Here is a 576,716-nt window from a genome sequence, read left to right as displayed (position 1 = left end):
ACATAGAGAAAATCATTAAAATCCTATACATGTATTTGCTGAAATGAAAGGCTAATAGAGAGTAACTGGCTACATTAAATTTGCATATTGTTAGAGAAACTTTTCCTATCTCGAAAGAAAGTAGGCATAACATCCCTTACGTACAATTTTTCAGATGTTACGCCATTAATTAACTCTAACAGAAATCAACTGATCCAAATAAATTTAATTATGGATAAATGGAGTTTGGATAATTTGAGTTCTACTGTCTTTGCTTATTAGAACAGTAGTTAGTTAGTTTCTTTAATTTTTCTAATCGGCAGAGCTGTAGTTACCAACAAATACTTAATTATTACTTTTCTTGCCTGTAACTTTAGTTAGTCTGTTAATCTTTAAATACCTAACTGGTGCAACTCGCTAAAAAGAAATTCATTATACACTGCTGGCCCCGCAAATTGCAACACCAAGAAAGACAAGAGATATCACAACAAATTTTATTTAGTAGATAAAATGTTGACCAAGTATCAAATGATTAAATTTATAGACTTCTGAGAAGTGTGGTTCCTTCCAGAATCAGTAGCCAGTGTAGTCGCCATTGTTGGAGATCACCGCTGCCACACGCCTCGGCATTAATTCAAAGAGACTTTGGATGTGTTCTTGGGGTACAACAGACCAAGCAGCTTCCACACTTTGCCAAAGTTGATCTGGTGTGGCAGCTTGGGATGTAATCTGGGTCAATCGTTCAGCAGCCATGGACCACATGTTTTCTATCAGCGAAAGATCCGGAGAGCGAGCCGGCCAGGAAAGCAATTCAATCTCGCGATTGACGAAGAACCCTTGGACAATGCGTGCAACGTGTGATCGCGCATTATCCTGTTGAAATATGGCTGTGGGCAAGCCCTGAAGGTAAGGAAGGACAACTGGCTCCAACACCTCGGAGCTGTAGCGCTGGCTGTTTAAAGTACTGGCAATGCGTATTAGAGGAGTGCGAGAGTAATATCCAATACCGCCCCATACCATAATACCCGGTGCAGGACCAGTGTGGGGGTGCATAACGAAGCTGTTCAGCATCCTCTCTCCACGGTGTCTCCAGACTCGAATCCGACCATCGTGGTGTTGCAGACAGAAGCGTGACTCGTCAGTAAAGACAATTCCATTCCATTCTACCGTCCACATCCTTCTTTCATCACACCATTGGCGGCGGAGACGTCTGTGGTTATGCGTCAAGGGTAGTACGAAGCAATGTACGTCTTGCGGACAGACCACTCTGCTGTAAACGACATCAAATGGTACGCGTAGACACTAGAAGATGCGTTACAGACTGAATGTGCTGTGCTATGGTTCGTGATGTGACTCAGCGATCCGTCACTGCCATGCGCACAATGTTCCTGTCATCACGTGAAGTGGTGCACTGAGGTGGATGCGATCGAACACGTCGTACCCTCCTGCATCCAACGGTCACATATCCGCATTACAGTTGTTTGGTTTCGTCCAATGCGACTACCGATTTTCCTGAAAGACAATCCACACTCTCGGTAGGCCACTATCCTTCCTCTGTCGAACTCGGATACTTGATCAAACGATGATCGCTGTTTACTACGAGGCATAATTGATCGTTTTTTTGAAAAAAAAAACACAAGATAAACACAATTGCCGGACTTGAAATCGTCGAAAACTCCAAGCCTTAAATAGCGCTTTGAAGTAGCCCCACAGGCGCGCGTGATGTGCGTCTGCGCTGAAATTCTAATCATTTGCATATCTTACCTCCGCTAATGCATGTTGTAAATTTCATGTTATTTGCATGCTTACTTCAGGGTGTTGCATTTAGGGTGGCCAACAGTGTAATACACTAGCTGAATAGCAAATTAAAAGACCTAAGAATATATTAAGCTTTTTTTTTACTTATCGCTGTTCCAAAAAATCAGTTTAATTTTCTCAATAATTGACAAATAAACAGGGCAACTTAGGGTTATCAGAAAGGATTTACATCTGAAACAAAATGTTCCTTAATAATCTGCATAAACGCTTGAATGAGCCAACGAAATTCAATAAATATTTTTTTCTATAAACACATTCTCTTGTTCTTCTTGTCTATACAAAATATAAAAATTTCTTAAAGTAAACTTCATTGTAAACTTTCCTAAGTTCCGATGATATAAAGCTTTATAAACCCAAACATGAGATTGCAAGGTTTTGTAAAATAGACACTGAAAGCATTTCACATAGTGAAAGCATAAAGTAATGAACGACTTGAAACATTTCACATAAAAGTAATTCACAGATCTCATGGTGGCGATTAGTTTGCTTGAGGCAAATTCAGGTTTTCTAGAGGTCTTGTGGTCCCAAAGACTTTTCTTAATGAACGATGTTTATTAATCGATTATTGAAGTTTGTTGATCTACAGGTGACTACATTGAAAGTGACGCTATTCAGTTATGTTGGCAAGAATATATATTTTAAACTGGTTTATGTTAAACATCTCTATAATGTTTTAGTAAGGAAGTGCGCCAACCCCTTTGCATAACTAATATATATCGCCATGTAAGTATGAGTAGAGGTAATTTCAAAATTTAATTCACGATTTAACTAATTCCATAAACGTACACTACAATGACTGCATCTCTATTCATGGAGATCATACGTCATAAGAAATATTTTTATCCAAGGTAAGGAGATATTACGCCTCTTTGTAATTACGCTGATATGTCATCTACTAATGTCAGTACTAAACTCTACAAATAATAGTACGTATTAAAGTTTATATAAAATGCAAAGCTTTTTTGTTTTAAAATAGTACAAGTAACTCAATGTTTTCTCGGTTGCCTCCTAATTTTGCATTCCATTGTAATATCTTTATTGTTCTAAACTGTCTTTCTTCTTTTTTTTTTATATTACAAATGAAGTAGAATTTATGCAGAATTTTAAATCATTTCTAAGTAAATAGCTTATTACATATACTTAGCGTATATGTAAATTAAAAATGGTTTCAAAATTACTAAAATATATAAAATGGTGCTTTAATTTAAAAAATTCTATTGATGAAGTAAAATGATATTCTTATACTTTTTCAGTTGTTTCTTCTGAAGCAAGTTTTTACCAGTTTCCTAAAGTAAAGCACGTGGTGATGAAATTAGCAAAATGGAAGATTAAACAATTTATTAACATCAAACTGCGCATGAAAGTAGCAGTTATGTTTATGCATGACAGAAAACCAGCATTATGACCAAATATAAAAACAATATTTAATTTTTGCAAATTATGATGACGTCACATTTGAATTATTAGAAAATCGATATTTAAATCTGAAAACAACTAAACAAAACGTACGTTAAACAAGGTAGGTGACCACCCCAGATCTTTACCTAAACTTTACAGCGATTACCAATGCTCTCAATGGAGGATAAACGATCGCAAACGATAACTATGGTCATTCCTTCATTAGGACAGTGTCTAAATGTCTCAGACTTGCTGGAGGAGGTAAACGTGCACAGACAGCACGCCCGACAGCGTCTTAAAAATTTTAAAAGAAATTAAGGCCAGGGGAATACGGTGGCCATTACATACGAGAAATGCCATCAATCTCCAGTTATTTGTAAACGGTGTTGGCTTGAAGAAGACAGACATTGTCATCCATAAAGGCCCGTCTACACGTACCGATTTTCTCGGCCGACAATATCTGAGATAGCTCGCCTGTTCACATGGAACGATTTTCTCGTTAGCACAGGAATTCACTCAGCCAATCACTGTGAAAGGAAGTGTTTAGCCCTCTATTCGTCACACTGTCTACGATTTGTACAAAGCTTACGGTGTTGTCAAATAGTCAAAATAATGGATGACTATTTTCAATTGCTACTATAGATACAGCTGCAATTTTGAACTTAGCTATTGCTACAGAAGAAGGGGGGAAATGCGTTTGGACCAGAAATTGGGTCAAACCACGAGAAATTCATAGTGCTTTCGTAATACCCTGCTCCGGGAGTTGCGTACTGAAGACGGTACAATTCGGAAAGTATTTACGGATGATGCCGCGTGATTTTGATTTTTTGCTAAATTTAGTTTGCAAGAAAATTTTTAAAAAATATATGCTTTTCCTTTGTGTACTGAGTACACGGATTACTCCTTATTTTATTTTATTTATTTATTTTTAAATTTCACTTTCCGGCACTCTTATTTGTGCATTTAAATCTTGAAATAATAAAATAACCATGCTTCAGAAAAAATAACTAACTACTGTGTTTAAAATCAAAACCTTTATTAATGAATAAATAGACAATAATGTCATGAATATCAAACCAATATGAGTAAAAAGTAGTAATAAAGAATAAAGATTGCTACATTACAATGCAACAGTGTAATTTCAGTGAAAAAATTTTAAATAAGAAATATCACAAAGGCGCAGTAGTATATTTATTGAACATTAAAAAAATAATATCAGCATAATTAAATAACTAATACAATCTGAAAACTACGATCATATGACTCTATCAGTTAATCAGCGAATAAAATTTAGCAATATTGTATTAAATTGGGCTGTAATTCGCTTTCGCAAAAACTCAATTAACACAAAACTGAGTTTGTGACTTGTGACTTTCTCTTGACCAGTAGATCTAAAACCCGTGCCAACGCCCATTCGAAAAATAAAAAGAAAGACGTTAAAATTCAATAAACACCCCACCCAAAAAATAAAACGTGACTTTTAAGTCATGCAGTTCGAATTTAGAGATGGAGAAACGAAATTAAAAAGTTCTTTCAGGTGCAGAAAGTCCAAAAAGGTGGATAATCGAACCCACGGTATCTATGTACAGAGAAAAACCTACTAGTCTACTCTTGACCACTGGGTTATGATCGCTCGCGTAGAAAATGTCGGAAAAGCTATATGTACTTCGTCACCTGATTAACTCCCATTTTCGGCGAAGCCAATTGAGTCTCTGCGCTGCTTTATTCTCGACTGGAGATTCAAAAAGCAAAATCAATTTCAATAAGTGCGACCACAGTTTCAAGTAGTTTCTGAATATTTTCATCTAGTACCCATGACATGGCATCATTAATAGTTTTTGGAACTTTTCTTGGGGGAGTTGAACTAATTTTTACCCTGAATAGAAAATATTTGAATATATAAAGTAATGGGGAAGACAAAGCTTACCAAAATAAGTGAATCCCTTCATTTTTAAAATTTACATTACTCGTATCCCACAACACAACATTTTCTCTATAGAAATCTCTTAGTTGAATTTCGCTCCAACGAAATGCAGCCGTGTTTATTATTCCAAATGAGGAGAAAAGCACGTGATCACTCAAAGCAATGTTATAGGCTAGAGACTCTGATTTTATTGTACGCTAGTGAGCAGTGAACACCAGTTTTAAAATCGCGGCAGAGAACATGATAGATTTTTGGCGCATGCGCAGATTCTTAAAATTGTTGCTCTACGAGAAAGTCGGCCGAGAAAATCGCTTCGTGTAGACGGTCCTTAACAGGAAATTAGGACAAACTGCTGCAGCGCAGTGTCTCACGTTGGAGAGTAGAACTTCATCCGTATACAGCACAGCCGTCAGAGAACCGTCTTTAAAGGCGTTTTTCAAAAGTGCGATACCCCACTGAAATTGAAGCATGATGCTGATACCTCCGAATGCGTAATGATCGATAATGTTTTACGCCTGATCGTTCTTTCCAAACTCTGACTGACATGCTTATCATCTGATTTCGAGCAAACATGGACACGTCTGTGATCAGAAAGTTTCGCCATCTCAGACCTTGCAATTGTGATACTGACGACGCCATTTTAATATTGACACTCTAGATTGAGCGGTTAGTGGAAAACAAAAACTGGAGGCACAGTTCCTATATGTGAAGCCTTGGCGCACACTACTTCCAGATGTTGTCTTACAAAGTGATGCTGTAAACGTGGATGTGATGGTAACTCGTCGATTTTGCTTAGCTACTAATGCAATATATCGATCCTCAGAAGGGGTGGTAATCTTTCCTCGACTGGGCACAGATCTTTGGATAACTGTTTGCATTGTTTCTACATCCGAGAAATAAAGAAAATAAAGAAGTTCTGCCGAACGATGTAAAATGAAACAGCTACTTAGTATTTGACTGACTGTTCTGCTTCAGTACATTAAGTAAATGTCTTATATCGGCTAACGAACACGGATATCATCAAAAATTATTCTACGAAAGTTGTAAACGGCAGAACTGTATCAGTATTTAAATGATACTCTTGTCAAACTCTTTCGAAGGATGGCGTTTCCAGCTACTGCCTAATTAGCATATGTTAGAACAGTCAATCGTAAATTTCTATAATATACGATATCTGCATGCTGCTATTTGCATTTGCAACGACTTTCAGCTACTCAAATTCAACTATATTTACAAAAATTGCTAATTTTCATTGGATGCTTAACTTTTGGTACCAGTGTAATAATATTTTTAATTATTTGTAAAATTTTTGCCATTACACCATTTTGAGCCAGTTCGGACGTTATGTATTTTCATAAAACTTAATACCATGACTTATATAACGATTTTATTTATTTATTTTTATTTATTTACTCGGTTTAAAAATCTTCATGTCAGCATAATAGTTTCTGTTTATCATAAAAGCGAAACAATAAAGAATTTTAAACAGAAAATTCGTCCATAGAAATTGAAACCAAATCATCTTGACTGCTATTAAATACTTTAACAGTTTGATTGTTCAAAGTCATTGCTATCAAAGGTTTTAACATAATTAGGAATAAGGAATTAGGAATTAAATTTAGGTCAGGATTGCTTTCCTATACTATAAAAATCAAACAGCAGTAAAAGTTTATTTATTTAAGGATAAATGTGTAATAAAGTTTAAAAATGAGATACACATTAAAAAAATTGAATACATGCAAAATGTAGATATGGCTGCAGTTTTAAATTGAGTTTTCCTGTCTTTTAAGCGTAATTTAAAGATATTTAAAATTAAAGTAGATGGAAAAGGAATGTGAAGAATTATAGAGGATTTGCAACTGATTATCTTACATATTTCCATTGATAAACTAAACTAATAAAAAACTGACATCTAAGATTAAGGGTTTTAAACTCCTGACAATTTAACAACTGAAAGTAGAATATTCAAAGGAAAATTTTAATTGTTTATTCATGACCGATTACCAGGACATGATGAAGCGAGGCGATGAAAATACACATCTTTAAAACTGATTGTCTTTGAAAATGGCTTTATGCATTTCAGATATTAAATAATAAAAAATAAATTAGGGTTAATTTTTATACGTATGCGAAATTCAAGTTATGCAAATAAGGTGATATTAAATACCCAAAGAAAACTTCATGTTAATGAAATAATTAATTATCTTTTCTTAAGAAGGTATACTAATTCGAAGCCCAAAACAATTCTATGAAGCAAACTCGCTTGCAAATTTGGTGTTTCAGCAAGTAGTGATATGAAATAGCACACACTACTTGCTGAACTGTTACTGCTGTGTTTGCTAATGCTGTGTTTAAAAGATTAGTTTAATGCATTTTCCAGGCAGTGAAATTTTAATAAAGGTTTGTTTTAATTTCTGTTGTTACAGCTGATAAAACAAGTAAAAGCCTTTCATCATTGTAAACTATAATTTAAACTAATATTACTTGTTTTCCAGGAAACTGAAGCCTATTCGCAATCATAATACCGATGCGAAAAACAATGGAAATAATCAAAAACCTCTATAGAATATTACATTTTTTCTGTCACTGAACCTTCCAAGCGTGTACACAGTCATTAAGGATACTAGTGATTAGCATATTTTTATTTTAACGATACGATCGAAATAATTAACGCTTGAAAAAGTAAGCAACTCAAGATATCGCATTCTTTATATTTCTTTTCGAACCTCGTAAAATGTGTTTTTAATACATTTTATTTTGTCTCAAATAAGAATACTGAATACCGAATAAATCAAAACTGCACAGTGTCCTTCATACTTTGATACACATTTGTTATATTAGACTACAGCTAAAAACTCATTCTAATGTAACTCAATGAAATTCTTTAAGAATATAAGAATGAGAAATTTGTTAATTTGGATTACCTAAAGCAACAAGAAAGCTGTGACTCGAAGGATGAAGGAACAGAGGAAGTACAGGACAAAGTTTACTGTACTACAAGGTTTGCTCTTGGGTGATGTCACTGATTTCTAATCTGCTGAGAGGCAAATACTCCTTCATGTCTTTTTCTCTGACTTGCGTACGTAATGAGTGATATCAGATTTGGGAAGAGCCTAACTTTTTTGTCTACTGACGTTAGTACAGATTATAATTTAGTAGATTTAGTATTGAAGAATTGAGCGGGTAATAGTGTTAATAAGGAAGTGGTGAGGCCTCTGATCAGGTGTGAACATATTGTCTGTCGTCTAGTAGTATCTTGTAATCGAGATTATGTTAGAAGTTGACCGTCCAACTTTCCTGAAGGACATTTCATTTATCTAAATAAAGATAATTTTCATTTCACAAAGATGTTTCAGCGTAAGCTCTAAATTTCTGCTAAATTTCTTACGAAGTACGGTGCTCTCATGTAACTCAAACTGGTTTTAGAGCCCTTGAAGTGACTGAATTCTATTCATGGTATTTTGACATTTGATTTTTGTACAACTTAAAAATAAACTAATTTTTTGTAGAAAAATACTTTGTTTGAACATGTCAAGAATCTCCTTAGGCAATAATGCTCCTTTTACTAAGCGAAAGAAAACCCTAACAACATTAGAACTCTAACAACTTTGTTGGTAGAGATTATTGCAGTAATTATAACATGAAATGGCATGTTCTAGCAATAAATATGAAAACAAAAGTATTTGGTTAGAATTCTGTGTTGTAACATTCATTTCTAAAGAGCAATAAATGGCAAAATATTTTGAGACTGCAATACGTTAAATCCATTAACATTAAATCAATCATTACCTTAAATCAATGAAAATTGAACACTTTTGAAGATTGTGCTAACAATAAATTTTATTTCAAAATATAAACTTCAAAGACTTATGAAACTTAGAACTGAGGCTGTTATTACAGTTTTAAATAAAATATATTGATAAAATAAATTAGGTTTTTAATCCAGAAAATAAGATTTAATAAAATAGACATTTAATAAAATATATTCAGTATTTTAGAGTTGTTATATTATTAATTCTTTAACAATATTAGTTCCATGGTGGAGGAGAACATTCAGCACCATATTAGAAAACATATTTTTTATGAACTTCTGCTGAACAGAATTACTATATGGTATCCAAACCGAAAATATTTTGTAACCACACGGTAAGATAGCCTCCCTGCAAGGCGGATTTAGGATTGCTAGAAAATGGCAAGGGAAGGCAGAGTTGCCATATTTGGCGAGAAATCGCCCATTTGACGACAAATTGGGACATGTCACAGACGGATGGAGAACTTTCTAGAACGAATTCTTACCGGTTTGGCCCAGAATGTTTCCGAAGGCTAGCCAAAAGCTATATAAACCCTACTGGTACGCGAAGCAGACAGTATCTCGTCAGAGTCTCTTAGTCGATCGCGAGTCTAGTAAGTGTCTCATCTAGACAATTGATCGTCAGAGTCTTAGTGCGCAAGTTAGAGCACCGTCAAGTTTTATCTTAGAAAATATTGAGCTCCGAGAACGACAGCAGAGTTCGGGAGTCCAGTGTATCGTCGCGAGTTGTTGCGTGGAGAGTCTCGAGAGTACGCTGAGTTCCGAGAACGACCGAACCGAGTCGGGAGCTGTACTCTTGTGCTTTGCCGTGAAGCTATCTTCACCGTTAGGTTGATTGGCTATGTTGTTGATTGTTTCGGCGAGTTTACAGTTGTTTTTCGACGACTGTAAACGTGATTCCGTCGCGTTGTTCGTTCGCGCTGTTCGTCCGCGCAAAACGCAATAATATCTTCTTTTTACAGATGAAATAAGCGTTGTTCGTTCGTTTTAATAAGGCCTCGTTCATCAACTTTCTTTATTATTTATTTCAAGCTTATCTAAATTATCTAGTTCGCACTCAACGTAATATTAAGCTGTGATATGCTTTGATTTTTTAAGAAATTAGTTAGTAAAACAAATTTTCATTGACGCGAAAGAAAAGCTGAAATGGCATGATTTTTAACATTCTTACCTAAAAGCATTCTGCAGAAAGATAGAAAAAAAATGTGAAGTGACTTCATTTTTGTTGCCACTTCCAGAAGGTTTTAAGTAAGAAAAGCTGAAATGGAGTATCATGAAAATAGTCGAATGCCACCCCAAGTAAAACCACCCAAGATTCCGCATTCCTGCGAGAGTTGTGACAAACGTAAAGGCTATTCTGGATCAGTGTTCAAGTTCTTCCCAATAAATATATACATGGAAGGAAACGTACGTTGAAAATGTAATACTGCGGCAATGTGTTATAGTGAAATCTGGGAATTAGTTTGAGGGAAAATATTTGCCTTCTTACATAGCAGTTTCAATATGAATGCAGAGAGAAACTGCGAAGAATTTGATGGCATTGCCCTATGAATGCCGCTAGAAATCAAAACCTGTTTCATCCATGCGCTGACATCGAAAATGTATTTAACACTGAAAGGCGGCGAAAGGTTATTAATGTATTATCTGCTACGCGTGTAACAGAAAATGTTAGTCTCTTACGGATATATGTTAAAGAATTTTTACCAAAGCAAAATTTTAACATACTTCTCCTGTTTATGAAATCAGAATATCATTTAAACCTTTTACCTGACGTCTTAATCACACCTGCGTTTATTTAAGTCTCAGACTGTGTACTGCATTGTCCTTCTAAACACTCCGAACCTCATCCTTACCATTACATTCATAAAGCTTGCTTTCCTTTTAGCATCAACAGCCTCGCCTGAAATTCAACCACAGTCGAGGAAGACTATCACTCGAGTTAATCACACACTTCATTGTTTACCGCTTTAACCCTTTCCTCCCTTAAAGCGTTTTCCTATTGCATCCGGGCAGCCGCCATCCTTAATTTATGCGTTGCGCATTACCAAGTAGCCATTTAAGCGCATTTACTGGCTCGGGGCATGAGTATTTACGTGCTTTTAACATATTGACTGCGAAAGCCTGGACTATACTTGGGCACGCACAGTGTTTATTTACTTAGCCTGTTTATGTCACCTGATTTAGCACCAAAATGTAATTTGCAGCAAGGTATATTTGTATCAAGATGTTTAATATGTCATCCATCTTTGCTAACAACTGTCCATAAATATGAAATACCTAAAATATTAACAAATTATTTGGTATTTTTCAGATGAATTATTTTCATATATAATTTTTTACCAGTAATAACACATTATTAAAACATTTAGTGGAATATTATTAATTTGCGTGATATTTTAGATCATATAAACTAAAACTACATACGAAATAATTTGAAAAGTATACTTACTTCTTTGCAAAGTTAGTGCAATAAATGTGAAGTGACTCAATTGTATTCAAACTGGTAACACTTTTACTTTTGAAACAATTCTTGTACCCTCCAATTTCAAGTATTTTTGTTTAAAATTAAAAAAAAAAGTAATAAAATTGTTTTAGTGGAGTACTTAGCAATCATGCGTTTTAGAGGAAATAGTAAAATATTTCAGATAAATCAAAATGTTATCTCTACGGAAATAGGATAAACTTTGCTTATAGACTTTCTAATGTAAGAATTAAATTGCATTCCATATGAAAATATTATGAAATGAGCCAATGTTATGTTCAATTTTTCTAAATACTCTCCATTAATGTGAATTTATTTAATATATAATCGAAGTGCTGAAAATTATGTTAATTACATAGATTTTCATTTAAAATGCAAAATCTTAACTTTTCTTTTATAAAACGGAAATACTCTAAATCATTTCTCATTGCACAGCGATTATTTTTTTCATTTACTTCATGCTTCACCAGTGGCTGAGTGGTCAAGACCAGTAACCATTGACAACTCCGTAATCTGAGTTCCGAATCTGGCGAGTAGGCTTTGGTTGCATCGGTGATTTTGTGACTTCTTTATATATGACGTAAAGAAAAGCAAGTTTTCCTTGGGAAATCCTCAATAGAGATACTCTTATCTTAGGCAAATAGCCCTTGTGTGCTTTGCTTTAATCAAGAATTTAACTAACAATTTACTGAATGTTATGGATCATTTTTGTAAAGTTTAAAATTGTTGCTTGGTTTGATTTTCGGTCTTTAGATCATCAATTACTATTAGCAGTCAGTCGTTGAGCCTCTCTGTTAGATGTAATAAATATAAATAAAACCACAGAAAATCTCTTTAATATAATCCATGCTGCACAAAAAATATATTGTTTTGTGATTACATCTGCAATATAAGGTTACTCAAATTATACCTCAAAATATTAAATACAACACGAAGTCGGTAAGCGCTTTTCGGAGCCCCATGGAGGATGGAACAGAAATAAATAAAATAATTAACAAAGTAGTAAAGTAATTAATAATTAAAATTATAAAAATCTAATAAATTATTAAATTAGTGATAAATAATGAAGTAATAAAATAAAATAGTGGGACTCATCTTATTTTGTGTTCCTGCTCGAATGACAATTTCTCTCAAAAACTAAGAAATAGCTCAGTCGGTCTCCAAAGATTCTTTTCCCAAAGCACCAATGAAATACGTTGAAATGGCTAAAGCTTTGCTGTTGAGAACAGAGAGAGTATTATAAGCAGTAACAGAATATTAAGGAAAATTTAACGGAGGAAATTAGATATGAAAACAAAGAGAGACGTGTACAACCCTTTCTGATCATGATCTCCTTCCCAAATTAACTCTAGATGTTAAGCAGAACGTGATAAGGGAAAAACATCTCCTAGGTTTGCCTCAGAACAAATTCACATGTGACAAAATTCGTCTTCTCTTCTTTAGTTATATCAGTCCAAAAGGTCTTCAGGTGCTATCTTCCGCGGAAAGACGCTAGGGTTGGAATGAAACATTTACCGCTGTCATAAAGTCATTGCACTTCCTGGAGAATAAAGCTTTGACATATGGGTGGGGTTTTTCTTTCTTTAAAAGTTGCAACCTCCGTCTAAGGATTTGTTACCCAGAGAAAAAATGCGTGTATTCAGAAGTCAAAATAAGTTTTTAAAATTAACTTTACTATTGTAATAAAACTTTCCTGATCAAAATAATGTTCCGTTGAAATTGGGGTTCAGTTTACGGAGCCCTCTTTTTTAGGACGTCGGTGCGTTCTTGTTAAATTTATCATTTATTTCAAAAATTGAGAAGCACTGTGTACCTGGCTCCGGTGATGTCCAGTGCACTTCTGGTTACTCTCCCAAATCTGAGATGCTGAATGGCCAAGCCAAACTGTCAAAGCACGAAATCAGACAGTTTGGTACTATCTACCGAAATACAATCATATGTGTGCTACTTGTCGTTGTCCCATCCTGTTAGAACCAGTCTGTGTTCACTAACTGTGTTGCCTACAACCTGGCCGATCATCATTATTCCGCAGCAATATCCGCTCAGAGTCTGTGACAAGACTATTTGAATGAAAACTACCACTGACAAAGTCCGCAACAGCTGCACCGGAAAGCGATCACGTGGTATGCTAAATGCATACTTCCTAGCTTCCCACGAATGTTGATATCTGACACAAGCACATGCGATTTAAGCAGGGCTGCCACCGGAAAATGGCTGAAACATGCGCCACGCTATATAAGGCTGATATAAAATTGTTTTAGAGCACACAGTATTGCAACGTGAAATAAATTTACACAAGAAGAATTTCTATTCAAAGTTATCATGCAAGTACAGTAATCATGGAACATTGTATTCTTTATGAGCTATTTACCTGAAAGTTTGTAAAATTATGTATATTAAAAGAACAGTATACTGAATATGACGTATACCTTTCGTTTGCTTCCATAGCTAAAAAATAACAGTACCATTTTTTTATTTTAAATTAAAGTTGAAAATTAAACGCCAAGAAAATTAAACTTACATGATATTTAACTTGTTTTTGTTAGAGACTCATCTGTATTTATTTAAAAATTTATAAATTTTTGGTATACAGATATAAATAAAGTCTGAGGAGCTATAAATGAGACTATGTTTTAATAATAGTTTTGATTTTTAATCGTGTAATAAAATGAATTATATAAGTATTGATATTCGCTTTCCACTTTACGGGTCTGGTGGCAATAATGAGAAGAGTCAACGTTATTATCTGTCTATCCTCATACGCATCATGACGCTTCTGAGACTGATGATAACCAAAATTTTACTGTGCTGATATTATTATACAACCGAACTATGTATTATCATGCTTATTATGTAAATATTGCAAAATTTATAATAAATAGCAGATAGTGGATGTCACCATGTAATAAGAAATTAAACTGATAAGTCGTCGTGACGGTGCAGCTGTTTATTTCGTGGTTTCCTGTCCCGTCCTGGGTTGAACGTAGTTACTTACCATGTAATCTTCTTTAATACAGCGAGTTAATATCTTTATTAAGTCTCAGATAAGTCTGCTGAAAGGTGCAGGAAAACAACAAAATTATTGAAACATTTAATTAATAATTAAAATGAACATACCAATTATATAAAGTAAATAACAATACTAATTGAAATTTCTAGTTTCCAGCCAGAAATTACTTCGTACTTGTTAATAGCCAGCGTAAATGCACACAAACTTTCTGCGTTTTACTTTGAATGTATATTTTTATGTTATAAATATGTATTCAAAGCAAAACTAAATACTATTCTCACTTACCCAAAACGTCGAAATTCTGTTTAATATTTTTGTTAATATTTGTCTGATTTCCTGCAACGTATATAGGGGAAAGTAGTAGATAACAGCCAAATATTATAATCATCCTTTAACTCAATTAATAAGGAAGGTTTCTTTGCCGTGGACTCTCAGTATTTTCAGAAAAAAAACTAAATATATTAATCTGCTCTTATAAAAACACACAATGATAAAAATTAGCTGCAAATGTGACGTAGTTTTTCAGATAAAAATTAAATGATATTTGAAAATTTGATACACTTTCAAAACACTGTTTCCAGACCTCCAGGTAATGAAATCTCGGAACGAAAATATATCATTACGAGCTAATATCATTAGAATTTAAATTTACATGCACATATTCATGCAAATAGGATGATCATACACACACACACACACACACACACACACATATATATATATATATTTGGGATGGCCGATTGCAGCAAAAAAGGAGAAAGGTGTACAACTAGACGTTATAGCAGTCTTATATACAAAATTTCAAAGTTCTATGGCTAATCTTTTTTGAGTTTTGCGAGTTACACGCATACGTACGTATGTGCGTACGGACGTGAAGCAAAAATCCTTCCTGAATCCATTTTAAATCCATTTTACAATCCGTTTTGAAAAAGAGTCCTTTATTTTGTCCGTACGTACAGATATCACGCACAAAAATCGTTCAGATGAGTTCGAGAGTAGTCAAAATGGATATATTCGCTGAAATATGATACTCGAAAGTTTTTTAGATTAAGGTATTTCCTTTACTTCGTACAAGAAAATAAAAACGTAGAGGAAGAAACTAAAAGTTTAAAAAATGTTTCCAGAGTTCATACAAGTTGTGAAAAATCATCGTGTTATTGCAAGGTGTTTCATACTTTTATCTCTGCCAAATGTTAATAAACACCCTGATAACGTATTTAATGCACAGTACAAATATAGGTACAAAAGCAAATTATCTAAACACTATTTTAAAGCTGTTATACTTACCGAGTTTCTTAAAACTATTTGAGAACTGTGAGAAACTGCACTTGGACAAAATATGCTAATCATTCTGCTTATTTAGGAATGCAATGCTATAATTATTTGAAAATCTATATAATTCACGGTCAAAACAATACAAACGTAAATAGATCTGGTGATGCAGATCTTTTGCGATTGTCTGAAATTTCAAAATAACTCCAGATTTTGTCAAAATGTTGGTAGTTAAAATCTTCGCGTTTTGTATTTTTTGTGATTATGTACAATGATTTACAAACTTAATTTATATGATATTTCGTCTCACCAGTGGCTAACTAGTTAAGACCGCTCTGTGCTGGGAGTTCGACCCTGGTTCCATTCCAGGTACACGTACTGGGTGCATGGTTAGTTTTCGTGCTTTTAACCTATGTTTAAAGTGAATACGTTTCGGTTCTATTTAGAAAGTTCTTTATGAAGACATCCCTCTCCTTAGGTAAATAATTTTCATGTGCTTTACCGAAATCCAATAACCTACCTTTTAAATGATATCAATCTATTTGAATGTAGAGTATCTTCTGTCTATTTTTCAGCTTAATTTAAAGTTCAAGGCTGGCACACTTTTATTGTAAAATCTGCAGTGTCTTAAATACGGATATTTTTTATTTTATATGCCTTTAATTTACATATAATTAGTGTGAATGATTCGTTTAGAAATATTAAAATTAGTTCATTATTAAAGGTTAGTTCAGCTTAAAAATTCAATTGTTTAATGAATCTTATCATATATGTTACATATTTTACAGCCACTTACAGTAAATAAAAAATAGTTTAGTTTCATCATGTGACAAAAATATTATTCATTATTTAAATAAAAAAAAACTAGTAATCAAGTTGTGTTACAATTTATAAATAGTATGAATAATTATGCTCAAATTAGTTTATTATTAAATGTTAGTTTAATTAAAAAATGCAATAGGTTAATAAAGCTTATCATAAACGTTGCACATTTTACAGTCATAGTAAATCAAAACAATTTGCATCTTATTCATGCGACCAAACTAATAAATATTCATTTTCTTAAATCAATAAACTAGTAATTTAAGTCATGCTTTTAATTTTAAAATAGTGTGAAATTTTTGCACATATTTATTATGTTTTTCGATTAACCAAAAATCTTCACATTTATTATGAAACAGAATTATTTCAGTATATTTGAAGCTATTAAGTTTTGAAGACATATTTTATACACAACAGACATAGCTGCTGGAAAACTAGCTTTAAGAACATGAAGTGTCGCAGAACTCCCTATTTTTTCTTAATATCAATTTATCAATGAACCCTATTTTTTCTTAATATCAATTTCTTTTATCAATGAACAATAATTAGAATTACAAAAGGAAGGTTTTAATTTAGGAGTCATTTCTGGTTGCTTTACGTGATATTTTTCTAAGCTAATCACCCCAACTTATCTAAATCAACTCCCATCTCAATTACTAGAGACGAGAAATGAACGTGTAAAATTTTGATAGAATTTCTTCGGAGATCTAAAACAAATTTTAAACCAATGAATATCAGATTAGAATATTACACTATCAGAATAGATCCATTTTCTCTCTTTTCAAATGCTTTTTAACATTAAGCCCAAAGGAGAAAGGGCAATGAATCAAAAATAGAATATTTTCTTCAACAACTAAAAATTCCATCTTCTCACTTTCCTCCAAGTAAGTAGTTCGAGGCTGAATACCGGCTAAAAACTGCATAAATACCCAGAAGCAATTTCCTGGAATATTCCAGGGTGGCGTTCAATACCATTGCGGATGAAGCGAACGTGTTCAGACATGCACGACACACAATACCTCCATATTCAATTCATAAACAATGCATGCGATGTGTTAAGTAAGGTGAAGGCATAAAGAGAGGATAAAAATGTGGACAATGCATCGAAGAGGCTCCCATTAGTCTTCATAAATTATTAAACAGCGCATCGCTATTGCCCTCGTGCAAACACAAAGGGTATTTAAAAATTCCTTGCACGTGTTTTCTCAGCGAATTCCTCAGTGAACTCGATATATTTCTAAGTCAGAATCAGCTTAAGGTGATCTTAATTTCCTTGAACTCCAAGTAGCTGTTTGGATTGCAAATTAAACGTTTTGACAAGCAGGTAACAAGAGGAAAAGTAAGCATACTGATAGATTCAGATTACGCGTAGATTTATGACTTAAGTCATTAAATTAATACGGATAAGAATTTTACTGTTGTACACATAAACTAAACATGTACTATGATACTGAGATGCAATACCTATGTTCTGAAGTTGTATATGCTTTTGCTGTTACTGGGTTGGTATCATGAGTATTTTCGAGTTTATTTACATGTAACATGAATACAAGTCACTTTCCTTTAAAACGTCTTACACAAAGCAGACGTTTGCCTAGTAATATTTTCAATTCGCTCTGATAGGTATACTGGTTCACGCTGCTGACTGTTGCATCGTTGGACCAGGGTTCGACACCATGAAAAGGCGTAAATAGCAGTAAGTGTATAGTGCCTGTGTGGTAATGGGCTCTTAAAACACTGGCGATTCGAAAGTTCTCTCGAAGGTTTCGTAGTAAAAGAAAAGTTGAAATGATGATGTAGCTGGTCTATTGATGGCCTCCTGTAAAAGAACAGTGGCAAGAGGCCTTCGGATGTGTTCTTCTTCTCCATTCAATGGATTTGTAAAAATTATTTATACATAGTAGAAAGACTGTCAGTTTGTTATACATTTATTAGAAATTTATAACAGAGTTTGTATTTATGATAGAATGTTTTATAAGTTCAATAGATTGTTAAAAATGATTATGAACAAACTGACGCAGAAATATTCTTGAATCTATTTTTATACTTAAGTAAATGTTTTGTAAAATTTCAGTGGTACTTTGATATACGTCAGCTTTGAAAGACATCTAATTTGATATATGTCCCATACAATATTAACTGCAATACGACTCAGATTCGATTAGTCACGACGGCGCACATTTTACTAATGTACCTCGTTCGAGACAATGCCACGATTGTCCATGAGCAACAGTATGCCTGGTGCCACTATTCAGTAAACAACCCGTGCTATAACTCTGAATTTCCAAGTGATTTTGTGTTTTTTTCTTAAATATTCTGTAAATGCCTTAATAATAAACTAAGAAAAGTTAACAAGAAGTGTCAAGCAACGAAGAAAATTCTTAGAATCGAAGGTGAAAAAGAGATCTTTGAAAAGTACGAAAATGGCATGCGTATCCAAGTTTTTGCATGCTACATATATATATGCGAAGCGATATGTTATCTTAGACTGTGGAAAACAAATACTCTACTAAATAGTCTAACATTACCAAGGATAATCAAATTACCAAATAAAAATCATAGCTCTTAGAGTATGTTGAACAATTGCTTTAGATATAGGGATAACATGAAAACATTTATGTATACAATATTATGTGTAGAGCTTCATTCACGCATAGTATATATTTCACCCACTGCGTTTGTATTTTTATTATCAAACACTGCTAAAATAAAAACAATGTGCCAGTTTATATGAATGAATTAAATATATTCCTTTCACTTCTTACTGGAAAAGTTTGTTTAGTATACGTCCAAGGTTTTGGAAGGGATTATAATGTATACAAATGTGGCACTATATATTCTAAGCTTGGACCTTAAAACACGCAAATCCGTTTCTCAAAGGTTATTTTCTTGCGAAAAATATAATTGTTATTATTTTAGCATTATAAACAGCTGTACAATTAATGTAATGAACAGCTTCAGGCACAGGTCATAACATTTTCCTTAAGTGCTTAAGTCAGTTATATTTAATATCCTATAGTTTAACATGCACTCAAAGATCTTTATACTAAATGCATATAATGTATTTTTCATGTAAACAGTGAATGAAATCGTATTCATTATATATATGTATATATATATATATAATGAATACGATTAATAATATAATGTTGTATATATGTGTGTAATATATAACAAAATACGATATCTGCTTTAAAAAAGTAATTGGCGATTAAATTCCTCTGTTCTCCCAAATTCGAGATCTTTCTAAGTTATGTAACGCTACTGGAAAAGGGCAACTAAAATTAATATTAACCAATCATAGCTTTCTCTAGAATCGCACCTACTTTGGTATAAATACTTCTGAAGAGCTAATTACGTCATTATTATGCTAGCTCCTACCTAGCTAACATCTTCTCATTTCGCTTCTGTAAAATGCCAATGTAATTTCTTTTTAAAAACTAATGTACATAGAATTTTATCAAATTTCATTATGATTGAATCATAAAAATGTATCGGATTTCTATATGATTGGATAAATATCTACTGAGATGATTTTATATGAGTGGAAATAAAAATGATAATTGGCTGAGCATAGTTTGGTATCAAATTCTTCCTCTCGCCCTGCGACTCAGTCATCGCAACTGTGTTTCGAAATCATCATATATATGTATATAAATATAGGTATGCATATACACATATATATATGTGTGTTTAATAGACTGAGGAAGTTTATTGTGTAAATTGTTATAGTGTAATGAAACTTAGGAACAGAACTACAACATAATTTATTTATTTATTTCTTAAAAAAATATTCTTTGCGCATGTCTGAATAAACGCATCCTCATGAGCATAATTTGCACCTATTAGTTTTGGAAGTTTCCTGCATTTTAACCCAAAGGAGAAAGGAGCCTGTATGTGTTAGTAGGAGCAAGCATGACAGAAAGTGCGATGCATTCAGAAGAAAAGCTCGTATAGGGCGCCAATAGGTTTTGGCTCTTAAAACGTTTTGATTCCAACTGAAATATTATTCGCTGGGCAAAAACTTACCTGCATTGCAGCATTATATAAGATAATATGATACAAATTAATTAAATTAGTAAAGATAATTAAATTAAATTATTAAGGTTAATTAAATTAAATTATTAAGGGTGATTAATTAAAGTTCCGAATTAGCTACGTTATCATTTTTATATGAAGGATGTAAAGGAGAAATATCCATATTAGAACTGAATGAGAAACAATTAAAAAAATAATCAAATCTTGATATAAATAATATTTTATTTATTTTAAAATTTTGAGTATAACATTTTTGAACAAACATTCAACTTTTAGAGTCCTAGTAAAATTTTCAGTTCAAAAGTTTTTATATTTTAGAGTCCATACAATCATATTTTTTCAGAAAAGGTGTTTCAAAGAAAAATGATGAATGACCTAAGAAACCTAAGAGAGCAAACCTAAGAAAAAAATTAAACTTGATGTAGCGATTTGTTTAACCCATTTAACAACTGCTGTAGCCATTCCAAAAATAACTGTAAATGAAAGCAAATGCATTATTCTGAAGGAAAATAAATATAACTTCAACAGAATAAAATCTCAAGCAATACGTTTTACTCCAGCATAAACTTTATAACAAAAAAACAAAAAAAAAAAAAAAAAAAAAAAAAAAAAAAATAGAACAAGCCAAATTCCATACGAAAAATGAAGAAAGAAACTAACAATAGGGTACATCTTAGTTTCAGGTATCATAGGTAAACTCAAAATGATTCCTTGCGCTGCTGGACTTTTAGGTCTAGCAAAACAAGCTTTCGGCAATGTCAGCATTACATTCAGTTAGAGGATTATTGAAAGTGTTATGGCGAAATGAAAACAGTGAGAGCTACAGCTTAGAAGTTTAGATTAATAGAAGACTGAAGAGAATTCTACAGTTTAGATTAAAGAGCTGCGGCAGAGAATTATTAATGTTGGCAGCATGGTGGTTTCTAGACAAGTTTAATCTCCTAGTCTCATTGACGTAAGCATAATTCAACAGTACATAAATTCTAACAATAAATTTTAATGTTTCAAATAGTGTATCCAATATTGTAGTGTATCCAATAAGTCTCCTAATTCTTCTTTTGGATGTTTATAATGTACAGCTCTAATAGTTTTCTATATATTAACGAAAAGCATGTGATGAAAAAATTTGCAATAAAGTAACCAGTTTGTGGTCGATCAATAAAATAAATCAGTAAGTCCCTAGTTAAAATTTTGTTGCTTATTATGTTGGCATTGAGCTGCATGTAAACAGAAACTGAAAGAAGCTATCCCGACCAAGAAGATGACGACCAAGAAGATGAAGAAGTGGGTATCAAACAGTCGGCTATGTAGCACAAATGAAGAAAAATGTAAATGCAGTACTTTAAAATATACTCATAAATAGTATTAATATGTTTTCTACTTTATGAAGTTTTAAACCAATACTTCGTGACATACTTCAAAGCTAAAATATAATAATTAAAAATCCTTTTCTTAACATGCTTTTTATAAATTTTCAAAGCTAATCCAGCACCTCTATGAGTTGTTTACTCGAGGACTGCCTCACTCTTGTCCCGGCTTAAAGCTCTTTAAGCTTAAAAGAAATGCATTATTCCCTTTAAGCTTGAAACTGTTGATGATCTTGGCTGTGCACAGATAAATAATTTCTTTGTGTTGAATGGTGCAGTCTGAATTTACTGTATAGTAGTCCTTCTATGTATATGGGAAATATGTTTCAGAAACTGCAGCGTAAAACAATGGATAATACAGAATTAGGGTAATATAAAATGGATAATGAATACGATGATCATCAATTGCTCACCTGCACTAATCAGCCATTACGAGCATTAAATCAAAAATAAAGAATTATATTGTAATATTCATTAACCATTTAGAGTGAATATTCGTTCTCTCTTGCAAGAGGAACTGAATTTCACACCTTATTGTAGTTCTTAAATCCTGTTTTTCCCGTCAAAAGTCTGCATAAGCAATGAAGCATCGCTTAGAATCTCACATGCATCTATATATTTATTTCAGAAATTGATGTGGAAAGATACTGTGTAGGAAATTATATATTCTTTATTTTATACTCGTACCTCGTTGTTCGTTGTGGAAAGATATTGAGTGTATAGGATATTATATATTCTTTATTTTATACTCGTACCTCGTTGTTCGTTATGTTCGTGGTCGCGTATGTTCTATAACTTATGGAGCAGTTCTTTAATTTTATAACTACTAAAGCAATTATTGCTGTCTTTTCAAGACGAAGAAAATTCATCAAGACCCTTAACAGTAGCAAATTTGTTTTATATTTAATAAATATTTCTAAGTATATATCTTCATTAGAGCTTAATTAAAGATTAAAGAGCTTAATTAAGGATTCCGTGGTTACTGAATAAAAATATTCATTAATCGAGAATACAGGCAAAATTAGTAAATCTTCGAGGAAAATAATAAGTGTTTCTTACAGAACGTTGGAAAACATTTCATGAAAATCAAAAGCTACATGAACAAAAGCACTTAGAATCCTTTGCTGAAAAATAAATCAACATAAATCTTGAAATGTAACTCTCAGTGCATGTTTCCAAAAGGAAAATAAATATAACTTCAACAGAATAAAAACTCATGTTTCCAGAGTAAAGATACAGCTGACTCATTCACTGATGATGGCGTTTATGTAAGGAAAACGAAATGCAGGAATCTTAAAATTTCTAGATCTGGGTTCGAATTATCACTTACATATTAAAGCTACTAGACAGTTAAATATATCACCGCCCTGTCAAAACGAGCTGACGAAATTCTACCGAGTGTCATCAAATGGTTTAAGAAGGTTTAAGAAATGAAGTTAAATTATAAAATGTAATACCTATTTTTGCGTGCTGCTATTTCAAATAGGTTTTCTTAAATCATTAAGTAAGATAAACAGAAAATAATTATTAAACTAAATAACAGTTCATGCAGCAAAATAAGTAGTTGTAAGTAGCACAAGAATAAAAAGTAAGCGATAAGTGAAATTATCCTTAACGTGAGAGCAATAGTCACCAAGTTGCAAAAAATCGTCAAAAGTTACGAACTTTGCGACAATAATTTTGATGTAACCGATACTAGGTTTTCTATCCATATTTCCGGTTCTACCTTTACTTTCCTTAGAATTCTAACGTCATCGACTCATCACATACAAAAAAAAAAAAAAAAAAAAAAAAAAATTGTATAATTTACAACACTATTTACTAGATGTTTTTGACATTAACTGAAATTTGGACAGTGTATTCTTTATTACGTATTCATTTCAAGACAAGATAATTAGTATAGCAAAATGTATGCTGAATTCAGAATATTTTAGTCTCTTAAACATTGCCTTGCATACTAGTAGAAAGAGAAAGGGGATGAAGATGATGAATAAGTAAATTTCCGTTGCATTATTTTTAATAAACTTTATGATTATTATTGTTTGTGTTGATGTTTTAGAATTAAGAGTTGAAACATTATTGGTCAGGATTTTAGCTTTTTCTTCTTATATATAACTTCAACTATGTGATCAACCTCAAGATAAACGCCGTTTGACAATTCCAAAGAAGCAAGCGATTTAGAAGGAATGACGCATGACATAAATGGCAGAGAATAAAATATTGGCCTTAACTATAACTGAAAATCTTTTAGAAATAAGGAAGGAAGCTTTAAAAATTAATTAAAATTCTTCGTTATTTATGCAGTAAGAGCTTTAAACTGTTTGCAGGTAATATTACTTAAATACTACCGTAATTAAATTCCATATATTTAAGATAGTTAATTCAATATCAATTTTAAATTCCAACCGGTTATAACAAGATTCATACAAGATTAAAAATAATGAAATTTTCTTAGCACATTAGATAAATTTAAAGACTTGCAGGATATTTTATGTGTAATGAAGCGTTACGAACTTTGATACTTCGTAAGTACACTTGAATGTAATTTAAAAATCGAGATTAATCGTTTACACAAGATCTTCTCTGAACTTTGTTTCGTTTTCCCGCAGTTAAAGATGGATTAATTTATTTAAGCTATCCCTAAATTATATTTTTCTGTACTCTTGGGGATAAATTCACCAGTAAAAAGAACGTGGTAAAACGTTTCTTCGTAAAGTTCCATTAATATTTAAAAAAAAACTTTCTCGAAACTTATGTGATAATTCGCAAGATAAAAAGCAATGTCTGCTTAAACTGGAGGTTTATTATTATGTTTAAGCATCGGATGGAAATATGGATTATAGTATTGCAAATTTTGTTCGTAGATGATTTTAGTGTATTTACGTATCAAACTGTCGTATTTTTCTGTATAATGAAATATAAAAATTTAGAAAAGCGAAGCTTTCTGAAAGGGCAAGTCTTTTCAAACTCGAGTAAATGGCTACATCGCTAATTTCGCGAAATATTGACAAGCTGCAAAAACTTTTGGAAAATTGGCGAGAAATAAATAAAAGTTGCTGAAGTTGGCGAAATTTGGGTACAGTCCTTGTATAACTGTAATGGACAATGTAATAGATGTTCTATGTAGCTGTAGCCGTAATTAAGCCCTTATATGTCTTCCAGTAATTTTCAAAAGCACAAGTATTAGAAATATCTCGTCGGCCGGGTGAAAACATTATAAGAATGGAGACAGCATCTGCTCTCAGTTGTTAGTTCAGAGTGAGTAGGAATATTGAGAAATCTCCTAGTTAGTTTTGCTCTTTAAACAAGCTTTTTTTCATTGTGTTCGAACGTTTGAAGTGTAACTATTGATTGTATTCTGTGATACTGTGAAGAGTTGTACTACTATACGACTATTTTTGTGGAAACTCTCATGTGCTTCTTTCAATAAAATAAATTTTATCAATCTATCATTGGACACTGTGAACATTCAATATATTATAAACCGTACACAATCGTACCAATATCGTACCGCACACAATTTATTGTGAATGTACACAAAAATTTTGTGGGGGGGCAGAAGTGGGATTAAATGCAGTGACAAGAGCAATGAAGGAACAACTAAGACAGCTTGATGCCTTTGTTGCATTCCAAGAAAAGATATAGGCTGGCCAACAATCTGTTAAAACTCGAAACTCGCCAAGCATCTATTGAAAAAGCGATGAAATCTGTAAAGACTGAAGCACGTGAAGAGAAAATTAAAAGAGAAAGTACCTATATAATGGATAAAACAATTCAAAGGTATGGAACGCAGAATAGACACCGTTGAAAATAGGGTTGGAGAAACTAAAGAAGGAATTTCTTCTTCAAAGAACAAATCAAAGAGAGAGCTTCTGCCGTCGCAAAGAAATTGATACTTTTAAGAAACGCATAGAGACTGCAGGGAAACTATACTGATGGTTTAAAGTTTTACCCATGCCTTCTAATTCCTCTCTAAAGCTGTCCCCATATAGACCTCCTGGCAAGTGTATAAACCATAATTTTCTATAGTTGCGGAAGCGAATAGTTCGTATTCCCAAGCTAAGGTTTGTCATCTCGCCGTTTCTCAGACAACAGACGCAGAGAATATCGTTTAAACCCTTTCTGAAAACCAGAGGCTAGAATTCAGAGCCTCGCGTTAGAGCTTCGCTTTGGGAAGAAGTGTTTAAAAGATTATAGCACGCTTCAATTAAAACCCCTCCAACGGAAGCCCCCTGAAACACTCCAGGAACTTGCTATGGATGTGAAAATGTTGCCTCATCTCGCCGTTTCGGAATACCCGACAGAAACAAGGGAAATCCTGTCTCTTAGAACTTCATAGATGGTATCCTGCATCCTGAAATACAGAAAGCTCTGCAAATAGCGGATTGGAAGAATTTAAAAAGCGCTGAATATACCGCAACATTCATACGCCATGAAATTCGTGGCAGCATAGCAAGCAACTCATAAAAACCGCAACCCATTCAGAGGTGCTTAAGTCCAGTGGATCAAGTGACTGCTCATCTAGAAGATTTAACTGGTCACAAAGCCTTGAGACAGAATAGGAGTAACAAGAAACCGACCCTAAAGGGCTGGAATTGCGGTGCTGAAGACATATGTGAAGAAACTGCAGAGCACCCAAGACACGAAAATTAAGACAGCTCCCATCAAGGAGGAGGGAAACTAATTTGCGACCATTTCTTGGGCCGGTGATTGCCAGTTAATGAGAAGGCCCATTTTAAAGCCCTTGAGATTTCCGCAATGAATGGCGGCAGTAACGGACTCTTCATCCTGGAACATCTCAATGGAGTTCCTTGCAATATGACCATCGATACAGGAGCCAATATTACCATCATACGAAAGGATCTGGCTCAACCACTGGAAAGTAAACTCATCTGGACGCCGCCCCGAGTTACCATTTAGACTGTGTCAGGGGATAAAAGAGACATCGATGGAAAATTAAACGTTAACATCACGTTTGGATGTGCCGCCTACCATTCCACGGCATATGTAACAAATATTACAGTTCCTTGCATAATCGGTTTAAACTTTCTATCGGAATACAATTTTCCTTAAAAATAACAAACTGCATTCTTCCTCTAAGTGCATAACTGCTCGGTGCACTAACGTGCATAAAATCTGCCCACCAAATTATAGCTGAAGACGATATCACAGTACCAGCAAGGATAGAACTTTTACCACCTTTATCAATAGCCAAAAAATTAAATTTCCTGTACAGTGTAGTGGAATATCCGAAGAACTGTAACTTACCACGACGAGTGTAATACTAGGAGCCTCGTCACTCTTCGTCTTATCAAGGACAATTATCCCAGTGAGAGTTACCAACATCAATGATAAACCAAAAGTCATTAGGAAAGGTGAAGTGGTTTCAACATGTACTCTAGTGACCTGTCTTACGATCCAATAGTCAGCCAATCTCTACGACTTCGGAGATCCTAACATCGGAGTTATTGCAGAATGCACGACCAAACGATGAAGAACGGAGTGCTGCCGAACGTGTCATTCAGGAATTTTAAGATGTTTTCTACCTGTCGTTTTTTAGCGTAAATCGAGCCTGTTTGACACAGCATAGAAATGATACAGGGGATCAAATATCAATCAAGCAACATCCAAGACTACGAAACAGGAAGCAGTAGGTAATCTTATAAAGATCATGTAAGAGAGCGATGTTATCGAGGCTTTAGGAAGTCCATTGTCCTGGTCAGAAAGGAAGGCGGTTCAACAAGATGCGTTGATATCACCGGTTGAACAAGGTTACGAAGAAAAACAGCTACCCTCTTCCTAAAATGGCGGCATTCTAGACACACTTTATGAAGTGGAGTCCTGAAAAAAAGTGGTTTTCGACACTTGATTTAAAGTGTGGGTATTGGTAGGTAGAAAATATACATCCTGATGACTGAGGAAAGATCCAGGTGGCGTTATTTGGACTGTGTAATGCACCGCGACATTCCAACGCCTCATGGAGACCGCGATCTCTGATAGATCTGGATGACATTAACGTCATCGGGAAGAATTTTGAAGAACATTTAGAAAATCTTAGAAAAGTCATTTTGAAACTGAAAGAAGCTAATCTAAAGTTAAATCTCGCTAAATGTAAATTATTCAGCCACGGGATGATTTACTTCGGACATGCCGAAGATGTATGTACAGATCCAGGAAAATTCTCAACAGGTAAAGACTGAAGATGTCCCGAAAATGTGCATCATCTGAGAAGTTTCCTGGGGTTTTGCTTCAGAAAGGATGTGTTTGAAGGAAGTTTTAACCTCTGCTCCAATCCAGACGCATCCTCATCCTGTAGTGTATACGAGCCAGTTTCCCTTAGAAAGTCCTCCACGAAGGCATCCCTCTTCTTAGGCAGATAGCCCTAGTGTGCTTTGCCATAATTAAATACACACACACACACAATACACACCTCATCCTGTATAAAATAACATGAAAATCTAGAGATGCGAAGCTTGCAGGAAAAGTAAGAATACAGGGGCAAGTCTATTTATACTTAAGTAAATAGCTCTCTCTCTAATTTGGCATGATATCACCAAGCTGTAAAAGACCTTGGCAAATTTGGTGAAAATTCCACAAAAGTCGCCAAAGTTGGCGACCGTTTAGAAGCATTTAGGTACGGTTTCTGTATAATTGTAATGAACAATCCAATTTAATAATTATAATCGATTTTCTATATAGCTGTAACAATCCAGTAACTTCGAGAAGCAGAAAGTGCTAGAAATATTTCGGCCATCGTTTCTTCTCTCAGTTGTTAGTTCTGCGTGAGTCGGGGTATTGAGGTATCTCCGAGTTAGCTTTTCTCTTCAGATGCGCTTTTTCCGTTGTGTTTAATGTTCTTAGTAATTTGAAGTGCAACTCTTCATTGTGCTCTGTGATACTGTGAAAAGTAATCTGTGATACTGTGAACTCCTGTTTTGATAGCATTAGTGAATGATAACTATTTCTGACGAACGTTCCAGAACTCTCAAGTGCTTCTTTCGATAAAATGAATTTTATCAACCTATCACAGGTACTGTGTGCATTCAGTCTATTATGAATCCGTACCCACACAACAATACTTAAGGTGGAAAAATTTTCAACTATATGGTAGCAGTGAAAATAATAGCGTTTGAAGTTTAAATTAATAATATAAAACATACAATAATTTTCTAGGTCTTCCTTTATATAAATTACAAAAATTTCAAACTAAGGAACAAAAATAGAGTAGTTTTCAGTGGGATCATTTAGAGTAGCACCGCTTAATTTGACCACTTTTACTCATGGCTGTTTTGATAGCATTAGTGAATGATAACATCAAACGACGAGGAAAAATATTATTCAAATCAGTAATGGAATTCAATTAATTTAATGTAAATATAACAAGAAACATAAAAATAAGTATTTTCAGAGGAAAAATGCAAAGTTTTCCTATGAACTTTTGATAATGAATGACTTTAACGCAGGAATCAAGAAATACACGGAAACAAGGTGAGTTTCAGGTAATCTTTCGTAATCCATTTAATTACTAATAGCAAAGGCCCAAAATTGAAAAAAAGCGTCTCCATTCATTCATATTATTAATTAAAAACACACATAAGATAATTTTGAGACATTTTGGGATTGGGAAAACTCTCCTCTCTCTACTTCTCCCTCTCTCTACTTCTTCAAGAATTTATCGCAATAAAATTCTCCCGAAAAGTAATAAATCAGAGATAATTCGAAAATTTTGCAGTATATTCTGAAATATAATAAAACATAGCTTTAATATTTTACCAAAGTCCTACAATATTCAACTAGCAAACAAGACGAGACTCTAGATCTGTGTTGATGAATTTTACAGGATTAGTTGACAGAGCTGCGTTGAGAGATTTTTAACACCTGAAGCAACTTTCAGAAATGCTCCCAGTGAACACTTTTTATCACTTTAGCATTAATATTTAATGTATTGCATTTTACTTTTACGCCCTTTCTCAGTTTTTTACTTGTGGCAACTACCTCCTTACCTCACCTTCGGCACAGCTCTCTTCAGTGTTGCGTGTTTAATCCATTATATAGTTTATTGGCAGGTCCTAAATTATCCATGCAATTAATTTCAATAATTTCTCAAACATTTGATGTCGAAAGTTTCCATAACGTTTGTCAAGTTCCGTTTTATGTTTATTTCAAAATAATAATTAAAATTTTAAAATTGTCCAAAGCGGATTATGAATTATAGTTTCAAAAACAATTTTTATGGCCTCTTGAATATTCAAGGAGCATTAAAATACAAAGGAATACTACAGTATATCAGATTAAGTATTTTTTCATTCAAATCGTTATGAAGTCAAATTGAATAACTAAACAAATCATTTTTAACTCTCCTATAAAATGAGTTTCGTCACTTTTTCCCGTTTCTAAAACGGCCAATTCATTTGAAATAAATGGAAATGCTTTTCTTTGCTTTATTTAAGTTTTATCTTTGTTTAAAGAGACATGACAATATATTTCCCTTGCTTCTTTTCTTCTATGCAACAAGACGATGTTTTATTCATTTCCTTATTTTCCTCTCCGCCGGCATCTTTTATTAAGTCCTGGAGTTGAAATTCCTGACGGTTTAACTAGTAGACTTTTATTCCTAAGTTCATTATTTGTAGTTTAAGCATTGCTGTATTAGTTGTTAGGACTCACGATCCGCTCAGAACGAAAGGTAATTGAAATATAGAAAGTACAAAAGCTTCGATAGCAAAATGAATGAAGGAATCCTTAATTTAATCGCTTTTGGAAGTAGAATTCGTTTCACTGTTTTGCGAGTAGTTTTCTCACTCAGAGCTACTTTAAAGTTAAATGAAAAGCACTAAGGAAAGCATCAGCATGAGTAATCTCGTTGCCAATTCATTTATTAAGATTATCACTCATTCTCTTTGAGGCATAAAACCGTAGGAGGAGGTCCTGATTTTTTGGATGACCTTTCTCTTTAGCTTATATGTGATTTATTTCGCAAAATTCACTTATACAATTATTAATTTAAAGCTAATTTTAGATTAATAACAACAGTCTCCAAGCTTTATTTTCTCTAACACGGTATTTTTATTACCGGAGGTGTTAAGACAACAAGAATCAGGATAATATTCATAAATTTGAAGGACTAAAGTTTTGAAGTTCTATACAGGGTGTTTCATAGATCATGGGACAAACTTGGAGGGGTGGCGAAGCATACTAAAACATGCATTTTTTGTATAGGAATATAGGGTCTAAAGTGACGGGTTAAGGCAGGAACGCAAAAAAACGACACGAGAGGAAAATGTGTTTATGTACAAAACGCAAAGTGCTTCTTTGTAGCAACACAGTATTCACAATAAATGTTCAAAATTGCGACCACCAGCAGTAATACATGCTTGGTAACGTCGCAGAAGGGATTGACGAACATTTTGAAAATCGACAGGATCTCACGCTTGCAGCCGAAATAGATAGTCGTGCAACGTGGTCCTACAATGAGTCAACGGGAGTGTCGTAAATGATGCTCTTCAGACGGCCCCATAAAAAAATCCATGGTGGAGAAATCTGGTGAACGGGGTGGGCATCGAACGGGTCCACCACGGCCAATCCATTGGCCCGGAAATGTCGCATCCAAGTAATTGCGACCCTCACGTGGTTATGGGCTTGTGCACCATCATGCTGGGAAACCACATGCGATCACGAACGACAGCCGGAACATCCTGCAGCAATTCCGGTAGAACCTCTTGCAGAAATACATAAGCCATTTGTACGTGCAGGTAAGAGGTATGGGCCTATGAGGTAGTCGTTAACAATACCCGCCCACACATTCACGGAGAAGCGGGTTTGGAATGCATGTGGACATATGCCGTGTGGATTATGAGTTGCCCACACGTGCATGTTGTGGCTATTGAAGATGCTGTCCTGTGAGAAAATTGCCTCTTCCGTGAATAGCACATCCGATGGGAAATCCGCCTGCGCCGCACACTGCTGCAAGAACCAATGACAGATATGAACTCGAAGAGTGTAATCTGTCTTTTGCAAGGTTTGGACTTTCTGCAAATGGTATGTGTGCAAACCATTTTCATGCAATGCTCTCCAAAGGGTGGAATGCCTCAGCTGCAGACGACGTGCAATAGCTCTTGTACTTGTCTGAGATGATTCATGCACAATATTCAAGATGGATTCTTCAATGAGAGGTTGTCGTTCACTTCTTCTTCCACTCCTAGTGTCAGAAGCGGCTGCAAATAACCCGTTTTCACACAGAGACCGATGCAACCTCTTGAACATTGTGTGATTCGGCATACGCCTGTTCGGAAACCGTTCCTGGTACAACCGTGGCGCTACTCTGCCGTTCCCATTAGCAGCACCATATATGAGATGCGTGTCAGCTTTTTTCCTGTGTGTAAACTCACCCATCACGCTCGACATCAGAGTTGCGAATGATCCTCTGATGCATCAGATCGCGGTTTGTCGGGCTCACTACAGCCCTCTACCGCTGTATTGCCAGCCAATCACAGCTGCAGTTCCTATTACTGCTAGTGTTCCCTTTTTTGAACATTTATTGTGAATACAGTATTACTTCAAAGAAGCACTTTGTGTTGATTTTGCACATTTTCCTCTCGTGTCGTTTCAAACGCATTTTCCTCTCGTGTCGTTTTTTTGCGTTCCTGCCTTAACCCGTCACTTTAGAACTCTACATTCCTATTTAAAAAAATGCATGTTTTAGTCCTCACCACAACCCCTGCAAGTTTGTCCCATGATCTATGAAACATTCTTTATATAGGAACTTCTTCTTCAGCGGCAGAAGTGCAAGAGAAACACACGGAATCGGCATCCTCATCAGCTGGAATTGAATTATTAGTAGCTAGGGAAGACAGCTTCTGTCTTATAATTATTTAAATGTCTGAGTTGTGAAAGTTCTACAAATACAGGTAATTCATGTTTATAAATTTTTAATTGTTATCACGAAACATAGCTTGTTTTGTCTTTTCATTAAATTGTACCACATGTGCGTGTTATTAAAGTTTAAATTTCTATTCGGAGGGAAGACGAAAATTCTTCAAAGCCAGAGTTGTAGCTAGGGTTTTCAGCGCCCAGGGACAACTGAAGATTTCGCGCCCCCTACTGCTTGCCAAGGATGGAAAACATTTAATTCTAAAATGTTGTAACATCAGTTTGGCGCCCCTTGGATTCTGCGCTCGGGGACAGATGCCCCCTCTTTCCCCCCTCTAGCTACGCCCCTGTTCAAAGCAATGGATGCTGAAGTAGGTATAGGTAAAAGCCTATAATGAGTACGAGGTTGAAGTAGGTCTACTGTTTGTTATCCATTTGTGACTAAAGCATCTAGTTTAGGTTACAATGTTCTGAGTATTCCCTTAAATGTTGAATAAAAATAATAACAATAAATGAAGAGTTAAAAAAAATAATTTACTGTGGTTTATTGCTATTGAAATTTTATGATTTAAAGAAATCAGTCTAAGCTATATAACTTAAAATTTTTCTATAGTGGTCGATATTCTAAGTCTTGTATGCAGAGTAGCATAACATTTATAGAAGAGAGACAAATTAATCAATAAATTGGAATTTTAACCATACATTTTATCGATATGGTAGTGGTTCAGACAGCAGTATTTGGAAACAGAACACAAGTTCTTCTACAGTATCTTCCAGTCCTGCAAAGCATGCAGGGAAATGTAATCACGCGTCTTCTTGAACAACAGCAAAACCTTTAAACAGTTAAACGTTTCGGTAACGGTAAACGTTCGGTTCAGAATGTTGTAAACATTTGGTTTGGTTTGTTAATTGATTAAGGCCTAAGTGCTTTCAAAAACGGAAAAACCAAGAAAACCTCCCATCAGAAACCTCGTCGGTCGTATTTCAGCTTACATCGAATTACGGAAGTTGAATTGTTTCAGGAATGGAATTGTAATGAAGGATGATTTTTCTCCCTCAGATTTCGAGAGATCGGTTCAGGAGATTTTGCTGTTGGTAGTGGATAATTGTTCGTCATGTTTTCAACCATCTGCTTTCATACTCATAAATCATTTAGGTGTTTCGAAGATTAAAGAAAGCATCGAAAAAAGATAAAAAGTTTATTAAAATACCACTTTCATCAAAATCTTGGATGTCGAAAGCTCCAAAACTCGTTTTTTTTTTTTTTTTTTTTTTTTTTTTTTTTTTTTTTTTTGAATGACTGTAGAAATGTTGTAGTTTATGAGGCCATAAACTGTCACTATTTAGACACACTTTTTCCGCAGCGTTATTTCAAACCCTTATTTTGCACCACTTGTCATCTCAAAAAAAGATAAACTTTTACGGCCTTTAAATGAAAAAAAAAGAGAAAAATACATTTTATAATATAAACTAAAAGCAGATGTCTAAAAGCCGATAACGCAATGCTTAAAGAGAATCCTTCCTCAAAACGTACATGTATATTTATATATCATTAAGGATTAAAAAATACGTTTTGCTAACGAAATGCACATTGCTGGGAATCCATTAACTGAAGCTGTAGCCAATCAACGGTTGTCATCACGAAGACACTTGTACAGGCGATCTGAAAATGTTATGGTTTGAGAACTCATAATGGTTGAAAAGAGGCATCTTCAAGGGACGTACTTGTGGTGACCGTTCTCGTTAATAGGCCTGGGAAAAAGATAGTAAGGCGATAAAAGATGGGGGTAGAGGTGGGTGAGAGGCCATTTCCCTTTTTCTCTGCAAGTAAGTTTTTCTTTTGCGGCTTTTTTTCCCGCTTCCTTCCTATTTATGCTGTTTATTTCTGCTGTGGGAAAAAGATATCAATCACGGGTAGAGAGTGACACTTAAGCACTGTCAACTGAGGGTCGCGGCTATATTTAGAATAGATTCGGATGTAATGAGAAAAGGATGGAGTTGGTGAGAGCCAGCGGATGTTGCGTTTTGTAAGATTCACAGGGCGAAATGAAGCGAATCGTAGTTCATTAAATATTACGGGAAAATGGGTGCAAAGCAGAGGCCTTTTATATGGGGCTTGGGAAAAAAAGTGTAATCTGAACGGATAGTGTAATTTTTTTTATGTGGAAGGGTAATTATGAAAATTTTAATAATGAGAGATGAGTTAGAAATAGCATAAACCTATAATTAATGCTTTAACTATTTTTCCTAATTTAAGATATATTTATGAAGAAATATTATTTTGGACAATTATAAGAATGAAACATTTAATAATTGCTTTTATACCTGTTTATATCTTATAATCTGCCTGTTTATATCTTACCTGTTTAGATCAATAATATCTTACCTCTTTATATCTTATAATTAATTGTCCAATTTATTTGAATATTTTTGTTATGTTCAATGAGACAGTAGCTAATATTCGTTTAGATTTAGAAAATGTGCTTATTAACGTTTTAAAATGTTTTAATTTTTATCATTAAAACTTGCATTATACTCAGATAATAAATTCAAATTATTGTGGGATAACTGTTAACAGCTTTGGTTGGTTTAAAAGCTTGTAGGGTTTATATTTATTTTAACTAACATTTATTTTAAGTTTAAACTATCTTTCCTGTCAAGCCTTACTTTCCCCTGGAATTGCCAATGCCAGAGTATGTAAATTTTAGTAGAACGCGCAAAGTACTCAAAATAGTCAGCGGAAGTATTTTGAGTTAAATAGAAAGGAAACGAGTTCGAAAGTGTGCTTTCTTGCTTCACGAGCGCGGAGGTGGCTAGATAGCCTGTCCTAGGAAAATCGACTTTAATCTATTTAGATGATATAATTATAACGAGTAGTACGTTGGAACAACATACTAAAGACATAGAAGTTTTTAAATTATTAAAAGAGGCCGGTCTTACAATTAACGCCTCAAAATGCAAGTTCGCAACTAAAGAACTTAAATATGTGGGTTATAAAATTTCGCAAAAGGGTATAGAAACTCAAGATTCAAAAATAAAAGCCATCAAGAATTTCCCACCTCCCAACACCGTCAAGAAACTTTCTTTTTTCCTTGGGTTATGTTCTTATCGGTCATTCATAAAAGATTTTGCTAATATTGTTGAACCCTTGTTAGTAATTAAAAGAAAGAAAAGTAAATTCACGCGGTCAGCAGAAGCAAATACCGCATTTGAAAGGTTAAAAGAAGCGCTCATCAATGCCCCTGTTTTGAAATTCCCGGAGGGCGACGAAAACCTGGAAATTGCAGCACATGCGTCGGACTATGCTGTAGGTGCTGTTCAAATGCAAAATGGCCTTCCTTTGGCATTTTTTAGTAAAACGTTGAACCCTACACAAAGGAATTATACAGCTACAGAGAGAGAAACATTAGCCGTATTAATGGCTGCACACAAATTTCGAGTTTATTTCGGCAAAGCGCCAGTAACAGTCTTTTCGGATCATGCGGCTGTTGGTAGACTTTACTCGGGGAAAAACCTAACGCCCAGGTTAATAAGATGGGCATTAAAACTTCAAGAATATAATCTCATAATTAAATATAAACCAGGTAAGGAAAACAATGTAGCTGACGCACTTTCTCGTATAAAACTGGACGATGAAGGAAATGAACTCAAATGCGCTGTGTTGACTTCAAAAATTTTAGATTCTAGAGAAACAATTATTGCTGAATTGAAAGCTGATCCGGAATTTGGAAGTATCTATGCATATTTGAAAGACCCCGTAAGCTTTGAGCACACAAATATCGATGCGATAAGAAATAGAGCAGAAAACTATGAAATAATAGATAATTTATTATTTTATACGAAAACAACAAACGAAAATCTCGAGTACAAACCAGTCATCCCAGCCTCGCTTCGATTAAGCATTTTGAAGGAATTACACGACGCGAAAACAGCGGGTCATTTAGGGGTCAGAAAGACTTTAAAAAGGGTACGCGAGGCGGTATATTTCCCGCAATTATACAAAATAGTAACTGCGTATGTCAAGTCCTGCAATCAATGACAGTTAATAAATGATATTAATTACAGCCCGGCCGGGTACTTAAATAGCATTCGCGCTACATTTCCGAATGAAATTTTAGGCATAGATCTTCTTGGTCCTTTCCCCCAGAGTGAGTTAAATAAAAATCGTTTTCTTTTAGTAATTGTAGATCATTTTTCAAAATGGACAGAATTTGTTCCACTTAAACGCGCGTCAGCCAAAACAGTCGCAGATGCATTCTTACACAGATACATTTTAAAATACGGTGCACCGATAAAAGTCATTAGCGATAACGTTAGCCAAATATTTGAAAATATTTGCACTGGACTTGGCATACGCCATATCAAGTCATTAGCGATAACGTTAGCCAAATATTTGAAAATATTTGCACTGGACTTGGCATACGCCATATCAAAATGGTTCCGTATAGACCACAGGCAAAAATAGCAGAAAGAGTTAATACGAATATTGTAAAAATAATTCCCAGCGCTTGTGATGTGTGCTAAAGTTATGTTAGCACACATCACAAGCGCTGGAATGGCTACATAAATGATTTAGCTTATGCTTTAAGAACGGCAAATCACGATACTACGGGAAAAACTCCAGAATTATTTTGAGGACGGAAGTTAATTATGCCATTAGATAAATTATTCTTTGTGCAACAAAGAGAGCAATAATAATAATAAAAAAAGATATACAGAAACTTACTAATCAGGCGGTTAAAAGCTTGGAAGCGGCAAGAAATAGACAAAAATTATACTATGATAGAAAACGCCGTGAAGCAGATTTTAAAGTTGGAGATAAAGTGTTGAAGCGGAAATTTTCTTTATCAAGTCCCCAGACAATTTTACTGCAAAGTTAGCTCCAAAATTTGAAGGCCCCTATGTAATTCAGGAAATCAAGGAAGTCGTATTGTACCTTAAGAACGAGAGAAGGGAAATCTGTAAAGCAAGTCCCGACCAGGTGAAAAAATATTATAATCAAAATGATTTTGAAATCCTTAAAAGTTTCTTGCAGGACTCAAGCGTAAAAGAAGTAGAAGGGTCCAGCAGTAACATCACCCGCTCCACCACCCAAGAAGCAGAGAACTGAAGAGAAACCTAGCCCTGCTACAAGTCATGCGACGGTACCGAAAAGAAGAAATGAAAACGTTCAGACTCCAGCATTTAAGGAATACAAGAAAGCAACGCCGCCGCGTAAAGAAACCTTGGTAAAGAGGAAAAGACCACTTACAACGTATCGCAGTAGAAATTCTGCATCGAGGAAAACGCTTCCAGGGCCAGAGTGTCAGGTGCGAACAAGGCCGCCGTTCCCGAGAACGAAAAGACAGCAGGAGGAACAAAAAGACCACCACCAACAGAAGAAATTCAAGCATGATTCCAAACCGGAGGACGCCAAGACCAGTCGTCCAGGGACAAAACGGAAAAGACAGCAACCCGACGACTACCACTCCAAGAGGCCAGCATGCAGAGGGCGAAAAAGAAATATCAACATGGACGACACTCGAAGGACACAAAGGAGACGACTCACGTCGATGAATTCCATATCGTGGGAGCAGTTCTGCCAGAAGAGGATGTCGGAGTTCCAATCATCGAAAACTCAAAGATAAGTTAAAATCTTCTGTAATTTTTTTTTCTTTTGTTCCGAAATGTTATGCGTAAATACGAAGTTCTATGTTTTGACGGAAGTCAATTTGTCTCGGTTGAGACTTAGTTTTGTTTTACTTTATTTAGCTAAGGCAAAAGTATTATTTTCCTCAAGTATAAAATCTAAGAACAAGCAGTTTCTGTTGGTCGAAAGACTAATTCTGTTATGTTAAAGCCAAAATTTGGCCGAAGATAAAAAATTCAGTGCCGCCAGCTTGGCGAAGGATGCGTAAAGTAAAAATTTATTTTTCTCTTATTCATTTTATTGTAAATTGTAAAAATCATATGGATTAGAATTTTGTAAATATACGTAAATACTTGAAAGTTATGTAAAAGTAGAATTTAGTCTAGAAGCATAAAATTTTAGATGCTAAAAGTAAATGCTCAAAAGAAATGAATTCAAATTTAAGTATTAAACTGTAGATAAAATCGTGCTTTAGAGCGAAAGCCTGCATGTCTAAAGATGAATGACGGGAAATTTAGAATGAATGTGTTTTGTAGGGTTCTCCACCTACACTTGAATTTTAAGAATGTTAAAATAGCTCATCGAGTTTTAGAATGTCGAGTAAGGTATGTCTATTTGGTCGTTGAATTCTAATAAATCATTGTGGTTAGGGGAAGTGTTGCAATACTAAAACACGAATATTCCCGTTTGACACCACACATGGTGGTGAGCCAGGGTAAAGTTAAATTCATGTTTGAATACTTGAATGAATGTGAATTAAGCAGTAACTAAGGAAAATAAATCGATCAAAAACAAACTTTATTCAGTGTCAAGAAAGTGTAAATTATAATGTATTTAGAAAGATACTGATACTTATTCCTTCCAGATGCTGGAAGGAAGTGAACAGATTGATTGCTGAAGTCCAGGAAAGGTTGCTGTGAGAAGAGAGGTTTAAATAAGTATCTACAGAAATTTATTCTAACTTTTGTGAGAAAACAGTTTTTTTATGTAAACGAGGCTCTTAAATTTTAGTTCAGAATTGTGGAAACTTTTCAACAGGTCGTTTCTAGGACCTGCTTTCAAGTTTACCAAATTCTGGCAGCGGCAAATGTAGGGTTTATATTTATTATAACTAACATTTTTTTTAAGTTTAAACTATCTTTCCTGTCAAGCCTTACTTTCCCCTGGAATTGCCAATGCCAGAGTATGTAAATTTTAGTAGAACGCGCAAAGTATTCAAAATAGTCAGCGGAAGTATTCTGAGTTAAATAGAAGGGAAACGAGTTCGAAAGTGTGCTTTCTTGCTTCACGAGCGCGGAGTGGCTAGTTAGAAATTGAAGAACCACGCGTTTCGGCTTGTGTGCTTGCCTCGGCAGATAGTTGAATCTTTCAACTTAATATTCAGAAGTTTGCTGAAATATCAGCGGTATCTTAGAACGCGGTTAAGTTAGTTACGTTTAGAGAGCCTCGTAGGTAGTAACTAGTTATTATTCATTTTTAGTTTCTTATTTTTATTTTATCGCCGGGTCGGCGTAGTTTGTGAGCGTCAAGAACACGCATATGTAATTTCTAAAGTTGAATAAAAAGGGATTTAACTCAAGACTTTGTGTACTTTCCAGTTCATAGCAGTCACCACTATTGCGTGCAGGTTGGGAGCGCAAAACATTACAAGCTAGATGTAAAATTTAGCCTACGGTAGTATTCCAAGCATCTGGACACAATGATCAAGGGTTAATTGGGAATTATAATCAGATAAAATTCAACAGATTCTGTTTACATTTCTTAAATTGCTTGTCAAATTTTTCACTTATCCTTTACTTTTACCCCTCGTAAACATTCAAATTCATGTGACTACATTTAATTTTGAATCTCCGATAAATTTTGAATCCGGATTAAAAAAATTCGATGTCAATAAGATGTAATATTCAATGGAATGTCATTTAAGCAGATTAAATCATTAAACTCTGAATCTTCTATATTTTAGGAAATATACATAGTTCAGTTTGAAATTATTTTGTTCTTGAACATTTAACCTAGTGTTGTACTAACGTAAAAATGATATTCTTCCTTGGAGAGCCCGTGGACTAATGGCTTAAGCACTAATTTATTTATATGGAAACTAAATAAATACATATTCTGCCTTCTTAACTCAAATCCTAAAAGCTACAAAATTAGCAGAATACAAATCCAATCAAACTGCCAAATCAAAACTGCAAACCTCACTTTTAATACTTTTTTATTCTGGTTATTGTCAACGCAAACTGATTATTGTGAAAACAAACTGTTTTTTTTTTTTTTTTTTTTTTTTTTTTTTTATTCACAACAACAATTGTCAACAGTTTTTTTAATAAAATCATCATACTAGACCTACAGTTTAATTATTAATTTTTTGTTTGTTTGAATGTTGTTTTAATAGAGCGCAATGAAATAAATATTCCTAATATTCTCTCTATATTTCATTATTTTACAGCTCCAGTATGTATATAAAGCAATTAGGTATTTATTTGAAGCAGGAAACAAGAAAATTCAGCGATGCCAGGTTTTGAACTGCGGACCTTCCATTTCTAGCCAGACATGCTACCAATTACACCCCTAAGCCACACATTAAAAGAAGCGAAAATTCCTTTCATTCTCTTTCGCTTAAAGGGCGACTGGAGATGAAGGAAGACTCATTCGACGAATCCAGGTGATGAGGAAGTGCCGCATTCTAGTCGGCATCATGATTTAGATTTAGATTTTTTAGACTTTTTTAAAGTTGGGAAACTTGAAGAATAAGTAGTGCCCTTGAATAAGTTGTCCTCTGGAACTTATGCTTCGGCCCATCCGATGTTACCCAGAACAGTTAACAATTACAGTATGAAAAAGTATGAAAGTACACAGAGAGGGAACCGAAAACGTCTTAAACGTAAACCTGCAATTTGAAGTTCCGTGACGGTTAAATGTCGGTTATCTTTATATATATAAGCGGCTTAAGTGTTTTTCGCCGATAGTTTATTGTTGCCATTCGGAAAAATGTGCGCGGATATTAACGTTTCCGCAGTTTTTAATTAATATCTCGGCCGATTAAAGTCGTGCGAAGATGAGAACGGCATCGATGGTTTCGGAGAATGTTTTGGAATCCGAGGATACGCGTCTCGAATTTCAACTCGGCGTCGTTCCGTAGATATTCGAGAAAAAAAAAGAATTTGACACGTAACCAAATCCCTATAATAGGGAAAACCCAATAAAGAAAGTGGAAAATGTAGGGAAAACATAGGGGAAGATTAGTTTTTAATTAATATCTCGGCTAATTAAAGTCCCACGAAGACGCGAATGGTCAAAATGGCGTGCCATGGGCGTTCAACGGTGTGCTTCGCTAAGCCCGGGAGCCAGCCGTTTCGGCCGTTCTAGCAGAAAAAAATTAACTACCAGTCAACACTGTACTAGACCAAACGCAAAATACACTGTACCAGAACAACGCACCATTTCTGCATAAACACACACACAAACATTTATGATAAAATTTCTTATTTTCTCTACCTGCCTTTGTATTTTTGCCAGATGTTTTCAATCTGTGTGCATTAGTGCCAAAAACCTGCAAGTGAACAAAAGTAAAATAAATGATGGCGTCTTAAAAAAAAAAATATAATGGGAATGACAGAAAATGTTTGATTAAATGTAAATTATGATGTGTCACCAGGATCTCATTGAGATGCAGTTAGAATTTACTTTGAACTGTCTACATTGAAGCTACACCATGGTTTTTGTTAGCTTACTCTATTGCTTTTTGCTGAGCATCAAAACATTAATTTCAAATACAAAATATCCATATTTAGCGGAAAACGCAGAGTCAGACGCTTGTCCTATCTGCACTGTCCAATTGAGCTCTGATTAATTTATGCGACTGTAATGTGACTGGCTGTTCCAGTCACATTCTTTCCATCTCCTATTCGCGTCACGATATTTTTATGCAAAAGCAACGATTATGAAAGTACCGCCTTACTAATTAAAAGTTCTACTTTTAATGAGCAACAATTTCTATGATTCAGCTGATAATCCAACCCATACCTTTATGCCACTCAGTCGGGAAAGTGATTAGCGACGCTGACTGTAGTACCGAAGGGCCGGGGTTCGAATCTCGCAGATAGCATGGATGTTTGTGAATGTATAGTGTCTTTGCAGCATGGGGGCACTCTATGGCGAGCCAAAAGTCCTCTCGTGTGGATTAGTAGTAGGGAAGAGAGGTGGGAGACACTTGGGCCACCCCCAGGGTTGCTCTTCCTCAAAATTAGGGTGGAAGAAGAACTCGAAACTCCTTGAGGATGGCAACCATTCTTCCATGAAATACATGGACAAGACAACAATAGCAACAAAATATCCATATTGATCCAAATAATGTAATGCATGTTTAAAAATATGCAGATACTGCAGATTTTAAATTTCATTTACAGCTTTCTAATTTTTAAATTTCTTAGACAAGTTAAATTTTTCTGAAGCTTTGTTTAATTGTATTTTTAATTTTTCTTTTCTGTCTATAAATGTCATCAAAATGATAAATACTTTATCTCGTGTTATTTGATTTAAAACAAACTTGCATAACTCATTAATGAATGAAATATGCCATTGATAAAAGAGTATTTTGTAACAGAATTGCTTTTTAAATATATCTTTTCGTGTAATAAATTGAAATATATATCAAATTTCGATGAATTTTTGCTTCAGCATGCTGCGATGAAATTTTCTTTTGCAAGAGAGAAAGTTACTACATTATTGCATATTGCTGAATGAAGCATGTGCGATGCTCAAAGATTTCACGGATTATATTAGATTTTCTGTGAAAACTCTGAAAACTGCTTTAACTGGCATTTCGCTTATATATTACAAAATTTCTCAACTCGTTAGCCTCCAGAAAATTATATGAACTGTATATGATGATAAATGATATGGTTATATTAAACATTTATTTCAGCGTAAAATATGGAAATCTAAAACTGACTGTCTACTTAATATTATTAAACTAACTAAAAGCACTTTCGATTAGATTATTCTCGACGAATTTAAATGCTACGCAAAAGTTATTTGAAGAAAAATTTGATTACTTACGTACGATGAGCTTGCACGATGTACCATAATAATGTAAACTGTAGATCCTTTGAAAAGCTTCAGTTACTCATTTTCTCAGCCTTTTTTTTTTTAAATTCTTATAAAACTTGCAATTCTTTTTTTAGTCGAAAGGAGCTTTGTCCCTGAGGGACTAATGTTTTTGTTTTGGGATTTTCCGTCGAATCACTCTGAATGTCCGTTTCACTTTTCAAACTGTTGCCACCAAATATTATCGCCCTGTATTATATTTGAAGAAATTAAAAATCTGCATAAATGTATGTATGTTTCTCGCATTGTGGTACCTAGAGACATCCAAATTTGCATGACGTAATTGTGTTGCGAATATGGGCATCTGGATGCCCATATTTGAAATTTTGAATTTGTTTTATTATAGATTTTATATTTTGTAAAACTTTAACGAATTTTTGATTAACAAACTCAGCGAGTTAAAAGCAAGCAACGGCAACACTCTACGAAGAAAAAACCTTTTTGTCTCCAGCGCGCAGAATTGTGTATCGGAAATTCTGAAGACATGCTCATTTTAAAATTATTTTGCGATATTGCTGTTGAAATGAAAGTTGTGCGAAATAAATACTAAAATTTAAATTCGAAGAACATGATATATAATTAATAAAGGTAATACACAAAACGTTAAAAACGCCCCTTTGAACGTCATTTAAAATCTGAAACCTCTCAGATGTTTTTTTTTTTTTTTTTTTTTTTTTAAATGTATGACAAGACGTTACCAATTGATCCGTGATACACCGCTGGTGTCCCCACACTTTTACCTGTACCTGTACCTGTTCCTGTAGAAGAGTATTTGGCGGATGTTATTCAAGATATATGTGTAGTAGACTTATGTCGCATCACTTTCGAAATCAATAAAATTTATTCAAACTTTTGCTCTAGCCTAAGTGTACAGTTATGTCTAAATTTAAAGTTTATATTGCGTATTTAATAAAATATTTTACTTAAAATAGCCGGTTTCTCTTCAGTGTGGCTATATGGTGTTGTTTGTTAGGCACGAAACCTAATAAACTTACCATGCGCTAGACACAAAGCGAAAACAAATAAGAAGAATTTTACGTACGCAGAAATCAACAGGAATGGAAGTAAAGTCCACATTCAGAAGGTGGTATTAATACATCTTTAAAACCTACTCAAAACTCGTGATTATGAGAACGAAACTATTCATAATATAGCACTTTCATAATGCAACAAAATCCAATAAAATGTGATGAAAATCGGAATACATAACATCACAGAACTGAATATATAATGTATATGTATATAATTAGTATGCACGTAAAATAATAGTCTTGAAACATATAAAAGAAATGAATGAAATGGAGAACGCATTCGATTCCATTGCGTTTTTATAATTAGTAAAAAGATATAAAATTAAATTCAGTTGTAAATTAAAACATCTAAATATTAAACGTGGATGTTTATCAACTAAACGTGGATGTTTATCAACAACTGCATTGGATTAAAGCAAAGCACACTAGAACTATATATGCTGAGACAGGTGTCTTCGTGGACAAGAGAGGAAAGAAAGAAAGGATTTGGAAAGAAAAGTGGAGAAGAAAGGATTTTAAGGAAGGTGGCTTGAATTTACGTGACATATAAGGTAAACCACGAAAACTTTAGCAAACCAAGAAAACTCTCATGCAACCATCACGAATTTAAACATGGTTTAAAGATTTTATCAAGCTTCGCTCTTTTACCAGTTCTGTCTGTGAAGTTTAAACTTTTAAAATAATGAAGTTGTTGCGCATGGCGATAAGGTTTGGTGGCAACAGCCTTTTATTTGAGAAGTGACATTAATTTAAAAAAAAGTAGGAATCGAGACTATTAGCAGCTCTGTTGCTAAATAAGAAAAGATAGTTTTTAAATACGAGTATGTTATGAAGTGCTGATACACTTTTACTACACAAAAGAGTCTACGCCCGTGGTTCTCACCTCTTTTTGCCCAATTCAACTCTTTCACACTGCTAGACAATCACCCCCCTTCTTTCCGAAATTTGAAAAATACATATATACAATTCTGCGTAAAACATCAGTAGCACTCATCGAGCTATTACTAAACTACGGTCTATTTATATTAATTAAATTTGATAAGGAAACGAAAAGAATAATAATCGTCACAAATTTACAGATCTGCGTTCGTCATTGTCGCTTCTCTGGGCAGATGTCGCATTATAGTTATATAATTATGTTACGGTTACAGTTGCATATCCATTCCCTAAACACTTATTTAAATTAGTTTAATTTTTTTGATAAATTAAAGAAGAAAAAGTATCGAAAATGTTGATAAATTGAAAAACTGGAATAAATGTTTTTATATATTAAAATTAAATCCTTAACTGGTAAATAAAAAGCTGATATAACTAAAATAAAACTTCATGAACTAAAATTAAATCCTTAACTGGTAAATAAAAGGCTGACTATATAAATTCCTTAAAAGCAGTGGAGGGAAATTTTTCCGGTAGATGAGGATCCCTGCTTTATGTGAAGAGCGAAGGTGTCAGTGTCACTCGTTTAACGTGAGTCGAAAGAAATAGCTAGTTGATAGTTGACAGTTGATAGCCAGGCGAGAGCACCAGTGATTTACCATGATGTCAACAGGTGCTGCACTTCGATTGCAACTTCCAGCAAGTTAGATGCTCTTCAAGGTTCAGTACTTCTCCAGCATTAATCTGTGGACGAATTCATAGTAGATTTGAGGCTCTTGTACTTGCGATGATGAAATGCTTGCTATGATGGGTGACTGCGTAGAGTGTTCTTTATAACGGATCTTGTAATTGGAAGCTAATGACTTAATGTAAATTTTATGCTTGCAAAAGGGGATGAAGGGGAGAAAATACTGATGACATAATGGAGTTTTCTTGAGATGGAGAAATTCTTCTTCAGAGATTGCATAAATATGTGTCTATGTTTACTACCATATTCATTATTTTGAGGATATTTTTTTCTGAGTTCTTTCCTTTTCATAAAGAAGATTATACTATATTTTGAATTTATTTGTGATGTTTGGATAATGTGGAAATCTTTTGTTATTGAATATTTGAATAGATAATCTGGACCGTCTGCTAATTCGTTGCTGATGCAGGTGTTTGTTGATGAAATGCTTATGGATTAAAAACAGGTAGAGAATGGATCAATGCCTGAAACAATCGAGTTTATTTGTGAAGTAGCTATAATTATATTGGTATCACAATTTGGATTTATATTGTATAGGTATTACAGTTTAGAAATATATTCTAGTGTATCACAATTTGGAAAAGTTGTCTTTCCCTTATGTATGATATAACGTTCCTGTTGCCATTCTGTCATTGTTATTTGCTGCAGATTGGAAGGGAGATCAAGGTATGTATCAGCATTTTATGCTGCATCTTTCGCGAGTTTATCTGCTTGTTCGTTTCCATCATTTCCTTCGTGACCTTTGACCCATAATTAATGATCTTTTCTTCTTTGCATCTTGTTAATAATTGCTGAATTTTGTTCACTATCGGCCAGTTGTATTGTGTGTTTCTAATAGCGTATAATGTTGATTGGCAGTCTAACTGGATGTGCAGTTTGTTGGTGTTGGTTCTTCTTGCATATTCTAGGATCTTCGTTATGTACTACAGTTAATTCTGGTTCGAATATACAGTTTCTGCCATAGGTGTCCTTTCCATGTTTTAATAATTTTGTTGCGACTCTTCAGTACATATGCACAGCCTCTATTTCCTTTTATTTTGGAACTATCCTTGAAAGCTAAATGATATGATGGTAGGGATACTGTGTTTGTGGTGATGGGACGTCGAAGTTTTTTCTGAGCTGGGTGGATATCGAGATAAAAGAGTTAATAGACATTTAGCTGGCTGAGCTGAAGTTGTTGGCAAGGGCATTGGTCGGGATATTAAGTTGTAGGATTCGGGTTCTAGTAGCTTTGATACACAGAGGTATTATTCCTGTTAAATTTTGTAATGAGATAGAAGTACTTCCGCATGTTTCTTGATATATTGAAAAGTAAAAATCGTTTACGACTATTAAAGAGCAGTCGTTTCTCCTCTGTCATAGGAATAGTCCTAGCTGCGGCTGCATATGTGACCAGCTTTTCTATGACTGTGCTATATATAATATTTGAATTACTGCTTATTATGCCCCAAATAGGGCCTTTACATTCTTCGGAATCTTGTGGCAATGAGATAAGTTTTCCTATTCAGCTCATTAAGGTGAGAAGTCCATGAAATCTTATCAATTATTACATCTAAGTACTTAATTTCGTTACGAAATTTGATATTTTTCACATTTATTATAAATATTAGGTTTCGAATGCTCGGTTGGCCTGGTTTGCGGAAGGCAACTGCTTGAGATTTTCTTCGTAAATTATTAACTTTAATTCTTTGAAAAGGTTGCTGAAGATATTAATGGTTTCTTAGCTATTGTTTTACAGAATATCACGAGTGCGACCACTGACAAAAAGTCTGCGAGTGCAATCTCTATTGTGTGTTATGTCCATATGTTGGTGTAACTGAATTAAAAGTTAAATTCCAAAGATCTGCGCTCAAGCCTTAACTTTGAGGGCATACTTTTTGTTGCTGTCTTTCAATGAAGGTTTCGTTTTTGTTTTGTAATGGATGAAGTTAGTTTTGAAATAATCTTTAATTAGATGGAATAAATTGAATGAGCAAAAAACAAATAGCTAAGCATATATCCTTTTTTAAAATAATTATCGAGCTACAATCAACTCCAGATAAACTGGAGCTGGATTAACCTGTCTAAGCAAAATATACATAGGAAAAGATAAATGCGTGTTAGAAGAAGGCATCGTAGTATTTGGGAATTACTATTATCTACAATATAAGTTATTTTATTGTACGTACTCTGCAATATGTGAGTACTATTAAAATATTCGCAAGTTAAGATCTAGCAAGTTTATCAGGTTCAATGTTTCTTCTTACCTTCTTCGGAAACATACAATGACCTGACTAGAACAGAGAGCTTACTAAAGCTATGTTCACTAATTGTAGTAAGTAGACAGGATACAGACGAAGGGTATACAAAACCCTTTATTTTTTTCTTTATATACAATGACTTCCGTACTTCGGAATACAATGACCCTCCACTCGGGGTCTAACTTAAAAGATATCAAAATAAAACTAAACTCTAATTTAACTTTAGAATAAGATTGGCCTTATAATAACAGAAAGCGTATGTAGCACAGAGACTGTGAACACTACAATACGTTTAATTTATCAAGAGGATTAAAACCTCTGGCCTGGAAGGCAAAGTAGCAACTGCGTAACTTCTAAGGTAAGCGGCCTGCTTCGAACTCACGGCTTCCTCTCTTCTGCTTGGCAAAAAGGCCACACTTAAATACTTGGCGTTCGCCAGACAACTTTGCATAAACTCCTTCACGCTTATAATTCTGGCCGGAAGTAGAAAATAAGAAGTGATAGTAAAGATTTAAAATAAAATAAACGTTAGTAAAACTTAAGATCCTTACATACTTCCCGCCAGAGTTAATTAGTTTGAAACTGAGGTCTAAAACGACCTTGTTGAAAACTTTTAGCTCTAGAAACTAACGCGAGGCCAACCTTTACAATCATAACTTAGCTAGAACTAGAAAATTTTAAAAGAAAGAAATTTGTTACAATAGCAGCTCCCGGAATATACAACAATCTTTTTTCTTTTTCATCTGTACTGCATCAAAACAGGAGCTTTATTCAATTCTGGTTCCTTCCAGAGATCTGGAAGGAAAACTAGTTTAATGAAATGTTACAGAATGACATTGTAAATAACATATAGAATATACTTTTCTTAACATTCTTATTTCATTCATGACTATTTTAATTATCTCTCCCCGTGCTCTCTGACATGTGTTGTAAAAACACCAAACACGAATGTGTTTCTGTCTATGTGTTCAACACTTCCTCCTACAATCAAAACACTAACGTGTTAAAATTCAACATACGAGACCTCTTAACACACCCTAATTTCAACTCTAGACCCTGAGGTACTATTCTGAAAGTGGCTAACTCTAAAGTGTAGCGTCAGAGAGCCTAACTACATCATTCAACCTTTAACACATATTCACCATGATTTAATCTTTACAGTCACACGAATAACAAATTTTTTTAACATTACTTTCACTTTTACCATATCACGGTATTTCTAAACATTCAAAATAACAGTTCACATGTATACAAGAACATATCAAGATGCCGTTAATTTTACACATTTAAAAACATACATTAGTAGTACATTGTTAACTTCTATTCTTTTCAAAGCAAGTGCCAATTCTTTCTACATTGAAATAATACTACATTTCAAAAAGTCTTTCAGACTAAAACTTCTTTCTTGCTAGAATGTTTTAAATAAAATTTATACAATAACTTTTTACAATATTTAAGTCTTTACACAACGCTATTATACATCAACTTTAGTTTTACGCGCGAGTAATTGAAAAACATAATAAGAAAATCGGTCACAACTCATTTCTCGCCCTTTTGGCGATAAAGGTAGACCTCGCATGAGGTAAAACTTCTTGAAATCTGCCACTTGCAGTAAGAATGAAAGATTAACTTAAGTTTGTAAAGTAACATAAAATTTTACTTATCTTTGTAATATTCAGACATCCTTTTCTGGGCCCAGTCTTTAAAGGTGCTGCAGACCGTAGCTTGGTTGATCCTCCTTCTTGTACGGGCTCGCCCTTCAGTGCTTTCCTCTGGAAGCTTCCGTTTTTCACCACTACGGCCACCCTTGAACATCTTCCTTCTGTCCTCTGCTTGTGGTCTTGGCCGTTTGAAGGCAGCTGGTCTTGGTGGAACCGGGAAACTTCTGTCGTGATCCTGCTTGGACCTCGTTGTTGGCCGTTCAAATTTTTCTTGTACTTTTTCCTCCGCCGCTGATGGCCCTTCCGCAGTTCGGCGACTTTTGCTGCGGAGAGTTCTGTCGGATGAGTCAATCTTCCGTTTCACAGCCGGGTTATAGTTGCCGTCCTTTCTCCCGGTCTTTTCCACATACGTCGTCCTTCTCCCTTCTTCATTCTGGGGGTGTTCGTGAACTCTGTTTTTTGGACGGTGGAACGGCTTCTTTTTCTTTGTACCTTCAATTTTTCCGCGGGGCAATTTTCTTTTCACTTGCTTCTGTCTCTCATTGGCTTGCCCTTGTACTTGTCGTTTTCCCACCTCTGGAACTTGTACCTGCGGTGTCTGCCGTACCGGATCCTGCAAAAGATCTGAAAAGATTTGCATTTTATTACGGTCATAGAATGGTTTTATCTGGTCAATGTTTGCGGAACAGGTTTCACCATTTCTTGCCTTTAATACTACAACAGCGTGAGTTATTTTTTCTATAACATATGGTCCTTCAAAGCGTGGAAAAAATTTGGCAGTTTTATCTTCTGGTGCTGAAGAAAGTGAATGCTTAATTTTTAGTACTTCATCCCCTACTTTATAAGTTACTCCCCGTCGTTTCAAGTCATAATACAATTTTTGTTTTCTTTGTGCTACTTCCGTATTCTTTTTTGCTTCTTTTATTAGTTTTTCTATATCACCCATTTTAAATTCTGGGGCTCTTTGTTGCACATAAAATAGTTTATCTAACGGTGTTATAACCTTTCTGCCTAGAAATAACTCAGCAGGAGTTTTGCCCGTTGTATCATGTTTTGCGGTCCTAAGGGCGAAAGCAAATTCATTGACATAGTTATCCCAGCTTTTATGAAAATTTTTAACATAACTACGGATAATTTTCACTATATTTCTGTTGACCCGTTCCGCTATATTTGATTGCGGCCGATACGGGACCATTTTTAAATGACGTATGCCCAGTTTTTGGCACATGTCTTCAAATATATTACTTACAAATTGAGGACCATTATCCGATATAACTTTTAGGGGCGCCCCGTATTTTAAAATATATTTATTTAAAATAGAATCGGTAACTAATTTCGCGGAGGCTCGTTTTAAGGGAACAATTTCGGTCCATTTACTAAAATGATCAACTATAACAAGGAGATAGCGACTTTTGTTTAACTGACTTTTTGGGAAAGGGCTCAATAAATCGATGCCGATTATTTCATTTGGAAATTCGGATTTAATACTATTTAGAAACCCGGCCGGGCGGAAATTAATATAATTAACGGCTTGACATGTTGGGCAGGACTGGACATACGCCCTTGTTAACTTTTGCAGTTCAGGAAAGTAGACTGCCTCGCGTACGCGTTGAGTAGTTTTTCGAATACCAGCATGAGAAGCTAAAGGGCTGTCATGGAGCTCTTGCAGGATATTTAATCTAAGACTAGCTGGGATAACAGGTCGAAATTCGTTGTTGGAATTCGTAGTTTTTGTATAAAATAATAGACCATCTATTAGTTCGTAATGGGCCGCCCTATTTCTTATCGCCACAATATCTTGGTGGCTAAAATTTTCAGGATCCTTCAAATACTCATAAATACTTCCAAACTCAGGATCCTTACCCAGTTCGGTTATTACAGTTTCTCGGGAATTTATTGTACACGCTGTCAGCATTGCAACTTTTACGGTATTACCCTGTTCGTCTAATTTAATTCGTGATAGGGCATCTGCTACGATATTTTCCTTTCCGGGGGTATGCTTGATTACCAGATTATATTCTTGCAGCTTGAGTGCCCATCTTATTAACCTTGGGGATAAATTTTTTCCAGAGTACAATCTAGTTACCGCCGCATGATCAGAATATACTGTTATCGGCGCCTTTCCAAAATAGACTCGGAACTTTTGCACTGCTAACAGAACTGCAAGTGCCTCTCTCTCGGTCGCGGAATAGTTTCTTTGTGTTTGATTTAAAGTTCGGCTAAAAAATGCTACTGGCTGCTGATTTTGCGAAAGTACCGCTCCTACCGCATAATCCGAAGCATCCGCTGAAATTTCTAAATTTTCATCCTTTTCAGGAAATTTCAACACAGGGGCTTGCGTTAATGCTTGTTTTAATTTTTCGAAAGCACTATTGGCTTCGGCCGTCCACGAGAATCTTGCCTTTTTCCTTTTTAATTTTAACAATGGCTCAGCGATAGCCGCAAAATCTTTTATAAAGGACCTATAATATGAACAAAGTCCTAGAAAAGAAGAGAGCTTCTTTGCCGTGTTTGGAGTCGGATACTTTTGTACAGCGATTATTTTTGATTCATCTGTCTCGATCCCTTTTTGCGATATTTTGTAACCTAAATATTTTAATTCAGGGGCTGCAATTTTGCATTTTTCGACATTAACTTTTAGACCGGCCTCATTTAATAAAGAAAACACCTGTCTTAAATCCTGTACATGTTGGTCTAGATTATCACTAGTAATAATGATATCGTCTAAATAGATAAATGTGGACTTTCCGAGAACAGGTCTTAACACAATGTCCATGCATCGCTGAAATGTTGCTGGGGCGCCTGAAAGGCCAAACGGCATTCGCAAAAATGCATAAGTGCCAGACTTGGTTATAAAAGCAGTCTTAGGCACGTCCTCAGGCCTGATCCCTATTTGAAAATAACCATTCGTTAAGTCTAAAGTTGTCATAAATTTGGTTGATTTTATGTTCCTTAAAATTTCTTCTATAATCGGTAACGGATATACCGGATATTTCGTTATGGAATTTAATTTACGGTAATCAATAGCGAATCTCCACCTTTTTGGATGCTCCAAAGGATAATCATTATTTTTCTTACATAAAACCACCGGACTAGCATAACTACTTGAGATAGGCGTTACGATCTTTTTACGTAGCATATCGGTAATATGCCATTCTATAATTTTTTCCTTATTCTTATCATACCGGTATGGTTTTTGACGAACCGGCAATGCATCTCCGGTGTCAATACTATGGTTAGTAACCTGAGTAAATCCTGGAATATCACTAAATAAGGAAGCAAATTCACTTACCACTTGTCGGATTCTATCTTGCTCGTCATTAGGCAGGTGGTCAAGATTTAACCTTGGCGGTTCAACCTTTTCTACACGCACTGGTTTCATCGTCAGCTTAAGGGACGCTGCATTAAAATCCAGTGTAGCTTGTGCGTCTGAAAGAAAGTCTATTCCTAGGATTAAATTTGCTTGCAAATTCTTTACTATAAAAAACATCACCTTTACTTGTTCGTCCTTGATACGGATGTACAAAGGTACTTTACCTACGCACTTACATTGTTCTCCTTGCGCCGCTAATACTGTTGTATTATCCGCATTATATATGCGGTATTTGCGAAAATACTTTCTAAAAAAGATTTCTGCCACACAGGAACACTGCGCGCCGGTATCCAGGAGTGCGGTGGCCGGGATATTATTTACCAAGACTTCAATCTTCGGAAGAGTTAAATTTTTCACCATTACTGTATTTAACTTGTAGGAAGAGGGGTTTTCGTGGCCTTCGGATTTCCGCACCCTCTCGTCAGCAGAAATCCGTTTTAGTTTAAATTATTTTTCCTTTCGGTGCTTTCCTTCTTTCTCCACTGGCCTTGAGACTTTTTTCCTGGGTTGCTATTGAACTGTCGACGTTCGCCGGCTGTTTTTGAATGCTCGGGTTTCCTTGCCCACTGATTCGCTTTTTCTCCGTAGCCATGTGCTTGAGTTTGCTGTAGTCTTGGCGTACCAAATTGGTTTCGCTGTTGATATTGGCGTCTTCTTTCGACGTCCGCCGTTCTTCTACTTTCAAACTGGATTGCTAGCTCAAATAATTTTTCCAGTGTAGTCGGATTTCGTAATTCAATAAAGTCTTGCACTTGGGGTAGTAACCTCGGCAAAATCACTTGAATTATTTCAGGATCCGGACGGTTTCCATACAAGAGCTTGAAAACGTGAATTTTTCTTAAAATAAAGCTCGAGATGTTTTCCATTCTTTGTTGATATATACTGAAAAGTTCTGTTTCTAATTTCGCACGATCCCTTACAACAGGGAAGGCTTTTAGTAGGGCAGTCTTGAAATTTTCGTAGGTATAGGTGGGACTTCCTGCTTGACCCAAGAGACTTCTGCCGATACATTTGAACCAGTTAAGCGCTTGGCCCCTCAAAGCGCTGGTAGCTAAGGTAACTTTTTGAAACTCGTGCACGGGGTAGAGCATGAAGTGGTCATCCAATTTTTCCAAAAAACTGGTTACCTGTGAGTTTCCATTAAACGTTGCTTCTGGTTTCATCGATGCGCGCATGGTCTGGACAATATACCCAAATCCTTCCAGGGCGGCAGCTGGCATTTCTGGATTCTGAGCTGTTTCTGCAGGCAGCACAGGTTCTTCTTGAAACTCGGCCATGGTTATTCTTCGTCGGGCGCCACTATCAGGTTCAATGTTTCTTCTTACCTTCTTCGGAAACATACAATGACCTGACTAGAACAGAGAGCTTACTAAAGCTATGTTCACTAATTGTAGTAAGTAGACAGGATACAGACGAAGGGTATACAAAACCCTTTATTTTTTCTTTATATACAATGACTTCCGTACTTCGGAATACAATGACCCTCCACTCGGGGTCTAACTTAAAAGATATCAAAATAAAACTAAACTCTAATTTAACTTTAGAATAAGATTGGCCTTATAATAACAGAAAGCGTATGTAGCACAGAGACTGTGAACACTACAATACGTTTAATTTATCAAGAGGATTAAAACCTCTGGCCTGGAAGGCAAAGTAGCAACTGCGTAACTTCTAAGGTAAGCGGCCTGCTTCGAACTCACGGCTTCCTCTCTTCTGCTTGGCAAAAAGGCCACACTTAAATACTTGGCGTTCGCCAGACAACTTTGCATAAACTCCTTCACGCTTATAATTCTGGCCGGAAGTAGAAAATAAGAAGTGATAGTAAAGATTTAAAATAAAATAAACGTTAGTAAAACTTAAGATCCTTACAAGTTAAATTATCTCATTCTCGAGATTAAATTGCTTGAAAATACAGGTAAATGGTTAATAGTTTTCCTATTAATTACATGAATTAATCGTCTTTCCTATGATTTTGTAACTGCTCTCAGATTAACTCAGACAGCATGTATGCAGTTAACTCTCAGATTAACTGCAATTCAGTTAATCATGGACATTGTTTCCCAGTTTAAGGATCATCATCTGCGGCGTACAACTAAACACTAGTAATTAGAAAGGATTTCAATTCCTGGCGAACTGGCTGACTGTATGGGCTTAAGTGTAACATGAATACGAGCCATTTTCCTGTAAAATTCCTCTTTGGAGGCATCCTTATCCTTAGACAGAAAGCTATTGTGTGCTTTGCCGTAATTTAAATAATCCAGTTCCGTGTATTATCCTAGTAAATTGGGAGTAGACAGAATAGCAAGGTTCTTTGATTATATAAATTCAGATTCACTTGTTGTGTGTGCTTCAGTTATTTCTCTTAAACATTTTTGGCCGTCGTGTAGAACAGCGGAAATAATTGGTGGCATAGCTTAAATCGCTGATTTTGTCAACTTCGGAAAGTTCCTAATTATCTGAACACGATGAGAAAATGCTGCACACTAATAATTCTCTGGCCTTTTTCCCCCACTTTCATAAACATCATAAAATACATGTATAAAATACACCGCCTTACATCAGTGCTACCCTTTAGGCATAAGCAATGAAAGAGACTGACAGCCAGCGTATTTAATTTTGACAGTTTTGTGTCATTAATTAGTAGACTATGTCTCCTATTCTGTCAGATGTTTAAAATAACGGCAACATTAAGTGTAAGTATTTTCGGAAGTAGTGTGCATTAAAGACGCTGATTCATTTTAATGTGTTCCGAGTTGTAACAACTCAGACATCTGTTCTTCATTAATTGCAAGGAGTCAAATGACCTTAATGCTGAGTCATGAAATTACTAAACCAACAAAAAATTTCTTGCCACATGTTGATTAGATTGTAAGGATATGGTTCACCATTTATGAAGCCTTTCTCATAAAATGTTCCTTAAAGTGAAATATATAAACGTTATCACATAAAGTATTATCCCAGGTTACCATAATTTAATTGGAGAGCCACTGGATTAGACATTTTTTCGGAAAACGTATTGTTAAGGCAATAACCATATGGAGAAGTGAATTTTAACAGATTTTTGAAGATTTCGCAAGTGTATGGTAATGTGATGAATACTATATAAATCCACGAATTTTGGAGATTTTTTCCTACATAAAATAATCTACGATTGTAGATTAAGATTAAATAATTTTTATGCTATTTTCAGTTAGAATTTCCTAAAGGTATTCCTGTTTTGAAATCAAGTAGAAGATGTTACCTTAAATTTACTAGACCTTACCAGAAAAAACCTCTTTTCTAAAGTTGTCCTTAGTTATTTCTTTATGAAACAAACATACCCGACGCCGAACGAATCCATTTTAAAAACGTGATACTCAATGACAGTACCAATCCTAGACCGTCGGTCACCCATGTGCAAATTAAAATCGACTACCATTTTTTACAGAAATATAATATGTTTGAAAATCATTTTGTCACATTAAATTTGGCCACCCACGTGCTGTCCCCCGCTAGTATCGACCATGCTTAATAAAGAAAGTTTGCATAATTACAATAGTAATGCATAAAAAACTCGGTAAAATTAAATAACGATCTTGTTCTGAAATAATGATGTTGAATAAGGTTCCGTAATTTGATTGATTTTTAAAAGTACATTTTATTTAAAAAATGTATAAAAAAACTTTTAAATTAGTAGCTATTTATGTTGTCAGATAATTTGAAAATATTACTTGCACTTGCTAAATAATCTACAAGATGAGTAAAATATAATCAGTTTTAATGATTAAATCAATTGAAAAACGGATGCTTAAATATTAGTTCTTTTTAATAAGAAATTATAAACGTTTTCAGCTCTAAGCGGTTGTGTTTTGGAATAGTATTTTATTCATAATCATGCATTGATTGCAGGTTTCTGTGAGCAGGTATAAAATGTTTTGTTGAGTTAATACTCAGGCTACGATGGAAATGTAGAACACGTAAAATTATTAAATCATTGCAGAGAGTCAAATGAAGGAATTTCAGATATTTAAAATTTGGAAATACTATTAAACACGGGAGATATAATAGGTGACATTTTCAAATCATTTATGATTGAAAAAGAATGTTCCTGCACTGATGAAACATTCACTACTGCTAGTGTTTTTAAATTTCGTACGCTGAAAAAGATAACAAATTTGCTGCTTAAGCTATGTTGAAATACAAATGTATGGTGAAATTCCTTTTACAAATTTGAATCAAATCTCTACCAAAGAAATCCTTTAACATATAGAATCTTCAAGTACTATTTTCCTAAAATATGGGAACTTAAAAACTTTCCTTTTGTACTGCGACAAAATTCTTTTGAGGCGAAATCGCTACTTTTGTGAAAAGTGTAAAGCAGGACTATGCAATGAATACTTAGTCTTTTTATTTGTAATTTAAAATTAATGCTCATCCTCTCGACATAAAAGGAATTTACTATTTTGTATATATTTATTGTCGTCTAATTGTTTTCTGATTCAGTTAGTTCCTATCAAAGTGAAGTAAATAAAATTTAATGAAAACCAAAATTAAGTTATTTATTTCGTTTTAACAAATTATCTTTGGAGAAGTTGACAAAAGCACGATTTACAATACAGATGATCCTTAAATTATGTAAAAGTTAAAAGCATTAATGTTTCACACATTTTCAAAATCACATATGAGTTTTGATTTTCTCAAAATTGAATGGTCTTGTTGTTAATTAACTTATTATTGAACCGAAGCGTAATGGATTGTTTATACAGTAGATAATTGTCTATATTATATTTTTATACATATCACATGCTGTATTCTTATAATAAATTAAGCTAGACATAGAGATAACATACACACCATACTGTGGATAGAAGTTACGAAATTCTAATAATAGCACAGTTATATTATAGTTAATTTTATATAAATGTGATTTACTTTTGTTTGCTTATTTTTTTTTTCATTATCAATGATACCATCTGAAGTCTGCCAATGATTATGTTTGCTAACATCTTTTAAAATTTTAACTTTTTATGCATTACATTTTGTAGCAAATAACAAAATAAACTATTGTGGGCGTCAATTTTATGCATTTATGATACGAGTTCTTTTTTAAATTTTTATTTTCTCACGAAAGTAAAATTTCTCATGTTATAAATTAGTACACTGCAAGAGTCAATAATACATTACCTGCATTATAACCTAATTTAAAGTAGATAATCAGAACACTCGACTTAAGTTCGAAATTTAAACTAGAACTGCTTAGTGGGAATGTATTAGGTTTTTCGAAAGGGAGGCAAATTTATATTACTGATCAATATGATAATAAATGTCAAAAATAAAAACCGAATGACATGAAAGGGATTAGAAAATTCTAAATTATGGTTAAAAACGAAATTAATGAATGGTTAAATATCGAAGGAAATGATCCCGGATAAGAAATTTTAAATTATGGTGAGATCTTATCGCTACTCAAGATCAACGAGAAATTCAGGAAAATAATTGATTATTACGATAATAATCAAAGTCGATCAAAGAAGCGGATGTGAAGTGATTGGAGTCACAGAGGTCTGTAATTTACTTTAATCACTATGGTAAAAGGAAAAAGAGATATATTTGCATATTAAAGAATACTTTTGAGCTCTGCTTCTCCCTTAAAAAATACCATGTAATTTTTTATCGGCTCAAAAATATAATTAATTACTCTCAATTTTTAAAAATTATATTATTTAATAAAAATGAATGGAAGACGGTAATTGTCACATCTGTTTGACCTTGAGATTACGCAGTCAAGTCTAGAATAAATTTTGTATGGGGTGTCCAGTTATCCAAACATTTCTGTATTCGAAATTGATTTATCGTTTCTGAGTTTCATTTCTGCTTTTAGAAGAGAAGAGATTGGTAATTCAAGTCATAATTAGAGACTATCTTTAGGGGAGAAATAGGAAGTACCAAGATTAAAATTGAAAAGTAAGGGGCAATTGCTAATTAAAATTAGAAGCTTGCTTTACATGTTTCTTATCTTAGATATAGATAAGAAATAAAAAAAAATAATAATAAATTAAGTTTCACGATATGAAGTTCAAATAAATATTATTACGCTTTTCTTACGTACGGGTTCGTGGATTTGGAGTGATTAACGACAACATTTGCTGAAAAATGGAAACAGAATTTATTAACCAGTATTATTCATGACAGCTCTAAAAGAAGGTTTACAGTCGTCGAAGAACTACGGCAAGCACGCTGAAACAATCAGGAATCACAACCGTAAGGCTATTAGGCTATAACGGTGAAGACAGCTTCACGGCAAAGCACCAGAGTACAGCTCCCGACTCTGCTCGGTGATTCTCGGAACTTTACGTACTCTCGAGACTCTCCACGCTAACACTCGCGATGCACTCGACGATACACTAGAGTACAGCTCCCGACTCGGTTCGGTCGTTCTCGGAGCTCAACACATTTTAAGCTAAATTCGGCCATGCACTAATTCGCGATAGACTAAAAAACTGCCTCGATGCACTCGACGACCCATTCGGTACTAGACTACGAGGCACTCGCCCACTGACTGACTATCAACTGACTCTTAACGGACTCGACTAGGCACTCACTCTCCGCGTACCAGCAGGATTTATATAGCTTTTGCCTTGCGTTCGAGAACATTCTGGGCCAAACTGGTAAGAATTCGTTCCAGAAGGTTCTCCATTCGTCTATGGCATATCGCCAGTTTTGTCGCCAATGTCGATTTCGCGGGAAATATGGCAACTCTGCCTTCCCTTGACATTTTCTGAAAACTCTTAACTTGCTTTGTGGGGAAGCTATCTTACAGCGGCTGGACATTTCGTAACAATATATCATTATCATGGCATTTATTCTTATTGAAACGACCGCGAATTTTCATGTTCTACATAGTTAAAAAAAAAAATCATGGGGTGACCGTTCAGGAAATTCCTTCCAGTCATTTTTGATGTCGCAAGATCACACGTAAACATTCCGCTGTGCGCAAGTGTAAAATGAGTTTTGTGCATCGCACAGGAAGATATTTCGCATCTGGGGAGGCAACTGTTAGCCTTGTGATAAGGAATTCCTGACGATCCGTGAGATGACGGTGTATTAAAGGTGTTCTTTGATGACTTCTGATTTTAAATAATATTTCGCTTATAGTTTAATCCGGAAATAAAGGTTTTCATGCCTTTAACTTCTCAGTCCTGATTTTCGTGATAGTCTGTGATATTACAGACAAGTGAGCGATATGGACCGATATGGATTTTAATCTCACTTAACCACCTGAAGATTGTGTAGAGATTTTAAAACAGGACAGAGCCGCTTGATGAAATTCCTGTAGTTCACTACAGTACCAATGCTTCGATATAGCACCTTGAAGTTCGCTGCTGAGAGTTGCAACTATGAAAGAAGGAGTTCGACATTGAAGGTACGTCAGTGCCAGAAGTATCGCCAGATATTCATCAGCTGAATTCTGAGTATGACGAAGCGATGAGGCGATTCTTGCATTACAAAATAATTAATAATGTTAAAAATATTTAAGCCAATAAATATAAAAAATATTAAAAATAATAATAATTAAAAAATATATAAAATAATAATATACAAAATATTTAAAATAATAATATAAAAATATTTAAAATAATAATATACAAAATATTTAAAATAATAATTTAAAAAGTATTTATAATAAGCATTAAGAATATTATTACTTGTAAATAGTGTCAAGAGCTACCGACTGGTAAAACTAAATTAATTGTTGCTGTTAAAAGAGATTAAAACTTTAGTGTAAGAGGACAATCAATTTTTAGGGTTTCAGAATTTTGTTCCTGCATTTCTTCTTTCTGACAATTAAAACAAAAACTTATGCTGTTTATGTAGTGTAATAAAATTTTATCATTATCATTCGAATTTAATTTGAATGCCCATTTCAAAACATAGAAGAAGTAGAATTTAGAAAAGTTTTGAACTTATAGTATTAGAAACGTATTTCATACATTGTTCTAATGTCCTTTTATTTAACAAATTGCTTCTAAGATTTCGATTTGTTTCTACAAAGCACTTTAAGCTGATAAGCAACACACTTAATAATGACTATCTTTTACGTGTAAGATAAATGAATGACCTGAGCACCTATCATGGCAAAAACTATCTTTCTTTCTTATTTCTTACTCCAGTTCAAATCCATGTGAAATATTTGATGTGCTTAAATGTATGAATGAACTTGCAATAAAGAATGGACATTTTAATTTTATAAAGGGCAGAGTCCGTTAAAAAAGCAAAATACCGTTTGTGGTGTTAAAAATGTAAGATGTATAATGCACAACTGAATCGACACGTTGCCACAAAATTTTACTAATATCTTCAAGTTTTGTGTTTGATACAGACGATACTGCATTTATAAAAAGCCTTTAAGATAAAGTCTACAATTTTGATAGAGCATACGGCGTTAGAAACGTGTCTGGCATTAGTAATGAGATTTATATCTCTCCCTCGCTCTGCCAAGTGTTTTGACAACTGTCGCCTCTGATTTTTCATTGTAGCTTTACACTTTAGCAGTTCTTAGAAATTTACATTCGTGTAAACATAAGATCTTTAATTTAATTTTAGATTTTAATCAATCTGTAGTTGCTTAAAAGACTGAGATACATGAAAATAAATCAGAACATTTCTTAATAACTGATTTTTATTTTATTTTAGTATTATACCTATTTGATAAGTCAGCTCTCGATTGGGTTGCAGATTAAGATCTCTTTATTTATTATTTAATATTTTTATTTATTTATTATTTCATATTCATTATTTATTTATTATTTAATATCTTTGTTGGGAAATGGTGGAAACATTACTGTCATAAACCGTCAGCGTAAATCAGAACTGTCTACGAAAAATTCAGTAAGAAAGAGAAAGGGAAAACAATTCTGTAATGATATTTATGATTTATTTTTCTTCGTTTCTAATGATTTTTATACTTCTATTATATTCAGCGTCTTCTTTTTCGTATCTTTGTGATTTAATTTATCTCAATAACTGAAATTATTTTTCAGGTAAATTTGTTTGAAAACGCTGATAAATTTTGAAGAATACTTTTCTGTTAATTATAATTTGGGTTATTCCTTTCCCTTTTTGTATATTATTATTTTGTATATTATTATTTTAAATATTTTTATATTAACTGCCCTTGGAATAATTTGTTTTTTAATTATTAATTATATGAATTATTAGTGAAAGATAGTGATATTAAAATATTAGAACAAATGTTTTCCAAAATGATTGGGTCGTTATCAGATCAGAATTTATATCCACATCGATTAATAATGTTTTAATTTTCAGGTTTTAGAGTATTCTTGGAATAGTTTTAAAGTCATATTTTCTGAATGGTGTAGTTTTTCAGCATCTTTCGATCGTTTGAACACAGCTTCTATACCTGAGTTCACGATCATTCAAATTATTCCCGACACATATCATTTGTTACTATTGTGGAGAGAGTGATAATGTATTTGCTTGAGAAAGTACGGCTTGAAACTAATTATTGCAGAGCCTTGGGTTTAGTTCGGGGCAGGAAACACGCAAAATCAGAAATGATTTGGCAATCAGAAATGCCCCGAACCCCGTGTATCCCGATCGCTAGCCGGACGTGATTCCAATTACACCATGAAGGCAGAAAATGCTTTGCACATTTATGTTTTTCAAACAGGTTTAAGAGCAGTTTGATTAAAATACGGGAGATGAAACATCACTGAAATGAATTTTTGCGTTTGAAACGGAATTTCCGACTTTAATAATATATTTCAGAATATGAACTTTAGTTGCAGTTCTTGTTTTATTAACCCGCGAGCATACGCGGGGGGTATGTCATACCCATGTACATTTTTCTTTTTGTATATTTCTCGCCCATTCTTTCATAAAAGGACGAAACTTAGTGTAGCTGAGTTCAAGGTCACATACTTAAATGCGGGAAATTGCTGAGGTGGCAAGTGCAACGGTTTTTTAGGACCAGCATTGTTCGGGCATGTCATACCCGCGCGTGTACTGGCGTTTCTCAGTGAGTCACTTCGCACTTCTCGTTTTCAAGCTTTTAGTATAAGTTTTCGCCGTATATTCCTTACGATGAAGAGATGAAAAGATTGAGAAATCTCCTTGAAACAGTTTCTTCTTATGAGGATTCATTTAGTGAAGAAGAAGAAGATGTTGATGACGAAGAATATAATTAGTAATCATGATCCATCCATATAGAGTAGTGATTCAGATACAGAAACAGAAAATGAAACTCTGGAATGTAGCAATGAGTTCTATGTTAAAAAATGGAGTAAAATGGAAAAAAATAAATTCCGGACTAATGTTAGAATTGGCGCCAAAATATTATAACTAAACTCTCTGGAAATACAAAGTATTCTAAAGACGTCTCAACACCTTTAGAGTCCTTGTCATTGCTTATCGATGAAGATATGTTAAAACATGTAGTTTACAATACAAATATTTATATTTATTCAATACGATAAAATTTCACACGTGAACGGGAAGAGTACTTTTCTCAAAGCCTTAGGGATGCAGCTAATAGAAAATGTTCGAAATGAACGACGACGAGCATCTGTGGTTCCTGATTCTGGACGAACACTGACCACCGATGAACATGTTAACAATGGACCACCCTCCAAAAAACCTAAAATGACTTACAAGAGGTGTACAGAGTGCTCCAAGAAAAAAGATAGAAAGACTAGATTCATCTGTGAAAATTGTAGCAAAAGTATATGTATGGAACATATAACCTCATTTTGTAAACAATGTTAAAAAAATTGTAAGTAAATAATTTTTCCTCACTTTATTGTTTCCTATTTTGTCTAAAATGAATGGTTTTACATTTTAATTTCTTTTAAAAAAACCGATTAATTTTTTTCGGCAAATTTTCATTTACAATTTTTTTATTCGGGTATGACATACCCGGCGCGTGTTCTCGTGTTCGTCGGATCGGTGCGTGTGCTCGCGGGTTAAACTGTCGGCGTATTAAATTATAATACTTTAATTAAGGTAATAGGATTGGTACAGAACAATAAATCGGGTAAAATATGGATTTATCCTTTCTTCAATATATTACTGCATTTGAAATTTTATAAATGATTATGAATGTCAACATTCTAATGATTTTATACAAGAGATTTTGTTAAATTTGAGCTGTAGGTATCTTTTTCCTTTACAGCAAGTACATTTTAAGAAAGTTATCGAATTTCTATAGAGATTAGCGTACTGTCTTCAAGTCTAAAATAATGTCTTTACTTAAAATGCTTACTTTAATGGTTGCAAAGAAGTCATACTGAACCTTAAACGCAATGTGAACAATTATTTCTTGATTTCATGCTTTAACCTTTAGTCCGAGATTCCATATTTAAAAAAGATCTTCTATTTGAAATAAAATCATATACTTTGAATAAAGCGGTTTCTATTACGAAGCAGATATCCCTGTTACAGAGATGAAAACTGATATTAAGCGGAGAAAAACCGTGCGCATGGGTTGCACCCGCAAGATCGTTCAATGAAGTCCTATCACGAAAGTGCCAAGACGGTCTCTGTTCAAAAAAACAGAAATTTTTATAAATATATAAAGCGACTATTTTATAGCTCCCGTTCTACTGGGCCGATTGACGAAATTTAAGTTGCGTTTTTCATGTCTCATGTCTTATATATATATATATATATATATTGTTCTATTGTTCTAACATAGGTATTTTGATACAAAATGGGGCTTTTTCCGAAATAACATACCATTTTTTTTTCATATTCTCATTTTACAACTCAAATTATGCCTAGATATTAAATTTTGAGAAATTTACGGAAACATTTATACATTTATGTTGGCGTATTTTTTTTCAGTTTGCGTAAAGAATTATTCACTTGGTGAACTTCTTGATATATCGCACCTATTTTCCTTTCCCTTAAATTGTACAGGAGCGGGGAAAAAGTCATATCTTTCCTACTTTCAAATAACTTTTAAACAAAGTGTCTAATCCACATTTGTTGTTATTATCGCTTTCAACAAATATGCCAAATTTCAAAACGCCCCAGTATATTACCTCATGATTACTATTTGGTTTCGAGGGCCGTAAAAAAATTGCAGCGAAAATGTACGCGCAAAAGCGCCAAATCTAGCAAACGCACCTATTTAACAGCGCGCCAAATATAGCTTACGCGCTGATTTCAGATTGCATAAGTTTATATAGTTCATAATACAATTGTATTTTTGTACACTCCAGTTGCATTCTTGTCTATTTACATATTATAACTATATTCTTTCTTTTTAATAGTCCCAGTATTGTTACAAATATTATTAAAAATTGTATTGTATTTTAAATGCGCTATAAGATATTGCACAATAAGTATTATACTCGCAATCTCAAACTATAGATATGGTATTACTATCTTACTGAATTACAAGCTACATATTAAGTATTCTAATCTGGTTATATATAAAAAAATATTGTATCGAGCATTGTAATAACTATTGTATCAAACTATTAGCATTGTATCATATTTCATTATAATTACAATATACAATATTTGCACCCTAAGTACTGCATTATATTCTAACTAGTCTATTAACTTAATTATTATTTTAATTCTTGCATTAATTATTGTATTAAGTTGGTAGTTATGTAATATTATGTTGAGTTATAAGCTCTTCCCTAAGAATATGTGATGCAACATATTGAAATTATGAACATCGTATCGCTTTGTATGCTTTAGTATGGAACTGTAAATTAAATTCTTTGCAATACAGAAACTGGATTATTAGCTAGATTATTAGCAAAACGTTATAAGTAGTCTTGATTCAACTTGGCATTAACTATTTTATTGAATTACATGCAGAATTTTAGATTTTAGATTTTAGATTTAGTTTATTGATTATATTGAATTATATGTCGTGTATTGCATATTGCACAGAATTATTAATATTGAATTGATCATAAGTATTTTTTATACATTATATTGGTATAACTATATCGTTGCATTGTATCGCATATCGCACAGAATTAATAATATTGAATTGATCATAGGTATTTTTATACATTGCATTTGTATATTTATACTGTTGCAAAATATGTCTTTTTATCCTCAGTAGTGTACTGAAGTGTTGCTCTTGTGTATTGTATACAAAGTATTGCATTTAATTCGCTTTAGTTATTAAGAACATTGCCTTATAGGCATCATACTATTAAGAATATATATATTGCACTTCTTTTTATACCCTGAGATACGTACTGAATTAAATATTGTATTAATTCTTTTACTGAACTTGCAATTGTGTTAAAATACTGTATGAAAGTTAAAGTAGTATTTTGGTCTCATTTTGCTTTAAATATTCCATTAAATTATAAATAGTATCATAGACGTAGCTTATCGATTTTATACTGTATCATGTGTCTTGTATTGCATATTGCATAGAATTATTACCAATTACTTGATAATATGTATTTTTCTACATTGCATTTGTCTATATACTGTCACATACTCTATTTATTTACTCTTAGTATTGTATTGTACCTATTGTTGTGTCTTGTATACTAACCCTGTAAGCATGTTAATTTACCTATTGTATCACATATCTTACGTATTTCCAATACATTATATTATATCGTATAACCGTATTGTAGTCCCCTGCAATACAGGAAATGTGTAGTTGATATCGTAATATAAATAATGTATCATTAATTTTGCATTAACTTTTGTAATTGAATGATATAGCATCCATTATCTTACGTATTAGTTGTAAATCATATTGTACTGTATACTGTATTATATAATATATACATTAAATTGTGAGCATAGTATAGATATGTATCATCTTGTATAAAATTGAATTATAAGTTCCCTGCAATACAGTACTGTGTAATATATATTAAATTGTGAGCATCGTATAGATATGCGTCGTATAAAATTGCACTAATATAGGAAATATACAGTTGGTATAGTAATATAAATAGCGTTTTATTAACTTTGCATTAACTATTGTATTGAACAATATGGCTTATTGATCTTATATTGAATTATCTATCTTGTCTTGCATCTGGTACAGAATCATTAGTATCGTTTTACCTTGTATTGGTATATATCTGTATATGTGTATGTATGTATATATGTGTGTATGTATATATATATATATATATATATATATATATATATATATGTATATGTATGTATGTATATATAGTTGTATAATGTATCCTCTTTACCTTGCATTGGTATTTATATAGTTGCATTATGTATTTATGTATTGTATCCTTGCTTTGTACACTAACTATTGTATTGAACTTACCATCAGTATTAAGATCATTACATCATCGATATCATACTATCAGCATTATTATCAGCCTAGTATATAGCAGCAGTAGCAGTTTTGTAATATTTAGCATTGTATCAGTTTGTAGTACTGTTTGCAAGTATTCTAGTAGTAGTTTTGTAGTATTGTAGTATGTAGCAATAGTAGTTTTGTAATGGTGTTTACTCCTTTGGTTTTCTATTGTTATCGCTATCTGTATGTGTTTTGTTCTAATTATGTCTATGTGATTATACTCGTAGTATTTATTCAAAACTGGCACTTGCACTTTTGTAATCTTATGCTTTGTCAATACTACAATTGTACCCTTTATTTATCTATCTATTTATTTATTTATTTATTTTTTTTGAGCCCTTGTCTGACCATGTATTTGTTGAACTTTGACTCAATAAATACTAGGCCCGGGCGGTTGGTGTGAACATGCTTCTGGGGGCTTCTTTGGTCTTTTGGACTGCCACCTGGATGGCCTGGTCGCTGGGTTTCGGTGTATGGTGCGAGGCGCCTGTGTGGCCCATCTGGCTCAAGATAGAGGTGGACGTGTTGCATATGCCAATTAACCATTACGGTAAAGGGATGGTGCACACTATCAACTATATTTCTTAAGACGCCATTGAAATACTAGTTTAATTTTTTAATCCTTTTTTGATTTTAAATCCTTTTTTGATATCCTATGGATTTAACAATTTGGGAATTGCCCATGACTAAAACTCGGCAATAGAATTTTGGGTAAAGTGCAGAATCACCCACTGCTTGACGCGTTTTTAAGAACTGCACATACTCGGTATCCATGTGCACATCGACCTATTTTCACTTAAAAAAAAAAAAAAAATCCCAGAATTGCACAAAAATGGCACTGCGCAAACCCTTAACTTTATCTATGTACACATAGACCTATTTTCATTTAAAAAGTAAAAGAAAATTGACAAAAATCTAATTGTTTTTATCCTTGTAAAAACGGCAAACAAATAAGTGAGCGATTCTGCACTTTACCGAGAATATTTTCAAAGAAAAGGCATCATTCATTATAGAAAATTACGTTTGAACAACCAACGAGATGAAATTATGCTTTAGCGATCAGTCGGTAGCGAAATAGCGATGCAGGCATCCAATCAGTTATGTTTAGCAATTTTTATATAAATTATAATAATGATCTGAAATAGTTATTTACTCTTATGCTTCCATTCAGTCATGTTTAGCCTTTTTCATATAAATTATGATAATAAAAAAGTATTATATGAAATGAACCTTTCATCTAAATTAAAACATCAATCTTAAATAGTTATTTACTATATTACTTCCTTTCTTGCCGCAATTATTAGGGTTGCCGCAATTATTTTTGGCAGCATTGGCATCAACAATAGTTTGGCGATATTTTACGGCCCTCGAAACCGAATAGTACCAATTCACGTATATCTTCGGAAAGTTTGAATAAAAATTGTAGTTTTTTACAGGTATGCTTTAAAATACATCTACTTTAAGATGATGGTAAAAATTGTATAGTTTATAATTCAATTTTTTTTCGAAAAATTTTTACAAATTATTAAAAAATAAAAATTTTAAAAAATAAATCATAAAAAAGGGCCGAATGTTATTTGAAATGAACCTAAAAGTACGAAATGTCAAAGGAAGAATCAAATAAGTTTAATAAAAAAAAAGAGATAGTAATAAATACATATCAAACTCAATTAACATTTAGGAGCTAAAATTTTGAGAGCTAATTTTTAAAAAACTACTCGGGCGGTTTTTACAAAACATGGCAGTTTGGCGAAGTTTGAGCTGTGGAATTGAAATATGAAAAGAAATTGGCATGTCATTTCAAAAAGTCCGATTTTGTATAAAAATGGCATATTAGAACAATGCTATATATAAATCTAATATATATCCTAAGTGGCGCTTTCGAGGCATGAAAAACGCAAGTTGAATTTCGTCAATTGGCCCAGTGGAACGGGAGATATAGAACTGTCTCATTTTATTTTGCGCAGTGTACCTCGTTATAAAAGTCCCGCATTCTTATCAAGATCTGTTTCTAACATGTAAAAAACAAATTTCATAATAATGCGGGCATATTTATGTCGGAGCATCCATATGCAAATAAAGTGTTAATTTGCTACTCTGAATAGTTAAAAATAAATTAAAATTGTGTTTACATCATAGTCAGCCAGCACAAAAGTACCAGCACTTTCACGAAGGTTGCTTTTTTAAGTTGGAAACTGAGCTGCATAAACAAGCTAGAGCACCTTTATGAAGGTTTTTTTTTTTTTTTTTCTTTTCCTCCAGCAGCCGGCATGCATAAAGTGCTGGTACCTTTGTAACGGCTCAGCGTTGTGAAGACGAAAATCCAATAGATTCTTGCTTTATTGTAGCAATATTTGCATCATAAATTTGTGTCATGGCGAAGTGTTAAGAAAATGTTTTGGAATAATAATATAGTATTGTTTTAGCGTGCTTATTTAACAATGATTTCTCCGACAACGTGGCGATTTTATTTAAAGCAAATTCACTGCGGATTCTGACCGATAAACAGCGACTAAGATAAATTGCTCCCTATTCTGTTTCCCTTAAAGTAAAGAGAGTATTTATACCGTCGAGAGTAAACATGTGCTCCAGAATGCTTCCGCTGCCGCTAAATTCCAACTGGAATTTAAGAGCTCCATTAAAAGAAGGCCGAAAACTCCAACAACAAGGGACGGAAAAAAAACCTTTGGTCTTCCTAGTCTAAAAATGCGCAGACTCGTTGAAAAGCAAAAAGGAAAAAAAAAAAAAAAAGGAACCCTCATAGATGCTGTTAAAGCTTGGTTTACAAGCTCCTATTCACTGAAATAAAAATGAGAAATGTTTTTCTCCTCCACTTGAATTGTACTTACTTTAGAGCCTGGCTTGTTTGCAGTTATAAATTTTTCTGACTGTAATTTGGATTTTATTTTTGGACTAAATCGGCAGTTTAAAATGGTTTATAATGTTAACATTAGAGTAATGTACAAGTTAATTCGCTTAATAAGAGGAAGGGAGTCAGACGTAACACGTTTCTAAGATGTTTTCAGTGGAGGACTAAAAAATCTAAGCTCTTTTAAAAGAAGAAGAAAGAAGAAAGTTGTTTTTTGGGCTTCGTAAGATTTCGCTCGTCAATTCTAAAAGAAAACGTACTTTTTATTGGCTGACGAAATTAGTATCAGCTCTTTATGTAAAATGTATGGATGTTTATTGGTTAAGTTTCAGATAATAAATCTAAAGCTCAATTTTTTCCTTATCATTAAAAAAATAGTATTTGTTTTCTGCAATTTACTTTTTTCAACACTTAAATTTGACAGTTTGGCAATAAATATGCAAAACTCTCATCTCGAGGATACGACGTTCAAAGTTTAGGAAAAAATGTCATTAAAAGACACACAGCTACAACGTTTACATAATAATTCCGATATAATTGAGTCATAGAATACGAGTAAATTTAAGTTTTGCTTAAATCAAACACAGGTCTATCTTTCAAGCTAATGAAATAAAAAATAAGAAATTGAATTATATTCTTACTTTTAACTTTCAATACCAAACCATCAAGTAAATAATTTACCGAAACTTCGGCCTGAAGTATAGAGCTAAATTAATTAATAAAACTTAATAACTATAAACAACAAATTTAAATGTTTACAAGGCAGAATTTATATTTAGAGTTTAACAACCTGGTTCCTCTATTTTACGACTACAAACTCAATTTTAATAAAATTAAAAATTCATGACTTCGTAGCAGCAATGCCAAATCTCTTAAATTTAGATTTTCGCTCTTATTTAAACTCACTTCATTTACATATTGTGACGAAACACTAGAAGTGGAGACACGATTTTAACATAAGTAGTAACTTGTTAGTTAAAATGTATTTTACATCACATATGCTTTTATATTTTGGTATGCTACAAGATATTGATAAATAATGTAGAAATTGTATTTAGGTGAAAGAAGAAAATAATGCATATTCATGCTTTTGCTATTGGCCTGGTGCTGATGACACGCAAAAAGGAAATCATTATAACCTTCCTGTACAAACAAAAACTTTCAGAAATTACATTCCGAATTCTGATGTACTGTTGTTATATTTTTAATAGCAGTACAGGTGAAAATATGCAAAGCCTTTACCTGGACTCAAACCCTAGACCTCTCGAATATGCTACTAATTACCCCACTAAGGCATGTGGAAGGGAGAGAGAAAATATCTTATATACATCCCCTTTTAAAAGACGGGTGGAGATTAGGGGACCCGATCATTCACGGCCTTTTAGTTCAGGGCACATTTGTAGAGTCATTAGGGATTTTATTTCCCTTTAAAGTGGCAGAGATGAAAAATATGCAATGCTCTCGCCGGCCTCGAACCCTGAACCTCTCGCATGCGGAAAGAAGCAAGAAAATACCTAATACTGTAATTTTATATTTTTCATTGCTTTAAGATAATGTTTGCATCAAAGAAATAACAAAACATTAGATGTACAGAAACCAGTGGATAAAAAGCTAGTATATTTATTGTAAAGTAATAAAATACACATATCCGAAAATATCCGTTTTTCGATGGAGACAGGTCATCACTAATACTTAACGTTAGGAGTTTCAAATAAGGTTAAGTAAGTAGTTAAAAAAAAATGAAACGTTTCAGATTTTAGCAGTCATTCAAAAGGGTTTATTAAGCTTTCTTACACTCTCCCAGAGCTCTCAGTCAACCACTTAACCCATTATTTTTGTCATTTTAGCTTTATTATTATGCACTGTATTTCCTTCATACAGATGTCATATACAATTCACCTGCAGAATCACAAAAATTGTAAAAGAAGAATTTGTTTAGAATTCCGGTTGCAGTGTTAAGTGTAAGCATACATTTTTCTATTTTTTCAGTTCCTCTTTCAGTTTTCTTAGTAAGATGGCTTTCAATTTTTTTGTTTTTTTATTATTATTGTTTTATGTGCTAACTTTATTCAGTAAATATCACATTCTCGCCACATACGACACATGAAATTCAACTCAACAGCAAAATAAAAAAAAATATTTAAAGCCGCATAACTTTAGAATTTCCGAGAAACAGTCTCGAACTCTGCAGATAAAAATGTTCCATTCCATACAGTGTTGCTACAGCTTGATTTGCAATCGTTCGCCTTTTTACTTAGAAATTCTTTAAAGGTTTATAAAATATTAAATTTAAATTTGGGCATTCAGGTTCACATATTTCGGAGAAGGACTACGTTATTCAAAATCTGATGGCTGTAGTTACGGCCGTTTTTTCCCAATGAGAGAAGCATACATGTATTCATGCAGATTCTTCATTATTTGAGGGCGATAATATGTGGTAGAAACAGGTTGAAAAGTCATATATCCGTTTTTAGTGGACGACGAAATATCCTGTTTCGAGACTAATAGCCCTTTTTTGGCTAAAAAGGTCTAAAGGTAAAACCAAATTAACTATTAAATATATACTGCTTAACATTTCTGGGCTTTCAGTTAATTCTTTTCTTTATCATCAATTGAATCTCCAAGGAGCAGAAACAAACTAAAAATCCATTTGAAAGGTTTATTATTACAGTTACATCTATAGTAGATATAATTAAAATTTAACAGAAATTTATCAACCGGTACTTAGCAAGCCTTAGAAATATTAGTTAAATACGATAGAGTCAAATCTGTGCAACGCGACAAATAACTTCAATGCCTAATGAACTCAACTTCAGCATTCCGCGAATTCTGACCTAAGCATTAATGGCGATTCAAAATAATCATTCACCAGAACTAGATCAGTATACAGATGAATATCTTAGAAAATGAATGCCTTCTGGTACGTTGCCGCAGCTGTCTTTTTAACTTTCACATTCGCTCGCTATTCTTTGCTTCAAGGTATTTATTACCTTCTTTCTAAAGAAATCTAATTTTAGATAATGGAGAATAAATTAATTTACTTTTAGTTACACATTTTCATTTCGTTATACATTTTTGCTAAGTTATACATTTTTACCCTCGAAGTTTTCCCATGAGATTAAGTATTTGAACAGCGTTCGATAGATGTATGAATCTTCCCCCCGTTTAGTTTTAGTTAGATGCCCCGCTTTAGTTTTCAATAAAAACTACTTAATTTATTAGTTCCTTGAAGAAATAAGAAGCAGAATATGTGAAAGTGATGATAATGATAGTAATGATAATAAAAATAATAATGACAGCAATGAACTCAGCTTTATTGTAGGCTCTTTATTTAACGAAATTCTTGAGTTAGCAGTTGTAAAATAAATATTTGTTCACAAATGACAATAGATATTAGAGTAATGAGATCGTTAGAGCTATACAAAATCTGCGACGTGATCTATACGAGACATATTTGTGTTACTGTCTGCATTATTACTTATCATGTAAAAAACAACTCTATTATAATAATTTGTTTAACATAAAGTTAATTATACACATAAAATAACTTAATAATAATGCAATAATTACATTCTGACCTATTAAATAATGAAGAATCTGCATGCGTGTGTGCAATCCTCGCACTGTGGAAAAACGACGGCACATATAGCTCCGAATTTTGAACATACAATACCCCTCCACCTGAGTATATACACTTCGAAGTCCGAATTTTGAATTTGTTTTTATAGCTATTTAATATTCTATTCAAATTTTGTGACATTATGATTAATAAATATGGTAATTTAAAAGCAAAGTGTTGCCACTCGGCAAAGCGTAAGTTACATAATTAGCTTTCAAATTCAATCATCAAACATAGCGATATAAAAATAAATATATCTCCATCGCCCGAAATAAAATATTTTTATCTTCCACGAGCCAATGTGTTGTTATTCGGGAAAGAATTTAAATTCCCTTTAAAATTTTATCTATATGTTATTAATTAACAAGCTAAGCGATTTAAAAGTGGTAAAGACGTTCTTTAACTTATGCGACGCAAGACGCAGGTATAATGGTAAAAATAGTTAGAGTACAGTTTTTTAATAGTTATTTTTGCGTAGAAATGGTTCAATACTTCGGCTTTATATTAGTTTATGTTTCTTTGGCATTTATTGAAACCTTTATCTGTGAAATTTATGAATAATTTACTGCTACCATCTTGGTAAATTTTAAAGTTTTCCAATAATTCTAAATTCATGTAGGATAATAAATAGCAAAACCAGGGCAATGTCTGAGTACGTTTTATATACTCATGATGTATATTTTGTAAACTTTAAGTTATATATATATTTTTATCGTTTAGTTTGGTTTGGTTTATGTGGTTACGGCAAAGCTTGGAGGGATATTTGCCTAAGGATAGGAATGCCTTCGTTAATGCCTTTATAAGGGAACTGGCTCGTATACACGTTACACATGGGGAAAACCATCAAAAAGACCCGTGAAGACAGACCGTTCGTGGGATTCGAACCTCGGACCGAACTACCAGTGTTCAGTAAATTTACCTCTCGGGCACTGGTAGGCAAATGTGTTTTTTTTAATGGTTGCAGGTTGTGTGGTTTGTTTGCTGAATTTTTTAAAGGTTGTAATAATCATGAAAATATTTTTCAGGGCATTTAATTAAAAAAAAATCTTGTGTAAAGTGGACTCAGGAATTTCGAACAGGCGTGATTCAAGAATCAGCTCTGTATTGAATCAAAATAAATAAAAATATTTAACATACATTTGAGTATGACTGCATAGTAAATATGCATAAATTTGTCGGCAAATATTCTCGCAAACATATAACACCACGATTCTTTGTAAAGCGGCAGGATTTGTTTTTTTTTATATAGATCTTCGTGGAAAGTATGAAGTTAGAACCGTACATGATTCCCCATATTTAAATATTCACTCATCCAAATAATTCAACTCAACCTACTGAAGCTTTTGTTTACTTTAAATATTATACAAAAAGCAGTTTTACGAAATACGCACTGCTTCATTAAATAAACAAATATATTGCTAATCCCCCTACATACGCTGTATAATTCCTTATTTATGTCTGAAAATCCTAGCCCTACAGACAAATTATTTCGGAATCCTTTTACCTTACACGATGCGATGTTGATTTTGCATATGACTTTCTGTTTGAATAAAAAGAAAAGTTTTACTCGTAAATATATTCAGTTTAAGATATGTTAACGAATTTCTCAAAGAATTCTTTAATTGCTATGAAAGACGCTCTTTTCCCTTAAACTTTAATAGTAAAATCATTCAATAAAATAGCGAAGATATTATTAAAAATACGTGATTGGAAATGAGACAACTGCTAAGTGACGTAGTTTTAAACGTAGTTTTAAACGTGTATGCATATAAAGCCTCGTTGTGGTCTTAAACAAATGGATTTTAAAGAAATGAGATGAGCAAATTTATATTCAAAGAAAGCTTAATATAACGCGAAATTAAAACTGACTCTTGAATAGATATATTTTATTACGTATTTTGATATTTGTTGCTGCATAAACCCGTAAGTAAATAGATTCGGGTTCACTTACCAGTTTCTTTATATTTCAGAAGGCAACTGCTGAAATAACAGTTTAGTCATAATTCTGACAATAGCATTTTCGATTTTAATTGCTCTATGTCATTGCATCCTATACTTGCAGCAACTGACAAATGGGACAGTTAGTTTGCTATAATATGGTTTTTCTATAAAATACGAGTTATGAAATCGCTAGCTAATCTTTATACATGGGTATGATGGTGATTCACTTTTCAAATCATTTGTATTTTAAATTTTAATGTTTGCAAAAAAATGAAAGAAAAAAGCAACAATAGTACTTTAGAATCCTTCGTATATTTCATATAACAAGCTTCATTTTAAAAATTTAAGAAATGGGAAAGTTAATTATGTTGTAGCTTTCCCATTGCAGTGTTTCATGAACAATTTCACAATGGCAGTTTTTTACTATTCGGCCAAAACAACGATCTATCTTTTCAAATATTTCTCAATTTGCGGGACCCCCCAGAGACAACACTAAATGGGGGAAGGTGCGAGAATATCGAAAAGAAAATATTTGTAAAAAAATTATTAATTTATAGAAAGGAAAGCAAAACCAAATACACTCTGAAGATATAAAATACATATTTATACTGATATAATAAAGATCTAAATAGGATTGTTTTAGTGTTTCATAAAGCATTTAATAATTACTTGTCAATACTAAATTAAAAACAAGTTTAATAACTATTAGTGACTCCTTTGGGCATCTCTTGAAAAGTAAAGTTTTCAGAAAGAAAGCTTAATATTAGAAACAGACACTCTTTTTCTATATTTAATTCTTTTTCTATATTTAGCTGTGATCTATATTTTGTTTTCAAAGCAGCCACCGCAAAAAATCCGGTTTTGCAAAAGTGGGATGCTGAAAATGGTAACAGTATACGAAATGCTCTTGTTTTCAGTATAGAAAACTCATCATCCCCACTGAACAAAGATCAGAGAAATTTATTACTAAATTGTCTTTTGATTTCTCCACTTGCCTTGAAGCCTAATAAAAGTCCTTCTTCTGCAGCTGAGAGAATTTTGATGTTATTCTGAAATGGATTCCTAAGTCATTTGTAACTTGCCACCAAGTTGTCATCAGCAATAAAATACTTTTTAAAATTATTGTCAGCATAGCTCAATGATTTTCAGTTGTTACGAAAACAATTGCCTTTTTTACTCGTATCCAACATATGTGTATTCACTCCTATTCTATATCTATGGCTTCATTGTTACTGGCGCCGTATTCTTAGGCTACCATCCAAATCAATGCAATCGGATCTAAGTCTCATCAATTCATGCTACTTGTATCCAGTTGTGGATGAACTAGTCACAGTGTTTGTTCTCTGGCTTATGCAAGACGCTAAGAGCGATGGAGTGCAGTGAGATGTAGTTACCTTACAGGTTTTTAACTTCTGCAGTGAAGCAATGGGAACCATGCAGTGAAGCAAGCGCTTTACAGTCTATCTACTATCTGTCCAACTGAACTTCTCATTCCTTTGGATAATAATATAAGATAGTAATATATTTGGTGTCGACATTGGATTGGTATGACATTGGATAATAATATTTGGTGTCGACAATGTACAGTGGGGCTGAATCTTTGAAAATTATTCAAGGCTGTGCGTCTTATATGATTTCCCCGAATATTCTTTCTTTTTTCACTGTCTGTGAAATCTCACCGTACTCCTGATACCGAGGAACGAGTAAACCCGAGTTCCTGATTATTTCTGAGATTCTGACTCAGTATCTAATACATATTATTTGCCTTCAGTCAAAGACATCTAAATCACGAGTTTTACCCATCGTGTGACTTTTCACTATTGCTTGCAGAAGATAATACATTTATCTTTATGTACATCCTATGACAGCGTCCTCAGAAGCACAGAAATGAGGCAGCAGCGCCATGATACTTATATAACGTTGTTTATGTATAAATCAATCGCACTTCAGCACACTCGTGAACGTTGCCTTATTGTGGTCTGCAAAGACTCTCCAGTAATTTTTCTTGTAAAAGACATGATTTCTTCTAATAATGAATCTGAACTTAATAGCTTTTCAATTTAGTACCATATTTTTAAATCTGGTGATATTTTAAATTTCTCAGATTTAAGAGTTTATTGATGATGGGAAAAGATGCTTATTTTAGGTTTAATAAATTACATGAATTTAAATATGTTTAACTGATCTGAAATTTAATAATTATGTGATCTTTAATTTAATGTATGCTGTTTTTTCTTAATGCCTTAGTGTTTGTGCATTTAGAAATAATCGATATAACGTATTATGAGTATACATTTATTATTTTCTGATTTAATAAAATATATAAAAGTAGCAATTTTGAGCTTGGAGAGTAACAATTTGTTACTGCTGTTTGATATGAACATTCAAATGCTTTTATTATTTAAGGAATATTTGAAAACTAGAGCAATAGGAGAAAGATGTGACTAGTATTTAAAATGTACATATTTAAATCCCCGTTCTAAACAATTAAAGCTATTTGACGTTAGAATAACAATTAGTTTATCTCAAACATCTGTTCAGTTTAGTGTTTACAGTTCCTTTTACGTTTAATTGGCTTTGTTTACGGATATAATTTACATATTAATATTGCTATATATTTACATATTGCTTTAGAGCCTTTCTTGATTCTTATCTTCACAGCCTATCAGTTTGGATAGTTTAGTGGTTGGCGGAGGATAATCCTTGCGCAAAGGTTGTCTAGAGTTATGCTGTATTTCTTTCCAACTTCGTCGATGTAATATGCGTCGTCTTTCATGCGGCATTCTACGCAAAAAACTCGGTGAAAGACGTCCAATTGACAAATGGCTTTGGTCGTTCTCATCGATTGCTTAATATGCAAGTGTCTAAAAATAATCAGTAGACCCGCTCTGAAGTCACTTAGTAACAGGGCATTGTATGAACACATAAGAGACATAGGGCTTAATACCTGCATGGGAAATTCAGCTTCTTTGCCCGCGTATTTATCATGTCTATCACGCACTGTAAATATTTGATCCATGATCGCTCATCGATTGTCCTACCATTGAGTCCCGTGGTTGTATGAGATGAACTCTGACAACATGTTGAAACCGCTTGCATCGACAGACCCCACATACACATATTATGTATTTTCTTCTGTATGCCAACATGTATTACAACATGTATTATAGCTAAGTTGTTCAGTTGTTACTATCCATAACGGCTACTCGGGTTATAGATTTCTTTTCATTTTGTAAATCGAAGCGAGCTTCAGTTGCAGTCAGTTCATATATTTTTTTCCAAGACGAGTAGATATAACTATATTAAAATTAGGATTGATGTAATATATTCCAAATGTAATCAATAATGTTTTTCAGGTTACTCCTTTAAATGCTTACTTAGAGTGAAGTTTCATTCATCTTTACCATCATATGTGAAAATAAATCAACTTTCAAATAGTCATAGTTGTAAAGAATAACAAAAATAATCTCTACTCTGCCAGAAGATTTAGAAATATAGATTAAACCATGTGTTATCTTATCGTGTGGTGTTCTTTTATTTTAAAACGGAACAATCTTATTTAAGATTCTCGAAATTTCACAGTTTTGTGAAATATATAGATACAAAAAAACCGTTTCAACATTGTTACAAGCACGCTGGTGTACATGTTTTGAAAACAAACGTACATGGCAATTAACTATTACACATATGCGAAAATAATAATACTGTACATCATGAGCTATAAATCACTGAATAAATACACTGTTAAAAAATTCTACACTTCTGCTATACCAAAACACTGGGGACCAGTACAAGTACATATATATAGCGATACGAAACTATCATAATATTAAGTGCAATACGGTGTAACAATATTATATTCCACGATTAATTCACTGATTTTACAAATCTATTGAATACATATTAATTTGTTATGCAGAACATAGAATGAAGATACAAATTCGAACAGAACTTGTAGTTGTAAATCGACTGTATTGTGTCTCTAATTCGATTGGCATTTGAACTGTTAAAATAGCTCAGCTAGAACTACAAGCAGAAACCTTGCTGTTGGACCTAATTAAGAATTTTGGTAGCCAAGCTAACGGCAAGGAGTAAATCACCATCTTAGAGAAATTATGAAAATTTTGGAAAACGACTTTTCGAACGTTTTTTAGATATGCTTGCGCTATCTCATAAATCCAAGGTCCAAGGTCCATTGGATCGAAGTGTAGGTCAGTTTAATTATTTATACAGATTTGTGTGACTATAGCTTTTGCACTGAACTCTTGCTTGGTGATTACAACTTTAAACTTGGATATGTAGGTAATTTCGGTGACGTGAAATTATCCTATATGTTACGGAGAATTTGCCTTACTTCCCATTCCCCTCTCCTCCTTGCGCTATTTATAGCCGTTTAACTTGCTATTATCTATTTATATAGTGTTAATATCCCCCTGTCTGTCATACGCTGTTATTAGGGAAATCTCTTGAAACCTAGAGCGCAAGGATGATAATTATCATAGAATGAATGAAATGTACCTGCATCTATATAAGTGATTAAAAATGTATTATTAATGTGTAACTTCACAAATGGTCTGCTATTCTTTCCTCTGGCAAATCTGACATTCGTAAATCACCAATATTAATTCATATTTTATAGTTGCATGACATGACAATCCGATTTTCTACCTACTTCATAAACATATAAATTAATTTTGATAATAAATAAAAATATTTTACAAATTAAATTAAAATTACATCCAAAAGGGCGTCTTTTTTAACATTTTTTGTGTTACCTTTGCTTATTAAATATCATGTTCTTCGCACTTAAACCATAAAATTCAGTTCAAGGGCAATATCGCAAAATACTTTCAAAATGAGCATATCTTTAGAATTTCCGATACACATTCTGGAGATAAATTTTTTCCCCGTACAGTGTTGCCATTGCTTGCTTTGAAATCCTTGAGTTAATCAAAAATTCGTTAAAGTTTTATAAAATATGAAATCAATAATAAAACAAATACCAAATTTCAAATTTAGGCTTCTAGATGCCCATATTTGCAGTAGGAATATGTCATTCAAAACTGGATGGCTCTAGGTACCGTTGTTTTATCATAATGCGAGAAACCTACATACATTTACGCAGATTCTTCATTATTTAATTTCTTTAAATATAATACAGGGCGATAATATTTGGTGGCAGCAATTTGAAAAGTGAAACAACGCGTATAGTGAATCAACGCAAAATGTCAAAACGATATTAATAGTCCTTCTGGGTAAATTGTCCCTTTGGACTAATAACATCAAATTTTTCGTTTGCAATCGCAACTAGGTAAATGATTTGAAAGACTTTGATTTGGCAAGCCATGTTTTTAATAAATAGATATAATTTAGGTAACGATGTCTCGAACTATGTATGTCTGTAATACACTTTAGCTAAATAAGTTATAAAAAATACAAGACAGATTTTGAAGATCTAATAGCCAACGGGAAACTTGTCTCATAATGTTGTTCATCTGAGGTTCTGTGAGAGCTACTTTCGCCATTTGAAAGAAAAATGGGAATAAAGAGCTTAGAAATAAATAGACGAGCCTACCTCCATCAGTGGTAACATTAGTAATCGCGATCTAACGGATTACCAACATTCTCTGTTGCAATTCTGACACAAAATGTCTTTCCATTACAAGCTCGAATATATGTGAGGCTATTGCTTACTGAAATAGTAAGAAAAGCCGCCATATTTGGCAAAAATCTGCGGATTCAGATTTTAGCCTTCCGCCAACTGTAGGTAATAAATAATTTCGACATCTTTAAAAAAGCGTAAAACTACTAGATGATAGACATCTTTAAGCATTCTGAAATCTAATAACGTAACTTAAAACGCTAATTTTGAAAGTAATCCCTTATGTAATTAAGAATCTTCCGCCATGATATACAATGTTCATTCACGTATTTCCCACCTTTTCTTGCTAATTTTATCCTACGAAAACAAGAGAGGAAACTTATAAGAATAGTATTATTTTCGATTACGTACAAGTACTCGATTACGTACAAGAACATAACTAATGAAACGTAGTCATGAGTAAACGACCGGCGATACTCAAAATATTGATTATTTAAAAGAAACCTACAGTCTAACAATAAAACGTAGTAATACTAACATTACATTACCTAATAAGATATCTTCATTTCTACTTCCCTTACTGTGAATACCATTCGCAGTGGTCCACTGCTAATTTAATATGGTGGAACTGCTGTCTGTATCGTGTGTTACAGCAGTCGTCGCCATCGTCACTATTACATGCATTGTTCTTCAGAAATATGAAGAACATTAGATATAATTGTTTTCTTGAAGCTGTCTACTATATTTCGTCAACCCAAATTCCACGAGCAGTAAAACGAAATCAGGCACTACGAGAACGAATCCATTTTAAAATTTAAGGAAATTTGCTTTCCAAACGTCTTGAAGAATGGAAAAATTGCTGACTATTCAACCTTTTGCAATCGTATGGCTGCTTTCAGATACCAAAGCTTTTTTACCGTTCCAGTCTTATGTCTACTCTCAGCCACCACAGCAAAGAACCATACTGACATTATATTCTATTAAGTCAACAAGCTTCAGCTTCATAATGTTGCATATTATGTATTGTTATGTAGATGCTTTCGGCACCAAGATTAAATAGCTTTACTTCAAGGTACCATTGTTATATCTGAAATTCCTATATGTTAAATGTTAAATATGAAACTACTTGCCGTGAAAGGTTTCTACTTCCTCTTAGGGAGGAAACTAAACTCTTAAGAATTTTTGCTAATTACCCAAACTTTTAGTGATCGTATAGTGAAACGGTAAAGCATTTTGCGTTGTGAAAAAAATGCATCCCGGGACCGCGCCGTGAGAGGATCGAAAACATAAGAAAAACATATACAAGATATAGAGGAAAAACATATTAAATATATAAAGAAAACATACTGTAATAGGTTTCCAGATTAAATATCAGTTTATTCAATTACATCACAATAAAAAAAATCTTAATCTCATCTGAGAGTCTAAGGAGAAGTCATCAATTTGTCATTTACCCTTTTTTTTCATTTAAATTCATATAAAAAAAACTTAAGGTTTGTCTGGTAATTTAAAAGGGGAAAGGGAAACAATTCAAAGCCTGAGAATTAATTTAAGATTCGACGCTGTTTTTACTTTCCAAGAAAAAGTTATTAAAAACCCACTCAAAGTTCAGACACAAAAAAAAATAGCACTTAACTTGGTTGGACATCTTGAAGTGGAGGACTCGTATCTTAATAAGCGTTGACGTCGGCCGGGCTCATCTTTACACTGGTACGTTATTTTACCACTGTAGAACAGAAACAGGAGCACTACTGCCCAGGTCGGCTATCCGCTTGGTCTTGAAAGTCTAAAGTCAACACGCAGGTAACGGGTTTTCATAGTGCCGAAACTAATTTTTCTTCTGTAAAACAGAAACAGGAGCACTGCTGCCCAGGACGGCTATCCGCTTGGTCCTGAAAGTCTAAAGTCAACACGCAGGTAACTCGTTCAAATTTCGCCTCTTTACCAGAACGCGGCAAGGGAGCGTGTTTGCAGCTTCCGGCCAGAAATGTTTTTTCTAGGCAATTACGGCTCGCCTGTTCTTACTCATCCCAAGAGCAAGCTTCACGAGTAACGTCCAAAGTAAGTTCCACACGCCAGTCAGTAAGTGAGTCTCTTAACCAAAACGCGGCCGGGGAGCATATTTGCCGCTCCCCGCCGGGAACATCTCTCGTCGTGAATTACATCTTGCCTATCTCTTTCAAGCAAGTTTCCAAGAGTCACCTCCAAAAGTCCAGCAAGCCCGTAAGTGAGAGAGTGAATCCAACTCGAATTCCCTTCGTCTCCTTCACAAACGCGGGCTCCCACTATGGCTTCACTTATCGCCCCCTTAATTTTGGCAAAATTTTCGTTTTCAACTCCAGAATGCGGAAATAAGGATGCTCGCGCATGCGCGCCCTTCTTCACTTAGCCAACAACCGGACCCTCAATCGCCAAAAACCTGAATGACTTACATTGAAAGACAAGTAGCAACCTTTGACCTTTTTTGTCACGTAATTCCTCTCTTAAGGTCAACTCCACAATGAAAAATCCTTCTAGAACATTCTAAAGGACAAAGCGCGCGAAATCATGACTTGGCAAAAATTGCTTCCCTTTCCCTGCTTCTTTCACAATGAATCAAAGCTTGTACAAAATTTGCAAATAAAAGAAAATAAATAATATTCTTTTAAACTAAATAATATTCCCAGAAGCATCTGTTTTTCCCCAAAATTAAAGCCTTAAAATAAATAATTCAGAATCAAATAAAATTTAAATTTCCATAAATCAGAAAATCATTCACCTAGTTTTTATACCGCTATCAGACAAATTCTCTACACAACAGTATTACTACTCATTCACCAAAAATTAATTTCGACCAGCATGATATCTGTGCATAAACTTAATACCACTGCAAAGGGTTAAAATATTTTCCAAACCTAAAGGGGGGGTTGGAAATAGCATACATGATAATCCCTTACGCTTTTCGAGATAAAAGTAACATCGTTTTAAAAATATGAAAGTGAGAATATAAAGGTGAACACAAGCTTCCAACAAAGTGTGGTTACTTAGAATATGTAAGTGAAGTTATCAGGTTCATGTGTTCCTCTTTACTTGCTTTGGGAACATTAAATGTCCAGACTCGGAACAGGGAGCTTACTAAAGCTATGTTCAATAAATTTGGGAAGTAGACAACACACACAGGAAGGGTATACGAAACCCTTTATTTTTCTCTCTTTACAATGATTTCCGGACTTCGGAATACAGAGACCAACCACTTGTGGTCTGAACGTAAGAATATAAAAATATTAACTAAACTCTAACTAAACTTAACTTTGGATTAATCAAACAAGTGCCTACTCCAAAATTGGCCGTATATTAGCAAAAAGCCGTATGTAGTACAGAGAACTGCTAACACTACGATACGTTTAAAATTATCAAGAGGATTAAACCTCTGGCCTTGAAGGCAACCAGCAACCGAGTAAAACTACTATGGCAAGCGGCCTGCTTCTAATAGCTCCTTCCTCTCTCTTGCTTGGCAAAAAGCCACAACTTAAGTACTTGGCGTTCGCAAGACAAATTTGCATAAATAAGTTAAAGCTTTAAATTCTGGCCGGAAGTAGAAAATAAGAAGTGATAGTAAAGATTTAAAATAAAATAAACGTTAGTAAAACTTAAAATCCTTACAAAGTAACTTTGCTGAAGTTTAATTTTGATTAGAAATAGATTTTTATGTATAACAGTTACAAAATTCCAAATGAAAAGTATATTTTTAAGAAATTATATAAGTTTTATATTGTTAACTTAAATTCAAAGGTTTCTAAGATATATAAGACATACTGCCTGGTATACCTCCTGAAATTAGTGCTTGCTTTTAATACACTCCGAAATTCATATTTCTGACGATAATATTTTTCACTCTAAAGTAATAATTTTTCCTCCGAATAATTCTGTATTCTTTCTGTTAAGATGACAAAGAAACATATATATTCTCATCTTCAGTGATTGAAATTAGTTATATTTACAATAATAAAATAGTCTTCTATGAACCCGGGTAAATAAAATTTGACATTCTTGTTATTTTTAATATGCTAAAATCCAATAAATTTCTTACATTAAAAATCCAAATCAAATAACCGTGCCTTTCTTTTGGTGGAAAACGACTGCAGCAGCAATCAAAATGTCATTCTTGGAACAATCGTTTAATATTCTAAAAGCAGTTGTTTTATAGTAGGCAAGAAAAAATCATTATAAATGCGTTTTACCAAAATTATCTTTTGCAAAAGAAGCTTACGTCAATGTTAAATAATTAACATCTGAAATATTTATTATTCGAAATCACAGACAGAGACATAATTTTGTTTATTTGCATCCAATATCTGCGCAATTCTAACCTTATTTCCCAAGGGATCCAATGCAAGTTTGAAGTAGATTTTTTAATATGTATTCGCAATGTAGGATTACGAAGACCTTTGAATCGAAGACTGTGAATTTGAAATGAGAAACAATTGAGTATCTAGTATCGTAATTTACTCCTGGCCTATAGCTACTGAAATGAGAAACTGATACAAAACCGCACGTTTTATATATCGCTCGTATTGTACGAGAACTGGTAACTCTAATTGAAATAATTGTAATCATTCTTTGTCTAAGAAAAAAATGGAAGAATCATCTGCTTAATAAAAGTTTTGTGCATTTGTGAAAAAAATTATGAATTCTAGTTCGACCGCCTCATCCGCGACCATGAGCGCAAACGCGCATGCGCCATTCGTATCGAATTATTGACAAAATAGAGTGAAAGGATGGGGACTTTCTTTCCCTCCAGCATAGCTCTTTCCGTAGAAGAGAAAACGTTCCACGTCGCAGCAAGTAAACCCGCCCCTTTTGGACGAGGTCTATGTGTTTTGGCAGAATGCCAACCAGGGTTGCGCTTCAGGCGATCGAAATATAGTTTACGATATTTATATATGTGATTATAAGCTTCTTTTTACATCTAAGAATAGCAACGCGTTCACCAGCAAGATCACGAGACCATTTTCGGCAGACGAGATGCTAGACAAAAATTATGATGAAGTTTGAAAAACCGAAAGACTTCTGAACTTTTCTTATGATGTGATTCTGCTTACTATGATGTTATTCCGTTTTTATAAGGGGATAAAGATACCTCTCTTCTTATTATTAGCCCAAAGGGCTATTAATTTCGTTTTGGCATTTTGCGTTGATCTACTATAAATGTCGGTTTACTTTTCAGATTGCTGCCACCAAATATCAGAGCCCTGTATTTAAAGAAATTGAAGAATCTGCAAAAATTTATATAGAAACATATATAAATTACTGTATGTTTAAGCACATACTGTGCTTAAACAACGGTATCTCAAGCCATTAAATTAAGAAACTCAACGATTTCAAAGTGAGAAGCAGAGTGGAGAAAGTAGAAGCCATTTTCGCTCTCAGACCTGAAAGCCCTACTCGGAACTGAAAGCGTCTGAAGAACTCATTGAACAGTATTTTGGAGATACTAAAACAACGGACAAGAAGACATAAATTCTTCCCTAAAATTGAAACATTTTAGGGACACAACTAATTAGGGACTCTTTATACTTCCTTCCGTATTCAACGGGTCATTGTCCGTTTATTAGCTACTTGCATCGGTTCGGCCTATATAATAATTATCAGTGTGCTTCTATAATAGTCAGATATCCTGATTACTATCTCACTTTGGCAAAACTTCATCTCCTCAAACCCGCAGATGCAAATTTAACAGCATGGTACAGACAGTGTATTTGAAAACGATTGCTGTCAAATGAATCCGAAAACGTGTAAACTTTGCGAGTTCTATTTCTAACATTTTGGATTAAATTACTTCCAGAAAAATATCCCTGGAAATACCGCCCTTGGACTCTTTTCCACGCTCTTGTCCTTAGTTTTGTAAATTCACCATTTCATTAATTATTTATTATTTAATATCCATTAGGTTCTATTGCTAGAATTTTGTTTTGCACAATTTAATGTATGCCTTAATTAATGTAATTTGTTACATTTCGTTTGCCACCTTCTTTTAATGCTATATGAATTTTTGCATTTCTGTGCTCTTTTATTGTATCTTGTCATGGAGTCTCACCTTCGTGAGAAGCATACACTAACTCGAGACTCTGGAAGACTAAAGCAAGTTATCGCTATGTTTTGTTAAACAAAGAGAGAACGTGTGTAAAAGACCCTTTTATAAAGAACTCAAATAGCTAACAGAAGGCAGACCTTGTGTTTCCAAACCAGCCAGCATTTAAGGCGTAACTAAGAAATTCAATTAAAGCTAAGTTAATTATTTAGATCAAAGGCTACACAGGAATGATTAACACATAAATTGGCTCAAATCTGTACCGGTATGACAAGCACTATTGTCAAGAATAAAGCAACGCCTTAGACAGACTGTTATCATAAAATGCCATCTAGTAGCGTGGCCTTCAGCAGACGGAGCACGTTCTTTCTAAACAATCTAAAACCTCGCTTTAAATACTATCTCTTTCTACCTTATTTGGATATGCGCAAGCATTCCGACAGGAAAACGGAAAGGCACAGTAAAGATGACAGTAAAGATACTTAAAATAACTGATTAGATAAAATAAATAAATACCCTTCAATATGATTCAATGAATTCATCTGTGAGAGTTTTACCACTGGAATTTTATTTTGGCATTTTTGAGTATCTTTCGCTGATTTCAAAAAGAATTACATTGAACATACACAATTCTCAATTTAACTTTTCTGTTTTTATGATATTTCAGTAAGGTCCTCATCTAATTCCTCTGTTTGATTTCTGTGTATTATATACGTCTCCTGTTTATTATATATTCACTGCTCTGCCTTTTTCATTGAGTTTCTTTGTTTTTTAACGGCATCTTGTTTAATAACTAGCTATATACTACCTCACTATTATAGTTTTGTAACTACATTGTTGTATGTACATATTAATTCATTTTATGCAATTCATTTACTTATTTTTTATTCTTTTATCTATCTATTTATTTTATTTTATTCATTCATGAGTTAATACATTTATTTCTTTTGTATTTGCTCATCCGCCCTTTCACCAGTCAATTGAAAGAAATCACGATCTTGTACAGTCATTTGTTCTAAGTTCGACAGTTAGAGAATATAACTATTCGGCAATGACTTTATTCTAAGCATGTGCATTCTAAGCAATTTTGAACAGATAATTACAACAGTGGAACTTCTCGGCTAGTATGCTAACGCCCCAGTGGACTGTACGTCCTACTGTAAGAGAAAAGAAAAGAAAGTTCTCAAATTATTTCCTTTCCACGAAACATAAAATATTTGAATTTATCATTGATTTTTTTATATTAAGCAGCCCTTGTTTTACCATACAGTATGCTTTAAAAACAATAAAGAATGACTTAATATTTAAATCCTTTTTTATCTTTATTAATATATCTAATTGATATAGATAAAGTACATTAAAACTATGACTGTAATTAAGACGAATACGTTTCTAATGCCATGTACTACATATTACGCACGTAGTGTAAAACGGTTGGAGTTTTGAGCTTCTGTTTTCAGCGGCACACAAGCAAGCTGTAGCATCATAAATTTAGTAACATCATTTGCAGAACAAAATTATGCTATTTAAATAATTTTCAAGATGTGTAATTTTATTTAATATAATTTATTTCATTTGTCTTATAACTACCATTTTTGGATAATAGTATAGCCATAATAGTCTTACTGAATACTATTGCAGAGCGAACGCAAGAGAAATCCAAGAAATAACTACCTCTACAATAACATCAGTATATATGCGAAGAAAGTGTAATGAATGAAAGGCTTCACCTTGTCATGCGAGAAGTATGTAACCCTGTAAGAGAACTCTAGCCATAGGAAAGGTGTGTCGTCAACACGAGATTCCGAGCATCAATAGTAGTTACATTTAACTCTCTGATAAGTCAAAATTTATCCTAGAACAGCACAAAAAAAATTTAAGAACCTGTATAAAATGAGAAAGGGCACTTAGTAAGCTTTGCACTCTGACTTTCTTCCTTGAGTATACTGCAAGCACCTGCATTCGTATATCAGGAGTGCCATGACTGTGGAAGGGTTTCCAAATCAAGACTCTTTTTTAACTTTTATTTATGAAATTTTATGAAATTTTTAAACTTTATGAATTTTATGAAAACTTTTATGAAATTTTGTTTGCGTCACTGGGTCTAAATTTTAATTTGATTAATGATATTCATACGAAGAAATATGGACACAAATATTGCTCGTGCGCAGTAGCCAGCTCATTCTCTGGACTTCAGTACTTCTGAAATTTTGGAGAAGCGATATCGTCGTTCGTTAATCTTCTCTGTTTATTATCCAAAAGTTCCTATACAGGAAAGGAAATTATTCACTGAATCATAACTGAAGGAATCAAACGTCGATGTGAAGGTTTATTGTGTCTGTGTTAAGGGAGGTCCCAGGTCCCATTTTATATTACGTTTATGTAAGTAATGCTGTATAGCAAGCAAAACATTTTCTCCGAATGTATTCCCTCCTAAAGAAACTCATCAGAAAATAAAAATATATCTACTGCACTGGTGAATAAGTAACTAAATTTACTACCTTCTAGTGAAATTTAGAATCACTCAGAGTTTCGCATTATTTTACTACAGCACACTGAAGATTTGAAAATATGTACAAAGAAGATCGGCGTCACTTATTTCATTGCACCAGATATGTGATATTTAAATTATGAATTATAGGAGGCTGAAATTTCTTTAATTCTGTAAAATTCACATTTTGTGGTAAAAGTTTTATATTACATTTAGTCAAAAAGAAGAACAAAAGAGTAGCCGATATATAGCCCAACAGAATTTTCTTTCAACACAGTGCTACAAAGACGAACCTTATTTGGATTCGAATATGAGTCCCTGCTTTAATTGCATGATTTCCTACTTTTGACTAGAAGCATAGTTTTATTTTTGTTTTAAATATTCCTGATCTTTTACGAAAATAGAAAATTGCTTTGATGTATCTAACATTTTTTAACTCTATAAATTCTTTAAAAATATATTATACATCGAGATGGGCTTTTATTACATACTGAAGGGAATGTCACGTTGATAAATGCTGTCTAAAAACTTATAAAGATATTTTGTCAGAGTCTTGATTTCAACCTCGCCACCGAGATGGGTGTCAACATTAACCATTATTAGAGTCGACAGCAGGTATGGTTTAGTTTCAGAACATATTCTTCTTGCTCTTTGAAATACTTTCTTCATAAATATTACTTTCAAATATGCAAAGAATAAGTTATCTACGAGAGAAATGAAAAATTTATAAGAGAACGCTTCCTGTAATCTATTTGTGATTTCTCTTACAAGCCAAGTCTGTAGCTGTAATGGAAATTCATAGCATCAAAATAAATAAAACGATATTTAAGAAAGCAGTCTAGTACTTGATGTTAAGATAAAACATTCAGTTAAAGATCAAATTATCTCTCTCCTAAACATAATAATGTCGAATACTGAGTTTAAATGTTGTTTTTTAAACATTTTTCTTTATTATTTGAATTTTATATTTGTTGAAAAAATTAAGAAACATGTTGCTTATAGCAATGTTTCAACAGTAAAATTTCAATTCAGGTCTACAGTGAATGCTGGAAAACGCATCCGAAAAAAGTTGAGATATTTGCCTTAAATGTCTCTGAAAATTGTAAAGTATGGGATTTCTGGGGTGCATCAGAAGTTCCCATTTACAAAACACACCTGTCAGGCTTTCAAAATGCTTTCTCGTAAGTTTTCAAATGTCATTTATCAAAATGCCATTCTTTACAGCGCAAAACGGAAGGTCTCAATATGGTATGCTGTCACTAAGAGTCCAAGGAGCTCAGAATTTAGTCAATGAAATTATATTTTATTTTCTGGAAGTATCAGAAACTGTAATCTAAGCAAATCTATATTCTATCATATATTTAGTAAACTTTATTACTCAGTTTTGAATTCGGAATTCAACGACAGATTCAGACGATAAACAATTCCATAATTGTAGAACACACGTCGATGGAAATTTGCTAAATCATGTCCATTTGACACATTTTAACTTTTTAACATTTAATTAATCGAAAAATAACTGCTTTAACGTTTAAAAACGCTTATCATTCGTCAGTTTGTTTTTCATTTTGAAAACAAACCTACTTTGTTTAGGCTTTAAAATGGCACCTTCAAGTGTCTTTAGAATCATAATTTTTAGTGCTTAGTGAATTTAGAACCTCACGCTACAGAATGGTTAACTGTACCCATTTTGACGCATATTGCAATTCATCAAACGAATTAAAGATGACAGTTTCCATAAATGTTGTGTTTGCTTATTCAAAATTTGTAAAATTTAAACTAAACGTATGTAAATTTTGTGTAAAAAGTTAACTAATAACTGTGTAACTGTGAAATAAAATAAACTCTGTTATAAATTAACTTCTAAGATAAAAACCTTTCGGATTTTAATGTACTTAAGTTATAATTAATTACTTATTATACTTTTTCATACAATTCGATAATACATTTAGTTTTATATAATCACATTATTTCTAATTTAAAACTCTATATTATAAATTACTGTACAATATAATATATTTCAAACGTAGAGCTTATCTTAGAATAAAAATGAGCTATTGGGGAAAATAAATACAAAATTTAAAGAATAGAATTACATTTGCAGCTTCCTGTATTACAAATGAACCAATACTGGCAGACTTTCAATTCTTCATATCATATAGTTTTGTTTATGCGTCAGAATTTCAAAATATTTTGGCAAAAATTTCTCTCTTTGAACGTTGTGATTTCGAACCATTTGTTTAAAATAAGTGAAGTTTGTTTTTCGCATTTTATGTCGATTTTCATTCCATTGACGTTATAATTCAGATAGCTATTCTGTAATCTGATATTTTAACGCCAAAATAGAAAATTCAGAAATGGTATGCTGTATTTGCGGATACTAGCTAAAAGCGACTAATACCAGTTACAAGGCAAAATTATTATTATTATTTTTGTTAAATATATGCCTCAAATCAATTTCCATATTGTTTTTGAAAGTTTAACTTAAGCAGCTGAGAACAGTTTTCTCAGTTTTAAATTAACGGAAGGAACAAACATCCTTCTCATTAATATATTCCCGTTATTTGCTACAGTAAAATGACGCATTTTTAATCCATATCTTTTATTTGCATTTTTAAAATGTTCTCAATGTATGCATTTATATACTTTTAAACAGAAACAATTGAATAACTCAAAAAACTGAATTATATTATAACAAGCATAGACTTGCCGAATCGTATCATATCCATAAATTATTTTTACACTCAAGCCACACAAGGTTTATAAAACAAACTATTGAACAAAAAGGTGCGCCAGTGTGAATAAACTATAAATTAACACAACTAATAAAATGTTTTAACTATAATGTTTGTTATAATAAAATTTTAATGTTATAATAAAATTTTTGGTCCCCAGTAATGGTAAACTCTATCATTCCCATTTAAACGCTATTTTACACAAATACAACATTTCTGGTAAATAGCTAGTAGATTCTAAAACCAGCCTTTGAGAAATAATGAAATGATTGAAAAGTATAATAATGAATGACTGAAATTAAATAATGTATCTTACTTTAAATACTCTATGAATTTAAATATTATCAAAAAGTTTTAACAAAGAATCTGCAATCTTCTACTAAAATCCATAACTTTGCGACGAAATGTTGGAAGTCATTACATATATTCCAACTAAAATTCTATAATTCATATTCTAAGAAGCAAACAATTCGCAAAAAATTTGACTTCTATCGTGTAAAAGAAAATATGTCCGCCTTTTATAGTTTTATTGTGTTTGCGAAACCAAACTGTTTATTATCCAAAACGAGCTTTTGGTTAATAAAATTAAGTATACAATTTTTATTTATGAAAAGATAAAACAGAATTTTTCATAGGTATTAAAAACAAAAGGGAGATATTAGATAAAAAGTTCTTCTGATAAAACTTTTTGATTAAAAACAACGGTTAAAGTTCTTCTTCATTATTGTAAAAAGGATAAAGAAACAGGAAGTTAAAATTCGTGAAAAGCTAGAGAAAAATGGAAATAACCTTCATTCACTATATATGTATGTATATGTTACCGTTCAAGACCGAAATTGGAGAATGTCGACTTTCACCGGAGATTGTTAACATTCACCAAATACGTTGGTGAAAGATCGAATATTGAACTACATTCTTGTATATTCGGACCCTCACCGGTATATGTCGACAATCACAGATATGCTCTGGTGTAAGTCGAAAAGAGAGGTCATAAAGTGCCATAATAGTTTAAGTTGTTGCAATAAATAAGATTTGAATCACATAATTTAGTAAGTTTTTTATTACTGTTATTTTATTTTCTCATTTAGAAAGTACTATATAATTAAGTAAGTTTTTAACTTCTATTATTTTCCTTTCTCATTATTGTGTGTTTTAGGTTCTCATGCTCTTAAGTTCTTATTTCAAGTCTCAAGTGCGTTTATTCGCGACTGAATTACGGAGAAGAAAATATAATATTGTTATATGTTCATGTCGACATTGACCGGTGTAAGTCAGAAATAAGAGTATTTGGAAAATATTTCGGGCATACACCAAGAGACTATGTGAATGTTGACATTCACCGGTGAAAGTCGACATTCTCCAGATTTCGGTCTTTCACCGTAACATATATATATATATATGAAAAACTTTTCCTAGCATTTTAGATTTCACATCTAGTCGTGTGTTTTGGCTATTACTAATTTTGTCAAATATCCGATTCTCAAGCAGGACTTCATGCATTATCTTTTTATAATATAAATACTGTACAGTTTATTTAAAAATATGAAGTCACATAATTCGAGTGGAATTTCGAAGGCAAACTATTGCAAACTATCGATAACAGTTGGCGAGCTTTCTCTTACAACTTTCTAAGGCTAACGGAAATTGTTTTCCGAGAGTATTGTAACCCTAAAAAAGAAGCGATCTGTCCATCAGGACGTGATTGATTGGCCACTCAAAGATCACGTGACACTGAACGAGCTCGCTTACTGAAGGGAACCATCCTTCAACTATTCTGGCCTAAACTCTTTTTTTCCAATGTGATCTTTCTCTTGCATTTCTATCTGAAATGGGAAGATAGGAAAGAAGATAACGAGGAAGGAAACAATAACAAACAAACATTGGGGTAGAAGTCCCTAACGAAAAACAAAATTGTAATATGTCTGCTTTTCTTTTGTTCATGTCCTTTGACGGTCAAGTTATTTAGTTAGTGAATTCAGTTTCTGTTGTGAGAACTGAAGGTTAAGACAGCGACTTGTAGTTAGTAAAGAACAGAATGCATCTTTCTGCCAGCAGGATTTGAGTTACTGATGGACAAGGTACAGACAAGTAAAGAAATCTATGGCCCACCACCAGTTATCATTTATGGGTCTGTGACAGTAGTTACAGTAGTAATAAAATTAATGATAATAATAATAGTAATAAATTAATAAATACGTGATCTGTAGAGACTATTTAATTTGTGGAGCTGGAAACATGGAAAATCAAGTGTTCTCTCTTTGGGATTCAACCCATGGATTGCTGGCTAGGCACATGCTAATCACTTATACACGATAGCACACGGTGAATTGATGCGCTGGAATTATATCTTTCCTACTTAAAGGTTGATTGGAGAGAAGCTCGAGACTCAGTTGACAAAGTCAGGTTGTGACGAAGTCTCATCGGATATATTTTAATTCGGAAGCCGCTGTATAACCGAACAGTTTTTTTTCAAAGAAAGGAAAAACAATCTAAAATAAAACTTTTTCTCAACATGTCTACGACCGCACCAGTTTACACTGCGCACGTAACTGCGCATGTAAATAGAACGATGTGTCAACGCATACTTTTTAACCTTTTGCTCTCTACTTATAAGGTATTTCTCCCACATTCTTAGCGTGCCTTCGTAGTGCAATGATCAGCACACTCAGCGAGTATTCGAAAGGTCCGAGGCTCGAGTCCCGGCGAGGGCATTGCCAATGTTTCACATCTTCTGCTTTCAAAAAATCCTAATGTCTCTACCGTGGCGCCCGAACTAAAAACTGTGGTGGATGATGATTCTTATCACCAGGGTTTGGTGACTGGGTCCCCTCTAATAACCAGTCGCCCTTTACAAGTGGAAGTATATAAGGTATTTCTCCCACCTTGTCAGCATGCCTTCGTGGTGTAATGGTCATCACACTCGGCGCATATTCGAGAAGTCCGAGGTTCGAGTCTCGGCGAGAGCATAGCTCATTTTCCACGTTTCTCAGCTTCGAAATAACCTAATGTCTCTACAAATTATATAGTCTCTTCATCTTATTTGTTAAAGTTTTCTTCGAAACTTAAATAAAAACACGTATGTTTGTATATAAATAATTATAAACTTCTTTACTACTTACTACTGCTTGATACTTGGTAGCATTGTTTCGAACCTCACAAAATTTGTAACTATGGAAAGAACTATTGAAATTTTCTTCATCACGGATTGCAGACGCTAAAAGGTTAATTTGGTTCCATTTTTTTGTTAATTTTCAATAAATATATCAAATAGAAAATAAATAAATAAATAAATAAAAAATATCAAATTTATGTCTGTTTTTAATCTGAAATGTAATATTTGGTAACTATAAGATATTTTTGTCGGTTACAACTTTGTTATTCAAATATATTGGTAGCTAAATATTAAATTTTTCAGGTTGAAATTTAATTGAAATAGTTCTAACATGTTTAATTAATCATTAAATATTTTATTTAAACTAAAAATAAACAAATCAGAAAACAATTCTAAGAAAAAGTTTTCCAAATGAAATAATGAGAGTAAATAAGGACATTTAGTCTCTTTCATTTAGTCATTAAATTTTTCTTCGACGGATAAATAAAAATGCATATTCTATGCATCTAAATAATTATAAGCCTCTTCATTTCTTCTTTCTTTTCTTCCGTGCAATAAAGAGTTTCAAACTTTAATGGCGAATACATACCTTCATCACCAGTAAACACATTTTGATTTATTTTCATACGAAACAATTATTTCCCTAAAACTTCTAAGAACATATCCTTTTGAGATAAGTTCTTGCGTGCTTTGTGATACTCTGAATAATCCAGTTAATAACTGAATATGAGTGAGCATTTTGGGCCTGATGTCTTAAAAGTCTGTACTGAACGTTAAAGGAAATTGGGTATTTTGTATGTGAAAATCTTCTTTAATGCTAAGGAACTACTGCGTATTGTTACGAATTTTGTATATACGTATGTGGTTTCAGTGCAGTTACATGTAAAATTATTGTATTTTTCAGTGAATTGTAGCATGAAAAGTCTGGAAAGAAATGCTATGCGGAAAAGTAGGAATACAGGGGCAAATCTATTTAACATTTAAATGGGTATCTCGGTAATTTGGCGAGAAATGGCCAAAAGTCGACAAACTTGGCGACCATTTGGTCGCATTTGGGCCCAGTCCTTGCATTACCGTAATAAGTATTGGAATTAAATAAATGTAATTCTTCCAGTAATTTCGAGAAGCAGAAAGTACCAGAAATATCTCGACGGGAAAAAATATACAAGACCGGAGAGAGCATCTGCTCTCAGTAGTTGCTGTCTTTATTTTCTTGAAGAATAATTTCTTAAGGACATATATTTTGGGTTTGTACATCACTATGGGTACCCCACAATTCTATATACACATATCGCATTTTAAAAACAGTGAACAGTACAGCAAAAGGTGAGACACGCACTAGTACGACTAACGGGAAAAGTGAATACGCACTTCAACAGTACCAATATAAGATCTTAATCCGCTATTTAATTTGTAAACCATGATTGGCCAAGAGCTCTACGCAGTGCAGATGACATTAATGTGGTTAGATTTTTAAGTGACGTAGTTTAAAGATTACCGGAAGGGGACTTTTTTATCTTACACATACTTATAATATTAATTAATAATTAAGAGAGAATAGACTATCTAAGAGGATATTTTAAAGAAATATTTAAGATTTTTTTTCTTTTCTATTTATTTTATCTCATTATCTAAACATAAGAAAATGGAACGTCAGAGGGATCAGCATATCTTTGCTTATCTCCACGATAAATCTGATCGGGAATATGCTGCAGGATGAAATCTAAGAATGATCTATTCTCCTATTATATATTTTTGAACTCAGATGTTTTATGAGAATCTATTCCACATTCACACTGCAATAATAAATATCACAATTTTACCTGTACTACATACTCTAGGCATCAGCGTGGATACATCCTAAGCTGACCCCCATAATGATGGAGCAGCAAATATTTCCTTAATCATTACGGAGGGAATTTTTGAAACAAAATTTTGAATTGAACTTGAGAACAAATACAGGTACCAGCAGCTTTGTTTTTGTAGCATTACAACTGCTTTTAAAATAAATTACCGACATATTCAAAGTACCTGATGACCGCTAAGTGTACAAAAATGTTAATCTTTGTTCATATAAATAATTATCTTTTCAGAATAATTGAACTCAATTACTTAATCGAATTATAACAAATAAGTAGTGATCATAAAGCTCCAGCCATATGAAAAAAACAAAAGCAAAAGCGAAAAAAGAAATAAATAGGCGTAAATTGATGGGTTCAAATAAGTTCATGAAATATTTTGAACGTAATATTTTTTCAAATAAGCATCTACAAGGAACAATAAAATATAACATTAAGAGAAATATATATATTTATATATATGTGTGTGTGTGCATGATTCTGTTAATGCAATTAATATATGTAAATAAAATGTATGAAAAACGAAATTCTAACTTTGGTTTACAGTAGTTTCTTACCTTTTCATTTTAATTTGGTTACTTCTCCTTTCGATTCTAAAAATAGTAACTGTTCATGATGAGTCGATCTAACTGAAGAATTTCAAAATTAATCCATGCCATGTGATCCCTATGTGAAGCTAATAACGCAAAGACTGACAATATTAATAATTTCAAATTTGAGAACGGAAACTTTTAATAGCGAATAAGAAAAATGTAAACAAAAACTAAGTAATAAATTTATAGGCATGCTCCGCATGCATCGCATGTCCTGAGACGACGCCCCTGATATATATAATATATGTATGTAAGACATAACAAAATACGATGGCTGCTTTAAAAATTAATTGGCTACCTCAAAATTAACATTTTAGATTTGGTGATCTCCATCTAAATTCATCTGTTCTCCCAAATTCGAGATTTTCCTGCGTTACTTAACGCTAATTCAGAAGTCAAACAACAAAAATCATCGTTATATTTACAAAATTTTCACAGGACTAGTTTCGATGGTTTTACCGAACCACCATCCTCAGCTGCAGAACCGCAAATGAACAAGATAGGAAATAATGATTAGATAAGATAAGAAAGCCTGGACAAGAATAAGCAAGTGGCGCCATCTCTTTCTAGAGGCATTTCACATTCAAAAAAATCTTTCTGTTCTTGTAAACGATCCTAATTCCAATCCATCTTTGCCTTTCGCCTTTAAAGAAATTATGTTTAATTCTAGTTTCACCAACAGATGGCGCCACTTGCTTATTCTTGTCCAGGCTTTCTTATTTTATCTAATCATTATTTTCTATCTTGTTCATTTGAGGTTTTGCAGCTGAGGATGGTGGTTCGGTAAAACCATCGAAACTAGTCCTGTGAAAATTTTGTAAATATAACGCTGATTTTTGTTGTTTGACTTCTGAATTAGTATTTATTCGGCGTGTTATTTTGTCTTAATTACTTAACGCTGCTTAAAGGGCAACCAAAACTAATATTAACCAATCATAGCTTGTCTCTCTATATAACTCTATGCCACTGTCTCTTCACGAATCATTAATCTGGTGAGATCGCTCATATTTCCCTGCGTTTAATGGCAGCTAATTACGTTAGTTCTTCTGCTAGCTTCTATGGTGCTAATAGCTACTCGTTTTGCTTCCCCGTCTAAACTATCTGCGTCACAGTTTTAAGAATCAATTTACGTAGCAATTTATCATATTTTGTTATGATGATTGAATCATAGAGATATCTCGGATTTCATTATTGATTGGATAAATATCTACTGAGACGATTTTATATGCGCGAAAATAAAGCCTGGAAATTCTTCAAGTTCTTCTTTTGTTATTTTCATCTGTAAGCCCTCACCTTCAGGCACGACGACTGCAAGATGATTCATCTTCTGTTTCTGGAATTATTACATATATATAATATAAATCTTTTCTGCGACAACACAGTTTAATTTGAAGTTTTCGTATTGAATTCATTTTCTGGAGGAAAGCTTTTACCTCTGGCTCGAAAAAGCACTCATTGATAGTTAACTTTATCATCACATATAAAATGCTTGCTGCAAATATCTCCATTGAGATTTTTATACAAGAGAAATTCAATGAAGCAAGTATAAAGAATGATGTAATTCTTGGAACTCTTAGCAGAGGCGTGTGACACATATTGATATAGTCAAAAATCTATTATTTTCTGCTTTATTTGCCTTTGATATGTTCGTGAAGTTTTGTCGCTAACTCTGTGTAATAAATACTCTCCTACGTTTTTCTATCCTTAGAAATCATCAGAATCATTAACAGCCCAGAAAATATTGTCTTAAACTTTGGCCAGTGATTTTGACACGATTAACTCCTTCCTGCCAGGAGAAGAGGCGTGGTTTCAGGTCATGCTGTGCAGCTGATTCTCAGAATCGAAGTGATGTGCTCCTGTTTTATCCACGGTTGCGAAACTATATGAAAGTGCTTCTAGATTCTTCTGAAGCATTATCAAAATTGGTTACGAAATCATCACGCAGTTTATTTCCTGACCCTCTATTAACATTCTGGGTTAATAGAGGATAAGGATGAGATTTCTCATCCTCAGTTTTTTCCTTAAAGTCCTTAAGTAATTAACTACAATCTCTCTTACGCTCCTAATAGTCATTCTTCTATATGGTTTCATAATTTGTTCACTTTGGCAATCATTTCTCCTGCGGATGGATGGCTAAAACGTGGATTATGTTTACAGGAAATACTTCCAATGTGAGCTGCTAATTTTTTGGTTACTTTAATAAACAAAGTTATGCATTTTTCATAGCTTATTAAGATTATTCAGTATTTGGATTACTTATTGATTGAGCTTTTAAACAATTAACAAGCAAATATTTTCGTTTTTAATCCTAATTTATCAATAACTTCCAACAGCACTTTGAGGGAGCCATTACATTTCATGTTTAAAATACAACTTATATCCTGTTAGAAGGAAATTTATTAATACCACTTTTTCATTTATTCGAAGCGTATACAGAACATAAATGTTTTATTGCTTGCGAGAATAAATTGATAATAGTGCACATCAGTAGTGATTTCATATTTAAATCAAACTTCACGCAGAAATGCCACTATCTTTTCACGCATATAACTCTATGCCACTGTCTCTTCACGAATCATTAATCTGGTGAGGTCGCTCGTATTTCCCTGCGTTTAATTCTATCAGTAATTTAATTTTGAATCGATGAGACAATTTCCTGTGCAAAATTGTTTCTATCGCTATACATTATACGGCTTAAAGATAAATGTGCAATCAATTCCTGCGGTTTTGAACGGGAAGCAGGACTTTTTCCTTTTTCAGAACATTAGTCACATTTACAAAATTATATATCAAATATTTAAAAATCTCTTTAAATGCTGCATTTTTATATTAGTGTTCGAAATAAAGCTTTAACTTCTTCCCTCCGGAAAATATCGATATGTATTTAATAATTTTAGGTAAGATGCAGGTTCGTTCGTGAATCCATGTAGTTTGTTTTGAACCACACGCATGCAATTATTTACTGTAAAGTTTTACTGTATCTTTTTTCATTTATATGAGTATTTAAGATCAAAATTAACATACGATTTAGACTTCCAAATTTAATTACCTATCATTGACTCAGAGTTTTCTCATCATGATTAATAAAATAATCTTGACATCAGCTACTAAATTCACTAGTTAACTTATTTAATATAAGATACATAATACATGTTGCAATATTTTCGTAAGAGAAATATTTGAAAGAGAATGTTTCAATAAAATTTATTTACGAAGCTAGGCAAAGTTGTGAAAAATTATAAATGGCTCAGTTTAGATTCAGAGATATTTCTATAATACTGAACAGCAAATGAATCATATTACTTCATATTAACTCTCAATTTCAATACGTAACTTAATTAAGTAAAATTTGTTCTGTAACTAGTTTAAAGAATCTGGTTAATATTAAAATTCATATGTATGAAGGAAACATTCATTCATATTTTCACAATATAGGCTAGCAAAAGAGATGCCAATAGACATATATATGACGTTTGGTAAAAATGGTAAAAACGTTACAGTGTTACTTAGCGTTACATAGTGTTACTTAACTCAAAATATTATAAAAACATGCTTAATATTTGGGCGGAAGGGCTTCATAAAACTAAAATATAGTTCTTATATAAGTCTTATCAAGAAAACAATTCAAATATTCACTTTAATACATAAATATAAGTAAAATAATAGTTTTTTAATTAATTAAAACAAAAAGTGACATTACTTTTCAATTAATTTCTTAGGACGCATTTGAAAACGAATTTACAGAGATTTTCTATAGTAACTACAGGCTTCTATCAAAAATAGTACTTTAAATACTAGCCAAGCAATAATTGCGCAAAATCCATTTAGACATAACTGCAATTATATTTGCATTTAGACTTTTGAACAGAAATTCTTGAGCAACTAAGAAATAAATCCTGCTGTTTTTGCAACTTGTGGTTTTAATTCGGGAAAAGCAGCATTGTTTATTAAATTTATCTCAAGTATTTGATAAGTACCTCAAGTATTTGATAAGTTTTGTCAAGTATTTGATAAGCATATCTTTAGAAAATTTCCGCTAAAATGTAATTTCATATTTTGGTTTGTAAATAATTAAAGTATAATAGATATTTCTAACTAAACTTTTTAGCCTATTAGGGTCACGTAAAATATGTATATTTTATTTTTGCAGATTTCTATCCATCTCCAGCTTTCAAAGTATTTTCTTAAAATTGTGCAGCTTTATGTAAACCTAGATGTAATAAAGCAAAGCCCTGAGTATCAGTTTTTGAGTATTGTTCGAAGTATTGTTTAATTTTAGTGGCACAGTTGTCTGTATTTCCAGTAAATAAATTATTTATTAACTAACAATGTCCTTCAAACTAAGAGCTGAATATTTATAATAATAATATAATATTTATTTATGTATTACACAAATATTTGCTTAGTATGCTTAGGATCTGCTATATGTATATGTCATTAAATAAATTTGAAGACCGGTAAATTTTAGAATTTGCATAAATAACATAACAATTAAAAATATTGGGAATAATGAACACAAAATATTTTGCCAGTAAGTAAATAAAAAATAAACTTTAACTTTTGCCGACAGTTAGAGATAACTGTCTGGATTTAATGATGCTAATTGGTACAAGCTGGTTTGAACCAGTTCCAAATTTATTTTACAAGTAATTATTTCGAAACCATATCTAGGGTTTATAGAGGTTGTTTGTATTTTATTTTGTCTATCGAGAGGGATGGCATTGCTTTTAAAATGATTAATGAGATATAAGAATAATTTTGGTTTAAATAATGGAATATACAATATTCTGTTTAGTGAAATACAAAAAAGTCTTTAAACCGTTCAGTAGAAAAAATTTGCACCATTTGCGATGAAAAGCAACTCATAGCAACTGAAGAAAAGAAGAAACATTTTACTGAAAATACATGCCATCTTGAACAAAGAACCGGTAGTCATATCACATTTAGGTGACATAGTTAAGGTCAAATCACAGAACTCTTATGTCTAATTAAAAAAAATATAGAGATCTAGTTACTGGTTGTAGATAACTAAGCGCTAAGAGCAGTAATCGATGGAGAGAAAGATCTGTTGTTGCTGTTGCTACTCTCACTTTTCTGAATCAGAAGTCCACAAGTTATTATCGTGTCAAGGAATAACAGACTGCTTTTCTAGTTGCCCAGAGCATTGAGCAACATGCAGGTGGCAGTACGAATTTGCACAGTTCTGCCCCAATTTTGCCAGTTATAAAGCAAAACATCCTGGGAGACAGGTCCAAGGTTCTCCTACCCTTATTTATCTACCACAAACCTTTGGAGTGATCTTTCTGCTCTCTACATATTTTGAGTGCCTAAGCCTATTAGTAAGGCGGTACTTTCACAATCGTCGCTTTTGAATAAAAATATCGTGACGCCAATGGAAGATGGAAAAGATGTGACTGGAACAGCCAATCACATTACAGTCGAATCAATTAATCAGAGCTTAACTGGACAGTTCAGCTAGGAAGAGTATCTGACTTTCTGTTTTCTCCTGAAAAATACTAGGTTTGTATAACGTGAAAGTTAATGAAGAAATGAATACATTTTCTATATGGTAAAGATTGTGTTCTAAAACCTGTTGTACATGAGAAATTCACAACGCCAGTTGGTAATAGAAAAGAACCAATTCTTCAGATAAGTATGTAAAGCATAAAAAACTTCAAGATTTTGTCTCATCAGGTTACTTCTAATCATGTTTGAGAAAAAAATATAAAATAATATATTATTTTCTCTTTCTCGTTTTTTCTTTGTCTCTATATTTGCATGCGTGTATGTTTCTTGCAAATTTTTGGGGTGGGATGGTAGTTATCCCCCTGTAGAAAGGACTCTCCACTTCGGAAAAGCCTATAATTACTTTTCTGTGTTTCCTCCTATGTGGTATCTATGCTCTTAAATAGCTCTTGAAACTTATTTCAATAGTAAAGATTTTATAGTTCCATATTCTGCAATTTCAAGAATAACGACTTTATTATTTTTTAGGGAGGCTACTAAAGCAAGAAAATCTGCAAGCACTTTGTGCCATTATGTTGGATATACAAACCATCATGTAGGCTAGGATAGTAATATATTTGCTAGTTACTGCGTATAGGACAGTTTCTAACGCCACTGAGAAGAACCTGTAGTGGCGTGAAGTCCTCATTAGAAGACATACTCAGACACATACAGGTTAATTTTATGAATATGTTATGAAAGCTGATGCATTATATATGCAGAAGAGGGATAATATCTGAAATAAATAGAATATGGAGAGAAAGAGGAGTTACAGTTTTGCCATGTAAACAAAAATATTATACGTTGTATATTTGGTTTCTATTTCAAAAGAGATAAAGAAAATACTGTATCCGATGATTCTCTTACAAATTCAGTGATCGTCTATTTATTTTTTAATTAATTAAATGGATCTTAAGAACACTAAACAAGTTATTTTAAAAGATCTGTATCAACACTGGGTTCATTTTGAGGAAACATTTCGGTAAATGACATTTAATTCTTAAAAATGTTTAAACAACTAAAATCTATAAACAAATGAAATGTTCTTTTCTCACCATACATTTTACCGAGCTCGAAATTTGCACTTCCAGAAAAAAAAAATCCTCTGGCATTACAAGCACGATGTTTGGAACATAGAGTACTTTTCCATAGACTTTAAGTTTGCGCTCTTCTTATGTTCCTTTCTCTTCACCTTATACCTGTAGATAAAAGGCTGGACGAAGAGACAAGGCAGTGAGTTAACCTAGTGATTTTCTTTCAAAATTGCTTTTCTCTGTCTAAACTTGTCTTCGGTTTCCTCGCTAGTATTGAAGAGAGGCCTTTCTTTAGTCAGGATTTTTTTCTTTCTTGGGTCTTTCTTTCTCCAAATACTCAAAAACAAATCTTAAGTAAGTGATTCTCTATGTTTTCGGGTTTGTGTACTTTCGTCATGACGATGGTGGTTGCGCCAAATGCATTTGTGGGGAAAAACTTTTCGATCACTGAGAGATAACAGCAGAAAAGGATTCAATAAATATTTGTTCGTTGAGGATAAAAAATGGCTTTGAAATCTTTGGCATTAAGAACATGTCTTTTCTGAAGAGGAAGAAAATATAACCTTTTTATTTTGTTTTTATTTCACTTCAGATAAGACGTCATTATTCGCATTTAAATATTTATGCTTCATTGCTTTAACTAAGATTACTATTAATCCTGTGAGCCACAGTCATGTTATTGAAGTACATTTTATTTATTTTAATTAGTTTATTAATTAGTTTTATTTATTTTTAGTTAGTAGTCGTTTTAATGTACAGTAGTTTAGTTAGTTTATTTATTTATTTAGTTTCATTTTTAATATTCTCTTAATGAATGGAAAGTTAAGAAAAGAGTAAAATAAATAATTGCGAAAACATAATTAATAAATACATTTAAACATAGCTGTTCATAAGCAGATCCAGAAGGCCGCAAAGCTAATAGGGTTAAATAAAAACGCGTCAATGTTACTTTGTAATAAAAAAAACATTTTTTTTTTGATATAGTCAAGGTGCTTTATTTTAATGATTCACGTATAAGGATTCATTTCAAGGTCGTAAGCCAAAGACTTGTGATTTGCTACAAACAGAACGTAAAAAGTAGAAAAACTTAATTTTGGCAAAATCGCACTTTGAGAGGTGTCCAGTGTGTCGCACGACAACACACACTGAACTGATCTGAACTGATAGATTTCTTTTTACCTTGCAGGCTCCAAGCAACCCCACATCATAAATGAGTGATCATCTCAGTCATCCAATAAATGTGCAATAAATAATATACCATAGAGTAACTGAACGAGAACATTATATCCTCGGTAGCATTGTAGAAACTCGCAATCACACTAACTAGCTAGACTACCAAATGTCATTATGAAGAAGACAGTCCTATACAGAACATTTCTTGCAATGAGCTAATCTTTTAAATTTCTTGAAGCACGTTATATGCCAACATAACCAAGCAACATATGCTTAATGAAGTAATTATGCCTATAGAAAGTGATAACTTAAGGCCTCTTGCCTCTCTCAAATTATATTTCTTTCTGTAACAATTAATCACATGTTTTTGAGAGATTTCTTTTATTTATCTTTCGTTTTCGCTTCTTATAATTCATGTAAGCAGTCAAATAGAATTCAGCGTGCGATAGATCAATTTACAGTGGACTACACTGTGTTTGGAAACAAGGTACTTTATGTCCCTTTGATTACAATAGTCATCTTCGGAGAAATCGATATTTAATTCCTTTACCGAAATTTCAATATAGTGTTGTAATTAACTAATCCTATGTAGATGAACTGATGAAAATGTATACCACCTCAGAGAAAGGAAATGAATCATTAATGAAAATTAGAGTTTTGCAACACAATTTTCCTTTAACGTTATTACGAGACAGAAGTAAACAAATAAGTCTCCTGAATATGTGAGCATTTTATTGCTGCAATAAGTCATCTGTTAACTTAGAAAGACATTTTCACAACTAAAATGCGCTTAAAATGTTTCATACGCTTTCATAGAGAAAGAAAAGAGTAAACAATCGATTTTCTTGGACGAAATATTCTTTCACATTAAAAATTTACACTGTGAGTATAGTTTTTCTTTTCCAACAACGGACGTTAAGCTTCTTAAGTCCTTTTTGCGGATTTTAGGCTAGTCTTAATTATTTAACCTAAAACATTCGCATTAATTAATATTAGTCGTCTCAGTTTCCACAAACTGCACATGCAATTTACAGTCCAGTGTCTTACATTAGCAGTCGTATTGTATTGAATTCACGATATATTTTACAACTAGTAATTTAATTACTAGTCGTACTCTATAAATTCATGATTGCACAGTTTCGAACGCGAATTGCATTCATAATTTTGGCATAAGAAGTTAAAAAGGTTTAAATTAATATTAAATTTGAAACTAGGCAAATATCTATGATCAGCTTACACATAAATCACCATTTTGCATTCCTCCTGGATAACTGGAAAATTATCTAGTACTTTCTAATCCACCTTATGTTTTGAGGTTTATTGTAATGAAATCATTTACTTCTTTAGACTAATTAAAATATATAAGAGTTTGCTTAAACAGCCTAGGATTCCTGAAGCTTATCGCAAAACTCCTTATCTCACGTCGGCGTATTCGAAATAAAGGCAAGAATGAATCATAAAAAGACTATGCTAGACTGTAGAGACTTGCAATGCGTGTGCCAACAAAAAATAATGCTCCATCTTCAACACTTGCCAGTTGCAGTTAAATTGTATCAGCGTGAGTATGTTTTTACACTATGCAGCATTCTCTTTAGTAACATTATGTATTTTTATTTCGTTGCTCTTTGAAATAAGCCAGATTTTTCAATAAGTATTGCGACATTTTATATATTCAAGTCATCTTTTTGTGTGTTGTCATCAAGATTAAAACTGAATTTTTGAAACATGCAAGACATTATGGAATACGAAAGCTGCACATTAATAAAGCTAGAAGAGACTCTTATAACATAAAGGTAAAATCTGATGAATAAAATGGAAGAATACAATAAGACTGATGATATGATTTAAAATTTCTAAATTAATGTTTTCATCCACGAAATTTTTAGATTCAATTAATCCTGAAAAAATAATAAAAAAAACCTCACAGACTATATGGAATTATAAGGTATTTCTCCCTCTTTCCTAGCGTCCTTCGTGGTGTAGTGGTTCTGCACGCTGGGCCGGTATTCCAGAGGTCCGTGGTTCGATTCTCGGCGAAAGCGTTTGCTATTTTTCATCTTGTTTGCTTTAAAAAAAATACCTAATGTCTCTACAGTGGCACTCGAACTAAAAGGGTTGTGGATGATGATTCTCCGCACCCAGAATTTGGCGACTAGATCCCCTAAAAGCTTTAGTCGCCTTTTAAAAAGGTGAGTATACAAGGTATTTCTCCCTCATTCCTAGCGTCCTTCGTAGTGTAGTGGTTCTGCACGCTGGGCCGGTATCCCAGAGGTCCGTGGTTCGATTCCCGGCGAAGGCGTTTGCTATTTTTCATCTTGTTTGCTTTAAAAAAAAATACCTAATGTCTCTACAGAATAACTTAAAAATACTGCCAAGAGGAGCCAAATGAAGAAACAGTTTTAATTGAAAAAGGAAAAGTAATTAGTGTCTTAATGTAATAATAATCCTTTGTTGAAGAATGCATTGAAACGCTTGATCAGTATTACCGAGCTACTTGAGACGAACTGTTCGCATTGAAAAACATAGTTAATTCTCTCAGATAAGCAGCTGAAATTTTTGTGTCACTTTGTGCGCTAAATAATCAGAAAAAAAAAATTCAGCAACGCCATATCTTTGTTGTATGATTAATGACTGCAAATATTTTTATTTTCGAAATCAAGCTGATTTGGTCCATTATCATCACTTACTTCCCTATAGAGAAAACCAATCGTTAACGAATTACCCAGATTATTCAAAAAAATTTTGTTTGCCTCGCCTTTTTGAAAACAAAGCTGCTTTAAAGATGCACTAGAACTGTGAAAATATTTTTACGCTTTGGTACATCTCATATTTTGCAGACCGTAAGCAGTCGCGAGTTTGAAACTGACCGAAAAGCATTTAGCTATGAGGCCTAATTGTAAAACAGTACATAAAACACACATAACCACACGGAAACACAGGAAACTGCATTCATGACATTGAAAATAAATTATTTGCTTGGTGTTAGTAAAGATACAGATGGGGTAATAGGATATTATTCTCAGTGAACCAAAAGTCTTTTCAGACAAAATCAAAAGACGAATTTCGTCGAGAGCATTTTTAGAAACAGAAGAAAAATTAGAATTAGACTCAACAAATATTTCACCTGTGATAATATAAAAAAGGACAGTAAAAATGATTTAAAAAAGACGACAAGAAAAGAAAAATTGCTAAGGAAGAAGAAGAAAAATCAAGTTGTTAACTTAAAGAAAGACGTGTTATAGTTGCTCGCTCAGTTTGAATGAAACAACATGATTATTGGTCTATTCGGTGTATTATAGAGATTCACACAATTTGTTGCTAAACTTTGCCTTAGTCTCTGGGGTGAATAATGTTGCGTTTATGGTGACATTTACAATAGATAAGAAAATATAATAAAGGATTGTCAACAGGCCCTTCATGGCCATAGAGAAAAAGCAGTAAAAAATTATTAAAACAACCGAGAGAAAAAACTGTAACCGTTTGCAGTTGTAGATTATATTTTGTTAAATATTCTGAAAATAACAGTATAACCAACCGTCCAAATTTGGTTTAGACCGTCCAAATTTAGTTGCGAAAATTCTCAAGATGAAAAATAATGTTTATCAGATAACAAAAATGTCATAGTCTGTTAGATGTGACTTCCAAAAATCTTTAACATAAATTTATAAAGGAATTCCAGAAAAAAATGTACGTCTGTTTGAGAAGCTGTAGTGAAGAAATCGAACATTTCGGATCGAAGGTTATAGCAACTTCAAGTGCTCAGTTTAAAAATTCAGTGTCAGATAAAAACGTGACTACGTTAGAATTCAAATCAACTACAAAGATAGCAAAGACAGTTCTTAATTCACAGAAAAATAATTCATATTGTTCTTGATGAAGTACGAATGTAATAATTATCTTGAAACTTGTTGAGTTTGAAGGGAACAATATTAGAATAAAATGGTAAAATTTTTAAATAGTAATTTTTTGCTTATATTAATATTCACTGCTTTTTAAAACCTCGTATTAAAAATTGATGTTCCTATTGTATTTAGTACAACAGCATATTACGTAGTAAAAATGTCAAAGCCTACGTCAGGGAAAAGAATAACTAGAAAATCACAGTACACATTCATTTGCTTAGTAAACAAACATATACAGCTAATAGTGCTTATTGCTGCGTTTATGTTGCACTTCCTCGAAGCCATTATAAAGCGTGTTATCACTCCCTGCTTTCAAATCCTACATTTACCTCCTTTTCAAAGAGTAATTGGTTCCGATATGAAGGTCCTAGAACGAAAGCATTATTATTCAGAATAAAATAGTTAACACTAAAACTCTCTTGCATTACAAACCACAACATATAGAAATGCTGCAGCTAGCAGTTAAACAAACGAAGAACTTTCTAATTCTGTGCAATCTAATTTTAATGTCAACAAGTAAATAAGCAACTACAAAGATGGATACTAACGTAAATTTTAAATAATGTAATCTCAAATAAATTAGCGTCTTCTGGAAGAGTTCCAGTTTTTTGGGTGTATTAACTGTAATTGTTATTGGAGTTTCAAATCTCCAATGCCAATTTTAGTTGTTTTAGAGCTTCTTACAGCCTCGCATTGCAGTTACGTACTATCGCCAGCTCTGCTGAGCTATTTTGGCTTTAGCCATCTTGCTAGCTCACGTAAAACACACGTGGTTAATTACTTGATCGACTTAAGTAGGCCATTTTGTATGCAGTCTCAGACTACGCTCTTTGAATTGAAACTTCCAGTCTTGTGCCACTTTAAATATTCGCAAGTAGCGAAGTTTCTTCTGTAGCACAAGTAGTACCTTCCATTAACTCCAGAGTTAAATTAAAAAGGTTTATTTAACCTTCGAACGAATTTGCTATTGTTTCAGACTAAAGCAGTAACTCAGCAGCAACAGGATATGAAGGACATTGATTCAAGCTTCTCGCAGAACACCACACTTTACCTTGTCAAACTTATTCAAGGTTTAAATATAATAATGTAAGTTACGTATATAAAATGATTTATAGGTTGAGGTAGAGGTACTTTCAGTCATGGTCAGTTCAGCAATGCATTTATTGTTGACACTGCGTTTTTGTTGGAGATACAGATAAATCAGCGCTAAATGCGCGTCTGTTCTTTAATGTGTTTAACTGAAGAACAAAGAGCAACACGTAGCAGTAAGCTGAAAGGAGAAAATGAACGCGACAGTCTTAAGATAAAAAAGTAATCGATAATTATTAAGTTTTGGTACAAAATTACACCTACTCGTTGGAAAAAATTTAAATTATCTAAATTTAAAGTTATTATTTGATGAAACGTTATGTAAGTATCTGCGTCATTAGCGTTGCGTAAGAATACGCAGTTTACAGCAATTTATTTTAAGCAGTCATCGCAATACCCCGCATATACAGCTTTGATTAAATCTGTTTCATTTTAATCTCGTTTGAAAATTTCAGAACGAACTAAATTTTAACTGAGCAAAATAGAAACAAATTTTTAAAATATTGCACATGAAATTATTTTTAATACTTAAATAATTGTTTTTTTAATTCTTTATTCAGACAAATTTCTTTTTGAATGGTTTTGTATGATAAAATGCATATTTCAGTTTTGTATCGAATTCTCTGTTGGCATATGTATGTGGACATTCGATCCTACAACTCAATCTTCCTCCTTCTTGCACCTGGCAACCGCATCAGCAGCTAGATGATTCTCGAAGCTGTGTGATAAGTTGACTTCTCCACTTTTGCGCGTGAGAGATGCTGCGACGGCAACGTGGTCAACGGATCCTAAAAACTATTACGTAGTAGTTGATAGACTTTGAAACATCCCCATTTGATGTGAGGATTACCACTATTGTGATGCCACCCTGTGCTATGGAGCTAAATTTTTATCTTACTTCTTTTCATCTTTCTATGTTTCTTTTTTTTTTTTTTTTTTTCATTAAAATACTAAATCTTAACATTGGTGTCATTCTTAAAGTAAAGTAGAAAGACACCCACATGGTGGCTCGGCAGCGCGAACTCTTTCGACTCCTTGAACTAAAATCCGTTCTCTTCAACTTTTTAAACCCCCTAGACTACCATATAAGATAACGAGTATAATTATACATGATGGACTACTGTGGAATAATATCGCAAGATTCCAGTTGTTGTCAGCACGTAAGTAGAGCTAATTTTATTTGATGAAGTAATACTAATGAGGAAGTAATATTCTTTCAAGTTATTTTGAATATTTGATGACGCCTTTTTATGAAGTTTATTTGATGAAGCGAAAAGCATTTGATTTTGATGAAAATTCATTTTATTTCTGAATGATTATTACTTTGAAGAATTAACACTTCCGTTTTCGAATTTGATGTTGATGAAAATTAATTAAACAGTGTTGATGAAGTTTAATTTAATAAACTAAAGGTATTTGACTTTGATGAAAATCCATTGCTGACTATTTAAAGAATTGTGATGTATTAAAAAAGTTACTTTGAAGAATTACTTTCGTTTTCGAATTTATGCAACATTTATGCAACAATAATAATGATTTATGCAACAATAATAATGATCAAATTTTTGTTAATGTTGCTAATGTAACTCATGATCACACATTTCCACCTGATCTTTCACACATCTCAAAATCGGAAATTTTCCAAGAAGTTCAACATATCATTACTCCTCACAACCCACACGAAGTTAACACTGCTATGGAAGATTTTCAGAAAATAACAGAAAGTGAAAATCAGTTGAAGACAACAAGTAAGGAAAATGATGATGCTGCACATGACGATTTAGAATTGGATTTCGATGATGACAATTTGAATTTGGATGATCACGATCACAAAGATGATGCTGATACCAATCATGGAGCTCATGACGATGATGTTGATGAAGATGGTGATGACGCAGACAACGACATGGATCAAGATCATGATATTGATGATGACGACAATCATAACGCTAATGGTGCTGATGATGATGGTGGCACTCATGTAGCTAACGAAGATGATGTTAATGATGTTGATCAAGATGACGTTGCTGTTGATGAAGCTCATGTCAATGAAGATGATGTTGATGACAACGAAGAGGATGATGATGACAGTCATGAAGCTAATGATGATGATGATGTCTATAATGATCCAAACGTGCAGAATACTGAAGAAACTGTGAAAAATAAACTGAATCAATTTGAACAAGCATGTGCTGGTCAAACAAATAAGAAAACACCTGCTAAATGTGCAGAAACTCCCAAAGAACCGAACCATATTCCAAGGAAACTATTTGTCTCTGACATTCCAGTTGAAGCTTTTGAGGCAACAAAGAATGCTGAAATACTTGGAATCAAAATTACTGTTTCATACACGTTATCCGCTTCACACCCAAAGATACGCAAGAAGAGAGCCTGGAAGTATAAACGAAGAAAATTTAAACGAACTTCAAAGACAATGACATTGCTGACACAGCATGATGATGAAAAAGCTGCATTATGCATTGAAGCTCAACTGAACCTCCTCCGTTTACAGCAAGCACATATACGACAGTATAGGAAACGTCGCTAACCTCCCTGCAAATACAAACTTGGACACCAAATACCAATCCAGCCTGAACTGAAACTTCCACTTGGACTGAATCTTCGATTTGAACTGAAACTTGGACTTAAACTTCGTCCCAAATTATTCGGTCCTTATGAGACAGTTCATCCCTCTGATTGTTATGAAGTACGAAAGATACGCCATGACGACACCATTATGATGTCAACCTGTGATGATAAGATGAACTGGTGGTGCACAAACCTAACATTCGCCACCTGGACATTGATTTTTTTTCACCTTCTCTGCTTTTTGTTTTTTTTTCTTTCTTTTCAGATCCACCCCACAGGCGAGGACGCCTGGCAAGGCAGAATGGCCATGTGGACATTCGATCCTACAACACAACCTTCCTCCTTCCTGCACCTGGCACCCGCATCAGCAGCTAGATGATTCTCGAAGCTGTGTGATAAGTTGACTTCTCCACTTCTGCGCGTGAGAGATGCTGCGACGGCAACGTAGTGAACGGATCCTAAAAACTATTACGTAGTAGTTAATAGACTTTGAAACATCCCCATTTGGTGTGAGGATTACCACTATTGTGATGCCACCCTGTGCTATGGAGTTAAATTTTTATCTTACTTCTTTTCATCTTTCTATGTTTCTTTTTTTTTTTTTTTCATTAAAATACTAAATCTTAACATTGGTGTCATTCTTAAAGTAAAGTAGAAAGACACCCACATGTATATTACCTATGCTCAGGTGTTTGTTTTTAAGCTCTGACAGCTATCGTTGGCGGAAATGGAGACAGCACTGTATGTTAAGTATGTTAAGCACCAACTTTTATCTCGGTTAACACTGAAAACGAAAAGCCTTGAAGAACAAAAAGGATAACTTAGACAACAACGATTGTGCTGAAGTTCCTAAACAAGCATTAACACTTGAAGAATTATGAAAAGTATTCAAACTGTCGCAGATGATTGCAATATTAATTGTAGCCTTACTTTTCGTCGAATGATAAACTATGAAATTCATTGCTTTAAAAAATGTAATGAAACAAAAGACTAAAGAAATGAAATGTGCAGAAACCGATATTGCAAATTTTAACGAATAAAGCTATAACTACGAAAAACATACATTTTAAAAATACCTTTTTTAATAACGATATTTGAATTTATTAGCAGTATTTTATTTTCTGAAACACGACGAGGAACTTCTTTTGAGAAAGAATTATCATTTTATATACATTCATTTCTTCAATTAATTTGGTTTCAAATAATCTGGGGTACGGGCGGAGCTGATTGCGATATTCTTGTATAAGATATTTAGGATGGAAAAGGGGGAAAGGAGATGCAACACTAGAACAGTGGTACTTTCGGTATTACCTAGAACCGCGGTGCGGGTCAATTTGACCCTAGATGGAAAACACCTAATATTATACACAAGTGATTACTCGTACTTTAGTTAACTAAAACATTTTATTTTAATGTAACAATCAATATTTCTCAGAATTTACGTTACATAATTTATATAAATCAAAGGGAATTACCTTAATGTTTCGAAAATCTTGTGATTTAAAATTTTATTAAATATAATAACATGTCTTTTAAACAAAATAAAATTTAATTTTTCTAATTTTGATGTAAAACATATATCGTTTAAATAAGTTTAGACATAATTTTAGAGAAAAAAATTAAATTTTACTAGTTACTTATTAGTGTTACAGATTTTTAAAAATTCAATTTATTGTAAGCATTATGCACAAAATTTTGTAATATATTTTGTACATTTATCATAAATGGGTAATTTTCCTTTTGAGCATATATCCTGGGTTTTAATTTTACATTTTCAAATGTGGCATCGGACTGATGTACGCCTAACTTGTGGTTTTCCATCGTTTTTAGTGGTTCGCTATACACTCATATGTCACCTTACTTTTGTCGGGAGAGAACAAAGTTTTCTTCAACTAAGTGTTGAATGAATTCCCGTCTACTAATAGATTTTCCAGATACGGCTTTGTATGAAACACAGGCATTGATCCAAAACAACAAGATCCAAAACATTATAAAAAAAACCTTTAGCGGCCACCTACATGAAGCAGACTTGACAATATACTTTATTGACATTTGGTCAATTGCGTCCACAGTGAATTTAGCTGCCTTGTAGTAAGCAATTGTATCGAGTAATTTTTTGGGACCATTTACAATTTTTATCTTTTTTCCATTGATAAACAGTTAGACGTTGGTAATTACCATACATATTGTTGTTGTTATTGTCACTTATCTCACTTGTCTGTCAGTAACATCAGAACAAGCCCACGAAATTCATCGTGGCAAGGAGTGCAAGACTGCGCATGTCGTTGGCCAGAGCCTTGGGCACCATGCCGCGACAGTACGACTTCAGTTCTGCCCCCCCCAGTTTTGATGGAGAGAACCACGGGGGGGATCCGAGGGTCTCCCACTTCTCTTCCACTACTACCTACCCCTCGAGAACAGTTTCGGCTGGCCACATATTTAGAGTTACTCCATGCCGCACAGGCACTATACAATTACAAACATCCATGCCTTCTCCGGGATTCGAACCCGGGCCTATCGGTACGGCAGTCACCATAGCTAATCACTATCTCGTTTTGGTGGCGCCATACATGTTAACAGCATAACTATGGCTAATAGCATTTACATCTACCTAAGCGATTTTACTTTAGACCAGTATTGACTATATGGGTCATATATTAGTCATCAATATGCCTGAAAATAAGCTGGTAACAATATACTGCTAAAATTATCTTTGAACCATTGTTAATTCAAAGAAATTGTTATTATTATTAATTGTTATGTCAAATTTTTTTTTAATTTGCAGGAAGAGGACTTAAGATTCTTAGAATTACTGGAAGACAATTTAAGTATTCATCCACATTGTTATTTCTTAAAATTTCCCCTAAAATGTCATGAAGGTGTAAATACACTGTTTGCATGTGGACATTATTTCTCGTGTGGCTGCATTCATTTCTCGTGTGGCGTTTTACCTACCTACGTATTTATCCGTATAGGTATTTGCCGCGTGCGAAGTCGTGAATACGAGGTTTCTTTTGTGGTTTTCCAACATGTGGGCTTTTATTTGGTCAGCCTTTCAAATGTAGCTGTTGAAAGAAAAAAAATGAAAAGTGATAACTAGTTACTACAAGATTCGCTTTTGCAGCTATTCATTTTTCCATTAAACTGCATATTTTCTGTCTTTCTCTATATAAAAAATTATAATATATTTTTTTCGGTAAACGAAAAACTTCAGCTTTTCTTCATGTGCAGTAAAACATATTAACATACATAAATTAAACAAAAATGTTTGGTGCATTAATCAATCTCTTCTATATTTTAAATTGGAACATATTGTTTAAATTGCAAAATTTATTCAGCGTTCTTAGCATCATCTATTTCAGCAATTTCGCTTACTTTCGAATTGCTCTATGTTTCCTTTATATATTAACACGCGGGGAAATATGCGCAGATTCCAAAAGCTGAAATTTAGGATGCGTGTAGCTTGACAGCAGTTATAAATGTAACTACCGGTAGTAGAATAATAACTACGTATTTTCCGCTCTGTTTAATATCGATATTACTGCGGATGTTTCGCAAATGCGAAGCTATGGGGCTGGAGTTCAATTAGCGGAATAACTAACTCAGAATGCCCATTTTCATATGTGGAAAAACTCCACCTGTAGAGTTCGACTGGCAACATTCATCAGAAGCTCCATTATCGATCAAGTCGATTCACCCACGTGCCCAAGAGTATCTTCCCAAAGCATCCTAAGTGCGTAATGCACAGAAAACGGGAAAAATGCTCGCACGTGCCCACATGAATGCGTATAGTTATAGCGCACTGGCGGGCTTAGAAATTGGCTGTTATCCCATCAGTAAGAGACGCCGGGGCATAAATTGCATTATGGGAGAATGTGGAAAGAGAGCGGGGTAGTAGGGCAGGATAGACACGCAGCTGCGCTAAAGAATTTGATAGATGTTTATTTCGGATCTTGTATAAAAGCCGGCATTATTCGTCCTCTACCTCTCCCGAAGAATTTTCACCAACCATTATCGGCTTTCGCGCACCCTTCAGAGAAGGTAGGGAGAATAAAAAAATGATGGAATAAGAAATGAAATAAATAAACAGATATAAGGGTGCTTGCTCGCTCTCTCTTCTCCCTCCCCGCACAACTTCCATTGCCAATGTTCTCCCGCTTTATAAGCCTTCATTCTTTGGCGGCTAATAATCCCGTTGATAAGTATACTCAACAAGGGTTACCCAAACTTGGCGATGACTAGCTTCTGTCGCCAGTATATACATCGTCCACTAACCATCTTGTGTAAAGGTTAAGAAAACACGAAATCATTGTTTTTTATCACTATTATTTAATAATTTATGCTATAGAAGAAACTATTTATCCTTTTCATGAAAAATAAAAATTGCACACATTCTTTTTCACGTTAATGTTATTTTTTAATAATAAAACTTAAAATTTCTCTTTTAACACTTCGCTTTGATTTAAAACAAAATAACGTTAAAGCTCCATTTGTAATCTCTAAATTTAAGAAATGATTTTATTACAACTAACATCTATTAAACTATATATAATATTTTTAAGTCCATGAAGATAGCTGGTAAATGTCATGAGTGCTAAGAAAACCTGCACTAATGAATTAAAATTATTATAACATACAGAAATAAAATCACTATAATTGAATATATTGAACATTATATATTGTGCATATAAGATACTGAAATTAACGTACTGTATAATATGGTCTTGAAATTAAACAGCTATAACTTAAAATAAATAAGTAATCGGAGATTCATAGATCCAAGAAAATCTTTTTTGAGCTATTGTTAACGCTATTGTTTACGCTATTGTTTTGGCAATTTAATCATAAATTTTCTCTTAGATGTGAAATAATCATTATAAATGCGCAGCAGTTCTTTTTAAGAATAACTGACTGGTATTTTTACATTTTTCCATTTCCAAGACCTTATTAATTTTCAAGGAGTTTTTTAGCAAAAATATAAATTTTAATTTATTTAATCTATCAGCGTCTGTAGACACTTCTACTTGGGCCGGTCAGAGAATTTAGAGCCCACTGTTTTTGAAAGCAGTACAAAGACAGCACTCGCTTATATTTTTAAACATGGATTTACTACCAAATGGGGAAAAATGATTTTCAGGAGATAGAAGATAGCTGTTTTTTCAGACACTTCAAGTGAATAAGCACGGATTTACCATCAAACTAAGGGGGGAGGATTTTCAGGAGATAGAAGATGGCTGTTTTTTAGACACATCTAGTGAATGTTAATTTTTTTTTTTTTTTTTTTTTTTTTAATTTAAATTTAGTCAGATTTTGGTTTAAGGCATTTCTTTTAAATAGTATATTACTAAACATTAAACTGTGGGTACGAGTACTCTAAAATTTATGCTACAAAAGTGGTTCTTCATTTACTACTCACGGAAATGTTCAATATAAAGTTTCCATACTTCGGAATAAAATTATTTTTAATCTGGCTATGCTTTGGAGATTTTTTTCAAGGATCTCAAATAATAATTTCATCACATAAGCCAAGACCTAGCTGGAGCTTTCAGCTACAGCTAGTTTGTTTCAATCAATCTACCTTAAAGACGTTTGAGTTGCCATTGTTGCTACACTATGTCAGTTGGAGGCTAACTAGTATATTTCTTAATTTATACTCAGTTAAATATTACTGAATTAAATACAACTACAGTAATCGCAAAGTGTGAAACTTGTGTGTGATATATAACGCTGAATCTACTCTAAAACGTGTTAAAACACTGTAAAATTAATCAGCTTCTGACACCACAAAATTAATCAGTTTTTTACGACTCATATTCTTCACAATTAAAACGCATTTTCATTTAGATCTTTAAAGTAAAAAAAGTTAACCACCATTTTCATAGATATTTTAAGCATTTTTTTCGATAAATTTTCACTTGATTAAAGCATTTATTCATTAATTAAATCATTCACTCTTTAATTTTATAAAATATATCTAATGTTTTGGAAACAGACAACATTTTAAAAGAAATAGAAAAATGGTTTCAGCTTCTTCTATTTTTTACTCTAAACAAACCTCTTTCTGATGTTTCATATTACAAAAGAAAAGCAAAAAGAAATTAAGCAAAATTTAGCTTTTTTCTCGCCACTTTAGCTGGCATGCAATACCTGTTTATACAATATTACTGTAATGGCAAGAAATGATGTTTGAATGAACAATATGTTAGTGCGTAGTTGCGGAAAAAAATTCTGCTACTCTTTATTACCCGACTTATATTACCTGTTATAAATGGTGTGCGTTATGTTGTTGCGTACTTGCGGAAAAAATTCTGCTACTCTTTATTACCCGAATTATATTACCTGTTATAACCTAGTTATGACCGACAAACCTGACAAGTTTTTAGATGACACAAAATTATGCTTGAAATCAATTTTTTGTCCTTTGAAGTAATATTAAAATATTTTAGGATTATATTGTAACAAATAGATATTATTATCATTCCATAATTTTACTTATCTTATAATCTTTATCATTCTGGAACTACTTAAAATAATATTATTATCATTCGGAACTTGAATAAATGAAAGTTTTACCGCGTTACATTTTTGTAAGTTAATATAAAGATGATAATTTTTTAAATAATAAGTTGACGACATTTTAGAACGACTTAATTTTCTAATGGTTGACAATGATATTAAGAATTTTTACTACTTCCAGGAATCGACTTCCTGAGGGAAGGAAATGTCCATTTATGTTGTTTGATTTCTTATATGTTAGGGATATTTTCTCATACAAATCATTACTACCAACTCCTTACAACTTTGATATCTGTTTGTGATGCATTAATTTCTGTCTATTTATTACGGATTCTGCCTGTTTATTACTAAAACCATTATAATAGGCTTAGTGGTTTTAAAATATAGAAAATAATCTTGTCGGTCCCAATAGCTAGTCCTTCCACAATTGTTTTCAACTTTTTTAATAAAACTTTAAGCTACCTTTAGTTCGAAAATATTTATGACAATTTTCTTGTGCAGAACCAGAAATGGAGATGTTTGTTATTTATGGCCATTGTGGCAAGTTGTATGTGTAGCGACCGTAGGGACACGGTTTATGTATGTTTCTCTATTGGTCAACGCTTTACTATTTTAGCGGAGGCTTGCTCGAGACGGCATCTATGCGTCGGATAAGAAATGAGATGAGAGAGGCCGCTTGGCCTTGGTGATAAAAACTTCAGTCCGTGTCATGGGATCGGAATCCTCTACCGCTAGGGCCAAAAGAGCTCCTATGCGCTAAATTCAAAAGTTCCGACACTTTAAAATTTGCAAGCTTTGAATGCCGTTCACCCTTCTCCAGCATCTATATGCTAATGAGGAGGGACAACGTGTCAACTGCGGTGGCAGCGGAGCTGTGGTGATTTACGGCTGGCAGCTGTTCAACGCTTTTAGTGTTTTAGCCAAGGCTTGCTCATGGCGGAATGTATGTGTCAAATCAGAAATGGGATGCGACAGACCGCGCTGGATTTGGGGTACAGAACCTAAGTCCTTTTCACGGGACTGAAATACTTTACTTCGTCCCAAAGAGATCTTCGATGACGAATTCACGGAATTCAGCTCTTTCAAATTTACAAGCGTTGACAGGCTCGACCGCCGTCATATATGCAATAGTGAAATAAACCTAGTATTTCTAAGGAAATGTATCTGTAATTAAGGATGACTTCAGTTATTCAAAGTATTGTTTGCACATTTAAAAAAGTCATGTAACTGTGAATTAAGAACACGTATTTATTTGAAGCGATGACGAAGGTTCATTTAATATCAACTTCACATTTGTTTACTGTAAGCCGTGAATAGCGAGTTTCACAATAGTTTAAACTGTGAAAGATTTGATCAACAGTATTACAAATATTCGATAAATCTGACTTCATATTCAGTTTGACAATGGATATAAACATGTTCGAAAAATATAACTGTCAATACAGCATCAGGAGTAGTCGCACGTTTCACGTTAGCTTACCAATAAATCAAGAGTGTATCAAGATTGAATTAAACACATTTAGCAGCATTAGCATGCATTCAACATAATGGCTGAAATTTATCAGCCACGTGTTATAATCTTAGAGCTGAGGATCCTATGCTATAACTGGTACATTAATAACTAGTATATTGCAGAGATCTTGCAGTTTACTCACCAGGCATCAGGAGTACAAATCGACCTATTTTCATCTTTCATCAGTTATATTCCACTTCCTCGTATAAATAAAGCATGTAATACCACAGCCTTGTGTAAGCCCATAGAAATGCCTATGCATCGCACTCAGCACTTGACGTGGACCTGAACCCCGCTGACAATAAATTCACGATAGCTAGAAGAAGGTTATATGAAATATGAGCTCATTTGTATTCTGTGCCACACTGATGGCATAATTCGCCCTTGGCATAAGCAAACTCATGCCATATTTCTTGTCTGTATATGTAAAATTCTATAGGCTAACTTTGACGCTGCTTTCGTTGAGGAAATCATAACACCGTACATCATCACATTTCCATAAATATTGGATTTTATAACATGTATTTCAGCAAGTTTACTTCCGAATACTTATATTTATATATTTCAGAAAATATTATGTTAATCAGCTCCAAGCTTCAACTGATTAAAGGACGTTTTAAATTTGGAGATGGAAATGAGAATTTTTGCATTGTGATTATGCTATTGCTGCTTACTGAACAATTGTAGGTAGAAAACTAAAAACCACACAAAATGTTTATTTATTTTATAAATATGTAATATTTCCACAAATATTATAAATATCAATATCCGGAAGAGAGATGGAAAGAGGATGATTATACCTAAGATTTATTCCATCTGTCTAAAACACTTTAATTTGTTCTACTTTCATTTCTTAATGCAGGAGAATGATTTTAACCTTTCACCATTATTCGCATGCTTGTGGAATATTTAGCTATTTCCATAGAGAGTAATTTTCCTCTAGCTTTACTTACGTGATTGAAGTGCCCAAAGCTCAAGGATTTTCTCGTCTACAATTAGCTGATAGTGCACGATGTGCATTCATAATGTCTAAGAGTCGACAGGGACAAAAGTTTAGGGAGGAAGAGTTTATTTAAATGCAGTTTGTAAGGGAAGATAAAAACATTAAAAGCACGTGTTTTCTTCCTTCAATCTTCAGTCATTACAATTAGAAAAAAATTTTGGAAACACCTAGTTCAGAAAAACTGTAGAGACATTAGACTTTCTGAAGTAGGAGAGATGAAAAATGCAGTGCCCTCGTCAGGACTCTAACCATGGACCTCTCGAATACGCGTCGAGCGTGCAAACCACTGCACCACGAAAGTGGGGGAAATACTTTATATACTCTCTCTTTTAAAAGGCACCTGGGTATTAGAGCACCCAATTGCCAAATCCTGGTGTTGGAGATCATCATCCACCACCTTTTAGTTCGGGCGTCATTATAGAGACATTACGTATTTTTTAAAGCAGGAGAGATGAAAAATGAGCAGTGCCCTCCCCCGGTCTCGAGCTACGGATCTCTCAAATACGCACGAGTGTGCGGACCACTACACCACGAAGGCGGGAGAAATACCTTATAAAACGAGAATTTACTACCATTTTTTAACTATATGCAATATGTTTTCTAGTAAGCAAAAAATGCTGCACAACATATTTTAACATGCACTGCTCTTTGTATTGGGTGGCTAATCAGTCAGTTTAAAGCAACGAACTCGAGAACTATCTGCCTTTAGAAAGCGTGCTTCCCAGGAGGATCGTCTAAGGGAAATTGAATCATATTCACATTAAAAATAGCAAAAAGTCATAAAAACATGCATGAAACCAAACAGTTTTCCGTAATTTATATACAAATCAAGTTAGCACCATTCACCGGATTTATCCATTTGGCTTGTGATAGTTGTTTGTATGAGCAGTATGTACACTTGTTTTCAAGCTGCATGATCACTCTTGTGGTTGATCTTATACAATAGTTAGTTTTCTTAGTATAAATGTCATTTAATGCCCATGAATAATATGACTAAAGATTATCATATAAACATAGGTCAACCGTAGTATTCTTTGCTCAGACCGGGATAATATTGAAGAAATACTCTCAACAGGAAATAAAACATACTAAGCCTACGTTTGAAATCATATACCTTTGTTTGAGAAACCTAGATAAAGAATTTGAACAATGTGTTAAATGAAATTTTTGATAACTCATTTGAAAACACCTTTATTTTAAAAGATATTAATACTTTTATCATAAGTGTGAACTTTATTTAAAAATTCTTTGTTGTGTTTATTGAAGTCAAAAGTGTATTTCAGTTTGGTACACAATTAATTTTGCAGCTTATTAAAAATTATACGTTTGACTGAGCTATTCTGCATCTTTCTTCAGATCATATGATATTCAGTATTGAGAATAATCTTTTGATTAATGCTGATGTGTCTGGAATACTGAAAATATGTTCTATTATTTGAACAAGATTGGCAATGAAATGTTTCCTTTCTGTAACTCATGTGTCTAATTAAAATAGAGAGTTGTTTACTGGTTGCGGATAACTAAGCGGTAAGAGCAATTATCCATGGTGAGAAAGATCTGTTTTTGTTGTTGTTACTAATCTCACTTGTCTGAATCAGAATAAGTTCACGAGTTATTATTGTGGTAAGGGAGTATTGGTAAGTACTGGATTGCATTTACAGTTGCCCAGAGCCCTGAGCACCATGTAGGTGACAATACAACTTTGCTCAGTTCTGCCCGTATTTTGAAGGAGAGCAACGCGAGGGACAGGTCCGACAGACTCTCAGCCTTCTTCCCTACCACCAAACCATGCGAGAGGAATTTTCGCTCGCCATATATTGAGAACGACCCAATGCCGCAAGGATACTATACTATTTGCAAACATCCATGCATTCTCCGGGTTTCTAGTCCGCTCCCTTCGACACGATAGTCAGAGTCCCTAACCACTATCCCGTTTGGCCGGAAAGACATTACACATTTATTTCATAAATATTTTTCTTAATCTTTATATAAATCACAGATATGTTTATTTTTTATGCTTAATGTAGATCATTATACGAAGTAAAAGTTTGAGAATGCCGCGTTTGATATTTTAACTTCATCTGATGATTAAGAAAGTCAGCTGTATATGCATGCTTTCCTTTGCTGTTCAGCATAAACTGCAAGTCAGTAATTGTTTGCTACTGTTATAAGATTGTACAAAATTATTATATACTGTAATAAATCCCTTTCAGTTAAAAGTAATAACTAGTATCAAAATATAATTACTATAGTAAAACATTCTGCACCTAAATAAACTATATCCAACTGCTTGAGAAGTTAATTTTTTTTGGCCTATGATATTTCCAAAGAGAAAATGTATCTATATTTATAATATATCTCGCTATAATTAGCCTAAATTATAAGATCAGTCCGCTACTGAGGTGAAATAAAATTTTAGTTTAATGAATAAGGCAAATGCAAAGGATTAAAGTCAAATAACATTAAATTTTACTAAGATTACCTTATTACATTAATAACAGGTAACATTAATATGAGTTGTATAAACATATGAAATTAATTTGAACACCGCGGAGGCCAATTCTATGATTAACGTAATTTATATAATTTATGTTCCAAATTTATTCCAACAACCCAGCATTTTGCAACTTGTAAATAAAGTACCACATTTCGCTTAAATGAAATAACATTATTGTAAAATCCGAAAATATTTAATGGGAATTATAGAACAGACACTTAAGGTGATTGACAATTTTTACAATATTATTATGTATTTAATTTGCGCGAAACCAAATAAAGCTGCATAAGCTTGCCATTTTCAGAATGAACAGAAATATTTATAAAATAAATTATTTACATTACTTTACAAAAATATTTAATATACTGTTCAATAACGATGAACAAACATTACTCAAGTTACTATATAAAGCATATAAGATATTAATAAAGGATGGGATAACCTAAAATAATTTCGTTGTGAAACAGAATTCAAACAGTGTTATTACTTTGGTTTCAAAGAATACAATGAAAGCAACAATATTAATTTCTTTTATATTCCGAAACTTGCTAAAAACCATATAAATTCTAAAGAAAAGAGCAAAAATGAGTGTTTATAAATATTTTATGTTACACAACGAATCTTAGGACATCGATTTTATAGGTTGCGGCGTCAAGAGCAGTATATTTTTTATACTTGCTTTTCTTGTTGGAAGTTTTTTAATTTCACTTTCGCAATTTGATACAGGTTGTAAAGAACATTTAGATTTCATTTGTAATTTGGAATTTTTGAAGTGGCAACAGCTTGGCATATTTATTTTTTTGTGCTCTTTGAGGCGTTTTTTTATAACGTTGTACTTATACTAGCTGTATTCTTTGAAAAATTAATGCTTTATTATGCTTAATAAGAGTTCTCGGTACTTACGTATTAGCGCAACTGGGCAGACTTTTGCATTAGTAAAAGGTGATTCGGTGAATTTTCCAATTGCAACTTTCAATAGCGATAGTAACTTAAAGAACTGTGTTGTACATGAGTTTGTACGTGTAGAGTTTGGAGACTTCTGAAAATTTGACAACTTCTACTAAGGTGGTTGCGATAATTCGTAAGTACCGAACTCTTATTCATTGTACAGCAATTAAATAGTTTTAAAACTTTTGTTTTAACACAGATCTCGAACTTTTATTAGCTAAGATGCTGAAGACGTAAATGAGATGACGTAAATGAGATGCTGAAGACGTAAATGAACTCATAGGTTTTCATTAAGTGTCTGTCCTTAATAATAATATTGTCATCAAAACAATTAAAAAATTACAGCGAAAAGAAATATGGGAAAAGTTAAATGTTTCTCATCTTGCTTTCCATTTATATTTTCCCCTGTTACATCTAAATTAAGCTATTTTGCAGAAAAGTGTAATTAGAATGGACACTGATGTATGTTTCTTTTTCACCTTTTCATTTTTTCATAGTGTGTTAATTATATGCATATTTCACAATTTCGATTTCTTTCACATATATCACGACAAAGCTTTTTACAACTGCCTAGAATGAGACATCTTTCCTTACATCATTCAGTTTGAAACATTTTATCATCCCTAAAGAGAATTTTAGGAATACTGTAATTTATTGGGTCATGACTCATCTTTAGCGATTTAATAATTTTAACTCTGCCCTTACTTAACAATTATTGAATGCAATTACAGCGTCATTAACATTACATTTTTATTTGCATAATGCAGTCTCAGTCTTTAGACCATATTCCATGCCATACTGCCGAAGCATTTCTTAATATTTTGTGTTCTGCCGTTCAGTTTTTGATACCGTTCAGTTTTTGAATTAGGTTATTCAAATTTATAAAAGTACTACAAATATATATATTTCATTGCTTCATTATGTGCCGAGCGGTAAAGTCGCTGAACACTGGTAGTTCGATCCGAGATTCGAATCCCGCGAGCGGGCTGGCTGCATGGGCGTTTTCGTGGTTTTCCCCATGTGTAACGCGTAGAAGTCAGATTTCCTTAGAAAGTCCTCCAAGAAGTCATTCCTACCCTTAGGCAGATAGCCCTAGTGTGCCTTGCCATAATTAAATACACCAATACACCACCTTCATTATGTATATGAGTCAGATTTCCTTAGAAAGTCCTCCAAGAAGTCATTCCTCCCCTTAGGCAGATAGCCCTAGTGTGCTTTGCCATAATTAAATACACCAATACACCACCTTCATTATGTGACTTTTTTATTTCTGCTAAAATATTTATAACATTGGGAAAACATTTTAAAATAAATATAATTAATTTTCTTTCAAGATATTACCTTTGAACACTAAAATGGCAAAACTAAAATTGCTCCATTCTAGGATGCGTTATTATCTCACCGTTAAGTATTTTACTTTTGGGACATTTTAATGAGAAAGAACATTTTGGAAAAACAGAAAATTATGAAGTTGCGCAAGCCCTAATGTTTCATTTGAACTCATAGGTTTTCATTAAGTGTCTGTCCTTAATAATAATATTGTCATCAAAACAATTAAAAAATTACAGCGAAAAGAAATATGGGAAAAGTTAAATGTTTCTCATCTTGCTTTCCATTTATATTTTCCCCTGTTACATCTAAATTAAGCTATTTTGCAGAAAAGTGTAATTAGAATGGACACTGATGTATGTTTCTTTTTCACCTTTTCATTTTTTCATAGTGTGTTAATTATATGCATATTTCACAATTTCGATTTCTTTCACATATATCACGACAAAGCTTTTTACAACTGCCTAGAATGAGACATCTTTCCTTACATCATTCAGTTTGAAACATTTTATCATCCCTAAAGAGAATTTTAGGAATACTGTAATTTATATTATTTGGAAACAATGGTAATTATGAAGTAACATTTTCCTTATTTTAATACACTAGCGAAAGAAATCTGGAACGTTTTTGTCACATTAACTATAATAAAGAGGAAATAATGGAGAACAATGCATTTTTGAGTAAAGTTTTTTAAATTCCCAGTAAGAAGAGAGAAATAACATAAAAGGCCAGCTATTAATTAGAAAACACACCTGTCCCTTGGCATTCCCAGTGTAGATATATTTTGTAAACACATTACTGAAATATGCTTACAACAGATGTTATGCTCTTAAAGTAGATATTGGCTAATTTATCATCATATTGATTTTTCATAAAAACTTCAAGTTAAGTAAAACATTTTGAGCTAGAAGGCTCAAGTAATTGCATAAAATGGCAATTTGCATTTTTAAAGTTAGATGCTTTTACGTAAAACTTTTTATGCATTTCAATGTTCTCCTCTAATAAGATCAAGCTGTGTGGCTGAATATGACTATTCTCAAACCGTTGAAATCGTCGCTAGAATTATTTTACTAGAAATTTTTAAAAAAATGAGTAAAATCAAATTCTGAAAGAGAAATTCAGTTCAGAGAAACGTATGCTCTTCTTTATCAAAAAAATTTCATTATAGCATAAAAGCATATATAATCTTATTGATCATAAACATTCCGTAGTTTTTTCTAGAGATATTGCATTTAAAATTCTTGCCAGGAAATCAAAATACGAATGCAATGGGCCTTTCAATATGGGCATTAAAGACATTTCCAGAAGTCGCTATTTCAAAGAGTACATCTGACATTGATTTATTATATAAAAACTACGTTGTCTCATCCATCTTATTTAAATGAATTGAAATGGCAGATAAGTTGAATTCTTATCCATGCTTGTTTTGCTAGCTTTTGAACCGAATTCTTTTCAGGTAGCATTTAGGAGAAAAGCATTTAGGAATTAATGTACGCATATATTTAAAAAAAGGGCATCCAAAGTTTTACTAAATTTAGTATTATTTCATAAATAGATCCGAAATTCAAATATATGCTCTCTAGTATTGCTGAGAAAAATAAATATAAATATTATCATAACATAACATAAAAAGCTCCTATATTTATTGTTTCTATTATCTCAGTTTTATTACCTCATATTTTTATGTAAACATCTCTAAAATAAAAATACAACATGCTAGAGAATTCTAAGAAAACTACCAAACCTGGACTATGGCAACTATTCGATTAGGATGAAAAACTTGTCAATAATAATATTAGTTTGAATAGTTTAAATACTGGACAAATAGTTATAATGTTTCATTGAAATAATTACATTCTCGAAATGAACTCTTAATTTTAGAATTAAATAATTCATTACTCATACTTTTTTGATAACGAAGCTTTTTCAGTTCTGAGTGTTTCATTTGGAATGCTATAGCTGATTGTTGGTTGTGCTGGTTACCAGTTGCAGGATGACTTCTCATCAGTTTCAAATGCAGCATTAGTGTCAAAGCAGTTGTTAATTCATCACTGCTGCATATATTGAACTTTTGTGTTTGATCAATGCCTTACAGGCTTGGATCATGTAGGAATTCTGTTTTCCCAGACTAGCATGTTAAGGCTTAATTTACAGTACGATATTAATGAGATTTCCACAAACCGCTGAATAACAAATGTGTAATTTAGATATGGGCTCCCTTCTACTAACGCAAAAGATAATATCCAAAAACGAATTACATCGTATGAAATCAATGTAAACAAACATTAAATATTTCTGAAGAGAATGCGTATCACCACTAATCTTCCGTTGGATCTGAAAACCGAAAAATCTATTTTATCCCACTGTTGAGACATTATCACAGCGCTCAACGAATGAAATGGTTTCGAAGGCACTGGAATTCAAGTGCATACGAGTAAAAATATTATTTCCTCCAGAACCCAAAGAAGCCATCCAATTTCTTCATTTTAGGAGACTCTTCAGAGTGGTCATGGCTTATTGGTGGCATAGGATTTATTCATGTGATCTCCATTTGGGTCTCTCGACAATCTGAAGCAAATGCTTGCAGTAAGAAGCCAGGAAGATATATTTGCGGATCATTTACTTCTTTCATACTGTTTAAATTGAGTATATTGATACTCAAGAACTATGCCAACTTAAAATGCCACTGAGCATTTATGTTAAGTTGACTTGTTGCGGATTGATAAACGTTAGTTCTAACTAAATACCAAAACTTAATCGAAAACCGTTCAGTGCAGCTGTCGTCGACATTGAAGAAAAAATCGAAAACCATTCAGTGCAACTGTCGCCTGCATTGCAGAATCTATTGGTATTACTTTCATCATAATGATGAAGGCAAATAACTGATTTTATGCCCGGATATGGGGATCACTTTGAGGGCAGCAGGTTATCAGGTGATTATCTGTGTAGACTCACGCATATAAAAAGAGTGATTAGAATTGTGTTAGTTGTTGATTTTAGATGAACTGAACTCATTTCGGTGACATAATAAGTCATACATGAAAATCACCTTATATATATATTATACAGAGTGTATCAGTACCACGTTTTAGAACTTCTAGTAGGGTACGGTACATCCTGGTGATTAGGAATCATATAGCAATGCAGGGTCGGAAATGCTTTCCTGATCCACTGGTGTACACAGAAACATCAGAACTTAAACGACGCCAGGTAAGTTAATATTCGTTTTAATAATAAATTTACATTAACAAAAGTAACATGAGTCAAAGACAGTGTTCGAAGTTTCGTCCACCGACTTCAATGCTCGCTTCACATCTGCTGAGCATGGAATTTCGAATACTCTGGAATATTACAGCATGCATCGAATTTCCCCAGCAGCTGTTGTGATTAGTGCAACCGGCTCCTCGACGTTCTCAAATGGTATGTCATAAACCAGTGTTTGCATATGATCCATAAAAAGAAATCAAGACATGATAGGTCCGGTGATCGAACAGGCAACGCACCGCACCATCACGTCTGATCCACTGTTAGCCAATTCTGACATCTAGGTGAGTACAAACGTTATGACGGAAACGGAAAATGGATAGGAGCCTAATCGTGTTGTTGGTGGTTACAATGTGATTACTTTATCTGTCGCATCGGTACAGAAATCTGTTCGCCATCTAAAAGTTGTGGCTCAACTTGCTGCAGAAAGATCAAGTAATTACAACCGGTTAGATGAAAAGGCATAGATAAAATCTCATAAGGTGATCCTCCACAGTGCCGGGCCAAACATTAACTGAAAACCGACTCTGGGCTGCACGATATAGTATTACGAGAAGGTTCTCTACCGCCGGGAGATGGGTTTTACGTGCGTTGAATATTACTTTTCTAGTAAAGGATGCTTCATATGTGAACAACGCATTAGCAGGGAAATGGTGGTATGTAGCACACTTTTCAAGATACCATTGCGCAAAACAATACCAGGTGCATAATCGTCGGAATAAAGTGCCTGGATATGATACACACGATACGGATGCATTTCGTTTTCTTAGAGAATCTTCCAGATACTGGAACAGGAAACACCGACTGCGTGCGTTACACTTCGCGTAGTCAAATTTGGAATCCCCTGTACCTGATGTAGCACATTCTATTCGATGTCTGGAGTCCCTGCTGGTCGTGGATCGTGGTCGATTCATGGCAACTCTTTGAAAGGAACTTATTTCAGTTATCCTTTGGTACAGCCTTGCAAAGAAATTATGCGTGACGCCTCGTAGAATAACGTTCCACATAGTGCAATTTGCAGCTCCATATGCAAAATGCATATCAGCTAAATCCGCATTCACATAATTATTCATCCTGCTAACTCTGCGTTCTTGCGCGAAATGAAAATTCTACGTAGCAATTCTCAGAGGTTTCTCGCAACGCCATCTACCTCGTCAGAAAAGCATTTCAGACTCTAAATTGCTATATGATTCCAAGTCCTCGTGGTGCACCCTACTCCTCCTAGAATTTCTGAAACGTGGTAATGATATATGTGTATATGTATCTGATAATGTTGTAGAAATGATAGCTTGAGGATTTGGAAATAATGATATTTTAGGATGCGTGGGAGAAAATACACCAATTAGTTTTTAGCCATGGCTGAGATGGTTATAGATGTTGTTGGCATACAGATAGCATGCGTAATAGATGGATGGAATTTGTCTCTGCTTCCATTAAAAAATCTTGCACATTTTCATAGAAACTTTGGAAAACTTTTCAAAATTAATTTAAAAGTATTTTTATTTACTTATAATATTTATTTACAACTAATGCATAAAACAATTGTAACATTTTCTCTTTTCACCTTATCGTCCCCCCTCAATAAATGCCAAACTTTTCTCTTCTGGTTTGTTGAGAACAAAGATATTTAAGTACATCTTTCGCAAAAGCGAAACGTATGAGGCAGACTTCATTAAAGCAGGAAATACCTATACTCTAGAGATAATTAATTTACTATAACATGACTTTTGCTTTAAAATTCAGTGCTGAATATATTTTGGAAAGTTGGAAGGCTTTTACGAATTACTTAATATAAGTTATTACGATCCACCACATGATTTTACCTCCAATAGAATAGATTTGTATTGTAACACATGCAATTTTGAAAGTATAAGACATTTACACAATACCTCCTTTTCTAATAACATAATTTTGAAAGATGGGGAATTAATTTTATCTTTCTTCAATCAAATCATATAACTTTATTGATGAAAAGATCCAAAACCATAGTCTTAGGTGATGAATAAAATTTAAATATATATATATATATATTTTAAACTCGTATGTTTTTAAAAATTTTTAGACAGTGTTGTCTTTGATATTACTTTTTTTATGTGACGCAAGTTACCAGCCTTGAATTCAGGAGATGATAGCTAAGAATTTTAAAAGAAAGATAAAACACTTTTCTTCCGAATGGTACGTATATTTTATGAAATATATACAGTCCGGAAATACAGTTCTGTAACTTCAAATCAGAAACACACCTGCCTATCTTACAAAATGCACATATCTTTACCCTGCTTCGAGAAAGACTTCTGTATGTATCCTTTTGTAAATTGGAGATGTGAAATATTAAAATAGAAAAATCCATTTTTGTCATAGGGAGGAGTGGTACTGTATGCAAATATATGCAGGAATTACGTGGGCTAAATGTTTAAAACAAAAATAATTGATAACTATATCTAAAGGATTAATTAATGAAATTATATTCAATAAAACGATACACTGAATAAATAACTTTTAACGTAATTTTTTTTATTTGTAAATTACATTTTCAATATAGTATAGCTTTTTAATTTTAAAGTGCAAATACAAACCTACTTTATATGTTTTGAATTCCACATTTTTTTTAAAACATCAATTCTGACCTTTGGCTGGTTATGAAGAATATGGTTATGAAGAATTATGAAGAATAATTTATCTTTCTAAGCCATGGAAGGTATCTGATTGATGTGAAATTGTGTTCTGCAGTCTAAATTTTATTTATTTATTATCATTTTTATTTAAAGTTTTTCCACTATATTATTTAGACCCCCTTTTATCCACTCGTCTACATTGTGGTCAAGAGCACTGTTACTTTTAATGTTTTTTTACACATAGTAGACTATTTGTAAGACTAGGTTTGATTCAGACTATGATCTAAGATCCTCTTTCACTGTACAAACACGCTATATTGATTCACCTGAATCCGGGTTGGAAAATTTTGACTTGAAGATTAGCTTCTGAGTAATTAGTGGGCTTAAATAAATGATTGTGGTCTAGTTAGATAATTTCATTTCTAATGTTCCTGATGTTCCTGATCTTGAATCAGAATCTAGGCCAAGAAGAAGAGGACAGTTCTTATCGTTAACCAAGATCTTGGATACATTATGAGTACGTTCGGTCCTAGTTTGGATGGGAAACATCCCATTGGATGGATCCAAGAGAGGATCCAAGAGTGTGGTCACACAATTAAAATAGAATAATTAATTTTAATGGACTGTAGCACATACATTTATAGATAAGCAAAATTCTCGAAGCTTCGCATGATTTTGGTACTTTTCAGAATTTCAAACGTACCATTACAGTTGCAGGCGTTTTTCAAGACTCTGCACAATGATATATCATACGCCGACAGAGAGACTGTGTGGTTTCATTACAGTTTATCAAATAACTACTCCTGTAATAATAGGTATCTTACGATAATTTATTTTTTAAGATTACAAGTAATTAGTAACTCAAAGACTTTCGTCTTATGAATGTAAGCTCATCAGGTGTATCTTTAAGAGCATTACACAATTTGCATTTCGTAAATAACATTTTATACGGGAACATTTCGAAAAGATTTGCTACTAAATAGTGTCTTAAATTATCTGAAAATACCATATTGTAATTTATGAAGGAATGAATTTACGAAATTGTTTTGAATTCAGGACATTTTTTAAATCAATTATGAAGAATAATTTAGTTTTATTTAGAGAAATGTTTGACGCAATTTCTGACTAGAAAATAGCTTATGTTTGGTCAGAAAGAAAGAAATTATTTAAATTAACTTTATGAATGCTTTTATATCCATATAGCATGCAAAATTAGTTTGGTTTAAAAGTCTAGAAGAGAAATTAATAATAGTTTATTATCGAATTCTTGGATATTTGACTATTCGTAGAATATTGACATAGATCTGCATAAATTGACGCAAAGAAACATGTTGAATTTGTAATATACGAGTATTTCTCAACAAGATACAATAATTTTCTATATTAACTATTCCTGTATAGCTACAGATGCTCATAAAATCCAATCAGATAAATATATCTGAGACGCGTTTAACATTTAAACTCCTCAGTATGGAAATCCTGAGAGATGTTTAAATTCTAACTTAACATAAATCATTGTTCTGTTAATAACACTATGTAAATTTACGAAAGCCAATAATTTAACGGAGCGGCCCTTTAGTGCTCATGAAAGGATATCATTTTCAGACAGGGGTTATTACTGAAGGCGATTTCATCTCCTTTAGTCTACTCCCTGACAGATATCTGACCATTGTCCCTAAACGTCCTGCCCCGGGATTCATTTCCTGGAATAATATTGCTATCCTGGCAATTTATGATTTAATTGCAGAAGAGTATGTTGCTTATTCGCATGCTTGTTCAGTTGGGAATTTTGAGAGTATATTACGAAATGTCTTGGGAACAATTGATTTAAATAGAGTCGTTTATTATTATCCGCCACTTTCATTTCACCGAAGTTGTATTTAGAAGCTTCAAATATCGAATTAATAATTGAGAGAGAGGAAGTAGAACAGCCATGAATTATTATGAATGAATCCATGCAGTAAAAATTAAAGAAGGAAATAATTCGGTGCACATGGACTTTCAATATTTAAAATCCATTTTCTTGAGGGAAGGGAATGAGAGCCGGTAAAGAAATTCCTGTTTCTTCGTATTTTAAAAAGGAATTTATAATTGTGAGAAATATAAGTTAAAATAATGTACAGATTTATAAAAGATACATGAACTATGACTTCACAGTATCGTATAAAATGTATCGTTGCTCCACTTGGCCATCTCTATTGATAATCTGTACTGATTAACCATGTTAAACTTTAAATGAGCCTCTATAGACGACTTCATTTGGAAACATAAACTGTTTCCAAACTTCTTACAGACATAAAGCGAACTATCACTCTATTTGAAATTAATAATAACTACAAAGACTTGAAGAGGTTTCAAATCAGACTTTATTATTAAAACAGAACTTTGAATATAAGTGCACATCTTGTGCTAGCAAAATCAACTACTTTTTTTTATTCTATTTGAAATTAATAATAACTACAAAGACTTGAAGAGGTTTCAAATCAGACTTTATTATTAAAACAGAACTTTGAATATAAGTGCACATCTTGTGCTAGCAAAATCAACTACCACTTGTACCAATGGAACTAAAGTTACATTCAAACTCAAAACGTAGACTAGTAGTCAAAGACTACACAATTCTATTTAAACCTAAGTTCACTTAGAAAACTCTAACCAGCATATCGAATTTAAATATCGGCTGCAATAATGCAGAGCCGAAAACTTGTCACAAATGGCAGCAACGTGTCCGTTAGAGGCAGAAACACGTTCTATCTTGCAGTAAAATACCTCAGCTTAAATAATATCCAACTGATTTGCATTCTCGTGAGGAAACGCAAAGGATAAGTTTTAGTAAATGCTGAAATTATGAATAACTAGTTCGTTACAAACAATATCCTTTTGGGTGACTGTAAAAATTCGAACCCTTTCAGACTTTTAAACATTTTAAAATAATAAATATTGTTATCTCCTTTAAAGATCCACTTAATATCGTCGGATTCTGTCTAACACTAGTTTTACGTACACATCATGAAGAAAGAATTACATTTAAAAAACGTTACATTATAAATTTAGACCAATAATAAAAATTATGCAAAGGTGAAAAAAAGACTGCAAATACCTAATTTTGTTATTTTACGTTTATTCTTTTACATAAGCTTATTAAAATATACATAGTAGCTTTCTGATTTATTTTTAAGAAATATCATTTAATCAAAATATTTTTTGAATGCTTTCTACTTTTCAGATTACTTATATTGCGTAGCATCTTGCGCAAAGTATTCCTAAATGGTTAAGAATTCCTTGCAGAAAATATGCACTATTTTGAATTAGGACACATAACATCTTTCTGTGTGTTAGAAGGTGATGCTTTCTGTGGTTAGAAGTAAAATCGTGGATGCATATGCTGGAAATACAAAGTGGAAAACATAACACAGTTAAATGAATATGTGTGATATTACAGTGAAAATTTAACTTCTCACAGTTCAAGACGACAATATTAACTGTCTCAGTTGTAAAAGAACTGGTTTTAAAAATTCATTATGTGGCACCTCATTTTGATAGCTCTAGGCGTTTTCACCCTCAACAAAGATTATTCTTAATGTTTTCTATCAATCTTTATTTGATTGTTCAAATTTCTAATTGATGAATTTTTCGACTTTCAACCAAATCTTTCATAGCCAAGACAGTCCTTAAATATACCCATAAATTATGTATACCGTTAATTGTTAACTATAAGGCAAATATTACATATTATCTTTCAGGCATATTTCTGGAGATATTCATTATGTAACTGTAACTGTTTAAAATTACATTCAACATGTCGTAAGATTTACTGAATTTATGCAAAGTTATTTCAAATATTTATACGCTGCATTTTTAATTGTATTTCGGATTTAATTATCGCCTTTTCGGATTATAAAATATCGCTTGACTAATAATAAGCACTGGCTGTGTATTTAGAATTCATCCAGTGATATATCACAATTATATACTTACTGCATTCTGTTACTACATGTTTTAATAAAGGATCAAGTAAGTGCATTAGCAGTAGCGAAATTAAAATCAATTAAAACAAATTGTTGCCAAAATGGAGATAACTATTATTTTATTGCAACCCCATCATTTTGCCTAGAGAAAAAAATATCTATCGATCAGGTTTCGCCAAAAGCAATATAAGTGCAGGAAATATGTTTCCTGGTGTACAAATACACCTTCTTGCAATTTCTGAATGTCCTAAACCTCCTCTGAAGTTCAGAAACTTTCACGTTTTCTCTCTAAACAATAAAGTGTTTTTCTCGCTGAAGAGCAAACATTTCTAAGGGTAGATGGAAAATAAAAAAGCTAAAGTAAACATATTCACAATTTCAGTTCTATCTTTAATGGATTTTTTTGACACATGCAACTCGAAATTTGAATTTGAGGATGCTTAGCTGTCAGTTGTGCAGTCAAATGTATAATTTTTCTATGAAATTTTATTTAATTTCTCAAGCACTCGCTTTTTTTTAATTTAGGAAATTATTAAAAGTGCAATTTCTCATCTTATCATTCTCATAGTTTAATATATATTGTGTAATATGTCATACTAATGTAAATGACACTGTCATTCATGATCGCGTTCTGTGAGAAGAAAATTACATTCATTATAAGTGACACCAGTTCAAATTCTCATAGAAGTTTCTTTAACAGTGGCTCGTAAACATCTTTCATGTGTTAATAATATTTCATGAGAGGTGAAAATTGCAGAGTTTCATTTAAATGTATGAAATGTAATTTAAAAGCAAGAAAGAATTTTATCCAGGATAAAACGTCAAAATCTGATTTCGCACTCTGAACACAGAATGAAAAGAATTATATTTCATCATTTCATCGGTAATTCTTGATGTATGGTGATTTGAAAAATACTACAATTTATTTTCTTGCAAATTATGAATAAAAGTCTATTTATAATAAATTTATAGAATTGTTGGGATTTACATCAATACCTCGCTGAACTCTCTTGCCACACCTTTTCACTCTCTCAAAACTAAAACTTCCAGTTAATTATATATGGCAGACATGCTGGAAGTAAGAAATGCGATTATGTGACAGAAAACTATTCACCCTGTTCATTATAATCATAAGTTAATGGTTCGTTATTTAAAACACATTCAGTTTCACTAAGTATTGTTTTTAACTCTTAACGTATGCCAAGAAAGCTCTTCCTAATATTTTTAGAGATTCTTTGTCGCTCTACATCCAGCGCTCCCAAAATTCTCTCCACCATGGAGAACGCTCAAGGATTAACATCCAAGTTGCACCTTTTGAGGTTATTAAGATCCTCAGTGTTGGATCTTTGATAATAGTTTTAAATATTTTGAATATTTCACACGTGCTGTGAAATGATTTGCGTTATCTGAATATCATTAGCTTCCTATTCTAGATAGGAAACGTTGAAGTGTTAAAATAAAACTTTTCCTCAACATGTTTAAGACCACGCCAATATGCACTGCTCACATAAATAGAACAATGTGTCAATGTATACTCTTTATTTTTTGCTCTCAACTTTAATGATAACTATTTCGGTGAAATATCTTCTTACTGCTGTGAAAGTGGAGATTTCAACGACACGATAGTTGACAATTGCTCTGTTAGTTAACTGGCGGATAGTTGGAAATAATTTTCTTCACTACTTGTCTGCCTCTAGGTATCCAAAATTTATACTTAAATTTGGACAATGTTGGCATAACTCCTGAATGCTATGATTTTATGAGTTCACTAAATATCACTAAGTATAAGAAGTATAAGAAGCACAGTATAAGAAGATATTCGTCAACTATTACTTCTGCGTGATCCAAACTACATCTGACCCACAAAATACCTCTGCTGTCCACATATGGTGCTAAACTGTAAAGCTCCGAGTGAGATGTTATCGAATTATTCCTCTCTAACTGTTGAATCTCCGAAGAAGTATTATCTCTCTGCATCTTTTTCCAGCATTCCTCAGCTTTTTGAATTTCCAATACAGTAAGAAGGCCTTCTTCACAGGCTTGATTTCTCAGCTTGGCGAGAAATCACTTTACCCAAGCTGTGACTTAGTGATTATGATTTTTCTAATCTGCCTAACTTAATTGCTTTGCTTATTTAAAACAGTCTCTCCTACTGGAACAGTCACATGAACGTAATGAAAGCGTTCCAAATTTTGATTATAAATTTTGGCTTCAACTTTTTGCTGAGGCCAAAACGTTTTAGTGTCTTTCAGCCACGATGGTTAGGTTACCAAATACTATCTTTCAGCTTTGTATAAGCTGTTTCACCACAAGTCAACTTATCTGCACGGTTTTCTGACCCTTGACAATATTTTCACTTATCAGGCGAAGTGCAGTCTTGTATTTCTGTAACTCTAGTCGATACAAACTGCTTCCACTCGAACTCTGCTTCCCCTTTAATCCAGCATAACCGTACTTTCTCATTCTCATATTTAAGATATGCCAGTGCTCCATATGCTACCACTGACGTGTCACAGAAAACATGGGCTTCAACCGAATGTCCTTTACATAAAATAGTACCTCTCTACTTTCAGTTCATTTAATTTCTTAACTTCTGAGAACCTTTTTATATATCTATACTGTAACTCAGCTGGCAGCTCTGAATATGAATTCAAACTTTTGTCCTATATTTCATGCATAAGTCTTTTAATTTCCACCACAAACTGAGAAAAAAATCCGATTCAACATTTCCCTCTCCGTAACACAAATCGTCTGTACACAATGGCCGTTTGACATCTCGAAATAGTCTTTATTTGTTTCTGAGTATTGTTTGTTCTAAATTATACTTGATTGCTGAACTCAGTAAAAACACTGAACAGTTACATTTAAATAATACTCCGTTCATTTGCGTCTATCCTCCTTTGCTATCCCAGTCATCAAAACTAACTTTTCCATGTCGCCGCAAATTCCGATTTTAAATTATTTTCGAAAAGCAAGAATATCCAAGATATTCTGATTCCGGTTTGGTTCTTTTTCTAAGCAGTCGTTTAACGATAAATTTCCTCTTACTGCAATTAAATACCATTCGAACTTGAGTACTTCGAGTTCCTCTATAATCAGAGTAGACTAACTTTTATTTTTAGTGCAGGTCTTTCCTTTTAAACTCTGTCATTGGATGATTCGAAGACACAAATATGTGAATTCCTAAGCCTTTCCTGCCGCTAGTTGGCAATTCTGTGTTTCTAGAAACAGAATGACACATGTAAGATCTTTTGGACCCAGAAGTGCACAACAGTCTAATATCAAATGGGGAATTATTTTCTATGAGTTGGTGTCTCAAAGACTGGTAATAAATCAAATCATTAGGAAATTGTATACTCAAAGTTTTCAGGAACAGTGCACCAACAAGTTTCTTTTACTCCGCTTGTGTTCTCCGCATTTTGTTTTTTGCTTTTATTTTCGTGGACGTTTGATGAGCAGCGTAGGCTTATACATGCGACTGAGGACGTGGACAAAAATCATTTAAATATTACTTATACTTATTTGTGTGTTTTGTAATCAAGGCAGTACATCTTGAAGTAGTAGAAAATTTGTCAACAAAGGCATTTTTAAGTGCATTGAAACGATTTATTGCAAGAAGAGGGAAACCGTTTGAGATTTATAGTGACTGCGGTACTAACTTTAAAGGTGCAGACAAAGAAATAAGAAAATGTTTTTTGCAATGTAAGCAAAATCAAGAAATTCACAAATTTTTATCTTTAGAGGAAATAAAATGGATATTCAACCCTCCATCATCCCCCATTTTGGTGGACTATGGTAATCGGCAGTAAAGTCAATGAAATTACATCTAAAAAGGACTGTTGGTGATACTGTGCTGACCTATCCGGAATTTCAGACCTTGATAGCGCAGGTTGAGGCTTGTCTCAACTCTAGGCCATTGTGTCCAACATCGGCTGATCCAAACGATTTAACTGCATTAACACCTGGTCATTTCCTAATAGGAACGTCTTTAACTGCCATACCTGAACCAGACCTAAATTATAGTTCTTTCAATCACCTTGACAGATGGCATGTGAGACAGTTTATTTTTCAGCACTTCTGGAAAAGATGGAGTCGAGAATACCTATCTCAGCTTCAACAAAGACCTAAATGGCAAAAAAGTCAAAACAATTTAGAAGTAAATGACTTAGCCCTCATCAAAGAAGACAACCTTCCGCCTCTTAAATGGAGGTTAGGGAGAATAATTGCTGTTCATCCGGGCTCAGATCAAAGAGTCAGAGTTGCTAGTATTAAAATTGGTCATGGTGTCATAAAACGACCAGTCATGAAATTGTGTCCTCTTCCTATTCAGACTAAAAACTATGAACTGCTTCGCATATAATATTTTGTACTATTTTTCTTATGTTTATCTTTTATTACAGACTAAGAAGTTTTAAAATGATCCAGCTGTTCCCTGCTGCGTTGAAATCCCCTGTGATTTCAACGAGGGCCAGGATGTTTATGTGAGTATCGTTTGCTTCATTTTATTGTTGCAAACAGAGTAAATTCCTTTTGTTTTTCTTCCTTTAGTTTTGAACTTTATGTGTGGAAACAAGATAATTGATTGATAGAATTGTGTTTGTGACAGCCATGTAGAATGGCTCGCTTATTTTGTATCAATTATTTCGCATCGCTGACATATTATTTATAATTAGTGTAATGAAATAAAAGTAAAGGAATACAGTCCATTTGTTGATTGATTATAGTTTGTGAAACATATTCAGTTTAAGAACAGCAACACTGTTCGAAAGAAAAAATAATTATCTCCAGCGCGCGAGACTGTGTATCGGAAATTCTAAAAATATGATGTTCTTATTGCATTTGAATTAAATTTTATGGTTTAAGTGCGAAGAACATGATATTTAATAAATAAAGATAACACACAAAATGTTAAGAAAACCCATTTGGCGGAATATAACATCTGAAAGCTTTCAGAATTTGTTTTATTGGAATTATTTTGGGTAAGCAATATATTTTTTCACTTAAATCAGTTTAATGACTTCAAACGTAATGAAGATATTAGCTACGAAACGTCCTAAGGTATAATATTAAAACTAATTAAATTAATATTTGAAAATATTTATCGTAACAAAGATAGATCTCTTGAGAAAATTCGTTAAATATGTGGAGACTCTCTTTAACCTTAGATTATAAATTCAGTGTACACTCTTTTCCAATTTTTTTCTTATAGTGTATGTAAAAATACCGCTCGAAGGAAAGGAAACTGGTATGAACAATATTATATTGATTGTGATTTAGACGAGAATGCATTTTTTTGGAAAAAGGGTTTATATCTCTTCTGGGATTTGCAAATGTTCCATTTTTGTTTGTTCTTTGAACTTTGTCACTTTTCGTATAAAAGTGTTCGTTATGCTTGTATCAAACGGCGAAAAGTCATTGTACCAGCTCGTTCCTTCTTGGCAGCATTTGAGGTACACCAGCTTATGGTTTAAAATTTTTAAAGGTATATATTTATTAATATTAAGTTTATCTGTGTTTACATTATAATGAGTTAAGTTCATATTTAAGTAATAATATTTATGTTAAATTATAATAGCTTATTAATATTAAGTTATAATATTTATGTTAAGTTATAATAGTTTATTAATATTAAGTTATAAGTTTATGAAGTTAAATTTACTAATATTGAATTATTTGAAAACTATTTATTTATTAACATTCAAGTCGTTTTAATATTTAAAAATAAAAGTTTGTATTTGCATTTCAAAATTTTGTATTTGTATTTCAAAATTTTCTATTTGGATTTCAAAATTTTGCATTTGCATTTCAAAAATTTGTATTTAAATCTACTTAGAATAATAGGTCGGCACAGATTATTATCATAGTCTAACAGATAAATAGGCCATCGTTTGAATGATTGAAAGCAATTTGTGTGAATGAGTAAAAACAATCTGTTGTTAGTCATCTGTGAGTTTTCTTTGCTCATTCCTTTTTAACACCAGTCTTTTAAAATGACATTTAAACGCAGATGTTATGAGCTGCTACACTCCTAGATACTACGATCATAAGAATTAAATTTTACTCAGGATTTGAATTTAATTGGGTCTCCACGGCAGCTGCATCTGATAATATTACTTACTTGCTACATGTAAGCGTGTGCCGCTTGCATATACTTTCCTTTTGAAAATGAATAATATTATCATCATGACCTTGCCCTTTAATTGCAAGGCGGATATATTTGTAAATTATACTCTTTGTCCAGAGTGAATTCTAAGTGAGTTCTTGAGTTCCTAATTCTTGAGTGAACTAAGATTTAACTAACAAGAGAAATTTAAGAGTTAATTTGAAACCCTTTAGTAAGCTTCTCTCATATAAAATAAGCAATATCATGATCAGTTGCGCCTCCGTAGCCAACGAAAAAAATGAGAATTTACGATTTTCTAGGGTAAAAAGAAGAATTTAATTTATCCATGGATATGTATGCAAGTATACAAACTTAATTTTTTTCAGACATTGACTTGATGTTTGTTTAAGAAAAACTATTCGATACAGGCGACGTATAGATGTGGGTACAAAGCGATAACTTTATTTCTCTCAAAACAAATTCCTGAAAACTAGAATGACTCTCTATACAAACTTACATAATCAAGGTAATTAATTTATATATATATGTATATATTAGTGTAACATATATTAATAAAATTCAATGTATGTATTTATATATATTGAATATAACAAATATTCTCTATTCGTATAAAGCAAATATAAAATTAAAATTTCAAATGTAATTAAGAAATTTTAATTGCAAAGAAATAAAAATAATTTATTGCTGCGAACTAATTTACAATATCATTTAAATTCTTAGAGCATATGTAATTTAATTGCACTTATCTAAAACCATCAAAAATATATTATTCCAAAGAATTAAATATATAATAATTTATATATATATGTATATATTAGTGTAACATATATTAATAAAATTCAATGTATGTATTTATATATATTGAATATAACAAATATTCTCTATTCGTATAAAGCAAATATAAAATTAAAATTTCAAATGTAATTAAGAAATTTTAATTGCAAAGAAATAAAAATAATTTATTGCTGCGAACTAATTTACAATATCATTTAAATTCTTAGAGCATATGTAATTTAATTGCACTTATCTAAAACCATCAAAAATATATTATTCCAAAGAATTAAATATATAATAATTTATATATATATGTATATATTAGTGTAACATATATTAATAAAATTCAATGTATGTATTTATATATATTGAATATAACAAATATTCTCTATTCGTATAAAGCAAATATAAAATTAAAATTTCAAATGTAATTAAGAAATTTTAATTGCAAAGAAATAAAAATAATTTATTGCTGCGAACTAATTTACAATATCATTTAAATTCTTAGAGCATATGTAATTTAATTGCACTTATCTAAAACCATCAAAAATATATTATTCCAAAGAATTAAATATATAATAATTTATATATATATGTATATATTAGTGTAACATATATTAATAAAATTCAATGTATGTATTTATATATATTGAATATAACAAATATTCTCTATTCGTATAAAGCAAATATAAAATTAAAATTTCAAATGTAATTAAGAAATTTTAATTGCAAAGAAATAAAAATAATTTATTGCTGCGAACTAATTTACAATATCATTTAAATTCTTAGAGCATATGTAATTTAATTGCACTTATCTAAAACCATCAAAAATATATTATTCCAAAGAATTAAATATATAATAATTTATATATATATGTATATATTAGTGTAACATATATTAATAAAATTCAATGTATGTATTTATATATATTGAATATAACAAATATTCTCTATTCGTATAAAGCAAATATAAAATTAAAATTTCAAATGTAATTAAGAAATTTTAATTGCAAAGAAATAAAAATAATTTATTGCTGCGAACTAATTTACAATATCATTTAAATTCTTAGAGCATATGTAATTTAATTGCACTTATCTAAAACCATCAAAAATATATTATTCCAAAGAATTAAATATATAATAATTTATATATATATGTATATATTAGTGTAACATATATTAATAAAATTCAATGTATGTATTTATATATATTGAATATAACAAATATTCTCTATTCGTATAAAGCAAATATAAAATTAAAATTTCAAATGTAATTAAGAAATTTTAATTGCAAAGAAATAAAAATAATTTATTGCTGCGAACTAATTTACAATATCATTTAAATTCTTAGAGCATATGTAATTTAATTGCACTTATCTAAAACCATCAAAAATATATTATTCCAAAGAATTAAATATATAATAATTTATATATATATGTATATATTAGTGTAACATATATTAATAAAATTCAATGTATGTATTTATATATATTGAATATAACAAATATTCTCTATTCGTATAAAGCAAATATAAAATTAAAATTTCAAATGTAATTAAGAAATTTTAATTGCAAAGAAATAAAAATAATTTATTGCTGCGAACTAATTTACAATATCATTTAAATTCTTAGAGCATATGTAATTTAATTGCACTTATCTAAAACCATCAAAAATATATTATTCCAAAGAATTAAATATATAATAATTTATATATATATGTATATATTAGTGTAACATATATTAATAAAATTCAATGTATGTATTTATATATATTGAATATAACAAATATTCTCTATTCGTATAAAGCAAATATAAAATTAAAATTTCAAATGTAATTAAGAAATTTTAATTGCAAAGAAATAAAAATAATTTATTGCTGCGAACTAATTTACAATATCATTTAAATTCTTAGAGCATATGTAATTTAATTGCACTTATCTAAAACCATCAAAAATATATTATTCCAAAGAATTAAATATATAATAATTTATATATATATGTATATATTAGTGTAACATATATTAATAAAATTCAATGTATGTATTTATATATATTGAATATAACAAATATTCTCTATTCGTATAAAGCAAATATAAAATTAAAATTTCAAATGTAATTAAGAAATTTTAATTGCAAAGAAATAAAAATAATTTATTGCTGCGAACTAATTTACAATATCATTTAAATTCTTAGAGCATATGTAATTTAATTGCACTTATCTAAAACCATCAAAAATATATTATTCCAAAGAATTAAATATATGTATGTAATGAATATTCTACAAACAAAAAAAAAAAAATATAACAATAGGCTAAAATTAAAGGCAAACTTTTAAAACCCGTGCTGTGCTATAGCTGCAGGATTGCAGTAAAATAGTCTTAAAGATTCTAAAGTTTAAAGTAAATTGTAGTCAAAGCAAGGTTATTCCTCAGCAATATTAATATAAGCAATCGTGTAAAGGAGTTTGAATACAAAATCCAAACTTATAAAAATTAAAATAATTTCATTTTTGTAAATGAAATTATTTCTGTAAAGTTGTAAATTAAATAATTATATATTAATTTTGATATAGCTGAATTTTGTCTTAAACCTCTTTTAGACGATTGCTTATATTAATGTTGTTGAGGAATAACCTTGATTTGACTCCAATTTGCTTTTATCTTTAAAATCTTTAAGTCTCTTTCTCTCTCTCTCTCTCTCTCTCTATATATATATATACATATATTCAAGTTTCAAGATATGTTTTCAGCTGGTTATTATACATTTTGATACTTGTCAGTTATTTTTTTTTACGGTTAATGAAAATACATTTACTTAATTTCACTTCAAAATGTGGTACTTAGACGATACAGAGTCCTCTTATTCACGTAGCTGTCTTATATTCGGACCAATATAGAATTTCCGTTGATTTGTTTTCTTTTTTTTTTCCGCTTTAAAGGTTAAAACAGTGAACTTAAGTTACGTAAATATACTGCAGGTATAGGAAATTAAGAATCTGATATTTTAAATTACTAGTAATAAATGCGAATAATTTTCTAAAAGCAAATTTTTTCCCTGTTTTTTTCAACTAAATTTTCTGCTCCTTTAGTCAATATCATAAATTTTCTCTTCCTTCCATCAGCCAAATAACGCTTCAGTAAGCAATTTGATAGTTAATTGCAGGTATATTGCAAAATTTTCTTTCATATAGTAAAACAGTTTTACATGAAGTATGACGTATGATGAAAAATAAACTTAAAGGAAGATTTAAAATACGAAAGACTTTAAATCCCTTCAAAACTAGGAATCTTAATTTCTTACATTGGCAGTAAAAAGGAATTTGGAAAATGTAGTTTCGAACCTGTAGCATTTTAGTTAATTTTTCCTCTGCATCTATTAAATATTCGTTTTTCTGCATATGTATTGGTAGGTAATATATGCAGTTAAAGATATGCAGCGGATTGTTACGAATTGAATTTTGAACTAAAAAACATGATTACTAGAGCTTTTGGGATTTATCTTTTCATCATAAATAACTTTCAGAGCTAAGACATCTTGCGGAAAAGGCTCCACGCTATTAGAGGTGGAGCCGAAAGTCCTCTCAAAAGGTTGGTAGGGGAAGAGGGGGACCTCCAAAGTAAAACGTAGCTACACAGTTAATGGTGCAGAACTTTACCTATACAGCCAATGGCGAATTTTTAGTGTCCTGCCAATTTCTACTTGTAAATATCTCCTCTTTAAGCATCATACCACTAAACGAGTGTATGTGATTGGAAAAGATATGAAGGTAAGCTGTGGTGATGAGATCTGTTTTCAGACATATCAAGAGATCCATTGTACCTTAGGAAAATATTATCCAAACCATCATTATATGGCCACCAGTTTGAAACGATGTCATTATGCAGTATGAGTCCATGAATTCGTTCTGTTTGTGCCATTTTCTGAGCTTATCACCCACATGTTTGAGCGGGAAACGGCATTTATCGGACTAAGCAAATTTTTTTGTTGATCATGTTTTTAGTTTTGCTGCTCCTGTGTTCACAGAAACCGCGATTTTCTGTTTTTCAATTGTAACATAAGCACTCTTGAAAGTCCCTTGCTATTAAAAATCTTCGGTTGCAAAGTTCGTCCTGTTATGAGTTTGTGATGAATCTGTAAGTTTCATAATGCATCTGAATTGTACTGAATTGCAATTTCAGATGGTGTTTTTGCTTTCTTCTACTGTGGACGATTCGTGTCAGCCGCATTCTCAGCTCTTTCGTTCAGCAACATTTTTTGACCAAAACTCTCCTTATAGTCTAAAGGTTTTCTTCACAAAACGTTTATTATTCGACCGACTCGACAGTTAAAGCATGGATACGAAGAAATGACTAATTTAAATAAAAAAATAAAAAAGATTTCAAAATCCTCTAAAACAACAGATAAACAAAGCTGAGCAAACATGAACCTCGAGTATAGAAATGCTTCGAAAACTAAAAAATTACGAATAAATATTTTTTTAAATTGAAAGAAACTTGGATTTTACATTTCATGAGGCATCTTCATAGCAGGTTTTGTACACTGCAAAAAAAAAGGGACAGTTCTATATCTCCCGAAACTCAACTTGCGTTTTCAAGTCTGGAAATCTCGACATAGGATATATATTAGATTTATATATAGCATTATTCTAACATAGGTATTTTGACACAAAATCGATCATTTCCTGAAATGACATTCCAATTTTTTCCATATTTCGATTCTACAACTCAAATTATGTCAAACTGACCAGTTTTTGGTGAAAATCGCAAGGGGAGTTTTTCAAAATTTAGCTCTCAAAATTTTAGCTCCTCAATGTTCATTGAATTTGACATATATTTATTAATATCACTTTTTTTCTTAAACTTACTTGATTCTTTCTTCCAGAATTCGAAATTTAGGTTTAATCCAAACATAATTCGCACATATTTTATGATTTATTTTTAACTTTGCATTTCAAAATATTTCTCATAAAATTTTCGAAAAAATGTTTGTGTTATTACAGAAATTTAATTAATATATAGAAGAAAAAAATTAATCTGAAGAATTTCAACATTAATAGCCCAGCACTGACAGGCCGGAATCGTAAACAGCATTGGGCTTAAATTAAAAAATATAGTAAATTATAAAGGCAAAGTAAAGAATTACTTTTAAACTTTAAAATTTTTGGAACGTGTCCATAAAAAAAAACCTTTACCACCAAATAATGCAAGCAGTATCTGAGAGTAGAGCACAGTTTACAATAAAAGAAAATTTACGAAAATTTTACATTGAAGACATGACTAATAAAAATTACATAATTCTTATTGAGCACAACATTCTCTCTCTTTATATTCATATATTATACTTGTCTAAGGGATTAAATGGATTTCATATTATATGCACAGATATCTGTTTGTACATGTAAAAATTGTCTATAATATGCAATCCATTCATCTGCTGAATAATACGAAACTTTTAAACATAATATGGCGGTAGTTTCGTAATTGATAAAAGTTTTATTTCTTTCTAATCCTATCCAATTAGTATACCAAATTATAATCAAATATCGCTTTCAAATTATATCTGAGATGAAATGTAAATTGAAGAAAATAAACAGTAGTTGTAAATGTGTCTTGATTTTAACATCTCTGTTACATTCTTGATGTATTGATAATATATATACAGAGAGAGATTACGCGAAAATTTGTAAAGATGCAAAATTATGAGTAAATTCTAATATTTGTTTTATGAGCTTACAGAATCTTGATGTTTATGCCTTGGAGACGAAGACGGTTGCGTTGAATTTAATACTTTTACTCTCTGTTTCATGTAAGTTACAGGAGCTTTATCTACATATTTACGGCAGCTCTAAGGATAAATTTAAGAGCATTAATATTGTTAAAGAAAAATTAATATTGTAACAGGAGAGTAAATTTTCTTTCTTCATAATAAACACTCGACAAATACGATTAATATGAAAGGAGATAATACGATATGAAAGGAGTTACAAGCAGAATATTACAGCTCGAGGTGGATTACATACTTTTATGCCATAGCGCTGCTGGAAGACAACCGCGCAATCGCATCAATTTGCATATTTCAAACAGGTAACCTGATTCTTACCTGTTATTATCGATAAGGAACTGACTCTAATTCGTAAATTATCTTTTGAATTTTAATTTAAGAATATAATCAAATACAGTTGATGGATTTAATTTTTTTAAATCTAATTATAATCAGAGTTATTATTTCCTTGACATATGTTATATAGTTGTATAATATTGTTACGTGAACAGAACTTGATTAAATACTAGGTTTAAGATATTCTTAGAGTTTTCATTCTTGTTCTACTCTAAAGCCTTTCAAAGAACGTTTCCCACATTAGTCATTTAGCTATCATTCAGGAGGTTTTAAATTTCTAGCAGAGACGCAGTCTAGAACTTCATAGGGTAATACTGGATCTGAGAATGCTACTTTAATACAATAATTCTTAGTAAGGGCGTGAAGCGAGTTATCGCTACGTCAGAGACAAAAAGGAAGAGTCTTAGAAAGGTTATCCAAACAATATATTTAAACAGGACTTTGAGCATAAAAGTATAACTTTGAGCTACAATAAGCATAACTTGTGGGCAGAAACTAATCAACAACAAAGTAAGAAACACTCTCGAGAGAGAGACTTCGAAACCTCAGTTTAAATATTTAAATAACTCCGCCCAGATTGGAATGTGGTTATGGACTCTAACTACAGTAACGAAGAGCCTGGGTTCGAATCCCGGAGAAGGCATGGATGTAAAATTTTCTGCCCCTTCATAGGAGGCAACAGTGGCCACCTAACAGGTGCCTGCAATAATGAAGTGACTTGTGCTCATCATTGGAGGGGAGAATATTTAAACAACTAATTTGTCTTTTGGTGAGGAATATGGGAACAGGAAGCTATAATAAAGAATGAACTAATAATAACCAGTTCATTAGCATAAGATTCTCTACAACTTTATCGTCTTTTTCTCATCTTTTAACTTTTACAACTCATATAGTAGTTTACTTCAGAGAGCCTCTTGGTTAGTGACTGCTCCGTTGCTCCAGGTGTATCGTTATTGTTGTGCCTTGAAGTGTCTCTCCTGAGAGTATTGATTGCTATTTATCAGTTATTGTGCATTCTTTCTAGTGTGTATGATCCATAACATTCTCATCCTAGATTGCATCCTTTTCCAAGTTAATAGTTATTTCCCCCTTTGCTCGCGTTATATACTCTGTTTCACTAGTTTTCGGATGTTTCTAAACAGTCTTCTGTTTTGCTTAGCTTGTGCATTCAAAATCTGTAGTTCGTTATAGTATACTTCAACTTATGTGGATATCACAGCCATGCTGCTACCATTCTAATACGAAGCGATTAAAATATTTACTATCCGATTAAAATATTTTTCCCACTGCCAATCTGTTTGCATCCTTGAACGTTTTACTTAAGGACATTTCAGACCCTTCACAACATATTTTTAACTCGCTCCAAGTTGGTCGCAATTTTTGTCTCTATTTTGGTATGACAGATTCTATATTGTGCATATTGCATACTTTTTATAGTAAAATTTAGCTGTTATTAAAATTTCATTAATAGTTTTTTCCCCCAGAAGAGCGAATACAAGAATTCTTTCTTCAACTTTGAAATCTTATTTCACTAGTTTTCTCAGTATATTATTATTTCTTGCTCTTTTTGCTACTGTTAAAGTTAGTTATCACGGTTCTTTTATTTTCTCTATATTCTGAATTTAAATAATTGCTTTTACTACCTTAGTCAATTTTCTCTAGAATCGTATTCAGTGGTAGTGTAAAGAGCGAGTGCCAATTTATTCATTTATTTGACTCAAATCGTAATGGAAACCTATGCGTAATAAGCGGTAGTTTACGATGCAATCTTTCTCAGAATTTTGGTTGTGAGCCGCATGAAACCATGCAGTTGCATTTAATAATCAGATAACTATACATATCCGAAAGTGGTTTATTTATAAATTGAGAACTATTGTAAGCAGTTAATTTTCATTAGTTCTAATTTTTTTTAAAATGCATTTTAATATACACTTTTTATAATTGCATTATTTTAGTTCACAAAATAGTGAGGTATAAATAATACATATTAGAAGTTATTACTTAATTTTTGGAATTCGAATTAAACTCGTTTACATACACAGTTTTAGTTAAAAAGCTTCACATTATCTATTCGTCCTAAAGGAATTAACTAAATTAGATCTCTGACAAGTGTCACAACTCCACCCATATTATTTCATAAACGGCAACAATTATGGAAATAGCATAGTTTTCTTTAGACACTCAACTGTTTTCTGGATTCCCGTGAGCCCTGATAAGAGTTTCGCACAGTAGTTTATTTTCGGAAAAGCATAATATAGTCATCCTTTGTATTCTTGCATTGTTTTGAATTCGAAGTTTTCCGGAGCTGTTATCAGCATTTAATTTCATCGAATTTGATATCAACGTAAAATCTTGTGATAATTTCTAAGAATTTAAAACAATGGATTCGAGTTAATACGCTACATTTAATTTTAACTTTCTCTATATTAATTCACTTTTGTAAAAGCATTTATCACAACACATTTCTGTTCAAGTGTGGCTGAGTATTTAAGGTATACCTCGGGTATTTAAGAGTATAAGGATTCAAGTATTTTTGATAAACTTATAGGTCCATAATTAAATTATTTTTCTATAACTGTTTCAAAAATTGAAATATTTCCTTTTCTCTCCATGTGTAATTGTTTGCCGTAAGAAACAACGTTCTAAACATATAAGCAAGTGGCCGATTACCTCCCACCCAAAAGAGACATGGTTGACATTAAGAATATCTTTTATTAAACTTATCATTCAATTATCGACTAAAAGAAGATTTAAAATTGTTTAGAGGTTATGTAAATTATAAGCTTATAAGATATTTCTTCCGCCTTTTTAGCATGTTTTCGTGGTGCAGTGGTCAGCCATGGACCTTATAAGAAATAGACCCACACAAATTGGTTTTCTTCCTTGCCCTGGCGCATTCCCGGCTGTCACCTCGATAACATCCGGAGGAGTAGGGACGACTTGCAGAAACTTAACACTAGTTTGCTATTGCAGCGTGTATAATTTTCAAGAAAAGGCTGGTGATAGCGCCTCATTTCACAAACTAGAATTTTTAGATATTTTTATTTTTGAAACTGAGATTGATTTTTAAAAATTTAGCATGTTTATCAAGCATAATCACTGTCCTAAGTAATTATAAAGCTGTTGCATGCTTTCAGGTCTGGATATTTTTTTAGCTTTTCCTATTCTGTAAGGAAATTTTTATCTATTTCTTTTTAAAAATAATATTTTAAATCTGAAGTAATAGAAAAATTCAAACAAACAATTTTCTGTCACAAATTTTATGCTTTTTATTGGTGTAAATAAGTAAAAAATACTAAAATCCAAAAAAATTTATTTTTGAAAGTTTTTGTTTAAAATTCTTAATTGTACTGCTTTTTTAAAATTATATCTGAATATTATAGCATAATATTCTACAAGGGAGTTTTATTTCAATAATATTTCGTAATACATCATAGTGATAAACACTTTTAAATTTTTATGCATTTTTATGCATTTATTCTAATGTTAAAAATTGTATTTAACTGCAATAATTAATTGGGCTAGTATTTTATAGTGATTATTTTATGAGGTTTACCACTGTGTATTTGCAGTCAAAAGTGAGTAACCTTAAGAACTCGTTATCGAATAATCGCTTACGTTCGTGTGACAATAAGCAACAAGATGGAAGGGTAACTAACCGTTTATTATTCCAATAAGATTTAACAGAACTCCGTCTTGGAGTGTACAATCAAAGCCAACACTTGGGCTTTAACTTAAGAGACTAAGAAATAAACTAAAACTAAGATTCACTAAAAAGAGATATAGCCGAAGCTATCAAGATTCCAATGGAGTTTGCCCCTTAACTCTATTTAACTACGAAGCTTATCAAGGACCTCAGTACGGCCGAGCGTAATAACAGCTTTGAGAGAGAGTAGCTAAAAAGGCAGACGCGCGCAAATCAGAAACTCTGATTCTCTCTAACTCAGCAAGCAGAACTTCACAGTTATATACCGCTCTTCCTCATTAAGCATTCAGACGTGATTCTGAAACTACGTTCTGGGCGGAAGTCGTAATTTGAAGTTAAAGATTTGATAAGAAAGAAATTTAACTCAAAATTAAAACTGTTAATAAAATTAAGATAACCTTACAATTTCTTTAATTTATTTCTAGTTCTGCATAAGTTTTCTTATTAATTATGAATTTATGTTATTATACCAAAGGGGCGGCAGCTCAGAAAAGCTAATAGTTTCGAAACGGTATTTTGCTTTGTTTCACTGCAAATATCCGTTTCACTTTGCAAACTGTTGCCACCAAATATTATCGCCCTGTATTATATATAAGAAATTAAATAATGAAGAATCTGCATGAATGCATGTATGTTTGTTTCTCTCGCACTTTGAAAAAAACAACGGAATTTAGAGTCATCGAATTTTGAATAACGTAATCCTCCACCCGAATATTGACACCTGGACGGCCTAATTTCGAATTTGTTTTAATCCATTTCATATTTTGTAATTTTAACGAAGTTTTTATTAACAAACTCAACGAGTTTAAAGCAAGCAATGGCAACCCTGTACGGAAAATAACATTTTTATCTCCACCGCGGAAATTCTAAAGATATGCCATTTTCAAATATTTTGTGACATTGCTCTTGAATTGAATTTTATGTAGTTTATTTGCGAAGAACATGATATTTAATAAATAAAAGTAACACACAAAACGTTACAAAAAACGCTCCTTTGGGCGTTATATAAAATTAAACGTAAAGTATTTATATCAATTGTCGCTGCTTTGAATTAGAATGAATAATCGGGGTGAAAATACGACTCTTGAAGTTAACTTGAAAAACATTCGACTTGATTTCAGAGATTCGAAAAGATACTCTTGAAAGTTTTGTTAAGATATGGAAATTCCTATTGTTTATTCTTAATTTTCTAAAAATTTAGGTCTTCGAAATATTCTTTCTAATTACAGGCATCTGTTTATTTACAATTTAAACTGGGATAAATATATTTATTGTTTTTCTCTAAAATTAAGCATATTAATTTACACAGTATTGAAAACAACATTCAAGTATGCTTTTCTTCATCAAAGAAGAATTTGGGATATATGTTTAATGTTTAATTAAGGCTTGGAAATACATAATGTTCAAAATTTCATGAAATGTAAGATTAGTGTGGCACAGTATTATCCTGTGGAACCTCACGGATATAATTTTTCTTTTATTCTCAAATCCAGTGTTAAGTTTACTAAAATGAATACCAGGGCATAAAACAAGAAAAATAGAATTTCAGAACTTCTGCACTCTATTCGCCAAGGCGAGTTTCGGATAATACTGGAAGCACTACTTTGAAGTCAGAATTTTCTCGATATGAGTTTCCGCAGCTGCGACCTACATACAAGTCCCGTGAGTTGGGATTTGTCTTCTAAAAGAAAGAACATCTTAGTTTATACCGACAGCTGGCCATTTCTTATCTAGAGCAAAAAACTTTATAGTTCTGCTTTAATAAATAATAAGTATATATTTGATTAGAGTTTGCAGTTCGAGATAATTGAAAAATATTCTATACAATTAACTTACGTTACACATAGTTAACACTTGAGAATAAAATGAAACGAAAAGGCATTAATCCTTCTTAAGAAAATTAATAAAAAAGCAAATAAAAAAATCTGAAAGCTATCAGATTTTTATATTACGCCAAAAGGGGCGTTTATTAACATATTGTGTGTTACCTTTATTTATTAAATATCATGTTCTTCGCACTTAAACCACATAAAATTCAATTCAACAGCAGTATCACAAAATATTTAAAAACAGCATATCTTTAGAATTACCAATAGACAGTTTTGCGCCCTGGAGATAAAAATGCTTTTTTTTTTCGGAGAACGTTGCCATTGTTCGCTTTGAAATTGTTTAGTTTGTTAATCAAAATTTCGTTAAAGTTTTACAAAATATGAAATAGATATTAAAACAAATTCGAAATTCAAATTTCGGGCTCCCAGTTTCCCATGTTCGCGTGGAGAATTACAATATTCAAAATTTGGAGGCTCTAGGTACCGCCGTTTTTTCACAGTGCGAGAAACTTACACACATGCAAATTTTTCATTATTTAATATATTTAATTATAATACAGGGTGACAATATTTGCTGGGAGCAATTTAAAAAGTGTTTCGCCGTTTATAATGAAACAACGCAAAATGTGCCAATTAAAAATAATATCGCTTTAACTTCCCCCCTCCCAAGATACGTTTAATGAAGTTTTGCTTGAATTAAAGCGATTTTGTCTCATACTGCTTAGATTTTATTGGAATACATATAATTTCATTAAAACTGGTTAGCTTCCATAACTATCGTATTTGGTTGCTTTATTTAGATCTATTATTAATTAAACCTAAATCTTGCTGGAAAAATTGCCTGAAGAATAAAAAGTAATTCAAAATATTGCAGAAATTTTTAATTTTCAGTAAGCATTTTTAAAAACAACATTTTAAAAACAAATTTCATAGAACTGCTATCTGCAACGGTCTGGAAAATCTTTTTTAATCTTAAATTAATATTCGTGAAAACTTTGTGAAATATATTAGGGCAGGAATAAGTGTTTTTCACCGGCAGAAAATAAGTTAAATTATTTTAGCATTGAAAATTGAATTTTGTGAAAAGATCTTGCTCGTAAAACATGCTTTTTTAATCTTAAAATAATATTTTTGAAAATTTCCTAAATTTTATTAGGATAACAACATTTTTTAATCTAATTGCCGGCGATTGTGTTAAATCATTTTAGCGTTGAAATTCATTTTAGTGAAAAGATTCAACTTTTGATAGTAAATTAAGTTTGAATTTTAAAAATATGATCCTAGTATGGCAAATTATATCTAAATTCAAATCGAGATTTATTTTTACTTTTTAATAATCATTTAAAACTATTGAATTAGCTATAAGCGAGGGGAAAGCATAACTATTAGAAATTCTGTAATGCCTTTTATTCTCTAGTTAGTGTTTAGGAGAAAAATTCCTATTTAGCTTTTTGAATAAAGGTTCCTTTTTTTTAAAATTATTTTTTAAATAATTTTTTTAGTTCATGGTACTGACTCTGTTTGCTATTTTGAGGTTCCTTTATTTGACTTAATTTGTTACCAAGAGGCAGAAACATTGTTTCCAAATCAATTCGAATAAGACACTTTTTACTTTACTAAAAGAGTTACTTCTGCAGATATATTCAATAATAGCAAGAATTGCGTGCTGAAAAATGTAATTGAAAAAATTTAGAAAACATAACATTTCAATTTTATTCAAAATTAATATTTTTGCTTCACAAAATCATAAAATATGATAAATCAAAATGAATAAAATCCTTTTGTTTACAGCCTCGTGTATGTACTTCAGGATCTTTACGCTATTCTGGAAATCAATAAAACATACTAAAAATACCTAAATGCAATTTCAAATGCTATTTATAAAAATAATTTTAATAAAATATTACTTTTTTTTATTTTATTTTTATGTTTGTACAAATAACAATATTAAATTTTTTCGAAAGCAAAACTTTTGATTATTTTTGTCTTACCAGGTAAACAGAAAAAGAAAGATACTTTTTTGGAATAAAATTCTAATATTTTTGTTCCGTAGGATTGGAACGATTTTTTTCTGTTTTTAGCAATATTAGTCTGGAGCATGTTGAATTAGCCAAAATTTAGCTTAAACAGCCGATGCATTCAAACTCGTTAAAAAATAGCTGTTGTAGCATTATCAGACATTTTATTGTCATACTAAGTAGAGGTATGAAATTCTATTATCTATGTATGGTTCCAAAATTTAATTTGCAAATCATGAGATTAAAAAAGTTCTTTTGTCTGACAATAAAAATTCGTATAAATCGACGTAGAGGAAGGAGAAGAAAAAAAGAAATAGTCCTTACCAATTCGATTTAACATTACGGTTTTTATTCCTATGAGTCAATAATTAAAATCTTGTATATTTTGCGTCATAGTATGTGTTCTTCTTCAGAAGATGCTTAAATATGGTAATATTTCAATTACTTATGTTTTAATATTGTAGAAAACTGTTCACACGATAATAGTTCACTCGTAAAATAGTTTATTTATTTACATTAAAATGAAAAGAAAAGTAAAAGGAATAATCGTCAAACATTTTGGACACGTCTGTCCTTGTTATCGTCCAGCTCTCGTCTCACCGAACCCGCATCTAGATGGAGCTTTTACGTAATCTTACTCAGTTACAGTTACAGTTCCCACAATATTAGTTATAAATAAGTAATATTTATTAGCAGTTATATTTAATATTTTTAAATCTGAAGATAGTTTAATACTACGTATCATTAGATTATATATTTAATTTAAAAACTACATTTGACTAAAAACTAATAACATATACTGTATTCTCGAGTGTATAGGTCGCACTCGTGTATAAATCGCATTCTTAACTTTACCTCTAATTAAAAATTTAAAAACAGATTCGAGGATAAGCTGTGAATAGCCTGTCTACCTTTTGCAATACTGTTTTTTTTTTGTTTGGAGATGTGAAAGAAGCTAAAATGGAAGCAATACTTCTTACTCACTGAGAAAAAATTTTATTATCGGCCAAGAGAAACATATTTCTACTTAAAAATATGTGCAGACAATTGAAATTAGTGACACTGACAGCGATGAATTTGTTTAATTTTAATACCGTTGTTGTGAAACATTGCAAAATATATGCATATAATGTTTAGGCTCTTTTACGTATCTATTTCATTATTTACCTTGATTAATTATTTATATATTTATATTTATACATTCTTTTTTCTTTCTACCCCCCCTGATAAAATTTTCCCACTGAGGTGACATTCAATTCGACCTAAGACGGTTGCCATTTTAGCGGTATACTCAGAACACCTGTTATTCATTGTCACCTTCTGTACCACTAGAGTAATTGCCTATACTATCAGTATCACTAACGCCAGTATGGGTACGCCACACCATGTCACCAGGGCAGCCAGCGGCCTAGTGGTACCATCGATGGAAACCTATAGCTCGGTACGAGTTTCGAATCCTGGTGGACGGCTGACTGTATAGCCGTTTCCAAGGTTTTCTCTATATGTAAGGTGTATAGGAGTCAGTTTCCCTTAGAAAGCCCTCCACAAAGACATTCCTTCCCCAAGGAATTTACTTGAGGCAGATAACCCTCAAGTGATTTGCCCTAATTAAGTAAAACAAGGCAAGCAGCATGTCACCAAGCCCTGACACCTCAACCAAAGTTCTACAGTCCTATGAAATGTTCACCCGTAGAATTAGGTCCAAACTTAATAGCAATCTGAGTTAAAGCAGCTGCAAAGGCTTAACAGTTATGATGAATTTGGCTGAAGAGCTACTGCTAGAAGATTGGATGCAAGATTATTTTCAAACAACGAAGAAAATAAGAAGGGGAGAAGAAACTTGTTAGATATTTAATACCACTATAATAATGCAAATAAATATCATTAAACTAAATGAAATTAAAAAAGAATAAAGATATCATTTAAGACTGTTTGCATGTTCGAATTAATTTACATATGTTTAGAAGCATTAAATTCTTAGAAAATGATGCTAACATGAATAACCAAATTGGCGTCATAAGACCGATAATGGAAAAAAAATAAGAAAGGTGTATATCATACCAGGGTACACAAAATATAAAATAAAAGCGAATAGAAGTAAGAGTGACAAACACTATTCAGTGTGAAATTAAGACGATTAATGAGAAATTTGATTTTTTGTGCTGCAATATATATTGCATTTATCTAAAATGGAATTCATATATGCTGATAGCAATGTAAATTCATTCCAGGTAAAATTTGGTTTATTCCAATGAACAGTAACTGAATAATTAAAAAACGGGTGTTATTTAAGAATTAATGCATAAATAAATTGAGGAACTGTTCATTTAAACAATGCGAGTTTTATTCAAACAATGGAAATATCCAAACTTTATGATTATTCATCGTTAGAACGCTGTTCATTTACATTTAGGACTTTTATTAAGAGTACTGCAATGCAAGATGAAGGATTCATATCAGCTGCTGATTATTATATTCAGAAAATCATTTTACTTTTCTATACTATCACAGATGGAACTGTGGCCTTTGGGAATGATGTAATTTGTTATAAACAGGCTAAACTTTCTCAGAGAACCTTCCACACAGAGTAATTTTTATTCTAATTATATTACACTTTTTCGATGAAATTGAACGTGCATTTAATTATCAAATTGAATAATTAAAGTCTGGCTAACGATACATGATGGATTTTGTTATAATTATGAATTTTAATGATACAAAGTAATAAAGAAACGTAGATACCCATAAATTAAGAGACTGCTATTTATTGTTAGCCAGATCCCGTTTACCTTACACGTTATGAATTAAATTTACTTAGAATTGGTTACAAGTTAATTTAACTCCTAAAGGAAGATAAATGAATTTTGTAATTCTTATATTAATAATATTATTGGACGTACACTATATTTTGCCGTATTCATAAAGCAAAACCATATAGCCAATAATATTTATTTCTTTACTAGGAGTATTAATTTGTATACAACATAAAATTTCTGCAACTGTATTTTTAATAGAATGTAGGTATTATATGAAAATCAAAACTCTTACCCAAAATGTTACTAGAAAATAAATTTGTTTACAACATAAGTTTCCTGACTAAATATTTAGACTTGAAAAATTAGTGATTACACATACGTAGACTCTCATATTTTGTAAAATAGTTGTCAAAAGGAAATGGCTTAAATCACCAGCTAGCAGTGGACAATCAATGGAATCAATCCGTTATCAATTGAAGTAAACAATGGACTATACTAAACCTAAAACTACAAATTGTGACTGAAATACTTTCCAAACATTTACAGTATTTCACATAACTAAAGGAAGGAGAGATAAATATAATTTTCGTATATAATGCAGACAAATATTTCCGGGTTTCGACATAAACGGAAGATACTTTCATACACTAACACTTCTCTTTTTTCAATCTTAAACTGTCATCTTTTGGGGACATTGTTGAAGGGATAGCAGAATAAATATCACTTTCCCTTCTGCTTTTTTGAAGGCTTTAGATAATGCAGAAACAAGTAATGGAAAGCAAGTCAGAAACGATTTCTCACTTCCGGAGTCATTTGAATTGTTCAATCTTCAAGATATTCTTCCTGGAGAGCCTAGAATGGAGGAAAAACAACCGAAGGAGAGACGCAAAAAATGAATCAAAACAAAAAGAAAAACCTTCTCAGGCGAATCGTTTTCGCCAGTTTAAAGCTGATTGGACGGAAAATATATGCTACAATTCAGTCTTCGGATAGCTTTTGAGACAGTAATGGCGGCTCTTTCAAACAAAAACTTTTTAATGGAAGATAGTGGGGAGGGTTTGGATAAAAAGGGGGACGAAAGAAAATGGCGTACCAGGTTGAGTAGTTTGACTCACATTCGGCCCCAGCTGTTCAGGTGGAATGAGGATATTGCGTTTTTGAAGGGGCCACCAGTATATTAAGAATTGAAGAAATACAAACTAACCAGAGGCCTGAATGCAGTTTCGTAGCAAGATTTACATTTCCCTACAATTAGCTTTTCATCTCCTTTCTCCTAATGCTTTTAGAACTTTCATTCATTTGAAAAAGATTTAGTAAATGGTTAACTGGCGTTTCAGTTCTCTAGGAAATAGAATCTTAAGCATTTAATGAAAAGCATTGCTTAATCGGAACAGTCCTTTTAGCTGCGATTCCTAGATGAATTTTTAATATGGTACATTTAAAAATGGTAATTGCATTGGGATAATACTTAAACATTTTCTAGTTCTGTTAAATTTTAAGCAGACATACATAAAAATGCTATTGCTTCATTTTACACCAATTTTGTGTATAAAGGAGTATTGACTTGCAAAGCGTATTTGCCTTAAAAAGGTTAAAAACAACCCTGTCTATGTCAAACTTCATAACTTACCTTTTAGAGTTTCATTTCTTTTTTGTATGCTAACGCGTCATAAACGTGGCTTCATTTCCAAAATCGGGTATTTTTACGTTCACATTTTTTCATTATAAATTACTTCAATGGTACGAGAGTTATAAGTGTATCCTATGAATTACGGTATTTATTGCATCACAATTGAAATCACAATTTGCATAATTTAATCAAATGTACGTAGCAAATTTAATGTAAGAAAATTTAATCTCTGCATTACCACTTCTTTTGAAAACTGTTTAAAATGAAAAAGATAAAATTTTATCCAAAAAAAAAAAGTTGGAAAAGGAGAAGTTGCAGGAGAACATTGCCGGTACGGCTTGAGGAAAAATTAATTTTATGAAATGTTGTGGGGATATAGATGAAATTCATCACTAAACGTGGTGTAACTGCCGTATCTTTGAGGAGTAAGAGATTTAAAATGCGAGATGAAGAGATTTTTCTTGATCAGTTAGAGAAAAGAAAAGAAGGCCAGGAAAGAATTTCATTCTCCTGAGTACTTTCCATTAGGATTTGATAAAATTTAAATCAATCTTAGGTAGATGACCCTTGAGTGATTTGCAAAATATAAGTGACCCAATCCATTTCATTCTAAAAGCAACGGTAAGTGAAAACTAAAAAATGCACTAAAAATTTAAATTATGTGTTGCTTTATAATACCTTGCTGTAATGTTTATATTCATAATACCAAACTTGTGGAACGTAGTTATCTAAGAATGTTGTTCAAGTTTGAAAGTTACATAAAGCTTAATAATTATTGTTCGCTGTTCTCGGATAATTATTTTAATCTAAAATGAAATAGCATTTCATGGACCAGGATATTTACTTTTGCATTTTATTTCAATAAATGATGCATTAGGAATGAAACAGCCGAATACTATAACGTTTGTAGGGTGTTTTAATCATATGTCTATAAGATAGTTTCTACGTCCTTCCAGTATGCCTTTGAGATGTAACAGTAGCGCACTCGGCGAGTATTCGAGAAATCCAGATTCGAGTTCCGGCGAGGGCATTGCACATTTTTCATGTATCCCTGCTTCAAAATAACCTAATGACTCTACATGTCTTTAGCAGATATTGTAAGGACTTTATTTAATTCTAACCAATTATTTTTAGTTCTTTTTTTTCCTTTCCCTCCTGATTTCAGTTTCCTGACAGAATATAAATTTGGTATGACGTAGAGGTTAAACTAAACGTGTTTCAGAAGCAGTATTTAAGATGCGTTTCAAGAGCTCGATAAATAGTAGTAGCGGACTTAGTTCCGATGTTTATGCTGCGTGTTTGAAATTAGCTCTCTAGTTGGTGTTAGACACCTTTCAGTGCATACTGGTATTTCTCGGCTCGGCTTTGTTTTGTACAGCCATTTAGCGTTTAATTAAGATAAGAGCCAGTCGTTAGCTATCTTAATTTAATGTACATTTTACATTCTTATTTTCTATTAATCTAGTAGCCACAAGTGGTGGTGATTTGTGAGCACCAAGTACGTACATCTGTTCATTTTAGTTAAAATAAGGGGTTAATTAAAACATTCTGCAGTATTTATTCTTCAAGACATCATAAGGAGAATTCGCTACATCGTGTTCTATGTAGAGTTCACGTTGTTTGCTACCAAAAAGAATAAGAAGACTCTATAATATCATGTAAGACCTTTTTTGTATTTAGTTAACATATTAAATGCATAGTTTTCTATGAAATATACCTTGTTTTTAGCTGTGAACTTCGAAATTAAATCATGAATGTTTCGATTACTAACAAAACAAAAACACGTTTTTCAATCAATTAGTGGGACCATGTTTCCAATTCAGCAAGTTACAACTATTTTAAACTCTCGTAATGTTTGTTATTAAGTTTAATACTCTTAGAAGTGGTATTATCTGCCTGTAGCAGAAGTATTTAATTTTAAATTAAAGAAGCATTTTATACTTTTTAACACAGAATACACTTTAAAAGGAAAGAAAATGAATAATAAGTAAAAGAACACAATGTAATTGCAATCTTTTCATTAAAATTCACTTAACACCAGAAACTTAAGAAATTCAATAATGCATTTTTAGTTAGGAAAGTGGGGGAAATGAGTATTTGATCTTGTAATTTTGATTGCTAGCTTAGTTTCTAATTAAAATATCCGTCAATAAATTGAAACAAAAATGTTGCAGTCGTTTCAATCAGGAAAGAATTATGTGGTCCAACGTAACATTGGTAAGATTCGGCTTTACGAGATAAATACAGTCGCATTTTTTCTTTTGTATTTTCCCAAAAAAGCATTGATTAAAAAACTAGATTCTAAACAATTTCTCGCTATACCTTTCGCCACTAAAAATTATATTTTAAGTTGGTCGCAGACAAACAAATGAAAGATATCGATGTGTTTGTAATCAAATTGAGTACAATCTATTACTATTATTAATAGCCGCTTGTGCGGTCAGGCGCCTAATATAGTTATTGTAAAAACGAAAAAAATATATAATGATTTTAACGAATCCAGATAATGACAGGACACTGCACCGGGGAAGATAAAAATTTTTAATCCGGGAAGTGGCAACACATTACTTTTAAATCGCTAAGTTTGCTGATTAGATTCGAAAGGCAAATATATTACGCTTTGCTCGTGGCAACATATCTTCTTTTTGTATCGCTGAGTTTTATTATTAAATTTGAAATATAAATATCTCACGCTTTGTCGAGTGGCAGCAAAAAGCTTTCATATCGCCGAGCTTTTACATCAAAAATTCCTTAAATTCTCACAAAATGTGAAAAAAAGAAGAAAACGCAATTTCGATATTTAAAATTCAGCCTTCGGGATACAGCTTGTCGGATGGAATACTATGTGTGTTCTAAATGCCGTGGCTTTAGGTGACGCTGTCTTTACTCAATGGAATTAAATTCGGAAGACAAATATATTGCGTTTTCAGAGTGGCTACGCACTTCTTTAATTTTGATGAGTTTCCTGACTAAATTTGAAACATGAATATCTTACCCTTTTCAGATTGGACACAGACACTTATAAATCGCTGAAGTTTTAATTAAAAAGTTTATTAAATCCGCACAAAATGAAAAAAAAATCAAAACGAATATTTGGAACTAAGTATCTGAGCTACGAGGTGTACAGATGGTGTTCAGTTGGAGGACTATGTATGTCCAAAACTTGGTGGCTCTAAGGGCCACTGTTTTTCCACAATTCAAGAAACATTCATACATACATACAGATGCTTCCTTATTTAACAGTAGAAAAGATTATAGCGGATTTAGAAGACAGTGGATTTGAGAATTTTGTTAGACGGCTTTTGTTAGAGTTTTGTTGGGCATTATATCGAAGTTTCGCTTACATGACTTGAATTGATCCACTAACAATTTTAACAAATTTCTGCTATGGTTGAGTTATTTTTTAACCTAATGCAGTAATTTAATTTGTTTCCTGTTTCTTCTATTCAGCAATTTTTAAAATGAAGCAAAAGAAATTATTCTTTAAAGTTTTGTCCAGTTTGAAACTTCATTATGTATTGCTGTTCAAGTGTATATATGTGTGCAGTTGTATGTTTTTTTGTTTTCCTTAGTTGCATTCAAAGAGTTCGATTACAGACGATCAAACTGGTCATGACCCTTCTTAATATACAACTTTAATCACATATTCTTCTCAACTGTAATATTTAACTGCAAATGTCATGTCACGAGTTTAATTATTAATATGTGTTTTAAGTTATTATTATTCTAATATTTTTATTTGTATTCATGTATATTTTAATCTGGAAAAAAGTATTCTTAAGTTGTTAAGGCTTTATTTAACTCGTTATTCTTGAGTAGAAATTATAGCAAAGGCGAAAGACGGTTGCGAGGAAACACATCTGGTTTATTAGTTTATGGCCTTTTTTGCTAACAATGGAGGCAATAGGGTGTTGTATTGTTGCCTTTTACTAAGGGCGTTTGAAACGAAAATCGTCTTGCTTTCGCTTTGTTGTAGTTGCAATTTTGTTATTTCAAGACAGTGGGGGTGGCTGCAAGCTTAGGTAATTGGATTCTCGTAAAGCTTAGTTCCGCTTGTTAGTTGAGGGGTCCACTCAAGTTCCCACGTTTTCCTGAGTACAAATGTTGGCTCATTGTAAGATTTTTCTTGTTTTTGATTCGTCATGGGGGTGTCATTTTCTCAGTCTAGATAAAGTAAATTCCAGCATTGGTGGGATTTAATTTTATGATTTTTTGTAAGCCTATGAACTTACAGAGGCGGAGAAACCAAGATTTCCTGGGAGGTTTACATCTTGCTAGAATGCATTCTGATTCTGATTCTCAAGCTAAGAGAAAGAAAAAAGGAGAAAAGAGTGGGGGCTTGGCCCCTTTCGTGTCTTGCTCTCGCGAGCGCCGGCTATTGCTTCGGATTTGGAGACATTGGAATTGCGAAGATGTAAGGCAGTAAAAGACAAATTTCGGTTGGGCTTGACCTCCTGCGGGGGGGGGGGGCTTGCGCCTCGGTCTGAGGCGAGGTTTCTCGCGGCTTTCCCGCTGATGAGAATTTGTTCGAACGGAGAAACTGCTTTACGCAAAATTTGATTTCACCGTTTCATCGTGCATTTTGAGATCTTTGAATAGTCATATTAGAGGCTTTCCAGTTAGAATTATTCGTCATAGACAGAAGAGATTGGTTACAACTAAGAAGTTTGTGCCGAAAGTGCTCTACGCAAAATTTAGTTTCGCCGCTTCATCGTGTATTTTGGAGAACTTGAATAGTCATGTTTGAGACATTCCAGTTGAAGGAATTTGTCAGGAGATACAGATTTGTTCCAGAAGGAGGTAACATGCTCCTCTTGTTCCTGAAATTAATGGACGCTTCCGAAATTGTTTTGACAGAAAAAAAAGTGTTTAGCTCATTTCCCAGTGGAATAGATTGGACACTAACGATCTTTCTGTTCGGAAATAGTCTCTCACTTAATGGACATATTTAAGCGGTTCCTGGCTGATTGAAGAATTTGTCTTTAATATACTACACCTGTGATTCCTGAAATCAATGGACGCTTCTGAAAGTGTTTTGACAAAAAAAAATTGTCTTAGCTCATTTCCAAGTGGATTGAACACTAAAGATCCTTCAATCCGGAAAAACTGTCTTTCATCTGTGAGTGAAATTTTAAGATTATGTTCTCTGTTTTCTCTGTCTTCCCAAATGCCATGGTGGACTAGTTAATAACCATTTATCCCCATATAAATTTTTATTACTTATATAAATTAAATATTGCTAGCTGGTAATATTGAGAAGTGATTAGAAATTTTAAGGGAATGACCAGTTATTTTGGAGTATCAAAATTAGTTACGCCTGCTTTATATGCGAGTTAGAAAAATGTTCACCTTTAATTAATGAGAACCATTTATTTGAAGAATTATAATATGTTACACCTTCTTAATTTGTAAAAAAAAATGTTAATTATTAATTAAATGTTTTAATTATTGTAAGTTGAAATTTTGTGTTACAGATGCGATATTTTCGTAGTAAAAGTATGTGGTACGGGATACGGATCAGTTACCCAAGTATTTACTAAAAATAATATTATATTCAAGAATTTAATAAATGTGTGTTTAAAATTTAATTGCATTTGTGTATTTATCTTGTGTGTAATTTACTGTGGTTTGTAATGTCTCTCCATTTGTTTGAGCCGGGAGGCTTTTAAGAAGTATGGAGTTTTATTGAATTAGGGTTATTGATTTTTCCCTAGTGGGCTTCACAACGCGCCCTATTGTACTAACCCAATATCAGTATACGATTGATAGTTATGATATACGATTGTTTATTCGATTGATCTTTTGATATATTATGAATTAGATTTATTTTGATTATATTATTTTTTTAGTTAATTAGTCCGGCACCATAAGTTGAGTCAAAGTTCAAAGTTTAAAAAAGTATAAAACACTATAAATTTTCTGAGATTCAACATAATGTTAAGTTTCTTTCAAATTATTCTAATACCCATTGATTAATGTTATATATTCATAACATCTTTAATAGGTTTATCGATTAGTATGTCATCGAACAAAGCATTTAGGGTTTGGAAGATATGCTGTAATTAAAACAGGTCCATTCGAAATTTAATATAAGACAAAAGACTTCTGCGTAGTTTGATGACACAAATAATGAGCTACATTTAAAATAAATATCTCTGATACTTTCTGCAGAAGTGTTAATCTAAATGCGATGCTTTGAAAACAAAATATCTCTTCTTGCATAGCTGACATATTTTTTTTTTATTCTAGAGGTGGTGTGATCACATATTATTTGATGCCGGAACTATTAATTTTTATACATTTTTAATCTTCTAGTACACTCCAGAATAAATATTATAATTTTTCCCCAATAATAACAGTATTAAATATAAAATTAACAACTGAGAATTAAGCACATGAGTTAAATATTTTCCTCTTTTTTTAAATGCTTTGTATGCCATAAACAAAAGAATGATTTCTTCTTTTCCTTTCCCTTCTTATTTTTTGTTAACCTTCTTCCGCTAATCCCATTCTCAGGCAATCGGACTGGCATTATCCAATAAAAATGAATTCTTTGCTATTTAAATACACATATCTTTACATATATATTTAAATATACAATGTTTTTTTTTAAATATATATTTGCATTATGTATTTCTTGTATAATTGTCAGGGTATGTAGTATAAAGAGAATAGTTAGTTGCGTAAAATATTTAAAACATTAGTAATGAAATGTAATTAGTGCTATATGATTACTTTTCATTACTAATGTTTGTCACTGCTGGTTGTCTCAGGTTCTCTAAAAATCGGCGTCATAAATTGGAAGAATCAAAATGCTAAGATTTTACCCCAAAAATATTTCTTTAACCTGTATTTATAGGATAGCACCACTTGCTGGAAATTTTCTAAAGATACTGAGTTGAAATCTGCATTATCCATAGGGGCTGCGCAATTCTGAAGATGCATAATTTTTAGCGTTATATAGTCCAACGGCAGACGCCAAGAAAGTGTGTGAGTGTGTGTGTGTGAGAAGACTGCGCGTCCTCCGAGGTCTTGCTTATGGACGTGGCCAGTAGCCGTGATTCTCCAGAGCTTAGTGTGGTGAACTGATGTGTAAGAATGCCTGAATTGTATACGGCGTAAGTGCGAAGAAAATGTACAAGGTTCTTGTTCCGCCTTCTTAGCATGCCTTTCTGGTGTAATGGTCAGCACACTCGGTACGTATTCGAGAGGTCTGAGGTTAGAGTGCCGGCTAGAGCATTGCTCGTTTTTCATACTTCATGTTTCAAAAAATCCCAATGTCTCTACAAACGATGTTTAATAATAAGACTAAAAAGAGAAAATAAATAAATAAAATAAAATCTGAAAGCTTTCAGATTTTATATTACGCCCAAACGGGCGTTTTTTTTTTTTTTTTTTTTTTTTTTTTTTGTACTGACACATACACGTTTCGAGAGCATTTTGGTTAAAGTAACATTATGCTAAAAATATTTTAAAATAACATATCTTTAGAATTTCCGATAGACAGGCTCGCATGCTGGAGATAAATATGTTTTATTCCTACAGTGTTGCCACTGCTAGCTTTGAAATTGTTGAGTTTTTTAATCAAAAATTCGTTAAAGTTTTACAAGCTATGAAAAAGACGATAAAACAAATTCCAAATTAGGGTATCCAGGTGCTCATAATTAGGGTGGAGGCCAACAATATTCACAATTTAATTGCTCTAGGTACCGTTGCTTTTACACAATGCGAGAAACCATGCATACATTTATTCAGATTCTTCATAATTTAATTTCTTAATATTTGGTGGCAACAGTTCGAAAAGTTATACGCCGACTAATATCCAATTCGGAACTAACGTCCTGTTTTGGCTAACAAAATGCAATATTTAGGAATCTGTTAAGATATATAAATTTAATTTTCCATATAAATGTTATTTGACGTTCATTTATTGCCTTTATTGTTTTTCTGTGAACGAATTTTGTGGTTTAGAAAGTAACTTTGTTTTTAAAATTTTAATTAAATTTAAAAAAATAAATTTTGTGTAATTTGTGTAATAACTCAAATTTTAATTAAAATTTTAAGTTAGAAATTTGCTATTAATTTTCCGATTTCTTTATTAAACCTGATAAATCCTTATTAAATTTGATAAATCTTTATTAAACTTGATAAATCGGTTGATAAAGTTCTTTCTTAAAATGAAATGGGGAACATTTTTCAATGTTACTGAATAACAATATTACTAACTCGTCACTTTAAAAAAGAAAAATTTTTATCATAAAGAGAAAATATTTTAAAGAGAGACTTTAATTTTTTTACCCCTTATCTGTTTCATAGTAATGGACATCATTATATGCGTGATGAATGATTTTTGTTAAATTCAAATTAATGTGAGCTTTTAGTATAATGTATTGAAGACATCACCCTAGGATTTAAATCGTATTTCGTTTGAATTTCACAAAAGCGGAAACTGGAATTTAAATTATTACATTCTGAAAACTTTAAAATTAAAATTTTATACATCAAACAAGATTTATGATTAAAAACAGAAAAACATTAAATAATAAAAAAAGAACAATATACGTACAAAAAACGTTCTGCATCCTTCAGATGAGCATGGTATTTTAAACATCTTTCACTTATGCATTCAGCAAAGATGCAAATTCTGAAAAAAAAAAAAAAAATATCGGTTGGTTATAAGAACATTCAATGTGTTTCGATTTAAATAAAGCAAGTACATTAATAAAAAATAAAATAAAGTTTAAATTATGAAAAAGTACATTTATTGTTCATAAATCACTCAACTGTTAATCCATATACTATTCAGTAGCAAGTTAACTGAATATGAAAAACTAAAACGCCCGGCGGTCATACGAAATGACCGCTGTTCTAGATATTATAAATTGTAATTAAAATTATTTGTGCAAAGGTGTCTACTAGTTCAAACTGAATAACCTAGGGCAGGCGGCGAGGACGCTTCTTTGCTTACTGCCCCACGGGGTTTCCATCTTCTACTTGCTTAATTGCTTAAAGTAGAGTGCACTGAAGGAAACCACTGGCGGTACATTTCTTCAGAGCCACCTCTAGCTCAATAAATAAAGGTGATTTAAATAATAAAATGGTAATTCACATGTCAAAGATCTCTTTGTACACAACATTTCTTGTGTAGATCTCTCCATCATTTTTAAGCTCGCCTTGCGGAGGAACATTCATTATTTTTAATTTTATGTCCGTTCTTTCACGAACTATTGAACAGGCAACATAAAATTGACAGTGTCCAAATGCAGGCTTAGGTAAAAAAATGCCAACACGCATCAGCATTTGGCCCTGAGACTTATTGATGGTCATAGCAAAGGCAAGTTTTACAGGAAATTGTCTACGTCTCAATTGAAACGGCAATCCTGTGCCCTGTCAGCTTCACCCCATTGGCTAGTACAGTTACACAGGCAACCAATAAACTATCTGCGATAAACAGATACTTAAGCCGCATATAATAAAGATATTTATTAATTTCATTTTATTTGTTTTTTCATCGTTGCCGGTTGCATATTTCCGAATTCTATTATATATAGATGTTAAATTTATTTATTAAATGCTAAATGCACGTGCTCTTGTATTTTTAATTTTTCCGGCTTAGATTTCTCATAATATTCGTCACGCGCTGCACTGCACGGGGAATAAAACAATTTACAGTTACGCAAGCAACCAATAAACTATCGGCGACAAATACTTAAGCCGCTTATATATAGATAGATACGAGAAAATTAATGATTTTACATTTTATCGAATGGCAGCGCTCTGTGAATCCGCAAAAGGCTAAGAAGATAAAGGTTTTACGCTTCGCACCGTGGCAATAACCATTCAAGTCATTTTTAGTTTATTTCTCTTCTTCATTTCTTTTGCATCTGAAGCATGATCGAGTTTACGGGTTTTATTTTTGCTAAAACAAGTGAAAATAATACTTCTGAGCTGTAATAAAAAGGTGCTTAGTTTAAGAAAAATAAGAAGTTTTCGATACTTTTTTAGTCTGGAGTAGAAATTAGCAAATAATGTCTGCCAATGAATTGCAATTGTTATAGGTTCGATAATATAAAAGACCTAGATAAATTGAGGAAATACTTAGAGTAATAATGATTACGAAATAAAAAGAATAATTTTAAAAGTGCATATCAATTAAGTCGAGTCGCTTTTCATTTGATGAATATTGCAGATGTCCAAATAAATCTGAAGTCTTATTTGATCTGAAGAGCACAGAAGTACTGAAAGATACCATTGAAATAATACAAAGCACTAATGATAAATTTTCTCTCATAAAGATTTTATAATGACTTACTTGAACTAGAGGGTAAAAGCTGACACTTGTATTATTCAACAACGAAAATTAGCGATAACGCGCTGCTTTTAAGAATAGAATCAGATGCCTTTTGTTCTTCTAGAACAAGTTTCATTTTAAATTAAAGCATGACTGGTGAACTAGGCTTAACAATATTGCATTTTGAAATATCTCAATTTAAATGTAATCGAGAGATTCAAAAATTAGAAATTCTAAAGTCCTAGGAGTCATTCATGTGAAAAATAGTGTCTTACTGTTTGGAAAAATGCATTTATTTCTCTCAGAATTTCTTGCGGATCTTATTTACTGTTTTCACCTGCTTAGCATTCATTGAGAATAATTGAAAATTATAAAATTTGCATTGTGCTTCAAAATTGGGTTTGTTTCAAAAGAAAAACACATTAAAATCTCTAATGTATTCGAAACCTTCATGTAGTTTGTGCTTTATAGCGTAGGGAGATTATTATTGCAGCAAATTTGGAAAATCAAATTTCTGGACAAGTCTCTGTAACAAATTATCGCATTTTCCGATGTGTTTTCTTATAATGAAAGTAATTAGTATTTCCAGCCAAAGGCTTTAAGATCCATGTTTCGAATCCCAGTAAAAGCTCAGATACATTTACAGGTTTCCGATTCTAAAAAACTAATAGTCTCTGCAGTAGCTTCCGAAATATGATTCCGAATTCCCTGAGCAACAACTCGCTATCACCTGGCCCCCAGCGGCCGAGCGGTAAAAATTGCTGAACGCTGGTAGTTCGGTTCGAGATTCGAATCTCGCGAACGGGCTGGCTCCATGGGCGTTTTCATGGTTTTCTTCCTGTGTGACGGGTATACGAGACAGTTTCTCTTAGAAAGTCCTCCACGAAGGCATTCCTTCCCTTAGGCACATGCGCCTATAGACTTTATCGTAATAACTCAATTCAACGTTATCACCTAGATTTAATTCCTGTTGCTTTATAATTTGAAAAGTACACTTCGCTAAAAAAAAAAGGGACAGTTCCATATCTCTCTTTCTACTGGGCCGATTGACAAAATTCAAATTGCGTTTTTTCATGTCTCGAAAGCACGATTTAGGATATATATTATATTTATAAATAGCATTGTTCTAAAATAGGTATTTTGACACAAAATACGTTTTGTTCTGAAATAACAAATCGATTTTTTTCCATATTTCGATTCTACGACTCAAATTACGCCTATATATTAAATTTTGTAAAATTAGGTGCAATATTTACGGAGAAATTCAAAAAATTATCTTGGCACAATTTTTTTAGTTTGCGCTACTTGGCGAACTGCTTAATATAAGGCAACCAATTTTCCTTTCCCTTCCATTAAAAAAAAAAAAAAAGTACCTCGTTCCTACGTTTTTACATTATGCATGAGAGGAAAAGAAGTTACTTCGTTCCTACTTTGAAATAATTTTAGCAAAGTGTCTAAACCACATTTTATGTTTTATCGCTTTCAACAAATATGCTAAATTTCAAAACACGCCAATATATACTAAATTCACGTATATCTTCGAAAATTTTGAATACAACTCTGTAATTTTTTGCAGGTATGCTTAGAAATACGTCTACTTTAAGATGACGGTAAAATTTTTATAGATTATAATTCAAAAAGCTTTCCGAAAAATATATAAAAATTATTTAAAAATACAAATTTTAAAAATAAATCATAAAAAATGATGAATTTTATTTGGAATGAACCTGAATTTCGAAATGTGAAAGGAAGAATCAAATAAGTTTAATAAAAAAAGAGAAATTAATAAATATATGCCAACCCAATAAACATTGAAGAGCTAAAATTCTGAGAGTTGATTTTTTAAAAACTACTCGTGCGATTTTTACAAAACTTATTAGTTTGACGTAATTTGAGTCTTAGAATCGAAATATGGAAAAAAATTGGTATTTTATTTCAGAAAAAGTCCGTTTTGTGTCAATGTACCTATATTAGAGCAATGCCATATATAATTCTAGTACATATCCTAAGTCGTCCGAATCTCGAGAACAATACACTTTTCGCATCATTTCAGGAGGAAAAGAAACAACAACAAACTATACTTAAATGACTAAGTTAATACAAAAAATAATAGAAAGAATCTCACCTTTATCACTTACTTGTTCTTTGGCATGTTTGGTTCTGTTTTCCAGTGAAAATGTCTAAAGAAATGAAATGAATGAAATTGTAGAAGGCAGTATATATTTAGTTTTAACTCATCATTTTATTCAACATAAAATGATTAAGGAGATAAAACTTATTTAAAAATTTATTTTTTAACGATTTCAAAAACTGTCATTTTTTGTGCATGTGGATTAGAACGCATTGTAAAATGTTTATGAGTTTTGGCATAATTTACATTACAACTATTATTATTTTTTGACTTAATTCTTAAAATAATTTTTAATAGTGGACATGAAGTCGTCTTTGGAATGTTCATTATCATGAATTCTCTGTTTCATATCTAGCTATCCAGTTATTTCTTCATTCATTTTAGCTGTTTTCATTTACTAGTACAAATCTTCTTGGTCAACCTTTTTCCTTCCCTTTTTCTTCTGTTCAAAAAACATTTAGTTCTTTCTCTAAAAAAGATATATTTAAAACATCTGATGAGCACTTTATATGTTCTGCAACGTCTTTCTGCAGTTAATCAACATTTTTCAAAGCTTTTAATCTCCATATTTACACAGTATACAATTCTTAGTAATTCTGGTAGAGGAAGTACTTGTATAAGTTTTGAATTGAAAAATTAGTAAAGAAGTTAGCGTGTTTCTGAACTTCTTTTATTTAGCCCATGATAGTTCTAATATTTTGGGTGGTAACAGAAAGCAACAACACAAAAATATATGCTATTAAATCCTAAATTTAAAAGCGACTAATCAGTGTAAATAATTCTTCTGTTTAGTAAATGTGATTGAAAAATTTTATTCTTCAAACAAATTAGTGCTGCACAAATTTCTGTGAAAAATTTTAGCATCTGTAACAATAATCATGTTCTAAGTAATGGTCATACATTCTCTGTTTTATTTCCAAACATTTGACAGTATAAACAATAAACATTCATATTTTAAATGTTATAAAATGTACAGGTAACCCCTTTTAAAATAAACTGCAATCGAAATTTCTGAAAGGAAAGTGGCAGTGATATTGAATAGTAAAAACAAAAACAGTTTTAAACCAAACGCTTTCTAATTTGAAAGTACTCTAGTTTCACTTCGATGAAAAGAAAAAGCCGAAATGTATAAAAGAAATCAATGAAATGGTTTTGCATTTTCATTTTTATCTTTATATTCAAAGCAGGCTGAGAGAAAATACAGAAATAAAAATTTAATTTTTCAGTAAAAGTGATTTTGTATGCAATTTTGTGCGCTATAAGAAAACTGATAATCTTCCCGGGAGACGATTATGTACTCCAATTGATAAAGTTCGGAACTGAACAATAATGGAAGTAAGCTTTTATTTTGATACTTTACATACAGATGCAGCTCTAAAGTTTTATTTATTTTTACTTGTTAATCTGGCAAAGGCATGCAAATGCTAACCACCTGATTGCATGAATGCTTTAACAAACGCTTTCTCAAAAGAAAATCGTCTATAATTCAGGTAACATGCGAGGAAAGTGATGGAACTAGCCTATTAGTCAGGATTCGACGTGGGGTTAAAAGTACGTTGTTGCAAAATGTTAAAAAACAAATATGGTTACATTTGCGAAACTGCCGTGAAAACAATATGGTCGTTTTGTAGATGCAAACGTGAAAAACATCAATTTTATTTGATTATCAAAACTATGACTATGGAAATATTACCGAAAAGATTAATTTGACATTTGAATAGGTTAGAAAACATATCAGAAATCACGTCCTTTCGCCACTATATTCAACAGTAATCGCAAGAAATTTTTACTTTCTCTTTAAATTCGTTTAAGTTTTTAAACTTACTTAATTTTTAAATGTACCGGTAACTTTGTTTCTCTCTTTAAATGTATTCCATTCTTGCTAGACAGAGACACGCATGCAAAGAAACTGCCAAATTACTTTTTCTAAATTAGATACAATTTTCGTATTAATTGCCGCTTCTTTTAATGTTCTGAAAACAGGCGCAAAGAAGAGTGCAGCAAAAAATATCAAACAATAAACAAAAGGTATTTAATCAGAGTTCATTGTTTTTTCTTCACCGCCTGTTCCCCAATTTTTTTCTTTTTTTTCAAAAACTCAAGCGTGGAAACAAAGACCCTCTAATTTACAGCTTTGCAGAGTTTAATTGAAACATACGTTTGTTTATAATCAATAATTAGTTAACTAACGAAGCAGAGGATTTTTACCTTCTTTTTTCCAGGATTTGTAAATGTATTTTCATTTGAAAGAATAGATTTAAAAATTTATTTTCATGCTTTTTTGTTACTTTTGACTTATTCATTTGTAGCTATTGCAGAAAATATGTGTCAGCTCAAAATGTAATAATCTTTAAAACGCTCACTACATTAGAGAATACTTCAATTAGAAAGCCCACACATTTTATGGAAAAGAACATGACTGCATCTTTTCCAGAAAATAAATAAAGAAAAAAAAAAAAAAAGACTTGACTCGGAAGATACTGATACCAAGAAATTTTCTTAAATATGCATCTCAGCCCTCTTTATTAAAATTACATGCAAACTAATCGTTAATGAGTGCTTCATCATGAGAAGAAATGTTACTATTTGCCGATTATTACGGATTATAAACATTTTAAGTACGAAATGAGTTCCGATAAAGGATAAAATGTTATGCTTATTTTGAATTTTAAGTTCTTTATCAAGATTAATATTTTGAGTTATGGATTAATTTCCTCTTTGTACTAATTAAGGCTGTATTATAAAACTTACCTTTAACGATAATCTAGAAATATGGAATATGCTTATGTAAAGAAAACTATTTGTTTCCCCAGATTTTGATTATCTCATTTAACGATGCCACAAGTGGCTGCACCGAAATGTAAGCAATCAAACTGCTGATAAAAATGATCTGTAACTTTTCGAGGTTTAAAAACTATACTCATGGAAAATTCCCACACCTAAATTAACTTTCCAAGTTCTGCTTATAATAAATATTGAAATAAAATTATAGAAGAAGAATAAAAAAAACTGTAATTTTAAGTAGTGCAAAAATAAAGCTTCTTCCTATATTTTATGAAACATAAGAGGGAGAAAATGTTAAAACGAAAAAATACAATTTTCAGAACCTACGCAAAATTCTGCTATAAAGTTGGATGAAAGTAAAAAATGCCCTACTTCTAGCAAGACAGCAAGCAAGCTACGAGAACGAAATATGTAATACATATTCCTATTTGTTGTGAATATTGCAACATTGTGAAGGAATGTGAATAAGCTGAAACGTATGAGAGATGCAGAACAAGCTATAATATGAAAATGATTAGAATTTTAGAGTGCTAGCTCATGCTTGGAATGCACAGCTCTCTTTGAATTGTCCTTTTGGCAATTTAAATATGGCATTGGTTTTGATTTTTGTCTTAAGTATTACCTTGAAATTTATTACTGTCTTTTAAGTATTTTTATATTCTTATGTATTTACTAAGCGAAACATTTTATTAAAGAGTTTCAATATTCAATATACTGTCAAAATCCGGTTTTTGGTTTAAGGTTGCTAATTAATGGATGACCCCAAAATGGCAAAATTGATTGACAGTGCAAACCGGTGAGCTTATGGAGTTAAAAGTTAAACGTCTGAATAGACGGCCGTAGCGGAATGTTAAGATAAAGTTTTCCTTATATGGCAGTGGTACACGTTTTATAAGAAATAGGCCACAAAATGTTATGTCGTCCACCTTGGCAAATATCTTGTTCTCTTCATAGTGATTTACTATTCAAGTTCACACTGGCATTGGCACAACATTGGGTCATGCTGCGAATGTACCGTTTTCTAGGCTGTGGATTGCTTGCATGCATTTTTCGCAGGATTTTTCTCACGTAAAACCATCCACGCTAGTAGCTACAATGGAGTCATCAACATAGCCACTGGGTGTGCCGGTTGGCAACAGACCGTCTTTTTTCCACGCTCTAATTTGGGGTACAAAAGTGGTCTAGTACGTATTAGACGTTATAGGTCTGAACGCAGTATTCGGAAGTATATTATCTGGCTTATACTTAATGATCATCATGCGTGTTTGCCTAGGGCAATAGTCTTAAACTCGCAGCTCGGATGCTGTCCCCGAAGCAATTTTATGCGTCTCGTAAATACATTTCAGTTAGGTTTCCGTTGCAAATACGAGTGCAGTGTTTAAAAATTTAGTCATAAAGATATTGCCTGTGCTTATGAGTGCGAATGCTTACAGAAGCGAAAACGTAGCATGTAGCTTCGTCATGGTAATTGTATGCTTGTACGCCAGGAAACGTGACTAAGGTAAGTTAAGAGAATTTTTTATATTGATGCAGTCAGTAAATTTTATTTCTCAGCCGCCAGCTGATGGAGCTTCACTATTTTGAAATTTTCGGTTAAAAGTAAGTTAAGTTATTTAGTGGCTAATTTAACATATTGGAATTACCTTAAAAAATGTTCGTCTAAAATTTAATAGTTAACTATCAGTACTATTGAATTACAGAGTGTAATCAACATAAATTTCTTGCATGTATTAACCTTTACACTTCGTATAGATTTAAATATTTAAACTTCATATAAATATAAATTTCAACTTTTTCCTTACTGTTGTTCATTAATTTAAGCAATAAGAGAAAAGGGAAATATAACTTTACTGAAATTTCCTTTGGGAAACTGTTTTTCTTCGACTTCTTTACCTAGCAAACTTAAGCTTTATTTTCACTCTAAGATATTGAAAATATAAAAAATACCAATGTAACTAACTATTCAAGCAAAGGCGCGCTTTTCGCGCCACTTCTGTTCTGCCTGTATCAAAAATGTTTTATTAAAGATAAAAGGGCTCAAACTGCCACATTTGCATCTAGGTCTTCATACATTAGTTGTTATCACTAACACCTATGACATCTTTCTGCATCTAAATTATTACATATATATATAATACAATAAAGGAAAACTAACTAAACTAAAAAGGACCTGTGAGGTGAAGAATTTTGCGCATTGAGCTGCAAAATTTGAAATAAAATTTAAAAAGTAAATTCTTCTAGCCTATGACCTAAAGTGATACTTCGGTTCTTTTGCAAAGTAGTATAAACACAAAGTAAAGATCCAATTGTAATTTTTAAAAAACACAAAATATATGAAATACTAATTAAGAAAATTAGAAAATGGTGAAATCTTAGTTTGATTCAAACTTAAAAGTTAATATGTATGTAGAATAAAGTTTAAGCTTTCTCAAAACATATTAGAAAAAAATACTTGTAATAATTTTTTTAGGTTTTAAATAATAATTTTTTTAATAAAAACATATTAAAAAATCATGTTAAAAAACAAAAACTACAACTAAGCAGCATTAAATGGAAAAATTAGCCTAATTCGAATATCACCATGGACTTTTCAAGAGAAATGCATGGCGATCTTCGAACTCTGCTAATTCCAGAACGCGTTTCGTCAAACAGGACATTGACATCGAATGCCAATATTTTTTTTTTATTTATTAAAAAGATCCAAATATTAATTGAAACCAAGTCTCAATTTCCTCATTTCATTTCCCGACGCGTCCTCTGTTAACAAGTATATGGGAAATACTTAATGTATGCAGGAAAAACTATACAAGAAGGCTGGTAAGGCAAATTTACAGAATTAAAATAAATAGCGAATTGCTATTAGTCAACATATTCACAAACTTTATGGGTGAACCCTCTTAGTCTGAAGAGTTATAACTTTAGAAAGGTAGTAACAGCAATTATTTAAAAAAATAATATAAGATTCATATTGAGTCAGTTTATAACCAAAATTTAGAACAACGAAAATATGAAATGTAAAAACATATCTGAATTCAATACTTCTTTCTGCGAGAAGCTGTTTCTCCTCCCAAAAAAAAAATGGCAGAAAGAGGGTGTTGTATGTATATACCTTATTACATATATATATATATATATATGTTTATACACAGGGGAACCTCGTGTAGTTTCGCCTCGCCAGTAGATATGTGTGTGTGTGTGTTTGTGTACAAATGTTGATTTGAAGATAGCAAAACTTAGGATGCGTGAGAGAGGGTGCACCATTTTTTTTCATTTGTAGACGAGATGGTTATAGATGCTGTTATAGATGCGTAGTAGAGGAATGGAATTTGGAGACCGAACGAAGCGCTGAATATTTCCCCATATTCTATTTCGTCTATGATGTGTGTGTGTGTGTGTGTGTGATTATGGCAAAGCCTCGAGGGCTATCTGCCTAAGGGGAGGGATGCCTTCGTGGAGGACTTTCTAAGGGAAACTGGCTCGTATATACGTTACACATGGGGAAAACCACGAAAACGCCCATGCAGCCAGCCCGTTCGCTGGATTCGAACCTCGGACCGAACTACCAGTGTTCAGCGACTTTACCGCTCGGCCGCTGGTGGGCCCATTTCGTCTATGATGAATAATCTCTCAGGACATAGTATATTCTTGATTTATTCATTACGGGCACGATACGTATCCTAGAAATTTGTAGACAAGTTGTCATATTTCGATATTTCGAGACAGCAGACGATATAGCGAAGTGATGAGACAGGCTATCGGAAGGCAAGACTAGAAAAGGTACTGCGCATTTCAGCAAAAGTTTATTTATAAGAGTCGAATACTTTGTCTAAACTTTGCACTGCGATTGAACAAGAGTTTTCGGCACTGCAGACGGCATAGTATGAGTTAACGAGTGACGCACTTTGGATTCGAGAAGGTCACATAGCCAAATCAAAATTCAGAATCAAAAGAACCATTGCGGAAATAAAGCTAGTAATTTTGAGTTACACATTTCTTCTTTACACATCCCCCCTATTCAAACAGAAAAAGGGCTTGGCGAATGAAAAGCCTTTTTAGAAAAGGTTAGATGATTAATTTTGTGCAGTATGTGCTACTGATGACTGATTTTCTTCAAGAGAGTGAAGTATGTGCTACTGATGAATGATTTTCTTCAAGAGAGTGAAGTATGTGCTACTGATGAATGATTTTCTTCAAGAGAGTGAAGTATGTGCTACTGATGAATGATTTTCTTCAAGAGAGTGAAGTATGTGCTACTGATGAATGATTTTTTTCAAGAGAGTGAAGTATGTGCTACTGATGAATGATTTTCTTTCTTTCTTTCTTTTGAGAAAGAAAATGATTTTCTTCAAGAACATAGCCTTTAGGTTTTACTAAGCTCCATCATTTTGCTTACGAACTTTCTCAAATTTGAAACATACAAAACTACACATGAGAATGTAATCTGGAAATACGAGGGCCATCCAGGAAGTAGATTACGTTTCCGTCTGTGTCCGCTAGGGGCGGGGCTAGCGCGGCCATCTTGGGGTCAGAGCGTTGCGCAGCTCAGTCTGCATCTAGCCGTGCTAGTGAGAGGTTCGTGCTGTGCTCCGTTCAGATATTGTGACGGTTTGAAATGTCTGCGTTAATTGAAAATCCCGCGAGCTGCGAGGTGCGCTCAGTAATAAGGTTTCTGACTGCAAAAAACTGTAAACCGATAGAAATCTATCGGCAGCTTCGTGAAGTGTATGGGGACAACATTATCACTGAAGGTGGAGTGCGTCAGTGGGTCATAAGATTTCAAAATGGCCGAACCAATGTTCACGACGAAGATCGAAGTGGGAGACCCAGCATAGTGACCGCCGAACTTCTCGAAAAAGTCGATGCTAAAGTCCGTGAAAATCGAAATTTCACAATAACGGAACTTTCTTTGAGTTTTCCACAAATTTCGCGAAGTTTGTTGCACGAAATCATCAGCGAAAAGCTTGGTTACCACAAGTTTTGTGCAAGATGGATTCCAAAAATCTTGACAGAGGACCACAAAAATCAGCGAATGGCTGCAGCGTTGAACTTTTTGGACGCTTACCATAAGGATGGTGACTCTTTACTCGATGGCATCGTTACTGGTGACGAAACATGGGTGAAACATGTGAACTGTGAAACGAAATTGCAATCAATGCAGTGGGGGCACACAAGTTCTCCCCAAAAACCCAAGAAATGCATGCAAACAATGTCGGCAAGGAAGATGATGGCGACTGTTTTTTGGGACAGAAAAGGTGTAATTTTGGTGGACTTCCTGGAAAGAGGCACTACAATAAACTCTCAAAGGTATTGCCAAACTCTCCAAAAACTCAGAAGAGCAATTCAAAACAAGCGCAGAGGAATGTTGAGCTCTAAGATCTTGTTGATTCACGACAACGCCCGGCCCCACACGGCAAATGTCACTCGTAAAGTTCTTGAATCTTTTAAGTGGGAGTTGTTTCCTCATCCGCCGTACAGTCCCGACCTGGCACCGAGCGACTTCCACCTATTCCCAGCAATGAAGAAGTGGCTGGCTATGCAGCGTTTTGATGACGACGCACAGCTGCAAGAAGAGGTAACGAAGTGGTTGAAGGCGCAGGCGGCCGAATTTTTCGACGAAGGAATTTCCAAGCTCGTACATCGCTACGATAAATGCCTTAATTTGTATGGTGACTATGTAGAAAAGTAGTATTTGAGTGTGGCTTTCATCTGTATATAATAAAATTTGTTTCCTATACTTTGTTTATTTTTTTATTCCAAAACGTAATCTACTTTCTGGATAGCCCTCGAGATATAAGTTTTTGAATCTCTTTAATTATTTTCTCCAAATACTCAAATACTATAAAAATCGACCTGAATTTGGGGGCGTAATGTTTTCACGAAATAATTCAAAACGTTCACAGTTCTTGAAAATCTTCATTTGAATATCATAATGTAGATTTTACAGTTCTTGAAAATCTTTATTTGAATATCATAATGTGAATTTTACAGTTCCTTGCCTCGAAAGTATTTCGTAAAATCTGGTTGTGGTCAAAGTGTAGCCAAAATATGTCTATTATATATATTCATAAGATTCTGTTAAAATTACTTATTTACTCCTTTTGAATAAATCCATATTTTCTTACTGTACAACAATGTAAAATATACTTTAGAAATTAGTAAACAGAAAACTAACGTAGTACAATATAATAAGAAAGTAAATTTTGACGAAAATTGGACAGTTCCTCTAAAAGCGAATCAGCATAACTATTTGCTGATGAATGTGGAATGCTTAAATACAATAGCATATAAAAATCTCTGTTCCTTGGGGTAACTGGTCTTTAGCAGTGTATAAATATATCAAAGTATCTATTTATGATTTATGACTATAAAATAATTCAAATTACAGAAATGAGATAAAAGAAATAAATATACAAAAGCTCAAATTTTAATTAAGTCTCATAACTTGTGTATTCAAGTTAGGTCTTAAAAAATCAAGAAATATCTTAACTCAGGCATAGGAAAACAACATTAGAAGCATTGCAAATAAATCATGAAACACCATTAAAATTACTCACTTATAAATTCAAAATTATTTAAAACAAAATGCTACAGCATTAATTTTGATGACCAAGTATAATGAGAAGCACTAATGCCAAAAAACAGAGCATTTCAGCATTCGGCCCTCGTTAGACTTTTGAACGTGGATATACGTTTCGTTGACACATACGTAAGAGCGCTGAAAGGCACAAACGCAAGTACTTCATACACTCGAATTTGAGGCAGAAACTCTGCCGACCTGCAAGCTCTATTAATTGTGATAATTTTGTTGGAGCGATGACTTGAGGATTTGCCGCTAGTAATATCTTAAGGTGTGTTGGACAGAATACACCAATTATGGTTTACTCGTGGGTAAGATGTTGCTGAAATACAGATAGGATACCTAGTAGACGGATGGAATTTGGAGACCAAAAGTAGCTGGATATTCATGTCATAATTTTATTTATTGATGAATAATCCCTTAGGACAAGTATTCTTGGTTTACAAATCGTTATATAAAAGTCATATCTAAAATTCATCTTTGTGTAAATTACATATGGCATGGATTAATTTTGAAATGATCAGTACAGAAAACGTTATTATTTTTTTAGAATACCTAACTACAGTTTTGTTTATTTCATTAGAACTAGGATAGATTATGCTGATAATCAATCTTAAAATACTTATAAAGGCTATATTAGTGACTTGTACAATTGAAGTAATAATTAACACCCACATTTTATTCGAAAATTATCCAAAAGTATTGTTTTAATTAAAAGAATAATCATGGTTTTGTTCCCTCAAGCCTTGTTCTTGAATTAAATCAAAAATGCTATTCTGAATTTCACTACTTCAGTATACATAAAAAATATTCTAACATTTTTAAAGAGTCAAATATAATTAGATTTTGCGCAAATCTCATTTAAAGCGAAAACGGGGTTAAAGAATAACATGTAACTAAACGAAAATAAATGTGTTCGAGTTGTTGACTATGAAAAGAGCCTATGAAAGACCCCCTTAATCTCTAAAACACCTCTTCAGAACCTTTGAAAAAGCCATTTCTCAAGTGTTTTACTTTGTCTTTAGCTTTAGCCCTAGGGTCCCTTCATAACTATCGCAATAAAACCATTCTGGCAAATGTTGCTTTATTTTAAAACGAAACCAGAAACAAATCGAGAAACAAACATGAACATTAAAGTTTAATTTTACTTCATTAAATAAATGAAATTTTCTCCCATGCGGAAAATTTAATCAGTATTAATCATATGGTAGTTTTAATGAAATTTGTTCAAAATATTTATTTCGAAATAGAGATGTTCATACGGAATGCGAATAGAATGTCAATACAAAACTAAATTTTTAAGTTATATTCACATAGATATAGGATATAATTTTTTTTAACTTAAGAAGTTTTTATATTTTATTTAATCAAGCTATTCTATAAAGCTAGTACTACAAATAAAATTTGAAAAAATAAATACAGTTTTATTGACAAGACAGATACATGTCTACCTTATTAGTTCAAAGGGGCAATTTCCCCAGAAGACATATCAATTTCGTTTTCGGCATTTCGCATCCATTCACGATAAGTGTTATTTCACTTTTCAAACTATTGCCACCAAATATTATCCCTCTGTATTATATTTAAAGAAATTAAATAATGAAGAATCTGTAGGACTGTATGTATGTTTCTCGTATTGTGATAAAACAACGTTACCTAGAGCCATCAAAATTTGAATAACGTAATCTTCCATAGAATATGGGCATGTGGAAGCCCTAATTTGTATTTGAATTTTTTTTTTATTATCGATTCCATATTTTGTAACACTTTGATGAATTTTTGATGAATTTTTTTTTTTCTCAAGCGCGCGAGACTCTGTATCGGAAATTCTAAAGATACGCTAATTTTAAAATTATTTTGCGATGTTGCTGTTGAACTAAATTTTATGGTTTGAGTATGTAGAACATGATATTTAATAAATAAAGAAAGCGCACAAAATATGTCAAGAAAACGCTTCTTTGGACGTAATTTAAAATCTGAAACCTTTCAGACTTTTCTTTTCCCCTCTTTTTTTTTTTTTTTTTTTTTTTTTTTTATAAGCTATGTTAAATGAGCAGAACAAACGAAATCATGCAGATGTTGCGAATGTTTTGTTATGAAATAAAATGTGGTTTTTGAGAACAACATTGACAAACGGCACATTCATGATCCTAGAAAAATGAAATTTATGCAACGAGATTTTTCAGCACATTTTTATAATTAGTAATTTATTTGATATCCGTCAATGGAGTCCAGTATTATGTAAGTTATAGATTTGGGTTCAATGCATAGTTTTATTTCCATGGAAATTTTACATTACTTTTATATTAAACACAACGTTTATATTCTATATTGCCTTATAAATTTATACATTTTGCCCTATATATGCATCTATTTTACACTGATTTATAAGAAGTCGTCTTATATATTTATAAATTTTATATTAATTTATATTTTGAAAATTTTATTGACTTTATATAATTTTATATTAAAGTTTTTGTTCTTCTGAAAATGGGAATGAGTCCTACTTTTATTTCATTGCACGGCAAGTAATGCAATAGACATACAGCCGAAGCAAAGGCACCACCTATGCGTCGATTGTACGCAATTCTTACCCTCGACAAAGAAAATTTTGTCGCCTCTACACCTTATCCATATACGTATATATTTGTCTATCTAAACACATGCGCACAGTGAAATGTTAAGATATTCATTATCAATTCCAGACACCATCAATTTCAGATTTTTTTTTGTGAAGATAGTCATTAAAAATAACGATGCTTTAGTGCTGATACGGTACTAGAACTAGTAATGCAGTACAAGTGCTTATACAAAGATAAACTGGCCTTTTCAGAGATAGTAGACTACTGAAGGTTAACCTTACAAGAGGTTTCACTGAATATTTGCTTAAAAAATCCAAGTAATATTTATTTAATAATAAATTAATTAATATTTTGATAAAACTGAAAAATGGAAAACAAATATGGTTTATTACTGTCATCTTAATTAGTAAGGCAGTCCGTAATTAATAAATAATCGAGCTAGGACAACTTGAGGGCACTTAAAATGAAAAGTAATTTTTCTATTATGAAAGCAAATAAAATAAGTGAAGTATTAAAAAGAAATATAAATGTTATCCATTTTAATAATTTTTCAAATCTCCTTTTAATTACAGGCTCAAATTTTCAAATCGGAGATTAAAATATTCGAACTAGGACATTTGGAGGGAGATTAAAATCTTCAAAATTAAAAAAAAAAAAAAAAGTTCTAAGAACGAGGACGCGCATGACGATGATCTACAAAAATCGGATATGGACACCACATGACTTCCCTATATGGAATATTAATTAATACGCATTTTTACCTGCATTTATTTAAAGTTATTTCATCGAATTTCATTAGATACATTTCTCATTCAATTTATTCAGGTCTCACTTCGCGGTAAGGCAGAAGTACATAAAACCTCGAAATATCTTCATTAAAATTTGAAAAATCTATATAAAGATAAAACACCGAATACAGTTAAAACAATTAAAAAAATTTTACATTTAAAATTAGAGTTTCTACGAATAAAAAAAAAAAAAAAGAAAAAAAAGAAAAAAGTATGCTTTATTTTTGGTCCTACTCGGCGAAAAGATACTAAAGGTGCAGAAACTGACTTAATTTCTTATTGCGCTAAATCTCAAATGTAAACAAATATGGCTGCTATGGTAAAAAAAAAAATTAGGCTTAGCTGAAATTAAAAAACTTTTAAACGTTTGATAATTCTAGAACCATGATTGCATGCAGATTAATTAAAGGCATAAAAATCGGAAGTAAGAACAACATAATTCAATCATTTTTAAAGTAAAAAATGCACAATTTACCAACATATAAGAATAAAAAAACTGAGCTCACGGAGCCAAGTAACAGAGTGAGTACATATATGTAAGATAAAAATATATGAATCAAAATTATAGATTAAACTATAAACATTAATTCTTCCTCTCTATTCTAAAATCGTAATAACTTCTCTGCATTGCGTCATTTCTAGATCACTCTATGGCCCGCGCAGCTCTGATGACGTAATAATTGTAAACCAAAACTTTTCTCTTTGCCGTGCTTCCATCTTTCATAACGACGCACTTCAGCTTTTGCCCTCTACCCTGCTAAGATGTAATTTCGCTGGCTTGCTTTCTATCTTAACAATATATAAAAATGTAAATCTTGTGTGGAAAGGCACGACTAGTGCCAAGTGATCTGTGGCCACATATGTCAACTGGAAATAAAAATGGAATTAAAATCGCTTCTACTGCCAAGTTTTATTTACGAAGTCAACACATTAGCTTACGGCGCAATCAGATTACTTCCTCTTCAATATAGGATAACTACGCATCTACAGTGCTCCGTCTTTTCCTTGTGTTTTTATTATGACATATATATATATATATATATATTTATATACTTTTAGGTACATATATATATATATTTATTTATATACTATATATACTTTTAGTGCGGCCGATTGCAACCAAAACGTTACGTGCACAGCTACATGTTGTAGCAGTCGCGTATATGAAATTTCAACGTTCTGATGCTACTCGTTTTTGAGTTATGCAAGATATATACATACACAGGTACATACGTACAGACGTCCCAGAAACGTCTCTTCTGAATCCATTTTAAATCATTTTTGAAACCCGTTTGGGAAAAAGAGTCTTTTATTCTGTCCTTATGTACAGATGTCACTCAAAAATATTGTTAAATTGCATTCTATAGCGATGAAAATGGATACTTTCGTTGAAATATGATGCCCGAAAGTTTTCGCGATTACAATACTTCCTTTACTTCGTATAAGGAAGTAAAAATAACAAGGGTAAATTATATAACAAACTAAAATAATAAAAATTAGCGGACAAAACTGTAAAAAAAGTTTAAGTGATAGTTGAAGGTAAAGCATATTAGTAAATTTTTAATAAAAAATTTAATTACTTAATGTAAAAATTCTGCAAAATGCAAAATAACTACTACTGTCACTTTTGGGTGACAGTAGGTCCACGGTTATATTGAACTAACTGTACAATCGACTGAGAACCGTTACAAGTTCCCGAAAATGTTGTCTCATTCTTCTCAGTCTCCCAGTTAAAGTTGAGAAGTAACAATTTATATGTGACATTTCATTACGGATGTAATTAAAAATAGAGAACTAAAAGAATCTTACTGAGTTGTTAGGAACATACGTTAAGAAGGTAGTTGAATATTTGAAAAAGATGGGGGAAATAAACAGTTGAGTAAATATGCAAATAAAGTGAATATTCCTGCAAGTAAGCTTCCTTTTAACTTCAGTGCTATAAAATTCTACCAAAAATTTGAAAATATATTTTTAAATACCACGAGGTTGTTCCTTTATTATTGTAGAAAATTAATTTAAAATGAGAAAATGGTTTCAGGTTAATGTACTGTATTACGAAGTCCAAGCCATCTCATCATTTTGATGCGAATTCTCTAGCACAGGACAGGAGAGATTTTGAATTACTAAGTATGCAAATTTACTATTTTTTATAATCAGATTAATTCCTAGAGAAAGCGAAACATTTTATCTCTTCCTTCATAAAAACCTAGCATTAAAAAACAATCATCGGAATTTTTTTTTAATTTGCAGTTTTAATAATCGGATATAGTAACCATTTCCTAAAGTATTGTGTATGAACAGTGTATGTTTAACATGGAAAACTAAAATTGGGTTGCCAGTATTCCTTCTTTAACGAAAGGGCAAATAATAATATTTTCCATGGAAATTTCTGTCACTCATAATTTATTTGAATTTTTTATACAATGCTTTTTGTTAAATTTTTCATTTTCTTTTCTTGTTAAGGTAAGAAAAAAATAATTAGGTAAAATTATTTCATATTTCACTATTTTTTTCTTTTGCTTTTATAAATGATCAAGTCCTAACCAAGACTCCATATTTTTCTTATATTGCATAGCAATAAAAATGATTATGAGCATGGCTTTATAAAAATCAAAATATTCTCAGCAAATATTCTTATCAAATATTCAGAAAATTAAACACACATTTTATAAATACTCAACATCAGCGTCAGATTTAAAATGACTTGTTGAAATTTGCTCTGAAGAAATTTAATGAGACAAAAGCCTAATCAAGCGGAGATAAAATGTACTGAAATGTAATTTGATTTAACTAAAATACTATCAACTTTTATACAGCCTATTTAAATATTAAGAGACAGTTATTTTGGTTAATGCAAAAAAAAAGCTGTCATAAATTAGAGACTTGTTGTTATATACACAAATGAAGTACCCTTACCCAGATTTATCAAGCGTTCGTGCAATAATATTGAAAAATAATTATTTTAAGCATAATCAACTAAAATGCTCTTAAATTGCTTTTACTTCATTTTAATACTAGTGGAAATACCCGATGCCAGTTAAGTTAGATTGAGAGTAAAGTATCTAAAACAACAGAGAGAACGATACCGCTCTAATCTCTCTCTAATAACGATGCAAAAAATACGATTCATAGTCATACATATTTCAGTCTCATCCGATGTGGAACCCACATAAAAAATTTCGATAGAAAAATAAACTAATTTTCTTTCATTATATCAGCAACAATGGCACGCAGTTTTTAATGATTTTCGTCTTTCTAATCAAATGGTAGTAAAAACTCAAGTTACTTCCAATATCTCACTTAAATTCAATTTTAGTCGATTAAATGTGGCAAAAAATTTATCATAAGTGATCAGAAATCAATAACGCGAACAAACAAACACACACACATTCTTCTTTATACAGATAGATTTCGTAAAACTTACAAATTTTTGATTAACAGACTCTACAATTTGAAAGCGAGCAGTAGCAATACTTTTCGAAATAAAACATTTTTATTTCCAAAGCGCGAAACTGGTGTCACTCGAAAAAATGAATGCGAAACTTAGTGTTTTAGAGTTTTTAAATAATATTTCTGATTTTTTTTTTTTTTTTTGAAAAAATTGGACATCGATCTTTTTTTAGGACCCAGAACAGAAGTAGAAAGTTTGATGACGATAGCTATATTAGTGACTGAGTTAATCGCGAACAAACACACAAACAGACATTCTTCTTTATGTATATATATATATATCGTTTTTTAATGTTTTGGTGTGGGTCCCTATAATATTTGCAAAACTTTTGTGCGACCCCATAAGCATTGCGCAAATCCGACAGACGCGTGAGTGAAACTATCAGTTTCTTCACTTATACTGTAATATACCACTGCAAGTTTTAGGTCATTTACTTTAATTTTTACAGTAAAATGAATATTTCTACTATAAACAATATCGTCGAAACGATTTCGTTATATATTTGTCATCTATTTTCAGATACATTATGTGAAAACAAGGCCCACCAGCAGCCGAGCGGTAAAAGCACTGAACACTGGTAGTTCGATCCGGGGTTCGAGTCCCGGCGAATGAGATGGCTGCATGGGCGTTTTCGTGGTTTGCCTCATGTGTACGAACCAGTTTCCCTTAAAAAGACCTCCAAGGGAAATCCCTCATCTTCCGTGTAGTGCCTAAGGGCAGAGCACGTAATAAGTAAAAATAAATGTGAAAATATTTGATAACTAAAATTATTATAATAAGAAATATCAAAATTGCTAACATTTTTGGCGATCCGTACTGCAGCTCCCGTGACCCCAATTGGGGTCGCGACCCACAGTTTATGAAACTCTGATGTAGATTAAACGTTATTTTGCGTCATCAGCGAAGCGGATTGCTATAACTGAAGGGTTAATGTTGTGTGCAAAAACAGCAATCTTATCCACGGCTATCAAATGTCAATGCATTTTTACTGAAATATAAATACTTTTAAAAATGAATAATACTTTTATGCAGAACGTTCAGATATTTATGTAATATTATTGAAACCTATGTACTTTTAAATGTAATAATACTTTTATGTAGTAGTATTGAATCTCAATATAATATTATTGAAATAACAATAAATTGTATAGTATATAAACTCTTTGTAAGTTATTACTGTTCATTTTTATTATACACATTTTACTCATTGGCGATTGTAAAACAGTTTAAGTGCAGTTTTATATTTTAAGAAAACAAAGGGACTTACACATAGGTACAATGTAAGGTACAATAAAACTTTTAACAGTTTCGGGAAGAGCAAAACTACGGACTTTATGTTTTTTCAAATATTTTTACACTTCATTCAACTTAAATACTTTCACTCAGAAGATAACAGGCATGCAGACCCCAAGAAACTTCTCATATAATCATGAATTTCATACATAATGTAGGATACTCCATTACGACTATCAGAAAAAGGGAACTGATCTAAAATTTAACACGTTTTCCCACTCACAGCTTTATGGGCCGTGACGTTTTCTCTCAACCCCGTGACTAATGAAAGGAAAAAGAAAAGGAAAAAGCCGCAGTAGCACCGTCCAACACTTTCTAATAACATATTACGCCCCCCTGCAGTGCCAATAAATATTCAGTATGAATGCATGACTCACATCTACTGAGATTCTTTCCCAAGCATATCTTATATGCTCCGGGGGCTAAGAGAGCCGGATTCCCCCGAGACCCCCTGAGGTGCTGCGATACGAACATTCAAGGGGGGTCAATAGATATCCATGGGAGTTATGCTAAAGATGGACATAAGCGTATAACATTTTCCGTGTTGTGGCGATGAGTGAGTTTATGAATCATGTGATGCCACTGTTTGTTGGGATATGTACCAGTAAAAATTTACTGCTGCGTTTTTGCATGTAATAAAACTGTAGGAACTCTCTGTTTCTACAGATATGAAAGCTTTCTACACAAGTAGTTGTGTTTAACTGATATTTATATTGAAAGACTAAAAATTTATGCATTTGTACTATGTCTCTAAGCGTGTTTTATAGCCTTATTTTAAATGCAGATACAAGATCATCTCAAATTCACATTGCATTAAGAACAAACAATAAATAATAAAGCAAACTGAAACTTGTAGTTCTGGAACTTTGTTCTTAATAAAAGAGTTTGAGCCATTAAGTGTATTTAATACCATGCATGAAATTTCACTGCTAAATGCTTCCAGCCGAAGGTTAAATCTTCAGAGATTCAAACTGTAAAAAAAAAAAAAAAAAAAAAAAAAAAAAAAAAAGGCAATGCAAAATTTTAAATTGAAAAAGGGCAAAAAAGATTATTTTTAAAAATCTGAAAGGTTTCAGATTTTAAATTTCGTCCAAAGGGGCGTTTTGTTTTCCACGTTTTGTGTGTTACCTTTATTTATTAAATATCATGGCTTTTGCACTTAAACCATAAAATTCAGTTGAACAGTAATGTCGCAAAATAATTTTAAAACGAGCGTATCTTTAGAATTTCCAATACACAGTCTCGCGTGCTGGAGACAAAAATGATTTTCTTCCGTGCAGTGTTGTCATTCCTCGCTTAGAAATCGTTCAGTTTCTTTATCAAAAGTTCTTTAATGTCAGGCAAAATATGAAATAGATAATAACATAAATTCCAAATTAGGGCTTCCAAGATGCCCATATTCGGTGGGGGATTACGTTATTCAAACTTTTACGGCTCTAGGTACATCGTTTTTTTATCACAGTACGAGAAATTTACATATGTTTATGTAGATTCTTCATTATTTAATTTCTTTAAATATAATACAGGGTTGTAATATTTGGTGGTAACAGTTTAAAAAGTGTATCAGCGCAGAAAGTGAATCGAAGCAAAATGACAAAATGAAATTAATAGCCCTTCTGGGCTAATGCTCTTTGGGCTAATAATAAAAAGCATAATTTGCAGTAAATTTCGACTTTATAATTTTAGAGAGAAATCAAACGCAGACTCCCATCTTCATGACCAACACATCTTTCCCAAGTTGCTTTAATTCCCGGAGAAGAAGGACTTATGTTTGGTCGTCTTTCAAATTGAGAGAGTTTAATTTTATTCAAAATCTGTGCCAAACTGAAGTTGATTTTTGCTTTAAATCTCCAGAAATTGCTGAATATTATCAGTTTGCTATTAGTAAAACTAATTGGATATAAAATTGGTTTAACTCCTTTAAAAATATTTTAGAGTTAGCTACACTTTCTAATAAAAATATATTTAAGATATTGTTGTAATAAGATAAATAATTACTCTTTTATTCAAAATCTGAAGAAATATTAGAAAACAGGTGAAAATAGCAAGTATAAAATAATATCCATATAAATCTTAAATTTGAATTTCCCAAATAACAAATTATCTTTTCAAAAACAGTAAGAAAATGTATGCGACGAGTTATCTTGGCATTTCAAGATTTCGTAATAAATCACCTGAGAAAAATTGCTTCAGATTAAAGGTTCTGGAAATTCATCTGAAGTGTATCATAACAAAACACTATCCTTATGCATGAAATCCAATAACTTCTACGAGAGAATATTTTACTTAATGTAGTGCTCGGGGAATTTTAGAAGAAATAAAAGGGCCTTAAAATAAATTTAACGCTTCAGCTGATATATCTGATACTAAAATTCAAAATATGCTTTTATTATGAAAAATACTGCAGTTCCCATCTTTAATGAACATTACTTTGTGTTTCGCTAATCTTTCTAATAATTACAGAAGGTAAGAGTATTAGATTTCTCATTTTAAAGCAAATACTCATTTTTATTTTTTATTGGAGGAGTTTCAGTAATTTTAATCCTCCGTCCGGAGATTTTCTTTCTTGATAGATAAAACAGCATAAAAGCAACTCACCTTGTAGGGAATCATGAAATTCAATTATTTTACTTGAAAATCTGAAGTTTATTACGGTTTTTTAAATGCATTTCATAGATTAAAAAGTGTCTTTTAAATATCGTGTTACCTGGTATTCTTTGTTTTGCATATTTTATAAGCTATATATTTTCATTTTCGCATATTTTGGTTCCTTCAATTAATATAAATTTAAAAGAGCAAAAGATTGTTTAGTTACATATTATCTACTTCGCATTATGCCTAAAGTATTTTTAATCATATATATCTTCAGAACTACGAGCAAATTTATTTTATAGCATGGAATCTCCAAGCTGAATTATATTAAATTTCGGTTGACTAACTTTCTTTTTTATCACTTGTCATCCAATGTGAAGTATTATACTGGTTAATGCACTCAGAATCATACTAAATATATCATATAATGCATGGCACATGAGTAAAAGACAATTAATGTAAAATTTAGCTAAATAGATATAATCAAATCTCGTCCTCACTTTTTTTATAAAACTTCAATTGAATTTTAGGATAGAATGAAATTATTTCGCCATCCATCAAGGAAGAAAACGCTGCTGGAATTTTGCCTAAAATACTTGTTTACACTGAAGAAATATCAATAACAGTAGCGGTAACAATAATAAATAAATAAATACAAATCTGAAAGTTTTCATATTTTATATTACGCCCAAAGGGGCAAACCTTGGGCAAAGAGGCAAAGGGGTTGAGTCAAAATTTCCTAATCAAAAACCTTTAATTTGGGTTGGGGACAAACCATTCGAGGGCTACCCGCCTAAAGGGAGGAATATCTTTTTGGAGTCTTTCTAAGTGAAGCTGGTTAATTACACATGGAAAACCCACAAAAATGCTCATACAGCCGCCACGTACGCCGGTATTCGAGCCCAGACCGAACTACCAGTGTTCTGAAACTCTACCGATCGGCTGCCGGAGGGACCCAACTATTTAAGGACCGGAAAGTCCTGCTTTGAAATTCTTGCTGGTATAATTTTATTTAGGTCTATATTTTGACTAGAGGACTGGAGCTAAACTCGTTTTCCCTTTACGTTTGTGTTAAGAATTGTGTGAGAGATATTAATGTTATCCGATATTTCAAGTTTACTTAATTTTTCTGAAATATTTGTAACATTTTTGGCAGTTTGTAGCAGTGAAGAAGAATTGCAAGACCAGTCTGTGGCAATCTCATGCTTGCAAGTATAAATACTATTACAATGATCCATAACTCATTTAAGGGAAAAGTAATCGATAAAAATCAAACGTGTGGCCAACGTTTGCTATCTAAGTGAAGTGTTTTTGTGGCAGCGAGAAACGTATAAGATGTTTTTTCCGTGAAGATTGGCTATACTTTTTCATTTGATGGATTGATTTGGCAGTGCAACCTACTTTGTCTTTTCCTGTTTTCAACGGAAGTTGCCATGCGTACAAAATAAATGATCATTTTGCGTGATGAATAAATGACGAACTACAGATAAACTATTGTAAGGCACTGTGGAAAAAATCATCAGTTCCTTGTTAGATCATTTAATGAAAAGTAAAGCTGTATGTTAGCGCTATTCTTTTCAGTACATCATAGAACAAATGTTTCATTACAATGAACTATTCAGTTTAATTTACTTGATTTACACTGGGAACATAAATTTCCAAGCATGAACAATAGATGTCAATCTGGTTCGTGACATGAAAAAAAAATAATAATAATTCTAAAAGGATTCATATTTAACTGTCTCCCCAAAGGGCTGTTTTAAATTTTAATATGGTTCATCAGTACAGATTACCAATAGAAATGGTCTAGGTGGACTAGCGAAATATTTTCTGAGATATAAGATCTGTATGCATTTTGACTAACATGGGAACGTTATACATCTTCTATGTAATGGAAAGAGAAACAATATGCAATATAATTCTATAAAAATATTTACTGTTTTCAACTCAATTAAATGCATTTTTATTTAAATCAATCAGATTAAAACTTTTAAAATTAATATTCTTAAGAACTGCACCTATTTCTTTTAAATAGCTTATTTTGTTAATAAATAAGAGTTAAATTAAATTTGGCAGATAAATATCTTACATTTTGCCGAATGGCAACAGATTCGAATGAAAAGTGAAGCGACGAATTTAAGTTAAAACTGTATCTCAAGATCAATACCTTTTGTGATAAAATAGAGAACTATAAAGCATTTAAGTGAAAAATTTCTATGTTTAGAAATAATTTATTCAAATTCAGTTTGTCACTAGCATTTAGATCAACTGTCTATTACATTTACTGACAGTTTTTATTAAATATTTAAACTTTCTTTAAAACAAAATGTTGTTTCAGAGAAAATCAACCATTTGAATAAAAAACGCATTTTTTCCTCTACTTAAAGAGTGAGCAGCATTTAAAATTATTATGTGGCTATACGCTAGCTCTGCACGTATTACTTTAGTATGGCTTTCTATAAAGGCTGTTTAATAGAGTACAGTATAGAAGCATAAATATTGCAGTTTTCTTTTAGGTGTTGGTGTGTTGCTGTATTTAATTATGGCAAAGCACACGAGGGCTATCTGCCTAAGGGGAGGGATGCTTTCGTGGAGGACTTTTTAAGGGAAACTGGCTCGTATACATGAGGAAAACCACGAAAACGCCCATGCAGCCAGCCCGTTCGCGGGATTCGAACCTCGGACCGAACTACCAGTGTTCATCGACGTTACCGCTCTGCCGCTGGTGGGCCTGTTTTCTTTTAGGTAACGTATTTAGAACCGGAAATATGTTATTGTAATGCTGCTATTAATGCCAATACTATGTCCATACTAGTTTGCAAACATATGTTGAAGCAACTACATTACTAATAGATGCTGCATATATATATATATATATGGCGATCCAGAAGTACTGTTAAAAATCTACATGTAGGTCAAGAACACGATAGCAAGGAAGAATCAAGCAGGGACATATGGTCGCATGTGCAACACAGACGCGCAAAGGGCGCAAGGAAAGCTGGACAGGATGAAGCGACGGAAAGCGTGTATGAACGTAAGGAAGGATGAATTGCTACATGAATACAGAACTGGCGGGTATGAACTTCATTTACGAGAAAGCTCATTTGAAACAGTATCCCTGTTCATACCATAACTCTGTATAATCCATTGAGTGAAATTAAACGTTTCGATAAACGAATGAAAGGTACTGGTGTTGATTGAACAACGCGGACAAATAACAAAGAAACAGCCGTGCTGTCAAACGTCGAACACGACCCAGAGACGAGTACTCGAACTTTTATAGAATATTTTCGTGCGTCTCAGTCCAGCGTTCGGCGTATCTTACCTGAGAAAGAGTTACATCTGTACCACGTGCAACGTGCGCAGGTTCTGTCCGTCGGCGAGTACTAGTAAGTGAACTTCGTAGTTTGGTTTGTACAGCAGATTGCTTTCCCCAACTTTGTGGCTGACGTCCTTTTTACTGATGAAGCGATGTTTACATTGGAAGGCATCAGCAGTCTACACATTGCGCATGTGTGTGCACATGAAAATCCAAGAGCCACATGGCTCCATGCTGCTCATCGTTACTGCAGCATCAATGTCTGAGCAGGTTTACTTCGTGATAGAATGATCTGCAACTACTTGCTTCCATCGACCATAGATGGAAAGACTTATCGCACATTTCTAGCTCAAGCTCGGCCGAAATGATTGAGTGACGTACTACTCCATGTGCAACAGCGAATGTGGTTTCAGTATGACGGAGTTCCAGACCATTTGTACCGCACTGTTCTTTAATATCTGGATGCTATATTTGCAGGATGGTGGCCTGGCGACGCGGGACCCATCTCGTGGCCACCTCGTCTATCAGATCTGCCCCCTCTTGATTTTTTGGGGATCACATGAACACCTTTGCGTATGAAACCCTTGTAGTTGGAAATTGGTTTGATAATGCGAATTGTTACTGCAAATAGAGTTATTACCGATAGACTAGGCATTCTCGCGAACACACGTCGATCGCTGCGTTGACGTTGCTAGGCGAGTATTGCAATTATAGGCCACAACTTTGAAAATCTGCCTAAAAAACGATATTTAAACTAAAACGTTGTCTAAACTCGTTTTGTGTGATAAAATAGCGTCTGGATTGCGTTTACGAGTATTTTTAAATATATGATTCTTGCCTGTTATCGTACTTCTGACCTATATGTAGATTTTTGAGCAATGGTTCCTAATCATCCTATATATGCTTTTTCCTTCATGTTTCCTAGGATATATCTAATCATTTATATATGCATATATATATATATGTGATAATTTAAAACACTAAAGCTCTATATGTGATCATTAAAAACACTAAAGCTCCCAGTGTTAAAATTAAAGTGAAACAATTTCGAAATTTTCGAATGGCAACACTGATTTTCGCGTGCGTAAATTGATCAGTGCATTAAAAAACTTCAATTCCGTTGGAAGGATGCACATAAGATGAAAATTATCGACGCAAAATATTTTGCAAAAAAGGGCATTGTAAAATCTCAAGGGCAATATAGAGAGAAGCAGTCGATTTGGCAAATTTGTTCCTCGTCAGATATAATGACGATGAGAGTAGGCACCTGCTGCGTATATTATGGACGTTTGAGGCACATGTTTTCTTTAACTGGGATCTCAAAATACAAGAACTGCGTTACTGGGCCGATGACATCTTTACGATGTGGCCCCCAGCGTCTTTACACGAAGCTAAAGCACCTGTGTTGTGTGGGATCGCGACCACATTCGTTATCGGTCTGCACATCTTTGAAGAAGTCATTTCGATAGGTTTGAAAACGTGCTCAATCACAATAATCAATATACATCAATGTTACAAAATTACAGAATTGCAGAACTGAAATAACAAAATGTTATAATGACACTGGAGGGACGCAAGATGCTGCTCCTCCACACTTCGCCGCATGTATTCGGCAAGTGCTACAACAGCACTTAGGAGAAAAGAGCCTACTCCCGTAACACTGCAGTTTCGTGGCCATCCCAATACCCAGTCTTATTCCGATGAATTTCTGTTCCTGGAGTTTTTTTGAAATCTAAGGTGTACACATCAAATCCACCAGATTTGACAGGACTGAAAGATGACATATAACCCGAAGTTATGCAGATTCCTCCTGCTATGTTACATTCATCATTGTTATTAAAAGCTTCCCTCATGCGTTATCGAAAAATGTTGCGAAAGTGGGCGTGTTGAATATTTTTTTTTGTAATTACAATAATTTGTTTTTCGTATTCTCTCTTGTGTTGTCATTGATTGTTTATAATGCTCTACTTCGCAAATTTTTATACTAGCAATTTTCAGCATATTTACACTGTCAATTTTCGTTTTGTTTTTCGAATTGTTTAAAAGCCATTTTTCCAAAGAATTTTAATGCTCTCGTCAATCTGCGCCGAAAAAACGTAAATGTTGCCATTCGAAAATTCCGAAATATTTTTATTGTAATCCTAAGCATGAGAAATCTATTGTTTTAAATTATCAAAATCTCGATCGCCTATCTTCAAATCAGAAAGTCTGAAACTTTATTTCGATTGACTGAGCGGACAGCTCAACCAATCGAAATGAAGTTTTGATTTGATTTCTTTTGAGGTTCATATATCGGGAATGTTTTTATGACCACCCTGTATGAATGTATGCATGTAAAACAAAATGCTCAAAATATTTCTTTTTTAATTTTTAACAGCCTCAAAAGAAACAATAAAGTAAAATACAATAATAAATATAAATTTAAAAAGAAAATTAATAAATCTTAATGCACTTTTTTAATTAAGTTATTTAAGGTGAACAAACAATTTTTAAGGAAGTAAGAAAATAAATAAATATTAAAAATGAAGAAATACCCTTAGCCTATCCGCTTGATGATGAACTGAGTTGAATCAATCTTGTTTATTGTTCTGGAATTAATTTTTGGTTTTAAACTTTAATTAATTTTAGTAATTCCTTAAAAAATATGTTCAGTAAATAATAATGCACTGATCTTTTTCGTGTTTTTACATTGTAATTTAGCCAGTTGCGTTTTTTATAATACTGTGTTGAATTTTATCATTTTTTCAGAATTTTAATTAAAAGTGTCTTTAGAAACTCTTCCTTGTGAATATAGATTCTTTTAAAATCTAGCTGTTTGATTTATTGTAGTATTCGCAATGATTTTCTGGATATGTATGCCTGTCAATTAATTAATTTTATGGTTCTGAAACTGAATTTCTTTTGTCAAAAAATGCATTTTTGTTATTGATCTCGAGGTCTAAATAATATGCTTCTGTTTCTTTAGTACTATTCTTATTTAATTTAAGGTATTTCGGATAAATGCGTTGTTTTTCTATTTCATTCTTATTGTTAATGACAATAACGTAGTTAACATATATGTAGAGTATTAGGTTATGTAGTATTAGATTTATATAATTTGTAATTAATTAAGTCTTAGGGAATGTTTATATAAACATTTATTAAGTTCCTTGTTTTTTAGTACAAAAATATTTTTTTTTAAAATTAACGTAACCAAGTTTTCGTTAGTCAATTTACTAATTAATGAAGAAAAAACATTTGCGGGTTCTAAAATGGATTTTTAACTTCTTTTTTTTCGCTTTTTGCAGTCTCTTTTGATCTTTATTTTAAAAGCTTGCAGGTTTATATACATGCTGGTTTGTTTTAAAACGCTTTTGAAATTTAAAGAAAACTCATTTCAAAAGTTCAGAATGATACAGTGTTTATAATTTAAATGTACTTCTTGATTGAGCTTTTCTTTTGTGTTACGCAGAAATTTCAATATTTTGATATTTAATATTTTTCATTAAAACTCTGCTGATTGAAGTGCTCTAGTTCTGAGGTATAGTACAAATTTATAGTACATACACAGCTGGAAGCCATGATAATTTTATTACGCAGGCACCTAATATGCGGGCATGGTTGCCTTCTACGAAAGGATAGACAATTGACATCCATGCCTTCTCCGGGATTCGAACATCGCAGTAGTCTCCCCTAACCACTATAGCGTCTGGACGTCTGTATACTAAGTATTGCCATATCTCATTTGATTAGAATTAAACTTTTTGATCAATATTTTAGGATTATTAATTCTTAAATTTTGAATGTTTTTCGTTTGGTCAGTCTAATTATAATTTCAGGTATTACAAATTATATATTGTCAGAGAGTCTGTTATGGTCTTACACATGAGCTGGGAACAATTACGTTATCTGTCACTTAGAGATTTTACAATTAATAATATTTATACCCTTGTTAGCAGCCACTGAAAAATATTATTATAGGGCCTGGCATGGATACTGTATAACAGTTAATAGCGGATACTATGCAATGTGTGGCATGGATACTGTGTAGCACGTACGTTAGTGACCACTACCAAATAGCATAATCCAAAACAAAATTAAATCCCACAGTTGATGAACATGCACTCAAATTTTGAGAGTGAAAACATATAGAGCATATAAACGAACAAATGAAAATAACAGTGTGCGTTAAAAGCTGCAAAACTTACATAAATATTTTAAACAAAATTAGAAATAGCAAGTTTAAATAAACCTGAAGCTTAATCATGCGCTGAAAGCTGCAGTAATTCAGTGGTAATAAATTAAAATTAAACCAAAATCAAAGTAAATTTAATTATCATACTCAGTTATGACAAAGATAAACTAAAAGGAAAATGTGCAATCAAATACTGCAGAAAATTAATACAAGTGAAAAAGGCCTTAAAAATAAATAATCGTGTAGTAAATTTAGATAAAAAAATTAGAAACAAACCGATACGAGAGCAATCCCCCCAAAAAAAAACACCAGATAAATCAAATCTGGGCATAATTGAATCTTGAATAAATAACCACATAAAAACTCCAGAAATGCAAATAAACTGAACTGAATATATGAACTAATTATTTCTACCTTTTTTTTACAATTACATGTTCATACATAATGTAGCAGAACATCAAAATGTATCAAAAATTGTTCTGAAGATCTCAAATTGCTCAGTGATTTTCTACTGAAAATACCTCATCAGATATTATTGATTACCTTCAAACGATTAACGATTCAAATACCTCATCAGATATTATTGATTACCTTCAAACGATTACCTTAAAACGATTCAACGAAACCTTCAAACAAAACAAAGATAGCAAACTTTATACGAAGGCGATTCGGAAATTAACCTCCATTAGGCGGAGTTGCTACATCAAGCAATCTTTCCTGCTATCCTAGTGAGAGTGTCGTACTGCTGCGCGTGTGCTGGTTATAACGTCACAAATTGTGCGCTGTTATTGAAAGGGAGGTAAGAGGAGTAATACGATTTCTTTGGATAAAACCCTTAGCGGATACACACTTAAGTTAGCGGCAGACATTCATGGTGAATGTCGTCGTGAATTTTATGGTATACGGTTCAAACATTATGAGTGAAGGTGTAATACGGAGGTGGGTGAGATTTTGCAAAGAAGGATATACAAACATTCATAATGAATCAAGGAGTGGGAGGCCGTCTATAATGAGTCATGATCTCTCCAAACAAATTGAAGCTAAAATTTGTCAGATCCGTCGATTCACACTTTCGGAATTTCCACAACAAATTCCGAACATTTCAGTCATCCGAAAATTAAGCTACCGAAAGTTCTGTGCTCGATGGGAATCGAAAATTGTCACGGTAATCCACAAAACCAAACGAATGGACATTGCCTTAGACATTTTTGCACGGTACCACACGGAAGGGAAGTAGGTTTTTAACAGAATATTGATTGGCGCGGATACGTGAATGCTGAGACAAAACAACACTCACTGGCATGGGGCATACCGGTTCTCCACCCCAGTTGAGGAAAGTCCGACGAACTTTGTCAGCGAAGAAAGTTGTAGTCACCGTGTCTTGGGATACTCATGAAATCTTGCTTGTCGAATTCCTGGAACATGGTACGGTAATCAATTCTCAAGTATACTGTAAAATTTTGAGAAAGTTGAGAAAAGCCTTCCAGAACAAAATTTGCGGCCTACTGGTATCTGAGGTTGTGTTCCTACACGACAACGCTCGCGCTTACAGTGCTCGGCGAACTCAACATCTTTTGCGCCAGTTCAAATGGGACACGTTTCAATATCCCCCTATAGTCCAGACATCGTTTCTTTTGATTGCTATTTGTTCCTTGGAATGAAGAAATGGCTTGGTATTCACCACTTCGCTGACGATGAGGAACTTAAAACGCTGTGACAAGTTGGTTGAAATCTAAGACGGTTGAGTTTTATGCAGAAGAAGTGGGTAAGTCGGTCAAACACTATGACAAATGCTTGAATGTATATGGCGACTATGTTGAAAAATAGAGGACGGCTGTACCTTTCAGATGTAAATAAAAATCTAATCAGTCTATGCGGGTTTTTTATTTACAGCGAAACGGAGTTTAGTTTCCGAATCGCCTTTATTAGTAGAAGTCACATGTTAGAGTTCAGAAGTGTTAGAAGAGCAGAAGCTAAGTTTTCCAAGAGCTTAGACATTTATATTATTTTAAAAGAAATAAAACAGTTTGTGAATATAAAGAAACGCTTCAAATACAAGGACCTTTAATTTAAAATTAATGTGGTTATTTACAAACATAAAAAAAACAATTCTTGCTGTTCTCGTAATTCCAAGAAAATGTGGTCATTTAATACACCAAATTTAAACATTTCTGCCTGTCTGGAAACAAAAGCAAGCATTTTCTGTTGTTTTTAAATATTTTTCTGATTACAATTATTGATTGATTCTAAAGAAGACGCAGTTGTCTTTGTTATTTTCGAAATTTGTGTTCTTTAAAAGGCCTTGAGAGTTAAAGCTGTATTATGTATAGAACAGAGGTTCTTTGTTGCAGAAGTAAAAATTACTCTATGTTGAAAACATAAGATTTAATTGGTTACTTTGCTTCCGTTTAACAAAATAGATGAACATATAGTGTCAGCATATGACACATTAATGAAATTATACGATGGATAACGCACGAATGTACTTGACTGGTACAACATGATTTAATGCTATCAGAGCGTGAGATTTCTTCCAGTACGTTTGTTCCATGTCAGGACTATGTGTATCACATTTCTGCACCACGCTTGAGAGAATCACGGCTTCTGGCCACGTCGGCAAACACCTAGGATAGGTATGGCACGAAGGTCAGTTTTCCAGCACCATAATAACCGGGAAGACACACAACCCTTTCTCTCTCCGTCGGGAGGACTCTTCCGAGCAATTACATGGTTCACATTTTCTGCACTGCGCAGTCGCGAACGGGAGGAATGCGAATTTTTAACAGTCTTTATAATAAATAAAAAAAGTTTAATTCTAGTGAAAAATTGCGTAATAATTTGAAAAACAGAAACCATTTGCATTTACGAATTTAGGCAGCTCTTTTTCTTCTCCTCTTTTATAAATTTAAAATATCTGATTAACATTTGGATATGCACCGGCTTATAAAAATGATTACAGTGTTACATATGAGCGTGCACATAACTGTTATGTTTGGTATGGTTAGCACATGCGGCTGTCTTGCCTAAGAGCACGGCTGCCCTTCCTCGAGGACTTTATAAGCAAAACTGGTTCATATTCACACTGCACATGGGAAAACCATGAGTACCAATCATGCAGCCAGCCCGTTTGGCTGGTTTCGAACCCAAGATGAACTACAGGCATTCAGCAGATGTAAGGGTTGGAGTTGATAATTTTTGTTAACCTACATGAGAAAGAGGAACTTTTGAATTTTTCACACGAATGTAAATTTATTTAGGTATAAGAGCTATCGAATTAGTATTTACAAAATTGTATTTACAGCGAACTTTAAAATTCTGTCTTTAAGAGACTAAGTTGGAATCCTATAGCAATGGGTGTCTATGGCATTTACTCGGTAAGTGCATGCCTACAGCTATTTTGCTCCTGCCCGAACTCTAACTGATTGATTGCCTGCGACAATCAATAGCCAGAAGGAACTGCTACATGCAATTCCCCTATAAACATCAGACGCCAGAATATTAGACACTACAGTGGTCTTAACCAGGTGATACACGAGAAATAAAAAAAAATATCTAGCGTGATTAAAACTGGTGGCTGCTCTTTAATAATACCCGCTCATAAATCAGATTTTTTCCCCATGTAATTATTTTAAAATTTAATGTAGAACAAAACTGTAACTTTTCTTGACGAAAGACAGGCTTGATAAAATAACTGAAATGTATATGAACTTTTACTAATAACACTGTTTTTAAGATTTCATTATTTTATATATTGAGAACATTTTCAGCCACACAACCGGGATAATGGTTAGTGACCCTGACTGACATACCGAAAGGCCGGGTGCTAATGCCGGAGAAGGTATGAATATTTGTAAATGTATAGTGTCTGTGCAGCATGGGGATATTCTAAATCTGCGGTGAGTCGAAAGACCTCTCGAGACGTTGATGACACGGGAAGAAAGGTGGAAGACACTCACACCTGTCCTCTAGGGACCAGTTTCCTTTAAAATTGGGGACGAAATTGAGCCCCCGATTTTGAAAAAAATTGAAAAGTCGTACTGTCACCTGTATTCTTGCCAACGATATACGCAATCTTGCCTCCTTGCCACGATTAATTTCGTGGGCTTCCTCTGATATCTGACAAGCGAGATTGGTCAGAACAACAACAGAACATATTCAAATCTAGCTTCGAAAATTTTATTTGCGAAATGAAACGGAAAATAAATTTTCGTGTAAATTTTCTTAAAAATATGGCTAAGTATCGTTTGCATAGTAAGGGCTTAGAAAGGTGTCTTTAATAAATACATCAAATAAATAGGAATAATTTCACTCCTTATTTATACAAATAGCAGCTCATACAGTAAATTGAACAGTTCTAAATAACTCAAACTCAAATTAAATTAACAAATGTTAAATATTGCAGATCACTAAAATTATTGACACAGTGAAGTTTAAAGCAGCAATTATAGGTAACGAAGTAAGTACAATCGCACGGCTTTAAATTGAGCAAACAGGCGAATGAAGTGACTGACTATCGACTCCAAAGCAGCCGATGTTTATCGGTTTGGCCAAGCACTTTTCGAAACTTCGAAGAGAAATAGCACCTAAGGCTTCGAAAATATATTTCCCGGAAGATACTAAAATGTTGCCAAGTTGCCAAGAAATCGCCAAAAACATTTTCGCTAAACTGCAGCAGAAAGATATGTAGCCATATCTTAGTTCTTGTCGAGTTGCCTTTGCAATTCAGATATTGATATATTGAAAATTAAAATATCTACATCAAAGTGTATAAAATAAGTACTTATAAGCAATATATGCATTTAAATAAAAATACTTAATAAAATCATTACAGCGGTTGTACTAACAATTAAATAAAAACAATAAACAATATTAAATACATACAAAAAATACGAAAATAAAATCAAACATGCATAAATGTTTATGTAAATTTATATTAATTATAAGATTATTTTAGTTTGATTAACCCAAACAGTAACAACAAGTTATAATCATGTACTTTACTAAATCACCCTTGCATAGTTGTCTGATCCAGCTACAAGCAAAAATAAATAATATGCTCAATGAATTTCATGTTCCATTACAGATTGATTTGTTTTAATTACGAATACACATGAATGCAATTATAAGTCCCCCATGAATGAAATGGCTTCAGTCTGTGCCTTTGGTAATAGTTTAGCTTAAATATAGCTTAGATAACTGCTAGATACACAGTTGCATCAGAAGTGTGAGTTTAAATTGTAATACTATTTGTCACATGGGCGTAGGGGCCACAAAACAGATTACAGGACCCACGCATTTTCCCAGCTTTCCGCCATCCTTTAGGCTCCTTAGCTTTTCTCCTCCCACTATCCTTTAGGCTAACAACATTATTTCCACGGGGCTTAAGTACTAACAAATCCAAAGTTTTGGGCTTCACTCATGGATTCAACTGTGGTGACTTGATCTCGTTAGACCTCCCGTTGTTGATTTTGCCCGAGATGATCTTGAACAGGGAAATCTGAAAGAAGGGCACAGCGTCAAATCAATCGTCACTGACGTGAAGAGGACCTTTCCTCGTTTAATTTGCTCAGCCACGGTGGTGAGTTGAATGGCATCATTAGGATACCCCGTGAACTACAACTGAGGGTGTAATTTCGTAGGCGGAGGGGGAATTTTTCATTAGGTTTCACTTATTGTGCCTGGAGGAATGAATCCACGCCCAATACCAGTAATGGGAAATAGGGCGGGTTTCCGTGAAAAATTTACATAAGTAAAAGAAATATGTTCTTTCTCCTTTATCATCGTTATAAAAGTAATTTTTGAAATGTAATTTTTCTTTATAGAAAATATGACTTAATAGCATCAAAGCGTAAGAATTTTAAGAATGAAATTAAAATTGATTGCCATTTTATGGGCAAGGTTGCTATACAAATTGGCCTTTTAATTATGCTGTGCAAAACCTAGGGGCTTCTTGCAACTTCTGTAATACTTCATTAGTTTCTAATTATGATTGCACCATGTAGAACAAGAAACTAATTTTTAAAGTAATTAATTAATAAATATTTTTATTTCTGTTTTATTGTTATCAAAAATAATATGAAATTGATTTATTTCGACGAGTAAAAGCATAATGAAATAAAGATTATCTATTGATTTGCGTTCAATACGAGTATTCAAATATTTTAATACTTTTTTTAATATTCCGTGTTCTAAGGGTGATGTATACGTTCCACAAAAAATATAACAGTTTAAGAGAATTCATACAAACGTATATGTAAATTAATGTTTTAGGGATTCTCGGAGCAGACAGATTAAAAAAATTACTGTATTAAAATTATTTTTCGACACTGCCATGAATTCCGTTGGTGGCATCAAAGAAATAAAAAAGACTTCCTGCTGCTGAAATTCAGGAATGGCATCAATTTCTGGTGGCACTAGAGAGTATAAACAACATCTATATTGACAGATGTATAGTGACTGATCAAGCTAAAACTGTTAAATCCATGATTTTGCCGACGCTTCCGAACGTTGTTTCGGAGCAGCAAGTCCATCGATTCTTCTGGTAAAGTTAATTTTGAGCCAATCAAGAGTTGCTCTTCTTAAGAGCCTAACGATTCCCGGGTTTGAGCTATGTGCCGCTGTTTTATTATGAAAGTTGATGGAAGAAATCCTTATCGACTCTAACTTTGAGACAGCTAACATAAAGAAAACTCGATATGTGAGGAACATTGTGAACAAACGTACTACAGAAATGAGAAAGACCGATACGTGCTAACAATGCCCCTTAAAGATGATCCTTCGTGTTTAGGTTAGTTTAGGGACATTGCTCTTAAAGAACTCAGATCGCTGTGGACTCGCTTGTTGAGGGATCCAAATTATCTCTTCCTATATCGTGACTTCATGCATGAGAATATTTCAGTTAGGACATATGAAGGAAGTTAAAGATGAGAAAGAGCATGAAGTGGCATATTATGCAACACATCATGGAATGTATAAACCAGAAGAAACTATTACTAAATTAAGAGTCGTGTTTAACTGTTCAAGTTTAACAACATTTCACTCAACTCTCTCTAGTTATAACGGTGGAGTTATACAAAACAAGATTTATTTTTGACAATGATCGCATTTCATACAAACCTCCAAAATGGAAAACAGATTACGGATAATTACTTAATTAAACTAGTCACGAAAATACCTTATAAATTTTAATGCAAATGAATATGAAATTATGCAGTAGTTGTTTCATAAAAGTTTACACCGCAAACTAGAAGATACTTTACTAATTTAACAGTAGCGATATACGTGCTTAATCCTTCTCTACATGGATTAAAAAGTATCGAAATAACCATGGCATCTGCCGGCGATTTTGCTCCCTTAAGAACATACATTTTTTTTGGACTGAACTTTGTGTTACTTACTATTTCATGTTTTAAAAATATTTATCATTCAAAAATTATTTTATTTCTCCTTCCAAGATCTATCATATCAATTATTTTTGACGTTATGCTGCAAAATTTCCATTAACAATTGTACTATTCCCTTTTATTTTAGCTGTTACTTATAGTATTTTAGGATCTAATTTGTCTGCTATTTCAGCAATAATATTGATTTAAATAAATTTAAATTTTGATTTCTGCACATAGTTTAATCTCTTTAAGCATGCATGTTTAAATGATAATATATGATTTTTTTTAACATGCATACACATTTTATAGGAAATGAATCTCTTAAATTTTATAGGAAAGCGTTTCACTATTAAACAGCCCGCCCCCCCCCGAAAAAAAAACAGAGCTGTAAACATTTAGACAGGCATTAAACTATAACGTGAAAACTTTATAGTACATTTTAATACTTCTTGAAGTTTACCATTAATGATTTAAAAAGGCAAAAAATAATAATAGTAATACTATAAGGAAAAAATATAAGCATTATAAAATTTAAAAAAAATACAATTGGAATATGATCTTAAATTACAGATTTCATTTGGACACCTGAAATGATTTAAAACTGAGTATATCAGATAGGTCTTGTAATTTAAGGTATGACTCTTATGTATTAAAGTAAGAGAAAGTATAATCTTTTGTTTAAAAAAAAAATGTTCAAATTGGCGAACACAAATGGTAGGAATAAAATCCATATAATTATTTCACAGTAAAGCAATGCTACGTTAAAATTTTTGTACTCATTTAATAAACAAAAGACCTAATTATTAGAGGTAAAGCTATCCATTAACTTAACCAGAGCAAGCTCTTTATTTATTTCTATTGATCGCTTGCGGACGCAGCTGGCAAAAAATAATTCCTTCAGTTTGCAACACTGTTGGATTTCAAATGAATGTAGTTTTATATTTTATATGTGCTTCAATTTAATTTTAGTTACTTGCCTTTAATTTTTTACTTAATCTTCTTTGGCCACTAATAATTATTGTTAGTTTAGTTTCTTAGACGTGGCAACAAAACAATTTATAGAATTAGTAAAACATGTTTTACAGTAAGTTAGGTTTATAAAAGAAGAATGACTTATTATTTACATGAGTTTTACTTAAGTTAATAAATGAATAATTTAGAATACTTTTAGTAGTTTGTTAAGAGTCCGCGATACGCTGATAATAGTTTATTTTGACGCGTAAGCGAACAGCACTTTATATTTAGCCAGTGGATCAAACTGAAACAACACATTTCTAAAAAAATACTCAATAAAAGTATTTCATAACAAAAGTGAGTTGTATAACTTCTTTAGAAAATATAGAGCAATACTTATTCTTTCCTGTATAATAGACAAGAGACATTTACTTTTGTGAAAGTTATTCCAACGGAGGTGCTCTTAAATTTCAGCTCCTGTACTGATATGAAATTAGTTAATAACGGAAGAATTAATGATATGAAATAAGTTAATAGTTAACAATAAATGGCTACTATAATAACAATTAAGTATTTAAATGTGGTCAGGATTATTGCATCCTTACGTTTCATTATTTATGAATGAAGAAAATATTCTGCATTTATATATACTTTCAGGCATGACGGACATTTTGCATTTACTTTATTGGAACTTGCTAGTCTGAATTTTCCTATTTTTCATTCCTCATGCTGAAATAAACGCTGCCACATATTAAAGGGTAAATTATGCACGCAACTGTCAGGGGAGTGTGAGCTTAAAATGGAGAAGAATGTATAAAAAAGTATTTAAACTTGTAACTTGTTTTTCTGGTACTACACGAGTAATATAAAGCGTTTGAGAGTTTCCTGCCTAAAGCTTGAAACTGTCTTCTGCCCCAGCTGTATAAAAGCGATTATTAACTTATATCTGTACACAATAAACATATTCAAGTATTCATACACATATTTAAGCGGGTTAACCTTCAAAACTACAGTGATTTAGTACTCCTCCTAGTATGAAGCCTAAATGAATTTTTTATTCCTTAATTACATTAAGCACACACAAAAATAGATTAGAAAAATATAAGTAAAATAATACTGAAAAAATTAGTAGTTTATAATCATATATAGTTTGAATTATTTACATTCTGAACTTATTTAAAGTAATTGAAAGACTAGGAAACTTTCGAAAATTGGAAAGCTCTGAAAAAGACATTTTCCTTCAGCATAAGCACTTACATTTTTACTTCACACGCACATAAATTAAACAAAACAATTTGAAAGGTTTCAGATTTTAACGATCACCCAGAAGAATTTCTTAAGGTATTTTACGCTTTCGCTGAGCTCGCAGTCTACCAATCTGCTGTTTCACTCACTCATTCCTCCTAATCCATTTTATTTTGTTTTACTTGAATTTATTTGTTTTTTTTTTATTTTCTTTGTTAGCCTTATTATAAAGGATTGTTTTCTTCTCACTTACATAATTCATATAAAATTCTGCAGCAAAACAAAACAAAATAAAACAACAGATTAAAAGCAGTATAGCAGCATATATTTAGAATTCCTAATGCAATGTTGGTGTTGGCAAACATTTTCTATTTTTTTCAGTCTTTTTCAATTTATATCAATATTCAGTTTTTAGTAAGAAGGCTTACAAACCTTTTTTTTTCTTTTTGCGTCTTTTTATCATGAACTGTGTGTATTTAACTTCATTTATTAAATATCACGTTTTTCACAATTACGCAACACGAATTAAATTTAACAGCAAAATTACAAAATATTTAAAAAACAGCATATATTTAGAATTTCCGATCGACAGTTTAAATGCGTTAAAGTGTTTTATTCCTTGCAGCGCTGCCATTCCTCGCTTTCAAATCGTTGATTTGTAATTCAAAAATTCTCTAAAGTTTTACTAAATAAATAATAAACAATATGATGTCATTTTATTATTGAATATATTATGAAAATTCTGAATATTTTTATTTAGCTAGATCATTAATTAAATGCATTTATATTATTTAAATCAATCCGATTCAAAAGTAAGAAACGAAATTTCCTAAGGACTTCATCTATTACTTTCAAATGGCTTAGTTTGTTAATTCACAACAGACAGATTCAATTTAAAAGATAAATACTTTACATTTTGCCGGATGGCAACAGACTCGAATGAAAAGTGAAACGATGCATTTATAGTGTTTCCACGCAAAATCCCATTTCAAGACTAACTATGACGCACACAAGTGCAAAAGCTAAATAACATATTTATAAATTACGCGCCAAAATTCAGTTAAATGATCATAGTTTAAATTCACAGAATATAAAACGTATTGCTCAAAAGAGTAAATCAAGTTTTAAAAATAACGAATTCCAGTTATTAAATAAAAGGGTATGAAAAAGCTGGTTATTGAAAAGTACAGTATATCTTTACATTTTTTAGTAAGGCAGTTGTTGATTACATAACTATCCGTCAGCGTGGGGGAAATAAAGTATTACACTATGAACTTCGAAATTATACATTCTAAAGATACCAATTTATTTAGTATTAAATAAAGTAAATATCAGAATGCAAGATTTCTAAAGTATTGGGTACAAGAATTCGTGTAACAAGCCTAAGAAACGATTAACAGGAAAATAATGTTCTTTGAAAAATACAGATGGCGTTAGTAGCGCAAATGTGACGTGACCAAAGTTCGGAAAAATAAGATCATCTGCGACTGCAGTCTAAATATTATTTGCAAAATTTATTAAGCAAAGCATACGAAAATTGAAAAAGTATCAAAGCAAGTATTCAAATAAAAATGAATAGATAATTTACTTGTACTTGCTGAGGAGAATTGGTTTGTAGATAAAAAATAAATAAAAATAAAATAAAACAAAATCTGAAAGATTTCAGATACGGTCGTCCTGAAGGGTTTGTTGTTTGTTATTAAGTTTTTTTTTTACACTTTTTGTGACGTCGCAGTGTATCAGATTGCTCTTACACTCACTCCTTCAAACTTTTTTTTTTTTTTTTTCCAAAGGAGCATTAGCAGTAAAAGGCTATAAATCTCAAAATGGGATTTTGCGTTGAATCTGAATGACTTTTCAGATTGTTGCCACCAAATATTATCGCCGTGTATTATATTTAAAGATATTAAACCATGAATAATCTGCATGAAAGTATGTATTTTTCTCACACTGTGGAAAAACAACGGTACCTAGAGCCATAAAATTTTGAATAACGTTGATCTCCACACGAATATGGACACCCAGAAGCCCAATTTTTGAATTTCGAATTTGTTTTATTATATAGTTCATATTTTGTAAACTTTTATACTTGAACGAGTTTTGATTAACAAATCAGCGATTTCAAAGCTAGCAATAACAATACTGTAAGGAGGAAAAAAAAAAAAAAAAAAAAACACCATTATCTTCAGTGCGTGAGACTATCTATCGGAAATTCTAAAGATAAGCTGCTGTTAAATATTTTTAGCCCAAATGTTCTCGAAACGTGTATCTGTATAAAAAAAAAAAAAAAAAACTTTTGAGCGTGCCTACAGATTTATTTATATATTTATTGACTTTTTAGCCTTACTACTAAGCATCGTTCTCTTGGCACTTACCTATACAGTTCAACAGCAGAATAAAAAAAGAAAAAAGGAGGAGGGGGGGATAAAGCTTTTTGGATTACGCCCAAAGGGGCGTTTTGTGTGTTACGTTTATTAAATATCACATTCTTTGCACTTAACTATAGAATTCAATTCAACAGCAATATCGCAAAATAATTTTAAAATGAGCCTATCTTTAGAATTTCCGATACACAGTCTCGCGCGCTGGAGACAAAAACTTTTTTTAGCTGTCTCTTTAGATGCGCTTTGCATAGCTTTGTGTTTAACATTCTTAGTAGTTTGAAGCGTAATTACTGATTGTACTCTGTAATATTGTGAACATCCGTACGAGTATATCTTCGGAAAATTCCAGACCACTGAAGTGTTTCATTTGACAAAAATGAATTTTATTAACCTATCATCGGACCTGTGGTCATTTAATGTAATACGAATCCGTATACGCAATGGCTAAATTTAATACGACGTCAAGATCTCAGGTTTGTGACTTCAGCTTTGAAATGGAAATATCTGAGTTGGATATCAGTGCCAACTAATTTATTGGCTAAGCATAGCCTTATTATTTAGTTGCGGGAAGGCTCAGGCAACTGGATTCCGAACAATATCGAAATCTTAAGGATATTTTCTTGTTCGACAATAAACGTTAACATAAGCTGCAGTTCCTTATCAAAACTGCCGTTTTCAATAAAGTTATATTTTTGAAAAATCAAATTGTCTAAGAATTGCAAATAAAATATTTTAAAGACATTTAAAATAAACCATAGACGTTGCCTCCCTACCAAATGAATTTTAATCCAACTGAAATCAAGGTATAAAAATATTATTCTCTGTATTCCTGTTTCAACAGAAATACTAAGCCATTTACATTAATACCTTCACACGCAGTTTTATGTTTTTAACCTCCTGTATTTTTATACGTAATGTTAATACCGATATTTCTTAATGGTGTCTGAGAATATATACACAGCGAGATCATTTCCACCATCTTTTAATCCATGCGTCCATAGTAACAAAATTGGAAATTGCAGTGCTTGTTGCCAGCGCCATTTCGAACGCTTTATTTTATGAGGGCATTAGAAATGTGTTTTATTGGATTAGAGCTTTCAGAGAAGAACCATTTTCGGTAACATAAATTTAATTCCTCACTCAAAGAGATCGACTTTTGCGGAAATAAATGCAACGATTTACGAAGACGAAGTGTTAGCTTTAAAGAATGGAATAAGAGGAAAAAATGTCTAAACTAATATAAAGTGAATTGCTAGAATAAGTGGTTTTAGAATTAAAATGAGATGAGTCTTTCTTATCACCTCAGGCATTCTTTCCTTTTTCTTCTTTTCTGAATTAAGTTAAACTTTGTATTTAACAATATATATTAAAAAAATCCAATTAATCTGCTTGAATCATTCAGAATATTTTTTTACTCTTTAAATGTTGTCCTGGTAAAGTCTCAAGAAACTAAAATAAGCTGTCTTAAAAAATATATATATATAAAGAAAATAAATTAATCAACGCATCAAAGGAAAGCATGTAGTTCTTCTATTTGGAGCATTTTACCCAAATTTAATACCTAATTCATTTGAAGCTGTTCACCGCATGCAAAGAATATCTTTAAATTTTAGTCAAAAATATATTTTGCCTTTTGATAAATATGCACAATATTGAAAGCTTTACAGGCATATGACTATTTAAACCTTTCAGTAAATGTTTAAATAAGTTTAATAGGTGCGAATGTAATAAATAAAGGTTGAAATAGGTGCGGAAGGTTTAAATAGGCACATGACTGACTGATATGATTAAAATGTTTAAAGAAAATTCTCCAAACGCGAACAAGTGCACACACACACACACACACACACATATATATATATAAATATATATATATATATACCTATATGTAAACTTAAATAAATTAAACAAAAAATATTAGAAAATCACAATCCAAATAATGTATTGTAAGCTATATTAATTCAAATATCGTATTCAATTTACGAATAATGGAATTGACAAAAAGTCGTAATTGCTGATGCAAATTCTTTTGTAAAATACCAACAATAATATGAGAACTTCTTCAAAGTCTCTAGCCATACCAATAATGTACAAAAGCAAAATCAGTGCAAAAATAACCATGAAACCGGAAAATGCAATACGAATGCAAAAATAAAGGAAAATATATTTTTTCTTTCAACATACCTTCGTCGGTCAGTAGGTGCACCAAGAAACGTAAAAGTAAATGCTTACTTATCAACAGATAAATGCACAAGTACGAGAAATTATTCTTAAATTTGGAAAATATAAATTAAATCAATATCTGAATCGATCAGTTCTATTTCCATAGCTGGAATTGGAGAGCGTCCTTGCTCAAATTTGATTAAATCAAAACAAATAAACTACAACCTGAAAAAGAAAGTAACTCAAAAATAGAGAATATATATAGTGTTATATACATACTCTAAAGAATAGTCATTATCTATGTATATAATATATGTGTGTATGTAAGTATATGGCAATGTGACTTTTGAGGAGATGAAAAACAAATCACCCTTGAGTCATGGCCGAGAAGACTGCTGTTTAGATGGCGACTAGTGCTATTTTTCACAAGAACAGATAGTCAAGAATATATATTTTCTTAAAATTGGTACGACTCTAGGGATTCTAAATGCGCCTCACAATTTCGATATACGCAGTTTGCATTTTAGACAATAAAGAAAGAAGACGAAGCGAGAGACATGATTTCTTCTAGCAGCAACAAGCGAGGAAAAGCAATGCATACTTATTTCGGCCTTATTTATAGCCAGAAAGTCATTGTGTTAATCCTAAGCAGCGACTGAGTTACAGATGTCGCAGTGCAGACAGATTACAGGGCAAGAATGACGTAACATGCGGCAGAGTGGCGCAGCAAAGAATATCCTTTGAAGCAGGGTGTGTTTAATTAAAATTTATTAAGATCTCTATTGTCAATCGATTAAGTTTAATAATTTTGTTTTATATTCTATATAGTATGAAGCTGGATATCACAGTTTAATTCTTTTATTCGGGTTCACATCTAAATTAACAACTGAAGCAACTGAAGAAGTCAAGCAAATTCAAATCGCTGGAAGTTGGAAATGTTTGTTAATGTAGCTGCGAAAAATATATTTCTGTTGTATATGAATTGCTCATTCGGGGATAGTGTTAGATTTTCTTGTATTTTGCAGATATTATAGTTTTTTATAGTCGAAGTACTTTATTTTTAGCTCTAATAGAAGGATTCTTATAATTTACATCTCTTCAAATTTGGACATACTTAAAGGAAAATTTTTAATAATTTAGCTGATTATTAACAAAAGAATATTTTTTGGAATTAAGTAAAATAGCGTGGACCTATATGTATATGACCGTCCTCGAAATCGATCATTTCAAATCTATTCCAAAATGAAGTTGTTATTCTACCTAATTTCACGATTTACATTGGCATGTTTCTCTTCTTATTTGAAATAAATATAATTAGCAATTATAAGTTATATATTTATCCCTTCGGGTTCATTAAAAAACTTGTTTCATCAAAATTATAATGCTCATAATATCTTTTTTAAGCATACTAAAAGATTTTGTGCTTCTATAAAATGTGTTTATGTAATTTCCAATTTTCCATTAATTTTTCTGTTTCGAGGAATTTTATATTAAATTTTCCTTTCAATACATTATTCATTCCTTTCCACAGAATTTCCATTAAGGAAAATAATCAGCACTAATGGAATAGCAGTGAAAAGAATATTTAACTAAAAGAAAAGTTAGTTTGAATGGCAAATTTTTCCTAAAAGTAAGAAAAGGCTTTCTACAGATACTATAGACTCAAATTTTAGTTGCTTATGTTAAATAAATTCTTTTCAAAACTGCCGAGGACATAGGAGTGCAATTAACTTCTAGTTATTCGAGAAATATATTATGAAAATTTCTTTAATCTAATTTTATTCCTTGTAGTTAATAAACTAATATGCAAGCTATTTCATAATTCTGAATTCCTGGATAGGTATACCTTTCAATCTCAAATGCATATATTAAAATAGTCTGAGAAATATATTTTTAAGTTAAAATGATGTTCATATTCAAAGAATTAAGGAAAACAGATCGATTATCAATTATCTTGATTAATTCCTAGTATTTTGCTGTTAGCAGTACTACAGAAACTAATTGTGGATAACGGGGAAGCCATACAATGGAGAAAGATAAAGGAACAAACTGTTAAATGCCGGGAGAAAAAGTCTTTCAACGTCTTTCACTAATATAATATATCTCCATAATACTAAAGAAAACATGATAAGGACAGTGCTTTAATTCACGATTTAGTATCTGCAGCCATAAAAGTTCAGACTTATTATTAGACTGTAGGGACATGGAATAAAATATTAAAAGATGCCTTGTAATTCAGAACTTGGAAGTACTTATCTCACAATTAAATCCATGTATAAAGTAATTTTAATTCGGAAAATTAAATCGTTAGTTTATGACAAAATAAAGGTTAATATTTCATGTGAAAAAGTATTTCTATTCGCCTTCTTGTTGTGTGGTAAACCATATGGAAGTTCTGATAGTACTTCTTCCAAGGAAAGAGCATTTGATACTTTTACTTTTCCTGTTCCACAATTCATAAGTATTTACATCGTTGTACAGGATTGCAAAGCTTTTGTATAGCAGCTAGTGTAGTGCTACAAATGGCACACCAAAGTATGATCATTGACGAATCTCGATTCTGTACTCGATAATCATCGAGTATGAGTTCGGAAGTGACGAACAACTGGATTATTCCTTCTACCAGTTTAGAATGTCCCAAAGCAAACTAAACCCAAACCGACACAAACTGTAAGGTGATATTGTATAAGGTCGTCCAAGGTAAACCAAATCAGACCACGACAAACGCCATTTGCCTCGAGTTCGGCTTATCTTCGGCTTGCTAGGGTGAAGTCATGCTTGAGGCGATATCAACAACAATAGCCGGCAGCTTCTTGTATATAGCATAACAAGTAGCTGGACAATTGCAAGCGTGGCAAGTTCTTACATTACACACGATGAACAATGCCACGCATACTCACATATATTATTAGCACCCATAACTTTCTTGTGTACTTTGGCTAACAAAATATTAAGATATCTTCCAATTAAAAATCTGTATGGTACATTAGGAGTGCCATTTGGAGTTGATATGATAATTAACAGTGTCTTACTGCTAGTATGAACCCAAGAGGTCGGTTCGACTCGCGTTTAACGCTTAACTATTGTGCTGTTTTCCTTCCTCTCTCACGGCGGGTAAAATATGACTTGCCTCCATGTTCACCATTCTTTATGATGAGACAGTTAAATGACATAGTTTTGAACCTTCCTTAGACTTGGAAATTATGCACTCGAGTGATTTCTAAAAGAAAATAAAGTTTGAAGCTTCATGAACACCGCATACTTGAGAACGCTCCAGGAAATTGCTTAAGCACTCCTTGAATCAGTGCCGTTTTGCGTAAGCAAACTTATTGCTGAACATGGTAACGTACTCTATTAAGAAGCGTTTGCCATCTCCAGGGTCTAAAACTGGCAACCGCTTCTTAATAAAGTTGAGATAAACGAGAATGCAGTTAAAATTGTTCTACTTTCAAATATTATTTTTATAACGGAAAATGGTATTTTTCTCAGAAGCAAATGTAATTTTTTTCAATGTACTTTACGTCATATCTTAAAAGATGGATTGAGAGTACCGATTATTTAAATATTTTTCAGTTCAATATCAAATCAAAATATCTGCTTGATTGTGGAGCATTATATATTCGGATGCTTTTCAAATTATTATAATTAAAAAGATGTTAAAATCTTATTAATTAATGTTAAATTAATTTATGTTAATGATCTTTAATGTTAAAATTTTATTTATTTGGTTGTTCTACAAAATAATATATTAGATATGAATTAAACTTTTTTATTTAGTAACAGTGAGTATAAATAGTTTAAAAATATTGCCATTATGCATGTAAAGTATGAAATAGTGGTTTTATTAATTTACAGAATCCAACATGCACACTCGGACTCAAAAATAAGCACTAAACGCCTAAAGAAAAGGGAAAATGAAAAAAAAAAATGCATGTAAAAAGGGAAATTAAAACATACAGTTTATATATGGATTTGCATCGCTGACTGCAAACAGGCAACCAAAATTAGCATGAAACGATATCCCGCAGTCTCACAACAATGCCTTAAAAGGAATTATGCACGACCTATGCGTCCGTTCGCAAGCACAGTTTCCTGTAATCCGAGATAACCAAAGCGAAGAGTATGAGCCGAAGGTACTATTTGTAAATTGAAATGCGTTGGAGGGCTGTTTGGATATTACATGCTGTTGCAAGACAATCCGCTGTTGCGAGAGAACTGGATGTGTATTACAGAGTCATCAGTATACTGTAATACGGGTTCGTTATCGAAAATATTTAAATCCTGTAGGAGACGTGGACGCCGGAGGAATTTCACAACGGAAGACGATTGCTTCCTATTGCTATATGCAAGACGCCTAGATCTGGATGGGTGCTATATGCAAGACGCCTAGATCTGGATGGGTGCTATATGCAAGACGCCTAGATCTGGATGGGTGCTATATGCAAGACGCCTAAATTTGGATGGGTGCTATATGCAAGACGCCTAAATCTGGATGGGTGCTATATGCAAGACGCCTAGATCTTTATGGAGAGGTCTTGATTTAACATTTAGGACGATTTCCGAAGGAAAATGTTATGACGACAGCCAGGGACACGCTATCGGCCGCCAAACATCTTCGAAAGAGATCGTTAGAAGAGAGGCTTGCTTATATGGGATGGGATAGCAACGATCGGCTCAATCGACCACTGCGTGATTCCTGTAGCTCCTTCACATCCGTGCGATAGCGTGACGAAATTGTACACCCTCTTGTATGCCTTTTTTTACAGCTGCAGTGGGTACGGATGCGATATTCATGGACGATAACTTCCTCCTTCATAGAGCTCGAGTGGTGCGAAGTTGTCTGGAGAGTGAAACCATTCCACGAATCCTGTCGCCAACTAGATCAGCGGACGTGAATCCCATACAGCAGGATTTCTTAAACTGTGGGTCGCGACCTCCAAGGAGGTCGCCACAAATTTTAGAAGTTTTGATATTTCTTTAATTTATTATAATAATTTTACAATTACCAATTACTTTTCTCAATGTATCTGAAAATAGATTAAAGACAAAGAAAAGAACGACAAAGAAACGGCGTTGTAGCCAAGCGACAAAGAAAAAGACTAAGAAAATAGATAGACAATACAGACAAAGAGAAAAACGAAAACGTTACGACGCATTTCTTTTTATAGCATAAACGTTAATTGTCCTTGCTTTGCACGTAACACTGTCATTTCGTCTGTTATTTATTTAAAATTTTCACATTGCTCTATGTCTTAAAATTAGAAATTAAAGTTAATGACCTAAAACTGCAATAGTATATTACAGTACAAGTGAAAAAATAGACAGTTTCACTCACGCGTGTGTCGGATTAGCGCAATACTTATGGGGCTTCACAATTTTTTTGTAAATATTATGGGGGTCCTGGAGGTAGCGAAAAAATTTCAATAAGGAAGTCGCGAGTGCAAAAAAGTTTAATAAACTCTGCCATACAGCATGTATGGGACATCTTGGGACGAAGAATAACAGGTCGCAGTGTGTCGCCAGTCAACCTCCAGGAGCTCTGATACACATTACTAAAGCATTGGCTTTACTGCGAGAAGCCATCAACGACATTATTGCCAACTTTCCTCGCCGTTATCAAGCAAGCATTTCAGATAGACGGTATCATATCCGTTATTCCATTGCACATTCTTTCAACACATTTGGTCTTTCGCGATGTGATGGTCGTAATACATGTGTTTTTGTATGTCTTTATTGTTTGCCATGTAGTCTAGTACTGCCACACCAACCTCCTGGCCAAATTTTACGCATATCCACTAAAAAGCTTTTGTTTTATTCCGCGTTTTGTCTTTGTTATTTATTTTTTGAGCAGGAGTGTATTTCTAAAATTTCCACTTTCCGTTTAAAGTTAATATGAATTTATAATGCATAAACATGGAATTTTTTATTTACGAAATGTTACTGTTTTATTTCAAAACTATGGATTTTAGGTTTTATTAACATGAGAAAAAAGCATCTTTTAACCTCTATAAAATCCAAGTATTCATTTGTTTAAAGAAAATGAGTTGAGAAATCTTAGTAACTGCTAAAGGCGTTTTTGTTTCTTATCGTAGCGTTACATAAACATATGCAGAGTCAAGATAAAAACGAGCTAAAATTCATTCCTCATGAGGAACCTTTTCAGTAGTAATTATTTCGAACAAAAATATTATTATGGTGGCGAAATAAATTCCTTAACTTAAAGTAAATATCTGAATTTTCCTAAATATTCGATTGAAGATAAATATACGCACACAATCTTCCAGACATTTTAATTTACATAATGGTTATACAAACACAGTACACTAAGCTTTCATTAATCGAAATAGCCTTTGAATTCTATAAGTTTAAATTCATTCAATTATTTGCCGTGGATCTTTAAATTTAGGCTCGATAGCATCTTGTAAAAATAATTAATGTTTATGGAATAAAATCTTTCTCAGTAAAACTAAGTCTTCATTCGATCGAACTAACTAGATAATGAATTATCTGATTTAAAAGATTTAGACGTCAGAATTGGTTTTTTTCCTGCGTAATATTTACTGTACAAATAATTATTTATAGCAATTCAAATAAGGCAGTTCTTATTTATTTATTTACTTCAACAAAACTTATGCTTTTTAAAATACGGTTCTCTAAGCGAAAAGAAGTACAGAACTAAAATATTTTCGACAAATCCTCATCGTTCAAAATTTTCTTGAATGCATAATCCATTTTAATTTAAATAAAGAAAAACGTTGATATTAATTTTTATTTATAACATCCCTAACAGAATCGCTAAATTTTATTTTCGTTTCGATTTTCTTAAATAAATAAAGGAATTGATTTTTTAATTTTAAAATTTTTGAATTGATAACTTTTCATAAATATTGTTTTTAATAAACAAAAGTGCCAAACGGACCTCTTCTGTTCTTTTGAAGAAGCTTGCGGTTCAGTACCCCAATCTACAAAAAATCCGTAACTGCAAAATATTGCTATTTACCGAAAATTATAGGCCAATTTACTTATAGTTAACATTCGTCCGAATAGCTCCTGAGAATATGAAATTCATTGTATTAATATTTTTGTGATATTTAAATAATCTACATTAAATAAAATGATTTTATTAATTTAATTAATGATTAATTATAAATTAAATTAAAAGCAATTAAATTTATTATCAAAAAGCTTAATTTTGCTTGGCCTTGAAATGACAACAAACGAGCCGGCTGTCTGAACTTGCAAATGGTTGTGGTGTGAATAACTGGAAGTTTACTTTATTTCTTTTTAAACGACTTAAATAGGTAAGATTTATTTTTAGCTAACTTATTTGAAGAATAAAATGACGTCTTCTATGTACATAACAAACATTTATTTAAACTACGAAGACGTTGAACAGCAGAGTAGAAACATGATATTACACAGCGTTTAGCCCTTCTCGCTTACATGCATTACTCACCATTGACTTTGGCTAACTGCCTTCTAAGTATAAGTATTACGCAGCAGAGAACTTGCTTATCATGCGCATGCGCTAGGGGAATCGACGTCGGTTGCCAACATACCCCCTTTCGACGTTGATTCTCCTATTCCTGAAAAATAAAACAAAATACATATTAAACAGTATTCAATCCTATAATTGTAGAACAGTTTTGATGTTTAACAGGAGTCAGGGGTTTGGTTAACACATCAGCTCCCATTTCACTGGTAGGTATGTACTTCACATCTAATTCACCGCGTTCATACACTTCACGCACAAAATGATGGCGAATGTCTATGTGCTTTGTACGGGAGTGAAACAGAGTTCTTTGTAATTTTCTGAGCTCCTTGATTGTCGCAGTATATTGTTGTTGGGTGTTCTATGTTGTAACCCAGCTCCTTCAGGAAACGACGTAGGTAGACAGTTTCTTTGGCGGCCTCAGACAGAGCCATATATTCCGCCTCCGTTGAAGATAGAGCTACACTGCGTTGTTTTCGTGATTCCCAGGTTATAGCTGAACCACTTAATATATATACAAAACCGGTGTAAGATTTTCTATCATCGACATTTGATGCCCAGTCTGCATCCACAAAGGCGATGAGTGGTTTTCCTGTTTTCGTATAAATTAGTCCTTGATCTTGGGTTCCCTTTAGATATCGAAGTATTCTTTTCGCAGCATACCAATGTTCTTTTCCCGGATTGTTGTTAAATTGACTTAAATTCACGGCGTATGTGATATCTGGCCTAGTAGCTACTGAAAGGTACATTAATGATCCGATCAGATTTCTAAATGGAACATTTTTCATGTCAGCGATTTCATTTTCGCTTTTAGGACTCATTTCTTTTGATAATTTTTTGCTGTTATCTATAGCTGAAGACACAGATTTAGCATTTTGCATGTTATACCGATTTAAAATATCATCAACGTATTTCTTTTGAGAAATTTTAATTGAATTCTCATTTTGGTAAAATTCTATTCCTAAGCAATAATGTAATTTTCCCAAGTCTTTCATTTTGAAAGCAGAAGCTAAACTATCGCGAATTGTTTCATACGTTTGCTGAGAATCGGTAAAAACGATAAGATCGTCTACATAAACGATTATAATAGTTTCACTGTTAGGCGTCTTTTTAATATAAACACAATTATCTGAATTAAGAGATTTAAATTTCATAGATTTCAATTTTTCATCCAACTTTTTGTACCACTGACGTCCTGACTGTTTAAGACCGTATAATGACCTCTTTAAAAGACACACTTTATCTGAATTAGTTTCATCGCGAAAACCTTCGGGAATTTCCATGTAGATTTCTTCATCTAAATTTCCATTTACATAGGCCATTACAAAATCTAATTGGTAACCTTTGAGATTGTGTTCTACTGCGTAGGCTAAAACTGTTCTTATGGAACTTAATCTAGCAACAGGGGAAAAGTTTTCAGTGAAATCGAGACCAGGGATTTGAGCGCACCCTTTAGCAACTAGCCTAGCTTTGTATTTTTCGATAGTGCCGTCATGATTATATTTTAATTTAAGAACCCATTTGCTACCAATAACTTTCTTGTTTTCAGGTCTTTTTACTAATTCCCAAGCCTTTCCTTGAACAAGCGAGTTATATTCTAACAGCATGGCATTATGCCAATTTTCAGCATATGGTCCATTTAATGCTTCTTGCACCGTAGGATTAATGCTTTCCTCAACAACATTTTGAATTTGTTCATTTTTATTTACAACTGTATAATGATATTCCTTTTTAGGCCTTCCTGGCAAACCTGTTTTTATTTTCTTGGGTCGACCAGGCCCCCTTTTAATCAGGATAGGAAGCATTGATTCGCTATCTAAATCACTTCCGCTTTCCTTTTCAGCTTCAGAGTGAAGTGGCGACTCGCTACCGTCCAGAGGTGATGATTCATCACATGTTTTATTTATAATTTTTTTCCTCCGGAGCGAAAGGCAGATTTATTTCTTGCTCTGAGTCATAACTACAGCAGTTTTCAAACTCATTAATAAATTTTACATCTCTGCTTTTTATCACTTTACATGCCTCGGGATCCCAAAGTCTATACGCTTTTGATTCATCAGAATAGCCAATAAAAATACATTCTTTAGATCGAATATCAAATTTGCCTATTCCTGGCCTTTTATTTAGCGAAAATGCTTTTTGGCCAAAGGTTCTGAAGTGAGAGACAGCAGGTACTCTGCCAAACATCACTTCGTAAGGTGTTTTTATTTCGTGTTTTAAACCTCGCGTTGGGCAGCGATTTCGAATGTAAGCAGCCGTATTGACGGCTTCGGCCCAGAATTTCTGAGGCAAATTGGACTGCAATAACAAACATCGCGCCATTGAAACTAAAGTGCGATTTAATCTTTCGGCGACGCCATTCTGGGCTGGCGTGTAAGGAGTGCTCATTTCGTGTTTTATTCCCGCATCATTAAGAAATTTATTAAAGTCTTTCCCTAAATATTCTAGCCCGTTATCGGTTCGCAGGATTCTGATTTTAGAGTTAAGTTTATTTTCAAAAGATGCTTTAAAATTTTTGAAAGCTTCTTTAACCTCATCCTTAGATTTCAGAAAATAAACACGAACATATCGAGATTTATCATCAATAAATGTTGCGAAATAAAATGATCCACCTATTGATTCAGTTCTCATGGGACCACACAAATCATAATGAATTAGATTCAACAATTCAGTACTTCTATATTCAGATTCTTTGGGAAGAGGGGTTGCGGTTTGTTTACCCTGAATGCATACCTTACAAGTAGAAAGAGAGTCATTTTGAGAAAAAGAAAGGCCTCTAACCATGTTATTTATTTGAAGTTTTTTAAGATCATTTTCATTTAAATGGCCAAATCTTATATGCCACTGATCTATTTCTTTAGCAATTGATACAGATTCAAATATTGGTATGACAAAATAAAGATCATTTTCGCGTTTAGCTAAAATTACTATTTCGTTATTAGAATTAATTATTTGAGCACATTTTTCTTTGAAAATTACTGAAAGATTATTTTCAGTTACTTTAGACACTGAGATTAAATTATTTTTCAAATCAGGTACACACAATACATTTTTGAGTTTGATATTTTCAGTTTTAGAACCTATGCGAACTTTAAATTTAACAGTTCCTTTTCCAATAGCTTTAACAGTTTTATCAGCAGCTAATTTAACATAAGTATCACCTACCTCGTGAATTTCTTGAAACAGTTCCTTGCTGTTACACATATGCGATGTTGCACCACTATCCAGACAAAAAATGTCTTTAGAGTTACTATTAGTGCATGCTACGGCTTTTTCTCGCTCCAAGGAATTCTGATATTCTGCAGACATCGCAGTTTCACTGAGGCGTTTGCTTTTAGTTTCTTTATTTTTCTTCATACATTCCGATGCTCTATGCCCATAGATATGGCAGAAGTTGCATCTGTAGTTAACTGGATACTGTCTTCGGTTTGCAGATTTATCTGGTTTCGGTTTAGGAACCGGTGGTTGAGTATACTTCCGATCTTTTGAATAGCACGCATGTTGTGGTTCAGAAAACGTTGAATCTTTATTTTTGCGAGCGTTAGCTTCTTCCATAAGTTTAATTTTCAGCATTTCTGGAGAAGGCAGTTCATCACGAGATTCGATTGCTATTCGAAAGCTTTCATAAGAGTCCGGTATGCTATATAAAAGCAATATTGTAAGCAAATCATCCGCAATGGTTATTTCCATTTCTTTCAGTTTATCCACAAGAATGAAAAAATCATTTAGATGAACAGTCATTTGTTTAGAATCACTCATTTTTGTAAAAAGCAATTTTTTTAGAATTGTGGCCTTTCTAGCTGGTCCCTTCGATTCGTAAATAGAATGCAATTTACGCCACAGTTCGTGAGATGTTACACAATTCTTTACTTGTGGAAGTTCACTGGGTAAGATGGATAGGATTATATCCGCTCGTGCCTTTTGGTCAGTAGTTTTCCATTTAGCAAATTCTTCATCACCAGGTTCTGGTTTCGGAATTTTCCCAGTTACATAGTCCCAATGATCATTTTTAATCAGTATCGCTTCCATTTGCAACTTCCACGTGTCAAAGTTGTCCTTGTTTAGCTTTTCAATTGACACTGTATTAGTCGTCGCCATTTTCATTTCAGTCGACGCAGCTTGGCTTGCCGAAAGAATTTAACAATGGTAGTTGCTCTGCACAGTTAAGCGCTATCTGGGCCCATAACCTATGAAGAATAAAATGACGTCTTCTATGTACATAACAAACATTTATTTAAACTACGAAGACGTTGAACAGCAGAGTAGAAACATGATATTACACAGCGCTTAGCCCTTCTCGCTTACATGCATTACTCACCATTGACTTTGGCTAACTGCCTTCTAAGTATAAGTATTACGCAGCAGAGAACTTGCTTATCATGCGCATGCGCTAGGGGAATCGACGTCGGTTGCCAACATTATTATTAGCCAAAAAGGGCGCTAACCCGAATGGGGTATTAATCTCGAAACAAGATTTTGCACCGTCCACTATAAACGGCTGTATCACTGTTCAAATTGTTGCCACCAAATATTATCGCCCAGTATTATTTCTAAAGAAATTAAATAATGATAATATGCAAGTATATATGTATAGTGCTAGTACTGAGAAAAAATGACGGTAATTAGGGCTATCAAATTTTGAATAATGTAGACTAAGACCCGAAACTGGAAGAAGAAATTTTGAATTTCAAATTTTAAATTTCATTGCTTGAGAAATTTTAATGAAATTCTGATTAACAAACTCAACGATTTGAAAGCAAGTAGTGGCAACATTGTATAGAATAAAATATTTTTATCTCCAACGCGCCAATATCGGACATTCTAAATCTATCTAATCTAAATCGGAAGTTTTAAATGTATAGTCCTTTAACTTAGTATTGTTTTGCACTGATGGTTCATGAAATATTAACATTTGTAATTACATACTTGTGTTTGCATTATATTGTACTGTTGGACTTGTATTGTATTATGCAGTCTATTTATATTTACTATCTCATTATGTACCAATTGATCATTGTATTATAATTGTCAGAGAATCTCGGTATTGTTATCATATGTACTAATATTTGAAGCAATAGTCCTTTAACTTACTATTTTGCACTTATGGTTCACGAAATATTTGCATTTGTAATTATATCTTACTTTTTACATTGATATTGTACTATTGGACTTGTATTATGCAGTGAATTTATAATTGCAATTTCATTATGTACCAATTGCACATTGTATTATAATCGTCAGAGAATCTCAGTATTTGCTATCATATGTACTAATGCATGGACGGTTGGGTGAGCGTTGTGTGGAGGGCGCTTTTGGTCAGTTTGACTGCCCTCTGGATGGTCCGAGCGTTGGGCCTCGGCTTGTTGCAACTCAACTCTTGCTGAGATCCGATGGCTGAGTGACGTCATCTCGAACTATGAACTCTCGCTGGAGATCACGAGAACTCGGGACTGAGAAGTCGCACGCTGCGTCGTGCGAATATTTAAACCTTTCATTATGTAAAAATTATGTAACCGTTAACGTCTTCATTAAATATAATTGTGTTAAGAAAGTTTACCATTTATGGATTATCCCTCTCAAGATTTTGTAGATGCACAGCACAGAGGAACTTCAGCCCATTGGCCCTGGCCGAACCCATTGGAACAAGGTAAGCAGCTTTGTTTTACCTTGATTAATTAGTTAGAAGTAAGATAAAGAATATAAATAATAATATCGTGGCGCCATAACGTGGGGCCATTGGGTTGAATTTGAACTGAAATTTAATAGATTTTGCTTAAGCAAATAGATTTAGAAAAATTAAAAAAGAAACGATCTGCTATAAGAGCAGTAGTTACGAAGCTAATAAATAAAATAGAAACAGAAATTGCTAATGAGGGGGATAAAAATGTAATTGAAGAAACGGTTGCTCAGTTAATTAGTAAAGAAGAAGAACTAATCTTTGCGGATAATGGTATTGAAACTTTAATTGATGTAGCAAATTTAGAAGATGAGATAATGTCTAGAGAAGAGTATAAAAGTAAAATTGTTATTTGGAAATTACGCGCGAAAAGATATTTAGATACTAATCCACATAGCGCTAATTCTACTTCATATGGAAATGTCACTGAATCGCAGAACAAAATTAAACTCCCGAAATTGGCCCTGGAAAGATTTTCGGGAAAGGACGTGTGCAGTTGGCCCGGGTTTTGGGCACGATTTGAGACAGCTGTACACGAAAACGAAAGTCTGCATGCGGTAGATAAATTCAACTATTTAAAGTCAATTCTTACTTCCGATGCAGAAACTGCAATACAAGGGTTGACGTTAACAGCAGAGAATTACGAAAAGGCTGTGAAAATATTAAAAGATCGGTTCGGACGCAAAGAACTCATAATAGATACCCATATGAACAATTTATTAACTCTGACTCCGGTTAAAAGGTCTGGCGATGTGACAGCACTTCGAAAATTATATGATCGTTGCGAAGTACAAATTAGAGGATTATAATCGTGTAATATTTTACCGGATTCGTACAGTACCTTATTGTATCCGATATTAATAAAGGTGATTCCGAATGATTTAGCACTAGAATTTAATGGGAAATATGAAGATGATAATCAGACAAAAATTACGAATTTGCTCCATTTTCTAAGAAAAGAAATAGAAGTCGAGAACGTACAGGATTTTTAATTAAGCCAACAGATTCTGAAGTCACTGAAAAGAAATCCCATTTGGAAAATAAGCGGTAGTTTGGAGAACGTTTTCGAGACAGCGAAAGAAATCAGGATTATAATAAGGGTAGAATTCCTTCAGCGGCAGCGTTAAACACATCACTATCTAATAGCTGTTTATTCTGTTCTGAAAATCATACGTCAGAACCATGTTAAAAAACTGTGCCAGAAAAAAGGGAAGTGTTAAGGCGAAGGGGATTTTGTTTCAGTTGCCTGAAAGGCTACCATTTAGTGAGGATGTGCAAATCGAAACTAACTTGTGGTATTTGCGATCGCCGACATCATACATTGATACATTCTGACGAAACGAATGCGTCAGACAAGAGTCCCGTCCAAGGGGCAGTAGTCTCTTCTGTTTCCGATTGCGCAACAGCAAATAACTCATTTCTTCTGACAGCACGAGCTGAAATTATAAACACAGGCAATTGGCGCCAGCAAAGCGTTCGCTTGTTGTTTGATTTAGGATCGCAGCGAACATTTATTAGAGAGGACATCTGTAAGAAATTAAAACTTCCCGTTATTGGGGAAGAAAAAATAAAAATATTCTCTTTCGGTTGTACGACGTCTGAAGCGCAGAATGTTAAAAAAACCAGGCTCATTTTTCGTAATTCGAAGAATCGATATGAAATCAAAATAGAAGCTTTAATTATTCCTGTCATTAATGGATCACATATTCATTCCCCTAGAAATGAAATAGTTAATCTTATTAAAAAACAGGGCATACAACTTTCCAATGAATGGGGACAAGGGAATAAACCGCCGAAAATTTCTTTGCTGATAGGAGCGGATTTTTATTGGAAAATAGGTACGGGTAAATTTCACAAACTGTCTAATTCTTTAGTAGCGGTTGAAACAAAATTGGGTTGGACTATTAGTGGAACAGAAAGGGCTTACGGAATTTCGCCAACTAATGTGAATACTATGAAGGTTGTGGTTCATAATAATAAAGATACACAGAATGAATCACTGTCTAGGTTGCTGAAGAATCTCTGGGAGCTCGATTCTATGGGGATAAATTATGATTCGGATAAGGAACTCGAATTAGAAGATAATTTAATTTTCGATAATTTCAAAAGATCTGTGAAATTTAAAAACAATCGTTATATGGTGCGCCTTCCTTGGAATCATAATTCAAATGAGCTTGGAGATAATCTGAAGATTGTTAAAATTAGATTTAAGAGTTTAAGTCGTAGATTTCAAAATAATCAACAGTTCTATGACAGATATCGCTAAGTAATTGATAAGTACTTAAAAGAAGGAATCGCCGAAGAGACAAACATTGAAATTGGACCAAAAACGTATTTTATGCCGCATCAAGCCGTTATAAGAGAAAACAAGGAAACTTTAAAACTCCGTGTGGTTTTTGACGCTTCGTCACATGCGGAGAATTGTTTGTCATTAAATGACTGCTTACATTCAGGTCCTAAGATGTGTCCAGAGATACTGGAATTGCTCCTTAAGTTCCGTCAAAATCGAATTGCGTTTACAGCTAACATCGAACAAGCATTTTTGCAGATTTCTCTTGCTGATGAAGACAGAAACGCAGTCAAGTTTCTATGGAAAGATGATGAATTAAATGGAACCAAAATAAAGGCTCTTCGTATGACAAGGGTAATTTTTGGAGCAACATCTAGTCCGTTTCTTCTCAGAGCAACTCTTAATGTACACGCTGACAAATACAAGTTACAGTATCCGAACGTATTTTCCATGCTAACTGAAAATATGTATGTTGACGATTTAATCGCTGGAGCAGATGAAGAATCAGAAGCACTCGAGGAATCGGAACATATTAAACGCATACTGAAAGAAAGTGGATTTAACATGCGGAAGTGGAAAACGAATGAAACGAATTTACAAAGGGTATGGAATGAAGAAGATTTTTCACACGATTCGACTTGTTCTAAACTATTGGGAAACATATGGAATAGATCAAATGATACATTTTTGATAGAAATTGAAGAGTTGGTAAAAGATGCCAAAAGGATAGATAACATACCAACTAAAAGCGAAATCTTGAGATTTGTAGGACGTGTCTTTGATCCACTGGGATTTTTAAATCCATACACCATTCGAGCTAGGATTTTATTACAAGATTTATGGGAACAAAAGATAGCATGGGACACTGAAATACCAGAAAATCTCAGAAAGAATTGGCAAAGCTGGTGTGATGAATTAGCTCATATTTCTAGTTTGGAAATACCAAGACATCAGTTTGCAGGTGCTGGGAAAAGGGATATAAAGGATGGTTTACAGTTACACTGTTTCACAGATGCGAGTCAGAAGGCCTATGGGGCTGTTCTGTATTTTCGTTATTCGAAAAATGGAGTCATTCATACAAGTTTCATTACATCAAAATCACGAGTAGCACCTTTGAAAAAATTATCACTTCCCAGATTGGAATTGATGGGTGCTTTGATAGGCTCGCGCTTGTCAAATTACATTCAAAAGAAACTTCGGGACATTGATTTAATTGTATATATGTGGACCGATTCTAGTATAACGTTACATTGGATTAGAAGTGATGTGAAAAGGTGGAAGCTATTCTTTCAGAACAGAGTGAAGGAAATACAGAAGAATTCAGATGTCTTGAACTGGAGATATACGCCTGGTGAACATAATCCAGCTGGTTTACTAACTAGAGGTGAAAATGTATTATGGGGAGGCTTTTGGGAGCGTATGGTTCAGTCTCTTAAAGCACTTCTGAAGAGAATCTTACGCAAATCATCCTTAACGTTTAGGGAATTAGAGACAGTCATAACAGAAGTGGAAGCTATATTGAACTCCAGACCTTTGACATTTACGTACCCGGATCTAGGAGAGCCAGAATCTTTGACCCCTGGTCACTTCTTAATAGGAAGACGATTACTATCATTGCCACAAGGAAGCTCTAAATTTACTTCAACAAAGGAGAGTCTTACACGTCGATTTAGACATCAACAGATACTGGTAGAAAGAATCTGGCGGAAATGGAGGCAGGATTATTTGATGAGTTTAAAATCTGCTCATCATTCCAAACTGGCAAAAACAGGAACCTGTTTGAAGAAAGGAACTATTGTATTAGTACATGAAGATAAAATTCCAAGGCTGATGTGGAAGATGGGCATCATAATGGAAATCTTTCCGGGAACAGATGGCAAGGTGAGAGCCTGTGCTGTCCGCTTGCCCAATGGACATACGATTAAAAGACCAGTGCAAGTACTATATTCGGTGGAGCTGGAATGTAATAAGGACAATTACAGCAACTGTCCTTCCGGGCGGGAGGATGTTGCAACTCAACTCTTGCTGAGATCCGATGGCTGAGTGACGTCATCTCGAACTATGAACTCTCGCTGGAGATCACGAGAACTCGGGACTGAGAAGTCGCACGCTGCGTCGTGCGAATATTTAAACCTTTCATTATGTAAAAATTATGTAACCGTTAACGTCTTCATTAAATATAATTGTATTAAAGTTTACCATTTATGGATTATCCCTCTCAAGATTTTGCAGATGCACAGCACAGAGGAACTTCAGCCCATTGGCCCTGGCCGAACCCATTGGAACAAGGTAAGCAGTTTTGTTTTACCTTGATTATTAGTTAGAAGTAAGATAAAGAATATAAATAATAATACGGCTTTTGGTGCTAGGCGCAAATATGGCTCCTACACATTGGCTCTAGACAGTGGTGGGCACGGTGCAATACCAATTAACCATTATGGTAAAGGGGCAGTGCCCGTGCCCCCCGTTACATATACCTATACCTATCGGAAGTTCTAAAGATATTCTTGTTTTTAAACATTCTGTGATTTTTCTATTAATTTGGATTTTATATGGCGTAATTGCGAAGAAACATTCGATGGCGCTAAGTACAGTTGTTCTATAACAATTCGAGAAATAGACATACATTTATGCAGATTTTTCATTATTTAATTTCCTCAAATGTAATGCAAGACTCTAACATTTGGTGGCAATAGTTTGAAAAGTGAAACCTACATTTATAGTGATTCAACGCAAAAGGAAAACAATAGTCCTTCAGGGACAAAGTCCCTTTGGACTAATAATATATGAAGAAGTAACAATGGCACTTATGGCACCTTTTCTAACGTTTTCTGACCTTACGCGTTGTACGTTTCTAAAAGTCAAGTTTATTATTTCTCTATAGAAAGCGAAGTCTGTTCCTTTACGTTGTGCAGTTTTCTGCTTTATTTATAAACTATTGTTAATTACCTTTTGTCAATCAAAAAAGAAATCAACAAGGATTTTACGGAAAGATTCTCAAAATGAAATTTTTCTGACTGAGAGGAATTATTTCCTACCTTCGCAGGCGATGTCGTTTCTCTCTGGGTTATGAGCAGGACACAAGATTTCATCCCTAAAATATTTAAAACACTTGTTACTGCTGTGCGCCATTTTAATCAAGTCAGTATTTCTTTTGGTTTATTCAGCCTTTGAATCTGTAGCAGCGCGGTTATCTGCTGCATAAATGCGCACAAGTTTTCGTTTTAAAATTATTTTAATAAAGATCTTAAAAGATAGTTTGATCCATGTCAAGAATGCTGTCAGGCATTAATAATAAATAAATTGCCATTAGTATATTAGCTACTCAGCTAAATTCTTCAACTTCATTTAGCTAAGCCAAATTAGCGTCTTTGATATTAACCGGCTATTTGGTAGTGAGTAATAACACCAAAAATGAATAAAACTTAAAATTTTATTGTAAAATTTCTAGAAGAATTACAAGCAGAAGGTACAAAACTGTTTCCTTAACGATGTTTGCATGAATAAAATCAAAAGCTGAAATATCGTCAAAGTGAAAAATTTCCCAACCTACGGTTTCTGAATTTGATTGACAGGAGATATTAAATCTAAGTTCAGTCGCAAGCTGCAAGTAAAATGCATTTTATAAATCAAATTTAAGTTCATATCCAACAGGTGAATTAATCAGCTGAAGGGTTAATTTGATGATCACAGCAAGAAGCTCAGGCAAGCTAACCATTTCTTTTATACTTAGATTATTTGTATTTTGATAAATGCTGACTTAAGAAAAATTAGGACAATAGAATTAAAATTAGAACAATAGAATTAGCTTAAAAATAAATTTTTATTTTAAGTAAAACCTTGTAATCTATCATCCGGCATGCTTTCTAGGACTGAAAAAGTTCAGTGAAACTTTGAAGATGTGTTGTAAATGTTTAAATAAGACCAAACTGCGGCTCCTGAGCCACATAAGTGAGGCAAGGCTCGCGTTGCAATAAGCATTAATTTAATTTTTTAAAATTTGAAACATAATTTGAAACAGAAATTTTGTTACTATACGCTATAAGGTATTTTCTCCCTCCTTCCAATGTGCCTTTGTGGTGTAATTGTACCACGCTCGGAGCGTATTCAAGAGTTCCAAGTTCGAGTCCCGGCGAGGGCATTCCGTATTTTTCATGTATCCGGCTTCGAAAAAACCTAATGACTCTATACTGGTGTCCGAACTAAAGTGTGGTCTACAAACATTAGTCAGCACCAGGATCTGACGACTGGGTCCTTCATCTCCAGTTTCCCTTAAAAAAAAGGGGGATATATAAGATATCTTTTTTCTCCTTTCAGCATGCTTTCGTAGTGTAACAGTAGCGCACTCAGCGAGCATTATAGAGGTCCAGGGTTCGAGTCCCGGTTAGGCACTGCAAAAGATTCACGTGCCGTGCGTCAAAAAATCTAATATACAATGTTTTTATAAAAATTAGCAATTTCCTCTTTAAAATCATAATATTAGGATTTTAAACAATTTCCCACTATGTACCATTTTTTCGATCTCTTTACCGTAACGAAAATGCTCTTAAAGCAAGTAAGGTCACATGAATGATAGGTATATTAGTAAAAGTTAATTTGATGATGTAGCTCAAACGTACTAATTGACGCTGCGAATGTACTTGGTTTCGAAGAAATGAAACGAATATAATGATCCAGTTTGCATTTAAAATATTAATAAATATTTTAGTATTAGGTTTTTTATTTCTGTTTATTGGTTTTCGAATTAGTTATGAAGGAAAACTGAATGATTATTTTTTATATTAAAATCCTAGTCAGTTAACTATTACTTATGTTTACTGATGGTCTTGTAATTTTAGAAGTACAGTTTTCCTGCTCAGTGATCTTTTGATTTAATAATTTTTACGCAAAGCTGACATATAATTAAAAATCATTTTGGCTTATTTAACTACAGTTTCGCAGTACAGGGTTATTTTCCGTTTCATTTACTTCCTAAGAAAAGTCGCTAACTGTTTTACAAATCTCACTTGAACTAAAAGGTTTCAACACTGTTTTAAAGGTCCTTATGTTTTATAACGTTTTCAGTTTACTTCCATTAAAATCAATTTATCGTTAGAACGAGAATCAGGGAAACACTTTTGGGAAACCAGGCAAAAATGTTTAAGTTTCTGTCTGAAAAAGAGATTAAAATTTGCGTTATGTTGCAGAAAATTATTTTCTTGCATACAGTTCCAGAACAGTGAGAAAAGATTATTTATATTTAAACCAAATAACGATATTAATTATAAAATGCGATCTTCATAAATGAGATGAAGTAATTTTTCCCCTAGAAATTGTATTTATTTGTTTCCTCTTTTGCTTCTTCACGGTATCGGAAGCTAGAAAAATGCCAAAACAATTTAAAATAGTCTTTACTGTGAAACAAATATATGCTTTTATTTAAAATAATGGCTACTAGGAAAAAATAAAAGAAAATATCAATTCATATTCTGATGTATTTTCTCTCACCTTCCCGCATGCCTTTCTGTGTACCTGGAAGATCACTCAATGCGCATCTGGAACTCCAGCGAGGGAATTGCGCATTTTTCATACCTGGAACATAAAAAAACTGATGATTGTACAAGACTATCAATTTACTTATTTTTTATTAAAACGTCTGCATAAAGTTTCCAGTTTCAGAAGACAAAATTTGTTGTATCTGTAACATACATACTCTCCCTGCTGTTCTGTCTGACAGCAGGGAAAGTATTTTAGCGAAGCGAAGTTCGCGAAGCTAATTGTAGAGAAGTTTTACTAAAAAATATAAAAAATATCGTGTCTGTAAGAAAATTTATAATTTTTATGACATTTAAATTTATGTTAGGAACTGAGAAAATACACTTAACATTTAATGGAAAAGCTATACTTCGCTTAGAGGAAAGTGGAGATATTTTGGAATTTAATTACTTCTGAGGCCGACAAGTATGTGAATCAATCATTCCTGTTAAACCATGATTATGTTCCTGAGGGAAAAGTATAATTGATGCACGTTCACTTAATTCTGCAAGTTGGATTGAAAACCAAAAATCTGAAATCATTTAAAGGCATTTAATACATTAAAATGCAGCTCAATGATTTCCCTTCTGATTTTCCTACTAATGGTATGAGTATATTTTCTTCAAAGATTGGCTCTAGAAATTTTTAAGTAAGAGCAGCTGCACCATTAGGAATATATATGGCATGTGCGAAATCTTCATTCGTATAGAAAAACATATGAGAAGCAAGAAATAACCGCTGGGGAGGTGAATGATTATGGTAAGAACCTTTTAGGCTTTGATGATTTGTTAGCGGTTTTCTTAAGTAGGTGGAAACGCATTTTATGTCACTATGAAATTAAAATGCAAAACATCTTATGCATCCCATCTTTCTCATAAGAATGAAATTAAATTTACATATAAAAATGTTAAACAACTCAAATTCAAGGCAAAAGTCGGAAAAATATCATTTTTTTCACTCAGATTTCTTTTACAATTACAATTATTTTATAGATGATACGGTTTTTCACATTTTGACACATTTTAGTTATTTTTACTTTTATTTATAATACCTTTTATTATGTGTATCTAATTGCTGACCAGCAATCAAATATCAAAATATCATATTTAGATATGCACAGATGGTATGCACGCAGGCTGGAATTATGTACTTGAAAAAAATACAAAAATGTAGAATTTAGCCGATAGACTTAGGGGTTAAGTAAAATATTTAGCAGTATCACAAATTTCAAACAAAGGAAAGAAATTATATTCAACACTTATTGAGTGCTTTCAGCATAGGTCCAGTCAAAGTGCGTTGCTTGCATTATACAACATTTGCAGTTCTGCACAACATAATTTTTTGATTTATTTGTTTATGACAAAACATTCAACGGCTGTCTGCCTAAGGAGAGGGATGCCTTCATTGAGGAATTTCTAAAGGAAACTGGCTTGTATACAGGTTATACACAGGTAAAACAGCGAAACCCAAAAGTGCCAAACCCCGCACCGAACTACCAGTGTTCAGCGAGTTCACCGCTCGGCTGCTAGTAGGTGCGCGCAAGATAATGTTAATTGAGGAGTGAAAAAAAATTTGATTATGTAACAAAAATATTATAACCATGGATTCAAACAAATTGCGTTCTTGAGAAAAAAATGCAAAATTAGCAATTGCTTCAAATAAAGACAGCCAAATATCTCAACCTCGAGGCAATTTTCTTGATATATACTGCCTCTACAAAAGTCCTAACCCGGGCTTTATGTTTGCAATCATAGTTATACACTTTTGGTTAATTTTTGTTTTGTCATATTTCTATTTTAAAAACAATTTCATATAAAATACGGACTTTTTACAAGTTCATTCAACCTCTATATTTATACAAGGGGCTCATATGTCTCTGGCTTTGCTTAGAAAGAAGAGAGCCCGAGTTATGAATTGATCAATTTATTCTATATGGCTGATGCTGTCCTTTGAGACTGATGCACTTGTTACACCCTTGTTAAAGCTTTTATATTATGTTCAAATGAAAGACCTTTGCCTGGTCCCAAAACCATTTGCCAGCAGTCTCTTTGATGTCCTCAGTACCTCGAAACTATGGCCCATCATGGGATTCTTCTAGTTCGGAAGCAGACAATAATCCAAAGGCGGCTAGGTCTCGTGAGTAGGCAGGATGGCGGACTATCTGGAACCCCCAGATCTTCAATTTGACAGCCACAACGCTAGACATGTGTGCGGGTGCATTATCATGTTTCGTTTTAATTACCTCCTTCAGCTGGTACAGAAGATTATCATAATATTGTCCAGTTATTCCATTTCCCTAAGGTAGGTGGACGCCGTGATCTTTTTGGCCTCTTTCTGGGTGAGACTCGGAGTGGTGCTTTACATTGACTGTTTCTTTGTTTCAGGATCTAAATGTGAAGCTAGGTTTCATCCTTATTTATTAACATAGCCAAAAGTTTCTGTGTAGCATTAAAAATGGGCCATACCCGCTTTAGTTATCTCAACTGTTAACACTGTTCTGCTGATCACTATTAAAACTTTTAGCACATACTTCGCTAAAATCTTCTCCATGTCCGAGATTATGATAATAATAAATCCTGTACGTTTTCGTGAGGAGTCTAGTACCTGCACTAAGTGTCTGAGGGATACTCACTGGTCGTCAAGGATCAGCTCATGGGCAATATCACATGTTACAGTGAAAACCTGATATACAGGTTTTCACAGTGTTCTAGAGAAGATATTTTTATCTTAGTATTTGACATTTCAGTGTGAATATCCTTTTTTGACTTTCCCTTGAGAAACAGAAACTTCATGACGGCTGATAACTCGAAGACGAAAAACTTGCTTGCGACTCTGAGTCTTTACCTCCAACTCGTTGTATGAATTAGAAGCTCCTGATATTTTTGCACTTACAGACTAAGATTACAAACTTTCAAATGAGGTTATTTTTTCTTCTGTTTCGACTGGAAAGAATAAAAACCAGGAAATTATCAGCAGCCTTTTTTTTTTTTTTTTTTTTTTTTTGAAATTTTTGCGCTCTTTGTCAAAATTGAAACTGAAAATGTTTGACTTCCGTACTATCAAAATTGACAGATTAAATATTTAATTCAAAATTTTAATATATTTGACATCTTTCTGAATTTGAAGTGACGCGATGGTAATAAAAAATTAGTATAATTCGAGGATGATTTATCCCCTTAATTTCACTCATTAATATTTAGTAATTTAATAGTGTCTTAATTTATAATTTTATTATATTTGATGTCCCGAAAAAGTTTCCTCATACGTAATTTATAAATTTTCAAACTCTAAAAATACGTCATTAATATTCTCCTGAAATTTTATTACTTTAGAATTATAATCTGGTAACCGTAAAATATTCATTAAAGTACAAAAAGTTTTCATTTTTAATTAATGCAAATAAAATTGAGTTGGCTACGCTTCAGTGTTGAAGGCTGCTAGTGTTTTCTAGAATGCGAATACGATTTCCATTCTAAAAAAAATATATTGATTCATTATTTTCACAATAATCTGAATAGAAATTGTTTTCACATAATCTCTTAAGATCAGAAACTTTTTCTGAACCATATTTTATTTTTAGTTAAGTGAAAATGCAAACATTTCATTTTCTAATGTATGAATCTTGAGTATGATTCTCGATTTTAATACTGACAATATCTCAGTCAATTTTTGTCAGCGATATCAGTTTTTTGTGTTTTATTTTTGTAATGAGTACAGTACTTTCCTGAATATATGTACAGGAACTGAAGGTTGTGAAAAGTTAGGTTTCTAATTTTATGCAAAATAATTTTTTAATATAAAAATCCAAAAACATGAATATTTGTCTCATTTAAAATAATTTTCATAATTGGAAGGTGTATCTGGTAACAAAAATTAATGTCTCGTAAGAATTTGTGAACGCGACATGTATTCATGAGACTCGGTAAAACGAATTTTCTGTGTCTGTTCAAACTACTTAACTCCCGAATGAAAGAGTTGCTCAATATATGAAAATTCCTGAAAGTAAGTTTAAGGAAAATTAGAGCTAGACAATATGTATCATGGCACAATATGAGGTCATCGAACTTCAATGTTGCAGCGGCATCCTGACGCCTGAAAACCCAGAGAAATCGCTCGCATTTTAAAAGCGTGGACTTAGGTGAATGCAAATACATCTACATGGAAGAAATAAAAAATATTGAAGGAATTCTGGAAAAAGAGAAAGAAGTTATCTCTTACATCATTTTTAAGAGTATAACTCTGTCGAATGAAAAATTACTACCCTGAATATTGGTAAGAGTTTAATATGAAGGCTGGGTCAGAACAGAGCTTTTTATGGATTAGCTGAAATATACTGTTTAACCGGTGGTCTATGATGATTGCTGACAGTTGCTGAGAGCAACCAACCAGAATTATGACGACAAAGATGAGAGAGGAGAACAGTGACTTTATTGTGATACGAGAGATACTTGGCATGTTACAACCACTTAACGTGTTCACAAACCATCATTTTAAGGTTTCAGTGTTTCTACCTTGACTAGATGTGGTAGTGGAAGACTATTAATCCGTCCCTGTCTCAGATATTCAAATGGATTGTGGGCTGATAGAAAATTATACGACAAGGAAATGATGTCAAAAATTTCAAAGTCGTGTATATTTTATATAAAATAAATGTACCATAATACGACCGAATATATAATGCATTATCTGAGAATAAATACTCACAAAAAGCTGGTAGTCAAAGTGGAATTTCAAGTGAACAACAAAATATGTAAGTTTTAAATGGAGATCCTAGTTATAGGTTATAGTTATAGATATTTAGTGATAATAAATTCCTTTAAAACTATTCATTGTTTCAAACATAGACATCACTCTAGTTTCAAACAAAATTTCGGGATAAAAATGTAACCTGTAAACTCGTAAATGCGATATTCACCTTTTTCGGTGGTTTTCTCTCCCTAGCTATCCTATTACTTCAGTGTCAGGCGGAATTTTACATCTTTATTGTTTTGCTCTAGGATTATTCGTTGCTATTCGTTGATGGCTAATTCAAATAAACTTCCCTGTAGGAATTTCCGTTGTTAAGTATTTTGAGAAGCCGGTATAAAAAGCATACTTTACAGATTCGCCGTCTGAAGTGAGATTGCCTTAACAATTCTTCGGACATTTGGAAAACATTGTGGAATAATCCTCACACTGGTAGACAAATGTAAAATTACTTAATTACGCCTTCTAGGTCTTCCATCACTACACAGAAGTTTAACGCTTAGAGAAACTTAAAATTTTGAGAAAAGCACATAATTCATGGATGGAGAGTTGCTTCATATCTCTATTCATACTTTTGAACATTACTCAGAGCAATTCTCAGTAGAAAACCGCCAAAAGAAGTCTTAGGCAGATGCAAGAAATGTCTGATTTTAAAAGATATGCAATGTAAATAATTATATCTACCAAATTATGAATTTAAAATTCTTGTGGCATTCTCTTGCGATTCTTCCATTGCAGACATTGCATAAGTTTTTTAAGCTACACGTGAGAAAGAGTAGGTTCCTTTCTTCTTTCTGCTACTTGAAAAAAAATAACGCTAAGTACTGTATTATATTAAATAAGCAGTTGTTTAATCAGTGAAATGACAATTACCATTTCTGTTTCAATTCCTGTTCTTCCAATAGGTCATAGGTCACAGGTCTTCGCTTATTTAATAGGTATGCGACTCTGAAGTCTTTACCTATCTATATCTGTTCTAAGTGGGTATCCTAAAAGTGAAAAAATAAATCCAAATCTTGGAACAAACCTGTGCACTCTAAGTGCTGAATCACATCCAGCGTGGCATAATCTAACAGTGGCATAACTTGGGTAAAATAGCGATTTAACATATCTGAAGCATAACATTCACATCGTAAAAGCAAATTTGCACATCTGTAGAATAAAAACTGGCATAACTTTCTCCTCGTAGGCTGTAACGTCCTCCTTCCTCCGTGTTTGAACCAACAGAATATCGTGGGCGTAGTAGTGGGCGGAGCATAGTTGCACTGACCAGTCGTTTAAATTTTTAACATATAATACACATCGAAGTGCTGTCCCGGAGGGCGCAAAGTCCATATCGCTTTGCCAGCATAATTAAGTAAAGGTAATAAAGAGTAAATAATGAAAAGTAGAAAAAATACTATATACACTATGTACATCGCTCAGCACAACTCGTTATGGTGCATCGTTCTTGGTCTTTTGCAGCGTTGAAAGACTGTAAACTCATAATCTCCTATGCTACGCACAGCTTCATTTTCGTGATTATCGCATTTGGTGTAGAAATTATGTGAGGCAATTAAGATCTCGCTATCTAATGGTTTGATTTTCATTCCACGATGTATTGCAGTGTTTCTTACAAACCACAGTGAGTCTATAATAGTTCTAAAAAATTTATTTTGCAATCTTTGTAAAATCTGGCTGTAGCGGTTTATGCTGGTGCTGCGTACAGTAAAATCGTTCTTATAGCTTGAAGATACAGAATTATCTTAGTACTTAGTTGTAATTTTGAATGTCTCCCTATTAAGGCATAAATAGACTTAAAAACTTTATGAGCTTTTTCACGAATGTACATAATATGCGGCCTGAATGTAAGTTTATCGTTAATAATCACACCCAAGTACTTATTATTTTTAATTGTGGGTATTGTGGCGCCATCTAGTGTTATGTTGTTCACTTCTTTGAGGTTGTATCTAAAAAATATGGCTTGGGACTTAGTTCCGTTGATTTTGATCTCCCATGTGAAAAACGGTGAGGATATTAACGGCTTTTTGACGCTTATCTCTTGCTCTGATGGGGCTGATAGAACTGCACATGATCGCGGTGTCATCCACATAGCAGACAAAAGTAGCATCTGGGATATTTGGCATATCATTATTTCAAAGACAAAATATTATTGGGGAAAGTAAACTTCCTTGCGAAAGACCGGCCTGAATGATTTTCTTGCTGGATAAAGTATCTTTAATTTTGACCTGGAAAGTTCTACTGTCCAGCTAGCTGAATATTGTGGTAATAAGGTCAGGTGGAAATTGATAATTTATCATTTTGACAAGGAGGCCAGCATGCCAAACCTTGCCAAAAGCTTTCTCGATATCCAAAAATAGGGCAGGAACAGTCTCTTTCTTATTTAGATGTTGTCCAATAATTTCTGTAATTCTTGTGATTTGGTGAACCGTAGAATGACCCGTTCTGAGCCAAATTGGTAATTCTTTAGCAAGTTGTGACTTTCAATGAAGTTTTTAACTCGATTTACAATAATATGTTCAAATAATTTAGCAAGCAAGCTGATTGGTCAATAACCTCTCGTAGTTGACCCGTCTTTTCCTGGTTTTCTTATGACTATAATTGTAGCGTGTTTCCAGATACGAGGGAAGTATTTTAAATTTAAGCAAGCGTTAAACATTTTTGTAATGACTACCCCTTTCCTGTTAAGGTTCTTGATGGCTTTGTTACCAATCCCTTCATAAGCGGCCGCTTTCTTTGGGTTCAAAACATCAAGACAATCTTTTACTTGTCTGGGGTTGACGAGATTTTCTACGCTGCGACTATTAGTAGCAATGTAATCTTTTACATGGTTTTCGATGTCAACATCATTTGGATTGGGGAATTGATTTAACGTGAATTGATCTTCGTAATCACTAGCGAAGATGTTTGCAAAATCCTCAGCTTTATGGCCTGGTTGTTATGTTTAATTGGGCCAATGTTGTTCTCCTCTTGCTTTCTGAGCGCTTTACTAATTCTCCAAACAGTAGAATCTGTGTGGGATAGGCTGTCTATGAAATTATCCCATGCCTCTGAACAATAATTAATCATCATGAGCCTAAGTTCTTTATTGCATTTATTAAAATTTCTTCTATCCTGCGGATTTTGAGTTCTCTTTAAGAATCTTTCGAAGTCTGTTTTTCTCTTTACTTTTTAATCTGATGTTGTAGGGGAGGGTCATGTATTCATTTTTAAAAAAACTGTGCATTTTTTAAGGCACTCTGGATTTTAATATTTAAGCTTTGGATAGCAGTGTCTATCTCTTCTTTTGAGTTAAGATTTGCGTTAGGAGTGATATTATTATTAATTTCATTCTGGTACTGAATCCAGTTTGTCCGAGTCTTCATGGGAGGTAATCCATGTTGTAGACCGTAGAGGGTAAAACAAACAAGTAAATGATCAGAGGATAAATCATTGTCCACACTGAGATAAGGCTGTTGCGAAATATTAAAAGTAAGCATAACATCTAAGATATCAGAGTTGCTGCGAGTCATAGGGCAATACGCATGCTTCATAGGAGCAAAAATTTGTACATTATTGTTTATTATGTAGTTATTTAACACAATTCCATCTTGGTTGCTTGTCCTACAGTTCCAATTAGTATTTTTACAATTCATATCACCTGCGATGATTGTAGGATAACCCAAACTTACAATATAATGTAAGTGCTGCGTATTGAGCGAGTTTCCGGGTGGCTTATAAATCGAAACTATGAGATATTCTATTCCTTTGCTATTCAGAATACACGCACATGCTTCTATGCTGTTAAAAATGGGTAATGCAAATTCTCAGCATTTCAGGTTATAAGGTATTTCTCCCACTTTCCTAGCGTGCCTTCGTGGTGTAACGGTAGCACGCTGGGCCGGTATTCCAGAGGTCCGTGGTTCGGTTCCCGGCGAAGGTGGTTGCTTATTTTTCATCTTGTCTGCTTCCAATTAACCTAATGACTCTACAAGGTACCTTTTGGTAGCTATGGCGGTGCCTCCACCACGGTTATGAATTCGGTCGCTTCTAAACACATCGAAGTTTGCGATCTTTAGGGAGTCAGTCGTCCTGAGATGCGTCTCGTTAAGAACGATATCTAAGCTATGCCTGTTAATGTAGTCTTTAATTTCAGTTAATTGCCTTTTTATGCCATTACAGTTAAGGAACATAAACTTTGCATAGTTACAAGCTAAGTTGTTTTGGATGTGATTATACATGATTGTTCATATCAAATATCTTAATGGCTTCAAAAGCCACGAACTTATTCATCTGATCATCTGCTTCTTTGAATTGCAGGTACAGAGAGTATAAATTTTTAATAAATCTATTAAAAACTTCAATATCATTTTCGTCATTATTTTGAGGGGTTGTACATTCTACTTACGTTTTCTATGTTAACCTAACATCAACACCTGTATTCTCTCAAGTGTTGTAATTATGTGGAACTTGCCATTGTATTGCTGAAAAGCGATTAAAATAAGCATAAAGTAATTTACTATACCAGTGTGCTTTGGCTATAACTGGTTGTCTAATCCATTGAAAAATATATTCTGCGTCAGAGCACAGATACAATCCCTCTGTATGAAAAGCTCCAAAAATTGTATCAGACTAGTATCTATCTACAATTGTATCTCCAGCAACCATCTTATAAGTCTATCTAACTTTGTATTAGGAGATAATGTAATCAATATTACTTTAGTAAATAAATTATATAAATGAATAAATACAAAAATGAATATATACTTGGATGGTAGAGAAATGATTGACACAACGGCTCTCACAACGAAATATTATATTATGCGAAGAGAAAACAAGTGAAATAGACACAAGACGGCGTGAGCTGCTCAGAATGCGTAGATGGAGCTGGCCGCAAACGAAAGGTTTACGTCAACACGCGTCCCTTTCGCCATCGTCATTGAGAGCGTGGACAGCAATGGAAGCTGATTATCACTATCACCGTTGGACAGCATGGTTCCTGTTAAAGGAAAGGATACGGGGTATTGAGATCCATCGTTGCCTGGTGCGGTGTGTGGGAACAAAACATTCTCAAGGCGGACCGTGTACCCCGCTGGTTGGTCACGTTCAGTAATGGAGTGGAGACCGCAGGGAAACGTATCAGCGCGGGACGACCAGCAACATCGCATACAGCAGCAAATGTTGCGGCCGCGTCCATGGCGAACAGGCGCATAACGTTCAAAAAGATACAGGAAGAGACAGGGCTTGGGCAAGGAACAATGCAGGCGATTGTGCATGGCGATGTGGACATGACAAATGTGTGTGAAAAGTGGGTGGAATTCAGACCTCGAACCAAGACCTCATACTACGCTTTTCTTCACAAAATGAAGGACGCAGTCAGGGCCAACATGTTCAATCCTTTGCCGAATTGCATGCAATTGTCCATAGGTAGTGCACCAACATCCTCACAGACTGATTTACCAAAGCCATTTGGGACCTCCCAACCAGATGCAGATCTGTATTGATATGGGCGGGAATTATTTCTAACTGATGTACTATCAGTGTTTTATTAATAAATTGTATTCCGCTCTGTGGCAGCATTTGTGTCACTCATTTCTGTACGACTTAAATGTAATGATGAATAAACACTGTCGGTTCAGTAACAGGCTGTTTTATTTATTTATTCATTTACTTCATTTATTGCACCAACGAGGGCGATACAGTGATAGATATAAATTTTGTATTTCAATTTTGGTTTTGGCATATTTTGCCCCCACTTTCTCGGAACTTGCCACTGTGCTTCTTGTTGTTTGTTTTTTGCATGTGGTTTATTCCGAACTGAATATGGGATGAGTTTAAAACCTATTGTTCATTTTATTTTGCATTTAATACATGTGTAAATGCAATATATATATATATATATATGTAATAAAACTGCGTCGTTATTATTGAAATATAGCTGCAGTATTGTACAAGATGACTTGATAGAGGAGAGTTGCAACAGATTGGCGCTGGAGAAGACTGCATCGTAACTTGAAAACTTTGCTGCTTAGTTAACAAGGTGACACTCGAAGAGCATACATAACGGTAAATTCCACACATAATTTTATTCCTTGATACTGCACATTTTTACTGAGGGTGAGCGATGCATCCCCCAATTTTGTACTGATTACATTTCTTAAAGAATGAAAAAAAACTTAGAAAAGTAAGCGGCAAGGTGACGCAAGCTTATAGAAGCAGAAAGGGAAGAGGAAGCGTTGCGACGCAATTGGCCTTTTTATACGAATTCCATTTCAGATCACATGACAATTTAATGTATAGGTGTTAGATTCAGACTTCATGGATAAGTGCGCAAGACAGATTAGATGACGAAACTTTTTCATTTAGTTAGAAAATTTATTGTTCTGTTATTTTTAGAATAAAGACAGAAGTAGGGCTATTAATTTATTATTTGAAAGCTAGATTTTATACTTCATGTACATATATATATATATATATACATGTGTGTGTGTGTGTATGTGGAATGGCAACTTCCACAACAATCAGAAAGCACTACAAGCTGTATGTGAAAGAACTCCTTTTTTCTGGTGATAGAAGATAGTCGATTCCGCTATTAAGACCATGTCGCTATTAAGATGAAAGACGCTTCCATAGCATGAGGTTCTAAGACGCAAAATTATATACCATCATAAATTATCTCATCTATTCCATCTACGAATGTACTCATTTGATAGCGTGTACTAACTATTCGTGTTTTCATTAAATACTCAAGTTATTTATAAATCGGACAACCCCTAGACATGGAATCCAGCAGCCATCTCTAAGTAAATTCACAGCCATCAAGAACAGTAAGTGCCGATCACATATATCTATACAAAGAGATAGAGATATTAAAAATGAGGTATGAAAGTCAAAAATTTTATTATGAACTGATGAGAGATAAAGCTTCTGAAGAAATATAGAGCTAGGAAAAAAAATTTAAAGTTTAATGAATACACATTAACGCAGAAGACAAGAAAGTAATAACTGATAGCCGTAAATAAATTCATAAGCCTTTAGTGTATGTTGACTCAGTGACAGATTAAATTTCAGAAATTTGCAAAGCTGAACTTATAAAATGGCATCACAACAAAGCAAATACCCCTCTTAGCACTGGTTGAACTAATAATGACTAAAAAACTCATAATAAATTCATGATTTAATATAAATGTATAAAATTGGACAGTAAAGCTGTGCGTGCTGGAATAGTACTTTATGTACAGATCTGGACATAAAGTTTAAGTATTAATATGAACTGTGCGGGTATATATGGATATGCAGAAAAATTATATAAAAATAACCTGCTGGATTTAAAATGAATTAGCCGAAATTTTATTTTATCAATTATTTCGAATTAAGGACATTGTTTCATAACTATGAGGAGAATTTGTTCTTTGGAATACCTAAGAAATCAAAGCAATTTCCTTCAAAAGAAATGAATGGAATTCCAGAAGATAGAACACATTCTTTTTTATATTTCCAGCTGTGTACTATAATTGTGCACTTAGTAATGCTTTTCCCGGAATTGCATTATTTCCTTTCATATAATTTCCTCATCCGTTCAACGATTTGTAATGGTTGAATTGATCATATGAAAAAAAAATGTTCATATAAACAAACAGAAATATTCTTTCTGTTTTCACAAATATAGTATTCCCTTATGTATGGTCCAGAAATATGTTTTGATTAATACTATTTTGGTACTAGAAGACGAAATATATAAAATGACAAGGAAAATAGAAGAAATGTTGAACACCTGAAAGGAAACTATTTTGAGGTGTTTAAAAAGTAAAGTAAAATTAATTAATCAACGATGTAAATGTTCAGCTTGATTTTAAGTAATTAAGTCTTTTCATTATTTAATAATCATACAAATTTTTATGTGACTTTAATATGCATTGAAATATTATCATAGGGAATGTTTCTTCTTACCATTTCGCTTTGCCAGTTTAAATAGCTTAAGAATGTTCTATATTTTTAACTAGTTGAAGACTAATTTTTTGACTAAGTAGGCGTAACATAACTATTTAATGGAGGCAATGAAAATTGATCATGTAAAATATCTGAATCAATTTTGAGAAAGTTTTAGGAGAATCTAGAAGAATTTTTATACATATGTACAGCCGCAAATGAAACGGCTGTATACTGCTTCGATCCTGAGAGTGAACAAGAGTATGATACGAAAACATGTCAATGTGAGCAGCAAATATTGTATCTCAGACTAATCAACTAAAGTTCCACGTATGTATTAGTAGGATATTAAATACTACAACTTACAGCCACCAATACTTTCATTAATTGATTGATTGACTTCGATGCTGAAAATATCTGGTTGTAACGAAAGTTTCCACCAAAACACTTTCTTAATAAAGTTAGGGAAAAACCGTTGAAGGAGTACCTATAGTGAGCGTAGTAATCACCGCCCAAATCTATGAGTTTCTGCCAACGGTTTGGTAATTTTTCAAAGTCTGCCCTGTACAGACTGAAAGATAGCACCAGCAAGATGTAGCTGTAGGTGTGAAAAAAGGTAGAAGTTCGAAGGAGCGATGTCGTGGCTATATTGTGGGTGTGGCAAAAGATCCCATTCGAGTGTGAGAGTCCCGCCTGTGAATGCAGACACATGTGTTCTTGCATTATCTTGATGGAACATTACCTTTTTGCGCAGGAATTAAAGTTGACATGTTTCCTTTACAGCAGCGTCAGTACGGACTAGCATTTCGTTGTACACCATACTGTTGAGGATTTTACCTTCTTCCAGCTAGTCTTTGTGAATAATACCATGGCAATCCCACTATATACAAAACATGATCTTTTTGTTAATCTAATTGTGCTTTGCGACGCTGCCGACGAGTGCAGATCAACCCCCTTTCCGGCCTGTGTCGTTGAAGTAAATCCACCTTTCATCACAAGTTACGATTCGGTCCAGAATTTTGTCTTTGCGTCGAGCAGATTAGGGCAAGCCCGAACGCATCTGTCCTTATCTACTTGAGTCAGCTCATGCGGCACCCAGCGATTGAATTTATACTTAAAGTTTATGCGATGCATAGCGCGACTAATGGACATGGTACTAACGTCTAACTCCTGAGCAAAGCTCCCAGTGGTTGCATACTGATCTTCTTCCACAAGTTCTCGCAAGTGGGCCATATTAACATCAATAGGCCGACCAGAGCGGCTTCATCATAAGCTTGTTGAATATCAAAGTCCTTGGTTTTAAAATTTCGATGCTAGACCTTCACAGTGTCATCTGTAAAGATTTGGTGACATTCTGCAGCATATTCTTTTGAGCAGAACTGGAAGTAAACGATGGTTCTAATTTGTTAGAGTGATAGTTCCATTTCAGACAACTTGTACGTAATGATAACGATATTTTTTTTTACAAATTTCACAATACAGTGTTGTAAAGCAAATCTCTTTCTTTCAAATGCCAAAATTCGTTTGACAAAATATGATTAACACTCGAATGCTATCCTTATATTTTGTGAGAATTACACATTGCCTTTTTTTTTCTAACTGCCGTAAAGCGCAGCCGTAAAGCGACGGATCCATCCTCCCCTCTACCTTCCTAACCTGCAGAAAGTCAAACATCAGTGTAGTGGCGATCCTTGTGAAGTGAAGGTCATCTTTTGTAGTGGCTCGTGTATCTCTCAGATACGACGACAGCAAATTTGTAAGTATTTTTGATCATTTATAGTTTTGTTTTTAATTGTATATGTTTTTGCAATTAATCTAGTCCATCATTAATTTTACCATTTTGCCAGAAAATATGATCTCTTCAAAAATACTGGCATATGTATCTCATATATACAAGGTTAGCAATTATGTGGCTTTATTAATTTCATTATTTATTAATTTCACTGGATATTACTTGTACATAGTCATACGTTAGTACAATACGCCCTTATTTTTTGTCGTTACAGATGCAAAATGACATCATGAAAACAAGTTTTGGACTTGAATAATCCAGGTGATATAGCAAGAATCCATCAGATTTTATTTGATGGCATAGGTGGTGACGAAGTTTAACCTGGAGCTTCAACTTATGATTTAGAAGAGGAAAAATGTAACACTGATGCTTCAGAGGGAAATGAAAATTGAAAGGAAGACACAGAAACGGAGCAGCACAGATGTTACTTCTGATATACAAATCAGTATCAAATACTGTTAGATATACGAATCAGCATATTGACAGCATAAATACAAATTATTCACAGCCTAAGTTTGCACATCATACTGAAAGTACTGAAATAGTATATGCTTCCATAAGCCTCTTATATTTGACAGGACACTACAAAGCTGGAAGAATCAATCTTGAAGATCTGTGGGATAAACAAGGGTTTGTCATAGAAATCTTTCGTTTGACTATGTCCCTCTCTAGGTTTAGATTATTACTACAAACTCTGAGGCTTGATGATAAGGAAAATAGATTACAAAAAGGAGCAGTTGAACATTTAAGCACATATTCGTGATTTCTTTGAAAAGATTGTAAGCAACTGCTGAGATTGCTACTGTATTGGATCTGATATTACAATTGACGGAAAACTAGAGGCCTTTAGAGGCACTGATGGATTTGTACTGATGAATGGCATAGAATGTCAGAGAACAAAGAAGACTGAATAATTTGGCAGAGTTATTTTTTCTTAAGTGCTTATTATTTTAGCATGTTTCTTGAAGAGTGAAACAAAATTGTAGTTATTTCTTTGCTTTTATAATGTACGTAGTTATATTTTCTTTTCCACTTGCTATTTTGTAAGATTTCGGCTAAAGAATGTTTCTTCTATTTCTTTGTTTAAGATACTAATTAAAAAAATCGTGTATCTCAGAGATACAACGACAGCAATGACGTAACTTTTTAAGCATAGTATTCGAGTGTTAAACACGTCAACTCGAACTTTTTAAATAAAAAAACAACTATAAAACTCCTCGTGTTCCACTAAGTATTCCACGAGGCTTACAGATGTAAGTAAATAACCCATAATGCAAGGAATTCAACAATAAAAACATAAAACCTAGGCCTGGAGAGAGAGAGAGAGAGCAAAGAAAAAATATAAAATACAAATACTATTATAATAAAAATACTACTAATAATAAAATATTATTAGTACAAATACTATTATAATAAAATACCATAAATAATTAAACGATATTTAGACTCCTATAAAAGAAAATAAACCAACTTAAAATAATACAATAATAATTAAAATGAAATAATACTTAATATAATACTGATACAAAGAAAATTAGTACATCAACACATAACGTAATCATATACATGTAATGTACATGTAATGTTTTCAGTTATTCTATCACATCGTGGGCGAATGGCGAGGCTATTCCATTACACATTCTGGCAGAGGGTTGACGAAGCTGGGATGATTGAAGTACGGAGAAAAATGACGACTCAGGACTTTTCACTTTTAACAGCAAACATGTCTTTATTTTAATTTATAGCAGATGACTTTTTCCAGATGAAGTTAATCAAATAACTTATTAAGTAATTGAAATATTAGATACGATTGACTTTAAACTTTAATACATCATAACGTTCTAACAAAGAAAGAGGAGCATAGCGGAAGCGTTAGCAGGACGAAGGCGAGAAGGCATCTGTCTAGAACTTATGACTCAGCATTTATATGAATGGTTATGTAACAGAATAGCTTCTAGAAAAATGTAGAAAACTTATGACGCAGCATTTATATGAGTGTTGTAAAAATATAAATTGAGAAAAGCTATATGTAGTGAAAATATTTGTAGCAGTAAAAATGTTTATATATTTTAATTTCTTATGTAATTATCAGCGAAGAAATTATAACAATGATTAAGAGTACATCACGTTGTTTCCGCAATAACCCGAATGACAGGGATAAAATATGTGACCCTCAGAGGATAGCAAAATAAAGTACTTACCCCAGAGTATGACAACTGTATGTTACCAAATCAATTATATTTTATTTTTCATCTTTGATATTGAAATAAGCATTAATATGAATAATTTTATCAACCAGACAGACGAATGAATTTGAACATCAAGCACGAGTGATGCGCATCACTAGAGTTAACATTGCACTGAGAATAAAGTCAATCTTTCTCGATCCGCTCGAAACTAAGTCTTGGTGTAAAGGAAACAATCAAAATTTGACGGCAATCATTAAGCATACTTGATCAATCCTGGTATTTCTGCATTTTCTTCTTTAAATCAGGAAGTTTCAGATCTCACAAACACGTGCGCACGAAGAGTTCTGGAAAGGAGGAAGAAGCTCAAAAAAATTATCTTCTGCAATGATGTACAGGAAACAGGAGTAATTATTTTCTTGAATCTTCATGTAAAAATCTCACTAAAAGGATTTTCATCTATGTCAGACAGCTTCGAAGGAACAGCAAAGCGAAGCAGGAAAATGGCACATCATATTGGCCAGGGAGAGGACAGACCGAAGCCCGTCCTACACCCTCGAACGCCAGCAGCCGAAGAGGAAAAAAACCGGTCCAACAACTGCCACCAAGGGCTTGGACGATACGATGACGATTCTAGAAACGATATCGTCTGAAGGTAGATGCCGGCTTGCTAGCACATTCCCTCCGGCCAAAGAAAAAGCACAGATCACCGCATGAACACTGCACTTCACTGACGCTGAGCACTGTATGATAAATTTCACCGAAACACAGTTCATTGCACGATAAATTTACTGACGCACAACACTCATTACATGTATGATCTGGTATAATAGTTAAATCAAATGAAAAATAGTCAAAAATTTTTTTATCATAATTTCACTGTCTGGGATAAGTGCTACACATATGAAGTACAATCAAAAATTAATAACTAATACATATCATACAAGTTGCTCATATAATTACAGCATACACTTTCATTACAATCTGTAGTCAAGTTACAATTTTCTCTTTGTAAATGGAAATTGTAAGCTAATGCCTATTTTTACATTCATACATTTTCACTGTTAAACACAACTCTGCATTAATGATTATTTTCTTGACAAGTTTCTAATTATACAGATTTTATAAATTCTTCTGGATGACATCAATTTGCCCTTGAAATTACTAAATTCATCTAGACTAATTACTCTACAATTTCATTTTTTTAACACATTAATTTTCTTCTTCCTCTTTTTATTATTGTTATATATGTATATATATTTTACTACTCAAGCTTGTTTTAGTAGCACAATTTTCATGTCTAGCTCTTTACTTGTAATGATCACTAAGTGTACTGCACACTTTTTTTTTTTTTTTTTTTTGTAAATTCCATGACATTAGTCAACCCGGACCAGCCTGCAGCCAACCAAACGTGTGAGTGAAGGTGGCCAACCGACACCCACACTGATCAAGAAATCTCAAAAAAAAAAAAAATTCTTTTCTTGGAAATAAATCCACTAATTTCCTAACACTTACAAATGTGTGTATGTTTTCTATTTATTTATTTTTTCTAACTTAGTGAACAAGAAAAACAAGCTCGATGAAATAAATGTTCTTAATTAATCAAATTGAACCTTGGATCAACTCTTTTAAATAATTTGCTACAATGAATTTTTGTAGTTTTGTTGTCTTCGATGTTTTGAATTAAGTAGTTTTTATTTCGAAAAATTTTTATTATTTTGAAAGGTCCATTGAATTTTGGCTGAAAAGCATGAGGTGGTTGTAAAGCCTTTAAAAATACCTCATCTCCAATATTAAATTTTGGTGGTTCTCTGCCATTAACAACTTTATTTTGAGACTGAAAATATTTTTCTTCGTTTTGTTTCACTAATTCTCTAGTTGCTTTAATGTGTTCTCTCTGACGTAACAAGTATTGTGAAGGATTATCTACCGTTGCCAGTTCATTATTTGTATCTAGAGGTGTATTGAGTTCTCGCCCAAAAAATAACTGTGCGGGAGTAAAACCTGTCACTATGTGTTTAGAATTGTTGTAATATAGTTTGAAAAAAGCTAATCTATCTGACCATTCGATTACCTTATTGGATAAAGAAGCTATGCTTTCTTTCATAGTTCGATGAACTCTTTCTATGATTCCATTAGACTGTGGATAATAAATGGAGCTTTTTCGGTGTTCAATATTGAGATCTTTTAGAAATTTTTCAAATTCAGCTGAACAAAAATTTGAAGCATTATCAGATAAAATTACTTTTGGAATACCAAATTTTGAAAAATAAAGATTCATACACCTTATTATTGTAGCAGATGTAATATTTGACAGAGGAATAGCTTCTAAATATCTCGAATAATGATCAATAATAGTTAGAATGAAAAATTTGCCATCATGTGATCTGGGCAATTTACCCACAATGTCAATTGCTAACATTTCTCCAGGTGCTAAATCAGATTTTTTATATTGCTTGTACTTGTTTTACATGACTTTGGTTTATTCTCCAAACACTGTTGACATTTTTCACAAAAGTTTTTTGTATCTAAAAACATGCCCTTCCAGAAATACTTTTTCTTAATGAATTCATAAGTTTTACTAGTACCAAAATGCGGAGCATGAGCAATCTCTAAACAAGGTTTTACTAAAGAATTTGGAAGTAGAATTTTATTTTCTAAATGCCTTGTCTTTAAATGATGGGCTCTAGGTCTTAATTTTATCATTACTACACCATTTTTTTATCAATAAAATATTTTCCACAAATATCAGCTTTATTATTGTTAATTTGGCTTAAGATATCCTTAATATTTTTGTCATTTCTTTGGTGATTAACTATGTTTTGGATGCTTAGCTGAGTATTATCTGAATGAAATAAGTTAATATTGTTTACACTATGAGATGCTTCAGGAACTCTAGAAAGAAAATCTGCAGGATTGGAAAAACCAGGTATAGGTTTTAGAGAGTAATCAAAATCTTGTAAATACAACAACCATCTGGCAACAATGTCAGGCTGCTTATCCAGCTGCATATGAAAAGTGAGTGGTCTAGCATCAGTTAAAATAGTAAATTTTTTGCCATATAAATGTTCATAAAAATGCTTGACAGAAGAAAAAATAGCATAAAGCTCACGCCTGATCGATGGGTATCTAGACTCAGCAGGAGTGAGAAGTTTCGAATAAAATTCTACAGGAAAGAATATATCATCAATCTTTTGTAACAGAATACCACACATAGCTACTTTAGAAGCATCAGTGATCAAAAATATCTCATGATTATCATCAATGTTCCTTATAGTTGGTTTGTCCAACATTATTGATTGTAATTTATCAAAAGCATCTTGGCAATCTTGATTCCAAACAAAGGGAACATCTCTTTTAGTTAAGTGTATTATTGGCTGAGTGATCTCAGCAAAATTATGGATTAAATGTCTAAAATAGTTCATCATGCCAAGAAAAGCCTGAACTTGTTTTACATCCTTTGGAATAGGAAATCTTGTAACTTTTGAAATATTTTCTTCAGAAGGAGAAAAACCTGCTTGTGAAATATTGAAACCCAAATAAGTTATTTCAGATTTACAGAGCTGCACTTTAGCTGGATCTAGAGTTAAATTAAATGATTTTAATCTGTCAAACACTTTTTGAAGAATTACTTTTAACTCACTCATACTATCAGCTGCAATAATAATGTCGTCTAGAAAAAATTGAACATTACTACCTTTAATGTCATTTAAACATTTTGAAATTAATGTATGGAAATAAGAAGTGCTATTGCGAGCTCCAAAGGGAAGTCTACAAGGATGAAAATTACCCAGTTCGGTGCAAAATGCCAACTTTTCTTTATCAGAGTCCTGCAAATTGATCTGGAAAAAGGCTGACTTCAAATCCAGTACACAATACAATTTCCTACCAGCAATGTTATGCAAAATCTCAGAAATTTTTGGTAAACAAATTTTGTATGATTCTGTGATACAGTTTAATAGACGATAATATACAACCATACGAAATTTTGGTGCATTTTTATCTTCACCAGGTAAATTCTTTTTCCTAACAAATATTACAGGAAAACTATAACTTGAAGAAGAGGGTTCTATTATGCCTGCTTCTAATAATTTTGCAATTTCTTGTTGAGCATACTGTTTTGCAATTTTAGGAATGGGGTAAGGTCTAGTTTGAATTGGGAAATTGTGAAGAAGTTTAAATTCTGGTACAACTTTATCAGTAGATCCTAAAGTATTATATGATTTTGAAAACACAGCATAGTTATTCATTAGCAATTCTATCATTTCATTTTTTGCTTGTTCATTTAAATGATCTAGTTTAAAGTCTGATACATTTAGTTCCTCTTTTCTAAGTTTAATTACTTCTTGCAGATTTAGTATGTTGATTTGTAAAGTCTCATGATTTTTTGGACTAACAATATCCTCAAAGTGAAATGGCACAGCAGTTCCAATAACAGAATTCTTCCTAAGAATTAATTTCTCATTGGTGTTGTTTTCAACAATAGTTTGAATGTGGTTGTGACAATCAACTATATGTAAAGATTCATTGATATGGAACTTATTTTTTGATGGCTTTGGAGAAAGCAAAATTTCTTTAAATTGTTTTAAAGCTTCAGGAACAGCTAAAGAAATGATTTGAGATTGACCTGGCTGGACAGTTTATATTAGAAACCATTCTTAATGAGTTTAAATTACAATTTTTTCTTCTTACATTAACTGAGTTGCTTAATTTTTTATTGGAATAATTTTCTTCAAAGTCCAAATGAGTATTATCTACTATGAGTTTCTTATTTATGGAGTCTAACAAAATTTTGTTACTTTGAATGAAGTCATAACCTAGGATTATCTGATAAGTAGAATTCCAATTGTTTTGGGTGACATACAATAAATTAGTGAACCATTTACTTTGAATTTTGAATTTTAAATTATCTGCAGACATGTAAGGGATGCATGAATCTTCAATAGTTTTTATTCTTACCATCCGAGAAACAAATTCAACTTTAGTGAATTGTTTAATTTCCTCATTAACATCTGGTTGGACTAAAGATAAATTTGCACCAGTATCAAGAAGAGCTTCATAAGTCTGAGAACCAATTTTAAGTTTGATTATTGGCAGATAATTAGAATTTTCTGAGTTACAAGACATCAACAATTTGTTTGAGTTTCTATTATTACATCTTTTATTTTTTGCAAACTTGTGTTGGACATTATTGCTGTTACTTTGGATCTTTTTTGGATTATGATGTCTATACAAGTGTTCTTTATAACCCCAGTCTCTGCGGATTCCTGCAAGGGGTCTAAAAGTTTTGTTGTAATATATCTGGCAAGAATCCTTAGCTAGTTTAAATGCTTATTCTGACCTTTTTTGTATTGACTATTATTTCTGTAAGGATGATAGTTCCTCCGCCAAGTGTTTCGAAATTGTCTGTGTCCCCTGAATGTGTTGTTTCTAAAATTATGCTGTTCTTGCCTAGGAAAAAACCAACAATCTGTTGTTAAGTGTCTTTTGCTACATATATGACAAGATACACTATTAAAGTTGCTAGAATTTTGAGATGTAGAAGCATTGTGATTTATTCTTGTATAAGATGTGTTTATAGGCTTATTTTGAGAAAGTTGATTTACTTTATCTGTTAGCTCCTGAATAATTTTATTCTGTTCAAGTCTTTCTTTGAGAAGATTATTAATCTAAATTTTGCTCAACATTTATACTGTTCAAATATGTTTTCTCATCATTCAATGCATTTTCTATATTACTTGCCAATTCTACAGCCTTATCAAAGGAAGATGGCCCTAATTTCTTAACTTCAATCCTAATGTCTGTTCTGAGGGCCTCAAGAAATTTAGTGAGCTTCATTTTCTCTTTTAATTTATGTAAACTAGAATCCTCAACCGAATCTTCATTTATGTATTTTGTCGCTGTTGTAGTAATCTCGTCAGCTAATTCCCGAACAGATTGGTTACACTTTTGAGAAATGTTTGAGAATTGCTGTAGAATGTCCTGAAAGGATTCAACTCGTGCAAATTTATTCTTTAATAATTTTTCTAAATTTTCAAATTTATTTTCCTTAGCCACTCTTGGATCATTAATTAGGAAATCTAGAGCTTTATCCCTACAGTTTATTTTCAGAATGATTATTTTATTTTCATCTGACCATTTTTCTAATTTAGCAACACTATTTATTTGATCAAGAAAGAAATTTACATTTTCAGATAAGTTGCCACTAAATGTGGGCAGAGCAGAAGCTAGAGAAGTTGCCATACCAATGTTAGATCTACCTTTAAGTTTTGACATGGATGAAGAAATATAGTTACTTATGTTGCATTACCTTACAATCTGCTATTTCTATTTTAATGTTATTGAGATCTACATTATTTTACACAAACACTTAGCACTCTCTCTGATAATTTACATATACTGTTGCGTGCGTACGGGTTCGTTATGAAATGAATGCACAAGTCCGATGAAAAATGAACAAAAAAATTTATTATTATCACAACAAAAATGCTTAAATTTTCTCAAATTATCATGCAGTATTACAATATCTCACAGTAGTTATCTTTTAACTACTCAAATATCCAATAGAACGTAATTCAAAACAGCTAAAGAACGCTAATCCGCGAATTCGCTACAATCAACAAGAGCAGTTTTCTAAACAACAACAAACTAAGCAAGCAACTACTACGAACTGAGATGTTTTCCTCCTTTTATAAGATTTTAAAATCACGCGCTAGAATTTTCCAGTACTTTCTCGAAATCAAAAAGAGATATTTATTTATTTAACGCACGCGCTCTTGTATTTTTAATTTTTCCGGCTTAGCTTTCTTTTAATATTCGTCACGCGCTGCACTGCGCGAGAAATAAAACCATTTAATTTATAATTGAACTAACATTAGCTTTTTAAATAGCAAATTCGTAACACTGCCCCCTTTCCAAGGATTGCACGTCCCGGGCAGTACAATCCCTGGACAGGAAGCTAAACTTACAACTGTGGCATAAATGCATTAATAAGCATTACATTACAATATTAAACAACATGAACAATAAATGCAATAAATAAAACAAATCAAATGCTATCAAATACAAATCAAACACTAAATGCAAATCAAGTACTAAATACAAATCAAATCAAATACACATTTAAAAACAAAATGGACCATGGTCTTATACTATTTACAATTATTTACATTATGTACTATGGCCATAGTAATGAGCTAACCTGTCGTAATGAACGACTTTAGGTTTAGAGTTCGAAGACTTACGAATCCGAACCACGACGTCATTCAGCCTTTTTAGGACTGTATACGGGCCATCCCAAGGTGACTGTAATTTCGGACAAAGTCCTTTCCGTCGAGTCGGATTCCACAACCACACCTTGTCTCCTTCGTGGAACTGATGTTCAGTAGCTCTTGTGTCGTAGCGGGTCTTCATCTTCTCCGTCGCCAAGTTGACTCGCTCTCGTGCAAAGTTGTGCATCACTTCAAACCGGGCCTGGAGATCTTGAATATATTCCTCAGACGATGAAGGAGCATCCGGAGGGCGGCCAAACAATAGATCACAAGGCAGACGAAGGTCACGACCGAAGAGCATCTGTGATGGAGAATAGCCGGTAGTCTCGTGGACAGCACTGCGGTAAGCCAGTAAAAAGAGTGGTAATTTCTTGTCCCAGTCCTGCTGGTTTCTGGAAACCACTAATGAGAGGTTATTAAGGATGGTTCGATTGAACCTCTCTACCATGCCGTCCGATTGGGGATGTAATGGCGTCGTTTGGGTCTTGTCAATGCCGAGTAGTTTGCATAGTTCTTTGATTACTACCGAGGTAAAATTCCTTCCCTGATCGGAATGTAACTGAAGAGGCACGCCGAACCTGGAAATCCAGTGCTGTATCATTACCTCAGCTACTGTGACAGCCTCTTGATCAGGAATAGGATAAGCTTCAGGCCACTTGGTGAAGTAATCAACGACAACGAGTATGTATTTGTTGCCATCAGCAGTTCGTGGCAGAGGTCCCAGGATGTCAAAGGCGATTCGTTCAAAAGGCGCCCCTACGTTGTAACGTTGCAGCTTGCCTCGGCTGCGTCTCTTAGGTCCTTTCCGACCTGCACAGGCATCGCAAGATCGGCACCACTTTTGCACGTCATCCTTTGCATTATTCCAGTAAAAGCGCTCACGAACTCTCTGTAAGGTCTTCATTATTCCAAAGTGACCTCCCGTAGGGCTGTTATGTAGTTCTTTAAGGACATCAGGAATGCGGGATCTTGGAAGTATCAGCTGCCATCGGAACGTCTTCCCATCATCCGATTCGAATTTCCTGTTTTCCAAGCTGGTACACTTCATAATTATGAAAATTCAATTGTAATTTAAATAATGAAACACATGGTGATGAAAGCAATAAATAATTCAAATTTGAATCTACTACATAAAATATCACATTATTTTCTATTTTACCTACTTTACACTTTACTTTGATTATTTTCTCTATATGAACTTGACTAGATATTTAAAATATTTTATCATGAGATTTCAATGAAATTTCTCTAAATTTATCACCAATTTTGTTAAAATATTTTAACGGTAAAACGTTAATTTGCGATCCCGTATCAAAAATACTGGGAATTTTTTCCTGTCCAATTTGGACATTCACTTTAAAGTAATATCATTTTTTAACTTCTCTTTTAAGAACCGTGTTATAATTAATAGCAGGTAATTGTGGATATCGAATTGGCCGATACGCATACTGTAGAGGTCGGTATTTCACTTGTTGATAATTAAAATGTCTCACACTACGAAAACTTTGATAAGGAGTGGCTTGCACTGGTCTGGGATAATAGCACTTCGGAACAGTTTGCCTTGGAGAAACAAATTGGTAATTACTATTTTCTAGACCATCTAACGGCATCTTAACTGGAAACAGTTTCCTAGCAAGAGTAATCCAGTCTTTCGGGGTGTCTATTTTTTGCACTGTTAACAGCATTCTTTGAGACTCAGGATGTCCTTCCGTAAGTGCTTCCACCATTGTGGAATCTGTTAGTTTCAAGCTGGCTCCTAATTTCAACTTATTACGAAAATAAACATCAATATTATTAAATTTCTCGTATTTTAAAGACACAAAATCACTAAAAGTAACAGATTCCGATGTTGTGAAGTATGTCTCGAAAATAGCCTTTATGTTGTCCCAGTCTTTATCTAAACAATCACGTAAATAGAGGGCTAAAGCCTCTCCTCTAATACACTCTGAGAAAACAAATTTCTTTTCCTTTTCTGGAATGTTCTTTGCGGCACATTTCTCTTCAAACAATAGAAGATATTTGTCTATTGGAAAATTTGTACTTGTGCCATCAAAAATAGGAAATTGGAATTTTATTGTATCCACAATAGCTACGGATTCTTTCTTATCAGTTGACATTTTTGCCGTTTTTGAGCGTGTTAACATTCCAATCACAAAATCTTGAATTTAAGACTTCGCATACACATCAATTTGAACACTAAATAAATCACTTTAGAAGCACTTGATAAAACGCATAAGCGCGTTAGAAATAAATACAGGAGCTTTTTTCCCACGTAGAGGATACATCCTACCGGCTAATTAATAACTGTAATGTTTTCAGTTATTCCATCACATCGTGGGCGAATGGTGAGGCTATTCCATTACACGTTCTGCAGAGGGTTGACGAAGCTGGGATGATTGAAGTACGGAGAAAAATGACGACTCAGGACTTTTCACTTTTAACAGCAAACATGTCTTTATTTTAATTTATAGCAGATGACTTTTTCCAGATGAAGTTAATCAAATAACTTATTAAGTAATTGAACTATTAGATACGATTGACTTTAAACTTTAATACATCATAACGTTCTAACAAAGAAAGAGGAGCATAGCGGAAGCGTTAGCAGGACGAAGGCGAGAAGGCATCTGTCTAGAACTTATGACTCAGCAATTATATGAATGGTTATGTAACAGAGTAGCTTCTAGAAAAATGTAGAAAACTTATGACGCAGCATTTATATGAGGTTATGTAATAGGCGTGAATGTTCTAGCAGGTACTGGGTTAGGGGACGATCCTGAATTGCAGAAAACTAATTAAAGGTTGCTGGTTCGCAAAGAGCAAAGCCATCGTATTTTTTTTATATTTTACATACAGACAATACGCAAAATAATACAATGACGCATAAAAGATAAAAATCCAATCATACAAATAATAAAAGTTCAAAGAACAATTAAAGTCGCAAAAGACTGCAAAGGCCTCGGAACTTCTAACAAGATCATAATAAACAGGAGGCCAGCAAATAGAAAGCTGTCGCAAACTCACTTTAAATGAACTTCTGGCAGTCGCATTATAAGGTATTTCTCCCACTTCCTTAGCGTGCCTTCGTGGTGCAACTGTAGCACGCTGGGCCGGTATTCCAGAGGTCCGTGGTTCGATTATAGGCGAAGGCGGTTGCATAGATTTCATCTTTTCGGCTTCCAAAAAATTTTGTTGTATTGTAGGTTGTACAGCATACAACCTACAATGCAACAAAATCTGTTTCACCTCTTCCACAGCATCGCCGCAAGCACAGATTCCACTAGTAACAATTATTAAAACGAAGTAAGTAAGCTTCAGAATTCCCATAATCGGTCAAAATCTGAGTAAGTTTATAACCCAGTCGAAAATGCCTACACTTAAGCCGTTAAAGAACACGAATGCTAACTGTTTGTAGAGATGACATTTGCAGTGGCGAGGAACTTTCGTTAAAACCCGATATTTACAGGACATATTATGCAAGAACAATGGAAGTTCTGGGCGAAGACGCAAATATTAAATGAATATGAAGACTGTCCAAGAAATATGTTTACTATTATGATAATGGGCCGGTAATCACCTCTGCTAAGGCTAAATCAAAGGCTACAATTTTCAACCATCGATGCTTTCAGCAACAGATTACCTTCAACGCTGGAAATATTTATAGGAATTATTATGAGCAGACAATAGAAATCTTATGCGAAGACATAAAGATTAAACGAAGATGGAGGCAGTAGAAGAAAATTCTTTACTATTATGACAATGGGCCGTCATACACCTCTGCTAAGGCTGAAGTGTTATTTTATTCTTAACATTTCCCAGATATTGCTTCGAAAGTGCGTAATATTTCAGTGCACAAGAAAATACATCAAAAACCAAACCATTGACTACAACACAATTTCAGTGACTACTGTGATTTAATTTTATAAAAAATTAAGATAACAGTACAAAATAAAAAAAAGGAAGAAGGACATTATGTCTTAGCTTTTAGAAAACAACTGCTATTAAAAATCGTCAGATCACAGTCTAATACCTCTGAGTTTCATCATTAAAAATTCAAAACATTGAAACAATATGGAAAAATACATACCTTTTCCATACCATGCCTTATACCAGTGGTCGGCAAAGTGCGGCTCCGGAGCCGCATGTGGCTCTTTGGCTCCTTAAGTGCGGCTCTGGTACAAATATCCACGGAAGGCGCAATAATGTTTTCATTTAAAAAAAACTTGGTAAGAAAAAAATTACATCTTATTTTGATAAATTAAAATTCTTCTATAAATCGAGAACATGTATAATTTTTTGTTTGAGTAAAAAGATAGATAGGTAATTAAAATTTTATATTGTTGTAAAAATACGTAACGAACATCGAGTTTAATTAATAGTTTTCGTAAACATAAACATAAGCCATGTACAAGCTACCGGCATGCGCGTGCATACGTTTTATAAAGTAGTGAAGGTACAAATTGGCATCACAGAGCAACAGTTGCAGTGTGAACAGTTTTGTCTTATCTACCGTGTCTGCCGTTGTCCTGTTTTATTAAAAAGTTGTTGTATTTTTTAATCTAGCTGCACATCTTACAGGTACTTTTATACGATTTTATTACACCTGCTATGTATGTTTATGGTTCCGGTACAAAATTTGTAATCGATTTTTCGATAACTTCTATTTGTCCAAATGTTGGAAGTTTTCTTCCATTTTCGATCATATTAAAAGTTTTGTTATTCTGATGATGGAAAAAATTATTTTTTTCTTTTTAGTGCAGTTACATATATTAATAAAATTGTATTATTTAAAAAGATTTTTTAAATTTTTATTTTCATCAATTTAATAATGATAATAATTTTGTACTGGTGGCTTTAGAAAAAATATATTTGGAATATTTTTATAGGCACGCCAACTAACATGGCTACCAAAAAAAAAAGCAAAGAAAAACGGAAGATGAAAACCGCGAATTTAATGTTGAGTGGACCGCGAATTTTGCGTTTATTCAAAACTTGAATGGACTTCCGACACGTCTTATTTGTAAGGAGAAATTCGCGCATAACAAGACGTCAAATTTAGGGAGACACTTGACAAGAGAACACGCGTCATTTAGCACTAAATATCCTACCGGTGATGCAAAGGAAGAAAGCAGTTGAGGAACTTCAGAACGTTTTTGTTTAATAACTGGATGCAATCTTCCAGCAATATTAATATGGCAAGTTTTGTTTGTAGCCAAGAGATTGCTAAGAGAGGAAAACCGTACATAAACGACGAATACATAAAAAATTGTTTTATAAATGCATCCGAAGAGCTATTTCGGGATTTTAAGAAAAAAGCAGATACTATGAAAAGAATTAAAGAGTTACCATTGTCTGCAAAAACCATTAAAGATAGAACAATTAAAATGTGTTCGAATATAACCACCCAGCATATCGAAGATCTGAAATTGGTTTCGGCTTTATCAGTAGCAGTTGACGAATCTTGTGACATAAATGATACAGCGCAAGTTTCACTTTTTGTAAGATTTATGTCTCATTCAGGCCCTAAAGAAGAACTTTTAAGGATTATTGCCACTCAAAGGTCAGACGCGTGGAGAAGATATCGACAATGCTGTAATTGAATGTTATGGATAAGCATCATATTCCCTTCGATAAAATTGTGTCGATTTCAATAAATGGGGCCAAAAGTATAAACGGCGTAAGAAAAGGGGTTGTTGCTATTTTGAAAGAAAAAAATAATCACGAGATACTTGTTTACCATTGTATCATTCACCAAGAAGCGCTTTGTGCACAAACATTTCCGGAAGAAATTTGTCAAGTTATGGAATTAGTGATTACCATTATTAACTCCATTTTAGCTAAAGATCTTAATCATCGTCTTAATAATCTCTTCATTTCAAATTTTTATTTGAAATGGAGAGTGATTACGCTGATCTTCTGCTTCATAACAAGGTACGTTGGTTATCAAGAGGGAACGTTTTTAAACGTTTCGCGTCCATTTTTTTCCGGAAATTAAAGCATTTCTCCTTGAGAAAGGCGTTCGCTATCCAGAACTAACAGACGATCAGTGGATCCAAAACTTTTATTTCATGGTAGACATTACGTCTCATCTAAATCAGCTTAATCGTAAACTACAAGGGAAAGAAAACTTAATTTTTTCGATGTTAGAAGAAGTAATAACATTCGAAAATAAATTATCCATTTTTGCACAGGATTTTGAAAGGGAAACATTGTTTCACTTTCCGAGCCTGCTGAAACCATTTTAAAACAATAATTTTAAATATGAGGGAAGCATATCAGAGCAACTTTAGCATTTGTCAAAAATCCTCTTAATGTTACGATAATCGAGTTGAAATTTTCTCCTTTTGAAATTGACATTGGTAGCTGTGAAATACAATTGCTGGATTTAAAAAACAAGGTGATATGGCGCTCTAAATTCGAACGTCTTCGTGTTGAACTGGAAATATTGTAGAAGAAAATGTGATCTTAGTTTACACCACAAGTGGTCTGCTTTGCATGACCTGTAGAAGGAAGACATGATCATTTTCAAGGCTTGGAATAGTTCCTGACACTTACGATCAGCTGAAAAAGCTCGCGTTTGCTGTCCTTTCCCCTTTAGGTTCTACATATATATGCGAACAATCTTTTTCAATCATGAACATTATCAAGAGTAAACTGAGAAGTCGTCTTATTGATGAGAACTTGGAATCATGCCTAAAATTAAAAACAACAACATACAGACCTGACTTACTCAAACTTTTCAAGGAGATGCAAGCACATTGTTCGCATTAATAAATATTTATTAAGTATTAAACTTAGTTTTATTTAGTGTAATAAAAGTTTACTAAGCAAGCAGATTTGGCTCCCAATTTTTTTAATTGTTGTAATGTTCATATTTGGCTCTTTGGCTAATAAGTTTGCCGACCACTGCCTTATACCATTATGTTTCATACCATACCTTTACAAAGGAACTCTTTCATACCTTTTCATGCATACTAGATATTTCCCATGCTATTTGGTTTTATTAATGCTAGCCCTATTTTAAGCTCCAAGAAAAAGTGTCTTGTGAATCGATCAAAGAATGTTAATTTTCTACAGTGCTCATTTCTTGAAAACTAAGAGATTTAACTTTCACTTTTCCGATAAAAATTCCATCCTGAAATTTTATTATGTCATCTTCAATTAAAATGGTTACTTCAAATTTATTTTAAATAGTAAGAAAATCGAACCACCCACCATTCCATCGAGCCAAAAGACTTACAGATCAAAATACGTTCGCTCTTCAATTCAGTTCTAATGATTTTCCTCAAAAATTTACAACATTTATCACTGCATTTGATAAAGGAAAAGCATATGTTTATATCATAATAACAATGAAGGGAAATGTTTTTTCAAGCATTGTTCATTAATATTTTCAAAAATGAAGTGCACATGCATCTTCCCGGGCCTCTCCAGCTAAGCCTACGAGAAATGCATCTATACAAAATTAAACATCTGTACCTAAAAAAAAAAGAACCAAATTCGAAGAAAATCTGAAAACGCCTTACTTTAAAACAACATATATTAGAGCTTCTTGTAAATAAGTGCAAGATATATTTTAACTTCTTAAATTAGGTTCATCGAACATAACTTTAATTATTAGAAAACTCTTACTTAGAATATATTAAGGAAGGACGAGCATAAAATTTAATAAATGCATTGGAAATGAGTAGGAGTCAACTGGGAGTACATTAAGTGAAACTAAAGAGGACACATGTATAATTAAAAATATATTTATATATATGATAAATATTGGTTTTAAATGTTTAGTACCAATATCTTGGGGAATTTAAAATGACAGTTTTCAATTCTTCCTTCATGATAGCATCCAAGTAAATTATAATTACACTTTCAAAATGTTGTCATTAACTAACCTCATGAGGTTGTAAATTCTGTTGATATTTTAGAGAGGAACGTTCTTAGTCAACCTGACTCAGGTCAAAATAGTTGAAAATCCGAGAAATTGTTATACATCAAATATTTTTAGCTAAAATATAAAAGAAGAGACGAATTCAAATTATCAGCATCACATATTCTTTTTTATTACTCAAACAGGTCTAAAATTAATCTTACAAAATTAAGTTCTAAAATTGTGAAACAATGAATATATCATTCATATTACTCTCAAGTAATTCAAAAACGTATTACCGTATTGCTTTATTTATATATTTAGTTTCTAACTTAGTAGCAGTATGATACGCTTTAGACAAATACCTGGCTTCTAGATTTTCCCCATTATTTTCTAACATTGTTTACACTGTAAAAAGACTTTGAAGTTGATAAATGTCTAGATATTTATTTCCAGCGTTCAAACATGATTTCTTTCGGTTTTTCTAACATAAGGGAACCTTAAAATGTTTTGACAGACTTGAAGCATTCCATTTAACGCATACTGAAATTCAGGGTTTAATTTATCATTAAATTTTCTTTAGGTCAGCATTTGGTTTTCTAAAATAATTACTGTCTCTAGAGTGAAGATTTAGCCATGGCCAGGCCTTTCAGTTACTTATTGACATTTACATGTACTGTTTTTAGATCAAATTATGTGAAAACTATGTTTTGCATATGGATTTACTACACTGATGATACATTCCCGCTTTTCAATGGTTATACACAAGATTCTACGAAGATTTTTCTATTATGAATTGACTAATCTAGTTATCCAGTTCACTTTTGACAGAATCTTATAATTCCTTTCCTTATATTTTAAGTATCTGCAATAAATGTGATAGCAACACTGCTGTTTATCGTAAAGCATTTTCTGTTTCCCACCTTAATATAAAATCATTCTATTCACTAAACAAGGAAATGGCATTTTTTGCTGCTATTTATATAGAACTATCAACATTTGTTCTTCACAAGCATTTCTCTCTCATGATCGCAATTTATAATTGGTTATTATTGACTGAGAATTTTCTCAAACAGTTCATTGATAAAGACTTTAAAGCAGCCGAGATAGTGATTAGTGACGCTGACTGGCTTACCGTAGGTCCGAGGTTATTTCACCTCAATAAACACGAATCTTGTGTTCTAAAAGAAGAAATAAACAAATCTTCGACGGCTAATCATAGGTGAACATCAGCCCAAATTTTGACTTTGATTCTGCTAATTTATTCATAAAGCTTCTTCAGTCGGTGACTTGGATATTTTTCAGGCTTTTCATATTCACAATTTTTATCTCTTTTAGTTAGTGACATTAATTTCAATGCATCCTTCTTAACACTTTTAGAGTAATAAAATCATAACCTTTCAAGATTTATCATTATTTATTTCGACGAATGGTGCTACGTCTGTACTTGCTTTATTTGACTCATTTCGTTTGAATATGAGTACAGCTGTCACTTGTCCCCTTTTGGAAAACTATTTTGTTTGTTCGTTTCTGAAGAAGAAGGACCTTCGCCTAATCGATCTAGAAATCGATAAAGTTTTATTTACAATCTATGGCCTACAAAAGTAACTGTTTTGTATTTTTTAATTAATTTAATTTGAAGCAATTATTCAGACTAATCTTTGCTCTATGGAACAGAGGAAATGTTCATGTACGGAGTGTTGGATTCTCTCGAAATACAGGGAGATTTTCAATGAAACAAACATCTATCCTGCCTTAAATTTTGCATACATTTGTCGTAGAGCTAGCTTTCCTATCATTCATGCATTTACTTTTAATATTCTACATTATAATACTTATTCAGAAAACTTTGAAAAATTCACTGTTTTACAAATCCAGAATCATAAAATGAAGTGAGGTTTTTATTAATAAACAGAAAATAATTCTGTATGCATTCTAAACTGTATGTGATTCAATTAGGTAGTGTTTAATTGATGTACTATGTAAAATAAGAGCATTTGTTTGTATAATTATGTATTGTTGAAATAAATGTTTATTGATTAGTTTCCAATTTAAAATAAAACTCTACTGCATATTTGTATTGAATGTTTTGGCTAAATATTGGGAAATAACAAACATGCATTTAAAAATTTTTAGAAATAACTAACATGCAGTTTTACTTCCTTGTACGAAGTAAAAAATGTATTGTAATCGCGAAAAATTCCGGGTATCATATTTAAACGAATAGATCTATTTTGATCGATCTCGAATCCCTTTAAGCGATGAATTAAGTCTCTTTTTACAAAATGGATTGTAAAATATATTAAAAATGGGTTCAGAATATATTTTTGGTGACGTCTATATGCACTTTCATACGTACATACCTACGTATATATCTTGCATAACTCCAAAACGAGTAGGCTCAGAACGTTGAAATTTTGTATGTGGGACTGCTATAAATGCACTTGTGCACCTCCCATTTTGTTTGCAAAAAATGAATAGCACCAAAAGTATATAAATATATATACATATTTTTATGTATCCACTCCGTTATCTGACTCGGTGAGATCTGTTTCTTTTATTCTTATATGTTGGTAAATTGTGCACTTTTTGATTTCAATTCCAGTTGTTCCGGTCAAGATTTTCATGCCTTTAGTTAACCTGCATGCAATAATTGTAGAATTATCAACAATATAAAAGTTGTTTTAGTGGTACTATTCCTAACGAATTTTCCATTTGTTTACATTTGGAACTCTAAGTAGAGTAGTCAGTTTCTGCATCAAATTCAATGTCTTTTGGACGAGTGAGACGACAAATAAACCTTCAGTTTTGTGCACCAAAAATATGTCTTCCTGCTCGCTGACCAATTTGCTTGGTTTTCGTAGAAACTCTAATTTAAGTGTAATTTTTTTTTTCTTTTACTGTTTCTAACTGTATTTTGTGTTTTACGTTCTTCTGTATTGTACAATTTTTAATAAAGATGTTTTGAGTTTTTATGTATTTTTGCCTTGCCGAAACTGAATTAATTGAATGAGAAATATATCTCTAATGAAATTCGAGGAAATAAATTTAAATGAAATGCAGCAAAAAATGTGTATAATTTCATAGACCGTACAAGGAAGTCATGTGGTGTCCACTTCAGATTTTTTAAATATGGATTTAAAAATAACGTTGCCACGGCAAGAAAAAAAACGTGAAATCATAGTCTAAATTGTTATAAAGAAACAACTATCAAGTTATTAGAGATCTCTGGGATTTCCCAGAAGATGCTTTCGGGCAATTTCCTAACCTATCAGGAAATTCTGCTGCTCTTTATGCATTAAACCAGCTTCCCATACGTTATAGTGGTTAGGGTGCATTAAACAATTAAAAAACAATATAGTAAACCACAACAACAAGCTTGGTTACTAGATTTCTTAAACATTACTTATAACCCTAGTAATGAATCTATAAAAAATAAGAATTAACTTCGTTAAAGTAATGTCATATTTTAACACTTAATATAATTTTCTTCTACAAACACTGAACTTACCTCAGCATGATTTGCGCTTCTGTTCCTCTGAATGTAACTCGAAACAAGCAAGCAAAAGTAATTTCCTTGTCCTCAAGATAGTATTCAGAAGAGGAATATTTAAATACAGATAAAAAAGAAAAATACCTAGAGGTAATTTAAAGAATTGGAGAGAAGCTTGCATAACAATTGGAATAATTGGATTTTTATATGAATCGAAGATTATTATTATTTCTTTATTACTCTCCGAAAACGAATTAAACCGGATATTTGATGCGCATATATTATACACTCTTCAGAAGTTGATGCCGATAGCTGAAGGACAAGAAGCATTTAGATTACTGCCATTTTATTCCTTTTTTGTTGATTTTAGAATAAAAATTTGAATAAAAAATGATTTCGTGATTGCAAATTGATGTATGAATAGTAAATTTAATTTCGTATATTTTAAAGCTAGATGTGCTATGAATATTTACTTGGACAACTGCAAATAGAATGCGAACAATAAAATTGAATTTGCAATCCAAAAAGGATGATAAACTTACAGAAGCTCTTTTCCATTCCGAAATTACACTTAATTTAAGACTGAAAAAAAGACTAATATATTCAATCCAGATGTAGTTTAATATAAATGTACTTAAATAATTTTCTGAAGCTGGGTAATATACTGACAAATATTTGGTAGTAATTTTTAAGACCTCTCATTCCTTTTTGTATCAATAAATGCCTATATTAAATAAGGAAAAGAATTCAAAATTTTTTAATATTAAGATTCTAAAATAAAGAATGATAGTTAATTTCTCTGTTTTTAAAACATTGAATGCATTATTGCAATGATATTTACACAGACAGGCAAGAATTACGGATGTTGGATGAACATCGGTATTTCGGAAATATGTATAGAAGTATCCTTTGCTTCATGAATGCTTACTTTACATCATTTCGCTTTTGCAAAATACTTATGTCGTAATACATTTGCTTTACAGTAAAAGTGTGAACATAATTTTCTCTTTTACAATAAAAAATGGAAAAGAGTAGTCTACGTTTATTTTTGCAATGACTGCAGAAGTTGTGACTTTAATTTTGAAAACGCACTTAGTGTTAAACTTGTTTGTTAAACTTGTAAACACAAGTTCAACACTTATGTTAAACTTGTTTCCCTTAGTGTTATACTTGATATTTTACTTGTCTTATTAGCACTGTAGTCCCTTACGTATAACATATAACACATCTTCAAGATTAGACAACACAGTCTAATTTACTGTCACGTTTTTACTGCAGTTTACCAACTTATACAGGCTCTTTGGATACTACAGTTAAGCACTGGGATTTCGATTCCGACTCAAATCCCAAAGATAGGCTGGCTGGCACTGATATTTTCGTGTCTCTTCCAATAAGTAATGAGAGATTTTTCCTTAGAATGTTCTACACGAAGGCATCCTTCCCCTCAAGCGGATATCTATAGTTTTCCATAATCTTATAAAGCCAAATTCATTCACTGCTTTCCAATTCTGTAAAATGGACTTACGTTTTACTGTTTTATTTTGGCTCTACTTAGGTTAAATTTCGACTATATAATTGCTTTTTATATTAGAAATTAATATTTTAGCTTCCGTGTCTTATTTTATGTTATTTGATGTAGGTTGATTTCCTTTGATCTTTGAGAATATTTAGTTATTTGTTCTCATATTCATTAATGGTATTTGCTTCCAGTCTTCATATCATTTCGGCCTATAAAAGATTGAAAAGTTTTGGTTTTGGATAGCGTTAACCAGTTTTAATTCTGATCTTTTCGTTATTTAAATTTACATCGCCATAAGTGGTGGCTTGATTAACTCGAGAAGTGTGTTTTATGTTTTGGTTTAATGTCTCATTTAATAAAAAGATTCTTAAGGCTTTGAAGTGTTTTTCAGAGACGGCGCAAATTCGCTCAAAGTCTGTTAGGAGTTTGGATTTAGTTTATATAGTTACCAAGCAAAACCAATCGCTGTAGCTGCATACGAACAATGGATCAAGTGCAACTGTTAGTTAGACATCCTTAAGATCAGAGGCACCACCAGCACTCATAAATCCCATGGAAGATTTTAGGTTCATCGTGAATACGATGCGAGCATCAATGAAACCGGTAGTTACCTTCGATAGCAGAAGCTTGTAATGAACCTTTTGGAACAACTGGATACTCGGTTTTTGCTTTACCCAGTTGTGACAGTATAAAAGATCACCATAGTAACTGCAAGGACAGGTACTGAACTGGTACAACGGAATCGGTAAGTTTTTGCTGGGCGAACCAGCAGTGAGAATTTTACATGCGAAGTGTTTAAAACTGCCCTTGTAAAAGCATTCCCAGTAGCGAAAGGTAGGCAAAATTAGAGGCATAATTGTTTAATCGATGCCAGATTAGGAAGAAGGACTGACTGAATTTATATTAAGAAAAATACAGCTGGTAAATCTATTGTTTGTTTTGTTTTTGCTAGAACACCCCAAGCCGCCTGATCACAAAGTGATCTTATGGTCCAAAAAGGAGGTAAATCTATTGTATGGGAAAAACCCGAATAGCTGGTAAATCTGTTGTATGGAAAAAACCCCGATGCAGGGGCATCTAAATTATACTGCCAAGGTTATTGCCGAAAATTTAGGATCTTGTTGAATTGCGAAACTCGAGCACATTAGAACAATCTTCAAGTTCGCGCTAAGGTCTGAAAGTAGGAGGATATCAATTAGTACACATATAGCGAGTACGAGCAGAGAATTCAACGGACAATTTAGAGTAGATCTCTAGCGGAAGGAAGGGCAAGGATTGACGGCAGTGAACATTTTGAAAATAGAAAGTCAATTTCCCCCACGAATGACGATAACCAAGATAAATTACAAAAGCAAAAACAGAGTGTAGCTGGCAAGAATTTAAACTAATAAGGTATACGGAAATACAGAGGGTCGAGTCAGCTCGGAAGGAGAAAAATCCCTCTCGGATTCAAATGAATGCGGTGACAATAAAAAATTTAATATAAAACCTTTGTCTCTAGTAGCTACTAGGTCCAACCGCAGATTAGTGGCGCTCAGGGAGAGCATGAAACACCTTTAAAAACCCTTTTGGGCGATTGTTAAAGTCGGAAACCTTTCAGAAATAAATTTGAATTTTCTGACATAAGGTTTAAAACATGGAAACTACTAATAAACAAAGTTATTGATTGCTAAACACTTCGATTAAAAAGTCCTCATAATTTCACTCTAAATATTATTTACTCTAACAGAGGCAAACATTTTCGAGTATTGGTGTTTGGGGCCAACATATATGCCATCCTGCGGATTTGTGTATTGATGATTATTATTTTCGATTGTTCTGTAGGAGGATACTTTTTATTAACTCTTTCTGGATTTAACAGTTCTCTTGGATGAATGCTGAACACCAAAAATAAAATAGATCGAGATTAAAGTAAAGATTGGGATCTTTTAAAGCGTTCGGGAATCTCTGTGTTATTGAGTGCTTTTAAATATTAGGCGATCTTCATTCCCCCCAGCTTCTAGTTGACTAGTGCCAGTTTGAAATGATGATTCAGGCACATGGTTTTCAGTAAAATAATAAACAGGTGAGAAATAAATATGGAACACATACACACGAAATTTAGCTGTGAAATAGAAACCGTAAACAAATAAATCGTAGAAAATTAACTCTTTATTTGGTTGAAGAAAAAACTCAAGAAGAACCTTTAACAAATTTGCTTCCCATTTCCAATTCAAATGAGACCATCCTGCATCTAAATCCCAGCAATTTATTTTCTTTATCCAATCTTAAACCATTATCAAACAATGAAATACATTTGCGGGTATTGGTTAGGATACATCCGCCGTGTTAGGAAAAGTGGTGTGAAGTTTTAAATTGATTAATGTGCAGTGTTGAAAGAAGCCAAATGCTTCGCCATTTTTTTGCACTTTAGTATCTCGCGATTTTCATAATTTAAGTACTTTATATTTTTTTTTTGTTTGTTTGTTTTTGAATAATAAATTTTAATTTTTTCATTGAAAAGTGTGTGTATTATAGCACACTTTTAGAATTTTATTGAACAAATTATTATAAATTTATTTTTTTAATAAATACAATTTGTCTTAGAACGGTACAGAAGCTTGCGTAATTATACATATTAAAATATTATATAAAACTTATGCAACGATCTTGAAGAATAAATGTTTCAAAATAGCACTTTATAGTAATGTTTAAAAAATCTTGAAATACAGTTACTGGAATCCGGAATTGATTTAAGATTGTTATTTTAAAGTTTGATAATAAACACTGGCGAAAGAACGCGACTGGGTAGGGATGGGATATTCGAATCCTCAAATTCTAAAATTTCATGGATCTTGAAATTACCTCATCGACATCAAATAAAATTGTTCATTAAAAGATAATTGCCATATTGTTCCTGGATCTGTGTCACAGCTTTTAACGTTATGATGACAGTGAATGCGTTCCTTGAATACTCTTTAATTTTTTTAAACTTAAGTGTTTATCTATCTTAATTCTTGAAATAATGACCCCTTTTACACTTAATTTTACTTAAAATGATTTTCGAAAAATCTAAGAAAGCTGTATTAGGATATTTAAATATATTTTGTCAAATTATATTGAGAAAATGAGCTCCAGGTTTCAAGCGTTTAGTATACAACGTCATTTGCGATATTTCTTTTGTAGCCTGTTAATAAATACAGCCGTATTTGGAATCGAATTGTTTTATAATTTTTTCATAGTTTCTAATCGAAAATACAAGTATATGGGTAGCTAGTAACTAGGTTACAAATAATTAGTGTAAAACGGCACGAAAAACTTATTAAGTAGCCCGCATAACCTTACATGCATGAAGACCTCTTCCTGTGGATGTACAAGGGTCCCAATAACTAGTGAAATTGTTCTGGTTGCTGGATTCCTGCAGCATGAAGACTTCAGAGACATTAGGTATTTTTTGGAAGCAGGAAAAGTGAATACATGAGCAATGCCTTCACCGGGAATTGAACCATGGACCTCTGGATACTGGCCCAGCGTGCAGAACCACTACACCACGGAGGAACGCTAGGAAGGTAGGAGAAATACCTTGAAATTGACTACATGAATCTTGACTTTGACAATATGATCTTAATATGCGACTCAATGTTCATTGAACAATATGTGACTCAATGTTCGTGAACGTATTCGGTAAACTGTAGCTCGAAGCTACAACGTTACATTGCTGTATAATGTAGGAATTTTATTCAATTCTCATCTCTAGAAATGGATTAGCAGCAGAAGAAACGCATCTGTATGATTCCGAATGCGTGCCCTTCCTCCTACTGCATCTATGATAATTTTTTTTACCCACTACTTTTAACAGTTGTAATGTAATTAGGACTACCTTTAATTTCTGTGGTACTTTGGCGCATACTCCTCTAGCACGATAGCCATTTTTATTCTGCTCTGGAATATTCTCAGTAAAGATGACGTTGCTCAAGACCAAGCATGACTGTACATAAAAAAAAAAAAAAAAAAAAAAAAAAAACGCTTGATTGATTCTCATTATCCTACAGTAGTTTGTAACCTATTTATTGACTTTCTCTCTTATTTAGTTGTGTAATTCATAACATCAAGTATTAAGATGAATGTTTCAGGTTACAAATTTTCTCTGAACGTCTTACTTGAAAGTTTGCACCAGTTTGTGAATTTATTACAAAATTTCATTTTAACATAATTTCTAAAAAATAGCTAAGAAATATTGTATTGCATATTTAAATTTTTAAGTTTTCAATAATTTTGAACAAACATTATCATTTTTGTAGATAATTTTGATGTTATTTTAAAGGGGCACATATTGGCTTACTTTTTTTGTTATTTTTTGTAATATGCATGTAACGCAATTTACTATTCCATTTTTTATGTGTAAATTACTTACTTATAATCTTATTAATTAGAATTATATTTAGACTTGTTTACAGAAGCCATTATTGAATATATGATCGCATTAATGGTTTATCAGGCATTTCAAAAGTTACATTCGCTGAAACTTTGAAAATAATACGTCAACAGGGTTGGATATGGTTTTACTCTGAACGGTCATTTAATTTCGAAAAACGATTTGGACTTGATTCACTTATAAATGCCGCCCTTTGTTATTGAGTAATTTTGCTTTTTATTCGAGTCTGATGCCATTCGACAAAATGTAAGATATTGTTTTCTAAATTGAATCTGTGAATTACTGATTGAAAAACTAACTTATTTAAAAGCAATAGATGCAGTTCTTAAGAATATTATTGTTTCTTTTTTTTTACTTTCGAACCTGCTTGATTTAAATAAAAATGCATTTAAATCATTATACATATAGTTAAAAATTTGAATATTTTTATAGCATTGCATTATAGATTTTTGTCACTTTTCAAATATGCAGAAGTTGTATATAGCGTTCCCAAATTAGGTTAATGGTATATTCATCTAGTAGCCGATAACATGTTTCGCTATTCCAAGTGGGTCTTCTCTATTGATAATCTTTACTGATAAACCATATTAAACGTAAAAGAGGCCTTCTGGATGACCGTTAAACCCTTCCAGATTTTTTTCTTTCGTTCACTTAAACTAACAACCTGTTTATATATGTATTAGGCTTTGTGGGTTTCTGCAGTTGTACTTCATATATAATTTAAGAATATTGATTAGTAAAGACTGTCGCTCAGTATATTGTTTTCATCAACTGAAGGATCTGGTGGCCTTAAATTGTTATTATTGCTTGTCAGAACAATACATTTTATCACGAAATTTGTGTTTATGTTTATTAAACTTCTGTCATAAAAAGGTTTTTTTTTAAAAAAACCTAGGATATTTTGAGAACAACGCTTTTTCAACTGAAAAGGAATAAATATATACAATAATGTTATTTATTTGGGAATAATTATGATATATATGAATCTACACAAAGAGACTTATAAGCATAATCAAAGAATGGTAAAAACAATTAAAAAATTGCTACATACTATGCCATTTTAAAAATATTATAAACAATATTAATATTAAGCAAGAATACTGAAAAAAGTCAAAAAAGGTGCATAATTCTTTATTATGTGAATAATAACTATCCCTGTGTAATGAAATTCCATCGCATAAATAACGAACTTCACTTCTCTCTTTCTGGAGTTTACTTTTCTACTGAAACTGTACATTGAAAAACCTAGCGAACACCGGATAACATTAATACTGTACTTTCATTACACTGACTTTAATTACTCTCTCATAACATGTGCTAAAATAACTACATAAATAAGTATTCTGTAATTTTGGAAAGATGAAAGAACTGTGAGGGAAGGAAATAGATTTAAAAAAAAAACATAACCCACAAGTTTTCTTTAATATTCTTTAAAGAAACATTTACTTTTAAAACTTGGTTAGGGTATTTGGTAATCTGGGTAAATTTGATTAAGGTAGCCAATGCATACACTGACTTCACACGCGTGGTGTTATCTCCCTAGATAATATTGAAAATATTCCTAAAAGCATTCAAGCTGGTTTACATGTAATTTCTTTGCACTCCTCCTTGCAAGGTCTTTTTATAGGAGAGGGACAAACAAAGTTGCAGTTAATTTGAATTATATCAGAAATAATCAAAAACACATTTAACTTACTTTAATCAAATTATTTCAAACTAAACTATTATTTCAAATTTATATAAATAAAGAACTTACTTCAATTATATTGGACAATTCTGTATATTTATCAACTGTTTTGCGAATAGTTTTATTACTTCTGTAATTTTTTTTTCCTTGTGGGTTATGTTTTGACTGTAAAAGAACTAATTTAATCAAAGCTGCTTTTTATCCAACGTTTAAACATTATAAATTTTAACTATAACTAAATTTGTGATTATTATATATTTTTAATATTTAATACTCTTTTAAGCTATTAATAAAGATTTTAAAAAATTTAAAAAAATAAAAATATTTACATTTTAACATTCCTTATTAGAGAGAATAAAATTTGCTCACAGAAAAGTTCGTACTTCGTCCACAACGAAGAGTGTTATTCAGGTCAACATGACGCTCTTTATGAAAGTCCTTCTCGTGTGCAAATATTATTTGGGAAAATCAGGTTAATTAAAATAAACCTTCTTTGTTTGTTCTATTAATGCATCTAATAAAGAGCTATTTAGCTGTCTTTACTTCCGTTTATTAGAGTTAGATATTGTTAACATATTACCGTTGAATTATATTTCTATCAACTTCACCAAAGAAACATATTAATACAACATAAAATCAAAAAAAAAAAAGAAAATATTCGGAAATAAACCGGAATCTTTACCCCGCTATTATACTCGCCTGGAAATGCCGAAACTTCAGCAGAAGCGAAAAAAGGAATCTTTCATGTAATGCTTAGTTCAACTCTCCTGCACCAGACCATTGCTCAGTACTCCAGAAAATAATCCGAAGGATAGAAAAAAGGACAGTGAAAGGAAAAAGTTTTCTTTCGACCTTTCCAATGGTCCGTTATTTATGAGTGTTATTTCGTGATCGGAGTTGGCAATGGCCTTAGATTCGCCTCGTATTTCTCCTACTTCCTGCGATGGCCAGGGAGTCAACTCTGACCCCCCAGAAACTAAATCTCGGGTTCTACTTTCTCTATGGCTTTTCTTTCTAGGATAAGGAAGAGTGGGTAACTTCTTTTCGTTCCTACGCTGAAAGAAAAATGTTACACTTGAAGTTAATCGACAAAGAATTTCTTTTGTTACTAAATTGTGCAAGTATGAATGTAAAATTTTTGTACAATAATAATAATATAATTACTATCAGAATGGCATATCAAAGATATTTTAGTTTGCGCTGGTTGCATAACATTACGACCCACACTCCACAGTTCTGGTTATAAAATGTTTATTTCAGTATCCTAATATACAGAATAAATTTCAACAATGTTCTTGATTTTAAAGATATCTAAAAAATTAAATTAAAAGAAAGGAAATCTGAAAAGATTCAGATTTTCTATGCTCTCGCTGATCATCGCAAGTTAACAATCTACTCTTGGACTCACTACTTCTTACATAATCTTTTTTTGTCTTTTTAGCTTCGTTATTAAGCATCAATTTCTTCGCACTTCCGCCACTTGATGCTCAAAATCACAAAATATTTAAAAGCAACGTATCTTTAGAATTCCCAACGGATACTTTGGGATTGCCATACTGTTTTTTTTAAATCCGCTATATTATATTTATGACAACTAGCCGCTCGAGCTGCCAGACATTTAAAAATATCATCATAAAAAGGAAAATAAAATGCAAATGTATGATTTTTAATGATCCTAGCTGAAGTCATTCTGCAAAATTACTTAATATTTCCAATTAGACATTTCGTGATTTCAGTGCATTTTTATTTAAATCAATCAAGTATGTAGAGTCACAAACTTATTTTGCAGCAGAAGAGATGAAACATGAGCAATGCTCTCGCCGGGAGTCGAACCTGGACTTCTCGAATACGCGCCGAGTGTGCTGACCGTTATACCACAAAGACATGCTGAAAGGAGAGAGAAAATACTCCCTCTTTAAATAGACAACAGGGGATTAGGGTACTCAGTCGACAAATCCTGGTGATGAAAAAGCACAATCTACCACATTCTAGTTCAGGCGCAACTTTAGAGTCATTAGGTTATTTTGAAACAGAAAACACAAAAAATGAGCAATGCCCTTGCCGGGACTCGAAGCTGGACCTCTTGAATACGCGACGAGTATGATAATCATTACATTACGAAGGCATGCAGAAAGGAGGGAGAAAATACCTTATAAGTTAAAAAGTATAAAAACTATTTTTAAGAGCTGAATTGATTGTTTTTTAATCACTTGGTTTGCTATTCAGTAACACAAAGAATATATATGTTAAATATCTTACCCTTTGCTGATTAGCAGCACTTTGTTACGTGGATATGGTAAATAATATAGAGGCAGCGGTAACACATAGGTTTCAAGCAGCCGAATTTGTAGATTAAAACTGAAATATAAGCATCTTCACATTTTATAAAATGGCAACAATTCGGAGCGCTGGATATAAAATAAGTTTTAATTCGAACAGTTATGCCATTTCTCCCTTTCAAATTGATTAGTTTGTTAAATAAAAATTCGTTAAATTTCTTAAAAAAATATTAAATAGATCAAAAACAAATTCGAAATTCAAAAATTCTGCTTTGAGGTGATCATGAGGATTACGTGTAATAAAAATTCGGTGGCTCTAGATACCGTCATTTTCCCACAGTGGGAGGAACATACATACATGCATACGGATTTTTCATTAATTAATATTTTTTAAATAACAGATTGTGATAATATTTAGTGGCAACAATTTGAAAAGCGATAAGGACAAAAGGTGAGTTTCGAGACTGATAACATCTCTGGTACTAATAAGAATAAAACGCCATAAACATAAAAAATTAAATGCAACGTAAAGTGATTAAAGCAAAAACAAAGAAATGAAAAACATAAATATGTACATTTCTTCGTATTTATGTGATCTTCTTTTTAAACATTCTAGCTTAAAACAGACCTGGACCGCCCCCAACTAAATTTTTTCTCTGTTTCTCACCTAGAAACAGCAAGAGGATCACACCAATCCTCTAGCTGTTTCTAGGTCTGTCTATAAGTACGTACATTTCTATAAGTATTCTATAAATACATTTCTAGAAGTCTTCATTTTATAAGTACTTGTATTTACATTTCTTCGTATTTATGTGATTTTCTTTTTAAACATTATAGCTTAAAACAGACCTGGATCGCCCTAACTAAATTTTTTCATTGGGCTATTTTTTGCCAACGAATCCTCCTGTTGTTTCTCCTGTTGTAGAAGAGCAAAATCACAATCATAGTTTTATTCAGCAGAGTTGCCTCTTTCTTTAAAACGGACATCTCAAGGCCATTTTTTCGGGCTTGCCTAATAACTACGGTTAGAATGCCGAGGAAGATGGTCCACAGCTCTAATTTGGAAAAATTTCTTATTACCCTTGCGAGATGATAACGACACATGTTACCATAGTAAAGAGGGAAGAATTACTAGCAACTTCGAAGAGCCTATTTTAAAGCTAAACTAGGTGTTCTTAAAGTACAAGGTCCTTATTACAGCATTCCAGTCCATGCCTGTCTTGATATATATGCAATATACAACACTTCTCGTAGTCTGTGAATGTGTCGTCTGAAAACAAATATTATATATAACATGGTTAAATGAATTTCATACGTTAATTCGGCTAATTTGTAAACAGCAGTTTTGCCTTAATAACATCTAACCAGCTCAATTGTTGTGATCTAGTTTTTTGAACAAATAAATATTGTGGGGTCTTCAAGTAAAGTTTAGTGGGTTAATGGCATTTCTTTTACTTTTTATTTCTTTTACAAAATGTGTTCTTCGTTCAGGTGAACCCTGTTCACCAGTAATCAGTAGTATATCTATGTCTAAAATATCTTTATATTCAAGCAATTCTTTAAATGTTTCTTTCAATTTTCCGTTATATGCAAAACTCGCGAATTTTGCATATAATTTTAATGTGAATAATACTTCGTAAACTGAATTCTTTTTTCACACAATTTACTGAAAAACAGAAATTTTCCTCTTCTTTTTATTAACTTTAAATTTATTACTTTGAAGTATTCTTTCAAAGGTGCTGTATTTTTTTCTTTTTATTTTCTTGTATTTTCTATTCTTTTCACCAATTTCTTGTCATAATTACCACTATGCTTTTAATATAACCCTTACGCATCATTAATTCATGCATATTTTTATCCGATTCTCTGCAATTTTCCTACAATCAGATTCAGTTCAGTCTTTCTGCTTGTTCCTTAACTTTTGCCTAAGGATCGCATTAGCTGTATCTTTATGAAATCTGGAATGTTTTGCTTCCTCCTGTGGTTTTTGTCACAGATAAAATTTAGCTCTGAGATTAAGTTTCTATTAGAATTATTTAATTTAGCAGAATTAGATCAATTATATTTTAATTATTTTTTGTCTCGAATTTACATTTACTTGTCTTCTCGTGTTGGTATATTACCTGGAAGTGATCAGAATCCATATTAGCTCACCTGTAGCTAAATACATCATGGGGATTGCTTTTGTATTAAATAGATAAACAATACATAGTCAAACAGATTTTGAATAATCCTGTCTGATAATGTTTAGCGGCTTTATTATAATGTTAGAAAACAAAACTTCCAGTCTCTGGTTACAGTATCCGTAACAAGATTATTCAAACATTCAACTTCTATTAAGCACAATTGATTAGCAATTTCAAACCCAAAGCACATAATAAATAAAGTGTGCTCTGGCCAGGAATAAAACTAGGGATCTTCTATTGCTAACATGAAGTATTAATCACTTACATCAAGACATAACATGTGCAAAAACGCAAAAATTCTCTAAATCACCCCCACCCCAATATAGAAGTATAGAGACTGCCGAGAGAAGAGAAACAATACCCAATAGTCCAAATCATGGAGGCGATGATTGTCCTACGTCACATTTTAGTTCGAGCAAACTGTAAAGATTATTATTTTTTAAGCCAGGGAATGTCGTAAATAAACAGTATCGTTACCGAGATTCAAGCTGCGGATGTTCATTTGCTAGATGAATGTCCTAACCGCTTAGGTTTTGGAGAAATTTATTGCTGTTTTTCAGTAAATAAATTGTTATAAACACAAGATTCTCTAAACTAACTGTGATTAGAACAAAATGAACCATCTGTACCATTTGACATCTGAATAAGTGATAATTAAAGTATTAACTTTTTTCATGTGTTTTAGTAAATAAATTATTAGGAATACATTATATGTCTCTTAACTCTGATTAGGAGAAACTTAAGAATGTAATCTGGGACCTCAACAAATGATACTAATATAATTTATTTCTTGATTTTCTTAGTAAATAAATCATTGCAAATACACAAGTCTCTAAACTAACTTAGAACAAAATTAACAGCTAGTTCCATCTTGCAGCTGAATAAGTGATAATTAAAGTATTAGATTTTTTTGCTTTGTTCGCAACTGGTTCAATTAAACACTCTTCTTTTGGATTTTATTATCATATAACATTTGCTTTCTTAAAATGCCAAACTGAATTTTCAGTAATCTGATTTAAATTACTATGCATTTCGAAAGTGATTTACGTTGATTAAAATGCATTACCGTGCAAGGTTTGTTTTCGCTAATTCTTTGCTGTAATTTTTATTTCATTCCTCAGTCTTAATCAGAAGGCAAATAAGGTTGGGTTTCACTAGCGATACAGCGGTAGCAACGCGTGAGAAATAAGTTTATTTCCAGAGTCACCCCTTCATACCGATCTAGTTTAGGCAAGATTTTTTCTCAAGAAATCCTAGATTATTGGAAGCGCCTTGAGTTGGCATTTGAAACTCCTTGTTGCGTTGTACTTAAAGCATTTGTTTGTCTAAGTCTACACAAGTCGCAGAAATACGTTTTGTTAGATTTTAGTTGTATCTACCAGACGTATTTTAATAAATTTTAATTACATTTTACGTCTGTGTTCTTGGAATTGTAGACTTTTAGTTAAGTGCGAAAACAAGAATTCATCGAAAGTACACATTTTGAAACTGAACATAATATTGTACGTTTAAGTAAATACTCAAATAAGATGGGGCAAAATTATGATAGGTCTGAATTTTACTTTCTAAATAAAATCATGTGTAATGGGTCTACATCTGACTGAGTTTCACAAATAGGTTGGGGGTTCTAATAACCAACACAAGATTTAGAGTTCAGCAGACCGGCAAAGAAGTAGTAAACAAAGTAGATAGTTTACCGCATCAGTGAAATCCATTGTGAATTTTAAAGACCTATTTTTATTATTTATGCTTTTACTACCACTACTATTCTTACACACATAAACTGTTTATCTGGCTTAAATCTCAGCACTGTACTGTTACATATCCCGAAAATAATTGTTGTCTACAATTTATTGTCAACATTTTTCGTCAAGCTCACTCTGGCTCAAGCCTATGTTTTGCAAGTCACAGAACAAAACATTTTTATTCTTATACAATTTTTATGCCATAAAATCTCCCGTTACGACAGTTTTATACTGCAAACTGCACCACCAAAACGTCATAAATATGAGTAAAACCCTTCTAAAAATAGAAATATAGCAAAAGTTCTCAAAAAAAAAAAACTCGGTAGAACATTAGAAAAATGCTGTCTTCCCCTTTCTTTAAAACGAAGTATACCACGCAAGCTTTCTGAGCATTTTGATGGATGAAGCCATTCATTGCTAAATGGAATAGAATATATATATCGCCGTAGTAGAGAGGGAGGAGCAAAAAACCGCGTGAATATCGTACACTAAAACCGCTACTTCGCTTTCAATTCAAAATGCATCCTCTACTTTGTTGAATGAAACGGTGTATCCGGAGTGACGGGCTGTCCTATTGTAAAGGGTATCTGGACAGCATTAAAGAGAGCAGAAAATGCATCATTGAAGCTACTGGGTTTTTGGACATAAAAGAGAAATTCTTTTGACTTGAAGATATACAAAAATTGAGAAATAAATGCTTTTGAGAAATAACTTATTAAATATAAAATTATTCTGAGTTATTCAGAAGTAATTATAAAATTGTATTTTTGTAATTATTTAAATAAATAGCGCTGAATTAAAAATGTCTGACTACAAGAAATCGTAATAACTAAATAATATTTTAATATTAAGAAAACAAACTACTATAAATGTTAGTAATTTATTATAATGATTAAAAGTAATAATAATTAATAGCAAATCGCCTTTGTCCTTACGTTTCCAGAAAGTTTTTACACAAGTACCAATTACATACGGTAGCTTATTACTATGTTAAAACTAATATTTAAGCAAAAATTAACCTTTTATTGCAAGAATTTCTGAAATTCTTAAAAATAATTTTAAAAAAAATCTCACTCATGCATGAAAGGAAAAATCCGATTTGGGCATCACACATGATTTTCTTGTACACCCTATTAAATTATATAGACATTTGCATTTCATTTAAACTTATTTTCCCGAATTTCATTAGAGATATATTTCTCATTCAATAAATTCCGTTCTTACTTCACGGCAAGGTAAAAATACATATGAAGTCAAAATGTTTTTACTAAAAATTGAAAAATATAGAAAAACATAAAACACCAAATACATTTAAAAGAATTTTTAAAAAATAGAATTTAAATTAAATTTTCTAAACAAAACCAAGCAATTCGGCCAACGGATAAGAAGACACATTTTTCGGTGTACAAAACTGAAAGCTTATTTTGGTCTCACTCAAGAAAAAGACACTGAAGGTGCAGAAACTGTCTTAATTCACTATTATGTTCTGTTAAGTTTTAAATGTAAACAAACATGGCTGCTCTATTAGGCTTAGCGCACTTAAACAACTTTTAAATTGCTGATAGTTCTACAACTATTGCATGCAGATGAACTAAAGGCATAATAACCTTAACCGGAACATAAGAAAAATATAATTCAATCATTTTTAAAGCAAAAAATCGCACAATTTACCAACACATAAGGATTACAAAAACTGAACTCTGGAAACTGATCACTTTATGTATAATATACCACGCCAATCACAGCAGCTAAAAAGCATGATCTTTTTTGTCAGTCTAATTGGATTTTGTGATGCTATCAAGGGGCTCACTAGGAGCAAATCAACCCTATTTTTGGCCTGTGTTGTTGACGTAAATCCACTTTTTATCACAAATGAAGATTCGGCTACTTGTGATTCACTCAGAATTTTGTCCTTGCGTTGATATTCAAGCAGATTAGTGCAGGCCCGAATATGGCCGTCCTTATCTGCTTGAGTTAGCTCATACGGCACCCAGCGATTGAACTTGTACTACGTCAAGTTTGCAATGCATAGAGCGACTAATGAACATGGCACTAACTTTTAACTCCTTAGCAACCACTCGAGTTGTTGCATACTAATCTTCTACAAGTTCTCGTAAGCCACGAAGCCTCATCAACATTAGTACGCCAGCCAGAGCGTAAATCGGTACAGTGGATACAAGCGGAAGAAAAAATAATTCCTCTTAAATAGTAAGAATGAAAATTATTATTGTCCTAAATTTCCAACGTTTGCAGACAACGTTTTATGAAATCCAAATAGCAAAAATTTAAGGAATATTTTGAGCTTTAATGTAATGCTTTTTTAATATTTATTTTTAAAAACATTTTTCAGCTAATAGAAATTAATATTGCTATGAAGGAAATCAAAAGCGTCCATTAAAATTACTTCTTATTAAGTTTGTTATTGTTACTAATGCGATGTGCCGTATACCCAAAAAAGCAATCTTTGAGAAAGCGAAAGTATTTTTATTTTTTTTTATTATAACAAAACACTGGAGAACTATCTACCTGAGGAAAGGGATATCCTCGTTGAGACATTCTAATGGAAACTGGCTCGTATGAGGAAAGAGAAACACAAAGGAAAAAGGGAGTGGGGGTTAAGTATTAGAAGTATTAAATATACATCAAGACAACTAACAAATATTTGTACATACATGTTTACAAGATCATAACTATATGGAATATATCTGTTTATGCTCATTCATGTTTTTTACACACACTACTTTGAAGACTAATATATCGCTATTTCTTAAAGGACCTTGGTTTAAAAACGGCCCTCTTCAAAAAACGAACTTATTTTCAGTAATGGCAATGATTTAATAACTTATTACCGTTGTGCAAATTTTAATTAAATCTACATTTAATTTAACTGAAAAAAATATATGTAAATAAAATCGGTTTCCTTTTAATTAAAAATCTTTAAAATAATTTATAAACTTCGCAGTTAAGACTTTAAACCTATAGTTATGTAGAGTAAATTCAATGAAAATATTTGTACTTAGAATAAAATTAATTCAATTAATATAATCTCATATCTGATAAATATGATTTAATACAAACAATTTCAATCACTTTTAGCATACAACGTTAAGTAGAATGCCACACCAAACGAATGCTATGTGCAGAAAATTTAATCAGTAGCCCAAAGGAGCTAGAATATAAGATTCAAAGGTGTGTATGCATGATTAAGCGATTAAAGTTCTAATTAAAGCAGTACATAGGAGAAGGAACACGCGCACTGTACTTAGCCAAGCGAAACTGATTACACCGGCTGACTCAGAAACCCTGAAGCAGAGGCAAGAAATTGTTGAAACTAAAAGTCTTCATTAATAGTCTTAGGTATTACGCAATGAAGAAAAATATAGAATTAAGAACATAGCAAATTATCTTAGATCAAAAGAGAGAGAGAGAGAGATAATAACAATATACACCAAAGGTTTCAGCAGAGGAAAGATTCACATGCTCAGATTTGTTAAGCAATGTAATAAAATTAATGTAATTTAGAAAAATAGGTATCATAGTTATTATTCATACCTCATTTAAGAATTATATGCTTATTTATTTAATTGTTTAATGCAAAGCTTACAACGGCTACCTTCTTAAAGAGAAGGGGGCTTTCAAAAGGAATTTTTAAGGTATGTATTTGTGTTAAACATGGCCAAAAACCTCAGTAACAGTCATGTAACCAGTGCTTGTGCCGAGAATGGACCTGGCTTGAACTACCAGTGTTCAACGGTCGTATCGCCTCGACCTTTGGTGAGTCATTGATAATCGACTGAGTTAAACAATTACGAGAACAAAAATTTTGAAAATGTGAAGAAAATACACAGTAGTTCTCATATAAAAATCATGCCAGAAACTACTTTTTAAGAGCAGAGGGAATTTAAACAGTTTTATGTAATATATGAAATATATCATAAAATTAACATTTTTGAAACGCTTTTAGACTATGTTTGGAATTTAAATTAATAATTAAATCAATTTCTAAACTTTCTGCATAATAAAGATATAGAAAAAACAATACCATTCTTTATAAAATATTTGTATCTAAATATATGAATAAACGCTTAAAGTAAGCGTCTTTGTGAAGAGCTTTTAAATCACGTGTCTTTCTCCACAAGGCCCTTACAAAATAGGAACATAAAATAGAACTATTTTAAGATGTAGTACACTTTTCACTTTCGTTATTCAAACTAATATCAATGAATGTCAAAATAATAATAACAATAATAGTAAAAATAATAATATATTTTACTTTATCTTCCATTAAGTATCCCGTAGTGCATTTGTTTTTCACTTCATTCACTACAATAAACAATATAATTAATACAGAAAAATTTGCAAAAGCAGTAAGTTTGGCTGTTTAATAAAGGCATGTTCAGTATTATGCTAAGAAGTACAAGAGCCATGAGCCATCTAAGTCATAACTTTTACTCTCATAAGCTGGTATTCTGCCATTATGTAGACCTATAAATAACCATAGAACACCTTCTTCACCTGCAAAGGATAATTATGACTATTACCAACATGGTAATCCATTAGTAAGATGAACACTCCTAAAGGTTTTTTTTAAAGACCTTTTTAAAAACATCGCTGCTTGGCTCATACATATCGATTTCGACATTGACAGAAATTATCGTTTGAAAAATGTTAAATTATCCGGATTTTGAAAACAATAAAAGATCTGAATTCAATTTTTGGTGAATCGTAGTATGAATTTCTTATTTGAGCGTTCATATATATATATATATATATGTAAAGATGTAAGATATAAAAAAATACGATGGCTTTGCTCTTTGCAAACCAGCAACCTTTAATTAATTTTCTGCAATTCAGCATCTCCCCTTAGACCATTACCTTCTAGAACATTCGCGCCTATTACATAACCTCCTCATATAAGTGCTGCGTCATAAGTTTTTCTACATTTTTCTAGAAGCTACTTTGTTACACAACCCTTCATATAAATGCTGCGTCATAATTTCTCCTACACAGATGCCTTCTCGCCTTCGTCCTGCTAACGCTTCCGCTATGCTCCTCTTTCTTTGTTAGAACGTTATGACGTATTAAAGTCAGTCGTATCTAATAGTTCAATTACTGAATAAGTTATTTGATTAACTCCATATAGAAAAAGTCATCTGCTCTAAATTAAAATAAAGATATGCTTGCTGTTAAAAGTGAAAAGTCCTGAGTCGCCATTTTTCTCCGTGCTTCAATCATTCCAGCTTCGTCAACCATCTGCCAGAACGTGTAATGGAATAGCCTCATCATTCGCCCACGATGTGTTGGAATAACTGAAAACATTACATATATACAATTTATTCGCAGTCCAAGTATTAAACGTTTATTAGCATAATGCACTTAAAATGTAAATTTTTTTTAATGTAAAATATGTAGAAAATTATAATTCTAAAATTTCTAAGTGACATATATAAAACGAAAACTTATTTTCTTTCGTGAATGCCAGAAGCAAATGTAAATATATTCCCTAAACAATTCTTCGGTTAGATATTTAGAAATGACAGTGTTATGGGAAATAATTTTGAATAAATATTTTTGCTTTTAGAATGTAATTTATGAAATAATATCCCGGATTATGCATCAGAGTAAAATTGTGCTTGACAGTTTGAAAAATTGTTTCACTCGTTTCCTTGCATTAAAGAAAAACACTATAAAAAAGTTTTTTCTGTAAAGCATAATTAGAATTTTGCGTATGTAAGGTGTATATATATATATACAAACACATCATTAACCGTTTCTATCGTACTAGAGCGTAATAAACTCTATCAAATTCGAAATACATTTGTGAAGCCATTTGCAAGGATATAATATGTATATTCACGTCTTATTTCAAGTTAAATCAATTTAAAACGTCTCAACGTAAAAGCTTTCATTCTGTTAAACTATTAGAGTTTTCCTTGTTTTGCTTTTGTTTCGATCAGATTAAAAGCTTTTTTGAATTTAGAAACGGGAGTTATTCGAAATCTGATGACGAAGCGATAATGGTCTGGGTACGGATGAAAAGGGCTTTTCGCCTCCCAACATTCATGATAAAACGTCATTGATAAATGTTTTTGCATTAAAGTCAAATCGGTGAAAGTGAGATTACGAGAACCAATGCATTATGTGATATCTAAATCCGTATAAAAAGTACTAGAATGACTTTGTTGGAAAACAGATTTTGTGAAATAATACATTATAAAAGCATTCATGAAATGTATCAGATAAATACTTTTAAAGTCACAAATTCTTCGTTCATGAAAAGCTTTTCTGAATCAGTTTCGATTATTAATATAAAAAATAAAAATCTAGAGAGAAGGTTTTCTTGTTCTTCGAGCTAAAGATAACAGCGAATCACAGCATAAATCGCTAATCTTTGGAAAATAAACTTTACTCGAATATTTAGATTTTTGACATCTAAATTTTTAAGGAAAGAAATCCTATCGCAAAAGAAGTAGAAGCAAAAGAAAATAAATATTTCGCCAAATAAATTTTATATGCAATTTCCTATTTTTATGAATGAAGTCAATGAAAAAATTAAATTTAGATGCCCATATTTAACAAGAATATAAAATTGTTAAGCTTGCAGAAGCATTTTGTCAACAAAAGCATATAAATATAGTTATTCCAAAGACAGCTTTAAAACCTGGATATCAAATATTGCTAGTCGTTCAATTTTTCACCTTGTCCATCATGGATACCTTGTCACAGAAGCAATATCACAAAATACTTTTTCATAGGCACAATAGCACGTAACAAATATTGAAGCCACGCAGATGTATTAAGAATTGCATGTTCATTTTCATTGCTCGCATGATCCGTTTAACAATGAACTAAATTTTTCTTCTGCGTTTACCAATGTATGTAAAATTTGTTTCATAAGGCTCTAAGGATATTGTGTGATCTACGAAATGATCTGAAGTAAATATTACGCATAGCCTATATATATTTTATAAAACACTGAAAATGCTTCAAAATAAAATAATACACGGATTATATACATATTTAAGTGAATAGTAACTAATCAGCCACTTCCATGTTTTCAACCACCAATTAAATTACCCATTTTATATGCAAAGAAAAGATTTTGATTTGCTGATTAGTCCTTGAGTAACTAACGGTTAAAAATACAGCTAAATGACGGTAACCTTACTTATGATGTGTGATTGTGAGAATAATGTATAACATACGGCCTGTAAGTGCAAAACATTGCGTGAACGGAAAATAAGTTCATGTACCATGTATCTAGGTAGAGTTTTATTTTAAAAGCATTAACGAATTATCGGTATTTATCCAAGACCACATATTCTGAAACCGGATATCAGTAATACTTTTATTCCTAATTAAAAAGCTTTACTTACAAAAGAACTTGGAATATGCTAACGTTTGTTAATACAATAATAAGTAATAGTGATTATGAAAAGGAATAATCAAAGCTTACGAATATGAATGTACTACATTTCAAAATGCTCATATTAATCAATGCTGATCATAATCATGTGCAATTGCTTTTAGACTGGCTTCTAACACGCGACAGAAAAACGCCCAAGGATCTTATCAGCGCGAGTTCTGAAATTATTCTTAGTATGCAGTAAACAGTATTACAAACTGCTTGTAAGAATATAAATAAATGTAACAAATCCAAAAGCATTTTGATTGTGCCCATTGACATTGAAAATTAATAGGACGTGTATAACAGAATTATAACTGCGGACCAAATTTATGCAAACAGATTTTTTTTTTATCGAAGTGTTGAAAAATTACAGGAAACCGAGAGATTCGTTGAATATTTTTCATTCCCATGTCTCTTCGTTTGCTTGATCTTCGTATTTATATCTTGCACTTGTAAGGCTGCTTAAAAGTTCTGTTATATCACTGATCTGTCCTTGATCAAGCAAAACTGAAACACAGGAAATGTGAGGTAAATGTCTTACACACCGTTTAGGAAAATATCATTTATCTAATACAAACAAATAAAATCAATTTAGCAAACTCGTGTCTTTTTAAGTGCAATATTATTATATCCATTTCACCTAGGTAAATTACATTTACTTTCACTATCATTTCATACTTCACTATCACTTACAAGTATAAGTTATCTTGTTGGATTTTATAATATTTAGGTTTTCGTGCAGGATTTAATAAATTCAAAGTTTCTTTTCTCATTGTTTCATAAAATTATCGCTAGTAAATTTATTTACTACATTTTTTGCTCTTTTATATATGTAGAACATACCATGTTGATATGGTGGTAGGGCCGAGTTCGAATGTCAAAAAAAAAAGACATAGATATTTGTAAGCATATAGTGTCTTTGCAGCATGGTGTTTAAAATACTCCCGAGCGGAAAGTCCTTTCTAGAGCTAATAGTAAGAGAACAAACGTACGATACTCTGGTGTCTGCCTTGCCAGAGAGATCTCAATCAAAACTCAGAAATGCAGTTTCCCTTTCTCGTGGGTGTAATTTCAGTCGTCCCCATTTGTGCACCTTAAACAACGTTTTCTTTGATCATATGGCTAAATTTCAGATATAATTTGGCCATTCTCGATGACTGCATTAAGTAGGGTTCGGGCATTTAAACAATTACATAAATAGATAGGCAAAATATGTGGAAATAGAATAAGGTAGCGAAGTAATAAAACGAAATATTTTCACTTTAAAATGCTAGAATCTATTGAAGACTGCAAAACAATATTATTACCTCTGTTTATACATGTGATGATTTTTCTGACTTAGTTCTTCAGGTCGTTTTTGTTGTGAAATCGTGATTATATCCGTTTTATCAATCTGTTATAAAATTTGATGATTTAAACCTCAAAGTGAGTTATTATTCTCCACAATTAATAGAAATTAATACGCTTTTCCGCCTCGTCTTGCTTTCATTAGAAAGGAAAATGTTTTGTTTCTTCAGGAAAAAGGTTTTCTCTTTATATTTACCAATTGTTTGGCACAAATTTCCTAGATATCTGATCTATCGTTATTATAACAACAGTTTCAATCTTTGAAACTCCAGTCCGCTTGCGTCTTCTTTCAGTAGCATCACAGATTTATGGTATAAAATTAACATGTAAAGTTTTGAGATTATTCAACAATTATTATTCAAGTGAAAAATGCTATTAATAAGTAATAACTTTAAGGCCATACAATGTCCTTGTAAGAATAATTGAGATGACAAGAGAAACATGCGGAAATTACTCTGTTTTTAGTCTCTTTTTTCTCTATCTTCTAATAGTGAAAATACGGTTATTAATACAATTATCATGAAAATGACTTTCAGCATGGGCTGGTCTATCTTTTCAATAAAGTTTTTATGCTTTTTATTCATTTTCCATTCTAAATTTGAAATAAATAAATAATTTTACTTTTATAATAAATTATTAAAAATACACTTATATTTGTTCAGAGTATATGGTCATTCCAGTCATTCCATGGATTTTTAAGTTAATTGTTATGCAGTTTAATTCAGTATAACTTAATAGTCATCATTCAATACCATTTTGGGCAAATATCATATTATGCAATAAGATATATTTTTACTTAAATTGGTAAAAATTTAGGAGCTTGTAGAATTACAACAACAAAAGGTATGTAAGAACTTTTATATGGTGCATATTTATATTTCTGTAACATTTTCTCAGGTCCACACATATGATAACATAACCCACAGCAACCGTTACTGAAGCTTCTGCCATGAAGTAATCAAACATTTATTTTTATAACGATTTCAAATTAAATATTTTTATCACAACTTTATATGGAATTTCTAGTGCACTTTGCAATAGAAGTGGTTGCCCAACTAGCAGCTCGAATATCCGTCGTTCGAAGCCCGTATAAGGCATATTTGATTTTTCATCTCTTGTTGCTCGCACTGTCTAATAGCTTTCATAAAGTGTCCTTCCTAAAACATAAAATGAATGATGTTTATAAACTAAAATATAAAATTAATGACTTATCCCTTGCATAACTATTTTGAATAAACATTTGTTCTTTAAAAAATGTGTATTGCTTGCTTTGCAAAGAAAGATGTAATAGCTAATGATTTTAAGAAGTAAGAAACCCTTCTTTTCTCAATGTTAACTTCTTATTTTCAAGAACACCTTTTGGAAAGGATTTCTTGTTTCAGACTTAAGATCGAACGTTTCAAGTATATATATACAACGAATGCACATATAGAAACCCTTTCTTACACAAGGGTCACAAACTAAATCTCAGCCATTCCAATGGCTATCACGATTCGGAATCGTAAATAACGGAGCAGCAATTCCAATGGAAGAGCAATTTCCTTTCAGTCTAGCTTTGGCTGCGGGGCACATCGGGCACCGCTCTGTTTGCCACGAATTCATTGTTTAGGAACATTTCTACCCAGCTGTCAATCACGAACAAATGCTCGTAGGAGTATTTCCGAAACTAAATTAACTTCTCAAGTGACAATTTGAGCATTTCTGCGTTAAGTGAGGACTTTAAAATAACTATGGGAAACGACCAATTCTTTTGTCTTAATTGGTGCATCCATGAATAGAAGAAACTTTGTTTCTTTAATAAGATCTCTCTTAACCAGACATTAATTTTAAAAAATATTAAATTTAAAACATCTATGAAACATTAGGATCATGTGATAGATGCCATTATATATTCATAGTTTTAGCCCAAGGAACAATTTCCCTTTTCACAAAAACATTTCTAATACAATTATTTTTCAGAATAACATCCTGACTTATTAAATTTACACATATTAAATTTACAATTTAATAATATAAATTGTCTTTGATAGTTTTTTTTATTTTCCCAAAACTGAAAACTTAGCTTTTTCATCCTACATAAGTTGTAATTCTTTTTTTATAAGAAATTAAGAATTTAATGAAGTTAATTATTTATTACGCATTTGTTGTGAATTGGCAGAATTTGTTTAAAATGTTTTTATGGGGAGTCGGAACCTTTTATACCGACCATGTTAAATTGACCATTTTCGATTAGCCTTTTCTGCAAATCCGCTACAGGTACACGTGGAAATTTTTGGGGTAATTAAAGTACACCTTTCGATTATATTCAAATGAGCTTTTGAAAAATTTGGGTTTTTAGAGTATTTTATATAATATTGTTATTAGGCTTAGTAAAATTTAGCGCATTTTTCACACACACACACACACACACACACACACAAAAAAAAAAAAAAAAAAAATCCTTAGTTTATCACAAAAATCTCATTTCAATTAACATTAGGACACATAATAAATAAGCCGAAAAAATTAAATACCTATGAGTTCTGAGTAGTTCTAAGAAAACGTATATCGAATATAAAAAAATCACATTTGGGGAAAAAGGCATTTTTACATAAAAATACTCATTTATTAATACATTCCATTATAAATTAACAGCAGATTTTTTTTTACATTTCTAATTTTTATACAGATTAAAGTAGGGTATTTTTAGAAAGATGAAAGCGTAGAGAATTTGAAAATGCAATAATCCCAAACCACAATTTTTTGAAGATTTTTGTCTTCCAATATCCCTTAAAACTTAAGTCTAAACGAAATTCTTACCTAGGGAAAGAGAGGAATTGTAGGGATAGAATAGAACGAAATAAATCCTTTAAAAGACATTTTACCACTTTTTTTCTTGTTTTCTTTCCTTTTTCTATCTTACTTCTTGAATTTTTTAAATGCATTCCCCCATCAGATTAAAGCACATTGCGTCAATGACAGTATGCTCCTATTTGTTCAGAAATTGGGAATTCTAAGCAAACGAAATAAAATGAACAACTTCAGAATAAAATACATAAACAATAAACAACAAGTATAAGCTGTGGAGAAACACAAAAAACAGTTTCATTTGCAGTTTACATGTTTCCTGTGCTTGAAATTGCATTGATTTGAGTTAATTTCGTAAAACTTTACCGCATGAAAAATTTGCAGATATTTTGCAAATTGTGCATAGTAAAAATTATTAACTGTTTCAAAAATAAATTATAATTAATTATCAGCGTTTTCTAATAACTGTATAGTAAGGTAATGAGGTAACTGTTTGCTATTGTCACTACATTCAAGTTAGTGGTTTACAGCTTAGGAATATTAGATAAGTTCATATAAATTTTAAACATTTGTTAATTTCCTTTTCTTTATTGTTTTGCATTTTAAAAATGTAATTGTAATTCATTTGATTTGAGAAAAAAATTATACATCTCTGCTGCAAGAAGTACTAGTTATCATAGAAAACCGTGACGACAGAATTACAGAATTCTAAACTTTCTGAAAGTTTTAGAATAATAAAATATGGTACGTCACGAAAAAGTATAAAAATTTGCAATGCCTGTGTATGACAACATTTACAACTTACTAACCGGTATCATTTGCTGAAAATTAGCATTTTCAGATTACTGCCATAAGGATAATTGGTTTGACAATCAAAATGAGGATTTGCGATGGGATACAAAAAGAAATACAAATGATATTGTTCCAATATAGCTTTAAGAAATAAAATAATCAGTAAAATTTTACGATAATAAATGCAATTAAAATTAAACATTTTTTAAATTATGAGGACCTAAATGCTCTTTTATAATCCTAACTTTATGTACATGAAACGTCGAATTCTCTTTGCAACTAACTAATGTCTCTTGAAAAATCACAAAAGAAATGAAATTATAAGTATTTACAATTTACCTTTCTAGATGAGTTTAGTCATTTGATCGTAAGTAAAGAAATATCATCCTGAAATTTTTATATCGTCAAAAATCTATCTTTTCGTAACGGCAAATTTGACTTCTAACAATGAGATAAACCAAAAGGTTCTTTAAAAGCTAAAAGTCTTTCACTGAATCGAGACTATTTTTCTTAATTTTGCGGCGTCTGTGCAGCCACTCATTGGTTGCATAATTTGAAAGAATCGGAAGTTTTGCAGCTAGCGCATTCCCCACCTAGTGATAGAAAATCCTCCTCGCATGAAACGAACCCAAGTTATATACTTGAAGCCACCGAGTTCTCTCGCACCTGATTCGGTTCATAGATGTCACTAAGAGCAAAACTTCAGCTAAAGACCACGAAAATTCGGTACACTAGTGAGCAGTAATTTAATAATCTTCGACCTGGTATAGAATGCTCTTTATCTCCTGATAACAACAAACGGAAATCAAATGTAGTACTTGTTATAATTAGTAGATTAACTTTATCGTGACGGAAATTTCCACGTTACTTTTAAGCAAATTTGAGGGATTTGTCTTAGATTTCGCAAAAATTATATTTTTCTATGAATGGGGAATAAATCTACGCAGCTACTTTATCTACAATTGTTAAGCTTGATTTAAGTTTAAATATTATTTTTAAATTTCTGTTAGCATTTCCTTAAAATTTCAAAATGATTCTATTCCAAATCTCCAAATCAAAACTTTTCGAAGCCTAAGTTTTTTTGGGCTTTTGAAATATAAGAAAATACCGTTTCTCAGGTTTATATACAGTCAGCCTATACTGCTGTCAATGATAGCAACAATTTCAGTACAGAATATCCTTTTAAAAACATGCTTCTAAAAATGTATGTGTAATGCAATGTGCATAAATACTGTACAATTAAATGATAATTCGTTTTTCATTAGATCTAAAGTAAAACAGCTGGAAACATTTCCAGACTTTAAATGGTTCATAAACGGATCGTTCCGGAAAAATTTTGTAATATTTTTTATTTAATTGCCTAATAGTTATTTATATTATTGCTTGGTTTCTGATACACTTTCTCCCTCTCACGAAATGGTAATGTAAATCCTCTATCCTGAAAGTTTTCATGAAATTCTTATTAAATACCAGAACACGAAAATTTAGCAAATTTTGATTTTTTTCCCTTCCCAGGATAAAATTTTTGTCTTTGTTGCAATTTTAATAATAGTGATCATTTTTATGTAATTGATTATATCTATGCGTACACAATTTATTTATGTTTTATTTTTTGCATTGTATTACTCTGCCTAAAAACTAAAACTTCTCATTCTCAACATTAATACTAGCATACGCTTAATAAAGTCTTTTGTAGGCACTTTTTAAAATTTTATTTTTTAAATTATAGCAAATATTGATACATCTTTTAGAGTGAGATTATCTGTAGACTCAACCATTAGCAAACGGCATATTATTTCATGTAAAGTTTGTTTTAATACATTGTATTATTTTTTCTCAATGTTTTCAAAAAACGTAATCTGATTTGTATTCAACCGGGGAGCACTGCAACCAAAATATTCTTACCAAGAATCTCTAGTGGACTATTTTCGTTCTGTCTGGGCACTTGATGGAAAGGTGCATTTCCAGAAACTAACTTCAGCTGTTGGCTACTTATTTCCTACTATTTGATTCCATTTCTGCTGATTTTAAGTGGCTGCATCAGCCGCAACTAAGGAAGGGTAAGAGAAATCGTTGGGCTGACATAGATTAAAAAATGGTCCCCTCCTCCGTGTTGGGTTCTAGATCTATTTTTTACTCTTTCTTAGTAATTTTTCTTCGACTTTTAGGTTTTTCGTTCGGTTTATTTCTTGCTCTCTTTCAGAGAACCACCTGGAGAATTCCCAACGCCGACGCACTTTATGAGAAGATTTTTCATGAAAGTAGTGAAGGACTTTTTCCGGGTAGTACATTTCCTTTCAGATTCCTTGCAGATGCTGTGAAAAAGAAAACAATACCAAGCACTGATATTTTAACTGTTTATTAAAAAAGACATTATGCGCCCCTTCAGAAATTTAAGGCAATGAATCTGGAAAGTAAAGTTCTTGTATCATGTTTCATTTACATTTTAAAGGATTTACCCATGCTATGCAAATATTTATTTTTAAGTTGATTTTAAAAATTGACTTTGCAGTCTCATTTTAAATAGCAACATGTTTCAAAAGTGTTTTCTTTCCCTATATAACTAAAATATGTATTTTAAGATTGCAAAAGTATGGCAGAATGCCAAAAGACAAGATTTGGAAATTTAATTTACATTATGTATTCTTGTACTGGTTGAATGATATTTTCAATGTTTCTCAGGAATAGTACAGTATTTTGGGGTGAGGAGTTTACAAATCCCGAAGATATTATGACATCGGGACAAACTAAGCAATCCTACAAAGGCTTAATTTGGTTTTTTTGCCTAAGCACTGCATGACAACTACTTGTCTAAGGCGAGAAATGCCTTAGTTGAAGGAATTTCTAGGGCAGTCTTTCTAGGGCACTCAGTTTTATTATTCTTTCTTACCTTACGTTATTGCTTGAATTATTTCTCAAGATAATAATGGGATATTAGAAAGCGCCTATGGGCAGCTATTTTTTCTATCATGATATTAATATAAATCAAGTAATAGAAGAGATACCATCTCAGGGCATATTCATCAGACAATGTTATCTTTAAATATTAATAAAACGTTCTGTATTATATAGCATTTATCTGGCACTCACAACAATGTATTTCGTAATTTGCACATTATCGAAATATAATTTTACTTTACCTATTAAATTACGCTGTTTGAATTACGGTCAGTACTCATTCCGGTTTCGGTTACTGCAATTTTCGAATCGTATCCTTTATTATACTATATTTTCGCAATCTAAATAAATGTATGTTATACTGCAAAAGAATATGAATGACTGAGGCGTTCAGATATATGAAAAATGTATTAAAAGTAAACTAATAGTGAATAATGCAATAAATTAAAGAACATTGCTTTGATAACATGCATACTGCTTATAAATATTAAAAAATTGCATAATAGCGTCATTAATTGTCCCGAGTGTTTCTGATAATATTTCTGCAAGCATGAATGGAAGTGAGATGTAGTTATAAATCACAGATAAAAGGAGCCATACAACACACGCTTTCATATAGAAGTAATCCTGCTAATATAACCTATTATTCAATCAATTTTTTTAACATGCTTTCTCATCTTAAATTGATCTGACTTCTCTGAAAACATAAAAAAGAACCTCCAAATATTTTTTAAATAAAAGCATGATATTCTCAAATGAGTAATAAATTATGCAGATTGCAATTAAGAAATTAAGCTCATCTAATCTGTTCTTACCGTGTCACTTCTCATTAACACAATTTAATAAGAAAATGCTGTGAGCGTATTGCAGATGAGGTAAAAAAAAGGAATTTTTGCTTTATATCATGTTAATGACAGGAAGTATTTCTCTCTTTTTCGTCTTTTTTTCTTTCCTTAATTGTGACAGCTAATTAGAGTAGAAACTGGGATATTCAATAGGTTGGGCTAAGTTCTGATTCAAATACTTTGTAAAATAATGAGGTCTTAATAAAAAAGAAATCTAATTGTAACTTGGATTACTTTGGAATTTGTCTGCTTTTGACTTTCTTCACTTACAGCAGTTTTAACTTAATTAGTTAGTGAGTAATTTTGTGTCTAGGATTAAAGAAACTGTACTTAGAAGCTTATTGTGTGGTGAATGTTTCTTTGTTATAGAATCGAATTGGTTCACCTTATAGAAATTTGGCCCATAACATTTTTAATAACGTGTTATTTAACTTTCATGAACTGGAGTTCAGTTGGAAATGGAAAAAAAGAAAGTGTAGACGGCGGAAAAGTAGACAGAAGAACTGTTTTTAATTCAAAAATCTAAATATGTGAAATGTCCGAGATGACGAAACATTAAATTCCAAAAGCATTTCCATCAATATTATTAATCACTTAAAATATCTTGGGCCTTACTATCACGGATTTCGAAATAGTTTCACCTGTTAAGTTGTTAGTTAAGCTGTTAAAGCGAAAACAACCGTTATCTACTGCATTATTATAGCACTAAAACCAGTAATAATTCATCTCCTTAAAAGAATGAGTGCGCATCGAACAAATTCGAAGAAATATTATATCAGCTCATAAATTCAGGGAATACCGAGCCTGTTACAGTCTAATGTTTTTGTTTTTTGATAGATATTTGTTTGGAAATGGAATTCATATTTCAGCAAACGAAGAGAGATATTGCTCGTTTTATATCTAGTAAATGATATCCAGGTGTAAGAGGAACTTCCTCAAGCCAGTAGTATAAAATATTAAAAGGCAACTAATGCGCCGCATAAGCATTGACATAATACTAAATGCAATAAAAATTTTGAAAAACAAAATTTAGAGAATTATGAATTCGCATGCTTGATTTATTTTACTGAACACAGCAGAAATTAATCCCACCATTCTAACCTTTAACTTGGTTTCAATTGTTAATGTTAATAATGTTGGATTTACAATATTTATGTAGTAGGTTATGGAATATGTAGGATAAAATTTTGCTTTTAATTTTACCACCTAAAATCTTCTTTTTAATTCGGCTTTTTTAAAATAATAGTAAAATGCTCACAAAAAGTTTTTAAGTAGCGTCATTCCAGAGTCAATCTTTGTCATATTTTTCTTATATAAGGCCATGTATATTGTACTTATTTGAATTGACAACTCAAGCAGTGTGCATATACGCTTGTGTGACATTCCTACATCCGACGAAGAGATAGGAGCCAGGCGATTTGTATGTCATATTGTTGATCGGAAGCAATTACGTATTGCCCTGATGGAAGCCTTCATTCAAATAGGCTGTAAGCGAGGATTTCAGGGGAAAAATGAATGTTATCAGAATTGTGAGCAAGATAGCTGGCTGCTGCAATAGAGCTTAGAATAGATGGAGTAAGCATGATGTAAAAATGAAGCCAACAACGTGAGGTCACGACTTATCATACCAGCCACAGAGCGCATGAATGAGACTGCGAAACATTTTGCTAAATAAAATTACACCGACTTTACGTTGTCTCAACGTCCGCAGGTTCAAAAAAGTTTCCTTAGATATAATTTGCATATAATACCATTAAAATTTACACTGGTATTCTAGGTTTTACCATGTATACATTTGTCTCATAATTAATATTTAAACATTTTCATACACCTAGATTTATTAAAATTGAAACAGTTATTTGCAATCCTTGTGATTTTTCTACATGTTAAGTAAAAAAAAAAAATCAGTCGTGTTGAGTATTAAAATTAGAACGGAAGACTTGAAAACGTTCAACGATGAATAGCTGAGATGAAGACAATACCGATTAGGATATAAACAAAGCCAACCAGAAGTCCGCAGATAGCAGCGGTCATGATAAGTCGTGACGTCAATCTGTGACGTTTCATGGCTTTATTTTCATTGCACGGGACATACGAGAGAGGCTTGCTTCATTTATTCTAACCTCCTCGGCCGCTAAAATTTTATTCTAAGAGGGTGCCGTAATGGCAAGCACAAGAGTACCTATGCTTCAATAGATATTTTAAAATCTCCAGAGTCTCCTTTGCGTCGACTTTATTAGGCTTACCCGCTTTCCAGGTTTTACCCTTGCGGTGTACGTCTTCTGAGTTACCTGACCAAAACATTTTCGAACATCATTTGCTAATGGTTGAATAACTGACGACTGCCATTAGCCGTAACGTAGACGATGCTGTTCACAGATTATGTTAAGGCAGGTCATGGAAGCCTTCCTGCATTGCGTCGAACAATGAAGACATTTAGAGGACATAAATTTACAAATTCACTTTTGTTTGTATTGCCAGTATGCTCTTATTTTGCAATTATATTCATAAGTTGCTACAAGCACTCACAGTCCTTCTGTTGTTATTTAAAGTAGACATGTACTTACATAACGATAAAAATGAAACTGAAGACTTAACTAGTATCACACTTTTCAGTACTCAATAATACTGAAAAGTATTCAAACCAAAACTTTCATTTTAAAATAGTATTTGGGCGATATGAAATTCTTGTAATGAGAAATATAATAACTTCACTATTTTTAATTTAACATCAAAAGCATGCCCTTCGCTTATCTCACTAGTATATAGTCGATTACCAATATTTCCATTCAATGTATTATTAGAGAATAAAGTTAAAAGCACATATTAAATATTGAAAAACGGATACACCGCTTGCACCAGTTTTAATTTTCAGAAACCTCTAAATTTAAATAAATCTAGTTCAAACGATAACAAAAATAAATGCAGTCTAAGCGATAACAGCTTTTAAAAATGAAGTGAAATAGCTAAAACTAGCTCAAATAAAACCAAAATTTAACGCATGAAACCATGAATAACAGAATCTATCAATAACCCAAAGCTTGAGTCACTAATTTTTAAACTATAAACTCCAATCTGCAGGCTGGATTAATTTTTAACCAACTGTAAAACTTTCAGCCTCATGTTTGCTGGTGGTCATTTCTCAAGACAGTAATGTGTTCCAGCCCACTGAGTTTAAATAAATAATTAAATTTAAATGGAACTTTCATCTTATGCAAAAGACATTGGTGGCCACAAAAGACATTGGATAAGTCAGGTTTCCATCAAGGCCTCTGGTTACTATTGACTTCTCGGTTTTCAGTTACCAGTATAGCTCTGTGACAGCAACATTTATCAAAACAGTGCATAATAAGTATTTCGCAGAGCAACGTAACATAACAAAACACTCCAAAAATTTTGGAAAGATTGTACTGAAAACGTTTTTACCTTCAAAAGTCTACCGATTTCGAGGTCGAGTCACGTAAATCCACGTCTACTTTGAAGACGGAAACCCAAATAATTTCTAATCAACGAATAACTCTGTGAGAATAATGCGTAGTTCACTACATTATTTTGGTTTGAAAGATTTACCTACGTACTTCATGTTTGACAATAACGCAAAGTTTCACTTGATGTTTGCCGAAAACTTTGCGTGAAAAGGGCAAGACTGCTTTAGCGACGGAAATGAAAGGTAATACTTATTTTTATTGGATTATTTGGGTTATGGTTAAGCATGCGTGGGCTAAGGATGCCTTTGCTGAAGTCTTCAGAAATGTAATTTGCTCATATTCACGTTATTTACATACAGGAAACTAAGAAGGCTTCTGTTTCCTTCTCTGAACTTGAAAGTGGTTTGAAGTATGTTTTTAAAAGGATTTTTCCTCCCGGCCGCTGGTGGGAAATCTAGTTTCGACTTTGTCACGCGTCCCAGCAATACACCGTCTCGAAGCAAGAATGATTTACAAATGGTGTATTCTATTTTTCTTTTGTTTTCTGGCGTGGCTTTGTAAATATGTAATACTACAGAATACTAAACTATAATTAATACATTTAAAAGGCAATACAGTATGATTAAGAAAATTCTTTTCCACTTTCTTTTTCGCAACATGAAACTTAGATACCGCAATTAATATAAGCGAAGATTAATACCTCAGATAGCTGTATTAATAGATCAGATACATGAAGATTAGTACATCAGATACATGTAATGCAGTATTTGAGAAAATACATTGCTTACTTTCTTTAGTGATGAACATAAATTACGGAAAAATGCTTCGAACAGATAATTCATTCATATACAAGTAAGATTTCATGCAAATACTGCATATAAACATAAAGAAGAAAGAAAAGAATGTCTCTGAAGTTATCCAAGGAAAAGGTTCTTCAGCTTGGTATTAAATTACAAATCAAAAACTAACAACTATAAAAGAAAGAAGAAAGATTTCAAGCTATGGTATAAGTTCTTACTTGCTGGTTTGTTACTAACTTCTATTTGATTTTGCTATGTCTACAGATATTTGTATCTCCTTCGTGTAAAGTAAATCATTAAAATCACTCTGTATGACTCGGTATAAGTATTTCAAGTTCCATAAATAACATATGAGGTCTAAAGGTTAGGTTTCCTTTATAGAAAGAAGTTGGTCGTAGGTGGAAAATGTATCCGTTGCTTATTTACTGCTTTCAAGCTGAAAATATTCAGTTGGTTTAGTAGCTGAAAATATTTTAACACATTTATCATATTTTTGGATGGTGCGTGATCCATAGAGTTGTAAAGCTTAAGAAGTGTAAAGCATAGATAAAAAACATACTTTACCAAATAAAATACTACTTTTAAGGCAGTTAGAGCTAGTATTAAAGAATGTGAATAAAATTAATTTTTCTAAAATAGAGCTTCTGAGTATTTTAATTTTAATAGAAATGCAATGTAACGAGTAACCATGCAATGTTATTTTGTATTATAAATAAAAAGGCAATTTCTGAAAACAGTATGAAATTTATAATTTAACGTACGCGTTATAAGGAAGTTTCCTAAGGTATAGTAAAATCGGAAGTTTAGCTTTTGATGGCCATTTCCCTAAAACTGATGCGTATGCATTTTTATAATTTTTTAAAATTTTAACAAAATATTTTTTTTAAATTACCTTTCAATACAATTAATTTACATTTTTATTTGCTTAATATCTTTTGCCTGTTCAGTTATTTTTGCTTTGAATTATTCATTTTATATATATGTAAAATATAAAAAAAAAACACGATGGCTTTGCTCTGTGCAACCTCTAATTAACTTTTTGCAATTTCAGGATCTTCCCCCTAGACCAGTACTTTCGAGAACATTCCAGCCTATTACGTAACCGCTTCTATAAATAGAGAACTCGCGCCATTTTGCGTCAGAAAGACTGCTTTCTCCCTCTGCTGCTAAAACCTGTGCTGCTGCTCTTCTGCCTTTCTTTATTAGAATATTATAACGCGTTGAATTGAATCTTATTTAGTAAAGAATAATAATATGCCTTTTGATTTGAATGCAGATATGGAGCTGTAAATTTAAATCCTTCTGTGTCGTCATTTCATTGCCAAGCTTAATACATGTGTCCGACTGCCAAAATATTACATATATATCATAGCAACGGCGACGTGCTTCTTTGATGCAAGTAAGAGAGAAAGTGCAAAGCATTCAGAAGAAGTGTCGGAAAATTAAAAAAAAAGTTTCGGTTCTCAAAGGTATCTTCATTACAGCGTTAAGTAAAGTCTTATGATGCGGATCAATCTAAACTGCATCATTCGCTTTCAGATTTTTATCTTACACATACACAATAACATAATGCACGTATTTTATGCTGCATGTATATGTAATAAGTAAGGTACATATTTTGGTAATTATTTTATGTTATAATTAAGGTAAATATTTTGATAATTATTTTATGTTATAATTAAGGTACATATTTTGATAATTATTTTAATTCTTTTATAATAAAATGATAATTAAGTGTTAATGTACGCATTTACTTCATTTTTGTTAAACGTAAGAAAATATATTTTGCATAGTATGTTCTGCATCTCAAAGGAATAATTTTACTTAAGATATGCTAAAAGGAAGTTTGAGCGTGATTTCCAAACAGCATTTCAATCATAAATATGCAAAATTACTGGACTTTTTTAAAATTTTGTGCATTGAAATTTGTTTATCTTAAATGAGTGCTTAAAGAAACTTTGTTCATTTAACAATGCAATATTTATATAAATGTAACTGCTGTAATATATATTATCCTTTCAACAATTATTTTTTTGCACTTAAGCTTGGAAATTTAGGTCTAATTATACGTCCCCTTTATCTGCGTTATTTCGATAAATTATCTTCATAATAAACAGAAGTATAATTTCAGTCGCACAGATCTTATTTGAGACGTAAAATTTATCTAAAAGATTTATTAGATTACAACTTTTAGTTAGATCAACAAATATTAGCAAATACATCCTCTGTTACACGAATAATATATTTATATCCTAACAAATATTAACAAATATATCCACTATTACACAAATATTTCGATTGATCAAAGTATTTAAAGTTGAAACTCACAAAATTTAACTGCTAGATAATTGACTCAACTCGAGCAAAACGGTTCTAACCCTATACTCTAACAAACAGAAAATTCGTTCACCACGTCATTGGTCGACTATTCCCTGATCTACAGATATGTTTGCTGTGTAAACTCAAACTGATTTCCATTCCTGTGAAAGCTAAAAGAAAAATTAACGATGAAAGAATTAAGGCTAAAATAACTAGTTGAATAAAATACAATTCATAAGCTATGCGCTTATATTTGATACATAATTAACACATTGGTTGTCACATGAAATGTGTATTGTTTGTATTATCACAGCATAATTTTAATAAGAAATATAAAAAAGCTTTCAGAATTCTGTGCCTCCAGACTGCAATTTACTTCTATTATTCTCTCACATTTTATACTATTTATTATCTCACAAATGGTTGAACGGACAAGGCTGCGAAACACTTGGTTTGATACTAATTCAGATTCTGGCAAACGAGCTGGCTGCGTGAGCGGTTTGGTGGTTATACACAAATACAAAACCAATTTTCTTTAGAAAGTCTTCCATGAAAGTATCCTTTCCCTTAAACGAGGCAGATTCTCTTCAATATGATTAAATAATCCGGCCCAGTCTAATGATGTTAAATATTAAATGACAAAACTAGTATACATAACTTAATTTTAACCCATAGCTTTGCTATTTTATGATTTCTGTTAAAGGATAAGTAATTTGCGGCATTACAAAACAATATTTGTAAATTTTAGAAAAGTAGCATATAATGTTAAACTTTATAAGAATTTCAAGTGGCTACGATAATGCTAAAGAAATTATTCAGTATTTTTAGATTATCCAAATTATCTTATAGAGTCTCGTTCTTTTAGGTAGCGTAAACTACGATCTCCAAAAGACTGTATGAGGAATTATTTCCATGTCTTACGACAGAAAGGAAGAAGAAGAGTGTAAAGAACACTTTATTCACCCTATTTAATTTCACATATTTCCACAATTGGGCTTATACAAATCTAACACTTCTGGTTTTTAAAGTTAGCCTAACGGCTCACAGAATAATTTAAAATGCAGGAAACGCCCTGACTCGTAGAAGTCGGCTGACACAAGCCTAAAGGCCAAAACGCAAGCACTTAATGCCACAGCAATCTAATCGCTAGTAATTCAAAATAGCAACGTGGCATTAAAACAGGCATAACACGCTCTGTTTAACTAACTAAAATAACCTAAAACCTTCCCTTCAATAGCACTTCTTTCTACCTCATTTGAACACACGCACGTTAGCTTATTAAAATTCTGGCAAGAAAGCGTGAATGAAAACAAGACTGAAAGGAAAGTTGCTTTAACTAAAAATTAATCGTTACTTAAATTAAATAAATCTCCACATCCTATACTTTTTGTGTTTTTAACATATTGAAAGACTTCCTTTGTAAACGGTATGAAAATACCGATTCTCCTCAACCAGAACAGTTAACATTAAAAAGCTGTAAATACAGTTACTTAATTGTTAACAAAATATGGTTGTATGTTAGATGGATACAAAATGAATATTCAGTTGCATGAGGTAGTTTTTCAATGTGTAGCTTAATAGAATTATGAATTGTAGTTTTAAGTTAAACTTTGAAAATCAAGACTCTTGTTTCTCAAGTTAATTACATTTATTAAATTTACATTGTTATTCAAAATTTGTTTGTCGTCATTCCAATTTGTTACAAAACGCGAAGTAGATAAATATCTTAGTTCTTCAGTAATTAAATTTTACATATTTTTATCAAAGATTAATTTCATTTATTAATTTTTCTATCTATTTTTAATTTTATTTTATATAGCAACCATAGAATTAATTAGATATCCATTTCCTCAACAGCAATTAATTTGGAAGCAGAACATCTCTTATTTTGGAAGGACACTAGAATACATTTCCCAATTATATTGACTACATGGCTCATGATTAAGTATTGAACGTATGCATAAACGAAACTTAAGTTATTTCTCCTGTCATTAAAATAATTATTCTATCATTATTGATACTTATTTAATCCATGAAGCGTAAAGTAATTAAAAGTTAAAGGACTAACGGAAAAATTCCTCGATAAAAAAAGGAAAACAAGTAACATAAAAATACCAAAGTCACTTAACTTGCTGGTACTGCAAAATGAGACACAACATTTGAAAAGATTATTAAAATATAGATAATGAAGAAAGAAGAATTAGTAAAATAATTTATTAAGCTTATTGAACTAGGAAAGTTAAAATTCGAGAAAGGAGTATGTTTGCAAAATTCTTGGACCCAAAAAGCTGCATGAACATTTATTAGACACTTTTTTTAAGAGCTACGAATTAAATCTACTCGTATTTAAAATTACGTAATAATCTGTGTTTCTATTTGTTGTTATTAAAAACTATTTTGAAGCATTATTAGTCCAAAGCAGCCTTTGTCCCTGAAGGGCTATTGTTTTCGTTTTGCGATTTTGCATTAAATCACTATAAATGTCCATATCACTTTTCAAACTGTTGCCACTAAATGTTAAAGTTCTGCATAATGTTTGAAGAAATTAAATAAATAATAAAAAAAAATTTTAAAAAAAAATCTGAAATGTTTCAGATTTTAAATTACGTCCAAAGGGGCGTTTTTTAACATTTTGTGTGTTACCTTTCTTTATTAAATATCATGTTCCTCGCACTTAAACCATAAGATCCAGTGCAACAGCAATATCGCAAAATAGTTTTAAAACGAGCATATCTTTAGAATTTCCGATACAGAGACTCACGCGCTGGAGATAAAAATGTTTTTTCTGCACAACGTTGCCATTGCTCGCTTTGAAATCCTTGAGTTTGTTAATCAAAAATTCGTCAAAGTTTTAAAAAATAGGAAATCGATCATAAAACAAATTTCAAATTTCAAATTTGGTCTTCCACATGCTCATATTCGTTGGAGGATTACGTTATTCAAAATTCGATGACTCTATGTACCGTTATTTTATGACAATGTGAGAAATATACATACATTTACGCAGATTTTCATTATTTAATTTCTTCAAATATAATGCAGGACTCTTAACATTTTATGGCAACAGTTTGAAAAGTGAACCGACATTTATCCGTCCGACGCAAAATGCCAAAACGAAACTAATAGTCCTTCGGGATTCAAATCCCTTTGGACTAAAAATCTGCATAAATGTATGTATATTTCTCTCATTGTGATAAAACAACGGTACATAGAGCCGTCGAATTTTGAATGACGTGATGCTCCTACGAATATGAGCACGTGAAAGATCAAATTTAAAATTTGGAATTTGTTTTATGAACGATTTCATATTTTGTAAAACTTTAACGAATTTTTGAGTAACAAACTCAACGATTTAAAAACGAGCAATGGCAACACTCTACGGAAAAAAAAAAAAAGAGAAAAAAAAAAAAAAAAAAAAAAAACACCTTTTTATCTGCAGCGTGCGGAGTTGCGTATCGGAAATCCTAAAGATATGCTCATTTTAAAATAATTTTTCGGCATTGCTATTGAACTGAATTTTATGGTTTGAGTGCGATAAACCTGATATTTAATAAATAAAGATAACATACAAAACGTTAAAAAAAAACGCCCCTTTGGACGTAATTTAAAATCTGAAACCTTTCAGATTTTTTTAAATTTCTTTCTTTCTTTAAAAAATAATTTCAATTATAATTCTACCTTTGATCAGCAGAGACTTTTTTGTTCAATGTATGAAAGAAAAATGCAGTACACCATCAAGATAACGTCCGTTCTAGGTTGAACATGCTGAATTGAATGTCACACCAGTCTAAAATTTCTTGAATTGAAAAAATATAGAAACAAAAAATAATAGTAATAATAAAAAGCTACATAAAGAGAATAAAAAAATGCATTCATAGATTTTGCAGCTTTTCACAACAGCAGTATTACAAATCGAACATAATCATCGTTATTAATGTGATTAATTTTATTATTTGCATGCACAATACTGGCTCATATCATTAGGTGTACTCTTAAACTATGATCAACCAAAGGAAAAGGGATCTAATAGAAAACTGAGTCAGAATTGCTTTATTCGTCTGTAGGTCTGTCCTAAATTTTGGCATCAACTGATATGTGTGTCTGCCTGTCGCAGCTGAGTCTCAGCTTTAGTAGGCCTATATGTTGGACACTTAGTTACTGTATAACTGAGGGATTTCGGCTTCGCCCTGCTGAATATAGCTGCAAAACTAGAATCCGTGTCACTATATATCATCGTTATATTCTGAGGATGGAGCTGCAAAAAGTCAGTCGCCGCTGTTATTGCTATTGCGGCTTGGTATATTGATTTAATGCAGCCCAGAGTCCGCTTCCAAGGTTAAATAGTTTGATCTCCGTCCAGATGACAAAAGCTGTAGCCTCTACCTGATTCTGTCTTACAACTATTTGTATACAGAAAAGAGGTATCTTGTTGGAGATCTGTTGTTTCGTTTTTGAGTTTTGTTCTTCAGTTAACCAAATAAATTTTGCGGTCTGTCTAATTAACTTGACTGCAGTAACTACCGATCGCTTTGATAATCGCATTCCTACGTTGTTTCTTAATATGGTAAGAACGTAAATTTGTTGCAATAATAGATACAATGCAGTTAAATTATTTCTACGTTTTGCGTAAAATGCTGGAAATATCATTGCTTTATGTCATAAACTGATAGCTGCCTGTTGAAAACAAGAGTGACATTTATGCTGAACCATACATTTGTAGCATAAATCTTGGCTTCTCATTATAGAGTCTTGCGTTAATAAAGTTTACACTGCAGTTTAAAATTCAGTTTCTTGTGTGATTGTATGTGTATTACAAACCATAGTAATATATATCGGTATTTTAAATTATTGCTTATAAATGTACTTTATGTATCTCAGATCATCTTCATCCTATGAACTTTAAATTGCTAATTGAAAAAAACATTATTGTTTTATTTTAACCCCAGAGGTGCCTCAAAACTAATTTGGTCTGAAAACACTATAACTTATTAGTCTCAAAACTCACTTTCGTTAGTACCATTTTGTATTCGAATCACAATTTGAACTGTTGCCAACAAATGGAATCGGGATGTATTATTTGAAAATGTTAAATGGCAAAGAATTTGTAGTTATATGTAAATTTGTTATATGTATGTTCCTCTTGTTTGGGGAAACGAGAGCCAGCACTTAGAGCATTTAAAGCCAGCAATTTTGAATACACGTATTCCTCCACCACAACATAGGCACCCGGGAGCTCTAATTTTGAATTTCGAAATGCTATTTTATATATTCCATAGTAGTGGAAGTACCCGATGCCAGTTAAGTTAGATTCAGAGTAATGTATTTAACAACAGAGAGAATGATACCACAGTAATCCTTCTCTAATAACGATCCAAAAAATACGATTCATAGTCATACATTTTTCAGTTTGATAATAGTAGAACTCACATAAAAAATTTAGATAGAAAAATAAAAATAAACTGAAAGATTTCAGATTTTAAATTACGTCTAACGGGGCGTTTTTTAACGTTTTGTGTGTTACCTTTCTTTATTAAATATCATCCTCTACGTATTCAAACTATAAAATGCAGTTCAACAGCAATATTATAAATTAATTTTAAAATGAGCATACCTTTAGATTTTCGGCGTGCTAGGGATAAAAAAAATTTCCTTTTTTCGTACTGTGTTTCCATTGTTCGCTTTGACATCGTTAGATTTTTAATCAAAAATTCGTTAAAATGTTATAAAATCTGAAAAAAATAAATAATAAAACAAATTTAAAATTTAAATTAGGGCTTCCACATGTCCATATTCAATAGAAGATTATCCAAGCAATATCCCTTAATACCAATATTAATTATCCTAATTAATAAATTAACCAACTTATCATTAAAGTTTAATTTTCAAATTTAATTCTTAACCACAAAACATGAAATATAAGAATAACCCGAAAGCTCTGTACAAGACGTGTTAACCCATTTGTTTAACACTCACTTGCATTTAGCGTCTTAATATTGAATCTGTGGATTAGGACTATCGAACTAAATCAACTGTTGTCTTCTCCCAATTCTATCCACGGATTTGCTAGTTATTAGTTGAAGTGCTAAACACTTACACCACAAAAACACGCACAGGGTAATTTGATTTCTTATATTACCTTTCGCTTAAACGTTGACTATGGAAAGGTACAGGACACAATCGATTAAGTCCAAACGGTAACTAACGAATTATCGTACTCTAAATATTTTGGTCGGCTGCCACTGTAAAGTTAATTAAGATTTGTATCTAAGAAACAGGGAAAATCAGCGGTACTAAAACGGTTTGATATGTGTCACTTACACCAAAAAATGGATATAGAAAAACGCAATTTTGTACATAGAGCAGTCATATATTTTAAATTTTGATTTGGCAACTTCAAAGATAGGTTCCCTAGTGAAATTTCAAGAGGCCGATTTAAAACTGTTGCATGTTCTAAATTATTTTGTTTAGAAGTCTTAATTTCGTTTTAAAAAAACAATTTAATTTTAATGCAAAGAATCGAGATCAGTTACTTAACGCAATTTGAAATAACTCCTTTTATGTGATCTTTAGATATTTGCTCAGCTTCAAGTCATATATACGAAAAATATCGGAAAATAAATAAGTTGAACATTTTGCAGTAAGATATTTTCAAAGAACCTCATGAATTCTGCTTTCGAACTCTTCTCTGTAACCGCCAGGGGACTTGATTTTCTTCAAACCTTTCCGAAAATTTTCGATGCAAATGAGAAGAAGAAAGAAAAGAGAAGAAAATCTCTTTGCGAATTCGAATTTGCACGTCTGTATATCGCATTCAATTGGCTTCGCCATTCAAGGTGTTGTATACGGGTTCTAAAGAAAGCTCGAATCAATATTTTGGTTCGTCAGGCCTGTCGGCGGGAATAAAACGTCGCTCCACTGCGTTTGAGTGATTGAAGTTTACATCGCTATCGCACTGTCCTCTGTTTCAGCCTCAGGCAGATCTTAGGAAATCATCGCCGGTATGCTGAAAGATATCAAGCTTTTAGGACAATATTTTTAGGTTGCGTCGTTTCCTTATATAGAGAATTATTAGCAAAGATAAATACTGAATACTTTTTTGCAGCATAAATCTTTCTGTGAAATTCCTACTGTACTATTACAGCAACTTCTAAATTATAATCAAATTTATCCATTGGCTAGATTTCCCACATTTTGGTTAATTTATAACCTTTCGCTAAGGTGGCAGTTATGGAACGAATAAGTATTTCTCTACCATTTTTAACATTTTGTGTTTACATGTATCCAAGTACCGTTCTAATGGCATGAATATTAGGGAACTAGATGTGATAATCTTCGGCCCGGGTTCGAATCCCTGAGAAGCCATAGATGAATGTAAATAATTAGTGTCTTTGTGGCATGGTAGCTCTTAAGTACTCTTGAGCCGAAAGTCCTCTCGAGACATTGATAGTTGAAGAAGAATAGTAGGAAGTAGTCTATTTCGCTCCCCAGGATGTTCTTGAAGACTAGGACCGAGTTTCTCCTGTCTCTTCGTGGGTGACTTCTGTCATCCTCTAGGTGCACCCTTGGCACCATTCTCGGCGATAAGACGCCTAAATGACAAACAGTTTGGCTATTTCCGCTGAATTTTTAACGAGGAAAGGTTAATGACCATGGGAGAACATACGAGTATAAATGCGAATCTCGGAAATTATCTATATAACTTTCCTATTGGTAATATGAGTTAACCAAATCTAGAAATATTTCACTTCATCTAACAAGCAGTCTAATTCTTCAATAAGATTTTTTCGTTTTTCGAAGGATTAGCTATTTACAGTTTTATAAGACACTTTGAAAACATACTTATTCTACATGAGTTTTTTCTTTTTACTTCAGTTAGAAGTCTCTAAATGCAAATAATAACAGTAAAAGGATACTCCTTTTTATCGAGTTAAATTACATTTTGATTTCGTTTTACATTTTAAAACAATTTATATAAATGCTTTATCTTTATAAAGTCTCCTTTAATTTATCAACCAGTTACTTTATTTTAATTTGCTTTCCTGTTCTCCTCTTTTCCCATTTACCTGCCACAATATAAATTTCTAGCTCACATGATGTTCGAATGAGGTAAAAAAGAGAGAGTATTTAAAGGAGTCGTCAACCTTTTTATACCTACCGCCCAGTTTGTAGGTATTTCCTTATCGCCTACTGATTTCGCAGTAACTTAGTCTAGTGTAAATGCAAAATAATTCTTTGAGTGGAGGCTTAGTAAAAAGGTAGCTATTCGGGACATCGGTTCCAGCGAAACAGTTTCGGCAAGTTTTCGAAAACTTTCAATGGTAGAAAAAGGAGAAGTTTGTTTGTCCGAAAAATTTTCTCCTAGCCTTACTCTGTGCTAATCTCATTATGAACACCATAGTCACAGAATAGCACTTGAGAGGAGAGGCAAAAACTTACAAATATATGGAAACAGGAGACAGCTGCACGCAGGAGAACGGTCTTTCATCATCGAATGGATAAAAGCCTGTATCCCCCACCATTAAAGCTTCAATCGTCCACTAGTGGGCGGTCGGGACCAGGTTGACTATACCTGATTTAAAGGAAGGTTTTAGAGGGTAAAATTAGAGTGTGTTTTGCTTGATGAAGGCGACGGTGCTAATTTGATTCTGCGGCGTTGCGTTATTCTCCCCAGTAGGCTTATCACCCCGACCTTAGGTCAGAGCCAACTTTCGTTTCCTCTGTCTATATAGCCGTTAGGATAACTTACTTTTACTTAGTTAACTGAAATTCATTAGCTTTGATTTAAGCCATAAATGCTGGCTTCTGTAAGCATGAGTGTTGCCTTCTTTTAATTTTCGTTCGAGTTAAATAAAAAGGTCCTTTACAGCCTTTCCCTGTCACTGTGGTACTTTACAAGACATAGTGACAATTCCCTTCTAAAAGACTTTTCGTAGAGTTTGTGTTACCCAAGAATACGAGTTGTTGTAATATCTTTATGTCAGTATCATTTTCTAATATAATATAAAATAATTAATCTATCAGTTTCGAATCATCGCTTCCTATACTATAAAATAAATATTCTACGAAATTTGAAATATACATGTAAAACCTCTTTTAATTTTGAATGCCACTTCATTTCTTTTTCTATTTTCAGTCAGTATTTATCTAAAAACATGTCTGGTAAAAATAACACTAAGTGAATCTTGAAATTAATACGTATTTCTCTTTTACTTTATTTAAGTAAGTACATAAAATATCACTATTTCTCACATGCTTTGATAAATGAAATCGGCAAGTGATATTTTCTTCAACATTTCGAGAAATAAAGGCCACTCAAAATATAATTCTTATGCCGTTCTGAAATCTTACTAAGAATTCTTAAAATATGATATTTTTATAAGATTACGTTTCTTGTGAGCGCTTACTCGAACCTACAATAACTTTTAATTATCATAAAAGCGTTTTCGTATTCAAAATAACCCTAATTTATCTTTAAAATCAGGAGGAAGTGAATTTTTTTTCTGAATGAAATAAAATCTAAATTAAGGCTTTTATAAATATGTTCTGCTTTCCACACGAAGGAATTTTCGAAAAAAAATATCGTTAGCGCATTCCTTAGGGACAGATTCGTATTAGACGAGTCAGAATGGAACGCATAAATTTCTCCCTACTGCAGAATATAGTGCTTCAAACTTTAATTAACTTTCAAGTTAAAGGAAGAAAAAGTGTTTGCTCATTTTTTTACCGCTAGCAAACACCTGAGCGAAAATGACGCTTTTGAAGAAAGAGTTATTTTAAAGAAGCACTTTTGCTATTTCGTAGCTTTCAGTCCACGAATGGCGAATATATAATTTTTTAAGCCTATGGTATGCCAAAATGTATCATATGACATTAGGCCTATATCTTTTAGGCTATTGCATATATTAGTTTTTAAATACAGTTGAACCCTGATACAACGAGCTTCAAAAGACCAGAATCGCTTTATCGGATTGTTATTTACGATAGCTTATCGGATCGTTATATTCGATCTGAGAAGAGAAGGCGGATTATCTGACAAAACATGTAAAAACTGAATGGAAGGAGTAATAATTGTAATAAATTGATAATATTTTCACAGTTACAGAGATAGAAATGAATAATAAATCTAATTAAAATTATATTACTATTTAATTACAATTATTACGCTATTAAATTTGTTAGTCTTTTTTCTCTAGTCTCCCCAAAGTGCTTGGCAAATTCATTGGAATTGGTCTGAGGCACTTGTCCAGCTTTTGGTAGATTGTGGTTTCTCTGAATGGTGAACCATTTCAATGCTTTTTCAACATCCCTATGCTCTACCTCTTTCAGAGTTTTCCTCGTATCCAAATGTTTTCCACGAAAAAAATTACATTTCGATTTTTTCATATAGTACCAATTGTAGATTTGGATAAACTGCATTTCTGGCCACATCGACAGAACTTCACTATTTTGTATTTTTCGAATAATGTTCAACTTATCTTCAATACAGAAACTGTATGTTTATATCTTGCTGCGTGGATGAATTTTTGACACAGAAACCGAGTGCAGATAATTCGATTAGAGAATATGTGTGAGTTTACTCTTCTTGAAAAGATGTAAAAGAATGTCGATTTCGACACCTACGTTTCTTATCCAGTGTCCCCTGACAACATATTCATTTCACCCAATATGTACATTATTACAAACCAAAGATTTAATAAACCTTTATAAAGCATATTTTATGTCTTGCAAAAAAAGGGAACGTAAAAACTCCATTCGAATGATCGGATTACGAGATCATTTCTACTCAAGTAAAACAAACTCAAAAATATTTTTTAAAAAATCCTTAAATTCTAATAAGTTGTAAAACCACAAGCTCATAAAATTCTCAACTTCCCTTTTTTGAGCAAAGAAAAGTTCAAAATTTTCATCATAGCATCACTCCTGATTAGAATTAATTCTACCTGTCAGTAAAATCAAAGAATTTGGATAGAATCAAAGATATGATTCATGTTTTTCGGTTCAATGGTAGTTTCTACGCTGTGGTGTCCTAACATAGCTTATTGTACCCTTATACCCTTAGAGATAGGTGTGACACTTGTATCCCATAGGGTTAATTTAGAACATAGCGAGAAGTGAAGGTCAGAAGATAAACGAAAATTACTTAGAGGTGTTTTCCTCTTTGAAGGAAACACGGATTCTGACATATTAAATGTGGATCATTTTAACATTTAGTACTTTTTATTGTTAAAACTTGCCAAAATTATGAAAAAATATCAAAAATTCAAAAGTTGTTTTTAAGATTCCTTTATATTAATTAAACAGATACTTAAGTTTTGGTACTTAACCAGGTACTTTAGTTTTGGTGTTAATTAAGCAGGTACTTTAGCTTACTGTCACTTCTCTTTTCCATTTTTCCACCGCAATACAAATTAGTTCGCGTGCATGTAAGGGTTTTGGATTGCAAGGTAGAGCGTGTTCTGCCTCTCGAGGCCTAGTTACTAAGTTACTAGATCAGATAAGATTTGCAGTCTTCGACCTTGCGTTATTAAATTTGTATTAAATTGATTTCTCTAGCCTTTTGCTACTAGCTTATTTAAATTAAACGTCATTTGAAGTGAATTACTATACGAAATCTTGACATAAGTGCTGGCTGAACTTGCAAGCACCAGATGTGCCTTCTGAGTTTCTTAGTTTTAAAGTCTTTTACACCCTTCTCAATAGACTTAGCGATAATTCACTTATTGTATACCAAGAGTTTGGTCACTAATGAATTTCTGAAAAATATATGAAACGAAAAAGACATTATTCGCCAATAAAAATACGAATAATGTCTCAAGATAATTCATCATTTAGTCCAGCCACCTCAACATCGCAGGCTTCCATCGGCATCAGTAAGTCTCATAGAGGGATTTGAATACATCGTGGAAACGATGCGAGATTCCTTGAAACCCACAGAGACTTTTGACGGAAGAAGTTCCGTAATCACATTTTTAGAAAAATTGGATTCGCATTTTGGATTCGCATTTCATGCTTATCCAGTTGAGGACAAGCAGAAAGTCACTATAGCAACCGCCGTACGTTCACGACAAGGACTGAGCTGGTACAAACGCATTAGTAAATTTTTTTTAGAAGAACCAGGAAACGAGAATAATAAATTAAAGTATTTAAAACGCCCCGGTAAAAACTTTTTCCGTGTAAAAGATAGAGCAGCAAACACCAGGTTAAGGTCGAAAAATTGACAAATTTATATTGAGCAACTTACAGTTGGTAAATTTATTGGGTGGGAAAAAATTCCGATGCGGAAGTGCTCTAAATTATACTGCCTAGGCTACTGCTGCAAATCCACTTTTATTTTTTATTGGTTTTAATTACTGCTATTTATTGTTGTTTTATTTGTTTTTATCTTCCCTAACACGTTTTTATATTGCTCCCGCTGTTAAAACTTAACTCCTTACTGTACTCGAATACGTTCGAAGCTTTTTTCACACTGGCAATACTAGGATCTTCAGACACATGAGAATTTGAAAATATCCATGAAAAGTTATAAACGCAATAATGCTAGCAGTGGTCGAAGGATTGAGAGCACTAAATCCTGGTAGTTTGACCTGGTTTGGGTCCGATATCAGGAAGAAAATTTCGTGTTTTCCACATGTGTAAAGAGAATATGAGCGAATTTCCCTCAGGTAACCCTTCAAAGGCATTTCTTCTCTTAGGCAGGTAGCCTCTATAACTTTGTCATATTCAAGTTACCTATTACAACCTTAGAAAGGCAATAAATTTTGAAGGGCCTTTTGAAGGGAGAAAAATTTTCGTCTTAAGACCAGCTTTCCTGACATTTTATTAAAGAAAAACTGAATACTAATCTTGCAAATTATTCGAGTTGGTTATTTTTCCTTTTATACGAAAAATAAACTTATACATAAATTAATACGATACCCATAAGTATGAGCAGTATTTCATAACATTTATGAGAAAGACCCAAAGACTAATATCAGCATCAACTACGCCAGTGTCGATTTTTAGCAGCACTAAGGGGAATCAATAATTAATTAAAATGATTGATTAACTGACTAGACATAGAAATATACTCAAATGCTGTCTGTATAAACTGAGCTAAATTTAATTATGACTTTCCGTTATAAACTGTTTATAAACTTTAATTGAAAAGATTTCCTCAAAATTTGCTTATTTTGTATGCTATATAATGTTAATATGCAGGACACGCTTCTGTTCGAGAATATCGTTAAACAATATCGCTCTTTATGAAAAATATGGTTTCGTTAATGCAATGAGCTATAACAGCATTTTTGTTTTCTTGGAAGCATCATTGTTAGTACTTTAAACAATCGAGCCTAAACACTAGCAGAGCAACAATGAACATCGATCTTCGCTAGAGCCATTTATTGACTACTAACAATTTCAAAAGAATGGCGACCAACAAAAATTACAAGCTGAAAATGAATGTCCGCCAACAGATAAAAATTAACTATCAAATAATAGTGACACCACTAGAAAACTCACAGGTACCACATAAACACTTCCTGCTTTGTATCCTAATCACAAAACAGAGTAACTAAAACTCCAAAATCTTTCTATTATTCTCACGCTTCGACACATAAGCGTGTCCCTCTGTTTCACTCTTAAAAGTCGTCCATCCGATATAGTGGCTAGTGACGGATAGTGTTATATTCATCCGATATAGTGATTAGTCACTGCTATACTGAAGCCCGAATTCTGTCCGCGTTCACGCTGACTGCCCATCTTCGAATCCCGGAAAAGGCATGGATGTTTCTAAGCGTAAGGTGCCTGTGGGGCAAGAGGACTCACATTACATGGTGACGCAAAAGCTTTCTTTCGAGTTATAAAATTCCTTTATGTGGCCTACCATTACTCTGACTACATCTGTAGTTATTCAAACTAATTTTTAAAAAAGGCAGTTTCAAATTAGTGAGAAAGTTTTTTTAATAATTCATCCATACCACTATTCCTTTCTTTCAAATACATCATACCCAAAAATTCGTCTTTAAATGAATAATCTTTGAAAATCACAGGAATAAAACAAGCAATTGTGTTGTGTTATTTAGATCTGTCTATTCAGCAAACCAAAAGGAGAAACAAGAACATCTATTAAAATTGTCGTTATATAACTGGTCTGTTGCATTTTCTTTCAGTTTTCAATCCGCTATATCCCAGCATTTCAAGTTAATTGTAGAGCTTTAAATGCTGCAGCAATTTCACTCTTGTTCTTAATACCGTTAAAAAGTTAAGCTTGCTTTCAAAGAAAGTTTCTTCGATAGATTCCTCTCCATAAAATAGATTAATTTTTTTTTTTTTCTAAAATTGGGGCTTATTTTGAATGATGCATTAGTTACTGCTCAGGATTTCAACATGGACTTTTTAAAAACATTTTGCTCAGCTCTAAATCAAGCCTTAAGATCCCCAATTTTTATCTTTTCTCCGGTTATTATTTTATGGATAACAATTTTACGCAATTAAACAATTTTATTTCAAAGCATAGAAAGCAGTTATTAATATTTTTGCACAGCAAACGAGTCAAGAAAACTTATCCGTTTTTCTAGAAAAATGTTAATAGAATGTAACCACTCTAGTGAATACTAAATACTAAACAAGGAACATAGGAATATCTGCATAAGTACTGTTACACTGAGGATTAAAAGAGATTACGTCAAAAAGCCCACTAGATATTGTGTTGGGCTGTGAGTGGATGACCAACTGAAGTAGAACGCCGTTTTCGTATTCTCCCGACGACTGGCGCGGAAAGCGAATCATCAAAATCAACTATGATACTGTAGAATCGGTACTTCGGTAATATGATGTCTGTAAACTTACTTCTTTTGTGGCTGTCTAGGGGCTAATAAACTGGTCCAATTTACAAATAACTTGAATATTTAACGGAAACATGAATAGTTGCTACAAACTACAAAATGATTACGTGTGTAGAAGGACGAATTTATATAGATGATATTTACAGATGAAGAGAATCGACCGTCTTTTAAATGTAAACATCTTTCAGTCGCATCATCGTCTTAATGGCGGAATCGTCTGACTTTTATCATCGGAAAAGTAAAAGATTTAAAAAAAAAAAAAAAAAAAAAGAAAGAAAGAAAATTTACAGCAGCTTCTCGCAGAAAATATATCAATTAGTTTAATTTAATCATTATTGTATGCAATTCCCGTGATATTTTCTATTTTTCGATACCTTTAGATTTTGAAGATGTTTTAAAAATGTTTCCATGTTTATTTCCAATTATTTGAATTTCCTGTTATTGTAATAAGTATATAAACAGGATGATGTAAAAAGGGTTTATGTAACACAGCTCAAATTTTAAAGAGCAACAAAATCTATCCTCTCACATTAATGGTTTGAAGACATTTTAGAAATGCTAAATTACATGGATCCTAGTTGCATCGATCTCAAAATTTTTTGTTGTTGACTTATGACATTTTTGTGAGGAAAGGGATAGTTTTTTGTTGCTCCTGAAAAATTTGACTTCCAAATAATCTTTTTTTTTACATCTTCCGATTCAAATAATGTGGAAGGATGCCTTCACACCGTCCAAAGGTTTGCAGAGGTTACTTTAAGCTCATAACAGTTATTTTAAGTTTAAACGTGCTTTACTGTCTATTCTCGTTTCCCATCTATTCCATCCAAGAAGAAGTTTTTAGTATTGCGTTTTATGTAAATGAGTTAGAAGGAGTATTTAAGGAGAAGTTAAACTTACTTCGATAGAGAGTGCTTAAAGGTCCTTAGTGGAGGGAGTTTGTCTCCTGGCTACTTCGTTCTTGAATCTACTACGCTCGGCTGTATTGTACCTGCCTGTTGATAATCGTTGGCTAGGATAAATTAAGGGCCAACTACATCAGATGTTTGTGTCTAGCTTCGGCTAAGTCTATTTAGTTTAGCATTAGATTAGTTTATTATTTTCTTTTCCTGATTTGAAAGCCCAGGATTTCCTGCAAGCCCGAGAAGGGTCTATCTGTTATTATTTCTTTAAGGGAATAAAAGGGTATTTTAACCCTTCTGGCGATTTGTTGTAAATACTTTAACTTAGCAATAATTTGATGCTTATTTCACTGGTTCCTCAACATTTTAACATACACAAAGTACTGAGGAACACTAAAGGATAAGTGAAAAATGTAAAACATTATCGTTTAACTTCAGATATACAAAAGGAAGTTCTTGACAGATGAAGATGGAAACTAAGTTTATACTTGCAAACATGAGTACACATATAACCATTGTGCCATTTATCTTTAAGTTTTAGCAACGAAATATTATATAACTTACTTCTTTCCTTTCCGCCTCTTTACGCCAGGATATTCACTCATTAAGTAATTTAAATAGATTTGAGGGACAAGCAGTGTTACTATAAAGGGATAAAGTAATTACGAATATGTCTGTGAAAATTTGGCTTGCTGTTCTCTTGTGCCCTTGCCAGATGAAAGCAATGTCTGTTGGCCACTCCAGTTCTGGTCTTGATACGAATATTATAGATGGAGGTTAGTTGCCGCTTTGGTAAATGATGTGCCTGAATTTCTATTTTGGTCTAGGCAAAGTTTGTAACCACGTTAGATTTAAATTGTTCAGTTTATATCCATTGTGAAAAGAAACTTTGTGTTTTAAACAATGTTCAGGTTGCCTGGTAAATTTATGTTTGTGAGTTTTAATTTAATCCCTAACAAGTGGGGAGACAGAATAAACTTTAAATGTTTTAATTTTGTATCTGTTTTTGTTTGACAGTTAATTATTCTGGTGGTAATAATTCACCTCCCAGTAGATACGTAGTACCTTCTGACTTAGCTAAATTATTTGGAGCCCACAGCAGGTGTTATACCATGAAGAACGTTCAGAAGGGTTTCAAAGAAATAGAACTAATTTTGAAGTTGCTGCCTCAGTAAAACGCGTTCCATAAAGAATTTCCAGACAGAGGGAAAGGAATAGTAGTTTTTATCGGCAGGTATTTGAGATTCATAAACTTCGGTTAGATTCGTTGGCGCGTGGTGGATATGTCGCCACCGCACCTAAGGAGCATTTATCGCAACCAAAATCAGCAGAGCTTCTACTAAAGTTACAATACGTATCACAGTATTGCACAGATGTAAATGAATGCAAATTTACAACAACTGAAACAGAGATATATAAGATAAACAGGGCTATAAAAAATAAAGTGAGCTCGTTATTTAAATGTGCATAGCTTACAACTGGATGTTATGTATACGGTATTTACCCTGCCTTCTTAACGAGCCTTCATTGTATAGTGGTATGCACACTCGGGGCGTAAGTGACAGGTCCGCGGTTCGATTTCCGGCGAAGGCGTTGTTAATTTTTCATCTCTCCTGCTTTCAAAAAGTACCTAATGTCTTACAATTATACTTAAACATTTAGGTTTCATTTAGATTATGAATTTTGCATCGCTAGTACAATTGTCTTTAAAACATTATTCACTTTCAGTTTTCAATGTGCCGATAATTATAATGCTTTTGAATGTCCGTTTAAGGATAATATTTAACTTATTTTATGGAAAATAAGTTAATAAGTCTGGGTATATGAATAAGTCTAGGTATTTGCATTAATTTGCAACGAGTCTGGGTATATGCAGTAAGTCTGAGTATTTGTAACTAATATGCCACACTAGGATATTGCTAATTTATTGATCGAAAATGAATAAAATAATATTTTCTTAATTTTTGATAAATCAATAAATTTTTCTTTTAGGTATTAGAAACGTTAAAGAACTTCTGAACGTTCTAGAAAGACGTTAGAGAATTTTTGGATACGACGTAAAATCTTTCGTTATCGAAACTACAATAATTAATGAAAATTATATAACATTGTTTTCCGTTATTTCATTATAAAAACTGGTAATATCTTATAATTGGCAATTTTAATAAGGGAAATTGAACAATGTGAGAAAGGAGCATAATTATTATAATACGAAGAACAATTACTTGCTTAAATACTTTTTAAATTTATTCAGGTAATTACCATATATATAAACTGCATAACTACCAATAATTATAATACCCATCTCTAGTTGAACAATTTCCAATGAGGTGTTGAATCCACTACACTGGTTACTAGTATCCCTGAAAACAAATCGGTGATAAAATATCACTGAGTTTTCCTAGTATATTTTTCCCATATCTTAATGAGGTACGGTATTTAAATAGATAGCTTTCATTTCGTTCTAATCAGAAACAAATGAACCTTAGTCAGAAGCATGCACTCATCATACTTTTAATTCTTAAAATTTATTTTAAAATGAAAGGGATGGTCTTATTTTCTACTAAATATTGCATATGAAATACTCATTTAAAGTGGATAACTTCATCATGCATATAAAGGAAATATTAAGGTAAAAAATAATATATGTAACATAAACTAAAAAATGATAGAAAGAAATAATCACGCAAAACTAACAAAAGAAACGGAACTGAAAATTAATTTGTTGCTACTTACCGAGGGAAAATATATTCTTGCATTAGAATATTACTATTATTATTAAGCTATGTATTCTTTTAAACTTCATATTTAATATTTCAGGAGTAGATAATACACTCTTTAAACGCATTTTATTTAATATGTTTAATTTTATCTCATACTCGTTGCTCCTTTTTGTCTTAATTTTACATATCCTCAAGGGAATCAAAACTCCAACGTATCATCTCTCAGTTATTATTTTAAAATATATACACCGTTTTGTAAAGCCTAAGACTCTCTATTTATGATAGAATAAAAAACAGTATACACAGCAGTATATATTTTCATATTGAATCTAGAAAAAAAAAACAGCAATATTACATTTTTTTGGAATTAAATTATTTTGTCTAAAAACATTTTAAGGTAGCATTAAGAAATAACGTTTGTTTTTAATTTACTGTAAAGTTTCGAAGCAGCGTTGGAAATACGTTTTTGATTTGTCTGTTTTTTTATTTAAAATTCGCTTTTCATTTATGATGAAATTTTAATAGTATTCCAGGGTGAAATTGTAAATAAAGTGAATCATCTTAATTTCGTATAATATTGGAATAATTATATAATGAAAATTAAATATTTATTTTGTTTTATTCTATCTTTTGGGTCTTCTAGTCTTTACTGCCTCTGCAGATGGGATATGCATTCTTTTTGTTTTTCAGCATATCTCTAGCAACTGAAATGAACTGTTAATTAAATAATATCAATAGCGAAATAAAGAAGTGAAGCGCAAGCTGTATGAAAAATACGCAGTTTTGAAATTGATAAGCTTTACAATTGCTCATTATTAAAAGATATAATACATTTCAAGTAACCAAAATGTGTTATTTTATCTTGGCTATTAATTAATTCTATGCGCTGAAGATCTCTTCATGACGCACCAGAATCAACTTATAATATTGCATAATATTATAGGGAGCGTCCAAGATAGACAAATGATAATACTAGAAAATGAAGAAAATGTGCCTAATGCAGGTAAAGAGAACCTCTGGCATCAAATATTGCTTGAGTTCATCTTTGAATTTAGGTATACAAATTCTGAATGATGGCTATAGCATTCTTCTGTTAGAAGCTACCCTTATCCTTGAGAAATTCTGGAAGAAGAAACAGGCTTTTTCCAGCACAGGCTGCAATGGTTTAATGGCATTTAAATCTGATCAAAGTGTAGGACAAGGAATATGTTTTAACCTTTTTGCGTTATTGAAACCGTGGCTGTATTTAGCCAGCAGTTAGGCAGTATCAATAATATCTGTCGACTCATCAAGATTCGACAAAAACCATTTCAAATCTTTTTCCTTGTCATTTAATTAATTTTTGACGTGGCTCCCTACGTCCTCAAGTCTTCTAACAGTTGTTCTCACCGTAAGACTGACAAAATGAAACATTTGTATCTTTTCTGGGCCATTTCTTTGGCTGCTCCAAGCAAACTTAATTTAATTAATTCATCATTGGTAAATGGTTTCCCTATCATGGCTAATAAATTAGCTAGCTGGAAGTAAGCGGAATTTAGTTACTGCATCATTATCATTTTACGAATAAATTCCGTTGTGATGATGCATTCTGTTTTATTTTCCAATTTTAATGGTCGTTCATTTTCTGTGAAATCTAAATATCGTGTCGCGTGCTTAGTTTGGTAATGATGACGTATATTGTACTCTTTTCGCGCACCTATTATGTTACTGCATATAAAAATTAAAACTTTGTTATTAAATTCTATGACAAAATAATTGGCATTTCATTCTGCTTTAAAAGTATGACATTCGGGGTATATTTTCTCTTCTTACCTGATTCTGAGTGACATGATAGCGGTAGGTAATGAAAAAGTAAAATAAAAAGCACAAAATATCACAGATTACCTTGGCAGAATAGACTACCCCCACCCCTATAAGCAAAACGATCAACACGCTCACCCTACGCCCAATGCACCAACATTCTAACGCATTTAAAAACAACAATAAACGAGAGAATACAACAGTAGCGCCACTCGCTGTCATTATTCACAACTTTTGAATTCAACTATTGGCCGCTGTATAATAGCGCGTAAATTAATTTATTTTTAATGTAAAATGTAACATCATACCGCTGGCCCGCAGAGGTAAAAAAGCGCCAGTTTAGCTATTAATGCTACAAAAATTATGCACCAAGAATAAACAACTGCTTCTAAGAATAGACAACAATAAGAATATGCCGAGAATAAACAACTTGTCTGGTTATAAGAAGGATGCGGTCATCACATCTTCTGTATAAACATGCTGGATTCATCTTCATCTTCTACGTTAACACTAAGCTAAATTTCTACCATTTGATAGCATGTATTTGCATATGATTTAGTAGGTTTTAATTTATTATTATTATTGTTTTTTCAAATTGCATTTTACTAAGCTTCTTATGCGAACGAAAGAAATCTATCGCTTTTAGTAAACAACATATTTGCTAGATTTCTTAGCTTTAGTTGCGCGTAATTTTTAATAGCAGTTTGCTCTGTTCCATTCAGCCATGCTAATTTAAAATATGATTACGTTTACTCAATTAATTCCTATCCACACGTGCACCATATATTTCAGTTTGATCACTAACAGGTGAGTAATTTCTCTTAACAAAAAAAGAGCTATCTAATCGTGGGAGAATTAGCCTAAACTTAAAATAATAACTATAATTAACGATTAATGATCAGAGCGGCTGGAAGATTCTTTTATAAGTTAATTTTACGCATTGATAACGATGAAACAGATTAGTTTCTGTGACGTATAGATTCTTGCTAATTAGAAATGTCAGGCGTAAATTGTGGCGTTAACGGGGAAAAGCGATAAAAACTCAAATTTTGTTGCTAATGGGGGAAGAAAAATAGCATTTTTCATTAAAGAGTGAAGTAAGTTATAGTATGGGGTTTAAAAATAACAGCGGGAATAAATTTAGATTTTTCTTTTCCTACGAATATGTGAAGAAATTTTTGTAATTAAACCCTATTTATGAAATGAAGGAAAATGTAAGTGTAATAATAAATGAAATTATAATTTATATCGAATTTTTTGCTCTGAAACGTTAATAAAATTTTCTTGCTCTCAAGCAAAGTTTAAAAGTGTCAAATTTTATGGTTCTGTACATTTTGATATCAATCTGATATAATACAATACAAGTATATTCTGATTATGATCCATTCATTCTGACATAAACTGATATAATCCATTTATTGTGAACAATCTTCTGTTATGATCTATTCTTTCTGAATTATCTAATTCGGAAACTACCAGGAAATCAAAATACTTTAATGATATTGATATTATATGATTATATATTATATATGATAATGATATTAATTAGTGCTGCGGCAAGATGTCCCAGCCCTTCTAGAACACTGAAACATTACAGTTTAGTTCCTATATATGTGTAAAAAACAAGGTGCAGTCAGAGATTCTCCTTCAAAATTTAAAAAGTATAAGCATCTTGTATTTTAGGCAATGGAAACGAAAGTGCGCAAAATAATAATTTACAACTGTATGAAATAGGCAATTTTATATATTTATTTTTATTAAAAAAAATAATAAAGGAAAATAAGTTTTCTACACAATAAATTTAAACTATAAAAAACAAACACTTAAAAAATAAAATAAAAATCTTTAATAACTTTTTAACTTAAACAACTTCATAAGGTTATTTTGAAACAGGAGATGTGAAAAATGTGCAATGCCGTCTCCGGGATTCGAACTTGGCTCTCCAGAATACCCGCCGAGTATGCTACCGTTATATCACAAGGCCATGCTGGACATATTGATAAAATACTCTATATACTATACTTTTTAAGGGTGACTGGGAATTAGGGGACTCGAACCTGGGCCTCACGAATACGCGCCATGTGAGCAACCATTACATCTCGAGGGCATGCTGGAAGGACGGATAAAATACCTTATAAACTAATAAAAGACTTTAATTTTAAAATTAAATAAAAAATAAACTTTTCAAATTTTTCTGCATAATAATTTTAAATACATCTAAAGTAGCATTTTATTATTGCAAGAGATTTGTCTCGTAATTGTGCTAAAGTTACGTAATGAAAATATTTTAGAATAAAATTTTGAAATTTAAGTGCATGTAAAAATTTAAATAAATGTCCAGAAACAGCTTTCAATTACCAAATTGCTTTTTGAGATACCCTAAAACCATAGCTAATTGTTCGTCAACGCTCAGTTTTATGAGTACGATGTTAGAAATGTAACTAAAGTTTTTCTACACATACCTCATCTCTGACGAGACAAATGTGTCATTCCATTGTTTTTTTCCGTTTCCTCAGAGTTTCACTTTAAATGTCATCAGTGTAAAAGTTAAAAAAAAAATGTAAAACTATCATGACTATATGCTTTTATGCCCGTATGTCATTATATTTATGGGTAATTATTAACTGAGGTTTTGCTCATCATCTTATGCATGATGAGCAAAACCTCGCAACCATTCGCAAAGATATACGATAATATATAAATATAGGATCTACAAATATAGGATATGAGCACGTAGTGAGATAACTTAATACCCGGCGCGGTCGCACTATGTGACAACTGCATAGCTTATTTTTCGTGAACGCTCAATTTTATGAGTACGATGTTAAAAATGTAACAAATATCGTTATATCAGAATTGAATTGAATAACATAATTATATCAAAATTATTTACATATTTGTATTTCGGCATGCCTTACGTTATCTGATTGTAAATTTCAAGCTGATAGAAATATGTGTTATTTATTGCGAAAGTAATAGATACCTGAATATTTACATCGGCAAAAAAATGGGCGATAGAATTTTAAAGAAGCTTATTAACATAAAATTTTTGTGAGGAAATCAAAAAATGCACAACTGAAGTATTCGACCTGTTGAGTGAGATTAATAAACTGTGAAAATGCCAAGTGTTCTCGAGTGACATAAGAAATACGAAAGATGGGCAAGAAGATGTGATAGATGATCCCTGAAGCAAGCAGCTTGGAACATCAAAAATGAATGTTGACATTAATAGAATACGATATGAGATTCATAGTATACTGATAGCTGATAAATTATAAGTAATCGAGGAACAGTTACCCTAAAACTAAGTAAAAAATGGGTATACAGAAAGATTTCAGCGAGATTTTGTCTCATACATAACATCACATTGCGCATTTTGTAGAAGACTGTCTGAAAAATAATCCAATTTAATTATCCGTGTTATTCACCTAATGTAGCTTTCAATGTGTTCCAACTATTTCCAATTAAAACCTGCGCTAAATGAGTAAAGATTTTCTTGTACAGCTGATGTCCAATAGAATGTGAGACAGGCGCTTTAGCATTCCTTAAGCCTCTGATCGACGCGGGTTTTCGCTAAGAAATCAGAAATTTTCGAAACCTACTGTGAGAAAGAGTTATATTTAATAGTAATGTCAAAACGCCCTGGTGCATTATACCGATATTTATGTACTTTTAATAGTTTGCCTTAATTTCTTGGACATATTTTAAGATGCACTTATATATACAGAGTGTCCCTGCAAAGGAGTTCCTGATTTCAAAATTATGAATCTCGGAAATAAAGATTAATAGAGGAATGCAAGAAGTTGTATATTTATTGTGAAAGTTAAAGGACACTGTTATTTAGAAGTTTCGAAATAATAGTTACAAAAGCTGCCAACGGATGGCGTTATGCTCTGGCGCCTGCTGACGTTGCATTTTGAACGGGAATACAAAGTCTGTTTCTCAGTAATTTCCCCATGCTGGAACACTTGAAACCAGTCTCTGTAACAATTCTCTAGACGGATTTCGCTGAATAATTCCAGAAACAGTGGAGATATTTTCAAGAGTGATTACAAATTGCCTGCGACCAAAACTACCTACCAGATGATCGGCCACACTGCCTGTCCGTTGGGCATTTAGCGAAGAGCTTGTGAATGGTTTTTCACATCGTGTTCTTTGGGAATATTCAGTCGTGCTTGAAAACTTTCTTTCTTTCCACCGACAGCGAGGCAGCCAGTCCACTGGGTAGTTAGCATATCGGCCAGGTAGCCCCGCTGACGGAAATAACTTGAACAAAAAAACACACTTATAAATACATATTGTGCTCAAGACGACTGCTGGGGGCAGTGCAAACAAATGCTGAACGAAGACGATAGTGCATGATGGAAGAAGGGTGCATTGCGGGTGTGAAGAACAATTTCAGTTACATATTTAGAGTTATGGATAGGTGGTTACAAATACTAAAAGCAATAAGAAGTAAAATACTAGAAAGTAAAACAATACATAAAATAGAAAAAAGGCAAAACAGGGGAAACAATACATAAAATAAAGCAAAATACATAGTTCAAGGTTCATAATTCAAGGTTTACAGTTCAAGGAGATAATTATATACAGGGAATAAGAAAAGCCGAATAAGCTAACTTAAGATAAAATTAGTTCACTACAGGTACAGAGCATACAGGGGCTGTGCTGGTGACGAGGATGGTGGCTGAGAATTACTCCAGCCTATCTGAGATTTTGCGTGCAATGCTTATGCAATCGCATATGCGTTTCAATGCATTGCGATTTTTTGAAGTAGCTTCGGCCCATGCATGGATGTGGTTTGCTACTGGTTGCCTAAGATGATATTTGGCGGTCTCTCTGCAAGCGAACAGATAGTGGTCCGGATCTCCTACCATCCCGCATGAGCAATGCTCGTTTTCGCGTCGTCTGAAGCGATGCAGGTAAGTCATGAAAGGACCATGTCCTGTTAGATACTGAGTGAAGTGAGACGAGCCAGATTTTAGAAGCCGGCAGACTTTTGGAAAAAATCTGTAAACTCTTCTGCCGGTGGATTTTGTCTCCCACAGATGTTGCTAACGTTTGAGTAATTCTCTATCGAGCTCAGCTTTTAAGAACGAACCCGGGAGAGGCACGTCAAGTTGCCTCTCCCGAGTTCTTTACTCTTTTAGCGCAGGTTTTAATTGGTTTTAATTGGGGGTCAGTTGCTGCTCTTTTGGCTATTGCATCTGCAATTTCATTACCCAGTATTCCAGTGTGGGCAGGTACCACTGGAGTTCAGGCCTATAGTATTTAGGTGTTCTTAGTAAGAGTTTTTGTATGGCCCTGACGAGTGGATTTTTACTACATGTGCCTTGTATTGCCTGGAGGCTAGAGGCTGAGTGTGAATATATACTGGAATAGTTATTTTCCAGTGCGTAGACAAGTGCAGCTTTTAATGCAATCAGTTCAGCCTGAAAAACTGAGTTGTGGTGCATAAGCTTTCTTTCCCAGGTCTTTAAGATCTGGTTCCCAAGTAGAACACAGTATCCGCTACCGGTGCCACATTCTCCTTTGGAACCATCGGTGTAGATTGCAGTGGCGTTGAACCACGTTGGTGACCTGCAGTTAATCGAGATATTGAATTCGGCCGGGTGGCAAGGTATCTCGGGAATGCTTTGCTCATAGTCAGTATAAACATAACTCCTGTCCCATAAACTTATAATCTCTTTGAGTCGGAGCACTCGCACTATTGCACTCTCGCGCTGAGCTAAGAGATGCAGAGGCGGTAGTCCTGAAATCACGTTTAGAGCATTAGTGGGCGAGGTTTTATATCCTCGGGTAATGCTCAGGAGGAAAGGTCTTTGTGCTAAGCGTAGCAGATTCTCCATTTTAGTAGTGATCGTTATGCCCCACATGGAGGCCCCATACAGTGCAATACGTTCAGCAACTACAGAGTACCACGTCTTAAGCATCCTCGAAGAAACTCCCCATGTTGGTTCTGCTGTTCTGAGCATGGAACGAAATATCCTGTGAAGTCGTGCCTTCACCTCCTTTAAATGTGGCATCCAAGTCAATGTGTCGTCAATTATAACTCCAAGGGTCCTCAAGTTTCTGACTATTTTAATATTTTTCCCATGAAGGTTGATGCACGGGGTTCTTCGATGGCGCTTACCTGGGCAAATAAGCATACCTTGGGTTTTTGATTTGGCAATAATTAACTTATGGTCATTGGCCCATTTGGTCATCTTGTCCATTGCTTGTTGCGCCCTAGTCTCATATGCGTTGCGGCTGTGCCCTTTGGTTACCAGCAAAAAGTCATCGGCATAAGCCAGTATTTCCGTGTGAGGATCTGTGTTCAAGAGAGTCAGCGCTGTGTCCGCTACAAGATTCCAGAGCAGTGGACCCAGACAGGATCCTTGAGGACAGCCTCTATTGATGGAACGTGAGTGCACTCCTGCGTCCGTAGTGGCTTGTAAGCGGCGATCACTTAGGTAGTTGTAAATAAGGTCAAAGAGAATCTTAGGGCTACCCATGTCCTATAATCTCTTCAGTACATCGGGCCACTACAACGAGTCGAAAGCGCCCTGTATGTCCACAGAGATAATGAGACTATGTTGGTTATTTCTTCTGTTATTTGCTATTAATTTTCGTAGGTGCTGCAGCGCGTTATCCACCGATCTGCCAGGAATGAAGCCGTATTGTTTGTCATTTATGCTTTGTCCAGACAGGATATAGTGTTTAAGTCTTTGAAGGACGACTCTTTCTAGTACTTTACCCAAGGCAGGAAGAAGGCAAATAGGCCGGTAAGACGTTGGTACATTAGGGTCTTTTTTCGCTTTGAGGAAGAGCACCACCTCTTCCTCTTCCTCTTCTTATTAAGAATACCAAGTTTCGTGCCGGCTGGGAAATATCTGTTGCGCCAACACGCAGTAATGTAGGCATACAATAACTCCGGATGCGTACTGTTAATGGCTTGCAGAATGCCATTATCTATCCCATCAGGACCTGGTGCTTTATTGGTGTTTAGCGCTTTAACAATGTCGCTCATTTCTTTGGCGTTTGGCAGCGGTTCAAAATCTGTTTTCTTGGTATTGTAATATTGCTCAACCTTGGCTCTGATATTTCTTTGTGCGGGATTATCTGTGTCTGCGTTATCAGGTCTAAAGATATTGTCCAGAATGTGCGCAACTACTTCTGTGCTAGTTGCTGCTCCGTGGCTTATTGTGGCGGTAAGATTAGTAGGTGTAAACATCTTATCATGTGCAATACGGAAGACAGTTCCGAAATTATTCGCAGTGTGGTACAGTACTCTTTCCAGGATGAAAACTTCGCTTTTGCAATCTGTCTTTTGTAAGCAGCTCTGTGCTTTAGAAAAATCAGCGAGTGTGTCTCTCTTTCTAAGGGATCCTTGCATGCTTGCATTCTGCGCCTTAGGGCACGGACTTTGCTGCGTTCAGCAGTCAGCGTGGTGCTCCACCAAGGAGTGTATGTAGGGGCTGCGTAATGTTTCCTTTTCACGACTTTTTCGCACACTGAGAGCAGTGTTTGCATAAGATCTTACTTCATGGATGGCGTCGATGTCTTCACTACTGTTGCAATTGTTACATTGTCCCACGAGACTTTCAATATGGGTTGAGAGTGCATCTTTAAATTTGTTGAGGTTTATATACTTCGTTTTCCATCTGTTCTTTGTTATAAATTGGTGCTCCGAATCAATTCTTAATTCAATGTAGCGATGGTCACTGAACGAGGGAGTTTCGCTAACCTTCCAATTGTGAATATTATTAAGAATACCAGTGGTGGCTAAAGTGATATCAGGCCACCCCTGAGCCCTGGTACTCCAGTATGTAGGAGGGCTGTCGGTGGAGTTGACGACTGCAAGGTTATGAGAAGTGATGAAGTCAAGGACAGGGCAAGCACGCCTGTTTTCCTCTGGCGCATCCCATAGAGGGCTAGCAGCGTTAAAGTCCCCAGCGATTGATGTAACTTCTGGTACGAGGAACACGCGTTGTTAAATGGAATGCAAGATTTTAACCTCGTCCTACCATACGCTAACCTCCTTTCAAGTTTCAAAGATGGAATTGATTGATCTTACGTCTTTTGTTGCGCTGTTTTAGGCGATATGTATTGCGATTACGGCGCCATTTATTTGCAACTTCTATAACTGTTATTTATAAACTTGGGTATAATAATCTAACATGTTTCACAATAAATATTCTGGCTACTTATGAATGATTATCCAAAGTGGACTGTAAAGTTTTGCAAAAGACAACTCTATTTTGCTCCTAAACCATTTGAGTGAGAGGTGCGCTGGAGATAGCTAGCAATATATATAGCAGATTATCTGGGTTTGAGCCACTATCGATCGCTTGACGAGTAAACAGTGCATTTTCTGTTTACCACGTTTAAAAGATAACGATTTTTTTATAGCAGTATGGAGCCTGTATTAGTTAGAATATGGTTTAAACAGTCAATTCCTTGGTGTTTTTAATTAGAGTAAGGTTGTGTATTTCGTACCCCGTACGAACAAATAGGTGTAAATCGAAGGATCTATGAAAAATATAAAAATTATTCATGGTACTAGTATTTTTTATTGTCATTGCTTATATTTATTAGAGTAGAATTTAAAACAGGCTACTTTCTTAGATAAAATTAAAATTTATGAACGCGAACTTAATACTACTTAGACAACCAATATTCTAAGATGTACCACTTACAGCTTAAGTCGTACTACATTTCAAATTGGGCAATTATAATAAAACTTTCTTTTTCTTTATTAATTTATTTATACAATTAATTGCAACAATTATCAAAGGTAATTTTTCATTTTCTAGTCAACTCCAGCACATAAATTAAGCATCCATCTTTTGCATTTTTAGGCAATAACTCATATTCTCTTCGTGGTCTTCAAATTTTTCAGGGAGACGAACCCGATAAAAACAGTATGGTTCACTAGAGATAATCCGCTTTGCCTAAAGGGACGCAGTTGACGTGATATAACGTCTAATATCTAAAAGGTATGACTTCAGCCGTGATACGATTTTCGCAATCTTACCTTAAAGCATGGGTCAGGAAATCAAACAAAAACTCATAAACTGTGGAACAGGCAAGGCGACCACTCTCTCAGTAAAGTAAGGAAAAAGTGCCAGACTTTATACAGTCCATAAGGAAAGACCAGAACGTTTCGCACCAGATTTTCAACAAATTGAAGACTATGGGAAGAGGATTTGAATGCAGCAAAATGGTATCACATGCTATTCCCTAAACTTGCCCCTAATCCATGATCAAAGACGGATTCCTCGATAAAGTGAGTTTTCATAGAGATTACGCCTGTAGCTCCCGAATGTTTTGTTGATTTTCCTACAACTTTTTTACGATGGTAACTTTGTCAACGAAAACAGGTTTTTGTATGATATGCAGGTTTACTGAAATATAATTTTTCAAATCCCTTTTTATTAAATTCGTTTGGATTTTTATAATTTTAATTGATGTTAAAGAATTTGTTTTCCTATAATTGATACAAAAATATCCTCAAAATGTAAAGTTGCATTTATTAACTGGGAAAATATTTAAATAAAAAATACATGCGTTTTGCTTATATTAAGACGAATTCCATTGCCTACATTTATATATTTTGTGAAAGCAGACGGGCCCACCAATGCCCGAGCATAAAGGCACTGAACTCTGATAGTTCTAGCCGAGGTTCGAATCCCGCGAACGGGATGGCTGCATGGACAGTTTCGTGGTTTTCTCCCTGTGTAACGTGTATGCGAGTCAGTTTCCCTTAGAAATCCTCCACGAAGGTATCTCCCCTTAGGCAGGCAGCCCTCGAAGCTTTCCCGAAATCACATAAAACCGAAAAAAATGTGAAAATAGACGATGTTAATAGTAGTTCTTCCTTGCGTTGATAGTCCCGATAGGTCTGACGGCAGAATACCACTTTAGTAGCGCTGGAGAGATTTGCATGAATTTTCTTGGCATTATTTTATGTGATTCAGAAGTCAAACAACAAAAATCAGCGTTAATTCACAAAATTTTCACAGGACTAGTTTCGATGGTTTTACCGAACCATCATCTTCAGCTGAAAAACCGCAAATGAACAAGATAGGAAATAATGTTTAGATAAGATAAGAAAGCCTGGACAAGAATAAGAAAGTGGCGCCATCTGTTGGCGAAACCAGAACTAAAACATAATTTCTCTAAAAGCCGAAGGCAAATTTGGATTAGAATTAGGATCGTTAACTAGAACAGAAAGATTTTTATGAATGTGAAATGCCTCTAGAAAATCCAGTTCTCCAATGGAAGATGTTTTTTGAATAATTTTGGCAGCAGAAAAATTGAAAGTGTGATTTTCGGACCAACAATGTTGAGCAACAGAAGACTTCTGTGTTTCCTTTTTTCTAACATATGCCTCATGTTCTTTGACGCGAAATTTTAAGGCTCTCTTAGTTTGGCCAATGTAAATTAAACCGCACTGGCAAGGAATCCTATAAATACCCCAGGAATTCATATCCGGAATGGGGTCCTTGAGTATAGAAGTTGGAATTTTATTGATGGGAGAGTAAACAACCCGAAAGTTAAATTTCTGCAAAATATGTGCAACTTTATAGCTAATTGATGGAAAGAAGGGAAATTTAACTTTCGGATTAAGGGAAATTAAATAAAATTAATTAAGGGAAATTTTGCAGAAATTTAACTTTCGGGTTGTTTACTCTCCCATCAATAAAATTCCAACTTCTATACTCAAGGACCCCATTCCGGATATGAATTCCTGGGGTATTTATAGGATTCCTTGCCAGTGCGGTTTAATTTACATTGGCCAAACTAAGAGAGCCTTAAAATTTCGCGTCAAAGAACATGAGGCATATGTTAGAAAAAAGGAAACACAGAAGTCTTCTGTTGCTCAACATTGTTGGTCCGAAAATCACACTTTCAATTTTTCTGCTGCCAAAATTATTCAAAAAACATCTTCCATTGGAGAACTGGATTTTCTAGAGGCATTTCACATTCATAAAAATCTTTCTGTTCTAGTTAACGATCCTAATTCCAATCCAAATTTGCCTTCGGCTTTTAGAGAAATTATGTTTTAGTTCTGGTTTCGCCAACAGATGGCGCCACTTGCTTATTCTTGTCCAGGCTTTCTTATCTTATCTAAACATTATTTCCTATCTTGTTCATTTGCGGTTTTGCAGCTGAAGATGATGGTTCGGTAAAACCATCGAAACTAGTCCAGTGAAAATTTTGTGAATTAACGCTGATTTTTGTTGTTTGACTTCTGAATCAGTATTTATTCGGCGTGTTATTGTGTCTTAATTATTTTATGTGTTCAAATACTTCTGTAACAAAGTTCCTTTAATATTCGTAATTTTTTATGAAAACTGTATTCAAGTATAATGTATTATTCTAGTTTAATATTAAGCTTATTAAAATGCTACAAATACTTTTCATCTGTCAATTCAGAGCATTCTACTCTTTTCTCCTATCCCTTTGCTTATGTGTAGTCTTAGAAGGAACTTCATGTTAAAATATGCAACAAGCTTTAATATTGATTCAGTTAAAATGTTTAATTATCATTATTATGTTAATCAAATTATGTCGTACATGTAAGCGAAAATATCTTATCTGAAAAAATAACTTCTTTCTTAACTTCATAGAAAATAAGTATATAAATTTAAACAACCTTTAAATATATTTTATTAACCATGAAACCAACCTTAATCTATGAAACAGACGTCATGTAAAATGAATAAATTTTAGTTTAAAACTCAGGTCTTCTGAGATTTGTTTTTACTTAAATGCGCACAACTTGGTTGTTTTAAGAGTAAATAACGATTGTTCAAATTCTAGCTTTATTAGTTTCTTGGTAAAAAAGGTATTTTTATAACTGAAACTGATATATCATTCAAGTTATTGTAAATCCAAATTAGTTTCCTATATCTCCTTACGCAGTATCAGATGATTAAATCACACTCGAAAGATAACATAGTTTAAGAATTTAATAGCTTGAGAACAAAAGTTAAGAATTAGACAACAGTTTGTATTTTAGAAGAAACATGAGCGATATATGTTACATTTATGGAACTTTATCTTCACTAATTTTATATTGCTTTGTACTTGGATTTTATCTACACGATACTTAAGGTCTTAATTGTGAAGCAACACCGAAGGCTTGAAATATAAATGTTTTGACGAACATAATTGCTCATAATTTACAGTTCTCTTTCCCTAGAAAATTCTCATCGTGTTCCAAAGAAATGAAAAATTGTTCTTTGGTTCAGAATTTGAAACTCGCAAAAATTAAGTTATGAGAAATTAATTATGAGAAAATATCTTTTGCACTTTCTAAAAAAATGGGAAAGGCAAAATATAGGAAACGCTAAAGTAAATTTTTGACAGCATCTAATATTGTGAATGCAGCAAGAAAGTTTAAGAAAGTGCAAGAAAGTATGAACTTTCTGCAACAAGTTTTTTCGTTGAATATTTGAATTTGATGAATTTGAGTTTCTTAGAATACTCTTAAACAAATTAATCAAACTATTCCCGCCAGTATTCATTTCAAAATTTCTATGCAAAATTAAAGCAGTTTTCTTAGATTTGAGAAAAATCAGACAAAAAGCACATTCTTGGGAATATTTTTTTTTTCCACGTGAGTCTTAATTGCTAATGATTATGGAAACCAGAGTTTGATTCTCAACTGGAAAATAGAAAGTTCTTGTATGCATGTTTAGCTGAAGTTCAAGTAATTAAACATTACAAACCATTTAATTCATATTGCTTAGCAGAAAGAAATTCAAGAATTTTAGAAATAGGTGATTAAATTAGGAAACACTGAGTTATTTTAGATTGAGGCGTTTCACCTTTGCAATTTTAAATGGAGTAATATTTATGAGTTATTTAATACTCAAAACTTATCATTTAAATTGATCTTAAATTAGCTCAAGATTCTCTGAAATCCTGACGAGTAACTTTCATAGTTAAAATTCACTGTAGTTAAGTTAAAATGCATTGCAGTTAATAATGTTGAAGCTTACTGAAATGATTGAAGTGAACTTGCAATTAGTCCTTATAAAAAGGTTTGTAGGAGCAAAACGTAAGACGAATTAATTGCTGAATTTTACTTAATTCATAAACTGCGTGAATGGAATAGATTTTTTGTGATTGGCCTAATATTAGCATACATATATGAGCATGTATGCAAAACGTATTTTAAAACATTAAGTAAAGCAAAGTATTTATCCTTAAGTACACTTTATACATGAGTAAATCTTAAGGAATATTAATTCCCTAAAAGTGCTAATAAATAGTAAATTCTTGTTATATCTTTTCCTTTTCAGGGGCAGAATAAGCATATATTTCTTATCAGTTGTCATATTAAATAAAAGAATTTCATTAAAATAAAGTAAAATAATTTTATGTTATTTGCATATTTATACACTACGTTATGAACTTTGAAATTTATTTACCACCAAAACTTGCAATACTCGTTTTGAGATAAAAGTCAGAATTTATTTAAATAATTTCTATCCGTACAAAGTATTGAAATACGAAGAAAAATCAACATTTTAAAATGTAAATGTATACATATTTATCCCTGATTCCTCCCTCCTGAATTTTATATTTGAAAATATTTGCCAAAATAAATTATGCTAGCTCTGTCAATGTGATTATCCAATATTTACCACACGAAAATTCGAACTCGTTTAAATTCATGTGATTTGTGAAATCTTCCCTTTTACCATAAAGAATAAACAAACGCTACCACATAAAGCAGAGTTAAGAAAATAGAAGCCATAATACATACAATAAAAACGCCAACTTAATGTTGATTCAATAAATATTCCAGCAAACAGTGTGCCTATCCTTTTCCCCATTCTGTTATTTTTTATCTCCTTCGACTCTCCTAAACTGCTCCTGCCAACTCGATTCCTGTAAATCGTATTTCTTTATATCAGATGTGGGTGGTAGAATTGGAGGCAAATATCTTCCCCTGACTTTAGGAACCTTATTGTTTATGTAAGAAACATCATTCAAGATGGGTTTCAGTATTCACTTTGGCCCTAAGGGATTTGAAGACCGCGTGTAGCAGGTGAGCTACAGCTTATGTAAGCGAAGGTGAACTTTATATAAGAGACTATAAGCTATTCTCTTCCGTCTGAAATATTCCAGAGACTGTTGAACAGTAAAGATCATATGTAGCTGAAAATGAGATGATAGTATGCTAAAGGGAACATGAAAGTCTGCTTTATTTTAAATGAAAAATGTATGAGAGAATTCTGAAGCGAAGGAGCATGTAATATTAGTGTAATGAATAGTTTATGGTAAAAGTGAAACGATATCTGGCGGTTTCATATTAAATGCGAAATTAAATCACACAGTATCATACTTTAACAAAACGAGAAAAAGTATAAGGCTGTATTCAACCTACAGTAAGATAATCTAAACTAGCTACGCATTTCTACGTACGTAGATTTTAGGAAATTCCAAATACTTCTCCCTAAGAGTTAAAACCATATTACACTAAAACTACTTCATAACTTACACATTCATACTTTCATTACACTGCACGTATAAAAGAAGTATTGCCATTTTTCTTGTCAGTGCATTATGATCCAAAATATAAATATTCATCTCAGAAAGCCTTATATGAAATTATTTCTTCTAAACCAAGCAATATTTATATGCTTTGATGCAGCACTTCTCCCTTCCATTTCGCGCCAGAATGTGAATTTAGTTCGCCTTATTTAAGGTGAGAAACGAGGCCACCTTACTAGATTGACAAGTAAGCTCAGGTTTACAGGCTTCGGCCCTGTATTATAATTGTCCATAGCTGAATTTCAAGCCGGTTATGTTTTGAGCCAACTTCGCCCTAAATTGATCTGTGTAGCCTTCGGCTACTAGCTTATTTGAGTTAAAATTTTACAGTTGACTTACTGTTACTTTCCTCACCACAAGTGCCTAGCTATGGACAAGTGTAACTTCTGTTCTTATTTAGTTTTAAATAAAGTATTTTTACATTCTTCTCAAGTTTCAGTTGTAACTTAGCGATAATTCGATGAAAGTCTGTCAAGTGTCTGGATACTTTGGATGGTTACAAAGACCACTGAACTCTACACTATCTCTAAGCTGATGCTCTAAATGAACTATGGAATAATTTAACTTGCACGCTTGCCTGAAAATCTGGAAAGAAAAACGTTAAAGAATATGAAATTCCTCCACTTTTAAAATTAGGCCAAAACACAACCTTTTGACATAGATTCTGAATAAATCTCTATTGATTTTGATTGCTAGCAGATACAGATTCTTCTTCTTCAAGAGCAAAATAGGTTTTGTTGTCAAAGCAAATTCCTTCTGTTTGAGAAACTACCTCATTTTGTAAAAGAATAGGCATCAAAATAGCGCTGTAGTCTGGCAAAAGATTTTTACAAATTCCCCCTGGCACCTGTACTGTTTGTTATTTTACGCCATTGATTTCATTCAGAGTCTTTGAAAGACCATTCAAGAATAGAATTAAAAATTCAAGACTCTTTTAAAGTGTCTACATGTAATTTTAAAGGATATTTACTCATTAATACTGTGGAAATTTTTTATTAAACTGTATAAATGTTACTCAAGGATTTTTAATTAAATGTACATTTAAGTGAGAGGAATGAATGTTGTCGACACTGTTTACTTCAATTGAGATATTTGTAGTTAATGGAGACTACGAATATAAATTCCCATTATAATGAAACTTTCCAAAATGCAAGCAGATTTAAGCTTTTATAAAGACAAGTTTGTGTTTGGATTCTACCTTTGGTGGTGGGTGTCAAAAGTAGCTATGGTTTCCAATTGGTCATGCCGGTCATGTCGAAATTTGGTCATGCTGAACAGAAACCAGTAAGGTAGACTATTACTCATGTCCTTTAGAACCCCAATTCTGTCTTTAACTAGTTTATGTTCTAGTATTAAGGCAAAAATCGTTATACTTTTGAAAATATTATACTTTTGTAAAGAAACACGTATCTTGGTTTTCCATCGAGAAATTTACTTTTAATTTTAATTCCTTAACTTTAACACTGCAAATTAAATTACGTTGCTGATTTTATATTGAATATTTATGGTACTTTGTCACTTCGCAGTTATTAACAAAATACAAAATATTTATGACATTGGCTATTAAGTTTACTATTAAGTTTTACTATTAAGTTAAATGACGTTTGGCTTTCATACGAATTCAAAATATTTATCAAACTCAGGCGCACAGTTAAAATCTTAAATGTTATAATAATGAATTCATCTCCATATATTGCCTTAATTTTAATATACACAATGCAATAAATTACGAAGTTAACCTTAAATCTGGATAATATACACCTGTGAAAAAGAAACTATAAGCAAGTAATATAAAGCAGGGGCAAATTAATTCTTGATCATTTTACACTAATTATTAGAGAGGAATAATGGTGTAAAAAATAGAAATAAGAAAATTAATAAAAAAAAGGTTTAATAAAATGAGTTTTAACTAAAACTCATACAGTAATTAATGAACTAGAAGAAGCAAATAATTTATTATAGAGTTTAATGGGAGCTAGATATTAAATAATTATCTTTAACTTTGTATCAGGAATAATGTAAGAATGGGACATGATTGATAAATATATGAAGTTAATGGCTTATGCTTTTAGCAATGCAATTCTATTATAATATTTGGCTTTTAGGAGCCCAATACTTTATTATTCGTGATATAAAACTGCAGAGGAATTTTTTAAAGAGAAGCAGTAAACAATATAAGTTGTTATTTTTCTACTTTTAGTACATTACTTATTTTATAAATTTTTTAAAGAGTATTTTAAAATCTTTAAAAAATATTCTCTAAAATTTTTATTTTAATCTTTTTACTCTTAGTGATGCATTGTCAAACAAATTATTAAAATCAAAAAGCGTTCTTCAACAATCAGTAATAAATCTTTCATTCCCAACAATTGCTTAAATAAATAATCGAAAAAATCAGAGATTTTACCAAAACAAAATGAGAAAACACATTATAAGCTTTCTTATAAACTTCAAAGATTGCTTCTTACTCTGTCCAGTGATGCAAACTGTAAAATTCTAAGAGTTTTAGTTTGTTCGTTAAATGAAGATGCGTACGAAAAATCGTCTCAACATTAAACTTAAAAACCCAACTCGAACTTTGTTTATTGTCATCCATAAACAGTTATTTTTCATTTATTCAAGATAAGTTTTGAAAACATCTCTGTTTTCTATCAGATTCTTTAACTGAACAACTTTCGCGCCTTTCTAAAGCATTTCTTTTGTAATCCTTGAAAAGTCCAAATTTATAAAATAAATACGTTTTTGAATATTACAATTTTAAAGTCTCATAAAAGAATATAATATGACATCCCCCAATAAAATTGAGAAAGTCAATTCTTAAAATGAATTGCTAAGAAAAATGTATATAAGCTTGTAAGGTTTATATTTATTTTAACTAACATTTATTTTAAGTTATCTTTCCTTTCAAGCGTTTACTTTCCCCTAGAATTGCCAATGCTAGAGTATGTAAATTGTAGTAGAGCGCGCAGTCTATTCAAATTTAGCGGAAGTAAGTTGAGTTTAAATAGAAGGGAAACGAGATTGTAGGTGTGCTTCTTGAATCGCGAACGTGAATGTTGCTAGGTAGAATTTAAGAACCGCGCGTGTCGGCCTGTGTGTCTATCTCGGCAGTTTTTGCTGGACCTCTCAACTGCTTAATCAGTAAGCTCGCTGAATCTCAGCGGTATTTTAGAACGCGGTTAGGTTAGTTTAAGATCTCAGAGCCTCGTGGATAGTGATCTCGCTATTTATTCACCCAGTCATTATTTTTCATTTCTACATTCTGTTTCAGTTAAACCGTCGGGTTGGCGTAGTTTGTGAGCGTCAAGTGGACGCAGCTGTTATTTTAAAAGTTGAATAAAAAGGGCTTTAAACCCTTCTTACGTGTCTGAGTAAATTCACGCTTAGTAGCAGTCACTACCACAGTTGCTGACAAGTTGGGGCCACACGATATTACAAGCTTTCGAAATGTAAAATTTTAATCTGACTTTTTCGTTATAAGGCAGTAATAATATGATAATGTTGTTTGTCTTCCCAGCAAAGCCGGCAGAAGAAGCTATTCTGCGTCACATTGGAGTACATGAAAAAAAGTGCAGAAAATCAACCAACTTATACCTTTTTTACCATTTTTTAAAGAGGGCGAAGATTTTGTTCTATAACCTCGGAACAGTTGAAATTTTCGAACCAGTTTCGCCAAAAAAATCAGAAATGATATATAAAATTTGATATAAGAATTTCATTTAAAAATATTTTTTCAGATCTATATGAACATGCAAAAAATATAAATTCATGCGGGGTTTAGGTTGTTCGTTAAACGAAGATATGTGCGAAAAATCGTTCAAACTTGAAAGATTAAAAAAAGATTAAACTGGAATTCCGAAAAAATATCACTTACATTTTCATCTATAAACAGTGCTTGTGCAAATGCAAACTCTGTAACTTATTAGAACATAGGTTAAAAATCAAATCACAAACTTCATTCCATTGTCAAAAACACCATACGCGAATTAAATAAAAGCTTATTGAAATAAAATCGATTTTCTCATATAATGTAATTTTCCATGTGTTTTGATAAATATTATAACAGTACGTTAACAGCAATCCATTGACACAATGCAATTGAAAAAAAAAGGTATTTGAAAAAAAAAAAAAAAAAAAAAAAAAAAAATCTTGTAACCGTTATAATGGATTGTGTTGATTTATCTGGAATCGAATTTGAAAACTCGTCATGCTCGACAAAGACCTGAGTTCACAGTCTAGCAGTCTGGTGTTGCACTGACTCCTACTAATACATTTCTTTTTTTGCCTTTTTAGCTTTATTATTAAGCCTTATTTTATTAATTAAGCATTATTATACACCGTTTAGCAGCAAAATTAAAAAACGTTTAAAAGCAGCATGTGTTTAGCTTTTCCGATGACATGTTAAGTGTTTATATAAGGTTTTCTATTTATGTCAGTCTCTTCTCAGTTTATCATATCAGTGTGCAGTTTTCTTAGTACGATTTCTTGCAAAATTTGTTTTTGTCTTTTTATTATCAACATTTTGTATGTTAAATTTATTAATTGAATATCAGATTCTTGGCACTTGCGTATTAAATTCAGTTGAATTGCAAAATCCCAAAATATTTAAAAGCAGCATAGCTTCAAAATTTCCGATATCAAACTCGGGCACTGAAGATTACAATATTTTAATCCGTACAGTTTTGCCACTGCTCTCTTTCAAAAAGTTGAGTTTGTTAAAGTTTCGTTAAAGTGAGTTTGTTAAAGTTGAGTTTGTTGAGTTTGTTAAAGTTCAAAAAGTTGAGTTAGTTAAAGTTTTACAAAATATAAAAAATAAAATTCGAAAATTCAAAATTCGTGTAATGAGATGCACAGGGTAGCAGTGGAGGACAAGGTTTTTCAAGGCCCTAGGCGCCGTAGTTTTACCTTAGGGCAAGAACCATACTGGTCGATATTTAATTTCTTTAAACGTAATACAGGACGATAATATTTCATGACAATTGAATTTCAAATTGAACTGAATTGGACTGTGACTCAAACATTAAAAATGATATACCGCCAAATCTGGTTTCCAGACTAAATATCCCATTCGGATTAACGCTCTTTTGAGCTAAAATTCTAAATTTTAATTTGAAAAGAACATATTTTTTTCTTTTTTTTTTGTTTGTTTGTTTCTGATTAGCTTATAAGGGAATTATTTTTACAGTTTAAAACTTAATCAACCTAGAAAATGTAAACCTTTATTATTGCTGCGAGTTGTTTAGGTCCTCTTGAACTGAGATATCCGATTTAACTTTCTCTTTAGATGCACTTTGCATTGCGTTGTATTTAACGTTCTTAGTAGTTTGAAATGCAAATATTGATTATACTATGTGATACTGTGAACACATGTACGAATATTTCTGCGGAAAATTCCAGAGTTCTGAAATATTTCTTTTGATAAAAATTACATATTACAAAGTAATATTTTGATGACATTTGCAGGCTGTATCATAAAATGCTATGCTAGTAATTACTCTACGCGTATTAAATTCAGTTGAATTGCAAAATCAAATCACAAACTTCATTCATACACAGTGCGATGATTTCGTTTCTTAATTCAAAATTTAACACCTGCGTTTATTTTGAAGATTTTTCATTTATGTTTTGTGTTTATTTAAGTAAACATTATATTTTGAACATTTCTGATGAATAATAAAATCAGGCGCATATTTTAGACTTTTAAAAAGCTTCAAATTAATACATTATCATTCTATACCCAGCATTATTTAAAAATAGAAAGGTAATTTCTGGAGAAATTGTTGAAGACTTTAGCAAATGCATTAAAATAAAAGCCAAACCCATCTTTTCTTGAGCAAGCGAAAGCTGAAGCCCAGCGCATCAATATTTAACAAAAACCAAAACAAAAGTGGATTGTAATATAAAGACCTGGAAAAGTAAAACTGCAACTTTGAATCGAATTCCATTCTATGCCTAGCGAAATCGAAATTCCGCGCGATTCTTGCGAAATCATTACATTACAATTCAAACCTTTTCCTCTTTTAAACCCTTCCACAGGTCTTTCATAGTACGGCAGTCATTACTCTTGCACAAAAGGGAAGAAAACTTTCATCCTGATTATTTCCCTGGTTTAGAAAGCAAGGTCTGTCTTATCGTTTTTTTTTCTCTAGCTTCTCCTACTGAAAAATCTCTCTAAGTCCTTTTGCTTTTATTTCTCATCGCGTTCCCAGAGAGAAAGGAAGAGATTTTTCACTCCATTGGACTGTTTCATTGAATGTAAATGGAAATGCAAGAATATCGCCAAGAGATATACCAGAAGCTTTCATATTGATTACAGAAATCTATTCATCACGGAACATGCATGAATGAACTTCATGATTGCCATGCACAGTTAATAATAATAAAGCACAAAAAAACCTCTTTTATGCAAAACACTTTCGTTTTTTATTTTGTTATGAAATTCCCACGAAAATGAAATGATTGATGTATGAAGATATTTAATTTTTTTTGTTATTTTCTAGCAGTTTGTTTATGATGTTCAGAATATATGTGGTATGATTGTAGAAACCATTTAAGCACTATGAAGCTCTCAAACGATTGCAATCAACATAGCAATTAAGGAGGAGCAAAAGGTGTTTGAAATATCGCTGGAGATATGTCAGAAACATACTCAGCAAATATAAACGATATATGTTCCAAATCAGTGTTGTGGACCTAGCGAAAATAGATTGGAGGAACGTAAAAATTGTCAGCGTGGTTAAATAGAAGTACCATCCTAATATGAATTCAACATTTTAATTGGCTCTAATTAATGTATCCATCCCCATATGCATCGAGCTGTTTTCAATTGGAATCTTGCGGAAAAGAAAATCTTATTTTTGTGATCCCTGCTATGTTTGTGTTAGTTTTCTCCATCTATGCTCCCCAATGGTCCTTAGCTGGCATACTCAGATTAGCCAATACCGTATATGGATAGCTGAAAACGTAATTATCTGGATCACCGAGTGTGCTGCATCGCCTTTAATGCTTAAACGATACATATAAGATGCGAAAGGGCCATGGCTTGTGAGGAATGAACAGATTACTTTCGCTGATTGTAACTTCGGGAATAAACTTGTACGTTCTCCAATCTGTCAAGCCCGACTTTTATCTCTCCTGCCACTTTTCAAGAAGTGAGTGAAAATGTATGTTTCTTCATGCAGGATTCTGGTAACGGTATGCTATATGATACAGAAGTCAGAGTTGAAGCTTGCTTTGTGAAGCCAGTCTGCCACTCCATTGCCAACGATCCCAGTATGTGATCTCACCAACAAAATAGCGATCTGTTATTCCTGGGAGTACAAAGAAGGAGTATTTTTAACTTCTGCTTCTTGCTAGCTTAATTGAGACTAGAAGGAGACTCAAAGAATAATATGTCAAACATTTTCAAATACTTGGCATAAATTGTAGCTTGTTTAATGGCATGTAATTCCACCTGAAATATAGTGTTTTGATCTTTGAATTTCATTTTCCAGTTGTATACTTCTCTGTCATCTATATAAGCACAAAAACTACGGACTGTTCTCTTGTCACTTTTAGAGCCAACTGTAAAAAGAGCTGAGGTAGTCCACATAAGAAGTTCGCAGCTCAAACAGTTCACAACGAAGTGTCCATGCCATAAAGTTCCTAATCACTGTGCATAAAGGTGTGTCGCCACATTGTAAAATTATGTTGATTGAGAAAAAATGTTTCTAGGGTTTGGAGAATATGTTTTCTGAATACTTCCAGAATATCATGAGGTTGGTGAGAAATTGTCAAATGTAGCAAACTACTTGTCAGAATTGCCACTAAGATTTGTCGACAGTGATTCTAATTAGCTTATAAGGGAATTATTTTTACAGTTTAAAACTTAATCAACCTAGAAAATGTAAACCTTTATTATTGCTGCGAGTTGTTTAGGTCCTCTTGAACTGAGATATCCGATTTAACTTTCTCTTTAGATGCACTTTGCATTGTGTTGTATTTAACGTTCTTAGTAGTTTGAAATGTAAATATTGATTATACTATGTGATACTGTGAACACATGTACGAATATTTCTGCGGAAAATTCCAGATTTCTGAAATATTTCTTTTGATATAAATGCATTTTTATTGACCTGTTATCGGACTTGTCTGTTCAATCCATTACGAACCCGTACGCACGCAATAATATAGAAATAATTAGTTAAACAGTGATACACATCAGAAATGTAATTAAAAAATTCTAATTTTATAATTAAAAAAAGAATAAATTGCATAGATAAATTTAAAGTTTAACAATTTCTAAAATAATATATATGTATATATATATATATATATATATAATTTATTTCCTAAACAGTATTGATTAATTGATTATATTATCTCCTAAGTTTAATTAAAGTAGAATTATTTTAAAAGTGTGAATCCATACTGGTAAGTTATATTTTGAAAGATGTTTTGAAGTAATTTGAAAGCAAAATGTTAATAATGTTTTAACGGGGACTGGAGTTAAATCATCATGAAGAATAAAATTTCAATTGTAAAAGGAAAAATTAAAAACATGTAATCATTGTCATTGATCGGAAATTAGTTGACTTTTTAAGGGGAACAAACCAACTCCCGTTCAATGAACAATAATTGATAAAATACGTAAATACGAAAGTGTTTCGTCTTTACTCGAGTTATAAGTTAAAGCCAAACCGGCAATTCTAGTCAGGCCAAAAATTTCCGCGAATAGAAGGAATTATGAACCAATGCTGATACTCAAAGAACTTATTCTTATGAAGCATTTTACTCAATTCAATTTGGAGTAAAAATCAATTACTGTAGAGAAATCCTAATTAACTCGACTAACCGTCCCCGACACTTTCATGTTTATGCATTTGAGTACTATATTATTTGTAGAAATTAAACATTGGAAATTGTCATTATGAAATCGAATTCAAAGTAAAGTTGAAATAAACATAGAGGATTACAAAATAAGATAAATAATGCAAACTTTGTAAAAACAAATCAAAGACAAAATAAAATAGTATAAAAATAATATAGAAAATTATATAAATAAGATCAGTGAATGTACATGAAGATATAAAGGCCAGAAAAGGTATTAAGTAACTTATATTCTTTCTAGTGGGGGAGTTGGCAAAGTGTTCTCTTCGTGTCTGACTCATAAGTGTAGGGTGTCCGAAAATTCTTAGCGGCAGTGGGGGCTTTGAATAATATCAGTCGGTAAGACTTGGGTGAAGTAATTTATGCTACTGGGTGGGACTTGGAATTCTTGAGGGATGTATTATGTGGAGTTCTTATCTGAGTGAGACTGTCTGTTAAGATCTTTTTGAAAATACTAGTGAATGGAAATTAATTAATTTCTGGCTAATTGTCGTGTCGCAATGATTAAGAATTTAAGAAAGGAAAAAGGAGAAAGGAGTTTTCACTGTCCAAGAGCTAATAGACAGACTAAAGGCATGAAATAGGCCCATTTTTTAGTAACAGTATAGTAACAGTATAAGTCTGAAGACAATTAGCTTTTTACAATATATACAAATGAGTAATTACACTATATACAAATCCTTCAACTGAAAGTCATCCAACTTATACCGCCTTCTCAGGTTTAGGAACAAATTATCATATCCCTATCAGTTGAATGATTTAGAGTGAGTATTTAACGCCTGCTCTTTTAAGGCAATGGTTGATAAATTGAATGGGAATTAGATTATTTTTGAGAATTTTAATAAGGATCAAAATTTCGCGTTGTAAATCTATTGTATCTGTACATATAATTTTAATTCGTTGTATTTGATTAATTATAGTATTGTTAATTACTTTTTTGGATATGTTGGAGGTCCAATTTATTAATTTGTTAGTATTGAAATTGAATTTTCTTGTTTTGTCAAAAAGTAAAATTTTTTTGTAGTTAATGATTTGAAGATCCAGAAAGTCTATGCTATTTTGTGAATTATTAGTTTTATTAAGTGTAAGACAATTCGGATAAATCTCGGAGTGTTCAATTTTACCAAAATTATTAATTGTAATAAGGTCATCAATATATCTGTAGGTGTGTAGTAATTTAACTCTTGTGGTTGTAGATTTTTTTGGAAGTTAAATTCTTTGACAAATAAAAAGATGTTACAGATCGAGGTGCTGGAATGTAAGCCCATTGGCAATCCTGTGACTTGTTTAAAAAGTTGATTTTGAAATTTGATGTAGTTATGTAAAAGTGTGCATTTTAGGTAGGTTTTCCATTTGTCATGATATTGAGCATATTAGGGAAAAGTTTAGGTAGATCAAGTAGACTGGTATAGATTTCTTCTAGAGGAAGTGAGGTATATAAGTTTTCAAAATCATAGCAGTTAATGTTTTGGATGTTAATGGTTTGAATGGTATTAATGACAGGAGTGTTATTATGAATGATCCAGCAATAGTTATGATTAGTGTTACAATCATTGAAAATAAATTTACAGATTTTATTAAGTTGAATTGAAAAAAATAGTCTACATTTTTCTTGTAATTATTAGTTCCATTAGCTATAAATCTGAATTTCAATGATGTTTTATGGAATTTCGGAATCGCATAAAGATTAGTAAAGCTGTTGTAGTTTGCATTGAAAGTAATATTGAGTTTCTTATGAAAAGTTTTAATCCTGTTTATTATAGATATTTCTGTAAGGTTGGCCAATTGATAAGTAGTTGCGTTGAGAAGTTCTTTATGAATAATTTCAGCGTAGAATTGTTTTCATATAATGCTAAAGTTATTAATTGCTTTATCTATTTTTGTAATAGTAAAAAACTGTTTTAATTTGTTAATATCTCATGTAAGTTGCGACCAATTCAGTGTACTTTTAAACTTGAGGTGACTGATTTCGGTGGATATGCATTGAAGAATTTTAGCTTTCCATTTTAAGAAGGTATCTATGGGTAAATTCAGTTGATAGCTTGCTTTAACTATAAATTCGTTGATGTTGTTTTCGAAAGTCTTGTAACAGTAATTTGTAGTCATATTTCTGACTGGTCTAAATTTTGTACCATAACTCATTAGTGTTTTTAGTTGATGGTTTTGTATGATATTCAGGTTGCCAGTAATTATGTGCTGGTGATGAGAATCTACGTAATTGCTGTAAATTGGTGTCTTACAATGTCATTCTGCTGTTTCATCTATTTCATGGTGGTTAGTGAGCAAGTTGCTTAAGGTCCTTTGATATTTAAATGCAATCATTGGTATTGTGTCAACTGCGGGGAAATATATATATATATATATATATATATATATATATATATATATAATATTATGAATATAATATTATATATATATATATATATATATATATATATAATATTATGAATATAATATATTTTATAATATATAATTATATATATTATGAATCTATATATTAATAAAATAATTTTTAAAATCTTTAAATTAGAATTTTTTTTTTTTCATTTATCACTGTTTGGCTAATTATTTTCACATATTCATTATGTAAAGTAAAAATAAAAATTAAATCACATTTATTAAAATTAAAGTCGAAATTTATGTCAATAAATTTCTGTTTACGGCTTAATTTCAAGATAAGCTACATTTTATAAATTCAGGATGAATTTAACTTTATTTATCATAAAATATTTTAGTTATTTTTATATTAGTGGAATGGAATAAAAAATGATTTTGAATATAATAAACAAAAGGATAGTAGATGCCCTTAAATGGGTAATCGATTTTGTCTTTCACACATCTCTCTATGTGCAAGTATGTTTTACATTCAGGTCAGTGATTCTCAGATATTGTGATTTTATTTTCAGACCATATTTTCTGAAATGCAAAAGTAAAATCCTTTACTGCTTGAAAATTCAAAGCAATTCAACTACTTTTCCGACGTGATAAAATCCCCTTGATAATATGAATTAAAACCCAAACATTCTTACAATATAACTGAATATCAATGCTAACCAGTTTCTAGAGCGAAATCTCCTTAAAACTGCTGCAAACAAATTAAAAATTTCGTTTTCCGTTAATATCACTTTCGCTTCATTCCGCTGCCCTTTGTATAAAGTCATGTCACCCGAAATCGGATTGCGCTGTCAACAGAATTCGTCAAAGGGCTCAGAAGTTAATTAATTTAGTGTCAGTCAAGGTTAGATCGTCTAATTGAAACCAAGCTAACACGTCGTATATTATCCTCTAGTTATAATGACGCATGAGCGAAATTTGGGCTGCAACGACAGTAAACGTAATCATTATGGGTCTGAGAGTCGGTACTCCAGTAACCAATAAGGAAATTCTTCAAACATTTGACTTAAAGAATGCAAACAAATAGAGAAATTTTTATTCTATGTTCAACGGAAGAACACGGAATAGAAATTGACATTAGTTGCTTAGCACATAATAAATTACAGCAAACAAATTTAAAATTCAGCTTAATGAATTTAGAGATTTGTTTGTTACAAGATGCGTATTGCATATATTATTGCAAGTATGTCTATAAATATATCGTGGGAGATATTGTTGCAGAATTATCTTGCTTGGCTTAAGGAATGAGATGGTGTTGGTGTATTTAATTATGGCAAAGCACACGAGGGCTATCTGCCTAAAGGGAGGGGTGCCTTTTGTGGAGGACTTTCTAAGGGAAACTGGCTCGTATACACGTTACACATGGGGAAAACCACGAAAACGCCCATGCAGCCAGCCCATTTTTTCTTAATTTCTTAAGGAATGAGAAAAAATTGTTTTAATTTTTATTCTGCGTTTCTTAAAGGAAGACAGGATAAAAACTATTTATATATATCTATATATTTGCGTACCACATAATAAATTAGCGTAAACTTAGCAAGCTTTAATTTAGCAGAAATTTCTAGCAAAACTATCGTGCAAAAACGAATTAAATTCTCAAGCATTATTTTCTACTCAATTGCAGGTTACAAAATTACTGTAAAGCAATCGAACTGCGTAACAAGAGAAATCCTGAATCAATGTTCAATGAAAACGGGCATTTATTTCTAATATCCGCTAAAAGGCTAAAATTAAAAACAAATTTTTATGCTCGTTCTGCGCTATAGCTGCCGGATTGAAGTAAAATAGACTTAACGTTTTTGAAGTATATATATATATATATATATATATATATACTTTAGAATCTTTAAGTCTATAAGACTCAGATATATATATATATATATATATATATATGTCGGAGCCTAGAAATTTCTTTATGATGAATTTAATGCTATGAAGGAAAAATGTTTATTATAAAATTTATTTAAAAATTTTTTAAAGAAATTTAGAAATTTATTAGCAGAATGCAAAGGAAAGTAAGAAAAGGAAGTAAAGGACAAATGTTAGAAGAGTAAAATGTCTTTACGTCATGGGCTTATTATGACGACACGACTTGAAAATAGTAGACCCCAATTATTAATTACAGAAAAGCAAAGAAATAAAAAGCAGTATAAATCAAAATAAAAATCTATATAACTTTCTAAAGCATCCTCCTCTATTGGAGCTTCATAAATAAATACTTCATGCTTTTAAAGCTTATAGGGTGTATATATATATATCCGGACAAGACATTGCTGTAGATTGTCTGTCCCTTCATAGGAGGTAGCGATGACCGTCTAGGTGCCTCCATAATAAAATGGCCATCGCTTCTGACCATAGTAGTGGCCAAATTGTAAAATGGCTAGTTCTCACTACAAAAAACTCCATTTATTTCATTTACTTAAGTTTATAAAGCAACGTGGCATCTGTCATCGGTAAAGCTTTGTGTAGCCACCATGCAAAGCATAGGATGTTTATGTTTCAAATTTAATTAGAAAACTTACGATATAATATATATATATGGAGTTATTTGATGTCAGAAAGCATGCAGTTGCCCTCGACGGAATTTGAACTCCGAATCTCCCGAATATGCATCGAGCATGCTTACAGTTACACAACAAAAGCCTGTGGAAATGATAGAAAAAATACAATATTGTTAATCGCAATATATTTGGTTCTCGAAATAAGTAATCAAACTCAACAATTTACAAGAAATGTGTTGCTTTTTCATGAATTAAAACATTTTTCTGTTCTATGAGGCAGTATTTTGTCGTTCAGCGAAGGATAAGATATTCAGTTTTTCTTTAAAATTTATTCTTTCGTTAATTGATTTAAAAAACGCAGAAACTAGTCCCGTGAAATTACTCATTCCCTGGACTCATTAAAGTCATGTATATATATATATAAAGAAGAGTATTTGTTGTGTGTGTAATTGATACAAATCTGCACTTTTATTCCGATCTTGATCAAATTTCTACACTTGACCGTAAAAACAAGAGGATGGTTACTGTCTACAATACATTTCTAAAAACTATCCCACAGGTTGCACACAGGGGGGTTTATGTTAGAACGTTGCGCTGACATCACCAATCGTAGGTTTTTATCGTCGCTGTTGCCTTCCCGCTGTCAACGAAATTCATGCATGCCAAGCAAGGAATTCATAATTTTTTCTCGCAAAAAATAAAACTCGTTTCTCGATCCCCTGACGAAGATGTACCGGCAGATACATTTACCTTTATAGTTTTGCATTTTAATGTGCGTGAGGATATGTTTGAATGAACTTTGTTGATTTGTCTAAGATTTTGAAACAGCTTTTGTATTGATATTATTTGGCTTTTACCATGTTATTTGCATTAGCAGTTTTTAGCTACTTTTGATCAATTCTTTATTTCAAATTCAATATGATGTTTGACTTTATTCAGATTACTTTTGATTTTAATAAAATTTATATATATATATATATATATATATGTGTGTGTGTGTGTGTGTGTGTGTATATATTTGCACATTTTTAATTATTTTAACATTAAATTTGCTTTTTTACGTATACATGTTTGTTAATATATATATATATATATATATATATATATAAATGTATATATATATATATATATATATATATATAAATGTAATATATATATATATATATATATATAAATGTAAACAATATGTAAACGAAAATTGTTGTGTGATATGTAATTTGCTTTTACATGGGTTAGTCGATGCTGAAAGTAGATGTGAAGAGAAACGAATTCTCTGGTAGCTTTGTAAGCATCTTAAGTTTTACTAACGTTTATTTTATTTTAAATCTTTACTATCACTTCTTATTTTCTACTTCCGGCCAGAATTAAAAGCTTTAACTTATTTATGCAAATTTGTCTGGTGAACGCCAAGTACTTAAGTTGTGGCTTTTTGCCAAGCGAGAGAGAGGAAGGAGTTAGTCGAAACAGGCCGCTTGCCTTAGAAGTTTTACTCGGTTGCTGGTTGCTTTCCAGGCCAGAGGTTTAATCCTCTTGATAAATTTTAAACGTATTGTAGTGTTAACAGTTCTCTGTACTACATACGGCTTCCTGTTAATATACGGCCAATCTTCCACGTCGACCCTTGTCTATTTATCCAAAGTTAAGTTAGAGTTTAGTTAAATATTTTTATATTCTTACGTTCAGACCACAAGTAGTTGGTCTCTGTATTCCGAAGTACGGAAATTATTGTAAAGAGAGAAAAATAAAGGGTTTCGTATACCCTTCCTGTGCGTATTGTCTACTTCCCAAATTTATTGAACATAGCTTTAGTAAGCTCCCTGTTCCGAGTCAGTACATTTAATGTTCCCAAAGCAAGTAAGGAGGAACACAGAACCTGATAAGATAAGTTCATTTTATTTTTCCATATATACCGTGTTTCAAAAAGAATAAACGTATTCCAAAGTGTTATTTTGTACAAACTATCGATTACTGCGCCTCGGCTCGGCTATTGGCGAAACGAATACATAATCTAGTTTATATTAATAGCCGCTAGATATCAATTGTCTTCCGAAGTACGGAAATTATTGTAAAGAGTGAAAAATAAAGGGTTTCGTATACCCTTCGTGTGTATCTTGTCTACTTCCCACATTTATTGAACATAGCTTTAGTAAGCTTCCTGTTCCGAGTCAGGTTCTTCAATGTTCTCCAAGCAAGAAAGGAGAAACACTGAACCTGATAGTGGCGCCCAACGAAGAAGAATAACCATGGCCGAGTTTCAAGAAGAACCTGTGCTGCCTGCAGAAGCGGCTCAGAATCCAGAAATGCCAGCTGCCGCCCTGGAAGGATTTGGTTACATCGTCCAGACCATGCGCGCTTCGATGAAACCAGAAGCAACATTTAATGGAAACTCACCGGTAACCAGTTTTTTGGAAAAATTGGAGGACCACTTCATGCTCTACCCCGTGCACGAGTTTCAGAAAGTTACCTTAGCTACCAGCGCTTTGAGGGGCCAAGCGCTTAACTGGTTCAAATGTATAGGCAGAGGTCTCTTGGGTCAAGCAGGAAGTCCCACCTATACTTACGAAAATTTCAAGACTGCCCTAGTAAAAGCCTTTCCTGTCGTAAGGGATCGTGCGAAATTAGAAACGGAACTTTTCAGCATATATCAGCAAAGAATCGAAAATATTTCCACCTTTATTTTAAGAAAAATTCATGTCTTCAAATTTTTGTATGGAAACCGTCCGGATCCTGAGATAATTCAAATGATTTTGCCGAGGTTACTTCCCCAAGTGCAAGACTTTATTGAATTAAGGAATCCGACTACACTGGAAAAGTTATTTGAGCTAGCAATCCAGTTTGAAAGTAGAAGAACGGCGGACATTGAAAGAAGACGCCAATATGAACAACGAAACCAATTTGGTGCGCCAAGACCACAGCAAAGTCAAGCACACGGCTACGGAAGCAAAGCGAATCAGTGGGCAAGGAAACCCGAGCATCCAAAAACAGCCGGCGAACGTCGAAAGTCCAATAGCAACCCAGGAAAAAAGTCTCAAGGCCAGTGGAAAAAGAAGGAAAGCATGGAAACAAAAAAGGATTTAAACTAAAACGGATTTCTGCTGACGGGAGGGTGCGGAAATCCGAAGGCCAAGAAAACCCCTCTTCCTTCAAGTTAAATACAGTAATGGTGAAAAATTTGACTCCGAAAATTGAAGTGTTGGTGAATAATATCCCAGCCACCGCACTCCTGGATACAGGCGCGCAGTGTTCCTGTGTGGCAGAAGATTTTTTTAGGAAGTATTTTCGTAAATACCGCATATATAATTCGGATAATACGACAGTGTTGGCTGCGCAAGGAGAAAGATGCAAGTGCATAGGTAAATTACCGCTATACGTCCGTATCAAGGACGAACAAGTAAAGGTTATGTTTTTTATAGTAAAGAATCTGCAAGCACATATTATCTTAGGATTAGATTTTGTTTCAGAGGCACAAGCAACCCTGGATTTTAATGAAGCGTCCCTTAAGCTGACGATGAAACCAGTTCGAGAAGAAAAGGCCGAACCGCCGTTGTTAAACCTTGACCACCTGCCTAATGAAGAGCAACAAAGAATCCAACAAGTGGTAAGTGAATTTGCTTCGTTATTTAGTGATATTCCAGGATTTACTCAAGTTACTAACCATAGTATTGACACCGGATATTCAATGCCAGTTCGCCACAAAGCATACCGGTATGATAAGAATAAAGAAAAAATTATAGAATGGCACATCAGCGATATGCTACGTAAAACGATCATAACGCCCATCTCAAGTAGTTATGCTAGCCCGGTGGTTTTATGTAAGAAAAATAATGACTATCCATTGACACATCCAAAATGGTGGCGATTCGCGATTGACTACCGTAAATTAAACTCCATAACTAAATATCCGGTATATCCGTTACCTATTATTGAAGAAATTCTAAGGAACATAACGTCTACCAAATATATGACGACTTTAGACTTAACGACTGGTTATTTTCAAATAGGGGTTAGACCTGAGGACGTGCCTAAGACTGCTTTTATAACCAAGTCTGGCACTTATGCATTTAAGTGTATGCCGTTTGGCCTTTCAGGGGCACCGGGAACATTTCAGCGATGTATGGACATTGTGTTAAGGCCTGTTCTTGGAAAGTCCACATTTATCTATTTAGACGATACCATTATTACTAGTGGTAATCTGGAACAACATGTACAGGATTTAAGACAGGTGTTTTCTTTATTAAATGAGGCCGGTCTAAAAGTTAATGTCGAAAAGTGAAAATTTGCAGCCCCTGAATTAAAATATTTAGGTTACAAAATATCTCAGAAAGGAATTGAAACAGACGAATGAAAAATAATCGCTGTGCAAAAGTATCCGCCGCCAAACACGGCGAAGCTCTCTTCTTTTCTGGGACTTTGTTCATATTATAGGTCCTTTATAAAAGATTTTGCAGCTATTGCTGAACCATTGTTAAAATTAAAAAGGAAAAAGGCAAGATTCTCGTGGACGGCCGATGCCAATAGTGCTTTCGAAAAATTAAAGCAAGCATTAACGCAAGCCCCTGTGTTGAAATTTCCTGAAAAGGATGAGAATTTAGAAATTTCACGGATGCTTCGGATTATGCGGTAGGAGCGGTACTTTCGCAAAATCAGCAGCCCGTGGCATTTTTTAGCCGAACTTTAAATCAAACACAAAGAAATTTTTCCGCGACCGAGAGAGAGGCACTTGCAGTTCTGTTAGCAGTGCAAAAGTTCAGAGTCTATTTTGGAAAGGCGCCAATAACAGTGTATTCTGATCATGCGGCGGTAACTAGATTGTACTCATTGAAAAACTTATGCCCAAGGTTAATAAGATGGGCACTCAAGCTACAAGAATATAATCTGGTAATCAAGCATACCCCGGAAAGGAAAATATCGTAGCAGATGCCCTATATAGAATAAAAATAGATGAAGAAGGTAATACTGTAAAGGTGGCAATGGTCACAGCATGTACAATAAATTCCCGAGAAACTGTAATAACCGAACTGGGTAAGGATCCTGAGTTTGGAAGCATTTATGACTATTTAAAGGATCCTGAAAATTTTAGCCACCAAGATATTGTGGCGATAAGAAATAGGGCGGCCCATTACGAACTAATAGATGGTCTATTATTTTATACAAAAACTACAAATTCCAACAACGAATTTCGACCTGTTATCCCAGCTAGTCTTAGATTAAATATCCTGCAGGAGTTACATGACAGCCCTTTAGCTTCTCATGCTGGTATTCGAAAAACTATCCAACGCGTACGCGAGGCAGTCTATTTTCCTGAACTGCAAAAGTTAACAAGGGCGTATGTCCAGTCCTGCCCAACATGTCAAGCAGTTAATTATATTAATTTCCGCCCGGGCGGGTTTCTAAATAGTATTAAATCCGATTTTCCAAATGAAATAATTGGCATCGATTTATTGGGCCTTTTTTCCAAAAAGTCAGTTAAATAAAAGTCGCTATCTCCTTGTTATGGTTGATCATTTTAGTAAGTGGACCGAAATTGTTCCCTTAAAACGAGCCTCCGCGAAATTAGTTACTGATTCTATTTTAAATAAATATATTTTAAAATACGGGACGCCCCTAAAAGTTATATCGGATAATGGTCCTCAATTTGTAAGTAATATATTTGAAAACATGTGCCAAAAACTGGGCATACGTCATTTAAAAATGGTCCCGTATCGGCCGCAATCAAATATAGCGGAACGGGTCAATAGAAATATAGTGACAATTATCCGTAGTTATGTTAAAATTTTTCATAAAAGCTGGGATAACTATGTCAATGAATTTGCTTTCGCCCTTAGGACCGCAAAACATGATACAACGGGCAAAACTCCTGCTGAGTTATTTTTAGGCAGAAAGATTATAACGCCGTTAGATAAATTATTTTATGTGCAACAAAGAGCCCCAGAATTTAAAATGGGTGATATAGAAAAATTAATTAAAGAAGCAAAAAAGAACACTGAAGTAGCACAGAGAAAACAAAAACTCTATTACGATTTGAAACGATGGGGAGTAACTTATAAAGTAGGAGATGAAGTATTAAGAATTAAGCATTCACTTTCTTCAGCACCAGAAGATAAAACCGCCAAATTTTTTCCACGATTTGAAGGACCATATGTCATAGAAAAAATAACTCACGCTGTAGTGGTGTTAAAAGCCAGGAATGGTGAAACATGCTTCGCAAACATTGATCAAATAAAACCCTACTATGACCGTAATAAAATGCAAATGTTCACATCTCTTTTGCAGGATCCGGGACGGCAGGCACGGCAGGCACAAGCTCCAGAGGTGGAACAACGACAAGTACAAGGGCAAGCCATTAGGAGGCAGGAGCAATTGAAAAGAAAGTTTCCCCGTGGGAAAATTGAAGGTAACGACCAACCCCAGAATGAAGAAGGGAGAAGTACGACGAATGCAAAGAAAGCCAAGAGAAATAACGGCAACTATAACCCGGCTCCTAAACGGAAGATCTACTCATCGGACAGGACTCTCCGCAGCAAATGTCGCCGAACTGCGGAAGGGCCACCAGCGGCGGAGGAAAAGATACAAGGAAAATTTGAACGGCCAGCAACGAGGTCCAAGCAGGAACGAGAGAGAAGTGTCCCGGTTCCGCCAAGACCAGCTGCCATCAAACGGCCAAGACCACAGGCAGATGCGAAAAAGAAGGTATTCAAGGGTGACCGAACTGGAGGAAAAAGAAAGCTTCTAGAGGAAGGCACTGAAGGGCGAGCCCGCACAAGAAGGAGGATAAATCAAACCAGAATCTTTGCTACCTTACAGGACTGGGCTCAGAAAAGAATGTCCGAATATCACAAAGATAAGTAAAATTTTATGTTACTTTGCAAACTTAAGTTAATCTTTCATTCTTACTGCAAGTGGCAGATTTCAAGAAGTTTTACCTCATGTGAGGTCTACCTTTATCGCCAAAAAGGCGAGAAATGAGTTGTTACCTACTTTGGTATTATGTTTTTCAATTACTCGCGAGTAAAACTAAAGTTGATGTATAATAGGAATGTGTAAATATTTGAATATTGTAAAAGTTATTGTATAAATTTTATTTAAAACATTCTGGCAAGAAAGAAGTTTTAGTCTGAAAGACTTTTGAAATGTAGTATTTTAATGTAGAAGAATTGGCACTTGCTTGGAAAAGAATAGAAGTTAACAATGTACTACTAATGTATGTTTTAAAATGCGTAAAATTAACGGCATGTTAATATGTTCTTATATACAATGTGAACTGTTATTTTAAATGTTAAGAAATACTGTGATATGGTAAAAGTGAAAGTAATGCCAAAAAAAAAAAAATTTAACTTATTCGTGTGACTGTAAAAAGACCAAATTAGGGTGAATATGTGTTAAAGGTTGAATGAATGTAGTTAGGCTCTCTGACGCTACACTTCAGAGTTAGCCACTTTCAGAATAGTACCTCAGGGTTTAGAGTTGAAGATAGGGTGTGTTACGAGGTCTTGTTATGTTGAATTTTAACACGTTAGTGTTTTGATTGTAGGCGGCAGTGTTGAACACGTATACATAAACACATTCGTGTTTGGTGTTATCTTTTACAACACATGTCAGAGAGCACGGGGAGAGATAATTAAAATAAAGTCATGAATGAAATAAGAATGTAAAGAGAAATATAAATATTCATGTTACTTGCCATTTCATTGTGTAACATTTCATTAAACTAGTTTTCCTTCCAGATCTCTGGAAGGAACCAGATTTAAATAAAAGCTCCTGTTTAGATGCAGTACAGATGAAAAATTGGTTGTCCATGGAGCTGATATTGTAAAAACAATTTTTTTTATTAAATTTCTAGTTTCTAGTGAGAAATGTTTGTAAAAGATTGCCCTCGCGTTAGATTCTAGAGCTAAAAGTTTTCAACAAGGTCGTTTTAGACCTCAGTTTCAAAGTAATTAACTCTGGCGGGAAGTATGTAAGGATCTTATGTTTTACTAACGTTTATTTTATTTTAAATCTTTACTATCACTTCTTATTTTCTACTTCTGGCCAGAATTAAAAGCTTTAACTTATTTATGCAAATTTGTCTGGCGAACGCCAAGTACTTAAGTTGTGGCTTTTTGCCAAGCGAGAGAGAGGAAGGAGTTAGTCGAAGCAGGCCGCTTTCCTTAGAAGTTTTACTCGGTTGCTTTTTGCCTTCCAGGCCAGAGGTTTAATCCTCTTGATAAATTTTAAACGTATTGTAGTGTTAACAGTTCTCTGTACTACATACGGCTTCCTGTTAATATACGGCCAATCTTCCACGTCGACCCTTGTTTATTTATCCAAAGTTAAGTTAGAGTTTAGTTAAATATTTTTATATTCTTACGTTCAGACCACAAGTAGTTGGTCTCTGTATTCCGAAGTACGGAAATTATTGTAAAGAGTGAAAAATAAAGGGTTTCGTATACCCTTCCTGTGTATCTTGTCTATTTCCCACATTTATTGAACATTGAACCTGATAGCTTATATCTCTCTGATTGTTGAAAGCTGAGGAAAGTAGAAGCGTCTAAATTATCCTTTGAATGCTGTTGTGAATGGTATCTCATAAAGATTTGAGAGTAGGCTGTGTAGTCAGATGCCTTTTGTTAGTGCAGATTGGCCTTGCAACTAAATATACTGGGTTGGATTGCAGTGGCGTAGCTAGGGTGGGGCAAGGGGGGACATCCGTCCCCGAGCGCAGCATCCAAGAGGCGCCAAACTAATGCTGCGAAATTTTTTAATGAAATGTTTTCCATTCTTGGCACACAGAAAGGGCTAGCTACGCCCCTGATGGATTGTCTGGAACCGCTTACTATTCAGATCTGTGTATTCTAATTTTCCTAATAATGTGTCTTAGATTAAAAGCTTAGGTCAATCCTTTTATTGTAAATTTCTTAACGTTTGGAATTGGTTAGCATAGCAATTTCTTCAGAATTTCGGGATGCCTCTAACCGAATAAGGTCATAATTTTTTAATGCAAGGGAAAGAATAATTGTTTACGGAACCCGTATTTATACTAATTGGTAAGTTTTGCTTTTAATGTTATGGCGTTTGCACACTTGCTGAACTATGAATTGATTATTAAGAAAAAATTGTATTCAATAAAGTATTAAGTTGCCAGTTGTAAATTTATGAATTCTTATGTATATGTATATTTACTACACACTATGAAATGATTACATTCCTAGTGGAAATAAATGAGATTATTTACAGATGTATATAGGTTTGCATTTTAGAAAGTCATGCCATGGAAGGTCTTTTATCTTAATCGCATCATCGTCGTAATGGCGGAATCATCTGTCTTCTATCACCAGAAAAAAAAAAAAAAGCTCTTTTAGACAGCTTGCAGCGCCATCTAACTGTTGTGGACGATGAAAAAACTACATATGTAAGATCATGAAACTTTTATGGAATGTGTGTCATTTTAACATGCAGGTGTTTATAAATTTCAGCGAAAGTTTAAATGCGGATTGAAAGCACAGTTTTCATTACTTTCTGCAGTAATTTGTTTTCAAAAATATGAAAATCTAAATAAAGCAAATTACAATTTAGACTGAAGCAATACTTTGTAATCTACAATCGAAAGTTTAATTTAGAATACGAGATCTGAAAGAAACGCAAGCTAATATACTTTCAGTTAGGAAGGTCGGTAATAATATATGCTCACTTATAAACGTTATATCTGCACATTAAATTTATTTTTGAAAAGCATTGTTCTTTTTAATAATTTACTTTTGAATGTGTAATATTAATGGTTCTTATTTTGTATTATGAAACATTTTAACGCACCTTTTAAGGGATGTCATGCATTTTTAATAATATTATAAACAATTTAAAGATTCTGTCTCCTTATAATTTTGCTAAACTTCAAAAATAGAAAAATAAAATAGTACTTGATTAAAAGTCGATGATTGAATTAGATCCTGTGGACATCTGAATAGGATGTGATATAAATATAGAGCTTAAAACTGCATTTTTTCAGAACTGAACAGAAAAAAGGAATTTAACCAGACATTACAGAACTAGTTATTTTCAGTTATAGAACTAGTTTTTAAAAAGATTTAAAACTAGCCAAAACAGAGCTATTTTGACGTAGATTTCAATTAAACTACGTTGAAGATGATAAGCACAAGTCATTTTACTTCAGAATAAAAATTAGTTTGCTCCTAACAAGAAGAATATATATCTGATCGTCCTAAAAACAGATTTTTATTGAAAATGTGTGAGTTTTCTTTTTGTTTCCTTCCTCCTAATTTGTAGGTTTAAATTAGCGTATCTTGTTTTCGATAAAACTGATCAATTAGTCTTTTAGATTACAGGAATAATGCCACACCCTTAATTTTTGCATTCTAAATAAAGAACGAACGGTATATTCAGGAGCAACACTTCAGTCCCATTACTTTTCTTACAAGTAAATAATAAGTTCAGATTCTTATCCCAGGAAATGTTTCCGAAACGAGTTTTCTATGCACGCAAAGGGTTAAATATATTGTTGCTATTAGCATAACTTCATTTTTTAAAAAACACTTGATGATATGCTTGGGTAAAATGAAAAGGAAAACGATTTCCGCTACTTTCATTAAGAAGTATGTTTTATTGATTCTGGAATTATTACATTCATTTAATAAAGAGTTAAGAAAGATATGTATTAAAACGTATGTAATGAATTACAATTAGGAAGAGATTTTTATTAGGATGAGAAACCACGCATACTTCCCCTTTTGTAACAACTGAAAATAAACCCACAAAAAATTGATGACAGCAAGCGGAGCGATAAACTGCCGAATTTGGAAAAAAACTTTAGAATAGAGTGTTAAAGACCTTGCGGCGCTTCAGTCATCCAGAACTTTCTTTTCCGTTTTCTTTCCTATTCTATCAACTCTTTTTCCTCCATTTCCGTTTTAAAGTCCAATCAACCAAAAAACTGGAAAATGAAGAGAAAAAATACAAAGTTAGAGACGGGAGGAGAGAGATAAGAAAAACACAACTTTTTTTCCATTAAATTTCTTTTCAAATTACAGGCAGGTCTTGTAAGACGTGTGCTGCTATGTCTACATTTCGGCATAAAAACTATGAATAATATACCGACTTTCATCTCTGCTTGATTATGTTTACCTTAGACGTTTCACTTATGTATTTTGAAATCTTTCGACCTTTATTAAAATTTCAAGAAAACATCTCCGCTGAATTAATAAAGATCTGCTGCGATTCCTTTGCAACACGTGCATAGAGTTCCTCTGCTACGCGACATTTTGAGTGCCTCAAAATGAAAAATAAATTGCATTCCTATCTCTTCGACTTTAATGGATCACTGCTCTGTAAGTTAGTAATGCAAAAGGAAATATAAAAAGGGCTTTTTAAAAAAATAGAAGTATAGAGTATTTTTTGCGTGTATCTATCGGAGGAAAATGAAAAAAAGAAAGCCTATTTCCCTTACTTCTTCACTAAAGCTTGGAATCGTAGTAGGAAAATTAAATTATCTGAAAAAGATGAATAAATATTTAAAGATGATGTTGAAAGTTCTTCTAAAATGATCAGAGTCTAAGAGCCCAGTTTTGAGCATAAGATTTATTTTAAAATTCGAATATAAATCCGTACAATTCTAAATAATAACTACGTTTAAACTAATTTAAATGCTCAGTAACCTTTAAAGACTGACAGACAAATTCTCGACCCGTCTTTAGCTTAGAATCCAGTAATTACAACAGAAATAAAAACTCATCCATTCGGTTTTACTTTGGCTTAAAATTACAAGAAATAAAAAAAAAGTTAACCGAATTTCACATCCTCCCCTCGTGGCCTAAGAATAAACTCATAAAGCAAATATTAAATTAAAACTAACAAAATCTACAGTCGGAACCCGCTAGAATGACCTAGCTTATAACGAATACCCGGATATAAAGAACGAACCGTTTGGTCGCGTCTAAATTCCTATTCTTGTAATGTTAAATGAAGTATGAAAATCGGATATAACGAACTGTGCGGATGTTTTTGATTGAAACATCTTTACGTGTTTCATATTTTTTCCAGAATTTCTGCAAATTGAAACGAAAAAAATCTCTAAACCTTAAAACCATCCACGTTTACGATGTAAAGATCCACATTCCACCCATAAAAGGAAAAACATCTTAATGCTATTTTTTTTTAAATCTTCATATACACGTTTCTCTATCACTATCATAAGCAAAGGCTATCACTATGTTCTAAACAATCTCACAAACACCATGTTCCAAACAAAGGTTCTGCAAGATAAGTATGAACTAAGTTGAGAGAACTAGGGTTCGTTGATTTCATTGAAATTCTTTGACTCTCAGAGTTCAGTTCAAGGCAGATGCTATGATGGAAATTTTGAAATTTTCGCTATTCAGGGAAATAAAAAATTGTGAATCATATGAGCTAAGGCTATATAATTGATTCGTCGTTCAGTGAGTGAAATTTTCATGCTTATTGGTTTATCTTGTTTGAATATAAATGCTCTACAAGTTACGTCTTTTGTATGACGATTTTGCATTTTTAGGCCTTTTTCAGGTTATAGGCTATTCTTTACAAAGGTTATTAAAACTTTGCTTTACCACCTTAGATATAACTTTCCTGCAATTTGAATTATGCGAGCAGAAATATTACTTATAATTTCTACCTTCATGTTTTGCCTTTAGTTAAGTAAATGTTAAAGTAATTTCGTCAGTATTTTATTAGTCATTTTTAGTGTTTTAATACTGCTATGTATAAAATAATTATTCATATTTAAAAATTAAGTAATTTGTTGCGTAAAATTATTAACGTATAGTGAAAGTGGAAAAGAAAAACCAAACAAATTAATGACTGAGCATAATAAAAGTTCTAATTAAATCTAACTATGATTTTTTATATTAGATTTATTTTTCACTTCTTTTGGTAAATCTGACAATGTTAGTAATTTTTTAATCTAATTTGTCATTCAATTTTTACACGTTTTTCTAAGATAATATACTTTACTACCAGTCATAACGAATCAAACTTTCAGTCCCCTTGAAGTTTGTTATAGCGAGGTTTGACTGCATTTTCAATAAGTTTTCTATCTTAGTTATAAATTAAATATATCGACAATCAGCGTAGGCATCTGGTGGCTAGATCAGAAATATAGCGAACCTCAGCCCAAGCAGTAATACGTTCTCTATTATCTTCGATTCTTGCTCTTTGTTTAAATTCATTTCATTTGCATTTCTAGTAAAATTTTACGGAAAATAGAAATACGGGAAACATTTAGCCCAAAAAAATGCAATTATAATTGAAGCAAACAGTGCAAGATTAAATCAAAAAATGTAATGATTAACATTTTCTAATTTAAAAAACGAGTAGTTTATGTATGCGTTTAGTTGTAAAAAGTAACATATAGTGTTCCGACATGATAATTACAGACATAACTATTTTAAGTTATGTCTGTAATTTTAAGGAATCATTTATTATTATTTTAAGGAATCATTTATTAGCATTTGAGTATCACTAACGGTGATTACCAAACACTGAAATGACATCACCTACAGGCTAGACATTTCATTTAGACGAAAGACTTTCAGTGCTGTTTTTAGCCGTGAATGAGAGTATGTCGCTTGTTTGTCCCCGGTTAAATAAGTACCAGGGAGTTCTGAGCCCAGACATAGAAAGGGGAGAGATTATACTGTAATCCCTCATCTATCCCTCTTCTGGGTTGAACTCTTACCACTGCTCCAAAATCATCATCATAAACCATCTAGGGTGTGCTAGTATTTTTATTGAACTAAATAAAAAATTTAAGATGGATCCATAAGAGGGGGTACAAGACATTTTTAAGGACAACAAATGCATAAAAGTAAAACTATTTATGTTTGGTTTATATATCCATTTTAATAACAAAAGATAAGCTTATTTGCAGATTTGGAATGCTCGATAGTAATAGATGGAGATTTGAAGTTTAAAAATAACATACAATTATAAACTCTAATCTCAAATTTTTATACTATTAATACCTTTCGAAACTCCCAAAGTTTGATGGTAGTAAAAGTATTAATTCTAAGTGAACAGCATAAAAGAGGTAAACAAAGAGAATATAAGGATTAAAACAAAATACGATACATAATGTCACATTGTAAATAATCTGGAAATTAATAAAAAATGGTTAAACAGCAAAATAGCAACAATAGTATATTCCAAAAATGTAATTACATGAATGCGATACATAAGTAATACGGAAAACTTAAAGCATAAATATGATATGAATTATGCAACAAAAAATTTAAATCAAAATACTCCTTCAAGCTTTCAAAAATCGTAAAATTTGCAAATAATTATAGGCCTCTAGTTTTTCTACGCATTTTGTAGAAGTACTAAAATTCTTCCGCGAAAACACAGTAACTGCAAAAATTACAAAAATAAGCTTTCCTGTAAAATTTTGAAAAGTATGAGAAATTTGGAGAGTCAGATCTAAATTTTATATTTTAGTTTAGTTTGGCTTATTTATTTTATGTATTCCTAAATGTGTGCTCAGTATTTTCATTTATTTGTTAAAAGTACTATTCTCTTCACCGTACTCCGTTTTTATTTAATGCTGTTTTATGTCTATTCGTCGCTGAAAAGCTATTATATAACTCGGACTAGTTACTCATTTTTATTAAAAAATTGAAATTTGATTCATTTAAAGTACACTGTGATTCTTTCAATACCATTAGCCATTAGTAAGAAACTATTTTAAGATACATAGCTCTTTTCATAGACACAGAATGAGATATCTATGTCACAGCGTCAAATAAAGAAAATCAAACACATTTTAGTGCACGCTTTTCGCATTTGGTTTTCGAGTGGTAGCATCTTTTGTCCTAAACGGCTTCGTTTTCATTACTCAGCTTCGTTTTCCTCCTTTGGATCTGTTTATAGTCATCGCTGTAGAGCCAATAACAATAGGATAATAAAGAAAAATTTTATAAAAGTAGATGCAAAGCAAATTATCATGACATGTGTCATCATTTCAGGATCTAAAAAAGCGGGAAATTATCCAATGAATTCAGAAAAGACATTTACCATAGCATTAGTCTAATTAAGAAATGGTGATTGTAAGTTAACTAAATGATTTGTGAAAGTATGGTGATGGCTTTTAACAAAGCTGCCTCGGAGAAGTGTTTTTTTTTTTTTTTTTTTTTTTTTGACAGACGTTTGATCATAATGGTAACAGAACTTTAAATTACCAGAATTCCTCATTGTAACCAGGTACGGTACTTGGGTGAGATTCTTACTTTTATTGTGTAAAACATTCGACAAAATCAAATGCTTATTACCCACATTAGATGAAAAGAAACTATATTAGATCAAGGCATGGCTAACAAATGCTCAATAAAAGTGAACAAACAGTTACAGGTATAAGAGTTTCGTGGTGCATGGAAACCAGGAGAATTTACATGCTCAATAGATTCACTGCCAATTCTTCAACTGATTTATTATAATTCATCCTATTGTTTTGAGAAAGAGTATCATTCATTTATATACTATACATCTATAATCAAGTATATCTGGATATTTTACACTAGGAATTTTGTGATTAGCAATATATAAAAACTGATAATTTTTAATAGTGTAGAAAAGGTTGCGTTATGCGTACTAGGATGGAAAAAAGACCACTTTTTTATTTTTCCATTGGTATACCCGTATAATTTGCCTATAGCCTACCTGACCCAAGTGAAAAAACATTTAAATAAAAAAGTATATCCTCCGTTAAAGCATCACATTCAAAACCTAAAGTGATGAAAGTTTGATGTTTTTCGTCAATTTTTTATAGTTACTAAACTTACCACTATTGAAAGGGTATGGGGTCCTAACGGGAATTTTGGAGCAAGAGGAACACGGAAACAGATTGAAGCCTGTAATTTCAAATTAAATATTGCTTGCGCAAAAAGCTAAAAGAACTCAATGTTTTTGTAAAAATAGTAAAATTCCGTAATTTTTGCTACAAGCGTTTTAAACGGTGATTATAATCATCTAATATTATATAACTATGTTGTGCAATTATAAATATTGTGTATATGTAAATATTATGTAACTATGTACGATTCAACTGATTCAGATTATTCTTATGTGATTAACAAAAGGAAAAAAGAAGAGGCTCGTAATAACAGAAATGATTCGGAGAATCAATCTGATAAGGAAACATTACGTGGTCTATATTTTGATGTGAGAAAAGACCCCACGATGGTAATTAAAAAAAATTATTCAGAACGTTTTCGAAGAACTGAGAAAGAGAGCATACAAAAACCAGGGTCAGAATATATTGGTCATGTTTCTTCCTTTACAGCTTGCTAAAGATACAGCATCATCCATAATCCATTTTTTAACTATATGTTAGATTTCTCTTGAAGAACTTGACACGATAGGAAGCGATGCAACTGCAATTAATACTGGTTTGGAAAATGTTTTTTTTATCCACCAGATTGAATTTCAGGTTGGGAGACCACTGCAGTGGGCTCTGTATCTCCTACACTTTAATTAACTACAGTTTCGTCACCTATTTTGTGCCCTGGATGATGACACTAAATTGGTTTTTATCCCCTGGATGATGATACTAAAATCAAACAGGGCTCAATCTTTGCTTCTGTGGACCCAAAGGGAAAAACTTGCTGGCGTTAAAAACTTCTACTGGTTCGCTTTGAACGTGTTGAATGTTTCATTCCTCAAGTTAACAGATAACTGTTGAGCAAGGATCAATTATACGTACTTGATATTTCTGCTACAATGCAATTTTCGAAGTCAGATGCAATTTTCGAAGATTTAGCAAGTCATTATCCTGATCCGCTTTCACATTCAAGAAAGCAGCAAATCAAAATTTCAGACTTTGAGCTCAGAAAACGTATTGATGAAACTAGGCAGTTGATAAAATTTATATTGAATTCTACACGCTTCTCTTATTCAAAAATCAAACCATTAAAAATTTCATAGATGCTTGAAAGACAGTTTTTGAAGTCATCAGAACATCACTATATCTAACGCAAAACTTACTGCAAGTCATCAACCCAGTGAGTAATTCAGCGGAATGCTTTCATTACTCATCCTGAAAATGTGATTCTTGCAATGATTGTGAATAAGACATATAAAAGAATTAGGCATTGTTGAAATATCTATCATTTCTCAAGGGAAAGACTTTTCGAAATTTCACCACACCAAAACTCAATTTCGGAGCAACAGACTACGTAACATGATTTGGTGAGATGGGTGCTATATCTTTTTTTATAAGTCTCCTCTACTTTTGCCTATACTACTACTGGTTAGCACTCTTGGCTGCTGTATCGCTGGGTTGCTGGATCGCTCCTGGCCGCCATATCATTCGAATAGCAGATAATGCATGGATGTTGCGGATGTGTATGATGCCCATGCGAAAAGGAATAATTCAATAATGGGCGAGACGAAAGTCCTCTGGAGTGGTTTAATGGCAGGAAATAACGGGTAGTAGAACCTCGAACCGGATCCTCTTTTAAAATTGGAGTGAATTGTAACATCTACAGCAGCCTAACTACACCTTTACGAGCAATGGTAAAATTCTGGTGTTACACTTCATTTATGCCGGCTTGTGTTTTCTTCCTTGAATATCACAGAATGTTTCCATTTTCTCCATAGAAGCCATATGTTCGATAAAGATTCAGTGTTCATAAGAAACGAGGAGAAATTTTATAAGCTGCTTCGATTGTATGAGCTGACGTAGAACGAAAGACCCAGGAAATAACTGCCATTGAAAATCTATCGCAGACCACATATCATCAGACGCTGACTGAAGATTTATTTTAATTAGATCATATTTGTCAACATATTGTTCCTGCTAAATTGCCGGTAGTTCAGTAAACACTGGCGGTATAATAAGAAAAATATTTTTGACTTTTAACTTTCAGATGGTATTGTGTGTTGGCTACGAGCACAAACTAAAACCTGCTAGTGATTACTAGAAAGCGAATTCTGTAAGATTCTGTGAATAAGATCTCCATTTTGAAAACAAATATATTAATTGTATTTTTTCACAATAATTTGCATATAACTGTTCTTAATTTAATCTTTCAACACCAGAAACGTTATTTTGTTTTTTATCGCGTACGATGCAAACATTTATTTCTTCAATTTACGCTCGGCCTCTGAATACGATCTCTGATTGCAATATCAAATCTCGGTCTGTTTTTGTCGTATGGGAGTCAAACGTTTTGTGTTTCTTCTTTTTATGACGTACTTATAAAAGTAAGCTAACAGGAGTGAGAATCGGAGGGAAATGCGCAGATTGTACAATGAAAATCTTTATAAGATTGATTCATGTTTTTATAATTTCGTTTTGAATTGTTGTTTGAGTTCGGAGATTTTAATACAATGTTTGGCTAAAATATTGTGATGGCACTATTATATAAGTGCTTGCTTCAGTTACATAAGAGGCATGTAAGGAGAATTCATTTTGAAAGGATGAAATTTAGAGAGATTTATTGTAAGTGGCTACTATTTTTAAATTTGAAAAGAGAAATAACCAAATTAAAATGAAGACCTAACGGAATATTGCAAATTAATGTTAGAATTATGATTTGCATGATTGCTTTACCTATAATAATAGAAGAAGCCGACATGGAATATGAAGCCGAGGACTTAATGTATTTGCTGTCGTAAATACACAATAGTGAACTAGTAGATGATCACCTTTATTCAAGCTTTACCCATTACTGAAGTAATACAGCATTTCAAAAGAATAACTCCACAGTCGATAATTTTAATAAACCTTTCACCATTTTACAGTATTCAGCTATTGGAACCTCAAAGAAGCGGTTAGGATATTTGAGTATGACGAAGCACACGAGGGCAATCTGTCGAAAATGGCTTCCCCCCCCCGAAAAAAAAAGAATGCACATTTCTGCTTATTAACATCGGCAACGGTGGTTCATGTTAAAAAAATAGAGTTATTTAACGTCAGAGGTAAATCTTTTAATATCGCCTGGGATTTTGTGTAGTTGTGTTGTGTTTTGTAGCTACGTTTGTTTTCGTGTTCCACTCGTAAAACTTATGAGAAATAAAAGTGTTTTCTACAAAAAATAGGCTTGTACTACTGCTTGAGATTTTCTACCTCTTAAGGTCGTCCCGGATTTTGAACACTTGGAAGAAAAAAGGGTAAAAGGAACCTCTTTTTTTAAATTTAGAGTTTTGAACTGAAATTTTTTGTTATAGCTTTTCAGCACAATCTGCCTAAGTATTGGGATGCCTTGATGAACGATCTTTCTGAAGGAAACCTAGTAATATTCACGTTCCATATGGGGAAAACCACGAACAAAAAACCCATGGAACCAATTCGTTGACTTGATATCGAACCTGTGTAGAACTACCAGTATTCAGCGGTCTCAAGCATTCGGCAACTAGGTGAGTCGCAAGAGAACGGACAGGAGCGAAAAGAAAATGCCCATTGCACTTCGAAGGTTAGGCTAAAATGATTCAATTTCAATTTCATGTTATATCTACTGGCTAATTTAAGATTCAGTTCTCAAATTTTGATACTATAATTAGCTGAATTCTTATATAAATACTTTTATCAAAGGTGCTCCTTAAGAATCTCATAAATTAATTGTGAAATGACGCGCAAGCAGTTAAGATAGAATTATTATAAGTATTTCAGGATAGTAAATTTAAATAACCAAATCAAGTAGGAGATTTAACCGTTAAACACGATTGAAAACCGTTACAAATTATGAGAATTTAAAACTAGAAAACTTAGAATTTTGATTTATATATTTTTAATTTTATATTATATGTGTGTATAATTTATAACAGAGACGGGGATACTTTATGCATAAAAAAGAAGCATGAGTCATCATATATCAATAGTTGTAACTGGAAAATTATTCATAAATTAAACAAAAAGCAGCTACGATCAAGCGATTTTAAGAACATTTTTCAAATTTTGAACTGAAAGAACATCCTTTAAAATCAATGATAACCTGAAAATTAATTATTCACAATGTTTAAGACAGACTCTTCAATTATTTCATACATTCAATAAGGGCACTTGAGGACTTTGAAAAGGCGTTTCGTCGTTCTTGACTGTATGCGACTATAAAATTGAAATTTTAAACATATATTTATATATATATATGTATTTACCAATTGATTATTGAGTACATTATCTCCTTATCTAAGGTTAATAGAATTGTAGTAGAATGGAGTAACTTGAACCATTGAAAATTGGATTTTGAAAAAAAAAATTTTTGAAAGAGCTCAAATTTGAATATGAAAAACTGAAATGGAAATTTTTAAAATGAAAAAGTGGAATGGAAACTTTTTAAAATTAAAATTTAATTAATAAATAAAGTAATTATCGTCATTGATCGTAAATTGGTTGTCTTTTCAAGAGAGAGCATATTAGTTACTGTTGATTGATGGAGAGTTTGTTTGTTACCCTTGAAAAGTCAATCAATATGCTATCAGTGATGATAATTACTTGATTTATTGATTAATTTTTAATTTGTTTCCATTCCACCTTTTTCATTTACAAAAGTTTCCATTTCAGTTTTTCATATTCAAATTGAAGCTCCATTAAAAAAAAGGTTTTCCAAAATTAATCAAGAGATAATTAACTCGAAATTTAATCTTTCTATAGTGGCAAAATAACTATTATAAGCACCGGAGAGGGAAAACTAGTTTTATTTTTTAATTTGTAATCTGTCACATATATATGCACATGCATAGAAATACGTTTGTTTTGGGATGCGTTTAGCGGTTTTATGCAGTGCTTCAATATTCTGTATAATGCAACTCTATAATGTTATATATGTTGATATATTAAAATATACATATCATATAATATACATTCCTGGAATACCATTATTGTTACCAACAAGAAAAGAGTGATAACATTTAAAAATTAAATTGAATTATTTTTAAATCACAATTTTATATAAAAACTGAGTAATACTTCTATTCGGCCATTTATATTTTAAAGCATTGAAACTGTTATCGAGAGTTGGTATATAATCTTAAATTATTATATTCAAAGTTGAATCGTTGCAAAATGATTTCTGCTAGGGAAACGGCATATTTAAAATGACTGAAACATGTTTACATGCTTACAAGTTTACAGACATAAACGAAAATGAATGTAAGGGAAATATATTTTAAAATTTAAAATATCCATGAAAAAATTTTTGAAATACGAGAAAACGGGATAGCGGTATGCTGAAAACGGATATTTCCGAGAAACTTTTAAAGTCCAAGAAAAAAGGTAACATGAAGTGTACGAGTAAAAAAAACCTGTCAGAAAAATGCGTCTCAGAATTGATACACGTAAACTCTCTTTATTTGTTTACAGTTGAATGTTTCTGCGTATATGTAAAATATATTCAACGCTGTTTATTTTGAAAGTTTCCCTGAATTTCTTATAGAATCTAACGAGGAAAAGGTTCGCAAAGAATTCAAGTTTGTTTCCGTAACACTTTAAAATTTTAAAATAACTTGAATGTTAAGGGAAGCAAAGCTTTCAAGGCAAACATTTCGTCATTCAAATTCTGCTGAAACTACGGACATATATGTCATTTTTCATTAGCTCTAAAGAAAAGGGAAATAGTATTTTTTTAAAGCTGACAATAATAGCGTATTCGTAATATTCTTGGAAAAACTAACGGTGTTTGGTTAAGCGAAACATTTGAGAAGAGAAAAGTAAAAATAATGATATAAAACTGTGTTTTACATTAGAATACAGGTTAGAACTGCACAATAGAAATTGAATAATATACCTTTCTGAATATAATAGATTATTGTGCATGTGATAACTTATTTTACATTCAGCATGAGAAATTGATTTCGTATTTAGGTATAGGAATTTCTATGCTGAAATTATAAGTCAATGGTCCTCAAGCTGTGGTATGCGTAACTTGAGGCCACCTTAGAACAGAGTAATAATAGGTCTTCCCAGGGGTACGTTGAGTACGAGTTGATTGTTGATTAACCGGGGCACGATTAATAGAGTTACGGATTATCCAGGCCTTATCTAAGAGGGATATGTTTGCGTATTGAGAAACGATGGAAAAATTAGAAGTTATTTCTCCCGCCTTCTTAGCATGTCTTCGTAGTGTAGTGGTCAGCACGCTCGATGCGTATTCGAGAGGTCTGTGGTTCGATTCCCAGCAGGGGGCCTTGCTCAATTTTCATCTCTCCTGTTTCGAAATAACCTAATGTCTCTCCAAAATTACTGCCATAAAACATTTTAATAATAGGCTATTCCGCAGTATATAAATATTTGTGTTGATCAAGAGACCTACTGTTAAGAACTGTATTCGAGAGGTCTGTGGTTCGATTCCCGGCAGGGGACATTGCTCATTTTTCATCTCTCGTGCTTCGAAATGTCTCTATAAAATTATGTCTAATGTCTCTATAAAATTACTATCATAAAACATTTTAATAGTTAGCTATTCCGCAGAATATAAATATTTGTGTTGATAAAAAAACCTACTGTTAAAAACTATTCTGCTTTATGATTTTACATTAGCTTGAACTCAATGACATTGCATAGATTCTGACGTAAATGATGTGCATTAATTCTATTTGCAACTTACTCTCTTCTCCTGTTAATGTTAATATTTGTTATTCATTTTGCTTCGTTTTTAATCGTTCTGAACGAACTGTCATCTTGAGTTAACCGTGGGCGTCGTCCGGCGACATCACCCCAGTTAATCTGGAGTTAAATGAAGGTCTCAGTTGAAAGCTATTTGATATTTCCGTTTCTTCAATTTGCGTTTCAAAGCTAAAGAGAAATTTTAGATAGAAGTTTAAGGAATAAAACTAGGATTTCATAAAGTAAAATGTATATTCATAAGTAAAATTTAAATATTTATTAGTATATTCATTAGTATATTCATAAGTAAAATTTAAAGTAAAAACCTCTTTAAATTTACGCGATTAAAAAAATGCAGGATTAGTTACAACGATTTTTTAATCTCCTTCTTATTTCGCCTTCTGATTAATTCAGTTGCTGAATCTGTTTGACCGTCTTCTAGCTGAATCCCGAGAATTTTTTCATAAGAGACAGGTAAAAGATATAATATTTATTTCCCTTTAAACTATTGATTTTAAACCATTCTTAGTAGTTAAAACACTTTGAAATTCCATATTATTTGCAATTTTATGTGAAGGAATAAGTAGGAAGCATAAAAATTTTAACTTCAGCCACAAAGGGAGCTGGCCTTCCGAAGCCAGTTACCTTTTATTAGCATGTACTGATCTGACGCAAATTCCATTTTGCTTTCTGACAGTAAGTATGAACTTAGTGATATATTTTAATAAAGAGCTTCTAGATATCATTGGTCTTTCAAATGCTGAAAGAGCTAAAGAGAAGTCTTCTGTACAAATATAAAACCGTTATCAGAAACTAAGCCCAGAAAAGAGTCTTTATAACAATTTTGAATTCATAAAGAAGAGGGGGGGGAAGGAAAACGTTCATACTTTCTGTTTTTCTTTTTTATATTTTCTTTCTTTTTTTAAATAAAAAAAAATATTTTTGAATTGCATAAAAGAATACTAGGCTTTGTTGAATACAATCATTAATGCTTATTTGCCTGAGAATTTTTTGAATGAGATTAAGGTGTGAAAACTGTTTTCTAAGGTATATAAGCTGTTAATTATTTTTTTTACTAAAACTGAGACAGAAATGCCTTCCTATTCTGTAATTAAACTCTCATATTCCAATCTCCCGAAAAGCTCTGTTGATAACCCTTTGAGTGAAATAAATACATTTTGAATAGAGTGAAAGATTTCTTAAAATCACTGATACTGCCATTATATTTGTGATAACTTTCTCAAAAACGTAACCAAGAGTGAATGTCTACATCTACACGTAAAAAACGTACATATACATGCATAAAACGTACATCTACATGTAAAAAAGTACATTTACATGTATAAAACGTACATCTACATGTAAAAAACGCAACATTAAGCTAAATTGATAGCATTATTTCTGCCTGGAAATTTCAGTTATTTTATTTTAGGTTCTGAGGTTTTACTTCATCTTAATCCATTTTTCCACCATGACAGTTCTCCGTGCTGTTTATCTTATTTCATTTAATTCTTATTTTATGTAACTTGGAAACGAAAGAAGTAGTGAGAAGGATACATACAAAAATCAACCTACTAATTCCCAGATCCACTGTTTCTGCAGATATTTGTGAAAACATATACTTCATACAGAAATGAAAGTATCGGATAATAAAATGCAGCAAAATCTGAAACAATTGCTTAATAATGGCTGTGGTAAAAATGAATAGAATTTTCGCAAAATAAATTTTAACTCAAATGAAAAACTGTTTCACCTGAATTAAAATTTCGTTTCCTCATTATTTACTACTATATTTAATGATTTTGCAAACCCCACATAACATATGTAAATTCTTTTAATTGCTTAATTTCACATTCGGTTGCTTGACGTTTTGTAGAATACAGATCTTGCAGTTTTAGAACAAGAATTTTTAATTTTTATTCACCGCCTAATGCACTAAGTATCCCCCTTTCGATTCGCGTTAATTTCCATTCCAAAGATTACTGAAACGTTTTTTCTGAGAGTAAAACCTATTTCTTGATTAGGACTCAAAGGCATTATTTAAAATAAGGAGAAAAGTGGCCGTAAATCAATAGCTTGGAGAGGGAGCAAATAAAAGTGGAGATTTCCCAAGATAGGAATATCTCTCATGTCAAATATCATATAAAAAATTGAAGCTGATTTTAAGGGTTAATCAGTTAGTAGACTACTTGAACAAGGGGCATCAAAAAGCAACAACTGAATCTGACAATTGTTTTCTGTTTTTGTCGGCTTAAATAAATCATAAAGCATATACAAGGAAGTTGGGATTAGACATTCAGACTGGCATAGGAATTCGAATTAGCCCTTCCACAGCTGTAATAAGGTTTCATAAGATTAAAATTTATGCAAGAAAGTTAAAGTTCTGTGTCACACTAATTTAATTTTTGAAAGGGGCCCATTTAAGGAAATTTCTCTGTCATGTACAGTAGCGACAAGAAGAATGGAACTGTCTGCTTTAGATATAGACTGAAATGAGTTTCAGATGTGTTTTGACCTCGAGGGAGAGAGATATACGTAACTTTCTTCATAAAAATTATCTTTCCATTGGATAAGGTTTCATGGTTTGGAACAGAATCGCCAAAATGGGCGTATATCTTTGAAGGAGGTTCTATAATTTTCCACAGATTATGAGGACGAGCTTTTGGATTCCGATGTAAAGTTGTTTAAGACCCACATTATTTGCTAATCGATGACAATGCTTGTCCAGAAAAAGCCTCTTTGATGATGCCAAAATACTTGAAACCAAGTATAGTCCTGAAATGGATTAGCGGCTTTCTCATCAGACTTGATTTAGTTTGAGTATGCTTGATTCAGATTAAACATCTAGCATAAATGAGCCTTAGAAGCCGACTATACATTTTAAGACTCTCCATGATCTGACGGGTGTATTTTTAGAAGAATGGTATGCAATTTCATAAAATTTATTCAAGAATTTGTTATTTTCTATCAAACCAAGATCTGAGGTTTGAATTTCTATCAGAGAAGATCTTACGCTGCATTAAAGACAGATTTGTTCCAAAACGGCTGAGATAGTTTTCTCATAACTTTTAAATTTCAATAAATTTGGCATTAAATCCACTATTTTGATACTAATCAACTGGAAAATGAGGTCGCTTATATTAAATTATGCCTTACTACCAATTGCTTTTGATCATTTTTCAACAAATAGCACTGAAGGTTTATTTCTGTCAACCTCATTTTATTTTTAAAATCATATAGATAGAAGAATTAATTCGAATAAACATGTAGTTTAAAAAATAAAAAAAATGCGATTCTATCTATCAGCGATAAATAAAAGTAAGCATAATCTGAAATGTCTATAGCAGCAGCAGGATTGCTACACATATCTAATTTCATATGAGATTTCATTACTACCCCAAACGAGTTACTTAGTGACATTTTCTATAAATTTCTTCCAAAATTGCTCTTTTCCACCTAGAAGACTGATTATTAATAAAAGGTTACTTAAATATTTTCTGATCTTTTACATCAAGTACTATACCTCTATTTCAATATATATATGTATATTTCAAACCTGCAAAAATTCAGCTTGCCTATTTTGGCATTATTTACTATCTGTATGGTATACACATTACATACCTTCTGTTAATGATACCATTACTTCTACATTACAGAATCATTACTTTTGCTACAATATTTTTTCCTAAGCGACGAAAGAACATTTCATAAAACACACAGAATGGACATTCGACAAACACACATTCCAACTAATGATTTGCGGGGTATACAACAAGAAAAGAAAAGTTATTTCCTAAATATAGAGGATGGAATGAGACGATAGAGGAGGAAGACGGTCGGTAAAAAAAGAAACAGAATGAAGGAATATAGCATCTGACAAAAGCGAAATTCTCCAGAGACGAAGTAACTTCCAGAAAAGGCTTTTGAAATGGAGGGGAAAAGCATCACGGAGATTGCCGTGGCGACATTTCTTAGAGGTGCTATCCATTAACATTGCGGATGAATGTCTACAATCTGAAGGAATGCGGTCCTTTATTCACGTGTTTCGAAGTAAGCTTGGCTCTTTGCTTGTAGAAATTGAGAGAAGGCAGAAAATTAAATTTCATACAGTTAAACATATGGATACGCTCAGTTATTATAGTTTCTATGACTCCAAATACTTGCCCGAATTAAGTTATTATGAAGGTAATTTCTTCTAAAAAACAATTACTTAAATATATTTATTAACGTAGCATGCATTTGCGTTGACTCGTGTTTTAAGTAGTATGTGAAGTCATTTTAGTTGAGGATTTCACATATTTCGCTAAAACTAACCATAACTTTACTCTGAACTGTTTTTATAAAGGTTTGTGCCTGAGACTTATCGAATATTCTGTGCCTTTTTTAAGTTGTATCATATATCAGCTTATAGAATGCCAGCTTTGTCATATAAAGCGAATGCATCCTAAAAATAACTTTTTACTCAAAAATGGAGAAATATATGTATGTGACGTGGTGTAGATACATATTTGCTGGTCAATCCTTAACAAAAAAATTATGTGCCATTTCTCCTGTTTAATATATATTAGAGCGTTTCTAGTCATCCTGCTATTCAATTAAATTCTAAATCAGATATACAAAATTCTCGTGGCCAAGAAGGTAGCACTATACTTTCACCAAAGCATTTCGCACCTTATAATGGACAGCACAAATTCGGCCATCTCTGTCCCAAATGTGATAGAGAATATCCCAGGAGACTTATCTAGCGGTTTCCTAAACTTCCTTTTTCGACTCGAGAGATGTTTCAATTGCCTCTTCATCTGTCTTTGGTTTGGTTTATGTGATTACAACAAAGCCTCGAGGGCTATCTGCGTAAAGTAAGGGTTGCTTTCGTTGAGGACTTTGTAACGGAAACTGGCTCTCATACACGTTACACATGGGAAAAATACGAAAACATCCATGCTGTCAGTCCGTTCGCGGGATTCGAACCTATGTCCGAACTACCGGTATGTTCAGCGACTTTACCGCTTTGCCGCCAGTGGGACCTTTTTTCCATATAGCTACTTCATATTTGTAAATGTAACTTCTTCAGGATTCGAACCTTGGACCAAGGATATAGGAGCAGACGTCTCTAACCATCATAGCGATCAGGGTAGGCAAAGGTAGGAGGGCATCAGGAGATGCTAAGCACATGCTGAAGTTAAATACGAGTGTAAAATCCGTATTAAGACTCATTTGTACAATTACTGTTATACCGAGATATTTTTGTTTCTCCCTCTGTTTTCCGTTTCCTAAACAAACAAAAAATTAAGTTCAATCAAAGATACATAAAATAAGGAGTGAAAAGTAGATAAATAAATCTTTATATCATCTGAAACTTTGACAAAGCAAGCCTTTATCATGGGCATATGAATGTTTATATATTCCCATACTCATACATCATATAAATAAACGGTTAGGAAACCAAATATATATTAAATTGTACATAAAATGTAATATATAGAATTAAATTAGGTCTATAAAATTGTCCTGATTTTAGAATAGAAAATAAATGAATGAAATAATGGATTGAAGTTAAGAAATATGGAAAACTGGATTATACAATTTTATCACGAGGAAAGAAAGGAAAATCCAGTCAGTTTAAATCGTTAGAATGATATGATATGTATTCAGTACATATTCAATGTATTCAGTGCATATTTAGCTAACATTGAAGCTAAATGAAACAAAACGTCTAAACTGCACTGAACTGTATATGCAACTCTAAACTACGTCTTTAAACTCACGTCTCTAAACGAGTGGGGAGAGGCGTAAGGGTCTGTCGACTTAATCCAGGTAATAAAAAACTATCGTTCACTAACTTTTAATTAGGACGTCACTGTAAAGAATATTCTCAAAGCCCACGAAACGTCAAAAATTAACTGCATCATCCCAAGGTTTGAATTATGGTTCTTCGAATTGCTAGCTGGGTCTACCAACCACAAGAACACTTACGTGGGAATATCATCATGCCCTGACAACATCACACGGCTAATACTTACTTATATTTTGTTTGCTTTTATATCCTGGTAGGTATAAATGGATCACACTAGTATAACATAGCATCTATTAATGATTTTAGAATAATTCATTAAATATCTTTAGAAACGAACACTGTAGTGTGTTACATTACATGTATGTATACACCTGAAACGACTCGGCATTCATTTGAATGGCGATATACTGGTTCTTCGAAACACAAGAGAGCAAAGACACCTGTTTCAAGGAATTTTGTTAGTGGACTAGATGAAACTAGGGGCAACAATCAGCATCACAGCTTACTGTGGGAAACTAAAGAATTTACGGAAGGCGATACAGAACGAGAGTTTTGGACTTCTGATATTGTGTTCATGCATGATAACGCGTGCATAATAACAAAACTGCTTGATTCATTTCACTACGAAAAATTCTGTCAATCCTCCTTATAGCCCGAACTTAGCTCAATCCGACTTCCATTTCTTCTCGGCCAGCACGATCACGGGATCAAGGTTGAACGTCCAGAACTGGTTCAGATCACAGGCGGTTGAATTCTATAAAGCAGGTGTCTTGCAATTAGTGCCAAGATATAACACATACCTTAATTCTCATGAAGAACATGTCGAAAAGTAGTTTAAGATGTGTAGAGTTGTCTGTAATAAAATGCAAATGAAACAATTTACTAATCTTTTATAATGCCCAAACGGTACATACTTTCTGGGCGAGCTACATATATACATTAAAGATTTCATTAATTAAAAATTAAAAAAATAGTAACAATATAAAGAAATCAATTAGAAACGTAATCGGCTTTTACTGTTATCAAAGGGATTTTAAAAGAAAAAACGCTAACGTTGGGAGTTTTAATAACAATAACGTATTCAGCGTCATTTAGGTAACACACACTGTGATACGTTTCTGCAAAACGTAAGAATTTCTCAATAGTGCATATGACAGTTTCCTGATATAATTTTTTCTTTTCTTTTAATATTTCTTATTTATTTAACGTTTTGTACTCAGTCATTAAAATTTTAAATAAATATCTCAAACTATTTTTTCCCAAAACGTTGTGTAGATTTTTTAAAGTTAACATTTCTTTTAAAATTTAAATTCCTTCAGTAATCTGATATGCATAACAAATGCTTCTGAATAAGATGACATTACTCAGGCGAATGAAATAACGACTGTCAACAGAAAATAGAACCATGTCGTATTTTTCGGCTTACTAAATATAGAATTCTGCTAAATTCCGTGTATGTTGAATAATTTAGGTTTTCATTCTTTTCTCAATGCTGTGACATCAAGCACAAAAATCTACTCCTGTCACTGAAGGATTCAATTTTCTAGTTGGCTGAATTCTCTGATATGCATAAATGTAATTCTGGGCAATCTTCTGATTTCAGCAACAGATGGTACTGACAGTTTTGGAATGAAGTGCAAGATGGATAAAACGTTCGTATCTTTCGGTTTTCTTTGCGTCCAAATGGAATAAAAGTGTCAGTTGTTTACTTTTATAAATAACATAGAAGTAATAATTTATTCATTGGAAGTTTGATAAACATCATGTGCATATCTTCGGACTTTGAAAACCCTTTTAAAAATCTAACGGAACATTTTTTGCTGTTATTAAAGCGAAATAAAATGCTTATAAGTATTTTATCATGAAACATTTTATGGCGATTCGGTACATAGAAGGAAACATTAAAGCTGAATGCGTTGTATTTTGCAGGAAATAAATTTTATACTAGTACAACTATAACGAAATTTAAGAATAAAAATAAAGCTTCTTCTCAGAATCAACTTTGAAAGTAGTCCCCACTTTCTTTTATTATACAGACTTTTATGAATTCTTGGGTAACAAGTTTTTAAACAGTACAAAGCACTTTCGTTATTGCAACATACATTCTGTAAACATACCATTTGAACTGAATATATTTTGAAACAGATACTGTATTTCTTTATATCTTTTTGAAATACGACAATCGAGAGAACTTTCGCACCTCACATATTTAGAGTGCCCCAATGCTTCATAGACACTATACATTTTCAAACATCCATGCCGTCTCTAGAATTCGAACCCAGTACCTTCGGTAAGGCAGTCAGAGTCACTAACCACTATCCCGGTTGGGCGGCAGTTTCTACATTGTAGGTAAGTAAATTAATTTCATGTAGAATTAGAATTTCTTTTTCCTGAAACACTGTACATGGGATTTTAATTTAGTTAAGTAGTGTTTCACCAAATACGAACGTTGATAACGTTTCCTGTCATTAGCTTCAAAATTAAATCATTCAAAAGATTTCAGCAGAACCAAACTTATTATCATGTTATAAATTTATATAACTGAACTTTGACTAAAATACTAAATAAAATAACACTGTTTGAACAAAAGCAAAATGCATTTTTAAAATGTTTAACATGTTTTAATTTACCAGCATTGAAAAGTGCGATAAAAATGGCATTTTCCTCTATTCCTCTACATCTAAATGTGCTCGATTTATTCATTCTATATGGCAGTCATAAAAAAAAATCACATTTAACTACCCTGGCATCCGAAATTTGCACATTTATTTGTATTCGTTTTATGTTTCCTTAACATACTAATAAATTTAATTACAGTAAATGGAAATTAAATTTATGGTTACTGTTGAAAAGATCTTTGAGGAAATAATGGAAGGGGAAAATATTGTAGTTCGAAACCTCGTGGGAAGAAATAAAACAATGCAAAATCTTTACAATTTTAAAACGTCGTCCTATCGGGGCAAAAATATAAAACTCCTGCAATGTTTTGCATGATGATAATAATATCTCAGACATGACTTTCCTGACTGAAAAAAAAATTTACGTGAATTTTCGTGAGATATTTCCTGAATGCAAGAAGAAATATGTAATGTTTAACCTTTATATTTCATATTTTTGTATTAACTAATTAATTTTTAAATAAAACTCAAGAAGAAAATAAAAGCATTTAAAATCTGATAATTCGTAAAACTTAGTATTACGTATAGTAGTTCCTAGAATTACTTTCTTTCTTTTCTCCCGCGATGGAGAAAGTTTTATCTTTGAATCGTTTTCTCCGCGAAATTTTGTCTACGATGTTTTCGGCTGACCCTAAATTTATTATTAGATGAATTTTTGCATATTAATGTAAATATAGCACGTGATAATCAAACGATTTACGGATCGATATAGATATAGGTCATAATGTATTTTATTTATAATAATTCAATTATTGATTGCTTTTATTTTGACTTGTCGATATAAGAGTCAATTGCAGCCGAGCTATCTCCTTTTTATTTGTAATTACATAAATTGTGACAATAAATGTTGGTACGATCTTTATACTAACATCGAATATTCGATGCGTTTATAAACTGATCTACAAGATTTCATTTTCGAAATGGAGTACGTTTATCAACTACTGAAAATAAGCAGCAATTAAGTATAAGTTTTGGCTAAATTAAGTCACTTTTGTGAGTGAGAGTAGGTTTTTTAGCCTCATCAAAATGAAGCAAAGACTTTATACACGACTTAAGAAAATGTAGGAGAAAGTATATGGTTCATTTTGATCCTTCAAAATGGCAATTTCGTTCGTAAATCTAAAACAAAAATTACGGTAATGAAATAAATTGTTACTTTTATAAATATTACATATCAGATACTATTTCCTTAGCTTTCTAACGGCGTTATGTTAATTAATTTGCCAATAATATCCCAAAATATTTCAATAAAATTGTATTTGAGGCATTAACATGACATAGAAGAATGTTTGTTCAATGTCAGTACTGAGCGTTTCCAGTACTGAATTAAACTATAAAACAAAAATTATGAAAAAGTAATTATTTGAATTTATTAGTAGGAAAAAAAAAGTTGCAAATCGAGGCTGCTGCTGCAAATTGTACCAACTATGATGCTGAAGTGGCTGCTGTCCAAATGGCCTTGACTGAAATCAGCAAAAGATCAGGGTATTGTAATACTTATTTATTCACAGGCCACTATTAAAGGAATTTCTTCAGGCATATTTTAAAACAATGAGTCTTTCAAACAATGGTCTGTTCTAAGTTATCAGTTGTGATAAATTCTCTAATAAATAAGGGTAGCAATGTTACTCTGCAGTAGCTCCCAAGACGTAGTGCAATCACGAGTAATGAGTTCGCTGATACTCTGGTTAAGGCTGGATCTGTCCTTCTTCAACCCATTCCTCCTGTTTGCTATCAAAGTGGTAGGAAAATCATTGGAGCCAGATGTGGAGCTCATCTTCGAGAGAAGAATGAGAACTCTACGAAGGGGAAGATTTGAGGTTCCCTAATGGAAAATCCCATTCCTTGCGATTTACCTAGACCTGTCGATGTCGCTAACGTTAGATTAAAAACTGAATACGGCTACCTCATGAAACACCTACACAGATTTGGAACAGCAGACTCTCCATCTTATCCATTATATGCTGTTGACGAAATGTACGGTGACCACTTGGACGCTTGTTCTAGACTTAATGACTTGGCAACGGCTAATGTTGTCACAAACTATTATACAAAATTATTGTACAAAATTATTGTCTGTTTCTGAATTTTATTGAGCTGCCCGTCACAGAGTAATCATACCTAGCTCTGGCGGGCGATTTAGAAAAACCGCTAAATTTTAAAATATGTATCATTATGGCAAGCACTGTTAAATGATCCAACATTTCCATGAGACATACCGTTTTCTAACTGATATCATATCTTCTGTTTTTTTCTACGCACAAGCACATTTGCATGCAAATATAAAATCACTTTAGCTCTCAGTTGTTCCAGAAGCACTGATCACAACAAAAATGATTAAAATAAGTACCTTACTTCATTTACTCAAATGTACTGGAGATAACACTTAATGATTAATGACAGTTTAAAGGAATATTTTCTAATTAATTTTCACTTTGCGTTTACTGTTGTATGCTTTTAAATGAACATTTTCTTAATTAATTGTTGATCATCTTTACCAATGTACTACGTGCATTCATTAACGAAAAAAATGCTATACATTAAATTTCAAAAAAGTTAAAAATTACCTTGTTCCAGCTTACTGAATTTACATTCTTTCCGATACAGTTTCTCTGCATTTAGAAATACCTAAACTTAATCTACATATTCTTATTCTAATCTTCTTAAGTCTTTTTGTTTTTATTTTAAGAACTGAGTAATGTTATGCAATTATAATTGAACATAAATGCACAAATTCTGTGTTGCTGTCTTTTTTAACTTAATGGCCCTAAGAGTTATTCGGAGGAACTGTCTCAGACTTGACATTTTCTTGTTTTAAGCCGTTAAGCCGATTATAAGTAACGAGAGAGCATTTGTGAAGAAAGGTTTTCTCTCCCACCCATCCACACATAGCAATGATCCAAACACTGACAGGAGTTTAAGGTAATTTTTAAGAAAACGTTAAAACTTCAAATGGAAATTAGATTGAGACTTGATCTCTCCGGAGATTAGAAGCCAGAAATGCGGAAACCGAATAATAAATATCGCATATAAAGATGAAAATCTCTCTTCTTGGATGCATGATTTTCCCATATGATCCACCCAAATTATTTACTAATGAAAAGCAAACACGAGATCCGTTAATTTAAAGTCTGAAAAAGTTTAGAAAGGGAGTAAAAATCTAAACATTTCCCATTTGTTAATATGAGGATATACGTTCACATTTTAATCTTTTTGCTCTTTAAAATGAAAAACTCACTTCAAGGGCATGCATAAAATTGTTTAACATTTTTAAGGTTTTAGTTGTCCATGGAGCAATGAAAAGATTTTACGTACACTGCTCAAAAAAAAAAAAAAAAAAAAAAGGGACAGTCCTATATCTCCCGATCTACTGGGTCGATTGACAAAATTCAAATTGCGTTCTTCATGTCTCGAAAGCGCTACTTAGGATATATATTAGATTTATATATAGCACTATTCTAACATAGGTATTTTGACACCAAATCGGACTTTTTCTGAAATAACATACCAATTTTTTTACATATTTCGATTCTACGACTCAAATTACGCCTAAATATGAAATTTTGTAAAATTTGGAGCGAAATTTACGGAGAAATTCATAAATTTATGTTGGCACTTTTTTGTCAGTTTGCGCCAAGAATACTTCATTTGGCGAACTTCTTAATATATGGCAACCTAGTTTCCTTAGGAAAAAAAGTCACCATCGTTCCTTTTTTCCAAATAATATTCTTTATATTATATTTTTAATTATAACTTATTATTTTAAGTAATTTTTTCTTTTTCGAATTTCATTTTAATTGTTTAAGTTGCACGTTTTTTTTTTTTTTTTTTTTTTTTTTTTTTTTACGAATAACTGTTTTAAAAATTTCTATTTACCTATTCGAACTGCGTAAATAAAGGTGCAGCGTTTATTTTTTTTTTCAAATACATTTATATATATTTACATATATTTTATATATGTTTATATATATTTTTCGTCATAGCTATTATTTTAGGTCATTTTTAAATTTTTATACTTTTATTTTAATTGTTTGTGTTGCATTGTCCCTTCAGATAATTGTTTTAAAATTTTCTATTTATTCCTTCGAACTGAGCATTTTAAATATATTTATTAATATCAATTTTCCAGAATTTGATTTTATTTATTTGAACTGCGTTTTTTTCGGAAGAATACTTTGTAACCCAGACTACGATGCGTTTGAAAACTGCATACTATATTAAAAGAGAAAATACAGTAAAGCACGGTTTTACACGCCTTTCAATGTTCCGTTCAGAAAAAATATATATAAATAAGAGAGATCTATAACCGATATTTTAACTTAGGATGACTTGCATACACTGCTTTAAACAGTTTTATCATTGTGCCCATTGCTTTACACAATTTTATCCTACATTTGGTTTCTTAAAATGTTATTCATATTTTAGTCACATATTTTATTTTTGAATTCGCAAGAATCAAATATCATAAGATTGAAAAGTTTTAAATTAAAAAAAATACGAATACTAAATTTTACGAAAAAATTTATTTTTCTTCTCTGTTTCTTTAAGCATTCTGAAAGTATATTGAAAAGTATCCAACTTTTCGAAAAATTTTGGTATTTCTGACAATCATTTTAAATAAAGTTATCGCCTTCCATTTCATAAAGGCCCACAAACGGCCGAGCGGTAAAGTTGCTGAACACTGGTAGTTCACTCCGGGGTTCGAACCCCGGTAAACGGGCTGGTTGCATGGGCGTTTTCGTGGATTTTCTCATGTGTACCGCATATGACAGCTGGTTTCTCTTAGAAAGTTCTTCACGAAGTATTTCGTCAGAGCCTTTATCAGTCTTTAGAGGCTAAACATTTTGAAGCTATGAGATGAAAGGAAAGACTGGTTTCATCAAAAGGTTTTGGTTTATTTTATTATGACAAAGCACACTACGGCTATCTGCCTAAGTGGAGGGATGCCTTCCTGGAGGACTTTCTAAGGGAAACTGGCTCGCATACACGTTACACATGGGGAAACCACGAAAACGCCCATGCAGCCAGCCCGTTCGCGGGATTCGAACCTCGGACCGAACTACCAGTGTTCAGCGACTTTACCGCTCGGCCGCTGTTTCATCAGGAAGGGAAAAAAAACATCTTTAAGTGACATCCACATACATCACTGGATAAACTCCTGAATCTTCAAATAATTCGACTGAGGAAATCATGGGATTCACCATTTATGATACGATATGATGTTCTATAACGTAATTTACACAACCATACAGTTTAAAACCAGTCGCTCTTCACTTTAATCTGCAATGATATCGTTTTGTCTTTTCTGTTAACACAAGCTCAATTGATTTGCTGGTGTACACGTCCAACTGTTTTCTTTTTGAACACCTAAATTCTTTGAAGTATCCTGATAGTATATTCGAAAGCGTCCAACTTTTTGAACATCTTGGTACGTCTGACAGCCAAATTTCCCTGCAAATTTTTGCTTACTTTTCTCCCTAATTTTCTTCTTTCCTTCTACAGTTATTTTCAGTGCTCACACAAGAAAATTAAGATTTTTCGGCTGCTAGACTTCCATACATTTTGCATTCTTGTCAATTTTTTAAAACATCAATTATATGAATTGCGTTTCAGCTAAGGACAGCTTTTCATTTTCTAGTCATTTTAGCTATAAATAAAGTTTAAAGCGAAGTCCAAAGGATAAATATTTTAATTAAAAGATTTTTGCTAAATGACCAAAAAATAAAACAGTCCAGCAGAGTTTATTCTGTACCACAGAGTAACCCGATTCTTATACCGGCTGAAACAATCTAAATCATATTAAAGATCATGTTTTTTTCTACAATCTATAACGCGAGAGAAAAATTAGCTTCTTAAAACATGCTTTCTAAGAGAATTAATATAAAACTTTATATTTATATATATATTTTTTTAAAGTTGGGACGTGAACCAAACTGTCAGACTTTTAAAGCTTATTTTACATGGTGGTTATTATTAAAGTTCCACTTTGAAATGGTCATAAAAGGAAAACTACCGGACCAAATGTTATCAAACTTGGGAATCGTGTAAAGGAGGTTATGGGAATTTATTTTCGGCGAAAAAAAAAAAAAAAAGAGTTCAAAAACTCAACATCAGGGGAAAAATGGCGCTGTCTACAATATTGTTAAATGAAATAAGACACGAAAACATCTGTTTAAAATGTGTTTAATATTTTCCGAAACGTTTTACAAAGCATGTTCAATGTAGCGTCCAGCATTTTCCGAAAGCAAGTTAAATCATATTACTGCATTCTCAACAGCAGCTCTTAGCATATCAGGTTTGGTTTTGGTTTGGTTTATTAGATTACGGCAAAGCACTCGAGGGCTATCTGCCTTAAGGGAGGGATGCCTTCGTGGAGGACTTTTTAAGGGAAACTGGCTCGTATACACGTTACACATAGCATATCAGGAGGAATGTTATCAGTGTATCACATTTTTCATTTCTGCCAAATTGTTTAGATTATCACCATAAACAGTGTTTTTGAGATAACCTCATAGAACAAAAGTCACAGAGGTTGAGGTCTGGTGGGAAGAGGGGAAGTGTTGGCCTATAAGACGTTCATTCGTGAAATGTTGCCTAAGTAATTATGCGACACTCTTGAGGTGGTGCCCAGCCCTGCATAAAAATCGTAGTATCTAAAATGCCACGTTACTGCAGTTCATGTATCACGAAACATTTTAATATTGGCTCTAAGTGAGCTGCAATCGCAGTGGTCCAGCTGTTGACTGCTCTTCAGAAAAAAATGGTTCAGTTATAAAACTAGTTGTCATTCAACAGTAAACGGTGTGAAATGCCTGTTATGCAATCGAATGCAGTAGGATAATGCAATGGAACTAGATAGATAACATGAGCGATTTCTTTGGCCCAAATCGATTAAAAGCGTTTTGAATCAGTATCTTCATGTTTTAGTGCCGAATTCACGCTTAAAAAATTACAAATTAGCGATCTGTAAGAAAACTATTTCCAGATTGTACGCACTTGTGAGAGTGATTTGCGATCTCACATTTTCTAATCGCTAATTCGTGGTTTTCACGGACGAAATTCTCACTTACAGGGATGGCGCACTCGACATTTATCGAATTTAACGTCTTTAAATGGTAATTTGCCTACTTCAAAGTTTCTTAAGGGTATACAACATATTAAACCCGTTTAACAAAAGGTTAAGTTAGATTCCGACCCATATTTCGTTTAACAATATTGCATACAGCGCCATTTTCCCCCTGGTGGTGAGGTTTCGAACTTCCTTTTCTTTTTCCGCCGAAAATAAATTCCCATGACCTCCTTTACACGATTTCCAAGTTTGATAACATTTGATTCAGTAGTTTTCTTTTTATGACCGTTTCAATGTGGAACTTTAATTATAACCACTCTGCATATTATTAAATTTTAATTTGAAGCTATGCGTTATATGTATACCATGCGTAAAATTTTCGCTTTTATGGAAAAATAAAAAATCGAAGCAAATATATTTAGTATAATGGACCAAAACTGAAAACATTTCCCCTCCCTCCGAAAATAAAATATTGAAATTTCGAACTTGAATTTACTGGGTTATCGAAATATTTAATTTGACTTATCTTCTAAGTCCTAGTTCCGACAACAATTCCGTCAAAAATTCCGAATTACTTAAGCTAAAGTAAAAGATTTAGTATATATTCACTGTATGTTAATAAAGTAATCAGAGTGTAATAAAAATAAATTATAGAATTTACGCTGATGTAACTTTTTGTCTGACTGCACAACATGTAATGGAAGAGAAAATTTGTAGAGATCTGTTTTTGACATGCCTCTAAAAGTAGATGTCATATTAATTTTGTCTCTTCAATGTCAAAAAACTTTCCTTTGAGAGGCAACTTTAGTTTTTGAGAAAGAAAAAAAATCACAAGAAGACAAATTTGAAGAACATGCAGGACGATTGAATATACATACTTATTTTCCGAACACAAGCGATTCTCCGACTGGTTATTGAATAATGAAAAGATGCATTGTCATGCAATACAAAACATTTGGAATACGTTTTCTGGCTGAATAACGTAAGATTAATAGTCATCTGCTTAATTCACATCCATTTACAAGTCAACTACTCGGGCAATTGCAGAATCGTTTTGATCCTGAGCTTGTAAGACAAACCTAATATCACTGGATTTAAACACTTCTTTAATCTTCCGAGAACGTTCCTTCTTTAGCTCATATTCCAAGAATATTAAGTGAATACAATTATTGCCAAAGAAATTGAATATTTATTTGCACTACGGCTTGGTAGTTTACTAACGAGTTAACAAAACTTAACTTCTGCTTTTTGTGTCAAAGAATACAACAATATTTTAAATATTTACAAATAAAATATTAAATTGGAGATTTAATTGGAGCCTCATCAGTTGCCTAGCATTTGAAAAAGAAAATATTGTTAAATACTAATTGTTTGCTGCTCAGTCTAACCCAGGCTGCATGGTTGGTTTTCGTAGTTTTTTAGGTTCTCTTTACAAAGATTCTCTATGAAAGCATCTTAATCAAATAGCTCCCATGTTCTTTCTATGTTCAAATAACCAACTAACCTAGTTCAAGCGCGATTTCCAAGTGAAGTTACTAGTAAAATCCGAATACTCATTAAAAATCATGTAGCTAGCCAATCGGGAGTAACATGAAAGATACGGAACCAATAATTGAAATGTTGTTACGGTACGCTGTTTCTTAACTTAGATGGTCATTCCTTAATTAAATAGCCCACCAACGGCCGAGCGGTAAAGCTGAGCTGAACACTGGTAGTTCAGTTCGAGTTTCGAATCCCGCGAACGGGCTGGCCGCATGGGCGGTTTCGTGTTTTTCCCCATGTGTAACGTGTATACGAGCCAGTTTCCCTTAGAGAGTCCTCCAGGAAGGCATCCCTCCCTTTAGGCAGATAGCCCTCGTGTGCTTTGCCATAATTAAATAATCCAATCCAATCCTTAATTAAATATAATTGATTTGTAAATTCTACTAGAACTGACGCTAAGAATTGAAGTGGAAATAAGTAATATGGTGTGCAATCTTGATTAATATAAAATTAAAAATATTTGCATAGAAAAATGTTTGCATTCAGACAGAAAGTTTTTTTAAATATTTGCAATTACTTTATAAGAAGGATTCATTAATAACCGTAATAATTACTTATTATATTACTGATGATTAGGATTCAGTTCTTGACAATTACATTCTAAATTAGAATTTTAAGGATATAATGAAAATACGCTACGCACAAAAATACATTTTAGGAAAAAAATGAGTTGATTTTTTATGTTTTAAAACTTCTTAAATTCATTTAGTAAACATCGTATCCTCGTTGTTTATTGAATCCAGAATGTTGGTGTCGTTTATATAATTATTCTTACTTGTCCACAGAATCTGCTGACTTATCCAGCCATTAAGTAGCTGCAGATCATTTCTACATAACCATTGAACTTCCATTAATTCAGTCTCTAGAGGGTTGTATGTTTATATCATAATTTGACTTTTATAAAAAATGATTATTCTAAATATTATGTTTCTATAAATATATATTGTGCTTTAAAAATATGGATAATAGTATCAGCCGCTCTTTCAGCCACTTCAAAAGCAACAGTTTGTTTAGAAATAAATTATGCAGTTAATGTCATAAAATTCAAATAAATATCAAACGAAAATTCTCAGTTTTAGACAATTCGATTTAAACGAAGTAAAGTAGCAGACGATAAAACGCCGAAGGTAAAAATTTACTCTCACAAAAACTTACTCTTAATTTTTTTAAAAAAAGAAAAGATACGAGAGAAATTAAAAACAAAATAGTTAAAAATTTGAATAATATCATCTATAATTTAAAAAAATAGTCTTTCATATAGTGTTAATAAATATTTATTACGCATCATTGAGGGAAAAAATAGCATATAATTAATTCTCCGCAAAATTTTACTTGAAGTTTAAGGTTAAAAATAGCTGTGGCAATTCAGTGTAACAAAAATCCATAGACCACATTTGGCGTTATTATCGCTCAAAAAAAAGGTGCCAAATTTCAAAACGCGAAATTATGTAAATTCGTGTATATCTTAGAAAATTTTGAATAAAAAAGTCTAATTTTTTGCAGATATGCTTAAAAATACACCTACTTTAAGATGATGGTAAAAATTTTATAGGTTATAATTCAAAATTTTTTTCGAAAAATCTATAGAAATTATTTAAAAGTAGAAATTTAAAAAATAAAACGCAAAAAATGGGTAAATTTTATTTGGAATGAACCAAAATTTCGAAATGTGAGAGGAAAAAATCAAAAAAGTTTAATAAAAAAAGAGATATTAATAAATATTTGCCAAATTCAATTAACATTGAGGAGCTAAAATTTTGAGAGCTAATATTTTAAAAACTATTCGTACGATTTTTACAAAACTTGGTATTCTGGCATAATTTGAGTCGTAGAATCGAAATATGTAAAAAAATTGGTATGTTATTTCAGAAAAACTCCGATTTTGTGTCAAAATACCTATGTTAGAATAGTACTATATATAAATCTAATATATATCCTAAGTCGCGCTTTCGAGACATGAAAAACGTAGTTTGAATTTTGTCAATCGGCCCAGTAGAACGGGAGATATAGCACTGTCCCATTTTTTTTTTTTTTGAGCAGTGTACATAATAGAAAATATTAATATAAAAGCATTAGTAAGTGCCATTTGGTAACCGCGAAATACGGACATTTAAAATGTGACCTTTTATGTAAAACATTAGGGAGAGTTAAAGATAAACTCTAACTTTAGATCTTAAATATCTTAAGCCAAGGGATGCACTTTTATGCATCGTTCGTCTTTCCAAATGAATTGAGTAATTACATTTGAAACGAACACCAAGTAAAATCGATGAATGCCAAACTTGATGCTTAGCTTTAGCATATGGAATTTTGAAATGTTATTAAGTATGTTTTGTAATGTTATTTGCAATGTCATTTGGTTAGATTGTAGGGATTCATTAAATTTTCTAATAGTTATTTTTGATTTTGAAACCCTTTATTTTAAATTCTTGTTTTCCACCTACAACTCCCTGCCAGAATGAGATTCAGTATTTATGTAATTGAAGTAGAACCAGTATTTAAATTAGAAATTCTGTCAATTGCGTAGAAGAGCTCACAAGCTCTTAGTAGAACGAGTTCTGTCTTCAGACCGCGTCGTTATTTTAAGCCTATTTTACTACGAACGGCCGTAGCCTCGGTGAAGCTTAATTACGGGGCAACTCGGTTAGGTAGCTTTCTACAGCTTCGGCTAAAGTTTAGCTAGTTAAAATTAGTTTAGTTCCTTATTTTCTCATCTTAAGCTCAAGTGGAGGCTTTCCTTTAAGCCGGATAAGGAGTTGACTTTTAGCATTTCTTTGAATGAGTAAAAGGGCATTTTCGCCCTTCCTTGGGCTTATATTTGTTTAGTTGTAAGAAGATCAGCGAATAGTCGCTAGACACTCCCAAAACGTTCTAATAGCCAAGGACACGTAAATTAACAAAACCTTTATAAGATGGTGACTACAGGCTTTGTTTCACATAATACTCAGCTAGGCGTCATGCTTTCATTCTCTCAAAGTTTGCTCCTCCAAGTCAGTTCATGATCAGGAACTGAACTATATAATTATGGTTGTAACCGACAGAAGTTTCACATCTCATATTCCTGTCAAAGTGGTTAATAAATTTCTATCTTAACACAAGAAAAATCATTCTTTTGTTTTGAATGATTAAATTCAGTAGCTATTCCATTCTATCAGGGAATTAGTTATTCAACTAACTGTGTTTTAACTTTCATGTCGTTTTTTCTTCTCAATAAAATTCAGAGTTCAGTACTTAAAGACCCGATTCGAGATATGAATTCCGGGGTATCGACAGCGTTCTTTACCAGCGTGGCTTAATATACTTTGACAAGCATAAAAATCTTTGAAATTTTCCACTAAGGAGCATAAGATCTGCTTTTGAAAAGAAGAAACTGATTAATTTCTCTCTTTTGTTTAGTATTGCTTGTCAGAAGACGTACTTTCTGTTTCCTCTCCAGCTAAATTTATTCAAAAAAAAAAAAAAAAAAAATCAATCGTTGGTGACTAAACATTTTCCCCATTCATAACCCTTCGGTCTAGGTTAAGCTGTAAAGACATTAGGATATTTTTTAAAGCAATAGAGATTGAAAAATTAGCAACGCCTTCGCCGGGAATCGAACCGCGGAATACGCACGCAGCATGCAGACCTCCACACCACGAAGGCATGCGAAGAAGGCTGGAGAAATACCTTATATACTCTGCCTTTTAAAGGGTGACTGGGGTTTCTAGGGGACCCAATCGCCAAATCCTGGGTGAGGAGAATCATCATCCAACAACCTTTTAGTTCGGGCGCCACTGTAGAGACATTAGGTATTTTTAAAGCAGGAGTGATGAAAAATTAGCAGCCCCATGGCCGGGAATCGAACAGCGGACCTCTCAATTACGCACTGAGTGTGCTGACCACAACACCCCGAAGGTATGCGAAGAAGGCGGAAGAACTATCTTATATACTCCCCCTTTTAGAGAAATACCTTATAAATCATCCAAATTTTAATCGCACCTTACTGTCAGCTTTTCAAGAAATTTTTCCCCTTCAGTAGATGGCGTTTGTGGCTTCATTTTCTGTTATTTTTTAGAATTTTTTTCTCTGTTGTTTTCATGCAAAGACTTATTCTTTTTCTTAATTTTCATTTCCGCAGGAGAAAAGTTCTATTAAAGGTTCTAAAATGTCCTGCAGATTTACTCCTATTAAGGTGTTTTCTGTTGCTAATTACACATTTAAAGAAAAAAATTATTCCCGTGTGCATAGTCCCCAAAAATAAGGCGAAAATTTTAAGAAACAGTTTAGTTTTTCTTTTTTTAAATTTTATTAAGGAGATTAGAAAGATTTAAAAGTATGAAATTTAACTTATTATTTATTGTCCAAGAGATAGAACACACAATTATTAAACGTTCATTGGGCTTTAAAAATAAGTTAAATACAAGAATTCACAGTTATTCAATTTGATAATTAATGTGTCAGTAAAAGCAAATGTATCCTATATTACATTTTTAATTACATTTTTATGTTCCAAGGTTCCGTTTAAAACAGTTTTAATTTCACTGTGCCAGTATTAATAAGCTAGAGAGAAGTGCAAGTCAAAAATTCTAAATATGCAGTACTGTCTTAATTTAATGTCAAATTTCTCCTGCAAAGGATTTTAGATGGAAAACATCTTAATAGATCAAATAGACAAAACCAATTCCCTCAGAGCTCTTTTCCAGCTTCTTGTTGCAATTCATCAGGTTACTTCTGGAACAGACAGCGGAGAATTCTAATACCATTAATCCACATCGTCACAGCTTTTAAAACCAGTTTAGGTGAAAATCTGAAAAGGAATCAGTGGGAGGTATCATGAGTTTTTACAAGAAATTGTTAAATCATACATTAACATGATGAGAATCATGTATTGACAAGGAAAAATAATGTAAAAGAGTGGGTAAATATTGGGTAACCGTGAAATAAACTGAAGAATCGGCAACCAAAAAGAACAATTAAAAACTGTTTAAAATTTAGAAAAATTTATTTTCTTTGTCAAATCATATTCACACACTATTATTTTAATTATGTTCTAAGGATTACTGGTTGAAATGACTGTTTTCAAGAAAATGGCAGTTTCAGATAACTATTAAATATTTTTATTACAGCAAACGTAGACGTACAAACTGATTTCTCCGTTATAAATCTATTAATCTATAATTTGCAACATTTTCCATTTTCGTTATCCTTCCTTTCCCTTATTTCCTAGTTTATTAATTGAAAGCTTTTAATGAATGTGAGACGTTAGTTGCTGAGAAATAAGAAAACGTGTCTTAAAAAAACTTTGGTTAATTCCATCATTAAGGCAAAAGTAAAAGCTACCTTATTTCCTGGATTCATGTAAAGATTTGCTGAAGAAGAAAAGTCTCACAGAGAGAATGTTTCTACTCAGGAAAGATGTAGATCAGAGAAGAGATTGATGTTTCTAATCACGTGATTCTAGTCATCATTTACATTATAAGGTATTTCTATCGCCTTCCTAGCGGGCCTTCGTGGTGTAGTGGTCTGCATGCTCAGCGTGTAATTGAGAGGTCTGTGGTTCGATTCCCGGCGAAGGGGTTGCATATTTTTCATCTTGCCTGCTTCCAAAAAAATACCTAATGTCTCTACAACATGATTAATTGATTTTAGCCTATATTTACATGATTAAATTTTAAAGCAGTATTTCATAAAGTATAATTTATAATGAGTAAATAATAAATATCATGTGGAGATGACAGGTGACTGGTGAAAGCAGGATCCGGACACCCGGGCGGCTTTCACTGAGTATTCAGGTATTGTCCGGATCCCGCAACTGTCCAGAATAACAACATTGCTAAACAGGGGCTGATGGTGAAAGACAGACGTATCGCGGATTCGTACAGTACCAATGCTTATTATACATAATATATGGCAATATAAGGATATCTTACATTGAAAAGTTCTGTTACTCCTAGTAATTATACGTTTTACATTTTTAAGCACGTTGGACATTTAAAGCATAGCATTAAACATTGAACTACAAGAAAGTGGTGCTATGTGGAATTAAGACAATAGTAATACATTGGTATACATTATATATTAACAGTGAACTCGGTATATTAATACATACAATAATAAAAGTGCCTAAACTCTACAAACGTATTGAAGTGCAGTACAAATGCACATTATGCAGCTTATAACTTAAAGGTACGTTACATCGAAAAGTGGGGCTTATTAATTATACATACATTATACATGCTTATTAGTTATACATACATTATCTATGCTTATTAATTACGCATGCATTATACATACTTATTATTTATACATATTACGATTTAAGTTCGTTCAACATTTAACGTTAGTAATACTTCGAAGATCATTAAGCAGGTGACGGGTGAGAACCATCAAAGAAGAATGAGTCGTAAACAGATGATCGAGATATCGCACAAAACACATTTATTTTGGGTGAATCACATGCTGCGAAAATGTTATCATTGTCAATAGCATCAATAATCTCGTTACAAAATGCCACACGTCTGCGTTTGTCACTAGGACGCAGAGCCTGTAGTAAATATAACTTCATAAACAACCGACATAATATAACGTTTCATAAACAACCGACGTCTCAAAACACGCCACATTTTTGTAGGCAGTTGTAACTCCCGACTGGCACGACGATTTGATTTTGAAAGACTACGTTGGAAAGCAGTTTAAATTCGTGCAACATTTTCGTTGGAAACACGAGGGCGGCCGGGACTCTTTCCTTTACATACACTGATGTTATGAACTTTTTTTCCTGTTACATACACTGATGTATTTACGAACTATCAATACCATCTGCGAATGTTCCACCCATTCGGAGTATCACTGTGGTACCTGAACTTGAAACATCTTTGCAATGTACATAATTACGAAATTTCACTCGCAAACTCTAGAACACGAAATGATTGCTGCTGCGGAGTAGCCATTTTAAACATGTGACGGTTACCATGCAAAACAGAAGACAACTGATATCTAGCGGCTATTAATATAAACTAGATTATGTATTCGTTTCGCCAATAGCCGAGCCGAGCCGCAGTAATCGATAGTTTGTACAAAATAACACTTTGGAATACGATTATTCTTTTTTGAAACACGGTATATATGGAAAGATAAAATGAACTTAACTTATCAGGTTCTGTGTTCCTCCTTACCTGCTTTGGGAACATTAAATGTCCTGACTCGGAACAGGGAGCTTACTAAAGCTATGTTCAATAAATTTGGGAAGTAGACAATACACACAGGAAGGGTATACAAAACCCTTTATTTTTCTCTCTTTACAATGATTTCCGGACTTCGGAATACAGAGACCAACCACTTGTGGTCTGAACGTAGGAATATAAAAATATTAACTAAACTCTAACTAAACTAACTTTGGATTAATCAAACAAGTGCCTACTCCAAGATTGGGGGTATATTAGCAAAAAGCCGTATGTAGTACAGAGAACTGCTAACACTACGATACGTTTAAAATTATCAAGAAGATTAAACCTCTGGCCTGGAAGGCAACCAGCAACCGAGTAAAACTTCTAAGGCAAGCGGCCTGCTTCGACTAACTCCTTCCTCTCTCTCGCTTGGCAAAAAGCCACAACTTAACTACTTGGCGTTCGCCAGACAAATTTGCATAAATAAGTCAATTTATGCAAATTTAATTCTGGCCGGAAGTAGAAAATAAGAAGTGATAGTAAAGATTTAAAATAAAATAAACGTTAGTAAAACTTAAGATCCTTACATACTTCCCGCCAGAGTTAATTAGTTTGAAACTGAGGTCTAAAACGACCTTGTTGAAAACTTTTAGCTCTAGAATCTAACGCGAGGCCAATCTTTTACAAACATTTCTCACTAGAAACTAGAAATTTAATAAAAAAAATTTGTTTTTACAATATCAGCTCCATGGACAACCAATTTTTCATCTGTACTGCATCTAAACAGGAGCTTTTATTCAAATCTGGTTCCTTCCAGAGATCTGGAAGGAAAACTAGTTTAATGAAATGTTACACAATGAAATGGCAAGTAACATGAATATTTATATTTCTCTTTACATTCTTATTTCATTCATGACTTTATTTTAATTATCTCTCCCCGTGCTCTCTGACATGTGTTGTAAAAGATAACACCAAACACGAATGTGTTTATGTATACGTGTTCAACACTGCCGCCTACAATCAAAACACTAACGTGTTAAAATTCAACATAACAAGACCTCGTAACACACCCTATCTTCAACTCTAAACCCTGAGGTACTATTCTGAAAGTGGCTAACTCTGAAGTGTAGCGTCAGAGAGCCTAACTACATTCATTCAACCTTTAACACATATTCACCCTAATTTGGTCTTTTTACAGTCACACGAATAAGTTAAATTTTTTTTTTTTTGGCATTACTTTCACTTTTACCATATCACAGTATTTCTTAACATTTAAAATAACAGTTCACATTGTATATAAGAACATATTAACATGCCGTTAATTTTACGCATTTTAAAACATACATTAGTAGTACATTGTTAACTTCTATTCTTTTCCAAGCAAGTGCCAATTCTTCTACATTAAAATACTACATTTCAAAAGTCTTTCAGACTAAAACTTCTTTCTTGCCAGAATGTTTTAAATAAAATTTATACAATAACTTTTACAATATTCAAATATTTACACATTCCTATTATACATCAACTTTAGTTTTACTCGCGAGTAATTGAAAAACATAATACCAAAGTAGGTAACAACTCATTTCTCGCCTTTTTGGCGATAAAGGTAGACCTCACATGAGGTAAAACTTCTTGAAATCTGCCACTTGCAGTAAGAATGAAAGATTAACTTAAGTTTGCAAAGTAACATAAAATTTTACTTATCTTTGTGATATTCGGACATTCTTTTAGTGCCCAGTCTTTTCTGCCCAGTCCTGTAAGGTAGCAAAGATTCTGGTTTGATTTATCCTCCTTCTTGTGCGGGCTCGCCCTTCAGTGCCTTCCTCTAGAAGCTTTCTTTTTCCTCCAGTTCGGTCACCCTTGAATACCTTCTTTTTCGCATCTGCCTGTGGTCTTGGCCGTTTGATGGCAGCTGGTCTTGGCGGAACCGGGACACTTCTCTCTCGTTCCTGCTTGGACCTCGTTGCTGGCCGTTCAAATTTTCCTTGTATCTTTTCCTCCGCCGCTGGTGGCCCTTCCGCAGTTCGGCGACATTTGCTGCGGAGAGTCCTGTCCGATGAGTAGATCTTCCGTTTGGGAGCCGGGTTATAGTTGCCGTTATTTCTCTTGGCTTTCTTTGCATTCGTCGTACTTCTCCCTTCTTCATTCTGGGGTTGGTCGTGAGCTCTCTTTTCTGGACGGTGGAACGTCTTCTTTTTCTTGTTACCTTCAATTTTCCCACGGGGAAACTTTCTTTTCAATTGCTCCTGCCTTCTAATGGCTCGCCCTTGTACTTGTCGTTGTTCCACCTCTGGAAAGTGAATGCTTAATTCTTAATACTTCATCTCCTACTTTATAAGTTACTCCCCGTCGTTTCATATCATAAAAAAGTTTCTGTTTTCTCTGTGCTACTTCAGTGTTCTTTTTTGCTTCTTTAATTAATTTTTCTATATCGCCCATTTGAAATTCTGGGGCTCTTTGTTGCACATAAAATAATTTATCTAACGGCGTTATAATCTTTCTGCCTAAAAATAACTCAGCAGGAGTTTTGCCCGTTGTATCATGTTTTGCGGTCCTAAGGGCGAAAGCAAATTCATTGACATAGTTATCCCAGCTTTTATGAAAATTTTTAACATAACTACGGATAATTTTCACTATATTTCTATTGACCCGTTCCGCTATATTTGATTGCGGCCGATACGGGACCATTTTTAAATGACGTATGCCCAGTTTTTGGCACATGTCTTCAAATATATTACTTACAAATTGAGGACCATTATCCGATATAACTTTTAGGGGCGCCCCGTATTTTAAAATATATTTATTTAAAATAGAATCAGTAACTAATTTCGCGGAGGCTCGTTTTAAGGGAACAATTTCGGTTCACATACTAAAATGATCAATTATAACAAGGAGATACCGACTTTTATTTAACTGACTTTTTGGGAAAGGGCCCAATAAATCGATGCCAAATATTTCATTTGGAAATTCGGATTTAATGCTATTTAGAAACCCGGCCGGGCGGAAATTAATATAATTAACTGCTTGACATGTTGGGCAGCACTGGACATACGCCCTTGTTAACTTTTGCAGTTCAGGAAAAAAACTGCTTCGCGTACGCGTTGAATGGTTTTTCGAATACCAGCATGAGAAGCTAAAGGGCAGTCATGTAACTCCTGCGGTATATTTAATCTAAGACTAGCAGGTCGAAATTCGTTGTTGGAATTTGTAGTTTTTGTATAAAATAATATACCATCTATTATTTCGTAATGGGCCGCCCTATTTCTTATCGCCACAATATCTTGGTGGCTAAAATTTTCAGGATCCTTTAAATACTCATAAATGCTTCCAAACTCAGGATCCTTACCCAGTTCGGTTATTACAGTTTCTCGGGAATTTATTGTACATGCTGTGACCATTGCCACCTTTACAGTATTACCTTCTTCATCTATTTTTATTCTATATAGGGCATCTGCTACGATATTTTCCTTTCCGGGGGTGTGCTTGATTACCAAATTATACTCTTGTAACTTGAGTGCCCATCTTATTAACCTTGGGGATAAGTTTTTCCCTGAGTACAATCTAGTAACCGCCGCATGATCAGAATACACTGTTATTGGCCCCCTTCCAAAATAGACTCGGAACTTTTGCACTACTAACAGAACTGCAAGTGCCTCTCTCTCTGTCGCGGAATAATTTCTTTGTGTTTGATTTAAAGTTCGACTAAAAAATGCCACGGGCTGCTGATTTTGCGAAAGTACCGCTCCTACCGCATAATCCGAAGCATCCGCTAAAATTTCTAAATTTTCATCATTTTCAGGAAATTTCAAAACAGGGGCTTGCGTTAATGCTTGCTTTAATTTTTCGAAAGCACTATTGGCTTCGGCCGTCCACGAGAATCTTGCGTTTTTCCTTTTTAATTTTAACAATGGTTCAGCAATAGCTGCAAAATCTTTTATAAAGGACCTATAATATGAACAAAGTCCTAGAAAAGAAGAGAGCTTCTTCCCCGTATTAGGCGGCGGATACTTTTGCACAGCGATTATTTTTGATTCGTCTGTCTCGATTCCTTTCTGAGATATTTTGTAACGTAAGTATTTTAATTCAGGGGCTGCGAATTTGCACTTTTCGACATTAACTTTTAGACCGGCCTCATTTAATAATGAAAACACCTGTCTTAAATCCTGCACATGTTGGTCCAGATTATCACTAGTAATAATGATATCGTCTAAATAGATAAATGTGGACTTTCCAAGAACAGGCCTTAGCACAATGTCCATACATCGCTGAAATGTTGCCGGTGCCCCTGAAATGCCAAACGGCATACGCAGGAATGCATAAGTGCCAGACTTCGTTATAAAAGCAGTCTTAGGCACATCTTCCGGTCTAACCCCTATTTGAAAATAACCAGTCGTTAAGTCTAAAGTAGTCATGTATTTGGTAGACGTTATGTTCCTTAGAATTTCTTCGATAATAGGTAACGGATATACCGGATATTTAGTCATGGAGTTTAATTTACGATAGTCAATTGCGAATCGCCACCATTTTGGATGTGTTACAGGATAGTCATTATTTTCTTACATAACACAACCGGGCTAGCATAACTACTTGAGATGGGCGTTATGATCTTTTTACGTAACATATCTCTAATGTGCCACTCTATAATTTTTTCTTTATTCTTATCATATCGGTATGGTTTGTGGCGAACTGGCAGTGAATCTCCGGTGTCGATACTATGGTTAGTAACTTGAGTAAATCCTGGAATATCACAAATTCACTTACCACTTGTCGAATTTTTTGTTGCTCTTCCTTAGGCATGTGGTCGAGGTTTAACGTTGGTGGTTCTGTGTCTTCTTCTTGAACTGGTTTCATCATCAGCTTAAGGGACGCTTCGTTAAAATCCAGTGTTGCTTCTGCCTCTGAAAGAAAATCTATCCCTAAGATGGTATGTGCTTGCAAATTCTTTACGATAAAAAACATAATCTTTACTTGCTCGTCCTTGATACGAACGTATAACGGTAATTTACCTATGCACTTGCATCTTTCTCCCTGCGCAGCTAACACTGTCGTATTATCCGAATTATATATGCGGTATTTACGGAAATACTTCCTAAAAAAATCTTCTGCCACACAGGAACACTGCGCGCCTGTTTCCAGGAGTGCGGTGGCTGGGATGTTATTCACCAACACTTCAATCTTTGGCAGAGTCAAATTTTTTACCATCACTGTATTTAACTTGAAGGAAGAGGGGTTTTCTTGGCCTTCGGATTTCCGCACCCTCCCGTCAGCAGAAATCCGTTTTAGTTTATATCTTGTTTCTTCCTTTCCATGCCTTTCTTCTTTTTCCACTGGCCTTCAGACTTTTTTTGTGGCTTACTATTGAAATGTCGACTTTCGCCAGTTGTTTTTGGATACTCGGGTTTCCTTGCCCACTGATTCGCTTTGCTTCCGTAGCCGTGTTGTTGACTTTGCTGTGGTCGTGGCGCACCAAATTGGCTTCGTTGCTCATACCGGCGTCTTCTTTCAATGTCCGCCGTTCTTCTACTTTCAAACTGGATTGCTAGCTCAAATAAGTTTTCCAGTGTAGTCGGATTCCTTTATTCAATAAAGTCTTGTACTTGGGGAAGTAACCTCGGCAAAATCACTTGAATTATCTCAGGATCCGGACGGTTTCCATACAAGAGTTTGAAGACGTGAATTTTTCTTAAAATAAAGGTGGAAAGATTTTCGATTCGTTGCTGATATATGCTGAAATGTTCCGTTTCTAATGTTGCACGATCTCTTACGACAGGGAAGGCTTTTACTAAGGCGGTCTTAAAATTTTCGTAAGTATAGGTGGGACTTCCCGCTTGACCCAAGAGGCTTCTGCCTATACATTTGAACCAATTAAGCGCTTGGCCCCTCAAAGCGCTGGTAGCTAAGGTGACTTTCTGGAACTCATGCACTGGATACAGCATGAAACGGTCATCCAATTTTTCCAAAAAACTGGTTACCGGTGAGTTTCCATTAAATGTTGCTTCTCGTTTGATCGATGTGCGCATGGTCTGGACGATGTAACAAAATCCTTCCAGGGCGGCAGCTGGCATTTCTGGATTCTGAGCCGCTTCTGCAGGCAGCACAGGTTCTTCTTGAAACTCAGCCATGGTTATTCTTCTTCGTCGAGCGCCACTATCAGGTTCTGTGTTCCTCCTTACTTGCTTTGGGAACATTATATGTCCTGACTCGGAACAGGGAGCTTACTAAAGCTATGTTCAATAAATTTGGGAAGTAGACAATACACACAGGAAGGGTATACAAAACCCTTTATTTTTCTCTCTTTACAATGATTTCCGGACTTCGGAATACAGAGACCAACCGTTTATGGTCTGAACGTAGGAATATAAAAATATTAACTAAACTCTAACTAAACTAACTTTGGATTAATCAAACAAGTGCCTACTCCAAGATTGGGGGTATATTAGCAAAAAGCCGTATGTAGTACAGAGAATTGCTAACACTACGATACGTTTAAAATTATCAAGAAGATTAAACCTCTGGCCTGGAAGGCAACCAGCAACCGAGTAAAACTTCTAAGGCAAGCGGCCTGCTTCGACTAACTCCTTCCTCTCTCTCGCTTGGCAAAAAGCCACAACTTAAGTACTTGGCGTTCGCCAGACAAATTTGCATAAATAAGTTAAAGCTTTTAATTCTGGCCGGAACTAGAAAATAAGAAGTGATAGTAAAGATTTAAAATAAAATAAACGTTAGTAAAACTTAAGATCCTTACAACCTTTAATCAAGTTCCAGCCTAAACTTACCAACGTCTAAATAATAATGCATGGAGATTTATATTACGGAAACATTTTTAAAAAATGAACATAATCTAAATTATTAATTATATATAAATCAGAAATGGCGTCAATCGTGAGATTAATTAATTCAATGAAAAAATTAAATGAATAGCATTTCGACCAAGCGCACATTCTAAGACGAAATTTTGGACGCACCATTAGATATTAATCTGCTGTCAAGTAATTGGCCGTCAAGGAAGATAAGTGGGCAGAAGCATAGGCACCTGTAATATGTTCAGAATATTTTTATGTAATTATGTAAATATTATATCCACTCTGAAAAGAGTTGAGACATACCGATTCCAGAATTTCAAACTTCCACCCAAATTCTTTGGACAAAAGCTCTATATTCACATATGACGGCAGGAATTATATCGCCGCGCTCCTACAAGAGACAGGCATAAGAAATGAATAAAAATAAATTCAATAATAAAGTCCGCGAAAGAATATCCAAGATCGCTGTTAATAGTGTATGCGAAATTCTTAATATCCACATAACAATTCTTGCAAATTATTCTCTGCTACATTCAAAACAAGGAAATGCACGCATTGTAGCTTAGTTACAAACCTTCAGTTGAAACTGTCTAGCATTTGTTACTGCTGTTCTGTACCATTTTCAAAGAGATATCAGAAAAAAAAATCTAATGTGAAAACTACATGACTTCCTCGTATGGCCTATTTATGCACATGTTTTGCTACCTATTTAAACTTATTTTCTCGATTCTAACTTAATTAACCGATCATTCAAGGCAAATTAAAAATGACGTCAAAAACTACAAATTTTGAAATATGCCGGTGAATTTTAGCCGTACTTTAGTGAAACGTTATATATATATATATATATATATATATATATATGTTTCGTAACGAATATAAAACTTCCCCAATTACAAGTATAGGAATAGAGCGACCGCATTGGAATTTAAATTACGTTATTTGTCGAAAATTAAATTTTTCTGGTTTGATATTGGAATAAAAGGAATATTTGTTCTTTTAAAACACTTTTGAATTTGGAAGTGTATGATTACGATAAACTGTATCGAAAGCAAAGGCCACGTAAGGACCTTTAAGTCGAATAAGTGGGGTAGGTATTTATATACATATATACAAAGAGAGAGATGGACATTTTTGAATCTGCGTATTTAGAATAAAAAAGGGAGAAGTGATCCCATATAAAAAATTTCAATGCTTTGCGTCTAATCTTTTTTTTTCGGGGGGGGGTATGTGAGATACATACCTACAATCGTACGTAAGTACGGACGTCTCGAAAAAAACCATTTAGAATTTATTTTACAAATCGGGTTAGAATAAAGTGGCTTTTAGTCTGTTCACATCATACAAGAAATAGTCAAAATGGATTCGGCAACGGTCAAAATGAGTATTTCCTTTGAAACCTAATAACAAAACTTTGCTGATATTATATTACTTGCTTTACTTCGTACAAGAAAGTAAAAAGTGTTCGATTCTAGATAATTATTAGTGACCCCAAATCAAGAAAGTTAGGAACGTGTGTCTGATTCCATAACTAAATTCATCTCCGGTTAATCCCCAAGCGATGGGCAAAAAGGCCAAATTTTTCCTCTTGAGTCGCTCCCAGTCAGGAGAAATCTAGATACACAGGTTACGGCATAATTCCGATTGCTCAGATAAAGTGTCAAAGCTTCGGCCAGTGTGACACGTGTCATGCAATATTAATGGCCGATTTCTCAAGGCTGAGTGGACTGGCCAGTAATCTTGGAGATGTGTCAGACCTATCAAAGAACAGTGAAGGACCTAACCTTTATCCAAAGAGAGTCTTTTCCCGGGGCCTTAATAAATGCTCAGATGTTCCGTAGAAAGGGGACTCAGCAATATTAGTTTCAGGGAAGTCTTTTGTAGGGGCTGAAAGATACTAGATTTTTGCTGTTTGCTGCTAGCACAGAACCTCACGTGATGGTAAATAAATATCTGTATGGAAAATGTGTAAAAGACTCAGCAATGTAATTGTTTTAGTGCCAAATTGTTGCAGCTGAATTAAATTTGTAATTTTTAAGTGCGTTATTAGAAACTTACGAAGTCAATGTTTCTGGGAAAATAATAATAATAATAATAATATTTGTTTCTCGTTACATTAATTTTCTATTCATGAAGCATACTGAATGTTAGAAAACAAATGCTGATTTTACTTTAGTAAAAGAGCTCTCAGCGATTACCTTCTTCAGCTGCAACTAAATGAAAAGCAAATAATTACCTATATGTTATTGCTTCCGGTACTTCTTTCATATAGCTGTTGTAGCTGTAGAAGAGAATGCATTTGAATAGCTGAAAGCATTCTGCTATACTGAAATCTATTTCAGTCAACACTGGGTTTTTCTTACACTCTGTTTTATTTAGGGTGTCATTTTTTTCATGAACCATATTGTTAGCTGCATGATATACAGAGACTTATCTCCAATTAGCTTAACAGCTAGTATTATCCTTCGATATTATTCAAATTCTACAAAATCCTTAAAAGATAGCTTCAAAACTGAATTAACTGTCAGTAATTTTGAAATTTATAAAGAACAGATAATTTTAGCTTTTTCCAAGCCTTGATTTTGTCATATGTATCAAAATAGTGTATATTATTTAATTAACTTTAGAAAAACGTAAAATTTTCTTTAACTGAAAAGGTTTCATCTTTTCCCGATGGATTAATTGCTTCAATTCTTCAAATTTTAATAATTTCCTAATATTAGGGAATACTCTGACGTTTTCTTTGATCATTTATTTGAAAAACTGGCACTTTACACTAATGTATATATAAAATGTCTTCCTTGAAATTCCGTCCAAAGTTAATTTTCAATACTTTAAAATGGAAAAAAAAACCCACGGTTCAAAATTAATAATTTTTTCCTAGTACTATGGAGGCTTAAGATCTTCTTTCAATGTCGACTTTAAAAAAAGGAAGGATAAAGAAACTTGAACATTCTCAAAGAATTAGAAACAAATTTAAAGTATACTGTTTTTTAATGTCTCAAATATATTCGATTCCGAAAAACGTAATTTCAGTTGCTAGGAAAAAAAAATTAAAACCTAAAAAAACGAGTTAAAAAATTAACTGTAGGAAAATATCAAAGTTGACTTCCGGAAACTACGATTAAATATATTTTTCTTTCAGTAAAAGTAAATTCGGAACATCGAAAAATGATTGCATTTCTCGATTTTAAAAATTAATTGCTAATTATTTCGGTTTCTTTGGAAGGGCTATTGCATCCTTGACGTCAATATGTAAAGTTTAGTTTAGCTAACAGGTTATTTTTATGCTAATTATTTTTTTCTAAATTATATTTCTTTTGTAATCTTTTGCCAAAATAAAAGTTAGGTTGAGTTTAAATAGCGCGCGAATGTGTAAATTAGAGAGACATCCATGGCACCAGAAAGGAGTCCATTTTCTCACACGTCCACCTGTCTGTCGATCTGATTGGTAACTGTTTTTTGTATTTGAGAGTTTCCAAAGTTAGAAACTGCTATAGCGGGAAAGGGATTATTAGGACCTGGAGATTACTCTTCGACACTGTACATTTCTCTTATTTTCAAACAGCGGTGATAAGTTTTGTTAAATTTTAGTTGCAATAAAACACGTAACTTTTCATAAATCTTTAGTTAAGTTATATCTATTGTATCTGTTCTCTTTGGGTTTGAAATTCTAGATAAATGAGAATATGACATTTCGTCTAGAACAGTGTAAGGTTTAACAGGTGTAGTCCAATATTTAATTAAATTTGCGGGAAAGTTACTCGTCCCAATCACGAAAGTCATGGCTGTTTATCTCTTTCTCCAAGAACATTATTCTTGGAGCAGTAGATAAAAGCATCAAGCTGAAGACAAAGAGGCTGTATGTTCTATCCTCAGCTGTCAGCATCGGCCAAATGAATACGTACTTTACAGTTGCCCTCTATTGGCAAATATCACGAATAAAATGTTTGCCTAAGCCAGACACAATGAAGTAATTGGTTGACAGCGCCAATTATAAATGGCGTCACTACACCGACTCTGATCAAAACTCAACCAGTGGGGGAAGCACCTAACAACACGGCTGCAAGTTTATCCTTACGAATATTATTAGAGTTTACCATGCAGTGATACTGTGAAATAATTTTTATTGTCAGATTCGGCTCTTGACTGATTTGGTAATCGATTTGATAATGTAATCATACTGTTTCAAATATTATTGCAAATCTTTTTCTTTAATTCTTTATTTATTTAAATACTAATCCATTTTATACATTTTTGTTTTATTTTCAATATTGTACTTACAGCAACTGTAAAAGTATAATATTTAATTTTTGACGCTTGTCTCAAAATTAATAAAAAAGCGTTAAGGAGTGATCAAAACTAATATTTTTCAACATACAATGCATGATCTACGTTGAGAGGTTAGGCACTGGAGAATGCAAAATATACACATTCTCTAAATATTCTACATTTTCTATAGATGGAATTGACATGAATATTGTTGGAGCTGCTTTGTTTCATTCAATTTTTGTGCCAGTATGACACGTAGTTTCAGGAATTGATACCATTTTCGGTGAAACACCATAAAATCGAAGGCGCAGGCATTGCAGTGTTGAAGATGTGAGGAAGAAACGGCGGTCTGATACGTCTCGGATAGCTACCGTCCAACTGCGGTAAAGTAACCTTGGAGCCATTTTTTTTTTAAATATAGACTACCATGTTAGGAATGTGAAAAGCAGATGATGGTTGGCGATCGTACTTTTTGCCAAAGCCAAACGATTTTTTTGCCTTGCCGGATCGCCCCTTTGCTGCCTGAATGAGCGGTGAGATTTATAATTAAGAATGATAGCTGTTTTAAATCTTGGTGTTATTATTTTGTATTTGAAGAGTATTTTGTACTTTTAAATTCATTGAATCTTTAAAAGTTGCTTTTTTAAACTATTGCGCTTTCGAAGAAATAAGTGCTTTTTTACCAAAAAATATTTCGAAAAGATAGAAAAATCCGTTGCAGGAAAAGAATGGCATATAAAGTTCTATAGGTTTTTGAGAAGGAGGCAGTTTCTGAAAAGCTATGTATTCCTACTCAGCAGGAACAGAAAAGAATAGCTGCTACAACTGGTGAAGTGATGAGATCAATTATGGGAATAAAACATAAATAATACTTTCTAATTCAAAATGTAGGCTAACAGTACTAAATCAAGAAGGCGCTATGGTTATGTTACCAAGGAAGAATGGACTTCACCTTATTTGAAGAATAAAAACTTCGTAAGCCATGAGACTCAAACGGCTTCTTCTCGAAGCCGAACAGTACCGTTTCTACTCGGGTACTCGTTTACGTGTAGGTATTCAGCCGCTGTAACATAGCAGATTTTTCAAGTAATCGTGTTATTGCCAAGTAAGGCCCCGAAATGAAATGTTCTTGAATTAAGCTCCTTTGGAGAGTCGAAATTAAAAACCGTTCCCACGGTTTCATGCTTGTTTTTATAAACAATTTATATTATAAACTTTATAATGCCAGTGTGACATCACCTTCAGCTCCGCGGCAAAATAAGCGAGCTATAGCAAGAAAATGATCGGCCATCCGTAATGCAGTTGTCCACTTGCTGGTAGAAATGCAGTTCTAGCCAGTAAAGTATACCAGTTTCGAAGACAGCAAATAACATGTTTGATTGTGACATAGCACCACATTTAATCAAAGCATTCTTATCTGTAATGTTGCATTATTAGCAAATATTCATTACATTACAAAGACTGGAATTTAAGCAATAGCGCAATTTTCCTAAATGATGCTTGTCGATTTTTTCCCCCTTACTATCATTTTTTTTATCGAAAATGTTACTTGATACAATTTAAATCTGAATCTTGTTGAAAAATAATGTTCATATTTCATGCTGTTATTATAAGTTTATCTAAGTTTGCATTGCTTATTCTAATCTACTTTGTTTCTAAAATTTTGAACTATCATAAGCGTCAGAAAATCAAATAGAAAATATAACAGAATTTACCGAAATGGAATTTCAATCGAATTCTTTCCTCAGAACAATTAGAACTAAAATCTCTGAGGCTACTTATCAGCACGGAGTTTACTTTTTATATCAGTAAATAAATATTTTATTGAATATTGTTAATGTATCAGAAAGTAATTTCCATTAGGAAAGTTAATATTATGGCTAATACAATTTTTGTTTGGCAATACTAAAAATGGCAAAGAAGCGTTATTTTAGAAATGCGCAAGTGAATTAACTATTCTAAAAAAATTCAAAAATGTTATTTTGTATGGAAACTTTGTTAACTAAAAACATAATTTAGAAAATAAAAACGAAATAAGAAATATAATAATAATAATTTTATCTTTAAAGAAGAATCCTCATAAAATAAAAAAGCTCTTTTCTGAGTTTTTAACTTCATTTATTAATTTAAAGCGGCTTTGAATCTTATCTTCTATTCCACTTATTTCTCACGTCTCACCATATTTAAAGTATTTTCAATTTTTATTTGCCTTCAGGCCCTACTGCTGTGTCTCTGATTTCGTTTTCATGCGTTGTAAAGACAATAGAATGGGAATTTCTCTCGAAAAGCAATTATTTTAGCTTAACTGTTACTCGTCTTTATGTTCCCTTTCACCGCAAATAATATGGAACAGCGAATAATTAAAAGAATTTATTCATGAAAATCTTTAAAACTCATTATTTGTGCATAAAAGTTGAATATGTTCAGGGATAACAATAAATGAGAAAAGATCGATAAGTTTATTTAAAGAGTGTGTGGGCTGGAAAAATTCCGTAGTAGTCAGTTGAGATAAATTAAATTCTTTAAGAACATGTTCTGGATGATATTTATAAAAATGAACCGCATATTGTTTCGAAAATGTTAACTAAGTTCACATATTCAAAGTAACAACCTTGAGAGATGGTTTTAAAATTAAAAAGAAACTAAATGGTTGCTGGAAAATGTTGAAATCATTATTCCAATGATTGTTTAGCATACCCACTTCGTTTGTTTGCCATCTGTCGTAATTAGAAATTCAAATATTAATAACTGAATATTGTATTTAAATGTGCTTGTTTATAAGAGAGTGTTAGGGAATTTAAAGTAAAGAAAGGTCTAAAATAAGTGCAAAAATTAAAAGTTGAGCAACACTTATATGCCTCTTTCTTTTTATTGTAAACGAATTTTGCTAAGACTAAAACAGGTTGAATTTCCTGAGAAATTTACACAATGAAAGTATTATAGTATGAATTTTAAATAGAGCTAATAAATGTTACAGCTCATGACTCAATATAATCTTAGCATCATAGTGAAATTGCTTAAGTTTTCAGGTTTGTTTCCACTTTATTCATAAAAGCAATCTGTTTAAGGAAACACAATACAGCTCTCCTCGTCTTCAATAGTGTATGCCACGAGGTTACAGAAGTAAATAAATAACTCAACAATGCAATAATAACGCTGTAAGATATATCTTAATTTTTCTACAGTTAATTTTTAGTTAAAAGTTGCTTTCCTATCTTCTATAATTTCAGCTTGCAACTTCCGGCCAGAATGTATTTTCAGAATCGCGTTCGAATGCAAATGTGGAGAAGTATTTAACTGTGAAGTTCTACTGACTTCGTTAGAGAGACAGAGATTCTGACTAGCGCGCGTTCGTTTTCTTAGGCTACTCTCTCTCTCTTAAGCTATTATTACGCTTCGCCGTACTTTAGGCCCTTGATAGCTTCGCCGTTATTTAACTTTAAGGGGAAAACTCTGTTAGAATCTTGATAGCTTCGGCTATATCTTTTTAGTTAAGATTAGTTAAGTTATATTTCTTAGTTCCTGAGTTCAAGCTCAAGTGCAGGCTTTATTGTAACTCCAAGCAAGAGTCGACTGTTAAACTTTATTTGGAATAATAAAGGGTAATTAACCTTTCTCGAGTTTTTTTTATCTGTCTACTGAACTAAAGCGAATATTCGCGTACCTGTTAACGTTCCTCAACTTTAGCTGTAGATTAAAATTCAGGAATCTCACAATGCATTACTTTCTTTCTTTCTTTCCACCGACAGCGAGGCAACCGTTCCACTGGGGCTGTTAGCATATCGGCCAAATAGCCCAGCTGACAGAATTAACTTGATACATATACACTTTGGTACATATTGTGCTCAAGACGAGTGCTGGGGGCGGTATAAACAAATGCTGGGCGCGACAATAGTGCAGTGATGGAAGAAAGGTGCGTTGCGGGTGAGGAGAACAATTTAAGTTACATATTTACAGACTTATGGATAGGTGCTCAAAAAAAAGGCATTCACAACGTGAACAATAAATGAGTACAGTGCAATATATGAGCAATTAACAGAGTGACTGATAAAACAGTAAAAATAATATCTAAAATAAGGCTGAATAGCAATACTAAAAATACTAAAAAGCAAAATAATACATAAATAAATATGGCAAAACAGTGGAAATATTACATAAAATAAGGCAAATTCAAGGTTCACAATTCAGGGTTTACAGTTCAAGGAGATAATTATAAACAGGAAAAAAACAGAAAAAGCTAACTTAAGATAAAATAAATTCATTACAGGTACAAAGCATACGGGGGCTGTGCTGGTGAGGAGGATGGCAGTTGAGAGTTACTCCAGCCTGTCTGAAATTTTGCGTGCAATATTTACGCAATCGCATATGCGTTTCAATGCATACCGATTTTTCGAAGTAGCTTCGGCCCATGTGGACCGCTACTGGTTGCCTAAGATGATGTTCGGCAGTCTCTCTGCAAGCGAACAGATAGTAGTCCAGATCACCTATTATATCACACGAGCAATGGTCGTTTTCGCGTCGTCTGAAGCGATGCAGGTAAGTCATGAAGGGAGCATGCCCTGTTAGGCATGAGTGAAGTGAGGTGAACCACTTTTTAGAAGCCAGCAGACTTTTGAAAAAAAAATCTATGAACTCTTGTGCCGGTGGTCTCTGTCTCCCACAGATGTTGCCAACGTTTCAGTAATTGTCTCTCGAGCTCAGCTTTTAAGAACGAGCCCGGGAAATGCATGTCAAAGTGTGCAAACGTGGGGGTCAGTTGCTGCTCTTTTGGCTATTGCATCTGCAATTTCATTACCCAGTATTCCGGTGTGGGCTCAATGCATTACTGTAAAGCATAATATCTAGATCTAGAGAAAATACAAAATATGTATAATAATACAACTACTACTAAAATATAATTAATAAAATTTCAGCAATAGTAATAATGTAAGGAAAATATATCACCATTATAATAATAGAAGATTGCGGAAATAATAATAAGACAAACAAGATATAATACAGCAATAATACAATACAATAATACATAAAGTAATAAAACATAAATGAAATAAAATAAAAATATGATAATACAAATAATAATACATGAAAATATGATAATACAATGATACATAAAAATATGATAATACAATGATATTTACAAATATGATAATACAAAGATTACAAAAAATTATGATAATACAATGATACATAAAAGTATGATAATACAATAAATAATACATAAAAATAGTAATACTAATTGTTTAAGTAACAAATACAGTTGCATAAGGCAGCAAAAGCCTCAGAACTTTTCATAAAGCCGGAGAAACATAGGAAAGCAGAGATGCCTTAAACTCGTCGTAAATGAGTTTCCTGACATAACCTGTAGTACATTAAGATATTCCCTACATCTTCTACAGCATCGCCGTGAACTCACTGGTCGCGATATTAAAATGAAGTACATACTTTCTGAAATTCCTCTGACTAGTTAAAATCTGAGTTAGCCCATAATTCAACTGAATGTACCTACACATAACGTTGAAAAACAGTTGGGAAAACCCTCCTTGTCCACTGGGCCATCGTGAAGCAAGGTATCCTGCATTCCACTCAAATACAGTTTTATCCCGAGCAATATGCTTACAATAAGATTTGGGAGCAGACATCATTAAATGAATATCTCGATAAGTTGCTTACGAAACCATTCTTTCATTTCTTTCATTATTAAGAATACTATTATTACCTGGAACGTAAGTAGACTGAATGTCGGCAATTGTTCAAACGCACATGAAATGGAGTAATTTTCCATCAGTTTTCTGCTGATAGTCTACCACATAAAAGAAAGTGAATCTGTATAGATAAACGTTTCATATTTATAGCAAGAGCTTTGTATCAATTTAACGCAAGAATTTAACTAAAATATTCGCCCTGGAAAACTAAGTATTCATTTGGTATTCTATAGTGGACAGTTACATTCTCTTTACCATCTTTATAGATGACAAATGCAAAGCCAAGCCTTTCATCTAAGGTACTACTATCAGTGAAACAAATAGTTATATATTCTTAAAAAATATCATTTTCAAAGGTAAAAACTGCCATAGATTTTTTTGTCTGAGAGGTGAGGCAAATTTGAAGGTATTACAAGGGTTGTCTTTAATAAAAAAATAATAAGCAGTTTGAAATAAAAACAGTTTGAACATCATTTTTAAATCCAAGGTAGCATTTACATTACTCGTACACAGTAATATGTTACCGCAACTGAAGTTACTTAACTGTGAGTTAAACAAAATGTCATTAATATTCGGGGGGGGGGTTGCGTCTCCTTCATACGGAGCGAAGAAAAGGAAATTGAATAAGATGGAAAATTTCAAATAAAAGTTATTGCTTAAAAATTGATGCATACATTAGGTACTCTTAACTAAAATATCACTAAAAAAAAAAAAAAAAAAAACACTACATTATGACTAAGCCAGAAGCATGACACAGTTAAAAAAGGCTGTGATAAATAAGATACAATAGATTATTAACCAGGATTATTATGCGGGTTTGGGAATAAAATTTAATATTTTAAATAAATGTAAGAATTTCTGATTATAATTTGTCGTGAAGAACAACTAAATAAATTGGTAAATGTGACGTAATTAAAACTAATTTTCCAACTGGCAAATTATGTATGCAATTATGCACAAATTAAAATTAATTTTCAAAATGCAGTAAGTTATTTGAAACCTTTAAACCTTTTGAGAAAAGCTAAGTTGAATATTTTTTTAATTTTTACTAAAATTAATACCACTACAAACATTATTTCCAAAAACAGTATTAAAATATTTATTGCCTTTACTATAAAATAACTTAATTTTCTTTTCATATTGTAATTATTAAAAATTTCTTCTTCTTTTTTATAGATTCCTTTGTATTACTTCCTTTGTAAATTATAGACTGTTTTGTTTTCCTTTTACAGTAGAAAGAAGGTTCATTAATATGGTCTACGACAACCTTCTAGACGCGTACCAATTTCCCACAGTATTTCGTTTCATAGATTTACACTAAAAACGGAAATTCTTCAGGTCTAAGATAAAAAATATTTCAAGTGAAGATAATTCACTTTTTTATATTGATTTTTTGTCACATGAAGACTAATGTTTTGAAATGTACATTTTAACTAGGACAAATTATCAACATCAGTAAGGAAAGTTATTCAGCATACATTCTAAAATATTTACATATCTTTTCCTGAAAACGTAGCAGGTAGGCTGTACGGGATTTTGTACCTTATGTATAATTCAAGTACCAACTTCTATGTAGTGTTTCCCATGAAGACCTTTTTGTCTAAAGTAAAGATAATTTCTAGTGTTTATTTAAACTAGTTAGCAATTTAATTACTCTTAATGTGTTGACAAATTTCTACAATTTTGTAAGAGAATAAGGAATTTTCGCATTCTGCATTGCGCGGCCTCGTGGTGTTCCGGCTATCAGTACCAAAATCCGGAATTCGAATTTCAGCGAGGGCAGAGCTGAATTTTTTCGTACAGTCCGGAATGTATCCGGCTCTGTAAACCTTAGTACTCTACAGCGTGGTTCCATTCAATACGAGCGTTCTAAGCAATGTAACTTAGAGAAGAGGCTTTTAGTAATATAATATTGCCTGAGAAATGAAAAATATGTAAATAATTAAACAAATTTTTAACATCAAACATTTGAAAGGGAAGAAATAGTAAAAACGTGCTGAAAGAAGGAATAGTTTCATATAAGATTAACGAGAATTTTTCTTTTTTCGCCCTAGGTTCTCTAAGAGGCGTTTATTTGTTTGAGAATAATTGTTTTTGTGAAGTTGCATTTTATAAAATCTATAAATAACAATAGCACAGAATTTTAGAAAAAGTTTAAAAATGAAATGTTATATAAAGAATAACACGTTTTTGGAAGAACTTAAAAAACAGAGAATAAAAGAAATGAATAATTGATATCGTTATAAAAGTCTGCGTAAGCCTAAAAAATTAAAATATTAGGATTAAAGAAGTAGCTGTGTGAAGGCAAAAAAATGGAAAATGCAATGCTTAAATTGCTTCTAATTACGATGTACTTTTTTTCCTTTTTGATAAAAAATGTGCGAAGTTAATGGAAAGGAGGAATGTTTCTTTTGTTTCTAGAACTATACAACAAAAAGTTGTATTTGCGTTCTATGCTTAAAAGACATGAAAAATATATTTACGAGTGTGGAAAACAATTTAAAAATGCAGAATTTAGTAAATCAGAATATGAGTTTTTTAGATCATAAATGGGCTTTGAAATATTTTTTTATTATTTATTTAGAACTGAGTAAAATTTAAATCTTGAAATAAAATGGTTTAATGAAGGAAGTACACAGATCTATTTTTTCCTTTCAATAAATTTGTTCAGTTAGTTAATTCCGTATAAAAAATAGGAGCACTTGTCTAAAAACCAACATTCTTATGAAGATAAGGAAGGATAATTTTTATTATAAGGAAAGATTTGAATCTTATTAAACTAAAAAGATGCTCTGAAGTTTCATCTCGATATTTAAAAATTTGAAAATGTATTAAAAGTGTTAGCTGAATTAACTAAAAGTTCTGTAAGCTATTTTCTTGTGCTTCCTATAGAAAATATAGTTTTTATCAGTAACTAAATTTTATCAATTATATTAAAGCATGAAAAAGCTAGTATTTGTCTTTAGTTCTAGTTGCCTTTAGTTCTACTAGTCGAAAAGATTCGATTCTGATTGAAAAACAAGTATGCAGGTACTGAAAATGTTAACACACTTTTCAGAAAGACTTCAGAGCGCTTAAGTAACATTTAAAATTTAAATATTCATTGTTTAGGCATTATATCGGATGTTCATTTTATGTATGGATGCATCGGACTATCGTGCTTTCTATGATAGTAGAGATTTTTGTAGAATTTTCAGGTGTACCTCCTTCCACTCCTCTTTATTAACTTTCCTAAGACCATCATTTATGGCAGTTTTATTTAAGAAAAAGCTCTTTAAGCAGGCAAAAATGTCAGTAGTCCATAAGTGAAATGTCAGAGAGCTTAGCACGTTAGAAACATCTACCGCTACACTTCCAACGTTTCCTAGGAATGCAGCTATAGTTTCGGAAGATTACTGGCGGCTTTCTTTTGGTGTAGTTTTACTTTTGAAAATTAGTTGAGATAAAGGAATGACATTTTTTCTATAAATATTGGATATTGAAACTTTGTTTGCAACGTCAGAACAAAGTTGGTACATAATCTGCTGCTCATTTTGGATAACAAATATACATTTTTACCTTTAGGCAATCTTAAGTATAATTTTAAGTAACGGAGACGAAGTTTTTGGCTCAAAATTTCGATAGTAAATTTTCAATGAATAAACATGAATTACGGTCCCACAACACGTTTTTACTGTTTTTACAATGATATCTGTGTGTCTGTGTGTGTATACGTGTGAATGACGTTTTCGACTAATCAAACTTCGTTTATATTAATATAAACGATTTTATATTAATATAAAATATCAAACTTCCGAAAATTTTCTGCAATTCGTATTTAAGCACTCTGCATTCACACAAAGATTTTGGGTAAAAGGGATCAGTTCGAAGTGGTACTTTAGTTGACACCCAAAACAGTCTTTAATGAACAACAAGAAGTAGACTGTACTTGAAACCCATAACAATTTGTAACCCAAAACTGCGTTAAAATATATTCCAGACTTTTCAATTTTGCATTTACAGCTTTTGTATCAATGGAAAAAAAAATGTATCAGATTTTAGTTAAAACTCCTAAACCTGAAGTGATACTTTAACTTGTAATATCGAGAGGCGCCACCTTGTCAGCAACTGTGGCAGTGACTGCTACTAAGTGTGAATTTTGACAGACACGTAAGGTTTAAAGCCCTTTTTATTCAACTTTTAAAATAACAGCTGCGTCCACTTGACGCTCACAAACTACGCCGACCCGGCGGTTTAACTGAAACAGAATGTAGAAATGAAAAATAATGACTGGATGAATAAATAGCGAAATCACTATCCACGAGGCTCTGAGATCTTAAACTAACCTAACCGCGTTCTAAAATACCGCTGAGATTCAGCGAGCTTACTAATTAAGCAGTTGAGAGATTCAGCAAAATTGCCGAGATAGGCACACAGGCCGACACGCGCGGTTCTAAAATTTTTACCTAGCAACCTTCACGTTCGCGATTCAAGAAGCACATCTACAATCTTGTTTCCCTTCTATTTAAACTCAACTTACTTCCGCTAAATTTGAATAGACTGCGCGCTCTACTACAATTTACATACTCTAGCAATTCTAAGTAAAGGGAAAGGAAAGGCTTGACAGGAAAGATAACTTAAAATAAATGTTAGTTAAAAAAATATAAACCCTACAAACTCATATTCTGAACCTTTTTGTATTCTAAAAATAGTAACTTGTATTTGCACTGCGTCGTTTCGAGAAAAATCTACGTCATATGACTCATATACATAATATACATAATTCTGTTGATGTAAATGAAACTAAAACTAAAACAGCCAATAGTAATTTAACAGCAATATTAATCATCCAATCAAAATGCATTGAGAACCAAAACTAACTCAATCTGAATTAAGATTTCACTCTGAACATAACGCACGATGGCTTTGCTCTTCGCGAAGAGGCAGCTTCTAAATAACTTTCCGCAATTTCAAGATCTTCTTCTAGACCAGTACTTTCGAGAACATTTGAGCATATTACGTAACCGCACCTATAAATGAAGAATTCGCGCCATTTTGCGTCAGAGGTTGCTTTTCTCCGCCTGCTGCTGAAACACCTTTTTGCTGCCGCTGTGTCTTTCTTTGTTTGAACAGTATGATGCAATAAATTTAACGTTAATCGTATTCAGTCTAAATTACTATCGCATATGCAATCTTAAATGATCTGCCATTTACAGTGAATAAAAATATGGAGCTAAAAAGTGAAATTCTTCTGAGTCGTCATTGGATTACACTCAGCCACAACAATGTCCGGAATTCTGATGTGACCAGATTGCCAAGCTTCACTCATGTGCCCAGCTGCCATAATATTATATATATATATATATATCAGAATATATATAAATAAAGCACTATCTCGGTATCAGTGCCTTATTCGTTCCAGATCCTTGGATTTATTTCAAACTGTATGTATACGAAACGAACATTTTTGATAAGTTATATGTTCCTCAACAAAAATCTAATTGTTATTAGTATAACACCGTTTAATACTAAAATACAAATGCAGTGTGTAAAATATATGCTGTACGTAAAAGAAAATTTTGCCATATTTATTTACTTATGTTCTCAGGTCCCTACGTGGATCTGGGTGAGGGTCATCAGGTCTGACCTTTAAGAGCTTTGTTCCAATCTTCTTTTCAGAATGTTCGAAAATGTGACATTGCTGGGTCATTCCAGACAACGCTATTACTGATTGTTTAATCTTTGTAGCGATGGTTCCTTTATGCAAAATTTCTGACATCTCTCCATTTGGCAAAGAATTTCTTGATTAAAGAAGTTCGGGCTTCCTCAATCTTCTTCTCAACCGAGGTCAAAGAGAATGTTGCCATTTTCTCCTCTTGCTCAGGTTCCCACTTCGGTATCCCACTTCTACATCCTCCACATCATTGTCATCCAATCCTGACTCATGATTAACCAGAAATAAATATCCTTAGCTATATGCACAATAGAATATAATTACTATCGCACTTTTGCTTAGAATTGGTCGTAGCATTGTCTTGAAAAAAGTAAACAAGGTATTGTGCGCAATGGTAACTCATCAAGATCCAGTCTTATTTCAACCTTCACGTTCGTTTCAACCTTCACGTTCTTATTTCAACCTTCACGTTATTTCAAACAAATATCGTATATCAAACAAAATTTTGTCGTCCAAGCAGGAAGTATATCAAGTTGGACTTAATTTAAAGCGTATTTATGCCGAGGTATCACTTTATATACGACTTTTGTTTATTTAGAAGAAAGCTGCGATATTGATCATGTACGCTATTATCCATCGGATTTTCTTAAAATTGCATTAAGTAAACCTGCACGTTATCGTGCATGTTCATCAAGGATCATTTTTATATATATTTTCCATTTTTGCCTTGCTAGCATATAAATAATATTTTGATTAAGAAGAGCAAAAAGGAGCCACAATAGTCATTTAAGACATAATTAGAAAGAGAAAATTGCGAAAAGAAAAATCAAAACTAAGAGGCATAGGAGTTTTAAACTGCTGCACAATGTAAATTAAATTTTATCTATTTCCAGATTTCATATAAGTTATCTTCTTCAAAAAGAAGGGTGACAATTCCACAATGAGAGTGAAAAGACATTAAGTATTTTTGAAGAAGGAGACTTGAAAAATGAGTAATGCCTTCGTCGAGAATCGAACCACGGACCTCTCGAATACGCACTGAGCGTGCAGTCCACTACACTACGAAGGTACGATAAGGAGGCGGGAGAAATATCTTTATAAGAGAAAAAGTATGAAAAGAAAAAAGAAAAATGATTGTAACAAATTTTCTCGCTTAAAACAGTAACGTAATGTAGAAGTCTAATATCTTAGCTTTTCACACAATTCATATACATAAAGCGCTACTGCTTTTAGTCTTTACTTTTTCCCTTGATTTCAATATAATTTGTTGTTGCTTTATCCACTTTTCAAATTTTTGTTTTTGTCTGATATCAAAGAAATATATATATATATATAAATCTATAAAACTATCTGTATTTCCCAATAAAAATGAAAGTTGGTAGGGATCCCGCCAAACATGCAGCAGTCGTTCCAACGGCACTTTATCAATTTCCAGATAACATATGGATCTTTATTTAGATTAGCGTTTTTCAAGTGGGGACCACTTTTGTAAATAAGAATCTTCTGCAAACCACTTTGCACTTTTCCTCATCGAAAGCAATTTTATAACATGGATATTTATATTTTTTTATATTAAGTTAATAGAAGAAAACTTACATTTGTTTTTTAATAATTCAAGGTTTATTGAGTTGGCATAATCATTATCTTATTAACATTAGTTAATAAGATAAAGAATAAATAAAATAGAAAATGCTAAATGCTAATAGAGCATTTTAATGCTCACGTCAATTAGATGGATAGCCTGCCTATTCATAGATAGCTGTTCAATATTCGGATGCATGGTGCTATGTATCACCCAGTCGTAGTGCTTTAAATCTCTCTTTTGTTGCTAAGACTACAGCAGGAAGTCCATAGGCAGGGTAACCGAAAATAAATTTCCTAAGTTATCAGTCTTGGGAGAAAAAGCGATAGACGATTGCCATGTATAATTTCAAAACTCTAAGATTTACAACCATATTGTGGTATATGCAGTTAATTTGAATTTTACTTTTGTCTGTTTTTGAAAGCCTAAGATTACTTGCAAGGGAGGTTTCGAGAACTTTCTATGGTCTGCGCACCACACGGTGTTAATGAACGCTGCGTTAGATAATCCCAAATCACTCTTTATTTAGTAATATAAAAAAGAGACACAAATTACTGATAAAGCGTATAAAATGTGTATAAATAAGAGCTTAAGCTTTTTTATTACCTTACATTAACATTCATTAAAACTTGCGCCAATGGTTCTAGCGGTTAAAAGTATCTAATGGTATTAGCTACAAAATAGTCATCTTTGTAAACTTCCGCTTCATAAATAATCTAAGCTGCGTCGGTCTGTTCCCTGTAACGCATTTGTTTGTTTTAGAGATCTTCCAGTGTCTTGAGTATAAGCATTTTGAAGTTTTGCGTACAATGATAAATCCCCGTGGTTATAGAAAACATCCATTGCTATACCTTCTACAATAACTGTGCTAACATGAAGATTACCATTGAAAGAATGCAAGCAAATAGTTATAATAGAGCACAATCAGAAGCTGACAATAAGTGATGTGGTTGATGAGACTGACTGCCGTACCGACGGGCCCGAGTTCGAATCCCGGAAATGGCATGGATGTTTGTAAACGTATAGTGTCCGTGCGAAATGGGGGCACTCGAAATACAGGGCGAGCTGAAAGTCCTCTCGAGAGGTTGATGTTAGTGTAAGAGAGGTGGGAGACCTTCGGATCGCCCTTCGGGATTCCTGAAAATTGGGGCGTAGGCTGAACAGTTAGTTAGCTAGGTTCAGCAATACCTCAATTAGCTCTGGTACTCAATTAGCTCTGGTGGTGCTGACCTAGCTTCTACTTGTACCCGTACCTGTACCTGTAATGTAAGGTCCAAATTATAATAATATATTTTTTCCAAAATGCAAGAGAACACAGCAAAGCAAAATCGTCTAAAAATATGGGAATAGCCTCTGTAGCAGTTAATTTATATCCTTCATCCCAAAATTAAAACTGGCTCATCGATAATTATTTGACCATATATTATCGATAATTATTCTACCATATATTTAAACGAACAAAGAAAAGATTTTACGCTTGTGTTATGATGCCACATTTATAATATATACATAATTGGAGCTAAGAACAAACCTAAAAATTAGGAATAGCCCTTGTAAGAATTAAGTTAATTTTATTAACCGTTAAATTTTGAGTTAAACTTCCTTTCCTATCGATTCTTAATTTCAACTTACCACTTCCGGCCAGAACGTAGTTTTAGAATCACGTCTGAATGCTGATGAAGAAGAGCGGTATTTAACCATGAAATTCTACTGTCTTAGTGAGAGTGAGTGAGTGAGTGAATGACGGAGGACGTGGGCAACATCCCTCTACCGTTACGGTTAATACTGTTTTAGTGAGAGAGATACCAGATATTCTGGCAAGCACGCGTACGCCTTTTTAGGCTACTCTCTGTTAAGCCATTATTTCGCTCGGCCGTACTTTAGGCATTTTATATCTTTGCAGTCAATTAGCGTTAAGGGGCCAACTCTGTTAGAATTTTGATAGCTTCGGCTATATCCCTTTAGTTAAGATTAGTTTAGTTTAATTCTTAGTTTCTTAAGTTGAGGCCCGAGTGTTGGCTTTATTGTGTAACTCCACGACGGAGTTTTGTTAAACTTTAGTTGGAATAATAAAGGGTTATTTCACCCTTCTCACTTGTTGTTTTCCAACTCACGAACTCAAGCGATTATTCGGTTATCAGTTCTTATTCTTCACTCTCAACGGTAACTTAGAATTACACAGTGGAGAATCCTACACCCTGTTGCTCTAAACCATGGGTGCCTAACGTGCGAGCCAAAAGTCTTCAAAATGCGGCCAAAATGCAAATAAGGAAAGTATTTAAATTTATACATTTTTATTTAAAAAATAAATGTTTAATTTTGATTCGTATGTAATAGATTCTTTGGCATTTATTTTAAAATAAAATTAAAATAAAAACATCTTAGTATGCCATGATGTATTAGCTGCAAAGTGACCATTCAACTGAAAGAAAAATTTGAAAATGTTTCTTTACTGAAGTTTTATAAAGATTACCTACCTGTCAATTAATATACTAATTTTCACAATCATGCTTTATTAATGTTCTTCAGCTTTTGGCAGTCCCTATATTTGTGAACAATTATTTAAGAATGAATATAAAAAATAAAAATAGGACAAAGGTCACTGACAATTCAACCATTTCATTAATTTGAATTTTTTCCATCTTTATGAAATCTAAACTAAATGAAACGAAAACATTACATTATTTACAAATACAATATCCATTATATATTATTATTTATGAAATCCAAAATAAATTAAACGAAACATTACATATTTATTATTATTTACAAATTAATAATAATTATGTACTTATACATATCTAATTTAAATTTAAAAAATTAATAATAAAAAGAATTTATTTTAATAAAAAACATAGAGATAATTTTTATTTCAATTTGTTAGAAATATTGTATGTAAGGCCCCGTAAGTTGTTTTCTTTGCAATGCACCCCCGCAAATGTTTTTCTTTTGCAATGCGGCCCTCTAAGGTCATAGTTTAGACACCCATGCTCTAAACTTTTTCATACTTCCTTTCTTTCCGAATTAATTAGTTTATATAAGGTGCTATTAACTCTTCCTGCACATATGTATTTACTTAGCATTTTATTTCTTTTTTTATTGAAACTAAAGGTTAAAAATTATGAATCACAGTTATTATTTTACATTTTGGTAGTGCAGCGGTTAAACGTTTATAAGCCTTATATGAGCCTAGTTCAAATCAAGAGTAAAAGATGAAATATCAAAGATAAAACTAAAATAGTTTTAATTAGCTTTTTTTTCACACAAAATGAAAGAAAATGTTTTTCCCAATATGTGATGCGTATGGTTCTACAAAGTTGTCAATATGTGTGAAATATTAAGCATACGTTTTGACAATACAAATGTGAAGAATGTATTTTATATCTTGTCAAAGAAAATGAGAACAAGAAAAAACTGCATTTATAGTGTATGTAATGTTCTTTATAATCTGCTCCTAAGTAAGAACTCAGTTTTTTAAAAGTTGTTGCTATAGATAAAAGTTTTTATTCCTATGTTATTATATAAAGGTTTCAAAAAATGTATCATGCTATCACAGGAGAATATCTTTTACTGTAAACAATCTAAGTATGTATTCTACTGCTAGTCACCATGTTTCATCTTTATGTAACTTTTTATAGATCCTCAATATCATTCATTCGACTGTTTAATTAATTTTTGTCTCAGTTCTTGAAAACTGTATTAAATTTAAATTCTAGAGAAATTTATACGATTCCTTCTCAGTAAGGTTTAAAATGCGTGATTCTAACAAAGCAGCGTGTTAAACAAAGCAGAGGAACGAGCATTTGTATTTCAAAAGAGAAGAATTTAATAAATCTTTTTCTGTAAATAAATGTGCATTTCACTGCAGTCTTATTATTTTTTTTTATTTATTATTTTTAATACTATCTTAGAGAACTATCAGTTGAGAAATTAGTTGTTTTTGAAAACTCCTACATTTAATGCAAAATAAATTGCGAATAGAAATACTTTAGTTAAAGATTTTAATCATGACTTTCTCAAAATATCTAAATATTTAATTCTGGATTTTAATCCTGTTTTACCAAAATATTTAAAACCTTTAGTCAAAGATTTTAATCCTAACTTTTTTAAAATGCTCAAAACATCTTATTTTTTCGCCAAAAGTTTTTAAATAAGTCTGCATATTACATGATATCGAATTAAGTTCAGAGGAGAAGACTGTATCAGATGATTCCTAAATAGCTAATTAATTTATTCAACAAAAATAATAACAACAATAGGAAAATAGAGAAAATATACCAAAACAAACAAGTAAAAAGATATTTACAGTGCAAATGTGATGAAATCTTATTTTCACTTTTTTGGGGGGACTTGAAATTTCATTAGAATCTCTTCGCTGGTATTGGCCATGCTTCAGATACCTTGAGAAGCAAAGAAATTAAATAAACACAATTAACAAGCTAGGCAATATATTCATATTAATCCGGAAACTTTCAAAAATCAGTTCTTCTTTCCCCCAAAAGGATGGAGTAAGCTTCAATTCTAGCAACCCTCCTCTCCAATGTCGCTGCATTTTCTGCTTTTCCCTCTCCAGGTTTAATAACTGAGAACAGGTGCTATGCCCTGTAATTACGAACCAAGTGACAAAGACCTTTAATTAAAGAAAAGCATAATTATGATGTTTTATGTGTGCCTATGTTACGTTACGCTTTCCCGCTCCGATAACTATGAAAATCTTTTTGAATAATCGACCGTTGCCTGTGTGGAAATATTTTTTTTTTGTGTGTGCATTAATGTGGGCGCTAATTTCCCCCAAAGTGTATGCAGAGAGATCCTTTGTGAAAATACCCATGATGAATGATCGGTTCTTTAAGATAGTGTACTAAAGCAGAATATTTAATACCCACCCGAAAAGGGTATTTTATTTTGAAAGGAAATTATTCTATTTTACGGGAATTTCACTGCCTTTATTCTCAAATAGATTTATGCATTATATTGTTAACGTTTCTAAAGTGAACATATCTATAAGCAGTTCATTTGCATTCATTTCGTGAGCCCTCCTGGAACATGACATCGCATTATAAAGAATTATCGATAAAAATTTCTGCGTGAATACCAAATGGTTGGAAACGAATGCAAACAACAGTGTTGTAATCATTTAGTCTTATCATATGAATATGAAACTACTGGCATCCTCAACTAAAGCATTAATTATTTAATTATAAAAGAAAAACTTTAAATTTGAACATAAAGACTTGAGGCTTGTCAAAACTACAATTTCAATATCAAATATAATTGAAAAATTGAAAAACCAAAGAGAAATAGAAATTGGAGAGAGTTTAACTTAAAAATCATAAAGTCGTGCTATAAAAAAATCACTATTTGAAAATACGGCTTGTGTGCGTGAGTTTACTAATTCAGGTAAAAAAATAATTTAGCTTAAAATTTCATTTGAAATATACAAAAGCAATCTGAATTTTGTAATATTTATTCTCGTCAGTTCATAAACTCTGTAAATGCTTACATTTGCCACAACGCATCCTAACTGGGTAAAAAATCAGTAGTGTGTTTTCTTTTAAATTGTATAGTGATACTTAATAAATTTTTAAAATATACGATTTTATGTAATAACTTTTATATAAGTATACTATTTCTTTATTAGCTTCAGCTAAAGCACAGTAGAGAAAATAAATTTTAGATAAAATATATGTAACAGCTGTTTTATAATTTTTTAATTTCCTTGAAGCGTCATAGCTGTAATAGATTAGGTGGAAATTTCATGAATTAACTTAAATTGATTGTTTTAAGATAAAAGTTTTATTAGAATACTTGTAGAATAATTAGGTTATTTTGGTGCTGGAGACGTGAAAAATGAGCAATGCCCTTGCCGGGACTCGAACCTGGACCACTCGAATACGCGCCGAGTGTTCTAAAGTGACATCACGAAGGCATGCAGAAAGGAGAGAGAATACACCTTCTATATCCGCCTTTTAAAGGACGACTGGTTATTAAGGTGGTCAATTGCCAAATCCGGGTGGTGAAGAATCATCATCCACCACTTTTAGTTCGGGCGTCACTGCAGAGACATTAGTTTTTTTTTTTTTTTTTTTTTTTTTTTTTTTTTTGAAACAGTACACATGAAAAATGAGCAATGACCTCGCCGGGACTCGAACCTAGACCTCTCGAATACGCGCCGAATTTGTTTAAGTTACACCACGAAGGCATGCAGAAAGTTGGGAAAATATGCCATACATACTGCCCTTTTAAAGGACTACTGGGAATTTAGGGTACGCAATAGCCAAATCCTGGTGGCGAAGAATCATCATTCACCACATTTTAGTCCGGGCGCCACTGTAGAAAGATTAGGTTTTTTTTTTTTTTTTTTTTTTTTTTTTTTTGTGAAGCAAGAGACATGAAAAATGAGCAATGCTCTCGCCAGGACTCGAACCTGGATATCTCGAATACTCACCCAGTGTACTATCTTTACACCACGAAGGAATGTAGAAAGGGGGGAGAAAATGTATACCGGTAGCGTTACTATACTAGCCAGATATCCAGGCAAGAAGAATGACCCTGATTTAATTTGAGACTGCAAGTTTATATTGAATTAATGTGATCATCCTCATTAATTCCTTCGTACAACTTATTTGACAGTAGTTTTTCCAAATGATATTGTCACAGAAGTACTGACATGCGTAAGCTTCTGTCGATCAATATGCACACTTGCCGCTTTGTCAGTATGGCTGAAATTATGCCAGCTACCATAATCTTAAGTCCGGATTTGAATATAAAAATATCGATCTTAATCGATATACCATTTTTACTTATAAGTGATAAATGACTGTAGAGCTGAACTGAAGGAAAATTTGAGACATTTTGTAAGTAATAAGGAAATGCAATGGAATAAGGACAAGGTTATTATGATTATTTCTTACAGAGAAAATTCAATTTTTGATGGCAAAACGACAATTTTTTAAGGTTTTTTTAAAAAAATGGAGAAATATTTGTCAATTATAATCGATTTGAAATAATTATGTTCATAATAAAACAAGATTCTAATGAACTTGGAGATCACAATATCAAAAGAAGCCATTTTGGGGAAAACAAAGCATTTTTTGTTTAGCAATATGGCGTGATTTAGCGAAGGCAAAGAGTCAGAAAATAGTTTACGATAAACAATAAAGTGGAATTCTTGCTTACTGTTAGAATATCAAGGAACGGAAGACAAATTCCAAATTCAACTTTAAAAATGTACTGTATGCTAGGATCAACTGAATCCATAAGAAATAAAACACCTGGTTAAATATTTTCATTACCATAAAAAATCGCTAATGTATCATCACCATAGAAGCGCTAATTTCATTATACTATTTAGTCATTTCAGCGCCTAAGAGATAACTTTAACAAATAACTTGACTTCAGAATATTGTAGCAAATACCAGCCTGAAACGATTACTCTTAACCTGGCAATGGAAATTATTTTGGAAAACGAAGTGTGCTTGACTTAAAGGAACGTTAGCGAGAGAAATTTAATCATGAATTTCATGCGTAAAAGGGATTTCTTGGAACCTGATTTCAAGGTATTTAATACCTTCTTCAACTGAAACAGTAGTTAGTAAGTGATTTAACATCGAACGAAATTATGACTGATAACTGGGAAGAAAAGTCCTTAAGTTTATCGACGACTTCAAAATAATTCTGCACTGTGTAAATATTGTTAGAAAGGATATCTGAAGGATAATAAAGTATTGGATAAAATCGAAAATATAATATTTGGCTAAAGTGGATGATGTTGTTCTTACGTTATAAACTATAAGACTAAAAGAAATCTTAGTTTTGTGGACTTTTGGTGGAGCAAAAAACCTTGCACAGTTAGCAATAGGTGAGATACCTGATTCTTTTAACTGAGTTTGGAGTATATGAGAGGAATTAATAACTATTTTATCTTTAGAGAGGTCAGAGGCGTAAGGATCTTCAGCGATACAATAATATGGACTTTGACTTATCAGTTTCATAACTCTAACAATTTATGTGCGCAATAACGATTTGCCCTTCCCGTATCAGCTTTGTAAATAATAATGATTGAATTTGTATGAATTTCACGCATAGCTTTCATTTTTGGTTGAAATTGAAATCGAACGATTAATTTATTTAAATTAGCGTTACTAGTAATTAAGTGGTGGATTATGTTTCCAAAATTATGCTGCATTTAAAAGCTTTTTGAACTGTTTCAACAATAAGACCATTCACTGATTGGAGGAGTTGAAATTTACATGACTGTGAAAAGTTATTTCAATGCTTTCATCTGATTCTGCGAAAGATTAACATTGCAGATATTAACTATGGAATTAAAAGTAACAGCTTGTATCATCAGATTTGAATTACATGACGGTGATGATGAACGTTTCAAAGTAAGAAATTCGTTACGACCCTGATATGCAATTTCGATTATTAAAGATGAAGATTTATGATCAACAGATGAAAAAACAGACAATTTCAAATAAATACAATTTTCAAATGAAGATTGTATAATTCATGATCATATTTAGAAAACTGAGCGTTTAATGTGATAAACAAGAGGCGATTTGAATTTATGCGTGATTTTGGAAACATGGCTAGGATATTAAAGATTAGATTTGGTTTGTATCAATTTTGGAATGGCTATCTTTGCATTTAAGCAAAAAATAGAAATAGCTCAAAAGTTTTATATGCTTCAGGCGTAACTTACAAAACCGATTGTTTTCTGATGATATGGCAAAATAAATGTGAAAAACTGTGAAAAAAGCATGAAACAGTTGGGGAAAACAGCCAAATGGTTAGAATACGAAAACTTAAAAATGGGTGTGAAAAAAAACGTTCTGAGTGATAAAAACTACAAAACACAGCAAAAGCAAAATACGCTTAATCGCAGTTTTGCTTCGTCAAGCCAACAAATAACCGTGATTACGAGCCTGAAGATACTGCAAACTTTCTATAAGGAGGGAGAGGAAATCATGATGTGGAAATCATAGTAGTTAATTATCGAATATTGCAAATAATTTTGCTTTTTTTCAATGCCTATCCCTAGAAAAATGCGTTTGGGTACTACAAGTTATCCCAAAGTAATAAAAAAAAATATTTAATTCGCTCCTTCCAGGTGGGGCTAGTTATTTGTAGTTCATAATTATTTTCTATCTATCGAACCGCCCTATTTCAAGATTTTATTCAGTTTGAGAAGAACTTACTTTTTTTTACTAACTAATTTGTTGAGATACGCATATACCCAGGATAATAATTATATCTAATTCTATAAATGTTTTGTCTTTTATCGCAAATGAAACCATTTTGATTTATATTTGGTACAATTATATGTATTATTTATTTAATTCGGATAAATTACGTGTTTAAAAATTCAATAATCTTTTTTCAGATTCAAGTGTTTTACTAAAAAATAATAAACATATTTTAGGAAATAGAAGGAAAAGAAATATCTGAAGGATAATAAAGCTTGACCTAAAGAAACCAGCATAAACCAAGCATAAACAAGTAACAAATGTTAAACGAATTATTGCTATAACAATAATTAACACACAGAGCCTTGAAAAGGCTTTAGCTATCTTTTTATTAAAATGAGAATTTAAACAGGAAATCATATCATGTGCTTGCGCAAACTCAGGCAGCATTTATAGCAAGATAACTTAAAGTAACAGTCAATTTAAAATTAAATAAGCTAGTAGTTAAAAAACACACAATTCAATTTAACGCAAAGTTGGCTCACAAATATAACTGGCTTAAATATTCAAATATTCGGCAGCAATAATGCAAAGTCCAGTAATTCAGGATACCAGAGCTGGGAAAAACGTAACGTACACGCATACCAGCCGAAATTACAATCTAAGAACCTCAGCTTAAGTACTCAACCTAATTTGCATTTTGGTGAGGAATCGAAAACAGAAGTCACAATAGAGATCTAAATCATAAAATAGTTGGTTATGTAAAATAATAATAACTTTACTTTGTTCTTCACAAGAATTTAAGTAATCGCAACGAAAGTCTTTAAAAACCTTAGTTAAGATTTTAATTTTTAAACCTAACTGGAGCCAACATTTTACAAGCAAGAAGTCTAAAATGTAAAGTAAAATGTGTTTCATTTACAGAGATTCAACACGGAACATGTCTTCAGAACAAAAGAGATTTTTATCTTTTTGTATCACACACTTATCTCTAGCCAGGCATTTCGTAGGTAAAAGCACTTTAGAACTAGGATTGCGTTTTCATTAAATTCATACTATATCTAGATTTAAAAGATTTTTCATATTCACTCTCACTTACAATCCCCCTTTCTCTTTCGTTTTTTCAGCAAAATGTACTGAAAAGTCACAGCTTGTGGCACTATACACGTATTTCAGCGCTACCACCTGACCCAAATCCTACATGTTAAATACATCGACACACTAGACCTCAACAAACACCCTACTTTCAGAACTATTCCTAATGGACTAAGATCTAAAGTTTTTTTTTAACTAACTAGCCTAACTTATAACTAGACCCTAAACCCTAACTTTTAACTAGAGCCTAACTTTTAATGCATACTGCTAGCATTTATTTTAGTTCATTATCATACGCTAGCTTGAACTTAAGTATCTCATGCGCGCATCTTCCTTTGAACTTTTATAAATATGCAAGAAATTACTTTTGCGTTTAACTCATAACCGAAAACCGTAATTAACCGAAAACGTTTAAAAAACTAAGTTATCAAATATGTTGCATGATGCAGTTGATTTACGCTGAAAAACATTACTCAGTTTGCACTTTATATCACAACCTACAACGTTGCTTAAATTTATTTTACAAATACGCCAAACTTTCTCAAAACAATCTCTTGGACTAAAGTCAAAACCTTAGTTTGGTGCTAAAGTCATCCAGGTAATGCACAAAAAAAATTAAAAGTTCCTTGCTACACACAAATCTAAAATGTTCTCCCTTGAAGCAAAAACTTAAAATAATTAGCAAATGTTTGACTTTTAGACATAAATAGAAACTAAATGCTGAAAGAAAATAAATTTCGCTTTGATAGTAGGCGTCCATCTATTTCTTAATAAACTGATTCCATTAAGGGTGTATATTGGGCTGCTGAATACTGACTTACCAACGGGGCCTCCGTTTGCCTTCTGCATGCTCTGGAATTTTCCGCTTCTGGGCATACTCCCTAGTCTACATTGCTTCCCTGGCTGGCTGTGGAAATGATGCAGGTGACAACCCCTTTGCTGCTCCTGACCTCCGTGTTGGGAAACTTCACTCATTTTTCTGGGCCTTCATAGTGTGGATTTGCTGTTGACGTGACGTGCCGTTGGAACCAACGTATGTCTCTTTTGAAACCATCTCATTTGCATCAAGGCATCGTCCACCGGCCGCTTCAAAACGTGAAATCTGGGTTGGATAACTGTGATTTTCCCCGTCACTGAGAACCACTGTCAGCACCTGCTTCCTCATGCATCGCTGATTACTTTGTAACTCCCTGTATCTACTGGATATTAGTAACTTTCCTCTTCTCCTGGAAACTTTTCTTTTTGTTTGTACCCCCTTTATCTATCAGTATACTTTCTTCTGCCTGGACAAATTCTGATTTTTTTATTTTGCTTTTCGCTATTTCTAGCCGGTTTTTTCTTTTGTGATTTACCTTGGCGATCGTCACTCGGGGCTGGGTGAAATTTTTGTGGGGACTCACAAATCTAGATATCCAAATTTTTAGCAGCGGTAACATAAAGCCAAAAATTCAGGCTATCAGAACTGGGAGAAATGTAACGTGCACGCCCACCCGCAGAAACATGCTGTGTCTCACAATTTAACACCTTCAGCTTTAATACTCAATGTAATCTATATTCTGGTGAGAAAAAGGAAACGAAAAGCGATAGCAAAGCTCTAAACCATAAAATAACGGGTTATGCAAAATAATAATAATAACCCTACACGATTAAAAAGAATGTTTCATATAATAATGAGGAAGATATTATTAGAGTATATTATTATTATTTTCTAGAAAAATTGTGAATCAGGAAAACATTTTTTGGAATTCAGAGATGAAGTCAAGTCTTGTTCGAGATAACTGTGGTAGCCAGTACGAAGTCCAATATCACTTCCATCTAAAACCTATTTTTTGACCTCATCTGCCCATTATTAAATTTTGGTAATGATTCGAATTGAACAAAAAGAAATATTTTAAGTTATTTAAAATTATGACCGTAATAAACGGTAAAAACGAGTATTAAATATTGGCAAGGAAGACGATTTTCGACCTATGCTTTAAAAATAGTTTAAATAAATATTAATACCAATATAAATAATAATAATATAAAAAAATATTAAATAATAATATAAATAAATAAATATAATAATATAAATAAATATTATTTACCACAGAATAGAAGCCATGCGGAAAATGTAATAACCAGATTTGAAAGCTTGGCAAATATATTTTACTGAAGGAAATCTCAGTAAAATTATTTCATGCACAAATAAAGAAGCTTCACCGCAGAGGAAACATTTATAAAGCCATATATGTACGCCACGAAGAGAACTCGATAACAAAAGTATTTTTTGCATGAGAGGCTTATAAAATTGAAATTTAAGCATTAATAGTTTTGCTTTATTATTCTGCAGCGACGAACATGAATAGAGTACTCTTCAACTAACTTTTTGATAAGAATTCAGGAAGCCATATATTTCGCACAACTATACGCGAAAAGCCTTTCAAATTTCTCACAAACAGTCTCAGCTTTGTTGATATTTAAAAGAATGAAAAATGATAATCTAGCAGCTTTCCAAGAAATACTTAAAAGGTCCATAACAGAAATGCAAAACGCCAATTGTTATATAATAATCTCATCTATAATTTAATGTAACGCACCGTAATACGCAAATTCATTTTAATCTTTATTTTTGCAATTGTTGGTCGCAAACATATGTCTAATTAAAAAAAGTGCTTTGAATAAGAAAATATTCACGTTATGGTATTTTTAAATTTTGAAAGTTAGTTTTGTAAAAATAAATAGGCAAATAATAGAAAGAATTCTGAAAGAGTTCATATTTTAAAGATCGCCTAAAAGGATTTGTTAAGGCTTTTGTGCTGTCGCTGAGCTCGCAGTTTACCAGGCTGCTGCTGCACTCATTCCTGCTAACTTTATTATTAAGCACCATTGTCTTCGCATTTATGTCAAATACGATTCAATAGCAAAAACGAAAATTTTAAAAGCAGCATATGCTTAGAATTCTCGATGCAGAGTTACGTATTGACATAAAAGAGTTTCTATTTTTTTTTCTTTTCTCAATTCATTATATCAATGTTCAATTTGTAGAGACATTAGGTATTTTTTGGAAGCAGAAGTGAAAAATGAGCAATGCCTTCGCTGGGAAACGAACGGCAGACCTCTGGAATATGCAGACCATCACACCACGAAGGCATGCTAGGAAGGTGGAGAAATACCTTACCATACTTACATGCAAATCCTGGGTGTGGAGAATCATCATCTACCACCCTTTTTAGTTCGGGTGCCAGTGTAGACACGCTAGGTATTTTTTGTTATACGCTGCTGGACGTGTAGGACCTCTGGAATACGCGTCCAGCTTGTAGACCACGAAGCCATGCTAGGAAGGCGGGAGAAATACCTTACAAGCTTTCTTACTAAGATGGCTTGGAATTATTTTTGTCTTTTTGTTATTAATATTTGTGTAGACTTAATTTATTAAATTCTTTGAACTTACACCACATAAAATTCAAATCAGTAGCAAAATCCCAAAATATTTAAGAACAACATATCTTTTTAGAATTTCGGACAGACAGTCTCGTGCGCTGGAGATAAAAAAATATTTTATGCCATACAGTTTTGCCACTGCTCGCTTTCAGATCGTTGAGCTGGTTAATAAAAATTTCATTAAATATGTTATTCAAAATTGTATGCCTCTCTTCAACATTTGATAGTTGCTTTTCCACAACGCGAGAAATACGCATACAATCAGGTAAATTATTCATTGTTTCATTTCTTTAAATATAATACGAATCGATAATACTTGGTCGCAACAATTTGAAAAGTGATACGCCGTTTATAGTGATTCAACGCAAAATGCCGTTTCGAGATTAACATCCCATTCAGGACTAATGTTCCTTTTGATATAATAAAAAACATTTTATACAGCCTTCTGGCACCCTATAGCTATATTTATTATATTTTATACTTTTGCTAAAAAGTAAAGCCACAATGTTTGACTACCGTACGATGAAACTTGACAGTGCTACTTTCAAAATTTGGGATTTTTGGCGTCATTTAAGGCGTGCTTTGACAGATCATTTAAAAGTGAACTAGACTGATTTGAGATGATTACCCATTATATGTCACTCAGTGGTTTTCTTTTGTGATTCACTAGTACGTAATATTTTTAAATTATAGCTTTATTACATTTGCTATGGCGAAAGCATTTTCACACAAATAATGTATGTTTCCAAATGTTGAAAATATGTTATTAATTTTTTTATGAAATTTTATAACTTTAGAATCATAACTGAACAATCCTGCAAAAGGTTATTAAATTAGATGGTTTTTAATTAATACTATATGCAAATCATATTGTGTGAGTTGGTTATCGGCAGCAATAAATCCTATGATCCTTACTTCAAAGAACGAAGAATGTTATAATTTCTCCTTCTCTATGTGTGCAATGTGTGAAAAATATCTTCGTTTTGGACAAAGAAATAGATACTGATAAATACGTTTCATGGTAACCTACACAGCAATGATTGTCACGTGTTAACACCATAAACTCTTTTTAACTAATATTTCACATTTCATTAAGTGCAGTTGTTAGTATTTAGCTATTAAATATGTTTAGGATCCTTAACAGTGATCCCAAATTTTGAATTTAAATATCTCGGGCAGGCTTCATGGTACGATATTCAAAAGCATTGTATTTTATCTTCTAGAATGTATATAAATATAATGTATACAACTATAATATGTATTTGGAATATGTACAAACGTTTAGTAAACATAATTATAAGAATAACAGGCCGTATAAAAAGTTAGATTTTGTAACTTTTATAAAGTTGATTTTTCTTAAATTTAAAAATGCCTAAGCCTGAAAAATTTGAGACATTTAAAATGTTTTTATAACAGAGGTACATATCTAGGATCACCGGTAGCGGAAATATAGGTCACCTAAGGATTTGTTGTAACGCTAGACCATTTTACATAATAAATGCTAAAATGCACATAGGCAAAAATTCTACATCAAAAAATTAATAGCTCAGCACTATCATGCAAGGTATTTGTAAAGAAAACATAAGAAACATATATAGATGCTAAATTGGTTTAATTCAGCAGCTGTATCGAATAAATAAATTATTATAAAAATATTGCTTCGGTAGCATATATTATTTTATACCATTTTATATTCCTACCCAAGAAAAACCAGACGATTTCTCTTAACGAAGTAAAACATTATTTCATGCAAATGAGTGACGTTGGTTCTAGGGCTTTTTTAAAAGATACGCACATACAGCGAAAAGAAATATACCAAATGAATACTCATTTAAAAAATAGGCATTAGATTTCGCAAACTACACATGTTGAGCCGTTTGCACCAATAAGATTTATCTCATCAACCCCGCAGTGCTGTAAACGGAGCAAGAAAAACGGAAAAGCAAATGGTTAACATAAAGCTCAATATATAATAGGACATGTATTTTTTCCATAATCCTTAGATACAAAATTGAGGTTAAACGCTATATTTGGAAGGAGGGGGATAACACTGAAAAATTAACATAAAAAACATCTGAAAGGTTTCAGATTTCAAATTGCGCCCAAAGGGGCGTTTTTTTTAACGTTTTGTGTGTTACCTTTATTTATTAAATATCACGCCCTTCGCACTCAGACCATAAAATTCAGTTCAAGAGCAATATCGCAAAATAGTTTTAAATTGAGCGTATCTTTAGAATTTCTGATACAGAGTAAAGCGCATTGGAGATAAAAATGTTTTTTCTGTACAACATTGGCATTGCTCGCTTCGAAATCCTCGAATTTGTTAATCAAAAGTTCGTTAAGTTTTACAAAACAGGAAATCGATAATAAAACAAATTCCAGATTTAAAATTTGGGCTTCCACATGCCCAGATTCGTAGGAGGATTACGTCATTCAAAATTGGATGGCTCTATGTACCGTTGGTTTATCCCAATGCGAGAAATATACATACATTTATGCAGATTCTTCATTATTTAATGTCTTCAAATATAATGCAGGACTCTAACATTGGATGGCAACAGTTTGAAAAGTGAAACGGACATTTCTAGTGATTCAACGCAAAATCGCAAAACGAAAATAATAGTCCTTCAGGGACAAAGCCCCTTTGGACTAATAAATAGGTTAACAAAAATGAAATAAAATAAACAAACCTAATAATGAAAGAAAAAAGGTCTGAAATTGAGATTTTAGCGTTTGCCTAAAATGATCTTTTAAAAATTTTCTATGCTCTCGATGAGCTCGCACTCTACCAATCTGCTGTTGCACTCGTACTTGCTAACCCATTTTTTCCGTCTACTTAGCTTTAAGAACTTTAAATGCATTAATGTTAAGTGTTCATGATAGGTTTGATTAACCACAGTTCTGAAATTTCAGCTTTAGGATTTTAGCACATCTTAATTAAGGGAAAATTGAGTTAAATTTTTATATTGTTTTAGCTTCCTGATCTGAATCATAGCTTAGGTCAAATCAGCGAATCCATCATGGCCAAATTGAAAAAAGCACCTACCATCAGTGAAGCCTTGGGCTCCGTTATAAGTGCGACTTTTCTAAGTCACATCCCGACTTGAATTTAAAACCATCGGAGATGAAATATTAGATTCCCATACCATTAATCTCTCGAGCAGACTTACGTCTCGAAAGACATTTAAGCGACACATAATGATCTTAGTTATCTTTACAAAAGCTAAGATAATGTCTAATTTATTTTTCCAATTGGATTTTATTGATTGTTCTTGGATAAAATCATTAAGTTTTAATTTTGTGCAAAATCTTCTATTAAAAAATCACACACTAAAAAGCCATGGATACCAAATCTGTTTGGTCACATCTGTTATTCAAAAGAGTTAATGAAACGATATAATAAGCTTTTAAAACATTTTATTCGATATCTGCGGCTGTGACAATGTAATATTAAATATTTGAGATTTTATATATGGGAAAATTTAACAATGGGACAGGAAGACAATTTTTCCGCCTTTTAACTGCATTTATTCTATTTGTTTAACCAAGCCATTTCTGATCATAAATTGTTTAACTATCAGATCGCACGCACCGGAATCCTCTGGAGAACAAAATTATATTTACGAATATAATCTCTAAATATACCCCTTTTGCCCAGAAATGTTGCAAACTTACTTAAATCTAATGTACCCTTAAGAATAAAATGTTTTCCTAAAAGACAAAAATGACAATGACTTGCATTATAACAAAAGTTTATAACTGAACAATGTTTTTCCCTACCAAGATGTCAGAACCGATGATAGGTTTAACCAGAGACACATAAATTAAGGAATAATAATCAATCATAGGGAAGGTTCTGAAAGTGATTGATGAATATTTTCTTTCCTGTAAAAATACGCAAGTGAAGCACGTAAGCTCCAAAATATGAGTATTTGACAGCACTTTGAAACTTAAAGGAATTACAGTTTTTCCCCAACAGGTATGGATCATCCGTCTTATTGAACTAACTGATACCTTTGACAACAAACAGGGCTCCCCGAAGCAGAAGCTTCAATCCAACTCGCAGATTTATGTTAAAGGTGTGAACAATATTTGTTTTATTCATACATATTTAGCATCATCTGAAATTTAAATGAAGAGATTGGTACATTTGATATAATTTTAGGTGAAGGCTGTTCTAGATTGCTTCAAAGAGCTTATTTTGATACAAAATAGAGACAGTGACTGAAATTTTTATTGAAACAGATTGTTTAGCATTAAAGTTTTGTTGCTAAATAATAGAAAAGGAAAGTCGCATAGTTTATAGAAGTGCATTCCTTAAATATGTATACATACTCTTAAAGCACTCAATAAAAATAAAATCTTCTATAATTACTTAGTGAAGAATAAAATAAACGTAACTGAATGTTTTAAGGATGGAGAAGGATCTTTAGATATATTCAATAATATAATGAAAATACGTCTTGTATTACAGCCCACCAGCGGCCGAGCGGTAAAGTCGCTGAACACTGGTAGTTCGGTCCGAGGTTCGAATCCCGCGAACGGGCTGGCTGCATGGGCGTTTTCGTGGTTTTCCCCATGTGTAACGTGTATACGAGCCAGTTTCCCTTAGAAAGTCCTCCACGAAAGGCATCCCTCCCCTTAGGCAGATAGCCCTCGTGTGCTTTGCCATAATTAAATACACATACACACTTCTTGTATTACGTTATTTTAGATATTACGGAACCACGAAGGGAAATAAATATACTATGTCCTCGCCAAAATTTGAACCACTGAACTTCCAGTCTGCCAGTCGGATATGATATCTACTTATATCATGAGACCAAGCATGGAAAGATGCGAATATTCCTTACAATTTTCTTCACTTTAAAGCGATTGGAAAAGAAAACGCGACCCAGTCGACCAGATCCAGGTCAATTATTAGAAATTCTGATGCCCGAAACAAATCATCTGTGCATATGAGTCCAGAGGGGATTTTCCAGTTCTCTAACTTGATGTATTAGGTATTTAAACCACGAGAGAAAGTAAAGAGGGTTGTCCTAACATGTTACACAGCAACAAAGTTACTTTCACAAATCTTATAAATTACAACTACAGAAACGAAGTTTTGAAACTAGAATTGCAGAAATGAGAATTATTAATTGAAAGTTATTAAGCCTTGAACTGTTTTTAAGGAATTTAAACTTTTACCAAGTATGACCATTTTGTGAGTTTATTAAAACTCACAAATTATGCTAAGGAACCTTAAAATAAGCATTTTAGTCTGGTACCTTACTAATGCTCTATCTGATCGATATGGTTACATATATTTATTCAAAATATAAAAAACTTACTTGCAAACTACTTGCTTCATTCATCCAGAATTCGAAATTTAGATTCATTCCAAATAAAATTCGCGCATTTTTTATGATTTATTTTTTAAATTTGTATTTTTAAATAATTTTTATAAATTTTTCGAAAAAATTTTGAATTATAAACTATAAAAATTTTAACGTCATCTTAAAGTAAATGTATTTCTAAGCATACCTGCAAACAATTAGAGTTTTATATTCAAAATTTCCTAAGATATACGTGAATTTACATATTGGCGTGTTTTGAAATATGGCATATTTGTTATAAGCGATAATAACGCCAAATGTGTTTTACGAACTTTGTTAAAATTATTATAAAGTATGAATGATTACTTTTTTTCTGCTCGTTTACAATAAAAGAAAGGAAAGGAAAATGGGTTGCTATAAATTAAGAAGTTCGCCAAGTGAATTATTCTTGGCACATACTGAAAAACATGCGCCAATATAAATTTTAAAATTTCTACGTAAATTTCTGACCAAAAATTATAAAATTTAATATCTGGGCATAATTTTAGTTGTAGAATATGGAAAAACCTTCCTATGTTATTTCAGAAAAAGTCCGATTGTGTGTTAAAATACCGATGTTAGAATTATGCTATATTTAAATCTAATATATATCCTAAGTAGCGCTTTAGAGACATGAAAAACGCAATTTGAACTTCTTCAATCGGCCCAGTAGAACGGAAGATATAGAACTGTCCGATTTTTTTTTTTTTTTTTTTTTAAATCCAAAGAGGCAATTTGCCCAGAAGGACTATTGATTTCGTTTTGGAGTTTTACGATATGCGTTGTTTCACTTTTCAAATTCTTGCTAGCAAATATTAGCGCCCTATATTATATTTAAAGAAATGAAATAATGAAGACTGTGCATGAATGTATGTATATTTCTTGCATTGTAATAAAACAACAGTACCTAGAGGCATCAAAATTTGAATAACATAATTATCCATAGAATATGGGCATGTGAAAGCCCTAATTTTAATTTTAATTTTTCTATTACCGATTTCATGTTTTGTACATTTCAACGAATTTTTGATTAACAAACTAAACAATTTCAGAGCGAGCAATGTCAACACTGTACAGAAAAAAAAAATACATTTTTATCTCCAGTGCGCGAGACTCTGTATCGAAAATTCTAAAGATATGCTCAATTTAAAATTATTTTGCGATATTGCTCTTGAACCGAATTTTATGGTTTAAGTGCATAGAATATGATAATTAGTAATTAAAGGTAACACACAAAATGTTAAAAAAAAACGCCCCTTTGGACGTAATTTAAAATCTGAAATCTTTCAGATTTCTTTTTCACAGTGTATATATCATCCTAGTTTAGAGATAATAATGCCTTTTAGGGAATCTGCTTCTCAGAAAAGAAATTCAATGATGTTTTCCCTGGAAAACTCTCCACTACAACACAAAAGAAATATTGAGTTGATCATTAAATTATGTTACCTTAAAAGAAGCAAGAACATATTTGATAAACGTAGCATTTAAATTATTTTCAGTCAGAAAATATGAAATGACACTGCTCGATATAAATGCAGTATTAAAATTTTTTCAATAATAACTATGAAATGATATCATATCAATAAGAATTCCCGAAATAGCCAGATTACTGTATATATAAAATGTCATATATCATCGCGAAAAGTATTAGAAGTAATATTTCGCTACGAAATACCGTAGTAATAAGAAAATTTGAAATGATATTGCGCCAGTAAGAGCTTATAGAACAGTCTTCTTACGTGGTGTATCGTTAAATAAAGCATCTGAAAACACTTCACTGTAAAATCCAGTATGCAAATTTATTTGAAAAAGCAATACAGTTGTTGCTCGCTATCAGCGCCGAAGAAACGTCTGAGTTATGATATATCACAAGCTATTAGAATACGCTACGAGCAAAAGAAGTATATTAAAACAATATCTGTTCTTGCAAAATGTGAAAGAAATTGTAAGCAAAAATGAAATTTCGTACGAAGCTTAAAGATACTCAGATCATTCTTTTTGTCATAACTTTGAGAGTAATGGAAATGTAGAATGCTTTTATTCTTTAAAAATTCATCACACAAGAAACATGATTTAATATTTATTATATTTTAAGTTAAAATTTAAACTTTAAATAGTTAAACTAATTTAAGTTTAAACTCAATTCATATATTTAAGACATATTTACGCAAAGTACACGAGCAAAAACACTTTACAACAAATTATATGTTTTACTAGAATAATCGATCTGATAGTTAATTTAGGAATTTAAATTTATCTTAAAATTTTGTTCTGGTAACGATACCAGAAATTCGTTTGAAAATATTCTGATGTGAAGCTCTTATAACAAGCTTGTCATTAAAGGTAATCTATTCCTGTTGTTTTTTAGAGGAATGATTACACTAACTCATTATATAACTCAAATACCTTTATTATTTGAATTTCCATTTTTATTTACTTATAAATCTTATTAATATGGAAGTTGAAAAAAACGTTTCCTACTTCACAGGGAAAACCTAGTGGTACAGAAAACTAACTTGTTTCATGTTCAGTTTGTTAAACTCATGTTTTAGTCAGGTAATTGTAATATGAAATCATATTCGTAGTCTCAAAAACAAAAGACATGTATATATATGTAATGAAGCAAACTTGAATGTAATGATATTGTTGTTGTTTTCGTGTCTATGTATTTCATGGAAGAATGCTTGCCAGAGCCTCAAGGATGTTGGATATCCACTTCCGCCTAAATTTTGAGAGAGAGCAGCTGGGGGGGGGGAGTGTGGTTCGAGGGTCTCCCATTCTTCTTTCTTACCACCAAACCACGCGAGAAGATTTTCGGATCGCCATATATTTAGTGTGCCCTATACCGCAAAGGCACTATACATTTATAAACATCCATGCCTTCTCCGGAATTCGAACCCCGGCCTTTCAGTACCGCAGTAGGCTCCCCTAACCAATATACCATCTGGCGACTAATGATATTGTAAAAAAAATTGATAGCGTACATATAGATATATTGCATTTCGTAGATACTAATCCGTAATGAATAGCTACTTGGCTGCCGAGACAGATTAAGTATTATTTTTTTTTCGGTAAACATTTGTGACCACAAAAAAATTGGTACACTACCCGAGCCTTATCAAGTACATTTACATTTTCGATAGCTTTGCGGTAAAAAGACAAGCAGCAAGCAGTAGTCTATCTAGGAAAGGAAGTGCCTTGCGTTCAGGACAAAATCCTAATTCAGAATGAGTTAGCTTCGCTTTTCTATGCATTTGATTGGATAGTTAATAATAATGATAGTTAATAATATTATTGTTTGAGTTTAATTCCATTGACGTCACCACCGTTATGTAAGAATTATATAACATGTGTAAGTCTCGAAACGACACCGTGCAGAAAAAGATATTACTATTTTTAGAATAGAGAGGGGATATACCCAAATTAAATAAAATATTAAAAGGCTAATTTAAATTTAAATTTAAACTTATATTTATATTTACATGTATTTTTTTCTTTCTTACGTATAACGTGCTCCTTCAAGGAAAAAAAACTTAGCGAGAGAGAAGCCTTTTTAAAGAAAAAACATTGAAACTAGCAAATGAAGAAAAACGCAAATCACAAAATTCTGTTTTAGAGTCCACTAAATCATAATTTTTCTGGGAAGATTTTCCTCTCACAGAGTATTAAAAAAATTACGTAACCATTACTTATTCTAAGCAACTGTAGCACGTAGGACGTAACACGTATTTATGACACTAATGTTCTTCCTGATAAATCATATTTTAAATCATAAATATGGAAGTAATATTACTACTTCTATATTAATATTTCCATCAATAGGGCATAGGAACTTGAGCTAACTGGTGTTTATTCAACACCAGTGGCCATAGAATGCTATAGCAGTTACTTGAAAAGGTCTTAAAAAATATAATAATAATAATAATATATGTGCAAAATAAGTAATATTCCATTATCGCGATTTGAACACGTAAAACACATGAACACATGAAACACATAAAAACACTTGTAAAACACATGAAAGACAATCTGAAATATAATAACATAAATTAGATGGTTATGCGACAAGCAAATAACTCTAATGTAATATGTTTGGAACATATATATTAAATATAATAATAATGCAAATATTGATTATTTGATCAATTAGGTGTATTTTATGTTACTTGAATGATATTTATTTATAGCCTACTCCAAATAGCGTTATTAGCATACTTCAAATAGCGGTTTTATTAAAGAATAATTTTAATATTACAAAGTGCTCAAAAATGCTTATATTGCTTTAATATTTCCTAATTAATTGAGCAATGAACTGCTTTCACTAAACTTTCGAAAGTATTGCTTAATGCAGAGTTTCTTAAATTGTGAGTAGCGACCCCCAATGGGAGTCGCGGGACCTGTAGCAGGGGATAGCCAGAAATTTTAGCAGTTTTGAAATTTCTTTAACTTATTATAATAATTTTACAATTACCAAATATTTTTACATAATGTATCTGAAAATAGATAAATATAAGACAATACAGACAAAGAGAAAACGAAAACATTTCGATTCATTCTTTTTATAATGTAAACGTTCATTTTACTTGCTTTGCACGTGACGCTATCATTTCGTTTGTTACTTATTTAAAATTTTCACGTCTTAAAATTAGAAACTAAAGTTAATGACCTAAAACTGTAATAGTATATTACACTACAAGTGAAAACATTGACAGTTTCACTCACGCGTGTGTCGGATTTATGCAATGTTCTTGGGATCCCACAAAATTTTCGTAAATTTTATAGGGTCCTGGAGTCGCAAAAAATATCTCAGTGATAAAAAGGGGTCGCGACTGAGAAATGTTTAAGAAGCCCTGTCTTAATAAATACTGCTTTCTAAGATAAAAAGTCTTATGAAACGCCGCTAGTCAATATCTCTGAAAATTGATAATATTTTAAGTCATCTGGATGATAAATAAAATACATTATATTTCTTGGAATGCCAATTTATGTCAGTTCCTGTTATCTATAACACTTTGTAGCGTCAAAAATTTTTTTGTTCTCTCAATTATTTTATATCACCAACGCAGACACTTTTATTTATTAATGCCACAGCGCAAAGTTTATAAAATTTAAGATTTAGTTATATTATAAATCATATAATTTAGACTTATTGTAAACTACAGCAATTTGGAACCCATCATATTCTAATTTTATGTAACATTGATAAAAAATAGCATTGATATCTCTTCTAACGTTAGATAATATACAGTCAGTTCAATAGAAATGTTTATTACAAAGCCTCGTAAGTAGGCACATATGACAATTAAGCATATACTGCATGATTTTTAGTTAATTATTAAAAATGATTTTTTTAAATTTAAACTAAAATTAAGATTTCTAAATTATTGAAAATAATGGTAATGATAATGCAATAATAATCGTGGTAATGGTAGCAGCATATATATTGGGATTTAAAAGCTAGCAAAAGAAAGGGGTAAATTAGAAATCGGTGAATTTACGTAGTCACTGTGAAGAATAAACGTTATTTATTTTTACAAAAAAAATATAGTTTACAATAAATAAGTTTAAAATAAATAAAATAATGCACTTCTGATAAATAGTATGAATATGTGCAAGACTAGAAAGATATTATATATTTTATTCATGAAGGCAAAGTAGTGAAACCTGTATTTGTAAAATAATATACAGTGATCTGAGTAATTTCATTTCATTTTGTTGTAAAGTATGAACCTGAAAGCAATATAAATCGAAAAACCTGAAAGCGATATGAATCGAAAGTTATTATTTTGTTTCACGAAAATTGGCAACATCAAAAAATCAAATATTATTTCTTCGACTACATAAAAATACAAAAAATGAAGGATTTTTCTTTCATGTATTTCTAAGAAAAATGCAATAAAATTCAAAGTAAAATAAGTCTCCGTATGGATATCGTATAGAAGAGATAAAAAAAAAATATTATCTCATATAAAATAAAGTTGTAATATTAATCCGTAAAGCAATATATCTATAAATTTTAAATCGAAATATTTAGTTCCAGATCAGCACGCTAAGTGCGTTTGAAATTAAATTCGTCTGTTTTCATATCACAGCAAAAAGGAAAAAAAATGCAGCATAAAAATTATGATTTATCGAATGTTTTGAAAGTGAAAGAAATAAAAACGCGTAATTTAATACTTTTTCCTTATTTGATAATTTAGATAAAAATGATATAAAATGTTCAGAATTTTAATGTTAATTAAAAAAGGAATATGGAGAAAAATGAATCAAGCAGAATGAACAAAAAATGAAGCAGGAAAAATAAAGAACGTTTTTATTAATTCATTAATAGATTAAAATAAGACGCAAATAGTTATATTCAGAAGATTTATAATTATGTAGGAATAAGTAATATTATTAAAATTGAATAAACAATGTATTAAACATTAAAAAGCTTTTTATAATTTAATACATTAAGTGCAGCTGAATATAGAAACAACAGTATTGAAGCTCAACAAGGTGTTTTTTTTTTTTTTTTTTTTTTTTTTTTTTTTTTTTTTTTAAATCTGCAAATTTGCTTTCTTACATTGGTTTTTCTAACAGTTTATGGACTGAGATTTTAAGCTTTAAGAATTCGTGAAATTCCGACTTTTTTAGCGTAAGCTTGGATAAAAAGAGATCTAAAATATTTCAAACGCATTTTTTTCTCCTTTTATGAAAATACATTCTGCCAAACTCACGCATTCATAGTGCAGTGGAGGACTTTCTAAGGGAAATTTTCTCGTATACACATGGGGAAAATCACGTAAACGCCCACGCAGCCAGCCCGTTCGCAGGATTCAAACCTCATACCAAAGTACCAGTTCCAACGACTTTACCATTCGGCCGCTGGTGGGCACCAATTGTTGACATAAATAGAAAAGGTACGCATTGAATTAAATTGGAAAACGAAGATTGATCTTGAAACAGTAAATATAATGTGGAAGTAATGAAGCGTGAAACAATTCAAAAATACCTAAATGAGAATTTGAATTGTTTTGTAGAAAATTATTATCTCTGGAAAGTTGTAATAAAAGTACGCCACACATTTACCTCCCAAACTGCGCAGAAATTCGCCTCTTCAATAGAGGCGAATTTCTGCGTAGTTTGGGAATAGAGGGGAATAGAGGCGAATTTCTTCAATAGAGGGGAATTTCTATGTTTTATGTCAACCAAATAAAAATGAAATTTGGTAATCATGAGAGTCCAGTTTAGCACAGACTTTTGCACTTATTGCCTTATTTAAAAAAGATTAAACTAAAGTTAAATAAAGGACAATAATTAAAACAATTAAATAAAGATTAAAATAAAATTTGTGTAAATATGTACACGTAATAAATGATTAATATATATGGTAATAAAATTTTAGGTGTTATATACAATGACTGCTGTCAAAATACAATTTAAGCCTAGTGAAGTTAAATCTTTACGTTTCAATATTGTCACCCTGTAACATTTACAAAACAATCATAGAAACTTGCTTATTTTTCAGCTCTATTCAATAACTCGCATATTTGCATTGTTAACATGTAAAGCTGCAACTGATAGGTTGAGCTAAAGGCAAATCTTGCAGACACTATTAGACCAATACGTCTCAACAAGTTGCAAATGAAGGAGGAAGTTTAAGGTAACCTTTTAACTTTAGTCGAAAATTGAACATAACGGCACAACTTATGCTATAGACAAACCACTACTTGTGGCTATTTAAATGAAACAATAATAAACAGATAAATTCAAACACGAATAACATTGTCTAAAATTAGACATTCAAATGAAAAAGAAATAAGCTGGTTCAGTTATTTTACGAGCGCGTAATTTTAAGCATCGGCTAGCGGGAATATCATTTTTAAATAAACCTGCCGAAAAATAACAATAGACGCGAATGCCAGAAGCTCTCTCTTTCTATGATTTAAAACCTTCAACTCAAGTACAGGCAAAGCCAATTTGCATTCTGATGAGCAATACGGAAAAAGGACCTTATAGCAAAGATAAAAATGTAATGAGTGGTTAATTAATATAAAAACCTGACGAATAAAATGGAACTTATTTCTTAAGTAATTTTTTCAGCTGTACAGGGTAATTAGATTTTTGAAGCAAGAGACGTAAGAAATGTCTTCGTCTGGACTTTAACTCTAGACCTCTCTAATTTGCGTCATGTATGCTTTCAATTACGTCACGAATGCACGCGGAAAGAACGGAGAAAATACCTTATATAAGCTCCTTTTAAAGAGCCACTGGGCATTTGGGGGACTCATTCGCCAAATCCTGGTGGTGACGAATTATCGTCAACCGTCTTTTATTTCGGGCGCCACTTGTACAGTCATTAGGTTTTTTTTTTAAACAAGAGACCTGAGAAATGCGCAGTGCCCTTGCCGGGACTCGAAACCTGGACCTCTCTAATATGCGTCGAGTATGTTTTCAGTTACACCACGAAGGCATGTGGAAAGGAGGAGAAAAGTACCTTATGACTGAAAAATAATTAATATTTACTGCAGGTATACGTTTCAGGATACATTTGATTTTTGTCAAATTTTTTAGCATGAAGTAGACAAAGACAAAAAATTATTAAATTTCAGTGTCAGAAAATTTCAAGGTACTTTTCCGTTTGACCGGCGCAATTTTCCATTTCGCCGGCGCAAGCGATAAAGTCGCCGAAAATGGTACAGCCGATGCCAAACCGAATATCCTCGCTGATAACCTTTCACACCACTTTTTCAAAACAAGTCCCTGCTATTTCTTATCAGATTGATCGCTTCTTTCAATATTGTCATACAGTTACATAGAATATTTTTAATTATAATATTGAAATAATTCTTGCATTTAAACTCGTATTCCATACTAAGATTTAACTTGAAATTAATGTAGATAATTACTGAGAGAAACAGATTTTTGTAGCGTAGTTTGCGTGAGATGAAATAATTTGGAATCACGTGATATGAACCGGCGAATCAAGATGTTGTACCATGAAAGCATAGTAAATTCTTAAATTAACGTCTTTTTACAAATATGTCAAAAATGGATGAAAAACCAATGAAAATTTGGGATTTGCTCAGGACAGAGGAAGAATTTGTCAGATTCTTTCAAGCGAAAGACGTTTTGCCTAACATTTGCTATTTGTGATAATAATCGTGAAATGAAATTATATTTCGGAGACGAAATTTAATGACGCTGCAACCTTAAAACCTGCCGCAGTCAAAGATGTATACAGAAAGGCACATGGTTTGAATCATCGAAATTGAGTTTCTTGAAGTGTGTAAAATTTATTTGTGGTTGGAGTGAAGAATTAACTTCGGTTAAATGGTGTAAAAAGCAGTTGGAAATCAGTCACGGAACAGTTGTGGATTGGAATAACTACATGCGAGAGGTTTGTGTGGATTCTTTACTTAAACGTCAACAACTCAAAATAGGAGCACCTGGTATGATGGTTGAAGTGATGAAAGTACGTTCACGAAGCGCAAAAACAACGTGAGACGGATTTTACCACAACAATGGATCTTTGGTGGAGTTTGTCGTGAAACAAATGAATGTTTCCTTGTGAAGGTGCCAAACCGATCCATGACTATTATATTAGAGGCAATAAAGGAAAATATCGAAAAAGGAACTACGATATATTCCGATTCATGGAAATCATATTGCACTGAAAAATTGGGTAAAATCGCAGAATAGGCTGCATCAACAAAGTTCAGAAGGCGGGACTGTGTGACGTCCATAAATGGGTGGGACTAAGCTTGTGACGTCACAATGTATTCTCGCATTTACACTACGCGTACTTTCTATTTTCTCTTAAAAATACAATAATAAATTGTTTATTATTGTAAATTAATATTAAATTCTTTACTTTAAATTTACATTTATAACATTTAAGCTTAGGCGTTACTGATAATAAGTATAATAAATTGTTTATATTTAAAATTACCATGATACAGTGAGCATATTCTACCAATTATTAAAACGATAAACAACGTCGTAGTCTCTAATACTTGTACAGCTTCAAAGATTTTCAAAGATTTTTATTAAAGCATTTATACAAATAAAAAAAGATTTTTTAAAAATTTAAATTCATATTGTGGAACATTTCAATTTTATCATTTTTACAAATTACCTTCTTGCTACGTAACGACATAATTCCTTACATACCAATAATTAGACAATTTTCGCTTTTTTCTAAAAATTTTAAACTTTACAAAAATAAAAAAGAAGAAGAATTTTTATTGCATATGAACATCATTACACAGCTTTCATATCAGTTTCTAAAATTCCTACATCACGCCATATTCTCTGTAGGCATACTAGAATTCTACGCATTATTATATAAAAAAAATCTAATTTCTCAGAATGAAAGAAAATAATATAAGAAAATAAATACTACAAACTTGGAACACTAAGCAATGCTTCACATACGCACGCACACACACATATTATCAATGAATTAATATTATCAAGTGCAATTACGATACCAAACACTGCGTATTAAAATATGAGGTAAACATTACTTAAAGGGTCAAAGTTTACAGCTTTGCTACCGTTGAGTAGATCGTCGGACTATCGATATTTATCGTAAGTCGGAAAGCATTATCAACATATCAAAACCAAACACTTAAAAATACAATTTAAATAACAAAAAAGGTGGCTCTAATATGATTTACAGTTAACACAATAATACAAATTTAAAATACACAAACGATATGTTAAACATTGCACATAAATAAAGTTATATTACTGCTCGGCATCACACACAACCTCGTTTTCCCTCGTTTCACAATGATCATTATTCGCTCGAGAAAGATCAAAGAATTCCACAAACTCGGTGTCCTTGTGCTCATCCATCTATTTTCACTTAAAGAAACACTACAGAATTGCACAAACTCGGCATCGCGCACCACCTCGGCATTGCGCACCACATTGGATTTGCCCATGTACACATCGATCTATTTTCACTTAAAAAAACACCACATAATTGCACAAACTCGGCATCGCGCACAATCTCGGCATTGCGTACCACATTGGTTTTACCCATGTGCACATCGATCTATTTTCACACAAACAAAAAAAAAAAAAAAAAAAATCACAGAATCGCACATACTGGCCATCGCGCACAACATCGGCAGTGCGCACCACATTGGTTTTGCCCATGTACACATCGATGTATTTTCACTTAAAAAACATCATAGAATTGTTCAAACTCGGCATTTCGCACCACATTGGTTTTGCCCATGTACACATCGATCTATTTTGACTTAAAAAAACATCACAGAATTGCACAAACTCGGCATGGCGCACAACCTCGGCATTGCGCACCACATTGGCTTTGCCCATGTACACATCGATCTATTTTCACATAGAAAACATCAGAGAATTGCACAAACTCGGCATTGCGCACCATATTGGCTTTGCCCATGTGCACATTGATCCATTTTTACTTTAAAAAAATCAGACATTGAATAAACTCTGCATTGCTCATATACTCAGAAATCTACTTTCACTTTAAAAAAAAAAATCAGAGAATTGCAGAAACTCGTGCGTAACCAACTCCATTGATTTGAGTTGTCCAATTTACTCTTCGCAAACCAGTTCTTTCGAACAGACGTTGAAATTCGATGCTTACATTCCCCTCCAGTAACTCTACACATCCACTCAAAACAGTCTATACGGTTCTTTCGCTCTACTAGTTTCATATCTGTTTCACAAATTGGGCATTTATACGATATTGCAATCAAACCTTTCTCCATACACCACTCAATAACGCTCTTTTTACCTCCTCACTCCAACTGATGAAAAAAATCCAGATTCAAATACTCATCCATTCTGCAGTAAGCACCGAATTAGACACACTCATCAATAATCAAAACATTCTTTAAGAATTCTTTTCTGTATTTTCAGAAGTTACGGTTATAATTTTTAACTCATGCATTAAATTATTTCAATCGTTTGGTAATGATTTTTTTTTAAAACGTTTGGTATCTTAATAATACATTTGAGAGATAATTCGTTGCGTTAAATGTTAACACTACCATCCAGCACACAAAAGTAGATTTATAATTAAAAAAATCTCGCGCAGAACATTATAAACCTAACATTTCAACTCAGTTAAAATATAATTTAAGTTTTCGTTAAATACGAAGCTATAGCATACTTATAGCTTGTTTTTAGGAAGAGGCGTAACCTAACGTTACGTCATAAAAAGGCGTGTCCAAGCATAAGAGAAGTAAACACAAATCGACTGATGCAACCTATTCTGCTATTATGCCAAAAACTGGAAGAGGAAAGTTTCGAACATTTCAAAGTGAACCATAAATGCAATTTTATAGATCCGGAAACTGGAACGCACGCACAAAAAATAGAAATACTATGGTGTAGCGCCAAATGGCGGAATAAGAAACATAGAGGAACGGCACGTCATCATCTGGAAAGTTACCTCGTCGAATTTATGTCGCGAAAGGACACAAAAGACCCATTTGAAAAAATTTTAAACGATATTAAAATATTTATGCCTCCAAAATAAAAAAATTCTTAGAACTAACATTTGTTAATATTTTTTATGTGTATACTGTGTGTTGTCGCTAATAAAGTCGAGATTTGTACCAGGAAAACGGAAATAGCGATGTTTGCGCCGGCGAAACGGAAAAGTACTAACTTCGGAATTAGCTTTTTGTATTAATGCAAGTGAACTCATGAGTTAAAAAAATTACCTGTTAGATAAATATGAGTGTTTCTGAAAGACAATAAATCAAATGAACTAAACAGAAGTGTATTCTTCCTCTCTATAAATATATTTTTGACTAATTGGTAAAGAAATAAGAAAAATAAATAAGTAAAGTAATTCTAAAAATGTTTATTCATTTAAATAATCATTCGTAGATTAATAGCAAACGATTTTATATCAAATATATAATATATGAGTCTTGAAACATCTTATATTAATTTAATAAACCATTTCAAAGCATTTTAATTTTTACTAATCCGAAATTTTGTTAAATGAATTAAATAAAGATTAATAGTTTAAGAAATGTATTTATTGATTTTAACTTGTTTACTTCGTTAAGCAGTTATAGATTGATTAATCTTTAAAGGTAACTGGCTATGCGTGAAGTACGTGGAAGATAAATTAAACATCTTTTATGTTTCAGGCAGTGGCAAGACTTCTCAAGGTGAACGGCTAAATGCCATGAATCGTAATGTAATAATGGAAAATATCGTAATGTAACAAAACGTTCCAAAACTTTAGGAGCGACCCTGCAAAGTGTGTTTTTAAAATAAGAATAAAAAATAGAAAAAAAATCCGAATTTCAATTAAATTCATTGATAAAAGATTAAAAAGTGGCTACATTTCTTCAGGCTGTGAACATACTCATATGAATTCACGGTTTCAAAAGGATAGTTAAAAAAGGGCTCCCAGAAAATCCTTGCTAATTTTATAATATTTTTTAATTTAATGGAAATAAAATTGTATTAATTCTAAATAAAAATGTTTGATTTAAATTCTGATATTAATTTAGATCCACAATCAGAACAAAACACAATTTTAGCGAAAATAACATTCAGATACGGCGTAAGAAAAGGATAGTGGAATAGAAAAAAAAGCCAGAGAAACTTACTACGTTAAATGTTTAGAAATGATTTGGGACGTAGAAGGAGATAAAGAACTGATCCGTTTATAGACTGGCGAATTAGAATTTAACTCATTGACTAATGTAGCGAGCTCTTAGTGGATATGGAGAGAGTCAGTATAATTCACAATTAAAACATCTATACTAATTAAAATTAATTAAAAATTTAAAGAAATCTTTTAAGTTAGATTCTGAGTAAGAAACCGTTTCATAAATTCTGTTATTTACACTAGAGAAAGTTTCAGGAATGGAAAATAATACGGTTCATTTTCTGTATGCTTCTGTATATTTAAAAGAATACTTTATTATGATAAAATAATATTTTCAATTAAAAATGTTTCTAAATTTTGACTTAATTAATCGGATCTATACCAAATACGTATCTTGCCTATTTTTCTATTTGCATTATAGTTGCATTGCAAATTCGGTATAATTAAAATCTTCAGTATTGTAACATCTTCTATCATGATTTAGAGCTCCTCTATTTCTCAAGGCCAGATTTGTATTACTTATGGAATGCTGACACGTTTCGGAGCAAATCTAAATCCTCAAAAATTAAGATCAAATAAAAGCTATTCAGTGCATAACTTTGACTTCTTACATTTGCATATTAAAAATTATAAATTGTCTTATTTTTTTAAAAAATTACTATTAATATTAATTATAAAAATTCTATCAGAAAAGTGTAAAACTAAAATATCTATCTGTAGATTTATTCTTTCTCTTTTTAATATTTAATTTATTTACCCGTTTATTAAATGTAGCCAAAGAGAAAGCTAAATTTTTTGCTTTATAAATTTCGCTAGAGAATCAGCATTATTTAGTAGGCTTTGCATTTTATACATTTTAATTTCAAATATTTTAAAACGTTTATATACACGACTTGGTAATTTCCATTGTTTTCATTCATGTCATGTTATGTTTAATCCAAAATGTTCGAGCTATGAGAATAGTATTGTCATTGTTTTTTAGAAAAACATCATACTAATTACAAAAGTCAAATTTTACTTCTGAGTTACAAATTAAATATTCTTTGAGCAGCTTTTTCTTGCTTTTCAACGAGAAGCTGCACCTCTTCAACCGTAAGCCATTTGAATCAAAATTTATGACTATAAAAAAGAAGTTCTGATGAGGAGAACAGTCTTTGAAATACGTGTTCTGTAAAATTTTTAAATATCGGTGCATATTTTCTAATACCTTTATTTCAACAATTTGTCAATACGAAGGACTGCAAGCATTGCAAGACTTCAAGAACAGAATAAGACTTAATACTAATTAATTATTAAAGAGTAACATCAGTTAGCATTAAAAACAATGGATTAGCAACTCTCTAGCCATCTCTTCAGTTGAGCACTCTTTTCCCCAAAAACAAATCTACATAGAAAATTCTATATTAATTAAAGCAACCAAGCTCTTCCTGCCGAAAATAACAATATGCGACTCAAAGAATTATGAAACACGTAAATTTTAAAAATGTGAAACACCAATGAAAATAATTTGAACATAGGAATACACAAGTCATTGTTTACATTATAAAAGAAAAGAATCTCTCACGTAAATATGCCTAAACTTTTAAATTCATCGCCTAGAATAATACAGTATATTTACCTTACAGTTTATCTGAAATATTTTACCAATAAGTCCACTGTTGTATTAGATTTCTCGTAGTTATGTCTAGACAGAAAATTTTCTGTTTTGTATTTTAATAATGCCCTTATGGTTTAAAACGCTTAATTAAATTTTATTACAAAACTTTCATGCTTTTTCAGTATTTACCTTTAAATTAAAGTTACAGATAAAATTTATTGCAGTAGTAATGCAAATTTATTCTGCTAGTAAAATAAAATACGTTGTACCCGTATTCATTTTCAAAAATAAAGATAATAATTTTCCTCATAAAATAAAAATATCTTTAAATCATCTTATCGCTTTGCATATTTACTTTAAAGAAATCCGGAAAATTATATCAGATTTTCCTTGCCAATAAAAAAATGAATAATGCAAAAAGGTATGAACGTTGCTAATGCACTTTTCTCAGGAGTATTTGTTTTGCGCGTAGAGCAGATATCCTGGTATTTTAAATCGTAAAAAAACGCGGACTGAAAAAAGCTCAACTGTAATCCCAGGAAATAAGCTAAAAAATATTCAGAACTTTTACCTCAGCGATTAATGCAGTGCTACGAATAAATAAATTTCAATCGCCTTTTTTCTACTTAAGCTCTCTCTTAATAAAATATTGCTCATATAACAAAAATGGCTTGCTAAAAAAACTTGAAAAACCATTTAAGTTATTAAGCCTGTGATCCCGAAAATTTAAATCTTCTTTCCCTTTTTAAGCAAAAACTAAAATCTAAACAAGAAAAAAATGAATTTGGGCAAGATTTTAATGATCAGGTAAAGCATCTTACAAAATTCTTTAATGCTGGTTTTTAAAAAAAATACTTTTATTTTACCTCTTTAATTATTTTCCTACTTTGAATTACTCACCCGAAATAAATTTTAATGACCTTTTTGTAGGCTTTACATTTTCACGATACTCTAGTTAACGGGCCGATTTTTTCCTTTTTACTAGATCTCAAGATATATATTTTCAGTAATCTTAGTCTTTTTTCTACATGAATAGCGAAAAGAAAAGGTTAAATCACCAGATACTTAAGACAGCATCGATACATACCTTCGGTTTCAGTTAATTGAGATACGTAAGGATAGTAATTCTATATAGGGAAAATTAAATTTTTTCCCTGATTGAGAGATTTTAAGGATTTGATTTTAAATTGTACGTATATGTGGAGAAAATTTTAAAATAACACACGCAGACTCACATAGACACACATTGTTGTTTTTTGTTTTCCTGCTTCTTTTGTGTCAGTAAAATCGAATAATGATCATTTATTATGAACAAATTGTTTTAATTTCCTAAATTTTAATGTTTTTTTCAATTCCAATATGCGCAATAGAAATACAAACAAACAACGAACCTATTAAAATAAGAAGAGACAAGCTTAGGCTTAAAGTTTGAGAATGATCAAGAAGCATCAATCATATACGCTAGGACAGCTACAGACCAACTAGCGCCCGACTCAGGTAACTCAATTCTGCATGCTTAACGGATAAAATTAAGTACAGGTTTAAAACGGGCACACTAGAACCACTCAAATACCTTCGGGATATCCTGCATTGCCTGTTAAACATATGTCCCTCCTGCAGCAGAGGGCTGAACACTCCGAGCTGTAAAGTCGCTGAACACTAATTCGATCTGGGTTTCAAAACCCGGCGAACGGGCTGTCTGAAAGGGCGTTTTCGTGTTTTTCACCCATGTGTAACGTGTATGATAACCAGTTTCCCTTAGAATGTATTCTACGATGGCATCCCTCCCGTTAGGCAGATAGCTCTGGAGTATTTTGTCATAATTAAGTAAACTAAATCAAATCAAACTAAACCCGCTTGTAGCAGATAGAGCTTAGTTATGCTGCAGTCCTTGAAGAGCTTAGAAACCCGGTTCTTGAAATTGTCCACATGTAATACCCAAAAGAAGTATGGCTACACGTCTATACTGACGGTTGGATCGTCCGACTAAATGGATTTCAAGTCATGTTGAAATTTGCTAGAATTAATTTGCTGATGAGTTAGCTAAGGAGGAAATAACCCTTCGACAACCGGACGCGTTAACCTCCCTAACATCTGTCAAACACATTTGCGGAACCCTCTGGTAAAAGCAAAATCAAGAGCTCAGGAGAAACCTTCAAGCGACTACCTTCAAGCGCACTCGCACCTCACCTTGTTTTGGCCTAGCTGACAGGGTAACATTCCCATTCTGTCAGGATGGAGATCATCTGCGAAGCTACAGTGAGCTTGCCAATTCACCGACCTCACAGCATACAGTCACATCTAGCCAGTAGTAAGAAGCTCGTCGCCGAATGGTAGAACTGCTACTTGCTAATGTGAAGTGTGAGATGCTCATAACAGTGAATCCTTGAATAAAATAATAGTTTTCTAAAAATTATTGACATTTCACGATTTAATGAATATTGCAAGAACGCATATTGTAAATAATATAACTGAATATTATTACTACAAAATGTTGTTTTGAGTACTTGGAATTTGTTAGTTATCCTGCTATTTTAAAATTAACTGTGGTTGGAGAAAATTACTCAAATGAAGTTTCTGATGCAGGTAATAATTGCTATCATACGAAATACAAGCATTACTTAAAATTCATTTCCTAGACATAACCATATCATTCACTTTCAAATGGACTATCTCTATTTCCCTCTTATTCCCGGTTTTTGATTTATAATAAAGTATTTTCAATAATTGTTTTTCACTAGTGCAGTCTTCTGTCGTGATATATCTTGGTTATAGTCTTCATTATGGCACACGACATTATTCGAGGTGTCATAGAATTCTTCATAATTCTTTATCATTGAAAGTATGAGACTATTTTCAAGTACTATACCAACCCTCTTTGGCTCTACCATGGCTGAAGGTTTTAAAACTTAAACCCAAGTAAAAAAATTTAGTGTTTTAAGAATTAAATTAAAATATGAATGAAGAGTTAAAGTTTTAAGTGATAAAGTAAAAGCAATCTTGATTGTTTTAAGAATTATGATGAAAACTAAACTATAGGTTGCTTTAGCACAAAAAAAAAAAAAAAAAATCTGAAATGTTTCAGATTTTAAATTACGTCCAAAGGGGCGTTTTTTAACATTTTGTGTGTTACCTTTCTTTATTAAATATCATGTTCCTCGCACTTAAACCATAAGATCCAGTGCAACAGCAATATCGCAAAATAGTTTTAAAACGAGCATATCTTTAGAATTTCCGATACAGAGACTCACGCGCTGGAGATAAAAATGTTTTTTCCGCACAACGTTGCCATTGCTCGCTTTGAAATCCTTGAGTTTGTTAATCAAAAATTCGTCAAAGTTTTAAAAAATAGGAAATCGATCATAAAACAAATTTCAAATTTCAAATTTGGTCTTCCACATGCTCATATTCGTTGGAGGATTACGTTATTCAAAATTCGATGACTCTATGTACCGTTGTTTTATCAGAATACGAGAAATATACATACATTTATGCAGATTTTTCATTATTTAATTTCTTCAAATATAATGCAGGACTCTAACATTTTGTGGCAACAGTTTGAAAAGTGAACCGACATTTATGAGTCCGACGCAAAATGCCAAAACGAAACTAATAGTCCTTCGGGATTCAAATCCCTTTGGACTAAAAATGTTAGATATTAACTGCATTATTTTAGGCCCTGAATCTTTTCATAATATTGCAGGTATCACTCACTATTCATATTACTAATCTATCTAGTGCTTTCTTAGAACACAGTATGTTTACATGCTTGTAATGCAGCTCTATTTTGTGGTGCAATGCGTTATCAAGGAAACATCTTTCAAAAGTATTCCGTGATTCTTGCATTTACGTTTCTGTACCTGAAACATCGTTACTGTTTCTTTATAGATGAACTATTACCATGCTGGCAATACAGCATGATGCGTTTCCGATGGATATTGCAGGTTTTAAGCTAATTCCTTTTGTCTCTTCTTTAAGCAGTCCAATGATGTACACTTTTTATTTATTTAACAACGAATAACTACTGATTTAACTCTTCCTTTTCGTCAGTATCCTTTTGCCTACTTTTAAATGTTTTTAGTTTTTAATAATGTATAACCACTATACTTTCTACGTTTCCTGATATAACAATTTTGCAATCATTTATAATACTACTTTAATTATTAATCGATTGTTACCTGTGCGTAGGAAAGTAATATTGTCTGAAGAAGATTTTATTTTAGCAAGAAGCAATTTCAGCGAATCAATCCTATCGCTTTTTTTAGCTTCAATTAAATGAAAAATGCCGATTTTCGAAATAATAAATAACTGTTCTTTTTCAAGTAGGAACTTTATTTCAAGAGGCATATTTTACATTTATGAACAGAAGTTAAATTAATGAAATAAATATTGTAAATAAAGTTTTAATTCGACCTTAAAAGCTCTCAAAAACATTTCCAGATAATTTGTGATAACATGGAAATGAACAGTTTGTAGAACGTAAAAAAAGAGAAAAGAGACTTTTAAATCTTTAGCGGAGTGAGGAACGTGTCAAAATACTAAGCAGTTTCGAACGACATTATATACACCTTAGAAAAACGAAAGCTAGAACTCTATGGCCTTGAGCGCAAGGGTAGAAGAAATCATTTTATGAATTCTATGAAACTTAAGTGATTCTAAAAACAGCAATTAAGATAAAAATACGGAAACATCGAGAATTCGCTCTCATTAAATAAACTTTTTATTACAAATTGAACAGCAAGGTCAATAATTGTATCACCTATCGTTAAATGGAAATTGTGGAAATGCTAACAATGAGAATAAATGCCATCAGCATTCTAAAATAAGGTGACCAGATTTTAATATTGGTAAAGCGGGACACCATTGACCGGGGGATTAAAAATTATTAATTAATTAAAAATTTGGTCTACATGGAGCAACTAAAATTTTCGTAGAACGCAAAAATAGTATTGCAACATATATTTTCTTAAATTTCAACATAACTACAATTTACAAATACAATACTTTAAAAAATTATGTATAGTATTATTTCGTATACTTCTCATTTGAGTGAACTTTTTTTTTATTAAATTGCTGTTGTTCTTTAAAGGTCATGAAGCTCTTCACAAGAATTTGTTGAGTTATATTTCACATATAAAATGGCTTTTAAAGTGTAGACACTTAATTGTGATTTTTCTGATGTCCATACTTTATTTACCGTAGAAAAGAAAACGCTTTCAGTCGCACCATTAGTTCCTGGTAAGGACAGAGCATATTCCACAGTTTTTAGTGCATTATTGTAGGGAACATGGTTTGTTCCAAAATGATGAAGTATTTCTAACCATTTGTTCTCTAGTGTGTTTTCTGATGATGCCCAAGTTTTAACCTTTTCCTTATCAATATATTTTTTTATTAATGGTGCCTCATTAAAAAGATCATTTTCGGAAATATTGCTATATGGGAAATTTTGAGTAATATGATTGAATGGTTTTTGCACATCATTCCAATTAATTTCTTGTTTTAATGTAACCCAATGAAAATAAATGTTTAGTGTCATTGTAATGTACCGTTCACTCTTCTAAATAATCTATGCAGTTACTATAAAACTTTTTGTTGTGATTTATGATATCTGCACAATTTATTGGACCTTGTTCATCTATCTGGTTTATACTATTATGGAAAGTTAACGGGATAAAATTATTTTCTAACTGCTCTTGACACTGAAATTTTAAATTATTAACTTCATTTGTTACTTCGATTACCGAAACTTTGTCACCTGCAATAAGTTTTATAGCATTTTGGAAAAAAAGCTACTTGATTGTGTACAAACTCTAGCCAAATTATTGAAAATTCTTTTTTAACGGGCACAGTGTATATATAGCCATAAGAATATATTTTGTCGTGCTTCCAAAAATTGGGACTTTCTTAAAACGTCGCGGGACAAATTGTTAAAAATCGGGACTGTCCCGCCTAGAGCGGGACGTCTGGTCACCGTATTCTAAAAGGCACATGAAGTCTGCATTAGATCTTTGTTTATATTGCTAAACGACTACGTTGTTTTCCCAAAAAGAAAAGAATTTCCATTGTTGAACAGCATTTGTTTGTTGTTTTCATTGTTCAACATTGTTTGAAACTACAGTGGACAGTACAATGTACAAATATATTATTACTCAGTCCGCTTCTGGAAGTCATTAAACATGAGTATTGGTTTTAGCAAGACAGTGTCACTTGTCACATACCCAGGGAAGCCATGCAATTCTTCATGAGGTATTAAGTCAGCCGAATCATTAAAACAATTATGGCTCCCGCGTCTACCCTATTTATCGCTAGCAAATTTTTGCATGTAACCGTAGTGTTTTATTAAGACATTTTCATGTTTTCATGGCAGAAATGTTTACACAAACATGTCGCATGCATAGATGGACATAACGAGAAACATTACGACAGTAGTGAACAATATCAGTGTACAAGTGTCTCACAAAGTAGCTTCAAACATCATAAAGAGCAAAACTGCGATTTCGACCATATGTTGTAAAAAAAAAATTTATATTGAATTTATTCGACTTAAGGTAATAAATATAAGGGATAAGTATTGTATGTTCTTCACTCGTTACATTACGTATTTTGATCTGAGCAACTTTTCAGTCATCCTATATATGCTGTCTTCCACGTCTATAAGAAATATGAAAGATGTCCAACCTCAGAGAATACTTCTGTTATCAGTTTATATATTATCCTTCAAAGGAGAAATTTAATGCTAAAACATTGATGTTTTATTATTAAATTAACATATGCGATTTGAATGAAAAATGTTTGTGTTTTAAAAGAAATTATCAAAATATGAAAATAAAAATAAACTTTGCTTGCAAGTGTTAAAACTTTAAATAATTGTGGTAAATCGGTATTTCAAACAAAATTTATTACCCTGTTATCACATTATATACAAATTTATTTTAATTACTGAAATGGAATTTTTAGTTCTTAGAAACGTGTATTCAAAAGATATTATTTCGCAAGAAGCAAAATACCTTACATCGAAATATTTTGCTGTTTAATTTTGATATCTACTTGTTGCCAAGAAGTGATACCTGAATTTTTACAAATCGAAGTTTCATTGTGATTAAAAGAACTGAAAATATCTAATTAAAGTGTTACAGAATTTTATTTCGCACAAAAATCTTGCAAAATAGCCTCTAAAGCAGCAATGTTAACTAATTTTCTTTTGAAATTTATTACTCCGAGATTTAACTTCATTATTCCTTATTCTAATACAGATCTCTTCTCCAACAATCCAGATTTATTCAACCGTGAAAGGCTAAATTTATTCAAGCAATATTTTCCCATTAAAAGGTTTTCGTTTAAAAGCGACTCTAGCAAACACAAGACATGCAAATCGCTGATTTAAAGCAGGCACAATATTAAAAGTGTGAGAAAACCATATAGAAACAGTGGAGGGGGGGAATATACGGTTTCAAGAAATAAATATCGCGCTTAGCTAATGGCAATTCATTGTCTGGAGTTAAGTAAATAGTGGAAACGCGTTAACTGGGATAAAAAATACCTCTATTTATGTAGTCAAATGAGTAAATAGTTCTTTCGCCTTTATGTTTAATCTATTGACTTTAGAAGCGTGAGGAAGTTTAATGCATTTAATTGCTCCCAGTCAAAAGAAAATTCAATAAAAAATATTCTTTTTAGAAGCTTTTGGATAGAAAATTTTATGCTTAATCCTTGCACTAAAACCTTTTTTATGGTGGTTGTTAATATTCTCATATCACGTATACCAACTATGAAGTGGTAAAATTAAAATTAACTACTATACCATCTGGTAAATTTTCCCACGCTGATGTGGCAAATTTCCTACAATGTTAGATTCATAAATTTCGCATGATGATGTAGCACATACCACATAATAGCGTGGTAATTTACGAAGGTTTTTTTTATAAATATTTGCTTTTTACACATAGGTAAAAACCACGCGAAGATAAACTTTGCAGAAACTTTACAATATAAATTTTAATTTAATCGACAAAAATATAGATGTATACTTACATCTACTTTTAAAATATGAAACGCTTTTTGCAGACTGGCTTGTTAGTGTCAGAGAGACTGATAGCATAAAGCTGCGGAAATTCCTAACCAAATGGAAAGAAAATTGCGCTCTCACAATATTGTAAACATTTGTATATATTTTAAATCTTTTTATTGTAGTTTTCATATTCTGTATTGTTAAAGCATTGTTACGGATTTTGTATTTAATTTGCTATTTTTAGTAGAATTACAATTAAAATTGTTTTATTTTTCCGTTTAATGCAGAATGATGGATTTTAAGAGAAAGCTACCCAGAAAAAGTAAAACTACAGGAGCACGCGCATTTAATAAATAGATATCTCGTAATTTTGGTCATTTGCTTTCCAGAAACCTCGAGAAAATACCATAATGTTCTCGTGCATGATTAAAAAGCTTATAAAAGCCGAAGGAAAACATTTCAATTCAATTGCTTACTTAGTTCTTGCTGATCATTATTGATTACTTAGTTCTTGTTCTTGTTACTTAGATCTGATTAGCTTTCTTTGCTTTGAATTTTGTTCTATTTAACGTTTTAGGAGTTTAAAATATAACTACTGTGCGATATTGTGATATTACGCACGGAATAATATTTTGCATTGCATAACTTATTAATTTTATTTCTTTATAATGGTAATTTTATAATTTTTTGTGCTTATAATAATATTTGTGCCCACATATCTTATGTTTAAGTGTCCATTTGTTGCATAGAATTATAAATATTTTAGTCCTGATTGCAACGGTTTTGGAATTTAAAAAATAGCTCAATTAGAACTCGATATACAGGTCATTTCGTTCTTGAGGAGCTTTAGTGACATCTGACGATTTCTTGTCAATTTGGCGACTTTCTCGAAGATTCGCGAAAGCACATTTTAAGTCTTACGATCGATTCTCCCAGAAGTTTCCAGAGTGCCTGATGCAAAGTATAGATACGGGTCGAAGGGCTGGAGAGCTGAGTTATAAAAACGTTGTGAAAGAGCTATGAGACTTAGCGGTTAGTTGAATTACGAGTTAGGGTTTACCCGTAGAGTGATCTGACGAACTTTACGACTGATTTCGTGTCTTAAGGAATTACTGAATATCCATTTTGTTCTTGAGATATTTCCAGCTATTATTGTGCTGTGTTTACCATTTATTGTGCTTATTTTTCTAATAATTTTTTCATTTATTCCCGCTTACCTGGACTTTTTTGAAAGAAATATCAAAGATCCCGCAACTTGCAGCAACATGTAAGATAAGCATATGCTACACGCGCGTAAAACGTAAGACATTCCGCTCAAACCGTTCATGGTTTTTTTCCAAAATTAAACAACTGAATTCTTTGTTACACTTAATATCATAACAAAATATTCAATAGCTTTCTGTACATGTCGATTAAAATGACGTTTCATACTAAATACTAAATACACAGTTATGCTTTAAACTGTGCTTTTTTTAAAGGTATTGCTACGAATTTTGTAGTTAGATAATTTTAGTAGAACTATAAGTAAAATTGTTGTATTTTTCTGCGTAATGCAGCGCGAGACAAATTTTAAGAGAAAGCTATGCCGAAAGAGTAAGAATACAGGGGCACGTGCATTTAACATTGACTAAGTGAGTATCTCGGTAATTTGGCAAGATATCGCCAAGATGAGAACGGTTTTGTCAACTTATATTGTCACCAAATTTGGGGACATTTGGGTCTGGTCCCTGTATCACCCTAATATGTATTGAAATTGAATAAATGTAATTGACCACTATGTTAGCTGTAACCGTAATTCCACACTCTTATTGTTTTCCAGTAATTTCAAGAAATATAAAGCATCAGAATATCTTGTGACGGGTTGAAAACTATAAAATACCGGAGAGAGAGCCTCTGAGTTCAGTTGCTTAGTTATTGTGTTGCGAGTTGTTTATTTCCGTGTGAAATGAGATATCCGAATTAGCTTTCTGTTTAGATTCGCTTTGCATTGCGTTGTGTTGAACGATCTTGTTATTTCAATACTAATAAGTATAACTACTGATTATATAGTGTGATACTGTGAACACTTATACGAATATTTCTACGGAAAACTCCAAAGTTCTGAAATATTTCTTTTGATAAAAATAATTTTTTATTAACCTTTTATCGGACTTGTGCATTCAGTCTATTACGAACTCGTACGTACGCAACAACATGAATTCACATACTTATGTAACGTTAGTAAATGTTTGGAGTACAGATAAAAAAATTAGCAGTTTGATCAAATTCTCAATATGTTTTTAAACGCATGGTGTAACTGCAATGTTAATTCATGCACCTGGAGAAGATATGTGGCATCATCGCATATGAAGACAGTGTATTAAGTATTTAAAAAAATTTCGTATTTTCCCACGTTCTCTTTGAATAGTCTACATTTCCTCTTCCACACTTGGCGACTGAATACACCAACTTCATAAGAAAAGGATTAAGATGTTACAGTTTGCTTTATTTGTATGCATAATGTAAGAAAACAAGGGTACACCTTAAAAAGTAAGCTCCGATTTAATTAAGTTCACTTTTGCATTGTGAAATATATTTCAGCCAACACATCATTTTCATTTTCAATTTTTCTTCTAAATTGTATATCTTCTATCAGCTATCATCAGAATGTAAATTAGGTGGAATTTAAAAGAAAACTGAATGTGAATTTAGCGTAAGACTGTTGCCGAAATGCGTCAGACTGCAATTTATTTCCCGGAGCGTCCACTTATCCGGCAAGCTAGTTTGGGTGAGGGAATTTTTTTAATAATTTATTAACACATACTACTTAGCAACCGCAATAGCTGAATCCGGATTGATTAATAACTGAGGCTGTTGTTGAGTTCTATATACAGGGTGATTATAATTAAAGTTTAAGTTTCAAAACGCTATAAAAAAAGAACCACTCATGAAAATGACGTCAAATTTGAAAGGAATGTTATTGAAGAAGGCGGAAAGCGTATGGCAGAAGAAAAAAATTAGTTTCAAAAGTTAGCAACAGATGGCGCTGCAAGCGGAAGAAGACGTAAATTAAAATGTTAATTAAATTTCAGTGTTATAAAGCCGTCAGGTACCAGGCTGTTCCTCATTTTGCGTCTCAGACGTTCGCCATGGGTGTTTCACTGCAGGACCGCGCTCTGCTGGTAAAGCTGTATTACAAGAATGATGATTGTGCAAGAGTAGCTCTGCAAAAATTCAGGACACTGAAGGATATAAAAGAAGGCATTGGTCCAATGAGTGTCGTAGGTCTAAAGAAAATGATGCAAAATTTCGAAACGACAGGTTCGCTTGATGTGCAGTCTGGTAGAGGGAGAAAGCGAGTGCATTCGACGGTAGTTGAAGAAGTGGCCCCAGCATTACAGGAGGGGTCGGCCGGTGGTGTGCAACCGTGCAGTGCACGAGGAATTGCCCGAACATTGGACAGGCCTACGAGCACGGTGCTGAAAATTGTACGAAACATCCTGCAATGCTATCCGTACAAAATTGGCTATGTGCAGGAGTTGCTTCCGTCTGACCTGACAGCTAGGGAGACGTTTGCGTTAGAATTCCTGGCTCGCATGGAAGTGGATAATGAATGGCCGTGGAAAATTTTGTGGACAGATGCAGCCCATTTTTATCTGACACGATACGTGAATACCCAGAATTGTCGAATACGGGCAACAGAAAATCCATTGGCAACGCACCCCGTACCACTTCATTCTGAAAAGGTCACGGTATGGTGTGGCTTTATGGCATCATTCATCCTACAACCATATTTTTTCGAGCAGACAGGTGCTTTCGGTCCTGTTATCGCAACCGTCAGTGGTCAGAGGTATGCGTCTCTTTTGCGCAACCACGTGATTCCAGCTCTGCAACAGCATGGATGTGTGTATGAAATCATTTTTATGCAAGATGGCGCTCCTCCGCACATTGCACATCCCGTGAAGCAGCTGCTGAGGCGCCATTTCGGAAATGCTCGAATTATCAGCCGTCATTTCCCTACAGCCTGGCCGTCCCGATCGCCTGATCTTACTCCGTGTGATTTCTGGCTGTGGGGATATCTGAAGGATGTTGTGTTCCGTGCTCCAATTGCAAATTAGCGGAATTAAACGCAAGCATTTCACAACACATTCTGAACATCACCCCGGAGACACTGCGATCCGTTGTGGAACATGCTGTTTGTCGCTTTCAACTTGTTGCACACAATGGTGGACACCATATTGAACATGTCTTGCGCCAGTCTCGCGACAGTTCCGAACTTCTTTGATGAATGGTTCTTATGCGGTACGTCGCCGCAAAACTCTTGAAACCGATTTGTCCCTTTCGATGTGATATGTACAGTCATGCAAATAAAATTATTCAACAATTCTAATTTGTCAATACGTTTTAATGTGTAACTTCCACCTTAGCCGTTGTTTTACGAATCATTTCTCGTCGTGATTCTGCCGCTTACAGCGCCATCTGGGGCTAACTTTCGAAACTAAATTTTTTCTTCTGCCATACGCTTTCCGCCTTCTTCAATAACATTCCTTTCAAATTTCACATCATTTTCATCAGTGGTTCTTTTTTTATAGCGTTTTTAAACTTAAACTTTAATTATAATCACCCTGTATATTAATTACGTTATTTCTTTTACATCGCAAGCAGAGCTGGCTAAATTTTAGTTATATTCCGTGACGTATCTTTTAGTAAACTTTGTAAACCTCTTAATTAAATTTTACCACTTTTCCGTGTTCTTGTATTTCCAGATATCTAGTTAAATGCAAGGATGAAGATTCGTCAGAAGCAGAGGAATCTAACTAACTATTAAAGAAGCTTTAGTTTAATAGTTAATTAGGTTTACTATCACAGCATAACAAACTAGCATCCTCAAAGAATTGTGACTAATTTACTTACAGAAAGATTATGTTGTTTTTGTTGTGACTTACCCCAACCGATCGACAGTAATATCAGATTAAGTCTCTGAAATCGGAGCAAGATCATGAAATTCATCGTGGCAAGGGGTCAAGATTGCGCGTCTCGTTAGAAAAAGTCTTGAGCACTATAGAAGACACAGTACGACTGTGCTCAGTTCCGCCCCCAGTTTTGATGGAGAACACTCCGGAACACTACCAATATAACCACCGACCCTAAGACTTGACGAGTCTTCTCGGTGTAATTATCATGTTGGCAGATTCCACCTAATACCTTTTATTCGTGTTTACAGCTAGGAGATAGAATGGCAATTTTCCAAAATGTTACGCTGCCACATATACATACAGCTTTACATAGATATTTTTATATATAATAGTGCACATTTTCGATGATCGGAAGTTCAAAACAGCTGTTTTTATGACTTATTTAGCTTAGCAGCTGCACTTCCTATTTGTTGGATATTACTAACTAGAAAGTCTGATGGTCATGCGAAATGACCTCTGTTTTAGATATTATAAATAAATTATAATTAAAATGATTTATGCAAAGGTTAAACTGAATTACTCAGGGCATGCGGCGAGGACTTCCCTTTGCTTACTGTCCAACGGGGTTTCCCCTTTCTACTTGCTTGATTGCTTAAAGTAGTAGAGTGCAATGAAGGTAACCACTGGCGGTACATTTCTTAAGAGCCCACCGCTAGCTCAATCAGTAAAAGTGATTTAAATAATGAAATGCTAATTCACATGTCAAAGATCTCTTTGTACACAACATTTCTTGTATAGATCTTTCCATCATTTTTAAGCTCGCCTTGCAGAGGACATTCAATTATTTTTAATTTTACGTCCGTTCTTTCACGAACTCTTGAACAGGCAACATAAATTTGACCGTGTCCAAACGCAGGCTCAGGTAAAAAAAAAATGCCAACACGTTTAAGCGTTTGGCCCTGAGACTTATCGACGGTCATAACAAAGGCAAATTTTACAGGAAATTGTCTGCGTCTCAATTGAAACGGCAACCCTGTGCCGTGGCAACTTCACCCCATTGTCTAGTACAGTTACTCAAGCAACCAATAAAATATCGGCGACAAACAGACACTCAAGCCGCATATATATATGGGGTGAAGTAACATCACCTCCTCCGAAACGGCTGGCTTCCGGACTTAGCGAAGAACACCGCTGGATTCCACAGGACCGTGGCACGCCATTTTGATCATTCGCGTCTTCTTGGGACTTTAATTAGCCGAGATGTTAATTAACAACTAATTTCCCCCTACGTTTTCTCTACATTTTCCACTTTCTTTCTTTGGTTTTCCCTATTACAAGGATTTGGCTACGTGCCAAATTCTTTTTTCCTCGAATATCTACGGAACGGAGCCGAATTGAAATTCAAGACGCTTATCCTCAGACTCCAAAAAAATTCTCCGAATCCATCGATACCGTTCTCATCTTCGTTAGCCGCTTATATATATATAAAGAAAAGAAGATTCATTTTACTAAACAGTTTCAAGAGCACAAAGGTTAATAGAGCACATTACTTATTAAACACAAAATGTATAGTTGAACAGGGTTAATAGATCCCGTTATGAATTAAATACAAAATTCCCGCTTTTATACAAATAAATTGTTACAATAGACTCGATTAAATTCAATATTCTCAAATGACGAAATGACTCAAATATATCAAATACTACGGGTAACTTAGCTAAATATTTATTTAAATAGTACGTTCCCATTAACAGAAAGTAACCTCACCGTATCTATATTTTTTTACTTGAAGTAATTAAACTTTCATAACTGATTGCAAAATATTAATTTTTGCTAGAAACCGAAAGAAGTGAATGAGAATAAGAATGAATGCGTTTACTTGCTTATAGCTTTACATAACAGCAAAATTAATTGGAAAACCTTTATAATAAGAAATTTCTTAGTATGCTTCCCTAATAATCTCTGAATGTTATGTTTGACTGTAAATTTCAAATTAGAGGCAAGGAACTGAAGAAATGTAGTGTGGATAAAGAGCTGCATTATAAAACCATTCTAGTAAGGTAACTGTCGCATTCTATCGTTTCTTAGTGAACTTGCGCTGTAGAATGTCACTACAATTAGAAGGCCGTGCTGTAAGAAATTCAAACTGCTCTACCGAAAATATAACAGCAATCATCATACAGAAGCAGTTGAAAAATCGTAGAAATAATCATGCGCTTTTTGATGCAAATATTTTAAAATGTAAATATCTTAATTTATTCACTAAAAACACCAAAGATGGAATTACATTTTTCGACTGGAAGGCCAACGCTGGAAGGAACGTCAAAACTTAATATTCGGAAATGAAAACAAGTGAACATATGACGATGTTTTCTGTATCGACAAAAATAGTTTCCAGGGAAAAGCGTAAACAGAAAGGGAAAAACGAATTATTATATTGAGCTTTGATGAACTTTTGAAAAGGGACTGTACAGATTAACGAATTTAACATTTAATATCAACTGTCTCCACTTATACGCTTTCATTTTCCTTTCTTTTTTTAAAGAAGTAAAACGTAGGCTGCAGAGTAATTTAAATCAACATTCGTTGTTATTCATGCCTTTTAAAGGATTAGACTCAGAGTTCATTTCTTCTGCAGGTAGCGGTTTTTAATACTTTATTTTAATTTCCTCTAATTACTTATAATAAATTTATTTATCTTGTTATATTTATATTTCTAAGACACATCCTTATTATTATGAGTATTGTGCATAAATTAAAAAAGTGTTCATTTCTGATAATAAGCGGACCTTGCTTTCATTTATTTTGCCTTGTCTCTTTGAATTTCTAAATAAGGAGTGAGTTAAAGTGACTGAAACTAAAGTGACATCACTGTGTTGGATAATACAACAAAGAATTATACGTCATCTTTACAGACATTGAATGGTAATATTATGTTAGCCCTTATTCGGAAATGATTCTTTTTCAAGAAGTTTCAAATCTTTTTAAGTTATTCCAAGAAAGAAAGGTTATTATGCTGAAAATTGAATATATAAGTATTCTGCTACATAATTTTGAAAACATATCTAATTTAATGTTACTTCAGGTTGTTAACTAAAGTTTAAGAATATAAATTCAGTTAAGCAGGTTTGATTAAGTATGTATCAAGGTATATATTGTCACACTTAGAAATAAAACTTATATATAGCTTTGTGCCTGCTATAGAAGCTCAAATAAATGAAACGCTATATAAATATATGTTGCCATAAAAATATATTTTACATAAAAATATTTTATTGCATTATAATTGGATATTTCATACCTAGAATTAATCGAAAAAACAATTGATCCCATACTGTAAAGATCCTAATATTGATTCCCTGATTGAGAAGGGAGACACGATAAATGAACAATTAAGTTTGAACAACACAGACCTGAATTGGAACAGACTTGCTGAGGCTACTAGCAAAGTTGAGGAGGAAATAACAAAAGGTAAACGCTTAAAATGGACAGAATTTTGCAATCAGCTGGATCCGAAAAAAGATGCAAAAACGCTGGAGGATTAATAGTGCCCTAGATAAATACTCTTTAATTCCAACTGCCCAGAGCTCAAATATTATTGCCTCATTATCAGATAAAAATAAAGCAGCAGCAAATGTTCTGGTAACGCACTACTCAAACATTAGTAAATTGGAGTTCCAGAGGGAAAACAAAATAACGAATATAACAGTTAGAAAATTAGTTTTAGAAGCAAGGAGCTCCAAAAATCGTCTGAAGATATCATACCAAGGGATCGCTTGCCAATTACTAACGCAAAGAGCCTAAAATATTTGGGTGTGACCTTAGATACTGAACTACGATTCACAACACATTTGGCAAATTTCTTCAACAAGGCACTAAAACTTCGAATTCTGAAACTTCTATGTGACACTGATTGGGGGACCACTCCGAAAACACTAAGATCTTTTACTGCATTGATAAGACCAAACCTTGACTACACTGCACCTTTTGGGCACACGCTTCTGAGACCGCATTGGGGAAACTTAACAAGATACAGGCAAGATCAGCCAAAATAAATATCTGGAGCTCTTTCATCTAGCAGCAACATTAAGGCAGAAACAGGAGTGCTGACCTCCGACTCGTTTACAGAGAAGGAATTATCTCACACTCAAGTTTACAAACAAGGCCAGGAGCTGAGACATGTGACACATCTCCAGAAGGACTTTTGGAAACTGGAATAACAGGTAAAAGTTTAAGAGGTCATCTACTATGACAATGAGATCAGAAAAAATATTATTCTCAAACATGACACCTACACTGTCCTTCAAGAGCCTAACCTGCCCTTTATGCCCATTAACATCAAAATCAATCTCGATCTGGTGGAACATTGTACAAAAAGGAAACTGAAGCTGTTATCAAGGTACTCGAATAATTGAGTCCATTTTGGGGCTGATTTGGTAAATATTTACACAGCTGGTTCATCGGATGTGACTATCCAACAAGGCGAAGCCGGTATTCACATCCTTCTACCAAATGGGGCAAGTTTACTCTAAAGCCATGGAGCAGACAATATAGCTTTCAATTTTACATGTGAATTAAGAGCAATCCAGGAGGCCCTGAGAGTTTACATCGACTTAAATGATAATGATAAAGCCAGAGGATTTATAATTCACCGTGACTCCAAGGCTGCCCTAGAGGCAATACTGCAAGGGCATTCAAGACTCACCCAGTATGTACACCAACACCTAGAAACAATCAACCAGACGGGAAAGACATGTACCACGCAATAGCCACCTGCACATGTTGGAATCAATGGAAACGAGGCAGTGGATGAATTGGCTGAAAAGGCAAGAAATCTCAACAACTCAATCCCCGTCACTCTTGAAGATGATAGTGCCATTGACAGATGTATACTCAAAGAGAAATCTATTAAGACAGACCATGATATTTGTGAGATTGATGCAAAGAAATTATAAAGACCATTACTAGATTGAGAACCTGCCATTTTAGAGAAATGAAAAGAACTTTTAGAAACTACCCCGAAACGGAGTTTTCTCCAGGACACATCATCACCTGTCCGGCAATACTTGCAGCTCTGAAAAGCTAGCGGGAATTTCCTTTCCATGGCAATAGCAGTGATTTCCACGTATAAATCCATTTGACTTCTCAAAGGACACGACACCAACTAATCAAATGACTGCTAGTAGTAATACAGTGAGGAAAAAATTAAAGTGAGAGGGTGTCTGGTTGATTTAATTTGATTCAGATGTTAGTAAGAGACTGAAAATCTTTCGAGGCTCCGAGAAGTAAAATGTGTTTTAACAGGCTCTTTTATTGTTTAACTTATCTCACGTTCCTGAGAACAATATCATATCAACCCCACGAATTTTATCGTGGAAAGATTACGTCTGTCATTGGCTTAAGCCTTAAGTACTTCATAGGCCACAGTACCAATTTGGCCTACTCCGCCCCAATTTTGAAACAAAATCTCCAGAGGACAAATCGAAGTGTTCCAATTCCTTTTCTCCAATCAGGAACTTTTTAAGAGGACTTCGACTCGACAGGTAAAGGCGCCACGAAAAGAATTATAATTTTAAGGGTTCCCTAAATTTTCAAAATATTTTTATGGCTTCTTAAAATCAAAGAAGTTTGCAGAGAAACTGGTGTTCTATTTATTCTACAGAATCTCCAGTTTTGCTTCATTTCAACTAAAAATCAACTTAGTTTCTGTTAAAGACAAAACAACAAAAATGGTATAAGATATTTGCTCCCTCCCTTCAGCATGCCTTTGTGGTGTAACTGGGAGTACAACTGACGCATATTTCGGGTGATTGGATTTCGAATCCCGGTGAGCGCACTGCACATTTTTCACGTGCAAGCATCGATGTAATTTAAAGACTCTACACCGGAATTCTCCAAACTGAAGTTTGACGACTAATCCAATTTGATTGTTCCTCAAGTCAAGGATAGAGATGACTGATATCATACAAAATTCCACAGTTCATTTCTGAACTGTATAAGTCCTCTGTTTGAGTAATTAAGCATTATCCTTTCGTAATGAAGGTATTTTTATTTGTTTATTTGATACTAAACTCTTCTTTCATTATAAACACTGAATGGAATGGGATATTTTCTGGTGAATGATGAAAATATTTGCGAAACATGATTTTTAAGAACATTTCTCGCAGCTATAGTGATCACTGTGTGAGTGAAAGTTGATTAGTGATCTCTTTCCATAGTGTAAAAGAAGAAAGTTTCGAAAGAAAAAATATAATGGAGACAATTTGCAATGCAAATATATACAACTAAAAGGAAGAAATACAAATTGCCTTTCATAATCCAGTCATGTGGAAAGTCGTTCATGTATCAGAGAGCTATAACAAGTACAACTCGGCTTTTATAAAGCTGAAGCTTGCTACACTAGAAATTTCTCACTGATGTGAGAAGTGAACAAATTCATTAACTCGCTGAAATTTTCAAATATTTTCTAAGGCTTTATAAAGTATTTTGAGGCAATTAATGTGCAACAGAACAAGTATTCATCCAGATCTCTGTATTTCCTACAGAAGCATGAATTATTTCATAAGATGGTGAAATACTTAAAATGAGTGTTATCACATGTTCAATGAAATAGTATTTAAAGTTCGTGAGTCCAGTGAGATGAGTAATTTGCATCAGTCTAGGGTAATTGTCACCACTATGAATATTCCCCAGCACCTCACGATACCAGAAGAATGTTTTCAAGAAGAAGGTTGATGGGATGTTATACTGTGTTTAAATATTTGGAGAGGGCAATGCAAATACTTGGCTTTCTAGAAGACACATTTTGGTTCAGCAACTCAATTCGAATCAAGAGTCATTCCAAGAAAAGTTTCATATGATATTTTTCTTTTTCTATCAAATGAGAGGTTTCTTTTACAATTGAACACACTTCTTTTACACTTTTTGTTTTTGTCGCGCTTTTTGTAAAAACAATGATCATCACTAGTTATTCAATCCTAGCCAATCAGGTTTTTTTTTTTTTTTTTTTTTTTTTTTTTTTTTTTTTTTTTAAATCTGTGCGAGACCTCACTGAATGGAGCTAAACAGAATATTTAATCAGAAGACTTTTGGGTCTTGTATTTAAAATTACACATTCGCTTTTAGAAATGTCTCCTTTTTAGGTTTTTTTTTATTAAGTTTTATTAATAAAAATCTCAATACTGAATTTTAAATCCAATAAACACAATTTTTTGAATCATATAACAGTTATTTTAATTTAAAATTTCTGAATTTAAATTTACTTTATAGATACACATTAGCAGGAAGCAGGAAAAATCAGTGGCGCTCTTGCCTGAATTCTAATTACAGAACTTAAAAGACTTAGTTGGACGTGAAGGCACTTACAGCAAAAGAGTACGTACAGAATAATTCTATAATCTCTTACATTCGCTTTCACACTTAGGAAAGACACGACATTCAGTTGACTATATTCATACAGTGACAAACTATCATCTACCACATTTTAACTGATGCTGTACTATAGAGAAAAGGCTTTTTGTAGCCAAGAAATGCAAAATAATATAACTGTGTCCCCGCAGGTATTCGCGAAATTTCCAGTTGTTAAATGGGCGTGCTAACCACTTACACCTTAACTTCAAGCATGGCAGTATACGATTATACTTTACGAATTTAGTACTAGTTGAAGAATTTACACATTGTGTAAATTCTACATTTTCCTCTACTACATAATTCTACATACATCTACATTTTCTGATCATTTTATGTAAAAACACGTAGAAATATTTATTATATGACTTAATGCTTGTTGATCTGAACTTAATGCTGAAAGTGATAAGTAGGAAAAGCGTATTTCTTTAAAATTTCTGAATTACTTATTTGCTAAAAATTAAAAGTAAAATGTGAGATGTTGCAATTTATAACTTCGTTAACTATTCTCACTTGCCTGAAACGTGCATTCTTAATACAGGGGTACACATCCAGCATTAAATCAAGAAATATTCTAACAAAAAGTAGAAGTTTATTTCAAGCAAAACCCCGATTTAACTGCTGTACGAAGTTTAGATAAAAACGCGAATTAAATATATCATATCCTTTATTGCATCTTCCAAAATTGGGTAGGAAATAATTCTGCACACATGGCGGAAAAAAGTGCTTTTCCTCGAAGTATAAAATACCGTAACCAATTTACACATCGTTGTGTGTGCTTCACTTTTTCCTATTATAATTACTTTTCTGTCAAAGCTTCGCAATTACCATGATAAAGGGAAAGATATCGAAAGCATAACAGCAGCGTTAATACCGTAATAAATTCCGAGGTAAAATACGTGGTTAATTTTAAGCCACCGTAAATTCTATATCAGCTTCAGAAGTTTCATCCATGGATGATAAATTTGGATGACATGGAACAATAATTTGCTTCATAGGTCCTTTTTTATATCCCTTTCTTTTTTAAAAAATGTGGAAATAGTTTTAGTTTAGCTTTAATCTTAACAACTACATCTATGACTTAAAGAATTTTTATTCATTTTAAGTCTTATGAATTTTTTTAAACGACAATCAAGTTTTAGGAATTAAATTTTTAAAATCAAATTAAGTTTTTCCTTTTTGCAGTTTACAACATTCCTATATCCATTTTAAATGATGTGGATTATATAATCATAGACGTGCATATATAATACGTATAGTAGAATATATAGTGTTCGTACACATACACACATATAGAAGCTTTTTTATAGCAACCACTTATTTTAAGTGTTGATATCTGGAAAATGATCGGCATTTCCCAAATGAAAAACATCGATACTGAATATTAACTCTAAAAGACCAAAATCATCTGCCAATGTAAATATGATCTTATTAAAAAGATTTTACTACATATTTCATGTCTTCGCTTCTAACGAATACCTTTAAAAATGGAGTGAGCCTTAGAATTTCAGACTTTTCCTAATTCCAAATTACTTCAAAGAAAGTTAATTTTTCAAACTTTGATTAGCTAAACATGATTAATATACTAATGTTTCAAACATCAAAGATGATTTTTAAAGCTTAATTGTTTCATTATTTCATTTCACTCATTTTATTTACTTAAAAATGAAATTTATATATATATATATATATATATATATATATATATATATATATATATATATATATATATATATATATACACCATGTTATCCAAGATGTAATTTTCCTGAAGTAAACCTAGTTATAAACGTTCATGTTATTTATGTTAGAGGTATGCATTTATCAACTGATGTATATGTCATAATGTATGCAAGTTATCGTTGTAACTTTTTGTAAATATTTGTGTTTATTTGATTTTATAGCCGCCCTATTCAATGGTATTGGTTAGGGACGTTGGCTGCCTACTCCTAGTCCAGGGTTCAAATCCCAAATTTGTACATGTCTAATAAAGTAGAGTGTCTCTGCGGTGGGGGCGCTTAAATTACTGAGGAGCTGAAAGTCATTTCGAGTGGTTTCATGTTAGGGTAAGAGAAGCTAGAGATCCTCTAACCGTTCCCTGTACGTTCTCCATCAAAACTGGGTGGTAGGTTTGGAGTTGTACATTTAATGCAGTGGCACTATGTCTATACGAACGGTGTGAAATCTTTGGTGTCCCGCACACTCGTACCTGTGTATTGTCTTCCTTTATTCTTATAATGTTGCGTATTTTTTTATTAATTTATTTGATGCCTCTTATATAATGGTTTTAGCTTGTATTTTAATTTGATCGAATCTGTGGTACGTATTATGTTTTTAGGTGTTTATTTCGTGGGTTATTATGTAGATGTAATTTTCAGTCGATAAAGGTTCAGATTACAAAAGTACCTCAAACAGAAGTTCAGATACAGAACAACTTTCTTTGTGGTTTAAGTCCTCTCATCAACCTTTTTGATCAACATGATAAACATATTTAGGAATTTATGTTTTAAAAATATCATGGATATTTCCGCCTACATGACTTTGGCAATTTTGCAGTCGTCCAAGTAGATTTTGTAAAACACACTAGGTATGGAATTGCACCTAACTCATTACCACACATTTTGCATAGAATTGCGGCTATTTCATCTCGCATATTATTACTTCCTTGTACGAAGTAAAAAGGAAGGATTGTAATCGCGAAAAGTTTCAGGCAGCATATTTCAACGAAAACATACATTTTGACCGCTATCGAATGAAATTTAACGATGTTTTTGCGTGATATCTGTACGTAAGGACAGAATAAAAGACTCTTTTCCTCCAAAAAATTATAAAACTGTTTTAAAATGAATTCTGAAGAGAATTTTTCGTGACGTCTGTACGAACGTATGTATGTATCTCGCATAACTCAAAAACGAGCTAATACATGTAGATGTGCACCTCGTATTTTGGTTAATATCGGCCGCACCAAACGTATATAAATATAATTATATATATATATTCACTCTGTTACCCGGCTCAGTGATCTCAGTTTCTTTACTCTTATATGTTTGTAAATTGTACATTTTTGGCTTTAAAAATGATTGAATTATGTTGTTCTTATCTTCCGGTTAAGGTTTTTATGCCTTTAGTAAATCTGTATGCAATGGTTTTAGAATTATCATAATTTAAAGTTGTTTAAGTGCCGCTAAGCCTAATAATGTTTTTGATGGCGGAAATTGCTTGTTTACATTTGAAACAGCAGAATAGTGGATTTGTTGCCAATCTAGAGAAACTTAGCATCGCAACAACAAAGATAACGCCTTCATTTATTATTGCGAATTAAATCATGCTTAATGCTTTCTGGAATTTTTTCGAGGAAATAAGTGTTTCAGATTTACTTCGTAATTTTTAATACAGATATTTTGACTTTTTATGTATTTTCGCCTTGTCGCGAAGTGAAAACTGAATTAATTAAATGAGAAGTACTCAATAGTTTGTGAAAAACTGTTTCTTTTTTGTTTTGTTTGCTTAATTTCTTTTATATATCGTTCTAGCTTTATTATAGTATTTGAATAGAACATGTGGTAACGATTAGATAATTCTTTAAATGATATAAATTTTGTGCATTTTGAGTTATAATAGGAACGAAATACAATACTCTTAAGTGAACCTATCGCCAGAGTGTCGCTATGGTAAACAAATAGAGTGAATTTTAAAGAATGCATTTATTCTATTGTGGTTTATGCGCTGTCGGCGAAGTAGATTTAATTCAATCCAATAAGTTTAAATGAAATGTAAGAAAAAATGTATATAATTTAATATCCCGTACAAGGAAGTCATGTGGTGTACATATCAGATTTTTTTATTTAGGTTATTGTCGTTAGTTTATTTTTGTATATGCATCTCTGAAGATACCTCCATAAAAGTACGGGGAGAAAGATCCTGACTCCTTGAAGGCCATGGGATGTCATTCCAACAAAAAATAAATTAGGAAATATTCTATAAATTATGGATATGGAAGCTTTTGAGGTATGGTATGTGGCACCACACTGCCACATTCTGATTCTTCTTTCAGACAGTCCAAATTCTTGAAGTCGAATATGTAATGGATTGAACATTTTTTCCTCTCCGAGAACGTGACGAAAGCTTACTTATTTCGCATTTATGGGGGAATCCGTCTATTCTAATTTCCTGATCCATTATTTAATTAAATTAACTCTGAAACACTGACTAATGTCTTGCAAATCATACTATGACTGATGCAGCCACCAGACAGTCCTCTAAGTATTGATAATTTCTTCAAAAGTTTTCGATGTAAACAATTTGCCGTTCACCTGTGAAATGTTCCATGGTGACTAAAGTTTCCAGAAGTGACCTATTGTTAGCCACAACCGCATAACACTTATCCAAACAGTCTTTGTGAAAAACAGGATTCTCATTTGCAAACACTTATGGCCCCTTCTCTATAATTATATAATCATGTTATTGAAATTACAATTTGAAACAACTTTCTTAACTTTATTGGGATATAAAAACTAACCATTAAAAATGAAATGAAAATTTTAGCCCATCTCAGAACTATACCACTAGGCTTCTTTTTTAACTATAAAAATTATCCGGCAATTTTTGCAATGTTGATCATAGCAACTGACATAACAGTTGGCAATATTTTTGTTAACCTTTCAGTGTTATATTCCTCAAAATTCGTTTGTAGTGTCAGTAGTCTACCTTTATTTTTACTGTAATATGGTATTACGTTTTTCATGTTCATTTTCTGTACATATAATATCTGTTTTACCATCTGTAGGTAAAAATGAAATTCATTTTTATAAAGGTAAATTTGGTACGTAGGAGAGAATAGATATTTTCTCTAAATCCTAAACCCAAATAAACTCGATTTATTACATTTACCATTTAAAATAATACTATTTTTTGTAATTCATTTAAATCGTGCCGATATACTAAATCCGCTGTTGGTTTAAAAGCAGTCGTTACTAACACTGCATCGAAGAAGTATGAAACTTTAATAGAATTGGTGCCATATTTAACAAACAGAAAACCATGACATGAACAGAAAAACCATTTTGAAACCAAAATAAATAAATAAATAAAAAGAAAATCTGAAAGGTTTCATATTTTAAATTACGTCCAAAGGGGCGTGTTTTGAGCATTTTGTGTGTTACCTTTATTTAATAAATATCATGCTCTTCGCGCTTAAACCATAAAATTCAGGTCAAGAGCAATATCGCAAAATAATTTTAAATTGAGCATATCTTTAGAATTTCGGATACACAGTCTCACGCACTGGAGATTAATTTTTTTTTATGTATTAACGTTGCCATTGCTCTTATTTGAAATCCTCGAGTTTGTTGATCAAAAATTCGTTGATCACAAATTAATGTAAAGTTTTTACAAAATATGAAATGGATAATAAAACAAATTCCAAATTTCAAATTTGAGCTTCCGGATGTTCATATTCGCAGTAGTCATTCAAAATTTGATCGCTCTAGGTACCTTTGTTTCATCGCAATGCGAGAAACATACATACATTTATGCAGATTCTTCATCATTTAATTATTTTTTTTAAGATCTGAATTAATCTTCCTCTGCATCGGAATATTAAGTGTTCAATGTTCTTTGATAAAATTCGTTGCTTTCACGACTTTGCAGCAAGAGAGAAAGATTTTTATTACATGTTTTAGCAGAACAAAAGAAGCAAACTATAAGAAAATGATTAATAAATGAAAACCAAAGAACATGACAAAAAGCTGCAATAGAAGAAAATGTTAATTCATAAAAATTATTTTCAGAATTGTAATTAATTTCAAGAACTTTAGAATATAAAATGCTTATCGCTGTGTCTTAAATGTTAGTATTATGGGTTAAATAAAACGCGAAGAAATTTAATTTTACATTGGAACTTAAAGTATTGCTATTTACAATTTCCCTTGCATTGAAATGGTATTCTATCGTGCTTATGCCACTTTATCTAACATTGCTGCTGTTACTAATATAATTACTGTAAAAGTCTGATTCTAAGTCCAATTTATTTTCAATTAGGGATCCAATTTCCATATGAGTTTCCCGCATTTAATTAATTTTGAGGAATTTTCTACACTGCTAACCGTCCTTTTCATAAAATTGTCCTTTAAAACCAAGAAATACTTCTGATTCCTTTAAAACGAATCAGAACTGTAGCATTTCAACATGGAAAATTCGTTAAAATCATTTGGACTTTTGCATAGCATTTGTGAATTTACTGAGCTACTCTAGTTGGTTTTCATAAATGAAGTTCAGTAATTGGTCAAAAATAATATGAGTAAAGTAAAAATGCTTATTGTTTTTGGCTGTGATTTGATTTTAAAATTTTGAATTAGATAAAATTTACGATCACAAAGCCCTTAAATCGTACGTTATTTATGCAGCTGTCTCTCTCTTTTTTACATTTTAAAGGTCTTTACTTATGCAAGATTTTTCAAGATATTTTTCTCAACCTATATAAAGTGTACAAATAAAAAACAAAAGTGTACGCTATGAGTGCAAGTAAGTTGTAGAACACTCAATAGTACACAATATACTCAATAGTTTTCAGACGCTGCTATAGCCAAGACGCTGGCACTTCCGACGCTGCTATAGTTTGAAAACTATACAAATCTTTCGTTGTGAGCTGTACCAGGACACATTTTACTTACTCGATCATTTATGAACATAAACATAAACGGGGAAATCAGAAGCATGAAATTATTATTTGGTAGCATACTAAGAGAAATTTCACAGACACGAAAAGCTCAAAATGAAAGAAACAAGTCTTACTTCGCATGTTAGGTTTGGTTTGGTTTATTTAATTATGGCAAAGCACACTAGGGCTATCTGCCTAAGGGGAGGGATGCCTTCGTGGAGGAATTTCTAAGGGAAACTGGCTCGTATACACGTTACACACGACTTCGCATGTTAGAAGGATTTATTTTTAGATCTATATAAAAGGCAAAAATAGCAAATTGAGGAAGCTTTAAAATTTCTTGCACTTAAAAGAATTTGAAACAACGATGGAAAATTATGAGGATAATTTTAGGAAAGCCAAATGTTTCAATATGAAAATGGCTATTATGTCGCAATTTGCGTTAGTGTGACGATCTGCTTGTTAAGGATTTTCAGCGTTGATAAATTAACTGTAGCTTAAATTTATTGCAAAATGTTTAAAACAAAACCATAGCTCGTACTTAAATACGGGACTTTTTCCATTATAGAACAATACTCTCTAACCAATTTTCGAATTGGCAATTTTGCCAATGTTGTTAGGCATCGATGAATGTTATTCTTATCTTTTTATAAAACTTCTTGTTTTTAAGACGTAACATGAATATGTGACGGACATAAGAATAAAAGCTATAAAAATATATTATCTATAAATAACAAAATTACACCGATTATTAAAAATATGGCCTCAAATGATAATTTATTTTTGTAGGAATTAAAAGTATTAGCAGTTTGAAGCAAATCCCTTTTATAATTTCATGCGCATTGTTTGAGTGAAATTTAATATTACGAAAAACAGAATGCCTTGCGATTGAAAACTGTAAGTGCCTATAAAACCATACGCTTAATAGAATGATTTTTTTAAATATTATTGTAAGACATTTGACATTTAATTTAAAAGAGTTATCTTTAATAAATATGAAAGTATGCAGATATAACTAACTATAATAATGTACGTTAATGTATGCATAAAATAAAATTCTTTTTTATTATTTATTTTTATAAATAAAAATAAAAATGTACAGTTATAGCTAACTTTTAATAGTAGTGTCTATATGTAATATATTTCGTTCTTTTTTCATTATTATTTCTTTTTTATTATCTTACCTTTTTGTCATCCGGATACTTTGCATTGGATATAGAGGCGCGCATCCACCTCTTCGCCTCGGGGAAAAATACTTAGGTACGGCTTTGCTTGTAAATGTATAGTGTCTGTTCGGTATGGGACACTCAAAGCACAGGCGAGCGGAAAGTACTATAAAGTGGATTGGTGGTAGGGCAAGGGGGATGGAAGATCTTTTAACCGTTAACTAGGTGTTTTTCATCTTAACTGGGGAGGAAATATTCCGTTATTTCAGTGAGACTACACTTGTTTAACCGGTGGTGAATTGTGCTGTCCCACGCGATTGCACTTGTACTTGTACCGTCATTTTATGTTACAAAAGTCAGATTCTCCTTTTGCTTATTATTCAGAACGGCAGATTATACTATGCCTTAAAAATTTATTAAGATGTCCTTTATTATCTACCTCATATGAGATTTTCGGTCACCTGTTTTCGATTTCAGAACTCTAAGAACATCTAAATACATATTCAAGACACTTACAATACCTATAGCGTTATTACTGAGCAAAATCCTTATGTTTTTTTTTTAATATTTGTTCGTTAGACAGAGGTAGTTACCCAATAATCCTCTGTCACAGCCTTCTTTTAATTAGAATTTAAATCTGTAACTGTTTCGTCTAATCTTCGATTAGTGAAAGCTTACCAACAGGAAACCAACAAAGAATGATATGCATTACTTTCAAAAAGAGTTTAGTCTTTAATTATTTCCTCTTTCCTCCCACATCAACTGCAGTGCGGTTTGCACTCCCTGATGTAGCCGAAGGCGTCACCCTCACTGAAATTGAGTGTCTAAATTCATTCGCTCACCTCATCAAAATTAATGGCGGTTTCTGAAATTGCTCGTACGGTGCTCCAACAGTTCCTTGATTAGTTTTCTGTTCGACAATCTGGATTTTCCAGAAGCGGTGTAAATCCTGGGCCATTGTTTAGGGTTAAATTTATGATACATGCTTTGATTACACTAGAGTAAAGTGGATCGGTAACTCTTTAATAAATGTCGCAATACTTTGATGGATAATACATTTGTTGCAATGAACTTAGGGTTGTAAGATTAATGCGTTATTTTAATTTGTCTCTGGAAGTTGTAGCACTTCAAATCGATCAGACTACAGCGGTGTTCCCTCAGCCTGGCTTTCAAGATTTATTTCTGTGATCGAATGAAATTCTAAATGAAAAGGAATACAACTCTTCCAAAACTTCATGTTTAGATTTCAGTTGAAACTACAAATATGCAGACAGTTAACGACATATACTAACTGCGCATTTTAAGAGGGTTTTTAACTGAATTTCTAAAAGGCTTAAGAGAGTTGAGTTTATTTATATTCTGGGAAACAATAAACAACAGCACAAAATAAAAATATAATCCTGTTCTGTCATATTTCTCAGATAGTTGGAAAAATTTGAGGATGTTGTTTATTTGAATTAGAAACAGGCCACTATCAAAATCTTGCCGTTTTCGTAAAAAGATAACACTCTGAAGCATTTTGTTTTATTAGATTTGTATATTTGAAGCGAAGTTCTAGAAACTGGAAAAAGGTTTTAACTCGAAGGAAATCAGAGAATTAGTTTAGCTTTCTGGCTTTTACTTGGCTTCTTTTACTTCTAAGATTATTAACACAGCGTTTACTTTTTAAACCTCTTTCGTAATGATATTTCTTCTTGACTCAGCCTAGATTGCTGAACTGTCATGCTGCAGAAGTCTTCGTTTGTTTTCCCGGCGAAATTTATACATGCTCGATGGAACAAATAAAGATAATAAAATTCGTCTCCGATCTCCTAACAAGTGTCTGAAGGCTGATACGAAGTTGTACAGTTGTACAGATACGATACAGTTGAGCCATCAAGAAATATGAGACGTGCTCTCATACTGCAGAAGTTTCCCCAACGGTATCTCTACTTGGCATTACAAAAGCTTTAATTTTGAGAGCAATTTCTGATGATTTTAGCGGTCTGCCATTAAAGCCGCTCGATTGTTGAGGGCTCATTGATCAATGATACTCTATTCTCTCTCTCCCTTCTGCAAGCCTTCGTGGTATTATGATTATCACACTCGGCTCGTATTTAAGAGGTCCAGGTGCGAATCCCAGTGAGAGCATTGCTCGTTTATCACATCTCCAGCATAAGGAAAAAAACATAATGTCTCTACAGCGGCGTCCGAACTAAAAAGGTGGTGGAAAATGATTCTTCACTACCAGGATTTGGCGATTGGGTCCCCTAATCTCCAGTAGCCATTTAAAAGGGAAAGTACATTCTTCCCCTCCTTTCTGCATGGTGTAATGGTTAGCACACTTGGTGCCTATTCGAGAGGTTCAGGTTCAAGTCTCGGCGAGGGCATTGCTCATTTATCACAGATTCCGTATCAAAAAATCCTAATGTCTACACAACTCTCAAATCGTTTTTAACCGTCAGTAAATCAGAGGATGTAAAATACAAGGGAGAAAATAAAAGAGCATGATTAATTTAGTCTGAAAATAATGTTGATTTCCAACATGCGGAACAAGTACACAGAACGCTCTAAAACTCTCAAATAGAGAGAATTATCGAAAATGTGTTACTAAGAAAAACTGTGTCTGAACAATGATTTAGCTACTTTGACAGTTCGCAAGATAATTCATAAAATGTTTGTAGGCATATAATAATGGATTCTTAATTTGGTTTAGTATTTTTAGTTGGGTTTGTACTACGCAGTTAATTTGTTGTCGATACTATTGGTACTCTTGTTATTGCTTGTTAAGCTTTCCATAAAGTATAATAAATATGTTAAAGTTCAATGCTGTAATTGTCCATGAGTTAGAACACATAATCCCATATACAGGCAACCAAACTAACAGTTGCTCCTAGAGATGTCGCCCCAGTGCTGACCTGCAAGTGATTATGTGCATTCACAAAACCAAGTGCGTCGACACGCTGTCACGTACAACTAACGTGTAGACCAAATGTCTCACGCTGCGCTCCACAACATAACGTACTAATATACGGGGTCTTAGCCACGCCAGCTGTCTCAAACAGGCTGGTTCACGACGCTGTGCGGTGTATCTATTAAATGTCAATCATATCAAAGATGAAAGGCTACGTATCAGCTTCGTTCATTGCACAGAAATGATTTTACTCGAAATTCATTACAGCCGTGATACAGCTGTTTTAGCGCGATTACCGTGAATATCATGCCACGATCCCAAATGCCGTAAGGTGCTGTTCTGACTCTCTCAGATCAGCTAAATTTATCGAAATTTTAGATGTTGCTGAACATCACTATTAATAACTCTAAACTGAGAAGACTAATAAAATATGTTCCTATTACCATATATATGTCGCCACGAGACTAGCAAGGCCAAACTGACAATGGAACAACTTCCATTCGGCGCTACACATGTGTAAAGTTATATTTACCGTTAAAAAAGAACTTCATACTATCCTTTTGCTGCAAAAAACTTTTGTGCATTTCATCGTAATGAAGATCGTAACTTGCTTAACATTGTTTGCCTCTCGAATATACCATTGTTTTCGGCACGGTTTTGGGATTTATCGAGAAGATCTATATTTATGCAGATTTATTACTAAATTTATATAATTACTTATTTTAGCCTCTTATTCTCATAAACTTACATTGATTAAGATTGGAATTATATTATTAAAGAAAATAAGAAAGTAAAATAGTTTAAGTTATAAGCTAATATGTAACAAGTGACAAAAAAATCTCATGACCGGATGAAGCCGGTCATGCCGCTCAGAAGATTAAACAATAATGCATATCCCTTTATTTTATTACTAAGTATTTAATACTCTTACTATTTTCAGTTTTCTGTCTTATGGAGATTAGCGAAATAGAGAAATAAAACGAGCAGAGTACAGTTCATGATTACCTGAAGCGTACATATCAGAATTTAATGTTCAAGCATCACAATGTTCGGCGCATTATTAGCAAAAACAGCTGAAATGTGGCCACCAGCAAATATCTGTTCAACATGAATTTCAAGTATATTTCTGATGATTTCTTTAAAGAAATTACTTGCAAAATTGTATAAACAGAATGTTAAATATAAATTTATAAATTACTTCTGTACATGTGTATTAAATAAAATGTGCACTGTAGACAGGAAACAATTTGTTTCTGTTTATACGTAACTCTCTATTTCTCGCCAATGGTGAAAGGATCTATTCCCATTCTCATTTCAATAACAAATAAGTGACAAAATAATACCACGTCAAGATTTGCATGCAGATTTCGGTGGTTGGACAGTATTAATTCATATTTGATTAACCTAAAATCACAATAACAACGTAAAACTTTTGTTTTTACATTAATTATAGTAATGTCATTTTATTTGCTTTTTCCTGCACTTACTTGCCATAAATTGTTACCCTAACTCAATTTTAACTGACAATACTACGATTCCTATGCCCCACGTTTTCTGCAATGTTTTGATTAATCGACTTATTATTGAAACTTAAAAGTTTCATACTAATTAACAGCCGCGAAAAGTTTAGCTGCTTCTGTAACCAACTCTCTTAAATTTTCATGTTTTAACCGATAAAACATATAACGCATTTTACCCAAATTTTCTAAAATGACTTTAAAATACATCTGAGCTTCACAGATGGAAATACTTCAGCTTCAAAGTTCTATACCTGGTATGTATTCTTTTGGACGAATGGCGCAAGGAGAGATGTCTTTTATCTTAACAGCTATGACGTATATGTTTTTCGTGTGCATATCTATAATATTATGGATTATAGAATATATACCTTCCTATGTAAGTCTTCTTCTCTCTTAATAAATGGGGGATATTATTAATAAATTAAAGCGGTTGTCCAATTAATATCGAACATTTCCTATATCAATGAAATTAAAATTTAATGTTACATAAAAATTTTATTTTATATGAAGTAAAATAAAAATTTACAAAGTTTTAAAATTGAATTCAGTAAAATAAATAAATAAAAGTTTTAAAATACAATAAAAATGCTGTGGTGAATATGAATATATGCCATTAGAAAAATGTTTTAATATTTATAAGAATGCAATTTAATTCATGTCATTTATACATATTACTAAAACATAAAGATCAATCTATAATTAATTTATTGTTTTAATCTCTCCGCAGTTATGATATACGCAATATAAGCAACTATAATATTACAATATAAGTAATTGCGTATTAATTTCATTGAAAAGATAAAATTTTCGTTTACATTTTGCTGAATGGCAACATCTTAAGCAGTAATTCTGCCGGACGTAAATGAAAACATTAGTTAAACTCTTTATGTTTTGCTCAATGCCAAACTTGCCAAGGCGAATGCATGATTTAACCAAATTATCATAACATGAAGTTCTAAAAGTTTCGGAAGATTCCCCTATGGAGCAAAAACAGCAATTTTATTATGATTAAGAGATAATCTTTTACATACATTGTTTCAATCAAACTTTCGACTCTAAACTTGCATTGTGCGAAGGGGAGAAAAAAACCTTTGAATTAATCGAATCATTTCTGGTTTAAAGAAATCAAAACTGTTGCAAAAACTAAAAACTGTTGCAAAATCAAAACTGTTGCAGTTTCAGCAAAACTGTTGCTTTTTCAAGCAACAGTTTTGCTGTTTCTGTATAGAACGTACAATCAACCGCTTTCACCTCTAAACGTGACAGGGCAGGAGTAAACATATGGGACACCAGGATTTTATCATATGGTGATTTAGATATTGTCGGAGATGCTATTGACCTAGTGAAACATCCCACAGGAACTTCGTACTACATTTCCTTGTGATTTACTCTCTGCCAAGCAGTTTTCACCTAACTGTGCAGATAACTGTTAATTTACTTCTGGATCATCAACGAAACATCAACTTTTGATATTTGTAATGATTTTCGGAAACAAAAGGAGATTATCCTCGGTCATTTTAATCAACAGCTATTACTGGTCATTTTTTAAACAGGCTATTAAAGTTTAAATACTTTCCTTGAGGATAAGATATTCTGATGAAAAGGAAAAGGAGCTGTTAATATTTACTGATACTAGCAGCTATATAGACGATTGCTGGTCTAATTGAAATGCTTCAGTCCTAAAACTTTGCAGCTGTGCTTTGTATATTACAAAACAATCTGTTAACCTTTGATAATTCTACATTAAGTTACTATATTTTATTAAATAATATTTTTCATTTAGTTTTTTTTTTTTTTTTTTTTTTCATAATTAAACACTTATTTATAATCACAGAGATTTTAAAACATTTAACGGTAAACTTAATAGGAATCGAAAGATGCCAATATAAAATTTGGAACTAAGTAGAAGAAAATCTACATCTATTTTTGCCTAATTTTAAATACTTAACAATAATTAAGTTTCGTTAAATAATTTTTTATTCGTTCTCGTTCATTATTTTAAAATTCCTTTGGACAAACTCTGAAATTCACGTTAAAAATCTCTTTCATACTAAGAGTTGACATTTTAACATCCATTGAAAATGTTTCAGTTACTGTAGTTCTGATTATCTGGTTGCTTATCTGGTTATTGCTATTCTGGTTGCTGTACAAGATAGCCTAAAAACTTCACAACTGTGTTTATAAATTAATTTTGGTTAGACATAAAATCAGTATTTTTAGATTGTAACAACTATTTTTTGCATTTGTAATATATGCACATTCATGCGTATTACTCTTTTGTGTTAGCACACTTTCTTGATTCATTAAAGAGCTCTATTGACCTTCATTTATTAATCAGACTTACATAATTACGAAATTTGTATAGTCATTAGATTATATCGATGCAAGAATGTGAAAAACATGCAATGCCCTAATTGAGATTCGAACTCCAGAACTCCGGAATATCAAGCGTGTTTCCTGCTACACCACGAAGGCATGCGGAAAGGTGAGAAAAATACCTTACGTAATTTATTATGCGTCACTTACGTCATTTAAATACTTTACGTCATGATTATTTTCATAGTTATTTTATGTTTCATAGTTATTTTATGATTCATAGTTATTTTATGTTTCAATTGTTTCCCTTTGTTGAAATGGGCGTGGCCTGTTACGACTTGATTTACCTGTTATGGAAGGACCAACTTGATTGGTTAGGTGGGTCGGGCTGCGCCCACTTTTGATACCTTATACCTCATGTACTGCCCCTTTTAAAGGGCGACTTGAGATTAGGTGACGCAATCCCCAAATTCTGGTGGTAAAGAATTATCGTTCAATACCTTTACGTCCAGGTGCTACATTTAGAGACATTAGAATTTATTTCAAGTCAGGGAACTGAATAAATCCACAAATGTTCTTGCCGGAATTCGAGCTCCAGACCTCACAAATACGCGTCCAGTGTGCGACGAGTTACACCAAGAAGGCATGCGGAAAAGAGACAGCAAATACTTCATAACGTTTTCATTTTACTTTCATATATTTCCATTAATTAAGATTAAATATAACCATTAAGGAAAATAAAAAATAGTTTAATATGTAATTTAACATATAAATATATAAACAAAAAATCCATGACCATATAAAAGTGTAAAGCTGATCAGATGATGAATATAATATATATATGCTTTTTATTAAGGTAATCAAAACTATGTTTGATTTAACAGAGATAATTTTTTGACAGCACAAAACAGTTCTCAGTTCTAAACAAGGAACGTTTTTCTTAAATCTCGATTTTATACCTTTATTACAGTTTTTAGGATAAAAATGTTGTAATTTTAAGCCTAAATATGATATTAATTGCCAAAAAATATATTTGTTGTTTATGCTCACTTGTCTGACGTAGTCAACCCAAGCCCATGTCGCAAGCAGCGGTAGATTACATCTGCTGTTGGTCACTGCCTTGAGCACCATTCAGGTGGCAGTGCGATTTAGCTCAGTTCCGCCCCCAATTTTGATAGAGAGCAATTCGGGGGTCCGAGGTTCTCTCACCCTTCTCCCTTTCTACCAAACCACACGAAAGGACTTTCGGCTCGCCGGATATTTAGACTGCCGCCATGCCGCACCTACACTGTACATTTACAAACACCCATGCCTTCTCCAGGATTCGATCCCGGCCCTTCGACACGGCAGTCAGCGATGCTAAACACGATACCTGTTGAGCGGCACGAAATATATAAAGCCATATATTATAGAAACACTCAGTGGATAATAAAAGACTAAAAGACTGTAATATGCATGCATAAGTATACGCCTTAATACATTAAATAGATTTACTGATGTAAAAATATATTTCAATAAGTAACATATAACAGAGTTCGTATATATATATATATATATATATATATATACGAAGGATAGTATTTTTGTATGATATGAGTTCCTTCGGATCTCCTTGATAACTATTTGAGCAGAACAGAAATTAAAAGGAACTTTATTTAAATAAATGGATGCTCATACAGTAAGATAAGAAGGTAAAAATACTCCAAGGAGAAGTACACAGATGAGGTAAATTATCAAGACATAGGAAAAAATTCGATTAAACAAAACACGTAGTAAAATTATTGCATACTATGCAGCAAATAAATGAATGAAAACAAGATATAAAGCATAACAAAATAAAATCTAAATTAAAAACAATAAACACAGAATCTTATAAAAATATGTTTATGAGAGAAGTAGTACATATTTCTGAATTTTTAAAATCACTTACAGAGCATATTCTAAACCAATAATCCTCAAGCGAGATGCTTGCTAATAACTGACATACGAAGGCTCTGAATTATTTAACTGATGCTCTCACATCATCTTATACATAGAGCTGCATGAGGAGGGAGCATTCTTTTAGCAGTTGTGGAAAGTCGCTCTTACAGTGAAAATATATTTCTAAACATATGTAGAATGCCTCCAAGTTGGCTAAGTATTACCAAATAGCAGCAGCTTTGTTACACAAATTGTTACCAAGATCCAATGTTTGCAATATAATATATGAAACAAATATTTACAAACATGAGAAATGACAAAAAAATTCGATTAAACAAAACGCGTAGTAAAATTATTGCATACTATGCAGCAAATAAATAAATGAAAACAAGATATAAAGCATAACAAAATAAAATCTAAATTAAAAACAATAAACACAGAATCTTATAAAAATATGTTTATAAGAGAAGTAGTACGTATTTCTGTATTTTTGTGTTTGTGTTTTACAAAAATGCATACAAACAAAATATGCAGTTTGAGAAACTCCTGTGTAGAAACGATTAGTTCATGTAACTTGGATATTCATGTAATTTCAAGTAGTTCAGTTAAGAACTGTCAAAGCAAATCTAACGACTTCGAAGAGCTGATATCCGCAATTACTGCTTATATGGTTATTTACCATCAATGATTCAGTTTTTGATGCAACGGAAAATCTTTGCTAGTACCCAGAATTGCCAGATGTATAGCCTTGAAGTTCTCGTTAACGTGAAACTGCTAGGTACTGGACAGTTCAAGTTATTTGCTTTTAACGTCTTAATTATCTATGGAAAGCCGTTGTGTGTTTTAAAATAATAAGGAGCCTAATATTTCCATTAATTAACTTTAATATCATAAATCAGTTCTAAATTATATCAATTTAATGAATATAAAGTGATAATACTCTGCGTATGTATAGAAAATCACAAAGATCTCATTCAAAATTGATTAGAATAACGGAATGATTTTTAAATAGCCATTAAAAATAAAATAAAACGAATCATTGTTTAAAATGCAAATATTTAGTATAAATAGAGAACATTTAAACGATCCACTTGAATAATCGTTAAGAAATTGCTCGACTTTATTATTTTCAGAAGGGAGAAACAAAACAGTTTGCAGGTTCTAAAATGCCACCTACCCATTCCACATTTCCTTCAAGGCAAATTTTTTATTACTTCTCAGACTTTCGGTCGATCTTCCCGCGATAGATTTTCTAACCCCAGGGGCCGTTGCAATTATCTGATATCTAGCTACCGATATCAGACAAAATGTCTCGATTCCTTTCCTTTTTTATTGAAGGGAAAAAAAAAGACGGGAATTTCATTTTGTTTTTATACTGTCGGATTTGATGAATGACCTGCGATATTTTAATCGATACTTGGTCGTGCAGTGGTCTGATGGATTAAAAAAAAAGGAATATAAGGAGCTAATGTCTAGTTTATTTTTTTCCTTTCACTTCTTGTGCATGAATTTCGTTTCACTGGATTCGTCATCGAATATGTGGTATAGTTTAGATGTGGTTTAATCGATTTACAATTTAATCGATGTTGAAAGAAAAAAGTGTTCTTCAAACAAAAAACTACTTGAAAACTTTTAAAATTACATGAAACTTAGCTGGTTATAACTTTTATAATCTTCTCGTACTTTATAGGCTTTTAATTTATATGCGCATTCTAATTCTTCGATTTACCTATCTTTTAAATTATATCTGCACTTCATAAACATTTTATTTTACCAGTATGTGGAAGAAAATTTTAAAAAACGAGATGCGGTTTCCAATTTGAGACTGTCCATAACAAAAGAAATTTTAAAGTCTGTGAGACAATTCGTCAGTTCCATTAGTGATTAAGTAGTACATTTCGTGAAAGTATACACGCAATTACAGGTGATTATTCAATAATAATAGGAATTTCGCTGTTCCATGTGAACTTCAAGTATCAAGACACGCTTGAGGTGCAATTAGGAACAAAAACAAATCAACGATATAAGAGAAAATTCATCAATTTCAGGCTTGACAGTTCTGGTGTCAAAGCACGGAATACGTTCTTTCCTATGTAACTGGAAAGCTTGAACTGGAGTTTCGCACTTGAAGCAAATTTTCTCAAGAAATTTAACAATGGCGTATAAAGCATCAATCCAGCTGACAGATTAAGTGCTTGCATTGTCCAGTTATGAAAATAAACACATCATTTGGAATTTCTAGATCTAAATGCGATGCAAAATAATGCACCACATTAATAATGAATACTATAAAAATAGACCACATTAATATAATACTATAACAATTGCTAAAATAGGTAGTGTAATAATTATACTCAAGGTAAGTAGATACATACAATAGTGTAATTATAAAATAGCATAAAAATTAAAATAATAATTGATCATATGAAGAACCAAAATGAAGGAAGAAATATAAGTATTCAGATTTTAAGGAGAGCTTATCAGATAGTTTATAAACTACTCACATTTAATATACACATATATGTAAAATGTAAAATATGGAGCTCAAAATTGTAGCTTAAATTAACAATATCCCCGTGATTCTTCATTTTAATTTGTATAGCGCTCCTTTTATGTTCCGAGAGTAGAAATGGTTTGTACTATGTTTTCTGAGCAGCGATTTTTCAAATTAATCCGCCTCATGCCATCTCATGTAAGCGTAGCATTGCAGATTGCGGATATTTTTTTTTTTACCAAAGAGGTTGAAGAACCTTTTAAATATCTTCCTGAACGCTCACTTACGTTTTCACCTTCCTCCCTTTCCATCTACTCTTATTAAGACGTCTCGATCGCCTCTGTTATTATATATATGTGAGATAAAAAAAATGTGTAAAGCAAATTTTTGATTTTAATTGGCAGTAGTCCCTTTCTTTTTCTGCATTTTCATCTGGACATTTCCCCTTTCTGTCCTAAAAATAGAAATTGCTTAAAATATATAAATCTTAACTGCAATATTCCAAATTAATCCACATAATAAGACTTTACATAACGCCAATGCATTTTCGTTTTAGCATATCAGCAAATAAAATTTTATTTAAAATCAGAATATTTTTTTGTAACCAACTTTTTTTACTCTCTTCGAAGTGCTTTTGGAATGCGTCGCTGTTTCGTGCTTTCTGGCTTCCAGCTAAAATGTAGCACCTCACTTCTCTGTTCCATAAACTGCATTTGTCCTAAGATGTAGTAAGCTTCTAAAAATTGTGATGAAACGGGGGCAGATTGCGCTAATAATGATGTGTGAATCAAAATATGTATTCCAATAATTATTTTGCGTAGAAATAAATTGTGTTGAGTGTACTGATACGTCAGTCAACGAGTTCCAGCTTTCTGCTATGCAGTTACGTATTCTGTATGCTAGCACCATCTACAACCATAGGCCAGGATTAAAATTATTTATATCGTCTCTCACATTCCTATAGATAAAAATATGAAAACAAACTTCTAATTTTAGTTCACTATAACCTCTTTTATTTTTATTTTTTTATGTATAAGATAAAAAATAGGGAAGCAAACTTCTAATTTTAATTGGTTATAGTCTCTTTTACTTTTATTTAATTTGCGGACTTCATCTCTTCATCTTAAAAATAGCGCTATCAGTCTAAACTGCGTCATTCAAATTAATCGTAACGCTTATTGCAGATAAATCTTGCCCAATCACATAATTGCAAACTAAAACCTTTTAACTCGGAACTGAAATTTCTTGACTCCTTCCCTTCTTCCTCTGAATTGCTACGTCTTTTTCGCTTACGCTTTCCTCCTGGCAAGACGCTCCTCATCCACGCTACTGCTTACTTGTTTAAGTTGACGTTGTACTTTAAAACCCGGGTACATGGAAATTATTGAATTCAACTATGAATGAAAAATATCTTATCTGTAGAAAAATGGTCTGATGTGAATTAATCTGCAATACAATTGTGTTTCGAAACGGCCATATCTGGAAGCTTTTTTGGTTTATGCATCCATCGTTCTAACTACGCAATCACGTTGTCTTCAAGTTATGATGCAAAGAACCACCGCCAATCAGTTGCAACTTACCTCTACAATGTCATCTTATTACAATAATAACGCAGTCTTATCACAATAATGGAGCTGTGTTACTATATTTATGTATATTGTAAGATAAAATTATGATTTAAAATGTCTCTTAATTGCTCCTTTTTAATTTGGGTACTTTGTCTCTAATAATAACTTTCTCTAAACTGCGTCATATCTGAAAACGTATTCCGCATTATGTCATTTTGAAACTACTGCATTGCCTATTAGTTTTAGCCAATCAGATTAACGAAATATTTTACTATAAAATATTGTGGCAATCCTACTCCCTCCCTCTCTTTCTCCATATGCTTGCTTGATGAAGGACGCCTCTTGCTTTGCTGCTTTTGTTTAAAATGTAATGCGCCATCATCAAAGTTGTGGGGTGCAGATTGCCCCCCCCCTATTGTGAATTACCAAAAGTAATAAAGGTATATTTGGCATATCAAGAAATTTTTGTGATTCTTCAAAAGTTCCCGACTGCCAAACTAAATTTTATCATCATATGTATATATATGATATAATAGTAAGGAAAAGACGGAGCACTGTTGATGCGCACGTAGATCCATATTAAAGAGGAAGAATTCTGATTGCGTAGTATGCTAATATGTTGACTTCGTAATATGTAAAAAAAAAATGGCAGTCGAGGCAGTTTAAATTCCATTTTTATTTTCCAGTTGACGTTTATGGCCACCATTCACTTGGCACTATTCAAGAACATTTACATTTTTGATATTATAGCGTTATCAAGCAAGACAGCGAAATTAAATCCTAGCAGGACAGCCCTCTATGACGCAGTTTTGTCTAAAGCGCTATATTTAGGACAGATAGATGAAGTTCCCAAATAAAATAGAAAAGAAAAAAGGTTATAGTGAATTAAATTTAGAAGTTTGCTTTCATATTTCTTTATCTTACATACAGTGGTGGCCAAAATTGTGGACACTTTAGGAAATTTTTATGTTTTTGAACTTTGTATGCTTATAGAGAAAATGTTACGTTTCGCAAAATGCAAACTTGTATATATCATTTTAAAGAGAATTTATTACTGAATTCAATACAAAACACAAAATTCAATTATTTGCAATACGAAAAAAGTTATATGTACTTTAATATAAATAAAAAACACAGTTATGAAGTGGTTTGTAATGTCTAGCTTTCCTGGCCAATCACTGTTCTTGTTCTGAGAACCAATCAAATGTTAGTAACTGCCAGTAAAAGCTGACATCATGTTTACACTTGAAACAATTCATTATTTTGCTTTGTTCTGTAGGAGGACCTGTTTCTTATACACTGCAATTACAAGTAGAAATTTTTGTAAAAAATTTTAATATTTAGTCAAAAAGCAATGACATCAAATAAAAGAGTAGATTGGACACCTAGAAAGAGATGTAATATTATTGTGTTACGAGAAAGTGGTCTTTTCTAAGGTGAAATTGCAAGACAGGTGGGTGGTTCAGTGACTACATCTGGAGTCCGAAAGTTTTGTTTACGATATCAGGAGATAAATTCAATAAAAAACAAAGAAGGAATAGGCCGAAAAAGGTGCACCTCATCTATTGATGACATAAGAATAAAAAGACTATGTTTGCAAGATAGAAAAATGTCATCAGCGGCCATCAGAAGTGATCTGAATGATGCTCGTGTTTCTGTCAGTTCAAGAACAATCAGGAGAAGATTAACAGATGTTGGACTGAGAGGTAGAATTCCACGAAAAAAGCCTTATCTTAATTTTCAGCAACGAAAAAAAAGACTACAGTGGGCAAAGGAACACATTAATTGGACAGATGATTAGTGGTCACAAGTTATATGGAGTGATGAAACTAACGTATCGTTATTCGGTAGTCCTGACTGCATCCTGACTGCATTCAAGCAACTGTGAAGAACCCAGTTAGTGTTATCATTTGGTCATGCATGTCAGCAGATGGTGTTGGTCGCCTTCATGTCATCGATGGGACACTGAATGCCAGAAAATACATTGACACTATTCTAGAACCATAACGTCTACCTTCCATCAGAGATCTTTTTCCCAACAATGCTTCGTTTATTTTTCAGGAGGATTCTGCTACTTGCCACACGGCCAAAACATCGAAAAAGTGATTTCGTACAAAGCGCATTAAATTGTTGTCATGGCCAGGAAACAGTCCTGACCCCAAGTAAAATTTCAAACGAGAAAATTTGAGGGACCGTTTGAAAACTCTTGTCCGAATGAGGCGCCCATCAAATAAAAGAGAACTAATTGAGGCTATAATTGTTTCCTGGCATCATGTAATAACGAAAGAAGAGCTTAAAACTCTTGTCAGCTCAATGAAAGGTCGATGTGAAGCTGTAATCAAAAATAAGGGGTACCCTACTAAGTACTGATAACTCACTGCAATCATCACTATCTAATGTATATCGATAACTATTATCGTTTAACTTTTTTTGTATTGCAAATAATTGAATTTTGTGTTTTGATTGAATTCAGTAATAAATTCTCTTTAAAATGATATATACAAGTTTGCATTTTGTGAAACGTAACGTTTTCTATAAGCATACAAATTTCAAAAACATAAAAATTTCCAAAAGTGTCCACAATTTTGGCCACCACTGTATATAGTGTGTGTGTATCAAAAGAACTTTCATGCATTATTTGAAAAATGATACTGCACAAAAGTGATTCGAGTGCAAACATGAGGATAAACTGTTATATGCGTTATAAATGTTAGAAAAATACGTTATAAGCTTATATTCATTATAAAAGTTGGTTATAAACGTTATAAACTTCATTAATAGACCTATACAAAAGTGGGGATAATTTATAAAAGTTATATGAGTTTTAAGCATTATGAAAATAATTTCGCATCTTTATGTTATTTATAATTCTGTAGAAAATCATTTAAATTTAAAAGTAGTTTTAAGTGCTGACGTAGGATTTCTTTTAACATAAACAAACAATAATTGATTAAAATATGTCTTGAATAACCAAGAAAGATGTTACGTTTGCAATGTTGGATTGAAACCAGTCAATCTAAATCACAGGTCAATGACCCCTAGGATGGAGTTTCATTGTTTAAGTGAGAAGGGAAGGCAGTCAGACTTTTGTTTAGTTGTTAAGTACTTAATTTTAGTTTATGAATATTTAAAAAATAGAAGTGTTTATTTAAAAAGTAAACTTTTATTCAAACTTTGGTATTAATCAATATTTTTTATACTTTTGTTGTTTTGTTCAAAAAACACGTTAAAAATAAGCTAAATCTATGTATATTTCTAGTTTTGAAAGGATTGGGGCGAAAATGACCTTCTAACAATGGTAAAAGGCTTTCACTGGGCAGAAAATATCGAGAACCTAACTGAGATCTAAATTGAATCATGTAATAATCTTAACTGAATCAATTAAATAAATGAATTCTTCCAGCTGGATATTTTCAGTTTGATTCCCTTTATATTACCTATTTTTATCATAAATAATCTTTGTACTGAGCTTATAATTCTGTATAAGAAGTCGTATGTTTGTGATTGCGATGGGTAATATATGGGTAAAGATTTCAAAGACTAACATTACTAGATTTGAGCATTTTACGATTCAGTGCTTATAGCTAAGACATTTTAAGCGATCATAACTCCTTTTCCAAGTACGAAACATACGCAGTTACTAGTTAACCAATCACATGCGTGATCTAACCATTTAAAAATGCAGGTTCCTTATGTGACAAATGCATAATAGCTTATTTAAATTTTTCAGATGATTGCTTTTGACGAGTCAATTTTCCCAACTTCTCAGATTAATAGTAAACCTAAAGCGGTACATATTAATAATAAATTTAATGGCAGCCATACTAAGTGCCTCTGTTAGTTATTAGAAGCAATTAGATCGTTGTTAAGATTAAAGTCGCTAAAATGAGTTTATTTAAAGTCTAGACTGAATTTCACTGGACTGGCTTCGTCTAGACAGTACAGTTCAGTTCACAGAAAGAATATTGTTATGCAGGAGTTAGTGTAGACAGAATCTGAAGATAATGATGAGGTAAACATAGCTTGATCGATGGAGTTATTTCTGTAAAATTTAACTTACTGGTTTTACATTTTTCGATATCTTGCTCTTTTATCACAGTATAACTTATTTAAAAGCATTGACAAGTGACATAATATATTACTATTATTGTTCGACAGGGAAATAGTGTGATATTTCAGTAAACACCAATGCAAATTTTAACTTAGAGATTATGCTATGTTTATACTTTAATGTTTATATCTCACTGCTTGTTTAATATAGTGATTAAAAAACTCCTATTTTAAGTAATGTTATACAACTGTTACATTGCGGTTTATTTTGACTTTACTCCTCTTTAAACTAACTTAAATGCTACAAGCATATAATCAAAATTATTTAAATATGAAAGAATTTCTGACTTACGCGTTTAATTAGACAACAATTTATAATACTTATGTGGCCAAAAGTGCAAAATTGTTTTAAGAATTTTTTTATAATAATATAAAAAATAAAAACATTGTAATATAATGATACGAATAATATTTAGAATGTAATATCGAAACTATGTAACAATAAGGAACATGTTATACTTATTAAAATAGGGAGAGAAAAAGAGAAATCCGTATCTATTTTCATTTTGTTATACAAAGTAAAGGAAGTATGGTAATCGCGAAACATTTCGGGTATCATATTTCAGCAAAAATATACACCTTTTTGCATTTCAGGAGGGCTGACAAACAAATCATCTTGTCTTTTCTCTGATATCGCCCAAGAATAAGAGGATGTAAAATACTACCGAAAAATTAAGGAGACGTAGCTAATTCAGTTTGAAGAATGTTTCCATCGAAACAACACGCTAGAATGCTTTTGAACTCTCGACTAGCGAGACCCTCATTAGCAGGTTCCTCACGTCACCAGGACTATACTTCACTACCATAATGTTCCTATGCTATCCATGAATTATATATACGTAACAAACTTCTCGTAATTGTAATAAATATGTTTTTGATTTCAGAAGTGCCGTAAGTTTTACGCAACCTTACAAATGAACTAATCATTCCACAGAGTCAGAAACGCTTCCTGCCGCCGGGTAACACACATTTATATGGAAAAATTCTCGCCATAAATGTATTCTTCTATTTGTTAGATCTCAAATAATAGCAGTAATAAATGCATATTAAACTTTAAAATGTAATTAAACTAGAATAAATCTGTACAGATGTGTAAATAAAAAATAGGGCCAAGAAGAAATACATTATATGAAAGGAATAATAAAATGAAAAAAGGAAGAACCTTTGTTCTATACGTTATTCAATAAAAACATTCGCCTTATTATTACAGATTACAAAAAAAATAAGCACATATAACTAGCATAAAAGTGTATTGATAATGCACTGATTCTTCTAAGTATAAATAGAAATATCATGCCAATTCAAATACATGTGTGTTTGACACAGAATTTGTATCATTCCCGTAGAACTTTTTTATGTGTGATTTTAAAAGAGTATGTAAATAAATGAAATTATTGATCTACGGCAAAAATAAACCTTATTTTTATTTGTAGACGAACATTTTTAGCTTTAGCTTGTATCAGAAGAGAAATTAGAATACATTTGTGTTGCTGATTTAAATTTTTTATATATATTCCCTTATTTTAATGACTTTCGTGAATTTTTCGGTCAAGTATACTGGTTTCCAAAAATTAAGCAACATATTGGAAAATCGCGAGAGATCAGTCAAAAGTATTTCCAATTTCTCAAAATTTTTTATGTTACAATTAAAATAAATTGCCTGTTGTAGCATTATGCAAAAGCGTGGCGCTGCCGTTGCTTTACATAAATACGTTACAGCTTAAAATCAGCTGATTAGGAGGGAATCGTTATTCAATGAACGACAGTATATTAAAGAATGAGATAATTTAAGTATAAGAGAAAGTTCGAGGCGACATTCGTCAGCAGAATTCTGTTACAGAGCCATATGCCGATTAGATTCAGGTCAACGACAGTCTAACGTTGCAAGATGGCTAAATGTTGACCATTCTCTGCTAATCTGGCTTTGAAACCACTTTCTAACAACTGGTTCCGATCGTCGAAGACCTGCCGAAGGTAGACCAAGAGTTATAAAGTCTTAAGGTGATGGCTCTTTGCGACCTATTGTTGTAGCAACAAGACTGGAACTACCTTTCGGCTTAGATTCGTGGTTATATTTGCTACAGGACTGACAATATCAGCCACAACATTGCACAGAAGCTTGCATGAAACAGGTATTTTCTATGCTAGGCGAGCGGGATTGTGCGTTTGGCTTACTTTTCACCACAGGAGGAGACGTTTCAAGTAAGGCACCGGATCGTCGGAGGGGTATATTGGCATGCAAACTGGACTGATAATCAATGGAGGCCTGTTCTGTTCATTGATGAGTCTCGCCTTGCTTTACAGTGTGGTGTATTTAATTATGGCAAAGCACATTAGGCCTATCTGCCTAAGAGGAGGGATGCCTTCGTGGAGTACTTTCGAAGGGAAACTGGCTCGTATACACGTTACACATGGGGAAAACCACGAAAACACCCATGCAGCCAGCTCGTTCGCGGGATTCGAACCTCGGGCCGAACTACCAGTGTTCAGCGACTTTACCGCTCGGCCGCTGGTGGGCCCCTTGCTTTACAGAGTGATTCTCGATGTATGTTTACATTTGGAGAGAAGTAAATACAAGATATCTTCCATATAACTTAGGAGAAAGGGATACATGTGCGGGAGACAGTATTCTTATACGGGGAGGAGTATTTTTAGTTTCGCACGCAGACTTGTATGTGCTGCCATGTGGAACTCTCAATGTTCAGAGCTACAGAGACGACGCACTATATCCTATTGTTCGTCCGTATACTGCCACAATTAGCAATATCTTCATTTTGCAGATAATACCCGCCTTTACATTTTTCATACACCAATTTCATGAAGAAAAATCTATAGTCCAACTAGAAAGACCAGCACGTACTATCGACTTTATTCTCATAGAGCATGTGTGGGACTATCTCCAGAGGCGTGCTGATGACCTCCGTCCCCTCTCGGCACTCTACATGGTCTTAGGTTGCTTTACGTGGTCAAAGGGCATTGCTATCCATGCAACTCATTGTCAACATGATAAACGGGATGATGCATTGATGTTAGGCCATCTTGGTGTTTGGGTTGATCCTACTCACTAATAAGAATTTTTTCGTTGAATGTGTTAAGGAGATTTCATTTTACTTTTGATATCACAAAATGAAAATATTTTGTATAACATTTTCATATGCTTTTACGCAAGTGATCTATTAAATATTATCACCAAGTTAGCCCAATTTGCTTGAATACTTTTTGAGTTTTCACCAGTTTTCAGTTTGTGGCTTATTTTTGGAAACCAATGTAGATAAAAGGAAGTATTTAACTAAACAAAAGAAAATCTAGCTCAGCCTTATTTAAATTATAGTAAAATAGGTTTAATTATTTTGTAGATAAACTTACTTATAAAATAAATAATTTTAATTTAGCTATTACATAAATTTCCATTTCCAAAATTTTTTATTTTATAAATTTATTTAAACTATTTTTAAAATAAAGAAATTCATTATCAGAATTTGTATATTGATATATTGCTTTTAAGGTGCTTAACGACATCACATCGTCGTAAATTTTGTTTTGAATCTTTTGTACAGTTCCTCTATTTTGATGTAAAATAACTTAAATACATATGCAATAAATAATAAATTTAACCAAAAACGAAGATAATTTCTATTCAGCCCATCTATCTACTTGGAAGAGGAAAAAGAGTGATTCTGTAAAGTCATCTTCTAACCTCAAATAAGCAGAGCAATTTTTGGACCTCCCTTGACTACTGAATTCAGTCTATGTAAGACCATTACGCAACAAAAATGGTCGAAGATGAAGAAAATTTCCAATTCAAGACTCGCAATTTTTTACGTTCTTCGACAAACAAAGCTTATTTGCGCGACATTTTCGATGTGCTGCTAAAAAAAGTACATTTTCCGAAACAATAACATCAAAACTGTCGAGACAAAATGCATAAAAACGGTACGTAGAAAACAAGAAAGTCTAATTATATGGTTGTTGAACAGAGAAAATAATAAAGAAAAAATTATGTAACGAAAAGACTTTACCAGTGCGAAAAAAAAATCCCAGAAAGGGAAAAATACTCTCTTTCCAGTTTACTTCTGCTTTTTTATATTTGATAAATAAGTAAAGTGCAAAAGGCGAATTTATGTCGAGGTAAAGTTACGGTTAAAAGGGTGGAATGACAAATGTCGAATTCCACAGTGTATTAAAGATAAAAAAAATACTTCTTTTAAAAGAGTGATATTCACTAGGCGTGAAATATTTAACTGAAAAGCATAAAATGTGCAATTTTTTATTAAATTGAAAATATTTAGTAAAGTGATTTTATTATGATGAATTTATATAAATCTAAATATTTTATTTTTACTAAAAAACATAATGTAAGTCTGGGGATTCTCTTAAAATGCATGTTTTATTTGAGCGCACAAGTTTTTAAACATTAATCTAAAACAATTTTATTATTTTGTTTGAACATATTGTAAAAGGAATTAAGAGGCTGTAAGGTGGATTTTTACTGTGTATTGCAAAGAAAGTAAAAATGTCACAGAAGTTAAACCGAACAGTAAAACATCACAGAAGTTAAACCAAATGAAAAAAAATCTTATGTGTACAGAACAGGACTTCCTTGTACGGAATATTAAATTATACGCATTTTTCTTGCGTTTCATTTAAACTTATTGGATTGAATTAAATCTACTTCGTCGATAGCGCATAAACCACAATAGAATAAATGCACTCTTTAACATTCACTATATTTGTTCACCATAGTGACACTGGCGCTATGTTCCTTTAACAGCGTTATATTTCGTTCATATTATAACTCAGAATGCATAAAATTTATATCATTTGAAGAATTATCTAATCGTTGCCACATGTTCTATTCAAATACTATAAATCTAGAATGATGTATAAAAGAAATTAAGAAAACAAAACAAAAAAGAAACAGTTTTTCACAGACGATTTAGCATTTTTCATTCGATTAATTCAGTTCTCACTTCGCGACAAGGCAAAAATACATGAAAACTCAAAATATCTAAATTAAAAATTAGGAAGTAAATCTTAAACACTTATTTCCTCGAAAACATTCCAGAAAGGATTAACACGATTTAATTCGCAATAATAAATGAAGGCGTTATCTTTGTTGTTGCAAAGCTTAGTCTTGCTAGACTGGAAACAAATCTACCATTCTGCTGTTTCAAATGTAAACAAATACGTCCGCCATGCTTTTAAAAATTTAGCTGCACTTAAGCAGCTTTTAAATTGTTGATAATTGTACAAATATTCCTTGAAGACTTACTAAAGGCATAAAAACCTTAACCGGAAGATAAGCACAATATAATTCAATAATTTTTAAAGCAAAAAATGCACAATTTACAAACATATAAGATGAAGGAAATTGAGATAACTGAACTGAGTAACAGAGTGGATATATATATATATATATGTAATATTAAAAGCACAAGGAAAGGAAAAGCCGGAACAGTGTCGATGCGTGATTAGACCCATATTGAAGAAGATTTTTGATTGCGTAGTATTTAAAGAACTTGGCAGTCGAGGCAGTTTTAATTCCATTTTTATTTCTAATCGATATTTGTGGCCACAATCACTTGGCACTCTAGTCGTGCCTTTCCACAGAAGATTTACATTTTTGATGTTGTTGGGATAGCAAGCAAGCAAGCCAGTGAAATTACATCTTAGCACAGTAGAGAGCAAAAGCTGAAGTGCGTAGTTATGAAAGATGGAAGCTCGCGAAGAGAAAAGTTTTGGTTTACAGCGACAGTTTCAGTTCTTAATTATTACGTCATCGGAGTTGCGCCGATCATAGAGTGATCTAGAAATGACGCAATGCAGAGAAGTTATTACGATTTTAGAATAGAGAGGAAGGATTAATGTTTATAGTTATATTATAATTCTGATTCATATATTTTTATCTTACATATATATACATATATGTATACACTTTTCGTGCGGCCGCTTACAAAATTTCAACATTCTGAGGCTACTCGTTTTTGAGTTATGCGAGATACGTACGTACAGACGCCACGAAAAATTCTCTTCAGAATTTATTTTAAAACAGTTTTATAATTTTTGCGGAGGAAAATAGTCTTTTATTCTGTCCTTAAGCACGGATGTCATGTAAAAGCATCGTTAAATTGCATTGGATAGCGGTCAAAATGGATATTTTCATTGAAATATGCTGCCTGAAAATTTTCCCGAGTACAATACTTCCTTTTTACTTCGTACAAGGAAGTAAAAAGAGCAAATAGTAGAGCTAATGAACTTTTAGGCTTTAAAATTTGCCTTCTACATAAGTGCTTAACAAACTGTTGCCATAGTAATAAAGATTGCAATAAAGTTTCATTGTATTTAATGATTATAATTAGACTATATTTTTATCAAAATGTCGTGAAGAAAATGAGAAATTTGCTCTGCAATTTTTCTGCATATTATATTAAAATTATGAATGACATGAAACAAATGGTAACAGTAAAAAGCAAATATAGTCTAAAACAAATGATAATGGGAAAAAAATGTCAGGAATTTAGAACTTGAATTCATTAGATTATTGCAAAGTATATTAAATTTGTCTCTCTAAAGGGGAATGGCTTCCTGGAAAACTTTCTGATGGGAACTGGTTCGTATTCACATTTGCATGTAGGAAAACCGCGTTTCCGTTCAGTATTTATTTCCGTTCAGTATTTAATCTACACCAAACTGACAATATTCTGTCGTCTTATTGGCTATTCATTGTATCAATATTTGAGTTAAAGAATAAAAATTAACAAAATGAAGGAAGTTCTGAAGCTATACAAAATGAGCATTTAAAAAACTTCTTGCGACATATCATACTCACCATTTTTAAAAATCCAAATTCGAACGTTTTCCTCATCTTTATGATACTTTGACTGCTTAATATAGTCCTATACTTGATGCTTTTTATAGAAGTAAAAATTATTAAACGTTCTGCAATAAAGTTTAGGCTGAAAATACGCAAATATGAAAATATTAAAAATTGTGATATTTAAATGAATAGACAGAACACATGCAGAGATCTTTCGTTTGATGATACCTTTGTATATATTTTTTCGTGAAAGTTTTTCATTTGAAATAATACTGAATTTTGGTACGGTTAAATAACATCATTTTAGAGAACAGCTTCTCAAAATTCTCTCTTGGTGAAATCTTTTAAGCGGACGGTGGACTTTAAAAATTATTTTTTTAAGTTTTGGTGTTTTCAATAAGAAATTTTATAGATATACGTATTATAGCATCAGTTTATAAAATATAAGTTTAAGTTTTAAATTAATTTAAATTAAAATTTTTTAAAAAAAATAATTAATTATTTTAATTAAAGATTTAAAATGCTCTTTGCCAGCTAATTTTAATATTTTTTCATAGTTTTTCCTTTAAGTTTGTTATAAAGTCTTGACAAAAGATTTTGTGTATCCGTTATTGAATATGATACATCAGAAAGTTTTTAAAAGTATTTTTGTGAACTTAAACCCAATTTTCGGAAAAATATCTCCTTTTGTTAGACATTATCACAAGTTTAAACTTCTTAATAACCTTATATCCCAAAACGCATACACAGATCTATTGCAACATATAACAAGATAGTTTCTTCCGAATATCATTCATTTTAAACTAAAAATGAGACGCATGGAGCATTTTCAAGACATACGAACTGCGAAAAATTTTGTTTTGAGAAAACAGAATTTAAAGTTTTTCTTCAAGCTTACCTTTAATACATGGTCATGAGAAACAGCAAATTAATTTTAAATATGAATATGTAGACACTAGATAACATTTTCGTATTATTTAACTATTTTTAATGTCACAAAATTAATATAAGAAAATAAACATATCGCAAATTGGTTCGGATTCATAGTTTGAGGTAGAAACAATTTATGCATATCCAATGAAACTTTTCAAATTCACTCGCATCATATGTTTCACCTTCATTTGTTACATTTATATTATCTTTTTAATGCTTTACAGTATTTTTTACTATTTCTGCTTTTTTCCAAGCAGCTAAACTTCTTCTTTTGCTTTGGTTGAAGCGACGTTGATCACGCTTTTTCTCAATGAGTAGAAAAAATGAGATGGTTTCTTCCTGTTCTAGGCGTATAATATTCACAAAGTTAAATTCATTAATAGTTGTCAATACTTGACATTTTTAGCCTGTTTTTCAGAAATAAACACTTCTTTGAGGAAATATATAAATTATTACATCAGTAAATAACTGTTGAAATATATGTTTTTAGATTTTTCTCCAAAACTGCGAGCTTTCTGGATAATATCTGCGTTTTGAATGCTTTCGGAGAAGCTGCCGCTCTGGATATTCATTGTACGCGATGATTTTTTTTTTTTTTTTAGTTATTATTTGCGGTTGGAAATAGAACACCGTAATTCACCTTCTATAATGCTATGAAATCAAAATCATTCTCTTTTTAGCACTGTACTGAATAATGTGTTGGAGACTGACATCTAATCACAAAAATGTTTATTCAGAATTTAAGCATTTCATAAAAGGCTTTAGGCATAAATTCACTGTAATCAAGATGTTGGCATCTATGATGTCGTAAATGATTTTATTTCACACCCTGACCTTTCTACTGAATGATGAAAATATTATTCAGCGATTGTCCCAAATAAACTCATCGAACTTTGCAATTTTTGTGCGTTACTTTTAGAAAGTACAACGCCTTGCAATTTCTTTTTTGATTCACAACATTGCTTACAGTTTTTAAATGTCTTGAACATTATGTAACCTCCGTTGATTTAGTAATACTTTTGCAGATTCTAGCAGATTTTTTGTAGAAGTTTTATCGCAGCAAAAAATACACCTGCCAGTTACCTTTTGCACAATTGTTGATTCGAAGAACAAATCTTTTAATCTTGCAGACCTACGGTTCCGAAAATCCCACAAACGCATCTATTATTTCCATTACGTTCACTCTCCTACAGTGCTTTAAAATAAATAATATCCCCTGCACCTACAGTGATAAACATTCTGAATTTTGGCGACTCTAAATATGAATTTTCAAATATGAATTATAAGAAAATTAAATATTATATTTAATCATTATGTGTGTTTATTATATTACTTTATATTTATTATTAAATAAATATGAAGTATGGATATTCTTATTACAACTAAACGGAAATATATAAACTTCTGTTCTTAATAAATAATGCCATGCATAAATTACAGATCTTTCTCCTCACTAAATAATATATATAAATAAAATTTTCTGAGTTGCATTTATAAAAAACATTCCTATTGAGTACTAAGGGCGTTTGCCAGGAAAACATTTTCTTGTTAGCCCCTTATTATTTATTGTTAACACTTATACGGAGCAGTTTGGCAATTCTAATAGACGCAGCTCTTTGCAGAGAAATCAATTAAGAATACCTTTACTTCGCTTTTGAGACAAGAAGTTACTAAGTATCAGTTTAAGGAATTAATATAATTTTATTTCAATACTAAAACATGTATGAAAGAAGTTATCATTTCTAAAGTATGCGCTTTGATGTTATAAAAATTTGCGAAGATCCCGTTTCGTTTTGATTTATCTTGCCTGGATCAAAGGAAATTTCTCAAGAGGATTGAAATACTTTTTCTTTTGCTAGCAAATTGATACTCTCAAGAACGTTATATCAAATTTTCACGTTTTCCTACTAAATCGATAAAACTATCAGCAATGGCTTTATTAAACTAAGGGCATTAATTTATGCGATGAAACTCAGTTTAACGATTTTCGAATCAACATTTTTTAAGTAAGTTTATATAGATCGATACATGATCGGGCTTTCAAGCTAATGCATCATAATGCGTAAAGATAGCAGTTGCAATACAACTGAGGAAGCGAGGACATATTGAGGGACAACTGAGGAAGCGAGGATGCTATAAGGAAGTTTAATTTCATTTCTACTGTAGTAGCTAGAAAGAGAAAGAATGTTTGATTAGATGATAGTTAAGTTAGAAAGTGGGCACGCATTCAAAGAAACAGAGTTCCAAAAAATTTTTATAATATTATTTATTAGAATTAAAGATGATTATACGATAATAAATTTTCCATTATGTCCAAAGCACTATACTTCAGTAATTAGTAGTTTAATTTACTAATGTTTCAATTGAACAATTATTAAAAGATTACATTACATTGTTACATTATTATTACATAATTGTAACAATGCATTATACATCCCTTTTATTAAATCCATTACATTAGTAGATTTGAGAAGTAGAGGTTACCGTATTTCTTCGTGTATTTTCCCTCTTTTTTTATCGTCCGAAAAGAGAAGGGAATAATTTAATTTTCTAATGAGGCAGCTACAGTGAGAATACAACAAATGAAAAGTACTCATGAATGAACTACAGATTACTATCGCAATGTTATTTCTTCGGGGGAAAAAAACCTACATTCCAATAATAATACATAGTAATGTTAACATTACAGTATATAATAAGCTATCTCATTTCTGCTTCCCTGTAACATGAATCTCGCCCGTTATTATTGCTGTCTCTGGTGTTCCTTAGACTTCAAATCATCCATAAATAGTTAGAGAAGGTTAAATGAGCAGCTGACTCAGCCAAATGATAGACTAAATATCAGTTCGTGTTTGCTTCGCTGTGATTGATCAGTTCTTTTACTAGGTTAGCATGAAGTTCAACAATTAGAAGGGAAATGAATAATGTGACCTTCGCTTTGCAAGGGTTTGTCTTTTTTAGTAAAACGGAAATAATGTCTAAGTGAAGGAATCCAATTTAAAATTTATGAGACCTCGTTTTATGAACTCATTGAGGAAGGGGAATATCATTCGAATATTTCTAAACTTTTCGAAACGTGAGCTACAAGGCTAGAAGTAAACATATGCGAGAGGAAAAAAAAATATTGAGGAAGTGCGGACATTCTAACCATTCTAAACGTCCTGTAAACAAGCACAAAGCTATACTAAATACTAGTTTCAGATGTACTCAGCGAAATTTCTCATAAAAACCCACGAAGTAAATTATCCTACATCTTTAAAATGATATTAGGTATGCCATCTAGAATAACAACAGAACATATAATGGAAAGGTTTACAAAGATATCGCAAAACTACGGTTGGCTATTTTATTGAATAAGTGACTGTTCACGCAAACCAATGCAAATATCTTTCCACAAAGTTGAATGCATTGTTTTATACAATATTCCTATTAGACGTTTACGACTACCATTAAAACTTAACCTAAAAAGAGTTATAAAGAGAATAAGAAACCATTTATTTTACTGACAGCCATACATAGTAGAAATCACAAGAAAAGAAATCGAAAGACAGCATAAAGATTACGACATTTGAGGATGGCACTGCAGTACGCAAATATAGCGTCTAGTTAGTAATTATTCAGTTCAGCTCATAAAAGTCACAAAATCAATAAAAAATAGTCTTCGATGAAGCAACTGTATATATATATATATATGTGTACCCATATGTATATTTACGATGTATATGTGATGATAAAATTTAGTGGAACTTTTGAAGAATCACAAAAATCGCTTGATATTCCAAATATACCTTTATTACTTGTGGCACTTCACAAAGGGGGCCAATCTGCACCCTACAATTTTGATGATATACGCATTACATTTTAAAAAAAGGCAGCAAAGCAAGAGACGTCCTTCATCAAGCAAGCATAGGCAGAAAGAGAGGGAGGGAATAGGATTGCCACGATGTTTTATAGTAAAATATTTCGTTAATCTGATTTGCTAAAACTAATAGACAATGCAGTAGTTTCAAAATGACATAATGCGGAATACGTTTTCAGATATGATGCAGTTTAGAGAACGTTATTACTAAAGACAAAGTACCCAAATTAAAAATGAGCAATTAAGAGACATTTCAAATTATAATCTTGATTTGCAATTTTTTATCTAACATATATATATATGATTATATTAATTATATTTCATAAACGAATTCCCTGGGGCCTTTGCACAAATTCGATAGGATTGCATGGTCCCGCTCATTCAAGAATTATTCAATGTAAAGATTACACAGACTCATTGTAGTACCTTGTATACATTGTGTTGATAAGAAAATAACATTTTTTAGTGTGTTTTAGTGTTTTTAGGTTTTTTTTTAGTGTGAAATAAATTTTTTATACACAAAACATAAACTTTAATCAATCAAATATTTTCCATTCTGTTCGATGTCCTTGTGACATCTTTCTGGAAATTTGATGATTCCGAGTTCACAGAACGTCTAGTCTTTATCAGCAAGAACATCAGCCAAAGACGATTTGATGTAAAATCTTTTACTGAAATTTTTACCATTTAAGATGTTTTGTAAACTTTGAAATACAATACAATGATTCGAGGTTAAAACTGGCAGTTAATTAACAATGTTAAACAAAGGTATACTGAATTTGTTTCTGTATAAACCTGCTAGTGAGAGCTACCAAATGTTAAAAGAAAAAAATATAAGATTTACAGAATAAAAAAAGGAATACAATGATATTTATTTATGCAAACCGAAATTACGTTTTAGTCAACCCAGCATTTATTATTTTCCTGTGATCTCACCACTTGTAAAAAATCACAATATTTGGAAACGTAAGAATGGTAAAATGTAGCAAGTAACTTAAAATGCTAGAAAAAAAGAATACTAAAGTCGATTATGAAACAAGGCTCAGAAAATAGTAATAACCTATATTCTAGTTAACAGAAGATCCTATTAAAGATTTATCTATATTATTAAGCAGTTTATTTTAAAGAATTAGAGCATTTTGTAATGTAGATTAAATCACATTGAAGACAAAAAGGTCATTGTTATTTTCCAGTGCTTTTGCTTCTCCTTTTTGCATTTCCGTAGAAAACCTCACTTTTGTTTATGGTCTTGATTGTAGTTTTCCCATGATTCTAAAAGAAACAAACTTAATATTTTCTTACCCGAGGCCGGGCAAATCGGCTACTAAATCTGATTACAGTTAAACAGATCTTGACCTTGCATGTCTTGAAAAATTGTGAGACTTTCTGTATTTATTTAATGTTAAACATGTATTAATTCCTGCTCATAATTTGTTAAAGAAGAAAATCTTAAAAAGTTCTGAAATTATTTTCTTGAAACGGAAATTATAAATAAAAAACTTATCCATATATCTGCTTCTAAACTTAAAAAATAACCTTATCGATTGCCCTTACCTGACGTTAGTTGGATTTCACAGCTATCTAAAAAATTATTAAGGTTATTAAAAAATAAAATGGAAAATAAAATAACTGCTAAAAATAAGCATCTAGACTGATATTATAAGCAGGTTTTTAAAGAAAAACATATTTTTTTAATAAGTGCTGAATAACTTAGTTGAAAGTATACAACATTTGAACAGGCATAGTATGGAAAATCTTTATACAGAATTTCTTAATGCTAATTAGGTCCAGCTATTTTAAAAATGAATGAAAACCTTCTGAGATGATTAAATGTAGATTGCTACTACCATTTATTGTAGGGTATATTAAAGGTAAATTTTATATTAAAATACTTACCAAAATGTAATTATGTTTTTGAAATTGTAAATACAAACTTCAGATTCCCAAGAGACATTTGCTTAGATTCATCGATGATCTTGTGTGACATCTTCTTCCGCTACTTTAATTCGAAATTAAACTGAAAAGCGCTGTGAATGGAAACTTTGAATTAAAAATAAAAGAAATTCAACATTTGAATAAAATTCAATTCATAGATAAATTGAACATTTGAGCTGCTGCAGGATTTTTATTCAAGAATTTATTAATCACAAAAGCTGCAAAAAGAATAGGATTTTCATTTACTTGTTGCAAAACAGTATACATTCATACTGTTGCTAAATTACATCATTATAGGATATCTTATGCAGACTGTAGCCGACTTCTAAAAAACTTGATTTCTGCATTTATGATTTTACGGCGTTTTGATGTAATAGGAATTTTGTTGCTTTATTTAATAGCCATTAGCCTTGCGGCTCTGCAAGGGCCGTAAGTGGTGATCATTTCAGTGTGGAAGCATCTAATATGTGGCCACCGTTGCCTACTATGAAGGGACGGACAGTTACAACCATGCCTTTTTCGGGATTCGAAGCCGCACCCATCGATACGGCAGTCAGGGTCACTGGGGATTGATCATCAAATGCGGTCAAGTCATAAATTACAAACAACTCTAAACACGGGGGATGACTATACATGTCAAATTTCCAGGCGAATAGGGCGAAAGGGATCAGGGAGTGGTGAACTCTCGGACCCTGTTCGAAGTGGCGTTTCTGGAGAATTATGAAAGTCCATAGGATCCGGTGTAGGATACGAATGCCCGGCAAGCTGAGTTGTTCCATCTCCAAGATGGCTTTTTGTTTGGACTACTGCTCCTAGCCTGTTATGGGGGATTTTCACCTGGTATTCCAGTCTTCCCTAGTTCCCCCCCCCGGGCGTCGACGTAGAGAACTCTGCGAAGCTACTGGCTAGGATCTGTACCTAGGCAGTCTCGGCCACGGGGGTATAAAATTTATGAACTTGGTGGTTCTGAAGGCTCTGGGAAAGGTCACTTATTGGCCGGCCTCGGAGTCTGGCACGTCCTAGCGCGGCGTGGTGCTAGTAACCCGTGGGGTTTTCCCCCGGGGTCGCTGGGTAATGTCCCGCTGCGACGGGCTCGCCCGAGCGACTGGCAGGAGCAATTGACGACCGGTGCTGCCTGGTGACGTATCCAGGTGGTGCGCGGCTCTGCTGGAGGGTAATAGTGGTGGTTGAACCTCCACGACGTGCCCGAAGGCAGAGTCGACCTGTAGTGAGATTTAGTTACTCGGAACAGGGAAGCCGAAACCCATAGTCTTCCCTAGTTGCATTCAGTTGTAGGAAGGGCGTAAAAATTTGATTGATTGATTGGTACTGTAGCTTGAGAATTCTATTTTAACAGATGCAAATATATCTCCTTCTCATGCATAATAAGTGCAGGGATTTCTTTCGCGTTTAGTGATTAGTAAATTTCGGCAGATCTTAAACCCAACTAAACACACGCAGAACATACTGGGATCTCATATTGCTGAAGAAGTCAAGAAGGGTTTTCAGTGCACTCTGAAAGTATCGCAAGCCGATTTGCTGCAGAAACCCTTACAGCATTACCTGGTTCAAAACATGCCAGCGATGATATGGGAAGATTGTTGAAGTTTAATATGGATACATTCCGGATAATGACGGTCGATCCTCTTGTGAATTGATTCAAAGAATAGGTTTACTTTATCTAGTGATCGAACTGTGGTTCAGCAAAAGAGCGGCAGCTCCTTTAGAATATATCCACGGAGAGCTGTAGTATGCCAGAAAAGTTCGATTCCTGTTGTAGGGAAGAAAGGCGTGTCCCCCCTCCCACCAAGACGATGAGTTAAAGTTTTGTCCATTTCCTAAGTTTTTAAACCATTTTCTCATTTCGTATTTATATTACTATTTCTGTGTAGAAAGCAGGTTTCAGGAAATTTCAAAAGTGCAGTTGAAAGAAATATATTCAGTGATAGCTCGATTGAGTCGATTCTACTAGTCCTACTCCGTTTGACTCTTTCCGCTTTTCGCAGCGTTCTCGTACATCACTCTTGATTCATTCCCCGTTCCCTACTTTATTCATCAAGGTTATTAGTAGTGTGTTGCGAGTTATAAAAAAGAACCAATTCAATACACTGAGTGAACGGTTCTGATCTGATCACATAAAAAGCGATTTTCTCTACCTCTAATTCCGTACTCTCATTTCTCTCTGTTTAACTCATAGTAAATCTTTCGAATCCATTTCCCATCTTTGTCACTGGGTTGTCAAATTCTATTACGAATGCAACATGCAATATTTTTCAGTGACATCATGTGCTGATAGGGCCGCAATATATCTCCACACTTGGCTTCAGTCATAACAAATTTTAAGCAGAGAAAAAAAAAAAACGAATGCTTTTTGAGTTTTTCACAGCAGTATATTTTGCTTAAGTAAGGTGCAAGAGAAGAATACCAATAATAATAATAATTAAAATTAAGCAAAATTTTGCATAGGACTGCCAGTACTTGAAATACGGTATATTGCTAAGAAACAAAAACGAAACAACTGGCATGTTCCTATCATACTCAAGAAAGATTCTGTTAAAATTATTATATTTAGATAATTAATTTTTAGTAGAATTATAATTAAAATTATTGTCTTCCCCCGTGCAATGTAACGCGAGACAAATTTTAAGAGAAAGCTATGCCGAAAAAGTAAAAATACAGGGGCACATGCATTTAAGATTTAATAAATGGGTATCTCTTTAATTTGTATTCAAATTGAATAAATGTAATTGACCACTATGTTAGTTGTAACCGTAATTTCATCTTCTTATTGCTTTCCAGAAATCTCGTGAAGCAGAAATTACTAGAAATATCTTGCGATTGGTTGAAATCTGCGAAAAGCCAGAGAGAGATCTTTCCAGTTCTCAGTTGTTTAGTTAGCTGTTGTTATTATTGTTGCGAGTAACAACCGATCTCACACTGACATGAGATCGGATTAGCTTAAATGCACTGTGCATTGCGTTCTGTTTAACGTTTTTTAGTAGCTTGAAATATGAAACTACGGATTATTACTGCGTGATATTGTGAACACTTGTCCGAATATCTTGGAGAAAAATTCCAGCGTTCTGTTATATATATATATTTTTTATAAGAATAAATTTATTAACCTTTTATCGGACTTGTGCATTCAATTTATTACGAACCTGTACGCACGCAAGAATACATAAATCATGTCTGGAATAACAATTAGAGAAGTCTCTAATTTCAATACATGTGATAAATGCTTATGTTTATTCAGTGCTTATAAGTTTTTAATTTTCAGAAGTTTATAATACAATAATGAAAAAAATTATAATTTACTTAATTAAGTAAAAGCTAATTTAATTAATGAAGTGAGAATAAATTTAATAAATTAACGCAGATTTTATTTCTGTATAAGAGCAATGCATTTTGTTGAAAACTGAATAAAGTAATTTAAATTTATTATACTCGTATTATTTCATAGTATAAACGAAATCACATTCATTTTTAACAATGTATCAAAGCATAATTTGATTATAAAATTATATTTGATATTATTTTCTGTTATTTACATTGTGAAATAAATTATTTTAAATACGTACAATTTATTCAGATGTGTACCTAATTTGTGTTTCTTATGTTATTATAAATACTTTAGATCGCTCAATTCTGGATTCTTGGGAATTTGTAAAGTGGAATAGAAGTGCACTAAAGTAAATTTAATTAAATACTTGATTAAAGACACATACATAATTTATAACACACATTTTAACAATATATTTTTATTTCTTTCTTCCTCAATAAATGGAAGTTTAATATAATTCACTGTGAATAACCTTTTAAAGCTTCTTATAAATATTCAGATTACAAAATTTTAAGCTAAATATTTTCTTCTTTCTTATATTTTATTAATAAATTTAAATAAAGTATTCATTTTTCATCCATCCCTACTTCATATCTTGAATACATAAATTTGAAAAATTGTTAAAGATGAATATGTTACCTAATTTTGAGCATTAATATTAATTTATTTTCTGGTATACTTTCTGAGTGGATTATATCTTATTAATGTCAATATTATAATTTACAAGAAGTTTATAATGGAAATGAAAGTTGTATTTACATTTATTTTGCAGTAAAAATCAAAATTAAATTAATGTATGTTAATGAACACTTAATAAATTAAGGTGAATATATACTATGTTTTAAAAATTAAATTTTAGACTACATGTAGATGAAATGCATAGAAACGCAATGATCGAGGGTTAAAAATCAGATGTGCATTATGCTTTGTAATAAACAGATTACTTTCCTCTGCGTATTCGAATGTACATGATGCAATAATTTTTATTAAAAATAATGATTTAATTTTTTAGTAATTTTTTTATTAAAAACAGTGATTTAATTTCTTTAGCAATTTTTATTAAAATAGTGATTTCATTTCTTTCACTTACTGAAATAACAGATAAAATTGTGAAAGTTAATAAATGAAAAGTTATCAGGTTCAGTGTTCCTCCTTACTTGCTTGGGGAACATTCAATGACCTGACTCGGAACAGGGAGCTTACTAAAGCTACGTTCAATAAATGTGGGAAGTAGACCAGATACACAGGAAGGGTATACGAAACCCTTTATTTTTCTCTCTTTACAATTACTTCCGGACTTCGGAATACAGAGACCAACCACTTGTGGTCTGAACGTAAGAATATAAAAATATTAACTAAATTCTAACTAAACTAACTTTGAATTAATAAACAAGTGTCGACTTGAAGATTGGCCGTATATTAACAGAAAGGCCGTATGTAGTACAGAGAACTGTTAACACTACGATACGTTTAAAATTATCAAGAGGATTAAACCTCTGGCCTTGAAGGCAACCAGCAACCTAGTAAAACTGCTAAGGCAAGCGGCCTGCTTCTACTCCTTCCTCTCTCTCTTGCTTGGCAAAAAGCCACAACTTAAGTACTTGGCGTTCGCAAGACAAATTTGCATAAATAAGTTAAAGCTTTTAATTCTGCCCGGAAGTAGAAAATAAGAAGTGATAGTAAAGATTTAAAATAAAATAAACGTTAGTAAAACTTAAGATCGTTTCAAAGTATTCTATATATTCTAGCATTATGAGGAATTTGGGGCATTCTACAGTGCATCTTTTATGTCTTAAGTATTTACCATGTCCAACTAGCAATTTAGTGCTGCGTGATTCCAATTCTGGTGAGGCGAAAATTGAAGTTTTATGTTTTCTGGTGATTTCTGCTGTGTTATCGGAATTAAAATATGATCGAAGACTTCAACATTTTGATTTGATTCACCATATCGCCTGCCTCTCGCGATAGTCTTTAAGTGATTGAGAATGTCAAGAATTATGGCAATCCCCTGTACGTGCTCTGGTGGCAAAGATGCTAAGCATGTTCAGTTAGTAGCTGAAAAATCTTTAGTTTGTACCTCTTTTCTTGTTCCCCAAAAAACCCTTATAATATCTATAGTCATTTGAAGGTGTAATATTTCATTCCCCCAAAAAACATTCAAATCGAAAACATTGTAAATTGGTTAACTTTTTAAGACAAAAAGCTTGCTTTCGCATTCAGCTAAAACGTAAGTGAACAACTTATGTTTGGTAGAAAGTTTATTACAGCTGTCTAAAGTGCTAGTTATTGTACTGCCTTAAACGAAAAATATACAAAATTTATGGAAAATGAAAATAAATTTAATAAACTAGACACTAAGAATTAAATTCTGAAAGGGTTGAGATTTTAACGATCGCCCAAAATGATTTGTTGAAGTTTTTACGATATGTTTGAGCTCGCAGTCTACTAGTCTGGAATCACTCCTTCTAATTCTTTTTAGGTTAAACTGGCTCATATACATGTTACACATGGAGAAAACCACGAAAACAGCCATGCAGCCAGCCCGTTCGTGGGATTCTAATCTTGGACCGAACTAAAAGTTTTCAGCAACTTTACCGCTCGGCCGCTGGTTGGTCTCATATTCGGGTGTAGGACTGTGTTATTCAAAATTTGATGGCTTTATATACCATAGTTTTTTCACACTGCGAGTGATATACATATATATTCTTCATAATTTAATTTCTTTAAATATAATACAAGGTGAAAATATTTGGTGGCAACAATCTGAAAAGTGATACAGCCGTTTATAATGGAGATTAATAGTCTACTCGGACAAACGGCTTTTGGAGTTAATAAAAATCTGAAATTTATGTATTAGCATTAAAACAAAAATTTTCTGTATTCGTATGAATTTCTCAGAAAGCCAGTTCTGTCCCAATTCATTAAAAGTTCATTAGAATCGAATATTTCTAACAAAGCTGATAAAAGTCATTAAGCTACAATGCCCTTCTCATTCATTTTTTATGTTACCAAGTTTAGTTAAACTCTATTATGATGACATTAAGTAAGATTAAATCATTAAGCTCGAAAACCAGTCATTTCTAAACTTTTAATCAACATTTTATTTTAAACTTTTATTCTTATGCAAAAGTAAATACTATGTAGTAATGTAGCGGAGAATGGATTCGTTATCCAGAGCAATCCGTTCGCTGACAAATTACACAATTTTTTTCTGTATGCAATAGTTTCTCTACAAAGAATATACTACCAGAAATGTGGTCACCAGATATTGAAATAAATAAATAAAAATCATCTTGCAGTGTACATAACGTGAGATTTTATTATTCTATCACGAAATTAATGAATACATTGATATCTAGAAGAGGATGCTGAAGTGTAATTGAGTAAACATATTAAAATATTTTTATATAAGTATTTTATATGAAATATATTTTTTCTCAGTAAATATTTTTGCATTTAAACAACAGTTTAAAAAACTGTGATTAATTTTAATCGCGAGTTTCTCTAACATTATCTACGGCACATTGGTTTATTAAATTGAAAGTCATAGTTATAAAGAAGATATAACTTCATCGATTTTTTTAATATTTTATTTCTATTCAACAAAGAAAGGCAGAACTATTTGGTTCAGTTGTACATTCGAGGGGAACTTTGCTAAGCAAAGTGCGTTTATATCATGTTAAACAAGAAAAAACTCGAAAACTCTCATGCAGCTAGCTCATTCGCTGGGATTCGAACCTGAATATAACTAACGAGGTCAGCGATGCTATCAATCGGTAGCTTAGTGGGGTATGCTTTTTGTAATTATAGTAGCTTATTGTTTCTTTTATAATATTTTAATAAACAGGATAAGAGTAGTTAGTAGAATCTTCAAAATTTTTCAAATCTTTTCGAGCTGGTTTTTCGAGCTTTTCTCCATAATTCGAAAAGTATGAATATTAATTTTTAACTTTTTAACTATTTTAACTCAAAACATTGGAAGGATTTGTTTTAATTAAATCTATTAGGAGCACGCATTAAAAACGGAAAGGGGACTATTGCAGTTTCAATGGGCCCGGATCATTAAACACTTTGTGGCGGTGACGAGCACAATACTTAATTTTCTGGAGATAATTTAGCGTTCTATGATTCATTTTTATCTATATTAGCTCTTGAAATAATACTCGTCCTTTACACTTGCCTTGGTTTAAAAGATTCTGGATGCAATCAATTTAAAGTGCTACTTAAATATTTCTGTCGAAATCTATCGATAATATAACACTTTAGAATTTTAGTTACATATTTTATTAGTATCTGAATAAATATAAATGCATTTTCAAAAATTTTATTACTAAATTTGTCTCTTTTTTACTTAACAGAGATTCCAAAAATATTAAGTGAAACTTTTTCTACTTTCTCCCTATATAATTCTGTTTTGAAGAGTTCTAAATCATTCGAAAAACATAGAGAATTTGTATTTAAATTTACTTGTATTTATTTCAATTTAGAATATGTGTTTATTAAAACTTATAATTTGTATTTGAATAAGCTGGCTGACGAGGGAAATTTTGTAATTTAGTTTATTATAATTGTATTAAAAAAAGACAGTTATTTTCAAAAATGGTAAACACAACACTGAAAATGAGTCACCTGTATTACTAATGAAACGAGACTAATTATGAATTAAACAATTATGACTGAAATTGCTCCACCATAACAGCTCGGATAAACGAGATTGTACTCTATACGTAGTATTAAAATAATGTTAGTACATGATTTATAGCTTTTTTAATGTTTGGTTTTTACCACAAATGCTTCACACATTTATCTTACATAAGCAGTTAATTTCAGTGATAGTTCTCGCTTTACATCAATAATATTACTCCTTTAAAGCCCTTTTTCACACATAATTCTTACTGAAATTCCATTTAACCACGTGGGATTTCATTTCCATTTCCATTTTGAAGGCGCTTCATATAAATTCAGGGTTCTTTTAAAGCAAAGAGTGCCTTGCACATCTGTCAGAAAAAGATGGAACGAATGAACTGAGATATCCTCGATTCGTCGGGCATATGGTATCGCAAACCAACATTCATAGATCTGTTTTTCCTACAATAAGAAAAATATTTCTGCTCGAGCAGCTGCCAAACTTCTCTACTCTTCGGCTGACAATAACATAACAGAAAGTTTCAAACACCTGGTCCCCACATTTGGGCTAGACAGTATTCCAACTGATTTCTTATTTCCCTCAATCTTAGACTCTGGCATCGAATGTTGGTCCAGAGCAGGTTAGTCAATACCGGATCTTGAGTAAACATCGAGGAAGGAAGAAAACACAAAGTACAATAATGACTTAGTTGGCCTATTCGATATTGGGTTCTTATCTGATAATGATGTTTATTCCTTCTCTTTAGTCAGCGTGTTTTCGTTTGCATGCATCTATGCAATATTTAATCATTTTCCTTAATTATTCGAAACGCATTGCACAGAGCGGTATAGTTCTTTTATTAATTAACTCTGTTTTTACAAAGCAAAATTTATCGTTTCAAATTTGAAAACTAGAATTCTTTCATGTGATTTTCCCATTCGGTCTTGTAAGTTCTTTACGTGAATTTTATTCATTTTGAATCTAATTTAAAAATTGGCAGAAATGTAAACTCTGTTTAGAATATATTTCAAAAGACTCAGTGCATTTAGAAATAAAAATGTTTCTGTGAACAATTATTTCTAAGAAACAAAGGTATGGGAAAGAATGTTTGTGATTTAATTTGTTGCGCATAACATTTGGTGACAATTTGTCATTCTAAAAGTACCACAAGGTGCTACCACTACTACCATACCACTGAAGTTACATCGCATTACTGACTGCTCAAGATTTCAAGATTTCTGGCCCACTTAGCGTGACATCAGAGTATTTAACATTCTTTTTCCCAGAACAGATGGTTTATGTCATTAAGAGAGTGTTGAGTGTTACTCTATAAAAAAAGACTGAAGAATGGTCTCACAAACATGACTGAGAACTTTTATACTGTCATGTCAGTCCAATTTGCTGGAAATGAATCAAATTCAGCAATTATGTATCAGTTCTTAACGTCCTCTTACGGATCACTTTAAAGATTTAATTATGCTTCTTTTCAAGTTCATATTAACAAAATTTAAGAGGTATCTCATTGAACCTATGCTATGTTTTTCACATAGAAGAGACTCTTTATTTGAAAGTAGAATCTTCGTCATATTAATTAGGTGATTAAATGCTTTAGCTAATCATTTCATATCGAAGTGAAGTAAATAAACATTTACCTTCTCATAAGCATTCTCTAGCTGATGGTAAGTCTGAAATTTATCACTTGACATTTCAAAATGTCACTTTACTAGCAAATACTACAGATTCTCGACCAGAACTTTCTTGCAAGTTTTAATTCATGAAGTCTCCCATTTTGTTATCTAATAAAATACATATTCTTTCAAACTGTAGTTAACCTTTCGTCAACAATATTTGCATAAACGTCATTTTTGGCGCAATGAAATACAATTAAACAATCCAACTGTTTCATACGGTGACATTTCTGGTCTCTTCATGTGTTGTTTATTGCCACAGAAAAATGCCTCTTGGGTAAAAAAAACTGTTTTGTAATTACATTAGAATACCTAAAATTCGAAAGGTAATAAAGAAATCATACGCCGAAAATTAGTTCCAAAGTGTGCTATAGCTTACCAAAGTATGTTTTGTTGTTGCACCAGCTGTAGTACAAGTTCCCAATACATTTGTAGATACATTTTAAACAAAATATTATTTTAATAAGAGAAAAAATCAATGTAAATATGTTTGACCGCTAAATAGAATGTTCTAAAACCTACATTGAAAAATAAATATTTTGAGCTTCTTTCCATATCATAAGGACTAATATTTCTAAACAGCTTTATTTTACCAAGCGTTATATCTTGTTATTTACAAAATCTCTTGGAATTATTAACAAATTTTAACAGTTAAAGCGATATGCCTTTTAAAAACATTAGTTGGCTCTTAGCTGTATTAAAATCTGTAATCTCTGCATATGCTTATGAATGATAAATTATTCAGTAAAGTCTTAGAAGAACAAATTCTAAGAAACGAGAGAAAAAAAATAAGCACTTTTTTCCGTCATGTAGTCTTTGATGTAAAAAAATGTACAACTTGATTACATGCAGAGTGTAAAATACTTCGACGCACGAGTCTTAAATCGGGATTAAGAAGGAATACGATTCTCCTAAAGATATTTTTTCACCTTTCCCAACTTAGAAAACGGAGAAAGATTAACATTAAGTGGAATTTTGTTAGAGAATTTTGAATCGCTTACGATTCAGGCTTTCGCTTCCGAAAACAATAATTTCGAGATGCGAATTTCGACTTTTATTCAAGTCCGATTAAAATGAGTTGAAAAAATTCTTTCACTTTAAAAATAATTACGTTAACAATAATAACCGTATTTATCTGCAAATAAAAAGGCAGTAAATTTTCAACCTGGTACTTTGTCTTCTTCTCCACTGGTTAGTTACTAATTACTATTTTAATAAAATTTTACAAAATTAAACACATCAATATTATACGTTGTATCATGATAATTAAAAAGACATCCAAAACCGCATTCAAGTTATTTTGTTATTGGAAAACGAAATTAAACAATAAAAACGTTCGCATTTTGGATATACAAATAATGATAATATACAAACACACAAATTATTATATATACACATTTTTATGAGTGATGAGCATTTTAATAAACTCAAAGCTTTCCTTTTCAACATTAAATATTTTACACATATCAGGAAACACATTTCTGAACATTTGTGGAGATTCGATATTTTAATATTCTATACTGCGAATCTCTGCAGCATAAACGCGGTTTTTCATGTATCCTCAGAAAAATAAGTTGAGTGGTGTGACGTCGATGGACATGAAATTGGTCCACTTCTACCAATCCAACGATCTGGGTATGTTTCATCAAGGAACATGTACATGCGTACCCAGTGACAAGAGGCCCCATTTTGTTGGAAAAAAAGCTTGGCTACAGTTCTTCTACTTGCATATCGAAGTAATCACTTGAATTATTTGTCAACTCAAGAAAAGAAGGGGCCAATCTCTTTGTTATGAGTTAGTGCGTATAAAACGTTAAATGCCTCGCTCAATTCCCTTCATAAAAACACCCAAAACCTGCAGTTATATCGATTAACTTCTCATCAAACATCAAATGAATACGTTCTGTATATTTATTAACGCATAAAATTTAGGCATTATCACGATTCTGATGCGAGTAAAGGCACTTGCATTGTTTGAGGAATCCTGTATTATCAGCAAAAAGTTGCTATTTGATTTTTGACTGAGGCTTGATGCGATCTTGCTTTATTCGGTCTCCACGATGAGTGTGGTTTCCATCTCGGATGCTGAATAAAAGTTGCATAAATAAAAGATGCTGAACATCTATCCAATTCAATGCAACCTCACATCATTAACAGTTAATAATATTTTTGCGCGAATGAACTCACACAGAACCGATTATAGTCTCATAAATTCATTTTGCTAAAATGAAACACTTCACAGTTCTGGAACTTTCAACAAAAGTACTCGTACAGCTCTTCTTTAACGCCACTGTATTAAGTACTAAATTTGTATGTATGTATATTAGCACAATGAACACGTATGGTTATCTAGATAAAGGTGGACGTGGCGCTATACCGATTAACCGTATTGGTAGAGGGGTGGTGCCCACGTCCTCCGTCGCATGTAGAACTTCGCGGTTATATACTGCTCTTCCTCATTAACATTCAGACGTGATTCCAAAACTACGTTTTGGCGGTAAGTGATAATTTGAAGTAAGAATCGATAGGAAAGGAAGTTTAACTCAAAATTTAACTATTTAAAATTAACATAATCCTTACATAGCTCCCGACCAGACTTTAAATAGTCGTAAGCTAAAGGTCTTTAAACGACCTTAATTAAGACTTTAAAGTCTAAAAACCTTCTAACGTTAAACTACACACTTCTAACTCTTTCATTAACTAGATTCACTTTAATCTTTATTTCTTAAGGCTAATTTTACAGCAATTCTAAAGCTAAAATAAAGCTAGAAAATTTTACAAATTTTTCATTTGTTTCTGGACAAACATCAACTTCTTCTTTTAATCCATAAGTTATTTTGCTGCTTTTAGTTTTGGTCCTTTCATATCTGGAAGGAAACAATATTAGTTTTATACTTTACAAAGATTTCCGTCTTCCTTACAATTACTCCTTTATTGCCTGATTTGGACCTCATACACTTTCATTCATACTTAAACTTCTGTTTCCCTCGTGCTCGCCAGAAATTTGTTCTGAAATGTACTTAGGGTACTTCTGTTGTGTTACCGCGAACAAAACTACCGCTACACAACATTTAACTTGTTAAATTTGACATAGTAGATCTCACAAGACTCCCTACACGTCAACACTTCCTAATGTACTAAGCGAAAGCTTAAATTTAGTTTAAAACTGTTAACTGCAGAGCCTAACATTAAACATACATATACATATCTTAAACCATTCAATTCTTTCACAAATTCATTAGCACGGAGGCCAAAATTTATTTTTTGCACAAGTTTACTTTACGCACTTTAACACAGAAATAAAACATTTCTGCTTTAAGATAAACATCACTTTTAAATTCACTTTACAAAAGTCATAGTTGTTTAGTTACAATTTACCATCTTTACACGAAATCTTAACTTTAAGTTAACAAATTTCAATATTCAAAGAGTCTTTCCGACGAAACATGTTCAGAATTTAATTCTCGCAACTTGCGAGTTCTTAACAAAAATATTTACTGCTAGTAGCTTCTCGCCAAATTGCTAAAATAAAAATCTATGATTACAGCTATTTACTACTAAGGTCTCGCTATCTGCGATTTAACGTTTCTAAACATCTTTAGCAACTTAGAACAAGATGATACAAATTGAAATCTGTTTTCAAAGTAAAATAAGCAAAGAAATTTCACTTATCTTTTTCTGTACTCCTCCATTCTGATCTGGCAAAATTGTTCAAATGTCGGGTACTTCAGAACCTCCAACCTTCTTCTGGAACTTTGATGCCCCGTGTCGTTTGAATCACTCCTTTTCTCTTCTGCCCCTTACGACCCTCGGGTTTTTGCGGGACGGCTAAGGGTTTTGGAACTTCAGTCTCCTCTTGAGCTCTGGTGGGGCCATCCGTCTTCAGGTTGAACTTGAGCTTGGACCTTCTAACTTCTTGGTCAGGCACGGATGTATTGGCTGGTCTTTTATCTCTTTTCGTCCTCAATTCTGGACCTCCTTGGGCCTCCCTCGTAGTTGCTGCCGCTGAGAAACGTGGATTACGTCTTCTTGATTCTGTAAGTCACTGAAATTGCTTTCCTCGTTGTTCTGTTGGCGTTACCTTCCTCCGTTTTTGTGCATCTGGACCTTTTCCGGGTTGAATACGCTTGGTCGGTGATTGATCCGGTTGTTTTCTATTTTGTGTTGGGGGACCCCAGCTGAGGTGGCGGAGTTCTTTCCTCCCTTCCAGGATCCTGTAATAAATCCTGTAAAATTTGAAAATCATTACAGCTGTAGTAAGGCTTGATTTGGTTAATATTTGAAACCAGTTGTTGGCCATTTTCGGCCTTTAAATAAAAAGTGGCTTCTCGTATTCTCTCAACGATGCACGGGCCTTCATCAAACCTGGGCTCAAATTTTGCTCAATTTTGAGAAATTAAATTTAAATGTCACACCGTCAGTCAGGCATATGAAATTAGGGATCCCCTGATAATAAGCTCACCGGCGGCTTATCGATAAAGTCGTTGAACATCGGTAGCTCGAGCTGAGCTCAAATCTCGGCAAACGGGTTTTGTGCATTGATATTTACCTGACTTACTCCATTGTAATATTCGCTTAGAAAGCAAGTTTCGCTTAAAAATACCTACACCAAGGCATCCTTCTTAGGCAAGAAACATTTTGCTTGTTGTGTTACAATCAAATAAAGAAACCCCTGATAGTAATTTAAGAACATCACATAAATAGTGTTTTTGTGCATTCAAAGAATCTTTGTGTTGGATAATTATTCAGAAATTTTAGAATAAATCTTTGATATTGATTATTGATATTTAACGTTGCGTAAAGTGTGTTAACTGAAAGAAAGTAAACATTACTGAAAAATGCATTTTCAAAAATTGCATCCTAAGAATTTATTCAATATTTGAATTTTTCCTCCCCGAACTAGGTCTCCCCTTCTCCCAAACCCCTAAGAACACTTTTTATTTGCTTCAGTTTTTTACCGCTTTTTATTTTCATCATATATAATGCAAAATCTTTTCACCGCTGGAATTCCTATGACTAATTCTTCCACAAGAAACTTAAAAGCATTAAAAGTTTTCAGCACGAATGGATTTTTGAACTTTTTTATTATTATTATTCAATACATTTTTTGTCATAAGTTGATTTCTAAGAGAAGAAAAACATATTTTAATACGAAAATACTCTTGAAATGTTTTAAAATCTTGGGTCTAATTTAGGATGCTGTAATTTTCTTTCACGCATGCATGTTTTCATCCTACTGTAAAACGCGATATTTTATTTTAGAGTTTTATAGAGAACGTCTTTGAATTAAATTTGGAGAAGAAGCACTTTTTTATTGAAATTTTAATCTTATATTTACAGCCCGAGAGTGGTTGAATTTGACTTATGAGCAGTAAGCATTTTAGTTTCGTTTAATCGCATTAAAAGATTTTAGAACATGGGATTGTAGACCTGATATTAGGGTTTTTGTTTCTTATATGGATTATTAAAAATGCAAATGTTCTTTTTGAGTTAATAAAAATTCAATCTTCAGTAGTTTCGTTAAAAGAGAATTAGCTGATTTTTCCAGACCAAAGAGTACTATTCAACTGAACGATATTTTATATTTATTTATTTATTTTAATTTTACTTTTCCAGACTGGTATTTGTTGGCATTTTTATTCAACAGGAAAAACAAAAGAAATCCTTTTGCAATTTGACTTGAATAAAAATACAAAAACCGTAATTTCTATTATTAGTCAGAAGGGGCAATTCGCCCAGAAGGACTATTAATTTTGTTTTGGCATTTTGCCTTGATTCACTATAAGCGTTGTTTCACTTTTCAAATTGTTGCCGCCAAATATCATCGCCTTGTATTATATTTGAAGAAATTAAATAATGAAAAATCTGCATAAATATATGTATATTTCTCGCACTGTGATAAACCAACTGTACTTAGATCCATCAAATTTTGAATAACGTAATCCTCCTGCGAATCTGGGCATCTGGAAGACCAAATTTGAAATTTGGAATTTCTTTTATTATCGATTTCATATTTTATAAAACATTGACGAATTTTTGATTAACAAACTCAAGGATTTGAAAGCGAGCAATGGCAACGTTGTACAGAAAAACATTTTTATCTCCAGCGCGTGAGACTGCGTATCGGAAATTCTAAAGATATGCTTAATTCAAAACTATTTTGCGATATTGGTCTTGAACTGAATTTTATTGATTAAGTTCGAAGAATATGATATTTAATAATGGTAACATACAAAATGTTAAAAAAATGCCTCTTTGAACGTAATTTAAAATCTGAAACTTTTCAGATTTTTTTCTTGTATCTAAAATTGAAAGGGTTTTATGTTAATTAATTAAAGCCCTCACAGAATGAAAAGTAATTGTGTGAGTATTAAAACCGAGGGTTTTAATGCTTCAGATTTGGAGCTTTTAGCAACCTCGCTTGCAGTTTAATTTCAATCGCCAGCTCTGCCAAAGTTTATTCCAGCTTTAGCTATTTTATTAGTCGACTTTAAAATACATGAGCCAACTTAAGTAGAGTATTTTATATCTAGTCTCAGACTACTTACTTAAATTTAAAAAGTTTATGTTACCCTAAATACCTATTTTGTTTTGAAAACACAAATGCTACCATCTGTAAAATTGAAAGAGTTAATAAACAGGTTATATTAATCTTTGCAGCCCTTTGTCGTATTAATTTAGACTGAATCGATAACTCGCTTGTCTGTCTAGTAGAACTAAAGAACAGTGAGTTACGCTTCTGCACAAATAGAACCCTATAAAATGTTTAATGAATTTTATCTTAACACTATAAGGGCATTTTTACGTTCTGATTTTAGCAACACTGGAGTTGAGCAAAGTAACTGAAGGAGTTTGTGAATTTTACATTACGCCAGTTATATAATATATCAATGTTCGGTAAAAATTCCGCCCAAACGGTATAGCGGTTAGCTTCGCTGACTGCTGTGTCTAAGGGCCCGGGTTCGAATCCCGGAAAAGGCATGGATGTTTGTAAATGTATAGTGCCGGTGCAGCATGGTGGCAATCTAAATATGAGGGGAGCCGAAAGTCCTCTCGCCTCTTTTGGTGGAAGGGCAGAGGGGTGGAAGATCCTTGGACTCGTCCCCCCGGGGTTACTCTCCATCAAATTCGTGGGTGGAAGTGGGCCAAATCGAACTGTCCCCTGTTACGTGCTCAAGGCTGTTACCAACGACAGGCGTAATCTTGCTCTCTTTGCCACGAGCAATTTCGTGGGCCTAGGCTGACTACGTCAGAGAAGTGAGCATAAGCAATAAGAATATCTTTCGTAAAAATAAGTTTTCTGATTTTGAAAAAATTTCAAAATTCTAATACATTTGTCATCAGTCATGTTTAATAACTTTTGTTTGTTAATTTAAATATTCTTTGATTTTCTATTGCCTTACGATGTTTCTTAAAATAGGCAAAAAACATTAAAAATGAATACACGGTCAAAATGACTGAATGTGTACCTTTGCATTTAAACTGAATTTGTTTACATTCAATATAGAGGTCAATGTTTTGTAAATATTTATTAAAAATTTGCAAACTCTAACCTGCTGAAAAGTGTGATATGTCAAGACTTTTCTATTAACAGTTGTTGCTTCTGAATACTAGAAAACGTACTAATTTTGAAAGATATTTCTTACAGATCATATCCATTTTTACGTGCACTATTTGCTCCCAGTTTTTTCATCGGTAAAAGTGAATATTTACTCTTTAAATGGAATTTTTTGAGAAGATATGTTGCAACATATGAAATACTTCCAATAAAGTTAAATCTAAAATAATTAGTTATTCATTTTCCATTACAATGTATGCATATTTATCCTCCAATCTATGAAATGGATAGATTTCTTAATGCATTAGATATGAAGATAAAGTAGTGACGCAAGTTGATCTAATATATTTTATAAATATTGTAGCTAAAAATTGAATCTTAAATATATCTTCTTAATATCACATTTTTACTTCCTTGTTCGAAGTAAAAAAAAAAGTATTGTAATCGCGAAAAGTTTCAGGCACATATTTCAACAAAAATATCCATTTTGACCGCTATCGAATGCAATTTAACGATGTTTTTGCGTGATATCTGTACGTAAAGACAGAATAAAATACTCTTTTCCTTCAAAAAGTTATAAAACTGCTTTAAAATTAATTCTGAAGAGAATTTTTTGTGGCGTCTGTACGAACGTATGTACGTACATGCGTACATACGTACGTATCTCGCATAACTCAAAAACGAGTGGCCTCAGAACGTTGAAATTTTGTATATAGGACTGCTATAACATGTAGATGTGCACCTCGTATTTTGGTTGCAATCGGCCGCACCAAACGTATATAAATATATTTATATATATATCCACTCTGTTACCCGGCTCAGTGATCTCAGTTGCTTTACTCTTATATGCTTGTAAATTGTACATTTTTTGCTTTAAAAATGATTGAATTATGTTGTTCTTATCTTCCGGTTAAGGCTTTTATGCCTTTAGTAAATCTGCAATATTTTTTTAATTATCAACAATTTAAAAGCTGTTTAAGTGCGGTTAAGTTTTAAATAACATGGCGGACATATTTGTTTACATTTGAAACAGCAGAATAGTGGATTTGTTGCCAATCTAGAGAAACTTAGCTTCTCAACAACAAAGATAACGCCTTCATTTATTATTGCGAATTAAATCATGCTTAATCCTTTCTGTAATTTTTTCGAGGAAATAAGTGTTTAAGATTTATTTCGTAATTTTTAATGCAGATATTTTGAGTTTTTATGTATTTTTGCCTTTTCGCGAAGTGAGAGCTGAATTAATTGAATGAGAAATACTAAATCGTCTGTAAAAAACTGTTTCTTTTCTGTTTTGTTTTCTTAATTTCTTTCATACATCGTTTTAGCTTTATTATAGTATTTGAATAGAACATGTGGCAACGATAATTCTTCAAATGATATAAATTTTGTGCATTCAGAGTGTCGTTATAGTAAACAAATATGGTGATTTTTAAAGAGTGCATTTATTCTGTTGAGGTTTATGCGCTGTCGACGAAGTAGATTTAATTCAATCCAATCATTTAAATGAAATTCAAGAAAAAATGCGTATAATTTAATATTCCGTACAAGGAAGTCATGTGGTGTACACATCAGATTTTTTAAAGTGAGTATTAGCAACAACAACAACAATTTTTGAGGATGAAGGAAACTAAATCGCATTAGCGATATAATTGAGGAATGCTGAAAATCCATAGAATGTTACTTAGTAACGTTGCTTAGATACGTCAGTTTTATTAATACTGTTGGAATTTTAACTATTGCCATTTGCCTTGCTCCAAATAATATCATAGTGTTCAAACTTAGCAAAATCATAAAGCTACAAATTGTCATTTTATTACATGATTTATTTAATTAATTTTGAAATAAGTTCACTAAAATGAATGAATATTGTCATCGGAAATTCTGAATGACATATTAGCATTCATCGAAGTGAGAAATATAATAAATTCCCTCTATCTAAATTAAACTGAAAGAAAGCATCTTATTTCAAATAATACAATTTTTGTTTTCGTATGTAAGTAGAAAAAATGTGTAATAGCAAAGCATATCATAAACGCTTTGTATTCCGTATTTTTGAAATTTTCGAATTCGTGAATGTCTCTTTAAATAATCGCTGCAGATGAACAGGAAGAAAGTAAGCATTTATTTTAAATAATAATGGCACATATGACAAAATAAGGAGCAGTAACTTGTCGAAGGAAAATGCGAATAATAGCTAAATCTTCCTTAGCACAAGGGAAGTGTCGCAGGCTTCCTATATCACTTAGAAAGCTAATCCTAATCTTGACAGAGTTAATTCTTTTGAAGTGCATACTCTCAAAAATGATTAACAAACAATTACTCCTCATTTTCGGGGCATTATTTATATCATGCTGTACGGGCTACTGGATGTTTTGGGAAAAATTGCTTCAGCTAGCAAAATGCGTTTTCTGTTGGCCAGGAATTTTTAAATGTTTCCAACTTGGCGACAATAAATTGTTGATAAGGGCCGTTTGGAGCTTTCTGTCCAGTGTGTTAGAGAGATTATGGCAAAGCCGCGAGGCTGTCTAAGAGGAGGAATGCCTTCGTGGAGGACTTTCTAAGGGAAACTGGCTCGTATACACGTTACACATGGCGAAAACCACGAAAACGCCCATGCAGCCAGCCCGTTCGCGGGATTCGAACCTCGGACCGAACTACTAGTGTTCAGCGACTTTACCGCTCGGCCGCTGGTAGGCCGTTCTGCCCAGATCTCGCATTCTGGTTGAACTATTTTCATAACTTCAACGCTGTTGGCTGTAAAAGTGAAAGAGTTACAATTCTATGTAAAATTTAAACACTTATATGCCACACAGGAATCCATGAATTCAATAATAATTAATAAAATAAATCTTAAATAAATCTTAATAATAAAAATAAATCTTAAAGCTATTAACCAAAATGCAAACATTTTACAAATAAATAAGTAAAGCAATGTAAAATATAAAAAATATACAAAAATAATAACATAATTAAAAGGATTTGAATATTTAAAAAATTTACGGTATGTTTTCAAAAATAATACCCTTCCTTTTACTATATTTTTGTTCTAAAATTTGATGTGGTCTTATTATCCAGCACTTTTGTAAATCAAATTGCACAATGAGAAAAGTAGTTTAATTATCATACTATAAGTATAGTTACACTGTTTAAATACTAAGCAAAAAACATAGGTAGTTTCTGTGTGCATATAAACTGTGCATATAAACTACATAACTACTGTTGATTATAATAACCTCCCCCAGCTGAGCGATTTCAGTTTGAGCCTGCATCTACTTTACTGTTTATTGCCATGAGTGAAAACGAAAAGTAACTATATATTAATGAGAGTGTCTTTCAGCTACAAATAACGGTGTTGTTATTTCAAGGAAAGTTTCATAAATGGGCAGAAAAATAAGGTTTTCATTCTTAGAATTTCTGCAAGACAAAATGAATATTCATCTGCACTTTTATTTATTTTTTTTTTTTTTAATTTGTTGCAAAGTTCAAGGAGACACTTATTGAGCAGGTCATAAGGCATATACAGACCGGCAAAATATGAAAACAGGAATTCTGTAACACATTTTTTAAAAAAAGGAATTTTATCGAATTTCTGAACAGGAATTATATAGAAGGTTTCGTATTTTGAAGGAAAGTATGAAAAATTAGAAGTATTTTAATATTATGTAGTATACAAGGAATTGAGTGTAATACTTAAGCACTATATAGTCTATATACCTGCTCGTTCGCTTTTATAGTCTGAATGCCTGAATAGCATAGAAGGAAAAATGCTATTCAGGGATAGTATTCACTGAAAAGACACGATGTAAAAGTCGATTAGAATAACATCTTTCTAACAGGAAAAATCCATTTATTACTATTTTCCATGACTCCGCGTTTAATAGTCCCGTAGCTCGTTCTTCGTATTCATCTTGTTATTATCGCTAATTTCTAGTAAATAGTTTCGCTTACTTTCGTTGCATTAATTTTTACTTTAAATTAATACTCACTCGCACAATCGTCGTTTCTTATCAGCATGTCATGAATCCTCTTCAGACACTACACCTTGCCGTTTCATTTTCATGTGTAAAGTCTGCTGAAAATGTAGCATATTTCGTGATTTCGAACAAAAGGAATTTTCTATCTGGGACTAACGTCGAAAATCGGTGCCTTACCACTTGACATTATAAACATCATTAGCAGGAGTGTCTTATACGTTATCTGTGTTATCGGTTTATTTTTTCCTATTGTACAAAATATCTAGGAAATGTGGGAACTATTAATTGTTTCACCCTTTAATGGCACAATTTCAGCATTCTGCAAATTGTCTAAATTAGTGATTTCCAACCATATTTACCAACCTCTTTCATCATTGTAGACGGTCATTCCTCCCCTCCTCCTTTCCAAAATTCGAAAAATACGTATACATTTACTTAAAGTTAGGTTATTTATAAATGTGTTTTATAAATTAAATAATGAAAATGTAAAAAAATATTTACAATTACAAAAACTTGAATAAAAACAGATTTTAATGCTCATAAACTAAAACTAATCCCTAACAGGTAAATAAAATTCTAATCGCAACCCCCCCCCCAATATTTATCCCTGGTTGAGAACTGCTGGTTCTCTAGGGCAGCGGCCGTGAACCCTTAGAACTTCACGGACCACTACATATATAATTTTATATTTGGCGAACCACTAATATAAAAAAAAGGTTGACATTTATACAATAATAATCAGCAAACTATACATATTTCTTTCACACCGAAAAATTACGTGAAAAGTACAAAAATCTTTTCTCCTTGTTCAGAAAGCTTCACATTTCCATATCACTGAAAAGGAACTTCACGAAAAGCAAGAACAAGCCGGAAAATACAAAGCAATATCAATAAACTGACAGTGTTATGCCGCCAATGTTCAATTATTGTAAACTTAATAATCATCGCTTACTCGGGAGTTTCTAGGGAGTTTGTTTTGTCTACGTTGCCGGTAACAAATATATGTGTATATGCCGTATTTTCTGGTGTGTAAGCCAACCTTATTTCATAAAAAAGCAGGTGAAAATCAGAGGTGCGGCTTATAGACAGGAATAATTGGGTGCAGCATGTGTGCGTATGCATTCAAGCAGCCTGAGAGAATATCAAGCCCGAGAAAGTGTCAATTGTTAAAGTACTTTTGAATTTGTATAACTCTAGACGGTTTTAAGGACGACAGCTGACCCGCACGTTGTAGCGATATGTGGGATACCAGTACCAGCAACAGTGATACAGGTAGCGCAGTCAACTACTTTAGTTTATCGAGAGCTACAGTGATTTTTCTTTAATTAGAGGTAAAAATTAAAAGTGCGGCTTGTGTATTCAAGAATATGATATATATAATTTAAATAGTGAGCAACTACACTAATAAGCAATGTATTCGAGTGGCGACGCTTTAAGTCTTTCCCGCAGAATATAATAAACATCGCTCCGTCCTTTAATGAGCAGTTTAAAAATTATTTCATAAAAAAAGATTCCGAAATTCAGTGCTTAAGCTTGTGTCGTCGCGCATGGTAACAGTTAGTTGAAACTGACAACTTGCCCGAAAGCAAAGTATGCTATTTTGATTTCCTTGTAAAGTTTAATTGTTGATTGGTCTACTTTTCGATGTCCGCCGAAAACATAGGCGACAAAAACGTCGCGGAAAAAACAGTGCAAGACGCAAAGGTCGTTGTACAAAACATTATTGGAGAAAAGAAAACAAGAATAAAACATCGCAGTCACAAAATGTCATGGAGAAAATCATTGCCTTAAAAAATAAAGAAATTAAAAAACATCGTCTTGGAAAATATCGTGATGAAAAATAAAACACCTACAAATCATCGTATGAGAATAACATGACAGACTTGCATTTTGCAGGCTTTAAAGTTTTAAGAGCATATTCGCATAATAATTTGTGAGCGCAAGAAGGAATGACAAATATTTTTACTTTTATATTTCATATTTTTGAATTAGCTAATATCCTGAAAAAGAAATAATGAAACTTAAGCATTCAAAAACTAAAATGCGTAGAAAATGAATGCCATTTAGAACAGTTAATAGAATTTTTAATTCGCATAGTTAGTTAATAAAGATCATTAATAAAATAACCTTTCTTGTAAGATTCAATTACTTAGTCATCTTTTTTTTTCTAATCTTCTTCAGAATATATTTTTCGTAAAAAATTACGAATGAAACTTTATTAAAACTGAATTTATTAATTGCCTTTATTAGTAAACTATTTAAAACTTAATTAACTTCTATAAGTAGCATTAATTTTCTATTCGTGTTCGGATTTTGATTGCCCAAGTTTCCTTCTTAATTTTTCAGAAAAAATTTATTTGTTGCTTCAAATATATGGAATAGAAAAATAAAAAGGTTTTTCGTTTTTTCTCTCACTCATAAATCATTATATTAATATGCATTAACATCAAGACTGAACAGAAACACGCCAAAGAGAAACATAATATTAGAAAAGCAACATCTTTGCCTTTGGCTTAATTCCAATCCAGCCCTTGAGAAAGCTTTTAAAATTATATTAACTTAATTTTTAAATTTTGGTTACTCTTTCTGGAGACTGATGGTGTTACCTGCTCGTTCGCTTTATTTCTTTTGGGTGTAAGTACAACCGTGGTTTTCCCTCCATTGCAGTGGCTTGGACTTACTCTTACCAAAATTGGCCTCCTCAAACTGTATCAAGTACAAAATAAATATCTGCGCATCATTACTAACGCATACTTCTACATGCGCAATCAAATCAATGATTGCACAAGGATCTCAATATTGAAAACATTGATAAATTTCTAAAAAAAATCAATAGAAATTTGTACAAAAATTCTAGTACCTGTATCCAACTCATGAATTTTAATTTGTTTCAATACGAAATTCTATGGGAGGAGAAAGAATTAGGTCTCTATGTTGTGTATCTCCTAAGGGATTTAAATTTTCCAACGTAAACTCTACACATGCACTCCTGCATTTGTATACATTCCATATAGTTATTTTTATTTTTCTACTTGAGTTTTCTGTTTGTATTTTGCATATCTATTTTTTTACATTAATCTCTCATTCCAATCCATTAGAAGTTTATTTTGATCTCTCAAATTTAGGAGAAAATGTTCTCCTTTCTTCCACATTTGGTAAATTTTCTCTTCTGGGAATCTCACTTGATGCATTTTAGGGTGAAGTGCCTTTAGGGCAACATTTTTATTGAGCCGGACACATTTCGAAATTCGCAATATCGCAGCATAACGTTACCGATACCTTCGTTGCAGAATTTGTTTGCTCATTAGAATATTGAGCTGTACCTGTCTGACTGATTGACTGAAAACTGATTAATTTGTAAATGAGTATGCTTTGTGTGTTGCTTGAAATCACCAGGAGGTTTATTTTAATTTTTATATGTAACATGAGTTTTATCCCTTCTTTTATTAGGAAAAATATCAACAGCTTTTTCATTTCATTTTGCTTGATAAACTGTTTACTATGGTTTGGAATTTAAGAAGTGATTTTTCCTTTTAAATTCATGAGTGTCCTTCGTGTGTTATAAGAAAGAAGAGTAGCGGTTATAAAGCTGAAACAGGGAATAACAAAATATGGAATATGGTTTCTAAAAACAAAATTTCTAATTGTAATCAAATAAACGATCTGGTAAAGACTTATAAGGTATTTCTCCTGCCTTCTTAGAATGCCTTCGTGGTGTAATAGTCAGCACACTCTGGTGTGTTCGAGAGATCCGTGATTCGAGTCCCGGCGAAGGCGTTGCTCATTTCTTCAATTTCGTCGTTTCAAAAATTCTCAAATGGCTCTACAGTGGCCACCTAACTAAAAAGCGGTGGTGGATGATGATTCTCCACCACTATTATTTGGCGATTTTCAGTCGCCCTTTAAAAGGAGTAGTATATAAGATATTTCTCCCGTCCTCCTATATAAGATATTTCTCCCGTCCCGTGCCTTCGTGGTATTAGCCCTCATAGCATGCCTTAGTGGTCAGCACACTCGGCGCCTATTCGAGAGGTCCGAAGTCCGAGTCCTGGGTAGGGCACTGCTCCTTTTTCATCTCTCTTGCTTTCAAAAAATATCTTTATGTCTCTACAAACTTAAATTCCAAAATTTATTTAAGAATCATAACTCCTTTTTCATTCACTTATTAACATTAAAAGACCTTGCAAAACTGACCATTCATTCAACTAAGTTTTTCGTTAATGATTCTAAATTGTTTCTCCAAAGCAATTCAAGCACAAAATTTGATTATTCAACAACTATCACCGCAATGCATTCGAACGTAAACAGAATGTATTGATTAAATTACAGCATTTTTTAATGACCCCGTTCAAGAAACGAGCATCCTGGGGAGAAAAGTGTAAGAAAAAAAGCACTTAATTTAATTAATTACATTCTCTTTTATTTATAGATAAAAATTACAATTATAGTTATTACCATAATGTAATTATTATAGTCTCTTTTTTTCATTTTTTATCCACGTTGGCTTTGTTCTATTGAAATAATACTATATGCGTAAATGTAATTGCTATAACAATTTAAGTTGCTAATACATCACCTGTAGTTTCAGAATCGTTAAGCTACTAAATCAGTTTAGCTATATTTATAAATAATTAAATCAAATAAATGTTTACAATTTTGTAAGAATTAATATTATCCAGTTTAAATTAGTCTCATAGCATACAGAAAAAGTAAACAAATAGGCAAGCAAAAATTAATAAGCTGAGAAGTAACTTTAAAACTCATTATGTAGCTTAACAGATTATTCCTCATAAAAGACCATATAAAATGATGGTGATTGTCTTTTCCTTCTGATCTTTATTTCGATTTCTATGACCTTTTACTCGTGTATCCATAAATAATGAATAATACATTGCGCTGGGCTGCAACACTAGTAAGAATCTGAAATCTTCAGAAAAGATAAATTTAAGTACCAGAATTGTTAAGAATAGGTCTAAAATTAAAGTGATAACCTATATGCAGATAAAATTTTTTTTTACATTTAACTTGCATTAATTTTGAAGCAGATAGTTTGTTAATTGTTTGTTGCTTTTGAGAAAGAAAACTTGGCATGTTCTGGGAGTCTAAGACGTAACAAAAAATTAATTCAGGACATTAACAGGTAGCCTTTAATTAGTTGAAGGCATTGTTTACATTGAATTCATCCTCAAGATATGTGCACTGAAGATTTTATCTCTCATATATGACAACGCATGAATGACACTAATGTGTTTTTTCCTTCACTTATGTGATAAACCACCTCATTCTAGATCTGCTGAATTTTTTCATGATTAAAAAGGTAATAATAATTAAGGTTTGGGGAACTTGATTTGTAGAGTTTGTCAGTTCTTCCCACCCCTTCCTTCGGAAACATGAAATATAAGAGCAAAAGAATTTATAATATTTCCCGTTATAAATTATTTGATAAGAACTGTGTTCTAGCTGATATTCGAGCTACATATATCTCAGTTCCTTATTAGTCATATCAGTTATTTAGTCTAACCACTAAATCACTGAAGCAGAAATATGGTGTTTCCTTTACATTCTTACCCAATTAATTCGAGGAGACATTCGACACACCAGCATTCGAGGAGATAGACGAGACTTGATCAATCAAATACAAGCAGCGATGAGTTGTCAACCACATAAGACTTCGGGCGTTATTGTAGAGATTATTAAATATATATATATATATTTTCAGATGGCAAGCACTTGCCTATGCCGGCATAGGCCACTCCTAAGGACAGACGTTGTGGTCTCTTTATTATGGTGACACTTTTGGCCACCTTTGCCTCCTATGAAGCGACAGATAATTTTTACATCCTTACCTTCTCCAGGATTCCAACACGGGCCCTTCAGTATCGCAATCAGGCTCCCCTAACCGCTGTACCGTCTGGGCGGCCATATTCTTAAATATCCGAAGCGGGAAACGAATGAGAAAATCAACCTTTGCCGCGTAGGAATTTGAGCCTCCTAACTTCCAGTTTCTAACTCGACGTGTTAAACACTTACCCTATAAAACCACGCACTAGGCTTGGGATAATTACTTATAAGCTTACCTAATAACAGAATAAGCCTGATTAGTAAACCTTTTTAGTGTAACCAGAAGATGTCAAGTTCATTTCTGGCGGATTTGGGAAAGAATCAGCGCAGCTGGCTAGCATAAAAGGCTATGTTAAATTAATAATAATAATAAATAATATCGATTCAAAAGTTTTTGATAAAACTAGATTTTACTCAAAAGCGCAGTGTAAGTTCAGATATCATATATTTGTTCAAAAGGAATTTCTTCGAAAATCATTCCTAATATATTCAAAGAATGGAAGAAAATGAAATTCAATTGATTATATTGCTGTAATTCAAGAAGAATTCGTGCTATGTCCCACCGTATTTAGTATTATAACAGTAAGTTGGCTTAGAACGGTAAGATCTACAATTCAGTTTTTGTTTATGAGTGCAGAAAATCTCTAAACAAACTTCTCAAAATTTATCTCAATGTTTATGATCATTTCACAGTCATGAAATATAAATTTTAATTAACGCATTGCACAAGAATATGGCCAAGGAAACATTGTAAGCATGTAAGTCGGTTAGAATTTATTTAGTCAAAATATGTATAAGCAAGCTGCATTTCTTATGAAGACTGGAATATAAATTATCAAGTACATACTTAAAAAGTACTTATTCAGTGGCTGGGCAAAGTAAATATTGGATCAATATACTGTGTCGTTCATTATTTCCCATGTAATAATTTACGATAATACTTACTCAATTAACACAATACGAATTGATTTTAAAAAACAGGAAATCTCATTATGGGAAGTAGAGGAATAACTATAATTCTTTTCTCTCTGTGATTTAAAAAAATAATTTCATCTCTGAAGAAACAAAGTAATCCTTGCTAACTAAATCATTACAAGACACAACTTTGTTAATGTTATTCGCTTAAGAGTAATGGGATGGGACCACAAAGACATCCCGCTGCGGGGTAAATACTTATTTGATCCTGTAAAAAAGCAAACAAACAAGTTTCGGATGATAGTAATAGGGATAATTTACTGTTTCGGTCTGTGTCAGCGGGACATAAAACGCCCTGCAAACTGCGAACCAAATTAGTCCCTGATCTCCCATTTTTATTTCAAATGTAGCCTTAGGCTATCCAGCAGGGAATTAATAAAACCAAACAAAGTAGAATACGAGACTGGCTAACAGAGACGAGTAAAAATTTCTACGTTATTAAATCCAACTACCTATTAAATTCTCGCTGCTCATTTCGAAATAACCAATTTAAAAGCAGCAACCTCTATTCCTGAGACACGAAGAATGTATCCTCTTTCTGGATGTAGTTAAAGCAAAAACGAAGTAAGTCACATAAAATGAGTAACAGAACAGAGAGAAACCAATTTACGTTGTTCTGGGGAGTAATTAGTAGTTCAAAGTAACAAACTAAAACACCCGCTAACGAAATTTTTGTGCTACTTATAATTTACTACATATTACTATTTAGCTTCTTGGGGCTCTAATTTGAATACTCTTGAAGTAATTCCATGGATGTTTTTCTTGCTTTAGATAATTTTTATGCTTAAGTCAGTTGTGTGTTTCTAAAAGAAATTTTTAATAAAAAATAAGCAATTTTTTCTAGTATTGGAAAAAACTTTAATATAATAGGAGAGAACAATGAACCAATAATAATTGTCTTAGAAAAGCAATCGAAAGTGAGTTTCCTTATCGCATGACTATCGGAACCTGTTAAATCTCTACACCCACCAATGATCAAATAGGTAAGACTGGCTAACATTATAGTCGCTTACTTGACAATAGGCAGTTCAAGCCTACTACCATTCCCTTCCTTCATTCGCGGTCGTGTGTCGTCATCATTGCGCAGCATTTATTTCCTCCGCGTCATTTGAGTATGTAGTAACACTAAATGTCAATGAAATGGCAAAGAATTAAACTAGTAAGCCCTTTTTCCCCCACAGCTTACTGTTTCCGTTATTATGAGTCAAATCAAGCAGCGGTGACCTTCAAATTCATTATTTTAAAGTAACAAATTATTGTAGTTCGACCTCAATTCAAATTCTAGCGAATGGGCTAGCTGTGCTGGGCATGAGCTTTTCGCATACGTAACATGAACGTACGCGTTTTCTTTAAAAGATAAACGGTTAAAGTTTTTTCGTCTCAAAGAAAGTTTTCCCTCAGACATAAAACATAGCAAATACTCCTCGTATACTTAGCCTTAATCCCTCCCAAAAAATCTAAAACTTATCGTTTACATTTTTTACCTTCTTAGCAGGTCGAATGCGTTCAGGGCCATAACTACAGCCAGCGCCGTGCCCCAAAAGTACAAGCTTAGGGGCCCGCAAATTAGGAGAGAAAGATGTATCGTTTATTTTATATTTGAGCTTTTTTAATTGAAAAATTAAACTTCGTTAACTTTATTTATGATATTCCTTTTCAAACTGAGAAATTATTTGTCTAAAATCAAGTAAAAACTTTTATCGTCAAATCTAACGATAACTAGTCAGACGGCATCAATCCTGCTACCAGATAGCACCCCTACACAGGGCAACTTTAGATCAAAGGTCTTTGGGCAAAGTAAAGGGTTAGCAGAAAGTACAACGAGAAAAGACGGTACTCACGAGAATGTTCTGGTTTCAGAAGAACATTAGGTAATAAAAAGTGATTAAATAATTAATGAATTCGCTTCTTTAATAGTTAGAAAACGTTTTTGCAATCCAAATGTAGAAATTAATTCTCATGAATAATTTCCTAGAACTCATTGTACCTTAATTATACTGCAAATATTTCACATTAAGTTTTGCAGGACGTCAACTACGTTGGGATATCACGCACTCTTTGAATTACAGAATTGAACAGGAATAAAAAAATAGCGTACATTAACGCGTGTCAACTATATTGGGATATCACGTACTTTTTGACTTACAGAATTGAACAGGAATAAAAAATAACGTACATTAGCGCACATCAACGAGACATTTATCTAAGACTTTTTCGTTCGATTCAGTGCTTAAAACTATTTTAATTATTAAGAACAATATAATAGGATATCTATTATAACAATATAATAGGAATATCAAGCATAATAGGAAAAAAGTGGTTGAGAAAAACAATAAGGAGGGAGCTCGTTATCATTCGTTTCGCCTGGGCCCACAAGTCACTAATTACAACTCTGAGTGCGTTCAAAATTAATTAATGATAAATAGACAACTTAGAAGCCTACAAAATAAATATGAATATCACAAATTAGGCATAAAAGTAAAAAGGCAAAAGGAAAATTGGCTGTAAATAGAAGTAAAACTAGCAGTACAAAAACCAACCAGTAAGAAACCGGTACAAAATTCCCCAACCGATGAAAGAGTATTAAATCTGTTTTGATTGTTGTATAATGTCCTTTACTTTTAGAATTCGAGATTCCGTTACAGCAATCGTCAGTTGAATGTATTTCCATTTCAAAATTCGAATGATAACAGTGTTGCTTTTCGAAATCTATCTCTCTTATTAATGGTACAGATGTTTCATTTTACCATCCTTGCAGTCAGTAGCTGTGGTTAAATAAATGAAAAATTTGGATTGAGCTCAGCATGGTCTTAAATCACAACAAAATTTTCAAGCTTTCGATACCCCCCCCCGATATTATGTCTGAAGTCAAATCTGTAGGTCATAAAAGTGGAGCAACAACCTGTGTTATGCGTAGATTTTTAGCAAAGAAACTCTATTGATTTCGAGAGCAAACAAAGTCCCTCTTCATCAAAAGCAAGAATTCTGCAACTAAAAAAACGAAGTTAGGAACCTATTTATACCCTAAGGAAGTCGAGAGAGTAGTGTCATCTGTTAGTAAAAATAATAACGAAAATTGAAAAATTAGCATAATGAAGCTTTAAAAGCGTTAGGTAAAAATGGATTAGTATCATTAACTGAATACGGTATAGCTTTGTGAATGTTAAAATCTTCAAGAAAATCTAATTCTCCAGTGGAAGAAGCTTTCTGGATAATTTTTGTAGACCCAAAGTTAAAACTGTGATTAAATTTCCAACTATGATTAGCAATCGAAGACTTGTAAATTTCACCTTTTCGGACATAAAATTCATGTACCTTAATGCTAAACCTTAATGCTCTTTCGATTTGGCCGATATATCTTGAACCACACTGTCAAGGTATGTTAAAAATTAACCAAGAACTGAAGTCATAAATAGTATCTTTAAGAACTGAACCATAGATTTTATTGATAGGCGAGAAACTAACTTGAAAATTGAACTTCTGGAGAATTATTGCAATTTTGTAACTGACAGACGGAAAGGGAGCACGACTAGGTTATTAACGTTATTTCTACCAGCGGAATCTTTGGATGGAAAGAGAAAAACTTTTCAAGAGCTTCATCGATGACCATGAGAGAAAATCCTATGTCGATGGCAACTGCTCTCAAATAACTGAGTTCAGTATCAAGTAAAGATTCAGAGGAACAAACATTGAGAGCGCGAAAAACATAATAGTAAAATGAAGCCATTTTTTTTTATTTATCGGGTTAGATGACTTAGCATGGGGAGGCAAACAAACAGAAAAGGATTTGCGGTTATAAGAATATCAAGGAAGGGAAGAGTATTCTCAGATTCAGATTCAAATGTGAATTCGATGGATGGATCAATAAAATTAATAATAGATATATAATGTGTCTTCTTTACCTGCCATCAAAATCTACGAAAGCGTCGTCAACGTAGTGAATCTAGAGACGAACAGATAGTTTCTCAAATAATTTGTCTCCAAAATAGTGCATGTAAATGTCAGCGCGTATAGGACTGAGAGGGACTACCCATACCTGATTCTTAAATTTGGCGAATATTTATTATTGGAAAACAAAGTGAGTTTGACTCAAAGAAACTTTAGTAAGTTCAATTAACTCTTCAATTTCAGTATGCGAGAAATGGAATTCTTAAAGGCATTTAAAGATCCTTCGAGCTAAAGGATAAGATGCTCCCAAAGTTCACAAGAAAGTCGAAAGGTCGAAAAGGAATTCCAATTTTGTGAACTTTGGGGAAGGCATAAACTTTGTGAACTTTGGATGAGGGGGGGTCAAATTATAGTTTCCAACTTAGGAATGAAATCTTATCCACCTTATGTAGTATTCTCAAGTCAAATTATTTAATAAAATATCTTTTCGTCTCTGGATTCGCTGTCGACGACACTTTCGCGTATTTTCATGGTAACAAAGAAGACTTATCCCATATTTTATCTATTATTAATGCTATTGATCCATCCATCCATATTTGAATCTGAATCTGACAATACTCTCCTCTTCCTTGATATTCTTCCTTGACACCCGACTAAATAAAAAAAAGCTATTTCTACTACAAAATCCATTCTTTCTCACAAATCAAGCTGAAGGAATATATATATATATATGATGTACCAACTTTTGTCCGGAATAAATAGATTGGTGAAGAATCATAGCCGTAGTCGAAGCTCAAAGTATCAGACGATAAGTTAAAAAAAAAAAAAAAAAATCCTTTTATTATTATTCAGGAGGAATAGCATTTACAAAATCAGATCTCCGGAGTAAATAAAAGAGAACTACTAATAACTTTTGTATGAAGTTTACTGCATCGTTACATTAAAGAAAAGACCCAGATATTCCTTTGCGAGTCCTATTATAGCCTCTGGAAAGGCGGAGCTTCCAAGAAATGACGTCAGCCTCGTCAGCCATTCCAGTTCGCTTTAAATATCTCCAGAACATTCTATAACTGTACGTGTAGAAAAGGCAGGAAAAACAACTTGACTACGGAGCTGTGGATTTAATTCCACGTACTTTCAAATAAGATACCGTCGCCATTAAAAATGAAAAGAACATACAGTTAGAATTGTACATGTATTTTTGACTATGGAATTTTATTATTACATATATATATATATATCAGTCAAACCAATCATTAGAAAACACTGTGAATTAAGCAGTCACCAATAAATAATTACAAAGAATCAAACATCATAACACATCAAGATCTACAAATTAACCTGGAAGAATACATATCAGTCAAACTAGACATTAGAAAACATTATGAATGAAGCAATCACAAGCCAAGAATTACAAAGAATCAAAAACCTTAGGAAATCAAGAATCCCAATCACACTTAAGAAGCATATACAATAAAGCCAGGCAATAAATTAAAATTCTAATGCTTTCATGATATTTTATTGATGAAAAAAGTGAAAAATTAGACGGGGACAAATTAAAACAGTGCTACTGGAAGGATCTAGTATTAGCTAATTCTCTGAATCAACCTAAATGCACTTATATTGCACACTTATTAATGTTTAATAATTTGCCTAAGTTAAAAAAGATAAAGTAATTGGTCATCAATATTCACTTGGAAATTTCTTGAAAATTTGACTTCTAACTGTCAATTTAAATAATATGTCTTAGGTGTTTCTAACATAATTTAATTAAAGATATAATTCACTTTTCTAAATTCTGTGTTTTCTAAATTCATATAATAACGAATACATTTATAGAATATTTGTTTAAGAAATTAAACAATTAAAGCTAAATAAGATTAAATTAAATAATTACTTAATTACTTCTAAGAGCATTAAGATATTTTCTTAGTCTTCTAAGAACTTAAAAAGATAATATTTAAAAAAGGCCTCAGAAAGAAATATTATGCATTTTTTATTCATAATAGAGAACAATGTATCCAAATATTTAAACTCTTGCCTCTGTTTTGTCTACTAAAAGAGAAAGATAAAATGTTGTCAAAAGCTATCTTTTATTCAGATGCAAACAATTGTAAGATGTACATCTCATAAATATGATTACAGACAGAATTGATTAATACAAACAAAGGAAATAGGAAATACCCCTTTGTTTTCGCAGAGGAGAAATGGCTCCCTTTTTCTGTCCATTAAAAAGGAACAATGGGTAGATGAATTATCTGTTTATGTAAGAATGGAAGGAAGAAAGATACAAGGAAACAGAAAAGTGAAAACGCACTTCCATCACAATGATTACGATTTCAATATTCTTACATAAAAGATGGCATATAAATATTTATTATTTGCTTTTTCAAAATAAAATACAACCTTTCCTATTTTATGATATATTTTCGCGCACATTATTCTGATTTTTAGATATAAATCAATTCAGGGTAAGAGTTAACGCTCAGGTCACTAAAATAAACAGCTGTAAATAGTCGTAAGATAGGAAGAATAGCTTAAGGAAATATGGATGTCCTGAGTACGAGCCAATTTTTAAATAATATCGTACGGGAAGAACAAGAATATAACAATTGTTAATTCAAAATGAGAAAACTTCTTGTTACCGTAAACAAATCTTTAATGACTGTTACTTCCTGCAAATCTTCTAGGCCAGATATTGCAACTAAAGCTTAAATATGATGTAATAAACTTTCTAATCTTAACAGAGATGTAAATGTAAAATATACATAATAAAATGTGAAAAATTTATTTCAAAATATTCTGAGATATTAGTGATTTAGTTTTAAGTGCATATTTTTTTCATACGCTATCTGTCAAGAAACAATGCAAATTGGCACAGAGCAAAGTTTCCATAGTTAAATCATAGATGTCCCATCTCACCCTCTCCCACAAAAAAATCTGCAACTTGCTGGGAAAAAAAAAAATTCTCCTGCTATTTTTCAATTTTTATTTAAAAGACTTATTATTACTGTTTTCTAAGTTATGCAAAAGCAATAGTCAATGTTTTAAGGAAATATTTATATAATTAATCGAAGCATTTCCATAAATTTATTTAGATACATAATCATAAAATTACAATTTTATTAATGGTTTAAATTTAACAGTTTTACTCTTAGAGAGCTGTACAGGTTTAAAGAATAATTACTCTAATTATGCTATATTTTTTGGTTAGATTAATTTTGTTACACGTTACTTCTTTTTTCTAAGATGTCGTATTGAATGCTTAATTTTCTCACTGAACTGAGCTGAAAGCAGTTATCACACGTAATTGTTTTTGACCGCCGACCGTTTAGAACAATCTTTATTTTACGGTTTCTAGTGATTTTATGATGGACCAAAAGTTTCAAATAGCGGGGAAAATATTCAGGATAGGATAAAATCAAAGAATCAAACATCACAACACATCAAATTACAAGTGATTCTTGGCTTGTGATTGCTTCATTCATAATGTCTTCTAATGTCTGGTTTGACTGATATGTATTCCTCCAGCTTAATTTGTAGATTTGGATGTGTTATGATGTTTGATCAAATTACATCAAATTACAAGTAATTATATCAAATTACATCAAATTACAAGTGAAGCTGACGCTTTAAAAAAATTACAGTGTTACCAATGCTCGTAATTTTGAAATCCGTGATTTTTTTTAATAAAAATTTCCTTAAAATTTTACAAATTATTGCATAGATAATATAACAAATTCAAAATTCAGGCTCTCAGGGGCCCATATTCAGGACGATAATATTTAGTGTCAACAATTTGAAAAGTGATTCAATGCTTTTAGTAATTCGAAGCCAAATGCCGTTTCGACACTAATAGCCCCCCTGGGCTAATACCTCTTTGGGCTAAAAATTCAATTTATATAACATTATTATAAATATCAAATTCGGTTGAAATGTTTCAGAGAAGTCTGAATGCGTTAAAAGAAGGATATTATGGCAAATGCAAAAAATGAAATCGTGACATTACTTCACACTAAAGAATTACGTCACACTAAAGAACTTTGAAAATAAACAATAAATTAAAGAAGGAAGCCTAAATGTTAAGAACTTAAGAAACCTAGAGAGAAAAAAAGATAAAAATCACACAAAATATTACTGATTAATAATTACCTACGCTAAATCAAAAATGCATAAAACAAGCAATTACTAAAATCCATGGATATAAGCATTTAAATTACATTCTAGATGGATACAATTATTAAAATACAGCAGTAATTTACTCTGCTTTGATTACGGTATCACACTAAGCGAAGAACATTTTATTAATTATTGTAAGCAGCTGAAATATTCAAAACCGTTTTTATTTCATGAAAGTGAAGTAATAAGTTAATGCGATAAACAGATAGTTTTAGCGATCTGAAATAATAAATTATTTATGAAAAAGGTGTATAATTGCATTGTCACTAATCTAGAGATATTATGCCGAAAAAACTCGACGAGCATATTTCAAAGAGTTCAATTAAACGTATGATATCAGAAGTATTACTAATGCAGAAAAAATATTTTAAATCTTATTTCAGAGAAGAAACGCTTTTTTAAAAACTCATGTATTTTCAAATCAAAAGCACCTTTTAAATTAAAAGAAACACCGCTCAGTTATGAACATGACGATTAATTCAGGTCTCTTTGAACTATTTGTTTTATCTTGGCTTTAATTGCGGTTTTTACGGTGCATAATTTTAAAATTAAAATTGTGCCTTATAACTAAAATTTGCGATTATTTCATTTTAAAGTTTCTATTCAATAATAAACTATTTAAAGCTAACATTAAATGTATTTTAAGCAATTGATAATTTAATGGATGTTGGAATAAATTCTGGATTGCCTCGAAGATACCTTCGATTAAATAGTTACAATTAAATGTGGAAACACGTAATCCGCCAACAAATATCAGTTCCGTTATACATTTAATGTAATTTATACATAAAAGTACTCTGTGACTGCATACATAAATGATATATTTTCATCTGGTGGCCAATACCCCTCCCACCTAAAAAAATTAATTTCTTCCCTTAGATAATACCTTTTTAACGAATTTCTTAATTTAATGAAAATTGTGTTAGTTTTTCTACACTGTTGCTAGGCTAAGGTTTATCTTGGATTTCAAATCCCAGCGAATTTAACATACTCGACGTAGGCTTCTTTAACCGCACTAAACTTCTTAATCCACTAATTATATTACAAATTCAAAATTTATTACATTCAGGACTACCTTTTCACTCAAAACTGCCGACTAATAAGTAGTCTGTTACAACAGACAGCAAAGGTGTGAAGTAGAAGCACTAACAGAAACAATTTATTTCAACCCAAATCAACTTGTAAAATCATCAGACACACATAATATCCCATATAACACCTGCCATAAAAAATCCTCTGACGTGAGATTTTGTGGGTGCGAAGTCAGAAGGAACAGAGTAGAATAAATATTAAGAATAACTAAAAAATCAGAGTCAACATTATATCATTCTTTGCTATGCTTTCGATTCTGGATTTTCTTTCAACTATTTTTGCTACATCGTATGTTAAAATGTAAATATCCCCCCCCCATTGCTTTCTTTCCTATCTGCACATCTTTCCAATATTAAGCAAAAATGTTACAGTTGTCCAGAACAACACATATTGTTAACAATTTTTTAATCTCGGAAAAGTGAAATAGTAGCTGTAGTAAAGCATGCATTAAGGCACATGCTCTCAAGGAAGTAATTTATAGTCTTGGGTACCTCAACTTTACGTTTCTCCAAAATTACTTTTACTTTTTTTCCTTAATGCTAAGCCTACATGCAAGCAGAGATCTGAAGACTTAGGAAATTACATTAGCCAAGCTTCAAAGTTCTAAAGATTAGATTCTTTGACCTCTGATAAGATTTAGCTTGGGAATCACGGTTTTGGAAAATCAATGGCTATAGACGTAGACCATTGTTGCTCTCAATTCGGGTAAGGGTAAAATACTAACCGCAGTTGAGAGTTTTTGAAGGAATCGATAATTGCCATTAGTTAAAGTTATAAAAAATAAAATAAACATAAAAAATTCAAGAATATTCTGCACTGATTTATTAATAATAAACAAAATAAGTAAGTTTTCCTTTTTCCTCTTTGAATTTAAGAAAGTTACTTTCGTGAGCAAAACGCCTTAAAAGCTAATTAGCATACCATGTATATTATAAAAAACTAATTAGTATACCATGTAGAGTCTCATCGTCTTCATACACTAAATCAACACTCTTGATGGATCTAAGCGACTTATCGTTATATCCAGTAAAAAAAACAGAGAAACATCAGAAGGTTGTAATAGACCCTTTTATTAAGAGCTCAAATAGTTAACAGAAAGAACTTCTTATGCTTATAAAACCAGCCAGCATATATTTAGTAACTTAAAAGTTATGAATTCAAATTTAAATTATATCGTAAGTTAGCCAGAAATGAAATTCGCGCATGTTAGCTCATACCTATACCGGCATGACAACCGCTGTTGGCGAGAATAAAGCAACGCCACAGACCGAATACTATTGAAGGATTTCAAATAGTAACGCGGTTTCTGCAGGCGGCACAGACTCTAATTATACAATCCAAAACTTCCCTTTAAATATTATCTCTTTCGACCTCGTTTGAATACGCGAGAACTATAAATTAGGAAAGAGAAAATGGCAGTACATCTATTGAACATAAAATAAATTAATACTATACAGGTATATAAATATTACGTAAAATATTGTTAGGTGCGTACGGGTTCGTAGGGGATTGAATGCGCACAGAACTGAAGATAGCTTGATAAAATTTATTGTACCAAAAGAAACAATTTATTCTAGAGCTTTTCACAAGTACACTTGTACAGCGCTGTTCAGTAATTACAGAGCAAAAACTGAAATTATCACTTCAAACTACTAAGAACGTAGCCGCCCAGTCAGTATGGTGGTCAGGGAAGCTGACTACGATGCTGAAGGGCCTGGAGAATCCTGGAGAAGGCATGGTTGTAACTGTCCGTCTCTTCATAGGAAAGGCGATGGTGGCCCATCTATTAAGATGGGCCACCTTCGCCTTCATAATAAAGCCTTCATAATGATGGTGCCTTCATAATAAAGAATCCGGCTTTGCATAGATTAACGGACTGGGTTACATTTGTAATTGTTCACAATCTGCCATTGAAAAATAAACTACTAAGAACGTTTTTTATTTCAGGGAATTATATCAGAGGACTGGCACTCCAGGTTGGGGGCTGGGCTTAAAGCCCAAATACCTTTACCCTGTAAAACATACTCAGGTCAGAAACCTCAACAAAGTGCAAGAACCGGCTTGACTCTACCCAGACAAATCTTTGACAAGACTGACGAATTTAAATGTCTTAGCACAATAATTAATAACAAAAATAAGTTAAGAGCAGAAATGGGCAGGCTTATAAATTAATAATAGAACTGAAAGGGCTTATAAATGCCTCTTTGAACTAAGAAGATAATTAAGACCTAGTTTTGTAAGTCGCAAAAATCTACGAATTTATAATGCACTAATACTAACTGTTTTGCTTTATGCAAGTGAAACGTGGAAAACACAACACTCGCTGGACACGTTTAAGAGAAAAATCGGAGACATTTTTGACTAACACAGGAAGAGGAACGTTGGAAAGAGAGATATAATTTTAACCTGTACAGGCTTTATAAGCAACCACAAAGATAATCCCACTAAGATCTTCACAAGCTCGGAAGTATCACAAGCCACAAAGATAATCCACAAGCTCGGAAGATAATCCCACAAAGATCTTGACATTAAAAAACTTGAGGTATCCCAAGCTAAAGGGAGACCACCAACTAGATAGTTAGATGACAAAGAGAAAGACTTAAAAATTTTGAAACTTAAAAATTGGAGAGGATGCACTGTAGATAGAAGAGGCTGGAAGGAGCGCTTGGTTGAGACAGTCAAGGCTTGTAAGGAGCTGTTGTACTTTTGAAGGAAAAAAATATCATAAATATGCAATTCCTCTGAAGCTCATATATTTACAATTTACGTCAAATACGAACGTCGTACACAGCAGTAAATCATAGAAGAACGGAGTAATATAATTATTAATCTACTTTAAAAAATATTTTAAACTGTAATGTAAATGAACAAAAATTCTTTAAAATGTTTGCTTTGCAAAACCTTGGAAAGTAATGTGAATGCTACATTTTAAAAATGAAGGAATTTCGATTAACACACAATTTTACTTTTTTTTTTTCAGAATGTGAGAAAAACAAATACTATAAACCTAAGAAATAATTAAATCACTGTTACGTAAATTCTACGTTTCAGAATGTTATTTATTTTAGACAACATAAAAAATATCATTGAAGAACTAACGTTTTCGCATCTTACTTCCCGTCTGATGCTAAAACTTTAGTTCTGCAATTGAATTGAATCTTGTTTTGATGCTACTGTGTTAATGTTGAAACACAAACTTAAGTAGATTATTTAGATAAAAGTGTTCGTCTTTTGCCATAATTAGGAAAATTAGCTACTTACTTATTTGTCTGCATTTAAAAGCTAGATCTCGGTATATAATAATTCACTTAGAAAATTTCTATTGGCTGAAAAATCTTTGGTTAGTGATTATTTTAAATATTTCTTTAAAATGTTTTTAGGATTTCGAAAATTATTTTTGAAATTAAACTGGTAAATTCTTCATACTTCACTTTTAATTATATTTATTTAATAATTAAAGAACCGTTTTCCTAATATTTTAGTTCCCAGAAATTTATGTAAAACATGAGTTCCTCAGTAAAACACTTAACTCCTCTAACTTTAAACATTTACCGTATTTCCTCAGTGAAATTTTTTCAGTTCTCGAATAAGGCATACAATAAAGCTTCAAGTTGTTCTTTTTGGACTCATACATGAATTTCCAATTGTTGAAACTAATTTTAACATAATGGTATTTTAATAGATATTTAAATAAGCAGATGTTGAAAAAGTATAAATAATGTCGTATATAAATTAATTGTCAGATATAAAACAGGCCATATTATTACATTCAAATATTCCATTTAATTTGTTATTAAGATTGAAGCTTTGTTTTTAAGCTTAATCTAAGCATATTTTAAATAAAATATTTTATCGTATTCGTTATAATTTAAATATATTCGGTATTTCGTTTGATGATGCTTTTGTCCAGATTTCGTCGAAACTGTTGCAGTGTACAAAAGAGAAATGTGGATTAATTTACACATTCATCTCACAGAATACTGAAGCACAGTTTATTTATTTGTGTTATAAAGTATTGAATATATAAAAGTATCGAATTGGTATGTGTGGATTACTAGCAACATTATAAGAATAATGAATAAGACTTTAGTGAACAATATGCCAAATAAAAATTTTAAATTAGGATCGAAAAACTTGCACTGATTTCGAATGAAACTCTAAGATTTCGAAGGCTAGTTTTCCCCATGAAAATGATGAATTTATAACACATCGTACTTGAAACCGATATTGTTTTATTTAAAATGTATCTAATCTAAGTTTTTACAGTTCTTACTCAGTTTTAAGCATCGAAATTCGTTCAGTTAATTTTGCATTAGTTAAATCAATAATCAATAATTTATTCCAAACATCAATCTTTTCTATTCCTAAAAGATATGAAATTTAAATATTAGTTATCCAGACTGAATTCACTTTATTGCTTTTCAGGTATAAGTCTGTGGCTCTTCATTCTTGCAAATTTCAGTTAAACTGGAACTGAATCAAAGACACTGCAAGCGAGCGTCTTTACTACTGAATAATATCGAAATGTTTGAGCTTCCGCTTCTACTTTCTTCGTATCAAAATTGCATACTGATTCACCTTGGTAGCATTTTTGCCATTTTTTCTGGTTCCTTTTGTCCTTTTATATTAAAATATTTGTATCTAATGGAGTTAAACATGTTCATGATGAAATATAGAGAGGGGATAACTTTCTTCTTTTTTAACTCGCAATGAGAAAATGCTTTATTCATCTCTTTCTGAAAGATAATGTCGTACTTGCATTGCTAAGTACTAATAGGCAGTCATAGATTTTAATTTTAGAGCTTTCACCAGCGGCTAAATGGTGAACATTGGCTAGCTGCTTGTGACTGTTCCTAGTTTTCACCTTCTGCAACATGAATACGAACCACATTCCCTCAGAAAAATGTTTCACAAACGTATTCCTTGCATAAGGCAGATAGTCTTTGTGTGTTTTACCATAACCTAAATAATCAAGTCCTGTCCTTAATTCTAGACAATGGGTACATGAATTCCGTATGAATCTAACGCAAATCTGTCTTTTTCGAGAGGCTTTCATGGAAAAGTTAGATTAGTGCATCTGATATCATATATGCATTAATTCAATACCTGATATTTTAGTATACAGTCATTTAGTGTAAAGATATACAGTAAGCTGGCTAATGTTTCTTTTGATGTTCAAAATATAAATATGAGAAATTAAATCAAAATAATAACTTTCGATAGCACCATCTACATTTGTCGAAATTCTTCTTTCAGATTATAATTATTCTTCTGAGTTTGACCTTTCGAATGACAAGAATATTTATAAAAAATTAAATTCACAGAGTCCTATTGCTATACTTTACACCACAAATTATTAAAGAAAATGCTAATTATCAATCGTCTTGTGTTCTTGTAATTCGTTCGCTCATTCTTCTTAGTCCAGAAAATGGCAAAGGCAGTTCATGACGTTGTATCTAAACTCAGCAGATAACATTACACCATATTAGGCGATCTGTTTCCGGATTTAATTTACTGAAAGCTCTAATTGGAAACTGGTTATGTCATGAAACCGAGTTTTCGCTTCGTTTAAACTTCATAAATCTTTTACGTAATAGGTGATAATGCACAGATTTCTAACTTCTGTTATCATTGTGTGTAGAAATACATTTCTCTGACTGAAGAAGTAGGATATGTTGATGCTTATTAAAAAAGTAACTAAGAGTGAATCTTGGAAGGATAATAAGTACACTTCATTTGAATATTTATAAACTTCAACTCGAAATATATTATCAGTTGAAATTTATGCAACAGCAAAGTTTTTATAAAATCTTCAGAATGTTTCTAAACTTTTAAACGAACCGCTTTGTTTATATGTTTAGGTTAATTTCAAGATAGAGTTTGCTTAATTTTTTTGTCTTATGAAATGCTCGATTACATTTTCCTAACCTTTCATAAAATTTGAAGTTATAATCTGTCTTAGCTTCTATCTGTGATAATCCTCTTGCTATCTTAATATCAGCCACGGAATTCCACATCAACATGAGGTATTGGGTAAAAATTCATTAAGAATGGCCAATGAATCAGTCTTCACTCGATGTCTGGGTTACTGGATAAAGTCAGCAACCTACGCCTAATTTTTGTTTTCGGGGGGGGGTGTTGTGTTGTCATTGTTGCTGGCAGATAAACAAGCAATTTATGCCTTTCGAAAGTTCAACAACACAGTGAAAACGATTCCTCTTTTCTCCTTTTAGACAGATGAGCATAACACTACCATTAGCATTCTCCTTGAGGTAATAACTAATTTCAAGTAAGTGTGTTATAATACGATACACCCCGTTGGCACTGCCCATAAACAACGTTCATACTCAAGATGATACGTAGGTAAACATCTTTTAAAAACAGCAATGAATCCATCTTCAGCTGATGAGCAGTCTGACGATCTAAGCCAATGCCCCTTTCGTAAGATAGATGGGTTAATTGTGTGTTGTAAGATATGCGCACCTCTGCCGAACATGTGCTTAATGAGAAGAACTTCCTGTTTGTCCACAGACTAATTGTCAGCTGGAACTTTGAGAAAAGGCGCTGCGGAAATCCCCTGTTACAATTTCCGGACAGGGAACCCGTAATAAAAAATATCCCCTTCCAAGCTATTTCCGACAAAACGTAAAATACCCCATTCCAAGCTGTTTCCGACAAGACGTAAAATACCCCATTTCGAGCTATTTCCGACAAGACGCTCAACAAAACGAAAGAGAGGAACTTTTGTGTGAGCTTTTTATGCAGTGAACGACTTGAAAGAAGGCGCAACCATCGGCTTTTGTTTGTATCCTGGCTGTAATATTGTGATTATTTTAGTTATTAGTATTCAAGAAATTATTATTAAGTTTTAAAATAAATATTTAAAAGACAACTGCTCTTTTCTTTCTCCTAATACGGGTGGGTATTCAGACGTTACACAGCCCATAGGCTACATTTATACTCTATCGAGATGATATGTAGGTAAACATCTTTTAAAACGGCAATGCCTCCATGTTCAGCTGATGAGCAGTCTGACGATCTAAGCCAATGACCCTTTCGTAAATAAATGTGTTAATTGTGAGCATTGAGAGTGTAGTTATAGAACAAACCAATGCGTTCTTTCAGCCACATGAGCATGACAATGCCATATGGCATAAGCATCCTCCTCTGTATTCAGAAAGCCAAACTGGCAGATTGGAGTTGGATCACAAGTAAAAACGTTGTGATAAGATACTTATTTCATTCGCCAGTTAATTATGTTTCATTTCTATTAGAACAGAAATCAATACTCGTATTAATCATTTAGACTCATTTTCTACACTTAAATAACTACAACAGAATTTATTCTTTTGAAATGTAACAATTAAGGAAGTTATTTTCTTCTTGTTCTGCCTCCATGCATGACCGGGCTTACGCTGATCCCTGATTTGATTCCCAAATAAGAGATTCACTCAAGCAGCTGTAGTGTCTTCGAGGAATGGGGGTACTTAAAATCAGTCGCTTGCAAGGCCCTCTCGAAAGGCTGCGTGTTTGGATAGGATGGAGCAAGAGGCTCGTATTTAACCACTTATGGCCCTCAGAGTGAAACCTGAGATGCAGTACAAACAAATAGTCATCGTTTGCTGTTTGTAAACTAAATATTTCAATTCAATCCTCTTATTCCTAGTTAGGCACTATTTAAAATTTCTGTTTAAAAAATCTTGTCCAACTAATTTCTACTTTCTTTTTAGGACAGAAAATAAGTTAATCCTCTTATATATTTTTTTTTCATCGGAAATGAACGGTATATTTAATGGCCTATCGAAAATGCAATCCTTTAAATTTCCGATTCTAAGTGTTAAATCAACAGACTGAGTCATAAGCACATTTTCTTCGTATCTTCCACATTTAACTGTATATCTATTAATTGTAACTTAATGCATAAATTGAATAACGATAACCTTTTCAAAATTAAGTGTAATATCGTGCTTTCAAAGTTTGAACGAAATAACTCTGGTTAAGCTTACGTCTAAATGCAAAATTCACTTAGTATTATAGCTGAAAGAGTAGACTAAGTGGCATTTGTAATTAAATCTGAGCATTGCTTGTGTGTGTATTTTGTCAGAGGAGTAAGTTTGCTTCCGCCAAACTACTCGCGATAATTACAAGCTAGCATATTTAGTTAGCGTCTCAAAGAGAGAGTGCGATCGATGTTTGGAGAAATATTTTTAAATATTCAGAGCTACAGTTGTTATAAATTATTTACGATCCTTCTTCGCCCTTTCCAGGAAAAGATCACGAATTTTCGCAATGACTTGATAAATGGAGATGAATGTTGGGTGTAACGTGAAAAAGAAGATTTTAATGGAAGATACGATATTTTAAAGTCGTGAAGTTTTTCATGGATATCGTGCAACAGTAACGCCACCTATTGGTAGCAAATTGAATGCGATGTTTTCTCTTAGCAAAATTTAGTATTTATCGTTATAACTTTCGGCTTTTAACATTTAACTGCTGACCTTCATCACTTGTGATGCAATTGGAAACGGAACTATATTTTCTGAAGCAACTATATTTTTTCAAATTAACAAAAATACAATAAAACCAAAATATAAACTCAAAATTTTATTAGACGCAAATAAAGCAATATGTACTAAATATTAAAGGGAGCAATACTGTAGGAAATACTAAAGCGAATACTTAATTAGAAAAGTGAAAAAATGTGAAAAAATGGTAGCAAAACATTATCTAAAAATATATCAGTTACGTTTTACGCAGATGACATAATTTTTCTACATAGCTAGATATATCATAAGTAAACAAATGTAAATTTCCCAAATTACAATATTATCTGTAAAAGGAACATATAAATTTGTTAAGTATTTTTTTGACATGACTTCTATGGAAATCTAGTTCAACTAAAAATCTAAAAACAATAAAAAATCTGCACTTTTTCGCCATGCACCTGCCACGCATTTTTATATTACTATTGTAATAATATGTTTTTGTGTGTGTTTACTTATTTTTGTTTATATACACATTTACCATAGTCCCCATATGGTGCTATCGTTCAGTCTCGGCAAGTGTTTGGCTTCTCTTTCACGGTCCTTAAAAATGTGGAAGTGCATCACAGAAAAGTACCCCAAAATCTAATGGTTGGATTTTAGTAAAACGTTTAGCGAAATGTAAGGAGTTTGGTTTTTGGTATTGCAAATATGCCGCCCAGACGGAAAAGTGATTAGTGACTCTGACTGCCGTATCAAAGGCCCCGGGCTGAAAACGCAGAGAAGGCATGGATATAATTTGTTATTCCTAAGCCATTTGGCCCCGGGCTGAAAACGCAGAGAAGGCATGGATATAATTTGTTATTCCTAAGCCATTTAAACGTTATGTCTGCTGCATTAAGGTCAACTATACGGATTTGAAAGAGAGAAATTTTTTGAAGGAGAAAAATGTCAACCTAATTGTACGCATCGACTATGATTCCAGTTAATTTGAATATTTGAACATTTGTCGCATTTAAATTTAATGAGAGAGACGTATTTGATAAATTCTCATTGCAAGTGAAGGTTTATTATAATTATATTACTTTATGACGCTGTGCATTGATGGTATACAGAATTATGAGTACAATAGAAATTAATATTAAGAGCCATCCACATGAGGCAGTAGCACTTATGCCAGACTAGTGGTTAAAGTTTCGTTCGTCACAGTGTAAAAGATAATTTTCCAAAAAATTTTATTGTTGTCACAAAATAAAAACGAAAGTTTAAAAACTCCTACTTGATAAAAACAAAACTGCTATGCGTTACATCAATCAATAAGGCTAGGTATACGTCATTTCCCGATGTCACGTGATTCCAAGATAGCAGTGCTGACATCATATCCGTAATATAAGATTGTGGCGAAATAGGCCGGCGTCCCGCAAGGGTCAATTTTAGGTCCGATCTTATATCTTTTCTTTGTGACTGACTTCCCTAAAACAGGCTTTAACTACAATTACTTCATTGGCTGTTATGCAGATGATACGGCGCTTGCTGTAAAATCTATGTGTCCTAATCAAGCTGTCAGGAAACTTCAACAAATCATGCCGCAAATAGAATTTTGGTGTACCAAATGGCGTATTTCAATTAACGCAGATAAATCCAAGCTGCTCATTATCCGAAAGAAGAACTCTGCCACTGAAATCACGGAAAAGCTTAAACTATTTAATACAGAAGTTACCTTGGCGAAGTTACCTTGGCCAAGGCGAATTACCTTGGCGTTATTATTAATGATAAATTTTCCTGGAAGGATCACCTGACTCATGTCAGGGGAAAAACACTAGGAGTCATTCAAAGTCTCAACCCACTTATTAACGAGCACTCTAAACTGGACTTAAGAAGAAAATGGCACTTATACATCTCTGTTATACGGCCAATCTTGACGTACGCTTCCCCTGCGTGGGCATCAGTTAGAGACAGGGACATATCTAATTTACAAATTACACAGAACAAGTTGCTGCGCACCTTCACGAATGCGCATTATTTTGTATCTAATAGGACTTTACACAAAGATTTGAAAATTGAAACTGTCATAGAGCATCTTCATCGCCTAAACTCCAGCTTTTCCCAGAAAGCAGTAACATGCCCTCACATGACAAAATTATATGTATTTGACTACATTCCACTACCGGAAGATAAAGAGTTACGACTGCTGGCAGCCCACCTAGCCAGAGATCTGAACTTTCCTACATAAAGTAGAACATTCCTGTATATAGTTGTACATATTGTATATAGCTTTTATGAATACTTTTCTTATTATTTCATCGAAACTTATATGATTTCTGATCTTCTAAACTGCATTTTTGTCACTGTAACTCTATATTTGAAAATGTATGCCTTTGAGAGTGTGTATTCTTACAAACTCGTTTTGTCATGTAGTATACTTTCACAGTATCTTATCTTAAAAACTCATTATTGCTTTACCTTGCACAGCTCCGTCTGCGGCGCGTCTTATTGTCTGGCCTAATTCCTAGGCTTGCGGCATCTTGCTCGCCCCCCTTCTGCCTCACCTTATTCTCTTAACTCCTACCACGTCAGACTTCCTACCGTCATGTGCCTACTGGATCACCTCATGAGCTGGAAACAGCGCGCTTCCGCGCTACTCCAGCCATACTTGTTCGGATCGGATCGGATCGGCGAAATAGGCAGCACCCACTATAATTTTGGACGACTTACTACATCCCAACATACATTTTATTTCTTCATTTTGGTTCATATGACGGGCGGATGGTAGTCATGCCAAGCTGGCCAAGACTACAGAAATGACTGCTTTATTCCGTCCCGAGCTTGAATTCGAATATGAAAGGCTAAGGATTCAACAAAAGTTACAGTACCGATTTAAAGTACAGTAACAATTCAAGTGCTCAAACGAAAAACTGATTTGGGCAACATAAAGACTATGCTGAGCGATTACTATGCTTATTTATGGTCTTCTGTAGTCACGAGTTCCGATTATGAATTCGGATTATCTAAAAGATAAGGACATTTACTTTCTTATGTTTTTTCTTTAACAACTTCTACAAGCCGTTTCATGAGTCATTCAACAGACATTAATCCTACAGGTCTAAGATACCATAAGCGTTACACTCGATCAGCGATCAGCGAAACAATACCCGTATCACCATAAGGAAAATCCGATGTCTTGTATATCTTCCTGTCCTGTGCTGTGCAACGAACTACCTGATGAACGGATAGCCGCAGTTTAAAGAACTTCAAGCTCTTTTTCGCATAGCGATAACTATGTTATCTTTAATTTTACTACGATTTTACCACAAAATCCGATTATGTAACATGTAAAGTTATTAAAATTATAGGCTTTAAAACATTTTTCACACATCATTCATACATTTTGTATGAGAGGAAATTAAAGAATATGTGGAGGATTTTGGCTTTTTTTTATTGGAAATTTGAATTTTTATTTTTATATATTAAGGCTTTCTACCCATAAAAGGAATATTAGAAATTAGCTTCTAAGCATTAAATGTATCTAAAGTAAATTTATGATTTAAAGATTAAATGTAATTAAAATTATTTCCAATAGATTTCTAAAATGTTTGACTGAGGACTTGTCTAGTAATTTTATTATTATTTTTTTTTCATTTGAAAAATACTGCTAAGGAAACGTTTCTGTTCAAAATTATTTGATGTGGAGCTCATACGAAGATTTTAATTTCACGTAATTGTACTAACAGGCATCATGTAACCAAAATCACGTGTCTGAAAAACCTATCTTATTTTACCCATTCCTAAATCCGAAACCATGAGGCTATGACCAACCGTAGCAGATTCAGTCTTTTAAATACTTTATATACCTTAAGTTCTCAGATTACGTCTATTAGATTCCTCTTATATGTTTCTTACTTACGAGTATTTTTCCCTGATCCAAAAATCGCGGTTATTTTAATCTACATATTATTATGATTAAGTAGTCATCACGTATATTTATTTTTTGTGTAGTCTAGTTTTTTTTTAACTTTGTTGTTTCTACTTTCTGAATACATAAAAGTATTTTTAATCATATAATATTTTGTATGCTGTATAATTTTCCGTTGTTTCATTGATATATCCTTCATATTCAAGACTATATTCCTTTAAGTTTTAGGTTTTGCATTAATATTATCATTCACGAAATATTGAACCAATTTTGTTACTGAATTTCGCTTCATTTTCATAAGCAACTAAAGAAAGAATATTATGTCTTTTATACGCTAATAGAATACAGAGCCCCAAACATTAAAATTGAATCATCTATATTCCATTTATCTAAAACTGCGATAAAATGTGTCCTTAAAAGGTTGAACTTTTAATCTATTTAATTCACTTTAGATCTGAAATATATTGTAACTAATTTAGAATTGTTGCCTTTAAATCTTTCAAAACTTTTTTTTCTTTTTGCAAAATAAAATCTTTATTATATTTTATTCGTATTACACATAAAAACATACTATAAACTTCATTACAATAATCTGTGTCATATTAATAAATAATAATAAATTTCATATACATTATTATATTCGGTTTCGATGGAAAAACGTCAGGTTTTACCACAATCAAACGACTCAGACAGGAAATTATTAAACGCTCCAAGCGTTCTCGAAAAGACAGTGGTTCCTCTGTAAAATCTCAACCTCTAAGTACCAGCTCAAAATGAGAAGCTCGTTATAGCAACGAATACTTCGACAATGGAATGGAGACCGGCAACTTAGATATACCCACACTTCAGAAGAATAAATACATACGAGATCCCTTAAGAAAAATTCCCCCTTTGTTATAAATACAAAGAATATAAATTGGTACGAATTACGAAAACACATTAAGAAAAATTTGAAAGTTCCTAATTTGGAAAGTAAACTGGAAGGAGACAATCTTAAAATTCTGTTATTCAGCACTGAAAATTTTCGGCTTGTACATACTAAGCTGGAGATGGAAAAAATTCCCTTTCATACATTTTTTTGAACGGAGAAAATAAACTTAAAGCTTATTTTGAAGGTTTAACTTCTGACACTCCTATTGAAGAGATTAAATATGAAATTAATTCCAAAATTCCTCTTTTAAATGTGAAACTGAAAATTACAAAATTCCTCTTTTAAAATACCACCAGATCCATTGCATGAGAAACGGAGTTCCCACTCTATTACTGGTCTTCTATACTGAGATACGCAGAAATGCAATAGGCAAAAACGTGCAATAGGCAAAAATACTTCTATACTAAATAAGTCAAAATATAGGTAATTCTCATACAGATAAATGGGACGGTCAATGTAACTAATTTCAAAATATTACGTTACTGAATACCACTCTTTATAATATTCATCACATGATTTCCATATTAGTCTAACAAATTTTTAAATATCATTTTAAAATAGCATAATTATAGAAAAATTATTAATCCTCTAAACTAATATTTAGTCGTAAGGAAATAAAATATAGTTTTAAATTACAATTATGTACGGTATTATCAACATTATTTTATACTCAGTGTAGATTTAGCATTAAAAAATTGTCAAATTTAATTTCACTAAATGTACTGCAGATAATTCTGTTTTATATTATTGCATTAAATAGTTTCGTTCCTACAGATATTTTTTCAGAAGCAATATCTAGAGATAACTCAAGTGAATAAGATGTTGCAATGCAAACTCAGGTTCTGTAATTTAATAACCAAGATCTAACGATAGATGCTATAATTTTAATATAAAAGAAATTCTATTTCATAAACTAATTTAGTGCATTAAAATAATTACATATTAAATAAATTATCTAAGTTCTACAACCAGATACAGTTAAATTATGTTCTGAGATAATACTGAAATTAAATTTGAGACAACTGGCTTATTTGCTTGGATTTTCAAACTACTGCATAAGAGAATTAAAAATAACGTGCAAGCAAATCATTTGTTTGCTGAAGCTATATTTACGTTAAAATAAAACAAACGGTTATTGATATTAAAACAGACGAACCTCCGAGAAAAGATAAGGACTTTACTTTCTAGAATATGTAGTGGGTTATTGTCCAACAACAATAGAGAAATTTATTAAAGCAATTGAAAGCCAAGTAAAAAAAAAATTGATAAAAAATCGGAAATTGTTTCAGATTTTGTAAAAATAATTTTAAAATGAGCCTATCTTTAGAATTTCCAATACAGAGACATACATACATTCATGCAGATTTTCATTATTTAATTTCTTTAAATATAAAATAATTTAATTTGTTTAAATAATATTTTTTTAAATATAATACATGATAATATATTTAAATATGAATATAATACATATAATACATAATAATGTATTTCTTTAAATATAATAATATAATAAATAAAAATAATATAATAATATATAATCCTTTTCTTTAAATATAATACATCTTTAAATATAATATTATTTATAATATTTAGTAGCAACAATCTGAAAAGTAAAACAACGCTTATCATGAATCGATGCAAAAATGCCAAAGCAAAATTAATAATCTTTTTGGGGAAATCGCCTCTTTGGACTAAAAATTAAATTATATATGGATATCAAATAATGTAAAATATGCAAAAGCATTAATAATTTCATCAGCGTCATTTTAATGACTTAAAATAATGCTAAGAGTTGCATTTTTCATCTCTTCCTGTACTCTAATATCTCAAATTTAAAGAACATTTTATATCATCCCTCAACCTATATATATAAATTTTCAGATTTTCATTTTAACTGAATAATTAAACATATTGTTTTCTCCAGACATACTGTCGCGTGAGCATGAGTCTTTTCCCTTCCCCAAAAGTACCTAGCAATAAATCACGTAATGCACTTGCGTAAAATGCTACCTGCAATAGCCTTTCCTTGTTACTCGTAGCTTGTATAATTTTTCTCTCATTTTAGCTTCGAATGACTGCTAACTGAGCTGTTAGAGTATGAAACAAATAAAAATTATTTTTATTTTTAATTAACTCGTTTCTTTATTCTAGTTTCTTTGATCATGTCTAGCATTATTTTGAATTAGAATTTCTTTTTTGAGGAACTTGAGGAAAATGGCGTCACCAGGTATTGCTGTTCTTATTCGAATAATCTGAAAGCACAAAAAACGAGATTAAAAGGCTTTGTAACTGAAATGATCAATCAAAAATCGATACTATACAACAAGCTGCATAATGTCAAAAATTATTGAAATTAGAAGAACTTAAAGGTGAAATTTATGGTGTTTTGAAAGATGAAAACTTATACTTAATGACTCTCTGTGGAAAATGCTTATACCCAAATTTAAAAATAACATTCAAAGCCACGTTGCCGAACTATTATTGATGTACAAAATACATCACGAATCGCTAATAGAGTTGCGAATCTTAACTGAAAGACTGCAAAAGCATTTACGCGAACTAAAACTGATGGCATTAGAACCTAAGCAGAAATAATATTAACCCTTTTTTTTATTTGAAATCATACAAACTCCCCGTACACCACAGATGTACAACACGGGGTTTACAGAAGTAAGTAAACTAAAATATTAAAAGTTTCATGCACAGATAAAATTAACAAAATCGAAGGCTCTTTCTTCACCGGCTCTTTGAAGGCCAAAACGCTCGAGACATTCATTCAAACGCCACAACTGTCCGAAACGGCCGAGATTGCAATGTTGTTTTCTGTAGCAGACGCGGTTCTGCAAATGCATTGTATCAATTTATTGCAGTCAGCTTATCCCAAAAGGATCATGCCCTAAACCGACATAGACCCCTCGGGGTCTCGCTAGTTACCAGGTTCGTCTGGGATAACTATGTTTGGATGACCATCCCTGGGTGTCGACTAGGACTGACCATCAGAAAGTACTGGCTAGATACACATCTAGAGAGCCTCGACTTCTGGGGTAAATAAACTGTCTTCCAAGGTCTAGAGCCATCATTTATTCGGTGGTATGCTTAGGCTCGGCAGGGAGCGCACTGGTACTGTCTTGTCTGCCCTTGATTGTAGGGACGTTACATTGTCTGATATCGAAGGTTGACCAAACAGATTAGGCTTCCCTTGGTCAAGGTTGGGTAATGGTCGACGTTCCGACATGTCGTTTCCTTTTACGTGGATGCTAGCCGTCCACCATTGTCTTTGTGTTTTATAATTGACGTAAGAGACAACAATTGCCCCCGGGGTTGACCGGGGAAGTTACGTTATGCCTACTTGAAAGACTCTGGGAGTTGAGGCAATTGACTGTGTAAGGCTGCCTCAAGCATTGTCAGGTCTGAGCACCCCTTCTTCCTAGTGAAATCTCGTAAAAAGTAAATTTTAAACTAGCCCCTTTATTACTAATGTGGGATGGCATCGTTCATTATAATCAGATGACGCGACAAGCTGTGAGAATAAATCTTTGACTTTTCCGATGATAGAAGTCAGACGATTCCGCCATTAAGACGATGACGCGATTCAAAGATGTTTAAATGTAAAAGACAGTCGATTCTCTTCATCTGTATATATCATCTATGTAAATTCATCTTTCTACACATGTAATCATTTTGTAGTCTGTAGCAACTATTCATGTTTCATTAAATATTCAAGTTTTACATAAATCGGACTAGTTTATTAGCCCCTAGACAGCCACCTAAGAAGTAAGTTTACAAACATCATATTCCTAGACAGTAAGTACTGATTCTACAGATTTGGGCGCTTAGGCCGCGATGAGCCTAGGAAGAAGCATTATGAATATTACAAAATAAGAGAAGTAAGTTTTGTTTCGATTATTTCCACACTGTTACTTCTAAGAATAGTGTTCTATGATACTGTGAATTAAGATGACTACCTTAAATTCTATTCCTAGAATTTCAAATTCTTTAAAGACTGGGCTTACTAAGTCAATTAAACTTTTATATCAAATTGTGTTTGGAACTTTGGGTGATCGAAAAAATAGAGCTAGATTGCGTAACTTTTGTGGTTTTCCATCTGATTTTAATATTGGAGAAACAAAACAAAAATTACTTAAAACTCTTACTGCAAATGATTTTATTTCTGTGTGTAATTTGTTACATCTTAATTATGATTCAAATCCTGATAAAAACTGTGATTTAATATTGAATAGTCTTTGTGATTTTAAGCTTTTAAAATACGAAAGTGATGACGATGATGAGTTATCTGAAAACGAAAGTGTTTATGATTCTGATAAAAATGATGATATTAATTCTGTTCGGTCAGAATCACCTCCCGTAAATAACTCAGTGGATGAAAACATTGTAATGCCTAACAATATTTCCTTACATTTTCGTGATATTTTAGAAACTGTTTCTGAATTTAATGACACTGATACATATCCAGTTGAATCCTTCATTGGTGATTTAGAAGAATCTTTTAAATTATTTAAGTTATCGGAATTACAGAAAATCGTGTTTGCTAAAAAATTGCATACTGGTTCTGCTAAAGTATTTATTAGGTCTTTGAAGGGTATAATATCATGGGACAAATTAAAAGAAAATCTTTTATCTGAATTTGGTTCTAAACTAAACAGTGCACAACTTCATAATTTGTTACAAAAACGACACATAAAACCTGGTGAATC

Source organism: Stegodyphus dumicola, chromosome 3, assembly GCF_044657685.1.
Source record: "Stegodyphus dumicola isolate Sdum_Otavi_A_Nest chromosome 3, ASM4465768v1".
Classification (NCBI taxonomy): domain Eukaryota; kingdom Metazoa; phylum Arthropoda; class Arachnida; order Araneae; family Eresidae; genus Stegodyphus; species Stegodyphus dumicola.
Note: the sequence above shows the minus strand (reverse complement) of the source record.